General features: G+C 38.4%; 7 protein-coding genes and 1 long non-coding RNA gene across 15 annotated transcripts in view; 4 read left to right on the top strand and 4 right to left on the bottom strand.

Annotated features, from left to right (window-relative positions):
* Nucleotides 1-34,396: 34,396 nt before the first annotated feature.
* On the bottom strand, nucleotides 34,397-84,006 carry LOC310639657. Of its 2 annotated transcripts, XR_014492366.1 has the most exons (5): nucleotides 79,235-79,255; nucleotides 77,677-77,785; nucleotides 56,603-56,664; nucleotides 35,322-35,355; nucleotides 34,397-34,600 (listed from the first exon to the last, which is right to left on the bottom strand). It is a non-coding gene; the product is annotated as an uncharacterized lncRNA (long non-coding RNA). The 2 variants fall into 2 exon arrangements; XR_014492365.1 differs by lacking the exons at nucleotides 77,677-77,785; nucleotides 79,235-79,255 and adding an exon at nucleotides 83,892-84,006.
* Nucleotides 84,007-144,168: 60,162 nt separating this feature from the next.
* Nucleotides 144,169-226,214, top strand: KCNJ6 (potassium inwardly rectifying channel subfamily J member 6; the record flags this gene model as incomplete). The annotated part of the gene is made up of 3 exons (XM_083361450.1): nucleotides 144,169-144,193; nucleotides 210,138-211,058; nucleotides 225,660-226,214. 3 exons carry the CDS (start codon nucleotides 144,169-144,171, stop codon nucleotides 225,983-225,985), a joined length of 1,272 nt encoding a protein of 423 aa, XP_083217576.1. The 3' UTR covers nucleotides 225,986-226,214.
* Nucleotides 226,215-250,398: 24,184 nt separating this feature from the next.
* Nucleotides 250,399-365,874, bottom strand: DYRK1A (dual specificity tyrosine phosphorylation regulated kinase 1A). 3 transcript variants are annotated; one of them, XM_083361437.1, is made up of 12 exons: nucleotides 364,397-365,874; nucleotides 338,925-338,994; nucleotides 280,703-280,902; nucleotides 262,764-262,856; nucleotides 261,042-261,230; nucleotides 259,613-259,760; nucleotides 258,202-258,488; nucleotides 256,517-256,663; nucleotides 256,271-256,411; nucleotides 254,423-254,729; nucleotides 254,071-254,195; nucleotides 250,399-253,609 (listed from the first exon to the last, which is right to left on the bottom strand). In XM_083361437.1, the coding sequence occupies exons 2-12, from the start codon at nucleotides 338,932-338,934 to the stop codon at nucleotides 252,983-252,985; spliced, it is 2,274 nt and encodes a 757-aa protein (XP_083217563.1). In that variant the 5' UTR covers nucleotides 338,935-338,994; nucleotides 364,397-365,874; the 3' UTR covers nucleotides 250,399-252,982. The 3 variants fall into 3 exon arrangements, with proteins under 3 accessions (XP_083217563.1, XP_083217562.1, XP_083217564.1); XM_083361436.1 differs by lacking the exons at nucleotides 338,925-338,994; nucleotides 364,397-365,874 and adding an exon at nucleotides 336,955-337,125; XM_083361438.1 differs by lacking the exons at nucleotides 338,925-338,994; nucleotides 364,397-365,874 and adding an exon at nucleotides 335,490-335,560.
* Nucleotides 365,875-378,915: 13,041 nt separating this feature from the next.
* On the top strand, nucleotides 378,916-398,619 carry VPS26C (VPS26 endosomal protein sorting factor C). Of its 3 annotated transcripts, none has more exons than XM_083361596.1 (8): nucleotides 378,916-379,075; nucleotides 386,034-386,177; nucleotides 389,759-389,908; nucleotides 390,965-391,045; nucleotides 392,967-393,041; nucleotides 394,615-394,765; nucleotides 396,352-396,504; nucleotides 397,611-398,619. In XM_083361596.1, the coding sequence occupies exons 1-8, from the start codon at nucleotides 379,019-379,021 to the stop codon at nucleotides 397,691-397,693; spliced, it is 894 nt and encodes a 297-aa protein (XP_083217722.1). In that variant the 5' UTR covers nucleotides 378,916-379,018; the 3' UTR covers nucleotides 397,694-398,619. The 3 variants fall into 3 exon arrangements, with proteins under 3 accessions (XP_083217722.1, XP_083217723.1, XP_083217724.1); XM_083361597.1 differs by having other exon boundaries at nucleotides 379,016-379,134; XM_083361598.1 differs by lacking the exon at nucleotides 378,916-379,075 and adding an exon at nucleotides 379,505-379,524 and having other exon boundaries at nucleotides 397,611-398,617.
* A 4,320-nt stretch (nucleotides 398,620-402,939) lies between these two features.
* TTC3 (tetratricopeptide repeat domain 3) lies at nucleotides 402,940-473,515 on the bottom strand. Of its 3 annotated transcripts, XM_083362875.1 has the most exons (48): nucleotides 473,381-473,515; nucleotides 472,503-472,630; nucleotides 470,664-470,748; nucleotides 470,007-470,052; nucleotides 469,647-469,782; nucleotides 469,124-469,208; nucleotides 468,122-468,175; nucleotides 466,319-466,445; nucleotides 464,617-464,702; nucleotides 463,842-463,936; nucleotides 461,869-461,931; nucleotides 458,210-458,264; nucleotides 456,883-457,045; nucleotides 456,683-456,731; nucleotides 455,222-455,330; nucleotides 448,621-448,678; nucleotides 448,226-448,283; nucleotides 447,229-447,304; nucleotides 445,758-445,895; nucleotides 445,438-445,542; nucleotides 443,426-443,506; nucleotides 442,633-442,745; nucleotides 441,015-441,141; nucleotides 438,608-438,727; nucleotides 438,383-438,484; nucleotides 437,501-437,593; nucleotides 436,454-436,515; nucleotides 435,487-435,605; nucleotides 434,247-434,564; nucleotides 432,464-432,733; nucleotides 430,932-430,978; nucleotides 427,855-427,908; nucleotides 426,605-426,681; nucleotides 425,447-425,602; nucleotides 423,416-424,298; nucleotides 421,476-421,541; nucleotides 420,458-420,607; nucleotides 419,356-419,495; nucleotides 418,063-418,131; nucleotides 416,835-416,931; nucleotides 415,290-415,390; nucleotides 414,220-414,307; nucleotides 412,115-412,219; nucleotides 410,222-410,628; nucleotides 409,237-409,354; nucleotides 406,211-406,438; nucleotides 404,996-405,082; nucleotides 402,940-403,409 (listed from the first exon to the last, which is right to left on the bottom strand). In XM_083362875.1, the coding sequence occupies exons 2-48, from the start codon at nucleotides 472,526-472,528 to the stop codon at nucleotides 403,302-403,304; spliced, it is 6,000 nt and encodes a 1,999-aa protein (XP_083219001.1). In that variant the 5' UTR covers nucleotides 472,529-472,630; nucleotides 473,381-473,515; the 3' UTR covers nucleotides 402,940-403,301. The 3 variants fall into 3 exon arrangements, with proteins under 3 accessions (XP_083219001.1, XP_083219002.1, XP_083219003.1); XM_083362876.1 differs by lacking the exon at nucleotides 445,438-445,542 and having other exon boundaries at nucleotides 425,447-425,617; XM_083362877.1 differs by lacking the exon at nucleotides 445,438-445,542.
* A 75-nt stretch (nucleotides 473,516-473,590) lies between these two features.
* PIGP (phosphatidylinositol glycan anchor biosynthesis class P) lies at nucleotides 473,591-486,793 on the top strand. Its single transcript, XM_083361419.1, has 5 exons — nucleotides 473,591-473,771; nucleotides 475,594-475,683; nucleotides 477,261-477,333; nucleotides 482,568-482,686; nucleotides 483,276-486,793. Exons 1-5 carry the CDS (start codon nucleotides 473,702-473,704, stop codon nucleotides 483,392-483,394), a joined length of 471 nt encoding a protein of 156 aa, XP_083217545.1. The 5' UTR covers nucleotides 473,591-473,701; the 3' UTR covers nucleotides 483,395-486,793.
* A 2,598-nt stretch (nucleotides 486,794-489,391) lies between these two features.
* HLCS (holocarboxylase synthetase) lies at nucleotides 489,392-560,902 on the top strand. The gene is made up of 11 exons (XM_083361432.1): nucleotides 489,392-489,757; nucleotides 492,993-493,145; nucleotides 493,672-493,834; nucleotides 496,949-497,907; nucleotides 499,605-499,784; nucleotides 516,602-516,873; nucleotides 551,118-551,185; nucleotides 552,852-553,012; nucleotides 554,985-555,099; nucleotides 558,484-558,697; nucleotides 559,659-560,902. Exons 1-11 carry the CDS (start codon nucleotides 489,485-489,487, stop codon nucleotides 559,822-559,824), a joined length of 2,724 nt encoding a protein of 907 aa, XP_083217558.1. The 5' UTR covers nucleotides 489,392-489,484; the 3' UTR covers nucleotides 559,825-560,902.
* Nucleotides 560,903-572,282: 11,380 nt separating this feature from the next.
* SIM2 (SIM bHLH transcription factor 2) overlaps nucleotides 572,283-576,716 on the bottom strand; it is a gene marked incomplete at both ends in the record, with an annotated part of 42,462 nt that continues 38,028 nt past the window's right edge. Inside the window, 3 exons of the mRNA XM_083361439.1 lie at nucleotides 572,283-573,004; nucleotides 574,610-575,015; nucleotides 576,079-576,247. Of these exons, the coding sequence (XP_083217565.1) occupies nucleotides 572,283-573,004; nucleotides 574,610-575,015; nucleotides 576,079-576,247 (1,297 nt within the window). The remainder of the gene's footprint in view (nucleotides 573,005-574,609; nucleotides 575,016-576,078; nucleotides 576,248-576,716) is intronic.

Below are 576,716 nucleotides of genomic sequence, written 5' to 3'. Positions count from 1 at the left end.
GGGATAGTTTTAGTTGCTACCTCTTGTACAATGTTGTGAACCTCCGTCCATAGTTCTTCAGGCACTCTGTCTATCAGATCTAATTCCTTAAATCTATTTGTCACCTCTACTGTATATTCGTCAGGGATATGATTTAGTTCATACCTGAGCGGCCTAGTCCTTTTCTCTACTTTCTTCAGTTTGAGCCTAAATTTTGCAACAAGAAGCTCATGGTCTGAGCCACAGTCAGCTCCTGATCTTGTTTTTACTTACTGCATAGGGCTTCTCCATCCTTGGCTGCAGAGCACATAGTCAATTTGATTTCTATGTTGACTGTCTGGTGATGTCCATGTGTAGGGCTGTCTCTTGGGTTGTTGAAAAAGAGTGTTTGCTATGACCATCATAGCAGAATGATCTCAGTTCGAATCCAAGGCAAACCATTCAATATCACAGTAGTCCACGTTTATGCCCCAACCACCAGTGCTGAAGAGGATGAAATTGACCGGTTCTATGAAGCCCTACAGCACCTTATAGAACTAACACCAAAAAATGATGTTCTTATCATCATGGGAGATTGGAATGCTAAAGTAGGAAGCCAAAAGATAACTGGAATAAAAGGCGAATTGGCCTTGGAGTACAAAATGAAGCAGGACACAGGCTGATGTGGACAGGATTATGCGTAGACTGAGCGCTACAACTTGTCTATTGGACCCATGTCCCTCCTGGCTCGTTTCAGCCGCCGGGGAGGTGACGGGGCTGGCTCCAGGCAGTTGTCAATGCTTCATTGATGGAGGGTGTCTTCCCCTCCACCTTAAAAGAGGCGGTGGTGAGGCCCCTTCTCAAGAAGCCTGCTCTGGACCCAGCCTCCTTGAATAACTATCGTCCTGTCTCCAACCTTCACTTTGTAGCGAAGGTTGTTGAGAGTGTTGTGGCGCGTCAGCTTCTGCAATTCCTGGATGAAGCGGACTATGTGGACCCATACCAGTCCAGTTTCAGACCCAGTTACAGCACAGAAATGGCATTGGTCTCACTGGTAGATGATCTCTGGTGGGCCCGGGACAGGGGTTGCTCCTCTGTCCTGGTCCTACTTGACCTCTCAGCGGCTTTTGATACCATTGACCATGGTATCCTACTGCGGCATCTCAGGGGGCTGGGAGTGGGAGGCACCATTTTACAGTGGTTCTCCTCCTACCTCTTGGGCTGTTCGCAGTTCGTAGTGGCAGGGGGGCAGAGATCTACCCCGAGGCCCCTTTCTTGTGGGGTATCTCAGGGGTCAGTTCTCTCCCCCCACCTTTTTAACATCTATATGAAGCCGCTGGGTGAGATCATCCGTGGCTTTGGGGTGAGGTATCACCAATATGCCGATGATACCCAGTTGTTGATCTCCACCCCAAGCCAACCCAGTGATGCCCTTGACGTGATGTCCCAGTGCCTGGAGGCGGTGTGGGTCTGGATGGGAAGGAACAGGCTCAGGCTGAACCCCTCCAAGACCGAGTGGCTGTGGATACCGGCATCTTGTATTGCCCAACATGTTCCATCTCTTTTAATGGGGGGAGAGCTATTGCCTTCCTCAGAAAGGGCCCACAACTTGGGTGTCCTCCTGGATTCAAGGCTTAATTTGGAGGATCATCTAACTGCTGTGACCAGGGGGGCTTTTGCACAGGTTCTCCTGGTGTGCCAGTTGTGCCCCTTTTTGGACCGAGATGCCCTATGCATGGTCACCCATGCCCTTGTCACTTCTCGCCTGGATTACTGCAATGCTCTCTACATGGGGCTGCCCTTGAGGTGCACCTGAAGGCTTCAACTGGTGCAAAATGTGGCTGCGCGGGTGCTTATGGGAGTATCTCGATACTCCCATGTTACACCACTCCTGTGCGAGCTGCATTGACTTCTGGTTGCCCTCCAGGTGCGATTCAAGGTGCTGGTAATTACCTTTAAAGCCCTACATGGCTTAGGCCCGGGGTACTTGCGAGACCACCTGCTGCCAATGTCAACCTCCCATCGCCCAGTTCGCTCCCAAAGAGTTGGCCTCCTCAGGGTTCCGTCGGCCAGGCAATGCCGGCTGGTGACCCCCAGGGGGAGAGCCTTCTCTGTGGGTGCGCCGACCCTCTGGAATGAACTGCCTCCGGAGCTGCGGACGGCCCCTGACCTTCAATCCTTCCACCATGACCTGAAGACATGGTTGTTCCAACAAGCGGGCCTGGACTGATCATGGTTTTTAAATTTGGTTTTTATCAGCTTAAATTGTCCTTTATTTATTGTTTAAATAAACAATAAATTCTTTTTTAATCTTTGTATTCTATGTTTTTTATTTTTTTATTGTTGTGAGCCGCCCTGAGTCCTTAGGGAGAAGGGCGGCATATAAATTTAAAAAATAATAATAATAATAATAATAATAATAATAATAATAATAATAATAATAATAATAATAATAAAAATAATAATAAATAAACTTAATTCTTTATGACTGGGATTGCAATATTTTTTCATCTCCTAAGGATTTCTGAAAAACTGAAGATTAAAACCCTCATCTGTCACAAACTTAATTTAGGGTGGGGGGGAAGATTCTAGGTGTTTTATCTTCCCAAATAAATTTTCTTAAAAACTTAACAATTTGATAAAAATATTTTTTGGGAAAAATAGACAAAAGTCTTAAAATTTACTCAAATCTATATAGTTACTTTCATTTTCATTACATTTATTTCACTCCACTAAATCAAAGATGTCTTATACCCTCTATGAAAATTTAATTTATTTAAAACTTTTATATAGCTGCCCAACTTCCAACTGGCTCTGGGTGGCTCTGAATTATTTATTTATTTAAAACATTTAAAATCTTACATTAAAATCTATTGTAATTTGTTCGAGATATATTGATAGATATATTCATTTTGACAAATTTTGAAATATTTCTAGGAATATAAACCCTAAATATTTCATCAGTAGTGGGCACTGGGTACACCATTCCGGTAAAACCTCTGAACTTAAGGGAAGTAAAACCACTTAATCTTATATCCAGAGTAGATGACTGAATTTTACTCATTAGGGCTGGTAGTGAGAATGTACAATTACTAAGCAAAGTCAACATATGAGTGGCCTAAAGAAAAACCTTGTATTCAAAGGAATCAATTTTTATTCCTCTTATATTAAAAGATGATCTAATTTGTATTGCTAACAGTTCTAAGACCAAATTTAAAACCAAAGGTGATAATTGGCATCCTTGCTGAGTATGAAGGAGAAAAATCTATGTGGTCATTAGGAGCTGAAAACACACAATCAATTACTAAGTACCACATTGCAGTTCAATTGGTTCAGAAATTATGTGGTTTGAAATAACTCTAGCAATAGGTGAAAAGTGATACATTGACATTCATCTAAGAAAGTATGTAGGGAATCCACATCTGAACTTGATCTATTTCCAAAGATTAATATGAACTGTAGCGAAGGCTTTTTCAGAAGATAATGATATTAATGCTAGAATTATTTTGTGTTATCGTTAACAAATCAACAAGTACATGCATAGTATTTGAAGCTTGCCTAAATTTTAAAAGGACAGATTGAGGTGGGCTTTGATTTTGATTAGTCTGACTGATTATGTGCCATCAAGTCAGTTTCAACTCTTAGTGACCCCACAGATAGATTTTCTTTTTAATGACAGCCAATCCCTAAACTGGTCTTTCAGGTGTTCCAACAGCGCACTCACTTCCATCATAACTAAGTCCATCCACCTGTTGTTGGGTCATCCTCTGCTTCTCTTTCTCTCCACTTTTACTAACATTACAGATTTTCTGGAGGGATAGACCTTTTCATAAAGTAAGATAATTTGATAATTTGAATTATTATTTGTTAATAATAATTGACAAATCTGATTGTAATATTTTAGCTAGAATAGCATTAAAGATTTAAAGTCTACAAAAATTAATGAAAAAGATCTGTAACTGGCAGATTGAGTAGCATCTTTCCTCAGTTTTAGAATCAATGATATATATAAGCATCATAAAATGAATGCTACCTTATAAAGAACCAGTAAAGTCCTTTTTAATTAGAATATTTTTGAAAAAGATTAGGTGAGGACTTGTTAGCAGACAAAACATCACCATAATTGGAAGGAAAACCTTAATTCAATAATAATAATAATAATAATAATAATAATAATAATAATAATAATAATAATAATAATAATAGCAATAATAATAATAATAATAATAATAATAATAATAATAATAATAATAATAATGGAAGAATGCACTAAATGAGCAACACCCCCATATCCATGTCCTTCCAATAAGGAACACTAGTATAATATAATAAATTAGTGGCAAAATGGACAGAAGTAGTGGACTGAAAGATACCAGGATGATAAAAGAGCCAGCCTCTCAGCAAGATGGAGATGAATCTAAGGTTCACTTGGTGTCTGACAAGAAAAGAAAGAAAGAAAAAATGTTAATCCATAATGTATAGTCCAATTTCAAAATAGTTCTCTTTCTGTTCTGTACAGTATCTAATATAGCTGCAGGGTACATCTCATTAATTACTTCTAAAGTTATTATTCGATTGCACTTTAATGTAAGAATTTCAGTTGGGTGTTTACATCTGTAATAATCATTCTACAAACCTAAAAGCCTTTGTGTACCTGAATGCACTTTTGTTTTAAGATCACAATTTTATGTAATTTATGAAATACCGAACAGGATGTGTACATGTCCAGGGGAGAAGATATAAAAACCCATCTAAATGTGAAAACAGCATGCTGCTCCATTGATTTTTTTTATCAGTTCCATATTAAAGAGTATTATGAAATAATAAATGAAAAAAGTGTATTGGTGTTAAAAATTTAAAGGTTTATTGCAAACAATACTTAGGATCACATTTTACTGATATATTTATTGCACTTGTTTTCCTTCCTAAAGAGCTTCTTTTATATTTCAAAGACTCAATTCAACCTTCTGAACTGTCCAGGACTCCTTCCATTTTCCGCTAGTCATATATTTTGAATCATCACTAAGCCATTTTTAAAAAATCATGAACAAAAGCAAAATTAAAGCTGCATTAATACATAATGCTAAGTTGTGATTTTTTTTCCTAGCATGGTTTACTGAGTAGTAGCCTATTCTCTACATGATGCTAAACAACAATGTGGTTCACATATCACACTAAACCAAAAACAAATAACATTTTACGTTAGAAGGATAACCATTAAAATGCCCAAAGGAACAAGGACAGTGGTACGGATAATTAACCTAAAGAGAGGTTGGTTAGCTATTTGGTGGATTAAGTAGGTGCCTCCTGTAAGTGTCTTTTAGTATTGAATAAAATTAGGTGTTGACACCAGGCTAAACACTCAAATGTGTCTTGTAGCGATAGCTCAAAATGCATGAATTGCAGGGAAGTTGGGGAAAGATACAGTTACATTTAGTGATGATGGACTCAAATTGAGACTGATGTAACTTTGTTGGCCAACAAACATGAAAGGCAAACATGAAAGGCAAAAGTACATAAGATGGGAACAGTTGAGGAAGATGGACCCATATATTGGTGCAGAGTCCTGTCTTGTAAGCCAACTGCCCTTCTAGCAAATATCCATTTATACCATGACTTAGATGAATCTGCAGCCCTGGCATGTATTTCTCAGGTATGTTTGGGAATGTATCCTTATCAGAAATATGCCCTCTTACCTTCTCTCTGCTTGAGAAAGTAGTAGGAAACCAGCTACAAAAGATGCTAGAGGAAACAGAGTCTTTCCCTCCGATCAGGTTTAAAATTCAGCCATGTAACAGACATAGAGCTGGTCAATGATATTCCCTCCTTTATATCTCCTCAGAACTCTTGGCAGCATTTATTATCATCATCACCTTCCTCCTGCTAGAATACATTTACCTAGAGGTTTGCTTAGCCCTAATTCTCCTTATCTTTTGTAATGCTGTGTTTCTTAATTTGCCTTGGCTGGCTGAAGAATTCTGGGAGCTGGACTCCACACATTTTCAAGTTGTCATTGTTGAGAAATACTGCTGTAAAGCCACAAAGACCATTCTGGTTTTTGCTATTGATTTGGGATTACTATGGGATAGTCCTTATTTTTTTTGGTACTGTGCTTTAATTGTCTGTTTATTAAATTGTTGGTTTTATGCATTCATGGTCCATACTCCAGACAGCAGGGGTGAATTATAAAGCGTGGTAAATTAAATAAGTATTATTGTACAATATCAAATCGGTCCTGAAACTCACTCTTAATGTCTGAAAAACTTCCACGTTCACCCTATCTCCTATTAATATACTTTCCAAATTAGTATCTTTTCTTAGGCAGTTTAAATGCACACATTTTCCTTACTGTCATAGAAAGTTCATTTCTTATACTTTGTCGTATTTTACAAGAAATGCAGTGGAGCAAGAGAGCCAAAGAAATATAATCTTTTAGAATGCAAAATAACCTGTGTGTACCACAAGACTCCAACAAAACAAATAACTGAATCTTTAGCCTTCCCAAGGCTTCTTGTTTCAACTCTTTACAGCCTCCCCCCCAAATATTAGAAGCCTTTGCTTTTATTAATTCAGCCTAAATATTTTTGCTGGCCTTTCTAGACTCAGTGCAAGAGACATAAATAATTATATCTGCGCTTCAAAATTCTGATCTTAAGCAACAATCATCGTTGATAATGGCCATATTAATGAAAATGAAACTAACAGGAAACTAAACATTCAGTAATAGTATAATGAGCAAAATTCATCCTATGCATTCTATGCAAAGGAAAATTAATAGTGAAACAAACTCTCCCTTATACTGAATTCTGCTTACAAATTTCTAGACCGAGGTACAATTTATCCTCGACTTCCACAGGAAATGTTTCCACAGGATATGCTCATTTTGCACAGAATGGTACATTGACGTCTTAAAATGCTTTTTTAAAACATCAGAGTAATTATCCTACGTCAACTACTATCCACTGGAACTATAATGTCTTTTTCAATCCATTTGAATGTTTCCATAGATAAACAGTCTTCAAAATAAATTGATGGATTTTTTATATGAATTTGTTAACCATTGTGATGTGGTAAAGCTACATTTCTTGATATATAAATTGACTCCAGCAACTTTTTACTGGGATTTGAAAGAAGGTTACATTTTAACTTACTTTTATATCTTTTACTATTATGTCCCATAAAACACATCACAGCTTTGTGATTGCTCTGGTTGAATAGAACACTGAACAGGTCATGGCATATATCTCATCAGTTATTCAGTATAGGCATGGACAGAGGTGAATTTTCCTCAGACTCAATAATAAACAAATAATAAGTTGCTCAAAGTCAAGGCTGAGTTCTAAGAAAATTGGTGTTGAAATCATGCTACTAGCATTGACTTGTTATAGGAAATGTTTTTTGTGTGCAAAAAAGTGAAAAAGAAAATTCAGTGGGAAAACCACTAATTATAGAGTAAAAAGAAGCTAAATTGGTGATTCTGATTTAGTAGATTTTAAAAGTTTCATCTGACTATCTTACTGGGTCTGTATGCAACCATGGGCTCCAAGATCACTGCAGATGGGGACTGTAGCCAAGAAATTAAAAGACGCTTGCTCCTCGGGAGGAAAGCCATGGCAAATCTAGACAGCACACTAAAAAGCAGAGAGATCACCCTGTCAACAAAAGTGCGTATAGTCAAGGCTATGGTCTTCCCAGTTGCAATGTATGGCAGTGAAAGCTGGATCATAAAAAAGGCTGAGCGCCAAAGAATTGAGGCCTTTGAACTATAGTGCTGGAGAAGACTCCTGCGAGTCCCTTGGACTGCAAGGCGATCAAACTGGTCATTCCTAGAGGAGATCAACCCTGACTGCTCTTTAGAAGGCCAGATCCTGAAGCTAAAACTCAAATACTTTGGCCACCTAATGAGAAGGAAGGACTCACTGGAGAAGAGCCTAATGCTGGGAAAGATTGAGGGCAAGAGAAGAAGGGGATGACAGAGAATGAGGTGGCTGGATGGAGTCACTGAAGCAGTAGTCATGAGCTTAAATGGACTCCAGAAGATGATAGAGGACAGGAAGGCCTGGAAGAACGTTGTCCATGGGGTCATGATGGGTCGGACAAAACTTCGCAACTAACAACAACAACAATCATTTTTAGGAGACCATAACATAATTCCATAGAATAAAAGTATCGAATTGCCACATTATATCAGGGACAGTGACAATGAAGTTAAGAGGGTCAGACATCAGCTGAGCTTAAATGGACTCCAGAAGATGATAGAGGACAGGAAGGCCTGGAGGAACATTGGCCATAGGGTCGCAATGGGTCAGACACGACTTTGCAGCTAACAACAACAACAATGCAACCATGTGACTCTGAAAAAAATGTATCACTCAAAAAGGATTCCACGAGAGAACTAGTGGTAAAATGGAAAAACAGTTAACAGAATAACACCGTTAGAAGGGACCTTGGAGGTCTTCTAATCCAACCCACTGCTCAAACAGGAGACCTTATAACATTCCAGACAAATGGCTGTCCAGTCTCTTCTTAAAAGCCTCCAGTGATGGAGCACTCACTTCTGAAGGAAACAGTCCCACTGGTTAATTTTTCTCACTGTTAGGAAATTTTTCCTTAGTTCTCTTAGGTTGGTTCTCTCCTTAATTAGTTTTCATCCATTTTTTCTTGTCTTGCCTTCTGGTACTTTAGAGAATAGGTTGACTCCCTCTTCTTTGTGGCAACTCCCGATATATAGGAACACTGCTATCATGTCACCCTTAGTCCTTCTTTTCACTAGACTAAACAAACCCAATTCCTGCAACCGTTCTTCATATATTTTAGCCTCCAGCTACCTAATCAATTGGAAGAATTCATTAATCTATGGGAAGCAAACTAAAGTATGGACAAAACTGTCAGTTCAACATTCTTTCCCAACTATCAAGTTCTTTCCCAGCTATGAAGAAATGTGCATATTTTAAATGGCCTATTTTTTTAATGAACTAGAAGAAATTCCAACCATCCCAACAAATCTATTTGTGAATTTATTTATTTGAATAGATATAAATATCTGCTGTATCATTCAGAGACTTGAAAGAAGTTGGCTATAGTTCATCATGGAGAAAATCTATGTGGTTGCTAGGGATTAGAAAAATGTATGGCACATAATCAATCAAACAATCTGTAAAATACTGTATTCCATTTGTCTTTGCATGGCTACATTGCTCCAGCCTGTCAGAGATGGTTAAAACTGAACTGCCAGTTAAAAGAAAAAACAAGCAAACCTAAGATTTTGGGTTTGTTTTTGTTTTTTTGTTTTTGTTTTTTTTTAAAGTTCTTGGCTACACAGTGGTTCACAAATTAGTCCATTCTGCTGTTGGATTTTTCTTTATAATTTGACATCTCCTCTGTTTCTGAGGACATTTGTGAATGTTGGGAAGGAAGGGAGTCATGATAAGCTAACGCTGTTCAAGTCAAAATACATTCAACTTAGAAAAGCAGACCATACAGTTATTAACATAAGGAATAGAAAAAAACCACGTGTGTTATGTATTGGGCTCAATGGTAATACCATGTGGGTTGCTGGAGCAGCTAACAGCTCTCCAGCAACCCAGACTACAAGTCTCCAGTGCTGCTATTGGCTGTCCCTAGGCGGCAATGGTTGCTTCAAACCTATTGGCTGCCGCCTAGGGGCTAGACTATATATTGCAGCTAGTTACAGCCCAATTCTCAGTTCAGATCTTGCAAGCAATAAACCATGAGTTTTCCTGAACTCACTTGCCTCGTCTTCATTCCTGTGCCAAATAACCCGCTACACAACAACGTGTTTAGTGCAATCATCATTGAGGCCTGTAGTAGCAAGAAGAATCTATGTGAGCCCAAGGACTTGTGTGTAACAGATCATAACTGGGTAGGTCAGAAAGTTTCCAGAAGAATAAATCTAAATCACACTTTATAATGTAACAAATGTATTATGTCCAAAGATTTAATGACCTATAATCCACTTCTATCAGAAATTTGTTAAATCTGATGAAGTGTTCTATCATTGTGCATTTATTCTTTTTACTTTACTTACTTTACTTTACTTACTTTTCACCAGCACCTTGAACTAATATCTTGGTAATACAGGCAATACTGAATACAGAATAACAGAGTTGGAAGGGACCTTGGAGGTCTTCTAGTCCAACCTCCTGCTTAGGCAGGAAACCCTATACTATTCAGATAGATGGTTATCCAGTCTTCTCTTAAGTACTTCCTATATTGGAGCATTCACAACTTCTGGAGGCAAGTTGTTCCACTGATTAATTGTTCTAACTGTCAGAAAATTTCTCCTTAGTTCTAGGTTGCTTCTCTCCATCTGTTGCTTCTTGTCCTGCCTTCAGGTGCTTTGAAAAATAGCTTGACTCCCTCTTCTTTGTGGCAACCCCTGAGATTTTGGAACACTGCTATCATGTCACCCCTCACCCTTCTCTTAATTAAACTAGACATACCCAACTCCAGCAACCATTCTTTATATGTTTTAGCCTCCAATCCCCTGATCATCTTTGTTGGTCTTCTCTGCACTCTTTCTAGAGACTCAACATCTTTTTTACATTGTGGCAACCAAAGCTGGATGCAATATTCCAAGTATGGTCTTACAAAGGCATTATAAAGTGGTATTAACACTTCACTTGATCTTGATTCTATCCTGTTAATGCAGCCTAGGCCTGCATTGGCCTTTTTGGCAGCTGCAGCTACTTTAAGAGATAAAATGTGAACTATAAAGGGCATGTCAGAGATGCAATCAAATGGAAATTACATCACATTAAGAAAAGGTTTTCATTTAAAAAAATAATAGCAAAGGAAATCTTAACAAAGTCAGGTATAGTATCCCTCAAGCATAGATTGCTAAATCAGTTTTGCTTCTGAGCAAGTACTTAGAGAAATGTTCCAGTTTTGGTTTGTTCCTGGAATAGGTAGTATATTTTATTATAATCTAAGTTCCACCTTTTCCTACCACCATTATCACATTTAAATAAAGATTAGCATTCCAGTGTCCTTGAGACCCAATATATAAACTAAGAGGAGGTAGACTTTTGTACAGTGAGTTCCTTCCAATTTGTTTAGCAACAGTTGACTCACAGGACACAGTTAAAAAGTCAAGATTGTAGCTGTGTGCAAATGATCAAAGCCCCATCAATTTTACACGTGGCTCCAGCTGCCAGGCTGCTTTTTTTTGACATCCGCTCCATGAACATCCTACAACAAGAGCAATAATGAGAAAAGTATACTTGAGAAAATATTATTATGTCTTAAGTAGGTTAACAAATCACAAAAGGATTAGATGCAATTATACAAAGAAAGGGGGGAGTACGTTGGTTGTAAAATATGAAAGAATGTGTTTGAACATAACTTTCCTCATTCAGATTTCTACTGGAGTTAATATATTTCTATAATAGACCCTGACAATAATTCCCAGTTACTGGTGATAAAAACGTCTGTATACCTATTTGTATTCTCCAGATTTCTTAAAGTTTCCCCAACTACACAGCTGAATGACACACCATTGCTCCACTTAATAGGACTGACTACTGTTGGAAAACTGACTTCATGTGCATCATTTTTCTGTGCTGTTTAAAGTGTGTGTTGTTTAATCCACAGTTAATAGGATGACTTCTAAAATTCACAGTAAAGGAAGGAAATAGAAGACTAACAAATTGTTCATAACCACTGAATGTTTCAAAATGCTCCAACAAACTGGTTATTGAATAAAGGTAAAGAGAAGGAAATTGAGATGTTACGATTTAAAGCAGCATATAGATGGAAATGAATTAGATCTTTCAGTTGTGCAACTTTGGGTTACTGTGTCAGAGAAAAAAGTAATGGTTCATATTCCATTTTTCATAAATATAAAAAATAGCAGTGACCTAGATTTGTCTTCAGTCTTAAGATGCCTTCTTCTGAAGAGAAAGAAGTAAAAAAAAAGAAAGGTGACATTTATTTTAGCAAAGTTTTAATGCAAACTGAAGTTGTACCTTGTTAGTTGTTAATAAAAATAAAAAGAAGTCAAAATAAAGTACAGTTGCTACCATTTCCAAAAGCACTACAAAACATAACCATGAAAAACTGATGTTAATACTCAAGAAAATAATCCTTCCCCTTCTCCTGAATAGGCTTCGAAGGAATTTCTCTTTTCAACATTCTTGAAAATGTCCACTAGATGGCACCTCAAGTTCTTCAAACTACGTCTTAGTGTCTTCTGAATTTTCTAGCTCTATTTGCATAATCTGAAAGCTGTACACTTTCATTTATCAGTAAAATGTCATATGCCCTCGTGACTCTGTTTCTGTGCTTGAATGCTGCATCATGCTTGACAATTGACTTTGCAATATTTTTTCTTATGAAGTGAAAGGTGCACACTGCTAAACTATCTTCTCAAATTTACCCAGAAATATTGTCTGTAATTGGCATTCAGTTCATAATAAAATCATTTAAACCAGACATGTCAAACACAAGGCCCGGGGACCGGATCCAGCCCGTGAAGTGGTTTCATGTGGCCCGCAAAGCCATCCTGGAAACAGTGAAGGAACTGCCTTGGCCCTGGCCCAGAGACCCTCCTTCTGCCAAAGACCCTCAGATCTGTCCCACTCCTGCCCAGGCCCCCATAGGCATCCTTGATGCGAATGATGTAGAGCTGGCCACGCCCATCCAGTAGGCCATACGCACTCTAGCCACGCCCACCCAGTAGGCCACACCCACCCTGGTCATACCCACCCGGCCCCCTAAGGGCAACTGCAATGCTGATGCAGCCCTCAATGAAATTAAGTTTGACACCCCTGATTTAAACCATAGGTGCTTACAAGATGTGTCATGACATCCTGTCAAGATATTTGACTACTTATTCTTACATCAAATGAGTTGTACATTCAAATGTCTCATTCCAAACCATTCAAAACAATCTAATCAAGGAACTATCAAAAATAAAATAAAATAAAAAATCACACCAAAAGCCAACATGAGTTTGTCAAAAACAGATCATGCCAGACAACTCTTATTACATGCTTTGTGTTGTGTAGTGAGTTCGTTGCGCAGGAATGGAAACGAGGCGAGTGAGTTCAGCAATGGTCATGTTTATTTGCTTGCAGGATCTGAACAGGGAACTAGGCTGTAGCTTGCAGCAATTTATAGCCTGGCCCCTAGGCAGCAGCCAATAGGTTTAAAGCAAACCATTGCTACCTAGGGGCAGCCAATAGCAGCACTGGAGACGGGGTGTCTGAGGTGCTAGGAGCCTCAGCTAGCTCCAGCTTACCATGTGGTGTTCAGTTAAGCCCAATACATTACACCCCTCCCCTCTTAGAATGAACAACATCATAGCAACAACAGAACGCTTACAAATTAAACAATAGTATGAAATGGCTCCCATTAACAGTACAATAAGACATTAAACAACATTATAGCTCCATTAATTTTTTGGTACAGTCTCATGGTCAACAATTAACACAAAGCACATACAACATTATAGCTCTTTTATTTTGCCACATAATGTGCTAAATAGGCAGGAGGTTTGCGTGCACTTGAACGTCTGAGGGGTTCAGTCACTTTCTGGTCTACCAGCTTACCCACGGGGCCAGGCAGACCAGTGTCCTTTGATGCACTTGAGCCAGATTGATTTGGTGCTCTCTGGCTGGCCTCTCCAGGTTGGCCCACCCCAGAGTCAGTTTGTTCAGCAGAGTTGGCATGGCGGTTGTGAAAAATCAGGTTGGCTTGCTCCATCAGGGGACCCATGTTGCACTTCCAGACTCCTCCCCCTCTACGGCCAACTCCTTGTTGCTTGTGTGGTGAAAGTCTTCAGAGTCTATGCCTGGGCTGATCTGGTTGTCAGTTTGGAACCCTTGGGAGGGACTTATGATGCAGTCCTTGCTTAGCGGCCATTCTGGAAACCGCTTTCTGAGTTGATCAATGTGGCGTCTGACAACTCGCCCTCCCTGCAGCCCCACTTTGTAAGAGAGGGGACCAGATGATTTAGTAATTTTTCCAGGAACCCACTGTTCTGTACCAGCCTGCTACCGGCCCTGCAGAAAAGGCAGGGACAACCCCTCTACAAACGGCAAGAGGCTGGAATTACACCTCCCAAATTTATTCACATAAAACAGAGCAAGACAAGACACCAACCATAAAACACGAGCTAAGAAGCAGGAACAATCCAAGCGGTTGCCTTCAGCAAACCAGCCCTCCCACACATTCCCCTTAAATACAGTTCAGGGCGTGGCCTCTCTGTGCCTCCTTCCGAGGTGCCCCATTGCCTTCCTCTGTTTACTCATGACTGACTGCCTCCTGCGTCGGGCGTCCTTGAACAGGGCCAGCTGTGGGTCATCTTCATCCACGCTGTCAGGCTCACACAGCTGGGTCTGCATTGTGACCAGATGAGAGGGGCCTTGCTGGGGGCTCTCATCAAGCTATCCAATCCCCTCAGCAAGCTCTTCAACACCCCCCTCCTCCTCCTCTGAGTCGTCCGACCCAACTGCCGAACCCACAGGCTGACCCTGAATCACAACACCCACAGATTCCCATGCCCATAGTTTCTAGCCCACACCCCATTACCCACTTGCAGCCCCCTCGGGGGTTTTGGTCTAGAGGCTTCTGCTGCCACTCTATCTGGATGCAACCTGTCCAGTTTCGTGATCAGACATCTCCCCCAATGTAGTTCTGCTGGTCTTTTCCCAGTAGCTGTGCAGGGTGTGGAATGATGGCAAACTAAAAAATCTGCCAATCTGTGATGCCAGTCCCCAGTCACTATGCATTTCAGTGACTCCTTTGTCGTCCTTACCATGCGTTCAGCTTCACCGTTACTGGATGGATGAAATGGGGCAGACGTTGCGTGTCTGATGAGATTTGCTCTCAGGAAAGCCTAAAATTCAGCAGCAGTGAATTGGGCCCCATTGTCTGACACTAAGACATCTGGCAACCCATGCGTGGCAAAGAGTTTTCTAAGCACCTGGATGGTCCTGGCAATAGTCATGTTTGCAACTGGAATTACTTCAAGCCATTTGGAGTGGCTGTCTACCACTATAAGGAAGAGCTGTCCCTGAAAGGGCCCAGCGAAATCTATGTGAATTCTGGACCAGGGAGTGTGCATTTGCTCCCACCTCTGAGCTGGAGCATGTGGCATTTCAGGCCTTGATTGCTGGCATATATAACATCCATGCACCTGTGCCTCGATGGCCTTGTCTAAATCTGGCCACCATAGGTAGCTTCTAGCTAAAGCTTTCATACGGACAATACCCAGATGGCCTTCATGCAGTGACTGTAAAACTCTCTCAGTGAAGTGGGAACTATGACCCTATTCCCCCATAGGATACAACCCTTGTGAGCTGATAGCTCATGTCTTCTTGCAAAGAAACTCTGGAATTCAGAGCTTGGGCTTTTATCTAACCACCCTGTGTGCACCCATGAAAGCACTCTACTTAGTGTCTTATTGGCTGCTGTTTCTGCAGCTATGTCCCCTGCGTGGAGGGAAAATTCTGGCAAGTCCTGAATGGACAGAATTCTGGCCGCTGGGGCTGGATCTGGTACAATTAGTGGCAGTGGAAGTCTGCTCAGGCCATCAGCATGGCCCATTTCTTTGCCAGGTTTGTGAACCAACTTAAACGTGTAGGCTGATAGAAAAATAGACCATCTCAACATTCTTGGGGAAAGTATGTGGGGTGTTTGTTTGTCTGTTGTAAAGAGTCCCAGTAGTGGTTTGTGGTCTGTGAAGACCGTGAAGTCCATGCTATATAAGTAGTCATGGAGATGGGGTGTCTGAGGTGCTGGGAGCCATTAGCTAGCTCCAGCTTACCACTGGTGTTCAAGCCCAATACATTACACTTTGACCGGATGACAAAATTAGTGGACCATTTGGCTGGGAATTCACTCTCTTAAAAAAGAATTCACTCCCCATTTAGTTGGAAGTTCCTCTCAAATTTTACTTCAAACTCTCTTAATTCATAGTTAAGACAAGGTTTATTTCTAGTAAACAGAAGAATACAAATATTCTCTTATATACTTCAAAGAACAACATACTGCTAAGCTTGTAAGTCGCCCTGAGTCTTCGGAGAAGGGCGGGATATAAATGGAATTAAAATAAAAAATAAAAAAAATAAAAATATGTTAAGCACTGGTGAAATTTCTGAATTTTGCAGTGATCTGTATTGTTAAGGAATTTGTTGTGCAGAGGTCTCCTTGTACTACCAAAGAGTTGCACAGACAAGGAAGGGTACTGAGAGTAGTAAAAGTCACACACAGAAATACACTGAGTTCTAAAAACAAAAAGTAGTTTACTTTTGAGGTGGTGTAAGAACAAAAATGCACAGTCAAAAAATAAACAGTCCAAGTCATAAACAATAGCAACAGTCCAAGCTACAAAATCTTCTTACCGGTCCAGAGGTCAAATACACAGTTCAAGTTACAATAGTAGTAAACCAACAGCAGAGCAAAAACAGTAACAGTAGAGATCAGTGAATTCAGAGAGAGAAAGAAGCTACGTTCCTAGCTTCCTCTTATGGCCATGAGAACACTTACACACCCATTGGCCAATTAACATCTTAAAGTCATAGCATTATGGTTAATATATTTTCAACCCAACATTGTAGGCTAACACCATATGCCTAACATTCTCCCCTTTGGGTAGAATAATATATAACTCTTACAATCTTATGCACATTCTTTCACAATTAGCATTGTGTTTCACAGCACTTTGTACCTTCGTAAAATGGTCTGCAATATTTACATCAGTTGAACAATACTCTAGCTGTATTAATTTATCCTTGACACATTGTCTGACATTTAAATAACAAAGATCAGTATGTTTAGATCTTGTTGTTACTGCAGCACTGTTAGCCATCTTTATCGCAGCTTTCCATGATGCCTGTTCCTTTTCAGGATACATCCTGATCTCATCATAGTTAGAAGGCTCTACACTAACTTGACATATACTAGCTTCATAGCGATCAGGTGGATGTCTGATACGCGTTGAACACCAAGGAATTACAGGGCTTTGAATTTCTGACACCTTTTCTTCCTCTGATTCCTCTTTTATCTCCTCTATCTCCTCTTCATCTTTTATATTTACAGGAGATGTATTATCATTACTAGTTACGTTATCAGAGGAGTCCTCAAACACTAGAGGATCAGTATTAACAGTTACTTGCTCTAACCTATCCCAACCAACATGCTCAAGGAATTTTGCACTCGCATTGTTATATACATTAGTTGTGCCCCATTCCCAGAAACGATAGGATCTATGGTTAGCTTCATAACCTACGAAGTATAATTGCCTAGCCCTATGTTGGCCTTTACTCCTGAGTTGTGCAGGAATGTGGACCCAAGCTGGGGTGCCAAACGTGTGCAGGTAATCAAGGTTTGGTCTTCTACCATGCCATATTGTGTATGGTATTTTACCAGTAGAAGTATTAACAACTATATTCAGAACATGGTTTGCACATTTTGCTGCCTCCCCCCACAGTCTATCTGTTAAGCCTGAATCTCTTAACATGGTTCTCATCATGGCTTGTAACGTTTGCCCACGTCTCTCAACAAAAGCATTATGTTGAGGCCTATAAGGGGCTGAACGTTTATGCTCAATGCCAGCTGATTCTAGCATATCAACAAAACGCTTGTTTGTAAATTCAGTACCATTATCAGTAATTATGCACTGAACCTTTCTCTTTGTTTTTCTCTCCACGAACTTCAGCCAGTTTGCAAATTGTTGGAAAGTGTCTGCCTTTGACTTAAGCAGATAACAAAAACCATAACGAGAGTAGTGGTCAAGGATACTTAAAATATAACATGACCCTCCTAAACTTGGCTTCATGGGTCCAATTAAATCAGTAAACACAACTTCCAAAGGTACAGTTGTTTTGAAACTGTTTATCCTGTTTGCAGGAGTTGCCTTACTCTTTTCCTGATTACAGGCATTGCAATTCAAATACTTACTACATGGCTTCAGTTTAATTCCGTCTACTAATTCAACTGTTTTACGCAGTGAGTTAAAGTTTACATGCCCTAGCCGCCTATGCAATAAATGTATACATTCATCATGTGGCTTCTTGTTCTCACATATTGAGTTAGCTCTAACTGTACTAACCTGGTTACTTGTGAGAACAAATAAACCATTTTTCAAATTAGCAGTTACACAGGTTCCATTCCTTTCAATAGTGCATTGCTCCTCTCTGAATGTTACCACAAACCCAACTTTAACCAATTCCTTTACAGATAAAAGGTTGAATCTTAGTTTAGGTATATATAACATAGGTAACTGTTCATTAATGCATGGACAATAGGAATTACCTTCACCAGAGGCCTTCATCCTCCAACCGTTGGCTAGTGAAACATATTGGTTGCTGTTTTTCATAGTAATAAACCTCTTTTTCTCTTTAGTAATGCATTGTGAAGCCCCACTATCAACAACCCACAATTCATTGTTTCTGGATGTTGGTTCACCAGAAATAGCCAAACCAATGCTCTTCTTAGCCTTCCCACTGCTATTTACATTCTGTTTTTTACCCTTTCTACAGAATTTGGCTATATGCCCTCTAGCCCCACAAGAATAACATTTCTTGACGTTGTAAGCAGTGGTAAATTGCTGCTCCTCTTGTGGCTGTGTCTCTCTCAGCTGGTCTCTGTCACGCCTCCTTCTGGACTCTTCCAGCAGTCTCCCAGTAATGTTAGTCAGTGTCAGTTCCTCTCTGGTCAGGACTTCCAAAGAAGAAACATACCCATCATAACTCTCATCCAAAGATGACAGAATAATGTAGACCTGATGCAACTCTGAAAAAATCAGCTCCTTTTCATGAAGCTCTTGAAAAGTTGCCTTCATGTAGTTTAAATGGGTCAGCATATCTCCATTCTTCTGCAGACGAGCCCTAAACAGCTTACGTGTAAGGTGTATATGTGCACCCACACTGTCTCGAACATAAAGCCTTCGCAAAACATCCCAACACCTAGCAGCAGACTCCTCACCACGAATATGGACAAGCTGCTGGTCATTCAGTGTTGGTCCAATAATGCAAAGAGCTTTCTCATTGCTTCGTTTAAAGTCGTCTAACTTCTTTGCATCCTCTTCATCATCTGGATCCCAAGCAGTAGTAACTGGTGGGTTATTTACAACAGTCCATAGTCCTTCCTTGCACAAAAGCAAGCAGCATTTCGTGGACCAGGAAACATAGTTTGTCCCATCCAACCGGGTTATCCAGGAGATGCCTGACAACAGTTCTTGTGCCATTTTACACCAAAAAACTAACACAAACTCAGCTAGGAAAACTGTGTGTACTAACTCTCAGTACAGGCCTGGGCCCATAACCAGTGTTAAGGAATTTGTTGTGCAGAGGTCTCCTTGTACTACCAAAGAGTTGCACAGACAAGGAAGGGTACTGAGAGTAGTAAAAGTCACACACAGAAATACACTGAGTTCTAAAAACAAAAAGTAGTTTACTTTTGAGGTGGTGTAAGAACAAAAATGCACAGTCAAAAAATAAACAGTCCAAGTCATAAACAATAGCAACAGTCCAAGCTACAAAATCTTCTTACCGGTCCAGAGGTCAAATACACAGTTCAAGTTACAACAGTAGTAAACCAACAGCAGAGCAAAAACAGTAACAAGTAGAGATCAGTGAATTCAGAGAGAGAAAGAAGCTACGTTCCTAGCTTCCTCTTATGGCCATGAGAACACTTACACACCCATTGGCCAATTAACATCTTAAAGTCATACCATTATGGTTAATATATTTTCAACCCAACATTGTAGGCTAACACCATATGGCTAACATGTATGAAACATTGTGTAACATTTTTTTCTTTTAAAAAAAAGAAAGAAAAGGAATCTTTTTTCATATCTGCCAAGTATTTGGAATAATCGAAGAGCCCTAGTAAAATTATAGCTTGGTACTTGAGTTAAATCCCAAAGTTCTTCATGAATCCACACAATCCAGGGGCAGATAAAGCTATTACCATATAATATGCTATTTGGAATGAATGATAATTTTAAGAAGCTGTGATTTTAATGTTTTATTTAGTTTGGGTATAGGAAAGGAGCACACTGAGAGTAGTAAACACTGCTCCGTCCCCGATTATTAACATCTCCTTGGGCCAAATCCCTCCTTTTAGGACCTGATGGACAGAAAGGCTGATGGGAAAAAGGGGATAAATTTTTGCAACTATCTATGCAATGCACCCCAAAAAACATAAGAGGAGCAAGTGGAAACAGAACAACAAAACCAATATTGTAGCATCATGACACAATCCCTGTCACTTTTGTGAGTGTCATATACAAAACCTTGATGCCAACGAATCTGTTTGTCGTCCTGATAATTTGGCAGATATGTCTTTTCAGCAAAAAATTATATGGCATTGGTGCAATAATATAACCTGAAACATTTTTCATAAGCATGTGGAGTAAAGACCCATTTCGAAATCAAAGGTTACGTTCATTTGTGAATCAAGATCCGTGTTTCAAAGCCTCTGAAATTAGTTTGACTTTTCAAGTGAAATCCTGAAAAAATATTAAAAACATAATGAAGGAAAATGTCACCATCTGCTTTCAAACTGGCTTGAAAAATAAAGTTGTTAATGGAATTTCATTCCTAAGTGTTATTTAGTATATTGAGTTAAAGCTAAAGCACAACCGCATAAATACAAATGAATTTTATTCCATACATTTTTATCTAAGCATAGTATAGTCTAGAGAATGCTGAACACAATTTGCCAGAAAGATCATGAAAATAAATACAGAGGGTATAAGAAGCAAAATCATTCCCTGAATTTGTTTGATTAATTATATAGTCTTCAAGTATACTTTAGTCTCTTTAGCTTTATCATTTTATGTTGCACCATTGTTACATCTTGTGCCCAGATAAAAATCTTTTATCTTATCTAGAATGTGTTTGCATTAAAAGTCCAAGGAGGGTTATTATTCAAAATTGCCCTTTTGTCTTACCAGCAAACTAAGCATTCTTAACCACCTTTGGATTATAGCCTTGAGCCAGGAAGGGGAAATAGCTCCAATATATGGTAGAATTTCTCAGCATGGAAAGAGACTCCAATTTCTCGTCCTCATAAAGAACCCTAGAAGTTCAAAATGATTTCCTTCTTAAAATTGGACAGAAAACTACAGGCACAGTATTTTTAATTTTAAAAATATGTCCCTTGTATCAACATTTGTTTTCATCTTCCAATAACTAGTAGCTAAGTGAGAAAAACAAAGGGATTGCAGGTATATGTGAGAACAGATGGATTGAAAAAATGTGTGGCTTGGTTGTGACATATGTAAAGATTTACCTAAACACATCTGAATCCGTGGTCTTTTGGCAGCTACACAACATTTCTACTCAATATCTTCAAAAATACTTGCACGGTATTTGTACCTTCAAACATACTTGCAGAGTGTTTAGTGGTTTTTAATATTTTCAGGTTTTTCAAAGAATTATAAAGGTTATAAGATCCATTGTAGATATGAGTCAGCATAGGTATGTGTCTAATACATTAGATACATTTATGTGGGGAGCATAATATCTGATTATGTTCCTAAATACAAGGGTCTTTTCTTGGCAGCATTACTCCAACACAGTGACGTATTTGGTATCACCAAATGTCTAATCTCAGGAACTCCAGAAACCTATTCCCTAAAATGCTATTCTTGTCACTCCATGTTCCAATGATAATCATGGATGGTAGCTGTGCTACCCACCAACAGAGGTGGACCCACAAAGGGGTGAGCAGATATTATTGTCTTCCTAAGACAATAATAAATGGTTGCGCAAACTTTGGGATAAGAAATGTCCAGAGTTGTTTCAATACAAGATGGGTGGCAAATAAATTTAAGAAATAAATAAAATAAACTCATTTTTCCATCTTTGTAAACTAACAGAAGATGGCTTATATGGGATCAAAATGAGGAAGCAAATACAACCAAAAGTTCTAGTTTAAATACATGGACACCTAAATAAGTGTTTATGAGTGTGTATCTTTGGTTATAAAAGATACAATTAAAGATTTGGAACATAAACCAACATAAGATATCATTGCCATATTTTTACTGAAATAACAATATCGATAAATTAACTTTAGACCAATTGTTGCAGATTTATGATCTATGTGTTCTGCTTGGCTATATTCATATTTTTAGGATATATTTTAGATTGTATCAATTCTTCAAAAACTGTGTACCCAGAATAGTCAAAAGAATAATTGTAAAATGGTGCAAGGATACATTTATACCTGATTTGTATAAATGAACTATTGATACGAATTGCCTGTCAAGCTTTGAATTGGGTAATTTATAGGCAAAGTAGAAAAATGAGAACTCTCAGGCAATTGGTCAAATTTCAAGGATTTTTGTTGTTGTTTATTAAACAATTTTCCAGGTCTTTTTCTTCTTTTAATTTTGAAATTTATTAATAATAAATAATAAATAAATAATAAATTAATAAATAAATTTATTAATTTATTAATTTATTTCTTTAAGAAGGGGAATTGATTGGTTAATTAGTTTGGTATAATTAAATTGTGATTTTCAAAAATTGCCTTGAGGCAGTTTGGGATTGAAAGTACAAGAAAGGGAAGCATGCCACTGGGATTTGACTTGCTGCAGCTTTTTGCAGCTATAAACACTGCAAACAGGGGGCTGCCACAAAGAAGAGGGAGCCAAGCTATTCTCCAAAGCACCTGAAAGCAGGACAAGAAGCAATGGATGGAAACTAGTCAAGGAGAGAAGCAACCTAGAACTAAGGAGAAATTTCCTGACAGTTAGAACAATTAATCAGTGGAACAACCTGCCTCCAGAAGTGGTGAATGCTCCAACACTGGAAGTTTTTAAGAAGAGACTGGACAGCCATTTATCTGAAATCGTATAGGGTTTCCTGCCTTAGCAGGGGGTTGGACTAGATGACCTCCAAGGTCCCTTCCAACTTCTTCTTCTTCTTCTTCTTCTTCTTCTTCTTCTTCTTCTTCTTCTTCTTCTTCTTCTTCTTCTTCTTCTTCTTCTTCTTCTTCTTCTTCTTCTTCTTCTTATTATTATTATTATTATTATTATTATTATTATTATTATTATTATTATTATTGGTGGTGTTGGATCTCTTTCTGTAAAATTTGAACATTCTCTGTTTGATTTGACAGGTGGACATCTGATTAATCCTCTATGCCATAAGGTTTATTTCCATTGTTCTTACTTCACAGTCTTGTCTCCCATTAAGTAATACCATGGTTTTGCCTTCAATTTCATCAATTCTATGGACAGTGTTCATGTTCCCTCTGTTCCCATATCTGTGCCAGTCCATTTATGCTGAAATAAAACTGTCTGGGAGGCCTCCATCCTTACATTGTTCTCACTTCATTGCTTTCCTTCATTCCTTGCTCAGTAATAAGCTCCTTTATTTTGGCAGTGCCTTTCTAAAACTTCCACTCTTTCTCCCATATAACAGACCAGTATCTAGTACATTTATGAAGCACCAGGACAGAGCCATCTGATTTGATACATTAAAAAGAATTCTGTAGTTTTATCAACACTGGGTGTTGTGTAAATTCAAGTGACATTGGAAAGCTCTGCTAACCAGGCAAACATCCAATGGATTGGAAAAACATATCAGTTGAAAACAGAAGGAAACATAATTTAATCAATGTGAAAATGTCTTCTGTTCCCAATCTCTTTGTAAAAGAGTTAGACTCTTTAATGTAGGACCTGATGGAAGTAGCAATTATTCAATTAAATCTCATGCAGAAATAGATTTAACAACCTTCTAAATTAATCTTTTCCCCCTGCTTATACAGATATTGATCGTATAGTTTTTGAATATATTCACAAAAGAGGTATCTTTTAAGAATATAAACCAGGGGGGAAAAACTACGTATAGTACAACTCTTAAAAGAGATGATCTTCTGAATGGTCATTTACAGGCCTTAGGCTTCATTATAGGATATTTCCATGACCACTAGGAAAACATGTTTAAAACATATTAAAACCTTCAGCACATTTTCTTTTAGAAAATTATTGTCACCTTCCCTTACATTTTTATTTATGGAAGAATGTTTAATTTAATCATGATATGAAGGTGTCAAAAAAGAAAACAAATGAACATGGATAGAGTAATTGAACATCATTATAAAAGGGATATGAAGAAGTCAATATGTTATACTGTAAAGATTATGAATGAGTAGGAGAGCATCTCCAAATTGAGTCATAATTTTGATATTTCTTCAAAAACTCCAAGTCTGACAACCATTAGATAAAATTGATTCATTATGAACTGCTCAACTATTCACAGTTCCATACTCTGCACTATTATTTCACCGTCCTTGGGATAATTTATTTTTCCCCACTTCGTGCTTATGGCTCTCTGAGAAAACATTAAAAGAAAATTTATAACTTTTTTATACAAAGGAGGTTTCAATCATAGATATATTGAAGTGAGCCTGTTTGGATGACTTCCAACTTTCATTGCAACAAGTATAGACCATTTAGTAACTCTTCAGCCCATAAGATTACAAACAGATATCATCCCATATCAGAATATCAACTTTACAATCCTGGTCTCAGGAAAAAGTCCAAAAAAACCCCTGCAAAACAAAATAATTTCATTTTAATCTTTATTAAATAAATCAACTTCATATTCCTTCCTTTTACTTCTAACAGTCTTAATTTCAATTCATTTAAATATTGTCATAAGATTTAATTACTCAATTCTTCTTTGTATAATTGAACACCCATCTTCATGGGTTTAAGAAGCCTCTTTTGTAGATCCAATAAGAAAATACTTTTCAGTTATTCCCTTGGTTTATCATTTATAATGAAATATCATCAATATATTCCCCTCCTATCCACAAGTCTTTTCTGCAAGCTATCTGGATCTGGATGGGGGGGGGGGGGGGAGAAACAGATTCACCCTCAATCCAAACAGTAAACTTCTGATTCTAATATCCTCTTATCTTTGATTTCTGATGGTGTTGTGCTCCCCCAGAATATAGTTTCAATGATATGGAAGGGAGAATTGGAGGGGTCTTGTTTCCATCTGTCTGACCTGAGTAGCCAAAGAACCCCAATTAAGTATCCCCTATTATGGGAGTGCAGCACAAAGAAGCTGATAGAGGGCTTTAATGACAGCTCTCCTGCTATTGCACTTCTTACCTGCCCCCCCCCAAGGCACTTTGATGGACTTTCATAAGCTTGTAGGCTTTTCCAGAAGGCTTTTGAAGATAACTCTAGAGCAGACATGTCAAACACAAGGCCCGGGGGCCGGATCTGGCCCGCGAAGTGGTTTCATGCGGCCCACGAAGCCATCCTGGAAACAGTGAGGGAACGGCCCCCACTGCCTTGGCCCTGGCCCAGAGACCCTCCTTCTGTCAGAGACCCTCAGATCTGTCCCACTCCTGCCCAGGCCCCCATAGGCACCCTTGATGCGAACAATGTAGAGCTGGCCATGCCCACCCAGTAGGCCACACCCACTCAGGCCACACCCACCCGGCCCCCTGAGGGCAACCGCAATGCTGATGCGGCCCTCAATGAAATTGAGTTTGACACCCCTGCTCTAGAGCTACAGGAATGTATGTGTATGTATAGTGTATATGGTTTTTTTTTTGCTATTTGATATTACTTATCCTTTTGTTATTAGGGTTTTCTTATTCTTGTTGCTAGTCTAATATCTAACATTATTTAGAATCCACAAGGATTGAGGCGGTAGATGAATTGTATAAAAAAAGAAAAGTTATTTGTTGAATAAGACAGGTCTGCTCCTTACAGGTGTTGAGATGTCTTTCTTTTCTGAAACACTCTGATGAAACACTTTGATGAGGGACCGTATTTAAAACTTTGCAGTAAAGTAACTTTTCAGAGTGTTGCGTACTTTTAAATACTGTATGTAATTGCCGCTTTTTGCTTTCACAACTGAACTTTGTGCTGTAGATTTATGTGTGACAATGCTTAGTCATTCAATTAATCATTTTTATCCTAATTCAAGTCAGCTCTTAATCCAATTTGGATTACTTCTTGTTCTTACCCCATTCCTTGTTTTCATAATCTACCTATTCCATTTTTAATTCTGTTTAAAAATAGTATTTTTAATTTTAATAATTTTCACTTAGTCATTCTCCCCTTTTTATCATACATTAACTAGCTTCTGCTTTGTTCAAGGTTCTTTATTATGAATTGGTATAAAATATATCTTTTGTCTCTTGTCTTCTGATCTTTTAGCCTTGCAATAAGTATTCTCCAATAAGTATTCTCTGATCTGTCAATCAAATTTAATCAGTCAAAATAGTAGTCAGAGAAAATCAAATGCTAAAGAATTTATCAAGTGTGAGAAGATTCATCACTTAGGTGAACTTTGAAAAAAAGGAATGGGTAGATCCATTTTGTCTTTCTGGGCTAACTCAAATAGATAAAGAGCTCCCCAACCCAGAAAGTAAGTTAGACATCACGGAAAAATATAATAAATTTCTCTATAACATATATGGAGAAGCAGAGCTAGAGGCAAAGTAGAATTGGAGGATTTCATTCTATAGAAAATTATTTGAGCAGTGTGCCTTAGTTGCATATTACACTTGTAATATACATTTGAGTAATGTGCTAATTTGCTCAGTCCTTAAGGACTCAAGGAATGAAGACTTGAATTCTTATTGAAATCAGCACTCTTGTTCTGAAAGAATGTTAACGGAAGCATATGATAACTAGCTGACATTTTTATCAAGCGAAAGGTGGTGGAGAAAACTATAAGGTCAGCTACACTGGACTTAATTCTTAATAATAGGGATGAAATGGCTGAGAGAGTAAAATTTTTAACAATTTTGAGGAATAATGTACAGGTCATATTAGAATTCACCAAAATGCAGGCATAGGTAAATGAATGAAGTCAGTTTAGTGTCCTAGACTTTAAGATAGCTGACTTCAACAAACTAAGACAGAAAATAGAGAGGATTCCATAAGTGGTGATGCAGTAGAAAGACTGCAGTATTGCAGGCTAACTCTGCCCACTGCCAGGAGTTTGATCCTTACCAGCTCAAGCCTGATTCACCCTTCCATCCTTCTGAGGTCAGTAAAATCAGGACCCAGATTGTTGGGAGCAATATGCTCACTCTGTAAACTGCTTAGAGAGTTCTATAAAGCAATATGAAGTGGTATATAAGTCTAAGTGCTATTGCTAAGTGCTATTGCTATTTCTATTGCTAGAGGGAAAAGGGATACTTGGAAAACTCTGAAAAACAAGCAAGCTAGAACAGATGAAAGAAAACAAGTTGAAGAATAAGAAGACCAAAGAATACCTAATGAAGAAATGCCACTTAGAAACAAGGAAGGTGAAGGAAGCACTGGAAATAATAAAGCAGCAAATAACAGCTATAGCCAAGAAGATCAGCAGATACGAAGCTCAAATTGCTACATATAGGCAGAACCTCCAATTTCAATCCAATCAGAAATGTTTCTCAATAGAGAAACTGCAGTGAATCAGTCAATACCTGACAAGGAAGAAACAGTGCAGTTCTGGGCACAGATATGGGATAATCCAAAGAAATACAACAAGGACACAGCTTGGTTAAAAGAGGTGGATAAGAATAAAAAGAAGTTGAAATGAAGGAACTAGTAATAACAGTAGACATGGTAAAGAAAGGAGCAAGAAGATCAAGAATTGGTCAGCACCATGTGAAGATGAGTAAAGGATTAGGAATTAAATATGCATTAGTGAATGTGAACTCAGACAGCACATTGGTTGAAAAATTATTATTGTATGTATGGAAAAAAAATAATAAAAATTTTAAAAAAGAAAGACAAAAAGTCTGGATAGTGGATGTGGCAGTGGCTGGAGACAGCAGAATAGAAGAGAAAGAAATGGAGAAGATAACAAAATACAAAGACCTACAAATAGAAATTAAATGACTGTGGCAAAGGCAAGAAAGGACAGCACCAAAAGTAATAGGTGCCTTGGGTACAATCCCAAAACAACTGGAGCACCACTTGAACACCATTGGCATTGACAAATTCGCCATCAGTCAATTGCAAAAGGCAGCTTTACTGGGAACAGCTTCCATCCTGCAATGACACCATCAAACAACCAGATCTGTCTACCCCAGGTCCTTGGTAAAGACTCGATAGGTAGACAAAAATGCCAAACCCAGTCTGAACATCTGGCTAACTGTACGATGATCAATAAATAATAATAATAATAGGTTTCTTTCAATAAGGAGAAAGAAGAAAGTCAAAGAAATGGGCCAGTCCACTAATGGGAGAAGATGGCAAGAAGGCGACATATAGCAGGGAGGAAATCAGAAATGCTTTATTTCTTCTTTGCATCTGTCTTCACGGAAAAATTTAAAATAGCCCAACCTATCAAAAGCAGCATCGTGGGAGACAGAACAAGAATGCAGATCAAGATAGGTAAGGGTTTGGTAAAGAACAACTATCTGATTTGGACAAGTTCAAATCTGCTGGACCAGATGGAGCTGGCAGATGTGATCTCAGAACCATTGAACAAAATCTTTCAGAGCTCCTGGAGCATGGGGAAAGTGCCAAGGTCCCTTCCAGCCCTATTATTCAATAATTCTATATTTGTCCTTTCCATCTGTCAGTTAATTTAAAAAAATAATGGCATATGGATGAGGAGGTAATCATTTTACCTCTGGAGAAAATTGATCAGAAAACAAATGTTGAGTGAGAATACCTTGAATCAGTGGTGGGATTCAAATATGTGAACAACTGGTTCTCTGTGTGGATGCTGCTTCCGGAAGTCCATTCTGGGCCTGGGCAACAAAAAATTAGGTACTGGTTCTGCCAAACTGGTACAAACTGGCTGAATCCCACCACTGCCTTGAATAGACCTTTTCAAAAATATGAGAGGATGTTGATAGGATTTTGGGGAGGAGCTTCAGAACTGCCATCGCCCTCCCTGAGGAGGCAGAGTAGTGGATCCAATACAAGCCACTCATGCTTGCGTTCACATATGTGGTGTCACGGGAGAAACTGAAAATAGGAAGAAGCTATCCATAAGAAGGACAAAATAGAACAGAGCATTTCTGTATGTGAAAAGCAAACATGTTCTAACTACTTTAATAAGCAAGGTATTAAAACTCCTCAGATTTCTATGAAATTGTATAGGTTTCATTTCCCCATAAGTCAATTTTATTCAATTCTGATAAAAGGGAAAAGAATAGATACAGTAAAGGCATCATTAGACAGTGTTTGGGAAAACCTTGATTGCTTGCGGTAGGTAACAGAAATGTTAATTTAAGAAAGGCCATTTTTATGCATTTATATGTATGTACACATGCACACCTGTGAATTTATGTTCACAAGTAGCTTTGGAAATAATCAGCAAAATGTATAGTTCTACTTTATCTGTTTTAGTTCTCTGCACCTGCTCTGTTAATGCAAACTACTCTTGTCGAACAGCATATGTATGAAATTTTGATCCTGGTGGAATAATACAAATGAATAAAATGCAATATGTTACAAACATTTTATTACAGTCAAGACCAGCTTATAAAAAATAAAAGATGCAATCTGAGAACACAACAAAACCTTATTAATTATGTAAGATATTTATTTGGTTGTTGGATCTGACAATAGAAAACCATTATGACTTAGGCACAGAATTTAGTAAATGAATAGGGAATTTCAGGGTTGTGTTATGCTTTTCAAAAAATTCTAAATACCCTTTGTCTGCAAAGGCTTTTAAGGGTTTAATTACTTGGGAGTGCAATTCCTTGTAAAATCTATATCTCAAAAAGACATGATCTAAAGTCTGGGCAGAGGCACAAGAGCCTCTTCTTTGTGAAAGGGGTATCTGGTATGATCCATGTTGGCAGAGAAAGGGCACTGAAGCCCTTGTTCTAGAGAAGGCCTAGAGACAGTTGGAAAGGGACAACTTGGATAATATGTAGGTTGCAGTTTCCTTGTTTCATTACAAAGTCAATACAGCCTTGGAGCAGCTGCAAAATTATTCTGGAATTCCATAGTCTCTATTTCAGGGTTAGGCAACCTTGGCTCTTTTATGACTCATGGACTTCAACTCCCAGAATTCCTGAGCCAGCCGGAGTTGAAGTCCATGAGTCATAAAAGAGCCAAGGTTGCCTACCCCTGCTCTATTTAATGACCTCTTTTAATTGATCAAATCTCATGTTTAAAGGCAATCAAGAGACAGACTCAAATGAAGCAGCTTGCTGGTTACTGTTTTGTGCCATTTAGATTGGGAGAGTTTGTCTACTGTTTTGGGAGCTTGTAAATCACAGGTATGGATTTGTGGAAGCAAAATTATAGCCTTGTTGCATCATTTTCACTGATATTGAATTAGGTAGCTACCTATTGGTTCTCTGCAAGACTCAAGCTCTTGTTTGTTTGTGCAATTTATAGATAAATAGCAATGAGAGCCTATCCATGGTGTATTACTGGAGTTCATTTTATCAAAGGCCACTTTCAGGTTTACAGAGGTTACACACAATTGTGAGAGTTACATGTATATTAATCAGCTGGATGTTGGAAGAAACGACAACAATAATTTAAAGTTGATTCCTAAAACTTGCTTGCTCATCCTTCAGGATGCTGTCTTGCTCCAGCCAATCACACTACTTCTTGCATTGTTTACAATGCGTTGATTATATTTAGAAAACTTATAAGCCTGTAATTATCAGGGAGTGCCTCATTGCCTTTTTAAAGATGGGCTCAATGATAGCTTTGCCCCAACCCTCTGGAATGCATACAGAGGCATCTGGAATAATCCTTGTTTGACATAAGTAGGAGTCACTTAATAACAGCTTTATGAAAGGCAGGCATGCCACATATGTGTATTTTAATACCACCAAAATGTGCTATCTGAGAAAGCATTAACCTGTTAAATTTATGCTTGTCAGGCACAGAACTTCTTTTACTTAAGGATGGCAATAGTTCCAACTTCCAGCTTCATCAAAATCTCCGGCTTCATTAATTACATTTGTCATACTTTTGTGGTTTATTAAGGGGGCATCTTAAGAAAGGAAAACCTTTCATTTATGGGTTTTTTTTAAAAAAAAGAAAGCCAAGTTTATATGAAATAGATGAAAAATAAGGAAGCATTACTGCTGATGGAAGTGAACCTTAATCCTAATCCTTGGGGCATACCAGAAAAAAAATAATGCTTTGTAATTATATAAACACCTGGACGGCCTTGTGTAATTCTACATCACATCAAAAATAGTAAATAAATGGATGGTTACATTTTCCTTTGGACAATATGAGAGCCTTTTGCTCACTCAGTCCTTTGGCATGTATAACAGAATACACTAATTACTGATTGTGGTGCAGTGTCGATCCTGCTGCAGAAAATGGTTTAGAGAGGAGGAGATGATATTCTTTGGTCCACACAAGTATTGGAATGGAGATAAATGTCAGCAAGAGGCACTGTTGGAGAAACCAAGTATATTAGTTTAAACTTCTGTGAACTTCGCATGTTATACTTTGAGAGAATGCAAGCACATCCACATTTTAGCCAATTATTACCTGTACCCTGTAATCTGTGGGGTGGACACTAATATCTTTCCTGTTGTTGTTGATACCTTGTAGGAAGCTGTTTTTCTTTCCTGATGGGGAAATTGCAAAATTATTATGTAGAGTGTCATAATAATTTTCACAACTCCATCTTAAATTCATTTTTACTCTGAATCTGAGAACAGTATGTATGCATGAGGACAGATAAGTTAGCACATTGATGTTCATTTCCCACCTCCACTCCATTCATTCCTTATGTGCCGATATGGGAGGAAAATGGAGAATAAAAGAGCAGTTAAAGCCACAAAGGGAGATAGAAGCAAATCTCTTTCTCTATACGGTGCATAGTTGGAAGTTAAGGGGAACATGATGCAGGCTTTGCAAAGTGCTGCAGTGTACTGCAGCAAATTGCAAAGACAGAAACAGCTTCTCTCCAGAGCAGGGGATATATATTTCTGAATGGTGAGGAGATATGGTACATGAATATTATATAAGGGTAATCTTCCTAACTTCACTGGAGGTACTGTATGGGGGGGGGGAATGTATATTATATCCTTTTAAAAAAAATTCCCTCAGAAGTGCTTACAAATCCCTCATGCAGATTAATAAATTAGGCCACTTCTAGGAAACCTATGTATCATGAAATTACCCTGCTGATCCTTGGGACATGCCTTTTTGTATTCCCACTATTAAGCCACCTGCCTGATGTTAAGCTTCTAATTTATGTAACTTTTAACAAATTGAGGAATGCAAAGGAAAGCAACTTTAAATGGAAAAGGATGTAACTGGATTATGCCCCCCCAACCCAAATCTTCTTGAAGAGGAGGGGATATGAAATCAGATGACAAGGATGCATGTCAAATAGTTATAACCCTGATCCTTGTTGACTCAGGTTTACCTTGCCATATATCACCATAACTGCATTCATTGTGACTTTATTCCTCCATAGATCTATCTACCAGGTCTGTACCAGGAAGAATTTTTGTTCCATGCACCCCATTGTCGCAGATATTTTTTTAACCTTTTTTTACTTCAAAAGTATAGCCCAATGGTGAGATAGGTGGCAAATAAATTTAACAAGACAAGACAAGACAAGACAAGACAAGACAAGATAAGATAAGATAAGATAAGACAAGATAACCTTTATTGTCATTTTTTTTTACTGTGGGCACAATGGCACACATCAAAAATGAAATTTGCCCACTGTCAAAGTGGAACACATACATGACACACACCTAACCATACTATATTCACATATGTATAGACCCACACCCCTACATATACATAACAAATAAATATTAAATACTGTCCATCTTGAATATATAATGGAAGGAAGAAGCTTTAGAGTTCACAAGGTTAATACTGTGTGGAACAAAGCTGTGACTGAATCTGGATATTCTGCTGTGAATACCATGGAGCCTCCTCCCAGAAGGTAACAAGGAAAACAGGTTGTGAAGAGGATGAGTAGTGTCCCAGATAATCTTACGGATCCTGCTCAAGCAATGCTTCTGTGCTATGTCCTGGATGGAAGGGAGGGAACTGTCAATGATCTTTTCAGCCATCCTCACCACTCTCTGCACTGCCTTCCTGTCTGAAGCAGTGATGCTTCTAAACCAGACTGTGATGCTGTATGACAGGATGCTCTCGATTGTTCCCCTGTAGAAAGTGGTCAGGACAGGGGAAGGAAGATGTGCTTTTCTCATGCGATGCAGAAAATACAGGCGCTGCTGTGCCTGCTTCACTGTTGAGCGACCAAGCCAGCCTACTCATTAGCTGCACACTCAGGAATTTGATGCTGGTAACCCTCTCCACAGGTGAATCATTAATGCACATAGAAGTGTGGCTGTGCCTGCCTTTTCTGAAATCGACAATGATTTCTTTGGTTTTTCCAGTATTTAAAACTAGACTGTTTTCCTTACACCAGTTCATGAACCCTTCAACCTCCTTGTGGTAAGCTTCCACCTTGTCCTCATGAATAACGCCCACTATTGTTGTATCATTTGCAAACTTCACAGTATGGCTGGTGGCAAACCTAGCACAATAAAAATATATTCTATACCAGTGATGGCGAACCTTTTAGAGACCAAGTGCCCAAACTGCAACCCAAAACCCACTTATGTATCGTTGGGTGTCGGGTGGGCGTGGCCCATTGGGTGGGCATGGCCCATTGGGTGGGCATGGCTGCAGTGGTAATGGCAGACTGGGTGGGACTAAAATGTTCAATCAATTCCAACTTTGCGAGATCTTTTTTTCCCTATGAGAAGTTGAAATTGATTGATTGATTGAAACTTTTTTTTTTGCATACGGCTGCAGAGGCCTAAAGCAAAAAGGTTTTATAAAACCCAGCTGAAGGCCTAGGACTGGGGCAATGGTGTGCATGCCCACAGAGAGGGCTTTGTGTGCCACCTGTGGCATGCGTGCCATAGGTTTGCCACTATGGTTCTATACATTTGAAGTGGAATGTTCTATCGTCTACACAATGGGAAAGGACAGCCATAGTCTCTACTGATAGATGCCACAACCACCTCCATTCCTATATTATATGTAACATATCTCATTGTACATATTTCTTAACTCTAAAGCTTGACCACTTCCCAGATCCATGTGTAAGAATCAAAAGATGATGTTCAGAGAGCACTTCCAAGCAATTGGTTTTTTGATACATACTTTAGTGATTGCATGATATTGTCTTTGAACAAATATTAATGCAAAACAATTTTCCAAAAGCACAGTTGTTTTGCCACCCTTGGAACATGCTGGATATGCTATATTCGCTTAACAACCACATGATTTGCTTAATGACCACAGTGACTTACTTTATTTTATGTAAAATGAAGTCAGGTCCACATGATTACCCAATTAATGACCACAATGTAATGACTTACAACCAAAATTTTGGGCTCAATTGTGATTGTTAGTCAAAGTGTCAGGACCCACTTCAATCCCACATCTTAAGAAAGCAAAACTCTTGGAAGTGATTTCTTCCAACAGGAACTTTTATTAAGAGTAGTTGATAGCAGGCATAATAGACACGATCTGAGATTTCCCGCACAGAACAATAGGTTAAGGTATCCCCAAGCAAGACCCCACCCCATAGTCCATCCGGCCAGTGTGGGATGACCAATCCCCAGGTGTTAGGTTCATCATGGGAAAAGGGGAGATAACATCGGTCCATCTCCAGATCACACAGCGATGGTTGACGGCTCTTCACACCTTCCTCTGGAATCGTAGAAATAAACCAAGCACGGAGGTTACATTCTTAATTCCTTCCCTTGTTCTTGCTGACAGTTTAGGGAGATAAATTCAGAGGGAGAGATAGTGCAGGGGAGCAAGATGTTACATTGTAGCAGATAGAGGAAGCAAAGGCAATAAATGAAAGCAAAAGGTTGCATTGTAGCAGATAGAGGAAGCAGAGGCTATAAACCCGTGGGCACATCCCTCCTCCCCCTCACCCATGGAAAGATGATATTTGCTTTTGGGTTAGAGGGAATAGATAGAAATGGAATAGGAATGGGTTCTGACACAAGGGCTACCTGTAATTCTACAGTCTAGGCAGCTCATCTTGTGCACATAAGAATCTGTTTTCCTCTTGGAGGGATTTGCCTCACAGGCATTCCACTTAATTTAATAACATGCTTTTGTAATTTTTGCTTCAGGGAAAAGGTTTCCTGTGCAATTTTGCTGGATGGCAGAGTTTACCGCCATTCACAGTGATTGCTGGAATGTGGTCTTTATACAGTTGACTCCACAACAGAGACCGGGCACCATTCTGAACTAAATGTTTTTGAGCCTCCACCGTGTGTTAGTTACTAGCTTTAAAAATTAGTGTTTCATTGGACCTATGCACTGTATAGTCCAGCACATCTTAATAATCGATCCCGCTTCCTACTGTTATGGCTTTTTTTAATATTGCAAAACATTTCTTCTCACAAATACTTACCAAGAAAATGATTCCCAGTGTGATTCGTTTTTGGCTGTAGAAGAGAATGAAAGAATAATACAACTATTTGCTTATGAATTAAAAAAAAAACCAGTTTGTATTGCCCTACAAAATCTGATTGAGAATGTTTGACACCTGCTGCACTATCCAAAATGATTTGTGTCCAACTGTACAATGTCTCTGGCCAAGCAGTGATAACTGTCTAACAGCCTTTCTCCTAATTAAGACAAATTAAATGTTCTGAAACAGCACAGCTGGTGGGAGTGCAAAATATAGGAAATTCACCTTTGCAAGACAAGCATGCATGCTGCTTGGATACTATTTAGAGGAGAACCTTCTAGAATTAATTTGACAAAGTTTACAATATGACAGACATGAAATCCTATGCTGCCATGCTATAAGAAAGATAAAATGCACAGGAAGACTAAATAGTACTATGCTGTGCAAAAGAGGCAAGACTATTAGATTTGTATCAGCAGTATTTAACCATAAATGCTCATTTCCCTGATTTAAAAGGTTTCCCCAAAATATAGATATACTATAAATATTTCTCTCCAACATTTTCATAAATTATAACCAAGGTTATCCTTATCAAATTGGCATACCACTAAGCAAGGATACTTAGCCTTCTAAAATGAGAGTAGAAAAATTTCTAGTTTTATAATTGGTGTAAAATACATAGCAATGGCTAAAATAATTGTATACATATGGTACAGAAGTTTAACTAAAATTAAGCAAGAGTGGTTTCCATATATATTATATTTCATGCAGCAAGGGAAATATAAACATCTAGACTACAGTTTCTAAAGTTTATGCTAATAAATACTATAAACGTGTTGGAGCACAAGAAGAAGCAGGAAGTAAGTGATTGAATACTTATCAATATTATTTTAGTAATTTATTTTTTTTCCTTTTCCTTTTTCTTTTTTGGGTAATTATAAATAATAATACATTGGGGATATGACACTAAGCTGAAATATATATACACACAAAAACATACATACCCAAACTTGGTGCGCTGCTTTGGTTATCTCTGCTAAAGCTATACTGAGTGTTAATTTTATAAGTAACAAAAAAAATTCACTTATTTGATATTATCTCTTCTAGAAATATATATTTGTTTCAATGAAATAAATGGTGGGGGGGAGGGACTTGAATAAAAATAACTGCCCTCTCAAAAGTGGTATGGGGTGACTGCTTGAAATCTTTTAGAGGTTCTCCATGTGCATCAAGCAGCTGATTACCCCCAAAAATGGATTTAGAACTGAATTTTCCTTTTACTTACAACTCATTTCAATCTTGAGTGGCAAACACTAGAAAGTGACAGGAGGGATAATTGCAAGAGAGAAGAAAGAAACTGAAATGAATAGTACCATTCCCTCTGTTCATTAATTATTTTGCAAATATTTTCTGCATTAGTTAAAAGAATCTTAGGGAATCCTGACAGTATCCGGGAAAAGAAAGAAGGAAGTGTTAAACATTGTGTGTTCATGTATGCAAACAGACATGCAAACAGCCTCTGCTTCTTCCTTGCAAATACTGTCTTTTCATTATCACTTTCATTTGTTAGAGGAAAAAGTAGCTGAAGTTTTCAGAGCAATGTCTCTGAATATATTTCAGCTACATTTTAGAATCAGATTGCATTGATGCTCTTCACATGAGAAACAAACTGTCATAGTTCTAATAAGCAAATTAAAATGGAAAGATATTTTTCAGCTCCTTTAAAAATTTTGTTGTAGTTTTATTTCTTTGGATAATTGATATTTTTTTAAAATGCTGGAACCCTGTTTTGTTGTTAGTACCTGCATTGCTTCCTACTTCTATTCAGCACTGCCTAGCTGACAGCTAAAATACTTTTGTGTGGGAATACATCTTAAACACTGCACATGAAATATATAATAACCTTGTCTAATAGGAGATACAATTAGCATGTTCAAAATAGAGTGCAAGTGTGTTTTGAAAAGGCATACTTTGAAGTCTGGGCACTGAGATGAAGTTAGTCTTTGTAGCTGTAGATTGTTTTTATTGTTTCAATAAATAACTTCAAGAAATAAAACTGTTACTTCTGACTGCAAGTTGGATTTCATGGGCAGAAGACCTAGAGTAGGGGAAGCCCCCTATACATCACTAGGAGCCTGCATAGGTCCTTTCTGTTAGAAGGGAAATTTTAAGCTAGCTGCTTAAATAGTAGATAGTAAGGTGAACATTAATCAGATTCTGTGTTGAATAAACTGCTAAAATGTACACTATAGCAGTAGAAAAATTATTAAAAAAAATATTGTTAGGCAGTAGCTTAATTCTTCTACAAATAGTTCTAAAGCACAAAGTAAGGTTCAAAATAAAGGTAACATTTAAAATGAACTCAATTAAATGAGGTGAGGTGAGGTGAATTAGCTCGTTCAACTAATAGGATATGGTGGTTTACATTAGTGTACAAAATATGTTTTACTTTTCTACTACAAAGCTACAGTAATTTATGGAGCTGAGGGCGCTGATTTGTTGCTCCCAGCTGACACAAGGCAAATTGATTAATGGACTCCAGCTCTGCTGCTTACCCAATGAACCCACTTGTCAGTTTCACATTCTTTCACATTCTTTTTCAAAATCTCAAGCTTTTTTATTGTTTATTACCAAAAACAAAACAGGATTCTTCCATATGTTTTTATCAAGAAAAGACACATTAAAATTCTCATTAGTCAAACTGCTAAGGCCTATTTAAAATGGCTTTACACTGACTGGCATCATATAAACTGGATAATTTTACATACAGAAAATACTTAATGCTATGTGTAATGTATTGTTTTAATATCTGACCTAGACTGCTGTATTGCTTAATGGTTGCTGTTACTGAAAGTCAGACTGGCTGCCTCCAAGCTGATAATTAGGCTTGGGGCAGGAAACTGTTACTTTAAACCTATTGGTTGCTGCCTAGAGGCTAACTATAAATAGCTGTGCAGCAGCTGCTTTTGTTCTGAGTTAATAAACTTGTTTTCTGTTTTAACACTTCGTCTCGCTTAATGCCTAAAAGGACTGAAGATATAACAATGGCAATGAGGATAGGATGTGCTGCTTCATCGTAAGAGTCTGAAGTCACTAGGGGGTGAGGCCAGCCCAGAGCCTGGCAGGAACTACATTTCCCCCCTTGGTCTGCCAGCAAGCCATACAGGAGACCACCTCGCCAGAAGGATCTGTCCTAGGGCCTACACAGAAGCCAGCAGCACATAGGCATTTTGAGCATGAAACCACTAACTACTGTATGGCAAAGGTCAGAAAGCTTGAAGAATTCAATGTCACACACCTGGAGAGATGGGCATGCTACATTTCCCGCTTTGAAAATTACCTCCACACCAACCAGGTCTGCGAACATGAGTTGAAGGCAGCAACCCTCCTCTGCGTGTGTGGCCCCACCACCTTCGACATTGCCGAGAACCTGGTTGCCCTGACGCTGCTTGAGTTGGTTACCTACATGGACTTGAAGAAAAAGCTCCAAGACCACTTTGACCACAAATTGTCCATCATAGCATGGAGGCACGCCTTTGAGCAGAGGAAACAACAGCCCAATGAATCAGCAATGGAATTTATCGCAGCCCTTTGGCAGGCGTCTCGACTCTGCAATTTCACAGACTTGGAAGAAAGACTAAGGGACTGTTTAGTCTGTGGACTAAAAAATTGAGAGCTCCAGCAAAAAACTCTTCACAAAGGAGACTCTCTCACTACAGGAGGACTTGAAGGAGGTCATGGCTGATGAAGCCATCGGAGGGGCCGTTAAAGCACTACAGCCCTCCAAAAGCACGCCGAGCGCTGAAACTGTCCACCACAAGGATGCTGAGCAGATGGAAGACACCAATTCAGACTACAAAGTCAACCAGCTTCAGAAGCAACCGGAGAAGGGACCACAGCCACCTGACAAGGCAGTTCCTTTTCTTAGATGCATGGGCTGTGGAGGCTGCCATCGCCGCTCGGAATGCCATTTCTAAACAGCAACATGCTGGGCATGTGGCAAACCAGGCCACATTGCCGCCATCTGCCAAGGTCACCAGAAGGACAGCCCACCTGAAGACACATTCAGGAGAGGTACCGGGGGGCCAGGTCAATACCGAGTTAGGTTCTGCTCCAGCCAGAAGAGCGTGTTCCGCACTGGTGCCCATCACCCCCTTAAGCCTAAGCTTCGACTCCAAGTCAAGCTTCAGGGAGTTCCATGCAAAATGGAACTGAACCCTGGCTCAGCCATGTCCATCATCTCCCAAGTAACATTCAGGCAAGTATGCAATCGCAGCAACAGATGGGCCAAACTCTGGCCATCTAATTTACTGCTCACTGACTTCCAAAACTCCCAAAGGTGAAGCCACACTTCTGGTGCAATTCAAGGATTTTCAAGGTCCACTAGAAGTCATAGTGGTGGAAGGCAAATGCATGAGCCTCATAGGCCTTGATTGGTTTGATGCATTGGGCATTCAAGTAACTGGCATTCACAGGACACAAGCGGCGGACCTGTCTTCAGTCTACCAAGATTTTGCGTATATTTTCAGTTCAAGCCTAGGGGAGTACAAGGGTCCTCTGATAGCCCTCAAGCTTGATCCTTTGGTAACGGCAATATGGATCAAGCCTCGTAGAGTGCCTTTTGCTCTAAAACCTAAAATAGACGCAGAGCTGGACAAGCAGATCAGACAAGGGGTATTACAGCCCATAGACAGTGGGGTGTGGGAGACCTCCATAGTAACACCACTTAAGGCCAACGGAGAAGTACGCATATGCACTGACTATAAGTGCACCATTAACAGGGCACTTCAACAGCATGCATACCCAGTGCCATTTGTCAGGCATATTTTGAAATCATTGCAAGGTGGCTGCATGTTTGCCAAATTAGATTTGGTGCAGGCCTAACAACAGCTGCCCGTGGACGAGGCCACAGCAGCTGCCCAAGCCATTGTCAACCATAGGGGGGCTTTCAAGGTCAAGCAGCTACAGTTAGGGGTGAGTGTAGCCCCAGGGCTTTTCCAGGGAGTAATGGAGCACATGTTCAAGGGCATCCCAGGGGTCTGTCCCTATTTTGATGATGTCCTCATTACCAGGGAATCAGCAGAGATTCTGGATGAATGGCTTAGAGCCGTCCTTCAGCAGTTCCACGATGCAGGACTTAAATTTTAAAAAATGTAAGATTGGGTGGAGTCAACCGAGATTCTTGGGTTCCGCATTGATGCCGATGGCATTCATTCAGCGGACTCTAAGCTAAAAGTGATCCAGCAGGCCCCAAGTCTGAAGTCCAAGGGAGAGCTTCAGGCCTTCCTGGGCCTTCTGAAATTTTACCACGCATTCCTCCCACACAAGGCCACAGTGGCAGAGCCACTACACCAGCTTTTATGTAAAAATTCTCAGTGGCAGTGCACCAGTGTCCACAAGAGGAGTTTCAAGGAAGTCAAGGAACTGCTGTCCTCAAACTCAGTCCTCACACATTTTAACAAGAAGCTGCCTGTTTGCAACGCATGTGATGCATCTCCCTATGGGGTTGGGGCTGTGTTGAGCCATTTGATGGCTGATGGGAAACAGCCTCCCATCACCTATTATTCCAGGACTCTGTTGTCCACAGAGCGCAACTACACTCAAATTGATAAGGAGGCTTTGGCAATCATGGCAGGAGTTAATATGTTCCATGACTACTTGTATGGCTGCCAGTTCATGGTCTTTACAGACCACAAGCCTTTTCTAACAAACAGACACCTCAGATTCTGTCTCCTCAAATGCTGAGGTGGTCTGTCTTTCTTTCAGCCTACAGCTACAGACTGATTCACAAACCAGGCAAAGAAATGGGCCATGCAGATGGCCTTAGCAGGTTGCCTCTGCCACATGTGGAGCCAGCTCCAGCTCCAGCTGCATGCATCCTGGCTATCCAGTATTTGCTGGAGTCTCCCCTTCACGCTGGGGACATAGCTGCTGAGACAGCAGCTGACAAAATGCTGAGCTGTGTGCTTAATTGGGTATACACAGGATGGCTGGACCAGAAATTCTGGTCAAGGGCCAGAATTTCAGAGTTTCTTCATGATAAAGGGGTGCATCCTTTGGGGACGTAGGGTCATAGTCCCGAGCTCCTTAAGGCCCACAGTTCTTGAGTCTCTGCATGAGTGCTATCCGGGAATAGTCTGGGTGAAGGCACTTGCAAGGAGCTGCCTTTGGTGGCCAGGGCTAGATAAAACTATAGAGGCCCAAGTACAGACCAGAGATGCCGCAAGCCCCTGTCCACTGATGGGAGGACACTCAGACACCATGGTCAAGAATCCATATCGATTTTGCCAGGCCCTTTCAGGGACAGCTGTTTTTAATAGTGGTCGACAGCCACTAAATGGTTAGAGGTTGCACCAGTTCCCACTATGACTACTGCCAGGACCATCATGGAACTGTGCTGAATCTTTGCAACACACGGGCTACCAGATGTGTTAGTCTCAGACAATAGGGCTCAGTTTACCACTGCAGAATTCCAGTCCTTCCTCAGGGCTAATCTAATTAGGCATGCCACCTCGGGTCCCTTTCATCCGGCCTCAAACAGCCAAGCAGAACGCATGGTCTGTACAACCAAGGAATCCCTGAGATGAATCGTCATAGGAGATTGGTACCACAGACTGGCAGATTTCCTACTCTGCCAATGCACAACTCCCTGCACCACCATGGGCAGAAGCCCAGCTGAACTCTGATGGGGCAACGATTGATAACCTAGCTGGACAGGCTACACCCTGACTGAGTTGCCTCGGACACTGCACAGCCAAAAGCACCAAGAAGTTTGCAAGTTGGTGACCCAGTTTGGACCCGGAAATACAGGCAAGGGGGTTTGTGGGTGGCAGCAGTGGTTGTTAAGGTGTCAGGACTACTCTCTTATGAAGTGGTCCTGGAAGATGGGTGAGTCATTCACCGGCACATTGACCAGCTGCGTCAGAGGCTAACAAATCAGTCACTGGCTCAGGATTCTCAAGAGGGCTGCACATAGGGTCTGTGCAACAGCGGACCAACAGAGGAGCTTGTACAGTCTGACAGAAGTCTCAGTCAAGGAGATGTGGGAATGGCTGTAGGAGAGTTCCCTCCGGACACACAAACTGTATCCACTGAGCAGAACTGGCAAACTGCACTGAATGCCAGCCCGGCAGATTTTGCTGTATAATTGGACTTTGGTTTGGGCCCACTGGGACAGGCCAGCCAAAGGGACTCGAGTCAGCCCAACTCCACTGGACCTCAGAGTCCTGGTCTACCCAGCCTGGCAGGTGAGCGGGTAGACTGGGAGAGCCCTACATGTTCAGAACAGTCAAGAAGGCCACCTAAATATTTGCAGGACTATGTCAAACAGTTGATGGTTTGAGCCACCTAGGGGGAAGGGGTGTAATGTATTGGCCATAACTATTTTAATCACTTGCTTAATGTCTGACCTAGATTGCTGTATTGTTTAATGGTTACTATTACTGAAAGCCAGACTGGCTGTCTCCAAGCTGATAATTAGGCTTGGGGCGGGAAACTGTTACTTTAAACCTATTGGTTGCCACCTAGAGGCTCACAGTATAAATAGCTGTGCAGCAGCCATTAGGGCTGCTTCTGTTCTGAGTTAATAAACCTGTTTGCTGTTTCAACACTTCGTCTCGCTTAATGCCTAAAAGAACCAAAGATATAACACTATGCATTTGTGATTGATAGGTACAGTACAGATAGCAAGGGACAAAAAGCTCTTAATAAGTCAGTCTTTCACGACTTGGCACCCTCCAGCTACAAGGGGACTGCAGCATTCAAAATTCCTGGCATTAAACATTTAGTGCTCAGCACATTGCTAGAATAAGAACAATTGCATTCTGCCATCTCCCACTCATATACTCCATACCAGGGGTGGGGATTAATTTTCCCAAAGGGTGCATGAGAAACTGGGACTGTTGTGCAGGGCTGACACCACTCATTCTCCCCTAACCCTCATGACACCACAGGCCAGATGGGGACAGTCAAAGGGCCAGAGGTGGCCTATGGGTTGTAAAATGATCAGATAGGCTCCATAGAATTACATTCACAGGGATATACATTTTTAAGTCAGGGGTCTTCAAACCTGGCCCTTTTATGACTTGTGGACTTCAAGCTAGCTGAGGAATTCTGGGAGTTGAAGTCCACAAGTCATAAAAGAGCCAAGTTTGAAGACCCCTGGTTTAAGTAATGGTTTTATAAGGAAGGACATTAGATAACACTACCCAACGTCTAAAGCCCCCATGACGAAACTTTTCCTAGGAAGTTGGGTTAACTTATCATAAAGTTAAATAATTCTGTGTATAAACTTCAAAAAAAATCTTTTTTAAAAAAAAAAACCTGTGTTCTGGTAGATTAATATGTAACTGTTTCCTGCTGTCATTGCAGCTCCCCACATTTTGGTTTAAAGCAGGGGTTGGCAACCTTGGCTCTTTTGTGACTCGTGGACTTCAACTCCCAGAATTCCTGAGCCAGCCATGCTGAGGGGAAAGGGAGAGGTTTCCATGCTGAGCCATGTGGCTCAGGTATTCTGGGAGTTGAAGTCCACGAGTCATAAAAGAGCCAAGGTTGCCTACCCCTGGTTTAAAGTAATATTTAAAAGTAGCACATCTGCCAAGTATCAAAGAATCAGTTTCATTTGAGAGAAATGTTGCTTCATTCAAAATGTAACATATTGTCAATAAAATGTGAGTTCTGCCAGATAATTCAGATCAACCAACCTGAAAATGTGTTTATTTATTTATCTATTTATATTTTGTGTTTCTAGATCACCGATCTCCCTCAAGGAGGGACTCTGGGCAGCGTACCAGGAATTGTATGAAGCTTTTAGTTAGAATCAATTACTTTATTAAGTATGGCTTACATAATTTATCCTCATTGTCTACATCATTTTTGTCTCTTGAGCTTTGAGGACAGGAATGTCAATTATGGCAACAACTTGTTATTAGCTATCATTAAGCATCAGAAATGCTATCTATGAAGCTATGACAAAAGAGATTAAAAAGAAGCACTGAATTTAAAATGCAGTGGTTATAAGGATCCTGATAATCAATTGTTGAAAGTAGCTTCATTGTACAGTAGTATGCAATAAAGATTCCTCTCTAGCTGTGCCAGGTTGAGTATCTGAGTAATTTCAGCCACATTCTGTCCAGGGAACATGACAACACACTGAACAACAAAGAAAAAAAAACTAGCAGAGAAAGACAAGACTCTGAGCTAAAGACATTCTCTTGCACTGTTTCATTGCTGAAAGGAAATTGTGAGCTTTGCTTTGCAGTTCTCTGGTTCCTGTAAGATTTGCTTTCCTTGAAAACAGAAAAATAATAATAAATAAAAGTATGGCTGAGCAAACTATATTAAGCAGAGTCAATAGATGGAGCTCAAATAAACCTTGCAGCTCTTCTTTTTGAAATATATTTTTAATAAACTTGTTTGTGTAACTCTTGGAGATGATATAAAAGTTAACATTTGTCCACCTTATTCCATTCTGCCAATTCATTTGCAAAGAAAGAATTGATATTTGATTCTGAGGTAGTGTAAGGTCTGGAAAGCTGCCTGAGAAGCCAGATTTGGATAATTGAGGAAAACAGATCTAAACAGTGCTCTGAGAAATCTTGGAGACACCAAGAAAGTGTCTCTAAGAGGCAGGCTGCAAAGAATACACATGTGTATGACATGAGTAGAAGACACGTCATTCCAAGTTACTTGCTGATTATTGTTATACTGTAACAATAGACTGTTTCTAGAATTATAAAACAAGAAATATTCTTAGAAGAATGCCTGAAATAGTTGGACCCATAGAAAAAACAGAGATCAAAGTTCTAAAGCAAATATTTTGGAAAGATACAAATTGGGATTTTCCCTTATGCCATTTTCTTAAGCATAAGTTTATTTGATCTTCCTCATCGTGATCATTGAACTGGTTTTGCAACCCATCTTCAAAGCATGTTTAATACGTGGGAAGTCCAAAGTGCCTTCCCTCAGGTTATCCTGACAACCAGGGAAAAGAAGTTCAACTTCAGACTGAAACAAAAAAGACAGGGAACATGACCAACAGCCATTCTTCCAAATGAAAAATAAAGGACAAGCACATGCATCGCATGAGTTGAGGTGAAAGAGTAGAAATGGAGCTGATCTGGAAAGCCAGATCACAGAGTTTTCTCTAATCCAGTGTTTCTCACCCTTAGCAACTTTATGATATATGGACTTCAATACCCAGAATTCCCTAGCCAGCTTCCATCCTATCTTAGACCTCCATCTGTCTAATCTATGAAGTGCCAGCATTGTTTTGCAGTCATATACCATGCAAGTTCTGGGAAGAAATCAATTCTCTCTCTCTCTCTCTCTCTCTCTCTCTCTCTCTCTCTCTCTCTCTCTGTGTGTGTAAATTAGAGTGAAGGTTTCTGTATTTAACAAAGGAAAAAGTAGTAGGACTTTGAACGTTACATTTTAATTAAATTCCTTGCAAGCTGAAAGGGTATTACAATAATGCATACTTTCATTATTTGATGCCAAGGGGTATAATCCTTGCACAGGTGCATTGTCTTTGTATTACAACTTGGATTAAAATATAATTATTCATCCATCTGGTGTTTTTATAACATCTAGAGGGACAGCTATGCTGATCTGCTTCAGAAAAAGAAAAAGACCTTTTCAATAACTTAAAGTTTAGTAGATTTCATAAAGCATAGATTTTGTCGACTTGTGCCATAATAAACCTAGAAGTCTTAAAGTTGTCATAATCTTAACAAAGTCATATAATTTGACTCATGTCTCCCAGGCAGAGAAGGAAGAAATTCAGAAGCAACTACAAAAGAATAAAAAAATTATTTGAACAAACAATACACATAACCCATAATATTTGCTAAATAGGAATGTCAATATTAGCCTATTGAATAATGTGCTGACATGCAAATCAAGACACATTGCAAATATTTTCTATATCTTCTGTCACTTTGGGGTTATTATTATTATTCAGATTTGTTGTGTTTTATTTTGTTTTACAAGATTGGCTTTCTCTAGTTCTAGTAAAGAAGAACCATCTTGCAGGACGTTTACTGTAGCCATGATTGCACTCTGTTTCACTGACTGTTGTACTTGAAAATTCAGCCAGTGTTGTTACCATGCCCTTGATGTAGATTTTGTACTGCTTTTTAATTGGATGAGTTGTTTTCTCTGATGGGAATCCTATATGTAATTATTTGCTCTTCATTTTGTTCATAGTTTTAATGCTAACTATTTATATGTTGTAGGCTACCAATGTGATTGAGACTGAGGTTTGATTAAATAAATCTGACTCCTAGGCCCAAATCAAAAGGAGAGCTGCAGGCATTCTTGGGTCTCCTAAACTTTTATCACACATTCCTACCTCATAAGGCAGCAATAGCAGAGCCCCTCCACAGGCTGCTTGACAAAAAAGCCCCTTGGAAATGGACTAACTTACACAAAAAAGTTTCCAAGATTTGAAAGCTCTTCTATCAGAAAAGTCCACTGTAACTCATTACATAGAGTCTAAACCAGTATGTCTTGCATGTGATGCATCTCCTTATGGGGTGGGGGCAGTCTTAAGCCACATAGAGAAAAATGGGAAACAGGTTCCTATTGCATTTTACTCTAGGATATTTTCATCTGCTGAGCGCAACTATGCACAGATTGACAAAGAGGCCCTGGCCATAGTTGCTGGAGTTAAAAAATTTCATGATTATTTATATGGCAGGTGATTTCACTGTCTACACTGACCACAAACCTCTGTTGGGACTGTTCACAACAGACAAACAAACCCCCCACATACTATCTCCAAGAATGTTGAGATGGTCTATTTTTTTGTCTGCATACAATTTTAAATTAATTCATAAATCAGGAAAGGAAATGGGCCATGCTGATGGCCTCAGCAGACTACCACTGCCACTAATGGATCCTGATCCAGCTCCTGCTGCTAGAATACTGTCCATACAGGATATACCTGAGTTTCCCCTCCATGCAGGGGATATTGCTGCTGAAACTGCCACAGATAAAATTCTGAGTAGAGTATACACAGGCTGGTTGGAAAAAAATCCAGGCTCTGAATTTCAAAGTTATTTTTTCAGGAGGCATGATCTGTCTGCACATAAAGGCTGCATTTTATGGGGGAACAGAGTCATAATTCCCACTTCCCTAAGGGACAGGGTCTTACACTCCTTACATGAAGGCCACCAAGGCATTGTCAGAATGAAAGCTTTAGCTGGGAGCTACCTTTGGTGTCCTGGCCTTGATAAGGCTATCGAGGATCAAGTCCATGGTTGTTAAACATGCCAAAAATCTAGGCCTGAAATACCTTGGACCCCAGTTCATAGGTGGGAGGAAACACACACTCCCTGGTCTAGGATTCACATAGATTACGCTGGGCCTTTTCAGGGGCAACTTTTCCTGATAGTAGTGGATAACCACTCAAAATGGCTGGAAGTAATTCCAGTTCCTAACATGACTACTGCTAGGACCATCCAGGTGCTGAGAAAACTCTTTGCAACACATGGGTTGCCTGATGTTTTGGTTTCTGATAATGGGGCCCAATTTACTGCTGCTGAATTTCAGGCTTTTCTTAGAGCTAACCTCATCAGACATGCAACATCTGCACCGTTTCATCCATCTTCTAATGGACAAGCTGAACACATGGTGAGGACAACAAAGGAGGCACTCAGGCGCATTGTCACAGGTGACTGGCATCACAGATTGGCAGATTTTTTTACTCTGCCAGCATTCTACGCCTTGCACTGCTACAGGTAAAAGTCCTGCTGAACTATGTTGAGGGAGACATTTAATTACTAAACTGGACAGGTTGCATCCAGATAGAGTGGCAACAGAAGCCTCTAGACCAAAACCCCCGAGGGGACTGCACATGGGTGATTGGGTTTGGGCCAGGAACTACGATCACAGGAATTTATGGGTTCCTGGTCAAATAACCAAGGCATCCGGTCCCCTATCTTATGAAGTGGGGTTGGAGGGAGGGCGACTGGTCAGAAGACACATCGACCAACTCAGGAAAAGGTTTCCAGAATGGTCACTAAGTGAGGACTACAGCATAAGTCCCTCCCAAGGTCCTTAACCTTGCAGCCAAGACATCCCTCACTGGAACCACCAGGGTTTTCCCTTGTCAGCAGAGGTGGAATCTGAGGATGAACCGGGAAGTATGGAAGTGCAACATGGAACCCCTTACCAAGCAAGCCAGCCAAACCTCAGCAACCGCTGTGCCTACTCTGCAGAACAGACTGACTTTGGGGTGGGCCACCCTGGTGAGGCCAGCCAGAGCATTTTGATTCCCCTTGACACTGGAGCACAAAGGGACATGGGTCTACCCAGCCTGCTGGGTAAGTTGGTAGACCACAAAGTAATGGGAACTCCAAGACATTCCTCAAGGCCACACAAGCCTCCTGCGTATCTCACGGATTACATTGTTAAATAAAGAATGTATTGTGTTGTGAAACTTGTAACACTAACTACAGAAACTTGTGCATTGTGAAACTGCCTTTACTGCAATGTAAGCATGTTCATGAGATGTTGTTTAATCTCATTGTAGTTCTAACTGCATTGGTAAGCTTGTTCAGACATTGTTAATGTCATTGTAGCCACAGTGAATTTATTATTTAATATTTTTTATTATTTTTTATTGTTATCACTATAGTGTTGGGAGTTGATTAATAAGTCTTGACAGCTGTTAAGACTATTCAAGGGTGTCATAGTCTGGTCTAAGAGGGGAGAAGTGTTATGTATTTGGCTTGTGGTGTTACACCATGTGCGTTGCTGGAGAGGCTAACGGCTCTCCAGCAACCCAGACAAGCTGTCTCCAGGCCTGCAATTGGTTAGCTCAGGTGGCAAGAGTGGGTTCAACCCTATTGGCTGCTGCCTAGGGGTTAATCTATATACTGTGGTTGGTTGCGGCCCAAGCCTTCAGTACAGTTCCAGCAAGAATAAAAGCATGAGTTATTCTGTACTCAGCCTCGTGTCATCATTCCTGCTCCCAAGAGCCCACACTTAACACAATTTGTCATCAGTCTCACACCTCCGCATTTTCCTAATCTGCCTTGTAGATTATTGGCCCAAGAATGAGACATGAAATATCTCTGAACATATGTCATGAGGTGATAGTTTAGCCTTTCATTATATCAAAATTTCAATATTGTGTACTGCTATGTTTACCTTCCTTAGTGTTACAAAACATATGTTTTCTGAAATCTGCATTCCATTCTTTGTGCATTCTCCTACCTATCAATTATCCATTTACCCACAGATTAGTAAGCAAGTAAACATTACAGTCATTTTCATAGCTCCTATTTATATGCTTTATATCCTTAACATCTGCATTGTTCATCCAATATAAACTGTCATGGATCATGAAACTAAACAGATAATTTAACTTAGCTTTTAATTCTGCCTTTTCAGCCAAAACATATTAACTTCATCTAGGCTTTCAAACCAGCATAATTTCTTCAGTCTAGAACAAATCAAACTGAGGTAATATTTCTTTATCTTGAAATAATTTTTATGAAATATAATAATATGCCACAGAACTAAAATTTAATGAAATCTCCTTTTGAGATGAGAGTTTTGGATATTCAGCAGAGAATCAGCAGGTGCAGGAAGAGCTGCCCTTTTCTCTCAAAAAAATCAAGACTCTTTGACAACCAGAGTGCATCTCCACTGTTGATCTCTACCACTGTTTCTACTCTCACACAAAAAAGCAATGTGAGCTGCTTACAAATGTCGTAATGGCCACCAGCTTCAAAACATAAAGAACCATAAAGCTAGAGGCAGGAATCTTGCCAATGGAGTAGAGGCAATGCTCACCAAGAAGAAAACAGATTGCTCCAAAATTCTGTAGAGTGGCAATTTTGTAGTGCAATCTGAGATGAATTCTAGTTGGTGATTCCTAAGGAACTGGATAAGGTATTTTTTACTGTTATTTCAGGCAAAAATAGGGACCCTCCCTAGTTTTTTGGAATGTAAAGATGAGTGGGGAGAGATGTGCATTCAGACTCGCAATATTGTGTTAATGTAATTACAATAAAGATAGAGCTAATACTCCTGGGTGTGCTCCTTGTCTGGACTACCTTGTAATAGCAGTCATCATCTATTAAAGGCCTACATGGCATTCAGCTGGGTTATTCAAGGGACTTCCTGTCTATTGGTATCTTATGATACATCACTTGTTTGTATCTTATGATTTATGATTGTAACTATCATTTATGATCTATGACTTATACTTTGTTGTTTGTATGAGAGCTTATGCACCAGAGACAAATTCCTTGTGCATCTAATCATACTTGGCCAATAAAGAATATTCTATTCTATTCTATTCTATTCTATTCTATTCTATTCTATTCTATTCTATTCTATTCTATTCTATTCTATTCTATTCTATTCTATTCTATTCTATTCTATTCTATTCTATTCTCTGCCATCTCTTAGGACAGGGCTTTTCAACCTTTCCACCCATTGTACCACTTTTAGGATATGGCAACCTCCGAGTACCACCAGGCGCCTAGCAAGGTGTCAAAAACTTGATGACCAAAAAAAAAAGGAAAAAAGTGATGAAGTACAGGTAGTCCTCAACTTACAACAGTTCACTTAGTGACTGTTCAAAGTTACAATGGCACTGAAAAAAGTGCCCCCCAAGCTACAGCTGAGCAAGACACCCATCTGCCCGCCCAGCGGCGCTCCTCCTCCTGTCCAAGGTTTTCATTGTTGTGTTGAGGATTGGCAGCGGGGATGGGGTGGGGGGTTGGTTTTTATTCCCCCTGTCTGCTGGGTGGTTGCAGCAGGTTTTTGTCACTTCACATGACCCTGGGACACTGTGACCGTCATAAATATGAATCAGTTGCCAAACATCTGAATGTAAATCACAAGATCCTGGAGATGCTGCAACATTCTAGCTGATTGGCACTTCTTCTGGGCTCAGCAGAAGTGCCAGGATCAGTGCCAAGCTCCAGCTTGAGCCTTGCGCTGATGCTGGTGCTTCCACTGAGCCCTGACAGCCCCAAAGAAGCGCTGATCCTGGCGCTTCCGCTGAGCCTGACAACCCTGCAGCTCCAGCCATCTCTCACTCAGGCTTGTGTGGTGCTACCATTCCCCTCCCCCGCTACCACTTTTCTAGGATGGTCACGTACCACCTGCCAGGTGCCAATGTACCACAGGTGGTATCCATACCACTGGTTGAAAAGCCTTGTCTTAGGAAACATGTCTTCTCTGTCATTGGACCTAGCCTTTGAAGTAGCATTTCCCCTGAAATTCATGTGACTCCTATGGATTTCTCTAAGCTGTTGAAAACTTGGCTATTTTCCCCCATCTTGAGTATTAAGGCAGTCTTTGGATGTAGTTTTTACTTTACAGTATCTAAAGAACTGGATCCCATCTACTTTTGTATTGTATTTTTATTGTTTATTATATTGTGAACCACCAAGAGTCAGTTTGGAGATGGATGGCACCTAACTATACATGCATACATATCAATAGCATGCATGCTTAGAACAAATTCCCTTCCTTCTCTCAAAAAGTTACTTAAATTCTCCAGTATCTTCAAATATACTTTATCTTCATCAGACCAGCAATGATGTTCTAAAGGTCACAAAACAAACAAAAACAGTATAACTGAAAATTGCTTAACAAATGCTAATCACTTATTAACTAGGAGTCCCTTTAATGATATATCTAATTAGCAAAAGTTGAAAATGCCTAAACCTTTCTGTGAAGGTGCTTTTTTCCCCTGGAACCCAGAAACACTCGATTACATAAACTTTTACCTTATACTAATAAGGCACAACTGACATTTTAAAATAAAAAACTAGTATGTTAATCGTCTTACTATCTCAACATAAAAATCAGATTCCATATGCATGATTGCCCCAAACTTATTTGTTTGCTAGCCAATCAATTTAGCCTTTCTTCTCAAACAGAAGAATTATCTGCTCATGTAAACATATATAGAGGTTTATGACTTTGAAAATATGAGCAGACAACACACAAAATCCAAATATAATCTAAACATTAAAGTACGCGAATTGAATATAAACATGACCTTTTTTCATACTGCCTTTTTTATCAAGAGATCAAAATTTGGATGTAAACATTTCTAACTTCCAGTTTTTAATTTAGATAGTAACAGATTTTGTAAAAAAAAAGTATACTAGAAATGAGCTAATAAAGTGAGACTGATGCAGTTAGATTACAGTATCAAGATGGTGGAATCTCATAGACAGTTCCTCAGGATATTTGTCTGAAGAGAAGAATAGATACATACTAATGAGGGACATAGATGTTAAGACCATATATGCCCTAGTATCATTTGATATTGATCAAGATTGAAAGTGTTAAACTAATGCTTGGGTAATCCATTTGGAATGTGTTAATGGACAATTAAGGAATAGGAACTAAGAAATACCTTTGAGATTATCTACTCAGTGGAGATGAATGGGTGGGACATGTGAAATAACAATTTTCTCATAAGATGTGCAATAATAAAATTGCCATACTGTGAAGCTTTTTATGTACTTTTTACTTCATTAGCTTGTAAAAGAACTTTACATACAAACAGGAACTAGCACAAATATATCTAATAAAAAACATATACAAGCTCTTTGAGCTGAAGGGGAAATGTATAACTAAATGGCAAATAAAACAAATGTATTGCTTTTATTATCGTTCCTTACCACTACTTTTTAAAAAAACATTTTAAGAATGTTCCATCCTATGACTTTGAAAAAGAAGCATTGAAATAATTGCACATTTTTGTGCATGCCTAATCTATGGATTTTTGCAAATTTCCATAATAAAATGCTTCTTCGTCATTTTTTCCACTTCTTTGTCTACACTGTTCCATAACATATATATGCATCCTCCTGTGCAAGTTTGGTCCCCCCCCCAAAAAATACAACAAAACATTTTAAGTAGTGTGAATGCAAGAGAGTCTTTACCTTCCCATTTGCCTATTGATTCAGAAAACGTTTTTGTGTGTAACAGGCCTGGCTTATTCTCACTGACGTGGTTTTGTTTAAGATTTATTGGTTAGAAAAGAATGCAGAAGAGCATTCACTGATTCCTATCCACCACCAGCCCAGTGAAAACCCAATTTATCTTGTTTGAGAGAATCTCCCAAAGTTAAAAGGGGAGGATGGTAAGGATAGGAGAGAATTGCTCTGTCAGTGAAATTTTCAATTCCTTGCACATAGTCAGAAGAAAGAATGACATTATATGAAAAATGCTAAAGCAGAGGAAAGATTTCAGCCCAGCTTGCAGCTTTAAATTTGCTTATATATCAGAACATAAAGCAGTAACAGCTTCTTCTGCCAACTCCTTCCCCCAGGTTCGCTCTCAATTTTAATAACAAAATTTCAGGTGCGCTACATCTCCAGGTTGCAATCTAGTAACTCCATCTGTTCCTACATTTATAAGTTGTCACAGGCGTTGGCTGCAAAAGCATTATTTACAAATGAATATAAATACAATCTTTTATTTCCAGACAATTGGCTCCAGCATCCTATGTTATTTAATATGAGAAGTGTTTAACAACTAAATAAGATGCCAGGGTCCTTACTTCAAGCTGTCTATCACTACTCTTTAATTATAGAATTAGGCTAATTAAATATTAGACCATTGCATATTTTCATTATCACTCTTGCTTTGCAGATCCTAAAAGGACATTGTTGTCAAAGTATTAGCTAAAGGAATTATATTTAAATCTTCCTCAAATTAAAACAAAATCATTTCTTTTTGCAGTCAGGTGTGCTGTGGAGCAAAGCAGTCAAGGTTTTTTTTTTATTATTATTATTATTTTGGCTAATTCTGGATCGTCTATAGTCACACATTCCTGATTGTTTGAAGACACCATATAGTGGAGAGTTAATGGAGTGTTGGCTTCCACTTGTGAGATGCCCAAGCTTTCTTGTCAGTGTTGTGATTCAGGGTCAGCCTGTGGGTTCGGCATTTGGGTCGGACGATTCAGAGGAGGAGGAGGGGGGTGTTGGAGAGGTTGCTGAGGGGGTTGGAGAGCTTGCTGATGAGAGCCCTCAGCCAGGCCCCTCCCACCTGGTTACGATGCAGACCCAGCTGTGTGAGCCTGACAACGTGGATGAAGATGACCCACAGCTGGCCCTGTTCAAGGACGCCCGACGCAGGAGGCAGTCAATCAGGAATAAACAGAGGAAGGCAATGGGGCACCTCGGAAGGAGGCAGAGAGAAGCCACACCCTGAACTGTTTAAAAGGGGAATGCGTGGGAGGGCTGGTTTGCTGAAGGCAACCATTTGAATAGTTCCTGTTTCATGGTTCGTGTCTTGTTTTGCTCTATTTGCTTTTGTGTTCATAAATTTGGCAGGCTTAGTTCCAGCCTCTTGCCTTCTTGTAAAAGGGGTTGTCCCTGCCTTATCTGCAGGGCCGGTAGTAGGCTGGTACAGAACAGTTAGTTCTTTTGCAATGTTGTATGTAGGGGATCCTGATAGAGATACAATTGGACGGGTGGGGGGAGTATGCCAGGTTTGTGTATTTTTGGGTGTCTATAGAAGTGTGGGAAGATAGGTCCACTGCTTCGCATCTGCCACTGTTTTTCTTTGGCAATTTGGCCTTTCGTAGTGAGCTGACTGAGAGTTCTCTTGATCTGGTTGTCTAGCTTTTGTATTCTAGTGGTGTTCACAGGGATGTAGGTTTCTTTGTCCTCCAGTATTTCTTTTGCTTTTTGTTGGTATTGTGCTCCGTTCATAATCACTGTGGTTTGGCCTTTTTCTGCAGGTAGGTTTCTGAGGGCTGCTCTGTCTTCTGCTGTAAGTTGATTCTGTTCCTTGGTTGTTCCATCAAGTCGCTCATGCATTGATCAACCAAGATTAGATTACTGTAATGTATTCTAGCATGGAGCTGGTCCAGAAGGCAGTAGTGCGGGTGCTGTATTATACACAAGGGATCCCACTAGTTGGTGAAATGAACTGGTTACCAGTTAGCTTCTGGGTATAATTCATCATGCTGATTGATGTAATGGGCAAAAAAGTTATTTTGAGGGACAGGAGGAAAAGCTGTTACCAAGACAACAGTCAGATAAAAGAAACCTGAGTCTAGTGCAAAACCGTAACCTGAGAAAAAATCTCAGACATGACCCTTCTTAGTTCTCACAAAGATAAAGGGCATAAATGTATTCAGACTATAAAGTTTCTGTTATTATAATCTTATAATAAAAGTAGCTTTGGCCTGCATGACTTTGGTTTCCTAGTCTGGTAAACTTTTAACATTATTATGTGTTTTATTTACATTATGTAATATATGTTTGTTTAAAGTCATTTAATGGTTACAATAGAAGATTGCATGTTTGACAGTTCTTTGACAGCTGACAGCTCCACACGCGGCTACCACTGACAGCTACTGATAACAGCTGCGAGCTGACAGCTCCATACGCGGTCGCCCGGGATTGGTCAAGAACGGAAGCGGCAGGAAAATCCACAGACAGGGATTGGCCAGGAGCTCACCAGCGGGACTATATAAGGGGTTTTTAAAATGTACTAAGCTGTTCCTGTGGAGATGAATAAACAGCTGATTGTACCCAAGCCTGCTGTCCCTTATTGACCGGGAACCCGCCATAAAACACTACACATTACTTCTATTATATATGTGACCCAAGACAATTCCTCTTCACTTAGTGCAGCCCAGGCAAACCAGAAGATTGAATACTCGTGATATATAGACCAAAGATGTGAGCTCCCCAGGAGATGAAGGGGACACAAAAAGTATTTGCAGTGTTTATCTTTTTTCTTTCAAAAGCTGGCTACAGATCTTTACCTAATCATTGTTTCTTTTTGTTGATGTGAGAGCATGAATGCAATCTCAAATAATGGCTTTTGCTGTATTCCATACCAAAAACAGTGATATCAAGTCCCTAGTATAAGGGGGGGGGGAACCCTACCATCTCCTTTCATTTGCTTAATAAAATAATTGTTATTCATCAAAAGTATATTTAAAGACCATTTGAAAAATGTATATATTATCAAATGAGACTGTTAATTTCATGAAAGCATGATGATTGTGATGATAATTACCTTCCATCATGAGCCCTGGTGGCGCAGTGGTTAGAATACAGTACTGCAGGCTACTTGTGCTGACTGCCAGCTGCCAGCAGTTTGGCAGTTTAAGTCTCATCAGCTCAAAGTTGACTCAACCTTCCATCCTTCTGAGGTCAGTAAAATGAGGGCTTAGAGAGAGCTGTAAAGCACTATGAAGCAGTATATAGGTGCTATTGCTATTCCTATCAAAACAGATCTTAAAAACTGCATAGATAATTTTTCTCCAGAATTACCTGTCCTTAACCTGGTCCTTGAAGTTTTCCAGTGGTGCAACCATCACATGACAAAAGTGTGTCTGAAATAAATATAATAACTATATCAGATACCTTTAACTGACATATCAGGAATAATTTAAATGAAAACAAATTTATGTGCTGAAAGGAAGAAAGTTTCCTTCACATTGAAAACAAACACTAAATATCCATTATGTTAAATTCACACATAAAATCCTGCAACATATTATGAATCTAAGAATATTATTTGAGGTTAGTTCTATGTCAGTGATCTATAAAAGGATCTGGAAACTTGATTCAAATTTTTCTCCTAATAAGATGGTGTAATATAAAAATGTGAAAAACAATTATGAAGTAATCATATTTTTGTCTATCAACAACTCTCACAATATCTCAGTCAACAAGTATTTACAAAAAACAGCCCTCTTTATCTGAAATTATTTTTCAGTTATCAGCTTGGAACAAAAGTTGATTTATATAAAAATCTTACATGTTTAGAATTACCACATAAACCATCTTCCTCACTGAACTGCTTTATCATTTGTGACCTTCTTAAAGAAAAGTATTTTTTCTATAGATTTTTTTAACATCCTTACACATAAAGGGAAATCCATAGCCATTAACTTTCCATGGTACAAAATAATGTAAAAAAAGAAATAGAGAACAAGGGAAGGAAACAATTGCCAGATCCATCTTGAATATACAAACACATCAGTAAAATTATTCCACACCCCACATGGTGTGCTATAAAAAAGGGAAAAAATCAAATACAAAAAGTATTTAAAACAAAATGACATTTTAGACTTTCCAACTGTTATGGAGTTATTTTAAAAGGCATCCTAGCAGTCCTCGTACACTTTGAGAAGATGAGTAGTAGCAGAAGAAGTAATAATAGTTATGTTATGGAGGCATTATGGGGACATTGTGAGCTAAGGAGAAATTAAAGAGAGAGAGAGAAATATCTTTTTCTGCTAAATGACTAACTAAAATACTAAATACTATTGTGAAAGAGCAACAGGTTAGCTTAATGAAATAATGTTCAGCATAAATGGATCGTCATTTTATGGTGATTTTTGAATTAGTTATTCTGAGGTAAAACCAAGACTGCAATCTTAACTACATCAAGTAGTAATGAATCCTCTTGAACTCATCTGAATAAAGTTTCTGAACAGACGTTAATTCTGAACAAGATTTTAAATAAAGCTCTGTTTCCTGGTAAGTATATGCACTTCACCTCTGACCTTTCTTAATGCCAGCATGAGTCTTCTCAGATTTTTTTAGACCTCAGTCTAGTTCACTGCTTTTCATAATTTCTGTTGTTTTCTCCTCTAAATACTAATGAGGTTCATCTCTGTTTCTATTTAGGAGACTAGACAGGATTAATTAGGCCTGGACAGAGTCAAACTGTTTTGAAAGCATGTACATTTTTTTTTCAAATTCTTAAAATCCAGAATGCTAATATTGTCAAGTTATACCATGTTTCTTCTAATCTTGTTTTGTCTTTGTCCCAGAAAATTCCTAGATAAAAACTTCAACATATACCTAGATTTACATTAAGATGGGACCTCATGGCTGAAATCTAAAATTCTGCAGCCCAATCTGGGCCAAATAACCAAACAGGAGCCAGAAAAATGTATGCTGTACCAACAGGGTAAAAGCAGTTGAAAAACATGCACAACGAGGCCAGTAAGCATGGAGAGCTTAAGAACAACAAGTCTGGGATTTAAAATTATCTAGCTGCAACAGTATATGCTAAGGCAAACTTTTGCTTAGTTTATTTAGCTGACTGGTGCTTAGTCAGCCTCCTTCTTGGCAGAATACTCTTCCTGTTTTTGTCACTGCAAAGTAACTGATATGATACTCTATTTTAAGTAAGCGCTTCTCCTGATAACCATTATCCTAAGAAGAAACTGTTAGTTCTCTAACAAAAATGTATTTGACAGTGAAACTTGACTCCAATGTTAGAGTCAAAGAACCAAGGTTTATTGGGATATAATTCAGAGGTAATTTTGTTGCTATAAAGCATTGTTAGTAACATCCATATGATCTGGTTGCAGGTTTTCCCTTCTAATGCTCCCTTTGCAACCAAATGCCTGGGACTGCAGTTCTCGGGACATAAATGGCAGAGGTTATGTTGTGATATTGAAAGCCTCAAAGCTTTCTTGGGAAGGAGAATGATAAAAATAGTATGTTGATTTATAGGATTCCAGTTTCCTATTTTTTAAATTAAGATTATTATTATTATTATTATTTTTAAAAAGTAAAAGAGGAAGATGGGGCATAAAACCAAATGGATACCAAAAAACCCCTCACATTGTTTTCTTGACCACTAGAGTGGGGACCTCAAACCTAGGACAGTCATTTCCAACAATTTTGCTCAAGAAATCTTTTTTCAACCATCTCTATGAATAGGCTATTTACGCCCATTAATATTTTTTTTACTTTCCTCCAGTCTTCTCACTCTCATCCCATTGCAGTTGTTTTCTAAAATTTCATCATCATCATCATCGTCATCATCATCATCATCATCATCATCATCATCATCTTGCAATGAAAAAATAATCTGTGAAAATTAACTATCCTGACCCTAGACGTTTGTGTTCCTTTTAACCCTAATATCTCTCAATGGACACATTTTGGTTTCTTCCCAGACTGGTTGGGTTTTTTTTCTCTTACTCCCCACACCCCCACACCCCCATAGTAGTGTAACTTTTCCTCCCTTAATTTTTAAAAACATCTTTATGTTGCACTCTGTTGCTTTGCATAGTCTAGCATTGGAGTCACAATGATACCCTAAGGGAAAGAAACCCCAAAAGAAACGATCTGCTACTGTCAAAGGAGACATGTGGGAACAGGATGTAAAGGCTTGTATGCAAACATCTGAGAAAGCAAAGGAAGCTAGTGAGGAGAAAACAATTGCCAAAGGAAAAAAGCAGACAATAGTAGACTGAAGTAAGATAGACAGCAGGACTTGCCTTCCCTGCATGGATTGGAAGGATAAGAAACAAGGGAATAACCAATCAGGTCTTGCAGTGGCCATAGTCTGGGTAGAGAGCCAGACCCATTGTCAATCCAATCCAACTCATTTCAGACCGGAATTTCTGAAAGTGACTTAAGAAATAGTTGGGAGCAGAAGGGAAGGTAAATAGCATAAGATGCTGTCCAGAATTGCCCTTAGCTTAGATTGTCACTCAGCAGCTAAAGTAATATGATAACTTAATTTTCCTTTCTCCCTTGTCTCTTGATGGGGACTTCTACAACAGGGACAAAGACCAGCATAATAAATCTGCAACAGATTGTAACATGCCAATTGCCTCCTAGAATTTGCTGCAGGATCTACAAAGCTTCCAGGGTAATCAATAAGTCATCATTCACAGCAGCATAATCAACCTTCATTCCATCTAATGCTTTTCATCATCAGTCCATCTAACAGTTCTCTTCTGTCTTATGAAACCCTTTATTTATTGATTGATTGATTTATTGATTGATTGATTGATTGAATTTCTATACTGCCCTTCTCCCGAAGGACTCAGGACTTTGAGACTGTTGTGAATTTGTTTTGGTTGTCTTTACAAACATTTGTTTGGCAGGCTGCCAAAAGGATATTGGCAATAGGAACGAACCTCTTAGGCCCAAACTTTTTGTGTTCCCATATGCTCAATTAATCAGAACTGCAGCCTAAACGTTGCTGAATTCTGCTGAGATGGTTGGTGAGTTCATTTAAAAGGGGTGGGGGAGAGGTTTTTTTTTAAATGCCCATGGCATCCAAAGCTGTATTTCCAGAGGGAATGTTCCCACTGACTTTTTAATTTCTAGCTATTTCCAAAATAAATAAGCTGCACCTTAAGAGTAATGGAGCTGCAGGGCTGTCAGGGCTCAGCAGAAGCACCAGGCTCAAGCTGGAACTCAGTACTGATCCTGGCACTTCTGAGCCCAGAAGAAGCGCCCATCAGCTGGAATGTTGCAGCATCTCCAGGGTCTTGTGATTTACATTCAGATGCTTGGCAACATATTTATGACAGTCACAGTGTCCCAGGATCATGTGAAGTGACCAAAACCTGCTGCAACCACCCAGAAGACTGGGGGAATAAAAACTAAACACCCCCCATCCCACCCTGCTGCCAATCCTTAACAGAAATGCTCACAACAATGAAAACTTCAGACAGGAGGAAGAGTGCTGCCGGGCAGGCAGGCAGGTGTCTTGCTCGGCTGTAGCTTGGGGGGCACTTTTTTCAGTGCCATTGTAACTTCAAACAGTCACTAAGCGAACTGTTGTAAGTCAAGGACTACCTGTACTTCATCACTTTTTTTTCTTTTTGGGGGGAGTCATCAAGTTTTTGACACCTTGCTAGGCGCCTGGTGGTACTCGGATGTTGCCATATCCTAAAAGTGGTACAATGGGTGAAAAGGTTGAAAAGCCCTGCTCTACATCTCCAATACTGAACTGACCAAACCAAGTTTATTATTTCAAAGTTCTTCCTGTGAAAACCTCTAAAAATAAAATTAATAAAATAAAACTAGTGGTATGACCCCTTCATGGATTACTGCCTTGTTGTGGTTAAGGGGCTTGCACAATTCAATGAAGCTATGAGCTATGCCGTGTAGGGCCACCCAAGACAGACAGGTCATAGTAGAGAGTTCTGACAAAACGTGATCCACTGGAGAAGGAAATGGCAACCCACTCCAGTATCTTTGCCATGAAAACCCTATGGACAGTACCAAAAGGCAAAAAGATACGACGCTGGAAGATGAGCCCCTCAGGTTGGAAGGCGTCCAATATGCTAGTGGGGAAGAGCAGAGGGCTAGTACTAGTAGCACCAGAAAGAATGAAGCAACTGGGCCAAAGTCAAAAGGACGCTCAGCTGTGGATGTGTCTGGTGGTGAAAGGAAAGTCCGATGCTGTAAAGATTTTTTCTCCATAGGAACCTGGAATGTAAGATCCATGAAACAAGGAAAGCTGGACGTGGTCAAACAAGAAATGACAAGACAGAACATCGACATCTTAGGTATCAGCGAACTAAAAGGGACAGGAATGGGTGAATTTAATTCAGATGACCATCAGGTATACTACTGTGGGCAAGAATCCCTCAGAAGAAATGGAGTAGCCTTCATAGTCAATAAAAGAGTAGGAAAAGCAATACTGGGATACAATCCCCAAATGACAGAATGATCTCAGTTCGAATCCAAGGCAAACCATTCAATATCACAGTAGTCTAAGTCTATACCCCAACCACCAGTGCTGAAGAGGATTAAATTGACCGGTTCTATGAAGCCCTACAGTACCTTATAGAACTAACACCAAAAAATGATGTCCTTACCATCATGGGGGATTGGAATGCTAAAGTAGGAAAACAAAAGATAACTGGAATAACAGGCAAGTTTGGCATTGGAGTACAAAATGAAGCAGGGCACAGGCTGATAGAATTTTGTCAAGAGAATATGATGGTCATAGCAAACACTCTTTTCCAACAACCCAAGAGACGGCTCTACACATGGACATCACCAGACGGTCAACACAGAAATCAGATTGACTATCTGCTCAGCAGCCAAAGATGGAGAAGCTCTATACAGTCAGTAAAATCAAGACCAGGAGCTGAATGTGGCTCAGACCATGAGCTTCTCATTGCAAAATTTAAGCTTAAACTGAAGAAAGTAGGGAAAAGCACTAGGCCACTCAGGTATGAACTAAATCATATTTATTTATTTATTTTAATCCCATTTATATCCCGCCCTTCTCCGAAGACTCAGGGCGGCGACGAATATACAGTAGAGGTGACAAATAGATTTAAGGAATTAGATCTGATAGACAGAGTACCTGAAGAACAATGGACGGAGGTTCGCAACATTGTACAAGAGGTAGCAACTAAAACCATCCCAAAGAAAAAGAAATGCAAGAAAGCAAAATGGCTGTCTGAGGAAGCTTTGCAAATAGCTGAGGAAAGGAGGGAAGCGAAAGGCAAGGGAGAAAAAGAAAGATACACCCAATTGAATGCAGATTTCCAGAGAATAGCTAGAAGAGATAAGAATGCCTTCTTAAGTGAACAGTGTAAAGAAATAGAAGAAAACAATAGAATAGGGAGGACCAGAGATCTCTTCAGGAAAATTGGAGAGATGAAGGGAACATTTCATGCAAAAATGGGCATGATAAAGGACCAAAATGGCAGGGACCTAACAGAGGCAGAAGAGATTAAGAAAAGATGGAAAAATTACACAGAACTATACAAGAACGAGCTTAACATCCCTGATAACCATGATGAGGTGGTCACTGACCTCGAGCCAGACATCCTAGAATGTGAAGTGGGCCTTAGGAAAGCTGAGCAACAACAAAGCTAGTGGAGGTGACAGAATTCCAGCTGAGCTATTCAAAATCTTAAAAGACAATGGAGTAAAGGTGCTACACTCAATTTGCCAGCAAATTTGGAAAACTCAACAGTGGCCACAGGATGGGAAAAGATCTCTTTACATTCCAATTCCAAATAAAGGCAGTGCCAAAGAATGTTCAAACTATCGCACCATTGCACTCATTTCACATGCTAGTAAAGTTATGCTTAAAATCCTACAAGCTAGACTCCAGCAGTATGTGGATCAGTAGGTGTGAGCTTAAATGGACTCCAGAAGATGGTAGAGGACAGGAAGGCCTGGAGGAACATTGTCCATGGAGTCACGATGGGTCGGACACAACTTTGCAACTAACAACAAAGTGGTATGAATCCAAATTGACAATTTGTCATATTTCTACCAATTGTTGCCATGTTTTTTATTCAGCTACATAAAACATGGTTGTGTTGGTGGTAGCATGATTGGAGTCTGAGAGTTTATTTTATTACTTTATTTAAGTATATTTCTGCCCTCCCTGCGAGATATTGCAGCAGGTCTATTCCTTGTAAACATTACAGGGCATTCAGTTAGTGGGGTTTTAGTGAAACCACCCAATGGAAGCACATCGTGCACAGCTCTAAAATAACCTCCCTTAGTCTGGGGAAGGTTAATATATACAAATAACTTGCAGACTGCCATGTATCTTTTTCTATCAGAGTTTTTATTTTAAAAAAACAAACAAAAAAGAGAAAAGTGTGGGGGAGAGAAACATACTATATTACATGTAGAAAAAGTACCTTGATCCAATTTTTAAGTACAAGATTAAACTTTAACCACCCAGAGTAATACCGATAAGTCTTTCCATTATACAAACAGAGAACCACTATACATAAAAAATAATATATACAATCAATCTAAGATTGCAATCTATAGGATGCACTAGCTTTCCAAAATCAAAAGGTGTTTAGTTTTGTGCTTGTTAAATCCATAGTTTTTTTTTATTTTTTCAATATATGGTGCATTTTACAATACCAGCATAATAACACTGACAGCCAGCTTTCTCTGAGGTATCCAATAAACATGAAAGACTATGTGTTAAATTAATTTCTTCTTAAAATAATGAGAAACATACTTTATTTGTTTACAGTATAACTAGATATACCACTTCAAAACAGATGCTAATGTTGACAATAATTCCAGAATTTTAGAGGCAGCTAATTCATCTGCATCATACTGTGAAAACAAGAGTTCTTCTGATCAACTATACTGCCATTGATTTAAGATATTGATAAAAAATAGTTACCTGCAATTTTCAGATTCAATTTCTTCCAAAATGAAATTGATCATGCCAATAAGGGTCAAAGTTATGCTTCCAAATAATGACAGTCGTTCGTGAAAGAGAAGCATTAACAATATTGCTAAAAAAATGAAGACAGACAGTTTGATACTAAGATTAAGGTGCTGGGCTAGAAACTAGGAGACTATGAGTTCTAGTCCTTCCCTAGACATGAATCCAGCTGGGTGGTTGTAGGTCTGTCACTCCCTTTCAATCCTAGGAAGATTGCAATGTCAAATTACTTCTGAAAAATGTTGTCAAGAAAATTGTATGTCAAATCTACACACATTCTTGAAAAAGTGCCATGACATAAAAGGGGTCATCCATAACCTTCTAATTGTTTCCATTTATATCGTTGAATCAAGTCAAAATGTATGCCCAGTGATAAAACCTTATCTCAGAAAGGTTGTAATCCATCATTAGATGTTGGCTATAATTTACAAAAAGAAAATCTAGGAGGTTGTCCTTCTTATAGAAAATATGTTCATATCTAATTTCATCTTTATTTTTAGACATAATTGTGAGGCTTATATGCTTTCTTAGAAAATAAGCATGATAGATGTAGTTGGAGCCAGTGTATTGTGTTACCCTTATACCTGGAAAGAAGATTGAGCTAAGCAAAAGCATTCCGAAACCTTTTAAAGGCAAGGGGGTTGAAGTCAACGAGTGCTTTGTTAATGGCATCCACTTGAGGAATAAACAAAGTAAATAAGCATACTAACCAAGGCAGAGAATATAAATTAATCCTATGACATGTTTTTATGTGCCCACTAGCCTAAAAATGTTGAGAGCACTTAGTACAAGCCATAGTTTAAAAAAAAAACAAAATTGTCAGGACCACAATCGTCTTAATACCAGAATAACCCATATTATGGTGAATTGTGATATACTATAAGACTGATGTATGGCAGTGAAAGTTGGACCATAAGAAAGGCTGAGTGCCAAAGAATTGAGGCCTTTGAACTCTGGTGCTGGAGAAGACTCCTGCGAGTCCCTTGGACTGCAAGGCGATCAAACCGGTCAGTCCTAGAGGAGATCAACCCTGACTGCTCTTTATTTTTTTTTTTATTTTTTTTTAAATTTTATTAAATTTATTATTTAAAAACATTGGACACAGTACCAGCGAGCTGACAAACCTTTTTGTCTACAATGTTTAAATATATATATATACATGTATATATGTACATCAAAAATACACTTAAATACACTTAGATTACAAATCGGTGAAATACCACAATATTTAAAACAGTGAGCTAGTCTGTAAAACCTAATAGAGACCTTTCTTTTTATCCATCCAAAGATACAATTTGTTCCAAATTCTATAATAGTCTGATTGATCTTTATTCTTTAATTCCAAAGTTAATTTGTCCATTTCAGCGCAATCCCAAATTTTCCTAATAACCTCTTTTTGTCCTGGGATCTCATTCTTTTTCCATTTTTGCGCAAATGATATTCTAGCTGCTGTGATAATATGGATCGTTAAGTATAGCACATCTTTAGGATATTTCTCTTTCGTGATTCCCAACAAGAAAAGTTCTGGACTAAACTCCAGATCTTGTTTCAATATTTCTTTCAGCCAAATCCAAATCATTCTCCAAAATTTTTGTGTTTTACTGCAAGACCACCACGTGTGGAAGTATGTGCCTATCTCTTCAGAACACTTCCAACATTTGGGAGATGCTGTTGTGTACATTTTTGCTAAGCGGGCTGGGGGAAGATGCCATCGGTAAAACATTTTAAATAAATTTTCTTTATACGATGAGGCCAGTGTTATCCTTTTATTCCTATCCCAAATTGTTTGCCAAGTATCTAGGTCGATGTTATGTCCTAAATTGTTAGCCCAGATCAACATGGGGTCTTTCACTTGCTCTTCAAACAGCTTATATCCCAAAAGTAATTTATAAAAATTCCTTATTTGTTTAGAGTCCGGTCCCAATAATATTTTGTCCAATGCTGTTTCAGAGGTATATATCCCCCATTCATTTTTATCCTTCCTAAATCTCGATTGGATTTGTAAGTAGGCCCACCAATCGAGTTTTATACCTTGTAATTCTAGTTCATTCCTAAGTTTCAATTCCCCCTCCTCATTCAGAATATCCTTGTATGAGATTATGTTACCCAAATCAAACAGATTTGGGTAAACTATCGCTTCAAGGGTGGATAGCCAGACCGGTATTTTGGTGTAATTGTGAGATCTAATTTTTTTCCAAGTATTGAATAGCGCTTGCCTGATCCGGTGTCTTTGAAAATGCGAGAAAAGACCTTGTTTCTCCGTCCATAGGAAAGCATGCCAGCCATATTGCAAATCGTGACCCTCTAAAGTTAATAGTCTTCTATTTCTCAAGATTACCCATTCTCTAATCCAGCTCAGGGCCGCGGCGTGGTAATATAATTCCCAGTCTGGCAATCCAAAACCCCCATTTTCCTTCGTGTCTTGTAAATATTTCAATTTAATTCTTGGTTTTTTCCCCTGCCAAATAAAATTTAGTGATAATTTATCCAAATTTCGAAAAAATTTAGAGTCGAGTTGAATTGGGATATTCTGAAACAAAAACAGGATTTTAGGCAGAATATTCATCTTAATGACAGCGATTCTTCCCAATAATGAGAGTTTTAGGTTTCCCCATCTTTCCAGGTCACCTTTTATTTGATTCACTACACTATCATAATTATCCTTTTTGAGTGAAGTGCATCTAGCCGTAATGTTAATCCCTAAATATTTTATTTTCTTGACTATTTCTATATCCGTGATTTCGGCCAGATTACCTTTTTGTTTATTGGTCATATTTTTAACAATCATCTTGGTCTTATTTCTATTTATTCGCAGTCCGGCAACCTCACCATATTTAGATAATTCTTCCAATAGCTTTGGTCCCGTCTGACATGGATCCTCCATAATAAAAACTAGATCGTCCGCGAAAGCTTGCAATTTAAAGGTTTCCTTTTTAATGGTTAATCCTTTTATCTTTGGGTCGCTTCTTATAGTTCTCGTTAATACTTCAAGAGTCAATATAAACAGCAACGGTGATAAGGGGCAGCCTTGCCGTGTTCCCTTTTGAATTTGAAACTTGCTAGATGCTTCCCCATTAATAATTATTTTTGCTTCCTGATTGTCATAAATTGCCCTAATTATATTTATAAACTTTTCTCCCATATTCATAAAGCTAAGCTGTTGGCACAAAAAAGACCATTTAACATTGTCAAATGCCTTTTGGGCGTCTAAGAAAAGTAATGCCATCTGTTGTTCGCTATGTAATTCATAGTACTCCAATGTATCTAATATTATTCTAATGTTGTGCTTAGTGTGTCTCTTAGCGAGAAAACCATTTTGATCTGCGTGTATGAAATCATTCAGAAATCGTTTCAATCGTTTCGCTATAATTGATGTAAATATCTTGTAGTCCGAGTTAAGAAGTGATATGGGTCTGTAATTTTGGATTAATGTATGGTCTGTGTTATCTTTCGGAATAAGGGTTATGTTTGCCTCTAGCCAAGATTTAGGCGTCCTTGCGCCTTCTAATACTGCGTTAAATACCTCCACTAGGGGTTGAGCTAGGATATTTTGTAATTCTTTATAAATCTCTGATGGAAGACCGTCGGGTCCCGATGCTTTATTATTCTTTTGTGCATTAATAGCTTTTATCACCTCAGATAGTCGAATTTCCTCGTTTAACATATTTCTGGTATCTTCTGTGACCTTAAGTAGTTTGGCTCTTTGAAAATATTCCTCCATTTTCTCCACACTTACCTGGCTATCTTCTTTGTATAAACGTTCATAAAATTCCTGGGCTATAATTTTTTTTTTTTCCTCCTGGTGGAATATTCTCCCTTCCTCATCTCGTAGTTCGTGAATCCAGTTTTTCCCCTTTTGTTTTCCCAATTTGTATGCGAGCCACCGGCCCGGTTTATTTGCATTTTCAAAAAAATTTTGTTTCGTGTTTCTCAATTGTTGTGCCAATTTCTCTTTGTCTAGAATGTTAAGTTTGTGTTTAATCAGATCCATAGATTGCTTGATATTCTCTTTTTGTGGATCTTGTTGGAGTATAACTTCTAAGCTCTTATATTCCTCTTCTAATCTTTCCCGTTGTTGTCTTTTCCCCTTATTTTTATATACCATATATGCCCTCGCTACCCCTCTCATCATTGCCTTAGCTGTATCCCAATTGTTTTGTACTGAGGTGTCTATAGCTTTATTTTCCTTAAAGAAAAAACTTAGTTCTCTCTCCATCTTAGATTTGAGTTCGTCTTCTTTTAAAATTGCTCTTTGAAGCGTCCATCTGGGTATTTTTTTGGAACCTTTCCAGATAAGTTTAATAGGATTGTGATCTGCCCAAGTACCTGTCGCTATATGTACCTCGTCTATTTCTGAACTAATTTCTTTCGTCATCCATACCATGTCTATTCTAGACCATGAGTTATGTCGGTTGGAGTAATATGTATATTGTCTAGCCTTACGATTTCTTTCCCTCCAGACATCTTGGATATTTAGTTCCTCAGCCAAGTTAAGAAAAGATCTCGGTAGAGTTCTTCTCTTCTTTTTCCTAAGCGTCTTTCCCATATAATCCAAATTTATATCTAGGATAGCATTAAAATCTCCTATTAAACAAATCTCCTCATAATCAATGCTACATATCTTATTGTGAAGTGTTTTGAAAAATTGTTCTTGGTTATGGTTTGGGGCATATATCTCTACCATCATGACCTTCCTGTGATTTATTATAACCTCGACTATCAGTATTCTACCCTCTTTATCGTTATAAATTTGTTTTGCAGTCAATTTTGGGTTTACATATAGTGCCACTCCTCTCTTTTTCTTGTGTCGGTCTAAGGAAACGAATAGGTTCCCTATTCTTGGTTGTACTAACAAATATTTTTGTTGTTCCTTTATATGGACTTCTTGTATTGCCACGATATCCAATTGTTGGTGAATAAGCCTATTAAAAAATTTCCGCCTTTTCACTGGCGAATTCAATCCATTAATATTCACAGACATAATACTACACTCACCTCCCTTCATCTTACTTATTTCTGGTTTTTGTGGATCTCGTGATTCGGGGCTCTCTCTCTTCCTTGTCTCTAGTTCCATGTTTCTCTGTTAACTCACCGGATTTGTTCCTTCTATCCTCTGTAGCTAAGATCTTCCCATCCATTGCCACACGTATTGTATCTCTTTCTCTTACCTCCCTTCCATCTTGATCTTCTAAATCTACTTCCTCTTGGCTATGGAAGTGGCGTTTGTAAAAATCTTCTGCCTTCTCTATCGTGTCCAGTCTATGCCTTCTATCCTGCCACGTAACAAGAATACCCTCTGGAGTTAGCCATCTAAAGTTTACATTTTCTCTTATTAGTTTGGATGTTAAGAATTGATAGCCGCGTCTCAGATCCCTCATCCTTTTAGGTATCTGTTTAAGGATGGTGATTGGTTGGCCCCGAAATTCTAATGGTTCCTCTCTAGATCTATGCAGAAGCTCATCCCGAATTGATTTTTTAACTAACCTTACATGTACTTCTTTTGGGAGGTTGTGCCTTCTCGCATAATTAGTTTGGACCCTGTATGTTTCATCAATTTCCGCCAGCATTTCCTCCTTCCCTACACCGAGTGCCTTTGCCATCAGTTCTGCCATCATGACCAACAGATCTTCCCCTCTTTTTTCTTGAACGTTCTGGAAGCGTAGATAATGAGCAGCCTTTTCTGCTTCCAGAAAAATGACTGTTGTTTCTAATTCCTTATTAGCCTGAAGGAGTGTTTCATTTAAATCATCTACTCTCTTTTCCTCTTTTTCCATTCTAGCTTCCATATCTTGAAGTCTTTGTTCATTTTTGACTAATTGCTGTTGAATCCCTTCAAATTTATCATCTATCGCTTGGATTTTCCCCTTTAATTCACCAGTGTCGTTTCTTATTTGGCCTATTTCTCTCTTCATCTCCTCGTGGTTTTTGGCCATTGCCTCGTGTAGGTTTTGCAAAAGGGCATGTAAATCTTTAAAGGAATTCGAGTTAGATCTTTCCCTTTGCAGCATATCCTCTATAGATTTCTGATTGGAGGGACTTGAGGCCATCCCCTGTCCCTGTGCTGCTGCCTTTTTGCCAGCGCTAGGCTTAGTTGCTCCCGAGATACTTGTCATGTTTCCCCAATTATAACAGCGTTTTATCAATGTATAATACCCTGAGTCTTATATAAACCTTTTAACTCTATGACAAAAGATATATAAAACAGTTACCACCAGATACTTATTACCAACTAAGCAATTTATATAATAGAATTCTATAGTATGAATATAATCAAAGTCACGTTCTTCTTCTTTTTTTTTTCCCCCCCCCCCCGTTTCCAGCGCAGAAATTGGCACCTTTTCCGTCTTCCTCTGCTGTCAAAGACCAGTAGGTGTCCCACTAAACAAACCTCCAGTTACTAAATTGCTATATCAAATGGCCGCCCGTGACAAGTAGAGTAGAATTTCAAAAGTTTCAAAAGTTCACAAATTCAAAATTTACCAGGATAGACCAGACTAGACCAAGCTGATCGCTTTCCACGCCCGACAATCCAGAGTTCAGTCTCTAAGGCTCCAAAGCTCAGACTTTGACCTGTTGTAGCTTTTCTCCAGCTAGAATACAGTCATATAGTCTTCGGCTTTCTTTCCCTTGCTGTTTTTGCCAAACGCCTCCCTCAAGACTTCTATCGCCGCTTATTCCCTCTCCGTGAGGCTCCCACTTCGAACCAGTACCTCTTTCACAAGCGCTTCCTATTTAATATTCGGATACACTCTCCGTCAGCTCCGCTCTACCGTTGTCCCGCTGCTTACGTGCTAGCTCCGTCCCTCTGTCAGATCTTCATGTCGGCCATTACTGGCCTCCTTCTCCCCGGTTCGCTCGCATCAGACTTTCTCCGGATCTTCAACACGAACTGCCGCTCATGAAGGTTCTCCGGGCTGCCTGCAACTTCGGATGTCCCTACAGGACCTCCTGAAGCTCCGAAAAGCCCCCGCGAACACTGGGTGAGAGGTTGTGCGAGGAGAGAGCTCCGTTCACACAGCCGCCCGCTCTGACAGTTGGCTCCGCCCCCCAACCCTGACTGCTCTTTAGAAGGCCAGATCCTGAAGCTAAAACTCAAATACTTTGGCCACCTAATGAGAAGGAAGGACTCACTGGAGAAGAGCCTAATGCTGGGAAAGATTGAGGGCAATAGAAGAAGGGGACAACAGAGAATGAGGTGGCTGGATGGAGTTACTGAAGCAGTAGGTGTGAGCTTAAATGGACTCCAGAAGATGGTAGAGGACAGGAAAGCCTGGAGGAACATTGTCCATAGGGTCGCGATGGGTCGAACACGACTTCACAACTAACAACAACAACAACATAAGACTAACTCTCTTTCTCCCATTATTTTTGTCTCTTGCACAGAGATAGGCTTTTTTTCCCAACACCTTTTATTTCTTATTAAAAATATGTTTAATGCAAAAACATACTTGCAGTGTTTATTATATAAATTTCTCAGTACAGCTGCTCATTGGAAAACATGTCTGCTAAGTATCTGTCAGAATTATAAAAAAAAAAATCCATTAGTTTCATAGAAAAGTTTGCCAATCTGAGTTTTCCTCAGGTAGTTTGTACCTGTAAGTGAAGATTATGTTGAAATAAAATATATGTTTTATGGTTTAAACAGTGAAAAATGTATTAGTCAGAAAGGTCCTTCCAGACTCCTACTCCTTCTCCTTTATTGGTCCTCCGTCTACAGTAAGCCACCAATGTGGATGTTTCTGAAGCTCCTGCTAATTTCATTGGGTTGTGCAGCACAAGAAAGTGTAACTAGACGCCAATTTGTATGAGGGATACAGGGATATCAGTGCAAGTTTTAAACTCAACAGCATTTTTCCAAGTCTATTTTTTCTTTCCGTCATTGAAGAAAAGGGTGCACCACATTAAAAAAACACATAAAAATAAGAAGTAGTAAAGGATACTCTTTTTGTCTTTTGCAAATAAGACAAAGTATTAGAATTTTTAAACAACTGAAATGTATTACTGCTTTTGTGATAGAAATAGCTAGTGTTTTAATTGGATTTCAAAGCAATTGTTCTATGGAAAATAATATTTTGGGGGAAAATATAGTTTATAGTTTATTATATTTGTATACCGCCCTTCTCCCGAAGGACTCAGGGCGGTGAACAGGGCACATATAAAATACAAAGTACAAAAGTTAAAAAGAGAATTAAATACAAAGCCCGAGCTAAAACAATAAATAATAATGTAAAAAACCACAATAAAAACCCCAACACATCCCCCATCAGGCCAGGCCGGCTTGTTCAAATAAATAGGTCTTCAGATCACGTCGGAAGGAGCGAAGGTCAGGCGCCGTCCGGAGCTCAACCGGCAACTGATTCCATAAGTCCGGGGCACCCACAGAGAAGGCCCTCCCCCTGGGGGCCACCAGACGACATTCTCTGACCGGTGGCACCCTGAGGAGGCCCTCTCTGTGGGAACACACAGGGCGGAGGGAAGTTGACGCCAGCAGCAGGTGATCCCTGAGGTACTCCGGACCCATGCCATATCATTTCTGATTTTATTTATTTTATTTTATTTTATTAAATTTATATAGCACCCTTTCCTGAAGGACTCAGGGCAGTTTACAGGGCATTTAAAACAACCAATACAAAAGTTAAAAACAAATTTAAAAAGATTAAATCATCCCTAGAATTAAAAACCCCAGTTAAAAATTCTCAGCCTGGGCCGGAGAGCTCAAAGAGCCAGGTTTTCAGGTCCCAGCAAAATGTGCGGAGGTCGGGGGCAGTCCTAATCTCCACGGGCAGCTGGTTCCAGAGGACAGGCGCACCCACAGAGAAGGCCCTTCCCCTGGGTGTTATCTGCCGACAGTCTTTTATCGGCGGCACCCTGAGAAGACCCTCCCTGTGGGAGCGCACCGGTACATTCCTTAGCTTCCTGCTTGAAATATGAGCATTCCAGATAGCATGCAGATGTGTTATTATAAAGGACTATCCAACCATCCATTCTTACACACACATACACACGTGTATTTTATTAAATATTTTCCAGTTTTGTGAGACTTATATTTATGTGTGTTGAAATTGATTAAGAATTCTTTTCTCCATTTTTTTTCTTTTCACACATTTTTATTTGTTCTAAAAATGTAAAATTAGAACCATCCGCCATTGCTCATGAGAGCTTGCCTCACAGAATGTCTGTTTCAGAAGAGAAGGACCACAGCAGCAGTTCCTTCTGAAAGCTACATAGCTGGCTTTTTTAAAAAAAAAAAGACAAAAAATTAATTCTACTTGTGTGAGAAACTGAAACAAATAAAAAAAATATAATAATTTAAAATGCACCACACTTAGCAGCAAAATGATTTTCCACAACTAAACATAGTACATCCATTTGGCGAAGAAATTAGTCGAAAATGTTCTAATAAACCAGACTGCCCCTGGATGTGTGGGTGGAAGTTAGATAGAGAGAAAAACTGAATGCCTTTTTAATTAGTGGCTTATCTGCTATGTATATCAAACAATACAATGCAGCTAAGACGATCACAGTGTCAAAAAATAGACAGCTGCTGCATTGATTTTCTTAGATTCAAAGAAAGCCTTTGACAATTTGAACTGTGTTTTCTCATTCAAGGTTTTTGAAGACAGGAATTTTGGAGAAAACCTCAAAGTCAAATAAACCCTGTGAAATACAAATACAAAAAGGAACAAGGCAGACTTTTCTTTTTATTCTGATTCTTGAAATGCTGAACAGAATTCTACAACAAGAGGAGAGAATTGTGGAAGTGAAGATTTAACTGATAAATTAAGTGCGTTTTCAGAAGACATGGGGCTGATTCTCAGAACAATTTATAGCCAAGAAATAATAGAAAAACAAAAATGACAAACCTATCATGAAATACTAGAATTCTGTCTTGTCAAAATTATAGGTATATTGTAAAATAAAATTAGGAGAAAAAGAGGTACTAGGCAATGTAATTTTCACTGGTTTTGTCATTTACAGTACAGTCATTAAAAAGATTTAAAGCAGACAAAAGAGTTTATGATTTTGAGTATTGTAAAACTTAGTTTGAAGCAGAACTGTGTGCAAATGATGAATATGTAATTACTAAAATGTATAAACTTTTATTGAAATTTGAAACAGAAGCAGAACAAGGGAAAGAATGTATGATAAAGTATCCTAAAGTGTTTTAAGAGTGTTCCAAATGCTATGCAGCGTTTGTGTGAATTGAAACTTTTGCAGAGAAATGCATTGAGATCCATTGTACATATTGTTGGGTCAAACCAAGAAAATTTAGCATTTTTCCAGCAGTTCAGTGTAGGCAAAAACTTTCCTAAATAGAATAAAGGCATTTTCTTTACTATTGAGTTAATGTGCTATCCACTCATTACTGGGGAAATATCCACCAATCAGGACCCAGCAGCAGGGATGGGGTAACTTTAGCCTGTCTTCTTTAGGCTGTTTACACCTTCCATGTGAAAACTCTGCCTTCCGTGTGAGAAGACTCCAGGAGCAAACCTCAGGAGTTCTCCTCTAGACAGAAGTCAAACTCTGATTGGACAATTACAATTGGTTTTGTATGCTGCCAAGAGTCCATTGGAGTTGGGCAGATATAATAAATTTAAACAATAAATAAAAATAAATGATAATTTATTTTTTATAAATTATTTATAGAACCAAAATTCTGTTTGAGTCTGGGGAAGATTAAAAGTGATAAATATAGGAACTCTGGCAAATAAGCCCAGACCTATCTCTTTTCTTTCCCAGATGAAATAGTGGACAAACTTCCCTGTAGTTCGTTAGAAGCTAGAGAGAAGTTGGTACCAAGGCAGGGGCGGATGGCAGCTATCAAGTTATATTGGACAGTGAAATATTAATAGAGAAGGCAACAGATTTGTTAAGATGAAGGCAGGATAGTGACCAGAGTGGACAGGCTGTATCCAACTTTCTCCAAACACATCTTCGATCACACCTACTATGGTCTTCTGCTTTCACCCCCATAACCAAGTGGCAAAGTATGACACATTTTTCATACTTTGAGACCGTAAGAAAGTGTCAGAAAAAGAGAAAGAATACTGTTTTATACATGTCACTGAGAGAAGGCAGGAAATTGCTGCTCTGAAGGCAAGATTGTGCCATGGTTCATTGTGAGGGAGGACAGGTCCAAAGGCTCACATTTGAGGAAAGAAAAGAAAGAAAGGAATATCTGTTGAGTTCCTACTGTGATAGAAATGCATTTGCAAAATTAAAGGTTATCTGTTGAGATTTGTCCTAGGCTGCACTTGTGGTTATATAAGTGATGGCAGTTCTGATAAAAGGAAAGCTGCAGCACTTAATTCTAGAGGAGCCAAATGAAACAAACTGAATTCTTGTAGCAAACTGTTGTTGCTGCTGATGCCCACTGATATCCAGCAGATTACATGTGTCACATTTTGAGAGAGAGAAATTTGAAAGGAAGAAAGGAAAACTCTCTTTCCTTCAAACCATCTCAGAAATAGTCAGGATTTATTTACCACAAGGACTGCGTGACTCTAAAAAAAGCCACAACTGGAGGTTGAAAAAAGAAAAGCCATAAGTTTATTCAAACAAATATATGCAATGATTCAGGCACACCCATGAAAAAGCTAGACATGCTCACCACACTTGTCAGCACCTCCTTAAAGAAGCCGTGCCTTTTCCTAGACTTTCATCTAAGTTGGACAAGTCTAGGAAAATAAGTGCTTGAATTAAGGTTGCAGTGTTACAAATTTGTTGCACCTTATTCATGTCAGCAGCTGATTTATTGCCTCCTGAATTCAAATGCAGTGCCTTCTGCCAGCCCTGGAAAAGGACTGCCCAAACCCCTAAGGTTGAGCCCCCTTCTTCATTTCCATCAAGTTGTACAGAAGTAAAGAGCTGTAGAGAAAGTTGTAGAGAAATAAACCTTGTTTCACCACAGTGATGTTCCAGATGCTCAGCAGGGCATTCAGCACTCCAAACCAGTCCCCTCCCTCCATGGTGTATTAGGCTGTTTCCCCCAGATACAAGCAACTAAATTTAAGGCAGAGATTGCTTCCCTTAATCCTATCTCTAATGCTGCATTTCATGTTTTTAAGACAAAAGTATCTTTGATCACTGTGAAACATGTAAAGAGCAACAGTCTTCTTTCTCATTCCCCCAGCAAAAGCAACTCTGTAATTTCTGAAGCATGGGGAACTATGCAAAGGGCAACAGGGCAAGAATTAAAGGCAGACAGTAGCTGCATTATGATTCCTGCCAATGCCTGAAAGCAATTCTCATACATCTTGTGGTTTCAGAAAGCCAGTTCACCTCCTAGATCAGGGGTGTCAAACTCAATTTCATTGAGGGCCGCATCAGCACTGCGGTTACCCTCAGGGGGCCGGGTGGGTGTGGCCTGGGTGGGCGTGGCCTACTGGATGGGCGTGGCTAGAGTGTGTATGGCCTACTGGATGGGTGTGGCCAGCTCTACATCATTCGCATCAAGAGTGCCTATGGGGGCCTGGGCAGGAGTGGGACAGATCTGAGGGTCTCTGGCAGAAGGAGGGTCTCTGGGCCAGGGCCAAGGCAGTGGGGGCCATTCCCTCACTGTTTCCAGGATGGCTTCGCAGGCCACATGAAACCACTTTGCAGGCCGGATGCGGCCCCCGGGCCTTGTGTTTGACATGTCTTTCCTAGCTTATTGAATAAGATTGGGCCCTGATCATCTCTATAGGAAGCCCTTAGCTATGGCTATGAATAGCCCAACTAGTAAGTATGGTTTGGGAGATGGGCCAGGAATTAGCTTAAATATCTGGTGGGCACAGGAAGAAAGACCGGCTAGAAAGATCTGGACTGTCCCACTGCCCAACCAGAGGATAGCATCCAGGAAGAGAACTATGTCCACACCAGCCTAAAGAATCACGTAATTATATTCATAGCAAAAACAAAGAAATAAACAAGAATAGAATAAGAAAACACCACACAGTCTGAAACTAGTGCTTTAAAAGGTCTGCTGTTCTTCACTCAAATCAAAGTTCATAGAACCCGTAGGCCAAAATTTCCAATTTTTCCCCTTCATAATGCTAAAATACAGTAATGATGATTCCATTAACCTATTATGACATATAAATTCTTCTGCTCAAGGTATTTTCTTTCATGCTAACTAGTAATAGAGATTGATCTACAAATCAGATATGGGTACATTCTGACCATAAGAGAATCTCTAAATGTTTCTATTGCTAGAAAATTGATTGTGTCATGTTTCCTTTTTAACAGAGTTATTTCACTGGTACTTCCATTTGAACTTTGGGTAGAACATGATTAGAATGCAACAACATAAACCACATCTAAGTATAGCACCCCTTGTTCTAAAAAGCAGCTTATACTAAATGAGGTCACAAATAAGCAACAGGTATTTAGATGAGAAACAAACAATAAATTCACAAGCTCTTACCAACATTGGAGCAGGGAAAAGCAATGTTGGTCAAGATTCATCATCAGAAAATCCACCACATCTGTAGTTAGCACAATATGGAGACCAAGTATCACCTTCTTTTCACCATCTTAAGACATTAATATGAAAATAAGATCTAATGTTGAGAAGTATCCCTTGAGATATGTGATTAGGCAACATGTCTGTCAACTAGAACATAGGAAAACTATATAAGAAGCAATTTTCCCCTTAATTTATTGCCATTCAACCTTAATCCTGGAATATTTTTTTTAATTCCATTTATATCCCGCCCTTCTCCGAAGACTCAGGGCGGCTTACAAGCTTAGCAGTAGCCTTCATTCTATGTATATGCCTGCTTATTAGGGCTTTCACACACACCCCAAGCGGCATTATTACAAAGTCAGCTTAATTGCCCCCAACAATCTGGGTCCTCATTTTACCTACCTCAGAAGGATGGAAGGCTGAGTCAACCTTGAGCCTGGTGGGATGCGAACCTGCACTAATTGCAGGTTCGCAATTAGTTCGCAGAATTAAGAGAACTAAGCTTTTTTTCATTAGCTATTGTAGCTTCAGCCTTAATGGTTGGTTAAGCTTGATAGGAAAGCAGATGGATTCTGTCTTTTTCACACTGACAATATAATTTCCTAATGGGTGAAACACATAGCCAGGTTATGGGTGTTAAATGTGGGACTATGGAAGGTTTAACTCTTCCTTTGCATTCCATCATCACATCACATCAAAAATTCCTCCACAATTAAACACAAAAAGGAGATAACCCTGGAATGAAAACGTTTGCATGGTTAACCTAAAATATGGGGTAGATTTTTAAAAAATCATGGACAAAAGATTAAGAAAAAACTTTCTTGTACATTGTTTAAAAAAGGTAAAGGTTTCCCCGCACATGCATGCTAGTCGTTTCCAACTCTAGGGGCCGGTGCTCATCTCCGTTTCAAAGCCGAAGAGCCAGCGCTTGTCCGAGGACGTCTCCATGGTCATGTGGCCGGCATGACTAGATGCCAAAGGTGCACGGAATGCTGTTAGAATCTGGTTTTTTCCTTTATTCTAGTCATGATACAATATTTAAAATAGTCTAGCCCAGAAACTGAAGGCAGATATTTTAACGCCCTCAATAAATTAATTCACATTCTCTCTTTCCAAGTTTATAATTCCTCAACACAAAACTGTCTTTAAAGATAAATTTGAGTAAAATGGAAAATAGTGGATCTGAATAAACAAAGCATTATTTACCTTTGAAGCAAAATGTGACAGGGTTTGTTTTTTGTAAAAATCTGAAAAAATACATTTCTAAATGATGTAAATCATTGTATCATCAGTTATGGAACAGAATCATCTTGGAATAATTCTGGATTGATAGGTATTTAAAGCATAGCATATCTGTTAATATCTTGGATTAAAGCAGTTAGCAGAAACAAAGAGTAAGTCCTACCAAACAGTGATGGCTTTTCTCCTTTTGCTTCACACTTGGTAAAACTTACAACTTTGGCTGCAGACCAGCAGTGACATATGGTAAACAACAACAACAACAACAAAGCCCTACCCCTCATTCCCACACTTCTGCATTCCTCCAGCATTAGTTTTTGTTTTAGAGAGATTGACTGCTTGCCCCATCTTCATTCAGTTACAAACAGTAAGGTCCATAAAGTTGTGGTTATCTATATTTAGTAAGGAGAAAACAAAGTGGTTTACAGTATGTTGGTGGTATAACAGGGTTGCCTTTTCCAAAAAAAAAGTTGTTAATCACTTTTCAGACAGAGATGGGCAGCAAAATTTTTTAATAAATTAAATAAATAATGAAAAGCAAGAAAAAAGTGATGGTTCTAACCTGTTTTTTCCCACTAACAAAATGATTCAGTTGAATTTCTGCAACAGATATTTGTGTTTTTGCTCTTCGATGTCTACAATTATTTCTGAATAACATCTTGTTCCTCTTTCTTTTTCACCATTTATTGTCACTGGCAAATCTTCACAAAAGTTGTGTGGTTTTGAAGTCAACTCAAAGAACACAACTCTATGTCTGACCTCACAAAGCAGCTCCAAAAAAGGGGTGAGTTCAGAGATAAATCCCTGCTTCTTTCTCCAGCTTCAAGCAAGCCAAAAAGTAATTTCAGGCTTATTTTGGTAGCATGCTTGCTTGATATACGGCAATAAATGGGTATACTTCCAATCCAAGATGAATAAGGAAGACAGAGGCCAGCTTTGCTTTGTAATCTCAAGGCACTGAAAACTCCAAACAAAGCCAAACGTACAGACACTATCTCCTTCCACTAGTTCAAAGTTAAAAAAAACAACACAACAAAGGTAGAGATTTGCTTTGTCTCTGTGTTAAACAACAGCAAGCAGAGAACCAAAACCAAAAAGCATCATTACAGGTAGTTCCTTGGCTTGCAACCATTGGTTAATGACCACTCAAAGTTACAACAGTCGTGTGTAAAGTGACTTACCACTGTTTTGCACACTGGCGACCATTGTAGCATCCCCGCGCTCATGTGATCAAAATTTGGAAGCTTGGCAACTGGCGTGTGTTTGTGACTGTTGCAGTGCCCTGGGGTCATGTGATCACCTTTTGCCACCTTCTGACAAGCAAAATCAACAGGGAAGCCAGATTCACTTAACAACTGTGTTACTAAACAACTGTGGTGACTCACTTAACAACTGGGCAAGAAAGGTCATAAAATGGGGCAAAACTCACTTAACTACCTTGCTTAGCAATGGGAATTTGGGGCTCAGTTGTGGATTGTAAGTTGAGGACTACCTGTACCACTATCACCACAACACAGGACTTTTCTGTATGTTTGAGCCTGGGAGGCAGGGGGAGGGGCAGTGATTTTTAGAGTTCAACTCTAAGGCCGATAATTATAAAATACTACCATGTTCCCTCCATGTGATTGTTTACTCTGGTGAGCAAAACTGTGGCGCTTAGTCTCCTTATCAGCAACTGACTTTATTCTTTCATATTTCACTCACATTGTTTCACGCTTAAAAATAGCAGACACCCACCAGCCTTGTTATATTTACATATATTTTTGAGGCTTCTTGGGTGTACGAAAAGATTTTAAAAAACATTGTATAAGCTAATAATCAACGTTTGCCATCATAAGATAATTTATGTATTGTATAACTCAGCATGTATGATTTATAGGTTATAATTCTTCAAGCTGTATTACATAATTCAAAATAGGTTGCAACGTGATTCATGATATAATGATAGCTTTTATGCTCATCTGCTCTGTAATATGAGTGTCAGGTATCCAATCTACACTAAAATTGTAATCTTGTGACAAGACATAAAAGAATATATTGACTTGTATCTGCACATTCATACAGAATTATTCATCAGAACATTCAGAAATCTCTTATGAAACCCAAATACTTAATGAATTAGTTATTGCTAAAAGAACTGAAAAAATAGAAGATCTTGTGCCACCCCAGATATTAATCAGAATAACAGTTGCATGCACATTTATATGAAAGTATCTCCCACATGATCAAAAGAGCATTTGCTGAGCTACTGGGAAGAATTTTCTGGGCATCTTGTAGAAAAAATCACACATCTAAAGTAATAATAATAATAATAATAATAATAATAATAATAATAATAATAATAATAATAACAACAACAACAATAACAACAATAATAATAATAATAATAATAATAATAACAACAACAACAACAACTTCAGAATTCAAACAGACAAGCACCTGCAACATAACACCCCGGACTTAACAATTGTCAATAAGAAAGACAAAAAAGTCTGGATAGTGCACGTGGCAGTGCCTGGAGACAGCAGAATAGACAAGAAAGAACTGGAGAAGATAACAAAATACAAAGACCTACAAATAGAAATAGAAAGACTGTGGCAAAGGCAAGCAACGGTAGTACCAATAGTAATAGGCGCCTTAGCTGCAATCCCAAAACAACTGGAGCACCACTTGAACACCATTGGCATTGACAAATTTGCCATTAGTCAATTGCAAAAGGCAGCCTTACTAGGAACTGCTTCCATCCTGCGACAATATCTATAATACCATCAAACATCCACATCTGCCTATCCCAGGTCCTTGGTAAAGACTTGATAGGTAGACAAAAATGCCAAATCCAGTCTGAACATCTGGCTGACTGTGCGATTAATAATAATAATAATAATAATAATAATAATAATAATAATAATAATAATAATGACGACAGATTAAATAGATGGAAAACCAAAGCTTTGCATGGACACCATTTGAAAAACATTGAAGGAAAATGTGATAACAACTTGACATGGGCATGGCTTAAGATGGGAACCATCAAGAAAGAAACAGAAGGCTTAATACTGGCTGCTCAAAAACAAGCACTACAAACTAATGCCATAAAAGTGAAGATACAAAAATCTACTGACAATCCAAATTGCCGACTTTGCAATGACAAAGTTGAAACTGTTTCACATTTAATATGTGAGTGCAGCAAAATCGCGCAAACTGGTTACAAAGCGAGACATTTCCAAGTTGCTAAACTAATCCACTGGGCATTGTGTAAAAATACAATTTGCCTGTGTCCAAAAAGTCGTGGGAACATAGGGTGGAAAAAGTTGTCGAGAATGAGAGGGTGAAGATCTTGTGGGATTTCCGAATACAGACAGATCGCCATTTGGAACACAACATGCCAGATATCACAGTCATAGCGAACCGAAGCATACAGTTGATTGATATCGCTGTACCAGGAGATGCCAGAGTTGAAGAAAAAGAACTGAAAAAAATTACGAAATACCGTGACCTGGCCATCGAAACACCAGGCTCAAGGTTGACTCAGCCTTCCATCCTTCCGAGGTAGGTAAAATGAGGACCCAGATTGTTGGGGGCAATTAAGCTGACTTTGTAATAATGCCGCTTGGGGTGTGTGTGAAAGCCCTAATAAGCAGGCATATACATAGAATGAAGGCTACTGCTAAGCTTGTAAGCCGCCCTGAGTCTTCGGAGAAGGGCGGGATATAAATGGAATTAAAATAAAATAAAAATAAAAAATTGTCATCGGGGCACTGGGAACTATGTCCAAAAACTTTGCAAAATACATCAAAAAAATGCAGCTTCCTGCAATAACTCCAGCAAAGCTACAAAAAACTGCGCTACTCAGAACATCTTACATTTTAAGGAGATACCTGGTTGATACCAATGATGCTGGCAGCAACCCATGTCAGCCATTAGTGCCAGTCAATTTGAGTGTTCAGTTGACTGAGTTTCATGTTTTATGAATAAAAGTTTTATAAAATAAACTTTATTGTCACTTTGAATGTACACCACTTGGCATACATCAAAATGAAATTTTGTTCCATACAGCATTCAAAGGGCCACCACCTCCAATATACACTCCTTGTTCATGGCCAGCTCAAGTTTTAGTCTCTTTTTAGTCTCTAGGGAGCAAACGATGGCAAACAGGACAGATAGAAACAGAGCTCCATGTGGATTAGCCCTCAAATTAGCTTGTACTCCTGCACGACAACGTTGCCTCCTCTTCTTTTTCTTTTTATTGAAAAGTTTTAACATACAATTTTTCCCTTAAAAATCCCCCCTCCCCCTCCCTTCTCCCTCCCCCTTCCTCTGCCTCCTTCAGAAACAGCCTTGATTTCCAAGAGAATCCGTTGCTAGGCCAGCAGTCAGTTCTTGCTGCTGGCAGAACAATTTCAAACAGCGCAAACAATTTTTAATCATCTCACCAACAGTTCCGAAACAGCTAAAAACTCGCCATACCAGCAAAGATTGTCAGTCGTATGTTAGCTTAGTCCCACCACACTGCTCAAACACATTAAAACCTTTCTGATCATGTGGCCTATATCCCTTAATATCCCCCCCCCAAAGCTTTTCATCTTTGAGAGCCAATGCAGCCACAGCCGATTCAGGCACTGCCATCTTAGAACTCAAGTTAGAACATAGCAAATCCCACTTCAGAAAATTCTGCTGAAGTAATACAGACTACATCTTCTGAGGTTATTTGTAATGAATCTAAGTCTGTTGCTCCTTATTATTATTAAATTCTTATTAATATTGGCCCTGGCTCCTGTAATTAGAATTTGTGTAGAGCAAGGAAGGAGACCTTGACAGAGATAGACCAGTTCCAAAGCAGCAAGAGGAAAAACATTGGTTTAAGTCCAAAACAAGAAGAAGGTATGCACAACATGAGATTGGGGCAGCAAGGAATAAAGCAGAGTCAGACTTGCCAGATTCTGCTACTGTAGCCAGTATTCACGAAAGTAGCTTTAACTTTCTTGTGGAGTCAATTTCTTGGTTTGGTTGAAGTAGTGGGGCTGACAGGAGTCTTTCCCTTCCTAGTTGATGAAAGTGTCCAGGGAGGTGATGAGATGCTGTTTACCACTGTTATGGTAAATGCTTCCGTGGTTGAGGTCTAGTACCATTGGCTTTAAGATATACAATGGTTGGCCCCCTCATTAGGAACACATTGCTCAAACCAGCAACTTTGGAGACTTATATCTGGCTCTTGAGAAGAAGGCAGGCCTGCAATTACAAAAGTTTTACATGTTATCCTCAAGCTAAACAACTGACAGAGTCAAAGTCCTATCACAATGCCTGGAGGTTTCAGGGTCTGTGTGAGAAGTTGTAGTCTAGCAAGATGGAGTAGTTATGGGTTCAGAAGCCATCTAACTCCAAGCAATTTCCACTTCTTGTTTGGGACAGAGTGGTAGTTCTTGTACTGAACAGATTTATAATGTGGGGGTCTTTCTGGACTCACTTCCTGCTTGAAGGATTTCTTATGTCTTCATTATACCGATTTTTAAAATTCTTCAGCTGCATAGGAATATATTATCATCTTTGTTAATATTTGCTATCTTTGGTTTTATATTTATGGTAGTTTAAATCCTGTTTATATATATTTGTATAGAATAGAATTGCTAGCAGCTCTGAATCAGGGAGCAATTGAAGCAACGTACAAGCTTAGTAAAACAAACAAACAAATAATGTTATCCTTTAGAACTGATCATATGCCAAATAAAATAGTGAGATTGATTTTTTTTATTATTTTTTTGTAATAAAATCTTTGGGGTTTAATGAAATTTCCATCCAATAAATACATTGAAGATGCCATAATATTTGCTTTTGCTATATTGGCTGAATGGACCAAATTTTGGGAATATCTACTGTTTAGAACAGTGGTGGCAAACGTTTTAGAGACCGAGTGCCCAAACTGCAACCCAAAACTCATTTATTTATCGCTGGGTGCCAGGTGGGCGTGGCCCGCTGAGTGGGTGTGGTTGTGGTGGTCATGGAAGATTGGGTGGGTGTGGCCAAGGTGGGTGTGGTCACCTCAATGTTGCTCGTGGGGAGGGACACCTGTGGGGGGGTTGGCAGGGTTGGGGGAGCTCCAGGAGGTCTCTGGTAGGTGTGGTGGTAGGCAGGAGACTCATCCTGCAGGATAAGGTGAGGCAGGGTGAGGGTGCCATTGCCATGGGGCAAGGCAAGGGCTGGGCAGCTGCTGCCTGACACCATTGGCCCTCGCACACAGAAGCCAGCGAGCACATGGGAGCCAATGGTGTCCGTCAGTAGCCACAGCCTGCCAGCCCCTCAACAGGCGCACTCTGGGGCTCCTCAGCCTGTCGCCAGCAGTTCAAAGAAGCCGCCTCCGAGATGAATGGTCAGCCAACAGCTGAGGAGGTGATGCAGTGGGTCGTGCCTGGGAAAAGGAGAGCATGCCAGGCCAGGAGGGACTGGATGGGGGAGAGGGAAACCAGCCATGCCGGGATGCATTCAGCCACGTGGGACCTCAGCGAAATAGCAGGCAGCTAGTTGAAGAGGGTCAGTTGCCACCTCTGAGGCATGGCACGGGTGCCCACAGAGAGGGCTCTGAGTGCTGCCTCTGGCACCTGTGCCATAGGTTCGCCACCACTGGTTTAGAACATACTGTATAAACATTGTGCTCTGCCCAGAATACTGAAGTAGAAGGAATTTTTCAAAAAAAAAATTGGAATTTTTTTCCCAAAGAAAACCCAAAGCAAACATTAAGACCATGATATAGTCTTACATAGCATGCTTTCAATGCTGCATATAGGAAAAAGTGAAAAAGAATCTTTTTTTTTTCTTGGAATACATAAAGAATGGCCAGAAGGGGAGATTGGTGGACTTTTGGAGAAGGATTACCTCTTCCTTAAAGGATTGCTCACTGTCCCTCTGTTTTTTTTTTCTTCTCCAAAGCTCCTTCTCCTAACGATTAAATAGCCCATTAAGAAGACTTTATGAACCAGTTTAAGTTTCTCCTTCCTGATTTACTTAATGCATAGTAGTAAAAAATTGGCAGATGGCAGATAATTGTGAGACACTGACTTGTACTGAATAGCAGCATGATTGTTCCCTAGATATACTATCTACAGCAGTATATATTGTTCTATGTAGGAACACTGCCAAGATGATAACATCAGCCTCTTGTTCAGGATGATGTTGTTCTCTGAATGCTTCACCAAAGGAGAAGTACAGGTTCATTTATTAAGATCATTACTATGATATTATCTGAATAGTTAGTTTCTATAAGACAAAAATGCAACATGGAACTCAGGCTTAAGGATCCATGGAACTCTTACTTACTGTAATGTAATTCAAAATAAGAACTAGAACAAGTATAAATTATTGCTATACAGTAAGATTCATTCCCAAGCACTGCATTTGTCTTTACTATTCATACAGCTGAGCTAAATAGAATTAGCTTTTAGAAGTAGATTCAGTGTTGGGTTCAGTGGTGGGATTCAGCCAGTTTGTACCACTTTGGCAGAACTGGTAGTTAATTTTTTATTGCGCAGGCCCAGAATGGACTTCTGGAAGTAGCATCCAAACAGAGAACTGGTTGTTCACATATTTGAATCCCACCACTGGTTGAGTTCCATCTCTCATCAGCATTATTTAGCATGGGTAAAAGTAAGGAATGAAGAGACTAGCAAGCTAATACTCTTGATTTAGGGAGATGATTTACAAGAAATGGTTATGTACTGTACCATCATGTGTTCAGATTTATCTTACAAGTCTCTTCCTTTATCTCAGTCCTAGTGATGGAAACATTTAATAATCTAATTAATGATTACACAAATTACGTTACTGGGTCCTATCGCGCATCACCATTTCATGAAATGTATGTTGTTGGAACATACAGAAAAAAACATTTTTACTTTATATTGCGCAGTGAGCTCTAACTTCATATCACAAACTTCAACTTCCACAATGTCAGAATGAAAGAGGATTGTATGTACATGTCCTTCATGGAACAGAGAAGAAGGAAAGCTACCTATATTTAACCTATTGTTATAACTTGGGCATTTCGTTTAATTCTTTCTTAACTTTTGTATTTTTGTATTTTTATATGTTTGCCTGTTCACCGCCCTGAGTCCTTCGGGAAAAGGGCGGTATATAAATAAAATTATTGTTGTTGTTATTATTATTATTATTATTATTATTATTATTATTATTATTATTATTATTATTATTATTATTATTATCTCTTTGACACATAAATGGGGTAGATTTCAAGCCAGCTATTCTCTAGTAAGAATAAGCACAATTCTGCCATGTATTATTCCTGAAGTGAATATTGTCATATTGTCATATATATTTTATTAGGTCAATATTATTAATGTAACTCAATATATATTCTGTCTTTTTTAATGTTTGAGTTCATTTTTCCCTGACATCCCAATCTTTATAATGATATATAAACAGATATATATGTACCTTAGAAAAACAACATTCTCGTATTGCTATTATCACTGTTATTCTCCTTTCACTACAAATAGCAAATATTTTACCAGTCTTATTCCTTTTTCTTTCTTTTTTAAAAAAAGCTCAGCCAAACACTGAAAATTCTGCCACAAACGTCTTGTGTTTCACTTGTCTAAGTTATCTACATAAAGTTCTTATTAATTCATAAAGTTATGTATGAGCTGCATGCTAATAGAAGCCTGGGAATTGCACAAAACTGAATGCTATAGTCTCATAAGAGCAAAAGGTTTCATGTTTCAGTAAAGCACAAGACTGTTGGATAAATCATTAGTGACAAGATATATGTTGGTGTGGCTGTTTGTAAACACCACGTCTTATCTCAATAAATTACATTTTAGTTTCTAGCTCTCAAAAGTTAGAACCTTTTTTCTATTTATATCAATACTGACTCCCTAAATCAAGGTAAAAAAATTGGTTGTCCTCCAGATGTTTCCAGCCAACCCTAGATGATATGGTTGATGTTCAAGAATGGCATCAAGTTATTTCTGACTTAAAATATTGTCAGTTGCTATTCTGCAGCAATGGCCTTATTCTGGGATTAACCTGAGGCCTTAGAAATGAAAGTACGATATAATTCAATAGTCTGAGACCTGGTGAGATGAGCTCTATTAATGGAATATATAATTACGGTAAATGAGGTAGTTTGTTCAAAAGTGCAGAACAAATAGAAAGGAAGGAGCAGTTGCATTTTATGTTAAAAGTATCCATTCCATCCTGATTAGATATTCAAGTGAATTAATCTAGCAGTGCTACAGAGAACATCTCAATTAAAATGAGGGCAAGAACAAATAAAAGCAATATTATGGTGGGTGACCACTACCACATGTTCAACAAAGGTGAAGATGTGGATGTTTTCTTCAGAAAATGAACTGCAACTCTTTCAAAAAGGTATGGAAGCATAATGATGGGAGTCATTAATCATTCTAATATTTATTGAGTTTTAATCTCTGCCAGGCACAATCTTTCTGTTCATGTGTATTATTTCAATAAGCAGCAGGAAAACTATTTTTAACTTATTTTTTCCAAAGTTAGCAAATTCGATAGCCCCAATCCAGCTATGATCTGACATGATTAAGGCTGAGTACCACAGCCATCTAAGATTATGTTAATACCACACTTGTCTGAGATATATGTCTCTTTGCATATACATCTTTCTTCAGAATTGGGAAGTAAGCTGTTTTAGAGCACAAATTCTAAGAGGTACTTAACTCAAATCAGTCAAGTCCTAGATAGTAATGGACAGAACTGTTTTGCTTTTCATAATGTTCACACTTTTCAAATACAAGCTTGTGCCATCAGTGTCCACATCGATTCTTAAATCTTTTAAAATTGGTATAAAGCTCACATGCACTGTTTTAATCATCCAAAATATGTACAGATTCTGAAATGCAGTCTTTTAATGTATTTTACAAACAGTTTTCCCTCATCTATACCTGTTAGTTTTTGTAGATCTCTAAAGTGTACATTTTTATTGCAAAACATAATATTCTGACATGGACAAAAAAAACAAAAGTTGTGAAACAGGCTCTTATTAATATAGAAATGCTAATTAAATTATTTAATAATACATACCAAATATTTTTCCTCATCCCTAGTTATAAGGAAAGAGCTCTTATTGTGGCCCTGATCCTAATTTATAACTGGACACAGTGCTTTGGAGTAAGCTACTAATTCAAAAACAAGCACATTCCCACCAAACGATCTTGTTGACAAAGAATGGTATTTTAGGTAATTTGTTATCTCATAAAGCAGACAAATTATAATTGCTCAGAAATTGATTTCTTATAGATAAAGACAAGTTAAATGGAGAAAGAAATGGCTTTTCCAAAGTTAGATTAGTGGAAATGTGATGTTCCTAAGAGGATACACAAGGATGCTATTGATAGTAATAAAGTGGAACTGGAAAGCTAAAAAGAAAAGAGTTTTTCTCTTCTTCCTTATAATGAGCTTTCCAAAGCATAGGGACAGGTGTCTTCAAACTTGGCCCTTTTATGACTTGTGGACTTCAACTCCCAGAATTCCTCATCCAGGCATGCTGGCTGAGGAATTCTGGGAGTTGAAGTCCACAAGTCATAAAAGAGCCAAGTTTGAAGACACCTGCACAGGGAGGTGAGGGGAAAGGAAGGTTTAACATCAGGGTGCATCAAAAAAATAAAGCTACAAAAATGTTTTCTATGCTACTTTAACAGGCAGAAACATCTGAAAGGGAAGTGCAGATGATCAGCGGATCAATAGAACCAATAGCCAGATGTTTTCTCCTAGCAACACAATATCTGGAGGCTTTGGGGGGGGGCTCTAAATGACACGCTGGAACTACGCTCCCAAAAGTGGTCAGAGTAAGGGCAAAGTTAAAATGGATGTACCATAATGTGAATGTAAATAAAGAAATTAAAGCAATAAATATGATAGTCCCTATATATGTAAGTTTCCCCCTTCTGTAATCTTAAATTTACACTACATCAGCAGCTTTTGAAAATGTTTTGGAGGTTGCAGCATCCCATGCTTTGGAGTACATGACACAATGGAGCAATTCCCGTGACCATTTCAGGAGAAGAAATTTAGGTTTTCTTCCTGGATTAAAATTCAGATGTGTAAACTCTTCTGGCATCCATAAAATACAAGGGACCAAAGTTCTCTGTTGCTCCAAATAGGATTTCTGTTCCCAAAGAGCCTCACTGGGTTACACACACACACACACACACACACACACACACACACACACACACACACACGAGAAATTATCAATTATCCTGTCCAGAATAATTTTAGAGAAGGAAGAGATCTTTAAACTGTTGTCTGCTTCTCTCAACTTCTATTAGTCTTCTGTAAAATAAAAGCAGACAACAATATAAAAATCTCTTCCTTCTCTAAAATTATTCTGAACAAGATCATTGGTAACCACTCTTGTTCATGTAGTTTTATAGTTTTAAATTATTTTTTTCTTCCAGCTTCTTTCAATACCAGAATGAAATGACAGGTTAAAAAATTTACAAATAAATAAAAAAATAAATTAAAAAAAACCCCACAGAGAATACAGCTATAAATACAGAATCAAGAGTTTGCAATGTATATTTACATACAGAAGGTTCTTGGCACCCATTCTCTCATGCTGTCTCTTCATCATCCAGTGTTATTTAGAAAGCTTCCTTGAATCTCCAGAGATAAATAGCTCACGACTGCTTGTTTCTGTAACATAGAGGAGGGAATGAGGAACTTTTATATCAGCAACTTCCTTAAGTCATAACTTATTTGACTCTTTAAAGACTCTTGGAGGTAATTCAAAGGAGGTAGAAAGAAATGTGACAGGAGAGACAATATACTGTTCAGGAAAAGATTAAGAAGAAATTTTAAAAATGGAGAAGGAAGGTAAGAGGTTAAACGAAGGGTCAGCAAATTTCTTACAGACAGATAGAAAATGAGGCTGAAAGAAGATGAATATCATTTGAGGAAATTAATGGGAGATAATGTGGTAGAGAGGCTGAAATGGAAGAAGGAGGGAACATAAATCTAATGAAGAAAAAACTAGGACAGCAATTTCCCTACAACCTCAAGCAACAAGAGAGTCCAGGAAGCATTAGATTTGCAGCTGCCAACTCATCCCCTGTAGTCAGAAAGCTACGAGAACAGAGAAGAAAAATAATTTCTCTTGAAGTTCAAAATAGGAGAGTTCCAGTTCAGAATGCCTCTTAAGGATTTGTTATCACTTAGGGCCAAAATGCCTCTTGGCACAAGTCCATCCCTCCCTCTCCAGAGGGTGAAGCTACTACCTTGTTAAAGTGCTTAAGCAAAGTAAAAATAACTTGCTTGATATTGTTCTCAGAAAGGTAACTATTCAGTCAACTCTGGATCTCCATTTTCATACTTCCCTAGCCCAAAAGTCAGTTTGGTTCTAATATTTATAATTACTACATTTGATGACAAGAGAAACATTCTGTTCATAGATGTTGTGTACTGGGTTTCTTGCAAGCAGGAGACGAGGCAAGAGAGTTCAGGCAGGAACATTGCTTTATTGAATAACAGGAACTGAACTAGTAACCAAGGCTTCTACGCAGCTACTTATACTGGTGGCCACTAGGTGGCAGCCAATAGGTTTGAAGGAACCTATTCCCGCCCTAGAGCCAACCAATGGTCTTCCTGGAGACTGCATGTGACCATTAGACAGACTCCCTGATTAAGCAACCTCAAGCAGCATTCAAAGACATGTGGAATAGTTCAAGTAGAACAGGCCCAATACATTACAATAGATACATAAACATTGTTAACATTTCCTTTGAGAAAACTCTGACTTGCTGAATGAACATTGACTGAGCAGGAGTTCAAAGTGTCCCTTCTGTTGAAAGAGCCAATGCCCCCTCTCTGTTGCTAGAATCTTTGAACCAGGGATATTATTCATTCAATGAATTTCCCACTTCCAATGCCATTTTTTTTATCTCATAGATGTGGCAGTTAGAAACCACAGCATACCACAACCTGACTTGGGTACCTGTTCACCTTTGTGGTCTTCTAATCCTGATACTGAAAAATTGGAGGGGGACAGGAGACCAAATTAATGAGTGCTGATCTATGCAAACTTCTTTTCCTTTATTTTGACCCACTCTGACTTTTCGTTGTCTCCAGGGTACAAGCCTAATGGAGAAGAAGAATAAACAGCTGTCTGTACTGTCTCAGGTACAGAATCTCTGGATTCTAAAGTCCCACCTCTGGATGTACCCCCTAATCCCCAGGCCACTTTGTACCTCCTTTGCTTATCAAGCAGCTGCCTTTCCAATCACATTCACAGATCTTCACAGTTCAATCTCATTCGCAGTTCTTCAGCAAATTAAACAAAGGTTGTTGTTTTTTTTAAAAAAAGAACTATTTTAAAATGGAAGGAACAGAAGATGGGAGAAACACATTTTTCCACTGAATAAAAAAAAGGGAACATGTCTGTCTTATCCATTTCAACATTAACAAACAACAGCAAGGAGAATAAACACGGAACAATGAATCAGACAGCTGGAAGCCACCAGATTCTGCAGCTGCTGTTTTGGTGTCTTCTTACCTACATAAAGATCAGTGTTCTTAGCATGGAAAACTTTTCCATCTTAATAGGAGAACAAAAGATAATTCTGTGTGGATTGAGAACAGTTAATTATTTTTTTTAAAAAAAGCTCCCGGCTGTCAGCTAAAACTTTCAGTTCTGAACAGCCATTACTTTTATTTGGGATGCAGTGTTTTGTTCCAGTAGGGTGGCAAAAATAGAGTCACCAGTTTTGCTGCATACACTACAATCTTGCCTCTAGAAGGCATTTCAATCACATTAGTAGCACTCTGGTCTCTGTTGGAGAAACATTTTCACAATAATGAAAGTTGAATTTGAATTTGAATTTTATTGAATTTATATACCGCCCTTTCCCATAGGACTCAGGGTGGTTTACAGGGTACTTAAAACATCGATACAAAAATTAAAAACAATTTTAAAAGATTAAATTAAATCCCTGAAAAAAATATAAAAACCCCAATTAAAACTCTCAGCCTGGGCTGGAAAGCTCGAAGAGCCAGGTCTTCAGGTCCCGGCGAAATGAACGAAGGTCGGGGGCAGTCCTAAGCTCCATGGGCAGCTGGTTCCAAAGGGCAGGTGCACCCACAGAGAAGGCCCTCCCCCTGGGTGTTATCCGCCAGCAATCTTTTACCGGCGGCACCCTGAGAAGGCCCTCCCTGTGGGAGCGCACAGGATGAAGGGAACTTGATGCCGGCAGCAGGTGTTCCCTCAGATATCCCAGACCCAAGCCATTTAGGGCTTTATAGGTCAACACCAGCACCTTGAATCTCACCCGGAGGGCAACCGGAAGCCAATGCAGCTCGTGGAGTAGAGGTGTTACATGGGAGTATCGGGAAACCCCCATCACAACCCGCGCGGCTGCATTCTGCACCAGCTGAAGCCTCCAAGTGGTCCTCAAGGGCAGCCCCATGTAGAGAGCGTTGCAGTAGTCTAAACGGGAGGTCACGAGCGCATGAGTGACTGTGCATAGGGCATCTCAGTCCAGGTAGGGTCGCAACTGGCGCACCAGGCAAACCTGGGCAAAAGCCCCCCTGGTCACGGCTCCTATGTGATCTTCAAAACTGAGCCATGAATCCAAGAGGATGCCCAAGTTGCGAGCCCTATCAACGGGGGTGTAACACCTCACCCCCCATCGTTAAAGATGGAATAGTCTGGTTAACCCGAGATGCCGGTTGGCTTCCTACAGAATGTGCCATTATTTTTCCTCTTCCAAATGTTTAGAGCTGCACTGTTTTTTACAACATTAAATTTCCAACACTATTAATCTAATTCATAAAACATAGCTTGCTTTATTTATTTCATAAAATACATGTATAATGTGAAGGCAGAAAGTACTACAAATGCCATTTTATTAAAGGGGAGAACAAATTTTCCTTTAAACCTCGTATCTTTCATCTAGCATTATCAGCTTTAATTCTACATCAGTAAAATGAACTTTAGTAAGAATGCTGAAATGTAACTGCAAGAGGTTAAAAAAAAAGTTTAACAGCTCTCCAAATCAACTCCTTGTATTCTGCTTATTCTGCTTCTAGCATGGGCATAAGTCAGCCAACAGCTTTCACATAAGATGCTGGTGCCATAGCCTTCCCAGGAATTCTTTCTTTCCTTTTCAGTAATGTAGAGTACACTTTTAAGAATGCTAAGTTGAGACATTTCTATTTTATCCAAGCACTGCAACTATAATTTAGTTATCTGATGGAGTCTCAATGATCAGTCCTGCCTTCTCTGCATGGCTTGTAGAGGGACTCTGTTTAATTTTTTTTAAGGGTATATGTTAATGAAGTTTAATATTAATTCAGCAAATGAGCAGGTTTTGAAAGTATATATATATATATATATATATATATATATATATATATATATATATATGTATGTATGTATGTATATGTATACACTGCTCAAAAAATAAAGGGAACACAAAACTATTCACTGTGTTGTTTAAGTGTTCCCTTTATTTTTGTGAGCAGTATATATATATATATATATATATATATATATATATATATATATATATATATATATATATATATATATATATGTAGATTTTCATGGTTATAGGTATGTAGGTCTTGGCATATTCGGGTCTTTTCCTGTGTAGGACTGAGGGTGTCTTGGCGACGTTTCAATGAGGTCCCACTCATCATCTTCAGCCTGGTGTCTTCAGTTTCATGCTTACAAGCCTGAAGATGACAAGAGGGACCTCGTCGAAACATTGCCAAGACACCCTCAATCCTACACGGGAAAAGACCCGAATATGCCAAGACCTACGTGTGTGTGTGTGTGTTTGTGTGTATACATACTTACATGCTTACATACATACAGTAGATCAGCTGGGGAGAAGGTTATTCTTAATGACATCACACAGCCCAAATAGTCAGCACTCTATTTAGCCATCACATCCCCTTCTCTTCTTGCTTGGAGAACTGATTATCTGAATTGGAGAGGGAAAATACTGCATGTAGGAAACTATTACACAGACCCCTTAAGAAGCAGGGAAAGCTTAGAATTACCACATCTGTTTTTTAAAAAATCAGGATGACCACAATAGCTCTAACCGGTGTACAGCATCTATGTCTGGAAATAAAATAATGATTCATGAGCCCAAAAGTATGGGAAGAGATGTGAGCACAAGGTTGATCCATGTTGCTTATATAAGCAGGAAAAATCAAGACAGACAAGTTTCATTTGTATAGGGGCTCTTAAGCTGAATAGGAGAATTAAGGTCTGGTTTTCCTATGTTTCCTTCCTAGCACAGATATATTCCAATCAATATTTCAGTGTTTGTTGAAGAAGGAAAAGGGAACTACCTTTGTCATTTCCCTTGGTATTTTTAATCCAAACAGCAAGCCATATTACTGCAATAAACTATAACTTTTTTTACATAAATAAATGAAGCTAATAAAACCACAATTTTATGTAACACTTTCTGAGTACAGTTTCTGCTATCAATAATACACAAGATTTGTAGCCCATGGGATGCTGGAGGATTATAGTCCATTATTTTTTTAAAATGATAACAGGAATAAAGAATTAATATACATGGAAACAGGAAAGAAGCAGCCTAGCAGCATTGTGTAATTTAATTGCTAGAGCTCTATTTACATGAAACAAAACCCTGCAAGCAATCAGATTTAATCAAACCAGATCATGAGTGGCTCTCATTTTATATGCCAAAGGTAATTAACAGGGGAAATGATGTATTTCAGGGAATTCAAATGTTCAAATATCAAGCTGAGCATTTAGCAGTTTAAATAGGTTGTCTAATCCTCTATTTCAGAATATTGAATCACATACTGATTCAATTAGAAACTGCATTGCAGCCAATAGTTCTTTACAGTCAAAAATGTGCCTACTCTTGTTTTAGTTAGATATCTCCTTTATAGCTAAATATGACAATTATTCTTGATATTAGAGGATATATAGAATCTTAAAAAGAAAACCCACAGCCAACAGCTGAAAGCAGGTGAAACATGGACCCAGCATTCCATGAAAATGCATTCCACCAGTTACTGAGGATTAGATGTTCATCTAGTTTTTAGGTTTAAGAGAGCAAATGCTTCAATAAATTCCCTAAAGCACTTAAAATGCTAGCTTTTTAAAGTAGTTTTGTTTATTTAAGCTGAAACAATGCTTCATTAGTAGTTCAATGTTGAGTAGGAAATATGACCAAGATGTTTAATGCAGATAAGGCAATACTGTTGGCTGAGAACACAAATTATTTTCAATGAATATTACAATAAGTTGCACAATAACAGAAGGAATATCCATCAAAAGTTAATGCATGAAAAATTAAGGTAGTTGTGATTGGCACAGGAAGGTATTTGCACGTCATACATAAATAGTGAAAAAAATCAATCAAAAAAATGAAAAATGGATAGAGAAATTTTAAGGCATGATTGCTGATAAAAAGGTAGTGTTTGGTATATAGTCAATTGTGGAGACTAAATATTTGCTTATAGAAATGAAAGTAGCTATATGTAAGAATGTGCTTCTATCTAATTTGTTATGTGGAAATAAAAGTAATGAGAAATATACAGTAGAATTGGTGGGAATAGGGACCTAATTTTTACAGCACTACCTTAGGCCTAAAGATAGCCATGTACTAGGCTGCACTGCTATTATCCTTCGCATCTTCTCATCTTTCTCATCTTCTTATCTTACCTACTATCTTCTCCTATTGGTATCATATGAGTTTTCATTTGTTGTTTGTATCTTATGATTAATGATTGTAACTATTTAAGATAGTAAAGATTTATGGTCTATGACCTATCACTTTGTTCTTTGCATGTACATTGAGAACTTATGCACCGGAGACAAATCCCTTGTGTGTGCAATCACACTTGGCCAATAAAGAATTCTATTCTATTCTATTCTATTCTATTCTATTCTATTCTATTCTATTCTATTCTATTCTATTCTATTCCATTCCATTCCATTCCATTCCATTCCATTCCATTCCATTCCTTTCCTTTCCTTTCCTTTCCTTTCCTTTCCTTTCCTTTCCTTTCTTTTCCTTTCCTTTCTTTTCCTTTCCTTTCCTTTCCTTTCCTTTCCTTTCTTTTCCTTTCCTTTCCTTTCCTTTCCTTTCCATTCCATTCTATTCATGTGGCAAAGGGAGAGATAGGGGCAAAGAATGAATGAAAGCTGAATGAATCCCATTTTGCCCATTTTCATAAGGGAAGAATTGCAACCTCCTGAATTTCCTTCAGGGAACACCATAAGAACTACCTTCTTCTTGAAAATGAATAGGAAACTCCTCCCAAGAGAGCAGAAGCCCTGGATATATTTATTGCATGTATGTAATATTATCAGGCCAAGAATTTTAGGCACATGGATGCAACGAGCAAAGCCTTGCTCTTCCATACATCTCGAAGTACTCTTGCGGTACAGATAAACTTCACGAAGTGCTTGGTAAAGAAAATGTAAATAAGAAACCAAACAACGTAAGCCTTCACATCCAAAAGGAATCACTATATTTCAAAATCAATACTCTGATTGTTTTGAAGATTTTCTTCATGGCCACTCAGGAACTTTTTGCAATCCAACAGAAATGAATCGAGCAAACAGAAAACACAAAGCAGAAAAAGTTGCAAGCAAGCAAGTGGATCTTGAGAGAGACTGCATTCACCAGCAGTGGCCTATCACAGCCTGACTGCAGCAGTGTGTGGGCGGCTGACTTGCTCTTCATTTTCCTGCCATTTCTTGTACAGCAGCTGTATCACCAAAAGTCCCTTTTCTAAGGTACTCCTGCTGAGTGACTGAAAATGTTACATACTTCAAGGAACACCAACTGCCTTGCTGGACTAATAGACAGCTTGCATCACTCGGCTGAATTGCCTGGCATTCTTCTATAATCCCAGCAATGCTCCTTCTGTTTTTTTAAATAATGACTTTGCTCAAGAGAACTGAACATTGTGGTGCATTTCCGGGAACAGAAAAGAACACTGTAGTGTTATTTCTGCAACTATTCAACCATAGCCCTCGAATCTCAATGGGTTAGAGACCAAAATTTGTCTTTTATTCATTCCTTTATACTCGTGTACTTCCACAATCTCTCCTCTTTAATGCCCAGTGGCAGCCCTGCCCTGCCTTAAGGATGCTGTAGGTTACCTGCACATGCTGACTTCTTGTATTTACCAGTATATTAACTCTGAACCCAGAGGTTAAGGAATTCAGTAGAAGCAGATTCCTGCAATGGGCAATATGTTGCGTTCTTCAAATATTAGGCCATGGAAAACAGAAAAGTGTGATATCCATACTGTAGTCCTGAACATTTGTTTAATGAGCATTTAAAATTATGATAAAGTGGTCCTTACACTTATAACTGGTCCTTACACTTATGATCATTTCAAAATTCCCACAGGCCCATTATCAAAATTTGGACATTGGCAATCAGCATGTCTTTGGAGGGTCATATGATCGCTATTTATGGTCTTCCTCTGTGTGTGTGTGTGTGTGTGTGTGTGTGTGTGTGTGTGTGGCTTCTGACAAAGCAAGTCAATGAGGGCAGTCAGGTTTGCTTAATAACTGCAGTGATTTGCTTAAATACAAAAACAAAAAAGGTCGTAAAATGAGACACAATTCACTTAACAACCACATTGCTTAGCAATAGAAGTTTTGATCCTAATTATGCTTGTAAATTGAGGACTATCTGAGTTAATTTCTCACATGTAAAGTATTAGGGAAATTGTCAGTTAAAACAATGGGGTGAATTTGCCTTCTTTTCAGATAGAGCCTGCCTTCCACATGGAGATATGATATTAAACCTATCTTGGAAAAATCATTCCTCTTCTCTTTCATATTACATCATGGAGGGACAGCCATTGACCACGGTTTGTTCTCTACATACCAAAGAGCTGTCCAAAAGGAAAGACAGTCACTGTTTTGGGGCATAGGAAGAGGACGCAACAGAAGGAACGCTCACATTTTTACACCCATCTCTTCCTAACTTGCAAAGTCTAATCAATCAGGTGATAGTATCTAAGCCAGATTGGAGGTGTGAAATTTGAAGGCAGCATGGTTCGAATTTATGATCTGAGATTCAAGGTGTCAGAACTGCCACCTCACTGCCAGTCTGCCATGAACCATGGGGGAGGGGGGAAGCTGGAAGGGATGGTGAGGGCCTGGGGCAGGGGTAGGCAACCTCGGCTCTTTTATGACTCATGGACTTCAACTCCCAGAATTCCTGAGTCAGCTAGGAATTCTGGGAGTTGAAGTCCATGAGTCATAAAAGAGCCGAGGTTGCCTACCCCTGGCCTGGGGGAAAGTGAAACTGAACTGTGAAACTGAACTGTGAGATTTCTCTGTGAGAACTGAGGAAGTCTTCAAGGTTATTTCTCTGGGAGAAAAAAGCCAACATGTAGAGTGACTGTTTCCAATACATCTTGTTTAAACTTGATTGGACAATGAGAGATAAACAATGGGAAGGGGGCAAGGGAAGAAAGTTAACTGGCAAAAATCTGGCACGAATTCTCAGTTCTACACTACTGCAATTCACTTGACTTCTAATAAGCTATACCTTTCCCAACAAATGGAGTTAAGAATCATTTTTTACTTAGAAGCCCAAGTTGAGGCAGGTGTGACACAAGGACAGTATGATTCAGTTGGAGTTGCTTTGAGATTCAAGATTTGGTTTGAAAAAAGCTTCATAATGTGGAAATCTCAAAAATCCAGAAGCTGCTTCATTTTGTGGCAGTACTTCCAGGAATAGCGGACTGTTTAAATCTTTAGTCAAGTTTCAGCTGGGTACCATCAGGATTATACCTGCCCCACTTGCGCAGAATTTAAAAGTGAGGTCACACCTGAGTTCAAATTCAGAGTTCTGAGAGCTACTGTAAGTCAGAAGCTAGTTGTAAGAGCCTTGGTGGAGCAGTGGGCTAATGCCTCCTTAAGTAACACCAGCTGCCTGCAATTATTGCAGGTTCGCATCCCACCAGGCTCAAGGTTGACTCAGCCTTCCATCCTTCTGAGGTAGGTAAAATGAGGACCCAGATTGTTGAGGGCAATAAGCTGACTTTGTAATAATGCCGCTTGGGGGGGAGCTGAAAGCCCTAATAAGCAGGCATATACATAGAATGAAGGCTATTGCTAAGCACATTTGATTTGTGCTTAGATTGTAAGCCGCCCTGAGTCTTCGGAGAAGGGCAGGATATAAATGGGATTAAAATAAAAAAAAAATTAAAATTGACAGGACAACCAAAGAGGAGTAGTTGCAATAAAGAAATTAAAACTGAAAAAGGGAAAGAACTGGCAGGAATGCCACTCTGGAGAACTTAATTTCATTGTCTGACTGCTCACATCAGAGGGACCATCATACTTTTCAGGCCCTCTCAATGCTTTTGTATGTGAAATTATAACTGCAGTATTGAATGCTATATGTAAGAATCCCAAAAGCTGTAGAAAAGCCTCACATCTCTGAAGTAATTTCTAAAGGGTCCAGAGCACTACCCAATTCATTCCTTTGAAGAAGTTTCTGCTTTCATTTACAAACCTGCTTTGATGGAGTGATGCAATCAAAGCTTCATCTAACCAAATCATCAATTTAGTTCTTCACACAGCCGTAACATAAATTATGTCATTTTAAAAGATTATTCTATTCTACACAGTGCAGAAAGAAGTAGAATAACAAGTTTTGGATTTTACAGGAGGAGAGCTGTATTAGTCTATAGAGGCAAAAATCAGCATCTTTCTAACTATCAAATTGCATTAAATAAAAGCTTATATCTTAAAATGCATTAGTCAGAATACTTTGGATTTCTCATTGCTGTTCTGAGCTACCGGGTGCATGGAAGATAAAAGCTAACTGCATTTTGGCTTATGCATGGGTTGGATTTATTTTCATTTGGTCAGAATATTGAAATAAAAATAATTTAAAGATGAAATTGTAACAAGTTTCAGGAAGGCAGCATGTGAGGAATAGGTCAAGAATTACCATTACCAGCAGTTCATTCATGGCTGAGAGGCTTACACAGTGAGTAGCATGAAACAATTACTTCCCTTTCCATTAGTACCATTTCACTATTTGCTTAAAAAAATGTAATTCAGGCTTTATGTGGGCTATTTGCTTTTAATTGAAATGTACATATAAAACCTGAATGGAATTGCTGCAGGTTTGAACAGAGTTCTTCATTTCACACAATCTCTGCTTATTAAGATAGACCATCAAAATGTTCATACAAGAAAACGTAAGAGATTTTTCTTAAGAAATCTATCTGCTTTTTATATGCTAAGGTGTGAGGAGATGCTCTGTACAGTTTTAAAGGGGAGTTACTTGGAGCTGTGGGCGTCATCAATAATATTTGTTTGGTTTTTGGCCTTTCCTACATGCTTTTCCTTGTTGCATCAACCATCTAGAACATGGATGTCAAACTTGCTGCATCATGTGACATGTCACGACATATTGCAACTTTTTTTGCATTGCCAAAGCTGTGGTGGGCGTGGCCCCCTTATGATGCAACCAGCCCGCAGGCCGGCAGTTTGACACCTTTGATCTACAATGTCATTTCTCTCAATAGATTGTTTTCTGGGTGCTGTGAATGGAATCTGAATGCGACACAGGATCTGTGCAAAGTTGTTCAGCAACTGCCTTTTAAGCAAAAGAATGAAATAAGTTGCTGATGTTCAAAATTTAGCAAACTAAATTTGTATTGGTCTTAGTCCACCACAGATCAGTTCATGCAGTTTACAATTGGCCACATGTAAACCCTCTGAGATCCAGATAATACAAATATGTGTAGAATAAAACTACCTTCCTGGTGGAACTTAAGGTAGGAGCCATCACACTATCATTCTTGTTTAAAATATCACAAAGAGCATTGTGATCCTGACTCCTTAGTGCTGGTGCATCGACACAATATCAGTGGCAGATACAGTTACAGAGTAAAAGCAATCTTCCACCATCTTAAAGGTAAAGGTAAAGGTTCCCCCGCACATGTGTGCTAGTCGTTTCCGACTCTAGGGGCCGGTGCTCATCTCCGTTTCAAAGCCGAAGAGCCAGCGCTTGTCCTAGGACGTCTCCGTGGTCATGTGGCCGGCATGACTAGATGCCAAAGGCGCACGGAATGCTGTTACCTTCCCACCGGAGTGGTCCCTATTTTTCTACTTGCATTTTTACGTGCTTTCGAACTGCTAGGTTGGCAGAAGCTGGGACGAGTAACAGGTACTCACTCTGTTACGCGGCACTCGGGATTCGACCCGCCAAACTGCCGACCTTCTGATCGACAAGGTCAGCGTCCTAACCCACTGAGCCACCGCGTCCCTTCACTCCACCATCTTAATCTTCATTAAATTAACCTTCTGAATTCATTCCATTATTTGAAAAATAATTTTTGTTAATAACTGTTCTGAAATTGTAAAAACAGGCTACTTTCCATGCTAATTATCCCCTCAGAGAAGGTAATGTTAGAATAAATTGGCATGGAAAATAACCCCATTAAAAATCTGCTTCCACACTCTCTCCTGCCACAGTTGAGCCATGAAAGCCAGTCTTGAGTTGAGCTAGGATTTTCCAAAAATACAGTTCCAATAGAATAGCTTCTATTGGAATTACCTAGTAGGTCAAGAGAATTCTGGTTGGAGTAAGTTGTCCTACAAGACCAAGCCATTAAGGGTTTTATAGGTGAAAATCAGCACTTGAAAACCAATTAGAAGCCAGAGCATTGCCTGCCACACGAGTATAATATGTACCCAATACCAGGTGCCAAAAGCACACAGACCACTGCCTTTTGGACTAACAAGTTTTTTGTTATTATTGTCATTGCCTGAGAGAGTAAATTAAAAGCTATCTTACATTACTTTCAGTAGGATCAAGACTTTTTTAGCCTCTGTGGATTGAGTCAGTCCAAGATCAGGAAGCATTTCATGAAAAGGCTGAAGCCTAGCATTTGGTGGATCACCCCATGGATCAATTGTGCTTTGTGACTGAGCTACAGAAATACCTTAATCATGGAAACCTGTAATGCAGCAACCGGGTTATGTTGACTATCAAACTTATACAGCCAAGAAATCTCTTCTGTAATAAACAACATAAAAGAACAAGATTCCATATAGTAGGTTAGGTCCTACCTCGAATGTTTTTCATTAAAAGACATTGATGGAAGAGCAAAAGATATCTCTTTGAAATGTATTTACTTGAAAACGTAATGATCTAGGCTGATTTCTAACTGCTACAGCTGAAATACTGTTTATACCATTTTATCATTTATTTCAAATCTCCAAGTAAGTGCCAAAGTAGGTTACTTTGATAATATTATACTACCAGCACACATTTAAAATAACAAAACAAAAGAGGTTTGTTGTTGTTGTTGTTAGTTGCGAAGTCGTGTCCGACCCATCGCGACCCTATGGACAATGTTCCTCCAGGCCTTCCTGTCCTCTACCATCTTCTGGAGTCCATTTAAGCTCACACCTACTGCTTCAGTGACTCCATCCAGCCACCTCATTCTCTGTCGTCCCCTTCTTCTATTGCCCTCAATCTTTCCCAGCATTAGGCTCTTCTCCAGTGAGTCCTTCCTTGTCATTACATGGCCAAAGTATTTGAGTTTTAGCTTCAGGATCTGGCCTTCTAAAGAGCAGTCAGGGTTGATCTCCTCTAGGACTGACCAGTTAGCATCCTACAAAATATGCATTTATTTCAAAGCAAATATGATGATTATGAAGATGTGTCACCAAGTCATATAGCCAGTGGTGGCATTCAAATATGTGAACAACTGGTTCTATGTGTGGATGCCATTTCTGGAAATCCATTCTGGGCCTGGGCAACAAAAAAATAACTACCAGCTCTGCAGAAGTGGTGTAAACCGGCTAAATCCCACCACTGCATATAGCCAAGCAATCCAAGAGGAACCTAACCAAATGAAAATACGATGTTTAAATGCATTTTTACTCTTCTCGATAATCAAAGCCTAAAAGTGCATTAGCTGTTGTAGGATAAAACATGAATTTATGCTATTTGTCCTGACTGACTTTATAGTAACTCTTTGAGTATCAAGTAGGTGGCTCCACTTAGCATTTTGGAGGTGAATCCAGTGGTGGGATTCAGCCGGTTTGCCGTCTGAACTTGTAGCTAATTTTTTGTTGTCCAGGCCCAGATTGGACTTCCAGAAGTGGCATCCACACAGAGAACCAGTTGTTCACGTATTTGAATCCTACCACTGGGCTAATCATTGGTGTATACAATATGCTTGCTACTGACTGTTCTACCACAGATCTTGGACAAGTTTTCTAAACCGTTTATTACTGCTGATTCTTACTTTGAAGGAGTTATGTGCATCTGCAAATTGATCACTCTGGATCAGACACATGGGTGATGATGATAGTACGTTTTCCATAACTCACATAATTCTAATACTCAGAAACACATCTGGAAGCATTGCCAGCTGAATATAATTCTGTTTAGTAACAGCTGTGCTAATAACTCACTGAATGTTAAAGTCTGTGACCTGGGGTTCCAGGCCTCCTACAATTATAGTAATTCAGACAAATTAGGCAAATGGTTCTCTTTATTAATCCTTTTAGTACACAATTCGCTTTGCCTATTAGATGCCACAATTTCTTCCCACTGTCTGAAGAGCTGATGTAAACTTACCCGAGGATAATGCCGCACCAAGTTGGCTAGGTACTCTCTACCTCATGCAAAACTGGATAGCAAAATGAGAGCTGAAGAATATTAGTGACTAATTGATTGGAGAATGGGAACCAGGAATAAAGGACCAAGGTGAAGAATGTCGAGGAGAAGTATTTTTACGCTGATCACTGAAAATTCAAAAGCCTGTTTTAGTGTTTTTAAATGTCATAGAGTATCTATAAACATACAATTAAAATAACAAGTATGTACTGTAGTTTGCTTTTTGACAGTCCAGGTCAGGACTTGCAACTTCATGTGATGTGTCGCGATGTATCATGACTTTTTTCCATTGCCGGCAATGGGGTGGGCGTGGTTTCACCATGACGCATCTGGGCCAGGGGCCAGCAGTTTGACACCCCTGGTCCAGGTGTTACATACGTAATGGTGAGGAGGAAGATATATAAACATGTAGTTGCCCAAGCATGGTTTTTCCAGTTCCCGATCCTTTTTCCTTTCATAACTGGATAATACAAACCCAAAATTCTTTCATAAAAACTTATAGAGTAATTCATTGAATACTATTGTGTAAGACAGACATGTCAAAAACAAGGCCCGGGGGCCAGATCCGGCCCGCAAAGTGGTTTCATGTGGCCCGCGAAGCCATCCTGGAAACAGTGAGCGAACAGCCCCCACTGCCTTGGCCCTGGCCCAGAGACCCTCCTCCTGCCAGAGACCCTCAGATCTGTCCCACTCCTGCCCAGGCCCCCATAGGCACCCTTGTTGCGAACGATGTAGAGCTGGCCATGCCCACCCAGTAGGCCATACGCACTCTAGCCACGCCCACCCAGTAGGCCACGCCCACCCTGGCCATACCCACCCGGCCCCCTGAGGGCAACCGCAATGCTGATGCGGCCCTCAATGAAACTGAGTTTGACACCCCTGGTGTAAGACTAACAAAGTCAGTCCAAAAAAAAAATTGTAATTAGTACTTCAACTGCAAACTGAAAATGTCTGCATATTCTTCTGGAGTCAACATAGTTTATTACAGTTGGACTGAATTAAAAATCAAAGCTGAGAATTTATGACTTTAGTCAGAACATGCATTGACTTAAGGGGGAAGGGAGAAGTGGGAGGAGTCTAGAAGCATAATTAAAGCATTGTCTCTGAGAAAACAGTTCAGTTTTTATTGTGTGTTTTATAATGCTTAACACAATGTATAATGCAAATGGTAATTGTTTTCTATTTCTCAGAGAGATTAATTTGGTTGCAAAGAAAAATATTAAAAATGTTATCTGATAGTATCAAAAAGCAGTAACCACAGACATTACCTTAGAAGAAATGCAGCAGTTATCAAACACTCCTACTTACTTTCATTCAATGCAATGCTCTTTGACATTACATTAGTAGGCTAGGTCAAGAAATGGACTCCATAAGAAATACTGAAACTCTGCTTTATTGATATGAGCTATAATAAGAGAATCATGAAAGCCTTACAGTGTTTTCCTTCCCTAACTGTTACATCAAAGACAGCCAAGGACAAGTAGGGTCGCTCTAAGTTTCTTTCCAATGCTTTCCTCCTTCTCTGGGTTTAATTCACGTTTTACTAACTGCCACATTCCTTCTCTAAAATAGTTTCTGTGGTTCTTCATAATATGTGATGAAGTTGCATAGTGGATTTCACATAAGTGAAAAAAGAAACTCCGTTTTAAAAAGTGGAGGGTCTTCCAAATAACAAATACTACATAATTCTCCCAAATGGCAAGCTAGTTTTGTGTCAAAATTACAGTAATGCTACCACTGTCTTGTACTACAACTGGTTTATAAACTCAGCAGTCCTATTTAGGAGAACCTTCCTGATATGAACAGTTTTGGGAAGACTTAGGATCATCACATAATGAATGTCAATCAGTATTTAGAATAGAAAGAGCGAAAATCTATTATTTTTGCTATAAAAATCAATCTGAGCAGAAATTCTTGGATTCTTCACTGTAAACTTCATAGCATTGACACTCTAATTTTTTAAAAAAAAATTAATTTTTTTTAAAAAAAATTAATCCCATTTATATCCCGCCCTTCTCCGAAGACTCAGGGCGGCTTACAATTTAAAGCACAAATCAATGTGCTTAGCACAATGTGCTACCAATCTCTAGATTTTCTACAAAAGAAACACCAAAGAAAGGGCAAAGGGGATATCCTTCTGGTATGACTCAAATTAGACTGTTTATTTAGCTAGTTTCCACCCACACTTGTCTTTGTTCTCAACTTGTTCTTAGTCTGCTCTGGAAATTTCCCAGACCAGATGGTACACAATTCCAAAAGATCCTGGAGTTGTGTCCATACAACAGCAAGGCCTTCCTTCCTTCCTTCCTTCCTTCCTTCCTTCCTTCCTTCCTTCCTTCCTTCCTTCCTCCCTCCCTCCCTCCCTCCCTCCCTGTAATTACCTGCCAAAATTATTGTCCATTTTAATTCTTTCTAAATTCTCAAATGAAACAAAATTAAGTTATACCAGTATGGCAAAAAGTCACAGCCAACTAACATACCAATTTTAGAACATTCAGACATAAGACATCTGTATGAAAGTCTTCCAATTTCATCAAGTTTTCAGCATGTTTGGATTACATATTTGTAGCCTTTAAGCTGAAGAACTCAGTGCTTCATATGGTAGCCCTGGATTACAATATCAATACACTACATATTGCAGTTAAAGGTCACAGGAAAATCAAACCATTGATATCTTGCTTATCAGTTCTGACGATGGTAGTGGGACCCCATTCAGAACTTATAAAATTCCCAGATTTAGGAAGCCTTAAACTCACAGCTACTCAGTATCACCATACAGGCCCCAAGACTTCCAGACGAAAAAAAAAGATGGCATCACTTGGTAAGCCTGGGTTTAAGATGTATAGCTAGGTATCAGCATTTAGATTATGTCTGACCACAAGCCTTCAGATGACCTCAGCCAGTGGCTTCATGTAGATGTTAAATAAGAGCAGAGAGATAATCATTTATGAGGGCAATTCAGAAATAAACCTCCATTTGATTATCAAAGACAGACACTCGCAGATACAAAACTTTTATTATACACATTAGAAAACTACAACATTACATTACTTTTTGACATAATCACCATTCAAATGTCTTCTTACAAGGTTTGAAATTCCTTAGTAGTACTCACTCAGCACCAAATCTGGGCTATGACGGGGGTGATCAAAAACATCCCAACAGAACTGCTTCAAAAGTTCTTGGGTGTGTCTAGCAGTGTGCAAGCGAGCATTATCATGATCCAATACCACACTAGAAGTGGTGCCATAGAAAATTCCACCAAATGTGAAGCTGCCAAAGGAGTACTGCTAGTGAATTTCATGGAGCATGGTTTGACCATCAGTTCAGAAGTCTACTGTGAAACATTATGAAAACTCAGATGAGCCATCCATAATAAGCATCAGGGCATGCTGACTTCCAGTGTGGTGTCGCACACTGCTAGATGCACCCAAGAACTTTTGAAGCAGTTCCGTTGGGATGTTTTTGATCACCTCCCCCCTCATAGCCCAGATTTGGCACCAAGCAACTACTACTAAGGAATTTCAAACCTTGTAAGACATTACGACAAGTGCCTCAATTTGAATGGCAATTATGTCAAAAAGTAACCAAAGGGAGGTTTATTTCTGAATTGCCCTCATATATTCACACATACCAAAGCAGAGGTTCAGGGCTAGACCTCTTTTCCCAAATGTCACTGACCTTGTAAGAAGGAGGAGAATCACTGCAATACTGTGCCTTACATAGTGATTGAGTCAATCCAGAATACCATGATTGATGGTATCAAGATCTTCTAACAGATCAAGGAGAACTATAGGAGTATGTATCAATGTAAAAAATTAACATTCTATCTGAAAGACAAATCTGATATATAGAATTTAGCTTAGTGTAGAAAGCATTGTAATTATACAGATTTGGACCACATCCAAAGTTTGGGTTTGTTCCTAAAATAAGATTATAACATTTATATTTTAATGATTTCTTAAACTTGCTACATTATCTTCCAATGAGATTCTTTAAAAAATCTTTATTCAAGAACTGAATAATTAGCACCTGTTAATTATTCTATAATAACCTAATTTTAAGATTGACTTACTATATTCTAATTTTATAGCAATTTTTATGATGTTTTGAAATTCCCCTTCTTTCAGCTCTCTTGCTTTTTCTTTCTGTTTATAAATTAGAAAAGTATAATAGATTATAATTTTTAAAATGGGATTAAGAGATCAAAGAGGTCCAGCCTCACCAGAGATCATCTGACAGCCTCAAGCAATGTATTCTCTGTACTATGCACTTGTCCGAAGTCCAGCTGAAACCATGATAATCGGCTTTTTTTAGGACCTCCTGAAGCTGTTACCTGACTTTCTGAACAACATTCACCTGAGAGAGAAGGTTAGAGATAGGAGAGAAATGGTTCATTGAGACACAAGGTTGCATATCCATTTCACGGCAGCTTCAGATTCCATAAATCAGCATTCGCAATACAAATTCATTCATACAAACACAGAAAAAAAGTTGAGCTGATTAGATCTGCTACTAATCTTGTCCATCCTTCCATTGATAATTGTGAAGTCAGGGTGTGAAAGTTTGGAGAGCCAAAGCCCACCTTTGACATGCCAGAGGCTTCACTCCCCCAATGTAAATGGGGCCAGAACAAAACCCCAAGGTCATGTCACAACATTCCATTCCATTCCATTCCAACTCAGCTAGCTTCCTTTCCCCTCAGACCACACCATTGTACGTACATGCCCAGAATTTTTCTTATTCTGGAATACGTTCTGCAACACATCCTTGAAGAGAGAATAGTGTAGATTGATATAGCAAACCATACTGTCTTCAGTAGTCACAGATGTAGTCAAACAGCTGGGCTAAGACACTTAGTACAACATCTGTAATATATTGGGCTTTGTTTAACTTGAGTGTACCACGTGGGTTTGAATGCTGGCAGATTGTTTAAGCAAGGAGCTGGCTAATGGCCGCCAGCTCCTCAGACAGTCCGTCTCCAGGACTGCCATTGGTTGGCTCTAGGGTGGCAATAGGTTGTTTTAAACCCAAGGTGGCTTGGGTCCGGGATATTTGAGGGAACACCTGCTGCCGGTATCAAGCTCCCTTTGTCCTGTGCACTCCCACAGGGAGGGCCTTCTCAGGGTACTGCTGGCAAAAGATTGCCAGTGGGTAACACCCAGGGTGAGGGCCTTCTCTGTAGGTGCACCTGCCCTTTGGAACCAGCTGCCCGTAGAGCTCAGGACTGCCCCTGACCTTCGTTCATTCCGCCGGGACCTGAAGACCTGGCTCTTTGAGCTTTCCGGCCAGGACTGAGAATTTTAATTGTAATTTTATTTAATTAGGTTTTAATTGGAGTTTAATAGGGGTTTTATTTTATTCAAGGACTAAATTTAATTATTTTAATTGTTCTTAACTTTTGTAATGTGTATTGTTATTTTAAATTCCTTGTGAACCGCCCCGAGTCCTATGGGAGAAGGGCGGTATATAAGTCCAATAAACAACATAAACAACATATTGGCCGCCGCCTAGAGGCCAGACTATAAATAGCTGCCTTGCAGCCCTGTTTCTCAGTTCAGTTCCTGCACTTCAATAAAAGCATGTTCCTGCTGAACCTACTCACCTTGTCTCTTGCTTCAAGAAAAGAACCCAGTACACAACAGCATCTATCTTTAAATGAGTCCATCAGTGTTTCTCAGTGTTGGCAACTTTAAGTGGGGTGGACTTCAACTACCAGAATTCCCCGGCCAGCCATGAAGTCCACCCTTCTTAAAGTTGCCATGGTTGAGAAACACTAGAGCTGATGGAATTTTTTTGTCCTTTCAGTACCAGCCTTCACTATCAGGACAGTCAGTTTGGTGTAGTGATTAAGGCACCAGGAAACCATGAGTTCTACATTTGGGTTGGACGTAAAGCAGGAGGAGCATCATAACTCCAGCATCCCAGCTACTTCCCAGTCCTTCTCCCTAGCATGTGGCAATCAGGGATTTACTGCTACTGAATTTGTCGAGTCAATGTCCATTCGGGACATCAGTATTAGAAGCCGTGAGTTAATGTATTTACGACCCAGACAGAATCACGTAAAAGTGTGCAATGAGGAAAGGAGAGAGCTACTTAAGGGTTGGGATTGGATACCCTTTTCTGCGTTAGAAATTTTACAGTGCAACATCCTCAGGATCACTTCAGGGGGAAAAAAATAAAAACCCTGATCTTATTCAATCCAGATCTTTTCAAACAAAGCTACACAACCCCACCCAGCACACAATTCCTCATCTTGGGTTATATTCACTTGTGTGCCTTTATTTTACTTTTCTAACGTCTTGTCATTTTTCTGGGCCCTATGGGACCCTACTATATATGCACTAGAGATTTCGGGTTGCGGGGGAGTGGGGGAAGAATCTCACTGACTTCCATAAGCCTTATCACACGCGCTACATATACAGTAGACCAGGGGTCTTCAAACTTGGCCCTTTTATGACTTGTGGACTTCAACTCCCAGAATTCCTCAGCCAGCTGGCTGAGGAATTCTGGGAGTTGAAGTCCACAAGTCATAAAAGGGCCAAGTTTGAAGACCCCTGCAGTAGACAAAAGTATTGCCTCAGTTCTGTTCCCAGGAAACGGAGAGGCTTGATCGCACAGGCGGAAAAGTTTCCATTTAGCCTCTTTTTAACGCAAAAGGAAACATCTCACTTTCTAAAGAGGGGGCTGGGGAACGTGCGCGGGGGAATGGGATGGGGTGGGGGGGGGGGCTTCCCGAGTTTGTATTTCGGCTTGAGCCGCTAGATGGCGCTGAACAGAAATTTTTTTCCCCTGCTTTGTTTTGTTAAAGCGCTAGGCTGGAGATCCAAGCAGTCCCTCGCTTGAAATTGAGTAGAATTCATTGAAACTGCAGGCTTTCGTGACGCGTCCATTACTTCTCTCTCTGCCAGCGCTGGGTCTTCTGGCTCGCTCCACTCCGATCTTTCCCGTTCCTGGCGACGCCTCCCGCTGAACTCTGCCTGGGCAAAGCGGGCACCAGTTCGATTCGCCTCGTGCGCCCCAGTCGGCTTCTCGTGGGGAAAAACCAAACCAGATTGATTGGAGCCAAGACTTCGGCGGAGGATGGAAGCTTCGGACAACAGCGCCGGGTCCCTGTAAAAGCCGGAGATCCTGTCTTCTCGTTTCCTTTTGTTTCTCTTGCTTTGTGAAATCGTTAACTGTTTCATCTTCCGTTCCTGAGCGACAGATGAGCCTGCTGCGTTCCGAAGCAGAAAAATCATGATCGGTTGAGTGAAAACCAGCAGCAAACAGGTATTTCCGTGCAGTTTATTCCAATCCTGTGCGTGTTTAAGAGAAATACGCCTTTTGGTCCTGCAACCCTCAACTTGTCATAGTGGACGTTGAAGTATATCCGATCTCAAAGTTGTGTTTTTTTAGGGAAAGGGATGACAGTTACATAACGAAGAAAGCGGTCGTTTTCCTATCTCTTTATTGGCAGCTAAAAGGACGGGATGGGGTACATGACAGGCATTTGACCAATTACGATTTCTGACATGTTTCCTCCTTTGTTTGGGAAGCCACGCATGTTAACCGAAAACAACTGGGTGAAACGGGGTGTGTGCCGGCGGGTGTCTGTACTCCTATGTGTTATTCTGCTACTGGGGAAAATCAATACTTCTAATCATTGAACTCCGAGCGTGGCATTTCTGTTTACCAGAAAAAGAAGAGGAATCTTGGCTGATTTCTGTCCTCCAGAGCCAGCAAGCACGTGGAGGAGGAGAGAAGGGAACTAACTAACCATTAGAAAATAAATACATATAATTGCGAGTCCGTCAAACTTGTGATTTTTGACAAAGAGTCTTGGCTTGTATTTGGCTTTCATGCATACAAAATCAAACAGATGTTGTGCATTTTGATAATGTAATAGAGGGTGTGTTTTGGATCCTCTTTATTGTTATTTACTTTACAATCAAGAACAAGTGATTATGATAATTTATAAGCTGTGAAGTAGATAAGTACCTAAATCAAATTTTATGCAGGGGTTAGGGGAATGAGTTATGATGCAGATAAATGCCAAAAGGCACCTAATGTCTTTTAGATAGGGAAATATTTCCACATGCAGCCTCTACCAGAAAAGATAAGGTTGGGAATGCCACTTTTATTTTGACTAAAGCTAGTGGTCAAATTTTGTTTGATTTCAGAAACATTGCCAGGCACCCTGAACTTGTATCATAGCAGAGTGATAGTTAAACAGTGGGAGAAACATTAAGGAACTTGAGGAGTATGCCACTGTGACGTAATAACATATAATCATGCCAACCCTAATCCTTTCTGAATATTTCAAAGAGGAATTGCATAGGACTGCAAGCTAGAAGAGTGTTCAGGCTAATGAGGTAGTGCCTAATTTGTCTTGCTCTTAGGAACAGAGCTCACTATCACCATGGCGACCCAGGAATATTAACTTCAGTTCCATGGAACATAGTAAGGACAGGAAATCTTTACTGAGAGCATATGATGGGGAATCATGAAATGTTTACCGTCCATAATTTTATAGACACCAACTTTATGATTTAGGGACCATGTATGGTAATAGGATCAAAACAGTCATTAGATATCTTGCCCTGAAGCAAACATAGCATCAGCACCATGGACAGTGCCAAAAGGAGGTAGCGGTTGTGTGTTGGTATACTGTAATTCAATTGCGCATTTCAGATCTGACATTTTCCTAACACTGTATGGTAAATGTGTTAATTTTAAAGTAAGTAGTTACAGGAAATATTTAACTTATTGCATCTTACATGTGTAGTTTTTAATACACCACTTTAATATAAAGTAATGAAATATCAGAGTAGCTAGCTGAAATTAACAGTAGCTTAGATATCTGACAAACCAAAACCCCTTGGAGCAGGCAGTTTTTAACAGTGAAAGAAAGATAATTCACTTGTTCAATGATAACTTTTTAAAATATCGTCTAGCTCTTAAGCTGCTTCAGTGATCACCTAAAGCATTTGCATGAAAGCAATGTTCTCTGGTCCAATCAAGAAATTTAAAAAATGATCTGGACAGCACTCAGTTAATTCTTTATTTTCAGAACTATATAATTTTTTTTCTTTACCTTTGGTAATGGTCACTATGCAGCATTGCTACTAATATGCTGCTACAGCTGGAGAATGATAGGGCCAGGATATACAGAAAATGGATCAGAATCAATTGGACACTCTATTGGGAGATTGGCATGGACGGAAGATTCCAAATTATTTAACATTTTATCAGAAAGATATTTCTACTCCTGTTAAAATCTCAACTTTACACTACTGAGATAAAGAACACTCGGGAGAACTAAATTCCTGAGCTTTGAATTCTTCAGTACTTAGTTTCCCACATTATCCTCACATTTGTTTGTTTGTTTATAATATTTATATCTTGTCTTTCCTCCAGGAGAAACTTTTATATATAAACTACTAAACTACTTACAGGACCTATTAAGTATTTCCCTACAGTCCACCCCATAATTTTGGGTAGTCAGTAGGACATCTTTTGCAGATCCTGCTTCAGATATGCTCAAATTCGGTGATCAGTTCAGATTTCTTGGTACCAGGACTTATTTTATAGAATAATTTACCACTGGAATTTAAGCAAGCCTCAGGTTTTTCATGACTTATTTCATAAGTATTCTAGAAAATCTGGAGAAGACTAGGCAATGAAATAAGGAATTTCAGAGGTTACCACTAGTCCTTCTACTTGTGATTTTTTTGTTGTTGTTGATTTCTGGACCTAACATTTTGATTCAGCAATCCTATGTTCATATTACACTGGACTTAAAGATACATCATAGCTGCCCAGTGGAATAACTAAAGGATCCAGGGCTTTTTTTCTCATAGAACGCTCAGAACGGAGTTCCAGCACCTTTTTTGGATGGAACCTTGTACGGTAGGCAAGGCGGGTTGTATGACATGTGTGAGTTCCGGCACCTTTTTCTTTTACAAAAAAAGTACTGAAAGGATCTAATATATGATAGTCTAAGAGCAGAAAGAGGAAAGTACACAAATAAAAAGTTTCAAAATGTCATAAAAACACATATACCAAATCTAGAAACACCATCCCACAAATTAGGGACTGTGTTGGTAATGGGACCAACATACTACCCACACACTGAGAATTGATGACTCATTGATATATTCATCAGTGCCAAAGCAGATGGGTCTAGGAGAATATTTTGAAGACCATAGCAGCAGTTCCACATCACAGTACATTTTCTCTTACTCTTGCTTAGTCTTATAGGATAATCTGCTTTGTCAGTATCAGAACAAAATTTGGGGTATTTGTATCTATAGAATTTCTAGGTGACATACCTGCAGATATATTGCCAAACTAAGCTGTTTTGCACAGAAAACTAAGCAAAGATTGCATGCAACCTTTGGTGGCCAAATTCTCTTAGTTCTTCATCTGTGAATTATATTATGGGACCTGAGAGTTATAGTTGCATACCGTGTCGGTTTATTATTTGTTTATTCTTTTTTAATGCCACTTTCTGTTCAAATTATCTTAAAGTTAAAGCAACAAATTCGTATTTATTTAAAATGGATGGAAGTGAAACAAAACACACATCTGTCCAAGGGATATACAAGAAGAGCTTTGATGAGCAAAAAGGCTTCCCAGAGATGCCCAAAAGGCACCATAGCAAATACTTGTGCCCATTAAGAATCAGGAGTTGGGCTTATTTCAAAGGAGATAATACGTTTTTATCATGAATTTTTAGTGAAGAGACTATTCTGGAGAGCAGACTCCAAGAAGAAGGGATGGCAGCCTACACGTCTCCTCAGATGATCTCAGTGATTAATCATATCTGTACAGAGAAGGAGTTCTGTCAGATATTTCAGCCCCAAATTGTTCGGGCCACATGTCAGAATCAAGACTTTGAACTAGGCTCAGTAGCTAATTGGCAACCAGTGCAGTTGCTGCAACATATATGCAACATGGGCACGGCCATTGTCCCTTTTAGCAACTTGACGGCTACATTCTGCTACGGCTTTTAACTAAGTAATGGGTAGCTTCTATGGAATGCATTGCAACAATCTCAGAATGAGGTTACCAGTGTGCAGACAATAAAGCTCTATACGGGTGATATTGTGCAGTGATTAAATGAGGCTGATTGCATGATTACATGATATCTGATGCTCAGTCACAGCAGTATGAAGAAAGTAGCCTGTGCTGGACTGGCTTTTTTCACTTTTCAATAAAGACAAAAGAATTAGAGCATTTGTGCTAGATTTGTGTGCAATATAATATTGTACTGTCAGTGGGGAAACAATATCAGTATATCCCCTGTGTTGCTCAGAGCTCAGTCACAACTCAGTGCTCTTTTGGCCATTTTGTCAGTATTTATTTTATGGCGATGGCATCTCTTCCATTCCTCCGGCTTAGTAGAGCTTCTGCCAAATCCTCAACAGTTTGTTTTTAGCTGGCAGGATTATACCCTTAAGTGTAGCCACAGCAATTTTCCATCATTTCACTACAACCTGAGAGACATGGAAGCAGCATAGCATCAGTGCTTTGCTATGTACACAACTTTCTTTTCATTTGGAAAATTAGGCACTGGTATAGCTGCCCACAAGGGATGCGGTGGCTCAGTGGGTTAGGACGCTGAGCTTGTCGATCGGAAGGTCGGCAGTTTGGCGGGTCGAATCCCGAGTGCCGCATAACAGAGTGAGCGCCTGTTACTCGTCCCAGCTTCTGCCAACCTAGCAGTTCAAAAGCACGTAAAAATGCAAGTAGAAAAATAGGGACCACTACGGTGGGAAGGTAACAGCGTTCCGTGCGCCTTTGGTGTCTAGTCATGCCGGCCACATGACCACGGAGACGTCCTCGGACAAGCGCTGGCTCTTCGGCTTTGAAACGGAGATGAGCACCGGCCCCTAGAGTCGGAAACGACTAGCACGCATGTGCGGGGGAACCTTTACCTTTACCTTTTATAGCTGCCCACATGAAAGTCAGTGTAGTGCAGTGGGTAGAGCATTGGATTAGGATTGGTGAGAACCTGGTTCTCAAGCTTCCTTAGGTGCCAAGTCACTTTTTCATCTGTAAACTGAGAGAGCATCTCTCTATCATCCCACAATGGACCAGACAGATTATGGTCTGAAACATCCAACGAAGATGCCTTAATCCTGCAGTGAATTGATAAAAGATGATGATATCTGCCAATATATATTTTTTATAAAGTGTATGGCTTTTAATTAAGTTTTCTATAAGCATTTATGTTGAGAAACTATTTCTACAGCTACTTTGATGCAGAAACAAGAACAATGCCAAACTTAACCACCGTAGCCAAAATAAAATGCTCTTTGTTGCACCTCACAAGTATTTATTACAAAGCAGTTTTATTCCAGCACCACGTATAGTTTTAAAAAAACTAATCTCACTGTGTTGTTGGTATTCAGTTGCTAAGCCACGACTGACTCCTTGTGGCCCCATGGACCACATCTCGCCAGTCTTCCTTGTCTTCTATTGTCTCCCAAAGTTATTTTCACTCTAACTCTAGTCTTAATTAAATTAAAGAGCAGTCTGGCATAGTAAAATAAATAAATAAATAAATAAATAAATAAATAAATAAATAAATAAATAAATAAATAAATAAATACTATTTGAACATCATGTAAATAGTTAATAAATAAATAGCATTTAGAAATAGAAAGACTGAATTCCAAATTATAAGATCTATATGCAAACGGTTCAAGTCACATGGCCAAGGATGCCTCTAGTGTAATTCAGAGACATAGCTGTGGTAGGCAGGAAATTGTAGGTATCATGGAAAGGCAACAAATTGTTAGCTTTTGTTGGTTGTTATTATTGCTTTTATTGCTTTTATTATTAATAATAATAAAATCAGTGGAACATAAATTAGACATTCAGTGGGATTATTCTGAATAAATCTGGATTCTGTTGGGAAAAATGGAGGAAAATATCTGGGCTTTTCTGCCTCCGACTCCAAGGTTAATTGAACTGTCCTTGGATAGCATGTGTGTTTCTGAGGTGGAAGTCCTGTGGGTGGGTGGATGGGAAGTCATTTGCTACTCCACTTCAGACAGCAAAATGCCTTAAGTCAATCCTGACCTTTGGTACACGGGATTGAGATTAAAGTTACATTTGGAGAAAAGTAACAAAGCTATTTGACTGACAGTCATTTTCACAAATTTATTAGAGATAGAGAATAGCACCTTAAAAGCAGGTAGTAAAAAAGCCAATTTATGTTTTTATTGTACAGCCTTGCATCCTATTTAAGAACATCCCTAAAATAAAGCTGTGAACACAAGTATTGTTCCACATTGACATTGCTAGCTCCATTTCTATTTCTTGCTATAATTATTTCTGTCTATTGTTAGAAATACAAGGCAATCAAGAACAGAAAAGAAAACAAGAAAATAACAGTGTTCATTTAGGAAACAAATCTTTGGATGACTCATTTTGGAGCTATTATTCTATGTCATTTTTTTGGTCTTTTTCTTTTGTATTTTGTAAACACATTTTCCTTTAATGCTTTTCCTAGCCCTAGAAAACAAGAATCAGAGGATATGTCTGAACAACTGGAGAAAGAGGACTGAAGATTTATTCAGGAATAAAAATACACATTAGGAATCAAATATCTAATTTTTGTAACTCACTGGTGTAGCTATTTGCCACGTACCTTATTGTATATAATCTAAGTATAAAGAATTTCTGCATCAGGATACAATTAATTTCCTGGTGGTCTGTACAAATCTGTACAAATAAATTAGAAATTCAGAAAATCTGGATATAAAAACACCTCCAGATTTTGTAATCAGAAAACAATAATTAATTAATAATAAATCACCCTGTCTAAACATCTTTATTCTATCTGACCTGATGTTTAGAAGAAATGTTCAGAGTTCATAGTGACCAAATTTGGAAGCTTTTAGTGAAGGGATGAGGAGAAATGCTCATCTTTGTATGGCTGCTGACTAGGATCCCTAGTTATAATTTGTATACTGAATCATGAAATGTTTTCTAGTTCCTAAAATAATAAGCCAGTTTCTTCACAGTCACTTCACCACATGCACAGCATTATTCAGTTTCATTGACTGTGGTCCCAAAATGTATGCCTTCTGTTGCTGCAAAATTCTTGATTATATTTTTTTTATGTAGTAAGCTAATATTAGCAGGTACAATTTCCTATCTACTTGGAAAGTAAAAGCAACCTGGGAACCTTTCTGTTCAATCAGGGGCATTAAAACATCTACTTTTCCATATAGACAGGTTTATTAGTGATTGAAGATTTGCTTTGAGGCTGCTCACATAATAAATGATATAATTTTGTTCATCTTTTTTTAAAAAAAGAAGCATTTTGGTAGCAATTTTTCAGCATTTCAGAACACTGCACATTTTAGAATTGTGAATGTATCAGAATTCAATTGTTGAACACATGACATTGACACCTACTGAATCAGACACACTCAGCATTAATTTGCAAATTATGAAGCTTCATGTATTTGTCTTTTATAAAATATGTTTATATTCTTTCTTTATACATTTATATTTTTAATAATTTGCCAGTGATATTTATACACTATTCTACCAATAACTTGAAGTTAAAAATGTGTTTCCCTGTCTTATTTTATCCATATAAGCATCTTATAAGATAAATTGAAGCAATTGATTGGCTGGATTGGCTCTTGATCACCCAATCTCCTTGGTTTTTATCTGACATCCTAGTCAACAAACCACATTAATATGTTCTAAAATACCTAGACTACTTTCTTAGTATCGCTCAGGTAAAATGAATATTCAAAAAGTAAGAAATGAATTGTTGGGGCATTCTGATGGAGATGATTTTGATGTTGGTTAGCAAAATGGAAGAACTAAAATCGTGAATATTGGCATTTATATTATCCATTCAGGAAAATAATATACAAATGAGATTATGTCAAATCCATGTCTGGAGAGGGTCAAATCAAGTTAACATTTGGATGGGAGAATATCAGAGTTGTCAGGTTGATTGAAAGGACAGAAAAAAGATCCTGAAAGACAGCAATGGAAAATTGCTTTTATACTATTGACAGAAAGCTACATGGATGTGTCCATGAAGCCACTAAGAATTTAACCAAAGTTGAAGAACAATTTACTTTTTTATGTTGAAAGAAGGCTGTCAAAAGCATCTGAAAGAGTGCTTTGCAAATGCGTTGTATTGGCATTAGTGAAGCATTTTTGTGGTCCTTTGGAAGGTTCACATGGCTACCGGTACTTTGAAATTTCTGCACATACAGGACCATTAGTGAAGCTAACCCAGGTCCCCAGCCACTTCCTCTGTTGCAATGAAGAAATGTTGACATCCTTATCAGCATGAATTCATGTTCCTTTTCAAGCAGAGCGGAAGGCAGGTAATGCCAGATAGTCCGTTATGGGAGATGAGGGGAATCCAACTGAAGCATCAGTTGCTTTGTCCATCCTTATTATAAAATATATGCATTATAGTACACTGCCACACATTCTTGTATTGTATTTGGAAATCAGGCTGCATAAGGCTCTCTAAAGTGGTCCATCTAGTTAAATGCTGCTATATGGCAGCAGTTTTTTAAAGTCTTAGTCAAGAACTTTTGCTGCCCAAGATGTTTTTTAGCTAGAGAAGACAAGAAGTTCCTAGAATAGAGGAACTTCTGCATGCAAAGCCTATATTCCGCCACTTACCTGCATCCCCTCGGAAATTTTCTGAAAATGCAGATTTCTGTTTATCTTTTTTGTAAATGTATAGCACAAGAGTAGATACTAATAGACTTCACCCTTGGTAAATGTTTAGAATTCCCAAGCAGCAGCAAATTCTATAATTTAAATTATTCATTGTACAAAGAAATGTTGTCCAAGTTTTCCTTAATTTTATTGGATAATCCAGGATTTTAAAGAAAGAACCTGGGTCTGAATCCAGAGTTGTTGTGTTTAAAAAAAAACTACTGTTGTGGATTTCTTTAAGCTAATTCAGAGTTCTTTGGAATACGAGAATTATGATATCTATATGAATGAATAACTTTTGTGTTTACTATTATTATAATTATTAAAGATATTGTTACTTTTTATTCTAGAGTTGGAGAATTTCTTCTAAACTCCCCAGTTCAATTCCTGCTGGTTGCAGGTCATTGGGCTAGAAGAGGGGTGTCAAGCTGCCCATATTTTACTTAAGAACACCAGTAAGAAACAATAGTAGACAATCCTAATGATAATCATAATCATAATAGTAAAGTTGGAAGGGACCTTGGAGGTCATCTAGTTCAACCCCCTGCTCAGGCAGGAAACCCTATACCATTTCAGACAAGTGGCTGTCCAGTCTCTTCTTAAAAACTTCCAGTGTTGGAGCATTCACAACTTCTGGAGGCAGGTTGTTCCACTGGTTAATTGTTCTAACTGTCAGGAAGTTTCTCCTTAGTTCCAGGTTGCTTCTCTCCTTGATTAGTTTCCATCCTTTGCTTCTTGTTCTGCCTTCAGATGCTTTGGAGAATAGCTTGACTCCCTCTTCTTTGTGGCAGCCCCTGAGATATTGGAACACTGCTATTATGTCCCCCCTCGTCCTTCTCTTCATTAAACTAGACATACCCAATTCCAGCAGCCGTTCCTTATATGTTTTAGCCTCCAGACCTCTAATCATCTTTGTTGCTCTTCCCTGTACTCTTTCTAGATTCTCTACATCTTTTTTACATCGTGGTGACCAAAACTGGATGCAGTATTCCAGGTGTGGCCTTACCAAAGCATTGTAAAGTGGTATTAGTACTTCAAATGATCTTGATTATATCCCTCTGTTAATGCAACCTAGCACTGTGTTGGCTTTTTTGGCAGCTGCAGCACACTGCTGGCTCATATTGAAGTGATTGTCACAGTTACTACTTTTGAGCAAGGTCCCCCCTATACTATACCTGTACATTTGGTTTTTCTTGCCTAAATGTAGAGCCTTACTTTTTTCACCATTGAATTTCATTTTGTTAGATCAAGCACTGGATTTAATGTTAAGATCATGTTCAGCAAAAGCCTATCCAATAGCTACTACTCTTTGGAACTGCAGAAAACCAGTCTCTGATCTCTGCAGAGCCTGGGGAATCACTGTACCGTTTCAAGTCTTTTCTGTTTTGCTGCATTCCTAGCTGAAAAGCTTTGTGTGTTGTTGTTTTTTTGTTTGTTAGAATTTGGCTGCATTGCTTTGTTCAGCTGCTTCCTGGTTCTTTTCTTTTTACACGCTGTGCTGCTGCACACTTACATAACTAGCCAACCATGTGTGGAAACGGCATGCATAGGCTTAAGAGCCAACTGAAGCGTTAGTTCCAGTGCAATAGAAACAAGCAGAAAGGGCATTTTTCTTAGTGTAAGAAGGCTGAGACACTTTCCCTCATTGTGAAGTAATGTAGCCAGCATCTTGTAGGTTTGATATCCTGACATTCCAATATTAACTAGGGCAAAAAAAAAGTCTTCAGAATGTCAGGATATCAAACCTACAAGATGCTGGCTACATTACTTCACAATGAGGGAAGGTGTCTCAGCCTTCTTACACTAAGAAAAATGCCCTTCCTGTTTGTTTTTGCTTTGCATAGAATAAAAAATGTCGATTCTGGTACATATTTGGTCTGAACCAAAAAACTTTAAACTGTTGGTAGGGAATTTGGGGAACAATAGTCCCAATATATCACACTGGGGAAAGCTGTTGTATTCGAGGTGGGGAGGGTTTCCCTCATCCAAACTGAGTTCAAGAAACATTCACCCAGCACATTAGCAATGGCATTGCTCTCTACCACAGCATTTGAATACCGGTAGCCATGGTAATAGGCTGCCCATTTCAGGTATCTTCATCCTAAAAAAAAATGGGATTGTTGCTTGGCCATGTCATATTGGAAGAACGTGAAGCCTCCAAAATAAGGGTAGAGGAAGTGATGGTATTGCATCAGATTCTGCCCTCCTACATCTGCTACTTCTGCAGGGTGAATACTGATCAGCTATAATGATATGCTAGCTGACTGGTATAAAGGTTTACCTAGAAGTAAGAGACTTGTTCCTAATAATAATGGGGCTTAGTTCTGGGTAAAGAATTTCAGTCTTCCATGACACTCCTATATATGTTTATTCATGAATTCATCCCACTATATTCAGTAGAGATTTAAGCCTATTGTGTTTAATATGTCAAGTTCTTTAAATAAGAGAGAAGGGCAGGAGTAAAACGTGGCATGAGCTTTGAGTTAACAAAGCTCCATTTCCTCAATCCTGGTATGTCAATAGGCCAGACAAGCACACATTCCTGGTTTACATCAATGTTTGCCTCCATTTCCCTTAACAGGGGTTTCTAAAAGGATAATCTATGCAAAAATTTAGAAGGCCTCATCATCAAATTAAAGATGAACTAGAGGGGAACTTTAACTCTCACACAGGCAGTGTTATTTAGAAGCAGTTTGGTTTCTAAACCAGTTTCAAAACATGTTGTTTAATCACTTTGTACTTATTCCTGCACCATGCTGGAATTCAAAGTTATCATTTGATTTTCAGTTGATAGGCAGTAGGCTTTGCTAGCTCAGGTAACTTAATCTGTCTTCTGAGTATATCTGAATCTGATCGGGGAAATAAATCGTGTCTGCAATGAATCACTGCTTCCAAGCAGGCTTCCAACACTTTCTACTTTTCTGCTTCCTTTGGGAAACAATTAGGTTCCAGCTTAACAGCTTCAGATGCACACACGCGCGCACACACACACACACACACACACACACACACACACAGAGAGAGAGAGAGAGAGAGAGAGAGAGAGAGAGAGAGAGATGGATCGGTATTTGTATGTTAGGGTTGGAATACATTAAAGAATAAGTATTTTGATATGTGTTTATTTTTCAAATGTTGACCTATAGTACAAACATCTAGTGGCACTGTACCCATATTTTTAAAAAGTGATTGACATTACCATGGCAAAAGCATCTCTTTGGGGAGAAGCAAGACAACAATTGCTTTTCCCATCATTTATTTCAATGATGCTTTCATACAGGATTCTTCTAAACAGAAATCATCTTCCTTTGATTTCTATATTCCAGTGTATTTCAGTAGCTGCCTTGCGTAATTTACCACCACCACCACCATTTGTTCAAGTATGAAACTTGAACTGCTGTGACCTGAGTCCCATTCCACAAAAACAAGCCATACTTCAAAAAGAAAGCACGTTTCCCCCCACTTAAATCTTATTTCCTTAGAGCAGGGGTAGGCAACCTTGGCTCTTTTACGACTCATGGACTTCAACTCCCAGAATTCCTGAGTCAGCTATGCTGACTCAGGAATTCTGGGAGTTGAAGTCCATAAGTCATAAAAGAGCCAAGGTTGCCTACCCCTGCCTTAGAGTATTCTTTCCAATTATGCTTTGTTAATTCCTCATCTTTTAGCATAACTTCTAAAGGTGTACTCTAAAAAAAACATAGATTTTTTGAGAAAGCACTGAAAACTATTTGAGAAAAGCAACAAAGCGAGCAGAAATCTGTTCAATTTGGATCAAAAATAAAAAATATTGATCAATAAGTTACAATAAGATACCAATGTGGTGGTATCTGTGACTACAAAGGAGATAAAATCAGCAGGCAATGCAATTTCTTGATTGCCGTTGAAGTCTGCAAGGCCTCATTGTGTCACTTGCAGTTGCTGGGTTCCTGTATTGTTTCCTGAGGCAAATAAAAAAACAACCATGAAGATTGTAATTGAATTCAATAAGGCTACAACTTTATTTCAATAGACTCCAAACTGCCTTCTCTGAAATGCTGCCTCACAGCTATTATCCTCAAGCACCTTCCACATTTCCCACCTGGAGGATCCTTCTGCAAACTTACTGGGCTGATGAAAGTTGTAATGTCATGCTGCCTAGAATTGTTGTGAACTGTAGTCCAACACATCTCATGGGTGTTTATGAAGATGGAAATTATGTTGTTCCACAAAATTATATATATCATGAATTCCTATGTGTATATCATTCCCAATGGAATTATGAATGCAAAAGGATTCTGAAATTAGCCAGGCATGTTCTTCCCTTGAGAATATTAAAGCAAAAGAAGAGAAAATCCACTGCAATTTGTGGAAGCTCAACACAAGCAAATTGATAGTTTTGTAAAAGGGATAGACAAGAAACATTTCCTTACCTAAGCAGAAACAGTATAGCCACAGGTGTGTGTGTGGGGGGCGGACAGTGGGAGTGGAAATGACTTATAATTTCCTGCCGGCTTCTTCACTGAGTTCCCTTATGGGAGGTTGGCAGGGAACATCAGAAATCTTCCTTCCTTCCTTCCTTCCTTCCTTCCTTCCTTCCTTTGTCCGTCCCTCCCTTCCTCATTCTCAACTCTTTTTAGGTATCACAGTTGTCTTAGGAAATTTTCAGTACTTTAACTCCAGGGACTGTTTGTGGTTAAAGCCAACTTGCCCACGAGCATTACAGCAGCACATTACACCCTTTGCAGGACCCAATTAAACATGTAGTACAGTAGTGCAACTATATCCTTTGTTACTAAACACAAAATTTTATTCACTCATCTAAGCAAACTTTAATCCTTTTTTTAGAATTTGTCAAACATTTTCTTCTCCCTATAAAGTTTTATAAATTTCCCCATTGTTATACTTGGTAAATAATTCTTTTCTTTAGCTCCGTTTAAATTCAAAACTGTGGCCGTAATCTGAGATGACAAGCCGTTGTTGGTTTTCCTATGCCAAGAAAAATAATAATGCTTGAATATTGGAACATAATTGCACATACTGAAATTACAGAAATAGCTATCACCAAGAGCTTGACTGGAAATTGCTTAAGAAATTTAGCCTTCATATACTATTTGATATATGTAATTTTCTTGTTTCCCTTTTTAAAAAAAACTGTAATTCAGTGTAAAATAATTAGGTGCACAGTGCAATATAACCATAAACAGATAATTGGAAGAATGATGCATTTTCATGTAAGTTCTTCGTTTCCTTTTTTTTCCAAATAATAAAATTTTAAAAAGGAAAAGGTCAAACAAATAAAACAAAAATATTATTCAATGCATTTCAGGAATCTTCCTCAAATCCTGTTGAAACAAAAATCCTACTGTGTTATTCTAAGCAGGAAGCCAATCGATGAATTGAAAATCTATTCTTAGGCAGCATCGCTTAGAGAATGCTCTTTAAAAATCCTTCAATTTTGGAAGGTGTTGCTCCTTCAGAAATAGGAAGAGAATGAGAGAAAGATGTATTCCCTGCCTGTTCCATATGCCATTCTTCTGAGGAAATTTTTTGTTTCTTCAGATATCTCGTGATGCTTTTTCCACACTAGTTACCTGGGCTCTTTTCTCAAAAATAAGAGACTATTGGTGGCAGAAGGGGTAGAATGGCAAAAAGATTGACAGGTGGCATAAATACAAGCAAATGCAATGTCAAATTAGTCATTAATTCAGAAAGAGACCGAATTCAAAAATAACACAGATTTCCAAACCTTTTAAAAGGCAGTAGGAATATTTCCAGCACACCAAATTCCAGATTTATGCCACTCGCATATTTGTATATAGCAAGTAAAAACACTATTTTCCATTGCTTTCATATTTCTGCAAATACAATGTTTACAAAGAGATGTTTAATCTGGTCAAGAGGAAAGTATTATGCAAGACACTACATCTTGGACTAAATAATGGAATACCTCTGGTGTTCCCTATTCACACTGTGTTGAAGCTGTTTCTCTCCAAGCCTCCTTCTTGGCGTAGAGCCCCATCGAGAGGAAAACAAAATTAAAAGTCTAGTGGGAGGGATGCGTGGGTGAAAGAACATTCTGACACTGTCTCCACCACCATCTCCTGCTTCCACTAAAATCACACTTGTTGTGGAGATTCAGCAGCAAAACTCTGTTCACCATTCTGTGAATTTACAGACTGAGTTCGGCCTGTACATATTCTGGGCCAGGTGATTTACATCCATTTACAGGTGATTTACATTCTTAACAGCACTCACTCAGTTTCAATTCCCTACTTATAAAATATAAGTGAAATGAACTTTACATAGGCTGCTAAACAACAAATAAAAGAGAAAAGAAAAGAACTTTGACTCATTACACACACAATGTTTGTGACTATTACATCTATAGAACTATACATAATTGTTCTGCTTCCAGCAGAGCTTGGCTCGTAAATCATATGGAGCGGTAACTGAATGTTTCAGTACCAATTAAATAATGAAATACTGTTGACATAGCTACTCACTGAAACTACTTTTGCATGATTCAGATTAACAAGCAGACTGACTTGGAAGGAGGGAGGAAGGGAGGAAAGGAAGGAAGGAAGGAAGGAAGGAAGGAAGGAAGGAAGGAAGGAAGGAGGGAAAATTAAATTGAAATGAGCAAATGGCTTATTATCCTTATTTTGGGATAAGGAAACCAATCTCTTGTTTAACAGTCATTTTCAAAAGATGTGCAGTTTATCTGAGTAATCTGACAGAGCGTGGAAGTTCTTTTTTCCATACAGTGTTTAAACTCAGTGTGTGATTTTTATCACCCATATATTTCATATTGACAAAGCAAATGCGAAAAAGTGTGGGTTGGCACCTCCTTCTTCTCAATCACTGAAGGTGAAATTTATTTATGACAGAGCATGGAAGGAAAATAAAGGGACATCATTCTTTAAGCAATTGCAAGAATAACTATACAGTTCTTTTATACTAGTTTTAAGAATACAGAACGATACAGATGCAAGTAGGAGGCAAATTGCTCATTTTTATCTTGGTTTAATAATTCACTCTAATGTTAATGACTTTGTCTTAATTTAGTCATACCTGAATACTAGAGACGTGGACCTGATTGATGGATGGATGGATGGATTGATTGATGTGTTTAAAGAATAGGAACAGAACCCAGGGAAAAAAATATCAGTTCTAGAATCAAAGTCTCTAGTATAAACGACTACATCATTTTTATTATCCTGTATTATTTAAGACTTTTCTTAATACACTGCTTTTAATCCAGATATAGAAACACACAGTTTTAGGCAGGCTCTCTCCATCAAGCAACAGGAACACCCAGTGAGTCAGGAGACCTTGCTGAACAAGCAGTGATGCAGGGCAGCGTAAACATCTCTAAACACTCGGTGAAGCGACTTCTCTGTGGGATACTTCATTTATGGAAGGCAATTCCACTCTATATGAAGGGATATAATTCCACTGGAGGGGGATTTCTAGCATACTTCATGCCATTTTCCCCCCAAAATCGTATTTTAATCACATTCATAATATGAATATATTTGGTTTATAAAGCTGGGTTTCATTGGTGACAATGAAAATTAGCCAAAATAAATTCTAAATTTTCCATTATAAAATACAAAATAATAATAGTTTACTCACTCATAAGCAGAACAAAATAAAGCAGAACAAAATAAAATTATGCTGCTGGTGCATAATTAACTTATGAGATCTGCTATTACAAGACTGATTGATTTGTCTGTTTGTTTATTTATGCAATCTATTGCTTCAGATGTACTCTAAGAAGTTTACAGATACTAATAAATCAAACACAATAATGTTTTTGTATTATTGTATTTGACTTATTAGTATCTATACACTTCCAGTATCACTCCTAACATAATATGATACAATTAAACTAGTAATCCTCAGTCAATCCTCAAAGGCCTTCCAAAATAGTGAGTTTTACTAACAGAAGGCTGTGGTAGTAAGCGATGACCTTGTCTAGGGGCAATCAAGTTGTTTCATTGTAGGGGAGCAGCTGAAAGATGTGAAAATGGTCACCAAATTGATGATTGATTGATTATGTACTGTATCATCAAATTGGCATTTGATGTACCATCAAGCAGGCAGTGATTCTTAACAACCACATAGATTTTTTTCCCAGGATGATCTGTCCACAACTGGGCCTTTCAGGTCTTCAATGGTGCACGCATTACTGTTGTAATTCAGTTTACTCCACTTTGCTGATGATCATTAAATCAGATGGCTATAAAAGGAAACTTGATAATTGACAGAGAACATGAATACAATCTGGATAGACAAAACAAAAGAACAAAGTTCATTTCCATAGAAACCAAGAGAAGTCAGTTCACTGTACAGGGTACTTCAAAATGCTTTATTTCATTAAGGCAGACATGTCAAACACAAGGCCCGGGGGCCAGATCCGGCCGGCGAAGTGGTTTCATGTGGCCCGCGAAGCCATCCTGGAAACAGGGAGGGAACGGCCCCCACTGCCTTGGCCCTGGCCCAGAGACCCTCCTCCTGCCAGAGACCCTCAGATGTGTCCCACTCCTGCCCAGGCCCTCATAGGCACCCTTGATGCGAATGATGTAGAGCTGGCCACGCCCACCCAGTAGGCCATATGCACTCTAACCACGCCCACCCAGTAGGCCATGCCCACCCAGGCCACACCCACCTGGCCCCCTGAGGGCAACTGCAATGCTGATGCGGCCCTCAATGAAATTGAGTTTGACACCCCTGCATTAAGGGGTTGATCATGGCCGGTTCAGGATAGCAGTGATCAGGACCATGGCTAGTTCCACAATGTTCCTTTAGCAAAGTGGGAAAAGAGCATTATTAGTGACAGCATGCCATCTACCTGAGCCTTAAAAACACTGGCTGAAATTATTTTTCCATCCCAGGTGTAATCCTGTAGGTCATACAGTGGCTCCTTCAATCACATGCTCCTGAACAAATGCGTGAGTGTGATAATTATAAGAGATGCTACAGGGAAAACATACCTCAGATTTCATGGCTGATGAGAAAACTATGGCCTCAGGCAGGGAAAATATACTAGAGACTATGAAGAGATCCCTGGAATTGGGTGCTTATTTCTTATCTGAATTAGGCTTGGGGTGAGTCTGTACCCTAATGATAGAGGATTTGACAGTTGGTAAAAGCAGGCCTCTGGGTTGGATAGATTTCTAATCTGTTCCAGCATGGCTCTTCTTCAACCCTACATTGTTAAGAAATTACAGTGAGCTCTGCATTGACTGGTGACTGGAAAAGGGACCTTTGAATGAGAAAGGGAATGCCATGCTTAGTAAAGAAAATTAAATGACACACTATTTTAAAATGGTAATAATGCTGTTGAAGAATTAAAGAATATTACACATTTTTCAGACATTGTGCTTTAGTGTGATATAGCCATTAGATTATAATTCTTGTAAGTGTAGTTTCTATTTTAACATGTTGAAGTTATGTTGTAAATAGTTTCCCTGTATACATAAAGCACAAATTTAGAGGTAATTGCTACCTTGAGAATTAATGAAACCCATTGGTATAAGAGTTATTTGGTACTCAAATAGAAATACTGTAGTATCAAAGTATGGGATCAATCCTGAAGAAGAAACAATGTTTATAGTATTTAGCAGCAAAATTACAAGCAATTATAATCTAACTCCTTTCTGTGTCCATAATGAATGTATAGGCTCTGACAGGCAGGTGTCAGCATTAAAGAATTATCAGTTCAGTACTAATTGATAGACTTACTAACACTCTCAGCAGGAAAGCTAAATGAGTGTAGGAATATAAGAGGTCAGTATGTTGGTTGCAGTGATAATTTTAGATACCCTGAAGATCTTGAATGGTGCATAAACTAACTCTCCCATTTAAACAAATTATATGTTATTCCCTGTCAGAAATAATGTACCTAGGGCTGTCTTTATAAAAGTAAAACTGAATGACACAGTTTAAGTTTTTAGTTTAGAGTTATGTGTAGTTGTGTTCTGTTCTTTTTTGATTCGTGTCGTCTGATGTAGCACCTTGGTCCTGGGGAAACGTTGTTTCGTTTCACTGTGTACTGTACTGTATATTGTTGAAATGACAATAAAGTCGTCTACTACTACTACTACTGCTACTACTACTACCTACTTTAATTGTATCTTTTGATGCTATAAGCTTCCCAGAGACTTTTGAAGTGGGGGGGGGGCATAATAAATCTAATCAGTAATAAAACTCTTTGTACTGGACTAGTGTCAGTTCTTAAGCATCCTGCCATCTTAGGAAGCATCCTTATAGTAGAGGAGACTCCACATCCATCCAAATCAGTGCTGTCTGCTCACTGGACTCTGTACCCAATAAAGTAAAAGGCAATAGGACCAGTCAGGACCCAAGCTCAGAGAATTGATTTTCTCTGAAAACAGTAATAGACCATCAACTGGAACAAAGACTTTGGTAAGCAGTCCACTTTTGTATCCCCAAATCCTTCAATCCTTCTTGACTCATCCTTAGCCCTACCACTTTATTAGCAGCAGGGAGATAAATGAATAGCATTATAGTTGGGTACGTCTGAGAAATTGGCAGTATTTCCAATAGGACTGGTATTAGTTTTAAGGCCAGCTGCCAAACTAAGGGAGCATCTGGATAATGCCACATTTCTCTATAAGTATGCCTTTATTCTCCATCAAATCAAATTCATATTTCTGTCTTAACATCTATGAGAATGCCACAAACTGATAATAAAATCTCTCTGATATAGATATGTGTGTATGTGTGTGTATAACATTACTAATTATTGTTGCAAGTAAAACATGCTATGATGTTTCGCATCAATATCATTAATCCACAGTAGGAAATATTTATAAGTTCTGAGCATAAAGAAGCAAAAGAAGAAAGCAGTTAGGAAATGGAACAACAAAAAAAATGATATTTCTACAGACCACTTACTCGTGAATATCAATCTTCAGCCTATATCTCCATTCTTTTGGAGATTTGCCTAGTTTGCTCTAAATCCCAATCAGAATAGAGCTGGAAGAATCCATGGAGGTCTTCTAATCCAGCCGCCTGCTGAAGCAGGAGACCCTATACCATTTCAGATGTGGCTGTCCAGTCACTTCTTAAAAACCTCCAGTCATGAAGCAACCACAACTTCTGATGGCAAGCTGTTCCATTGGTTAATTTAATTTTAATTTAATTTAATAATATTTCTATACCGCCCTTCTCCCGAAGGACTCAGGGCGGTGAACAGGGCAAGAATAAAAATACAGGATTACAAAAGTTAAAACAAGATTAAATAAATGCCCATATACTAAAATACATCTTAAAAACCCAATAAAATAACAATAACAAACCCCCCCCCCAATCCCCTCATCAGGCCAGGCCAGCTTGTTCAAAAAAGTATGTTTTTAACTCGCGGCGAAAGGAGCGAAGATCGGGCGCCGTCCGGAGCTCAACCGGTAGCTGATTCCATAGCTCCGGGGCGCCCACAGAGAAGGATCTCCCCCTGGGGGCCACCAGTTGACATTCTCTGACCGGTGGCACCCTGAGGAGGCCCTCTCTGTGGGAACGCACAGGGCGGAGGGAAGTCGATGCCGGCAGCAGGTGTTCCCTAAGGTACTCCGGACCCCTGCCATGTAGGGCTTTAAACATCATTACTAGTACCTTGAATCTCACCCGGAAGGCAACTGGCAACCAATGCAGCTCACGGAGCAAAGGTGTAACGTGGGAGTATCGGGAGACTCCCAACACAACTCTCGCGGCTGCATTCTGTACCAGTTGGAGCTTCCGGGTGGTCCTCAAGGGCAGCCCCATGTAGAGAGCGTTGCAGTAGTCTAGTCCTCACTGTTAGGAAGTTTCTCCTTAATTCCAGGTTGCTTCTCTTCTTCATTAGTTTCCATCCACTGTTTCTTGTTCTGCCTTCTGGTGCTTTGGAAAATAAGTTGACCCTTCCATTTTGTGGCAGCCTCTCAAATACTGGAATACTGCAGTAATGTTTTTCCCCCCCTAGTCCTTCTTTTCTCTAGTCTAGACTAGCCAAACCCAAATCCTGCAACCATTCTTCATATGTTTTTGTCTCCAGACTTTTAATCATTTTAGTTGCTCTTCTTTGCACTTTTTCCAAAGTCTCAACATCTTTTTTGTAATCTGGTGACCAAAACTGAGTGCAGTATTCCAGGTGTGGTCTTGTTGTTGTTAGTTGTGAAGTCATGTCCAACCCATCATGACCCCATAGACAATGTTCCTCCAGGCTTTCCTGTCCTCTACCATCTTCTGGAGTCCATTTAAGCTCACACCTACTGCTTCAGTGACTCCAGCCAGCCACCTCATTCTCTGTCGTTCCTTTCTTCTATTGCCCTCAATCTTTCCAAGCATTAGGCTCTTCTCCAGTGAGTCCCCATGGACAGTGGTCTTACTATAAAGTACTAATATTTCACATGATTTTGATTCTATGCTGTTTATACAACCAAGGATTGTATTAGCTTTTTTGGCTGCTGCTGCATACTGCTGGCTCATAATTAAGTGATTGTCCACTAGCCTCCAAGGTCCCTCTCACAGTTACTGTTTTTGAGCCAGGTTTCTCCTAATCTGTACTTGTACCTTTGGTTTTTCCTGCCTAAATGTAAAACCTTGCTTTTTTTCCACATTAAATTTCATTTAGTTGGATAGGGGCAATTGTTCAAATCTGTGAAGATCTTTTTGGATCCTGAGCTTGTCTTCTGGGGTATTGGCTATTCCTGCCAGCTTAGTGTCATCTGCAAATGTGATGAGTTCCTCTTCTATTCCTCATCTAAGTCATTTATGAAGATATTGAGGAGTACTGGGCCTAAGACAGAATCTTGTGGTACCCCACTACTTTCTTCCCTTCATGTAGATGTAGTACCATTAAGGATGACTCATTGAGTACAGTTTGTCAGCCAGTTACAAATCCATCTGGTGATGATGTTGTCTATCCCACATTTTTCTAGTTTACCAAGAAGTAGGTTGTGGTCTACTTTGTCGAATGCCTTGCTGAAATCTAAATATACTATGTCCACAGCATTTTGAAATCCACAGCATTTCGCTGGTCTACTAATTCAGTCACTTTGTCAAAGAATGGACTAAGATAGTTTTTTTAATTATCTTTTCCAGGATCTTCCCAGGTATTGGTGCTAGGCTGATTTATCTGTAGTTTCCTGGGTCTGATTTTTTTTTCCTTTTTTGAAGATGGGAATCACATCAGCTCTTTTCCAATCCTCAGATAATTCCCCAGTCTTCCAGGATTTTTGAAAGATACAGTACAATGGTTCTGAGATAACATCTGCCAGCTCCTTCAGAACTCTGGGATATAATTCATCAGATCCTGATGATTTATATTTGTCAAGATCAGATAGGTGTTCTCTAACCATTTTATTGCTTATTTTAACTTTTATTTCTAGTCTGTCTTTTACAGTTATGTTTTTGGTAGGTTGGTTTCTTTTTGTGTGAAGACTGATGCAAATAATGAGTTCTGCTTTCTCTCTGCTGCCTGTTACTTCCTTGCCATCTTCTCTCTTAAGTGGATCTACTGTTTCCTTGACTTTTTCTTGTTATTTATATGTTGAAAGAAACTTTTTTTATTATCTTTGACTTTGCTCATTCTGAGGCTTTACTTTCCTGACTTCATCTTTGCAGATTCAGGCTATCTGCTGACACTCTGCCTTAATTATGTGTCCCTCTTTCCATTTTTTGTCCTTTTTGTCTTTCAGTTTATCAGAGAGATCTTTGCGCAACCATGCTAGTTTCTTCTTGGATTTCTTTTTTTTTCTTTTTCAGTGGTATTGTGATGGACTGGGCATTTATGACAATATTTTTCAGAGTTTCCCACACTTCTTCAGTTGTTTTCACCTTTAGGATTTTCATCCATGGAATCTTTTTAGGGTCTCTCTGAGTTTGTTAAAATCAGCTCTTTTAAAGTTTAAGACACTGGTTGAATTATGTTCTATTGCTTGTGTCTGCATTATATTGAATTCCAGTATGACGTGGTCACTCTTGCCCAAAGTTCTAACAACTTCAGCTCCCACTATCACTTCTCTATTAGTAAGAATTAAGTCCAGTATAGCTTTTCCTCTAGTTCCCATCTCTACCTTTTGGATGACAAAGTTGTCAGCTAAATTGGTTAGGAATCTGTTTGATCTCCCACTTGCTGCACAGTTTGTCTCCTAGCTGATATCAAGGTAGCTAAAATCTCCCATTTACTACTGTGGTATACTTCCTACATACATTTGTTAATTGTTTAGCAAAAAGTTTGTCTGTTTCTTCTGCTTGGTTGGGTGGCCTGTAGTATACACCTATAGCAATGTCATTCTTTTTCCCTTTTATATTGACCCGTATGGATTCTAGGAGCTTTTCATCCTTGGTTTTGTGGATTTCTGTAGAGATGTAGTGATCTTTTATATGTAATACAACTCCACCTGCTCTTTTGCTAGATCTGTTTCTTTTGAACAGTTTGTATTCCATCAGTACATTCTAGTCATGAGTTTCATTCCACCATGTTTCAGTAATGGCAACTATATTATATCTACCTTCATGTACTAATACTTCAGGTTCACCCTGTTTGTTCCCTAAACATTGAGCATTCGTCTATAGGCATTTGAGTTCTTTATTGGTCTTAGGTATGTTTCTTATATCTCCTATTTTGTATTTTGGTTTTCCATCCTTTCCATCACTCTACTTCATTGTGTTTCTTCTTCTTCTTCTTCTTCTTCTTCTTCTTCTTCTTCTTCTTCTTCTTCTTCTTCTTCTTCTTCTTCTTCTTCTTCTTCTTCTTCCTCTTTATTCCCTACTTCCTTAAGTTATTGGTTATCTAGTGGCTTTTGCTTGGAATTAGGTTCTAAAGTGGCAGTGCATACCGGCATCTCGGATTAACCAGTCTTTTCCATCGCTAAGTATGGGGGGGTGAGGTGTTACCCCCCCGTTGATAGGACCCGCAACTTGGGTGTCCTCCTGGACTCACGGCTCAGTTTGGAAGATCATATAGGAACCGTGGCCAGGGGGGCTTTTGCCCAGGTTCGCTTGGTGTGCCAGTTGTGGCTCTATCTGGACCGAGATGCCCTACGCACAGTCACTCATGCACTTGTGACCTCCCGGATAGACTACTGCAATGCTCTCTACATGGGGCTGCCCTTGAGGACCACACAGAGGCTTCAGCTGGTGCAGAATGCAGCTGCGCGAGTTGTGATGGGAGTGTCCCGATACCTCTGTGTAACACCTCTTCTCCGCAAGCTGCATTGGCTTCCGGTTGCCCTCCATGTGAGATTCAAGGTGCTGGTGATGACCTATAAAGCCCTAAATGGCATGGGTCCGGATTATCTCAGGGAGTACCTGCTGCCAGCATCAACTTCCCATCGTCCTGTGCGCTCCCACAGGGAGGGCCTCCTCAGGGTCCCGCTGGTCAGGGAATGCCAGCAGGCGATCCCCAGGGGGAGGGCGTTCTCTGTGGGCACGCCTGCCCTATGGAATCAATTGCCGGTGGAACTCCAGATCGCCCCCGACCTTTGTTTCGCCAGGACCTAAAAACCTGGCTTTTTGAGTTAGCTGGCCTGGACTGAGGGATTTTAAGGTTTTTAAATTCTAATTTTAAATTTTGGGGCTATTGATTTAATTTTATTTTAATTTTTATATTGTATTGTTTTAATTTTGCCCTGTAAACCGCCCTGAGTCCTTCGGGAAAAGGGCGGTATATAAATTGAATTAAATAAATAAATGAATAAATAAATAAATAAACAAATAAATAAATAAAGTTAGTTATTGAACATTGCCCCCCCCCTCAATTTTAGTTTAAAGCCCTTGTGATAAGATGAGCCAATTATTCAATAAAAATAAGAGGAGAGATGTTCTGTATCAGCCTTTCTCAAACGCTGCTCTCCCCTCTAGGAGTATGGCAGAACCCGCAGGAAAAAAAAGAAATAAATGACCCTCCCCCTCCTTAATACTGGGTTCCAGCAAGTCAAAAAAGATCATCCTGGTTACTAGCCTGATTTTCCTTCTTTATATTTTTAATCCATTTATTCTGCTCTTGCTCTCTGTGGTAATGGGCAATAAGTCCAGTCCTTCAGATATTTGAAGACACTATTGTACTTCCTTCAGTCATCTTGCCTGTAGGCTAAATATAGCCATATCCTTTAACCCAACTTCATAAGGCTTAGTTTCAGACTCTTCATCAACTTAATAAACATCCTCTGAACTTACTTCAATTTGTCATGACCCTTTTTGAACTCCAATGTCCAGAAATGGACAGACGAATTGTAAATTGTGTCTGACTAAGACAGAGTACAATAGAACAATCACTTCTAGGGGGCAATATTTCTGTTAATGCATCCCAAGATAGCATTTGCCTTTTTAGCATTTATATTGCGCTGCTGGTTTAACACATGTTTGACAAGGATACTCAGACTTTTCACAGGGTCTACTGCCCATCCAGGTTTTCTCTCTCCTGTAACTGTACCTTACATTCTTCTACTCAGATACATTTTTCTTATTAAATTCCAGCCTATCCATTTCAGCCGATTGCTCAAGCCTATCTAAATCTTTTCAAATCTTTATTTATCTTTAGTATTAGTTAGTCCTCCCAGTTTTTATCTGCAAATTTTATAGGTATCCCCCTCAATTTTAACATGCAAGTCATTGGTTAAAACATTGAATACAAGACCTGTTGTATGCTATTTGATGCTTCCTTCCAGGCAGAAGGAATGAGCAGTCTGTGAGGTCATTCAGCCAACTGTGAGTCCAACTAACAGCAGAATCATCTAGGCCACATTTTAGCATTTTATGAAAAATATTATGAGGCATTCTGTCAAAGGCTTTGCTGGAGTCCAGGTTCACTGGGTTTATGGTATTTCTATGATCTATTCAGCTAATAATTATACCAAAGGAAATAAGGTTAGTCTGCTATGGTTTATTTGTGACAGACTCATGCTGGCTCCAGTTAATTTTTCATGTCTATTCAGGAGCTGATAAACATGCACATTGATGATCTGTTTCAGAAGTCTTTCAGTTTCCTACATTCAAATCAAATTTTAAAACTCTGGTTGAATTCATATAATTAAAAAGAATGACAGCACAAAGACTTCCTTTTCAATTGCTTTAGCCAAATAACTGGTTTTGATCCTTTTATACTTCTGGGAACAAATCCCATTTAGGACTGTGTAACACTTTGGATTTGACTCCAAAAAGGTGCTTTGGAACAAGTGAGAGTAGAACTATAGTACCCTACCTGCAACTCTTTAAAGCAATCATGTCTTTTCCTGAGGTCACACAGTTTGTTTGCAGGTGCTACATTGAACATGCCCATGTTCTTAAAAAACTGAAACTGAATCCAAAGAAGTATATAACTTAACCAAAAAGGATTTGGCATCAGTTAAGTGGCAACTGTCAGCCCGTTAAAGTAGACCAGATTAGGAAATACAAAGCAAGGATGCAGGAATGCTACTTTATTTTTGTAGGGTATAAGAATCTTGGAACACTGACAGTTTCTTATACCAAACAGAATCAACATTGTTTTGAATGTCTTCCTCACATCTTTTCACTTTCCAGGACTAAAATATCATTTGCTTTCTCTTAACGGTACTTGCACTCTTTCATTAAGATTATCTCTATACTCTTGTACAGTAAATTGCCCACTGATAAATAGCAGCATAAATTTACCTTAGGACTTGATAATCTGGTATAAAATTTATTTAGAACATTTATATGACTCTCCAATATAGCAACATGACTCTGGACAGTATACAAAGGATCTAGGACAACGGTGCAGCCAGCTTGGCGTGGCCAGCTCATCATCACCAGCTCACCATCATCAAGTTGCCTTTGCCAACTCACTGCTGCCAAGTCACCACAGGACAACTCCACATGGCCAACTTGTGCAGGGACAACTTGCCATGTGTGGGCGAGCAAGTAGATGCAAGTAGAGCGCAGGGCAGCAGCTGATGGTTTCCCATTTTCACACCTCCTGCTGCCACTGCCACCAAGCTTCAGGCTGAAGACGTCAGGGACAGTGGTGGCAGTGGGCAGGATGGGCCGCAGGAGGTGGTGGCAGCCAGGACATCCCATTTAAACACACTCCCTGCTGCCACTACTGCCTTCTCCAGCCTTTTCAGCCCAGAGCTCGATGGCAGCGGGAGCTGTAAAAATGGGATGACCTAGCCTCCACCTCCTGAATTGAATTCACAAGCTTATAGGTAGCCAGTGCAACTCACAGAGTAGAGGCATTACCTGTGACAAGAAGTGTCACAACTACCCACACTGCTACATTTGAGACCAACTGAAAATTTGGGTGGTCTTTAAGGGCTGCACCAGATAGAGCATATTACAACATTCTAACCAGGAGACAAGATATGAGTGACTATAAGCATATCTCTCTCAATCCAGAAACAGATGTATTTGATGCACATGCACAAGACAAAACTGTGCAAAAACACCCTTTGTCATAGTTATCAAATTGTATACTAAACCATGTGGGGTAATACACAGAAAGAGAGAGAGAGAGAGAAACAAACAAACACAGAGAGAGTGAATCAGGGACTCTTCTGTGGTTTCATTTAGATGTTTAAAAGGAGATAGGGGAAATTAATATTGCAATGCTACTTATGTACAAATCAGTCATCAATTCTATGGACTCAACAAATACTATCGCTTCAGGGAAATTCTTCATTATTCACTGGCTGGCCAAAAATAAGTGTCAGATCTTCAATCAGCCTGGACCAGGGGTAGGCAACCTCGGCTCTTTTATAGCTGACTCAGGAATTCTGGGAGTTGAAGTCCATGAGTCATAAAAGAGCCGAGGTTGCCTACCCCTGGCCTAGACCATATAAAACCTCATTGAAATCAAATGAAACAAGCATAAGACTGAAGCCATGGTGTCATAAATTTCGTGCTCTAAAATCAAAAGGAAATGGGATTTTGTTCTTGTAAAGCATTTTATAATATACTACCTTTAATATTGCCATTCTCAAGGCTAATGCAGCTTTTGCCAGAGTAAACAACAGGCCTCAGCAAAACACTTTACCTTAAGGATCTGGATCTCTCCACTGCCTCAAGTCAAAAGTATTGAAACAGGCCACTTAAATTCAGCTAGCTGCTTCCTTCCAAAATAACTTTTTTTTTGTGCATTTATTGAAGGCCGGCAAAGTGTCAAATTTAACAAGGTGCAGCAACTTGGGGCCTTGCACAGGGCTAATAAATGGTTGCAAAAGGAGGAAAAATAAAGAAAAATATATTTTTTTATTCTTATAAAGTACTGGTGGAAATTATTATTGGAATGATACTTTCTATTTTAGTGAACATTTCTGGAAAAAAGTTCAGACTAAGAAAACGAGATTTGCAAGAATGAAGCATAGTAGTGGGAAGAAAGCTTTGCATGGATAGAATTATATATTTTTGGTTCTTTAGAAATACTTAAAAGCTTTGGTGGGCTCCAGCTATTGATTTCTAGATGATATACAGGAGATCATCAAATATTTATAACTTCAATTATTTAACAAGAGGCTCAAGAAAGTAATTCTCTTGTCCTTATAAATTGATTGATTGATTGAATTTATGTGGCTGCCCACTCACTCTCAGTGACTCTGAGCAGTTTACAGAAATAAAAACCCAATATATAAACAATAAAAAACAATACCCCCACCTCCTTGGTGATAACAATCAACAAACAATCACTTGATGGGCTCCATCTCATTCTGGGTTCCCCTGACCTATTGGCAAAACCAGCTCTTCAGGTTTTTCATTCAGGGTATTGTTGAAGGAAAAGTCTTCATCATGGTTCAGTCCAAGCCAGGAATAAACAACATGGCTACTGCTTTAAAAAGAAGGTTGCAATTTATTGAAGAGGAGAGCCAGACAGAAAGATGGCTCTGGAAGAAAAGAGAGAGAGCACATGTAGGGTGTGGATTTTTATACCCTCTGGGGCTCTTGAGGTTGTTTCCTGTTCCTGTTTGAGGCTTTGTATTTCCTGTGTCATGTATTTTGAGCTGAGTCTGAATGTGCCCCTTTGGCATCTGTGGGTTAATCCTAGTATGTCCTGTCTTAGAGTTTGGGTGGGGTATGTAGATTTTAGGTGTCTTTGTCTTCCTAAGCTTCTAGCTGGGGGCAGTGAAGGGATTCAAATATGTGAACAACCGGTCCTCTGTGTGGATGCTGCTTCCAGAAATCCATTCTTGGTCTAGGAAACAAAAAAGTAGCTACCGGTTTTGCCAAAATGGTGCGAACCAGCTAAATCCCACCACTGGCTGGGGGCCTCCAACCTTCCTGGATTATTTACATCTGCATTTCTACAGAGCTGGTTTCTGCTTGGGGGAGGGAGACTTGGGGCATGCTTTTTCTGCCTCTTTAAGTTCCTTTGAGGAAATATAATATTCTGTTCTTTTAATATTTCCTTCTCGGGGGGGGGTGGGGGGGGCTGACTTCCCACAAGGGTATGTGCAGTCAGATATTTTGCTGAAATAAAATTGATAAGAAAAAACTAGATGTGTGTGTGTGTGTGTGTGTGTGTGTGTGTGTGTGTGTGTGTGACAGGATCATGAGGTTCTAAAAAAAAATCCTGAACTCAACATTTCTTCCTTGGAGAATTCAGTACTCAGCAATAATTATACTGCTGATTCACTGAGTCCACATAATGAACAGAGTGTCTGCTAGACTTTATAAGCAGCACCCCAGAAAATATTTTATATAGTGATTAATATTTTTAACTAGAAGCTATGAGTTCCAGAAACAAGATAAAGGGACAGGATTAAAGGCTGAGACTGATAAGAATTATGGAAAGGTAATATACATTTATTCTGAGTGAGTTTAGCTCCCAGGGACCAGATACACAGCATTTTGAATTTGCTGATAATACAGTCAAAACATTTTCCATGTCAGATTAAAAATAGGGAACAAGGAACAAGGGAATCAAATATTAGTAGCTGGGAATTTTATAGACCTGATCATAAAGAGATCATTCTGTAAACGCCTTGAAAAGAATAATGCCGTAACTGCCAGAAGTCAGCATAGATTTGGCAAGAACAATCCTGCCAGATTAGCCTTTTTAAAAATCAGATAATTTCTTTAATAGCCTGTGGAAATGCTGGAGACACAATCTATACTAATTTCATATTCCATGATAATCTGATTGGAAATGGAATTGGATTAAGTCAGGATTGCATGCTGTATTAATTATATAAATATACAGATATCTTGAAAATTATAATTAAAAAAAGAAAAATTAAAAAAGAGGAAAGTTAAGTATAAGCTATACGCTATTGTGTAACACAGGTTTTTAAAAAAATATAGCTAATTGATTTCTTTAAGTACTTCAGGCTTATTATGAGTTAATAAGAAACCTCATGAAGCCATTATATTAACTGATGTGAGCTTACTTAGTCCTTCAGTGCTGAATGATTCATGTCAATTTCCATACTACCATGATTTAAATGAGGCAATAGAAAGGGCACTCATCAGATCCAAAGATAATACACAGTTGAATGAATTGATAAAACTAAGAAGCCAGGCTGAAGGTTCAAAAGGATCTAGACAGACTTGAATATTCAACCCAATCAATAATAAGCAATTCAATGGCAAGAAATGTAAGATTGTGGACTTAGGTAAAAAAAAATCAGATACACAGCTACATGATAAGTTATACTGGCTTCAGCCATTTGACTTGGAGAAGTATCTGGGCATTCTAGGAGACCACAGATGATGCACAAGACAGCAATGTACTACAGCTGCCAAAATAACTCTGCAATCCCAGACAATATCAGCAGAATTATAAGGGCCAAGGAAAATGATAGTTCTATGCTTAGTTGGATCACAGTTGGAACACTGTGTCCAGTTCTGGTCATCAAAGACAAAAAGAATGCTAAGGAAACGGAAAATGGTTTTATTGAAAAGTGCAAAGTTGAAATGTGTGATCACTAAAACCTATGAATAATAATTAAAGGAACTTGGGATGCTTACAAAAGAGAATGATAGCAGTCTTCCAATACCAGAAGGACTGTCACAGGGAAAGGCTGTGGATTTATGGTCTATAATCGAGAATAGGATAAGCACTAATAGATGGAAGTTCTACTGGTGAAATTCCAAACATAAAATACAAAGGAATTGCTTGACCATGTCTGAATTTGCTTCTTTCGGTAATAGATCCTATATGTCTTTTTCTTTTAACTTCTTTCTGCCACTTGCCTGCTCCACCTTGGTTCATTTTCCTTTCACCATTAACCCAATTACATGTGGGTTTTTTTCCTGCACTCATCCCAACCAATCCAATTTTAATCATCTTTGCCATTCCTCCTCACTTCCCTTCTCCTTCTTGTATTCATCTTTATTCTTGGCTCCCTCCCTTTCTTATTTGACCTCTACAACCATTCAGTTTCCAGCTGCAGTCCATATTCCAGTCATCTGTTCCAAGTTCATATACCTCAAGGACCAAATGTGTAACATCCATTTTTTTAAATCATCATCCTATTAAAAAAATCTCTGCCCTGAGGTCTTCTTTCTAAAATGTGGGCACTTCCCATAAAAACTGAGCTTCTAGTGTTTTTCATCAGGCTGAAGCATTAAAATAAGAATGTATTGGTGACACCAAACAGATGTGTCTTTGGTTCCAAACGATTACACCTAAATAGAATAAATTGCTTGCTTAAAATAGTTAAATATCTTTCTAACTTAACAATTCCTGCATATAATAGGCTAGAGACTATGGATTAGTTAGATGCTGTGGTTTATCCTCTGCAGTGATCTATTGAAAATGCAAGAAAACATTATACAAATTCTGTTGTTTTAAAGCTTGTGTGTTAGTTTAGTGTTCTTTGCTAATTGTCCTACTTTTTAATGTTATTTAGTGACTCTAACATATCACTCACTTTCTTTTAACTTTTCAAACTAGAAGCTGAATTATTCAGAAAAGTAGCTGAATTTTGTGAGGTTGTCAGAGAAATAACGCTGATCCTCTAATTTAAAGTCCTCTAATTTTGAGAGAGGTTTTTATTTTATTATTATAAATTTATAGTGCTATATGATTTTGCACTTTAGTATATTTATGCTTTTATGTTCATTTTATATTTATTGTATTTTATTCTTCTGTTTTTCTGTGTTAGGGTCTAAGACCAAAACAAATAATAGTGTTCATAAACAAGGCCTTGTTTGGGAAGCAGTTTCAAAAGAAAAAAAATCCTCATTCTGTAAATGTGATAGAATTGCATAATTGTAGTACAAATCTGAAAGACCTCTGTTTTGAAGACAATCATAAATCAAAGTTAAAGAACAACTTCTCAAAGAATGAATTGGTTAACAGAACACTATAAAAACCTGTTCAGAATTGGGCCACAAAAAGCATTAGGCAAGCGCATGTGCACGCACAGCTCCCCTCACACAAAAAATGGAGCTGTATGCATGCCTGAACCATCCCCTCTGCCCCACATGCCAAGTTCCCCCCAAAGTTGGGGCCTACTGAGCTAGAGCAAGGTTCAGAAATATGAGAATCCCTCCCTCCACTGTTATTTTATAAAACCTTTTATAGTGTTGTAATCTGCTTATGATGCTAACTTGCAAACAATGACTTACAAACCACAATGCCTCAGCAAACACACCATGCAAAACCAAAACCCAACAAACCACACTGTAGACTGATGCGATGTGCAAATGAAATTACATCAAAAACAGCTTAGAGGAAATTTCAAATGCAAAACTTCCTAAGTTAACCTTTGGTATCTCCAGGACTTGAGAAGAGTCCTTCCTATCTGAAGCGTTGGAGAGTTATTGTGGTTATTGTGGTTATTGTTATTAAACCCCATACATAACATAGACCAATAGTCTAATTTAGTCTATTAAACTTCCCATAAACATTTATTTGGGGTTGTTTTTATTATTTGCTTTCTTCCTCTAGGAGGATCTCAAACAGAAAGTGAAAAAGATGGCCAAATTGACAGAATCAATGAGTGAGTACACACAGGAAGATCAATTCTTGATTTTCCTTCAGTCATTTTATTTAGGGGGAAAAAACTCTCTTGGAGATAATGTTCACCCAAATAATGTTTTTCTTGCATTCTATGAGATGCCTCTTCTCACAAAAGGTGGCATCTTTTGTTACATGATTACATAGATGCCATGAATAATTTCCAAAGCATAAATAGGGAGTCACATCTTATAACTTAAAATGAGTATAAGCCAATCATGGCCAGTCAAGGTTCACAGCCTCCTGTCACTTATTGAGTTGTGAGATATGAAAGAATTGCCAATGGTATAATGTTTCTTTTTCATATGACTAAAGAACCAATAAGAAATTACTGTTACAGGATGCAACTCAGTGTAATTAAAAAGCAATTAAAAACAAATGCAGTAGTAGAGAAAACTTCATAGAATTGGGTAATAGTGGTTGCTGCCTAGCATCCATATCATTAACCTCTGTTTTAAAGATAGGGACATAGGGACTTAGAGAAACTGATCCCAAACGTAAAATTTAACCATATTTCTTTTTGAAAGGCAAGAACGGTTTTTTAATCCTTTAAATCAGTGAAGCTGAACAACAGTTTAATGCAGTTTCATTCTTGCAGAAATGCTGTTTAGATTATGGAATTTGGGATATAATTCAGGTGAAACATTAGTATTTTTGTTACTAGAGTATACTCTTTTTTGGGTTTTAGCACAGTATGGGGTAAGCTACTAACTTCTCAGATCTAGAACAAATGATGTATTTTTAGAAATAATGTTATTCTTTACAAAAAAAATCATATATATATATATGAGCTGTCACTGTTGTGACTACTGCCTGTCGATGGCCTTCGGTTAGGCTGAAACAGGAAATAAAGATTTGTCCCATGTTTGGGGCCTAGCAAGGTAATCTAAATAGTTAACAAGCATTTAACATATATATGAAGTTTTTTCACAGATGCTAAAAAGAGAGGTGAAAGTGTTCACATCTTAGCAATTTTCCCAATGCCCAGAACAGAAAGTAAACCATTACTTTCACTCTTAATTGACTTAGTTGGTCAGCAAAACACCAAGTGTGGTTGATGAAATTCATTCGTAAAGACAGGAAATGTTAACTTCATTCTGTGTTCAGATATGTTTGGTTACATAACTTGACATTAATATGCTGACAGCCTTGGCCTTTGGTCCACTGGTAACAAGATTTTCGGGGGGGGGGGGAGGTTCCTAATAAAAACAGAACTGACCAGGTATACAAAGAGTAGGAATTTCATTATGTTTCAATGTGCTTCTGGTTGCCAGCTTTTAAATATGTACCATCTAAGAACATAGCTTTGGGTTATGCAAGATCCAAACAAAAAACTATGAATTCACTTTTGCATTTTACTGCTGCCTTCGGGTTTTCAGCTTCACCTTTTGTTGTTTCTAGCATGTGGTTGTTTGGGGGGCCTGAGGCTGCTTCTTCTGCTTTTAACTCATTTTGTATTCTGCTTCTGTTTTAAACCTGTTTTTCACTGTGGTTTTAATTGTGCTTTTAGTTGAATCTCTTTTATATGGTTTTATAGTTGTATTTGTAAACTGCCAACAGTGTCTATATCTACTAAATAATTAAAAAGTTTTGGTGTTGGCTTTTATAGCTGTTCTTGGCATGGGAGCAGGTTGAAGGATTGCCTTTCTCCAATTTCATTTGCCCAGATCCAGCAGGGAAGGCTTGTTACAAGTTCTGTTGCCTAGAGAGTTACATTTGGCGGGCCCTAGGAGCAGGCCTTTTCTGCTGTGTCACCTATGCGGATAAATCTTCTCCACCCCCACCCCTCTAAGTTGGGATTGGTTCTGTCATTGTTGGGGATTCCAGGGGACAGATGAGTTAGTGCAGGGATTCCACTACTTTTAACTTCCCTTCATCTATTATTCATTGTTTTAGTTTGGTTTTTATATTTTAATGTATTTACGAACAGTTTTTAGTTCTGTTGTATACCATTGCTTGTGAGATTGCAGTGTACCTATATGTGAAGTAGTGTAATTCCCGGGACAGTGCAAAGATAGTCATCTTTCATTTTCACCTCTCCCCCAAAAGTAATCTGTATAAAAATGTGACATCATTCCCACTGAGTCTCTTAGGTTTAAGGAATTTTAGTAAGGTATCATTAATAATAAACGGTAATAGGACCGGCCCAGTCTCATTTATAGTAAGTTACTTATGGCAAAATCTCTGAGTGATTTGAAACACCTTGCCTCAGATTTCTCCCCACCTGAGCTAAATTGCCATTTATGATTAAAGCTATCAACTGATTGAACCACTGTTTCTTGATTATTTATGTCTGTGTTGTCTTCCATCCCTTTCTTGGCCTTCCCATAACCTCTTATTGGATCCTTCTGCTGGATGCTTGGAAGACCATAACTCTTAAAATGCAGTTAAAAAAAAAGATGTAACAGAGAGGAAACGAACATGGGCAATTTTTGATTGTCTCTTTTAAGAAAAGTTAACTTTACCTACTGCCCCAGATTATTAATTTTTAAAGATTTCTCCTTTCTCTTTTTCCAGTGTCCTTTTCCTTGTCCCTTCCACAGAATTATTAGAAAAGTATCTGCTGAATGTTTCCACACAGTTAACTATGGTCTTTTTTGCTTCATAGCAATTCAAAAGGAATTCTTCAGAACATGGCAGTATTTCTCAACCTGAGCTGAGTTCGAAGCAACTTTGAACTCCTAGAATTCTCCAGTCAGCCAGGTTGAAGTACACATATCTTAAAGTTGTAGAGGTTGAAACATTGGGATCTGATATGGTCACCGAAGTTCTTATAGCAGGGTATACCATTTGGTGTAATCACATATGAACTGTAGAATGACATTTAAAAACAGTTCACACATGGAAATTAACACTCCTCTCTTCTTCTTGGGTTTGGCTTCTCTTCCTGAAGTAACTCATCTCTCTTCTCATGGAGCCCTTCTTCTTCTAGACAGGACTTTTCCACATAGTAGGGAGCCTGAGGATGAAAACAGTGGGATTTAGTGGCAAGGGAGCGGGAGAATTTAGCATCGCTTATTTGTGAGGGGAGATCAAATAAAGCTAGCAGCTATGAGTTTCTTTTTTTCTTGTTCAAACACGAGAAGAAGAGGAGGAGGATTTCAGACCAGCTTGAACCAGTTCACATTCCTAAATGAAATATGAACCTCTGAAGGGTACAAATGGAAGTACTTCTACAAAGCAATCTCTCCAATATTTTCACAGAATTTTGAAGCCATCTGTCATTCTTGCCATTCTCTTAATCAGTGCTTTTTTTGTAAAAGAAAAAGGTGCCGGAACTCACACATGTCATACAACCCACCATGCCTACCCTACAAGGTTCCATCCAAAAAAGGTGCCGGAACTCCGTTCTGAGCGTTCTATGAGGGAAAAAAGCCCTGCTCTTAATGCTGAGAACAGTCAGGGAACATCAAGAGCCAATTAATGGCCATTTTGGTCAACATAAAAATGCAAAACATGTTATTCAGTTATTGCCTGGTCCTCTGAATTCTGACAGCTTTGTAAACCCACCCAAAGACCCTCATTTTTGTTCCACGGAGAAAAAGAAAAGTGGTACTTGGCACCCCTGCACCCACAGACAAAAAATTTCTGTAGCTTTTGTGTGCATTTGTGTTGAAAAAAATGCTGGGCTGTTGGGACGAAGGGAATTCTGCTTGGCCTTCAAAACATTATTATTCCTCTATAGAAATAGTCACTGAAAGATGTGATGACACCAGCATGACATCATAGTTTTATGATTAGCCCCTTTACTCAAACTGCAGCAAATAGTCTACTGTAGGGTAGTAGAAAGAAGAATGGTTCACTTTAGACCAGGATCAGAACTGGATGATCCAAGAGCTTCACACACATTCTTTACATAAGTCAAAAGAAAAGAAATAATCAAGGCAGAAAGGTATTGTAGGGATTCAGTCAATCAGTCAAAATATTTATTAGTTAACTGACTATTGATTTGATTTGATTTGATTTGATTAAATTTATATGCCGCCCTTCTCCCTGAGGACTCAGGGCGGCTCACAACCATAAAAATTAAAAAACATAAAGTAAAAAATTTAAAAAATAATTAAACAATAGATGCAATAAATACAAGATAATTTAACCCAGTAAAAAGCCTAATTAAAAAACGTAGTCAGTCCAGGCCCGCTTGTTGGAACAACCAGGTCTTCAGGTCACGGCGGAAGGACCGAAGGTCAGGGGCCATCCGCAGCTCCATGGGTAGTTCATTCCAGAGAGTCGGCGCACCCACAGAGAAGGCTCTCCCCCTCGGGGTCGCCAGCCAGCATTGCCTGGCCAACGGCACCCTGAGGAGGCCGACTCTGTGGGAGCGAACCGGGCGATGGGAGGTTGACAATGGCAGCAGGTGGTCTCGCAAGTATGCAGAATAAACAAACACAGTTACAAATGTCAATTCAAACTACTGATGGTCTAGTATTAATGCAATATTTAAATCCACTAAGGCAACTAAAAGCTAATAATTAGAAGAACATATCTGCAATTTTAGCAAATACTGCAATAATCGTTTTTCCCAACTTCTCTATAGAATTTTCAATGCTATGATTGGACTCTACCAGCTTCCACAGGCCTTTTTTCCCCCAGTTTGTTCACATTGTGCCTAATGAAGAGCAAATGTAATATGCATAAATTGATGAACTTTATGTAACTGTTATTGCAGGAAATGGCTACCTACATGCATAATTAATTCTGAGATCCTAAAATGTCCTAGCAGATCACTGGAATCCTGACAGATTGTTTAAATGTAATGCCCTAGATTGTGAAATGTATGATGCTTTAAACTATAATGGGAAACATGTCTTTCCCTACAGTTATTAAATGAATCATTTTTTAAAAAAAAAACAACCCTCTAGTATCAAATACACAGAGAATCATTTTAGAGTAACTGATGCAACAGAAACCCAAATCTTAAACTGCTTTTAGAAAATTGAAAACATCTCTTTTTAAATTATTGTATTATTTACCAGAATTTGATGGTCAGCATGTCACCATAATGGTAAGTCGAATTCTCTTTTTTGTAAGTCATATTACCAACCTTCACTTGTGTTTTAAAGATTACAAATTCAAATTAAGCCAGTATCCCATGTTACTATAGAAACCCCCATATGTGACATGTTTGCAGGCAAAAAGTCAAATGATCCATTTTAATAGGGATTGGGAGACTATTAGTTCCTCTGGAGATATTTAAAAATAACCCATTTCTTCGTGAACTGGAGAAGGTAAGCTAATCAGGTGTACAAAATGGACATTGTGTTAAATGTGCTGATATTTAACAGTACAGTAGTCTTCACTGTACAGGTCATGTTTTAAGTAAAGCAGGAGACTGATAGATTGAGAAACAGGTTTCCATGGAGATATTTGCTGCTTTCCTGGTATTCCCTACAGAAAGTAAAGGGTTTTTGGGTGTTTTTTTTTGCCCCCTTCTCAGTTCGACAAATTAGCTATTTATAGCCAGAGATGTTAGAAAACTGAGAACAGCAGCCTGGTGGGGGGTGGGAGGCAACTTAGTGAAAGAACTAGCCAACGTTTATCAGTTGAAAGAAGTAACTTATAGCAGAGCTGTTGAGGATGAGCAAGAAAGATGGGTGTATTATTTATAAGTTTTTTCTTACTTAAATGAAAGACAGCAATAGGAAAAAAAAGCAATATTATCTAAGGATGTTGCAGCTGCTGTTGGTTTCTTCTGCTTGAGCTGGTTTATAGCTGGAAGCAAAGCTAAAAGGGGAAAAAATTCTCTCATGTGATTAAGAAAACACAGAATGGCTGTGACCAGGGCTTTTTTTCTCATAGAACGCTCAGAACGGAGTTCCGGCACCTTTTTTGGATGGAACCTTGTAGGGTAGGCAAGGTGGTTTGTATGACATGTGTGAGTTCCGGCACCTTTTGTTGTGATTCAGGGTCAGCCTGTGGGTTCGGCAGTTGGGTCGGACGACTCAGAGGAGGAGGAGGAGTGGGGTGTTGAAGAGCTTGCTGAGGGGATTGGACAGCTTGATGAGAGCCCTCAGCCAGGCCCCTCTCACCTGGTCACGACACAGACCCAGCTGTGTGAGCCTGACAGCATGGATGAAGATGACCCACAGCTGGCCCTGTTCAAGGACGCCCGACGCAGGAGACAGTCAATCAGGAGTAAACAGAGGAAGGCAATGGGGCTCCTCAGAAGGAGGCAGAGAGAAGCCACGCCCTGAACTGTATTTAAGGGGGAATGCGTGGGAGGGCTGGTTTGCTGAAGGCAACCGCTTGAAAAGCTCCTGTTTCTTGGTTCGTGTCTTGTTCTATTTGTTTTTGTAGCAATAAATTTGGCAGGCGTAATTCCAGCCTCTTGCCTTCTTTTAAAAGGGGTTGTCCCTGCCTTTTCTGCAGGGCCGGTAGCAGGCTGGTACAGAACACCTTTTTCTTTTACAAAAAAAGCACTGTCTGTGACCAAAATTCTGTATGTAAATCCCTATGCCAGTTTCAGCTATAATCTCTCCCCGCATAACTGTGCCCTTTGTTATTATTGCAACTTGGATGAGCTGAATCCAAGCTGAAGCTACAATGAATAAACCAGGAAGTAACTCTCACTGAATACATTCTCAGTTTGACCCACTATCTATAAAATATTGATCTGAAGCATTGTCTTCCTTAGGCTAACTTGGTGTAGCAGAATAATATGTAAAGGCATTGGATCAATTTGAATCTTGTATAGGTTAGTTTCACTGAATTCTCATTCATTTCCAGTTAGAGACCTAAATCACAACTAGTAGTTTCATTAAGCTCAACTGAATTTAAGTGGTCTGGAACCAATATGTTTACTTTGATATTTCTGCTCAGTTTTTTTTCTGAATAGAATATTATGGATATTCTGAATTTTAGGAACACATATAGATTTTAGTCAGGTAATGAAAATACTGTATATAAATGTGGAAGGTTTTTTATTTGATTCAAATATTTAAACCAACTTCCCCAATAGCAACACTTTCCAGGCATGTGAATGTCAATATTCAAATGCTTCAGTCAGCAAAACCATTGCTACAAATTATTGAGTTGAACACCATATATCTTAAGAGGAACACATGTTGGGAAATGCTTCAAACAAGCCAACTGTGTCACAATTCAGTTTTTCCTAATTTTGCATAACAGTTGTCAACTCAGAAAGCGCACACAAAAATGTATATGTAAGGGAAGGTGACATGCAAAATGTACACATTTGAGAAAGTTATATACGCGGTGGCTCAGTGGGTTAGGACGCTGAGCTCATCGACCAGAAGATCGGCAGTTTGGTGGGTCGAATCCAGAGTGCCGCATAGCAGAGTGAGCGCCTGTTACTCGTCCCAACTTCTGCCAACCTAGCAGTTCGAAAGCACATAAAAATACAAGTAGAAAAATAGGGACCACTACGGTGGGAAGGTAACAGCGCTCCGTGCGCCTTTGGCGTCTAGTCATGCCGGCCACATGACCACGGAGACGTCCTCAGACAAGCACTAGCTCTTCGGCTTTGAAACAGAGATGAGCGCCAGCCCCTATAGTTGGAAACGACTAGCATGCATGTGCGGGGGAACCTTTACCTTTACCTTAAAATATGTACTGTATGTTGGAGAAAACCATATGTATAGAAAGTATGACCTTTCTAGGCTTTTCTATTTTAATTGTAGGCTGCTGTAATCATTGAACACAGTTTAGAAATGAATGCATGGAATAGCTATAGTACTGAGTATATGAGTATACATAGAATGAAGGCTATTGCTAAGCACATTGATTTGTGCTTTAGAATTGTAAGCCGCCCTGAGTCTTCGGAGAAGGGCAGGATATAAATGGGATTAAAAAAAAAGAATGCACTCATATTTGAATGGACTAGAGTAAATGTGGGTCTCCAGTCATACAAAAAATTCATTGTTTCATCCATCTCTGGCATATATTAAGACATAAGGAAAGTACCACATGGCTGATTTCATTCATCCTGAATGGGTTCCTAATAGTTAGCATGCAAGAAACAGTGGAGATCATGTCAAACAAATCTTATTTCATTCTTTGACAAAGTGACTAAACTACCAAATTTTCCGGCGTATAAGACGACTGGGCGTATAAGACGACCCCCCAACTTTTGAGATGATTTTCAAGATTTTTCGTCTTATACGCCAGAAAATCAGCGAGCCCGGTAAGGCACGCCCTCCCCTCTCACTGTGGAGGAAGCAGGGCAGGCTGGCATCTGGCGGGAGCCGGCAGGGCAGTCCTGTGCACGCGCGCGCTCCCCAGCTCCTAAGGAGTCCTCGGGGAGCCATGGCAGGCGCCTCATGCTCTTCCCTCTTGAGGCAGCATCGGTGGAGCCGTCCGGCGTCGGGCGGGAGCCGGCAGGGCAGTCCTGCGCACGCGCGTGCTCCCCAGCTGTTAAGGAGCATTATTTAGATGAGGATATAGATGAAGAACTCATCAAATTTCCAGCAGCACCAAGCTGGCAGGAACAGCCAACACATCAGAAGATAGGCTCAAGATTCAGATGGATCTTGACAGATTTGAACATTGGACCCTAGCTAACAAAATGAAATTCAATGGAGAGAAAAGTAAGGTTTTACACTTAGGCAACAAAAACCAAATGTACAGGTACAGATTATGTGAAACTTGGCTCAATAGCAGTAAGTGCTAAGAACTTGGAGTCCTAATGGACAGTCACTTAAATATGAACCAGCAGTGTGCTGCAGTTGCCAAAAAAGCCAATGCAAGCCTAAATTGTATTAACAGAAGGATAGAATCAAGATCATGTGATGTGTTAGTTTTGCTTTATAATGTCTTGGTAAGACCACACTTGGAATACTGCATACAGTTTTGGTCACAGTATAAAAAAAGATGTTGAGACTCTAGAAAGAGCACAAAGAAGATTAGCAAAGATGATTCAGGGGCTAGAAGCTAAAGCATATGAAGAACAGTTGCTGGAATTGGGTTGTCTAGTTGTGTAAGGAAAATAAAAACTAGGCATGACATGATAGCAGTGTTCCAATATTTGAGGCATTGCCACAAAGAAAAGGGGGTCAACCTATGCTCCAAAGGACCTGAAAGCAGGACAAGAAGCAACGGATGGAAACCAATCGAGTTAGAAGCAACCTAGAACTAAGGAGAAATTTCTTGACAGTTAGAACAATTAACCAATGTGATGTCTTGCCTCCAGAAGTTGTGAATGCTCCAATACTGGAAGCTTTTAAGAAGAGATTGGGCAACCATGTGTCTGAAATGGCATAGGGTTTCCTGCTTGAGCAGGGGGTTGGACTAGAAGACCTCGAGGTTGCTTCCAACTCTGTTATTCTGTGATGCCTTGATTTATCATACCAATTTATACAGAGGTCTATCTCACAATAATAATCTTGGTGGTGAACATAAGAGTAAAAACTAGCAAACCCAAAATAATGAACATTATAAAGAATAATATAATAATAACAATGGCTGAGGCAATCACCTCAACCACATAACCACAGACATAGCAAAGAAAACCACAAGTATGGGTTTAGCCAACCCATGGGCCCTTGAAGATATCCAGGTCTTGAAGGGTTCCCCAAATGTCAGCAGGGTGGAAACTGAAGAGAGATGAAGGGTCTCATCACACTAATTCTTGCAGTGTTAGAAATGTTTGATGGAGTTGGGGAGGATATTGTTAAATAGAGGGAATCCTACCCACACACTTGGATCTGGTGAGCTGGGCAGAAGCCCTCAGAGACAGGTAGTTTTATCTACTTTCTTCTTTTATTACAGATTATGGGTCAGCTAAAACCTGCAAGATTGGGAAGAAGTTACTAACACTATCGTGTCATCAGGGGATGCCTCTAATGCTCTAGCTATAAATGTACACTCTTGATAGATAAAAAATCATCCCAGCCCACTTTTTTGACTCAATCCCAACTTGTCTGGTCACAGATGTTCTTGCAATGATACTTAGAAAATGAAATAAGAAGAGTTGAGAGAGAAACAACAAACTGCATATTTAATATCACTACAACCTTTGTTACCATTATTTCAATGGTATGCCATATCATAATTGAATACCTCAAGGTATATAAATATTTTTAAAACTCAGTCACATATACAATTATCACCAGTCCAACTCAAAACCCTACCCAACGTCCTAACCAAAGGTCTTGATTACCTTCTTAAAATGGAAGCTATCTCCTAAATGTATGATATAAATCCTAGTCCCATTTTCTGATGGAATATGCAGGACATTTGGATTCTTGGTATTGTCTGAGCTTGGTTGTTTCCCTGCAGATGTTTTGTGATAACATCACCAGTGTATGGGAGATCGATGATGGTTGTTTATATACAGAAGCTTGCCCTTACAATTGTCTTAGCTGGGGTGTGGTTTCTTTCTTCCCTGATTATTTATTGAATGCTGTTTCCTGCTCATCTAAGAGTTTTTTGCTGGGAAGGATGTGCTCTGAGTTGTTTCTCTCCTCAATTGTTGGTTATATTTTTAATATGGTATGTTAGTAGGGTTTATCTCTATGTGTTTGTTGGTGGCTGATTTGTCAAAATGCCAAGCTTCTAGGGATTCCTTTGCATTTTGGGATATGGCTTGATCTCAAATGCTGACAGTTCCACAATGGAAAATGTGGTTGAATTTTGTGTGTGAATGAAGGTTCAAGGAATTTTCAAGTCTTCGGTCTGACAGTTAATGCTTAGGATGCATTCTTCCAATCTTCCACCTGTTTATGCTATGTAGTGGCTGTTACAGTCCCTGTATTGTATGTCAGGGGTCCCCAATCCCTGGTCTGTGGACTGGTACCGGGCCATGGCACACCAGCAACTGGGCCACACAAAGAAGCAAAGCCCCATCTGGAGGATGCAGTCAGCACACAAAACCACACCCCTTCCAGTCCACATGAAAAACCTCTCCCCATGTAACCAGTCCCTGGTGCCAAAAAGGTTGGGGACCCCTGTTGTATGTTATAAATTCCCCATTCTTTCTTCTTTGATTACAAGATCTTTTTGTTTGTTTGAGAGGTTTTAGAGGGATTATGTTACTTTGTGTGCTACAGTGATGCCAAGAGGTTGTAATAGTATATTAGTTGTCTCAGAGATGTTTTTGATGTAAAGGAGAGCTGATTTTTTCATAAGTTGTGATACAACCTATAAGCTTGAAAATGTAATGGAAACCCATTAATTGCGAATTTCATCATATTTTCAAGTGAACTCAAATATCTTTATGGAAGTAGGAATATATGGTTCATAATGTAGAAAAGGAATACACCATGTCATCCTGTATTTTTTCCCCAATACAGAAGCCCAGGGAAAGATAATTGCTATGGTGACCTTTATTGAACTCTTATAATTTGGAATCAATTTAGAGTTCCTGCTATTTGAGAACATTATAATTTACAATCTGTCATGGAAATTGTAATTTGATTATGATATATTGACTGGCAAGTTAATCAGAATAGGCAGAAATGTGGACGAGTTGAATTGCAAAATCATTGTTCATATGCAATCACAATTTATCCCAGGGTTTTGAGGTTCAATTTGTCATTCAGTTGAACAACTATTATTTTATAAACTGGAAAGAAATGAGGGAAACATTTTGTTACTGAATCAGTGCATCTGAAAGCAGAGAAAGCTGCCAATATTTCATATATATTTGGCAAATTGCAAATACCTATAGCCATTCGATTGGATCCACTTTCAGGCAAAAGCAATGAGGCTGATGGAAGTGAAATGTGCTGCCTGCCCCTCCCCTGTGGAAACCCCTCCAGCACTTTAAAAATGCCTCAGAATAGGAGAAGCTGGGATGTAAGCTAAAGGGAAAAGAAAGATTGCCAAAATCAGATATGGAGTGTTTAATTATTTTAATGGATAGGGCTGTGCAAATAAATGAGCCATCTACGACTGATTTTTAGAGTGCAAATCCAAAACATCGATGAAAATTCATATTTGAATAATCAGTTCCATTCCCAGGGAACTTTGACAGAAAGGAATTGAAAACTGATGGCCCATATATGAGATTTTTCTGCCTTTACCGTGAGTGCTTATGTAATGCTATTGATGATATTTAGGAAAAAGAAGCAATGCTGCCAAATGTAGCAGAACACCAGTCTCACAGCTTGATGAGCATTAGGCTTAGTCTCATCAGAAACCAACATTCCCAAGCAATATACATCTGTCATAAATATCATTAAGGTGTCTTTATTAGAGAGATTGCTTGTTAGTGATCCAGAGTACAGATTGATTCCTCAGTGCAGATTGATTGGGAGGTAACTGCCAGTTGACACCAAGAGAGTCTCATGAATAGGGTTACCAAAGATGATTGTGCAACCCACATATGGTAACTGTGCTCATGATTGCCAGCTAGAGGGCGGAATGATTAAAGCAAAAAGGTGATGTGCAAAACAAAACATCAAGGTTTATTTTAAGAGCATATATAAAGATAGCTCAGAGTTAACATGTTGGCTGAACTTTCTTACAGCCTACATATATATCTGTAAATAAAACAACATTTACAAGCATTTTCGGTACCTTCTTATTTGGAGGAAAACAAAGCTGACCTCACCTATCCATCAATTCTCTTACCTAATGTTTCTCAACCTTGGGCCACTTGAAAAATGTGTGGACTTCAACTCCCAGAATTCCCTAATTCTTGAGTGAGGGGATTCTGGGAGTTGAACTCCACACATATTCAAGTGGCCCAAGTGCTTTACCAATTGGGAGAACCAAGGCCTGTCTCACATTGATCAATTGCCATGGAATGAGGATCAGCCTAAGGTTTTTTGCAGATACAAGGCAGCAGTTGGCATCTCTCACCCCAAGGTGAAATGTATTGTATTCAAAGCTAACCAAATTATTTTTACAACTCAAGCAGGAAATCCCACAATCTCATTGCATGCTAGAAATGCAACAATAACTTTAAAAAACAGTCTTTTTGCATCATCTCGTATCAGTTGCCTGAGGCAGATACCTCAATATGTGAGGTCAGTTTTGCTTGGAACAAACAGAAATGGTATAGTGAATCAGCAGCAGAAAGAAGCACCTCTACGTCCAAGATAATTTAAAAACAGCAATGAAAAAAATAGTTTGGAATTTTCTTCATCAGAACCTATATCAAATATTTTGCTATCCTTTGAGAAATAAAATAAAAAACCTCAATTATTTTTGCTGGATTCAAAACAATTTCGAATTTTTTCCAATATATATATATATATAATATTTCTTAAAATATTTCTTGAATCCACTAATTTTGTGGTTCACTAGTTAAGATTTCTCATATATTATTCACGTGCTGGATAATAAAATGGTGGGCCTCCATAACTGTTCTCCAAACATCCAATGCTTTTAGAATTTCTGAAGCTATGGGACTTCAGAGAAAAACAAGATTGCCTAACAAGTGTTTTAGCTGTATATTCATCTGTATTAGGTAATATTCTTCTGTAATGCTTAAAGTTTTTTTTAAAAAGAACATTACTTTATCCGATTGACATATTGATCTGAATTTAACTTATTAATTTTATACTGCCCAGAGTTGGTTTTCAGCTGGAGCAGGCTTATAAATCAAAATTATAAATCAACAACCATTCCAGGGATTCAAGCATCAAATGAAACATTAAAGGAGATAAAAGGCAATCTTGATATATTTCTTTGTGGAAATACAAAGGAAATAGCACACAGGAAGAGAGTAGAGATCACCTGTGTCCTACATTCCATCTCTATCTGCTGCCATTATATACATTAAAAAGTTAAGGCTGAAATAACCAAAAGCCATTCTCTTTGCGATTCCCCATGCTACTTGCTTGCAGTATTGTTCCCAGTGGCTCTGGAAAGTTCTATGCCTTTTAATATACAGTATTAGTGTAAATTGTTTATATACAGTATTAGTGTAAATGTGTCTCTTTCCCTGCTTTTGTCCTATTTTTGCCAGTTAAGTGTTTTTATATGTATGCTGAATGTTTAATAAATAAACATCAAGTTATATATTTTGCTTGCTGAACTAATTGACACATGTTCCTGCTTGTATAGAGGTGTAGGGATTGATTGGCAGGATGCTGGGTGAAAAATAAACTGGAAATTAATCATACCAATTTTTCAAGTGTCACATTTTGATTTGAGTAAAAATATTCCTATTCATCTTTACCCAAGAACTGGAGTTGGAAATTGAACATTTTTAATCCAGTAAATAAATATGGCAAGCTATATCCAAACTTCATCACTTGTACCAGAAAAAAATGTTCTTTTTACCATATTGAAGACTTTTCTGCATCTCATAATACCAAAATAGTTGTAGCATTGAAAACTAGAGAAAAAACTAAAGTCTAATTTTGTCTACAACTTCACACACTTTCACAAAACCAAGTTGCAATAGAGAAATTATTGAAGGTAATAACTTTTGGTTTGTTCTTGCTAGAGTGATTGCTGAAATCTGAGCATCCACATTTAGCAAAGATACTGAGCTGTTATAGGGCTTTTATTAGTTTAAACTTATTTCATATACCAACTGTCAATCCAAATACTTAAAAAATTGTTCAGTCTTCAATATGTATCATGCAGAGAAAATATAAAAGTATATTTTTGCTTATTTCAGTTAAATTGTTGCCATATGTCCATTAAGTTAAATTCAGAGATGTATGCATGGAGAATAATTCAAACCCCATCATGCCTTTCCCTCCGCCTTGAAATCTTATTCCAATTCACAAATGGATACAAAATTAGACTAAATCCCACAGGAAAAATTATTTGTCCCTCTGTAATTCAAAAAGATTACAAAAACAATGGTGTAAAGTGAAAGGTATCCATTTTGAAGGGGCATAAAAAACCAGCTGTCTGTTTTTAACTACCAGAATTATAAAATATCCTTCAAAGTTCAAAATCTCTTGTTCAATATTAAAATTAGAAATTGGAAAATTATTTAATTGTTACTTCAAATTTCCATTTCTTAATGTCTGATCAATCCAATATCAAGTTAGTATTTTTTTTCCTCATGGGAAGAAAAACTCCCTTCAGACTTCATTGTCTTCAATTTATGAAAACTCATCTTCATTCAGCTGCACCTCTCAGCCATTTACCTTTCCATACCAGAAATTATATGATTTCCATAGGTAGGAGACTACTAATAATAACAATAACAAAAACATGAACTTCAGTCAACTGAACAGTCAATTTGAGTGTTCAGTTGACTGAGGTTCATGTTTAATGAATAAAAGTTTTATAATAATAATACAAAATCATTGAAAATAAATTATTTTGCAGATTCTAGGACTACAGTGAAAATTTTTGAAATGCTTAAAATTGAAACATTGCCTTAAACTTTACAATATTCAATATTAGTAACAAAATAAGAACATAAAGTCTCCTACCTATGAAAATCATATACTTTTACATCTCAAAGATAGGAAAATATGCTAAATTCTAAATACAGCGAGATCTACCTGTATATGCATATTTTGAAACACAAAGAATTGCAGGGGGAGGATAACTGACTAAAGCTGAAATGTTAAAAAATAAAAATTCTGCATTATTAGGCACTCTCAAATGGAACATGGCAAGTACACAGGGAGCCTACTTTCTGTTATTTTATTCTGAAAAAAAGAATTAAAGATGATAATACCAAAGGGGGAATATATCTTCCTCTACATCAAGTATTATAATATGTATAAATATATATCTGTTTGGATGGAGGATCACGAGAAAGATCTAATATCCTCCATAATCCTCCAACCAATATATCTTTCCTGAGTACACTAGTGGGATAAATCTGCAACAATCTGAGTATCCATCTGTTGCTTGAGATAATTAAGAACAGTTTCTGGATTATAAAATTATCTTGTACCAAATAATCCAAGGATAAGCCAAGGATCCAAGGATAAGCCAAAAATAAGCTAAAGATTGCAGTAGATATATCCTGTCTTTATCCCTTGTTTTCGGGCTATAAGGCTAGTTTTTGTGGACTGCTTCATGTTTCTTATCAGCCCTGAGCACAAATCTGGAAATCACATTCAAGTTTTTTCCCCCTCATATTCCAAAACTTTTACATTCATCGCTGCTTGTAATATTTTAGCATATTCAGATCTGGAAATAATTTTTTTTAAAAAAAACAATAAGATGGCAGGATTGTGAAGAAGATACCCATTAGACTGTGCTGATTCTATCAGTAATGCATTTTGCATGCATTTTACTATGGCATTCACCAAAATCTGCTGATGTTCCACATAAGGAAAATTGATAAAGCAATTTTTTTTTCATGCATGACTTTGAATCTAGTCCAGAGTGTCTTGGCAGGTCATCAGCTCTTCGTATCTTGTTTTAGCTTGAGCAACAAATTCTGTAAACAATTTTTTATTTCCCTCATTCTTAGCTGTTTTAACTTGTTTACAGTATCGTTATATACAGTATATATATTTTCTCCCTATGATATGCTTTGACAGCACACCCTGAAAGGCTGAAATTTGTTACTTCCGATATCACCAAAATCTCCAAGATGGTCTCATCTCAACCACAAATCAATAACAAAATTTCAGTAGACAAGAGGGGCCCTCTGTGGATCAACCACTTGAGAACTGAAGTTTCATTTAGAATTCTCCAAGGTGGACTGGAAAAGGCTATATATATATATTTTTACTTGGAGCCTCACTTCTCAGGGATCAGAACCAAAATGGATGGGAACCCCTATTTTTTAGTGACACATCCGTTCCCCCCTCTTTCTGACCCTCATTTTTTCTTGTTCTCATTCTCTTTCTGATACATTCTTCTCCTCTTCACAAGTAAGCAAAAAAAGCTCACATGCAGACCTAATTTGATCTTCTTTAAACCAAATATAGACTCAGAGCTGAAGGCTATGCATTCACAAGTTAAAGAAATGAATTGGGATCAGAAAGGATATAGGATGATTGTCATCTGAGAATCAGTTACAGTTTTCAGAGGTGGTATCCCTCATCATGTCCTTATATGCCTCCCTTGTTTTGTGAAGCTGTATAAATTTGAAAAATAAATAAATTAAATTAAAGGAGGGTGATGGTGGTTAGAAGGAGCACTATATGACTCCACTAGGGGCAAATAAATTAATAAAACTATTACATTTAGAGGGTTTTCCTTGTCCAAAATAGGCCATGTCTAAATTCAGAGGAGTTTGAAACATTTAATCATTTTAAATATCTGAGAATATGTTAATCGTTAAACTGTAGACTGTATTGACAAATAAATAAATGAATGAATGAATGAATAAAATAGCTTAATGAATGAAAAAAGTGTGAAAGCTTTACCTTTATATTTCCAGCTGAACCAGCAGTAGTTACTGCACAGCGCTTCAGAGACCTGAATTAGGTACAAATGTCAATTTTGAGTTGTTGTCAAACTAATGTTGATTTTACTGTCATTTTACTGATTTTAAAACTGTCATCTTGAAGGTTAGGGACATTAGCAACAATTTTCAGTTGCAAACTCTTAATTTCTTGTTCCCTCCTCCCAGTAAAAACTACAGGGGAAAATGCCAACCGCTTGATAGGAATTGCCATTACTATTAAGCATAGCTGGTTTTTTTTAACAAAAACTATGTTTCGATTAACTTGAACTATGAATATGCTGGGTGGTCATCTGCTTTCTTCAAGGATGCATGATATTGGGACAATAAAATAAAATCAACATTAGTTTGACAACAACTCAAAATTGACATTTGTACCTAATTCAGGTCTCTGAAGCGCTGTGCAGTAACTACTGCTGGTTCAGCTGGAAATATAAAGGTAAAGCTTTCACACTTTTTTCATTCATTAATCTATTTTATTCAGACCTCCTTGACAAAATCAGAGGTAGAAGCCTTGAGCCTGCTATTTCTGTTTTCTTTAACTATTGACTGACCTCCACTGTTAAGTATGAATTCTCTATTTTTAATATGACTTGCATATTTATATTTAATAAGTATAAAGGCAGTGATAACTCACATGGCAAGGAGTAAAGAAGCCCTGTATTAATACACTTCTCTCTCCTTTACATGTTCCTAAATAAATGCTTTATTTAATTGTGTCAGAAACAATATTCTGTGTTTGTATTTCCAAATCCAGACTCTGAAGACATATTCTTTGCTCAATAAGAAATGCTAATATTTATGTATGCTGTCTCCTGTCTTGATGTTGAAGAAAGGGCCAGAGATATAATGTACACAATGCAGGAATCTAGGAAAATCAGAGAAATAATAGCAATAGCAGTTAGACTTATATGCCACTCCATAGTGCACTACAGCCCTCTCTTATCAGTTTATTGAGTCAGCATGTTGCCCCCAACAATCTTGGTCCTCATTTTACCAACCTCGGAAGTTTGGAAGGCTGAGTCAACCTTGAGCTCATAAGGATCGAACTCCTGGCTGTGGAATGCAGAGTTAGCCTGAATTCTAACCACTACGACACCAAGTTGATCCTTCACACACATTACCCTATCCATTAGTTGGAGCAGTTATAACTGACCTTTAATTTTTGTTTTCCATCTTCATAGAGACTTATGAAAGATAAAAATGTGGTAAGTAACACACATTTTGCCTTCTGCCAGAGATAAAACTAGTAAAAATTATTCAGAATGATTTTGCCTTTCTCTAGTCTAGGATGACAATTCTTTTTGGATCACATTAATCATAGATTATACTTTTCTGTAAAAATGTTTGTTCTACTACTGTCTCCATTGTTGGCAGACAGGTGTGTTATGTTGACAGGTTTGTGTTACTCATTTGCATGAGCCCAGAAATCAAAAATTCAAGAATTTGATTAAACAGTGAGTAAGCCACATATTAGTTGCATGAAAAGAACAGGAATCCTGTCACTTCCATGCAAATGGTAGGGGTTTTTTTTAGAATACCTAATGGATCCAGAAGGATTCCAAAACTTGGCAGGTAATTTATCTGTTGACCTCAAGAACCAAAAGAAAGCCAAACACTGTAATGCACTTGTGACGCTTCCTTCCATTTATTGATTCCAACAGGCGCCTTTGTTCACTGAGAAGCTGAAGAAAATTATGGTAAAAAACCAAAAGTGGACATAACCAAGCCATGGTACAAGTTCATGCTGTGGCTACACTGTGGTTATAGGTTACAGGAGAAGAAGGGGGAGGACTACTTTTACCAGCAAAAAGCAAATATAATCTACTCTGTGGAAGACTGGATATGAGACAAAGGTGGGGCCCCTGGGGACACATCCTCCAAGGACAAATAGTAAGATAGTTTTATACCATGAAAATGACATGAATCCTAAAGCTACAAAGTATGACAATCCACTATATCTAGAAAGATCTAGTGGTAGAAGCTTAGCTCTAGTTTCCCCAGTTTCTCAATTTCTACAAATTTCTCTCCCTGTGTTCTGGATATTTTTCCCCAGTTCATTTTGATTGAGGGCTCTTTGCTTGATATAGGAAAATGACTGCTTGCAAAACTTCATAATCCACTGTCAGCCTTCGTCTTCAAGTTCTCTTCAGCTTTGCCTAATAGGAAATTATGTAACTAGTCTTCTGGGTGAAATATGGCACCATGTAATCACTATTCAGGAAAGGTTCAAGGACTCCTTACATGTTTCTTTAAATCCTCTGCACTTCTTCTGTGATAACGAGGTTTGATGTGCCATTTAAAAAGTTAGAAAAAAATATGAAATCACATTCTGCATGTTTTCTCTATTTGACATAAATGTCTTGCAGAATTGTGAGGTGCAAATCAGATTGATTGATTGATTATATGTCATCAAGTCATCATCTAGTCTTAGCAACCACATAGATATTTTTCCATCATGCAAATCAGACTATGTAAATTCTTATATTCTAGAAAGGATATTAGTTCCAGGTCTATAATTTTTTTCCATTTTTCCTCCATCCATTAGGATATATATAGTTATAGGATATTTGTGATTGACAATATAAATAGATTACAATAATTCCTCATACATTTCTTTTATTTAGGATCCAATAGGCCCCAAATTACTGCACACCCTGCTATTTTTGCATTGTCTTCCCCAATTCTCTTAAACTCTAGATGTCATCAGCATAGCATAGCAAACTGTACCTATGTGCATCAGGGTGAACATTTCCTCCAAAATTTCATTTAGGAACAACCATAATTCAGTGATTTTACATGACAATGTACAAGACTAAACAAATTGCAAAATATAAAGCAAAACAAATGCTGCTGCTTTCAAGAATCAAAACAGCTATACCATTGTTTCTTACTGTCAAGTAGTGGGCTCTTTGGTATAGGAAGGAAGACACGAGGCTGAGTACAGGATAACTCATACATTATTCTTGCAACCAGCCACAATATATAGTCTAGCCCCTAGGCAGCAGCCAGTAGGTTTGAACCCACTCTTGCCGCCTGGGGCTAGCCAATTGCAGGACAGGAGACAGCTAGTCTGGGTTGCTGGAGAGCCGTTAGCTGCTCCAGCAAAGCACGTGGTGTATCACCACAAGCCCAGTCCATATCACCCTTCCCCTCTTAGATCAGACTATGACAACCGTGATTAGTCTTGACAGTTGTCAAGACTTACTAATCAACTCACATACAACTGTAGTGATAATAATAAAAATAATAAATAATAAATTCACTGTGGCTATAATGAGATTAAACAACGTCTAATAGACAGGCTTACATTGCAGTAATGGCAGTTTCACAATGCACATGTTTCTGTAGTCAGTGGTAACAAGTTTTAGAACACTATACATCACTTTTATTTCACAATGTAATCTGTGAGGTACGCAGGAGGCTTATGTGGCCTAGAGGAACGTCTTGGAGTTCCCATCACTTTGTGGTCTACCAGCTTACCCAGGGGGTTGGGTAGACCCATGTCCTTTTGTGATCCTGTGTCAAGGGGAATCAAAACGCTCTGGCTGGCCTCACCAGGTTGGCCCACCCCAGAGTCAGCCTATTTGGCAGAGTAGGTCTTAAAGTAGCTGTCTTAAAGTTACCGAGACTGAGAAACACTGAGCTATATAGTTTTGGGGGTCCTACAAAACCTGGAAAAGAGGATTGCTTTGATGAGCTTCACACAACGTAATGTCTGAAACATTTTTTTTCTATATTTTTTTTATAAATTTTTATAAAGAAAACAAGAATTACAAACAAAACACAAAAAAAGAAAAAAGGGTACACAACAAATATAAGATTAACAATAAACCTCACCCTAGCTGAATGCTGATAGCTGTATCACAACAGGTTGACTCCCTTACATTGCAGGTCTACAAATAGTATACTTTTTTGTCTGTGCTTTTTCTGAATCATTATTAACCTATTTAAAGAATTTTAGCTCTAACATATCATAATACATGACTTTAGAATTTGTCTAGAAACTATCCAGTTCTCAAAATTGGAAACAGATGACAGTGTTTAAAATTAACACTGCAAAGAATTATATAAACGTTTTGTTGGTGATGGCTGCCTCAAGAGATCAAATCTTATTGCCTGCTAAACTTCCGTACTACAAGCCCCCCAGTAACTGTAACAGTGAAGATAAATTAGATTTTATAAATCAAATCAGCATGATTCTATACATTACATCCAAATGTAGGTTAATCCACAGATGCCCTTTCAAAGCAGTAGCAACATAATATTAGTGACTTATTTTTTTTACTTGAAACCTGTAAGTAATGTAATCCATGAAGCTTGCAGGTCAACTTTTAGAACTATGGAGAAATTGTAAATAAAAAAAATCCTATTATCATTTAATATGCTATAGCAGAACTGCAGAAGAAAACCCTGACTGGCATGTTGGCTTTGCAAAAATACAGAAAACTTTTCCTTGATGCTAAAATATAAAAGTAGGGAAAGTTGTTAGAATTGCTTCCAATAAGAGCAGTTTTTAAGCAAGATTTTTGGAAGTGCTTTGTCATTGTCTATTTCCTAGTCTCTCCCTGAGTGCCTAGTTCAAAGTAGCCCCTCTGGCTTCATGCCTAAGGTAGGATTAGAAGTCATGGCTAGAAGTCATGATTTTCTGCCTTCTAGCCTGGTGCCTTTAATGAAGTATATGATTATACACACACACACATACAAGAAATGATACTCTGCCTTTCATTTTGTTTTTCCTTCTATTCACGCTGCACTTATATCTGCCGAGAAAATTACGTGGATTGATCTATAAATTCACTAGAAATCAAGCTCACCTTCCAGGACAACTTCCCTATAGAGTCACATATATGGGCAAAGTTGCAATTATCTGTTTCTTTCCCACTTATTTTGGGTGAGGAGTTCTGCTCCTATAAAGCCCACATTTACAAAGCTCCAGTTCTACTGTTTTGGCAGTACTGAAAGTCTTCTTCCAAATTCAAGTGCTAGTTGCTGAAAATTGACGGTATAGCTTCCTATCATTTAAAGTGGGAACATGGGTTTTTGTGTGCTTTCCACTTTAAATGATGGGAAGCTATACTGTCAATTTTCAGCAACTAGCACTTGAATTTGGAAGAAGACTTTCAGTACTGCCAAAACAGTAGATCTGCAGCTTTGTAAATTCCCTGTATGCTCTTCCTGTTATTTCATGTTACAAGTTGGTAACATGTCAGCATGATTCTATACATTACATCCAAATGTCATTCTCACAATCCCTGTTCAACTCTTACTGGAAAGATTATTCAAAGTATTTATTTGGTAAAGAACTGCCTTCTCTTACACAAAAAAACAAAACCCAACTCTTTCTGTCAAGTATTAAGCAAAAACTGCGCCAGCATGTGATTGAACTGTTAATCTAGATGTGTTTGAAATCCAATCAAAATCATGTTAACTCCTAAGCAGATCAGATGACATCAAACAAAATTCAATCCCAAGGAAGCGTGCGTAAGATTTTAGTCTTCACTATGCATTTTTCTAGCTATATTTGATTCCTCCTCTGGTGCTGATCCCTTGGTTTGTTAATGGAGCACTGAGTCTGCTAACAGGAAACTGTTGTTCGGGCTTAAGCAATAGCTTCAGTGATCACACAGGAATGCACTGTTGTTACCTGCTCTCTTGTGCCATGCTCTTTTGAAAGAGCAGCTCATATTTGTTGCAGAGGAGTTCAGTGGGGAGGAGAGGGAAAGGAAAGAATCTGAATCAGGTTAAACAGTCCAGAAGACAGGAAATCAATATTTGGGCAGCTTACAAGAGTATGAATTAATCCTGACTTCCTGTGAGTGGTTGTGTGCTTTCTGGCTGTACAAGTGCCTGAGAACATTAAAAGTAATGCGCTGTTGCAACCCAAGCCTGCCAGAATGCTTGTTTAATTAGGCAGGAAAATGAGCAGGAGCGAAGAGATTGAAGCTGTTCCCAAAGATTGCTGGCCTGCTGGGTTTTGATATTTAGAATTGATTTTTTTTCCTTTCCAACTAATGCAAAGCTAAGCATTTTATGCATAGCTAAAGTACAATAGACAGTCAGCAGATAATCTTATTGTCTGATCACCATCAGAATAAGCATTCTTCTACATGCATCCTTTGTAGAATCCAAGTATGTGGGCACATATTCTTCGGGCAACTATTAGCCACTCTAAACAAAATGATTAGATCATATACTCGTCTGAATCACAGGTTTTACTTTCTTTTCACAATCAAAGCTTTTAGTGAATATTAGCAATTGTAGGTCAATTTTCAAGGTATTTATTGTTATATTTGGAGACTGCTTGATTCCCCAAAGACTCTGGGTTCACAATGCACACAGAGAAAAACTAAACAATAAAAGGACATGAATCTGGAAAGGTAAAGCAACTGAATTTACCCAAGGACAATAAAAAAAGAAAAAGACTAACAAAGGCTAAATTCAGGGCCTGGGAGCAACTTCCTTCCTTCCTTCCATCCTTCCCTGCTTCTCATTCCCATCTCCTTCCTTCCTTTTTCCCTCCCTCCCTCCTTCTCATTCCCATCTCCTTCCTTCCTTCCTCCCCTCCTTCTTTCCCTGTTTTTCATTCCCATCTCCTTCCTTCTTTCCTTCCTTCCTTCCCAAGTTGCCTCTCCTTCTTTCCCTCCTTCCTCATTCTCTCCCTTCCTCCTTCCCTCCCTCCCTCCTTCTAATTTTCCTTCCTTCCTTCCTTCCTTCCTTCCTTCCTTCCTTCCTTCCTTCCTTCCTTCCCTCCTTCCTTCCCTCCCTCCCTCCCTCCCTCCCTCCCTCTTGCCTTCCCTGCTTCTCATTCCCATCTCTTTCCTTCCTCTGCACTCAGGAAGGGATGACGCAAGGGGGAGAGATTCCCAGCACTGCCGGTGTCCATGCTGCCACCAGCCATAGCTATCCCACACAGGCAGGGGCGGTCCAGGTGAAAGGGAAGCCTTGTGGTTGTGAGCCTCTGTCAACGAGGCATTGGCAGGCATGGCACTGATCTACAACCTGGACGTGGCCAGCCTTAGATTCACGGAGCAGCCCTGGATGCAGCGAGGGGCCACCCTGCCACCTCTGCCCCGCCCCCTGTGGGTGCACACAGGAGGTGGCAAGCGTGGAGTGCCAGCATCCTGGGGAAAAGGGAAGCACTTCTCCTGCCTCTTTTCTTTCTGAGCAGTCAGCAGGAATGGTCAGCAGGAACGCCATGTGCTCGCTGCCTCCTGTGTGCGCACCCAGGGGGTGGGTTAGGAGCAGCCCCTTGCTGGCCCTTTCATGCCAAAACCTTCTTTTAGATCCTGTCCTCTCCCCCCTCCCCCTCCTTTTCTCTTCTGTGTACCTCCAGCTCCTGGAAGCACCAATCAACTGAAGCCTGGGACTGATCCTGGGGATTCTGCCCAGCCCCCATAGCCCTGCAGAAGCACCAATTGGCTTGTAGCCACACACGCCAATCCTGGGGCTACTGCTGAGCCCTGCAGCTCCAGCTGTCTCTCCCTCAGGCTTCTGTGATGCTGACGCTGTTTCAGCTCATTCTCCTCCCCCACTACTACTACTTCTCTAGGATGGCCGTGTATCACTGGCCAGATACCAAAGTACCACTGGTTGTACACCTACCACCAGTTGAAAAGCCCTACAATAGATGGCATTGTTTGATTATTGTGTCAGAATTACCACTGTAACACTCCAGTGTAGTATTTCTCAACCCTGGTATCTTGAAGATGAGTGGACTTCAATTCCCAGAATTCCTCAGCCAAAATTCTGGGAGTTAAAATCCACCCATCTTAAAACTGCCAAGGTTGGGTAACACTCCTCTAATGTTAGAGTACACTCTCATTGTTCAATCTCATTGAGTGGGCAGAAGCTATGCAGGGTTACATCATTAGCCAGGTGGCATTCCTGAGGTAAGGTACATCATCTCTTCTGTGTTATAAGTATGGCAGTATATGAGTCAATAACCAAAATTACTTCAATATAGATTGGATGATACCATATTCCAAAATCTTACATTTATGTATATTTTATCCATCCAAACCCAGTGACATAGTGCTTGGATGAAGACATTCTGGGGTCCAGCTGTACAGATAGTCCTCAAGTTACAACTGTAATTGGGACTGGAATTTTGGTCATAAAAATCATTGGGGTCATAGGTTGAATACCATGTAACTATTCAATTCTCTTAATCTTCCTTTTACCTTCTAAATAAAGTTTATAGCCTGACCGTGTACCCTGCTACAAGTTTCCCTGAGAGTAACATACAATTGCATATATAAAATGCACAATTGATAGCAAAATTAAATTGAGTGAAAAATTAGATTTATTTATTTATTTATTTATTTATTTTTGGGACTTATATGCCGCCCTATCTCCCAAAGGACTCAGGGCGGCTTACAACAATAAAAAGCAACAGTACAAAAATTAAAAAATGAATTAAATAACAGCCCCAAAATAAATTAACTACAGTTAAAAATTAAAACATATTTAAAAACCCATCATCAATCCAGGTCAGCCTGATGGAAGAGAAAAGTTTTGAGGTCGCAGCGAAAGGACCGGAGGTCCGGGGCCATCCAAAGCTCAAGGGGAAGCTGGTTCCAAAGGGCTGGTGCTCCCACAGAGAAGGCCCTCCCCCTGGGGGTCGCCAGCCGACATTGTCTGGCCGACGGCACCCTGAAGAGGCCCTCTCTGTGTGAGCGCACTGGGCGATGGGAAGTCGTCCCCGGTAGCAGACGGTCCTGCAAGTATCCCGGGCCTAAGCCATGTAGGGCTTTAAAGGTAAGTACCAGCACCTTATATCTCGCCCGGAAGACAACTGGTAGCCAATGCAGCTCACGCACGAGGGGTGTAATATGGGAGTTTCGGGATGCTCCCATCACTACCCGCGCGGCTGCATTCTGCACCAGCTGAAGCCTCTGGGTGGTCTTCAAGGGCAGCCCCATGTAGAGAGCATTGCAGTAATCTATCCGAGAGGTAACGAGTGCATGAGTGACCGTACGTAGGGCATCTTGGTCCTGATAAAAAATTATTTGAAACTTAAGTGTGTGCGCGCATACTCTGCACACACGTCTTTGAATCAGTCTTGGTTCCTGATGATTGCCTGGCTGATCTTTGGATTTTTCTTGGTATGATTTTCCATAGTGGTTTGCCATTGCCTCTTTTCTAGGGCTGAGGAAGAATGATGGACCCAAACTGGCTTTGTTCCCAATGCAGAACTAGAACTCACAGTCTCTTGGTTTCTATTCTGGTGCCCTAACCACTACATCAAGCTGGAAGGGATGGATTGATGATGGATGGATGGATGGATGGATGGATGGATGGATGGATGGATGGATGGATGATAGAAAAAAAGAAAAGTCCCATACCCTTTTGTGACTATTTCTGTTTAGTACTGAAGAACAAGAACTATACAGTTCACTGAAAACACAATTAGTGGACATCAGCATTGTTTGTTAGGACCAGACAAAGGACTTCATGAATTCATGATCAAAAGCAGCAAGATGGGCCTTACTAAGTAAAGAGGCAAGTCTTGTTCCAAGACTTTAATACTTGCAACAGCCTGCAAAGAAGTTTCTTCCAGCTACTGTATTCTTTACTTCTAACAGCAAGGTGGCTATATTGTTTTGCAAAACAAGTTCAAGACCCCTTTCACAAAACCTTTAGTAAACCCCACTTCAAGATCTACATAGTCCTATTGCTTATTATATTCCATCAAAATATAGTAATCATCACAATTATCTTATGGAGAGGACATAAAACGGGTAACAAGAAAAATATTGCAAATTCTGACTTAAAATAAAATGCATAGTTCTGTTTTTCTTACCATTTAGTATTCCTATCTATTTTTAGCCATTGATAAGGCAACATGGAGCTAATTGCTAGGTAATTGTGATAAAGATTGCAATCATAATATGATATATGTTTTATATATCAAATAAAAGATGACATAAGTTTGGCATATTTACTTCACAACAGTGACACAAGGCAGTTAAATAAAGATAATTAATGGAGATTTATTTTGTTGATTATTGGTATGGAATGCAAAAACTGCATTCTGATGTAGTAGGAATTCCCCCAACCCATTTTCAATTAACAGAAAAATGCTAACAGCAAGGATCTGAGACAATATCTTATTTGAAAAATAATCACATAATAAAAAACAAGGAGAATCAAAAAAATTCTTCTTAAAGGAATCATGGAAAACATTGGTTAGAAACATGCGGAAGAGGCCTTCATCCTGCAGTGGATAGACAATGGTTAGAATGATGATAAACATCAGTCATTAGCCTGAAATAAGCCAAAAGCAGGATGAATAAGCCATGATTAAAAGTTAGCCCAGCTGAGGGATATACCCCCAAAATAATGATAGAAATAATAATATAGTGAGGAAATTACTATTGAATGCATTTTACAACAGAAAGGAGCATTATAAGATTGAGATTTGCAGCCAGGATTATTGGCTGGCCCTATATGATCTCAATTGTTGGTGCCAAAGCTGACATAAATAGGCTGGGTGCAGACGTTGATCCTGTTCTTCAGCAAGCTTTGCAGACCTCCGTCATTTAACATCTCTCTCCGGGAACTTTCCCAGGTTTAAAAATAGACTTTGATGTCCATGTGTAACACTGGCACAATCCCTTCCATTTCTGCTTTCGGCCTTGCTTTTTCTCTTCTAAATAAAGAGCCTGATGCTTGTATGTAATGTGTAGTTCAGCTCTCATCCTTTGCAAATACAAAGACAAATTACACTATGGGGAAATAACATTTGCGGAAGAAAATAATTCACGGCCTTTTTGTTGGCAGTCTAGTGGTATGTAGATTTAAAATGAAGCCAATATATCATCAATTGTGATTAGTTTCAAATCACGAGCTATAGTAAAACGGATTTATTTGAATAAATAGCTACAATATTTTTCCTTTCCTTTTTCATTCCCTTTGTTATATAACGTTCCTCTCTGAGATGAATGATGTGCTAATTGCAATGGCCACAAATCATGAAGTAATGCAACAGGCCTGCTTATTTTCTGAGCATAAGGATAAGGAGATTCATATTTTTTAAAAGCCAGAACTTCCTATGGTGGCTGTTACAATTCAGTTTCAGATACAATGGATTTGGAAATATAATTTGCAAAAGTTCACATTAAATAGACACAAACATTGTTCAGGTTTCAAGGCTTAGTGACCACCAAAAGAGGTTTCTTCAGCTCCAAGTGATCTTTTCACAGAATCTATAATATGAGGAAATTTAGCAGTCAGCTTTTTATTAAAGCATTTATTATGCTTTTCTACTTTGCTGTGCTCTGAAAAATGTGGCCTATATACTGTACATATATTGAAGATAAATATATACATTTAAGTTCTATATATTTGACATATTCATAGACTCCTACAACCAACTAGTTCTTTCAAGTTGATCAGGAAAATAAAATTCAGGGCATTAAAATTTCAAGTTCCTTTTCTGAACCCTAAATATAACAAATAATTTTTTAAGCAAGAGAAGTAGCTTCAGAATAACATTCTATTATTAATTTAAAATAGGTATTATCTCCCTTCAGAACCTTCTAATGTTTTCAATTTTTATTTTTTTAATTAACTTTATTTAGTACAAACTAATTTCTTATCACAGTCCTGCAGTAGCTTTGATATACATATTAAGGTTGCCAAAAGCTTAATCAACTTAGTCACCCCTTCAAATTGAATTATTTGCAGTGATTTGATGCATTAAATTTGAAATTTCCAAATTAAACTGATGGTGGCTAGCATGTACACCAACTGTCTTGATCTACCTATTTGATTTGATAATTCATATCAAATTTACCCATCTACCTAAAGATGGTCAATTTGAAATCCATTTAAACTATTTGATGGCTTCTTAGGCAACTTTCATTGTATTTTGCAGTTGCCCTTTTTAACATAACATTCTGCTTTCTTTTGAATAGGTTGATTTGAACAACTCAGTTGAGAGGCACAATGGCTCAATGGCTTAATGATGCTAGAGATGGACTCAGCTCTGGCAGTTCAAGCTCTAACACTGTGTGGCAGAGTGAGTTCCTGTCACTCACCTCAGCTTCTGTCCACTCAGTTTGAAAGCATGTTTTATGCAAGTAGATAGATAGATACCACTTCACTGAGGAGACATGTGGGTGCTCTGTGGAGGCAGTCAGATTCCTGAACCTTCCATGTTGCAGCACCCATTTGCGAGGCAGCTCCAGGAAGGAAGGGAGCCTTGGGTGATGCTGCAGGAAGAGCCACTTGATGCAAAGCCAGCTAGCCCTCTTGTGAGGCACCTTGAGAAGTGCACAAGTGTGCCTTATAACTGGGCTGATACCTTGGCAAGCCAAACCACTACCCTACAAATAGCATTGTGGTCTCATGGCTACTGTAATGATGCCATATGCTAACAACAACTCAATGTTCTAGATATTGCACTTCTCATAAGACTTGACATGTCTATGATTTCTTTTCCTCCCCCCTCACTCTAGGAAGCAGTGAGGCCCACCTTATAAATCCTGCCATTTATATACTGAATCTTTGTATTATAGCTAGAACCTGGCAGCTGATGATAGAAAATAACTACATGATGGGCAAAAATGACATAGTGATTTCTACTGAACAATAGAACTAGGCAAATTTGTCATATGAATGCTAAGCTCCCAGACATAGGTAGACTAGCTCCTGTTACTAGCTTGACAACAATTCTCCAGGGCTAAGCATACATTCGGTACCATGTGCCATTCAGTTTTTTAATGACACTCCTTATTAGAGTCATAAACAACCAGTTTGCGCAGCATAGAGGAAATGGTGACTTAAATTATATTTCTATTATAATGCTACTAAATGGATATATGAAAAAATAAAACATCAGGAAAGGCCAATGTGAAAAGGAAAAATACAAACTAGATCATATATAGAATAGAATAGAATAGAATAGAATAGAATAGAATAGAATAGAATAGAATAGAATAGAATAGAATAGAATAGAATAGAATAGAATAGAATAGAATAGAATAGAATAGAATAGAATAGAGTTGGAAGGGACCTTGGACGTTTTCTAGTCCAGCCCCCTGCTCAAACACGACAACATATACCATCTCAGACAAGTGACACTCTACTCTCTTCTTTAAAATCTCCAGTGATGAAGTGCCCACGATTTCTGAAGGCAAGCTGTTCCACTGGTTAATTGTCCTCAATGTTAGGAAGTTTCTCCTTAATTCTAGGTTGCTTCTCTCTTTGATCAGTTTCCAACCATTGTTTCTTGTCCTGCCTTCTGGTCCTTTGGAGAATAATTTGACCCCCTCTTCTTTGTGGCAGCCCCTCAAATACTGGAATACTGCTATCATGTCACCCTTATTTCTTCTTTTCTTTAGACTAGCCAAACTCAAGTCCTGCCCGTTCTTCATATGTTTTAGTCCCCAGGACTTTAATCATCTTAGTTGCTCTTTTAACTCCACTCCACTCTTGTTTAGTATCATCATAACTGATACGTATCTGCCTATTTTCTTGCTAGGAGGCTAGCAAATATGCCTTGTTTCTTGCAGTTTCCATGGTTTCTTATTAATAATGACACTTTCCTGCAAATTAATCTTTGAATACATATCAGACTCCAGCAGTTTTTCCGAACCTTGTTCCTTCCAGATATGCTGGGCTGTGACTTCAGAATTACTAGCTGTTGAAAACTTCAGCGAATGGATGGCTTTAATTATTTGAAGAGCCTTGACCACTTCTAAATTAGGAATTTGGCATTACTAATGGTGGCCTTAAAATAACTTTACCAGGAGAATAACCAAAGTTTCATGGAACCAAACAAAATTGTACAGGAAGTCTTTGTTCCAAATTCAGTGCAATTAAGTGCAGATATTAGCTTCATTAAAACATTTGAGCTAACATTTTGAATTTGATTTTAAAATATTAGCTATCCCAGGAGTCCCCAACTTTGGAGCTAGCAGGCACAGATAGTATTTTGAGAATGTGTTGTAGCTACTTACAGAACATTGCTGTCATGGGGAGTTTTACAGTTTCAAAAATGGTTGCTTTGATTGGCAAGGCTGTTCACAAAACAAAACAAAATTACCAGAAATAAACTACAAAGGTTGTACATTGTTGGCACTTCTAGACCATGAATGTTCTTCAGCAGTCTCAACTTACTATTTATTCTTTCAAGCTAACAGAATGTTGGTAAGATGTTATGTAAAGGGGTCAGGAATCTGTGACAGCAGCATAATTTTCAGGAAACTGAACAAAGGGGGCCAAATTTAGAATGGTGGAGGAAAAGAAAGAAACAAACAAGCAAAAAAAGTGATTTCAAAGACATATTTGAAAACAGGATGGATTTTGTTTGAGTCTGCTGGGGGAAAACAAAATTCCCCAATTCATCTCCAGAGTTCTTGGATAAGGACTGAAGATTCTGCCAATCCCCACTTTCTATTCATAAGATCCAGAGCTAACCATATGTAGACTACCTTGAGCTTCCGAGTGTATACATGCATACATGAAACATAGTAGTCGTATCTACTACTGGCAAAGAAGGCAAAAGAAGCTATATCTTCAGTTTTTAACTTGATTTCTTCTTGGGCTGATTCAGTGCCTAAACAAAGCTGTGGATTTCAGCCATGGATCTTCTTTCATTGAGTAGATTTAACAGAATAACAGTGTTGGAAAGCACCTTGGAGGTCTTCTAGTCCAACCATCTGCTCAAGCAGGAGACCCTATGCCACGTAAGGCAAATGGTTGTCCAATTTTGTCTTAAAAACCTCCAGTGATGGAGCACCCGCAACTTTTGGAGGCAAGCCATTCCACTGGTTAATTATTCTAACTCTCAGGAAATGTCTCCTTATTTCTAGGTTGGTTCTCTACTTGATTAGTTTCCATCCATTGCTTCTTGTTCTGCCTTCAGATGCTATGGAGAATAGATTGATTTCTTTGTGGCAGCCCCTTAGATATTGGATCATTGTTTAAGAATACTTACAAAGCTTGACCCAAACGTGCTTTTTCAAGAGGCAACTGGACTTTCTTGTCTTTTCTTTGCAGACGTTTCACTTCTCATCCAAGAAGCTTCTTCAGCTCTGACCAGATGGTAGTGAATGAAGGATTTATATTTCTTGCAGACAGCTGGTCATTTGCATTCTTTTACAGAGTCATTGAGGCCACTTGGAGGTTTATCTGTGTCATTAGAATCAGGTGCGTAGTGCAAATGGGTGTGGAGCGTTCTTGGAACTGCTGAAAGGACTGTGTTGTAGACAGGAGATAGACGGTGTTGTATCCTTCCCCCTCTGTTGACAGAGGGCTGTTCAGTTCTGACATACGTAGATGGCTCTTTGATCCTTCTTTCAAACCAGTGGTCCTCTCTGTCCAAAATATGGACTTTGCTGTCTTCAAAAGAGTGGCTTTTGTCTTTTAAAAGTGCCGTGGAAAACAAACTCATCAGGGCAAAATTCAGCAGTCCATCTGCATTTAAAAGACAAAGGTCACTCTTTTAAAGAAGCAAAGCCCAAATTTTGGACAGAGAGGACTGCTGGTTTGAAAGAGGGGTCAAAGAGGCCATCTATGTCAAAATTAAACAACCCTCTCCCAACAGAGCGGGGGGGGGGGTACAATATCACCTATGAGGGGTCCTTGATGCTCTCTGATCTTGTTTGTTTTCTTGCAGACGTTTCATTACCTAACCTAGGTAACATCATCAGTAAGGAATGCAGTTTGCTGTCAGTTTATACTCTAAGGGCTTGCTTGTGGGGGGAGGTCATAGAGATTATTTGGCAGTTTCTTGATTGGGGTATTGTTTACTAGACTGTTGGTCTGATGTTAACCTTGGAGTTCATCTATGCTGATCTGGATGCTGATTGCTGGTGGAGAGGTGCTTGAGTCTTATGTTCCTCTTTGGGCTGGTTGATTGTCTCTTTTGCATAGTCTATAGATGTTAATGTCTATGTGTCTATTGATGGCTGATTTGTCAGAGTGCCAGGCTTCTAGAAATTCCCTGGCATTTTTGGACTTAGCTTGGTCTAGGATGGTCACATTTTTCCAGTTGAAACTATGGTTAAATCTTTCTGTATGTTGTGAAATTAAAGAATTTTCATCATGTCTTCTGACTGCTAGTTGGTGTTCATGGATGCGTTCTGCCAGTTTTCTGCTGTTTGTCCTACACAGAGGTTGTTGCAGTCCTTACACTGTATGTTGTAGATGACTCCTATTTTTTCTTCTGGGGTTGTTAGAGTCTTTTGGTCTACTTAGGATCTTTTGAAGGGCTTTAGTTGGCTTGTGTGCTATCCTGATTCCATGTGGTTGTAGTAAACTGTTGGTGGTTTCTGAGATATTCTTGGTATATGCAGTGTAATTCTTTTTAGGATTTGTGCTGTTTTTAGACAACCAATCCACTGTGGGTTGAGTGGTTGGGGACTTTTTCATAAAGTTGCTTGGATATCCATTTTGTTGGAATATGTTGTATAGATGCTCAATTTTCTATATTTTGCTCTATTTCTGCTGTTTCATGTTGCTGCAAGGTGTTTAGGCTCATCTAAATAAAGTCCTTATGCAGCTTCTCTTGTGGGAGGTCGGATCATTGCTTTGGTAGTGGAGCACTGGTTAATATGGGTGGTTCTTCTGTAGACTTGTGTTTCTGGTTTGCCATTGCGGTCTCTGCTGATCAGGATGTCCAAGAAGGATAGTGAGTTGTTATTTTCTTCTTCTCAAGTAAACTGGATTCCTTTAAAAATGTTATTGTTGGTTCTGTGGGTTTTCTCTAAGAGGTCCCTTTCTGTTATGGTGAAGCCATCAACAGACACATAGACTTTAACAACATCTATAGATTATGCAAAAGATACTATCACCCAGCCCAAAAAGGAACATAAGACTCAAGCACCTCTCCACCAGCAATCAGCATCCAGATCAGCATAGATTAACTCAAAGTTTAACATCAGATCTACTTCAAATAAACAATACCCCTATCAAGAAACTGCCAAAGAAGCCAACAGCAAATAGTCCAATCAAAGAATCTCTAAGACCATCCCCACCAACATTGACAGGCAAGCCACTAAAATATAAACTGACAGCAAACTGAACTCCTTACTAGCACTGATGATATTACCTAGATTAGGTAATGAAATGTCTGCAAAAAAACCCCAAGAAGCTCAGAGAGCACCAAGGACCCTTCATGTCAACCCTGAGCTACAAATATTCTCTTTTATTAAGACATCATCTATCTCTGGTCTACAACAGTCTTTTCAGCAGCTCCAAGAAGGCTCCAAACCCAGTTGCACTACTCAGGTGACCCTGGGAGCACACATAAACCTCCAAGTGGCCTCAATGACTCTCTAAAAGAATGCAAATGTCTATAATGACTCTCTAAAGGAATAGAAATGACCAGCTGTCTGCAAGGAATATAAATCCTTCCATTCCCCACAAAAAGAGAGGAATGAACAAATAAAGAATTTATTCAAATTCCAATACAGCTAAAAGCTGAACGAGAAAGTTGTAAGCTTTTAATATCATCTTCCATCAGTAAGATAAAAGACATTAAAAGCCAGATTATTGGCAACATTGTTCTTCATTAATTTAGCATCAAGTTAAAGATTTGCATAAAACTTATTTCCTACCTGAAAAAGGCAATGTTCAGGTATTATTAATTATTAATAGCTATGATGCTACCTAAGATGAAGCTTATTTTCTTGAATAACATATAGCCACTTAACGATAGCAATAGCATTTAGACTTACATAGCGTTTCACAGTGCTTTGCAGCCCTTTCTAAGCAGTTTACAAAGTCAGCATATTGCCCCCAACAATCTGGGTCCTCATTTTACCAATCTTGGAAGGATGGAAGGCTGAGTCAACCTTTGGCCGGTAAGAATCGAACTGCTGGCAGTCAGCAGAATTAACCTGCAATATTGCTTTCTAACCACTCCGCCACCATGGCTCTATAGGAGCACCACTATGCCAATGTATCTAGGAACAGCTCCTTTAGCAACCTAAGGGCTCCTTGCTCCTCCTAATTTTTAACACTGTCTGTCTGTCTATCATCGATCATCTGTCCATTTATTTTTTTTAAAGAAAATTTGAACTGTTGGCAAAGTCTCCTGTATTATATTTATTAAAATACAGGATATTAAAATATTATCTGACTATAGAATATTGGGAGATAAGTAACTTCATTTGTTTTTTGTACGTAATTTATGGATTTGTGTCCTTTGAACTTAAATTTATTTGGTACCACTGTGAATTTGAATAACGGTTCATTCCTGTTTACTGTAGTATTTCCTCTCATTCATGCTACCCTTGTTATATATAAGGCTTTTATGTAGAGGTCAACCTTATTTGTATAATTTTGTATGGGGTACATTATTTGAATCTTTTGTCTCCGCACTCTGCCAACTGTTTTTTTTAACCATAGAAATTCACAGAAGTTCATCTAGAATTGAGAGTTTTTTTGTTTTTTTGTTTTATTAAAAAGTTTTATAAAAGTTACAATACAAACCCACCCCCAAACCACCCCCCTCCCCCTCCCCTACCTCCCAGAACTGAATACAGGGTTACAAAAATTACAATCAAAATCTAAATAACATTAGCCAACTATATATGTATTAGAAACCTTCCAATTTAAAGTACCCGCTATCCTATTATTTTATCAGATCAGCTTTACAACATGACCTTGTTTTCCTTTATTTTCCTTAAGTATTAGATCCAAACAAACTAAAGTAAAGGCTAAATTGCTGTTATATAACTATTTGCCTACTGCTAGATTTGTTTTCTTTCTGGTACCGGATAATTTTTATTCTCCAAGACTTACAAATAAAAATGACAGAAGTGAAATTTCTTACTTTTTATTGCTACGTTCAGTTTTAGATATGTTTGCCTATGCCTATGTATGCAAATATTAATTTACCATATTTTTAATGTAGTGTCTTGCTTTGTTAACTGGAAGTTTATATTTAAAAAAAACATATACTCTGTGTACTGTGGATAAAATAATGCAGGTCTTTAAAACCCAATTTGGGCTATCCTTCAAGTAATGAAGACTTGGAATTTTTGCTTACTCCTACTTAAAATTCTAATAGAAATGTATTATCTTCCTTAATCAGAGGATGCAGTTAATACAAAGTTCTTGTTCTGCAATTAGAAGCAACTTGTCTCTTTTAAAATCACTCTTTGATCTAGATTAATCTCCCAATTAATTTTCAGCAAAAAGATTACCCAGTGGTAATCACTTATGTTTGTAATAATGTGGTAGTCTCATGAAGAACACTAAAACCGTGTTAATCAAGGCTACTAGTATAAATGGAAAACAGCAACCTACTTACTGGGATTGTTGAAAAGCACAAAAGGACACTCTGGGTGTAAAGGGTTCACACAATATACTTAGTCCTATCAGAGAAAGACCTCTACATGTATATTTCCACAATATTTTATGTTTGGCTAATGTCAACATTACCTAGGTATCTAGTGGCTCTTAATGGGTTATATAAACCAAGTTTGTTTGGGTAATTTGTCATTTATTCTGTTATGTAATTGCAGAAAATTAGATAGATCAGTAAGAAGCTCAAACATAGTATATGACTACAACTTTGGAGACAGAAAGAAAAAATATATATGATCTGCCCTCACTGAGTCTTAGAACAGACATGTCAAACTCGTGACATCGTGCGACACATTGGGACTGTTTTGCCATTGCCGGCAATGGAGTGGGTGTGCCTTTCGCATGACACGTCCGGCCCGCGGGCCGGCAGTTTGACACCCCTAGTCTAGAGGTTCATACAACCCTTCATATAAAAAAAAGCTTGCTGACTTTTGTTCTACAAGTTTCTTTGCTTTCAGGTTATTTAACAATGTGAGCTGCCAGTTCTTTAGCTGGTGTTGGCTTTCATATTCACTGAGTTTTTCACAAGAACTAAAGATGTCCTAAGGTGTCAGCATAGTATACACACAGTGTGGCCTTTTGTAACTGATAGATATAAATCAGTGCATTGGCAACCATTTCCAAATACCATCCAAGATCCCCTGGTATGGCCACATTAATTATCCACACTTTCTTCTTTTCAACCCAAGTTAAATCTGGTGTGTTATGCACCAAGACATTATTGGTTTGTATTCAGAAATCCTCTAAATAGTTTAACCTGCTCATTTTTTGACTATTTATTCAACTCTATGTTACCACCAATTTTTCATTATTGGCACACAATAATTTTTGCAGATGTAAAAATTGAATTATTATGTTGAGTGTGTTATGCTGTTGTTTACGTTTGTGCAGTCTTCTTGTATGATCAATTGTTGATAAAAAAATTTAATTCTGGCCGGGATTACGTTATTTTGAATAGCTTGCTCTTCAATTTCTTTTATAAATGTTCCCATTGTAATCCTTTGCCAGGTTTTGTCTATATACACTATCCCCTCAATCTTTTGTAGAAACTGACTACGTAATGCTTTTCCTTGCCAGCATTCTATTCTTGTTTTTATTACATTATTTTAATATTCATGTTTTGTTTCTTGCACATTCAATATGTCCCATTTTTTAACTTGCAACAATGCTTGTTTTGTGCTGTCTTTTATGTAATCGGATAATGCATGCTTTTGATCTTAGACAGGTTCTGTGACTTGAAGTAAATCCTGCTTCCATTTCTGCAGGGCAGGTATAATCTACTAATTTCACTATGGGGATTTATTTATTTAATTTATTTATTTAATTTAATTTGTATACCGCCCTTCTCCCGAAGGACTCAGGGCGGTGAACAGGGCAATAAATACCAAAAATACAAAATACAAAAATTAAAAACAGATTAAACCATAGTGCCCAAATACAATAAATAAATTACTTAAAAACAATAATTAAAACCCCAAACCCATCAGACCAGGCCGGCTTGTTCAAACAAATAGGTTTTTAGGTCGCGTTGGAAGGAGCGAAGGCCAGGAGCCATCCGGAGCTCAACCGGTAAACGGATCCAAAGGTCAGGCGCACCCACAGAGAACGCCCTCCCCCTGGGGGCCATCAGTCGGCATTCTCTGACCGGTGGCACCCTGAGGAGGCCCTCTCTGTGGGAGCGCACTGGGCGGAGGGAAGTTGACGCCGGCCGCAGGTGCTCCCTAAGGTACTCCGGACCCATGCCATGTAGGGCTTTATAGGTCATTACCAACAGCTTGAATCTCACCCAGAAGGCAACTGGATGTAATGCATAGTCATCAGTTTTGTTGTTTTTTAGTTCAAACTGCCCAGTTCAAAAGAGTAAGATATCTTCCTGGATAGCTATCCTAGCACTTAGTTTCCAGGAAAAATAGAACTAGAAAAATAGACATTTCCAATATAAACCAATAGAAATAAACTTATTTTAACATTGTGTTTAAAACATTTCAAAATGGTGTTCAAAAAGCCATATTAATAACCTCCAAAATGTTTACCAGGAGGCGTTATTCATTAATCATTACATTTTATATTGACCAAAGGCCACATCAATGAGCTAAGACTGTCATCCCTGGTCCTCTGTTTCCACATCTATTGGATAAACTCCCATCATTCCTCAGCCATAGGTTATGTTGGCTACATGTTGGAAAAGCCCATACCCATCTGGAGAACTCCATGTTGGAAAATACTGGCCTAGAAGAACTGAAGCAACTATTCAAACTCCAGTGTAATTATGGGATTCACATGGGAGCAGGCCAGAGACAGTAGTTAGACCTGACTGATACTAGAGATAGATGTGGAATCCCTTGAGTTTAATCCTGAAAGAATATTAAATTGGGATTACATCCCAAAGCGGTGAAGTATTTAGTACATAAATACCACAATAAATCTATTTCAGGATTAAAATGTTTAGCAAAGCGAAGGTTTGTAGACTATAGTGTTGACAAATGCCAATCATTTACGAGTTCAATTATCTATGAGATAAACACGTATATACTTCTGTCATGACAGAAATGTCTGTGAAGATTAGTAGTTCCAGTGAAAAGCAGAGAAAGCCACATATTACTGAAGACTTTTCCCCCTTATCAACAACTAAACATCTCTTGAGTTCAGTTATTTTAACAGCATCAATAATGTGCCATAAAAACCTTCATAGTTTGAGTGAAACTCCCTCAATTTCCCCAACTATTTTTAAGCGTATTCAACAGCCCACCCCCACCCCCCAAAAATTGATAGCCTTCAATTCAGATATGTTAACATTCCTCCATTCTAATTATTCTTAGGATTTGTTAGTGTTAGCATGCCACTGAAGAACTACTGCTCTCCCCATTGCTAGTTCTCCAGAATCATTTAACCTCCATACATGGGAAAAATTAGCACTACCTGAGAACTGCTGATGTTCAACTAGTTTATAAAGTACAGTGTATGTGGGAACAAGGATATGGATTCTATCATGCCATTTTGCACACTGGGTCTCCAAAAGGAAACAACTTGTACCCAACATACTTCTTTGTAGTTCAATCCTGATGTAGTTTATTTTGAACTTTGTTATTGGAGAATATAAAAATATTTGGTGTAACATTATAACTGTTATAACAAATAGAGGTAGTCCTTGACTTATGACCACAATTGAGCCCAAAATTTCTGTAGTTAAGTGAGACATTTGTTAAGCGATTCCCCCCCCCCCATTTTACAACCTTTCTTGGTCCAGTTGTTAAGTGAATCACTGCAATTGTTAAGATAGTGGCGCAGTTGTTAAGTGAATCTGGCTTCCCCATTGACTTTGCTTGTCAGTAGGTTGCAAAAGGTGATTTCATGACCTCAGGACTCTGCAACCGTCCTAAGTATGAACCTGTTGCCAAGTCCAAATTTTGATCACATGACCTCAGGGACGCTACAACAATCATAAGCAGGGCTTTTTTTGTCATAGAACGCTCAGAATGGAGTTCCAGCACCTTTTTTGGATGGAACCTTGTAGGGTAGGCAAGGTGGGTTGTATGACATGTGTGAGTTGCGGCACCTTTTTCTTTTACAAAAAAAGCACTAATCATAAGTTTGTAAAACGGTGATAAATCACTTCTTTCAATGCTATTGTAACTTTGAATGGTCACTAAACGAACTGTTGTAAGTTGAGGACTAGCTATATCGAAAAGAGTTGTTTATTTAAATCCAAATCCCAGTTTTTGGCTTTTTTTAGTATTTTTTTTTGCAAGCAGTTTTCTTCTGCCCTTGATTAAGGATGTATGTAACAGAGACGCAAGAACCCTTTCACTGTTTGACTTACTCATCAAAACACAAAGCTGGTTACCAATGGTTGCTGCACTGTTGCACTGCAACCATCTGCAATTTAGCACTGCAGCAAATAAAACACAAATCTCTCATCTGCTCCAGAATGTGTATCAGAGAACTGGCAGACTGAAAGGAAACTGACTGCTGTTGTCATTTAAAGAAAAGCTTTCCAAGCCATAAAAGTAAAATTCTGATAGATTAGGCATATTTCACTTATGAGATTTCTAGGAGTGGGCGGATTTTAGCTTGTCCTCATTTTCATGTGCTCATATATAAGTTTGTTCCATTTCATTTTCATATTAAAGGGTGAATGAAAGATACATAGTTAAATATATATACTGTGTGCAGTAAAAAGACAAATTGTGCACACAGTATGGAGATAAAACATTTCTGAATACAATTTACCCCAAATTACATAAGTAAATATATTTTTGAGCAAAAATCAAGGAAGTGTGAAATCCATCAGCTAGTTCGCGCGTCTGGCATGCGCATTACACTGGAAGTTGCAAATCACCTCCATTCACATCACATAGAATTATAAAAGACTAATTAGTCAAGTATCCCTAGTGCAGGGGTCGGCAACCTGAAAAAGCCAAAGAGCCACTCGAAACCGGTTCCATCACACACACAAAAAAGTGGGAGCTGCAAAAAGTGCACGTGCCTGCGTCCACGCACGCACGTGCACGTGTGCAAAAAACAAAATGTTTTGCGCATGCGCAAAACGGGAGGCACCTGTGCGGTGACGGGTCTCCCTGGCGATGGGCGCCTTCAGCCCGGGCGCTGCCAGTGCTACCCCCGGGACCTCCAAACCGCCGCCCATTCGGAGAGGTGCACGCGCAGCTCTCCAAACCTTCCCACTCTCCAAATGGGTGGTGGCGCCACCTGTTTGCAGACCTGCCACCGCCCGTTTGGGTGGCGGTAGGTCTGCAAGCTATCGTAGTCCGTTTGCAGAGTTGCCGCCTTCAGAGTTGCTGCAAACAGGCCATTGCAGCTTTCCCAAAGGGCGACACCACCGCCCGTTCCGAGAGGTGCACGCGCAGCTCTCCAAACCTTTGGAGAGGTGCGTGCGCACCTCCGCCCGAACGGGCGGCAGCGCCACCCGTTTGCAGACCTGCTGCCACCAGTTTGGAAAGCTGCCGCGGCCCGTTTGCAGAGCTACCACCTTCGGAGGAAGGTGGCAGTTCTGCAAACGGGCCGCGGCAGCTTTCCCAAGGGGCGGCGCCACCGCCCATACCAAGAGGTGCGCACACGGCTCTCCAAACCTTTGGAGAGGTGCGCGCACACCTCCGCTCGAACAGGCGGGGGCGCCACCCGTTTGCAGACCTGCTGCCACCGGTTTGGAAAGCTTCCGCGGCCAGTTTGCAGACCTGCCACCTTTGGAGGAAGGCGGCAGCTCTGCAAACGGGCCCCGTTTGGAGAGGTCCACACACACCACTGCCCGTTCGGAGATGTGTGCGCACACCGGGCGACTGGGAGCTGCAGGAGACGGCTTAAAGAGCTGCATGCGGCTCCGGAGCCACAGGTTGCCGACCTGTGCCCTAGTGAGAGAAAACACATTTAATGTACTCCTTTTCTCCCTTACAAGCATGCTGTAAAAGCCCTAAAGAAATCCATACAATATTTGCAGAATAAGCTGCTACATTGCTAGTTTTCTGCTAGAAGGTGCTATTGTATACCAAGTCTTATAAGAACTAGCAGATCACATTATGCAGCTGGTAATACCATAACTATTTTTCAAATAAAATCCTCCTTGAATGTACCATTGAATATGGTTCATAACAGAATTTGCACTAATGGAAGAACAATGCTGCTGCTGCTTCAGCACTGCCATGCACAGCCTCAGTCTTGTGATCTTCATTTCCAACACTCTCTGCCAACTTCCCACAAGTCAGTAGGGAAGCCTGCGGGAAGTGTGAACTTGATCACGATTGCTGATGCTCCCTGCCAGCTTCCCACAATCAAGGCACCTGAAAGCAGGACAAGAAGCAACGAATGGAAACTAGTCAAGGAGAGAAGCAACCTAGAACTAAGGAGAAACTTCCTGACAGTTAGAACAATTAACCAGTGGAACAACCTGCCTCCAGAAGTGGTGAATGCTCCAACACTGGAAGTTTTTAAGAAGAGACTGGATAGCCATTTGCCTGAAATGGTATAGGGTTTCCTGCCTGAGCAGGGGGTTAGACTAGAAGACCTCCAAGTTCCCTTCCAACTTATTATTATTATTATTATTATTATTATTATTATTATTATTATTATTATTATTATTATTATTATTATTATTATTAAATGCATCCCTGTGATCTTGCCATGCCATATGCCTACACGCTCTCCCTTTCGGGACATGCCAGGATGGTGAGCTGGGATGCACTTTTCCTGACAGTCTATAGCTCTTTTTGTTCCCCCAGGCAAAGTGGCAGGTAGTTCCACATGTCAGCCAAGGAAAAGGAGGAGCAATTTTGACCTGCCCTGCCAGCTTCCCAAAATGGGGAAGTTGCTGGGAAATTGGAAATCACTCTTGCTCCTACTTCTTTTTTGCCAGCCTGGAGTCATTCTGCTTCTTTATTTAATTAAGGAAATATGTCTCAATGGTCACAAGTTGTTTACTTTTCACTATAATTCTTCATTTCAGGGAGATAACTTGTCCATTTTCCACCCCTGAAAAAGATGTAATTTTTTAAAAAGTATTTTATTAATTTTCTATTAATTCGTTAGTGCTTAATGAACGTGTTGTCTGAACTGATTTTTTGCTTAATAATATGTTAAGTTCTTACTCTCTAATCATTTTTTTTAAAAAAAATATGTTGTATTAATTTTTTAACATAATCACCTTAATATTCAGTAAACAGTGTGTTGTCTGGGTTTACATTTAAGAAACATTCACTAACAGTTGATTTCTATAATCTATAATCCACATAATAACTTTGCTTGATTTCCTCTTTTTCCCATAATGTTCTCTTTTACCAATCTTAATTTAATACCATTCTTGTTATTTTAGTGAATGATGATTGAGTATAAAAGTTTTCTAATATTTCTACAGATAATCACATCAATATAATATTCCTTTTCTATCTAGTCATGCTGGTTGTCTCATCATAGATCCTGTTTACAGTTCATATTTACATTTATTTTTCCCACAGTGTACAAAACATTTTTACTGGTTAAGATTTTCTCAAAGTTAATTACAATTAAATATTTAAGTGTTGTTTTTTTATGTAAGCCAACCCAATACTTTTACCTTTCTTAAAGAATAAATAAGACTTAAAAAAGAAAAAAGAAGAATAAGAATAAAAAAGAATAAAAAGATAGTATGCTACTTAAAATCAGTATTTCCTATAAGCTAATACATATTTATTTCCAAATAAATTTCATTCTTTTTTACCATAATTAAAAATATATTTAATCTTTAAATATTCCATTTAATAAATCTAGTCCTCTAGTCTTTTAACTCTTATTCAAACCCTTTTTTTAATCCATTGTAATTTACTTAAAGTCAATCACCTTTAAATATCTAACACATTTCCTTTATTTAAGCCATTCCAACTCTTTTATGTTACTCATATCAAAAAATAAAATAAAAAGAAAGAGGAAAAAGAAAGTACTATGTTACTTGAGGGGCTCTTCCCTCTTAAAATCAAATTCATATCCAAAATTTTTCTATTTCTTTAACCATATTCGAACAGGTGTTTCTTTTTTAAAATATTCTCTCTGTAAGGCCCCATCGTCTATTTTCTTAATTTTCACTTTAGCCTTTTTCTTTTGCCCAGTATCTTTCTTAATCATTATGTTCTGCTGAATCAAAGAATCTTTCCATATTCTTTTAGATGTTACTGTAAATATAAAAGGTAAGTCAAGTACAATATCTTTGTGAGAGGCATTTCTCCATTCATTTTTGTTGAAAATCTTTTTCTTTCTTTTTCTCTCTGCTTCTTTTATCATTTTTTGTCTCTCCAGTTCTAGTGTTTTTTCTGGCATCTCTGCAGTCCATTTTGTCCAATCTTTTTTCTTATCCCCAAATCTGTTGTCTTTTCCAAATCCAGTATTTCTTGTAATGTTTTTCCACTTGGGTTAAATCATACTTCTTTGTTTTGTTAGGTTCCATGTTTAAGTCTCTATTCTTAAATTTGTATTCAGTTGTCTGTTTTATCTGTTCATTCTCTGTTGTTGTTTCCTGGGATATTTTTTGTTGTTGTTGTTGTAAAATTAAATTGGAGATGAATAGGTTTATATTTTCAAAGTTATTTTGGGTTTCTTTGTGGTTTGAAATCATTGTTATTTGAATTAGTTGCGACATATCATTTGTCTCCTCTTGAACAGTATTTATTTTTTCTTGATAGGTTGTTTCTATAAATCTCTGGTTTTCCATGATAACCAAGAACCAAATTTTCTTTTCTCTGCATATAGCTTTGGGGTCAGAGTTAAATAGATACTTGTAATCCAGAAAGTTCAAAAATGTGTGGGTTTTTTTGTTCCCTGAAGTTTGTAGGTCTCACTTTGTCTGCAGCCCAGATTGTTTTCTTTTTTGTCACAGCTGCTCTCTATTGTTAGAACTTTGAAGGTCACAAGTAGAGATTACTTTTTTCCAGATTTTGCCAAGTCCTGCATGAAAGCCATAGCTATCGTAGTCTTCATCCACCACTAGATGTCAGTACTGGTTTATTTTTCAAATTTTCAAAATGAACAAATTGCCTTTAAAATGATAATCTCAACCATTCAGTAATTTCAAACTTATCCAAATTTAGGTTTTATAGTCACATCATTTCATTTCATTTCAATATATTCTGGTCCTCCATAAAAGGTTTAATTTGTCGCTTCTGTTAGTAAAAGGGTGGGGCAAAAATCCCCCTCCTCACTTTCGGAGGTTTTTTGCTTCTTGGGATTTTTTTTTCTTCAGGAAAGTTGATAAATAGGATAGAGAAAATTGGTGTTCTTACCCAGATTCAAACCCACTGTTTACAATCATCTTAAAATAGTGCTTTTGACTTTGGTTGCTTACAGTTTGGGCTAGACTTTGAAGTTAGGCTAGCCTTACTCCTGTTGGTTTCTGGAAGACTTCTCCTGAACTGATTGGGTTGACCACCATCTCTCTGAGGTTCCCAGGACTTACTTCCTTCTTTGCCGCCTCTTCGGGGCAGCTTCTGGCCCATTTAGGGTCCCCTAACAGGAAGAAGCTCAGCTGAGGGCATGGAGTCCCGAACCCCTTGACTGCTGCACTGCTGCGCAGGACCGGAAGTCTCCTCTATCTCATTTTTCTAGCCATTGATAAAATAAGTTCCATGTTTGAAAGTATTCTGTGTCTTTTTTTTCTTTGATTCTCACTGTAAGTCTATCCATTTCAGCACAGTCCAGTATTTTCTTGATTATCTCTTTATCCAATGTTGTTTTTTCATTTTTCCAGTGCTGAGCAAATACAATCCTCACTGCTGCTAATAACATACAATGTCAAATATACATTTTGTTTATCAATTTTTTCTTGAATTATACCTAATTTAAAAAGTTCAGGTTTAAAATCTACGTGTTTCCTTAACATCTTTTCTAACCAAGTATGTATTTTTGTCCACATTTTTTTTTGCTTTAACACATGTCCACCACAGATGATAATATGTACCAGGATTTTGATTACATTTCCAGCATTTACTAGACATATTTTTAAACATTTTTGCTAATCTAACAGGTGGAAGATGCCATCTATAGAACATTTTATATAAGTTTTCTTTATACAAAGTTGCCATTGTCAATTTATACTTTCTTTCCCAAAGATTTTGCCATTTCTCTAATTCTGTATTGTATCCCCAAAAAATTGCCCATATTATCCTTGTTTCTTTCACTTGTTCATCTTCCATTTTCAAATTCAATAAAGTGTTATACAATTTCTTAATCAGTTTTTCATCAGCAGTCAACAACACCTGATCAAACATTGTCTGGTCTTTATAAAAACCGTATATTTTAACATCTTTATCATATCTCAATTGCATTTGCAGTTGAGGCCACCATGATAACTCAACACCCTGATCTTCTAGCGCTTGTTTAGATTTTAATTTCCCATCTATATTCAGAATATCCTTATATATTAGAATTGTCTCAAATTTAACTAAGTTTGGGTGAACGAATGCTTCCATTGTTGACAGCCATCCTGGGATTTTCGTATAGATTTTTGGTTTTATCTTTTCCTATACAAATATTAATGTGTTTCTTATGTAGTGGTTTTGGAAATTTATTTATTTATTTATTAGTTTTTATAAACCGCCCTTCTCCCGAGGGACTCGGGGCGGTGTACAGAGGAAGGGAAGGTATACAGACCGAACAATAAAATAATAAGAAACACTAATGAACACAAACTGGGACCCCAATTAACGCTATCATGCCAGGCCAGCCTGCTGGAACAAAAAAGTTTTTAAGTCGCGACGGAAGGTACGGAGGTCAGGGGCCATCCGGATTTCGGTAGGTAAGGTGTTCCAGAGGGCTGGCGCACCCACTGAGAATGCCCTCCCCCTGGGGGCCACCAGCCGACATTCCTTGAGCGGTGGCACCCTGAGGAGGCCCTCTCTGTGGGAGCGCACAGGACGGTGGGGTGCTGACATCGGCAGAAGGTGCTCCCGTAGGTAGTCCGGACCCATGCCATGTAGGGCTTTGAATGTCATTGTTAGCACCTTGAACTTCACACGGAAGGCAACCGGAAGCCAGTGCAGCGCACGGAGGAGAGGTGTGATATGGGAGTATCGGGAGGCTCCCAAGAGTGTCCGCGCCGCCGCACTTTGCACCAGTTGAAGCTTCTGAGTGGATCTCAAGGGCAGCCCCATGTAGAGAGCGTTACAATAGTCTAGGCGAGATGTCACAAGGGCATGGGTGACTGTACGTAAGGAATCCAGGTCTAGATAAGGCCGTAGTTGGCGAACTAGTCGAACCCGGGAGAAGGCCCCCTTGGTCACAGCTCCAATGTGGTCTTCCAGGGAGAGCTGCGAGTCTAGGAGGACACCCAGGTTGCGGGCCCTATCAGCAGGGGGAAGTAACTTGTCCCCAATGTTAAGCAGTGGGACGTTCTGACTCTCCTGGCTTGCCGGTACGTACAGCCATTCAGTCTTGTCCGGGTTCAGTTGAAGCCTGTTTCTCCCCATCCATTCCCGGACCGCTTTCAGGCAGCGGGACATCACGTCTAGGGCATCACTGATATTGTTAGGAGTTGAGATAAAAAGCTGGGTGTCATCAGCATACTGATGGTACCCTACTCCAAAACTGCGAATGATCTCACCCAGCGGTTTCATGTAGATGTTGAACAGGAGAGGCGAGAGGACCGACCCCTGAGGGACTCCGCAAGCGAGAGGCCTCGGGGTCGACCTCTGTCCCCCTGTCAGCACCGACTGCGAGCGACCCTGGAGAAAGGAGGAGAACCAACGTAGAACCGTGCCTCCCACTCCCAGTCCCCTGAGGCGTCGCAGCAAGATACTATGGTCGATGGTATCGAAAGCCGCCGAGAGGTCTAATAAGACTAGGACAGAGGAATGGCCCCTGTCCCGGGCTCTCCAGAGATCATTCATCAGAGCGACCAATGCCGTCTCCGTGCTGTAGCCCGGCCTGAAACCCGATTGGTACGGGTCTAGATAAACCGCTTCATCCAGGATCTGAGGAAGTTGGTGCGCCACCACGCTCTCAACAACCTTCGCAAGGAAGCGAAGATTGGAGACTGGACGAAAGTTATTCAAAGAGGATGGGTCCAAGGTGGGCTTCTTGAGGAGAGGTCTCACCACCGCCTCCTTCAAGGCGGTGGGGAAGTGACCCTCACTCAGAGAAGCAGAGATGACCGCTAGGAACCAGCCTCGTGTCGCCTCTCGAGCTGTATAGGCCAGCCAGGAAGGGCACGGGTCCAGTAAGCATGTGGAGGAGCTCAACCTTCTCATAATCCTGTCCACTTCCTTAGGAGTTACAGGATCAAATTCTTCCCAGATGACGTCGACAAGACTGTCCATGTCTTGTTCTTCCATCTCAGCCCAGTTGGAGTCCAGACCAGTTCGAATCCGAGCGATTTTATCCAGCAGATATTGACCAAATTCCTCGGCTCGACCCTGCAAGGGTTCCTCCCTCACCTCTTGGTTTAATAGGGAGCGAGTCACCCTGAACAAGGCAGCCGGGCGATTATCTGCGGACGCGATGAGGGTGGAAAAGTAGTTGGATTTTGCCACCCTTATCGCAGCGAGATAAGACCTGGTGAGGATTCTTAGTCGCAATCGGTCGGATTCGGATCGACTGGACCTCCAACGGCTCTCTAGGCCCCGTCTCCGACGCTTCATCTCCCGGAGCTCCTCGGTGAACCATGGGGCTCGCTGGGATCTGCGCCGGGTCAGAGGCCGCAAGGGTACAACTCGGTCCAGAGCCTCCGTGGCTGCCTTTTCCCAGGCTTCCACTAAGGCTTCTGCCGAGCTGTGAGCAGGGGGTGCATGCGAGTCCCTAAGCGCTGCCTGGAACTTATCAGGGTCCATTAGGCGCCTAGGGCGGTACCATCTGACTGGCACCGTGCACCCACGGTGGGGGGTGGCAAGGGGGAAGTCTAGCCGCAGGAGGTGGTGATCGGTCCATGACAGGGGCGTAATAGTTGTGGCACCCCCACCGACATCATCATGCCACCGTCCAGACAAGAACACCAAGTCTGGGTTGTGGCCTCTCTCATGAGTCGGCCCAGAAATTATTTGCAGCAGGTCCATGGCCGTCATGGAAGCCATGAACTCCCGAGCCAGTTCGGACGATCCTCCCAGGGACGGTAGATTAAAGTCGCCCAAGACCATGAGTCTTGGGAATTCAACCACCAACCCTGAGAGGACATCGAGTAGCTCGGGTAGGGCCGCCGCTGCACGATTAGGTGGTAGGTACGCCAGCAGCAGACCCAACTGCGCCCCTGGGCCGAATCTCAGTAGGAGAGACTCACACCCGACCATCTGAGGGACGGTGGTCTCTCGCGGGCTAAGGGATTCCCTGATGATAACTGCCACTCCCCCGCCCCTCCCATGAGCCCGGGGCTGGTGCAGTACCTGGAAACCTGGCGGGCAGAGGTCTACCAGAGGAACACCCCCCTCTGGGCCCAGCCAGGTTTCCGTGATGCAGGCCAGGTCCGCATGCTCACTCTCCACTAGGTCACGAATGAGGTGAGCTTTGTTAGCTGCGGACCTTGCATTCAGGTAGACCAGCCTTAGCATGGGAGGGTGCGCACCTTTGCTCCCGGGTCCTCCAGGGGAGAACAGAGGGTCGGAGCGTCTCACCGCCTGTACAGAGCGGAGATGACACTCCCGGTGACGATACGGCCCTCTGTCTGTGCACCTTCTGCCATTCCCCACCATCCTAGGGATGGGACGTTTGTCAGTATGCCACTGGGTGTTATCGGCGACTGGTCCTCGTTGTACGCCGTCGTGAACGGCCGTGGGCCTGGCATGCGTTATGGTGGCTGGAAGGCGTGCCTTTCCCGCACAACCATAGTCTCCTCCCTCCCCCCTCCCTAACCCCACAAAAAACTTAACTAAGAACTTAATCAGGGGCCTCTTGTTGGGCTTATGCTGGAGGCCCCTGACCCTGCCTGGCCATCTCTCAGAGGCCCAGTGGTTGGGTCCGTCATCAAGATTGGATGTGATGCAGGCGGGTCGCACCCAGGAGAGTGGGGAACCCCTGAGGGCGTGCAGTGCTATGCTAGAGTATTGAACGAGCATAGTCACAGGTGGTTCCGGGAAGGCTGTCCCCCGGATGGTGAATTTGCAGGAGGGTCGAGTCGGGTAGGTGCGTATCTGGATCGTCGCCCTGCCACTGCCACTTGGGCCGGGCGAACCCCCAGAAGCAGGCCACTCCTCATCCTCTCACGATGGGTTGTGTCTCTGCTTCCGGAGGTGGTCCAGAACGTACTCTGGGTGAGGCATACCCCATAGAGCTCTCACCTCTATGGGGTAGCAGGTGTAAGGCCCAGCCACTCTGCCACTGTGGCTAGCACCCAGGCCCGTTATGTCCTGTGGGGAGAGAATGGGCAAAGATGGGTGAGAGTGGGCAGAAGGCAGGATGGAGGGATCCATTAATTGGCGTCAGCTCCGGTGGTTCAGCCGCCCCAAACAGTTCTCTCCCTGATCCTCTGGGCGTTGTTCCCGGCCTATTGATTGAGGACCGTCCAGAGCGTGGTCTCCCAGAGGTACGGGAGTCCCTGGTGTCATGCCCCTGGTGTTGCCGTCTCCGATCAAGGTGTCTCGAGGAGGTGGCTCGGGCCGTCGCCTCCATTGTCCAGCGTCTCCTTTGGTGTGGATCTTTCGGAGGCACCGCCGTCCAGGGGCAGCCCACGGTGGTCGAGACGCCGCACCGCTGTTACTAGCGTCTCTGTCAGGGCCACTGTCAAGGCCCCTCGGAGGACGGTCGACCAGGGCCCAGAGTAGCTGCCTCACCGCCCATGTCTTCGTTGCTGCCGCTACCGTTGTAAAGCTGGTCTGCGGCGTCTCCTTGAGGATTGTTGCAACGGCCGTAGCGGTACAGGGGGCGGGTCGAAGATGCCGCGCCGTCAGTGCTACCGCCGCTGTCAAGGCCCATGGGTGGCGAACGACTAGGCCTGGAGAAGCAGTCCCGGCCGCGGTCGTCCTCGCTGCCGCCTCTTCCACCGCCCAGCTGATCCGTGGCGCCTCCTCTGATCCTCGGAGACGCCGCCGCTGCCCGTTGCTGCTGCTGTTGGTTTCGTTGCCGGCGCCTCCGCCGCACAGCTGATCTGCGGAGACGCCGCCCTTGCCCGGTGATCGGCATCGGAGGAGACCGCAGACCAGGGCTCGCTGGGCTCTCACCGCCGAAGATGCCGCTGCCACCCGGGAGCCGGCCAGGGGCAGAGCAGAGCCTTCGGCCCCTCCTGTATGGCTGCGAGGGCTGCCGTGGTCCAGGGCTGTCGTGGTCCAGGGGCGGGCCTCTCGACGCCGATGCCGCCGCCTCCGCCACCCAGCTGGTCCAGTTGGTCCGCGGCGTCTCCGTCGATAGTCCGGAGACGGCGCCGTCCCCGGGAGCCGGTCAGGGGGCCGGGGCAGAGCAGAGCCTCCGGCCCCTCCTGTATGGCTGCGACGGCTGTCGTGGTCCAGGGGCGGGTCTCTCACCTCCGGCGCCGCCGATGCCTCCGCCTCCGCCACCCAGCTGGTCCAGCTGGTCCGCGGCGTCTCCGCTGATAACCTGGAGACGCCGCCGTCACCCGGGAGCCGGTCAGGGGGCCGGGGCAGAGCAGAGCCTCCGGCCCCTCCTGGATGGCTGCGACGGCTGTCATGGTCCAGGGGCGGGTCTCTCACCTCCGGCGCCGCCGATGCCTCCGCCTCCGTCACCCAGCTGGTCCAGCTGGTCCGCAGCGTCTCCGCTGATAACCTGGAGACGCCGCCGTCACCCGGGAGCCGGTGGGGGGGCCGGGGCAGAGCAGAGCCTCCGGCCCCTCCTGGATGGCCAGGGGGGGCCTGGAGACGCCCCGCCGCCACCGCCATCGCCGTTGCCAGGCTCCCTGGATCAGCGACCAGCCTGGGGGCTTGAAAATCGTCGCCGCAGCCGCTGCCATCCTTTCCGCCGGGGCCTCCGCCGCACAGCTGATTTATGGTATCTTTTCATACCATAAAAATGTGTGCCATCCAAGTTGCAAGTCATGTCCTTCTAAATATAACAACCTTTTGTTTCTGAGGGTTATCCATTCTTTTAACCATGTTAGAGCACATACTTGGTAGTATAGGACTCAATCTGATAGTCCAAATCCTCCATTTTCCTTAGCTTCTTATAGCATTTTCAGTTTAATTCTGGCTTTCCTTCCTTGCCAAATAAATTTCAAGGTCAGTGTATTCAAATAATCAAAAAACTTTTTCTCTATTTTTATAGGTACTGTTTGAAATTAAAAAAGGAATTTTGGTAAAATATTCATTTTCACAGTAGCTGTTCTTCCTAACACTGATAGTTGTAAGTTTTTCCATTTTTACAAATTAATTTTGTTTGATTTAGTAATTTTATGTAATTATGTTCTTTTATCATTGCATTTTGCTGTTAAGTATATTCCCAAATATTTAACTTTCTTAACTATTTGTAAGTCTATTTTTTCTGACAGTTGGGTGTTTTTTTCTTATCTGTAAGTTTTTTAACTATAACTTTGTTTTTTTCTTTGTTTATTTTAAATCCTGCTATTTCTCTAAATTCTTCTATCTTTTCAATAGTTTAAGAGTTGTCTCCAGCAGTTCTTCTAAAATGAATACCAGGTCATCTGCTAATGCTTGTAGTTTATAGCTTTTGTCTTTTATCTCCATCCCTTTAATTTCCGGATCTTGTCTGATATTTCTGTTGAGAACTTCCAGAGTTAGTATAAATAGCAGTGGGGATAGTGGACACCCTTGTCTTGTGCCTTTCTTTATATTAAAGTTCTCTGTATAGTCCCCATTGACACTTACTTTTGCTGTTTATCATATATTGCCTTAATGGTCTTTATAAACTTTTCTCCAAAGTCTATACAGTTTAATTGTTGTATCATAAGTTGCAAAATTACATTGTCAAAAGCTTTTTGAGCATCTAAGAAAATTAGTCCCATTTGTTTTCCTGGGTGCATTTCATAGTATTCCAATGTATCTAAAATAATCTTTAAATTATTCTTTATTTGTCTTTTTGGTAAAAATCCATTTTGATCTGGATGAATAAATTCAATTAAAAATCTTTTCAGTCTCTCTGCTATTATTGAAGTGAAGATTTTGTAATCCACATTTAATAGTGATATTGGTCTATAATTTTTTATCTGTGTCAAATCTGAGTTCTCTTTTGGTATTAAAGTGATATTTGCTTCTGTCCATGTGTTTGGTAATTTGGCCTCTAGTAATACCTCATTGCAAACTTCTTTCTTTGGTGAGCTTAGTGTATCTTGTAAACATTTATAGAATTATTTTAAAGTTCTCTGGAATTTTTGGTAGATTAGCATTTTCCAGATATTGTACTATTTTTCCCCGAGAGATTTCTTCTGTATCATATAATTTTTCATAAAATTCTTTAAATATTTTTATTGCATCATTTTGAAATTGTAAACTGCCCTTCTCATCTTGCAATTTATTTATCAGTTTCTTCTCTCTTTCTTCTTTCAGTTTACAAGCCAGCCATCTTCCTGGCTTATTGCATTTTCAAAAAAGTTTTGTTTTGCCCTTTTAATTTGTTGAGCCAATTCCTCTCACATTATAAACTCTTGGAATGCCCAAAAATTGGCAAAATCTATTTTACATTAGCACTTCAAAAGAAAAGAGGAGTAGCTTTATAGATTAAAGAGACGTTGGACTCCAAACAGGTCTATTCGGATGAAGAAGGAAGAATTTAATGGTAGAAATAATGATAAATGATAAATCAAGAACAGATATTGACAATAGCAATATATGCACCAAATAATAAACAAGAAGAATTTTATCAAAAATTACACAGGAAAATATTGAAAATGGAATATCAAAATATCTGTTTGTTAGGAGATTTTAATGCAATTGTAGACATAAAACTTGATTATAGAAGCAGTAAAATAGGAAGAAAGGAAAGAAAGCTACTCCTTAAGGCAGACATATCAAACACAAGGCCCGGGGGCCGGATCCGGCCCGTGAACTGGTTTCATGCGGCCTGCAAAGCCATCCTGGAAACAGTGAGGGAACGGCCCCCATTGCCTTGGCCCTGGTCCAGAGACCCTCCTTCTGCCAGAGACCCTCAGATCTGTCCCACTCCTGCCCAGGCCCCCATAGGCACCCTTGATGCGAACGATGTAGAGCTGGCCACGCCCACCCAGTAGGCCATACGCACTCTAGCCACGCCCACCCAGTAGGCCACGCCCACCCAGGTCACACCCACCCGGCCCCCTGAGGGCAACCGCAATGCTGATGCGGCCCTCAATGAAATTGAGTTTGACACCCCTGCCCTAAGGCATTCTTTAGAATGACAGAAGAAATCTACATATAGGATACATGGAGACAAATAAACCGAAAAAAGACCCAGTACGTATTTTATTCAAACAGACACAAATCTTGGTCCAGAATTGATATGATTTGGATGTCTTCTGAATTAAGAACTAACATACATGTGATTGAGGTAGAACCTAACATCTGGGCAGACCACAGTCCGATAAAGCTGACTTTATCGGAGAGGAGTAAAGAAGAAATCAAGATGGACTTTGATTCCGTTAAAAGAGAGACAATTTGTAGAAGCAGCAATAAAGGAAATGGAATTCTTTTTTAAGGAAAATAAAAAAGAAGAGACATTAATTCAGAATGTATGGAATACAGCCAAAGCGTATTTTAGAGGATTAGCTATAGCATATATGGCTAAAAAGAAAGAGATGTAATTTGAAAACATTTCGAGAATCAAGCAGGATTCAGAACAATGCACTGAACATTTCCAGTCCAAAGTCTAAATATATAGTGAAAGTATAGTAGAAATCCCAGAATAAAATATGGCTCTTTGTTTATATACAAGCTGGTTTCTTTTTCCCCTTACAGTATGGAGTTGAACAATTGATGCTTTATAGTTAGAGAACATTTGTCACTGCCAGCTGCCAATTTGGAATTTTTTTTCAATTTAAATATTTAAAGCTCCAATTCTCTGCTTCAGTTCAGCCAGTTTTATTCAGACTAAGGGCAGAAAGTGGCAAGGAAAGATCACAATTCACCAAGTCCTTGTTAATTTATCTCCTTAGGGTAGAGCTGAACCTATGTAGCAAGGTGAGGTGGACTAGGAAAGTTCCCCCAAAGTCTTGTTTCAGCCAGAATTTGAGTTGGCAGACTTTTATTCAAGCCCAAAGAAGACTTTAATCCTAATCACATTAAAGCATTAGAAATCATGTGAGGGACATCCAGTATAATTTAAAGTATATTTATTGAACAATAATGTTTGCCAATAAATGCAAATGATTTAATTACTTGAATAAGTCAATTTGAACCCTTGGCACAAAACAGGGGCAAGTCAGAAATTGCAAATAGTTGAGATTACCCATCTTTCTTCCATTGCAGGAAACCTCTATGATAAACCAGCCAACAAATTTTTAAAATAACTGTGTACCCTTTTTCCTGATAATAGCTGACCTCAAGGCAAATCAATGTTTAATTATCCTAGACACTGTCTCTCTGGTTTATTCAAATTTACACATCATCAATGAAAAATTGAAGTCCTTTTATGCTTATTAAGACTGCCCTCAAAAGGGTCCTTATTAGACAGAAGACAGAAGAATTTGTTCAAATCCCCTCTGAAAACAAACCCAATCAAGGAAAAGATTCAAGGTGTTCCACATCATTATTTTGCATCACTTCAGGTTTGGCTCAGATGGTCAGTTTCATGTTACCATCTGTTCTAGAATCAGCATTGGTTTATTTCTGACACTTATTCAGTATATTACAATCTGATATTTAAAAGAGCACTTGACTGTATTATGGCTTCCAAATGGCAGTTGCCACTTCACCATTATAGAAGCCATTCTTGTCAAACAGAGTGAGCAAGGGATGCATATCAGTTACGGTTTGACTTTTTATCAAAAGCATGCCTTTGGGAGAAACTTCACTGCAGTGAAGCAAAGCATCCTATCATGAAAGAAAACCAGTGATACATAAACCCCTAGTAGGGTCACTGTAGTTTGATAGATCTTGTGCATAGTTCACATTCTTACTGATGGGAACTCTTAATTTACCTCACCTTCTGGAACATAGAGTAAGCCAGCTATTAGCCTACTTCCCCTCATATATAATAATAGTCTGGCATGCAGTTTCTGGAATGTTTCTTTCTACATGTATTGTTTAAAAACATCACCCACCTCAACCCTGAATTCATCCACTACAGCACAGATGTCAAACTCGCCATGTCCTGTGACATGTTGCGACGTATCATGACTTTTTTTTGCACTGCATTGCCAGAGCCAGGTGGGCATGGCCTCCATATGATGCAACCGGCCTGTGGGCCAGCAGTTTGACACCCCTGCACTACAGCACCATGAAAAACTGCAAGTGTGCCTTTAGAGCAGACATGTCAAACTCGCGACATCACGTGACGTTGCGCTATGTATCGGGACAGCTTTGCCATTGCCGGCAATGGGGTGGGTGCGGCTTCCACATGACGCATCCAGCCTGCGGGCTGGCAGTTTGACACCCCTGCTTTAGAGGATTTTAACACTTCCACTGACATTTTTTACAATTGACCTTTCCTCACATACGGTAGCTTCCCTGCACAGCAACTTCTGTTTGCCACTAATAACATCAAGATTTGTCACTTGTGAAGAAAACTCAAATAAGCATTTGACTATTAAAATTCAAACTAACCATTTGATGATAGTATTTAGCATGATGAGTATAACATTACTAGTGTAACTGTATACCATTATTGTTCATCTACATATGGGATGCATCAGATAACCTAGTGCTGTCTCAAGAGGGAAGCAACTGGCTGGGGGGGGGAAATAGGAGTACCTTATTCATTCATTCACTTGTTACATCAATTTATATAACCCCCATTTTACAACTGTGACTCTGTCTAGCACATATAAGACTATAACTAAACAAAAACTACAATTAATAATATAGCGGTAGATAGAGACAAAATCAGATCAGGTCATAAAAGCTGCAAACCCACAGAAATGGGTCATCTAGCCTCCCAGCCCCATACCAGATTGAAATCCAGATCTTCGGGGACTTACAAAATGGTAGTAGAGTCCTGAAGCTTAGGAGCATGATGTTCCAGAGTGAGGCATTCACCATATTTTTAAGACTCAACCTCTCTCTATCTGCTGCCTCTGCGCTGCTGCATTTTGAAGTCCGAGCAAATGTTTTTACGAACTGAACTAAGGTAACAATGGGATCATCTGACTTTTCTGTAATTCAGCTATATGAACCACAAAACTCTCTTCTGGAGAAAAAAAGTGATAACAATGTGAAATATATAAATAAATTATGAAGGCCCTGGAATAAAAAAGATAGAAAACAATAAATGGCAAATAATCAAATGTAGCAATATTGTGTCAATAGATCACACAGGTTAGAAGCCAATAAGTATTCATGTAGCTTACTTCAGTGCAACTTGTCTGAAATTTCAATATGAATGAGACAGAGAGTTTGATTGCTCAATACTAGGTCAACCATGTAATGCTGAAATCAGTTTCAGCTAATAGAAATTTAACAGTCAGCTGATAAATTAATGGCTTGCCAGATGTTGCTTGCAGAACTTAAACATGGAGCTATATATTTATGAACAGCAGATAACCACAGCAGTAAATATATGGAACAAACCAAGATATACTGAATGTTATTCTGTTGAGAATGTACCCTCTGCTCCATTTTCATAGTCTTATGTTCTGCCACATATTTTAGCATGAGTATTATCCTCAGAGCGTTTAGCTCCTGTATTATTAAGAGATGAGATTATCAGTCAATGAAAAGTACATTTTACATTCTGTGATGTACAGAACTATTTTAACTTATTCTTTTAGCATTTTATTTATAAATTTAATTTATAAATTTAATTACAATTTAAGACACTTATGCATCAAATAATTATTTTAGTTCTTATTAAGATGTCTGGCAATAAAATATGACAAAGCTCTTGTTCTTTTAACAGTTATGCAGAAAAACAAATTTCTGCAAACAGATGGCTCTAGCAACTTCATACTTCATAATCTGTCAATGATTTTATTGACACTATTGGAAGATTCAATGTCTGAATTACCTTTAAAAAAATAAAAGGAAAATTTTCTATGACATAGAAAGTACTGTACCAAGACAATATTGGGCTAACTTTCTTTCAATGGGCAAAAACAATATGTCAGAATTATGAATCAGGATCCTGTAGCCCAGGGGTGTCAAACTGCTGGCCCATGGGCCAGATACATCATAGCGAAACCGCACCCACCCCATTGCTGGCAATGACAAAAAAAGTCACGATACATCGCAACACGTCACATGATGTTGTGAGTTTGACACCCCTGCTGTAGCCTAATCAAACTGTTCCAGGAAGTCTACTTTTTCTAGCATATAACTTAGTTCAGCATTTGTCTAAAAAAGAAATAAAAAAATCAAATACATTGATGTAGATTTGTTTTTTTTTAATTTGGGAAAACATTTATATATCTTTAGCTTGGGGTCAGAGAACCAAATAGGCTTTTCTTAAAATATAACATACGTTTTTCTACATTGTTCTCGCTGAACAAAAGTATATACTTTTTTAAAAAATACAACTAATCCTTTCTATATAGAATTTATAAAGCTGTAGAATTTTTGAATTATCTGTAGTCCTGCCGTGAACTGGATGTGTTTTAAGCGTGCTGATTTGTCTACCCACTTGCAATATATACAGTATATGTGTATATTAGGGTTTAAATAATACTAAGGCCCTAGAAGAATATCTTCATTCTACTGTAATTCTGAACCTCACTCTTAAGAAAAGCTTCAAAGCTCTCAAGGCTAACAACAACAACAACAACAACAACAACAACAACAACAACAACAACAACAACAACAATAATAATAATAATAATAATAATAATAATAATAATAATAATAATAATAATAATAATAATAAAAAGGAGGGCTAGACAACACTGCAACTCCTTTAAGGGAAACATCTCTGTTCCCAGCTATGGGAGGCAGCTTTAAGCTGAGTGAATTCCTTGCTGGCTGGGGAATTCTGGGAGTTGAAGTCTGTTCATTGTAAAGCTGCCAAGATTGGGAAATGCTACTTTAATGATTTGCAAACAGGTATAATTTTTTAGGGTAGGTATTTGTTGCTAAAATTATAATGGGGGAGGTTGAGGCCTCCTTTTTTGTCTACTGTAGTTCAAATGATATCTCCAATGACACTGCAAACGCTATTCATTATAGTGTGTCATTGTTTGTTTGTTTTTTCACTTTTATTAGAGAAGAGTTTGAATCTGCTATTCATTTGTTTGTACCAGTTTATTTTGATACTGTGGACAATATACCTGATGCAAAACCATGTCACTGTTATTCCAATCTTGATGGTAAAATTGGCTTAATAGCAATGTATGTTGGAATATAACATATGGAAGGTGCAGGGTTGCTTCCCTGTGTTTAACAGATTCTCCTTTGGTGTCTGACAGAGCACAATAATGCCTATCTCAACAATCCATTCAAGTTAAACAGGGTGGCTTGCATTGCTGGGAGATTTCAAATGTTGGGAATACAACTCTTTCAGGTTTAGATAATGACATAAGCACTACGCTAGATCAGAAGAACAATCCAGCTCTTTCTCCCTGGCCAAGCAGATGCTATGGGGAAAACCCACAAGAGGATGTGTGCCCAATCACCAACTAGTAACAAATCATCATACTTTCCTTCAAAGATTATTGTGTAAATATATTTACATAAATGGCTTTCTTCATTTCATGTGCCAGGCAAACCCCTTTAATTATTCACAAAATTACAGAGTTACTTATCTTCAGGAACTTCCTTTAATATCTCCTGGACTTCCTGGGTGGGGATAATGGGGATAATGGAGGAAAAACAGTCTCTCATTGCAATTGCCTCTTTACCGCCTACAATTTTAGAAAAAAATAATGTCTTGCAAACCTTCTTGCAAACCTTCTAATTTTTCCTAGTTTGGCAAGCTGATGATCATTTGGCAAAACATTTTCTAGCTTTGTGGTATCCTCTTTGAAATACATTTTTTTTATTAGGAAACGAAGAGATTGGGAAAAAATGCTCTTGGGAAAAGGAAGAATTACATGCTGTAGTCATGAATTCCTATGCACAAAAGCTTCCCTTTTAAAAGGCCTTTGAGATAGGAAGCAGGTGGATTTTGTCTTCTGCCTGAATTACTTTCCAGCACATGAGCTCTGGAACATGAGCAGCCCACTTGCATTTTTAAAGGATCCCAAGGGAGGGAGCATGATCTAAGTGCACAGCCTGGTTGTTGCACTATGTTATTATGCAACTGAGGGTTCAGTTGAATGACCTCTCTGACTACTTTCCAAGTCAGTGATTCTTGACTTTGCAATTTCTGTGAATGGCTTTTCTTGGAATTGAAAATATGCTGGCAACATTCTCAGTAGAGTGATTAGCTGATAGCTTTTTGTAGTTGGCTGAAGAACCAACCAATGACTGCTCAGGATAACAGCATGCCTTCTGTTTCCCTGCCATGGTTAGAGACTGTATGGGTGTGAATGTGTATGCAAACAGCAGGAAATATAGAGTTCTAGAGCTGTGAAACTGCTAGCGTTTCTCCTAGAAATATGATTTGCAGATGCTGATTTGGATATCTGCTGGGATTTTCAATACTCAGTTTACATTCCTTCCAATAATATAATATAAATATCAATTTATAATAGAAAGAAGGCACTTGTGTTCGGTCATACTTTTCAATGTGCAGAAAACATAGCAAAATACATATGCAACACAATAGCAACCTGGTTACACATCAAGAAAAATGGTATTTGCAGTTGTGCAACTCAGTCGTTCTCTTAAAAACAGTGGGCAACATTGTCCCTTGCTGGCTAGTTTGCTGGGGACTGATAATTGGCCAACGTGGAGACAGAAAACTGGAAATCATTACAGAAAATCATTGTTTTATCGGAATGCAAAAACTTACACTCCAAAAAGACCATTAGTCTATTAAATAGGATTCCCAAACCCCACTGTTTTATGTGCACAGCTTTCCTAGGTTAGAACCCTTATTGATCAAATCCCTTTAAATACATATAGAGCTGTGCATGCACACACACACACCCCTTTTCATCACAGAGTGTGGAGCATGAAACATCAGAGAAAAAGCCCTGTGCTTTATTATTCTATACACCACTATTTCCCAACCTTGGAAATTTTAAGATGTGGATTTCAATTCCAAAATTCTCCAACCTGCCATGTGGCTGAGAAAGTCTGAGAATCAAAGTACACACTTCTTAAAGTTCCCACAATTGGCAAACACTGCTATAACACAATATTCAATGACTGAAGATGGCAATGTTTACTCATTCTTTTAAATTAGATTAAATGGAAAATGAGAATCCCATGATTTTCACTGTGCAGCTAGTTCACTGCTAATTTTAGTGAGACAACTCATTGGCAAGTTATGCAGCACTCTTGGGTTTGGGTATGCTTATAAAATAATGATAGGTTAAATATTTAAGCATATAAAATAATGATAGGTTAAATATTTAAGCATAGCTGTTATGTAAAAGTGGATTTCACACAAACTGATGAACAAACCTCTGTACATCTAAAGTTATGGTTAAAACTATTATAAAGTATACCCACTATTAGGTAATAAAGTTGGCATGGACCTAAAAATCCACTAGTTCCAACTATTAACTGGCTAAACAAAAACTTCAAATGAATAAGTAAAATATAGAGGGATAGCTTCTTCTAAAGTAAATATATAAACTACTAAAAAGTGAAGCCATAATAGCTGCCTTGGCAATCAATTGATGTAAATTTCATGGATGAATTATGTATGGATTTAATATAATCCTATATTATTGTGTAAATCTAAAGAAAAAAATAATATATTGACTATAGTCAGTCAGATTGATTGCTTGAAATGAGAAGCTTAGAAATAGGGCTCTCTGATTGGTTTAACTCAACTGAATGGTAGATTTATAACAGCCCAAATCCTGTAAGAATAACTTAAGAAGGATAGATAAATTAAATTGGAAGCATAAGTAGCATTATCGTCACTTTTGACTGCAGAAACACTATCTCATAGATGAAGCAAATTTATTTTTGATTGTTCTAGGGAATCAACCAAACCGTGGGTTTAATCTGAAAAAAAGGAGATTTTCACTAAATATTAGGAAAACTTCCTGATGATATATTCTGTTCTACAATGGAATAAATGTGGTACTGGGCTGATTTTCAGGAAAAGCAGAACATGAGGAAAAACATAAACCCTACTGTTATTCTTAAAATATGTTTGTGCTAGAAAATATATGTAGCATATGTATAATTTATGTTCTGCGCTAAGGATTGCTTAGGTTAATTTTGTTAGTTTAATATGCAATAGAAAGTATTATTTTAGAACAGGGGTCTTCAAACGTGCCCTTTTATGATTTGTGGACTTCAACTCCCATGCCTGGCTGAGGAATTCTGGGAGTTGAAGTCCACAAGTCATAAAAGGGCCATGTTTGAAGACCCCTGTTTTAGAAGTAGCGAGATCCAGGTTCTAGTCTATAGTTAGCCACAAAGTTTCATTATATGACTTCAGGCTAGTTACTCTCTTCTCTTTCCCAGATGATCTTATACTGTATTACTGAACTGAAGTGAAGGGAGTAGGAGGAAGGACTGTAGTGTATACTACCTTGAGATCCCAGCGGAAAGATGGGATATAAATTTCACAAAGGATAGTTAAGACTGATTAGTAAAAGGTAAAGGTAAAGGTTCCCCCGCACATGCATGCTAGTTGTTTCCGACTCTAGGGGCCGGTGCTCATCTCCGTTTCAAAGCTGAAGAGCCAGCGCTTGTCCGAGGACGTCTCCGTGGTCATGTGGCCGGCATGACTAAACGCCAAAGGCGCACGGAACGCTGTTACCTTCCCACCGTAGTGGTCCCTATTTTTCTACTTGCATTTTTACATGCTTTCGAACTGCTAGGTTGGCAGAAGCTGGGACGAGTAACAGGTGCTCACTCTGTTACGTGGCACTCGGGATTCGAACCACCAAACTGCCGACCTTCTGATCGACAAGCTCAGCGTCCTAACCCACTGAGCCACCGCGTCCCTTAAGACTGATTATCTTAACATAAAACTCTTGTGATACTACATAACTGAAATGCAGTAAATGATTTCCATGATAAATTATACAATTATCATTTTAGGATTATTACATTGTTTCCCCCTTAATATTTTATAATCTTGAGACAAGAGGATGCTTCCCCATTTTCATATTTTATTGCACAATATGGAGTAATCCCAGTTGTGTCACCAAATATGATTTACATAGAACTATTTGCTTCATATAACTGCCCCAGCTGAATTTTCCTCATGAAATATTCTGGTGTTGATTGATGCTATCCAAATCATTGCATACTGAGGTTTTACATCCCCTACTTGGGTGAAACATCTGTTGCCAAACAGGTTTATGTATAACAGTTGAGAAAAAAATCTGAGAGCAACTGAAAATTTATAGCATATCCTTTTGGAAGAATGAGGAAGTCTGTTTATGCAGAAATTGAAGCAAGATTAACCATAGCATTACAATATACAGTTACAAAAGAATAACAGCATTCAGGCATCTGTCAGTTCAGTATCCCACACAGAGAAACAAAGCTTTCCAAGGCTACTAAGTTTGCCTGAGGTAACACTATTCATCTCAGTGAAGCTCTCAGAATCACCTCAGAGATCTCCTCCAGCATCTCCACTACCTCATGGAGAGAAGGCCACAGAAGCAACTCAACAGCAGCTTTGTTTCATCCTTTAAAAAGGGGAAAGTAGGTTGTGCCTCACACAAGACAACTTTGAAGAGTGCTTTGCCTGAGATATCATTAAAACATGCCTTCCAAACTTGGATAGTTCTAATAGAAACATCAACATTCTGTCCTGACAATAATTTGCTGCAAAATACGCAACATTAGAGTTACTTCTTTCTTCACAAAAATTGCTTAGGTGATGGATCATGATTGTCTATGCAAAATCATCATCATATTACCTCAAAATCTCAAAAGTTGATTGAGAATGCCCCTAACTACTCAGCGCACTATTAGTTACCCAGAATTGTTGGATATCAACACCTGTGATTATTTATCTTAGGACTATGGAATTTGTGGAGTGAAGAAAACACAGCCCATATGCATATTTCCCCTTCTTCCAGAGCTAGAATATTTGAATAGGTATGACTGTGTGAATGCACATGAGGAAAATATTTATGAAGAAAGTGACAATATCCATATGCTGTATATACAGTACTTATGAATAACCAAGACTTTTAGGTGCCAAAATGCACCCCAAAATTTTGTTTGGTTTAGCCAAGAATGGGCTCATCCACCGTATATGGCAGAATCTTTTAAAGCACCTGTACATCCCATATATTTGTGAATAAGCCTATTCATGGATAATCTGACCTGAATTTTTTTATCAAAATAGCAGAAAAGGGGATAATTCATGTTTTATTCACAGATGAGCCAACTGGGAAAACTAAAACATGTGATTTTTTTTTCTAGAATTGGCTTATTCATGGATGGCACATTTTCATAGTATTTTGGTTAAAAATTCAAGGTTTGGCTTATCTCTGATGATACATGTATGTATTTAACCCTTTTTCTTGATCTTTCTGCAAAAAAACCATCCAGGATCAGAAATAAAAGAACAGAGGCATATCAATATTGATTTATAATATGAAATAAAGCATTCACAGAAGGCCTTTTCTAGTTGATGGTCATCTTGATCGAAACTATTGCTTGAATTTCTGCTAGGAGATTCATTCATAGTTTTGTTCTTTGTTTTAGGTTAGTATGGATGATTTTACTGTAAATATTTTACTATTTAATATTGGAATTACAGGTAGTCTTCGACTTCCAGCCATTCGTTTAGTGAACATTCAAAGTTTCAATAGCACTGAAAAAACTGACATATGAATGTTGTTGGTTGGTGTTTGTTTGTTTTTTTGCAATTATGATCATTGCAGCAACCCTGTGGTCACATGACCAAAATTCGGAAGCTTGGCAACTGGTTCATATTTATAACAGTTCCACTGTCCTGATCACCTTTTATATCCTCTGACAAGCAAAGTCAATGGGGAGATTCACTTAACAACCCTATTACTAACTTATCAACTGCAGTGATTCACTTAACAACTGTGGCCAAAAACCTCATAAAATGGGGCAAAACTCACTTAACAAATGTCTTGCTTAGCAATAGAAAGTTTGGGTTCCATTGTGGTTGTAGGTTGAGGACTACCTGTACTAAGGCTATTACTATTTAATATTTACAATGGATTGGTTTGTTTTATATGTGTCACGGCTATTATAAGACTTCATCAAATATGCTAGCATATAAATACAATAAATATTTGTTTAAATCATCAACTTACATTTTGCTTCTAAACATTCTAGTAGCAGGGGGTTGGAATAGATGACCCCCAAGGTCCCTTCCAACTTTATTATCATTATTATAAAATGCTTCCAATCTTTGCTTCTGTTCTTCTGAAACCTTTAGGTCCATAAAATAACTTGTTACAATCATTTACACAGTTGCTATTCCAAAATGATCAGAGTGGTGTGGTGCTTAGAAATCATCTTGATAGCATTTGATTAATTACCATTTATAGAGCTAATCCATTTCAAAATTCCTTAGAGATTTGGGGAGGACAGTTCTATATGTCACCCAGACTAAGACTCCCACTTAAGAAAATTTGCATATAACTGCAACAGTTTTTATGAATATTAAATTAACTTATACAAAGTAAAAGTAAGAGATTATTTCAAATAATACAGATTAACATCTGTTCCTTGGTAACAAATTGTAAGTTTCAGTAATTTTCTAGTGGTGTTCAAAAATATTTCAGATGCTTCATGTAACTGATCTTGCAAATTTTATTTGCATTGTCACCATCCCTATTTATTTTCTCTCTCTTTTTTTTAAATAATAGCTAATGTGCTGGAAGGAGACTCAATGGAGCAGGACGTGGAAAGCCCTGTTACAATTCATCCACCCAAGTTGCCCAAACAGGCCAGAGAAGATCTGCCAAAGCATTTAAGCAAAGAGGATGCCAAAAGAAAAATCCAGAGGTATGTTAGGAAAGATGGAAAATGCAACGTCCACCATGGAAACGTGAGAGAGACTTATCGCTATCTGACCGATATCTTCACTACTTTGGTCGACCTCAAGTGGAGATTCAACCTTTTCATATTTGTCTTGGTTTATACTGTGACTTGGTTATTCTTTGGATTCATCTGGTGGCTAATTGCTTACATCCGAGGAGATATGGAGCACATAGGAGATAAGAAATGGACACCGTGTGTTAGTAACCTCAATGGATTTGTCTCAGCCTTTTTATTCTCCATAGAGACAGAAACTACAATTGGGTATGGTTATCGGGTTATCACAGACAAATGTCCTGAAGGAATTATCCTGCTTTTAGTTCAGTCTGTTTTAGGGTCTATTGTGAATGCTTTCATGGTTGGCTGCATGTTTGTAAAAATATCACAGCCCAAGAAGAGAGCAGAAACTCTGGTGTTTTCTACCAATGCTGTAATTTCTATGCGGGATGGAAAGCTGTGTTTGATGTTTCGAGTTGGGGATCTTAGAAATTCACACATTGTGGAAGCATCAATACGAGCCAAGCTGATCAAATCGAAACAGACAAAGGAGGGGGAATTTATACCTCTCAATCAAACAGATATCAATGTAGGTTATTACACTGGGGATGATCGACTGTTTTTGGTTTCACCACTGATCATCAGCCATGAAATAAACCAACAGAGTCCTTTCTGGGAGATTTCCAAAGCCCAGTTGCCCAAAGAGGAATTAGAAATAGTTGTGATCCTAGAAGGAATGGTGGAAGCGACAGGTAACAATTTTTATTCTCATATTCTACATAAATTAACTTTTTAAAAGAAATATTGTATTGTAAAAAAGTTAAAATGTAAAACACTTGAAATTTATTTACAAGCACACACCCGAAGTCTAAGTATCCAAAATTGTCTAACATTTATCAGTCTGATGGTGCAAATGATGAATGGAATAAAATGGAACAGAACAGAGATGGTGCTGTGACATTCTCAAATGGGGTAATGAGGCAGATATTCTTTATGGTAATAGTTTTCCTATTATTGTTGAATGTAATTCTCCTATCACTGTTACATGAGAATCCTTTACAGAACAAAGTTGGGACATAAAAAATGGGCTTCCCCAGTGTCAGCACATTTTAGAAACCTTGTGTTATTATGTTTACTGATCTTATTCCTACCATGAAAAAGAGATCAGATATATTTACGAGTAGCAGTAAATGGCCCAAAAAAGATTTAATTGCCAACTCAAGACTGGACTTAATTGCCTGGAGACTAAAACATACGAAGAACGGCTACAGGACTTGGGTTTGGCTAGTCTAAAGAAAAGAAGAAATAGGAGAGACATGATAGCAGTGTTCCAATATCTGAGGGGCTGCCACAAGGCAGAGGGAGCCAGATTGTTCACCAAAGCACCAGAGGGAAGGATGAGAAACAATGGTTGGAAACTGGTCAAAGAGAGAAGCAACCTGGAATTAAGGAGAAACTTCCTGACAGTGAGGACAATCAACCAGTGGAACAGCTTACCCCCAGAAATTGTGGGCACTCCATCACTGGAGATTTTTAAGAAGAAACTAAACGTTCACCTGTCTGAGAAGGTATAGGTTCTCCTGCTTGAGCAGGGGGCTGGACTAGAAGACCTCCAAGGTCCCTTCCAGCTCTATTCTATTCTATTTGACAGAAATTACATTGTTGTTTTTAGTTTAAAGTCTTCTCAGAATAGTTTCACATTTTCAGAAATTTTCCAGACTTAATCAGCTGCTAATTTTTCTCTACCATAATAAGCCCATGTAATCTTGAACTCAAGCTCCCAGATCCAGTCCCTGCTATGTGAAATGTTTTACATTGATTCCTTCATGAACTGTTTGAAAACTATTGCCAATTGGATTATACCAATTGATAGCAGCTGCTAATTAGTACATAAGGCTACATAGACCAATGGTCTGATTTAATAGAAGACAAATTTTATATACATATTGCTGCGTAAGTCATTCTTGCACAGATATGATCTATATTTGTGTCATACCATTATCTCATCTGTATGGGTTGATGTTTGGAGGTAGAGCGAGTAAACAGATTGTACTATTCTATCTGCTGGTCTCAACTTAAGGAAATCATCAAAAAGATGGTCCTGATGGTCTCTTCTCCTCCTCTGATGCAATAATCACACAAATCATTGGAACAAAAGGCTAGTGAGATAACAATATTTTTAAACTACAAAATATGTCGTAACCATAAGCTCATATTACTACTGCCAGAACATGCCATGCTTCAAAGCAAAGTAATGAGATAATATTTTTTTGAGATTCACATCTGTTATGCTTAGGAAGAAGTGAATTGACTTCAGCCTCGAAGAAATTCAGCTGAGCTGGTAATGGAATCTATGGATTGTGTCAGAGAAATGCCTATATCAGTAAACCAGAAATGAATAAAGTGAGAGCCACATGATTGAGAGCTGTCAGTCTAGATATGCATCTAAAAGACATTGCAAAGCTGAAGGCATGTGTGGAATTACTACAAACTGTCCTTTCCAATAAAAAAAATCAATAGGTTTTGGGGATACAGAAGTGCATTTCATCAAAAATTCATAAAAAGAGATCATAGGAAAACAATGGGAGTAATCTGGTGTGTTTACAGTAAAAAGAAAGGCAGCCACAAGCACCATGAATTAAGATATCAAGAGAAGGCATATAACCAGAAAAGCTGCTTTGTTGAAAAGACGTGTTGCTTTAAAATTGCTGGCAGGAAATAAAAACTCTGAAATAGAATAATGTCTGCAATAGAGAAATAGTGATGATTATGGTAAATGTGGTTTGGAAAGATTTATTTGTTCCATTATATCTTACAATAGGAATTCCACAACACTGGTCCACACTGATAGGCAAAAGTACTGCAATAAATTACAAAATGATACTCTATATGCCCAATCATAATTGTGATATTTATATTTAATGTTATTGCTCTCTAGACAAGTACTAGTTCCTGAATAAGTACAATTCCAAATAGGTTTCTGGCATGATGCATCTAGCTGCAAATAAGACATCTCAAAAATAGGATAGGAGAGTATAATCCAAATGTTTGCTTTTCAGTAGATTTCTTTACATGATTGGCATAATTGGCATAACTGTATTCTTAAGCAGCTCAGGCCTAGCAACAACCCCTGAAGACTCTGAATTCTTTCTCAGCATCAAATCTAGGAATCTGGAAATGGAGAATTTTAAATATCAGCCCTGGAATTTGGAACTAACCTCTATAATTTCCATCCACCAGCTACGGTAATTTCCCAAGCAATAAAGTATGTTGTCATTCTATGAATGACAGTTTCAACCATCTGAAATTGCAGGAGGTCATGGATTTAGTTCAGAGAATGTCATTACATTTTAGTCACTAGCAGAGAATGAGTTTAGTTCCGTTTAAATGGAGCCAGTAGTCTGATGTCGCTCTCGCTGGAGAAAAACATATTCTTGTCAGGCTTCCTGATTATTACATTATGTAAGCCTTCCACAGTACTGATTCTTCCCCAAGAGCAAAATAGAAGTAGTATTCTAAACAACCCTTTCTTCCCCACATAAGAAAGATGCTTACACATTGTAAAGGAACAAAATATAACATAAAATCCTTACAAGATAAATTACTCCTTTATAGCTAATTCATACAAATATGTTTGTGATCTCATTTATGCTGCCAACAGATGAACAGTTCAAGTCCAATGTTTGCAGAACCATTTCTGCTTACATTTTTAAAAAGAAAAGCATGCTTAAGCAGCTGCAGAAAATGTTCTAAGAAGCAGTAAACTGCATAGAGAATGTTATTTAGATATTTAATGAAGCTATCAAACAGATTACTATTTACAAAGCTTTTTTTGACTTCTAGTCTTGTGAACTTATGGATTGTTTAGTCCTATACTGGCTACATTGAATTTACAGACTTGATTCTATGCTTTAAAAATTCACATCTACATTTAAATTCCACCAATTGCACTTAAGGCTCAGTTTAAGTTCTGATTCATTTTGCTTTAGCCATATGAAGGAACCTGAGTTTATATATAACTGAATATTCCATTATCTAGGGCAGGGGTGTCAAACTGCCAGTTCGTGGGCCAGATGCGTCATGAAGAAACCGCACCCACCCTATTGCTGGCAATGGCAAAAAAGCTCCAATACGTTGCATGACGTCATGTGACATGACAAGTTTGACATGTCTGATCTATGGGTATTTAGCTCTTACTTCATATAATTTATCTTTCTAATACTAAGAGCTATAAAGGTGAGTCTATTTCACATATAAATTGTTCCCAAAATGCCAAACCTGTGCTATTAGAACATCACATGATTTATTTTCTTTATAGGTGTTATCTATGTCCAGTCCCAACTAATTTTGAGCATTCAATTTCTTCATTCTTCACAATTACTGCAAATTTTAGCAGTAGAAAGTAGTTGCTACTTTTAATCTCACCACGTAAATAAGGATAAAGCTGTAGTGAGATACATTATTTTAAAAAAAGGCAGTTTAATCTGCTTCCAGAAACAATTGTCATAAATGTAGTCATTGTAGTGAAAATATTTGACAACTTATCAGTGGGGAAAGTGTTATGTCATATATCCACAGCAGTAGAATTTCTCATTGACATCACATATCTGAAGCACACTGTCTATTTGAAACTCAGAAAAACCACAGGAGGTGAATTAATGTTAAAAGTTTCAGAGAAAAAATAATTACTATAAAAGCAGCTGACATGACTGTTCTGCATGTTAAAGATTATTGCTAAGCATAACAGAGTTCCTCAATAGGAAATGTGCCTAGACTTGCCAGTCCAACATTGCCACCTATCTGTTTCAGAACCTAATGTTTGGTTTGGATCCTCAGTTCTTCAAAATTACCAGAACCTAGTGCAGCAAGTAATCAAAGTCTTCAAAATAAGAATGATGTGGAAGCTGGAACAGGATAGTTACAGAGCAGTGGAAGGCAAAATCTGGAATGGGGGGTGGGGAAAATCTGAGTTCTCCCAGTTTAAGGCTGAGAGAGTTTTGTCTGGTTCTCATATATATCCAAAGTATTTGAGGTGTTCTGCTGTTACATCCAGCGAGGCAACAACACTGGTTTCTTCTGCATACTATATTGTTCCTTTGCATCTTACAATATTTTATATTTAATTCTTCATTTTTTTCACTTCCCATGCAAATCTAGATGTATATTTCTGCCATTGTTTAAATGGTACATTGATTTTCATAATGGTATTGTTTGAAATAAAAACATCACTCTTGGCAAAACATTTATCTTCATCACAGAAATTCTACCCAACCATGACAATGGTAATATCTCTCATTTTAACCTGTTCTTAATTTCATTCCACATCATAACATAATAATCTGGTCTAACATGCAATTCATGTTAGATATAATGATACCCAAGTATTTCACAGAATTTTCAGTATAACAGAGTTGGAAATGACCTTGGAGGACTTCAACCTCAAGTAGGAGACCCTATACTCTTTCAGAAAAATGGATGTCCAATCTTGTCTTAAATATCTCCAGTGTTGGAGCATTTACAACTTCTGGAGACAGGTCGTTCCACTGATTAACTGTTCTGCCAGGAAATTTCTCCTCAGTTTTAGGTTGGTTCTCTCCTTGATTAGTTTCCATGCATTGCTTCTTGTCCTGCCTTCGGGTGCTTTGGAAAATAGGCTGATACCTTCTTTTTTGTGGCAACCCCTTAGACATTGGAATACTACTATCATATCACCCCTAGACATACCCAATTCCTGCACCTTTTCTTCTTAGGTTTTACCCTCCGGTCCCCTAATCATCTTTGTTGCTCTTCTCTTTACTCTTTCTAGAGTCTTAACATCTTTTTTATACTGTGGTGACAAAAACTGAATGCAATATTCCAGCTGTGGTCTTACTAAGGCATTATAAAGCGGTACTAACATTTCATAGGATCTTAATTCTGTCCTTCTGTTAATGCAGCCTAGGACTGCAGTGGGGTTTTTTTGATAGCTGCAGCACACTGTTGGCTCATATTTAACTCATTGACCACTAGGACTCTTAGATCCCTCCCACAGGTTTACTGCTACTGAGCCAGGTGCCACCTATTTTATACCTGTGCATTTGGTTTTTCTTGCCAAAGTGTAAAACCTTACTTTTCTCTCCACTGAATTTCATTTTATTGGAGAGAGTATAGTGTTCAAATCTGTCAAGATCCTTCTATATCGTAAGCCTATCTTCTGGATTGTTGCTATTCCTACCAGCTTGGTGTCATCTGCAAATTTGATGAGTTTCCCTTCTATCCCTTCATCTATATCATTTGTGAAGATGTTGCAGCATGTTGAGCCTAAGAGAGAACTCTGGGCTACCCCTCTGCATACTTCCCTCCAAGTAGATGTAGTTGCATTAAGGACTACACGTTGACTGACGTGCAGTTGGTCAGTCAGTTAGAAATCCATCTGGTGGTAATGCTTCTAACCCACAATTTTCTATCTTATTAAGTAGTAAGTTGTGGTCTACTTTAGCAAATTCATTATGTCCATAGCATGCCCACTAATTTAGTCCTTTTGTCAAAAAATGCAATAAGATTTGTTTACCATGATCTGTTTTGGACAAACTCATGTTTTTTCTCAATCTTAAAATCATTTTTCCATCAATTCCATTGGCTTTTCCATTTTCAAATTCTTTGTTAATATCGTGTTTCCTTGGAAATAAGATCTACCCCAAAATAAGCCCTAGCTTGATTTTTGGGGGTGGGCCTAATATAAGCCCTACCCCAAAAGTAAGCCCTAGCATTGTGGTTGCCCAGGGGGTGGGGGTGGGCATGGCCAGTTTGATGTCTGTCGTGTGGGACGTGAGGGAAGCAGGGTGGTGCTGTGGGGTGGAAGGACAGGAACTACAGAGTTCTGCATGGTGCAAATGAGGTAGAAGACACTGTTACTACATTTAGTCCAAGTGAGCAGTGACTGTGGTTTCAGCTTTTACGCTGTCCCTTGACTAGAAAGGGTAATACAGGAATCGCTCCCTTCTTCCTTCAGCACAGTCCAAGCTCCCCGCGCTTCTTTCCAGTTCTGCCTCAAAGACTCAGCGAGTCAGTTCTCTCCTGGCCTTCCTAGCATGCAAGCCTATCCCCACCCCCTTACCTTGACTCCTTATTTACCTATTTCCACCCATGAGAGGCAGGTTTCTTGCTTGTCATTTGTTCTCCTCCGGGACAGTTTTCTTGTGTGGCTTTGAGGCAGCAGTGGGTGAGTTTCAATTGCCAGGCACTTGTAAAAGTTTGACTCATTTATTTTCTCAGCAGCAGAACATGCCCCACTTTGAAAGGAGAGGGGAACGCCGCCCATTGATTTTGGTTTATTGGAGGGCTCCGCCAGTTTGGTTACTGGCTTACGAGAGGGCTTCTCTTCAGCTTGGAGTGTGCTGGGTGCTGAAGTTCTGTCGTGTGTGTGTGTGTGTGTGTGTGTGTGTGTGTGTGTGTGATAGAGAGAGAGAGAGAGAGTGCCGATCCAACCTCTGGGTGTGCCTGTGTATGAGAGAGATCCAGTCCAAACTTCTGCAGCACAGTGAATCCACAGCATTGAGATGCCATGCCTGGCAATTGAAGCTCACCCAGTGACTGCCTCAAAGCCACGCAAGAAAAAAGTCCTGGAGAAGAACAAGCGACGAGAAAGAAAGTCTGCCTCTTGTGGGTGGAAATAGATAAATGAGGAGGTGATAGTAAAGGAAGGGGGTGGGGTTAGGCTTGCATGCTGGGAGAGAACCGAATCACTGAGGCTTTGAGGCAGAATTGGAAAGAAGCGTGGTGAGCTTGGGCTGTGCTGAAGGAAAAGGGGAGCAATCCCTGAATTACCCTATCTAGGCAAGGGGAGTGATCCCTAAATTAGACCCTTTCTAGTGAAGAGACAGTGTAAAAGCTGAAACCACATTCACTGCTCACCTCGGACTAAATGGGTTTGGTGCGGTAACAGTATCTTCTACTTCAGGGGTATCAAACTGCCGGCCCACGGGCCAGCTGCATCATATGGAGGCCGCACCCACCCCAGCTCTGGCAATGTGAAAAAAGTCACGATACATCACGACATGTCATGTGACACCCATGTTCCACCTCATTTGTACCATGCAAAACTCCGTAGTTCCTGTGCTCAGCCCCGCCTTCCAATCTGGTTTTCCAGTGGGCCTGCCGCCTCCCCACGATGGCCCTGCATCCTCCCTCCACGCCTCTGCCTCTGCCTACAAAATAAGACACCCCCGAAAATACACCTTAATGGGACTTTTGGACCAAAAATAAATATAAGACCTGGGGTTATTTTCAGGGAAACATGGTATCTTTGTATTTTGTTTATTAATTTTAAAAACAGCTAACATCCCAAATGCTGTTTTCCACTAATATTTCTGTTTTTTCCCCCAGGGAATCTTCCAAAATTATTACTGGATATGTATGAGAAAGTATAGAAAGAGTTAGTATTAAATATCAATACAATATTTTATAATTGAAGTACACTATGTATATTTTTCTCTGTTAACCAAAACATTGGGATGGAGGATTTTTGTCAGTCTAAGGAATAAGGCTGTGACTTGGTTTGAAGCCATTTAAATGTTTTATGTAATCTCAGTGCACCCTTGTACACCAGCTCACAGTAATTTGCTATTCACTTCCACCGTGTACTTATTATTATACACTTTAGCCTTCATTCCCCATTTACTCTCTTGCAGCAAGGCCTTAATACTTCTACCGCCTCTCTCATTTTGCCAGTTAGTTCCCCATTGCTGAGACTTTCCTCCTTCTCCCTGCAATGCCAAAATCAGTTTCCACATTATGGTAATGCAGTTCATTTCATTCAGTATTGTAAGAGGCCCCATCATCTTGATTGTAAAGCCAAAGGTCAGGCTGTCAGAGAATTCTGAGAACTGTAATCTCAACATGTCTGGAAGGAAGTTAGAGTAGGGATAGTTGGATAGACTAGAGCAGGGGTCTTCAAACCTGGCCCTTTTATGACTTGTGGACTTCAACTCCCAGAATTCCTCAGTAACAATATACTCTAGGGACGCGGTGGCTCAGTGGGTTAGGACGCTGAGCTTGTCTATCAGAAGGTCAGCAGTTTGGCGGGTCGAATCCTGTGTGCCGCGTAACAGAGTGAGCTCCTGTTACTCATCCCAGCTTCTGCCAACCTAGCAGTTTGAAAGCACATAAAAATGCAAGTAGAAAAATAGGGACCACTCCGGTGGAAAGGTAACAGCGTTCCGTGTGCCTTTGGCGTCTAGTCATGCAGACCACATGACCATGGAGACGTCCTTGGACAAGCGCTGGCTCTTTGGCTTTGAAACGGAGATGAGCACCAGCCCCTAGAGTTGGAAACGACTAGCACGCATGTGCGGGGGAGCCTTTACCTTTACCTTAGTTAGAAGTAACATAGTGGGGTCATTTCAACAAACACCTGAACTTCTAAGACTATATTGTTTGTTCCAGAAGTACCAAATCACTTAGTGCACAATTATTTTGTGAAACTAATTTCAATCTATCATTAGCAGAATGATAGCATTCATATTACTCCTTCCATGATTTGAAATTGCTTTGTGAACCCTGTCCTGTGTCTTTTAATTTTTCCCAGAATTGTCTTGCCTCAAATGATATATTTTTTTAAACTGTTGTACTGAAACCACAGTGGAGGCAACTGGAAAGCTGAGCCAGGAGAAAATCAGCTGTTATTATTACTATGAGAATCCTATGGCAGCTGAATATTGCCTGGAGAGATATGGAGGAGATGTCCACAAAGGGAATGATACTCAAGAGATTTGCCAGGCTGAAAAATTAGAAAATGAAATGCAGAAATAGCAAATCCAATTAAAGTTTCATGGGACCAGAAGTAATTTAAACCAGTGTTTATCAACCTTGGCAACTTTAGGATGTCTGGATTTCAACCCCCAAAATTCCCCAGCCATCATACTGCCTAAGGAATATTGGGAGTTGCAGCCCACACATCTTAAGGTTGCTAAGATTGAGAAACACTGATTTATACCACTCATTCTATCTTACAATAACCTGTACACATGCACAAAATCAGGGCCTGAGCTACTACATTATGTCCTTACCAAAAGAAATCACTAGGGGAAAAAATATGGGATGCACAGAAGAAAGCACTACGAAGCGGTATATAAGTCTAAGTGCTATTGCTATTGGGGAGTCAGCCTTGTTCCATAATTTTAGATTTATGAAGTAGAAATAGCCATATTTCACATTAACACCAATGTTTTACATTTTCTGTTCATTTTGATAACGTTATACTTCAAATAAATATGATAAGATTTCAGTATATTGTTAAAAAAGGTAAAGGTAAAGTTTTCCCCATACATGTGTGCTAGTCGTTTCCGACTCTAGGGGCCAGTGCTCATCTCTGTTTCAAAGCCGAAGAGCCAGCGCTTGTCCGAGAATGTCTCCATGGTCATGTGGCCGGCATGACTAGACACCAAAGGCTCACGGAATGCTGTTACCTTCCCACCGTAGTGGTCCCTCTTTTTCTACTTGCATTTTTACGTGCTTTTGAACTGCTAGGTTGGCAGAAGCTGGGACGAGTAACAGGCGCTCACTCTGTTACGCGGCACTCGGGATTTGACCCGCCAAACTGCCGACCTTCTGATCGACAAGCTCAGCATCCTAACGCACTGAGCCACCGCGTCCGTACAGTATATTGTTACTTCACAGCTTATTTTTTGTACATAAGATACCTGCATTTTCTGTTCATTTGCTGTTTATCCCACCTTTATTATTCTTATAACTAACTGAAGGCAGTGAACAAACCTAATACTCCTTCCTCCTCTCATTTTCCCCACAATTACAACCCTGTCAGTTGGATTAGGCTGAAAGAGAGTGGAGTGGCCTAAAGTCACCCAGCCAGCTTTCGTGCCTAAGACAATACTAGAATTCAGTCTCCCAGTTTCTATCCTGCTGCCTTAATTACTAGACCAAACTGACTCCCCAGTTTATTACAGGTATTCTACACTTAGTGGAAAATAATTATAATATTGTGCATTCTGATTTCCTCTTCTTTTCAGCTTGATGTTTGAAGCCACCTATTAAATCACATATAAGGGACGCGGTGGCTCAGTGGGTTAGGACGCTGAGCTTGTCGATCAGAAGGTCGGCAGTTTGGCGGGTCGAGTCCCTTCCATTCGGCAATGGTGGTTTGCTTAAATAAGGCTTGGAATGGAACAATGGTGGCAGGGGTCTCCTGAGACCACTGACCATAGCTTGTTTCTGCCTGCTGTCCTGCTAAGGACTCTCCACTTTTCTGATGCCCAATACAGCTGCATACACCAATATCCAATATCCTCTTCAACCAGAGTCTGGACCCGTGCAGACTCTAAGCTCCCACTGTTGCATGCTATTTTTATCTTTACTGAAAACAAGGTGAGATAGATTGTATCTACAGCATTCCCAAAATCTATTAAGATAATCATCCAATTCATATATGAGAGAAGATTCATTTTGAGAAATTCACCTTTATGTTATTTTCAAAGTTCTTTCAGGTGGGTTTCTTTATGACTTGTTACAGAATTGTCTTAGATCCAGTTTCAGATTTATTGACAATCAAAAGACAGGGAAATTTGTTCTCCAAGAGTCACCTGGCACTCCTTGACATTTTTAAGAATAAAGGAAAAAGGGTTGGCCAAACCATCTGCAAAGTATTTCGCTGGACCCTGAAGATTTGTATTTCAGAGAGTACATATGCACGCCCTGAACAGATCGTGGGGTTCGATTTTGTTTTGTCTTTTGTTTTTGGAAGCTAGAGGAGAAAATCTTCTATCTCAGGTTAGAACTTGTATACCACTGGGCTTTTAAAAAACACATTGATCAGGAAAAGGAAGTTCAATGAAATAAAAATCATATAGTACTTTTTTGAAAACACCACAAGATTTCAGACCAGCTACTTCTATGTATAAGTATATAATTATTATAGTACTATATGTACTATTAAGGGATGCGGTGGCTCAGTGGGTTAGGATGCTGAGCTTGTTGATCAGAAGGTTGGCAGTTTGGTGGGTCAAATCCCGAGTCCCGCATAGCAAAGTGAGTGCCTGTTACTCGTCCCAGCTTCTGCCAACCTAGCAGTTCGAAAGCACGTAAAAATGCAAGTAGAAAAATAGGGACCACTACGGTGGGACGGTAACAGCGTTCCGTGCGCCTTTGGCATCTAGTCATGTCGGCCACATGACCACGGAGACGTCCTCGGACAAGCGCTGGTTCTTCGGCTTTGAAACGGAGATGAGCACTGGCCCCTAGAGTTGGAAACGACTAGCATGCATGTGCGGGGGAACCTTTACCTTTACCTTTATATGTACTATTACAGCAGTCAGGGTTAAAGTTAGTTCTAAAAGATACTACAGAATGTAGTCAGTGTTGGCTTATTAAAAAAAAACATTCCTGCTTCTGTGAAACAACCCATGAATTGCTAGCATTCTACAAATACAAGCAATGGACTGAATCCTCAAGGAGAGAATATGGGAAAGTAAAAGTGGCCTGAAGCTGCTTTGGCAATTAGTGGGAGATTGTTAGAGGGTTAGGGTTACATGTTACTGCCCCCAGAAAGGATTATTGGACCATTCAAACAATATGGCAAAAGGACAAAAGTGCAAGCAGCCCTGTCTTATCTATTTGTTAGTATCAACATAGGAATTGAGAGAAGAGAAGAACTCTTGTGCCCAACGCTATATCCTGAAGCTACAGTAAATGGTAGTCAAAATATAACTCAACCGTTCGTTTTTAATTGTTAGAAAAGTAAACTGTTTTCACTTGCTCCTCCATTTATTTTAATCAAGTTTGTTAACTTGCATATAGGTTAATCAACTTGTAGTTGTGGCTACTTTTAACATATAGTACATTTCCTCACTTTCTATTGCTTTTGAACAAATTGTATTCTTAATTGCTAATGTCATGGTTCCAATCGATGAGACCAGGAAAAGCAGAACTCCAAGGCAAGAGGTTTCCTTAAAGAACATGTTTATTGGCTACAAAGTATCTGCACGGTCAAAAGTGAAACCAAGTCTGGAGTTCCCTCCCAAGCATTACAATATTACAAAGTTGAACTTCCCACTACAGCACTATGTGATCAACTATGTAATCAACTATAGAAGTTCCCCAATAGACTACTTTGGCAGGCTTTCTAACACCACAGGTCAGGCAGCGATGATCTTGATTCCCACGGGACAAAACATTGTTTAGTCTAACATTAAAACCACCCATTCCCCCTCGAAAATGAAACAAAAATGGCTTCAGCCAAGATCGTTGCAGTGTTGACAGCTATATTGTAATCACTGCTATTACTCTCTTAGTTATGCCAATTAAACCTGTATTAAAATTTCAAATTCATCTTATTTCCCACACTACCAATATTAGGGTCTGGTCGGTGAAGTCTATGAATTTTATGTTCTTTCACATCTTTTACTGAATAGTTTAATAGCCATCATTAAACTAACCTTCCTCAGTAGAGAAATCTTAATCTGAGGTCCTTTGTGTAGGTTTTTTTTTGTCATCAACCCTTATTTAAATAAATGGATTCTAAAGACCAACATATCAAACTCATCAGCAATTTTGGAAGCAATAAAGTAATTAAAATTAAGAGATGTTGTGAGCCAAATATAGAATTCTTGCACTCCAAATGAGAGGACACAAACATAGGTCAGGAAAAGTTAAGCTTCTCTAGCTTATTATTGTTTCTAGCTGTTCTCAGATTGGTCAGCTGCATTTCAGCAGTAGACTCACGTACAGAAACAGAAGGCTTGGTTAGGAAAAAAATAACTCTGCATTAACTGTTTGCTATTGGTGTCTAGGTTACTAGAACGAGATGTCAGAGTCCCATCTGCCAAATAGATAATGATGTAATTTGTGCATCAAAATGAATGGGTTCTCAAAAAGACCAGGTGTTGATTCACCTGATCTTTAGACCTTATAGAGTTAAGTCTCTGGGCATAATAACAGAGGGCAGAAATACTGGAAACAGGGGTTATTGCCATATCTACAGCAATCTCCAATTATATCTTTCCAATAGAAGAGAATATATGTAACTCAGGGTTGAGTGCTTGGTGCTCAGAGCCTGCTTGTTTACTTGCAGATGTTTCATTCCAGACTAAGTATCATTATTAGTGCAAGTGAGTATGGGGTTTGCTGCTTGTTTATATACAGTAGCTTGCCAGGTTGGTTGAATTTTTATCCTTGGTAATTTCTTGATTAGGGTATTGTTTTCAGCTTGAATGTTTGCCAACCGTTAATCCCTATCTGGGTATAAACTGCTGGAGAGGATTTATTCTGATATTTTTGTTTCCTTCTTAACTTTTTTATTGTCTCTTTTGAATGGTATGTGTAGTGTATGGTATAGGTGTGTGCAGGTGTTTTGTGCTATTGGTGGCCACAGAAGAGGAAGAGGTAGATCAAATACCTCATTTCAATGCAAGGGCCTGCTGGGAAGAGAGAAGCACTGAACAAAGTTGCTCTACAAGATTATTGGCCAGAAGGAACAAGTCCAAATGCCACCCTGGCATTTTCAAATACAGGATAATTTTCTTGTAGTGGATTCACAAAAAAGGCTTGTTTTGAAGAATTTTGTGAGAAGTGACAAAAACAATGAAATTTCTATGACACAATTTGAATGGGCTAAAGATTCTTTGTTAGAAGTGAAACAATATATAGTTGGCTTATTTGATCAAGATTAAAATAAATATGTTATCTTTGGTAAACATTTATGAATTTTTGCTGGCCTAAGGACAGAAATGACTGTGCTTTATGGAATATGGGATGAAGAAGAAATCATTTGTTGTATTTTAAGAGAAGATGTTACTAAAATTGTTTATATTTGGGGTGAAGGTGCAAAGTCACTTCATATATTTTTTTATTTTCTTTACTATATTTTTTACTTTTCTTTCTTTTCTATTCCTTTTTCTATTTCTCCATTTTTTTCTTTCTTTTCTGCACTTTCTATTCTTTCTATTCTTGCATGTTAAGTTTGAATTAGTTTTTTCTGTTATAATTATAGTGTTTAATAAAATTGGCACTTGCTAAACAAGGACTATTTGTAAAGTTGTTTTTCTACACTGAATATAAGATCATCATTTTTGCATGCTATTAAATCTTACATTTTTAAAATCTGTCATGCTTTTCATTGGACCTTAGCAAAATATAAATCATAGTAAATATACTTATTTAAAAATGTATTTATCCCACTCTTCCATGAAAATGCATTCTGAGTAGCTAACAAAAGCAGCTGAAACCAATGATAAAAGATTTACTTGTACACTGCCCAGAATCATGTCATATGAGATGGCCAGCTAAATAAAAGTGATAAATAAATAAATTTAGGACTATTGAGTCTGGCTAATCCTTCTAATTTCTCTCTTCTTTCTTTGCAGGAATGACATGCCAAGCCCGAAGTTCTTACATTACCAGTGAAATTCTCTGGGGTTATCGTTTCACACCTGTTCTCACCCTAGAGGATGGATTCTATGAAGTTGATTATAATAATTTCCATGATACATATGAAACCAACACCCCATCTTATAGTGCCAAAGAATTGGCTGAGATGGCCAGTCGAGCAGAATTACCCCTTACTTGGTCTGTCTCAAGCCAGTTGGATCAGCATGCTGAATTGGAGACAGGAGAGGAAGCTAAGAGCCATGAAGAACAAACAGAAAGGAATGGCGATGTGGGCAACTTAGAGAATGAATCCAAAGTTTAGAACTGAACGATGGGAGAGAAGACATTAACACTTTCAAAAGAAGGGGGGGGAAAACAGCCGTCTAAAATGTTTACTGTCTGTCCATTGCATCAATAAGTTCAGTGAAGATTTGGGTTGAAGCTGCAATATTGTATATTTTCCTATTTCATTTTACCTTTTGTTGTTCCACTTTTTAGGTGATGAATTCAATACTCTCATACATAAGCAAGTGGCTTTTGTTTTTTGTTTTGTTTTGATAACCAAAAGCAAACATCACATAGATCTGGGCAAAAACAAATGGAGAATCTGTAGGTAATAATTATTACTGACCTGAGCTTTAATTCCAGATTTTATATATATATATATATATATATATTTCTCCAAAATAGATTTAAATGATACTGTATGCCTTTATTGCAGCTTTAAGACCCAAGATGTGCAGAAAGATCTGCAGATCAATACGATACTGTACATATGCCTTCTGTAATTTCTTTCTCTTTCAGTTTAATAATAAATCCAGCATGTACAAAAGTTGTAGTAAAGAATCTTTAAATAATGTATATTTGTGTGTAATTAATTTTAGGCTTAGATTTAGAATTTAGAAAATAATAAGATGCAAAAAAAACCCTTTAAAAACTCACTACTAAGAAGGCATTTCTGTTTTAAACCAGTTCATTATTAGAATTTGATTGGCACCTTTTAAACTGGCAGCTATTTAGAGTACCTCACTGTTTTTTTAAGCGATGATTTAGCTAACTCTAAAAAGCCATAAGTCTAAATTGGGGGGGTGGGGGGCTGGGCTAGGGAGAGGGCAGAGATGTTGTAACATGATTCTTGATATACTGTGAAACTGTTTACAAAATTATCTTGTTCTTTTTCCGTGTTAAAACAGCGAAACCCTTTCACGGTTAGTTGGGTTGTGCAGTCAGACTTTAACTGGGTCTGATTCTTATCAAAAGCAAGAATTCTTGTATGACATTTGTCATTCACAGGAGTTTGTCTGCACACCTTTGTGTGTGTGTGTGTGTTGATTCCTGCTAAGTGCAATACTTTTAGGAAGCACGGACTTTAAAACAAACCAACACCAGTGTCATTTGAAATATGATGGGGACATGGAGCAGTTGTGTGAGCACTGGAGATTTTTGAATGGTATTTATAAATCATTGGAAACCTCTTCAGCTGAGGTTCTGTCTACTGAATGAGTTTCATTATTGTGGTAGAACCCTGTACATCTCAAGTATTCTTCTGAATATTTCCATTCCTAGGCAATCTTTAAAGAGGGTTGTCTCAAGAGACAACGCTCTATCAGCCTTGAACAGATATAGTTTGTGTATGTTAGTGGGTGTAGCTTCTAGGACTCATTCTGTCATCCTTACTTCTGAGTAGTGCCTTGCTTGACAGAATCAGATTCTTCCAATCATTGATTACTGCAACTGAATTGACCCCAGAATCTATATATGTATCATACAGCTACCAGCATGTGAGTTCATCCGGTCGCTGAACCTGGTGAGACATGGTGAGCAACATCAAGTGCTACTCAATTCACACTCCGATTGGTCCCATTTTTAGCTCCACAGCAAATATTGTAAGAGTTTAAAAATTAATATTGTTATTCATTTTTATTAATTTTATCTCAGTGCAGGTAGTCCTCAATTTACGACCACAATTGATCCCAAAATTTCTGTTGCTAAGTGAGACATTTGTTAAGTGAGTTTTGCCCCATTTGTCCACTTTTCTTGCCACAGTGGTTAAGTGAGTCACTGCAATTGTTAACTCAGTAACATGGCTGTTAAGTGAATCTGGCTTCCCCATTGACTTGGCTTGTCAGGAAGTCGCAAAAGGTGATCACATGACCCCAACACACAGGAACTATCATAAACATGAGTCAGTTGTCAAGCATCTGAATTTTGATCATGTGACCACGGGGATATTGCAATGGTTGTAAGTGTGAAAAACGATCATAAGGCATTTTTATTTCAGTGCTGTTGTAGCTTTGAACCGTTACTAAATTAAGTATTGTAAGTCAAGGACTACCTGTACTTCTCTTTTTCCATAAGCACTCAAAGCAGTTTTTAAGAAAACAAAAAAAAAATTAATAATTCTATAAATAAATAATTTTTTAAAAGTTAATGACAAAACTAAAATACAGACTGGTCCCGAAACAGAGTGGTGTTTTCTTACCACCACCAGGAGTAAGAATGCTTTTGATTACCATTTCAAAGAATAAAGTATGAGGCCCGTGGTATGCTACTTGGAACAATCGAAATCAAGATATTCTCATGAGAAGAACTGGCTCCTAGGTGCTGCATCATGAACAGAAATAACCCAAGAGACCATGAAATAGTCTTCCCAGACAATGTTAGACCACAGTTTGGATAATTTGGGGGAAGTGATATTTTTAAAGTATTTTGTTCATCTGATTTTGGTATCTTTGCGGGTAAGGTAAGCTTAGATAGCTAACAAGTTATCAAGCAGCCATTACTCAATAAAAACTTAAGGAAGAATAAGATTGTGTGGCAAGCCATCAATAAATTACTAGTTTAACAGAAAACCTATCAAAAGATATATTAGTATTCCAGTCTCAAAGAAATATTCTATAGCAATAATACTATTGACCTGTCTTGTCTGATTGACACCCATTGGCCTTCTTTCAGTATAATATTTGCAGCCATGCTTCCTAAGTCTGCTCCATGTCTGAAAATACGTGGGAAATCATTTATGCTGAACCAAGGAAATGGCATATTTCTCCTAGGGACAAAACTATGAAGAGCACCATATATTAATCTAAGTAGCTCCTGATGGAAGTGCTCTGATCTAGCCTCTGCAAAATGATGTCCAAATTACTTCACAAGTAATTCACAAGTCAAGTGAGGTTAACCTAATGCTGTACCTTAAAATCATCCCAATTCTAATCATTTACACTTCAACCTTACTGTGGGCTAACATTGAGCAATTTTGCACCATTTATTTGTTGCTGAATATTTTTACACAAGAACATAATGATGCCTTGCTGATGACCATATCTGCTTCTGGCATATAGTACCGTAATCCAAATTATTGTACATTATGAAAAGGAAAGGAAATAGATTCATTAAATACCACATAATGTGGCCCCACTCCTGGAACTCAGCATCACAAATGTACAATATTTTTTTATTTTTATTTTTTTTGCCATGGCTAACAAGATGTCTGAAGATTTCTAAAGACAAATTGCAGCCAACAAAATTCTTGTGGATGCCTCTTTCAATAGAACTAAAGCAATTTGATTTACATTGACAAGTTTATCCTGAATAAGCCTCAATAAATTCAGTAGCCATCGGTGTTCAGAGTAAATAACTGCTCACTCAAAGTAAGGCTGGCAGAAAAAAGAGATTTGTGATTATAGAAGGCAATTGTTGGGATTCAATAGCATGAAGTGAGCCCAAAATGAGGCGTTTCTGTCAAAAAAAGAAAACTAATGGCACCTTTAGTTTTTCATTAATTCTTTCCTGGTCTGGAAATTTTTAAAAAATGACTTTACTTTTTTGTACAGAAATATAGCATCATTTAACATATATAACTCAGGTGAAATCTAGTAGGCAGGCAGAAAATTTTCACTGTGATAAATACTTCCCATTAATTTCACTTGACTGTGCTGATGTTCACTGGATGTAGTTACAGTTGTTTCATGAGCTTATTATTTGCAACTCCAAGAAGCCATGCTGCTCTCTTCTAGGCTAAGGATGCCCAACTGAATTGGACTTAACACCAGCTACCCCATTATTTAGTGTATTTCAGAAAATGTTTTATTAGAAGGTGACTCCATGTGACTTGCACTACTTTGACAGTTCCCCAACAGGCATTTTGGTGTTCACTTTGCATAAGTAATGTTGAAAAGTTTTAACAGAACACATATAAAATTGCTACTTTCTTTAATTTCATCTTTTGAAATAAAAGCTATTTTCATTGTAGATAATGTGAATATGTAGTTGGATAACCTTTGTGTGCATCACTGTGTCAGAATATGCTGATTATTTTTGTATATACTGTATAGGTTTTCCTGACCCCAGAATAACTGTAGAATTATCTTGAGATGGGCAACAAGGAGGCATACAGTAGATGGGTATCTTTCTCTATCTGATGTATCTATGTTGGGGCACCTTTCTGTAAGGTTACACATAGGAGCAGAAGAGGATTCGCATGTCAAAAAAAATGTATAAACAACATGTATATGTAAGAAAGAAATCGTTGGGATTAAAAATCATATTCAACTTTAGGTGGAGTTGATATGCAAAAGGACATGCTGATTTTTTTTTTTCATAATGTTAGTTTTGAGCCTAATTCTAATTGCTCACACTTCCACGTACAACTTTAAGTCCTCAGAATGAAGGGCTTCTTTAAAACGGCATAATAATGCAATAAGACCATTCATAAATAGCCTTAAAACAATAGATTAGAAAGTACAGGTAGTCCTCAACTTATGACCACAACTGAGCCCAAAATGTTAAGTGAAAAAAAATGGTTAAGTGAGATTTGCCCCACCTTACGACTTTTCTTACCACATTTGTCAAGTGAATCACTGAAGTTTTTTAAATTAGTAACATAGTTGTTAAGTAACTCTGGCTTCCCCATTGTCTTTGCTTATCAGAAGGTTGCAAAAGGTGATCATATGACACCCAGGTTGCTGCAACCATCATAAATATGAACCAGCTGTCAAGCATCCAAATGTAAATCATGTGACCATAGGGTTGTTGCAACAGTCTTAAGTGTGAAAATGTTCATAAGTCATTTTTTCAGTGCTGTTGTAATTTCGAACAGTCACGAAACGGACTGTTGTAAGTTGAGGATTACCTGTAATCGAGTCTGGGGCGGAGGGAGATCCACAGACAGTGTGAAGTTCCAATACAGAACTTATTGACAGCTTGCTGAATTTCCATGAGGAAAAAAAAGAAAAAGAGAAATCTTCTTTGGGATAATCAGCTTTTGTATCTGTAATTTTTAGTGGGCTTCCGATATTCAATCAGTTTAATAGGATATTTCTTAAGATTTGTAAACAGTAACAGAAGGCTGTTTTTTATGGAAGTTATCTGAAAAGCCCCCATCACTTTCTTTTGGGTTCTTTAGCACAAAAAAATAAACTGCATCATTCTGGCACATGCATGTGTTAAGCTGTAAAGTTGTAAACAGGGCACAAAGCTTAATGTCTCTCTTGCACTGTCTTTGTTTATTAACAATTAAGCATCTGATGTAAAGTTTATGGAATCTCATTTTTTTGTAATATAAGCTGAAAAAGTCAACATTTCTGAAACTTTCACTGGGGAGGTTTCACCACTATTTTGTACTAAGAATGTCCCACAAACTTCTATTTTTTTACAATGGAGTTTAACAATGTATTTTGTGTCAGTGATTTCCACTGAAATGTTGAAAACAAGGGAAGAATGAAATGCTATTTATTAACAACAGTTTTCAAAGCTGATCAACATCGAGTATTGTTTTTCATTCTTCATAGTGTGTTGTTACTAGTTACACTGTTGCTTATTAAAATATGAATATTATACCTTTTGGCTCCTCACCCCCTTTCCCAAGGAATTCATGTCTTCAATAAAGATGAGTAAATAAATAATCAAATTAAAACTCAAAGCCAGGTATTAAAACGACAGATTCAACAAAAACAAAATCAATTCCAGATGTGGGAGAACCAAAAGGAATTGTTAATCTTACTGTTCTCAAAAAAAGGGAAAATTTATTTACTCTTACTATCCTAAATATAAAACATCCTCATCAAATACGTGGCCTGTAAATTATTTGCATTTAAATATGAAATGTCTAAGCAGATACTCCTCTCTACACCTTACTCCAACACAATTTCCACTGGATTGGAAAAAAACTGGTTTTGAAGAATTGCTTACAGATTTTAAAAATAAATAAAAAGGACTTAACGAAACTTAGATCTGAGTAAGACCGTGTAATTAATTGCAATTTTAGGAACACTTATCTTGCCAACGCTGAGCTTCTGGATCAGGATCAGGTTGAAATACCTACATTTGTATTTCCTGCAGATGTTGTTCATTGATATTTTCATCACTATATATCTTGTGATTTATAAAATGCAGGTAACCAATATATGCAATACGTCAAGTACCGTATTTTCAGGCGTATAAGATGACTTTTTAACCCATGAAAATCTTCTCAAAAGTTGGGGGTCGTCTTATACGCCAAGTCGTCTTATACGCCGGAAAATACTATTCACCTCTCTGATCTTTTCTGCTGGACGGCGGGATCACTGGGTGAATGGAGGTAGGCGATGGCGACCCGTGGTTAAGCTGCCAACAGCGAACGGGTGATGGAGGGCAAACTCTTGTCAGATCATGGGGCGGCTGCTGCAGCTGCCACCATTGCTCTCTCTAGGACTGGCCATGCTGGCGCTTCCAATACTGGCTGTCACGTCCCCGGCGAGAGGAGGGGCAGGCGGTCCCCAGAGGCGCGCCACTCAACAGTAGGAAGGGAGCACCTTTGCTCCCGCTGAGGCACCGCCTGACCCGCACCGACCAGAAGAATCGCTTGCCCGGTCACGGAGTGCGGAACTGAGAGCAGCAGCGTACCAAGCGAGAGAGCTCAGAGGAAAGAAGGTGAGGCCCCCCTTTGGCGGGGAAGGAGCAAAGGTGGACAAATCTCAGAACAGGCGGAGCAGGGAAATGTTACAGGGGAAAAGGGGGCGGGGTTTAAAAGGCGAGGCGGGTGGGACATGGGCATGGAGACGTTCTGTTAGAAGTAAAGAAGGAGCCTCCGGGTGCTTTCTGGATCAGATTGTGCGAACTGAGTGTGCCGCTACAGTCCTCGTGTTTCCCAGGGTTGCCTGTTGTGCCAGAAGTATTCCCTGTAGCCCCAGATTCTTTAGCTCCCCACTTTCCTTAATTCGGGCGAATTTTGTGCTCCATGGAGAAACATTAATACGCAAATGCCGTTTGTTTAACCGCGCAAAACTTGGGGGAAACCTTGGTATTTGGGAACAAAAAGGCTTAAAACTTTTCATTTCTGTTTTATGCATGGGCTGGGAGGGTCACGAAGTTTACCTCTTTTATTTTAGCAACATCGTGGCACTTATAAAAAAAGGGTACTAACGCTAAATGAGTTGTTAATATGCAGATTGTGTGCCAGGAAGTGAAATATTATTAGCCCAAACCCAAATTTAACAGAAAAAGTAGGGGGGTCGTCTTATATGCCGGGTCGTCTTATACGCCGGAAAATACGGTACAATTGACTGTTCATCTTTCATATTCATTTTCCAGGTCCTTCAAGCCTTGAGACTTCTGGATAAAATGAAGTTTTCTTTTTTTTTGTAGCCTTAGATTCATAAACAAGTTAATAGAACTTCCCCTGATTTTAAGGGATGCAGTATATTATTTATTAATTGCCAAGCCCATCTGCATCCTGTACAGAACCTTCTAGAATTATTAAAATTAAACTTAAGCCAGACAAATTTTATTTTGACATTATATCAAACTCATAAATTATTAACAAATTACCTGATATTACAGTATGATGTTACCAATACTTATTCATGTCTATGAATTATCTGCTTATATCTTCTCATTAGAATATACAACTAGTTGCATAACTCAGGTTCAGTAAGCTTAACATCTTCAGGTTCAAGACTATGGAAGACCTGAAAGATTCCCTGGTGCATTCTAGAAACATTTTTTTTAATTAAATGAACTGTACATTGTTAATTTTTATGCAGATAATGGTTACTGAAGTGTACTTCCTATTCAAATTATGCAATTAATTTATTTTCATGCAAGTACTGAAAAGACTTTTTAATACCAATGATGATTCTAGGAAAGTCAGATATCCTTACAGGGATTTTTTTTCCGTGTTGATTTCCTTTAAAAATAGAATTTAGTTAAGATTCTGGATAAGCTATCTGGTAGTCCTGGAAAGAGTGTTCTTTATTTCATCAGGCACTGGGAAACATCTTTGTAGATAGAATTCTTAACTTTTCTTCATTATATAAAAATTGAAACTTTGGCATAGTTACATTTTTTATCAATTAACGTAACTCAAAGCTCAAAGCTTGTGAATGCCCCATGTTGTCATTACACGCCATATTCACATTAGGAAACAAATCAGCAAACTGAAGAAAGGTTCTTCAGTTTAAATTATTTTTGCTAATGAATCTGTAATACCACTTAAACTCTATATTAAGAAGATATTTTAAGCTGCCTTAATTTTGCAAGTCTAGTTCCATTCTGCTTCTTATAGCATATCCAAAATTTAACACTATCCTACGTCCTTTAGGATTTTAATATATGTTGGCATTATAATCCATTCAAAGTAGCAAGCAATAGACCCACACACTAATTACGTCTCATTTGTCTAGAGGGTATGCATGGATGAAATCTTAACATAATTCTATATTGTCTGTAATTTCCCTGAGGATCAGATATGTTGATCAAAGGAACAAAAACAAAGAGTCAATGATCACAAACCCTTCCTTGCATAAGATTTCGGTCACAATACCTTAAAAAGGCAGACATTCAGCTTTTCAGGATGCTATTTATCATGCCATCTGGTCTGTCCCCTACAACACTCACCCCATCCCCATTCTCCAAGCAGGTGAACATAACTTCAAGGAAATTACAATGCAAGAGCTAGCTTTTTTTTTCTTTTAAAAATGGGTGCATGCTCCTTAAAAAGGCAATTCTGTAGATAAAAATCATGTTTAAAATGCCAGAGATGAAAGATATAAAAGAAGAAGCTATTTTTCTTGAAGAACGTCTTTGCAGTTATTGCTTTCTCTTGTCTTCCTTCATTACTTCTTTTTCTGGTATTACGTAAATGTAGGAAGTTTCTATTCAAAATGTTGATTTGAAGGCCATTTGATAAAATTATCCTTTTGATTGAATCTTCAGTTGAATTGCTCCTATGATATATCAAATAATACGTTTTTTAATTAATTTGAACATTTACTGGCCATGCACATGAATTTTTGAATGGACTATTTTCAGCTGCAGATATGAATAAAAATATCTCCTTAAATCAAATTTAAAAAAAAAATTCAAATTGCACCCTGATCTGATTCATGCATCCATAGAATTACCGGTAGTACTTTTAAAGAGAAGTTTCCTCTACAAGTGATAAAACCTAAGGAAACTTAGACTGGTTGAATTTTCTCCTAAATAAAGTTCAAACTAAGGAACTGACCAGTCCAGCCTCATTGCTGGAATTATCTGCATGTACTTCCACATTAGTGCAATGTGGAAAATAGTCACATATTGAAGCAATCCATATCTGATGTGACAAGGATTTTTTTCCGTGCCTAAGGGAGGACTAGGCCTGACTTTCCCTAATTCTAGTCTAATACATTAACGCCACACTAGCTCTCAAATTTACATTAACACCACACTAGCTCTCAAATTCACATTAACGCCACACTATCTCTCAAATTCACATTAACACCACACTAGCTCTCAAATAATTAGAAACCATTGAGCTAGTTTGGTGTAGTGGTTAAGACATCAGCTGGGAGGCTATGGCTTGTAGTCCTGCCTTAGGCACAAAGCTGCCTAGCTAAATTTGGGCAGCTAAACTCTTTCTCCGCCCTAGGAAGGAGGAAATGGCAAGTCAGAAAAGAAAGAAAGATATTAATCCAGGCTGTTGCCAGATGTCAAAAATTGACCAAAACCACACATCCTTCCCCAAAATGATTTATTTAACCCTTTATGATGACAGATTGAGAAAATCAATAAAGGAAAAAAAGAATGTTAAGAGATTCTGAATGTGCCACGGACTATTGTTTGGGCAGTGCCAAGAGTGGAAACTGAGGGGAAAAATCGGCTATGTAAGAAAAAGGAAAAAAATGAAACTGAAGTAAAATAGAATGTTCAGAGAAAATAAGTATGAGTCCAGCATAAAAAAGAATTAGAAACAATACATCAGTCTCCCCAAATAATGAATGGACAGTGGATCATTTTAAAAAAGAGAGAGAAGAGGGAAAAAAGTAATCTAGAACGGAATGAAAAGAATGTTATTACAAACTGCCACACAAATATGCAACATTAATACTAGTGGGAAGGATAGAAAAGATACTGCATGGATGAAGTACTGAAAGAGGCAATAGATGACATTAAATACATAACAAAAAAAATGATTGCTGCAAAGAAAGTGAGCCTGAGAAATATATATATAATGTGCTCAGAGAGAGAAAATGGTTGTAAAGAATGTAGTCTAAGACAGCAGAGAAGGCAGAGAAAATGCAGAATGATTTTATGATTCTTTTAAAATTAAAAGTGGATGAGGAAGGTTAGACAAGGAGCCTCCCAAAATGAATGGAACAGAGATAAAATAATATAGGATGAAACTAAAGTGAGGCAGTGGCGTAGCATGGGTTGTCAGCACCCGGGGCAAGGCAAGCACCGCACCGCACGCCTGGCACCCCCCCTCCACAGTGGGCGGCGACCCGGCGGCTCGGATCGGATTCGCACAGCCAGCACTGCAGTGAGAGAGAGTGAGTGAGCCAGGCAGGGGCAGAGAGCTGTGAGTGCGAGCGCGCCCCCCCCGATGTTGCACCCGGTGCGGCTGGCCCCCCCTGCAACCCCCACGCTACGCCACTGAAGTGAGGGAATCCTGGAAAGTATATTAGAAACTTATGAGGGAATTATATGTCAAAGAGAATGCAAATGCTAGTTCCAAGTTAGTTAGTTGTTAGTTAGTTAGTTAGTTAGTTAGTTAGTTAGTTAGTTAGTTCATTCAAAAATGAATCAGACACTATACCTTCCCTCCCCACTGCCTTCATGGATTGGGAGGATGAGTAAATAGGATGAGTAAATGAGTAAATAGTAAACTCTAGAAGGTGGGCTCTACAACTTTTGCTTAAATTACAATTGGAGCATTCTAGAGCTGCAATAATGTAACTTTGGGTTGGCTTGTTTTTTAATGTTGGGGATCTATTATATGTTTTTTACATAAATGTCTAATTAAGCCTGGTTGTGTATTCCATCAGAAAACATCTAATTTATACAAATACCTCTGTATCTAATGTGACTGTGTTTATTTAATTCTGATTTATTTTTTTATGTCAATTACTAGCCAGGTTTACCAGCAATGCTTGCTTTGGGGTAACAAAAGAGACTCTTGAAATCAAAGTTGGAAGTTTGCTTGTCCATTTTGGCTTATGTTGTGGTTTGTTGCTACTATTAATTCCACAAGCTCTAGTTTATTGTAGGGATTTGCAATGGAGCATCTGCTATATCTCAAAGATAAAATCCCTCTAGTAAAATTAAATAATTTTAATCACTAAAATCTCATGTCAGAATGCAAAATCTTATGAAAGCTCAATCTCCAAACCTTTTGGCAATCTTATGAGAGGTCAATGTTTTTTTTATTTGTATTTTTAGTTTCTGGGCACTGTATGAGATCAAAATACACAGAGAGATGTACATTTTGCAATAATGCCTCCTAAAATGCTTCTAATCCTTCAGAACAGAGTGCAAGGGACAATGGGGCAGGCCCGAGGGGGGGAGAGTTGAACAATCAATATACATCACCTCCTCCTGAGACTTCTTGCTTTATGCAAAGACCTATTTCAAAATTTTGAAGGGGCAGCTCAGGATCCCAGCTTGTTTCCACCAGTACAACCATCTAAAACTTTGAGGTCAACTTATCAGGGTGTAAACTGGTGTAAACTGTGGGTAAAAAATTTGGTGGAACTCAAGTGGGACTTGAGTTTGTTGCTTAATTAGCATTTGTCACAGATCAAAGACAGATTCCAATCACTATCCCCTCCACCATGAACTTGAAGGATTGCTTTTCATCAAAAACAAGTGCAATTTGCTATTCAGCTCACAAACTCAGGATCACTTTAATCTATCTCTACATATTGACAGCATCTATTAAATTAAGTAATGGAAAAGTAGTGAACTAGTAGAATCATAGAATTGCAGACTTGGAAAAGAACATAAGGATATTCTAGTCCAATTATCTGTAGTGTGCAGAAAAAACAATTATCCATTCTTAAAAATGGTTACCTAGCTTCTTCTTTAAGGATGGAAAACCAAAACCTGAATCAATGGTAAAATATATCAGGAACTGTATTCTTATATTTAAATAAAATTGATGTAGCTTTAATTTCCATCCATTATTTCTAATCCTAGTTTCTCTGGCCATGGAAAATATTTTCTGAACATCTTTCCTATAGTATTCTTTTATGCACACGAGCACTGATATTATGTCTCCCCTCAATATGTTTTTCTCCATGTTCTTTCAGCCTGTAGGGCATGTTTTCAAATTCCTGCATCATCTTTGTAAGCCCATCTCTAAACCTGCTCTAACAGTTCTTCTGGAAATGCAGTGTCCAGAAGTCTAAGTGTTGCTCTACTTCACTTGGAAAGGAATCACATGACTTTAATCAATGCTGGTACTGGTGGAGCCCAAAACCGTTAGCCTTTCTAGTAGGTGTCCCATATTTTTGACTCACATCCAACTCACGAGTAGGATGTAATAATTATTACATTCAATTCATCCCTGATATTGTGGTTCCAAGTCAAAATTCCCCATGTTGTTATGTGCATTCTATATATTTTCCTCCCCAAATGAAATACTTTTAATTTCTTCCTGTTGAAGGGTATCTTGGTCCTCTCAACATAGTTTTCCAATCTGATCAATTTACAGTACACTTTTATTCTGTCTCCCTTCATATTGGCCAGATTTCCCAACTTTGTACCAACTGCATATTTTGTAAGCATCCCAATTATCCCATTATCTGGATCACTCATAATGAAATTAAAGAATACTTGCCCTAATCCATATCTTTACATGACCCAATTGGTTATTGCTTTCCAATTGTATATAAAACCATTAATGTTAACTGTCTAAGGGCCACTAACCAGCCACATTACTGTACTACCATTTGAATCAATGAGAATGTCATGCTGAACCTGTATATTTTATCCACAGCATTCCTTTTGTCCACTAAAGTAGCTATCTTTTCAGAGAAGGAGATATCCCTCACATGATGTACTTTTGGCAAAGCCGTGCTGAGTCCTGACAATCACAGCATTTTCTTCAATATTCTTACAATTGGATTGCTTACAATAGATAATAAAGTATTATCAATACTTTCTAGGAATTGGTGTTAGGTTAATTGGCTGATAATTACTGATAACTTTGTCTTTTTCCCCATTTCTTCAGGTGGGGAATCTTTTCTCTGGTCTTCTGATACCGTTCTTGTTCTCTTGGATTCCTAAAATATAATTGAAAGAGGAAGAGCAGATAGCTTTTCAGTTAGCCTTTCAGTATTCTGGGGTATGTTTCATCAGAGCAGGAGAACTGGACTAGCTAGAACATTGTTTATCAAGCCCTAATTGACCTGTATCCCCCCTTTTTTTGTTTGTCCTCCCTTTTGGTTCATTCAGGCTGTGTTACTCAAATCACTGTTCCTTTCAAATGTATTTTGTTGTTGTTAGTTGCGAAGTCGTGTCCGACCCTATGGACAATGTTCCTCCAGGCCCTCCTGTTCTCCGCCATCCTCTGGAGTCCATTTAAGCTCACGCCTACTGCTTCAATGACTCCATGCAGCCACCTCATTCTCTGTCGTCCCCTTCTTCTATTGCCCTCAATCTTTCCCAGCATTAGGCTCTTCTCCAGTGAGTCCTTCCTTCTCATTAGGTGGCCAAAGTATTTGAGTTTTAGCTTCAGGATCTGGCCTTCTAAAGAGCAGTCAGGGTTGATCTCCTCTAGGACTGACCGGTTTGATCGCCTTGCAGTCCAAGGAACTCGCAGGAGTCTTCTCCAGCACCATAGTTCAAAGGCTTCAATTCTTTGGCGCTCAGCCTTTCTTATGGTCCAACTTTCACTGCCATACATTGCAACTGGAAAGACCATAGCCTTGACTATACGCACTTTTGTTGACAGGGTGATGTCTCTGCTTTTTAGTGTGCCATTCGAGTGGTGTCATCTGCATATCTTAGGTTGTTGATGTTTCTTCCGGCAATCTTAATTCCAACTTTTGATTCATCTAGCCCTGCCTTTCTCATGATGTGCTCTGCATATAAGTTAAATAGGCAAGGCGACAGTATACAGCCTTGCCGGACTCCTTTCCCAATTTTGAACCAATCAGTGGTTCCATGTCCAGTTCTCACTGTTGCTTCTTGGCCCGCATATAGGTTTCTCAAGAGACAAATAAGATGGTCTGATATGCCCATCTCTTTAAGGACTTGCCACAGTTTGTTATGATCCACACAATCAAAGGCTTTAGCATAGTCAATGAAGCAGAAGTAGATGTTTTTCTGGAACTCTCTAGCTTTCTCCATGATCCAGCGTATGTTAGCAATTTGATCTCTAGTTCCTCTGCCTCTTCGAAATCCTGCCTGTACTTCTGGTAGTTCTTGATCCACATACTGCTGGAGTCTAGCTTGTAGAATTTTAAGCATAACTTTACTAGCATGAGAAATGAGTGCAATGGTGCGATAGTTTGAACATTCTTTGGTACTGCCTTTCTTTGGAATTGGAATGTAAACTGATCTTTTCCAATCCTGTGGCCACTGTTGAGTTTTCCAAATTTGCTGGCAAATTGAGTGTAGCACTTTTACTGCATCATCTTTTAAGATTTTGAATAGCTCAGCTGGAATACTGTCACCTCCACTAGCTTTGTTGTTGCTCAGCTTTTCTAAGGCCCACTTCACTTCACATTCTAGGATGTCTGGCTCGAGGTCAGTGACCACCTCATTGTGATTATCAGGGACGTTAAGCTCATTCTTGTATAGTTCCTCTGTGTAATTTTGCCACCTCTTCTTAATCTCTTCTGCCTCTGTTAGGTCCCTGCCATTTTGGTCCTTTATCATGCCCATTTTTGCATGAAACGTTCCTTTCATCTCTCCAATTTTCTTGAAAAGATCTCTGCTCCTCCCTATTCTATTGTTTTCTTCTATTTCTTTGCATTGTTCATTTAAGAAGGCATTCTTATCTCTATTCTTTCTTTGGAATTCTGCATTTAATTGGGCATATCTTTCTTTTTCTCCCTTGCCTTTCGCTTCCCTCCTTTCCTCAGCTATTTGCAAAGCTTCCTCAGACAGCCATTTTGCTTTCTTGCATTTCTTTTTCTTTGGGATGGTTTTGGTTGCTACCTGTTGTACAATGTCGCGAACCTCTGTCCATAGTTCTTCAGGCACTCTGTCTATCAGATCTAATTCCTTAAATCTATTTGTCACCTCTACTGTATATTCAACAGGGATATGATTTAATTCATACCTGACTGGCCTAGCGCTTTTCCCTACTTTCTTTAATTTAAGCCTAAACTTTGCAACAAGAAGCTCATGGTCTGAGCCACAGTCAGCTCCTGGTCTTGTTTTTACTGACTGTATAGAGCTTCTCCATCTTTGGCTGCAGAGCATATAGTCAATCTGATTTCTGTGTTGACCGTCTGGTGATGTCCATGTGTAAAGCCGTCTCTTGGGTTGTTGGAAAAGAGTGTTTGCTATGACCATCGTATTCTCTTGACAAAATTCTATCAGCCTGTGCCCTGCTTCATTTTGTACTCCAAGGCCAAACTTGCCTGTTATTCCAGTTATCTTTTGGCTTCCTACTTTAGCATTCCAATCCCCCATGATGATAAGGACATCATTTCTGGGTGTTAGTTCTATAAGGTGCTGTAGGGCTTCATAGAACCGGTCAATTTCATCCTCTTCAGCACCGGTGGTTGGGGCATAGACTTGTACTACTGTGATATTGAATGGTTTGCCTTGGATTCGAACTGAGATCATTCTGTCATTTTGAGGATTGTATCCCAGTATTGCTTTTCCTACTCTTTTATTGACTATGAAGGCTACTCCATTTCTTCTGAGGGATTCTTGCCCGCAGTAGTATACCTGATGGTCATCTGAATTAAATTCACCCATTCCTGTCCATTTTAGTTCGCTGATACCTAAGATGTCAATGTTTAGTCTTGTCATCTCTTGTTTGACCACGTCCAGCTTTCCTTGATTCATGGATCTTACATTCCAGGTTCCTATGGAGAAAAAATCTTTACAGCATCGGACTTTCCTTTCACCACCAGACATATCCACAGCTGAGCGTCCTTTCGGCTTTAGCCCAGTCGCTTCATTCTTTCTGGCGCTACTAGTACTAGCCCTCTGCTCTTCCCCAGTAGCATATTGGATGCCTTCCGACCTGAGGGGCTCATCTTCCAGCGTCATATCGTTTTGCCTTTTGGTACTGTCCATAGGGTTTTCATGGCAAAGATACTGGAGTGGTTTGCCATTTCCTTCTCCAGTGGATCACGTTTTGTCAGAACTCTCTGCTATGACCTGTCCGTCTTGGGTGGCCCTGCACGGCATAGCTCATAGCTTCATTGAATTATGCAAGCCCCTTCACCACGACAAGGCAGTAATCCATGAAGGGGTTCAAATGTATAGATAGAGGCAAAATAGAAGTTGGGTCTTTTTGCTTTCTCTTGATCATTTATTAAGATTTCTCTATTTGCAATAGATCATGATCCCATCATCTCTCACGTCTTCCCCTATCTGCTGACTTATTTGAAGAAATTGTCTATAGAGATTCTCAGTCGTCCCGGTCATAGTTGTCCCAAAGGTGCTTTTTCACAAGGCAACTGGACTTCCTTGCTTTTCTTTGAAGACGTTTCATTTCTCATCCAAGAAGCTTCTTCAGCTCTGATTGGATGGTGAGCAATGGAACAATTTATATTCCTTGCAGACATCTGGTCATTTGCATCCTTTTAGAGAGTCATTGAAGCCATTTGGAGGTTTACCTGTGTCTTCAGGGTCACCTGAGTAGTGCAAATGTCATGACCTGGGTGACTGAGAATCTCCCTAGACATTTAGCTATGCACTTTGGGATGAACACCCTTTGAATGGTGAGGGAGTATGAACGGATTTCCAGAAAACATTGCAGACCACAGGAACCATTTCCGCTTCAGTTTGAGATGCAGACAACACAGGCTCATGCCCAACAGCCTGTGCCTGTCTTCAACAGTGAAGGGACATAGGGCAGAGATTCTCAGTCATCCAGGTCATAGTTATCCCAAAAGTGCTTTTTCACAAGGCAACTGGACTTTCTTGCTTTTCTTTGAAGATATTTCGCTTCTTCAGCTCTGACTGGATGGTAGGGAATGGAAGGACTTATACTTTCTACAGACAGCTGGTCATTTGCATTCTTTTTGAGAGTTGTTGAGGCCACCTGGAGGTTTAACTGTGTCGTCAGGGTCACCTGAGTAGTGCAAATGGGTGTGAAGAAGTTTCTTGGATGAAAAGCGAAATGTTTTTAAAAAAACAAGAAAGTCCAAAAGGATCTTTGGGATTTGAAGAATTTTGGTTTCCTTGCTAATGTTAGCTCATTTTCCTCCTTTATCGTCTGGCTTTATTCCTACATTTCTGAGTTGAAGCTTCCTGAAGTATTGAGCCTCTTTCCAGTTTTAATTTTTTTCCTGATGGTGAAACATTAGCTGTCAGGATATGTAAATTTCCTTGGCCATTAACCCTTCCTTCAGTTTCCAACACATTAACATCCTTGTTTAGTCTAAGATCTTTTGAAAGATCCTTATTCAACCATATTTGCTTCTTAGATGTCTCCCAGTTTTCTTCCACAATAGCATTATCCAAGACTGTACTATTCTTCATTTACTTTTAATTAATGAAATCCCATCAGATTACAACGCCTTTGCCTTTAAAAATTCTCATGCAATCTTCCTGTTCCTCTATTTTAGACTCTTCAAATCCTCCTTGTTAAATGGATCAAGTACCAAGATAGCATATTCCCTTGGTACTGACTTCAGTCTTTCAAAACAGATTATCTGACATTTCAAATCAGACCCCATCACCAATGGTAAAGAAGAATGGGAACACAAGTTCTTTAATAATGTGTGACATTTAAAACTTTTTGTAGATCAATCAAGGAAATAGTAATTAAATGTAAGTAGCTATATACAGTAGTAAGTAACAGATTATACAATCCTGTTCATATTGTATATTTCGATGAATCCTCAAGTGGAATAGGTGGCACAATCTGTATATGGTACAAAAAGCATTCCAATATTGTTCTTTGTTGTAAGCATCAGAGGTGATTTGGAAGTATGTTATGGACTGTTGCCTTCCTGAAGTATTGAGCCTCTTTCCAGTTTTAATTTTTTTCCTGATGGTGAAACATTAGCTGTCAGGATATGTTGACATTCCATTAAATCAATTCTTCCTTTCCTACAACATTTTCTGTATAACTAGCTGCCATAGAAACTCAAGCTATCCCCACTCTTTCTTCTGCATAATCGGAAGGAGAGAACTTCTAGATATGTTTTCCATTTTTTTAAAAAAAATCTAACATTTCAGGAGGAAACATAGTAGTTACCGTAATGAATCAACCTGGAATTTTTAGAATGAAAACAGCATTTCATTTCAGGAACTATCAAATTAACTGCTTAGAAAGGACATGTGGATTAATTTTATGTTAAATAGCTGGGGTGGAAATTATTGTAATGGGAATTGTAAATACAATTCCAGCTTTAATGCATAGTTTTAAAATGGGATTTGATCAAACTGTATTTTTATAAAATATGAAACTGCATCATGTATCTTCATCAAAGACGTACAGTTGCAGTATTCAGAAAATATAAATCGCTCTCACATCAAATCAAGAATCATCTTAGTCTAGCTGCTAGCATTTATTCCTCACAGTGGTCAACCATATGCCTTTGATTTTCTTGCAAGCTGAAGATGAAAATTCATTGCTCTCCTACTTTGACTGCGTACAACCCCCAACTTTCCATAGTAATAGACCTGCCTCTACAAATGTATTCTTTTTTTTAAAAAGCCATCCATGTTAGGAACCTGACTACATCTTATTGTAATACATTTCACAGGTTAATTCTGCACATCTGGAATGGTTCTAAAATTTCTTCTAATTTCACTGCGTGAGCTTGAAACTAGAATATAAAGAAAAGGAAGAAAAACAATCTCTGTGTATACTTTCTTCATGTCATGTATAGTTTTCTACAAATAGATAATCTCTTTTAATCACCTTTTATTCCAAGCTGAAGACTCTCCGCTTTTCTACTAAGGCATAGCAATGTTGGCAGCTTTAGTTTCAGTCTTTTTCCTAATGATTCATAGCAAGGATTTTATCTTTTTCACAGCTGCTGAAACTTGGGTCAATGTCTTTAACTAGATTATAGAATGATTCTAAAACTTTTTTTTCCTGATTAGTTGCCGACAGACTCTATCATGTTCAACCTACTACTCTTTCTGTGAAGTAATAATTTCTAGCATTACTTTTGAACTCCCCCCCTTTCAGTTTGAAGTTATACCTCAATGTTCTTGATTTTTGCTTAATATTGAAAATACAGCAGTATTTTCTAGCACCTTATTCACACCCTTAATATATTTAAGGGTTTCCATCATGTCCTCTCTTTCCCTTCTATCCTCCAGGCTGTACATAGTCAGTTCCTCCAATCACTCCTGATATGTTTTGTCCCTCAGGCCTTGCACCATTTTTGTTGCCTATCTCTGAATTTTCTCAAACTTATCAATATCTTTCTAAGTGAGGTTTCTAGAACTGGACACAGTATTCCAAATAGGGTCTGACTTAAAGCCCTATACAGCAGGATTAGGATCTTCTTTCTCCTGCTGACTGACCTGGATAACTTTCCCATATAGAATTTACAAGAGATTTGTTAACAGTTGTAATAAAAATTATGAAGGGGTTAGGTTCTTTATACATTTTTAATTTACTGTATTATTTTTCTTTTCCATTTTTTTTAGCTTTTTTCCTGTTTTCTTGTAGTTTGGTTTATATTAATTTTTACTGTGTTTCATTAAAAATGCGAATATATTTTCTTTTTAAAAATGAAGTTGCAGTTTGTTGTTGTTGTTAGTTGCGAAGTCCTGTCCGACCCATCGCGACCCTATGGACAATGTTCCTCCAGGCCTTCCTGTCCTCTACCATCTTCTGGAGTCCATCTAAGCTCACGCCTACTGCTTCAATGACTCCATCCAGCCACCTCATTCTCTGTCGTCCCCTTCTTCTCTTTCCCTCAATCTTTCCCAGCATTAGGCTCTTCTCCAGTGAGTCCTTCCTTCTCATTAGGTGGCCAAAGTATTTGAGTTTTAGCTTCAGGATCTGGCCTTCTAAAGAGCAGTCAGGGTTGATCTCCTCTAGGACTGACCGGTTTGATAGCCTTGCAGTCCAAGGGACTCGCAGGAGTCTTCTCCAGCACCATAGTTCAAAGGCTTCAATTCTTTGGCGCTCAGCCTTTCTTATGGTCCAGCTTTCACTGCCATACATTGCAACTGGGAAGACCATAGCCTTGACTATACGCACTTTTGTTGACAGGGTGATGTCTCTGCTTTTTAGTGTGCTGTCTAGATTTGCCATGGCTTTCCTCCCAAGGAGCAAGCGTCTTTTAATTTCTTGGCTACAGTCCCCATCTGCAGTGATCTTGGAGCCCAGGAAAATAAAATCTGTCACTACCTCCATTTCTTCCCCATCTATTTGCCAGGAATTGAGAGGGCCGGATGCCATGATCTTGGTTTTCTTAATGTTTAGTTTCAACCCAAGTTTTGCACTCTCCTTCTTCACCCGCAACAAGAGGCTCTTTAGTTCTTCTTCACTTTCTGCCATTAGAGTGGTATCATCAAGTTGCAGTTATTGCTGCCCAAACGAAGCACCCCAATTACTGAAAGCAAAGGTTCTCATAACTTTGATATGTAGCTTTGGATCATTTTCTTCAATGAATAAATGAACAATGATAATACTTTGACTCCTTTACTCATGTGGAAAACACATGTTTTAGGTCATATTTATGCTGAAATGTTGAAAATTTAAAAAGGTTCAAAAACTTTTACTACCACTGTAATTATCAAGTTCAGAGAGATCCACAGGAACTCTATTAGTGGATGGATGGGACAGAAAGAGTGGCTCAAGGGCACCGGGCAATTTCTGAGGCTAGCAGCCTCAGCAGAGGTCGGCCACCCTGAGAAATTGGTGATCTTTGGTCAAGAAGGCATGCTGAGCTGGATCCCTTGAAGGCCTTGGAGGGAAATAAACTGGAGGACCAGGAAAGTTCTGTTTTTACATTTTGCACCCCAGATATAAGAATTGACGGCACTAACTGCTTTTCACTTATTTGAAATTTAAAAAAACCAAACAGCTCCTTCATTCACCTTAATTCTGTGCGTGTGAATTAAACCTGCCATTGTCAGAACTTCTTTGTTTTACTGGATTTCTTTTGGGGGTGTGTTTATTATTTGTATTCTTCACCACAAAACTGGGCAGATTCTCATTTAATATAGATTTATAACATTTGACAAAAATTTATTGAAAAAAAGAATAGCCTTTTCTCATCGGCAGCCATTATTTCTTCAGAGTATTTGCTAATTCTTCTTACATCATTTGTTCGCACAAGCATAGCATTATTCTTTGTAGTTGTCACATTTCTTTTTGTGAATCTTATCACATTGAGCAAAATGAAACAATTCAATTAAATTTTATTCGCTCATTTATGAAGCTGACTTTTGCCCCCACCCCTTAAATGTTTGCAAAATGTCCAATGTGGCCCTCAGACTGAAAAGTTTGGAGACCCTTGATCTAAAGCAGGTGTCCCCGACCCCTGGTCTGTGGACCGGCACTGGGCTGCGGCATACCAGCAACTGGGCCACACAAAGAAGTGAAGCCCTATCTGGTCTGCAGAAAAGGTCTGTGGTGTCCAAAAGGTTGGGGGCCTCCGGTCTAAAGCATGATTAGGTTTGAGAATATGGAGACCTATCCATATGACGGTCTGTCTCGTATCTTGAGCTTCCCAGGAGTTATAGATGCATTGACAAAAAGCTTAATGCTGAAAGGACCAAGCAGAACAGACACCTGGCATTGGAGATGATCTGCAGAAACAGAGTAAGCATAATGCAGTCAACTATAATGTCAGTGGAATGGGAAGACTTCAGCTTTGACAGTTCCAGATCACGTGTGATTTGGTGAAATCTTTCTTTCCAAGATGGATTTCCTTGCCTGAAGATGAATCAGCAAGGTTGGATAATATGAATCAGGATCACACAATACAAATTGAGGAATCTAATAAAGGTGGAAGTAACAGTTACTGGAGAAGACCACAACTTCTCAAGGCTAGTTGAAATCAGACCTTCTGGTCTTGTGTGGAATTCCAGGAAATCTTTGAATTCTCAGCTAGTGTGAGGTAAAAAAATTGAGGCTCCTCAGCATGCAGGAAAGAGATGCAATAACCATTGGAATTTACATCACCCCACCCTTCCCTGGAAAGCTTATTCCCAGTGCAACTTTCAAATGAGAACAATCATGGTGTACCTGCTTTGCAGCCTGACAGTACTTACAAATTATGATGACCTTCATCAAGCTAAAAAAAACATTTATGCCCATTAGAAGGGAGTGTTTCACCTGTGTAAACAACGTGTCCTAACAATTTAAAGCAGTTTCAAAGAATTGGAAGGAAGAAAAAACCCAAAGAAAATCAGAAAGACTATTCCACTTTAGGTGAAAGTATTAACACTGTACAGGCTAAAACCAGACTAGAAGCTCAGTAGCAGCAAAGCCTAGTCCAAAACAATATTATAAAAGGCTTCTGTGCAGATGCATAACCCAAGGGTTCAAATCAGGCTTGAATGGAAAAAAAAAAGAAAAAAACAAATATGTTGCATTTTCAATCATTATCATGTGAACTCAGCCATTCTTCAATTTCAAGATTTAAACCAGGTACTGAGTCTCCAAGGAGTCAGATTATGCTGCAAGCACAGCATTTCATTTCATTACCAGTAGTCTTGATTGGGGGAAGAAATAACTAATAACTCTTCCTTCCTTAAACAATTTTGTTAATAGAAACGGAAAAGATTGTAGAATTTACACTTCTGCAAATGTCCGGTTCTTATGGTTTCTTCTTTGTCCCCAACTTACTGAAGGACTTTTACAAACTGTTTTTTTTTTCTTCTTCCCTGTGTTGAAATAGGTGCAGCTTCAGGTCAAATCCTATCTGAATGTTATCTATCTGTTGTTTTATATTTAAAACAATAATGGGATACTGCTATAGAACAAAAGTTGAACTGAATTCCATCAGCCATTTTCTGTGACCACCCCCATCTGAATGTGACAAAAATTATAAACCGGGCGATAACCTTGTAACAGTAATACATCAACTGGCTACGATCAATCTTCGTGTGGTTTCATAGGTCCTTTATGTGTGCAAATTTGGACATACAAAGTAATGTATTGTGCAGACTCGTAATAAAACCTGTCATAACATGTATTACTTTTTTAAAAAAGTTATTTGGGCATAGTAACTGAAATAAAAACATTGGTATAAAGCTTTTTACCCTAAAAAAAAAAGGATAACCACTTCACATTTTTAACATTTTAGAAGAAATTAGGCTAAAACCCAATTATTCGTGATAAATTTTGCATTATTTATTAGTTTAGACCCTGTTTTGTAAAGATAAGCCCATGCAAGTATATTTGCATGGAAAGCCTACAAACAGCCTCACCATAGTTATGTTCTACCCTTCTTTTCTTGCTACCCACATACTACATAGAGAACAAGAAGGGTTTCATGAAGAATGTACTTGCTTCTTGCAGAAATATCCATACATACTATAGCAGGCAATTGAGGGAGCTAGTGCTCTGTTGATTTCTTTGCCAAGTGCTCCAGGTAAGAACAGAATTTGGTCCTATATGGGGCCTAATTTTGTTCTTAACCTTTGTTCCTGATTAAGATATGGAATACTGAGAATGTGCATGGCCCATTTTCTGAACATTGCATACAAGAGACTGAACAAGCATGTTTTGACTTTTGGTTTAACAGCTTCTCACAGCCATAAACAATACAATGATGCAGTACAATACATCCCTGCACATTACCTCATACTGAGGTATCAAGTGAAAAGGATAATCAATTTTAAAAACCAAAAGAAAATTATGATGAATGGATTAAGAGGTTCTAAATGTATCTTTTTTTTTCAAAAATGTATTTCTAATTTAATACTTTAACTTAGTTTGGGGAAGTACATTCCTGTAGTGCTGTGGCTGGTTTGTAAGCTTGTTGGCAGTATCAGAACTGTTTTACAGTTTGTACAGCTGTGAGATCACTCTTGTTTAGGCACTATATAAATAAAAGAAATATATGAAAAGTACTTAATGTAAAAATGTATACAATTAAAACCTAGAAATTATGCTTTACAGTCAGAATAAAACAGAGAAGAGGTGTGGGCATTTCAAAAAATGTCTTGCTATTTGAATTAAAAACTCAAAATAATATATTACACCTCCAAGTTTACTTCCATATTCTTTTAAAATCTGTCTCAAATGTTTCTAATATTTACACGTTACTATAATCATACCTAGCAGACCAGGCCTTGAAGTAGGTTAATTGCATAGGAAGATTTTACTATGTTTACATTTTATCTTGTTATTTTTTTAAAGCACAGTAAAGAGTCTGAGGACAAATTATTCAACTGTTTATCATACATAAGACTGCATGACTATAATACAAAGGGCTTGTCTTTTCATTTAACGTTACAATATACACAGCAAGTCCGGACTAGATCTTACAATCTGAACACAGGTATTTAACCTTTTCCATGCTGTTTATGTTTACAATGCACAGAAGTCCTGTAACCAAACTGTGTAGTAAAGCACACAAAACTGGACTGTAACATAACACAGTATGCAGAAGCACTGGAGTTTATGGTTTTTTCTTTATGTAAATTTAAAAACAGTATTTTTGGTGCTTGTTAAGGTATGGCAACCAGCACAAGAAAAATTACCCATATTTGTTACCCTTATATTCCTAGACAGCAGTACATATTGGACTCCATTTTGTATTGCTAAGCATAATGCTCCATTGTTGTGATGACAGCCTTTTGCTCAGCAAACATTTTTGAACTACAGAAGTTCAAAAACATCAATTCACAGGCTTGATATCGCAATATAAAATAAATATGGATACCTTGATAAAAAAGTTGCTTTACAAAAACTCCTTATTTCTAAAGCATTCTTCCATACTCCCACTGTATTCAGCCTCTCTGTTGCCAATATAAGGAATGATTATAAAAAGAAAGAAAAAAAATTGTTCAGAAGAACCGACCTAGTTTGCTATAAGGACTAACCAGTCTGAAGTGCACGGTATTTTGTTGAATGGCCTTTTAAACTAGTTTACTGGCAGAGGTAGATTACTGCTTCTGTTCGCGTAAAGGGCAAAACGGTGTTAATCTGAAAAGATAACCAATTTATTACCCTAATTCCTCTATTTTATTCACAATGTTCGTATCTGTAATTTCAAAAATCTTCAAAAGGGTTCTGAAATTTAGCAACTGCCGATCACGTTAAATTAAGGCAGCAGACCTCCTGCTAAATACAGCCTACTCAGCCTCAGGTTTCACTTGGGCCTTTTTTTTTTTACTTTGGGATCTGTTCGTGTAATCAAGGTCTTGCCTTCAGGTTTACATTTATGCTAATAAGGGATGCACAAATTAACTGCTGGTTTCATAGCTTCTGGCTTTACTGTCCTCCCTTTTACTTTCAGAAGCTTGAACACATTTATAATGCAACAGATGTTATAGTGTTGAATTAGATGTCCTATCTATCATGTTCAATACACAGACTGTTGTAAATGTATTGGCTATGAATAAACAACAGTTCCAGTTTTGTTTAAGCAATAGTACAGCCATAATTTTCAACTGACATTTAAAAATGGTCTAGTTACACCTTGTGTCAAAGTGCAGACTGCTACATTATTGGTTACAGACATCTATGTGCTATAAAAACAGCTTTGGTACAATAAATTATCAAAAAAGAAAAAAAAATTGTAAAATTCACAGCATAATTGTGAGGCAAAAAAGCAGTCACATAAAATTCTGCATTTTTAAAAATGTTCAGGTTGAACAGAAGACATCTTTGTGCAGAAGTAACAGTGGAGAAACCACGTGCCCAGAAGAAGCAAAAAGAGGGAGAAGACGTAGGAGGAAAGGAAAAAAGAAAGTGAAAAGCAGAGAGGAACACAGTTGTAGCCATTTTCATCAAAAGCAAACCACTACTCCTGTGACCTTCAACCAATAAGGAAGTCAGCTTTATGACACACGCAAAGTGACCTTGCAATACCTTACAATAAGTGGGTCACAAAGTCTATTTTAAAAGAAAGGCCTCTGGAATTACCCATTCTCTGTTTTCAGCATTAAGGACTGTCTGCAAAAGCATGTCCTCCAAAAGTGATTGCATCTGAAATGGTAGGCTCTTCTAAACTTAGAGTCCAAATCCATAAGGCCAAAGGTTATCCCAAAGACCACCACTTAAGACTTCCCCTGGACTGGTCAAGACCAACCTGTTGATTGCTTCTCAGTGCACCTTACTTACAGGACCAGTCTTATTTCAATACTAACTGATTGTAGCCTCAAACATGAGACACAGAATCCCAATATAATTGCTGCTTTGATTCTCAGTAGGTTCAGATAAGGAGTCTTAATCACCGCCACTTAGCATGCTTCGTGTGTCTCATGAACACCATTACAACCATTCTTTTTACAGCTAAAGATTCTGTTTTGTAATCTTAAGGTCCCTCTTCCTTACAGTACTGCTTTTTTGTGTTCATGTATGTTTGGGGAATGGAAATTCATCATTACCCCCCGCCCCTCCCGCCTTAATATTAAAAAAAGGAAAACCTCAAAATGCCCGTTTATATGATTCTGGGCATGCCTTAAAATATGCTTGCAACTAAGATCAACTCTTGAATATTCATTCTTTTGAACAAGGGGGAAAATATATGTGTGACTTGGTTGTAATAATTAAAATGGGCAAAAAGGTGAGAAATCTTCTCAAAGCTCTATCTAGGATAGGTATGAACATGGCTCTAAAAAACTTCACTGCAATCTGTTCAAGTTTAAAAAAATAGTTAGCTTTGCCCTTCTGTAGCGGTTCAATAAGTCTATCTCCTCCTGATTCAAGCAGCTTTGCACTTTTTTTTTCTTTTCTTTTTTTGGAAAAACACCACTTCTATAAAAACACACAAGAAACAAATCTGTTTCAGTTTAGTCACGAGCTGGCCACAGGACTTTGCTGAACACAAACTCCTGTCATGGGAGATTCTTCCCTATCAATTCCCTGTCTCATTGTAAGATGTCCTTCAGTCATGTAATGAGCAGGACCTGCGTTAGCAGAAAACTGGTACGTTGGGTGTCCTGCTATGCCAGTTTCTTGGTGTGGATTGGAATAGACTGTTAAATTGACGTCCATAGCTCCATTTTGTCCAAAGTCTAACGCATTAGCAGCCACGGGGCGGTTCTGATAGGCCTGATTGCCTTGATTACCAGTTGAGGAGGAAGATGTAGAGGAAGAAGTTGTTGAGGAAGACAGGGATGTCATGGAGTGGTGACCATGGCCCACCTCCATGGAATCTTGGGTGGACGAGCTGTTTGTTGGAGAATTGTAGACCCTTGGCCTGGTCCGATTACCCAAGGCCTGCTGTCCATGATGATGGTGGTGATGATGGTGGTGGTGATGGTGGTGGTGGGAATTATTTCCATGATGATGGTGTAATGCATTTTGCTGCTGAGGAGTAACATGGAAAGAGGTTTCTTGAACTGGATGGGTTTCAACAGTGACTTGTGTAGGAGCTTCAGTTCCTGGCCAACCAAGAGGAGGAGGAAACTGCTGTCGAACCTATAACAACAACACAGACAAGCACACCAACACAAAGGAGGGATTATTTTACATTATAAAATCTAAACAAAGCAGAGTTAGACTTGTACTACACTGAACTTGATTTATGTGTTGCCAAAAATTTAACAAACTTAAAAAACTGAAATATGATCATTACTTATTAGTATCTCTCTCCTGCAGTATTACAAAAGTTATTAGATATGACTATCAAATACGTCTTTAACAAAGCATAAGTCAACTGGTTCAAACAATTTTAGCAATGTGATTTAGAAGGAACTACATTAGCTTTTTGGCAATTATTTCAGTTTTAATCAGATTATCAAATAATTTTCTGAATGATAAAAAATATTAAGTTGCAGAATTGGTAAAAGATTGTTACTGTAGTGTGATTACAGAGCAGAAATATTTGGTTATTTAAGCATACCAATAATTAGTTAACAGAGAATTCCTTTCAAAACTACCTGAGGACTGTGCGCTTCACAATCCATAGCTTGTACAGCAGCAGTGAAGTGTCCACCACTATGTCGATGCTGGTGTGTTGGATCTGACCGTGCTCTTCCACTGTTGCTTGTCCCCGAAGAGCCACCTTTAATCATAAGCAAAACAAATACGTGGAAGATGATATAATCAGACATTTTAATGTGACAACCGGAAGGCATAATAAATAAATAAGATTACTAGGGGGAAAAAGGGTAGCTAGAATTTTAAAAAGGAGAGAGAGACCGATTTAAACTAATATAAAAACATTTGTATTTATATAGTAAATATGCTTCCAATGACTTCATTCCCAAAATGTAGGAATCACGAGAGTACCTGAGCTTGAAGATGTGCTAGAAGTGGTTCCTGAAGACTGCGACTGCTCCATAGCAGGACTTGTAGAGACACTGTTGCTTGTGTTTGTACCTTCATCTGCTGTTTTCTTAAAGAAACTATGCTGCAGAGCATAATAAGGTTGAATTCGGGTTTTTGGATCATAATCAAGCATCCTTAAGATGAGGTCTTTAAACTTCAAGTAGTCAGCTACGGTATGACCTGACTCCCCAGCACGACGCCCTCCTGGTCCTCCTGTTTCAACTCCAAGTATATTGTGAAGTTTACGGGTTCCAGGTGGTTTGTACTCCTGTTGGAAAATTAGAAATTCTTCACATTTAAAAAATATAATTGCATTTTTTTATTATTTCACATCACTTTGCTAACAATATAAATACTTCCAGTTGTTGTTTATTTGTTTAAAAAAAAAACATCCCTGGTCTTGATTTAGGGTGTTTTGGTTTTTGGTTTTGACTCCAGGTGACTGCCTGGATGGGTCCCTGAAGTCTTTAGAGGCAATTTAGTGTTCAGATTAAGGCATCAGGCTAGAAACTGAGAGGCCGTGAATTCTAGTCCTGCCTGAATCACAAAGCCAGTTAGGTAACCTTGGGCCAGTCACTCACTCTCAGCTCTAGGAAGATGACAATGGCAAAGCACTTCTGAAGCCTTTACAGTTATCAAAATATTAACAATCTTCATTTGCTTTGAAAGAAAACCAAAGAGAAATAATATCCTTATACCACAATAGGTAAGAATTGCCATATGTAAATGTAACGGTATGTGGGAAAGACCTTGGTGAGGCGAGTGAAGAGAGACACTGCCTAAGAAACGGTCAGACAAGAGAAGGAGGAAGCCCCAGTGGCTTAATGGTCAAAGAAACTTAGGAAGGAGCAAATTTCAGACTTGCAAGATTTTGTTATGTAAACTTACAATAAAGTAGAATTAGCTCATCTAGCTGTGTTTCCTGTCTGGTTTACTTGGGAGGGTGGACGCCAAATTTGCAAATCTGAAAAGTACAAATCTCCTGCCACTTTTGACCTGACCCAATTAGGCCATGTCCTTCTTAAGTTTCTTTCTCTGTTAAATCTCCTTCTCTTGACATCATCTAGATTAATGTTAATATTCACGTATTATAACAGACCCTAAGATCAGATGTCGATACTTAGAAACTATTCCCCTATGAATATTTTATTTATTTATTAAATTTATATGCTGGTAAGATGGGAGACCAATACATTTAATAATAAATAAATATAAAATAACAAAAAAAAAACCCAAAAAAGTAATTCTGGGTGGCTTACCACACCATTTCCCTATGCTTTTCCTAGTTTAGAAAGTTTATAGTATGTGAGTAAACATATGCCACAGAACAAAACTTAAGTGCAACTTCCAAAAGCGTGTATATGTGTGTGTCAGTATGTGCCTATGTTGTTCAGTCTCTTAAACTCTAAATCAAAATAGAGGTTGGGGTTGGGATGCCAGAACATTTTTTTTTATTTTTTTAAGTTTTCCGCTTATTCTTTTTAGTAAAAGCTGTACAGGTGCAATAATTGTAACAATTGCTGCATAGTTTATTTGTGACAATGTATATAAAGTGAAATATTTTTGGACTGAAAGCTGATGTACGCTTGCCATTTATTTTACTATTACACTCCCTAATAGTAGGAAGTATTAATAATTAATTAGAGAAAATAATTTCTCTATGTGGGGAAACTGTTCTCAATTAAATCAAGATTAGCTAAAAGTAAAGTAAAGATTTCCCTTGTCCAGTTGATTCTGACTCTAGGAAACAATGCTCAACTCTGTTACAAACAGATTAATCTAGATCAAAGATTCAAAACATCTATTTACCCTTTTCCCATCTTTGGTCTTTTTTAAGGTCCAAGAGCCGTCTGGCAACTTCTCAAAAAACTTTTTTGCTTTTGGTGCTTGATCAAGAATATGAGCAGGTGGTATACCCAAAACTTCCACTATTTTATTCATCTGATCAACCTGTTTCAAATAAGGAAAATCAATTAGAAGTGTAACCACATATTTAAAACTAAAAAAAAAATTGCCAACCCAACATAATATAAATGCATATGAATATAAACAAACCTCATTTGCTCCACTGAAAAGAGGTTCTCCAGTGTGCATTTCCACTAAGATACAACCAAGGGACCACATATCAATTGCAAGATCATAAGGCATTCCCAACAGCACCTCGGGTGATCGATAAAAACGACTCTGGATATATTGATATATCTGTATTTTATAAACAAGAGACATTAAATAATCCCAAAAAAATTCTAATTAGAAAGCAATGATTCGATATTGCACACAATTTAGTTGAAATACAAAATGAGAAAAACATTCTTTAAATGTTACACAAAACCTGGTATTTAAGAAGTTTAAAAGTTAAATATGGAATTATACAGCAGAAAATGTTAAAAAATAGTTTCATGGACTGCAATTCTGTTTCCTTATTTGTGAAAGTTTCTTACGATGTTGGGAAACTACCATTCAGCAGGGAATAACCTGCCCCTCACTCCTTCCTCTCACATACAAACACACACACACACACACACACACACGTTCCCTGAAACCTTATCTGTTTGTTCCCAAGAGAGGCAAGCACTCTGGGAAGATTCTTATATTATAGATAGGATGCAACAAAGCAGTCAAATTTAACTCTTCACATGTGGATCTGATTGCTTGTGCCTGACATATGTAGAATTACAAGCCTCCTTCAAGCAGAGTTCAACTTCTGGTGATGCATGGACATATGATGCATGGACATATTTAAAGAAAAGAGAATCTATTTAACTCGTTGAACTGTGGAGCTGTTTGCTTCCAGATGTTTTAATACCCAAGTAGATAACATCATCAGTGTTAAGCGAGTGCGGAATTAGCTTCCTGTTTATCTACAATAGGAAACAGAAAAACTAGAACACTTCCTCTCCAGAAAGCAATGCTCAGATAATCAGGGATTAATATCAGGCAAACAATCAAGTAAAAAAAACTATACTCTGACCAAGAATTTATAAAGGAAAAAAAAAACCACACTTGCATCAACATTGGCAGGGCAAAATACTGCACATAAACAGGGAACAAATCTTGCACTCACTAGCACTGGTGATATTGCTTAGTTGGGCAGTGAAACTTCTGCAAGCAAATAACCAACCTCAGAGAGTAATAAGGATTCCACATCTATGTATTTTCTTGACAATATGACAGCGGTTTGTTGTTTGACCTCTTTGGGTTTAAAAAAAAAAAGCTTACCAGATTAGTCTACTGATTTAGAATTCAATTATGGAATCCTTGACTCAAACTTTCAAAGTATAACTTCACTTCAAAACAAAAACAAAACTGTCCATCTGCTTTCTGGAAAAGAATTACTCTGCTTATTTGAGCCATCAAAACTATGCACTGCAAATAGATTTTTATTTATATATATATATATTTATATTTACACACACACACAGAGAGAGAGAGAGCGCATTCTGGCTATGATTTAGTAAAGAGTTCAACAGAGCTTAATTGTGCACTACACTGCAAACAGGATTATCATTTACTGTTATGGAGACTGCAGCCACATGGATATATATGCTCTACATTTTGAATGCTTAGTTAGGAAACATGCAGAAGCATGGGTGGTCCCTTTATCACTAAAAACATTTTGCTTATTTTGTCCTTATGTAGTAATTAGGAACGTATAAAATTATTTTTGGAGTATGATGATTTATTTAAAACAAAACAAAACAACCACCAATACTGAAATATCTTGAAGTGATAACACTTACCCTCTGTCCAAGCTGGCAAGAACTGCCAAAATCAACTATTTTGATAGCGCTTCGTTTGGGGTTACACAGCAAGATGTTCTCAGGTTTTAGATCACAGTGAATGATACTAAGTTCAGGAGTTGCAAGAAAAAGCAGTGCAGTACACATCTGTTGTGCAAACTTTCGCGTCAAGTTCAGTGAAACCCCTCTGAAATTTGTATTCCTCAGAAGGTCATAAAGATTATAGGAGAGCATTTCAAAAACTAAACAAAGATGGTTTCGAAACATAAAGTGACGCTTCAAATGCACTGAAAGAAAGAAAAGGGGGGGGGAGGTGTTATATCACAGGTATACAGCTTCAATCCTTGAAGCATCTTCCTAAGGAAGCTACTGTTTTCCAAAAGCTTCCCAAAAGTCTGCCAAACTTTTTATTTTTAAAGTACAACTGTCCTTTTACTTTTCTATATCCATAACCAAAAACTTCCTTTGGGAAAAAAAAAGTTACATAAGTAATTTATTTCTCTGAAAATCACATGATGCTAAAATTAAAACCACGACACTTATTTTTCTAAAAAGTACAGATTAGAATGACTTCCTATGCTTGAGGCTTCAAGTTTCCACTGACTTTTCTTCTGATCAATACACAGCCTTTCTGCTTAAACTATTTGAAATTAGACTAAAATTTAATTGAACTAAATGCAACAATTAAAGAACTACGCTGCTGCCATTACAAAGAGAATGTTTGTCTTTATTTTCCCAAAGATGCCTTTTCACGAGGCAACTCATGAAAAATCATCTTTGGGATAACTATGACCTGGATTACTGAGAATCTCCATAGACATTTGCCTTTATTTTGTTTACCAGAATCAACTAAGCATGTAAAAGCAAATTTCATTAATGTTTAGTGCTGCTTTAGAATCGCTTTTATACATGACATCTGATTCTGTAACAGAATGCCCAGCAGATAATTAAACCATTCTGAATTACATAAAATTAACTTTAGTTACAGAACTGTGAACTGTCATTAGTTCAGGAGCAAATGCTACTTTTTTAATATAATTTCGCAATTATAAAAGTGTTTTAAAAATGCTTATACTGAGTGTTTCCCTCCCTTAATGAATAGTAATAACTTTCTGCATAGAACAGCTATAGTCATCCAAAAGACTAAAGTTTTTTGAGGCAATTAAGACTAATTTTACAAAAATACACCTAAATCGAATACATAACCAGTGAAAAATTAAGAAATTATCAAAATTATTACACAATGCTCCTTAAATAGCCTAAAACTGCATATTTGCAAAGATTAAATGAGAAGGCTTTTTTAAAGGAAATATAACATAACCTCAAAAAGACAATGAAAATATAATGGTTGATCATTAGAAAGATAAAGACTCTGAGATAGTCAAAAGCTATCTCTTGAAAAGATAAATACCTATGTAATATTTCATTTCTGTGTCATGTTTGTTCATAAGCTCGAGAAGTCGCACTTCAATTTGGGCTTGATTTAGGAAAGCCTTCTTGTTCTTTATAATTTTAATAGCTACCCACTCCTGTTCCACACGGTCATATGCCTTTACAACCTGTAGAAATGTAAGTGCAGAAATGTAGAAAAGAAAAACATGAAAGAGATACAACTGCATGTTAAATAAAAAAGACAAAACAATTATTGAAATAAAATGCCTTCTATAAACAGAACCTCTTTAATACCTTTCTGAGTGGCTCTATTTGGATGGTTTAGAAACACTTTAATGTAATCTGAATAAGAAACTCAAGTAATGAAGTTTAAGCTAACTTATAACAAAATATCTAACCAAGATAATTGTGGTAATATTCCTTATTCCTGTTGACTGAATAAGGCTTTTCAGTTTTAACCACATGTTCACCAATGTTTATCTGCCAGTGAAAGTGAAACATATTCCTGCTTTAGCTGTGGCTTCCACACATATCCAAATCCATTCCAGAAGGCAGATGAATTTTCTGGAGCATGTTTCATAGTGTTTTGGAGATACAAGAATAAAAGTAAAGTAGGAAACACTATGAAAATAGTTCTCTTGCAATACTAAACAATATCTTTATTTGACAATTAGCTCAATCTAAATATTGTGGAGGTAAAGGAAGAGAAACCAAGGTAAGCTCCATCATTGCAAAGTTACATTATTCAAGCAATCCAAATTAAAAACTATCTGGGAAAATAAAGCATAAAAATTTGTAAAAACAATAAAAACTGTATTCTTACAGTTAGTACAACATAGTACTGGTGGAATTTATATTTCAAGCTAACAACTTTAAATGATAAAATTTCTTTCTAAAATGATTTCCATTTCTAAATAAAAATTAAAATTTCATTTTATTCATGAACATTCTGCGGCCCTCTGGAAGCCCAATCTGGGCGTCGGAAGCCTTTTTCTAGGCTACCGCCTCCCAGAAACAAACCTCTGGAGGGCTGTGGAAGCGTCCCCCAGCCTCAGATCCAGGCGGCAGCAGCCTGCAAAAGGCCTCTGGCGCCCAGATCGGGCATCCCGAGGGCCACCGAAGCATCCCTGGCCTCACTTCTGGGCAGCATCGGCCTGAAAAAGGCCTCCAGTGCCCTGATCCAGCCTCCGGAGGGCCGTGGAAGCATCCCCCAGCCTCAGATCCGGACGGCAGCAGAACCCACGGCAGAGAGGAGACGGATGTTTTCAAGGTGAGTCCAGCGTGGCATGAAGGGAGGGGAAAGCATGAAGTATCTTGTGGTCGGGGGGGGGGGCCTTGGGGGCCTGTTCCCTCACTAGGAATGTGATTAGTGTATCAAAGATCATCCATATATGAATTGGATAGGATACTGCTTTAAGTTGCTTTTATTCGAATTAATCAATCATTACCTGTCCAAATGAGCCTTTGCCTATTAAAGAATCAATTTCATAACGATCCATCCATTTTTCCCCATTTTTCACAATGTAATCATAGTTATCATCATCATATCCATCATTATAAACCTTCCGCTCTTTTTTGTGACTAGAATCATCTCCTTGTCCCTGTTGATGTCGTCGCTTCTTTTTTGCATAGTAAACCTAAGATGAGGAAATGCAATTATTGCATAGCCAGTTTGTATCATACACTATTGCAAAAGAGACTGAAATGGTGAGAATTTAATTGGTAATAAAATGATAAAATGGTGATTAAAAATAAAATGGTGATAATGGTGATATTAATCACTAGATTTTTATTTTACAGCATAATTTAACCGTTAAAAAGGACATAGGCAAGAGTATGGATATTGTTTCACTAGCCTCTGACCAACTGCTCTGAAAGCAAATCTGGAGCTGCTGAAATATAACAGCCAGATACAACAAGTTCAGTAAATTAAAGAAGTCTGAAGCACAGACTTCCAAAAACAGGCATACGGTAATTTTAAAAGGTGCAAAAGAAACACACGCATTCATAGTTCAACCTATATGACATTAATCCTCTGTTTTATTACCAAGAACATTGCTCTACTCTGTGCTAAAAGTAGCTTTGGATAATTTTCCTCAAGAAACTAATGAACAAGTACAATGTCTTTTGACTCATTTGTTTAACTGAATTCTCTTTATCTTTTTTTAGGGCCTGAGTGGATAACAGATCATTTTTAGAGTCTGTTATTTATGTAGTAATACTGAACTTTTAAGCACTGCATAAACAAGAGTCCTGGTTTTTACATTATTGATCAATTGGCATTTAGACAAAGGGCCATCTTTAATGGCAAAGAGAAGGGGAAGACCAGAACAGTTTTAGGCAATAAATATTTAGTGGCTTTGTGATGGCTGGAATCTGGACACAAGCAAGAAACATTTTTCTGCTTTCTACCTGGCTTTGAGAAAAGAAAGGAAATCACTAACATCCAGGGTTGCAAAGCCTTGCAAACAAGAATATTGGCTATATTCTATGAAAGAAAGCTTTGCTATAGTGATGGGCATTTTTCTACCCTCTCAGAAACAAGTCTAAAAACTATCTGTCATTCAAGTGAAGTAGATAAATCAACCTTAGTATTTTATTGCATCTCCCACTTTTCATTTATAGAAAAGACAGCTTTTCTTTTCTTTTTAATAGATAAGTACTTTTGTCTATAACATTTGCAACAGTAAGAATAATTTCAAAGCAGAAAAATATTTTTAATAATGCAAAATTAGAAGAAAAGGATAAAAAGAGCAGACAGTAGCCATTCATACAATATAAAAATAAATATATGCAAATAAAATAGGAAGGAAGGAAGGAAGGAAGGAAGGAAGGAAGGAAGGAAGGAAGGAAGGAAGGAAGGAAGGAAGGAAGGAAGGAAGGAAAAATTTAAATACCATTCTAAGCAGCTTTTTCCTCTTCTAAAATGCTATTCAAGTGGTAAGTATTCTTTCGAAGACTATATCTCCACTCAGCAATATGTATTAATATAAATTTAGAAAACACTTTTTCTTTCTATTAAACATTTGAATGTCCAAAGAAATGCATTACAATAACAGATTAAGTCTATAGATTTAGCTTGCATTTTAGTATTAGTAAATGCATTCTAGTCACAATAAACAAACTTATATCAAAAGAAAAGTTAACTCAATGAATTATGCAGATTTTACCTCATTAATATGTTTGTATGTTTTGATCAAATCCACAGACAGTTTCCTTAAAGGAGCAGCTGCTGGATCACGGAAAGTTAGTGGCATTCGCCTCTGTAAAATAACAATATCACATATAACCTTAATCAGATAAATAAGAATGTTACTTCAAAATAATGGATTATACATTATACACTCATCAAAAGAATAACCAGAAATATATTTAAAAAGTAAAATATTTAAAATGACAGATGCTAAAATTTATCTTACTAACATACAAAAAAACCCCTCAGCTTTCACCTAAAATTACGGTAGTATCATGGTATAATTTAAATGGTTTGATTATACCCAACAAACAATGTTTATTTTTCATCTATGAACATATAGTAGATTTTGGTTTATACACCTTTTTATGAGATTGTTCTTTTAAAAACAGCATAAAATTAAATTGCCTTATTTGTTAGAAAATATAGGGCAACTGTTTCTAAAGCAGATGAATATTCTTTTGAAGAAATCCTTTCAAATGATAACGGCATCTCTTTCTAGCCTATGTTGATATTGCACCAAGAATTCCAGTGAACAGATATGAATCCTGTCCTGATAAATGCAGACTGTCCTTAAGCCATAATTTTTGGAATATGGCCAATATTCAATAAGCAATAAAATAAGCATAGGAGCTTGAACACAGTGACTGAAGCAGCCTTCCCTGATGGATTTCAGCAGCAGAATCTTCCACATAAAACATCTACTCCTTGAAGAAAGCCTGTTTTAGTAATTTCTACATGTTTGTATTGAACTATCTTGAAAATATAACTACAGTTCTACATGTTACTTTTTCCCAAGCAGATCAAACTCTGTGGATGCCTGCCAGGCAGAGGCAACTTCCTGCAATGCTGAAGTATTTTACAAAAGAGTGTCTTCAACTCAGAGGAATGGAGAATGCACATTATAAGGTGCAAACCTCAAATAACCTTAATATAGAAGCAGAGACTTTGAAATTTGATAGGCAAAATGAAACATACACCAATTTTAAGTAGACTGTGCTGTCAATATTAGCAATGATGTTAAAAGTTCTAATGCAAGGCAGGCAACATACAGGCTTAAGAACCCTCAACTGACACCATTGAAATCCAATGACAAAGTACACAGGATCAATTGCCAGTTTAAGTGTTACTAGTTGTTTTACACTGTAGAATGCGAGTGAAGTATTAAACACAATTTGAACATCTACCTCAAAAAGGAGAAAAAAAATCTGGAAGACATTTGGCTCTCTCACTTGCACAATATAGTACAATCCTGTTTATTATATGTAGGGTTCAGGGCCAAAGTAGTGTGCTACCCTCAGTTATGGAAACAAATTAAACTCTATTCTGAATATTTAAAGATGGATCTTTGAAAGTAAAAATAACCTGCTTAACCTCAGGACAGCTTCCAAGTAAAGTATCTATTATCCAGGGTTTAATTCTGATGAACATTATAATCTGGAATGTATTTAAAAGATCCAGGTAAGAGAAAAAAGGGATTCATTTTTCCCCAGTTGTCTGTCGTCACTCTAGGATGTTAACAACTTATAGCTGTAAGCATACAGCCTGCAAACCTTTTATAGAAATATCCATAGTCCTGCAACACTGTATCCTACAATCTGACCAAAGCTTCAACTAAACGCTAGTTAAACAAGTCATACATAAAAGAGTATATTGGGTCATATTTTTATTGAACATAGTCTTTGAAGCCCTCTTAAGGGCTCACTGAATCAGGTATTCCAATCAATGAAATGATAAATGAGTTACAATCCCCAACATCTGTTTTTCATAAAACAGGATCATGTAAGAGAATCAAATCCTCATCATAAGAAGATCTGACCTTCTTATATAGATTTCCCATGTATTCACATTCCAAATGACTGGGAATACATCAATTTAACAGCCAAGCAGTACTGATTATGTGCTCTCACATTCGTGTCAACTATTAGCACACATATAAATATTTTTTTCCTGACTTCTGTCCCTAATCTCAGGTCTCCCATCCATCACCACTGTAATTACCTCCCTTCACCTTTATTGTAGATATCCTCTTCTTCCCTTCTTTCATTCCATGCTTTCCAGCATTAGAGCTTTCTCTAGAGAGCTAGGTCCTCACATACTTTTATTACATGGATAATTTTAGTCTGATTAATTGTGCCTTGAGTGAGAACTCTTGGTTGATTTGTTTGAATCATCCTTTACTTTATTTTGTTCACTGGCCATTCTCAAGAGTCTTCTCCAATATCATAGTTCAAAAGCATCAATACTCTTTTAAACCTGCTTCTTCCAAGATCCATTTTTCCCTATAAAATATCACAGGCAGTATTATGGCTTCCATGTTTCTGATATTTGTAAGCACAATCACAATCATGGCTTCTGAATAACTTCTCCAGGCGTTCAAGATGAGCCATAGTGGCACAGTAGTTAGAATGTACAGGCTAACACTGCCCACTGCCAGGAGTCTGATCTGATGGGGCTCAAGATTGACTCAGCCTTCCATCCTTCCAAGGTTGGTAAAATGAAGACCCAGATTGTTGGGGGCAATATGCTGACTCTGGAAACTGCTTACAAGAGGGCACAGTAAAGCATTGTGAAGTGATATACAAGTGCTATCTAAGTGCTATTGCTATTCATGATAATTGACTTGACTATTTGTTCCTTTTCTATTTATGGTTAATCTTAAAAAGACCGAAGTAATCTGTCTCTTCAATATTTTCATTATCAATTCTAAGGCTGGTTGTTCTACATACTGTCTGTGCTAGGTGAGATCTATTAGACCAGAGGTCCCCAACATTTTGGGCACCAGGGACCAGTTCTGTGGAGAGAGGTTTTTTCGCGGACCGCAGTGCATGGTTTTGTGTGCTGCCTGCATCTCCCGGATGGGGCTTTGTTTGTGCAGCCCGGTTGCTGGCATGCCGCGGCCCGGTACTGGTCCACGGACTTGGGGTTTGGTTGGTGACCCCTGTATTAGAGCTTGCAGGTCCTACGCATTTTCTATTGGTGTAGTGTTATCAGCATAACAATAAGATTATTCATGTTTCTTCCTCCAGTTTTAAAACCACATTTATTTTATTTATTTATTTATTTTAATTCCATTTATATCCCGCCCTTCTCTGAAGACTCAGGGCGGCTTACAAGCTTAGCAGCAGCCTTCATTCTATGTATATGCCTGCTTATTAGGGCTTAATATTCTTCCAGTCCAGCTTCTTATATATACATACATACATACATACATACATACATACGTATGTATATACGTGTGTGTATGTATGTGTATATATATATATATATATATATATATATATATGTGTGTGTGTGTGTGTGTGTGTGTGTGTGTGTGTGTGTGTGTGTGTGTATGTATGTGTATGTGTATGTATATATACACACACACACACACACATTCATTCAGCAGGTAAGTTAAAAAAAGAGGAGGGAGGAATGTACACTTGGTTTGCTCCTTTTTCAACCTAGAGACAGACTTTCACCGTGTTCTGTCCATACAGTGGCTTTCTGACCTGTATATGAGGACAATGAGATTTTTTTCTACGTATATTCCAGTTTGATGTGATCAATACAACTAAAAGCCTTCCTACAATCAATGAAGTACATATGGATTTTTTGGGTACTCTTTGGCAGTCTAAATTATCCAGCATGTATCAACTATAATGTCTCATGTTCTTTAGTTTTGCCTAAAGCCAGCTTGAACATCTGCCATTTTTTTTCCATGTGAAATTCTAATCCACACTGGATGATCATTTTTGCCAGCATGTGAAATTAAGGATATTATACAATAATTTGCACACCCACTTTAGTCTCCCTTTTTTTTGGTATTGAAATGTTGAATGACTTCTTCCAATCAATGGGCCACTGTATCATTCCCAAAGTTTGCTGACATAGCTTAGTTAGAACTTTCACTAATTCTCCTGTTGCTTGCTTATTTCTATGGGTAATTACATCAGCACCTTTCCAACTTGGTAATGACCAGAGTTCTCGTTAACTTTTAACTAACCTACAACATTGGGCAGAATCATTCAACTTTAAATCTTGTAACCTGTATTCTTATTTTTATTGCTCTGTACACCGCCCTGAGTCCTTCAGGAGAAGGGCGGTATATAAATCAAATAAATAAACAAACAAACAAACAAACAAACAAACAAACAAACAAACTTTATCTTTTAATACTAGAGTTTCTTGCAGGTAAGCAATATTTTCTAAGATATCCAATATTCTTGGATAATGACATCTTTATTGTGCAATCTTCGATATACGCCTTCCACCTTAATCTGTTCTCCTGTGAATTGGTTACTATTTATCCATTAGCTTCCTTTAGCACAGGCATGTCAAATTTGTGACGTCATGAGACGTATCGCGACTTTTCCCCCATTGCCGGCAACGGGGTGGGCGCAGTTTTGGCGTGACACATCTGGCCCGCAGGCCAGCAGTTTGACATGCCTGATTTAGTATATCACTTTCAGGTTAGAACCACCTTCTGAATTCAAAGATTTTCCTTGGTTTTCAATGTCTGTTTTTATTATCCGTGTCTCTACAGATATTGTTAGAAATAAGAGAAATATCACCATAAATTCTTCCCAGAATTACAACCCAACAAAAATAATCCCAATATGATGCTCAAGGAAGCTGCAAAGAACTCCTTAGTACCGACAAAAATATATAGGCTGCTCATACGTTCTCTGATGTCAGTGTTCATCAGTCTACCAAAGGGGAAAATGGAACAATAGTAGTATGCATGGAAATATACCTAGGAGGAAACCACTCCTTTCCAGAACATAGATTTGACAATAGTCACTTGGATCATGCAGTAGAAACAGTATTCTGTAACATGAAAATCAAATTTTTTAGCAATAATGAGAAATATATCTGGAGAAAATGAAGCACTGAATTCCAAGAGATGAACATTACACTCAACTGTGAAGCACGCAGCCACAAGTATGATGATTTGGAATCTCAAGACCCACCTGAATGCACACTAATCTGGAGTCTCAAAAAATCGGGTCCCCCCCACCCCACGCTAGATTTTCGCTGCCATACTGTTTAACTTTCTTTAAAGTTTACTTGATGCAGAACGGGCAAACTTTAAAGAAAGTTAAACAGGTATGGCAGCAAAAATCCAGGAGTGGGGAAAAAAACCCCACTTTTTTGATATGCCAGACTAGCGTGCATTCATGGGCTTCCAATCTCCTTGCTTGCTGTACAGCCAGATTAGAGTCCTCGAGCCGCTCCTTCTAGCCCATTTCGGAACCGGTCCAAAAACAAAGGGAATAGTTCCCATCCCACCTGATTGGTGTGGGGCTCCGTTTCCAAAGAACCTCTGCACAGGCTCCGGACAAACTGAGATCCGGGACTGAAAAAGCAGCAATGCGAGCGAAGGGCTGTTCAAAGGATTGGGGAAGCCTTCCCCTGCCTGCCTCCACTTACTGCCGCCGTGCAGCATGCCCGGATCGCCTGTCTTACCCCCCCCTCTCCACTTGCAGGGTGCTGGAGAAAGTCTCCCTTGGGCATGGAGCAGGGCGTCAGCTTCAGTCGGTGCTTGCAGGGTGACGGAGGGGGTCTCCCTTGGGGGTTCTCCCACTGTCTCCTTCTTCCTCTTCCTTTGAACAGCCCTTCGCTCCTATTGCTGCTTTTTCAGTCCCGGATCTCGGTTTGTCCGGAACCTGTGCAGAGGGTCATTGGAAACAAAGCCCTGTAGCAATTGAGTGGGGTGGGAATGATTCCCTTCGCTTTTGGACCGGCTCCGAAATGGCCAGACTCCTTCCTATACTGCATCAAGTAAATTTTAAAGAAAGTTAAAACAGTCTCGTAGTGAAAATCCAGGAATGGGGGGAAAAAAACATCCCGGTTTTTTTAGACACCAGACTAGACGTGCATTCGCGCCCTTTTGCTTGCTGCAAAGCCACATTGCAGCAAGCAAGGGATTGGAGGCACGTGGATGCACGCTAGTCTGGCCATTCCGGAGCCAGTTCCCTGAACTCAAGAAAAAATTAAGTATCGGTTCTTCTGAACCAGTGCAAACCCCGGCTGAACCCTACTGCTGGTGTTGTCCCTTCTTAAACCAATGAAGTGCTAAAGCCACGAAATGCTTTTAGGAACCGCTGAAGCCACGTGTTTTCAATATATAGGTAGTCCTCGACTTATGGTCATGACAGGGACCAGAATTCCCTTGCTAAGCAAGGTTGTTGTTAAGTGAGATGTGCTCTATTTTATTACCTTTTTTTGCCATGGTTAAGTGAACCACTATAGTTGTTAACTAAATCATGCAGTTGTTAAGCAAATCTGGCTTTCCCTGTTGACTTTGCTTGTTGGAAACCACCTAGGAAGGTTGCAATTGGCGATCATATGCCCTCCGGACACTGCAGCTGTTGTGAATACAGGCGAGATGCCAAGCATCCAAGTTTTGATCATGTGACCATAGAGATGCTGCAATGGTCATAAGTGCTCCGACCAATTGTAAATCACTTTTCTCAGCACTGTCGTAACTTCGAACAATCACTAAACAAATGGTTTTAAGTCTAGGACCGTGGTGGCGAACCTATGGCATGTGTGCCACAGGTGGCACGCAGAGCCCTCTGTGTGGGCACGCGTACCGTTGTTCCAGTCCTAGGCCTTCAGCTGGGTTTTATAAAACCTTTTCGCTTTAGGCCTTCGCCGCCATGTGCAAAAAAAAAAGGTTCACTCAATCAATCAATTTCAACTTCTCACGGGGAAAAAAAGATCTCGCAAAGTTGGAATTGATTGATTGAATTTTTTAATCCCACCCAGTCTGCCTTTACAACCGCAGCCATGCCCACCCAAGGGGCCATGCCCACCCAAGGGGCCATGCCCACCCAGCACCAGGCGATACATAAGTGGGTTTTGGGTTGCAGTTTGGGCACTCGGTCTCTAAAAGGTTCGCCATCACTGGTCTAGGACTACCTGTACAGCCTATTTTCAGTCATTCCTGAAAGCATTGTGCAGTTTCAGTCGAGGACTGCCTGCAATGATAAACAAGCTGCACAGGTGGTCCTCAGGTTATGACCACTTTTTCAGCCACCAAAGTTACAACAATGCTTAATGAGTGGTAGTTACAATTCTGGTTGCTTCAGGACCTCCATGGTTATGTCATTGCAAAGCAATAGGGAAGCCAGCATCTCATACCTCGTAGCATTCCCCTGCCTGCTTTGCCTGGGAATCACAGGGTGTGCTGGCCTGGAGCAACCTTACGTACCAATGCTCCATAGCACTTGGCCACAGCACCCCTGCCTGTTTGTAGGACAGGCTCTGCCAACCCACCGGCACTCCATAGGGAAGCCCTTCCCAAGCTGCCCATACTCCATAGTGCCCATCCACAACACCCACAGCACCTTATATCACCTGCCGGTGGCACCTTCCACCCCGTATACACATCATACTCCTTGCCTTCCTGCTTAACAACCAGCAGGGTTCTGGGGTTACAACAGTGACCAGGATTGCCACTGCTAAGCAGTGCAGTGATATTATGTCCCACTTTATGACCACATTACTTAGCAACAGAAATCCCAATCTCAATTGCTCTCGTTAACTCAATGTCTATCTTTCAAGAAAATTATTTCCTTTTCTTTAATCAACTAACTTTCCCCCATTTTATTATATTAATGTATGTCTGGAAGAACTAAAGAGCCTCGTGTTGCGGGTGAAGAAGGAGAGTGCAAAACTTGGGTTGAAACTAAACATTAAGAAAAGCAAGATCATGGCATCTGGCCCTCTCAATTCCTGGCAAATAGATGGGGAAGAGATGGAGGTAGTGACAGATTTTATTTTCCTGGGCTCCAAGATCACTGCAGATGGGGACTATAGCCAAGAAAGTAAAAGATGCTTGCTCCTCAGGAGGAAGCCATGGCAAATCTAGACAGCACACTAAAAAGCAGAGACATCACCCTGTCAACAAAAGTGCGTATAGTCAAGGCTATGGTCTTCCCAGTTGCAATGTATGGCAGTGAAAGCTGGACCATAAGAAAGACTGAGCGCCAAAGAATTGAAGCCTTTGAACTCTGGTGCTGGAGAAGACTCCTGCGAGTCCCTTGGACTGCAAGGCGACCAAACCGGTCAGTCCTAGAGGAGATCAACCCTGACTGCTCTTTAGAAGGCCAGATCCTGAAGCTAAAACTCAAATACTTTGGCCACCTAATGAGAAGGAAGGACTCACTGGAGAAGAGCCTAATGCTGGGAAAGATTGAGGGCAATAGAAGAAGAGGACGACAGAGAATGAGGTGGCTGGATGGAGTCACTGAAGCAGTAGACATGAGCTTAAATGGACTCCAGAAGATGGTAGAGGACAGGAAGGCCTGGAGGAACGTTGTCCATAGGATCGTGATGAGTCGGACATGACTTCGCAGCGAACAACAACAACAACAACATGTCTGGATAAGATACTTCCTTTCTATCCTTGTATCTAGGTTTTCTGCTTTGAATGATCTACATCATAATCTGAGGATTTTAATACTGCCAAAGATGATATCTTTATGGGATATCTGATTTGGTTAGACCTTATGCCTTTTATTTTGTAGCGGTTATTGTCCATTCTATTGGAATGTGATAAGAATGTGGTATTGGGAGACATCTCCCTTCTGGTTAGGTCTTATGGTGTTAAAATCTACATATCGGTGGAGGTCATTTAGAACAGTGACATCAAAGACTGTGAGTGCACCATAAATCTGGTTCCCAATGTCAAGATGCCCATCAAGAGACAATACTAAATGTCTACTAAAGCAGTGCCCCCCCCCAATCTTTTGGGCATCAGGAACCAGGTCCGTGGAGGAAGATTTTTCCGCAACCAGAGGAAGGTGGTTATGCATGCGGCCTGTATCCCACGGATGGGGCTTTGCTTGTTTGTATGGCCCGCCTGCTGGCATGCCATGGACCGATACCGGTCACAGACCAGGGGTGACCCCTGTACTAAAGAACTAGAAACTCTAAAACAATACTTGGACTCTAATTTGCAAAAGGGATTCATATCAATATCTCAAGTCTCCTGCCTCGGCTCCCAACTTCTTCGTACCCAAGAAGCAAGAACCCCAGCAGGCCCAACAATAGGGTGGTTTATAATTACAAAGCTTTGAATGCAGTGACAGTAAGGGGCCATTATTCACTGCCATTAATTCTAGACCTCTTAGACAGACTGCAGAAAGCACACATTTTTAAGAGGGTGAACCTCTTAAAAATGTTAGGGTTAGGAGTTAGGGTTAGGGTTAGGCTCGGAGCTACCAACTCCACCAGGACTTGAATCACCAGGATGAAGACTAAACAACTAGACTGCGTCTCATGGGCCAGGATAGATGACCTCAAGGAAACCCCAGCAGATACTGTAATCCTTTTCGCGATGGAGGGAGGAGCCCTGAAACAGAAGGGAAGAATTATAGTTCCTCTCCCTGGTGCAGGAAAGAGGTATTGCACCTTTGCCATGACAATCGAACGGCAGGGCACAGGGTGTGTTCAAAACTCTACACAGAACCCTAAAGAGACTTTTGGTGGCCTAGGATGGCGGCAGACATCAAGGAATATGTGGCCTCTTGCCACACATGGAGGAGGGCCAAACCCCTCTATCAAGCCTGCAAAGGGCTCTTCCAGATGCTATCCAGCCACTCCACCCACAGCATACAGTCTCTTTAGATTTCATCATTGACTGAATGAAGAGGATGCTGAGAAGTCTCCAGATCATTTAACTTCATTGACAGAACTGGACATTTCCCACTCTTTTGGCCAAAAAGCCCTAATGCTCTTGAAGGATCTCTGCTGATTTCCAAACTAAAAGATGATATGATTAGACACTTCATTCTACATGAAACATTCATGCATTGAGCATTTCTTTTAATTAAGCAGCTGACTATTACCCGCTGTCCAAAGCTTCGCTATCATTCCGGTGGAGATGGATCTTTTCACCAAGATGGCTCATTTCATAACCTGCAAGGGATTGCCCAATGCCAAAGACACAACCCAACTTTTTCTAGACCATGTCTTTCGCTACCACGGCATGGCCACAGCACTGACTTCAGTGCGAAGTATACAGTTCCAATCTAGGTCTTGGAAAGCACTTTTCCAGCTCCTAAATATTAAGGTCAATCTCTCCTCAGCTCATCACCCTGCCACAAATTGAGAAGCTAAAAAGGTGAACCAGCTCCCCCGACAATATTTTAGGTGCTGCTGCACCTACAGCCAAGACAACTGGCCATTCTTATTGCCGCTTGCAGAATTTTCTTACAACAATTTGCTGCACTCAACGACCATGTATGGCACACACTCTATAAAGTGTCTGACCACCCTGCTCTGGACTCAACTATCCCAGATGTGGTTGATTTCTTATAGGAGCAACTTGCTGCCCAAGACCTTTTGAAGCAACAGCTTGAGCAAGCAAAGTAGGCTTAAAATAAGGCAGTGGATGCCTATCAGCGGGAGGGTCCACTCATAGCAGTAGGAGACAATCTAGCTTTGGCTCTCTACCAAGGTCTTAGCAACTTGAAGATCTTCCAACAAGCTAGATGCTAAATTTAGCACCTAAGACAGGCATGTCAAACTCGTGACGTCACGTGACGCTGCACAACATATTGCAACTTTTTCCCCATTGGTGGCAATGGGGTGGGCGCAGCTTCGGTGTGACGCATCCGGCCCGTGAGCCGGCAGTTTGACATGCCTGATCTAAGTTCTCCAACAAATCAACCCTATATAGCCTTCCATCTCCAATTACCTACCTCTAGCAATGAAGGTGCATCCAGTATTTTACCTATTCTTACTCTCCAAACATGCTCCCCCAAGCGCAATACAATCACAGTGCGCCCCCCCTCCACCACCAGTCATAATGGAGGGAGAACCAGAACATGAGATGGAAGAAATACCAGACTCTAGGAAAAGAGGTAAAGGCATTCATATTTGAACCACTGGAAAGACTACCCGGGAAAGTGCACAGTGTGCTCATGCCCCTGATTCGTCATTCACGAGCACTTCCCTGACAAGCCATGGTGAACCAAGGTCCACCTCTATATCCAGTCTCACCAGAGGAACCTATTGTGGAAGAGTTTCACCGCCCCCTCTGGAGGAAGGACGACACTTGCCACAATGGACCTTCCACATCTGGCCTTCAATTCCCAGTCAGGGGAGGGAACTTCTAACAATGTTCTTGTGTTGCAGCAACCATGACCTGGCTTGCCAGCTACTTTGAATGAGGGGAAGGTGGATTCCTTTGAGACTGGTTCCCTTTCAGCTTTGCCAGGTTCCTATGAGAACTCTTAACTTTGAAGAGAAAAGGACCACAGAACAATCCAAGGAAGTGGGGAGCAAAGTGGAGGGGGGATGTAGGAGATGACCAGGCTGAGCCTGAGGGAAGAGTGAAACGTGTCGTCTCAAATCACTTCACACCCACAAGAGTCTAGCCCACCCTGAATTCCACTGACTCTTATCTACCACCAATCTGCTTTGACCCTTAGTAGTGGACCCTTGTGGAGAGCATAAGCTTGAAATAAACCTTTACATTCATTGTGAACTGTCTGGACTTCTCATTTCTTGCGCTTGACAAAACTAAAGGAGATAAAGCAGAGGAAACAGACGCCTAGAAAGCTATTGTAGGGTGATAAGCAATGAACCCCAATGTGAGTGACAACTGCTGTTAGGGTCTGCTGTTAGGCAGTAAGAGCAGCAATGCTTTTGCAGTTGTCTACTCTTATTGGAAGGGCAAGGAATGGTTCTGGTGGTTATTCATAGAGTTGTGAAGAATATGCTAGTCCAGAGGTCCCCAAACGTTTTGGCACCAGTGACCGGCTTCATGGGAGACAACAATTTTTCCATGGACCGGAAAGGGGGGGGGGAAGAGAGAGAGGGAAGGTTTCAGGATGATTCAAGTGCATTACATTTATTGTAAATTTTCTACACAAACAAAAAAAACCAATGATGCACTTTATTTCTATTATTGTATTAGATTAGACCACGTCTCAGAAAGTGGTAAGGAAAAGAGACAATCCTAAACTCAACCTTCCAGCAAAACAAACCAAAGACTCAGCATGCTGAGGAAGTGGTGAAAAAAAACCATTCAAAAAAGAGAAACAGAGGGGGGAAAAACCATGACAGAGAGAGGGGGGGCCATGAGAGAGAGAGGGTGGGAGGGAGGGAGAGAGAGCAACAGAGACCAAACCAACTCAGCACTGCCCAAGCCCAACAGCCTTGGAAAAGGAGACGAAGTGCTTAAGGGGAAATGTAGCTTTTCCCCTTCACCATTGTAAGCCAGGTAGGAGGACGCTTGGCTTGCAGACTTGGAGAGCTTCACAAAGAACGAACACACACACACACACACACACACACACACACACACACACACACACAAATACACCAAATTAAACCTCGAAAAGCAGGCAGGATGTTGCATTAAAATAAAAGCAAAAAACACAAAAACCTCCAGTTGAAGTGCAGCGGAGCCCAGCGGTCTTAGAAAAAGTGCAGACGAGAGAAAGAATCCCTTGGAGACGCAGTGCTTAAGGTGAAAGTAGCTTCTCCTGTCCCTATTTGCACCCTGAGAAAGACATACACACACACACACACACACACCTTGGGGAGGGGAGCCTCCTCTGAGGTTTTGGGGAAGCCCCCCCTCCCTTGCAAGTTGGGCTGGCATGCATTTGTCTTGCAAACTTGGAGAGTTGCACGAAGGGAGAGCAAGTCCAGCTGGGGTGCCGGGAGGGGGAGGAGGAGGAAAGTGAGAAAGAAGAGGAGGAGGAAGAAGTAGTAGCAGGAGGAAGAGGGATCAGGACCAGGAGGAGGAGGAGGAGGAGGAGGAGGAGGAGGAGGAGGAGGGACACAGAGCTCAGATGTTACAAACCAATTGCAAGCACAGCCGCCGGAGGACCTTACACTGAGCAAGAGAGCTTCTGCTCTGCTACTCTCCCGCCCCTGCCCAGACCCCTGCAGACTTGCCGCATTCCTGGAGGTAGAAGACGCGTTTTCAGCACACCTCCAGCTGCACGGCCCAGTTCCTAAGTGGCCGCGGCCCAGTACCGGTCTGTGGACCCGGGGTTGGGGACACCTGTGCTAGTCAATCTTATTTGCTCTAAGTTGAACTCTAACCATGTTGCAGGTCCTGTGGCAATTATTGGGATTAGGTCTAGCTCAATTATCTAGGGAGAGTCTGATCCTATTGTTGTTCTTACTACCACAAGATAGGCCCAAGGAAGACAATAGAGTCTTCCTTCGATAGGCTTGGAGCTGTTAGAGCAGCAACTTCTGTTAGCTACATGCCCTTCGCCCTTCTGTCTGGTCATTGCCTCCTGAGAAGGGAAGGAAAATGTGATTAGGCTCTGACAGTAGTTAATTTTTCTTTGAGAGAGGGAATGGTTCCATCATCTCTCAAGGAGGCTCCCCCAAAGCCATCACTACATCCCATGATACTGGACAATTATGACCTCTATATTTGATTACTGTAATGTGCTCTACATAGGGCTGAACTTGAAGAACAATTGGAAGTTTCCATTAATGAAGAACGTGATATAGCAGCAGTTAATTTATCAGATACCCAGCATATATGAAAGACATGTCAAACACAAGGCCCGGGGGCCGGATCCGGCCCGCGAAGTGGTTTCATGTGGCACGCAAAGCCATCCTGGAAACAGTGAGGGAACGGCCCCCACTGCCTTGGCCCTGGCCCAGAGACCCTCCTTCTGCCAGAGACCCTCAGATCTGTCCCATTCCAGACCAGGCCCCCATAGGCACCCTTGAAGCGAATGACGTAGAGCTGGCCATGCCCACCCAGTAGACCATACGCACTCTGGCCATACCCACCCGGCCCCCTGAGGGCAACCACAATGCTGATGCGGCCCTCAATGAAATTGAGTTTGACACCCCTGATATATGACATCACTTAACATGAACTGCAGCAACTGCTGGTGCACTTCTGGTTGCAATTTAAGGTGCTAATTGTCACTTTTAAAGCTTTTGATGGTTTAAGAGCAGGTTACTTAATAGACTTGACTCTCCCCAAATATCCCACCTGATCCAGAAGTAGGTACATCCTCCGGACACTGTTGGCTAGGAAGTATTGACTGGTGGGGCTTAGGAGAGCCTTTTCTGATTGCACCTGCCGTTTGGAACGTCATTCCCCATATTACATTGTCCCTGTCTGTAGCCCTGGGTGTGTAATAAAGCCATCTCTGGGCTATGTTAAATTGTTTGGATGATGCCCAGCTGCTGTGGGGTTTTACCCAATGGTGGGATTCAGCTGGTTCGCACCAGTTTGGCAGAACCAGTAGCTAATTTTTTGTTGCCCAGGCCCAGAATGGACTTCCGGAAGCGGCATCCACACAGAGAACCGGTTGTTCACATATTTGAATCCCACCACTGGTTTTACTTATTGGTAATATACCTTTAGACATGGAAGTGGGAGCGCTGGCAATATAAACTGAATAAATATTCTGGTGTTAATTTTAAATTCTTAAACAAATCTGAAGTACATCCCCCGCTATAACCTATCCAGCTACCCAGATCAGAAAAAAGTGCATTTTTAAATGCCTCTACTGCCAATATTTTGCAACTTAATAAACAAGAGACGAACTACTCCTAAGGTGGTGCACAGGCTATAGCACGTACTCCTCATTAAGACATGTTTGGTCTCCAGTCTCTTAGTATTTAAGGAAGTGACAAGATTTGCTAACTTTTTAGCTGTTAACTGATTTTAACAATACTGATTTTAATATGACTTTAACTGACCAGATCAAACTCTTCCTTTTATATTAACGTATAAGCCAATGTGAATTCTCAACATACCTTACATATTTGTGATGAAGACCGAATTTCACTTTCTACTTGAATTATGAACCTAATTTCAGATTACTCTACTATGACAACATTTGCAAATTCAGTACACATCATTTCCTTTACATTTTTATATTAAATAAATAGTGGGGAAAATTATATCAAATTTAGTATTTTAATTTCCTGCAATAGTAAATACGATCTGGGAATGGATTTTCCTCTGACCACCAGGTGGAGCTGTAGCATTAAAAAATTATTTTAATAATATTTCTTCTGATCACTAGTCTTCTATTGAATCAGGACACATTTATAAATGTTCACAGCTTTGCTCACTCAGCTACTTTAAAGAATTCATCAAGAGTCTCTCTTGTTTTCAGTAGTAGTTTCTTCACAGTAATATCTCAGTGATACAATTTATTAAATTGCTCAGTGCAAGGTCCTCCCGGCGGCTGCGCTTGCAATTGGTTTGTAACATCTGAGCTCTGCGTCCTTCCTCCTCTCCTTCCCCCTGCTTCTTCCGCTACCTCTTCTTCTGCCTCCTCCTCCTCTTCCTGGTCCTGCTCCCTCTTCCTCCTTCCCTTCTTTCTCACTTTCCTCCTCTCCCCCCCCTCCTGGCACCCCAGCTGGACTCGCTCTCCCTTCGTGCAACTCTCGAAAGTTTGCAAGACAAACGCGCAGCAGCCCAGCTTGCAACCAGGGGCTCCCCCAAAGCCTCGGAGGAGGCTCCCCTCCCCAAAGCGTGTGTGTGTGTGTGTGTGTGTGTGTTTCTCTCAGGGTGCAAAGGGGGCAGGAGAAGCTACCTTTCACCTTAAGCACTGCGTCTCGTCTGCACGTTTTATAAGACTGCTGGGCTCCGCTGCACTTCAACTGGAGGTTTTTTTTTTTTTACTTTTATTTTGATGCTCCAGGTGCCTCATGTTTTGGTAAAATCCTCCCTGATTTTTGAGGTTTAATTTAGAGCGTGTGTGTGTGTGTGTGTGTGTGTGTGTGTGTGTGTGTGTGTGTTCCTCCTTTCTTTATGAAGCTCTCCAGGTTTGCAAGCCAAGCGCGCTCCTACCTGGCTTACAATGGGGAAGACAAGCTACATTTCCCCTTCGACACTTGTCTCCAAGGAAATCCCTCTCTCTTTTATCCTCTCTCTCTCTCTCTCTCTCTCTCTCTCTCTCTCTCTCTCTCTCTCTCTCTCTCTCTCTCTCTTTGCTGGAAGGCTAAGTTTAGGATTGTCTCTTTCCTTTCCTACTTTCTGAGAAATGGTCTAATTGAATACAATAATAGAAATAAAATGCACTATTTATTTGTTTGTTTATATAGAAAATTTACAATAAATGTAATGCACTTGAATCATCCTGAAACCTTCCCTTCCCTCCCATCCCCCCCCCAAAGTCCATGGAAAAATTGTTGTCTCCCATGAAACCGGTCCCTGGTGCCAAAAAGGTTGGGGACCTCTGATCTAATGGATGCTCACTTGCTGAGTGATAAGCAAGTAATAACAATATTAAAGGTAAAGGTTGCCCTGCACATGCGTACTAGTCGTTTCCAATTCTAGGGGCCGGTGCTCATCTCTGTTTCAAAGCCGAAGAACCAGCACTTGTCCGAGGACGTCTCCATGGTCATGTGGCCAGCATGACTAGAGACGCCAAAGGTGCACCGTAGTGGTCCCTATTTTTCTACTTGCATTTTTACGTGCTTTCAAACTGCTAGGTTGGCAGAAGCTGAGACGAGTAACAGGCGCTCACTCTGTTACGTGGCACTCGGGATTCGACCCGCCAAACTGCCGACCATCTGATCGACAAGCTCAGCGTCCTAACCCACTGAGCCACCACGTCCCTAATAAATAACAATATTAGACATGAAGATATTAGAGAAGTTGATAAATTGTTTGTATATATCCACACAGTATAAAATACTGAACAAATCCACACATGTGAATCAATGATTCTCACCCCCCCTTTTAAAGTGACAATAATCAAAACAAAATAGGAAGTAAAGTATAGGAATAACAGTACATTTAATACTAATGAAGTAATAGTAACAATGGCATCTGTTAGATAATATAAAGAGAATAAAAAATTCATATGCTGAAACTATGGAAACTCCATGTAGTCCTTGACTTACGGCGACAATTAAGCCCAAAGTTTCTGTAGCTAAGAGTTGTTAAGTGAATTTTGCCCCATTTTACCACCTTGCCAGGGTTGCTAAGTGAATTACTGCAGCTGTTAAGTTAATAACATGATTGTTAAGTCAATCTGGCTTTCCCATTGCCTTTGCTTGTCAGAAGGTTGCAAAAGATGATCACATGATCCTGGGACACTGCAAGCATCATAAATACATGACAGTTGCCCAGCATCCCAATTTTTATCATGTGAGCCTGGAGATGCTGCAACGATCATGTGAAAAACGATTATAAGACCCTTTTTTTAGTGGTGTTGTAACTTCAAGTGGTCACTAAACAAATGGTTATAAGTTGAGGAGTACCTGTATCTAATTTAGATTTGCTATCTAACAGAAAGGAATTAGGAAGTTCAACATAGAAGATAATTAAGAACAAAACTATGCAATCATAAAATCAGGATGTGATCCTAAGTGTACCACAGAACCCCAATAGAAATATTTAAGGTAACACCAGTTGCCAACTTATAGACTCCAAGTCTACTTATATATTCACAAATCTTTTATGCACTTTTAATACAAAGCAAATATAATGAACATATTTTCCTATAATGAGGTGTCTTAAGTATTTAAGGAAGTTTGATTTATATCCAAATATAAACTGGCTTTACAGATCCTTTATATTAGGTACCTTTTTTACATTTGTGTTTTCAGGTTATGACTGAAACAGAAAAATGAATAAAAGTTAAATCTTTTGTTAAGCAGCCCCTTTGGCAAAATATTACAAGTAAATACGACACAGCCTTGCAATTATATATTGCAAAAAAAATTATGCAGTCTACTGTAATCACAGTGGATTGCTTCGTGGCAAAATCAAATAAAAAAAATATTCTTCCCTGCAGAAAATGAAATATACGGTACTTATAGCAGAATTTGTATGTTATTTCAAGCCAGTATTTCCAAATACTTAGCAGCAAAATGTGAGTTGAATTATACAGAATTGTTAATAAGAAGACTGTGCTCTATTTTAAGTAAAATACTACCTTACTACAAGTGTTAAAGTCAACGTACCTGGTTAGTAGGAGGCTGCTGAATCTGATCAGCATATGGTAAGGCAGAAGCTTGTTGGTCAGTTATGTTCTGCTGTCGACGATCGCTGTACTGCTGATGTGAATGGGACATTTGTCCAGCCATCTGAAGGCCAGCAGCATGGAATGAAAATGATGGTGCAAGCCGAACAGATGAAGGTTTGCATGCTGAAGTCTCTCCTCCTAGAAATGACAGCACAACAGTTCAGTACAGTTTTCTTATTTCAGCTATCATCTATCTTCACATTAAACATAAAAACGGACATAGAGATATTTATCTTAGTTTTGCTTAAAACAAACAAAGACAACATGAATTAAACTGCATGCCCACAAGTATGTGTACGTATTTTTTTTTAAAAAAATAAGTGGATGGGATGCAATGAAACATGCACTCAATGTGATTATGAATCCTATGTTTGCTATCAATTTTTCTTCTCCATAAACTTTCCTCTTTTCAATCCTAGCACAGCAGACAATTCCTATGCGGCTAGAGTCTGACTGAAATGCCATTTATTTTAAAACAAATCTGTATTTAAAAGAAAAAAATGAAATCTTATTTTAATGGACTATCTGAAGAAGATTCAGTTACATATAGTCCTTGGCTTATGACCACTTTTTTAAGCAATGGTTCAAAGTTATGGCGGCCTTGGAAAAAGTAACCTGCATTTGCACTTATGACCGTTCCACCATCCCTGTGGTCATATAATTGCAATTTGCACTTGGCAAATGCCTTGCACTTTTTGACCAGTTGCAGCATCCTAAGGTCACATGATTGCAATCTGCAAACGTTTTGCCAATTTCTGACAAAAGATATTGGGGAAGATGAATTTGATTAACAACTGCAGTGTTTCATTTAAAAACCACCATAAAAATTATTGCAAAATCAGTCCTCTCAATTTATAACAATGACTCGTGTTTGAAATTTTGGTCCCAACTGTGATGATAAGTAAAAAAAAAAAAACTGTATTAACAAATTTCAGAATTACTGAACTATTAACAATCGATAACTACAGTATCAATACATTTCAGAACAACTCAAAAGTGATTTGCGTTATATAATTACACAAATAATATAAATTGTGTTGTTTGTATTGAGACACCACTACACAAATGAAATGAGTCGTCGTTTAATGATGCTAATTGGGACCAGAAACTCCATCATTAAGCCAAAAAATCTTGTGACTGTGCTTAGCAACAGCAGTTCCAGCAGTCCCAGTTGCCAATGTTAAAGGAGGAATTGTGCAGGTTGTTAAGCAAGGACCTCATGTGACTGGGACTTCCAACTTCTTGCTGGCTTCCCCCTTGACTTTGCTTGACTGAAACCAGCAGGGGAGATGGCAAATGATGGATCATGTGATTGCGGTGATGCTGCAACTGGGTTAAGTATGAGCTCCAGTCATAACTACCACTCATTCAGTGCAGTCATAAGTTCAAATGGTCCCCGAGTGAGTGGCCGTTAAATGAGGGCCACCTATAATCAATCAGAAAATTGATTCATTCGATGCAAAGTCCATTGCACCGAGGTCTGGGGAAAAAAAATCAAGATTTTACTGTAATGAGTTGAAAAGAGACAGGCAAGCAACATATGGGTGTCTTCTACCAACTTCTCTCACCAATTCCCTAGGCCCAAAAGCCACTCCCCAAAGTAGGAAGTTTTGCTGAGTGCCGCAAAAATTGTGGCTAAAAAGGCAGGAGAATCTCCAAAGATTAGATGGAAACACTCCCCGTCTACTTGGTCATTTTTCAACCAATCTTTCAAGCTGTCTTGTCATCTTCCACATATTTTTTTATCTGGACTGAGCCAGATGTGTTTCATATACGCACTGAGTTCTAGCAAAACTGCATATAGAAAGAAACCTATCCCAACCAACCAGGACACTCTACAGTTGTCAGCCCTACTCCACAGTAAGGCTGAAACTACTTTTATTATTAAGATTACTTATAATAATAAGGCTCCATCAAGTCTGATTTTGCTGTGCCTCCTCCCCTTCTTACAATTCAGCGAATTAAGACAGGCATCTCTCTACCTGAACTACTTTTGAGTATTATCCTGCTGCTATTTCTAGGTTTATAAAATGTGTCAGCCCCTTTTTCCTAGGCAATGGCTCTTGCATACCTCCTCCAAGATCATCCTTCCTTACTCTCTACAAGAGTGATGAAGCAGTTACTGCCTTCAATTGGTATTTGCTGCCACAATCTTCTTTTCCTCCCCTCAACCAGTGGTATAGCAGCAAAGCTGAACAGAGGGAAATGACTTCCCCTGCCAATTAAGAAACACAAGGTCACTTAGCTTAGCATCTGGTGATCACTTAGAGAGGTCTAACTATCCTGAAGCATGTTCCAGGCTACATTCCCTCTCTAAGATGTCAATGTATATCAAAAATATTTATTTTAGCTATCGAAACTGTATTAATAACATTACCACCATGTTAAGAGTTATGCTTAAAGAGAGAACGATGCTTTCAAAGAAGACAGGAGAACAATTAATGGTGCATGTCTTGAGGATATACAAAATAAAATCACCTCCCCCCAACTCTTGATTATTCATTACATCTAGGATTGTGTATGGGATATACGTATACACAATTCTGTACACATCAACTGAAAAGGTGCTGAATTTTCAAGTTATGTATGGAACTGCTTTACTTGGTTGTAAAACAATAGGTTTTATTGGAGAATTTTATATGTATCTCCACTAGCAGCTTTTCTTTTTCACATTTAAGTGAGAAACTTGTTTAAATCCTCTTCATTTTTCTTTGACAATGCTTTCAAACTTAGTAAACGTTTTTCAATTTAAATGTTATTTAATGTGTAACAAACTTGTGGCAATCTGGTTCTGCTGTTCCACTCCACAGTGTGTCGATTTTTAGCCCAAATTTTTTAAGAACAGCATTACTGTTTTTTTGAGGTTAGTGGTTTAAATTACGGAGACAGTATTCTATTTTTTAAAATAGAAAATGATATTATTTCAATCTGGTGCTTATTTTAAAATTCTTGAATATTAAATCTTAACACAGAGAATTGGGGAGCCAATTAGTTACTGAGGTGACTCCATTGCTTTTAATATTTACTGTCTTCCCTTAGCTTTTAATATCAGCTTTAAAAAATTTCAGGTACTAAATTTTAATATATATTGTTTTATAATTTTGTTGTATGCTGACCAGTCACTTTTTTGTGAGATAGGCAGCCAAATAAATTGGATGGGTGGACTGATTGACTATCAAAAATATTTTAAGGGATTGCCAACAGTGATGTGACAATGCTCTCCACTGAAAACAGAGATTTACTATTTCTGTGAAGCATTTTAGCTCAAACAACTAAAATAGCATTCATTTCAGGAAAAAAAAGAATATTGTTGCTCAGCTTTCCTCCACACACCAGTAGGCATAACACAATATCCTTGCTACATTTTTTTAAAAAAAATTCCATTACAGAACGGGAGGTTTTCTGGGGAACGTTGAAGTTTAGGACAAGATGAAGCCTCATCCACATACAACTAAAATTAGGCTAGACTAGAGCATCAAGTCTTTCATCAGTTAATAGCTACATAAATTTTGGACCTATCGTGCAAAGAAGAGCACAAAGAGCAGGCAATTTCAGTCAGTGATGGCAGGGATGAAGATGTTGCTCTCTTTTTTATGGGATGCTTCAGAGTTCGATTCTAATGGAGATGCAAAAAAAAGTACTCACTCAGTGAGAAGCTAACCTCACCCTAATCCTGTAAAAATGTCAGAATCTGAATGGGAAGACTAGTCTAAAACACAACCCAAGCAGGCAGGAATACTTATTGATTCTAAGATTATACCTACATTATATGCTACCCACCCCCCAAGAAAATGGGCTAACCATCGAGGGGAGGGCTATTGGGGAGTCATACATCATGTGGTAAAAGGTGGAACAAGATGCCCGCTATGCCTAGAGAGGTTTTTGGTCAGCTTCTGCTGGTATACCAATTGTGGCTCTCCCTTAAACAGGATTTACTGGGGACCATCACTCATGCTTTTTGTGATATATTGTTTAGTTTATGCTTGAAGGCCACCCAGAAATTTCTGCTGCTATAAAGTGCAATGGACTGTGCACTTATTGATAGCTTGTGAGAGTGCCATACTACACTATTGCTGTTTCTAACTGCAATTCAAGGTTATGGCTGCTACCATTAAAGTCCTATATGGCTACAGGTCTAAGTATATTTTTCCCCATAGAGATTCTGCCCACCCACAAACCCACCCAAAAAAAACCCCCTTATTCACCACAAAAAAGGATAGAATGTTGATGCAACATGCTTAAGTTATAAGACAATAAAATTTGCCATGTTGGTATTGAGAACTAACTGCTCCAACACTGGAAGTTTTTAAGAAGAGACTGGACAGCCATTTGCCTGAAATGGTATAGGGTTTCCTGCCTGAGCAGGGGGTTGGACTAGATGACCTCCAAGGTCCCTACCAACTTATTATTATTATAACTAGGCACCAAGAAAAGCTATCTAAAGATACCATTCCCTTATAAGTATGTAGTAAAACACTGATGTCACAAATATTCTTTTCTATTACACTTCCAAAATAATTATATGTACATTTACAATGATGTAGGTCCATGGGAATTTCAAGTAATTATTATGTTTTGCTCTTTGAAGGCTTTAAAACACGTTTCTGTAGCTTCCAAATTTTCAGAAATTGGACATCAATTGAAATGTAGAATCATGCAATCATGCTTCCCCTAAGCCAGGGGTAGGCAACTTCGGCTCTTTTATGACTCATGGACTTCAACTCCCAGAATTCCTGAGTCAGCATAGCTGACTCAGGAATTCTGGGAGTTGAAGTCCATGAGTCATAAAAGAGCCGAGGTTGCCTACCCCTGCCCTAAGCTTTCTCTTTGTTAGAATAAACATACCCAGTTCCCTTAGTTGTTCATCATACAATTTAGCCTCCAGACACCTCATCATCTTTGTTGCTCTTCTCTGCACTCTTTCTAGTGTCTCAGCATCTTTTGTATTGTTTTTAAAAAACCCATTAGGGTTATTTTCCCATTATGCCTCTACTTATTCTCTTCTAATCTCTCTCTTTCCAATGAACGTAAACATTCATTCCTTTGTTATCCCAGCACTCAGGTAAACATTCCAAAGGGTAGATGGCTGGTTAAAAGAAAAACAAAAGCTGAAGGTGTGAAAATGATAGTCGTCTCAATAATATACAGCAGCTGGGAGCCAAATATGACAGGGAAACATTCCAAAGGGCAGGGGAGTTGGAGAAAGTAAAGTACAGTAGCAGTGAAGTGATTCCTTTGTTTGACAGAGCTAGTCTTGATTATGATCACTAAATGAGGAGTATCTACCGTGTTTCCCCGAAAATAAGACCCATCCCAAAAATAAGACCTAGCTTGATTTTTGGGGGTGGGCCTAATATAAGCCCTACCCCCAAAATAAGCCCTACCCCATCCCATTGTCTGTTTTTCATAGGCAGGATCGCATGCCTCTCCCCCCACCCTCTCTGTCTGGCTGCTGCCGGTGCCAACACTGTGACGTGCCTAAGCAGCTACTGATGCATGCATGCATAAACCCATTGCAACGTTGGGCAGGACGATGACTGCAAAGGGTCCGTGCGGATCCCCTAGAGCATGGGTGTCAAACTCAATTTCATTGAGGGCCACATCAGCATTGCGGTTGCCCTCAGGGGGCCGGGTGGGTGTGGCCAGGGTGGGCGTGGCCTACTGGGTGGGCGTGGCTAGAGTGCGTATGGCCTAGTGGGTGGGCATGGCCAGCTCTACAACGTTCACATGAAGGGTGCCTATGGGGGCCTGGGCTGGAGTGGGACAGATCTGAGGGTCTCTGGCAGAAGGAGGGTTTCTGGGCCAGGGCAGTGGGGGCCGTACCCTCACTGTTTCCAGGATGGCTTCGTGGGCCACATGAAACCACTTCGCGGGCCGTATCCGGCCCCCGGGCCTTGTGTTTGACATGTCTGCCCTAGAGCACTGGTTTTGGCACAACTCAGTTTCCCATTCCACCCCACCCCCATCGGGCTGTTCCGGTGGGTGGGATTACCTTCCGCCTTCCCCACCACTGCATAGTGAGGTAGCATTGTGATTGGTCAGTGGACACGCTACGAATGGGGATTCACCATCCCCCCCAAACTCTGCCACTGCCAAAGTGGATCCCGGGCTGCAATGTGTGCTGCGATGGAGAGACAGGAAGTGGAGCAGCAGGCACAAAGGAAGGAGGAGTGGGGAGAAGAAAGAAGAAAAGTGGCCAAGAGGCAGGGCCATCCCGGCACGAAAGCACCGCCAAAACAGCAGAATCCGTGTGCCTACCTGCCACACACTCGCCACCCGTTAGCCATGCTCTTCATGGCGCACTGCAGCTGATCCGAGGCATGGAGAGCATGGCTGACGCAGGATGAGCGTGTGGCAGGCGTGCACATGGACTCCGCTGTTTTCGGTGGTGCTTCGGTGCCTGGCTGGCCAGGACAGCCCCACTTCTCACTGGGCCACTCTTCCTTCCCTCACGCCGGCTGCTCCACTTCCTGTCTCTCCACTGCAGCACACATTGCCCTGATCCACTTTGGCAAACTTGTTTGCGGAGGAATGCGACAGAGGAACACTTCAGGGGAGGGGATCCGCCAAGCAGCTTGGCAGCGGCTTTGGTGGGCGCAACGCGACGCAGCTCGGCCAAAAGCGGCCACAGAACAAGTGGGGCAGTGTGGGACAGGTCCCCCCCTCACCTGCCCACCTTCCCTTTCACTCCCCTTCCAAGCCGTCTTTGCAGCTCTCTCCACCAAAGCGGCAGGTGGAGCGCTAGAGCTGGAAAGCACCTGCTTTCCAGCTCTGCTGCATTTCTCCGCCACCGTGGAGCTGGAGAGCTTGCCCCACCCACCATCGCCCAGATGCCCATTTCTATGCTAACCTTCTTTCCAGCTCTGATGCGTTCCTCTGTTGTGTTCCTCCACGTCGTGTGTGGTCCCACAAACAAAAGAAGTTTGTGGGAGTAAAAAAAAAAAAGTTCAATCAATTCCAACTCTGCGAGAGATTTTTTTTGCAAGAAGTTGGAGTTAATTGGTTGAATTTTTTTTTTTTAAAAAAAAGCTTCGGTAGCTGTGTGAGCAGAGCTGTGTAGAGGGCCAGGTGGCTGAAAGCGCCAGCAGTCTGGCTTGTAAGGGGAGTGAAAGGGAAGACCCCCCCCCTAAAAGCGCCGGGCACTGTAACAGAACCCGTTACTCTCTAGCAGCTGCCAAGGCCCACCAGAGGGAAGGCTGGCATCTACCGTTACCAGCACTTATGGTAAACATGGCGGTGTTCCGGCTCTGGCGGGTAAGAGGCAATGGGCATGGGTGCTGCAGGCAGGACGGCAGCTGATTTCAGCATTCTCCCCGACCCTCTGCCGGTGCTTTGGCCTTGGACTGTTGCCAGATGTGCAGGCCATGCCACACACCCCAAGCGCTCACCACCTGCTGTAATGAAAGACATCCCCTGAAAATACAAATTTGTACTTTTAGGAGGAAGGAAGGAAGGAAGGAAGGAAGGAAGGAAGGAAGGAAAGAAAGAAAGAAAGAAAGAAAGAAAGAAAGAAAGAAAGAAAGAAAGAAAGAAAGAAAGAAAGAAAGAAAGAAAGAAAGAAAGAAAGAAAGAAAGAAAGAAAGATCTGGTCTTATTTTCGGTGTAATAGGGTATATGGTCCTTTCATTCAAAATAATAATTTCTTATACCTAATTAATATACAAATATTAAACTCCAAGTAAGACAGGGAGGAGGACAGACAAGGAGAATTAAAGCATATTTCACACCCAGATTAAAAAAAACAGAAAGAATTACAAAAGTCATGGATCTACAAGTGTATTCATAGGTATTCACAGTGAAGATACAAAGGCAGACATATTTGGGAGAAGACCTGGCAGAGCCAGGGCAAGGAGTTAAAAAAGGGATCAATTTATAGTCATTACATAGCCAGAAGCCAACTAAGCCAAACCTCTTTTGAATGCCTTGACTCTTATGTAACTCTAATAAGATGCTGACCTTTTAGTTGAGAAGATTCATGTACGTAGGCTTTTAACAATAAATCAATTAATCTGAACCTTCACGTGGCCCTGATTTTTTGCACCTGACCTCACGTGACAAATTATGCATTGCAATGTGAATCAATGATGTTGAGATACATACAAGAGGTTGGGGTTTCTGTCATGACATGACACACTTTTCATTAGTTTCATCACTATAGTTCAGGGTGGATTTGATTTAAATCATGATTTAAATCAATAGTAAAAAGGCTTGATTTAAATCAACTCGATTTAAATCATAATTTTTAAAGACCAACTGTCATCTCTGTCCCTTAGCGGCTCCTCCTCTGACCCGCTGTTGATTCACTGACAGTCCCATTCACTTTAATGGGACGGCTGGTGATGCAGCAGTGACACAACAAGGTGAGAGACGTGGTGGGTAGCAGGTGAGTGGATGCCTGCTAACAGGTGCTGCCATGATGAATCTGAAATGACAGGTGCTCTTTAAATGTAAGGACTCATTCTTGCTGGTAGTTAGAATCTTTAATATTACTATTTGCAAACAAAATGAAGGTTTCCTATTTACAAGCCTCTCAAGAGTATCCTAGAGGTCACATTCCAAGTGCCCCACATAAAATCCTCACCTTACGACCAGTCACCTAACGACTGTTCAAAATTATGACTAGCCCCAAATGGGTATTTTATATCCATAAAGCACTTCTGCTCATCGTAAAATGGGCCAATCCCAACCCTGCATGGTTATGTGACATTTTGGGAGCTTGGCAACTGGCTTGCCTTTACGTCATTTGCAGCATCTGACAGTCATGTAACCACGATTTCTGACTTTTTTTGGGTGTTTCCAGCAAAAAATGACCATTCTGAATAACGGGTTTACATACCATGGTACTCATTTAACGGCCACTACAAAACATGCTATAAAATCAGGTCTGGACATGTGGGTGCCTTGATTTATGACTATGATGGCTGATAACTTACAATCAGGAATCTAGTCCCAATTGTTGTTAAATTGAGGATCACCTGTACTGAGGTTTAAGGAATAGCCATTTGGGACAAGAACTTCTCACCACTAGCATCCCATTGTTAGAATCATTGCTTTCCCCAAAAAATATGCCCTCTGTTTAATTCTCTTATATTATTTAATTCAAAACTTTGCATTTCTGCTTCAAATTTCTTGTAGAATACATTTATCTTTACTGCTTTAAGTAAAATTTAAAACACGGAAAACCTTTACTTTTTACTTGTTTACTAGGCATTTAAACTATTTTAATGGATTATTTGTAGAGATTTTTAGTATATTTAACAGAATCTTTAGTTTATATTTTTATTATTCAGAGATTCTGCTTGTATGTCTTATCTTGAGAAAGTGCCTTTTGAAAGAAAACATACATTTCATAATTGAGAGTTAACACTGATTTTGAACTTTACTGGTTTTTTAAATCATATACAGGTAGTCCTTGACTTATGGCCATAATTGAGCCCAAAAGTTCTGTTGCTAAGTGAGACAGTTAAAGTGAGTTTTGTTCCATTTTACAACCTTTCTTGCCATAGTTGTTAAATGAAACACTGCAGTTGTTATCAACACAGTTGTTAAGTAAATTTGGCTTCCCCATTGATTTTATTTGTGAGAAGGTTGCAAAAGGTGATCCCATGACCTCAAGTTACTGTAACCATTATAAATATGAGTCAATTGCTAAATGTCTTTGATCATGTGACTTTGGGGATGTTGCAATGGTTGTAAGTGTGAAAAACGATCATGTCACCTTTTCCAGTGAAGTTGTAACTTCGAACAGTTACTAAATGAAAAGTTGTAAGTCAAGAACTACGTGTATTTTACAAGTCTATTATAAGACAGCCAGTTTGATGTAGCGGTTTAGGTGGCCTAAAAACTAGAAGACTATGAGTTCTAGGCCACTTTTAGGCAGGAAAGCATGCTGAGTAACTCTAGGCTAATCGTTCTCTCCCAACAAAAATAGAACAAACTAGGTAGGCATAAAAAGAAACAGAATAGGAATAAAAATAGGAATAAGAATAGAATACTTTATTTGGCCAACTGTGATTAGACACACAAGGAATTTGTCTCCAGTGCAGAAGCTCTCAGTGTACATGCAAAGCAATTGAGGAATAATAATTATAATGTAATACTATAAGAGTGGGTAATAAGAGAAGATGAAAAGTATGATAATAATACTACAACCATACAACATGGGTAAATCAGGTGTTCAGCAGTGTGATGGCCCAAGGGAAAAAATGTCTCTGTGTCTAGATTTTTTGGCATGCAATGCCCTATAGTGGCATCCTGAGGGGAGGAGTTGAAACAGTTTATGTTCAGGATGTCTGTAGATATGTTCTGAGATTTCCTTTTGACCCACGCAATATACAGATCTTCCATGGAAGGCAGGCTGGTTGCAATGTTTTTTCCCCTGCAGTTCAAGCTACCTGCTGGAGTCTGTACCTATCCTGTTTAGTTTCTGTACCAAACCAGACTGTTTCTGAAGAAAAGATGACAGACTCAATAATTCCTCTGTAGAACTGTATCAATAGTTTCCGGGACAGTCTGAACTTTCTAAATTGATGGAGGAAGAATATTCTTTGTTGTGCTTTTTAATGATGGTTTTAATGTTAGGTGCCCATTTCAAATCAAAACCAGTGGGATGGCGTAAGTGGCTGTGGCAGGGTATCGGTAACCGGGGCGTCTGGGTCAGATCCCCCTCCCACTGGCTTCACCTCGTCACAGCTGTACTGGCAGCTCTCTCTCTCTCTCTCTCTCTCACACACACACACACACACACACACACACACACACCCCTCTCATATCTATGGTAGCAACCATACAGAATTGGTGAGCGGCTAGCTGCACAGGCTCTTAAGGAGGGCTTACTTTCAGCTCGGGCTTATATTAGGGCCACCCTGAAACTCAGGCTAGGGCTTACTTTCGGGAAAACACGGTATATATTTTTTATTTTATTTTTTATTTTAATCCCATTTATACCCCGCCCTTCTCCGAAGACTCAGGGCGGCTTACAATCTAAGAAGCACAAATCAATGTGCTTAGCAATAGCCTTCATTCTATGTATATGCCTGCTTATTAGGTCTTTTGCCCCCCCCCCCCAAGCGGCATTATTACAAAGTCAGCTTAATTGCCCCCAACAATCTGGGTCCTCATTTTACCTACCTCGGAAGGATGGAAGGCTGAGTCAACCTTGAGCCTGGTGGGACTCAAACCTGCACTAATTGCAGGCAGCTGATGTTACTTAAGGAGGCATTAGCCCACTGCTCCACCAAGGCTCTTTGCTGCCCACTAGTGATAGATTAGCCTTCCTGAACAACAACTTACAGAATTCTCAGGCAGTATGATGGGAACTGTCATCTACTGGAGTACAAAAGGTATTAGGCTGAAGAATTATTTTTCCAACTGCATTTTTCAAAATTAAATCAAGAGACTCGTATGCAGTTCTTATGCACTGCTATAATTTATATGACCACCGTTTTAATATTACATTAAGTTTCTCATGTATAAGCAACTTCCTAGTCTTACCTGATATCCATAAATACCATACAAAACACCAAACATAAAATCTTGCACTTTTAAAGAGTATTTTATCTCCATAAAAATTCTAGCATAGAGTCTTAAAAGTATGTCTTCATTGCAAGCAAGAGAAATTAAATCCTTATTTCTTCTCCTGTTCTAAAATCTGTCTGCCTGCAGTAAGTGGAAACTGCTGCAGATCATTAAATACTCATTTATCAATGTCTCTGGCCAAGCAACACAATGCAGCAGAATAGCACACAGAAAGCACCCTGAACCCCAGCAACAGCAGCTAATTAGCATAGCCTACCACTAAAACAACACCATATGATTGGAAGCATTTGGCAGAAAGCTGGCCAATCAAGGTAGGTTATGCAAATAGCAAGCTCTGGTTGCCAGGCTAGAGCTGCTTCTCTTTGTCCAATAGGAAAACAAGCAATAAACAAGAAATGAAATTGAGCTTTGTCACATTTTCTAGTTTGTATTAACACTTTCTAGTTTAAAGCAAAATTAGTAGCAACTGCACGGGATTAGAATAATGTTCAATGTTTTACCACCACCACCCCAAAAAAGGGCAGGGCAATATTAAAACTGGAACAGGAACTAGAACTAACTACTGCAGGAGAAAATTTCTCTGTAACTACAATTCTACTATAGCAAGTTGCCACAATAATATAATAAAATATAATATAACAAACCTTGCTGGATGGTCTAGCATTTAATTTTAAATGTTTTAGAATGCTTTTTACAGCAATAAATAAGGTATTTAAATTTAAGAAAAGCAAAGAGAACTGGCATAAAGGGGTGGGGGTAGAATTTTCAGTATCAGAAATTTTAACTGCTTCCTCACTCTATTCCATCCAGATGGAATCTAGGATAGCAATATAAATCAATACACACCAAATGTTTTAAATTGACTAGGTAAAAATTTCTTCATGTACATTTAAAGGCTGCATCTTTGGAAAAATGATGAAACAAGTTAAATTAATGAATAAAAGCATACAATATTCTAGAGCACCAGGTGGGGGGGGAAACGGTATCATGTTATAACTCAAAAGGCAGCAAAAATTGTTGAGCTTTTATAAAAAGTTTCTAATCTCACAGCTTCACTGATGAATTAAAATACTTCATTTTTTCCACATGCAAACTGGCTTTCATCACCTGTAGAAAACTGTCTGAAAGGAAAAACAGAAGGCACAAGCAATGCTACGCTTGCCCACCATTGACCAATACAAGAAATTGAAGGAGAAAATATGATACAGCTGGAATTAACTCCAGTCTGCTGGCCTACTATTTCGATCTGCATTAAAATTGTTATAATTCCACATGTACAAGCAAAAGACAATTATAGCTGAAGCAAGAAGAACATGAGCAGACAAGAGAAAGAATAAATGAAACCTAATACTTATGATTCCCCAAAACAAATGTTCCTGATGATTAGAGCACCATCTCAATAATATGGGATAAATTAAAAATTGAGGACCAGAAACTGAGCATGCTGCAAATATGGCCATTTTAATGTTATGCTAAATATTCTTAAGCATAGAACAATACCACTATGCAGTGGGAGGACAGTTTAGTGAAATCTATCAACATATATATTGTTTTGAGTTTAATCAGGAAAGGAAAGGCATAATTCTAATGAATAAAACATTGGAAAACCCAAAATAATCCCATGCTTTTCCAGCATAAAATGTAAAACAAGAATCCACACATATGTGTATAATGTCCAGCAGGGGATGCTTCGTGCTAAGATCAGGAAAAGCAAAGATCTCTCACAGCACACAACACTGAATACAATGTTATTAAGTAGTTATGCTTCACTTTACCTTGTTCCTTTATTTCCTACCTCTTGTATATATAAACCTTGCCTAATGTTTTGTATTTTCTCCGACCAGTATAAGAAAAGTTGTTGAAAGAAGTGTTTTGGAATGCATGGGAATATATGCAAAGCATCTTTTTTGAAATGTTAAAGTATCTATCTTTTTCTAGGCTTACATTGGTTGCTTCAATATTTATATTTATGTATAGGATCAGTTCCTAAAGCAAGCATTGGCCTGGAAAAATCTACACTAGGTGCCTTAACAATTCAAAAGTGTTCCTTATGTGCTCCTGTACTTTCAGAATTATCTTTTTCAAAGTATTTCAACAGAATTAAGAAACATCCTTAGTAATTTACCTCACAACACTATATTTCCAATGCAAAAATAGCTGAATAGGCAGTGTCACTGCACTACAATTTTCCTCTTTTATAAATTATGGTTTAATAGCTGAGGAGGGTCTGCATTTACATTATATATTTTTTCTTCTTTTTGGATGTTTACATTTCAGCCTAATATTGTTCTGTTCTGCAGGTTGCTTTGTGGTTGGATTTCTTCTCTGCCCTGGGATATCTTTTCATTAAGCCTATTATTGCATTGTAATTTATAGTGCAACACATCTACTTGCTAATATTTAGGGGATTATGGGGTCTATATAATCAAGCCCAATTGGTGTCAGCCAGCATAACTCATGTGCTATAGATACAGTTCATAATAATAAAAACTCTTTCAGATTCTGAAGAGAATATTAAGTGCATTCCAATTTCCATTTAGGCTCTAAAAATCCAGCAAATTGGAAATTAAGTGTTTAATATCCACACAACAAAACTCATAAAGATTTTGATGAGCCTCATGTGTTATGGATTTAGAAATAATAATCCCTGCCAGATTTGTATTGACATAACTCCCATTATTTTAAACAGTTCCTGCTACTACAATTGATTATAAATCAGTAATGAAACAAATCCACAATTATTTCTTACTCACGTATATAGCAGATGTTTCCCTCAATGCTTTATGAATTATGAAGTAGTTGTGTGTACCTTTATAATACATAGGTGGATTTCCTGGAAAAATCTGAATTAGAACTTTTTTCCTGTATAAATGAGTATGATTTCAGTTAACATACAGTACTTATCTTCCATATCCATAGCCTGTTTAAATATTTCACCTAATTATTTAATATGGGGAAAAATCTAACCTGTTTTATGAGATTTAGGAAGTGGGTTTTTAAAAAAATAAACCTCTGGTGTGTGGGAAGAAAATTATTTTTATTGGAAAGTTAGAAATTGTATCACGCAATATGCAAATGCAATAAATGTGGAACATACTTTTTGCTTCTCAATTGTTAGAACAATCACTTGAAAAACAAATATCCTGGAACTTTGAAATTGCCAATCTTGGCTGAAGTGGAAAATTTTACATACCACTACTCTTACTTTACACCTTACACTTTTTTCATACGTTGATGTTCATAATTCCTCCCCTCATCCAACTCATGACATTTTATTTTAAAAAAAGTAAATTATGGTAATAAAAGACTCCTCTTCAAGCAACCTGATCAAAATCTCATGTCACCTCATCAAAGCAGAGAGTACACACACCCCTGCAATTCAATAGAACACCACACAATTACATATGCTATCACCCAAAATTCCCCAATCTTTTCAGTATTTTGCATTAAAGCAAATAAAGGATTTCATCAACAGCAATAACATGAACAGAATTGTAAGCATGCCTGTGCTAAAAGAAATGGAAAAAAACAATAGTTCAGCATGGAACACAAGAATTGGAACTTTACAAGACAACAATAATGTTCAAACCACTATTCCTTTCATTTAAAGAAAATATTTAGCCACCATACATGTCTGGTATCTGTTCTCTGGAATGATATTCTAACCAGAGATATGTATGTATGTATGTATGTATGTATGTATGTATGTATGTATGTGTCAAGCCCTGTGGGCTTGACATTGAAGGGAGGTGGGAAGATGAAGATGACACCTGGGAGGGTCTTACCCATTTGCCACCGAACAGCTGAGTGGTTCCACGGCTGGCACGCCAGGCAGCTGTTCGGCACGGGAGGCATCAGGAACCTGAAAGCATGCCACGCATCCGACAAGCAGCTGATTGATATTGGGACGTCACCAGGAGGCCACCGGATGCTGGTTAGGTGGGTGGGGGGGTGGAGCCAGGTGGGAAAAGCATGTAAGGTGCTGGGAGGGGATTGCTCCCAGTGCTAACTTTGTTTGCAGTTGTGTGATTAAGCGCATGCCAGAACGTTCCTTTTCTGAAGCCAGCCTCCTGTGAATTCCACAACTTGTTTTCTGTTCTGGAACCAGGGGTTGGTAAGGACTCTGACAGAAAGTTAGCACTCCCTTTTTATTTGTCCCTACCCATTATCCTTGGTGGGCTGACAGTGCTCTGTTCAGGGACCAGGGGATGGCTGAGGGTACACAGGAGATGGTGCCTGTGGGCGATGATGGTGGCAGTAACCGTAGGGTTGCAAGGCAAAGCTGCAGAATGGGTGGCGGATTTGTACAGTGACCATGCCAAGGAATTGGCAGACTCCAGTCTATTTCTGGAGGCTCTGCGATCCCGCTTTGAGGATGTCTCACAAGTCCAACGGGCAGAGGGGGAGTTGCTGGCACTGAAGCAGTGAGGCCGGTCCGTGGCTGATTATGTACGTGAGTTCAGGTGGGTGGCCGGCAGGTTGCAGTCTTGGCCAGAACACTTACTGGTCCACCAATTCCAGACAGGTTTGGACCATGACCTGCGCCAAGCATGTGTCTACTGTGGCATCCCAAGCCAGTTACAAGACTGGTTCTGTGTGGTGGAGGACCTGGATGCAGGACTGCAGGAATTCCGGCCAAAGGTGATGGCCCATTGGGGCCACGCAGAACTGTGGAGAAACCAAGGGGCGAAGGGTGGATAACCCAGAGCCCCAGTCCAGGTTCCTCTGCGGGTACTCCTTGCCGTTTAGATGCTTCCGCTGCAACCAGCCGGGACATCGGTTTGCGGAGTGTCCAGTTCCCGTTCCACGGGGGAATTTAGGGACTCCTGGGAGAAGTCGGGGGCTGTGCACCAGGCAGAGGGTCCCACCCCTCGAGTGGAGGTCCCAGAGGAGGCAACAGCCGCCACAAGATATCAGCTGGTAGCCTACGACAGCGCGGATGAGACAGCAGTAGATCCAATGGTAAGCGAACCCCTACGACTGTTTGTCATCCCGATTGTTTTGACAGGTCCACAGACAGGCCACCATGGGGAGTACAGGGCCTTAATCGATTCTGCCTGCATCCATTGCCTGATCAGTAAGGCCATAGTTGCTGAGGTGGATGGCTCCCTTCTGGGGGGGCCTCTAGCCACCCTCATAAAAGAGCCAGTTCAGCTGGAGATGGGGGCCCATTGGGAGGTCCTCTAATTTATAGTGGTCCCCTCCATAACAGAGGCCATTATCTTGGGGCTGGCTGGCATGGCTGGACAAGTGGGGCCCTACAATCTGGTGGGGGGGGGATACTAAAAGTTACAGATTGGGATTGGCCCTCGACTGCCTCCTCATGAACAAACAAAAAAAGGCGGAGAGAGAACCAGGGAGGAAGTAGTGGGGCAAGGGAGTGCAGGGGGAAAGCCCCCTTCCCAGCGGTGTATGCTGACCTTGCCGAGGTGTTCAGCGAGCGCAAATACGATGCGCTACCTCCCCACCAGCTGGCCAATTGTGCAATTGACATCCTACTGGGTGCCAAGCTTCCGAAGCCCAAGATGTATGCAATGGCGCCCAAATAAATAAAAGAGCTGCATCAGCACATTGACAAGAACCTGGCAAGGGGGTTCATCCAGCTGGCATGGTCACAGGTCGTGGCTCCAGTACTCTTTAAGGAGAAAAAGGACGGATCCCTGTGCTTGTGTGTGGACTTCCATGGCATCAACAGGGTTTGCGTTGAGAACATGTACCCCCTTCTGCTGATGAAGGATTTATTGGCCCATTTGGTGAAGGGTAGGGTGTTCACTAAACTCGAACTCTGGGAAGTGTATTATAGGGTCCGAGTCAAACGGGGGGGACAAGTGGAAGATGGCATTTAACTGCCCACTAGGAAGTTACCAGTTCCAGGTGATGCCATTCAGCTTGCAGGGAGCCCCTGCAGTGTTCATGCAGCTCATCAATGAGGTGTTGCATGAGCACTTATACCGGGGTGTTCTTGTGTATCTGGACGATATTTTGATCTAGACCTCTAATGTGACAGAACACGTCGGACTGGCAAGACAGGTGCTAGAAAAACTACTGACAACACACCTGTATGTGAACTGTCCAAATGCAAATTCCACCAAACCCAGTTGGACTATTGAGGGACAGGGTGGAGATGGACCCTGTGAAAGTCAGAGCTGTGTTGGAGTGGCAGGCACCATGAACCCATCATCAGCTGCAGAGCTTCCTGGGATTCGCAAACTTCTACTGGCAGTTCATCCCCTCGTTTGCTAAGGTGGCTCTACCCCTAACGGACCTGCTCCGCATGAGACATACAGTGGGTAGGCCAAGCCCTGGTCAACCACTGACATGGACTCTGGCCTGTCAGAGGGTCTTTGAGGACTTGAAGGCCCTTTTCGCAAGGGAGCTGGTCTTACATCCCAATCCTGACCTGCCGTTTGTCGTACAAGCTGATGCCAGCGACATCGCAGTTGGGGTGGTTCTCCTCCAGAAGAATAGGCAAGGGACACTACAGCCCTGTGCTTACACCTCCCGTAAGTTGACGGACATAGAACGGGTGTGGGCGATATGAGAGAAAGAGGCGACAGTGGGCTCTGTCGACTTGGCAACATTTTTTGGAGGGAGCCAAATAGCTGTTCGAGGTGTGGATGGATCATGAAAACCTTGAGGCCTTGCAGACACCACAGCGTCTGTCCCCAAAACACGTACAATGGGCACCATACTTCCAATGATTTTGCTTCCAGTTGAAATATGTGCTGGGGGGGGGGTAAGAACTTCCTAGCGGACATACTGTCACATATGCCCCAATATAATAGCAGGCGGGGGAGGTGGTACAGGCCATTATGCCTCCTTTCAGGCAGTTGACTGCTCAGGTGGTTGCACGCAAATTGGCAGGTGACCTGTTCCAGGAGCTACACAAAGCGAACGAACCAAGACGATCCCTGGCTGCTGGAACATCAGGCCCTGATGACTAGGAGGGAGGGGTTGGCTTGGAAGGGCGACAAACTCTATGTCCCACAGGCAATAAGGCCTAAGGTGGATTTAGAAAGTTTATACACTCCTGATAAATGCTGTGTTTTTGAAATATAAAAAAAACAAAACAGATGAAGATAAATCACTTCAGAATTTTTCCCCACCTTTAATATAACATATAATTTAATCGACAAACAAAGTGAATTCTTTTAGGGGGGAAAAATAACAAAATGTACAATAACATGGTTAGCAATGTTAATTCAGAGCAATGACATGAGACGCTTGCCCTTGAGGAGACTGATTGCTTGCTGATGCAGGTAAACCCCAAAATATTTATTTTTACAATTAGTTGTTACATTTACTATCATGGGAAATCTGAAATATACCTTTCATTAAATCAGGGGTATGTGAAAGTACAGGTCAGTACTCTGATTGAAGATTTTAAAAAATGAAGAGCTATAGAAATACACAATGAACTAAATAAATTCTGGTTAAATTTGAGCCTTACTTAGTGATATTAATATTTCCACTAATTGTTTGTACAAATGTTTCAGATAGAAAGAATAAACAGAATTCTAAAAGATTTGCATTTCTCTTCAAGATCACATATATCTAATGTGCTGCCTTTTTGAAGCATAAATGGCTAGGAGATATTATAAACTGAACCCTAGTATTGAACAGGCTATTGTATTTTATAACTTTATTTCTTCCAACTCTGTGACTTTGGACCAGATGGGCCAAAGAGGTAACTGGAAGTATTGCTGAACTCGATCTTGTTCTTGTATACCGAATATTCTGTGAACACAACAGCCAAGGTACCCACTCAGAATATAAGGAATTTGTCAATGTGATCCTTTGGGAACTTGAAAACTGCAATAGAAATTATGAAAACAATTTGACAACTTTTAGCCAGTGTAAAGCACATTTTTTCCTATTGGAAGTGTGCTTCAGCACTAAATATACAAGGAGTACTCCTCTCCAACAAGGCATACCTACACTCACCTATACTTCATTTTCTAATTTCCTGGAAGGAAATGAGATGTGACGCCTTTTCCGTGGCATCCTGTTGCTCTGGAATTTTCCCATGAAAGAAGCAAAGCTTCACTACTATATATTTTTTTTACAGATATTAACTTATTTTAAACCAGAAAGCACGTTGATGCTTCCACGCCTACTGTTTTTTATTATTTTTAACTTGTCCTTGTTTTGTCTTATGACATTACAGTGGATATAAAAAGTCTACACATCCACATGCCAGGTTGAAATGTAAACAAAACCAGACCAAGATAAATCACTTCAGAATTTTTTTCCATCTTTCATATAACATATAAGCAGTGGATTGTTAAACACAATGGATATAGAGTTTATACAGTCCTGATAAATGCCGTGTTTTTGAAATGTAAAAAAAAATCAGATGAAGATAAATCACTTCAGAATTTTTTTCCACCTTTAATATAACATATAACTTAATCGAAAAACAAACTGAATTCTTTTAGGGGGGAAAATAACAAAATGTACAATAACATGGTTAGCAATGTTAATTCAAAGCAATGACATGAGCCGCTTGCCCTTGAGGAGACTGACTGCTTGCTGATTCAATTGAAAAATAAACTGAAATCTTTTAGGGGGGAAATAACAATTAAAAAAAACTAGAATAATTAACAGCATAAGCATTCACACCCTCTTATAAGAGGGATGCAGCTGTGTTTAGAACTAACAAATTACATTCAATCTGATGTTAACTAGTAGTCAGCACATACCTGCCATCCATTAAAGTGACTCTGATTAAGCCCATATAAAATTCAGCTATATATTTTGTCTCTAGTAATGAATGTTTTTGACTCATGTTGCATCAAGTGTTTCAATGTCGTCTGATTGAGTACTTTTAAGAAAATTTCAATGCCATGAACGTTTATATATTTATTTGCCATAAATTATTTTTATATTTATTACCTACAGGTGATACTTTTTTTGTTATCATTGGTTAGAGCTGGTTGAAGGAAGGAAGGGGTTGGGATGAGGGAGAGAAGAGTTTTATGTTCAGATCTCAAGAGTTATCTTGTGGATAAAAAGTCTATTCTCTGCTTGCGGAATGTGTGCAACTAAGTTTAATATTTTTGCTGCATCTTCATCCCTTGAAAGGTAATGTTATATATATTTGTACTATGTTCTTATTGTTGAGGTACATCATGCAATCAATTATACTACAAATGTTGCACTATTCAGCTTTCAGGCTGCCTGCTCAGTTTTGAACACAAGTATTTTTGCTGCTATTTATTTATTATAAATCCAGAGTGGTTGCTTGTTTCTCTGTTGAGCCTGGGAGAATGCTACTAAAGAAGCATTCTTAATTTTGGGGTTTTGCAACTAAAGTTTCTTTTTCCCTTTTGGTAATTTTTATGCATTATAGGTAATAACAATCCCATGCACTTCTGTAGTTGTAGGAGAAAGACAAGAAAACATCAGGCTTGCTTTGAGTTCCACTGTTTCTATGGCTAAACACAGATGCTGCCTTTTAATCTGAACTTATCCTGACATCTCTCAAGAAAACTGAATCAGTTACAAAACAAATGGGATTTTTTTTCTGAGGCAGAAATCAGCTTTTCATTTAGGAGCTCAAGAAGATGTACACTGGAGTATTGAGATATGGACTAAATCTAAAAATCAAGAGGAATCTGATGGCACCTTTCCAAATTAACATATTTTATTTAAAAGCAGTTCATCAGATTGATTTTTGGCTACCACAGACTGTTCTCCTTCAGTGATTGAAGGTAGACTTCGCAGACTCTACCTCTGCGAAGATCTGACCTGGAAAGTTAATACAACCCAGGTGGCCAGAAAGGCCCAACAGAGACTTCACTTTCTCAGGGTCTTGCGGAAGAACAGGGTAGAACAACGGCTTATGACCCTCTACTATAGAGAGTGTCCTCTCGTATGGTATTGTGGTTTGGTATGCTGGTCTGACAGCCGCAGATAGGAAAGCATTACAGAGGGCAGTGAGCACAGCACAAGACATTGTGGGCTGTCCCCTGACACCACTGGATGACATCGCCAGGGCTCGCTGCCCTGGAAAAGTGAGGAAAATTCTCAGGGATGACTCACAACCTGGACGGTATCTCTTTACTCTCCTACCATTGGGTAGGAGATATAGGAGTATAGCCAGCCGCACCAATGTGCTGAAGAACAGCTTTTATCCATGGGCTGTTAGGCTTTTGAATGGGAAATAATTTTATAAACTTTATGCATGATTGACTTGCGAGGCCGGTGCGTTCTGCAATTAGCTCACATGGTGTAATAAGATGGAGGGTTTGTGTCACTGTAAGTTGGGGGTGGGGGCATGAAGGGAGGCTCAGCCAATCTCAATGTATACATGGTTGTACTTTGACAATAAAGGTTCATTCATTAGTCTACTGTTATCTGTAAAATTTAACAGTCAGATTGGAAATTAAGCCTGGATTTTCCCACTTTAATCATGACACCTTGATTCTCATTATATAGATTTATATCTTTAAAATATTCCAATTTCTAATAAAAAAATCCAGTACACCTTTAAATCACACATCCTTTATTAGTTTCCGATTTTAACTGGCGAGTAAATTAAGTGCTAGATATTCCACAATTAGGACACCTATTACTGAGAAGGAACTATGTATTTCTTACTACAAAGTCTATTTCAGATAATGGAAACATATAAAGAATAGCCTCTGTCCATCTCAATATATGGATAGATAAACACAGATGTAGTGCCCTCACTGGATGGTTAAAATAAGAACTCTAAATTAGGCTTGCAGCTGTGCTATCCATGCCAGAGAAATCACTTGCACCTCCAATAAGAAAAGCTGATCAAAGACTTCCTGCATTCTGTGTAATAATTTCTTCATAGGGAAATCCTTATCCAAAAGAGAACAAGCAGCTTATTCAAGAAAGCAACTGACACCTTTCAACAGGGGTCTGAAAAAAATAAGTGGCTAAACTGATTAATCTATCTACTGGTTTAAAGCTCTCAAGTGTTTGCTTTTACTTTAATTGTCTTAATTTGTTTTCTTAATTTATTTGTTAGCATAAATGGCCTATGTGGGGACTGTTGTTCCAGACATTCTAAAATATGACTTGCAGAAGACCAAAAAGAAGTCTTTTTCATTTTGTATCACTTCAGCAGTATATTTCTGGTTGCCATTAAGCAGAATTTCCATGTTCTAATTTGTTTACAGATTGAGACATTCATAGAGAATTGTGGCTAATACAGATCTCTGAAAGACAGCATCTGAACCATAAATACAGATAGTCCTCAACTTACAACAGGTCATTTAGTGACCGTTCAAAGTTACAATAATGCTGAAAAGTGAGTTATGATAGGTTTTTTTTTCATACTTTATGACGATTGCAGCATCCCCGTGGTCACGTGCAAAATTTGGATGCATGGCAACTGGTTCATATTTATGACAGTTGCCGTATCCCGGCATCATGTGATCAACTATTTGCGACCTCCTGACAAGCAAAGCCAATGGGGAAGCCAGATTCACTTAATAACCGTGTTACTAACTTAACAACTGCAATGATTCATTTAACAACTGTGGCAAGATAGGTCATAAAATGGAGCAAAACTCACTTTACACACGTCTCACTTAGCAACAGAAATTTTGGGCTCAATTGTGGATGTAAGTCGAGGATTACCTGTAGTGAATTGATCGATGGTTTGGTTTTTATTCCCGTCTGCTGGGTGGTTGCAGCAGATTTTGGTCACTTCACATGACCCTAGGACACTGTGACCGTCATAGATATGAATCAGTTGCCAACCATTTGAATGTAAATCACAAGACCCTGGAGATGCTGCAACATTCCAGCTGATCGGCGCTTCTTCTGGGCTCAGAAGCGCCAGGATCAGCGCCGAGCTCCAGCTGGAGCCTTGTGCTGATCCTGGCGCTTCCGCTGAGCCCTGACAGCCCTGAAGAAGCGCTGATCTTGGTGCTTCCACTGAGCCCTGACAGCCCTGCAGCTCCAGCCGTCTCTCGCTCAGGCTTGTGTGGTGCTGCCACCGGTTCAGCTCATTCCCCTCCACCACTACCATTTTTCTAGGATGGTCGCGTACCACCTGCCAGGTGCCAATGTACCACAGGTGGTACCCGTACCACTGGTTGAAAAGCCCTGGTTTAAAGGCATTATGAAAAAAACTTTCTAGTGACATATTCTTTCCCTTTCACTGGTATTCCCAGCTGCTGATCGCAACTTGGATATCTATACTTTACACTAAATATTAAGAGCTACTGCTGGTTTGTGTTTTAAATCACAGAAACCATATATCAAATGTCTACATTTCTGGGTGTAATGTGTTCTAAATCAAACTATTCTTCCTTGAATTTAGTTAAATTTCTATGACAGGTATATGCTGTCAATTTTGCTATTGCAACTCATTATAAAGGTAAAGGTAAAGGTTCCCCCGCACATGCGTGCTAGTTGTTTCCAACTCTAGGGGCCGGTGCTCATCTCCGTTTCAAAGCCGAAGAGCCAGCGCTTGTCCGAGGACGTCTCCGTGGTCATGTGGCCGGCATGACTAGACGCCAAAGGCACACGGAACGCTGTTACCTTCCCACCGTAGTGGTCCCTATTTTTCTACTTGCATTTTTACATGCTTTTGAACTGCTAGGTTGGCAGAAGCTGGGACGAGTAACAGGCGCTCACTCTGTTATGCGGCACTCGGGATTCGACCCGCCAAACTGCCGACCTTCTGATCGACAAGCTCAGCATCCTAACCCAGCTTACTTACCTTGGCCAGGGTTTTTCTTTTCCAGTGTTATGACATCTTTGTTTTTGCAGCAATCAACATATACAGGTAGTTCTTGACTTACAACAGTTCATTTACTGACTATTCAAAGTTTCAATGGCACTGAAAAAAGTGACTTATGACCATTTTTCACACTTACGACCTTTGTAGTATCCCCGTAGTCACATTATCAAAATTCAGCCGCTTGGCAACTGACTCATATTTATGGTGGTTGCAGAGTTCCAGGGTTGTAAAATGGGGCAAAACTCACTTAATAAATGTTTTACTTAGCAACAGAAATTTTGGGCTCAATTGTGGTCCTAAGTCGAGGACTATCTGTATCTTAGTAAACTATGAAATTTTCATTTTTCTGGAATTATCTTTACAAAACTATCTGTGTTTTCAATTCAAATTTCATTTCAGGACGATTTGTTAAATATTATGATATATGATATATTTCCTTCCAGTACTTTTAATTCTTTCCATAATTTGTTGTAATTATTTTGACATATGTCTTTGTTACATCCATTCAAGTGAAGCCCTATATATTTCAGTCTTTTGCTCTCTCACAGCTAGTTTGTCTTCTTCAGTGCCTGGGTAGTTTTCTTTTCATTAATTTTTTATAACCAGAAAGACAGCCAAATCTTTAATTATTTGCAGCAAGATACATGAAGCTTTGCTGTTGCATAATTGTTACTATTACATTGACCGCCTGGCACTTCATTTTTTATTCCTAGCCTTATATTTTGATCCTGAATATTTGCTCACTTTTAAATTCTTGTTTGGTAGCACTCCCTCGGTACTATAAATAGCAAGAGAATGGAAGCCCTATTCTTGGTCCATTTACTGTAGTTTTGCTGTTTGCTAATTTTTTTCAATATTTTTTTTGAAAACTATTATTAAAACTAATACAACTACATAGTACATTAAAAGTATTTTTAAGATGCAGAAAAAAGATAGAAAATGGAACTTCCCACAAGTATAATTAACATTAACAACTTATCACTATGGTCTTAAAGTACAACCAAACACCTCTTCATTCCGTACCTCATCCCAATTCCCTACAGGCCCATCTCTAAATCCTTGTTCTCTCCACGTTGATCAGCAAAGAATTAATGCAGTAAGGGTATCAAAAATAACAAAAATATTAAACTGTACTCTTACACACAATATTTGTATATTTGTATCTCCATTTCTATTTAAATAAATCCCTATTTCCTATCTTCAAATAGCTGAATTCCAATTCCAGCAATAAAAGTTTTAAACATTGCCAAAAATGAAGATCATCTAGTCCCAATCAAAAAAGCCATGAAATATCAGAAGTAGTAATACAATTGTTATAAAAAAATGCAAGTATTAAAGCTATATCTACTACATCCAATTTGTATCTTTCCTTTTATGTTTACAGCTCCATTTCTATTTAAACAAATATTTCCTCTGTTCAAATAGTCAAAAGTCCAATCCCAATAAAAAAATGAAACACTATCAGAAGTATCCATCATTATACAGTCACTATCAAAAAGCCATTAGACTTCAACAGAAACAACAACTCACACTACTTTAACCTCAAATAAATCTTGTATTTTGTAAATCCATTTTAGTTTTCAATGACGCTTATTCCTCTTCAGTAACACCTTCTGATTGTAGTAAAGAGTTAATATTTCAGAAACTTCTTGGACCCATTCATCAAACAATTTTTGTAAGGTAACCATCTGGTGCCCTCTGGAGTCTTACCTTCAAAATCATCTTCAAAATCTATAGATGTGGAAAATTAAAGGAATCTGCTGGAAGAATCATATGTTTTGGGGTCCTGACAGGTACCATGACTGGCCCAAATTTACAATCTTTTTCGCAGCAGTTATGAAGCAAGTCTTCATTCATGTGGTCAGTTTTTATCAAAAGGGGGCCAGAAACTAGCAAAAATTATCATAACTCATGATTGTGTAATCCCAGAGTGCTGTAACTGGAATGGATCCAAAATGTGGTCATGTGACTGCAGAATTGTGGGTCAGTGTTGCCATCAGAACTCCTGAACCAGAATTTATTCCATGGGATCCCTGGTGTTGTCTGAACTTGGATGTTTTCTTGCAGATGTTTCATTATCGAACTAGGTAATATCATCAATGCTAGAACTGGATGGGGATTGCTCTCGATTTATATACTAATGGTTTGCACTGTTGGTGGATTTTTTTTTCTTATTGGGGGTATTGCAACTTTGAACTGTTGCTAAGTGACAGAATGTTATGCAAGGACTATTTATAGTTCAAAGTACAAACAAAAGAAATTTTCTCACAAGAAAGGATCCTTTAAATTAAGACCTTTTGAACTTCAATCTTTACAAAATTTTAAACTTCTAATTTATTTTCTTACCAGACTGAAGAATCAGCAAATACAACCAGTTTCGCAGTTCTGAAGATTTTCAACCTTTAACAAGCATGCGCACGCACATACACACAAATAATAACCACATAGTGATTAAAAAGATGAGGCTTTGTCAAAGTGACACCACAGAGCAGGGTTGTCAAACTGCCAGCCCATGGGCCGGTTGCATCATACGGAAGCCGTGCCTACCCCAGCTGCAAAAGTCGCGATACATCGCAACACGTCACGTGATGTGGCAAGTTTGACACCCGTGCCATAAAGGGTTCCTTGGGCACCAGAATGATAGTAGAGCGTTTGAAGCAAGAAGGGACATAAGACATCTCCAGTGATTTATCTGTGTGAAGATGGGGGCCAGTTGATCAGCACAGTTTCAACATACAAGATACCAAATTATATAGGCAGGAGTTAGAATAGACTCTTCTATAAAATTAGAATCCAATATAATATTGAATCTTTCAAGCCCCTTCTGTAATCCGTTATTATTACTGCCCAGGCAATAATTACAATATATTAGTCACTATCATGCTTGTCCCAGCAACCTCTCTCCCAAAAAAGGGCAATCATTACTTTAACTACAATAGACAAACTATTTCCATTCCAACACAACTAGGGGGATTTAACAAAGTTACATTTTCTGCTTAAGAAATCCCAAATGGAAATTATAAATAAAAATTTATACTAGACACAACTTCAAGTGATACATAGACACACACCCCTACTGATCATTTTGTTGTATCCTTCTTTTATAACTAATTAAAATTTGGTCTTAACTTCTAAACCTTTAATTCATATTTTATTTTTCAACTTTAAAGCACTTCACAATTTTAGAGCTGTTTAACTCTACTATGCAGGGGAGATCTGTCATGAACTCTGTGTTAATTGATTTGGAACAGACTATCAGTATAACATAAATAATACATATTTCATTTCTCTCATGAGCATGAATCAAAGGTTCCCCCCCCCAAAAAATCTTACCTACCAAGATTTAAATGATAAGACGGAATGTGCAGGTGGAGAAGAAGAAAGGGGGGGGTCTTGCCAATTACACCACTGCTTCCCAAGGAAGAGGCAATACATTCCCAAGAGGCACAAAATAAAAGATTGTGCAGTCCCAAACTGAATACAGGATGGAGAAAAAGGTTCAGGGTAGCCATATCCTAGAATCTCCCAGGGTGTATCAATTAGGTTAGAAGGTTATAGCTTTAGTCTGACAAGATTCTGTCTATTAGGTAAGCAAAGAATGAATTAGACTCAACTGGATTTCACTGTGTCATCTTTGCCCTGACAATGATTTAATTATAATTATATAAGACTTAAATACCATCCCCAATAAGGTTTAACTAACTGCAACAGTTCTACCCAACTGTCTTATGATTTACATTTTTATTGACACGTCAACATTTTGTCATTCCAAAGAGTAAATTTTTTTTTGCAACAAAGAATGTGACAGCAATCAGAAATAGAATGTGTGAAATCCAAATTCCCAAACCTAATCTAAATTCCACTAGACCAGGGGTCGGCAACCTCGGCTCTTTTATGACTCGTGGACTTCAACTCCCAGAATTCCTGAGCCAGCTATGCTGGCTCAGGAATTCTGGGAGTTGAAGTCCACGAGTCATAAAAGAGCCGAGGTTGCCGACCCCTGCACTAGACATTAAAAACATCCTACTCATAGAATCTTTGAACAATTGGACTCTATTAACTATTTCATGTTGAAGCTTCACAGAGATGTTAATGCTCTAGTAAAGGAACAAATGAACTCATTAATTTCACATCTCTGAAAATTTACTGTATAAACTTGAACTCATTTGTGATTAGAATACTAATAAAACCAAAAACCAGTATTCTCCTCCTGTTCACATTTCTATCTTTGTTTCTCAACAAACAAAAGTGTGGTACAGGTAGTCCTCGAGGTATGAACCTAATGGAGCCTGCCCATTAGGTTCGTAAGCCAAAAAAAAAAAAAAATTCATCAAATGAATCAGATTCAATTTTGCAAATGTTTAAAATCAAATTCATTAATTAAATCAAATGGATCATTAAGTGAATGAAGATCTTTTTTTTACTATTCCTTCCACTTTGTTAATTGATCTCTGCTGAACTGAGAGGCCTTCCCGCCGCTGCTGCCTATTAGGTGTTTGCTTCCGCTCAGGAGCTAAATACCTACAAGCAGGCTGCATCTCTTTTTGCAAAGATTTTTTTTCAGTTGACACTAATTAGCTTAAGTCTCCAGCCAGGCACTCAGAGGGTGATGGGGGAGGGGTTTACAGAACTGTTGGCTTGCAACAGTAACAGAGATGGAAGGGACCTTGAGATCATCTAGTCCAGGGGTGTCAAACTGCCGGCCCGCGGGCCGGACGCATCATCCGGAAGCCGCGTCCATCCCATTGCTGGCAATGGCAAAACTGTCCCGATACGTGGCGCGACGTCACGTGACATCGCGAGTTTGACATCTAGTCTAACCCGCTGCTCTCACAAGACAGTACTGTATTTCTGATAAATGCCTATCTCTTAAAAGCTTTCAGTAATGGGGCACCCACAACTTCTGGAGGCAATTTAAAATTTAAACCTACAAAGTACAGGAATATATGCTAATCTCCAAAATAAAAGCAAGGAAACACAATGTTATAGAATGCTTTGTGAGGAGGCCGGCTAGCATTTCTACAAGTAGTGTACTTAGAAACACAATAGTCAGTAAGTACTTAAAAAGAAGAGCAAACAGTTTGCAAGCATTCTAAAGTAAGAACAATAAAAAATTTAAAATAATTACAGAAGCAGTTCTAGTACTGAAGCCCAAGTAGTAGCAGATTCTCCACCAGCACCAACAAAAAAAACTCGGCACTAGCTCTGCTCTTGTTTGGCCATGTGACCAGGGACAAAAAAAAAAAAGCCCTGCCTGGTTCGTAAGCCGAATGGCTCAGGCAAATCATAGAGTTCAAAATGGCCACGGCTGCAGCAGGGACTGAATTCAAGTCACATGGCTACACAGGTCTCTTTTTGCTCCCAGTTTTGAATTTCTAATGTAAGTATCCTTTCTGAATTAATTTCTTTTTATGAAAATTCGCTAACTAAACATTCATACTGGGGGATTACCTGTACAAGTTGGGATGCGAGAAAGTAACAGGCCAAATGTTGCCCAATGAATTCTATAGATATGTAGGACATGGATTTGAGTCTTCCTATATCAATATTTTAAGGCAGGGGTCCCCAGCCCCCAGTCCATGGACCAGCACTGGGCCACGGCATGCCAGCAACTGGTCTGCACAAACAAGTGAAGCCCCATCCACAGGATGCAGGCAGCACACGAAAGCACGCCCCCTCTGGTCCCCAGAAAAACTTCTCTCCATGGAACCGATCCCTGGTGCCCAAAAGGCTGGGGACCCCTGTTCCAAGGATTCCTCGATACCAGCTTCCATCCACTACCCTGCTTCTGTATCATCCTGTGCACAATTCCCAAATGGGATATAAAGAAAAAGCCCTAATGTCCTGACTTGTGAAAGAATACTTTATTGGCTAGAATTCAAAGAACTGCAAGAAGCACAGGCTCAACTCTGTTGTTCAAACTCTTTGTGCAACTTTCTTAAATATTGCACCATCTCAAAATACCAGTACATTTCATATTTTAATTGATAGTTGGTATGGAAGATTCACTTCTACAAATATCACTTGAAGAAAATGGTGTTAAGAACTTCGGTACATTTTTTTCCTCAAAATTCATGCTCTTTGTGAACTTTCATCCAAAAATCTTACATTTCAATCCAATGTCTGGAACTCATTATTATCTCTTCTACATCCATGGACTGTATTTTTAACTAATGAAATGAACTCAAAATTGTTTGCAGAATTAGTCACATTCACACTAGTTGGGAAACTGCTGTTCCATGAAAGAGTTTAAGAAGCGCTGCTGTCATCCACTAAAGCTTAACTGACATAACTAAACAATTCCTTAGCTCCATCCCTACTCACTGCTGATGCTAAGTTTAAAAATGCTAAAAGGTTTATCAGTGTTTTTTTTAAGATTCTGAAGCCTCAGAGGGCTGAACAGATGGGAAGTAACAAAATCTATGGAAAGATAATCTGGATGTGGACTTTCAAATATTAGAATCCCTACACATTCAAACTGAAATGCACAAGATGCACAAACTGCCATCCCCATCCTCCCCCCCCCCTTTGAGTGAGCTAGGTTATACCATATTCAAAGTCCTCTTAAGAAGTCTTGACCCCTGATTCTGGAGACATGACATCTAAAAACTAAAGAGAAGCCCACATAAAGGGTTCAACTACTGTACTGTGCCAGCCAAGCCTCTACTGCTGCAAAATTATGTTCTCAGGAAAATTCTGCATAATATTAAAAATAAAAACACTCTTACTCCTTGTCCCATATCATAAAATTACATTGACCAACCTGATTAAAGAAGCATAAGGCTACAAATTAAATCTGATTTAAACTGCAGTTGAAATGAGGAAAACGATTTTGAGCTGCTTCATAAATAACACTACTTTTACAATTATTACACAGAATAAAATTAAGAGTCTGATCATTAATAGATATTTTCAGACACCCCCATATTAATTACAAGATGCCATCCAAAATTCTGACAATTCAAAGGTATAAGCAGTTCACATTTATATGAAGCTCTCTTATAATAATGCAATTATTATTCTTACAAAATAAATGTTTAATATCCCTTATACTTTAGATGAGGATTAAGAATGAGACATACCAGCTACCATACATGCATCCACAAAGTTCATGGCCAAATTAACATTTCATTAAGGATATCCTGATTCATAGTTCAGGTTTTATCCAGGCCTGATAAATATGGCAGTATAAGGAAGTTTTTCAAAAACTGTTTCGAAGAAACTTTAATAATAGCAAATATTTTAAGATGCCTAAGACAATATTCATTTGCAGTAACCGAAAAAATGCTAAATGTCACACACAAACTATCAGTAACCAGCTTGTGCTACGTGTAAATAAGCTATGTGTAAATAACATCCTTAATATGCAATTAGAAAATTGCATTTCAGAATATGATTGTATAATGCATCAGATTTAATAATAATAATAATAATAATAATAATAATAATAATAATAATAATAATAATAATAATAAAGTTGGGATGGACCTTGGAGGTCATCTAGTCCAACCCCCTGCTCAGGCAGGAAACCTTATACCATTTCAGGCAAATGGCTGTCCAGTCTCTTCTTAAAAACCTCCAGTGTTGGAGCATTCACCACCTCTGGAGGCAGGTTGTTCCACTGGTTAATTGTTCTGTCAGGAAGTTTCTCCTTAGTTCTAGGTTGCTTCTCTCCTTGACTAGTTTCCATCTGTTGCTTCTTGTCCTGCTTTCAGGAGAATAGCTTGGCTCCCTCTTCTTTGTGGTAGCCCCTGAGATACTGGAACACTGCTATCATGTCACCCCTCACCCTTCTCTTCATTAAACTACACATACCCAATTCCAGCAACCGTTCCCTATGTTTTAGCCTCCAGCCCCCTAATCATCTTTGTTGCTCTTCTCTGTACCCTTTCTAGAGTCTCGACATCTTTTTTACATCGTGGTGACCAAAACTGGATGCAGTATTCCAGGTGTGGCCTTACCAAAGCATTGTAAAGTGGTATTAGTACTTCACTTGATCTTGATTCTATCCCTCTGTTAATGCAGCCTAGCACTGTGTTGGCTTTTTTGGCAGCTGCAGCACACTGCTGGCTCATATTGAAGTGATTGTCTACTAAGACTCCGAGATCCCTCTCACAGTTACTACTATTGAGCAAGGTACCACCTATACTATACCTATGCATTTGATTTTTCCTGCCTAAATGTAGAACCTTACTTTTTTCACCATTGAATTTCATTTTGTTAGATAGTGCCCAGTGTTCGAGTCTGTCCAGATCCTTCTGTATCTTAAGCCTATCTTCTGGAGTATTGGCTATTCCTGCCAGCTTGGTGTCGTCTGCAAATTTGATGAGTTCCCCATCTATCCCCTCATCCAAATCATTAATGAAGATATTGAAAAGCACTGGGCCCAGAACAGAGCCCTGGGGCACCCCACTACACACTTCCTTCCATGTAGATGCGGTTCCATTGAGGACCACACGCTGAGTACGGCCTGTCAGCCAGCTACGAATCCATCTGGTGGTAATGCTATCTAACCCACATTTTTCTATCTTATCAAGTAGTAGGTTGTGATCTACTTTATCAAATGCCTTACTGAAGTCCAAATAAATTATATCTACAGCATTCCTCTAGTCCACTAGTTTTGTCACTTGGTCAAAGAATGTAATAAGATTTGTCTGGCATGATCTGTTTTTGACAAACTCATGTTGACTTTTAGTGATGACTTTGTTTGCATCAAGGTGTTCGCTGATTTGTTGTTTATCTTTTCCAGAATCTTCCCAGGTATTGAGGTCAGGCTGATAGGTCTGTAGTTTCCTGGATCTATTTTTTCCCCTTTTTTGAAGATGGGAACTACATCAGCTCTCTTCCAGTCCTCTGGTAGTTCCCCAGTGCTCCAGGATCTTTGAAAAATATAGTTCAGTGGTTCTGAGATCACGTCTGCCAGTTCCTTGAGAACTTTGGGGTGTAATCCATCTGGTCCTGGTGATTTGAACTCGTCTAGGCTGGACAGGTGCTCACTTACCATTTTCTTGCCTATCTTAACTTGCGTTTCTATTCTGTTTTTTATGGCACTGGTTTGGGTAGGTTGGACTGTTTTTTCCCTTTGTGTAAAGACAGATGCAAAAAACGAATTAAATAGTTCTGCTTTCTCCCTATTGCTTGTCACCTTCTTGCCACTTTCCCCCACTAATGGACCAATCATTTCCTTAACTTTTTTCTTGTTTTTTATATGTTGAAAGAAGCATTTTTTGTTATTTTTGACTTTGGTCGCAAGCCTTAGTTCATTTTGAGCCTTAGCTTTCCTCACTTCATCTTTGCAGGCACGGGCTATTTGCTGATATTCTGACTTAGTTATGTGCCCCTCTTTCCAATTCTTATACTTGTCCTTTTTATCTTTCAATTTATCAGAGAGTTCTTTATGCAGCCATGCTGGTTTCTTTTGAGAGCTGTTATATTGTTTTAATAGTTTTGTTGCTTCGTTATTCACTATCCCTACAAACACATTCACAGAACTCATATGTGTCAATATATTCCTTTTCTTTCAAGTTGTTTCTCAAAAAAAATTTCCATCCTAATATCTGAATAATTTAATAACAGAAGAAAGCAAATCAACCGTCCTCTATGACAGTGAATGTTCTGGGCACTCTACTAAGCTGAACATAAACTGTATGGGCAGTACATAAAGAAATGATATTTTTTTGCTTAGTTCAATGAGGGAATCTCTCTGAATAAACTACTAGTACAATTAATAATATGAGATTACATATGCCGGAGCATCATCCAAAAGTCATTCCATCAGTAACTTTCCATAATTATGCTCAATGTAATTCACATATTATATGCAACAAAATTAAATTTGAAATTAGTTTCATTAAATTACTTGTAAATATTTTGATATGACAGCTCAATAGCAAAACTTATCCTTTTTATTTTTAAAAAAGATACTGAAGACTTTTAATATAGTAAAGGAATATGTAAAAAGCTGTGGGTTTATATGTAAGACGGATAATTAAATTATAACTCTGAAAATCACCAATGTGATTTATGTGCAATTCAAGTTTCACCATGTAGTATCGAGGAAAAATGTTTGCCGAAATTGTTGCAGCAAATTTAATGCCCACATCATTGTGCTAATCTCCATATAAATATGCCATAAACAGATGTGTCACATAAAAAAGCAGTGAGGTAGAATAAACATTAGAAAATTAGCTAAGACTTAACCAAGCAGTATAATCAAAAAAAGAGCAAACCTTCAAATCAGAGAAATTACCCACTATATACCCTATAAAAATTACACTGACACGAAAATTACAAAAGGTATTACCTGCAATAATTCGTATTGCGCAAGAAGGTTTCAAATAATACAGTCAAAGAATTGGGCTTTGAATATCATTCACAAGCTATTAAACAGGAAAATAATTAGTTTAGTGGTTAAGATCATTTCAAAATGTATTACCCTGGGTGAAAAAGGAGGTTGAGAAGTGGATGATAATACACTCAAGTTTGTGGAGAAAAACTAATACAGTGATGATAAATTTTAGACCAAGAATGATGTGTACTTGAGACCAATGCCTACGAGGGTGCCATTTAAATATTTTAAATAGTGAATTATTATTATGTTTATGAAAAGAACAAATATTTGAGAAATTTGTCTTGACTTTCACCTAAGGTAGAAGACCAGACAATGATTCTATCTGATCAAACTTCAATTCATTGTTTAAAAACTGAATAATTGAAAAATGCATAATTTTAATGGCCTGCTAATTTTTTAAATGAGATATTTAAGGTATCTTTAGAAATCTAGATGGGGGGGGTTTCTTCCCAGTTTTCTATAGAGCTCTCCTTTCCTTTTTTTTTCTAGGTAGCTTAATATGATTTTTTTATTATCTAGTTTTTACCTAATAGTTTTTTAAAAGTATTGAAGTAGTCCTCAACTTACGACCACAATTGAGCCCAAAATTTCTGTTGCTAAGCAAGGCAATTCTTAAGTGAGTTTGACCTCATTTTACAACCTTTGTTGTCAGAGCTGTTAAGTGAATCACTGCATTTGTGATGTTAGTAACAGCTGTCAATGCTGCTAACATCAGATGTTCTTGCTTTGACAACAGATGGAAATGCAGCCATTTTCTCTATTGCTTTTAGAATTAGTTGATGCTGGGAGGGGGAATAGGGATGAGAGTCCAGCTAGTCAAAGCAATAATATCAGCCATGGGAACCCAAGGACATTGGGCCCAGAGCTGATAGTGTTTTGGCGGGCTGGAGAGCTGGGGAAAAAGCCTACGCTTCAAGCTAATTGGGGAATGTGATTTATGACAGAATTGTACTTTGTTACTCTGTATCCAGAGTAATATCCAGGATGGGAATTTACTTTTTGGTTTCAACTATGTAGTGCTGATATGTTGTTTCTTGAATAAAAGATTCTTTAAGGTAAATAATGCCTCAAAGTTCTTTTGAAGAGTTTAATCTGTCGGAACCATGACAACAGGGTTAGGTTAAGTGAATCTCGCATCCTGACTGACTTTGCTTGTCAGAAGGTTGCAAAAAATGATCACATGACCCCAGGACACTGTAGCTATCATAAATTTATGCATCCAAATTTTGACCGTGTGACTATAGGGATACTGCAACAGTCGTAAAAATGGAAAGCAGTCGTAAGTCACTTTTTAAAGTACCGTTATAACTTTGAATGGTCACTAAAGGAATGGTTGTGAGTCGATAACTACCTGAAATCATTCAGGTGCATGCTGACCTCACCAGATGTTGACCCTCTGTTCCAATTATGTCAGAACTGTTTTGAGGTTGAAGTCTTTCTTCTGCTATGGTTGGGACAATATTTTGAACTCAAAATATTTAAAGTTTGAAAATAAATTAAATTAAATTTGTAATTTAATTTTGGATACTATAGTGGAATGATATTTGGAAACATATCTAATTAAATGCTATAACATATCACGAAAAATAAAGGTTAATTAGATGTAATAAATTACTGGCTTAGCAATTAAAAAACTCAACAGGAGAAAAGAACTGTAACCTCCATTGGTGATCGAAAGAAATATGTCTCAACTTTTGGATGAGATGATAAATGAGTTACTTAAATAGTTAATTCAATTATATGGAAGATAAGCATGAAATCTGGGGGAAAAATAGCATATCTTGACAACACATAAATGATATAATTCATAAAAGATGTACTTAATCAGCCAATTATAGAGAAAGTGACCAAAGAGGCAATGTAGGAATTAAAACAGTAAATATCTACAAGAAGTTAGGCTCTTCCAGTATACTCTATGGTATTCAAAAGAAATATGGTTTTAAAACAAATATGAGAAAAAGAGAGAAAGAGAGACAGAGACAGACACATACAGAGAGAGAATGTTGATTATAAAATTTGTGTAACCATCCTGAGAAGAAATGATTTTCAAGCATATGTAATACATTCTGATCAGATGAGGTTTTTTTAATGAAATAAATCAAAGGCAATGCAAAATATACTCTGAATGCCTCCCATGTCAATCACATTATTTTTCTTGAAGACAGTTTTTGACAATTTGGAATAGTCTCTCATATTTTCAGTGTAGAAGAAAATGAACTTTAATAGTTTTTGAAAATGTTAGTTAAACTGTTGTGATTTTATGTATACTTTTTCTAATTAAAGTAGATGTAAAGCGACAAAATTTACTGTATCTAGGACTGCCGTAATGCTTCTAGTTTGTCTACAGTCTACAGTTATGAGGGGAAAGGGGAGGGTTTGAGATCCACAGGTGCTCCCTATCAGCATGAGAGTTGAAGCCGCAGAAGAGATGTTTTGGCAAATGGAAGTTTCTTCTCTCAACAATTGCTGGAAGATTAATTGGACAATGTGACCTGAATTGTCCAAGAACGGAGGGAAATTTTTATTCTTTTAATTATCTGTTTCCCGCCATATTCTTAGAGCTAGCTTTCCTTCTATTGCACCAGTATGCCAATGCCTAATAAAGTTTACATCAGAGATTGCAATATAACTGGTATTTTGCTTTGTTGGGCTTCTCAGCCAGAACTTGACACTAAGCTAACTCTCTTCAACTGCTATTGAGGGGTCCTGAGCCCCTACACCCTTTCTGGTAGCCTCCAGAGGAGTAGTAAAGACTCAGGAGATGCCTGAAACAGAGTAGCCGCATGGAGCTGGGTCAGGATTGATCAGCAGGACCCCAACCAGGACCGAAAGCAGCTTCACAACCCCACCAGCCTTGATGCGTCCCAAGGAGTGGGCTGAACGAAAAAAGCTGACCCCAGTCCTGGTGTGGACGGGTGGAGCGGCAGCATTCAACTGGCCCAAATTGGAGAAGTGGCGAGAATGGTTGCGGCAAGACTCCAAAGCCGAATTCCCGCTGTGCTACCCTTGTCCTGAGCAGGGCAGAGAGTTAGAGTGGTGGAAGCAAGGAGCCTCAGAATGGCTAGCATCGAGACAGTGCTACTTGTCAGCGTGAGGAAGCCAGTTGGTGGAGCAGCTGAGGCAGAAGCTCAGCAGCTTGGAAGTCTGAGGAGGGGAGCCAGCCCCACGACTGGATTCCAGACCTCAGGGAGGTTCAGTCCAAAGCTAAGCGACTGGGTGGATTCGTTCCAATGTGTCTGGAGTGATGCAAAGAGGACTTTAACTAAAGCAGCCAAGAGTCAGAAAAACCAAGCAGACAAAAAACAAGGTCCCCAAGAGACATTCCATGTAGGAGATAAGTGTATCCGTCTACCAAGTATCTTAAGCTGAGACAAACTTGCAAGAAGTCATGTACATAGGTCCTTTCCCTACCATAAAAGTCATTAACCCAGTGGCAGCAGAGTTAAGACTACCAAAGTTATTGGGTAAAGTGCATCCAGTATTTCACTGCAGCTTACTGAAACCATATAGGGGATCCACGATGAGACCAGTATGGGAGGCAGACATAAAACCATGAATAGATCATTGAAGTGATCAATGAGTATCTAGTTTTATAGTCAGTGTAACATATTTTGACCCCAAGCACAGAAATGGAATCACCTTGGTCTGATAATAACAACTGTACATAAAATGTATCAGAAGCGGCCGAGTATGTGTAAAATAATGGATAATAATAGGACATGAACTTGATAATCCTTCTCTACAAGAACATGGTCTTAGGTCATAGAATCATTCTGTATTTGCCCTCAAGAAACACAGGAAGTACATTACAGTTTTGTAAGGTTGATGCCCTCCACAGTTTAAGGACATGCAGAACATGACATTGATGACTTCTATGATAAAGTTTAATTTCAAATCAACAAAACACACAAACATGATGCGCTGCATGTGAACGAAGAAGGAATGTCAAAGTTGGAAACATGAAGAAGAAACTGTAGTTGGATTCTATGGCTTAGAACAGGGGTCCCCAACCCTTGGGCCATGAGCTGTCCAAAACTGGGCCATGTAAAGCAGCGAGGGAGCATGCGCACACATGCATATCCCCCTTGCAAAAGCAGTGGGCAAACACATGCCTGCCGCTCCATTTGCACGAGTAGCAGGTGCAGGTGCCCACTGCTTGCACAAATGGAGCTGTGCACACGGACACACATGCCCACTGCTTACACAAGGGGGATGCATGTGTGCACATGTGTTCATCTGCCGCTTCAGACAGACTGCTTTTGAACCATCCCCTCTCCCTCCCGTCGCACCGGTCAGTAAAGTCGGAAAGGTTGAGGAACTGTGGCTTAGAAAACTAAAATGAAGCAAGAGATGAACTTAATCAATTTCTGCCATTGCAACTTTGTTTCCATAGCTAACTCTCTCTTCAACAACTAAAACAATGCCTATATAATGGACATCATCAAATGCATTATATAGAAATAAAATTGAGTATTATTGCTCAAAAGAAAAAGAATTCAATTAATGCATAAAAGATATGGTCAGATGCTGGCGGTAGAACAGATGACAAACTACTCGTGTGCAAGCTCCAAATTAAGCTAAATAAGAAGAAAACCAGTCAGTTTCTATGATAAGATCTTCAACGTATAACCACCATTTTCAAGGATAGCATCTTTGAAATCCTAAACTTCATTGATAAGAGAATTTTCTCTTTCCTTGGTATCTGAGTGCATAGTACTAGCTGAAATAAGTTAATTTTGTGGTAAGACTATAAAACAGAGATCTAGGCCCATCCTCAGCTACTGTAAAGTAAATCTGCAATGCTGTCTTCAAAAGTGAGGAACTTGAGCGCTGCCTCTTAGCCCTGTTGAGTCCTATTAGAACCAACCAGCCCTGACCTTGGATTTCACATTAGTAATTAGATCTAATTCCAGAAACAGGTTATCAAATATTCCTATCCCTGAGATACTAGGAAGAAGATTGCTGTCAGGCTGATTATCAAGGTAGAATTTATTAAGAGGATCAAGTTCCTTGAGATTAACAATCAAAGAAGGCCTTGCCAATGTATAATTAGAGAATTTATCAATAAAATTATTAAGGGAGCCATTCAGTAAATATAGCCGTTTCTCATTTAGCAAATATATCTTGTTCAGTGACCATTCACTAAATGGTAATTTTGTTAAAAAAAATATCATTTTTTGCCACTAATGAGCAAAATTTAATGTGTCTGACATTAATGCATGCTGATGTAATGATACACGGCAAAATCCTTGGGAGAAAGGGCTAAAAGACACACCACCTAGGGAAAAGTCAGATAAGAAACTGCATCCCTCACAGCTTGACAGTAGGTGGGGAGAGAGGTTCAGAAGAGACCCTCCCATGTCTTTTGGGCCGTAAATATCACAGTGGGAGAACTGTACTTTCAGACTTGGAAAATTTTGTTAATGTAGTTTTAGAATGAAGTAGAACTAGCTCATCTGGTTGTGTTTCTTGTCTGGTCTATCTAGTAAGGCTGACATTAACCTTGCAAGTCTCATACTGTCTTCCAAAACAGAATAATTTCAGAAATGACCACAGATCCTCAAGGAACTCGGCTGGCTATTTGCTGAACATCTGGCAGCAGCATTATTGTACCACCAGCAGAAAGTGGATATTCTACAAATGACCAACTTGTGAAATACCATGATACAACTGACAGCCCAGCAAACTGCAGTTTAGACAATGCTCCTTCATTCCCATATGAGCTTGTCGGAAAAGTTCAGAGAGGATCAATTCTAGAGGCATTAACCATTTAATGTGAAATGTTTATGGAAGGCAGGCCAAGGGAGTTTCCTACTAATCACACAAAAGCAACTTCTGTGCTAAGTTTGCTGACAGAAGCAGCAGCAAAGTGGGCAATACTCTTCATTGAGGGCAATCATCTGGGGATGGACAACAAACAGGACCTCATGTATAAACTCAAGGACACCTTGGTGATCCCATACAGGTAATCCCCAAGTTACGAGCGTTCACTTAACGCTCGTTCAAAGTTATGTGATGAATGCCCCCTAGTGCTTACAAGCAACTACCGAAATTACGAGTACTGCAGCACCACAGAAGTTCTTTGTACTTAAGAGCGACCCCAGTGGCTCTGCAACTCACCCGAGTTATTCTCTCCCTCCCCGCCCCCGCCACGGGTCTCCCTAGGCACAAGGCCTTCAGTACTCAACCCTGCGAAGATGGAGAATCTTCACTTTCTTGGCTGCTCCAGGCCTTTGGTGTGTTTGCAGAGAATGGAGGCCTAAAATAGCGCAAGATGAGGCGAGATCAATGGAGTGAGATCTCACACTACTGATCTCGTGTGATCTCATGGTTCTTTAGGCCTCTGTTCTCTGCAACAGAGAACCAAACTGAAGCCGGGGGACGCTTTGACGTGCCTCTGGAAGCTGGATCGGGGCTCTGGAACCCTGGAAAAGGCCTCTGCCACCTGGATCCATGGCTGCGGAGCGATTTTTCAGCCCCCCCCCCAGTGGCCCGATCCAGGCTCCAGAGGCCTTTTCCAATAATTCCTTGAGGAAATGACAGCTGTTTTCAGACCTTTCTGCCCTATCAGCTGGCCAGAGGCTCCTGCCTCTTGCAAGGCTTTAGGGAGCCAAACTCTGCATCCAAAGGCAGCAGCTTCAGGACAAGATTCCCCAAACCTTTCGCCTGCTTTAACCCCCTCCCTTCCCCCAAAAGGCATAGTTCTTCAGTAAAGAAAACAAAACAAAACAAAAGCTGAGGGGGTGGACTTGTTGGATCTTTATCCACCCCCCCACCCTGCATTAGCTGCAAAAATTAAACTCTCCACCTTTGCTCTTCAATCTCTATCCCTTTTCTAAAAAATTACCTTCAATACCTAAGAAGGTCTACCTAGGAAGGCTGAAAGCTGGAGTGAGAGTAATGCTGGCATATGAGTAATGCTTCCAATGCTGTATGAAAGTATGAAAGAACTTTATCTAAGAGACAACAGCAACCAGTGATCTATACAGAGTCTCAGTCTCTCTCTCTCTCTCATATATCTTTGCTTATTAACTGTTCTGCTCCTGATTTAAAGAATGAATTACATATCTGAATTTTTCTTGTATGCTACTTTGATGTTAAATCTGTATTTAATACATCTGTTCAAGGGAAGAAATGTAAACAAACAGAGAAAAAGTGAGAGGAAATGGGCAAAAGAGATTAAGGTAAAGGTTCCCCTGCACATGCGTGCTAGTCGTTTCCAACTCTAGGGGCCGGTGCTCATCTCCGTTTCAAAGCCGAAGAGCCAGCGCTTGTCCGAGGATGTCTCCGTGGTCATGTGGCCGGCATGACTAGACGCCAAAGGCGCACGGAACACTGTTACCTTCCCACCATAGTGGTCCCTATTTTTCTATTTGCATTTTTACGTGCTTTCGAACTACTAGCTTGGCAGAAGCTGGGACAAGTAAGAGGCGCTCACTCACTCTGTTACGCGGCACTCGGGATTCAACCCGCCAAACTGTCGACCTTCTGATCGACAAGCTCAGCGTCCTAACCCACTGAGCCACCGCCTCCCTAAAAGAGATTAAAGCATGTGATAATAGACAAAAGAGAGTAATATACACCATTATTCTCTATATGTAGGCATATTTTTCTCTCCTTACACACCATCAATGTTTTCATGCCTTTCACTACACTTTATACACTTTTTTGTATTTTAAATTTTTTCTTTTCTTAATTCTCTTTGGTTCATCTGGTTATTTCTTTTAAGACCATAAGGATGATCAGTTATGACATCTGTCATTCCACTCATCACCAAGATTTTTTCAGCTGAACTGGCTAGCTAGGCAATGTCTCCTCCCTCTCTCATGTATCTCTCTTCTGAAGCTTTACACATGGTGCAAGAGCACAATCTCATAGAGAAAAAGTGTGCTGATCTTCAATCAACAATATACAATATCTACACAATATCTAATGCCCAAACAAGCTCAAGAACCATTTGTAAAGAACAAAGTTAAGCTTCCTGAATTGTCCATTTCTTGTTTTCATACAACAGAGTGGGACCAAGCATTCTTGTACATAATAATTTTCACATCACTTTTTTATTGCCTATAAATATAATGAACAGCAAAGGGGATATATCTTTTTTTTACTTCTGACTTGATGCTGAACAATTTACCAAGTTTCCATTCATTCACAGATGAGTTGACCCCATCATATACTGAAATTATTGCACTTAAATTCTACATGCATCCGCAACATTCCATAATAGAAATCTTTTCATTTTATTGTAATTTGTTGATTCAGAGGAAGGCATACAATCATTATTTTTCTCATTTTTATACAAAATTTAAGACAGATAATGTCTATTTCCAAAAGGATAGTATCTATGGATGGACAGATAATTACTAAGGTTGTACAATTAATGCTCAATATTCCGAGCAGAGTACATGGTAAACCGCCCTGAGTCCTTCGGGAAAGGGCGGTATATAAATTTAATAAAATAAAATAAAAAAATAAATGGTGTTGTTTTATACATATACGTATGTATGTATGTATTTATATATGTATGTATGCAAGTATAGGAGTAAATATTTGAGCTTAACAGCAAAATCCCTACTATATTATTTATAATTCTTAAAATGGAAGAAAAATGAAAAAGTAAAATATAAACATTTCATTTCTGATTTTCCCTCTTCTTATTCTCAGCCATACAACATCCACTATTATAAACTTTAGAAACCAAATCCTAAGCTTTGTATTTACCTTGCTACATAATGTGCAATGTATGCAGAAGCCATTTTTGCTTGACTTTAATTAAACTTCAATTATGTATGCATAGTATTAGCACCAGGCTAGAAAGCGGGAAACCATGAATTTAAGTCCCACCTTAGCCATGAAAGCCAGTTGGATGAGTTTGCGCCAATCACTCTCTCTCAGTCCAAACTGCCTCATAGGACTGTTGTTGTGGGGAAAACAGGAAGAGTGAGGTGTGTTGGATATGTTCACTGTTTTGAGTTATTTGCAAAAAATAATAGTGGGATACAAAAAACAAATAAGTAATTGTACGCATAATGCTAGTTACTGCATTTTACTGCATATTCTCTAAGTTCCAATCAAATACCATCTTTTTGTATCGTTTTCTCAGTGATGTGCAAAGTTTCCTATTGCAGATGTAAATATGTATCTTAATACATTATAATTTTTAATTGATAAATTGTCAAATTATGCCTAACTTAAAAATGTGTTTCATTTCAAATTTGATCACTTAGATTCTCTAAATAGTGCCAAGCATGTCTTTCCAATACTTGGGGGTGGTATGTGTGTGTGTGTGGGGGGGGGGGTTTAGCCACAGTTTGTTGAACAAAATATGTACTAGTTTACAGATATTCAAAACTAACCATTAAATTATTGCTCAGAGAATTATTTGTCTAATTAAATATTTAATTCATTTTACACTTTTGATTGCTCACCCACATCAAAAGACATTGGGCAGGTTACATAATGAATCTAACAATAAAATAAACTTATAAAAGCAAAAACAACAAGGGAGCACAATAATAAATCAACCCAAGGTGGACACCAATAAAACTTACCTAGGATTAGAATACCTGGTGGTAAAATTGTCTTTAAAGTACGGAGAGAATGACTCTGAAAGAGAACTTGCCAAGGTGTTCTCATCCGATGAAGTGATTCAATTCTGACAATATATAAATATCTAATGAAAAGTACCTTTACAATATCCATCAGATCATCAGAGTACCAATTCTTACCACTTTGGGCTACACAATACCTACTTACTTACTTATTTAAATTTTTGCAACAATTGACTCTGAGGAAACAAGTACAGAGTACAATAAAACTAAGTATTTTACACAGAGAACAAAATATGAGACCAACTGGGTAACAACCAAAGCAAACACAAATTATCCAAAAGTGGGCTTCAATCACCCACACTAAAGGCCTGAGTCTTCAAGGCTCCCTGAAATATCAGCAGGATGGAGGCTATCCAGATCTCAGGGGAAACTTAATCCCAAAGGGCATTGTGGCAGAGAAGACACATTTCCAGGATCCCAAAAGATGGCATTACTTAACTGAAGAAACCCAGAGATACCAACATCAAATATGGGAACACCAAGATCAAAACTCAAGCAATACGCAAATAGAACAGACATTAACAATAACTGAAATCTTTACATTCAAGAGGGAACAAGGTTTTTAAGTCAAACTGGGTAACAATATCTGTGAGGGACTATAGTCTGGAGCAGAGGTCTTCAAACTTGACAACTTTAAGATTTGTGGACTTTAACTCCCAGAATTTCTCAGCCAGCCATGACTGGCTGAGGAATTCTGGGAGCTGAAGTCCACAAGTCTTAACGTTGCCAAGTTTGAAGACCCCTGGCCTGGAGTCACAGAAGATAGGGGCTCTTTCCCAGCGGGCAGAGAGACAGAAGAGCTTGGAATGTCTGGAAAGCAGGAAAAGGGCAAATGCGGACCTATTCCCAGTAATTCACAGAGAATATCTAATAGTTATGAAGACAGATGTTAATCTGGTAGGATATCTGCTTTAGTCTAGTAGGACTTATTCTGGTAGTCCTATCAGATTAAAGCAGCAACAATAAATAATTACTGAGAAGTAACTCCATACATTGTTTTTTTTATTTTTTTGCACCTGTCAACACCTGTTATTTGTTATTATATCAAGACAGTTGATTATTTATTGACTACATACCGCTACATACATACATAAGCTGAACAATATTAGTCAAGGTGAACTTTTAACAAAAACTTCATTTTAACTAACAGAATAGATAGAAGAAGTAAATATACAATCCTTCTTTAAAAAGAAGGATATTTAAAAAACACCTTTTACCATACACTTAAAAGTTATTAGGCAGTACTACTGGACATGTTGAACAACTTAGGAAAGACAAAACGGACTGGGATTATACTATTAGATATTGTTCAGACACAGCAACAAATTAACTAATGAAAGTGGAAATCCCTAAACTATTTTTTGCATACTCTGATTTGTTAACACAAAACAAGCCACAATCAGTAAAATGCGTTAGGTTCAAATGAGCAAATAAGCCAAAATTATACCAAAACAACAGAGTTCAAAGATGTTTTCAATATCACTACTCTTATGAAAACCCCAACTTTCATCACAAACAAAAAGAAAGTTTGAAAATGTTCTTAATTGGTTTAAAATCAAAACAGAAAACTAATTAACATAACAGAAATCTTTCAAGATTCTGGCAATCTTGGGTGGGAAAGGTGACGTCTTGGTTGAAACAACACAAGAATTCAATGTTGCCATATAATATTTTGAAATGAATGCTGAAATTTTAAGAAATAATGATTAATTTGATTTTTAACCCACTTTTGTGGTCAGCTCAGAGTGGCACATCACGGATAATCCTTGATTATTGATAGCAATTGGAACCAGAAATTCCATTGATAAATGACACACTCATAAAGCATAATGTCACATAACTATCTTACCAAGCAATAGCAATTCCACACATTCTGGTTGCTGTTATTAAGAGCATCATGCACTGTTGTTCAATGAGGACATATTATGGTTGCCAATTGCAACCTCTTCCCAGCTTTTAAACTGGTTTTGCTTGTCAAGAAGCTGTCAAAATAGGTCACAAATAATAACCACTGAGGGGACACTGCAGTGGCTAGAACTTCAAAGACCAATCTTAAGTACCAATTGTTCAATGCCATCACAAATCTGAACGGTTGCTGAATAAGTGGTCGTTAAGCAAGGACCACTTGTACCTAATGTTCCCGCCTGATATTGTTCTCATTACAAGATTGACAGGTTAAGATTAAAACAACACGACTGAACCAAAAGCAACCACTTAGCTTTCATGTTCAAGGCAGGATTGGAACTTACCTAGTTCTAGTTTCTATCCCAGCATCTTAGCCACTACACCAAACTCTTAAAATTTTGCACATTTTGAGATTTAAACAGATTATTCCCTCATGATATATCCATTATTTCACCTAACGTGTGCCTCGTAATATTACTACTGAAAGGTATTTCAATAAGGTAATATAAAATATATGGAACTTTTAATATACTGCTAGTTTGGTAAACAAATATGAAAATAACAAACTATTATTATGCTGTCTGAGTTTCAAAATAGAAGTAACTTTAAAACCTTAGCAGCTGCTCTAAGACTTCTAACTTTCAACATTCCAGGTTCCAATCATTCCACAGTTTGTAATCTCTGACTATAATCAAAATACTGTCGTATGATTGAATGAAATTTAATATATAAAATATCCAAATACTTTTAGTTAAGTACAGTGATGCAGAGAGAAAGACTGCAAACTTGGAAGCGTGTTAATTAAATTACATGCCATTTCAGTCCTTCTGATTAACTTCCAAATATAGTGCCACAATTTTTTTCACCTTTTTCCAAGAACTAAGGATCTAAACATGGACTTAATGTTCAACCAATTATTCATAACAACTTATAGCAGCCTGTTTTAGTGACAACAAATTTGGAAAAACAAGTTGAATTTAACACAATCAAGTCACTTGTAATCTTGCATGATTCACCAAATTCATTATAAACAAAAATCTTAACCCATACTAAGGTTAATATTCACAGGACATAATTCTCTTTTTTCAGTGCTTTAATTAAATAAGCAGAACAGGAATCATGATATAGAAAGAACAACAACACAATACATCTGTAACATTATTTCTGCTTATATACAGTCCATATCCACAAACCACTCGTTCATAAGATGCAAGATATATAAAGTGCATAAGTGTAGAAATACATAAGTGCAGTCAATAATTGGGAGTATAAATTTATCTTTCCATTGAATGAGAAGTCTCTTAATAATAAGGGCACAATATAATTCTCTATCTTTACAATTATATTTTGTTACACGCTTCACCAGCAACCTAGTAGGATCCACCCAGAGTCCCAACCACTTTTCTTCCACCCTTTGGATTATCAGAAACTGTACCAATGCCATTCAGTGACAAGCCACCAAAGAATTATTATTACCACTATTTATTAAATTTTTATGCCACCCATCTCTCCTACAAAGTGATCTGCTGATGTGAGTGGGGTGGGCTTGTCCCATTAGGGAGAGACAAATGCAGAATTCTCTACTGACTCTCACTCTGCAGATTTCTCTACTGATTTTTTAGTACTAGAATGAAAGGATGGATGGATGGATGCTGTTCTCCCCGAATTATAGATTCTGGTATAAGCAATTTTTGGCAGGTCATAACAGAAGCAGTTTGAACTACATAGTATGTAAAATATCATGATGCACAAAAAGAGACCACCATTGATGATCTGTTTGATAAAGGATGTCAGAGAAAAATAGTATGTGGACTTCAGCAGCAAACCTGTGAAGACCAAAATTCAGTTCCAAGCTCAGATGGTTTCTAGACCCATGAACCAAGCAGTCTTTTTCCTTCCCTTTTAATGCTAAGTTTACTAAGCTGAAGAGTTTTTGCTACTCCTCTGCAGTAGTGAAGTTTGGATCTCTTCAGGACATAATTAACTGGAGCACTGGGGGGAGGGGTTTACTAAATTATGGGTTGCTAAGAGGAGCAGAAAATATGTCCCCCACAAAATAAAACATCATATGATGATAATTCTATATAGTCTTCTTCAATTTAGAATCAGGAAAAAATATTGTTATTGGATCGACAACATCAACAAGTATTGTGGGCCCAATTGACAAAAACTCAGTTTGGTTGGAAACAAGCAGAAGAGGCCTTCATCCTGCACTAGACAGACAATGGTTAAAATTATAGATTATCTATTTATTACTTTTACACTGAATTTATATTTCACCTTTCTAAAGCCTAGGGCGTATATCCAATATTTTGGCTTGCCTGGGCCTTATCTTGAGGTACCTACAAAATATATAACGTAGTTACTGTATATAAATATCAAACTACCTTTATTTTTTAATATATATTTTTCTTGTGGGGCCACATTATTAGCTATTTAATAATAATAATAAGTTGGAAGGGACCTTGGAGGTCATCTAGTCCAACCCCCTGCTAAGGGCATGCAGCCCACAACCCAAGGCCTACAAGTTAGACATGCCTGGCTTAGGAGTTGGGGATGTTTAATGCCCCATGGAAAGGTCTTTTTCATTTATTTTGACTGCTTTTACCCTCAGTGACCACTGGAAGGTTTTTTTAAAAAATATTATTTTAACGTATCAGCCACTCAAGAGTCACATTCACAAGACATGCTGCTGTATAAATCAAAATGTAATAAATAATACAGAGACACAGTTTCATGTAAACTTTACAAATGTTCATTATATTAATTCTCATGTTTAAAATCTTAATAAATTTAGTTCTAAGTCTATGATTTTATAGTTTGTAATGGTAATTTTTAATCATTTTTTGTAGTATATATTTTGTGCTATCATTTCATCGTATTAACTGTAAACTTGTTTTTCAAAGCTTTGCTTTTTGCTGGTTGATGATTGAAAGAAAGATATTATTTGCCTATCTATGTCTTTAAGTCAGTCTTAACTCAAGTCTTCTTGGCAACACTTTTTGAAAGTGGTTTGCCATTACCTTCTTCCTAGGGCTGCACTAGCAGCCTTTGGGCAAAGAGGTTAAATTAAAAATCAATTCATTTTAAAAAGTAAAAAGTTTAGTGGAACTATTGAATTTTTTTGCTATTGTTCTCACTAGTTGGAAAGCAGGGTCCGATTTTTCAAGTACATTAGAAAGTCTACCATTGTTGAAGGCATTGAGAAATCAGATAAGGAAATAATTCTGAAAGGATGACCCAATGGATCACAGGTTGTCTAGTTAAATATTGACTGTTAGAAGTAAAAAGAATATAATATTGTTTTATTTGACTCAGCTAAATAAAACTCACCCCCCGCAACATTCTGGCAAACCTTTATGGACTTTTTTGCTGCCACCAGGATTGAAAAGTTGATATTTTATGGATCTGTTTATAGAAAACAGATAGGATCTGGGCAAAGAATTATTAAATTTGTTTATGCTTGTGATGAAGGTTGGAACTCACTTCTTTATATATTTCTTCCCGTTTGTTGTATTTTTTCCTTCTATTTTCCTGTACTTCGTATTTTCTTTACATTGTTTTCTTTGTTTAATTTGTATTAGTTTTTATTACTGTAATCAAAATTCTTAAAATTATTTTTTTAAAAAAGTAACTCTTATAAGGACTGTGACGAAGAGAATGACCTGTGCTTCCTCAAAGATCTTATTAATTGATAAAGAGATTCTAGTCAAACACACAAAAATCAGCATGTGCATTAAAAAGATGCCTCATATATTTATTGAACACACTGAATCAATTTAAGCTGTGTTGGAAAACAGCTGATATTTCCTTTAACTGTAATGACTTCAACCAACCTTTCCTCTACCTGTGAATTCTATCTATCTATCATCTTGAATATATTTTAATCTATTCCTTTTTACAAAACTGTTTCAACTCATTGATACTTTAAAGCAGACATGTCAAACACAAGGCCCGGGGGCCAGATCCGGCCCACAAAGTGGTTTCATGCGGCCCGCGAAGCCATCCTGGAAACAGTGAGGGAACGGCCCCCACTGCCTTGGCCCTGGCCCAGAGACCCTCCTCCTGCCAGAGACCCTCAGATCTGTCCCACTCCTGCCCAGGCCCCCATAGGCACCCTTGATGCGAATGATGTAGAGCTGGCCACGCCCACCCAGTAGGCCATACGCACTCTAGCCACGCCCACCCAGTAGGCCACACCCACCCTGGCCATACCCACCCGGCCCCCTGAGGGCAACCGCCATGCTGATGCGGCCCTCAATGTAATTGAGTTTGACACCCCTGCTTTAAAGGTTTCTGGTATGAACTACTTACTTCAGATAATTTTCAACAGAGTTAAGTACTTTAAATCAGCCATTTTGAAACATGAAATTTGTTCTCTTTCAACCATTCTGTAGTAGATTCATTTTTGTATCTGCGACCCACAATCATTTGTGCTTCAGCTTTGCAGACCCCTTACCAATGAAAATGGTGCTAGCAAGAGCCACAAAATCATTTCCATCAATTCTCAGTGTGTTTTACTGATAAAAATTTACCTCCCAACCCTGGTAAGAGTAACAACAGTGTAGCCTTTTCCTGAGTTGTGTTCCTCCTGCTTGACTGTGACTGATGGGTATCCTTGTTGGAGCAGTGGGCTAATGCCTCCTTAAGTAACACCAGCTGCCTGCAATTAGTGCAGGTTCGCATCCCACCAGGCTCAAGGTTGACTCAGCCTTCCATCCTTCTGAGGTAGGTAAAATGAGGACCCAGATTGTTGGGGGCAATAAGCTGACTTTGTAATAATGCCGCTTGGGGGGGGCAAAAGTCCTAATAAGCAGGCATATACATAGAATGAAGGCTATTGCTAAGCACATTGGTTTGTGCTTAAATTGTAAGCCGCCCTGAGTCTTCGGAGAAGGGCGGGATATAAATGGGATTAAAAAAAAGACATTGGCAATGATTTTGTAGCATTTTCCAGCCTCATGATCATTGACAATAAATATTTATTTCTACAAATCTGTATTGTGAAGAGCAAGCACAGTGATTATAATTAACATGTGTTTTGATAGGAAAAGGTATCTCAAAATCACACCCATTATCATATTCATAAACATCAAACTCATCTTACCCCCTGAAAAGAATTGATCATCCTAAATTTTTCCATTCTTTCTCAAACTAAAACAGTAAACATTGGCCCTGAATGTTCAGCAAAGACATGAAGCAGTACACTAGCAATCTGATTTGGTTGCAAGAAGGCAAATACAGTTTTACTCTACATCAACTGAAATATAATTTCCAAATCACAGAGAAGAATCACTTTTGTGGATTCGGTTTTGGTGAAACTCCAGCTCAGAACTTCTTATCCAAATAAGTTCTCATGCAGTTAAAAAAATAATAGCAAATCAGTTATAAAAATGAAGTATACGGACAAACCAGACAGTCCCAAAAAGTAGCAGAAAAGGCAACAAAGTAAAAATAGGAATTGGGTATTTTTTTCCATAGTTTTCTTCTGAAATCACAGAAGTTACTGCTTTGTCAGATTTTAACCCACAGGCAGAAATAAACCTTAACTTCAGATAAGTAATATTTACTGTTGAAAGTTAGAAGCCATATTAAAGAAATTAACTACAGTTCCCATAATCTGTTGGCATGACACTCAAAATGTTGTGACATTTGTTCTAACAGAACACAGAACAGATAAGATGTCTCAAGCTTTAATAAAACACAATTACCTTGAAATGATCCAAAATATCATTTTGTTCTAAGTCAAAAGCAAAACCCATTTTCCATAAATCCCCAGCAGTGAATACTTCCTTTAACAGTCAGAAGGTACTTCCTCCCCAACTCTTAGTTCCAAGTAGTAATTATCACCTGAATTATCTTGCAGTGCACTTGTATGTACTATATACCCTTCATTTTCGCTGAAAACACATACACATATTACTTACTATTTCAAATTCAATAGATAAAAATAGCACCTATCTACATAAGAAAAGCAACAATTACTGATTTAAAATAAATAACGGTTTACACATCAACACCAGTTGAAGATAAGAAAGACAGTGAAAAAGACGCAATGCATTGAGTATAAATTACTTTTCATGGCTTATATTTAATAGGACGTCACATATCATCTAAGTAATTTAAAAATTACTCAGTGACCCTTTTGATACATATTTCTTGCATTTTGCCATTAAGATCATGATCTGATAAAGACAGAACCTTCAGATCAGTCTTGAATTGAAAAAGAAGTGCAGACTTAATGGCTTAAATGGACTCTTTCATCTATTAAGGTATCATGAAATAAAACGTTTGTAGCTGAAACATGTACACATTTGAATCACTAACGAACTAAAACAATGAAAAATTATTAATCAGATCATTTGCATATGCACACACACACACACACACACACACACACGAAAGGAAGGAAGGAAGGGAGAGAGAAAGAAAAAGAGAGAGAGGGGGGAGAAAGAAAGAAAGAAAGAAAGAAAGAAAGAAAGAAAGAAAGAAAGAAAGAAAGAAAGAAAGAAAGAAAGAAAGAAAGAAAGAAAGAATTTTCCAAAGGCATGGCCCTGGTTTCAAATTAATGACATATTAAATTTATGTTATAAATTGTATTTATAATTTATATATAATAAATGCCAAACATTATCAGTACCGTCTACAGAATGTAGATATTAATATCAAGAAGGATTTAATTATTAATTAACCAATATTTGGATTGTTTAAACTTGATTACTTTCCTTACAGTAACTTAAATGACAGGCACACAAATTCTCTAAATATCAGAATTAAGCGGACATGAACAATTCAATCTAGCACCTTCCATTTCCCAAAGACTAAGAAATGAACAAAAGAACCTCAGTGAACCTCCCAGAATTTATGAGAACCATAATTTAAAACATTTCTTGTGGCATATTACTTAAGTTGCAAAAACCAGTAATTTAAACATTACAAACATTTTCTAAGGATAAATCAGTTTAAAAGTACATCAGGTTTAGCAAAATTATTAAAGCCTAAATTTAAATCTTAAAATTATGTAAACCTCTGTTGAACAAGTAGGGTTAAAGTGTTCTCCTATGTAATAGAAAGAATAGATAAGAGGATGATAATTATTACCGGTAACACTCGACTTGATCACAACTGGGACAGAATTTCCATCTCTAAGTGATGCGCTCATAAAGTCAGATATTGTGTGACTACGTTACATAGCAACAGCCATCCCAGCGATCCCAGTTGCTGTCAGAACCCCACGATATGTAGTTCATTAGGTGTGAAGAGGTGGTAATCCTACCTCAGGAACATAGGGGTGCTGCAGGGGGTGGAAAGGCTTGGTGTAACCTGCACGAGTTGGGGGAGGGGTTGCTGAAGTGCAGCACAAGCAGTGAAAGAATGCACTGTGGCTAAGCGGCTTTACAGCACACCACTACTCTGGGGCTGCAAAAAGTCCAAGCAATAGCACAAAGCCCAGCCACACTCCTGTCCAGCAGCTCGCTTCCAGTAAGCCACTGTGCCCTGGGAAGCCGTAGCTGTCCCAGCTCAGTCCCAACCACAGTCCTATTCACCACCCTGTACTTCAAGGACCCTACCACTGCTGCCTCCTGCTAACCTTTCCATCTTCTTCTCGCTCCTGGCTCACAATTCAAGCACTTGTAAGTATGCACCCATGATCAATGGGGCTACTGGAAAACCTTGCTTCCCAGTGACTGCACTTCCCCAGGGGCAAAAATTTGTAGAGACGCTTCCATTGGCAAGACTTTGCAGGAGGTGAATCCAAGAACAAGCCTTTCCATTATCATATACCTCAGAGCTGCACTCTCATTCAGTGCCCGAATCCTGCGCCAGCAGAAGGAAGAAGACAGTAAAGGTTAGCTACAGGCAGCAGGTAGTAGTGGCAGCAGAGTTATATAGTGAAGTGCAAGGCATCTCAAAAAGCAAAAATAAGAGGGAAGATTGGCACATGGGAGAGAGTTAAAGTACCACTGCAGTTGTAACTGTGTGGGCTGCGAAGCCCCCAAATTTTAATCACATGCTCATGGGGGCCATAACTTTAGGAACAAGTCATATGTTCATTTTTTTAGTGCCATTGTAACTTTGAACTATCGCTGAAAGGCGTAAGGGCTACCGGTGCTCAATATTCAGTAAACATGCACAAGATTGCAATTCCAAACTTTAAGCAACCTTGCATGTCAAAAATTTAACTACCGTATATTGATTGGCACAAACAATAATTAGTATCAATGGGTAAGATATGGATTCTTTTTAAACAAAACAAATCATAAAATGTGATTTTTTCCTCTAACATTATTTTTCTTGTTACAAATACTCCTAAATTTATTACCTAACACCCGATTTCCTTCATAGCAAATAATTCCCTTATTTGTGCATTGGTTTAAGAATCTAGTATTAGACACCTATGCAATATAACCAAAGCTCGATGGAAGTCTGTTAAACTGAAACATTATTTTCATGCTTTTAAAATTAAATAATTAGGAAATAAAATGGCACGTATATTGCATTAACACTGGATTTCCTATCAGTTAAATTTATACTGTTCCGCCTGAGATTAAGAAATATTTACTGTTACAAATTCATACTTAAAACTTACTTTAGAAGTTTTGAAAAGGTGGAAACAATCCTTGGCTCCTGATCTCTTCTCCCATTCCTCGATCATCCTCTTTTAAGCATGAAAATAAGTTTGTTCAATACAAGGAGTGGGAAGATAGAGGATTTTATATAATTAGAGGTTTGATTATTAATGGAAAATCCATTAATACTGAATATATTCAGCAAAAGGAATGATCACAAATGCTGTTCCAAGTAAGACATATTCAGTCGCTCCTTTATAAGTACTACTATAACTATTGACAACTTAGAATAACTGTTCACACCTGCTTCATTTAACGTCAAGAGAAACTCTTCAAAATATAGTATAAAAGTTGTACATTAGTGTAGCACATTCTCTTGAAGTTTGAAAAATGTCTGGAAAATATGGGATATGAACTTAATGAATTGTCACTAAAACACTCTGTGGCACAGAATGTCATTTAAATGTATCTCACTAAATTATCAAAAACTCTCCAACGAAGATAATCCACAGGTGATGCTACATTCAGCCAAAGATACACTATGCTATTATACATTTACTAGGTGGGGTTGATTGACTTGATGGCAATGCCCAACTGGTTTTCTTTTCTTTTGGCTAAGAATTTTAAAACTTGCTCTATAAATCATTCAAAAGTTTTAACCACTGCATTTGTTTTTTGTGTACCATCCATTTTTCTAAATCATAACACTGATAAAAGCATAAGCAATCGATTCAATTACTCTTATTAGTTGCCCGGTTTGTTATTTCAAATATTAGAAAACTGAGGATTGGATCAATGGATTTTAAAGTAGAGGAAATCGTTTTGGTCAAAAAACTGACCCAAGAAGAAAGAGCCGTGCAGAATACATTTAAATCTTTAACATCATATACAAATATAGGCATAACTAGACATACATGTTCCAAATTTCTTTTTGCGCTGTTTTAATTCTTATGTTTTATTTTTTTGACACTGGTTTAATTAAAAAAATGTATACAAAATATAAGTGTACTTTTCTTTTATACATTCAATGGCATATTATCTCCACTCAGTCATCTGAACCGTGAGATGGGTGGCAAATAAATTTGATGAATAAAATCTTAACCTTTCTCCAAGGAATTTTATGATAGCATACAATAATCATGTTCATACATGTATGATTGAAAGCCCCACTTCACCCAATACTACTTTATACTTTCAGGTAGCATGTATTTGAAGTCAGAACTTTAATTTTACCGAATCTTCACAAAATGCATATTGGCACAAAAATTTTGTGAATAATTTTTATAACACAGAAGAATAATTAAACATCAATGGGAAAACCCCCAGCATACAAGTCCAACCCATCCAGTTTGCAATGTTCTGAATGATATCCCTCCCCAATATCTGCCTACCCATATCCATATTTCTATCTTTTATCTAGCTTATTTTACCAATCCTTTGCATATGAACCATCTTTTCTCTTCAAAGGAAAATAGTGGGACAAACCTGTCATTTTCACCCCACATAGGAAGGATGAATCAGGAGTTGTCTGTTGCATCCCACAAATAGGAATCATGTTAGACTGCTCCTGCATACTTTATCCGTATTCTATTCCGCCTGAAGAAGAAGTGAGGCCCAAATGAAAAGCCTCAGCCAGGACCTGCAGACATGTTTCCTAGTCAGGGAATACAGACAGTAGTTCTTGTTTTCCTCAATATATTTCTCCCATATAAGGGAGAAAGATGAAGCATAGTGAAATTATGAAATTAGAAGATGCCATACTTATTATGAACTAATGTTGAGGTTGTTTTAGCAATATTAGCATCTCTTTAATTTATTTTTTTCTAGTTATTTGGGGGGGGAAGCGAACGAAAAACAAATATACTACAAATATAGTGCATTTTATATTTCTTGTTTTCAACTGTTTTACTATAAAGAATTTTGACTCTAAAGAATCCTGTAACATGTATTTTAAATACTAATCATGTTGCAAAAGTTTATGATAGCAAATAAAAACAAATGAAACTGAATTACATCTAACATACATGTAATTTAGCATGTAACTCTTATGATTCCTTCCTTAAACAAAGGTCAAGCAATACACTAACCAAAATCACAAAATCATGATTTTTAATCTTTACTGTGAAACACACAAATTAATTTAGGTAATAAATATGCCAGAAAACAGGACTGTTAATTACTTTGTAATGCTTTGATTTGATATAAATCATTTGGGGGGAGTATTTATTAACATAGAGCAAGAATAAAAGTAAGCACTGATTGTCAGAATTTTTATATAGCCATAGCTAAAAGCAGTATATAATCCACAAGCAGATTTATTGATGAATACTTCCAACACTTTTCTTGTTTTCAAAATATCAGAGTTGCCATTTTAATATACTTTTATAAATGATATGCCACTTTAGTAGCTTTAAATGTCTTGGAGATAAGTATTTAAAAAGCTTTTAATTAATATACAAACATATAGAATATATACTAGCATTATTAAGTGAAGAAACAGGGTTACTGCAGCCTTCAGCCAACAATTGGAGGATTACATATTAAATGCTTCTGTAACTATTAAATGATAATAGACCACATCCAATGAACTAAATCTGCATTTGCAGAGAAGTTGAAGGGATTTTAGAACTGGTATATTATGCTTATAGTCCAGAATGGAATAGTTATCTCTATAACTTTTATTTGGTACATGAATAAATTCATAGACCATTCTTTTTTTTAATGGCTCGTATTTCAAAAAAACATTCATGAAATCTTCTTGTATGATTTCAATCACTATTTTTTAAATAATTATGTTCTATTTAATTTTGGAGTCTCACAGAACCAGATACCATTTGAAAGTGTCATCAGTGTGACATTGCTGTGTTCCATGATAACTAATATGTGGCACACATCAACATCATGTTTAAAACAACAGGTTCTACCACATATGGCATATTCTGATCACTATATTTTTAAAAAAGATTCAAACAAACTAGACAAACTTTATAGTATGGCAACAACTATGATCAAGGAACTGAAATTTAAATCTTACATGGAGAGACTGAAGAAATTAGATACACTTTTGACTTCACACAGGAAAAGTTCAAAACTTGTTTTTACCTCCCAGAAGGTATGACACAGAATAATGGTTTTAAGTTACAGGTACCCAGATTGGAGATGATTTTTTTAAATACTCATAGTGAAAACAGTTTGACAACAAAACTAAATTATCAAGATGAATTCCCCTCTGCTGGATATCTGCCCAAACATTGATAAAACTGCTTTAACTTTTCTGTACTGAGCAATATACTGAATTCAATGCTTCCAACTAATTTCATAAGTACATAAATATCTAAAGGATAACAATTATCATAGGAAAAATAGCTATTTCTGAGCTAAAACTCAATAAAAATAAAATATACTGTAAATAATCCTAAAACATTTTTACAGATTTTTGAAATTTAAAAAGTTACCTGTATGCATCGTCTTCTTTCAAATCTCATACCATCCTGTAGGGTGGGGGGAAGAGGCCAGCAGTAAAACCTTTAACATAAAGAATAATTAGTTAAATACCAGGAAAATCCTTTAACAGGCCACGATCCTGCCTTTAACAAGTCAAACCAGTACTATCTACTCTGAATGAAAGCAGCTGTCCAAGGTCTTAGGGAGAAAACTTTCACACACATCTGTGTATCACACTGAATTACGCAAAATATTCTTCTCCATATTATTAATTTGAAAGTTCATGGCTTCCATATGGGAAAATACAAGCTATGCCTCAAGGTTATTAAAACATCCTAGATCAGGTACAGAAAGTTTGACAAACCATTACTTAAAGGTACAATGAAATCCAGTGACGTTAGGTGACATTCAATAATATTTAAAAAGTAAATATTTTTAATTTGAAAATATTTTCAAATTAAATTTTTTATTGAAAATCTTCAAAAATCATATTCAAATTTAATAAACCCTTTAGCTAACTTAAATAATTTAAATTTATAAATTTACTTTTAGGCAATGGAATTCTTGTGTGAAATTACTGCCATAAACCCTAAATAGACCTCCCTATATAAAGTTTCTTTCTTCTAATGTATTATTATTCCATTCAGTTTTAATGGATATTATGCATGTTTGCATACCATAGTCTGACTCTGAAATTACATTTTTATGGAAATATATTCCTTTAGATTAAAACCTTGCTTGGATATTATCTTTCAAACTCATCCTTTTTCACACTTCATCTAATAAAATAGGTAGCAGACATACTAAAGGGATTGTGAAATGTTTTTGTTCTTTTTTAAAAGAACCAAACTACTTTACATTGATAAAGTAAACAGAAACTAGTGAAATTAGGTCCCAATTTTATTTATATCAAGTTTTGCACTACCATTACAACCTATTCTTAGTAATCATATAAACCACAGGGTACATTAGTGAATTTGAGTATATGAACAATCAAATCTTTTTACAAAACAGAAGGTTCTTATTTTCTATATTCAAGGACTTTTCAGAAGATTTAATTTTATGAGTGACGTGTACAATGCTAAAAAATTAAACTCGTTACTTCTTAAGCAGCACAGTAAAAACCTCATTCCCTATTGAGCAGATTCTGCATGCAACGGACAAAGTCTGAATTCTGAAATAAGCGTCAGTCTACTGTTTGGCAAATAAATAAAGACAATATTCATACATTTTACATAAACTGCACAGCATTATAAATTTAATGTGCATCATGCAAAATTTATGCACCTCACACCATTTTAACATTCAGCTTTAATGGACAACCATTCCCCACCATTGTTCTAAAATCTAATAAAAATGCCATTTAAAGAAAATTCTTATCTACCACTTAACATCAACATTGTTCTTCAGATAGTTTAGGGCAGTGGTGGCAAACCTATGGCACGCATGCCAGAGGTGGCACTCAGAGCCACGTGCCACTGCTGGCAGCAGCAGGTCCATCAGGTCGCCACCACTGCCCGGAGCAGAAACCCCGCCCAGCACAAAGGAGGCGAAGCGGCTGACTAGCAAGCTCGAGTACCGAGGTGATAGAGCAGAGGTCACCAACCACTGTTGATTGGCGGACTGGAAGAAAAGGGAGGGGGAAGCATTTTACGTGCGTGCGTGCACAGGGCTGCGAGCATGTGCATGCTGCAAATGGGGCGGGGCTAGTGCCTGCATAATACTCACTAGCCCTGCCCCGTTCTTGCGTGGTGCAGTGCCTTGTATCAGCGCCTTGCAGCATGGTGGCCCATTTTTGCGCCCCTGGTTTTTGCGTGCCAGAGGCGGCACTCAGAAGCGCCTCCCTGCCCCCCCGAGGGCACCGTAATGCTGATGCGCCCCTGGCACTTTGCAATAAGTAGGGTTTGGGCACTCGGTCTCTAAAAGGTTCGCCATCACTGGTTTAGGATACTGTAGACCTTAGTTACCAACTACCTGTTCAGCAATCAATTGAAATTTAATATTACTAACAATCAGTCCACATTTTTGGGGGGCTGTAGTAGCACCAGAACTTGCAATTTGGCTACTTGGCAACCAGCTCACGTGACAGTTGCAGCAACCCACAATTACATGATTGTCATTTGAGATCTCCCTTCCCATAAGCAAAATCAATGGAGAAGCTGGCAGGGAAGGTAGCAAGTCATTCTGGTAAATCCTGCACTAGTGTTATGCCATCCACTCCTAGCCTTCCTGCACTCACATGTCCCAGATTCCAAATTTTCTACATTTGTTGCACTATAATATTCCACTTCTCAGCCCCCAGCCTTCAATATTGGGTTTACAATGGTAACCAGAATTGCTGGGATTGTTGTCACTAAGTAATATAGTCATATGAAGTTATGCTTTATGATTGCATCACTTAGTAACATTAAACCTGGCCCTGATCGCTGTGATAACCCAAGGACTGCATATAATACATTCCAAGTCAGCATATTGATATAAATTATCTCCATAATTTCACAATTATAAACAAGGATTTTTATACTAATATAAACTAAAAGCAATCTAAACATTAGCAATCCATATAATTTGTTTTAATTTTAACTGGTTATTTTAATGAATTATCACAATTCACTTAACACTTATATTCCCAATTCCACTAAGATTTTAACTGAAAACCAAATGTTATATTATTTTTGTCATTTCACATGTTACACATTAGCTTTCAGTAACTAGGATATATGAAATACTACAAGCATAAAGCATTTCAGATAAAGTTCAAAATATTATGGAATAAACATAGAAATGAACTAAAAATGCAAGCTAAAGCTTCTCATACATTCAGTGATTAAGACCTTACGACAATGAGACATTAACAACAGATATATAGCACTAGCACTTAGACTTATATACCGCTTCGTAGTGCTTTACAGCCCTCTCTAACAGTTTAACAGAGTCAGCATATTGCCTCCAACAATCTGGGTCCTCATTTTACCAACCTTGGAAGGATGGAAGGCTGAGTGAACCATGAGGATCAAACTCCTGGCAATCAACAGAATTAGCCTGTAATAATGCATTCTAGAAGGGACGCGGTGGCTCAGTGGGTTAGGACGCTGAGCTTGTCGATCAGAAGGTCGGCAGTTTGGCGGGTTGAATCCCGAGTGCCGCGTAACAGAGTGAGCGCCTGTTACTCGTCCCAGCTTCTGCCCACCTAGCAGTTCGAAAGCACGTAAAAATGCAAGTAGAAAAATAGGGACCACTACGGTGGGAAGGTAACAGCGTTCCGTGCGCCTTTGGCGTCTAGTCATGCCGGCCACATGACCACGGAGACGTCCTCGGACAAACGCTGGCTCTTCGGCTATGAAACGGAGATGAGCACCGGCCCCTAGAGTCGGAAACGACTAGCACGCATGTGCGGGGGAACCTTTACCTTACCTTTAATGCATTCTAACCATTGCACCACTACGGCCCTTATATGCCACTTTTACTTATTAAAAGTAATGGACTGGTGTTAATTCTGCACCACCAAAAGTACAACATATCAAAACATTTTCACATAGTTATGGATGCTATTTTACAGAGTGGCAAATAAACCTTTGGTGTGAAAGTGACTTAATGAAAATTAATCACAGTTAAGACTGAGACAGCATACTACACTGTACTTAAACTTCCAACGTTCTCCTTGTAGTCTCATCAGAGGAAAGAAGATGGAGAACATAAGCCTAAGGCTGACCTGCATAATTCTGAACTATAATTTAGCAGGCCTACAGAATAAAGATCAGCAATTTTCGTATATAAGCAATCAGTCATGTTGTCTTAGAATTCTGAAACTTGCAGTTCCAGTACTTCAGGAATATGGCAGGGTCAGGAAATCTGAAAATACATTTGAAAATCTGTAATAGTACGTATGAAAGATCTGGGAGACTAGGCCAGGGGTAGGCAACCTTGGCTCTTTTATGACTTGTGGACTTCAACTCCCAGAATTCCTGAGCCAGCATGAAGTCCATGAGTCATAAAAGAGCCAAGGTTGCCTACCCCTGGACTAGGCAAAGAGGTGCTGCCGAAGTATGGTCAAGAGACATCATAGCCTGTAGCTGCACAGTGGAGAGAGCAAGAGGCTCAAAAAGGATCCTCCCTATGTTCTTGGGCTGTAAGTGGCAGTGGGAGAATTGTACTTTCAGACTTGCAAGATTCTGTTAACCTAGCTTACAATAAAGTAACACAACCTAAACCTGGTAAATCTGACAAAATCCCAAGAACGCTCAACAGTTGCAGCATAAATTATATTGTTGCATAAAGTTTTCAAAAGTAAGGCAAACATAAATAAAACACTTGTAATAGTTGATGCTCCAAAAGTTACTTTTGTAATAGTTTGTATCCCCACTTTCTTGGTTAAAACAGGAAGTCGCAAACTGTAGTCTGCAGAGTGGTATTTATGACCCTCAGCTTCATATTTGTGACCAAATCTCATCACTGAAATTTACCAACAATGAACATATGTCACATTTGATAAATCTTGAACACTTCAACAAACTTCAAGCTAGGTCAAGAAATACAAGGGTGTATTATTCCTTGCATACTGTCAAAAATCACTATGGCACAGAAGACGGAGAAGACGGAAGTCAATGTCAATCTTTGAGATGGCATTTACGTATTCTTAGTTCTGACTGAACTAGATCAGTGGCTCCCAACCTTTTCTATACCCCGCACTCCTAGAATGCTTCTGATATATTCTCTCACCCCTTATAAAAGTTTGAAATAACAGCAACGAATTATGCATATCCACTATAATTTTGAAAATCCAAGTTTTCACACCCACTGGAATATCATTCTCACACCCTCAGGATTGGGAACCCCTGAACTAGATAGATCTGGAGAACTGATCAGTACCATGCTATATAGGCTGCACTCCCAACTAAAGGTGAAAGAGCTACTGATTTCTATTCAAGCAAGAACATCAGCAAATGCAATTAAAACTAAAAAGAAACATCTGGTTATAAGTGTAAAGCAATATACTTTGCTCTGGTCTTTTACTAATTCAGGCTACTTTAGGAAGAAATAGCTGCCTTAAAAAAAGTGTGTGTGTGGGCGCGTGTGTTTGTTCTTTAAAGTGAAACGTTTTTGTTCAAATATATTGCATTATATTTCTGCAAAGGAATTAATGGGAAACATTCGCCTGATATCTGCAGAAATTAAAAAGAATCATAGGGTCAACTATTGGGAAAATGAACAACCTATTCAAATAATTTCATCTGCTGAGGAGCAAGTCAATTCTCATCAATTTTTCTGCAACATGGAGTAAATATCTTGACTATACTGTAGTGCAGAAGCTATCCTTAACTTCTTAGAGTGAACAAAGAGCCCTCCAAATGTTGCCACTAAATATAGTTAAGTTAGCAAGGAGAAAGTATTATGTGAGTAATCTAGGTGTACTTTTAATATTAATCTAATGAAAGTTTACTTTATTTTAAATTTAAATTAATTTTCCCCATTCTTCTCTCAAATCTTAGCTTACTTTTAGAAGATAGTCCCAGCATGCAAGTCAAAAGATAAGTAAAGCTAGATTTTTTTAAAAAAAACTTGTTCTGGTGGGAGCAAACAGAGGAATTGAATTATGTTATAAGGTGAAAGATTTCCAAAATATTGGCCAGGCAAGAAAATAATTTATTATTACTAAACTGTAACAATTTATTCACACTTCAGTGTTCTATAAAACATTCCTGAATTTCAGAGTTTTATTAATTCAGTAGTTATGACAATGACCATGACACCTAACAGGGAACAAAAGGTATTTTGATCGTCAGCAAGAGTTGTCCACAGTGCAAGTATTAAAAGAGAACTGGAATTTTCCAAGCAGTGCTCATAAAGCTCTTCAAATTAAAATTAAAATTGGGTTTAAAATGTTTATTCAAAATATATCTTATGTATACACCCTTATGTTAATGTCAAATTATATAAAGGCTGAAACCTAGAAGCATTGTCTTTAAATTTATCTTGCCGTATGAATACTACAGATACATATATTTTTAAGAGATAAAAAGTCACTAAAAGCATATATTACCAAGTATATTCAGTAGGAATGTTTTCTATTGGCTACCTAGAATTTGCAGAGCCTTTAAAAATTCCTTATTGTCAAGAAAGCTTGGCAAATATAGGCACTTTCTAACACTGCTTCTTCAATTTTATCATGAATCAGTTTCATGCATCAACAAGATCAACAATCTGCTAATCAAGTAACACATATACCTATTTCAGATACAACAAGATCCTATTATGACCATGTATAACAGACCAAAGGTCAGGCAAGGAAGTAGGACCACAGATAGCCACGAAAGAAAAAAGGATAAATTTACATTGAAATCATTTTGTTCCCAATATAAAGACAGGACTAGCATAAATAGGAGTAGCATAAATATAAGGGTTATATTTAGAAATTAAAACTATAGATCGATTTGAATACATTAGACTAAGTCCATGTTGCATACAAAAGCACCAACAGCATCACACATCAGTATTACTCAAAGGACGTTTCATGTCAAATGAGTATTTAAATCTGTGTTACTTAATATAAACCCAAGAACATTTAGCAACTTTTTTTCTTTAATTTTTTAAAAATTAACTAGAAAGCTGGAATGCTATAGAACAGGGCTTTTCAACCTTTTCACCCATTGTACCACTTTTAGGATAAGGCAATGTCCAAGTACCACCAGTCGCCCACCAAGGTGTCAAAAACTTGACAAAAAAGGGAAAAAAATGATACAGGTAGTCCTCGACTTACAACAATTCGCTTAGTGACTGTTCGAAGTTACGACAGCACTGGAAAAAGTGACTTATGACCATTTTTCACTTATGACTGTTGCAGCACCCCCAGGGTCATGTGATTTACATTCGGATGCTTGGCAACTGATTCATACTTATGACAGTCACAGTGTCCCAGGGTCATGTGATCACCTTTTGCAACGTTTTGACAAGCAAAGTCAATGGCTGGGGAGGGGGGCAGCTCATCACTCAGGTTGCAGGGTGCCTGTGCGGGGGGAATCCATGGGTCTCTAGTGGAGGGGGCTGGGACTGGGGTGGGTGCCCTCCTTCCTTCCTCTCTCATTGTCCCTTCCTTCCTTCCTTCCTTCCTTCCTTGCTTGCTTCCTTCCTTTCCTTCTTCTTTGTCCCTTCCTCCTTCCCTCCCTCAGGTTGCAGGGTGCCTGTGTGGGGGGAATCCATGGGTCTCTGGTGGAGGGGGGTGGGACTGGGATGGGTGCCCTCCTTCCTCCCTCTCTCCCATTGTCCCTTCCTTCCTTTCCTCCTTCTTTGTCCCTTCCTCCTTCCTTCCCTCCCTTCCATTGTCCCTCCCTCCCTCCCTCAGGTTGCAGGGTGCCTGTGTTTGGGGGGGGGGGAAATCCATGGGTTACTATTGTGAGTGGGCAGGAGGGAAACCAAACTTTTCAATAGGCATGTTACTGTTTATACTCTGAAGGGCAAATATCCCTACCTTTCTTCTTTCCTTCCTTCCTTCCTTCCCTCCCTTTCTTCTTTCCTTCCTTCCTTGTTTTTTTTCCTTTTAACTTGATCATATTTGAAGAAGTTCTTTTTATTCCTCCACCAACCTCGGTTCATTTTCAGCAGTTCACAATTCTGGGTTTCTTCTTTTGTCACCTTTATGTTTTTCCAGTTCTTCCCTAAGATTTTTGGGTCGCTTTGCTGATCCTGGCGCTTGAGCCCTGGCAGCCCCAAAGAAGCGCCGATCAGCTGCAAAGTGGCGCTGATCCCGGCGCTTCAGCCCTGGCAGCCCCAGCGCCGGGTCACCTCCCACCCAGACTCCTCACCAGCCTGGGCTGCCGCCAGGAAGCCATCAACCCGCCGGAAGCTCTCTGTGGACTGGAGTCCATCGGCAGAGGTTGGGGCCGGCTGTACAGTCGCCAGCTGATCGGCACATACGACGACCCCGACCTCCGCCGATGGGCTCCAGTCCACGGAAAGCTCCCGGCAGGTTGACGCAAGGCCGGTGCATGGGCGCAACGTGGGGGGGAAGGTAACGCTGCATACCACCATCCCGGTGCTCGCGTACCACCAATGGTACGCATACCACCAGTTGAAAAGCCCTGCTATAGAATAAAGTGCTGACCTCCAGCACCATCTTGATCTCCATCTACATGCACAGATATTATAAATAATAATGGGGGGATTGCAAAGAAGCACTTCATTGACATGAGGACAGTTCCACAAAATAATAGAAGCAGATTTAAGAGGCAAGACAACGGAGATGTAAATATCCTAGTTTAAATTTTGTTTTGTGGAAGTGATATCCAATTTAGCATTTAGGGATCATTGATCATTCCTAACTATCCATGGAGTCAGTCAGTTGGATAAATTACACACCTCTGATAATTATCAGTTTATCTGTTGTAAAACATCTATTTGGACAAAAGACTGTGGATACATAATGAAAGTTTTATGTTTTGAAGTAGTTTCTATTTCTGTCTTTGTGTTCAGGAAATTAATATTTTATGACACCATATACCACAAAGCAACTTTTTGGTAAGAGCATCCAGGACATATTTTGGGGTACTTCTGGTTTAAACAGACACTTTATTATGCTTGATGTTCTTGATTCCTAAGAAAACAGCTCCGTTCTTTAAAAACTGCATATCAATTTTTATTTTTCTCAAGAATTGAAACCGAGTCTTTGAACTGCAAAGGAAAAAGAAGCAATCTCAGGATAATGATGGTAAGACAGGTTACTAGATTTCTTCTAGTTTGCCATCAGTCTGATTCAGAAACCAGCATGTTTTACCAAACTGCAAAGGAATAGTATTGGTAGTTCTCGACTTATGACCAGTTGCTTAGCAACTGTTTGAAGTTATGGGTGACTCAAAAAAAGGGGACTTACTACCTGGATTCAAAGATCCAATGGTCAGTCATATGACCAAACTTTGGGTAGTCAGCAATATGACATTTACAGTAGTTTGCAGCATCCCACAATCAAATGTTATACTAATTTTGCCCAATTTCCGTTTCTGGCAAATGACCAAATGGTGACTGTGGTGTTCACTTAACCGCAGTTATTTGCTTAACAATTGCAAGACAGTTATAAAATGAGCTCAGTCCCATGACCAACCTATTTTATGACTGTCATAACGTACGACTGTAATGGGCCTGGCTCTGTTAGTGTTATATGTCAAGAACTATCTATATTTAAAAAGGAAACAATGTTTCCCATTATATTCAAATCAAACCACATCATTGTAAATCTAACATTCCACAAAAATAAAGGAAACAATACCAAATCATACATTTAATTGGAAGAGAGAGTTGAGATTTCTCCAAAGCTGATGGAGTATATTGAGGAGCTAATTGGGGTAGTGAGCTTTTGATTCTTAGTTGTATCACTTCATTAAGCCATCTACCTATCAAAACTCTTTAGGGGTGGAGAGGGAACTCAGGGGGGGCGGGGGGGGGGAAGCAATCCTATCAGAAACCACAATTCAAAAGCCAAGTAGCAATATCCATAATACTAAAAACTATATTCGAAATGGCCAACATTTGTCCCAAAGACAAAACAATGAACTTTATTCCAACCTTGAAACAAAACTCTCATAACTTATGGTTTTCTTCTCAGTTTGAAACAATCAGGCTCTTTTGGGGTAAAAACCTTTTGCATATCATTATTCTGTTTTCTAAATACATATTTAGAAGGAGGGACATTCAATCACAGCAGCTGCCACTTATAATCAGAATAGCACAAATATATAGGATTATCATCTCCATGGCAACTAGAACTTATATGCAAGACATTAACTGTATCATATTAAATACAGAATACGTGACCTTGCCTATGCCTGAGCCATTTACCTTTTTATTTGGACTGCCTTCTAAAAACTAACTTCAGATTGCTTTTCCAATCCAAACAGTTTTGTCACATCATTCAGTTAATCGACTGGCTACATTAAAAGACCAACATTTTAAAATAAACTCTAGTTTAACAGGAACAACATGGCTCCTTTGACAAAATTTTACTTATTAATATATTATATAGTATTAAGTATTAAAGGCAAAGCTTCCTTCAAATGAGGTTCACAGTAACTGCAAGGACACATTGATGATGTTTTTTTGGCAACAATATGGAATTGATTTGCCACGGCCTTCTTCTGGGATAATTTTGATTTCCTAGCGTAACTTACAACCCTAGCATTTTCACATCCAAGTACAAACCAGATCCAAATTTGCCTGGCCTCCATGCCAAGAAGGTCAGCCAGGTTCTACAAATTATGTCAACTGCAAAATCAAATATGCAAAAGTGAGGAATGTCAGCCAATGGGGAATAAACATATTTGCATATTTAATTTTTAACATACATTTTAAATATATGTTTCTAATACCAATGAATTTGAAATTGAAATATTTAATTTTTAAATCCCAATTATTTCTGGGTAGTTAACATGATACAATGCAACACAAAATGATGTTTATAATTTAATACAATGGGTAGACAAAATAATCATGCAAGAACTTGATGCAGAATTTGTTTTCCAGAGAATTATTTTAGTTTGTCCAGTGCATCTTATTCAAGTCAGTGATTGAATTATTTACAACTCGCCATTCCCAATGATCTACTGTAGTTCCTAGTAAAGTATAAGTTAGAACCTGGATGAGCTAGCAACTCTGGGACAGCAAAAGATCCACATGAATCCAGGAGAGAAAATCTCTGTAAGTGACATTTCATGGGAGGACAGGAGAAACCAATATAGGTGGTGCTTGCTTATTGACTACCTCATGTAGCAACAGTCTGAAGTTATGATGGGGCTAACCACGATAGCACAGTGGTTAGAATGCAGTATTGCAGGCAAACTCTGTCCATAGCCTGGAGTTCAATCCTGACTGGCCCTAGGTTGACTCAGCCTTCCATCCTTCCGAGGTCGGTAAAATGAGGACAGATTGTGTGGGTAATGTACAAATAATAACTGCCCAGAAAGTGCTGTAAAGTGCTCTTGGGCGGTACATAAGCCTAAAATGCTATTCCATGCTACCTGTGCAACCAATCCCCAGTTACAATCACTGCAACATCCCACATTACCATTCGTATGCTTGCAAACAACCTTGCAACAAGCAGTTAATAGAGAAGGCAGAAGTAAAATTGTAAGTTGTGAACACAATTTTCTGCACCATTTTGCTTAATGGTTAAAGAATTGGGTAGTAATTCTCCATGCAATCACATGATTTTCTGTTTAGTGACTACAGTACTAGCAGCCTGCTGGTCACTGAAAAAGCACTATCTATAACCGAACCAGGAATACAAACAAGGATAATTGTGAGGAACAGAAACTATGTAATAATACAAGCAATTTATCATTGAGCAGGTAACATTTACATAAACCACTATCAATTTGTAGCCTGCTAACTTTATCCCCCACACCCAAGTTCTGATGTGTTGGTACACTGTAGTAGGCAGATATTCCTGGGAGGGATGAGTGAAAACTATCAGGAGTGTATGCCAGAAGGGATATTAGCAGAGTCATTAAAAGCATGTCAAAAAGAGCATCAAAAGGAACACACTTATAGAAAGACACTGGAGATAGGTTATCACTTTAATGACAATGGCAAAAGCATAAATTTATACTACATATAAAGCACTCCTGTATTTTTATGAAAAAAAACCCACATTGTTAGAAAATATAAAAAGATTAATAATATAATGCCAGATAATGGGTCTTTCAGGTCAGATGGCACTCCACATGCTACTGAGGAAGTGCTGAGGTTCTTTCATACTACTAATGATTTTCATGACATGGCTAGATTAAAACCTTCAGGATGGTTTCTTTGCTGATGTTGCCACACAGAAAAAGAAAATCTGAACTGAAAAGACAGAATTATAGATGGAATATGGAATGTAAGAAGCATGAACATGGGAAAGCTCAACACAACAAAACAAAACATAAAATGAAACAACTATAAATTAACTTCTTAGGCATCAACAAATGATGGACTGAGATCAGATGCTTTCAGTCTGAAGACCACACTGAATACTCAGGACATGAAAAACAAAGGACTAGTATTGCTTTTATATTAAAAAGGGAACAACAGGAATAGTACTTGGCTACAATGCAATCAATAACCAAATAATATTTGTTAGACTTTGAGGATAACCCTTTAATATGATAATTCAAGTTTATGCTCCAACCCACCAATGCAGAAAAAGAGATCAAGTTTATGATCAAGTTTAATTTCAAATTGACAAAACATGCAAGCAATATTTGCTGCTTGTGACTGGAGACTAGAATCCCAAAGTTGGAAACATAAAAGAGAAAAATGGCTTTAGAAACAAAAATGAAGCAAAATATCAACTTTAACAATTTCTGTCATTCCAATGTTATCTTCATAGCTAACATTATCTTCAATCATTATCTACAACTAAAACACTGCCTCTTCACTTGGATATCATCAGGTGGAGTATATAGAAATCAAATTAATTATTATTTGCCCCAAAAAGCCAACACAGTGTTAGGCTGCATTAACAGAGGGATAGAATCAAGATCACGTGAAGTATTAATACCAGTTTACAACGCCTTGGTAAGGCCACACTTGGAATACGGCATCCAGTTTTGGTCACCATGACGTAAAAGTTGTTGAGACTCTAGAAAGAGTACAGAGAAGAGCAACAAAGATGATTAGGGGACTGGAGGCTAAAAGGAATTGGAACGGTTGCTGGAATTGGTTATGTCTAGTTTAATGAAGAGAAGGACAAGGGGGGGACATGATAGCAGTATTCCAATATCTCAGGGTCTGCCACAAAGAAGAGGGAGGTAAGCTATTCTCCAAAGCATCTGAAGGCAGGACAAGAAGCAATGGATGGAAGCTAATCAAGGAGAGAAGCAACCTAGAACTAAGGAGAAACTTCCTGACAGAACAATTAACCAGTGGAACAACCTGCCTCCAGAAGCAATGAATGCTCCAACACTGGAAGTTTTTAAGAACAGACTGGATGGACATTTGTCTAAAATGGTATAGGGTTTCCTGCCTGGGAGGGGGTTGGACTAGATGACCTCCAAGGTCCCTTCCAATTATTATTATTATTATTATTATTATTATTATTATTATTATTATTATTATTATTATTTAATGCAGGTGGAGGGGCTAAATTAAAGTATCAAATATATGGCAAGGTGCTGACTCTGTAATAGATCACCAACTGCTTATGTGCAGAAGAATGCCAGTCAGTTTCCACAATATGATCTTAAAACATATACCCTCCATTTTCAAGAACATCAGGAATCACTTTTAAGTTTTGACTTCATTGATAATCAGATGAATTATGGAATGAAAAAGAAGTAGTTAATGATAAATGTGAAAAGAGACTGCCAAAAATGAAGAAATGGAAGAGAACAAATTGGATAGAAGAATAAACTGTGGAAATTGCAGAGAAGCCAAAACCAAGAAACATCTTAGAAAGAAACGTAAAAAAAATCAAGAAAGCTGTTAGAAGAAACAAGCAGTATTAGAACATATTTTTAAAAATGAAGATGGAAACAGAGATGAAAAAGCAAGGTAAAATTTCTTAAAAGGTCTCAAACTTAAGATTTCAACCTTGAATTGCTATGCTAAAGAATGTTAAGAGATTCAAAAAAAGATCAAGCAAAGATGGAAGGAATATACCGAAACACTGTAGAGATGTTAATGTTCAAAATAACTTAGAACAGTGTTTCATAAAGTATAGACCAGGGGTCGGCAACCTCGGCTCTTTTATGACTCGTGGACTTCAACTCCCAGAATTCCTGAGCCAGCATAGCTGGCTCAGGAATTCTGGGAGTTGAAGTCCACGAGTCATAAAAGAGCCGAGGTTGCCGACCCCTGGTATAGACCATTAGAATAATAGAGTTGGAAGGGACCTTGTAGGCCTTCTAGTCCAACGCCCTGCTAAAGGAGGAGACTGTATACCATTTCAGACATATGGTTATCCAGTCTCTTTTTGAAAGCCTCCAGCGTTGGAGCATCCACAGCTTCTGATGGCAAGCTATTCCATTGGTTGATTGTTCTATTAGGAACTTTCTCTTTAGTTCTAGGTTGCTTCTCTCCTTGGTTACTTTCCATTGTTTCTTGTCTTGTCTTTTGGTGCTTTGAAAAAGTTTGACCCCCTCATTTTTGAAGGAGCCCCTCAAATATTGTCCCCTCTAATCCTTCTTGTCCCCCACCCATATTACTTTTCATTAGACTAGACATACCCAATTCCTCTAACTCATTCTAGTTGCTCTTCTCTGCACTCTTTCCAGAGTCTCAGCGTCTTTTTTATATAGTGGTAACCAAACTGAATACCGTATTCCAAGTGTGTCTTACTAAGGCTTTATAAAGCGGTACTAAACTTCATGTGATCTTGATTCTATCCATTAATACAGCCTAGGATTTCATTGGCTTTTTTGTTTGCTGCCACACACTGTTGGTTCATATTTAAGTGATTGTCCACTAGGACCCCAAGATCACTCTCATAACTGGCATTAAGCCAAGTTTCATCTAGTCTGTACCTATAAGGTAAAGGTAAAGGTAAAGGTTCCCCTGCACATGCGTGCTAGTCGTTTCCGACTCTAGGGGCCGGTGCTCATCTCTGTTTCAAAGCCGAAGAGCCAGCGCTTGTCCGAGGACGTCTCCGTGGTCATGTGGCCGGCATGACTAGACGCCAAAGGCACACAGAACGCTGTTACCTTCCCACCGCAGTGGTCTGTACCTATACAGTTGGTTTTTCTTGCCTAAGTGTAAAACCTTACTTTAAAGGTAAAGGTAAAGGTTCCCCCACATGCGTGCTAGTCGTTTCCGACTCTAGGGACCGGTGCTCATCTCCGTTTCAAAGCCGAAGAGCCAGCGTTTGTCCGAGGACGTCTATGTTTAATTTCACTTTGTTAGATAGACCCCAGTGTTCAAGTCTGTTAAGATCTTTTTGGACTGTGAGCTTATCTTCTGGAGTGTTTGCTATTCCCACCAGCTTAGTGTCATCTGTAAATTTGATGAGTTTCCATTCTATTCCATCATCTAGATCGTTTATGAAGATATTGTAGAGTACTTGGCCTAAAACGGAACATTGAAGTTTCCCACTGCTTATTTCCCTCCAAGTAGATGTAGGACTAAACGTTGAATATGATTTGTCAACCATTTATAAACCCATGTCGTGGTGGTGGTGTTTATCCCACATTTTTCTAGCTTGCCAAAAAGTAGGTTGTGGATATCAAATGCTTTACTGAAATCTAAGTATACTATGTCCACAGCATTTTGCTGATCCACTAATTTAATCACTTTGTTGAAGAATGAAATATTTGTTTGGCATGATTGGATTTTGAGGAAACAATGTTGGCTACTGGTTATTATTTTGTTTGCTTCTAGGTGTTCACAGATTTGTTGCTTATCTTTTCCAAGATCTTCTCAGATATTGATGTCAGGCTGCTTGGTCTGTAATTTCCTGGATCTGTTTTTTCCCCCTTTTTCCAGGAGGTGCCCCCAAGATACTCTTAGGATTCCACAAATTAAAATTTGCCAGATATTGAAGATATTTTCAAAAATTTAAAACACTGCCACACTTCTCAGTGTAATTCTTATTTGTTAAAAAATAGGGATTTCTCACAAAATATTTTATTGTTAATAACTAATGTATTTTAAATTCTTATTTACATGAATCAATAAATGTTCTATTTATGGATTAATTTTAATTTTTAATGTGGTAAATATCAATAAATATTACTCATGCAAACAAAAACTCTATTGAATCTTCCATAAATTTTAGAAATGGTAAAGGGTCCTGAGAGCAAAAAGTTTAAGAAACAATGGCCTAGAAAGTATTTCTTTACTTTTAAAAATCTTTAGTACTAGAAGGTGAAATTAGATCAGCACTGTCATTACCAAGTAGGAAGGCTACAGGAACTGATGGAATACCCACTGAAATAGGGCAACAAAAAATAAATAAAAGTTCTAACTATGCTATGCCAGCATATCTGGAGAATGACATCATGGTCAGCAGTCTGGAAGAGGTCAATTTACATTCCAACACCCGCCCCACCCCCAAAGGAGACTTAATGTTCAAATTATTGTACAATATTCTTAATTTCACATGCTAACAAAATAATGCTTAGGATCATCCAAACAGATTAGAGCCCTACATGGAAAAAAAGATGCCAGATGCTCAAGCCAGCTGTAGAAAAAGCTAAAGAATACAAGACATTATTGCTGATGCACACTGGATAATTGAGAAAGCTAAAGAATACCAAAAAGAAATCAGTATGTGCTTCATAGAGTATAGAAATGCCTTTAATTGCATCAATCACATCAAACGGTAGAATCTCCTCAGAAAAGTGGGAATCCCAGAAGTTCTCATTGTCCTCATGAGAAACTTATATAAAGGTCAGGAAGGCAAGTACAGGCAGAACACGGCAAAGCAGACTGGCTCCAGCACCAAAGAAATGAGAGAAAGCTGCATACTCTCCCCTTATTTATTCATCCTATATGCAGGAGGAGGATTGGAAAAAGATTTTTAAAAACTGGAGGAAAAAATATAAATAACCTCTACTATGCTAATGACACCATCCTGATAGCTGAAAATGCAAAGGATCTGCAAGCTCTAGTAATAAAAGTCAAGGCCAAATTTTAAAAAATGAGACTAAAACAAAATATAAAGACTAAACTAATGACCACAGGTAGACTGATCAGCCTTAGAAATGACAATGAAGATATGTAAGTGGTGGATACCTTCTGCCTGTTTGGATCAACCCTCAATAATCAAAGCAGCAGCAGCCAAGAAACATACTACAGACTAGAACTTGGTAGAGCAGCCAGAGAGGCCCTGGAAAAGATATTCAAACCTGTAAGGTATCTACATCTACAAAGTTAAGATCATATAAACCATGGAATTTCCCATGACAACCTATAGAAGTGAAAGTTGAAGGACAGGAAGGATATTGATGCTTTTGAACTTTGGTGTCAGAGCAGTGGCCCCAACATTTTGGGCAAGAGGGACCAATTTCATGAAAAGAGCTTTCTCAGTGGCCCGGAGGGGCCATGGTTTCGCATGCTGCCTTCATCCCGCGGATGGGGGCTTTGCTTGTTTGCGTGGCCTGGTTTCTGGCATTGGTTCGCGGCCCAATGCCAATCCACGGACCGGGTGTTGGGGACCCCTGTTATAGACAACCAAGAAAATAAACCAATGTGTCATTGAACAAATCAATTCTGAGTTCTCATTTGAGCCACAAATGGCCACAGTCACATTATGCCACTTTGCATGCACATTATGCAAAACCTAGTGGACTCAGTTACAATGGTGATGACTGGCATTTTTGAAAGACCAGATTAGGGATAGATTCTTAAGTGAAAAAATATGTGGTCACTAGGAACCGGAAACTTGATGGCATGCAATCAAACTTTATTTCTTCTTCAGTTAGCATACATTTATTAACACATTAATTTTATTTCTGAACACATAGAATATATTTACAGACTGCAACCTAAATATACCTATTACGTAGTATAGCTATCCCAGGCCAAATGTTTACTTAATCCAGCATCTTTTTTCTATAGATCAGGCATGTCAAACTGCTGGCTTGCCGGCCGGATGCATCACAACGAAACCGCACTCTCCCCATTGCCGGCAATGGGGAAAAAGTCACGATACGTCATGCGACATTGCGAGTTTGACATTCCTGCTATAGATGCAACAGCTCTACTAAAAATGATCATCTGTATTTTTCTTTTGAAGATGTAAGATCAGTTAATTGTCATTAGTATAACTGCAGATCAATCTATTTTCTATGACTACGTCTAACAGAATGTATGGAATCTGAAACACTTTCATCACACTTTGAATTACTTGGGATCTCTGAATTTAATCAATTTTAAAAATCATCAACAGCTACCATCATCATCACTTTCTCTGGCCATGTAGCCCCTAAATTTTTATTTGCAGAACTTCATGTGAGAGACATTCAATGATATATTACTCAGAATTTAATTAGACTGAGTTCCATGAGCTTTTGAGTAAGCATGTTTAGCTATGCATTTCATGTCAAATAAACGTATTTAGAATTGATATACTAGATTAGGGGTATCAAACTGCCAGCCTGCGGGCTGGATACGTCATGCAATGCGACTGAGTTTGACACCCGTGTACTAGACAAGAGTGGTTCCAAATTTTTTTCGCAACAGAGCATTTTGGAGATTCAAATACATTAATAAAACTCATACAGGTAAGAGTAGTCCATGAGTTACGATGGCAACTGGGACCAGAACTACCATCAGTAACACAGTTGTAAAGTGTGACATCACGTGACCAGGTTGCTTAGCAGCAGCAATCCTAGTAGTCATGTTTGCCCATTGCTGAATGAGAATAAATGGGGATCTGACATGACAATGATTTCCAACTTCCAGTTTTCTCACTGACTTGCTTCTGAGAATTCTGTAGAGAACATCACAAATCATGATCATGTGATGCATAAACATTGTGACAGTGTGAACTGTAAGGACTAGCTTTAAACAGACACTGAACAAATGGTCATAACCTAAGAACTACCTGTACGTTGTAATTAAGAGATTTTTATAATAAAATTTTGAACAGAATGTTTTAAAGATTTAAAAAGTTACCAGGACAAACTTTGAATTAGTGAATATTATCACTGATAAACCTCAATTAATCTTACAAGTACTTTTGCTCACAACAAAAAGAATGATGTCTGAATTCAAAAAGAATAGTGTGTTGACTCCATATTTTTCACAAATCATTCTGATCAGGATCACTATTCTTAATTCAGTTGATCACAAGCCCACTTAAAGTTACAATGACGGAAAATTGGATCCTATAGCATTAAATCAATTTATTTCTTTTTTCTCATATTAGAAGAAAACATCAAAAACTTGTTTCATGTATTTATATTAAGTATAAATGAAAAAACATTCAAGCTGCAGGTTTTACTATATACAGTAGGTAGTCCTCAATTTACGACAATTGAGCCCAAAATTTCTGTTGTTAAGTGAGAAATTTCTTTAGTGAGTTTTGCCCCATTTTACAACCTTTCTTGCCACAGTTAAGTGAATCCAGGTTAGTAATCTGGATTTTAAGTGAATATGGCTTCCTCGTTGACTTTGTCAGATTGCAAAAAGGGATCATGTGACCCTGTGACCCTGCAACTTTCATAAATATGAGTCAGTTGCCAAGCATCTGAATTTTGATCACATGATCATGGGGATGCTGTAAAGGTTGTAACTATGAAAAATGGTCATAAGTCAGATTTTTCAGTGCCATTGTAACTTTTAACGGCCACTAAACAAACTGCTGTAAGTCGAGAACTACCTGTACACTCTTGAATTAGGTTGCTCCAAAATTCATTTAGTGGAAGTTTGTTCAGCTTCTTCAGCTGAGCACCAGAAATTTAAATTGATTTGTCAAATATATGGCAGCTAAGCAAGCTGGTCTAACATTTTGCACTCATGTTTTGTTAGTGGGGAATATCCTTAAAAGAACAAAGCAGAAGTCATGCAGGTACTTTAAAATGGCACTGCAAATACAGCCAGTCCTTGTTTAGCAACTTTCTCAGTAGCAACCATTCGCAAATAAGACAGTAATAAACATTAAAAAAATCATTTACCAATAAATATATGCACTTATCAAATTTATGTACTGGACCTCATTGCACACTGGGATGGGAATGATACAGACACTGCTTCACAAGAGAACTTTATGTAAATGAGACAGCAGCAACCCATCATCTTTGCAACATCTCTCTGTCTTCTCTCTCTCTCTCTCTCTCTCTCTCTCTGGACACTTAGTAACCATTTTTTCTGGAGCAAACTGTCTTCGCCAAAAGAAGACCATATTCTTAACTTTTAGAACTGTTGGACTGGACCAGATCACACAAAGAACATTAATGATGGGCACCAATACATAGTGTCTCTATGGTAGGACAGAAAAGTTTAGAATAGATTTGACAAGGCTGTCAAGAAGCCACATAATCAGTATTTTTTTCATACAATCATTATTCAACTCTTGTGGAACTCTACTCTGAAAAAAGTTTGGGAAACGTTGTTCAACTGATTTCTTTAGAGACTTCAAATAAAATATCCACAGGATGAAAGCTACAGATTTGATTACAAGAAAATAAATTTAGGACTGAGGTGTTAAACATCTGTTAGAGAAAAGCTTACACTTTCTATTTTGTATAAATTACTTATTCAAAATTTAATTGATCAAAATAATGTTAAGGGTTTAATTTTCCAATCTATTCTCTTTTATTTTTAACTATTACTAGTAGTTAATACTTTTTTACTAATATTGATAATAGTATTTACTAATTACTAGTCATAGTAGCCAAAACTATTATCGAAATCATGCAAATATAACAGATACTATTGGAACATACTACACTTTATTGCCCCTGACCATTTTCAGCAGTATAATGTCCTTTCAAACATAATAGTCCAAGTTTGCAGCTTTTCAAATGGAACCACAGCATAGATATTTGTAAGGACCTTATGATACAAGCAAATTCCTTCTTTAAGAATCTCGAGGCTCAAGCTCAAAGAAGAATTTCTCCCTCAACTAGTATTAGTTAAATTTACATAAAGTACAATCTTCACTAAGACTGTATTACTACTGATTGTCCTCAACTTACAACCACAATTAAGCCAAGTTTCTGAGAACTGGGGGAAAAATGGAATTCTGATTTTATATATGGTGACGGCAGCAAGACTGATCTATGCACAAAAGTGGAAGGATGCCTCAATTCCTGACCATGGACGAATGGTTACAAAAGCTGATGGTCAAATTGACTCTGCTGATAAAAGAAAAGAACGTAAGTACTTTTGTTTCTACTTGGAAACTGCTTCTGGACTTTGTGCTTGAGGTGGAAAAAAATGATACTATGATTTTGGGCTTTACCGATTAGACTGATTTGATGATACAGAAATGACTAGTGCATATTACTACAGAAATGTAAAAACTTGAGATTTGATTTTAATGTCAGATTTTACTGCAACAGAAAAAGTCGGAAGTCAATGCCTTTTCTTTCTCCCCCCCTTTCTTCACACCTTTTTTGTTTTCCCTTTTTCTACTATTGTCCCCTACTATTTGCTTTTGTATTTGCACATTTTATGTTATAAATAAATAAAACTAAATAAAAATTTTAAAAAGCCAAAAAATTGTTGCAAAACAAGAGTTTTGCCCCATTTTATACAACTCTTCTTGCCACAGTTAAGTGAACCACTGCAGTTATTACATTAGTAACAACCAGTCCTAAGTCACATTTTTCAATGCCATTGTAACTTTGAACAGTCACTAAATGAATGGTTTTAAGTTGAGGCCTACCTGTATAAGGTAATAGAGCACTTCTGAATCAAAGGGTTGAAGATAGTTTAAGGGATGTTTCTCTACTGATGATGAAATTCCTTCATTCCTGGGACCACAAACAACTGCTCTACCTATTACCGTAGCTTACTTTGCTTATACTGAAATGCTCAGAACAAATAAGTTATTATTTAAGTGAAGTAATGAATGGAAATTTAGTCTGGCTCCAACCCAATAGAAGAATAATCTCTGACTTTAGGAAAATTAGAATTTTATTTGAAACAGTGACTTATATATATAAAAATAACTTTAAAAGTGAAATTGATTCTCTATTTAACTTACTTATTTTACAGAACCTTAACAGTAATTATTATACTGTTTTCAAAATTCAGAATTTAAAATATATGACTATCAGACAATAGGAAATACCTTAATATAAGTTATTTATTTTCCTACACCTCTTGAAGTTGAGAATTTGTGAAAAATAATTTACCACTTTCAGAATCAGCATTACAAAACCAAGTTTTCAAATTTTCATATGGTTTATTTACAAACATACTAATCATGTTTTAAACATTATGGTTGCATCCCTATATCCACTTAATAGGAGGTAATAAGGAGTGTTGGATATATTGGCTGTCTTGAGTTATTTGTAAAAATAATAAAGGCAGGATATAAACAAACAAATAAATACATTAAATATATTTAACCTGCCAGAATTCATTCTCCAGATAGGCAATAAAGTATATTCAACTTAGTTTACTGCTAACTAAGTTTATACAGAATTTTAAACTATGATGCATAAATTCTGCAATTCCATTCACTAGCTATAGCACACTCTTCAACATTAAAATATTTATATTTTCATATTCAATGTCAAAGTAAATAAAATAAACTTTATCTGACTATATATTTTATAAGAACCAAAAGGTAAATATAATAAATTCAATATAAAAGTCTCAATCCATATCATGCCAATTAGGCTGTCAAGCTAGCTTTTGAAAGTAATACAAGAGTGGTAGATATTTAATTATTATAAGTATTTAAATAGTATTTAGATTGCAGTCTTACACTTCCCAGAATTGTCCAATTTGTCCTGTAAGCTATTAGAGAAACAGGTCCAAACTCAAGTGGGAAAATTCAGCTGTAAAAACTATCTGCTAGATTCCTCCAAATTGGGGCAATCCAACAGAAATTCTAGGATTGCTCTGCTTGGAAACATTACTTATTAGAAAATAAACTTCCCTGATTACAAATAAATTCATTTCTGAAAAGACAAATACAGAATTGTGCAGTTAACATTCAATATAAATCATGTACTTTTACAGGGAGAGGGAAGAGACCAGTGAATTCAGTTAAGACTTAAAAGGTAAAGGTAAAGGTTCCCCCGCACATGTGTGCTAGTCGTTTCCGACTCTAGGGGCCCGTTGCTCATCTCCGTTTCAAAGCCGAAGAGCCAGCGCTTGTCCGAGGACGTCTCCGTGGTCATGTGGCCAGCATGACTAGACGCCAAAGGCGCACGGAACGCTACCTTCCCACCGTAGTGGTCCCTATTTTTCTACTTGCAGTTTTACGTGCTTTCAAACTGCTAGGTTGGCAGAAGCTGGGACAAGTAACAGGCGCTCACTGTTACGCGGCACTCAGGATTCGACCCGCCAAACTGCGGACCTTCTGATCGACAGGCTCAGCATCCTAAACCACTGAGCCACCGCGTCCCTTAGTTAAGACTTACTTTCAGAATAAAAATTTATTAGGCTGGCCTGTGAATAACTTCTGCCACTATTCCATCTTGTATAAATTTGTAATAATTTGAATTCCTGATATATATGTACATACACACACATTTTCTTTGAAAATCTCATATAAAATGATTTCTTCTGTATTTCACCATTCTACAATTAAGAGCACTTTTAAACAAGTGCAGATAGGTACAATATATCAAAAGGTCAATCTATGTTCTGCATAATCTTATTGTTCAGTACTAGGAAAGGAACTTTTAACTCTGAAGACTTAACTTAGTCTTACATGTATCTTGATAGTTACTTATTTCAAAGAGAAAGAACATATTTTGCAAAAAGTGACAGGGATAAAATTTATTAACATCTCTTATCAGTGTACTTGATAGTTTACATTAATAAAATAACTGACCAATGTAAGATATAAGCAACAAATCTTTTAATATGCAAGTCATTCATTATACATATAATAAATAACCAATTGGAAAGCAACTTCTAGCAAAGTTGGTTAGGAAATCTAACAGGAACTGGGTTATTACTTACATTTCACTGTGACATGCCTTGTTTTGCACACTTCAAAACAATACTAAAGCATTTTTGTCTGATAAAGTAGAACAGTCTACTCCAAAGGAAGACAGTTTAGGTTTTATACTATAGATTCAATTCCATATTTTTATTTATTTTATCACTAAGCTCAACTGATTTACTTCTAAAACATGCAGAAAGTTAGGCTCCAATTCAAAATACTAATACTAAGAATAAAAATGCACTTTTAAAAGTTTGACATATTGCTAAGTAAGCATACATAAAACTATAGTAACTGATTTTACATTCTAGCAGCAAACCCTTTTTTCTTCTTACATTTCTGCAAAACAAATATTTTAAGAATTAATAAATTTAGTTCAAAACCAAGTAAAGGTAAGTTGAATAAACTCATAATTTTATTAAAAATCTAATAAAGCGTACTACATTTAGGACTGCAAGATGAACCAATCTCTAAACTAGCAGGACTGATCTTGACAATTACAATAGCTGTAATTTTCAATAGTGCATGCCACTGACATGGCACTTTCAGAAGTATAATTAAGTCAACTTTAGACTTAAAATATTGAAATGCACAGAATTTTATACAAGACATTTACTACAATAAAACTTACATTTTCCAACAATATGGTTCAGAAGAACACCACTTCCTAGATTTTTTTCACCAGTAATACAATGCAATGTATCCAATTCTAAAATTTTACTTTCACGCAAATGTAATATAGGATGTTGTAAAATGATTGTTGTGCTACAGTAACTTCTTTTAGCAAATTATTCAGAATGAAAACAACTTACACACATACAATTGTTTGGAATTGAGATTTAATCCTTTTACATGGCCTAATCAATTCTCTTTACTGCTTTCCCATAGTCCTAATCAGTTATTATGAAGTTACACATAAAGAGGTTCAATTTTTGTTCTAATCAAAGAATTGATTTGGAAATTAAGACACATGCAAGTTTTATGTGTACAGGATTTATTCAGATGTTAATCTCGTTCATTTCAACAGGATTTGCTCCTTGATAAGTGTATCCTTAATGAGTTCAATTTCTGCTTATGTGGAATCCAGACTGAATTCACCTAAAAACAGTGTATGTATTTACACAGTATATGCAGTATGTGTAGTTAGGCAAAACCACAGAGTATTGATTTATAATTTACAGAAGATAAAACTATATTTTCTGATAAGTTAATGAAAGTATAATAAATAACCTTGTCTCCATGGAGAAATAATCTGATTTGAATGGAATGTCCAGTCTTATTATATAAAATTCTATAGAAATCAATGCTTATCTCCGAGTAGGTGTAGTTCAAGATAAAATGTAATTTAGAAATCAATTGAATGCATTTATTCTAGTGAAATTCTCTTTTTTAGCTGATGACCGATACTGAATCTATTTCATTTTTTAGCTTTTTATATTAACATTAAGCCATTCCCGTGATCAGACTCTACAATACGTCTATACTGCAATGACCCTAGATGAGTAAAAATAGAAGACTTGCCGTGATTATACCAGGACCTAGGAGGTTAAGAGACCAGTCCCTTACATTCGCCTCTTCTTATAACAGGTGCTAATCCAAACCGGCTGATTTTTCTGCCTACCTGCCCGAGAGGTTGCGGAAAGAGCAGAACTTCTTCCTCCTCCACCTCGGGCCAGGTAAGAGCAAAAGCCGAGTTACCAAAGCCAACCCATTATCCAGGTGGGAAAAGGCCTCAGCCTCACCTTCACAACTTAGAACAGAACTTCCCTGCAAAACTAAACGGGAATAAAAGGGTACAAGAAACCGGTGTCTGCTTTTCCCTCCGCTAGGTCGGTCTCCTCCTTTGCCTAACCACCCAAGCGGCCCAGGCTCCCTCTTCAAGATGGCAGCGGCCCCTCTCTCCCAATGCCACTGAGCCGGCGGCCCACTGCTAGAGGCCCTACCACTTACCGTATATCGGGGCGGTGGCCGCCTCTGGTTACTGTCCGGGCTGCCGCAGTTGTCCTGTACTGACCGAGGCCTCCTCCCGTCTCGGGATTCAGGAGGGGAGAAAGTGGCGGCGGCGGCGGCAGCGGCGGGTGGGTTCAGTTCATTACCCTCCTCAGCCAGCGGCCCAACCCAGCAGCCTCTCCGCAGTCTTTCCCACCCGGCTTGTCTCACTTCACTCGACACGCTCGGGCCCCGTGCAAAAGGGAGCAGGGCCTTGGCCCCGAAGCGGAGCCAATCGCGCACCTCCCTCTCCTGGAGGAGGGCAGCCCGGCCCGGCGGGCGGATCCGCGGCGTTTCCTGGCCGGGCAGATTTTCTATCGCTCACAAAATGGCGCGCGTTCCAAACCTGCGCAGCGATCGGCAGCGGGGCACAGGCAGAGCTCGGTGGCGGCGGTTTCAGCGGCTGCTTGAGCCCAGGCCAGGGAGAGCGGAGAGAGTCAGAGCGGCACGGGCGAGAGGGGAGCGCGGCGCACCGCCGAACAGAGCCCCCGGGAACTCACTCGCGCCCCCTCCCTGCCTGCTTGCTGCCAGCCAGCCAGCCGCCTGCTCTCCTCCCCCTTCTGAGCGCCGCCGCCGCCGCCGCCGAGCCGGCTTCTCAGGAACTGCGCTTCGGATCACTTCAAACCGCACACACGCGCACCCGGAGTCGTCCCGCTTCGTCCCGGCGCAACTGCCCAAAGGGAAGGTACCCCTCCGCCACCGAAATCCGAAGGAAAAAATAATGCACGTAAAGTTATAATTCGGGCGGGAAGAAAAATTATTTTTAAAAAAGCCCAACTGACAAAATGGCGACGAGAAGGGCCTGTTACTATAGCAACTGTCAATCACTCCACGAGAGTCCCGCCCATGCCAGGCGGGAATCCGTGCTGAGAAGAGAGGAGAGAAAGGCATGGCCGAAGGCGGAGCTTGGTCGCCTTGGCGACTGCTGCTTCATTCCGTTCCCAATTCTGTGATATTATAAATTGCGGGACCGGTTTCTTTCGCGGTCATTAGCGCTTGATGGAAGAATGCGGTCGCTAGCTTCCTTTATCTAAGTGGATTTCTTTCGGAATGGACTGAATGAGGAGTAAACCTTTCCAGTATTAATCCAGGAAGAATTTTCCAAGGTTAGAACTAAACCTGTTCCACACAAGAAGTAGCTGCTGCCTTTTTTCGTCTGCTTTTGGATTTGTCATGGATCTAGCTGATGGGAAGCAGTCAAAATAGCTTCAGGCACAAATATCCGTCCTACATGTAGATAAAGTCCAGAGCAGGAGATTGCAGTATTTTCTGTCTATGACTACCACCTATGTACCTTATCCAACATGCCGGATTGCGTCCCACTGCAACCTATAAGCTTTTCGTGACGGTCAATTTCTGTTTATACAAGCGCAAACGCATGATTGCCTGGCCCTGGGATGCTTAAGGTACTCTATATTTTTGCTGGAGACCAATAAAATTTCTGTTACAAATTTCAGGCTTGTTGCAAGAGATCCACTTATAATGGTGTAAAACTTCGGAATGTCTGGAAGATGCATCAATAATTACAACTGGAATTCATCATTGATCTTTTTATTTTTATGTGCAAATAATTCTATAGATTCTTCATATTCTTGGAGCACACACCTTTTGTTAACAAAAGTTATTAGCCATCGCCAACGTGGTGAGAGCTTTTCAGATCCAGTAGCATCTGGAGGACCACACTTCTCATTTCTGCTCTAATAGGCTGTCTTAATTTATGATATTTCTACATTGCTGGCTTAACAAAAAGTCCTTGCAGGTTGCTAATATGAAACCACAAAAACATGTCCCTAACAAAAAAGCAACTTTTGACAATTTCCCCAAAATGTTAGGGAGGACATCATTCGAATATTCAGAGGTAAGTTCTATAATACAGGAGATGAGTTAGAAAAAATTGAACTTCAAACTCACTCCTCTCGTCTTACCTGTGTATAGGAGGGGAGAGAGATTCAACATACCCTTTCAGAACATATGAATTAGTTCTATCTGAAATAGGCAACCCCTGTAGATACTCAGAGGCCAAGCCATAAAGTTCTTTATAGGTCAAAGCCAGCAGTTTGTACTCTGAAGCCTTACAGTAGCCAGTGTAGAATGTTGATTGGCACCAGCTATGACTTCTTGATAGTTTTAAATTTTAAGCCCATTTTAAAGCACATTGCAATACTCTGCTTCAGTGGTGATAAAGGTATTTATCAGTGATATCTGCTAATTATCATACTTCAAGAAGAGCTGCAGCTGGCTGGCATACTAGCTGTTAATTTAGGAGGACAGCCCAGTTGTTCTTTTGTGGGATGTGTTTCCCCATGCATTTTAGCAGGCAACCTATTAGAAGGTTTCTGAACTAACAAAAGTTTGGTCTTGCTGGGATTCAACTTCAGTTTGTTTCTCTTCATCCAGTGCCTAACAACTTCTAGACAATTGATCAGGTGCATTGCAACCCAGAGTGGCAATATCTAATTGGCTAGTGGCATACCAATGATATCACACCCTGGACCACCTCCAGTGACTTTATGTAGAAATTACATGGAGGCAGAGAAAAAGGTAACACTGCAGCATCTACAAATGACCAAACACATGGTTTGACTTCCTCCCTGTTCATAACACTCCCTATTATCACTGATAGACTCAGGACAGGAAGAGTAATACTGTAATAAGAGTAATACTTAAAAGAGCCTTGGTGGCGCAGTGGGCTAATGCCTCCTTAAGTAACACCAGCTGCCTGCAATTAGTGCAGGTTCGCATCCCACCAGGCTCAAGGTTGACTCAGCCTTCCATCCTTCCGAGGTAGGTAAAATGAGGACCCAGATTGTTGGGGGCAATTAAGCTGACTTTGTAATAATGCCGCTTGGGGTGTGTGTGAAAGCCCTAATAAGCAGGCATATACATAGAATGAAGGCTACTGCTAAGCTTGTAAGCCGCCCTGAGTCTTCGGAGAAGGGCGGGATATAAATGGAATTAAAATAAATAAATAAAATAAAGCAATGTTCCCAATTGGAGCCCTCGTAGGATGTCTAGAAGGATGCCTTGAAAAATCCAAGAGGAGGGAGTACATTCCTTCCATCCCTGTCCTAAGATAGGTTATCAATAAGGGCAAGAAATACACTTTGCATCCCACGTCTGGGAACTCCACCAGGGCATCTCATGCCCAGGGGCTTTACCAAGACATCCCGTTCCCAAGTCAGCCATTAGACAGATCGATGCAGTTTCCATTCACACCCAAATGTATGAATGGTTGCTTTGAAAAGGAGAGATCAGTTGTTAAAAACATAGATTTCCAGTTGTGAATACATTGAAACAACAGTGCACTCACCAGTATGCAAATGTTTCCTAGAGGAAGAACTCCAAAAACAGCCCAGTGGTGATTGACAATACAGAATGATTACAGAATGCTGACTGATTACAGTACTGACAGAGGAAATGAAATGGAATATTCTGGAAGAGGATGAAATTCTATCCAGACTGCCATAAAGAATTCTCCATCCTGAAATATTGCATGTCTACCTTGCTATATGTATACATTTAACCGAATCTGTTTGTATTAACGTATTTCTAGAAATTGTTGTGGATACATGTGTTCCTAAATGAATGTATACATGATTGTGCGGAGTTCAATCTCCGAATGGTAACTTTAGAAGCTTTCTAGCCTTGTGATAGGTTGGTTACAAGTAATTTATAGTAAAAAATATTGCTGTATAGGAAATTCAAGCAACCCAAATACAAAAAAATTCTTTTCCCACCCCTTGTGGGTGGTATGTGTCTTCTCAATCTTGGGTCCACAGTCAGAGGCCTGAGGGTTTGCGGGTTCTGTACAAGCGACTTTAGCTGTTCCTAGCACTGCATTCTTTTGGAGAGACCCTTGATGTTCATGGGATCTGTTGGAGCCACTCTCCCAGCTTAAGTGTCACAGCCCCTAGTGCTCCTTCTACCACTAGTACCACTTTGGCCTTAACTGTTCACATCTTTTTTAGTTTCTCCTTCAGACGCTGGTACTTTTCCAACTTCTCATATTCTTTTTCCTGACATTGCTGTTGCATGGCACTGCTACATCACCACCACTATCTTCTTCTCCTTGTATACTACCACAATGTCTTATTCATTGGCCAGTAGCTGTCTGTCCATCTGGATACAGAAGTCCCACAGGATCTTAGTTCTGTTCTCCATGACATTCTGTGCAATCTCTTATCTTGGCTTGGGAAGGTCCTACCCATAACCTGTACCAATGTACCTGTACACAATGCCACATACTTGGTTATACCATTTACTATATTCTATTCCTGCCTGCATCTTATACCCTGCCACTGTGTTGGACTATCTCTGAGGCCTTTCTTCATAGGGTTCTTCACTTCAGGTCCTATCTAATATGGCAAGTGAGAATTCTATCACTGAACCACCAATGCATGGGTTCTACCTAATGTGACTCTTGCTGCTATGGATCTGATGCTTAGTGCCTGATCCTGTGCTGCTATTATTAATGCATCATCATCATCATTACTTCAGTATTTATTTCTGGCCCTTTCCAGCCACTAGTAAGATTTTCCAATGTCAGCCACCTCAGCTATTTGTTGATGGTATTGTCTTGCCATGGCACTTCCTCTGCTGGATCGTCCTTCCATGTCTGCTGCTGCTCTGGATTTCAGGACAGCAGCTTGGACACTCACCAGACTCCACCAAACTCTTTCCAGTTGGTATACAATCTTGAGTAGCTAATCACATTTTAACTTAGGATGCTAGATGAAGTCAGTCACTGCAATCAGTCTCTAGTACAATGAGTTGTGCAGCACATAATGGGTAAATAAACTCTACCTCCTTTATCTATAGGTAAAATCATTTATGTGTGGTGCTAAACCATGATTTCATTTTTATAATGATTTTCTGAACAAGACCCAATTTGTAAGGTACTACCGTGTTTCCTCGAAAATAAGACCAGTCTGATATTTTTTTGGCCTCCAAGAAAGACACTAGGTCTTATTTTTGGAGTAGGGCTTATTATTTTCACATACAGCAGGCGAAGAGCATGGGGGCTGACGAGAGTGTAACCACTGCTACCGCCAGCCCCATCCTCTCCATTCCACCATCTGCTGCTGCTGCCGCCATGAGGTAAGATGAGGCAGGTGGCAGGGGAATGGAGCTGCTTCCGTACGCCTACCTGATACCTGCCGAAAGCGGCGAGGGGCAGCCCCATGCTTGCCTCACACAGCTCGCATGAGAACTGCAGTGCCCGGCAGGGCCCAAAGAGTAGGGCTACCCATGCCCCTGGCTCCTGCTGCCGCGGAGCTGGAGAGTTTGCCGCACACACGGCCAGAAGCCATTGCCTCCCCCAAGCCTGCTTTTTAGCTGCATCGCGTTTCTTCATCTATTTCTCAGCCGCTGCCACATGCAGGGAAACAAAAATAGTTTGTGGGATTAAAAAAAAAGTTCAATCAGACCTTCCAACTTCACAAGATCTTTTTTTTTCGGTCACTTTTTCTTCAGTCACTTAAAAGAGCCAAGCAGCAATTGCTTGGGGAGAAGGTAAGGGAGGGGGTGAAGAAATCTTCCTCTCCCATAGGCTCTCCTGATGTGAGCGATACCATCTGGCCATGCCCCCACATCTAGCGGACAATCCTACCGTAGCTGGGGCTTATTTTGGGGGCAGGGCTTATATTAGGCCTTCCCTAAAAAATCAAGGTAGGGTTTACTGTCAGGGTAGGTCTTATTTTGGGGGAAACACAGTATACACATACATAGTAAGCCACAAACAAATCTCATTATACTGTAGCATAGTGATTGGTTTAAACAGGCTGAAATAAAAAGATATTTTAACATTTTAAATTTGCATTAAAATATGAGCCTTCTAATTCTTTGCTGAATCAAAATGCCCCATAAATATTTATGAGATTTCAACAGGTATGCACAATCTATACACCAAAAATCATTCTTGCTTATTTAACAAATTGTGATTAAATTAGCCATTGCTTAGATCAGGCATGTCAAACTCGTGACATCACATAATGTCGCACAGCGTATTGGGACTTTTTCCCCATTGCATTTGCATAATATCCATTAAGCTGTAAAATGCTATGAAGGAATTCAAAAACATACTAAAAAACAAAAGGAGACTTACATCAGCATAAGAAGAAGGGAGACTGAAGTAGCAAGTGTTAATGAGACAAGGGAGCTCTCTCAGCAATATGCAAATGTGTCAGCCCTTCACAGTAGAACAGGCTAGGAATCCAAAATCAAACATGGTAATATATTTTTATTTTAAGGTTATATAAACAGAATCTTGCAAGTCTGGCTATGCTTTCTCCCTCCCTTCCCTTATCTTCGTGAGAACTAGGTGGGTCTTGTATAAGATGCTTATTCGAGTTAGACACTTCTGCACTGGACTCAGCCCTCTTTTATTTGACCCTTGTATGGTTATGGCTCTTCTTCCGTTTCCTCAGGGTTAATCCTTCTGCCCATTAGATAAAAAGGATTTGTCACATGAATATGCTACAAAGATTGTCAAGACCAAGAAAACGTCAGCAAGAACTGTTTCTTGGATAAATTACTATTAGGCAGAGAAGGATACAATTCTTCTATGTCAACTATTTGGAAAGGTGGACATTCCACATGGGTAAGATCTATGAAAATAACAGAAATAAAGCCTTGTGATGCTCTTGAGTTTAATTTCGCTCTTTGAATTCTGAGGAAGCGAATAGGGTACTGGATAGCAGAAGCTCAGTCATCTTGGGAGTTGAACACTGGAGTTGACCTGGTTCCTTCAGCAGATGGAGAAATTAAGAGCTGAATCTGGGAAGTTGTCAATGCTTACTAAATACCATGTTTTCCCGAAAGTAAGGCCTACTCTGAAAATAAGCCCTAGCTTGATTTTGGGGGTGGGCCTAATATAAGCCCTAACCCAAAAATAAGCACTAGGCACATACATAAAAAGGCTGGGGGGGTAGAGCTACCCCAAACACCCTGCACCCAATTACCTTGCAGCCAGGCCTTTCCTTGCTGGCCCACTTCTTCTGGGCAGAAAGTGAAGAGGAACTAAAGAGCCTCTTGTTGCGAGTGAAGAAGGAGAGTGCAAAAGTTGGGTTGAAACTAAACATTAAGAAAACCAAGATCATGGCATCCGGCCCTCTCAATTCCTGGCAAATAGATGGGGAAGAAATGGAGGTAGTGACAGATTTTATTTTCCTGGGCTCCAAGATTTATTTATTTATTTATTTATTTATTTATTTAATTGGATTTGTATACCGCCCTTTCCCGAAGGACTCAGGGCGGTTTACAGGGAATTAAAACAAGAAATACAAAAATTAAAAAACTATTAAAAAGATTATAACAGTCCCTGAAAGAGTAAAAACCCCAATTAAAATTAAAATTAAAATTAAAATTCTCAGCCTGGGCCAGAGAGCTCGAAGAGCCAGGTCTTCAGGTCCCGGCGGAATGAACGGAGGTCGGGGGCAGTCCTCAGCACCACGGGCAGCTGGTTCCAGAGGGCAGGCACACCCACTGAGAAGGCCCTCCCCCTGGGTGTTACCCGCCGGCAATCTTTTACCGGCGGCACCCTGAAAAGACCCTCCCTGTGGGAGCGCACTGGACGAAGGGAACTTGATGCTGGCAGCAGGTGTTCCCTCAGATATCCCGGACCCAAGCCATTTAGGGCTTATAGGTCATTACCAGCACCTTGAATCTCACCCGGAGGGCAACCGGAAGCCAATGCAGCTCGCGGAGTAGAGGTGTTACATGGGAGTATTGGGAAACCCCCATCACAACTCGTGCGGCTGCATTCTGCACCAGCTGAAGCCTCCGAGTGGTCCTCAAGGGCAGCCCCATGTAGAGAGCATTGCAGTAGTCTAAACGGGAGGTCACGAGCGGATGAGTGACTGTGCGTAGGGCATCTCGGTCCAGGTAGGATCGCAACTGGCGCACCAGGCGAACCTGGGCAAAAGCCCCCCTGGTCACGGCTCCTATATGGTCTTCAAAATTGAGCCAGGAGTCAAGGAGGACGCCCAAGTTGCGAGCCTTATCAACGGGGGGTAACACCTCACCCCCCCATTGTTAAAGGTGGAATGGTCTGGTTAACCCGAGATGTCGATATGCACAGCCACTCAGTCTTGGCAGGATTGAGACAAAACCTGTTTCTCCCCATCCAGACCTGGACCGCCTCCAGGCAACAGGACATCACAGCGAGGGCATCGGTGGGTTGGTCCGGGGTGGAAAGAAAAAGTTGGGTATCATCAGTGTACTGATGATACCCCACCCCAAAACCACGAATGATCTCACCCAGCGGCTTCATATAGATGTTGAACAGGAGGGGCGAGAGAACCGATCCCTGAGGAACTCCGCAAACAAGAGGCCTCGGAGTGGATCTCTGCCCTCCCGTCAACACCGACTGCGAGCAGCCCAGGAGATAGAACCACCGTAAAACGGTGCCTCCCAACCCCCTGAGACGCCGCAGTAGGATACCATGGTCGATGGTATCAAAAGCCGCTGAGATATCTAATAGGACTAGGACAGAGGAACAACCCCTGTCCCAAGCCCTCCAGAGATCATTCACCAGCGCGACCAATGCCGTCTCCGTGCTGTGTCCGGGCCTGAAACCCGATTGGTACGGGTCCAGATAGTTTCCTCCAGGAACAGAGGAAGCTGATGCGCCACCACACTCTCAACAACCTTCACCAGAAAGTGGAGGTTGGAGACTGGACGATAGTTATTTAAAACAGCCGGGTCCAGGGCAGGCTTTTTGAGGAGGGGTCTCACTACCGCTTCCTTCAAGGCGGCAGGGAAGACACCCTCCTTCAAAGAAGCAGTTACTACTGCCTGGAACCAGCCTCGTGTCTCCTCCCGGGCCGCATAAACCAGCCAGGAGGGGCACGGATCCAACAAACAGGTGGTGGTGCTCAGCCTCCCCATGATCCTGTCCACATCATCAGGGGAAACAGGATCGAACTCAGTCCAGATAACATGCTCAAGACCGTCCGATTCCTCCACGTCAGACTCTGCCCAGTCAGAGTCCAGACCGGTCCGGATCTGAGCGATTTTGTCCGCCAGATGATGACTAAACTCCTCGGCTCGTCCCTGTAAGGGATCATCCCTCACCTCCTGGTTAAGGAGGGAGCGAGTCACCCTAAACAGGGCGGCCGGGCGATTATCTGCGGACGCGATGAGGGCAGCGAAGTAATTAGACTTCGTCATCCTTATCGCCGCAAGATAAGACATTATAAAGATTCTTAACTGCAATCGGTCAGATTCGGATTGGCTGGACCTCCAACCACTCTCTAGACCCCGTCTCCGACGCTTCATCTCCTGGAGCTCTGCAGAGAACCACAGAGCCCAACGGGATCTGCGCCGGGTCAGAGGTCGCAAGGGTACAACACAGTCAAGTGCCCTGGTGGCCGCCCTTTCCCAGGCATCCACCAGGGCATCAATTGGGCTGTGGGTGAGGGTGATGGGTATATTAAAGAGTTTTACAAAAACAAAATTTTACAATATATCCCCAAATCCCTCCCACCCCAAACCCACCCACTTCCCCCCCACTTCCCAGAGCTAAATACAGGATTATAGTTACAATAATCATATTCTAAATAAAAATTATGCATAATATACAATTAACCAAATTCATAATGTGCTTTAACTCTCTTTTAACATAACTACAAACAACATACCAATAATAATATCCCACTAAAATCTACTCATAAGCTAAATGATACTTTTTAGTCCCATATTTGTTTTGAATATAATTTATCCAACTCCTCCAAACTGAAATATATCTTTCCTGTGAATGATCCTTTAGATAAGCAGAAATCTTAGACATTTCTGCAAGATTCGAAACTTTAAACACCCATTCTTCTACAGTGGGCAAACTATCCTTCTTCCAATATTGTCCCACCAGTAACCTTGCTGCTGTTATCATGTTCAACATCAAGTTAGTTTCTTTAACATCACAATCTACAACAATGCCCAATAAAAACAATTGCGGGGAAAACTTTATCTTTCTCTTAAAAATCTTTTGAATGTTCCACCAAATTTTAATCCAAAAAGCTTTTATATTTCTACAAGTCCACCACATGTGAAAATAGGTACATGTTGGACAATTTCTTGGGATCCAGACGCCATCTATAAAACATTTTATAAAAATTTTCTCTTAGATTTTGAGCCTGGGTAAATTTAACATTTCTAACCCAAATTATCTCCCAGGTGTCCAACGAAATTGGTTCCTGAATATTTTGTGCCGATTTTATCATGCAGTCTTTAACCAGTTCCATTTCCGAATCCAATTCAATTAAAGCATTATATATCCTCTTTATATGTGCACAATTTGAATCTCTAATTTGCTTTACTAAATTTTGATCTGTAGTTGTGATGCCAACCTTTTGATCTGACTTCCACCTAGCTTTCAATTGGGTATATTGAAACCAAGAGTAACTTATGTTTTCTTGTCTTAACTCCTCTACTGGTTTAAGTTGCCAATCATTCCCTTGCAATCTAAGTAGTTCCTTATAAGAAACCATATCCATACTCACTCCCATAGATACGCCCTCTATCGCGTGTCCAGGAATTCCCCAAATCGGTATTTTATAATTTAACTTATAATAATACTTTTTCCAGACACGCAATAAAGCACTTCTAAGAATATGAGATTTAAAAGCCCTGTCTACCTTCTTATCATAAAGCAAGTATGCATGCCATCCATATACCAAATCCCATCCCTCAAGATGCAGTATTCTCTTGTTAGTTAGATTAAGCCAATCACTAACCCAGGTCAAGGCAACCGCATCATAGTACAATTTCAAGTTCGGCGCCTTGAGTCCCCCTCTTTCCCTGGCATCTTGTAAAATCTTGAATTTAACTCTTGGTTTTTTCCCCGCCCAGATAAATTCGTTAATACCCTTCTGCCATTGATCAAGGTTGGCATCCTTTTTCAATATAGGTATCATCTGAAACAAAAAGAGAAACAGGGCGATGGGTATAGACCCAAGCGCCATCTGGAACCGTTCTGGGTCCATTAGGCGCCTGGGGTGGAACCACCTGGTCGGTTCCGCCGCCCAGCGGTGGGGGGTGGCATAACGGAAGACCAGCCACAGGAGATGATGATCTGACCATGACAGGGGAACAATGGTTGGAGAACCCCCTCCCAGATCATCCCACCATTGTCCAGACAGGAACACCAGGTCGAGGGTGTGACCCCCCACATGAGTCGGGCCCTGAATTACTTGGGTCAGGCCCATGGCCGTCATGGAAGCCATGAACTCCCGAGCTAACTCAGACGACTCTCCCAGTGAAGGCAGGTTGAAGTCACCCAGAACTATAAGCCTGGAGAACTCCACCGCCAACCCTGAGAGGGTATCGAGCAGCTCGGGCAGGGCTGTTGCCACACAGCTGGGCGCCAGGTATGTGAGCAACAGGCCCAACTGAGCCCAAGGGCCACATCTCAGAAGGAGGGACTCACTCCCGGCCATCTGGACAATGGTGGGCTCCCGCGGGCATAAAGTCTCCCTAACAACCACCGCCACCCCACTACCCCTTCCCTGAGCCCGCGGCTGGTGTAGCACACGGAAACCTGGAGGGCATAACTCGGTCAGAGGAACCCCTCCCTCCGAGCCCAACCAAGTCTCCGTGATGCATGCCAGATCCGCACCTTCCTCCTCAATCAAGTCCTGAATGAGGGGAGTCTTGTTAACGACGGATCTGGCGTTAAAAGATCACTGCAGATGGGGACTACAGCCAAGAAAAAGACGCTCGCTCCTGGGGAGGAAAGGCATGGCAAACCTAGACAGCACACTAAAAAGCAGAGACATCACCCTGCCAACAAAAGTGCGTATAGTCAAGGCTATGGTCTTCCCAGTTGCAATGTATGGCAGTGAAAGTTGGACCATAAGAAAGGCTGAGCGCCAAAGAATTGAAGCCTTTGAACTATGGTGCTGGAGAAGACTCCTGCGAGTCCCTTGGACTGCAAGGCAATCAAACCGGTCAGTCCTAGAGATCAACCCTGACTGCTCTTTAGAAGGCCAGATCCTGAAGTTGAAACCCAAATACTTTGGCCACCTTATGAGAAGGAAGGACTCACTGGAGAAGAGCCTAATGCTGGGAAAGATTGAGGGCAAGAAAAGAAGGGGACGACAGAAAATGAGGTGGCTGGATGGAATCACTGAAGCAGTAGGCGTGAGCCTAAATGGACTACAGAAGATGGTAGAGGACAGGAAGGCCTGGAGGAACGTTGTCCATAGGGTTGCGATGATTCAGACACAACTTTGCAACTAACAACAACAACAACAACTTGCACTCTTATTTTTTAGCTGATAACTTCCATTGTTAGAAATGCACTGATGTGAGTCTGGACAGGAAACTGTTTTACAGCATTGTCAACTGTATATTTGTTTTCTTCTATGTGAAAGCTGAATTGATAAAGGCATTGTCACCCTTAAGATTAATTACTGAACTCTTAAGATTAATTACTATGTTTCAAGAACTTACTAAAATACATATTGGCTAATAAATAAGTTTTGTTCTAAACATCCCTTAACATATTTGGAATTTAGGCATGTCTTTTATTTAATGCATGAACTGGTGAACATTCTTCATTTATGAGCCATCTCATCCCACTGAACTGTCTAACATGTTTTCTAATTTATATTCAATATTGCTAGAACATGTCCTATCAGTGTTAAAAAGTTATATAGTAGTCCTCAACTTATGACAAAATTTCTGTTGCTAAGCAAGTTAAGTGAATTTTGCCCCATTTTGTGACTTTTCTTGCCACAGCTGTTAAGTAAATTAATGCAGTTGTTAAGTTAGTAACATGGATATTAAGTGAATCTGGTTTCCCATTGACTTTGCTTGTCAGAAGATTGCAAAAGGTGATCACAATGTTCATGACCCCGGGGTACTGGAACCGTCATAAATAGCCGAGCATCAAAATTCTGATCACTTGACCATGAGGATACAGCAACAGTTTTAAGTGTGAAAAATGGTTATAAATCACTTTTTTTAGTGCTGTTGTAACTTGGTCATTAAATAAACTGTTGTAAGTCAAGGACTTCCTGTACACTTAAGATTGCTACGTATCAATGGATTAGGAGCAAATGCACAAAGAGCAGGAAAAGCCGAAAATTCATTTCTGTCCATCATCCAGAAAAGGCCTTTGAGAAATTTACAATAAAATGTAGGAATTGATCAGGTTTCTTAAAAGAAGAAACGCAAAGGGCTTTTCTCAAATCCTTTAAACGCATTATAAAAAAAATTGTTGCCTTTAGGTTCCTTTCTGTACGAAGTAGCACACATCACAAAAGTTGTTTCTTGGCAAATCCGTATATAAGGCTGCAGCTAATCCTACCCACGATTACTTCCGAAGAAATCTGCTTTCAATGGACCCGCTTTCGTTTTTAAGATTCTACGATATTATTTTGATAAAAAGGTAAAGGTTCCCCCGCACATGCGTGCTAGTCGTTTCCAACTCTAGGGGCCGGTGCTCATCTCCGTTTCAAAGCCAAAGAGCCAGCGCTTGTCCGAGGACGTCTCCGTGGTCATGTGACCGGCATGACTAGACTCCAAAGGCGCACAGAACGCTGTTACCTTCCCACCGTAATGGTCCCTATTTTTCTACTTGCATTTTTACGTGCTTTCGAACTGCTAGGTTGGCAGAAGCTGGGACGAGTAACAGGCGCTCACTCTGTTACACACTCGGGATTCGACCCGCCAAACTGCCAACCTTCCAATCGACAAGCTCAGCACCAGTATTAAAATCCAAAAGTGAAATTATCTTACACACGATTCCGGTTTGTTTTTCATCAAAAATAAGTTTTTGGTTTTTTTTAGCAGACAAAAACCTACATCAGCCGCCACTCACACAGCTAAAAGCAAAACGAAACACGGCATTCGGATGGGCGTAACCGCCACCCGCATCGCGCCTGCGGGTTACGTCAGGTAGGCATAACTTCCCTTTTCAACGCCTGCTGGGAAATGGGGTTCCCTGCCAAATGGGTTTTCGGGGCGGAGGTAGCAGCGTTGATTTCTTTCTCGTTGGCGCCCTTTGCTTTTTCCCCCTTTGGAGTCTCGGGTTGAAATTCCAGAGGAGACAAAAGCACGCACGCGCGCGCGCATAAAATCCTCCGCGTCTTCTGCTGATCTGCTGCTAGGTCAGGGGGAGGCAAACCTCGGCTCTTTTATGACTCATGGACTTCGACTCCCAGAATTCCTGAGTCAGCGCAGGTGACTCAGGAATTCTGGGAGTTGAAGTCCATGAGTCATAAAAGAGCCGAGGTTTGCCTACCCCTGCGCTAGGTGACCGAAACACGGGCGAAGCGGAGCGAGGACTAGCGGAATGAGGCAGCCCAGCCAGCCCAGTCTGCAAAATAAATGGCGCCTGAAGAGCGGCGGGACTGAGTCAGATGTGACACCCGGCGCGCCCCGCCCTGCCACAGGGTGGAGTCAGCACCGAAAGGAAAAATCAAAAGGAAACGGACTTCGGCCGTACAAGCTTCTATTTCCTGCTCCAAGGGGAAAAAAAAATAAATAGAATTGGCTGAAGTCACGTGGAAAGGGCCGATCGGGAAGCCACGTGATCTGAGTGCCCCTCCCCCTTCTCCCCCTCCGAGGTTGGGAGTCGTCGGAATGGGTACCACGCTGGACATCAAGATCAAGCGAGCTAACAAGGTGTATCATTGCGGGGTGAGCGTTCTCTTGCAAGGGGCTGCCCTGCACATCTGGCGATGTGGAGACGCCGGAATGTGAGGGATGTTTTTTTATTATTATTATTATTATTATTTGGGCGGAAAAGAGCGCTGAAATCTGCTCACGATCTTCCTTTGGGATTAACTGGTTGCATTTGCGAAGACTTCGGCGCCTAGGAGTTTAGGGGGTCGTTGTTTCAGCTCGCTCTCTTTGTCTTTTTTCTTTTTCTTTTTCCAACCGGGTTTTGGTTTTTGTTTTGTTTTGTGTTTTTTTGGGGAAGTAGCGTCCTTAGGATCGCAGCTTTCTAGAGCCGTAGGATCTGGGTGTCAGCGTCTGGAGTAGCGGATGAGATCGCGGTCGGTCGGATGATTCTGGAATCCTCCTCCTGGAAGAGGGAGTGGAATTAAAAGATGCCCGCCTGGCCAAAACGGACACGTTCCTGAGGGGTAAAAAAAAGAAAGAAAGACATATTCCTGACATCTTGTGTGCAGGATTTTTTTTTCCTGGACGTTCAGTTCCGTATGTAACCTCCTAGCTCTACACTCGAACGGAGACTTACACAACATCGCTTTGCCACCTGAATATCTTATTTTGTGAGAATTAGGTTATACATTATGGTTAAACTGTAGCATTTTGATATAATTAACTAAGTTGGGGATAACCAGGGCTTTTTTTTTTCTCATTGAACGCTCAGAAGGGAGTTCCGGCACCTTTTTGGGATGGAACCTTGTAGGGTAGGCAAGGCGGGTTGTATGACATGTGTGAGTTCCGGCACCTTTCTCTTTTATTAAAAAAGCACTGGGGATAACCCTAACATTTTATAGGCTCTCTTTTTTCCCCCTCCAGAGCCGTAAATTTTATTTATGAAGTGCAACAATAGCCTTGGAAGACAGGAGAACAACTCCAGTGTTCATAGGAAAAAAAAATCATGCGCTAGGAGTCTTGGAGTTGAAGGCTTTGTTCCTGGTAACAAACATTGTTCAAGATTTTAGAAGATCAGAATTGGGAGCCTGTTGTGTAAAGCAGTGGGGTTTTTTTTACCCGTGGACTTCCAACACCCAAGATTCCTCAATGAACAAGTCCACTCATCTTAAATTTGCCAAGACTGGCATTGAGTCTTGCTGGAAAGTAGTTATATTTCTCTCTGTGCCAAGATAGAGTTGTGAAGGTTCGGACTCCCCTCGTCCTCTGCAAAATAAGAAAAAGACCTAGTTGGGGGCGATTGCTAATAAATTGGCAGAACTGAAAAACTTTGGAGTAATAATAATAAACTTATTAATACATAAATGCCATAAAAAGGCCATGTGAAGCGCTCCTTCATTCCTTCTCAAATATTTTCTATTAACTTGTAGCAAGCAGTCATTTTACCTAGTGCGTGAAGCACTATTTTCCCTGTATAAGGAAACTGGACTACAATTTGACAATGCAAGAGGAAGATGCTTTCCTGCCTCAGCAGCCTTTGGGCTTTCCACAAAAGGAAGAAAGAGGATTCAGTGCCTGCTTTGTTTACAATTTTTCTGTTGCCAATCTAGGGGTTGGTGAATCTGTTCTTGACAAGGCTGAAAGAAAATAATTATTAACATGAAGATTGCTTATTACATCTTGAAGTTATTTTCCCCCCAGCTTATCCAAATGATAAAATTGATACTTAGGTTTCTCAGAATCTTGAAATTTGTAATTCCATTTATTAGAAAAAGATAAACTTTAAACAAAAAGAACAAAAACAATGTTTGAATAAATTATACTTTTATATTTAATAAATACACTACCTATGATAATTGTGTGAGTAAATCAAATGCATATTGCATTTGCATTCTTAAAATAATGTAAGGAGATTACTAAATGCAGTATAAAAATGAATACTGCATATAGTTCAGTTCTTTGAAAATACATTTCCTCCCCCATAAAACCAATAAAGAAAATTGTCCTGAGGATACCTCTTTAGTGCCCCTACTTTTTGAATCCCAGACTCTGGGCTGTCCAAAGATCCAAACATTTCAATTCAAAATATTTCATTGATAAATTATTTGCAGTACTATATTAATGTTTATATTAATTTACATTATTTTTGTATGAGTGATATAGGAGCAGAATTGTTTAGATTGTTTACAGTTCTTTTACACTGAAATGCTGTGCATGGTTTGTTAATATATGGATTATGGATTTGATCCAATATATGGATTTGAACTGCACACTTAATTCTCAGAACTATTCACTTCATTGCATTGTACTTTCTAAAGTTTACTGTAAATATTGAATAATTTATGTTAAGCACTATAATCTTTTATTAATTTGTTTACTCTGTGGTGTATTTTACAATCTATGTGATATTTTTCTGAAACCCTTTTTGTTTTTGGCATTGTCTTCACATAAACATACACACATATTCATGTCCATAGCCAATACACTTTTAATGTCACACACATTCTTTTAGTATTTATTCATATATACAGTGAACAACCAAATGGACATCTTTGTCTTCTTGTTCAAAGTGATTCACTAAGCATTCAATTTATTTCCTTACATGTTTTCTTTCCAACACACATCAATCATGTTTGCCTTGTTTAGGATTCATGCAAATCATTCTGTCATCAAGAATATACATGTTATTGTATACTTTACGACATTGCATTTCTCAAATGTTCTCCCCTTAGATATTTTTTCAGTCAAAATATTGCCAAACACCTTTACATGCCTGCTTAAATTAATTCTCCAGTAGTTTTGCCATTCATGCCTTTTAACTTTTTTTAAAATAGGGAAATAAGAAAAACATTTTTCAAAACACTAAGTTCAAATGCATTTTTCACATAAATGTTTAACATTGCACAATCATTTCATAAGCAAACCACTCTTATTTTATCATTTTCCGGTTATACCACCTCTGCCTGCAGTTTACCATTTTCATAATGCTTATTACTTTTTTCAACCTTTTTTTCTTATAGCATTTATTTCAATAATATTGTTTCCATATAAATTTTTAAATATTATTTCATATTAATTTATTAATATATTCTACAGGTTTCTTGTTTAATTTTTAATTTTAATTTTTCAATCTTCCCCCAAAGAATTATTGTTTCGTCAAAATTATTCTGTACTTTATCCAACTATTTAAATCATAGCCATTCCTTCCTTGCTTTTCCATTATTTTGACCTTTCATTTTCTTATTATATGCATTAAAAATATCCTGTACCACCCTTATTTTATGAAGTATTCTTTTAACATTTTTTCTCATTAACAGCCTTTTCACTTTCTTACTCCATCAAGCATCCTTTTTCATACTTTTCATTGTTGTAACAATGCTTTGGTGGCACTTTGTAACAACATTATTTATCATTCTATTCAAAGTAGCTTCCATATTCTCTTTCTTTTTTCTCCCCATTCATTCTTATGAGAGATTAATCTGTCTTCCAAAATGTCTCCATGTAGGACTCATATTTTATCTTCCTGCAGACACTTGATTTTCACTATGGTGTTTAACTTCTCTCCTTTTTTACTATATATTTTTTAAAAAAAACAGAGATTCAGTTTTAATGCTGCCTGACAGTGATCTCTCCTACACTTAGAACCTTTCATAATCCTTGTGGCTTTCACCAACTTTCTACATTTTTCATCCTAAGGAATCAACTCAGCCATACTATTCAATCCTTTATCTTCTGTACTCATGAATAAACTTAATTGATTAATGTTGTTGTTAGTTGCGAAGTCGTGTCCAACCCATCGTGACCCCATGGACAACGTTCCTCCAGGCCTTCCTGTCCTCTACCATCTTCTGGAGTCCATTTAAGCTCACGCCTACTGCTTCAGTGACTCCATCCAGCCACCTCATTCTCTGTCGTCCCCTTCTTCTCTTGCCCTCAACCGTTCCCAGCATTAGGCTCTTCTCCAGTGAGTTCTTCCTTCTCATTAGGTGGCCAAAGTATTTGAGTTTCAACTTCAGGATCTGGCCTTCTAAAAGATTAATACTCCACCTTTATTATTTGTTTATAAATAACTTAAAACCACAAACATAATACTTCTTCCTCCCATTTTCCCCACAATGCAGGGACGGAGCGAGGAGTTTAGTGAGTATCTGGTGGATAAAATCGCTCAGATTTGGGCTGGCTTGGACTCCGACTGGGCAGTGTCTGACAAAGGGGAAACGATGGGTTTGGCCGATAATATTTGGGAAGAGTTTGATCCTGTGACTCTGGATGAAGTGGACAGGATCATGGGGAAATTAAGTGCCGCCACGTGTTTGTTGGACCTGTGTCCCTCCTGGCTGGTTTATGCAGCCCGGGAGGTTACATGAGGCTGGCTCCTGGCAGTTATAAATGCTTCCTTGAGTGAGGGGTGCTTCCCTGCCGCCTTGAAGGAGGCGGTGGTGAGGCCCCTCCTCAAGAAACCTGCCTTGGATCCAGCTATTCTAAACAACTTTCGTCCTGTCTCCAACCTTCGCTTTCTTGCAAAGGTTGTTGAGAGCGTGGTGGCATGGTAGCTCCCTTTGGTCCTGGAGGAAACTGAGTATCTGGATCCATACCAATCAGGTTTCAGGCCCAGGTACAGCACGGAGACGACATTGGTCGCACTGGTGGATAATCTCTGGCGGGCCCGAGACGGGTTATTCCTCTGTCTTGGTCCTTTTAGATCTCTCAGCGGCTTTTGATACCATCAACCATGGTATCTTGCTGCGACGTCTGGCGGGCTTGGGAGTGGGAGGCACCATTTTACGGTGGTTCTCCTCCTACCTCTCAGGCCGTTCGCAGATGGTGTTGACAGGAGGGCAGAGGTCAGCCCCTAGGCCCCTTAGTTGTGGGGTGCCTCAGGGGTCGGTACTCTCGCCTCTCCTGTTCAACATCTATATGAAGCCGCTGGGTGAGATCATCCGTGGTTTCGGGGTGAGGTATCATCAATATGCCGATGATACCCAGCTCTTTATCTCCACCCCGAACCAAGCCAGTGATGCCCTCGATGTGATGTCCCGTTGCCTGGAAGCGGTACGGATTTGGATGGGGAAGAACAGGCTCCAGCTCAACCCGGCCAAGACTGAGTGGCTTTACGTACCGGCATCTCGACTTGTCCAAGAGGTTCCATCTTTGGTTATGGGGGGAGAGGTGTTGCCTCCCGTTGATAGGGCGCGCAATTTAGGCGTCCTCCTGGATTCACGACTCAGTTTTGAAGATCATATTGGAGTCGTGGCCAGGAGGGCATTCGCCTATCTGGACCGAGATGTCCTACGTACGGTCACTCATGCACTCGTTACCTCTCGGATAGATTACTGCAATGCTCTCTACATGGGGCTGCCCTTGAAGACCACCCGGAGGCTCCAGCTGGTGCAGAATGCGGCCGCGCGGGTAGTGATGGGAGCATCCCGATACTCCCATATTACACCCCTCCTGCGTGAGCTGCATTGGCTACCGGTTGTCTTCCGGGCGATATTTAAGGTGCTGGTACTTACCCTACATGGCTTAGGCCAGGGATATCTGCAGGACCGTCTGCTACCAGGGACGACTTCCCATCGCCCAGTGCGCTCACACAGAGAGGGCCTCCTCAGGGTGCCGTCGGCCAGACAATGTCGGCTGGCGACCCCCAGGGGGAGGGCCTTCTCTGTGGGAGCGCCAGCCCTTTGGAATCAACTCCCCCTTGAGCTTCGGATGGCCCCGGACCTCCGGTCCTTTCGCCGCAACCTCAAAACGTTCCTTTTCCATCAGGCTGACCTGGATTGATGATGGGTTTTTAAAAGTTTTAATTTTTAACTGTGTAATTAATATTTGGGGCTGTTATTTAATTTTTTTCTTAAATTTGTACTGTTGTTTTTTATTGCTATTAGCCGCCCTGAGTCCTCTGGGAGATAGGGCGGCATATAAGTCCCATAATAAATAAATAAATAAAAATAAAAAATAATCTTGTGAGGTGGATTGCATTGAGAGAGTGACTGGCCCAAAGTGACCCAGCTTGCTTTCCTGCCTAAGGCAGGACTAGAACTCACTAACCCCTGGGTTCTAGCTCGGTGCCTTAACCAGAAAACCAAATCATGTATTTTAAAGACTTTTCTAAGTAAACACATCAAATAATACCATTCTTATTCATTCTTGGGATTCCACATGACCCAATCCCTTTTATCATTATTTACTGAATTATAATAAGCAATTATCACCACTTTATGAATTCCTATTTTAATATACATCCATAGCAACGTAGATAGCACCAATTCATGCTGTCTTATATAATTTTATTATATGCACATGCATGACATCTAGACAAAACCATCTTCATTTACATATATTCTTGTGTTGCATACAAATGATGTGACTAAACTGTATTCCATTCTCGGCCAACCTACCTCACATTGTTATTGTGGTGGGAAAAATAAGAGAATACATTATGTACACCACCTTGAGTTTCTGAATGAAATATTATCTTTACTAATAAATGCCCAACATACATACATTCTTTCATTTTATTCATTTGTGATCTTTGCCATTTACCCTCTTGCAAGGCACCTCTTGCAATGTTCCATATACTATTGTCAACAAATGGTCCATTAATATTAATCTCTGCCGCATCATGCAAGAGGTTTCTGCATAAAACTATTCTGATATAATAAAGGAAGAGTAAATTAGGTGATCAGATTTAGCTAGAGTCATGCCATAGCATTAGCAGCATTCTCTGCTAACTGTAAGGATACAGAGCTGATGCACATTTTAGCACATTTTGGCCACTATTCTATGCAAAGTAAGATACCTAAACTGAAGAGTACCTTTGCAAGCCAACGTAATATTACTTAAAATATTGCTTAATATAATATTATATTACCTACTTCCAACTAATCAAGAAAGTTCATACAATATATTGACATACTAAGTGTACTGGTATTTCTTGGATATATTGTATTGTTATACTTAAATTATAATATGTAAAATGTAAGAAGTAGCATCAAACTGATTCATATGATGTTCTCAATTTTTCCCCAATTAGGAAGTTCTCACCGGAGTGGTGGTCATAACGAGTAAAGATTCAATCCAGCATCAGGGAATCTCATTAACAATGGATGGATCTGTAAATCTGCAGCTCAGTGCTAAGAGTGTTGGTGTGTTTGAAGCATTCTGCAATTCTGTTAAGGTACAAACAATAAAAATCATGGATTATGGAGCACTTTTTTTAACTGTTGTTTATATGAGAAGAATATAAATATAAGGAGGTTGTACTTATTAGATCAATGCACCCTTGACAATTGATGGGCCCACAAGGAACCCTGGAGAGGGTCCTGGAGAGTGTTCCAGAGGATCTACTGTATGGTCCAGTGAAGGCCTTTAGTTGCCATTTGGAACAAGATGACAGCTGTAGCCTTAGATCAGATTGCACCATGTGATCTCTTGTTTCTAATGGATCTCATCGCTCCCTCATTGTGGTTTATGGAGATGCTGAGGGAGATGAAAGAGAAGAGAAGACATCTAGAATACTTCTGGATGTCAACAGAGGATGAACTCAATCAAGCACAGATGAGAGTTGCTATTAAGATCTACTTTGTGGTGGTAAGGGTAATGAAATCACAATACTTCTCTGCTCTTATTGCATTCATTGGTTTCTGCCCAGTGGCCTTTTTCTGGATGACCTGAACCCACTCAAATTTGTTCCCTGTTAGACTCCAGCTTTGATTCAAGTCCTGTGGAGATGCCTGGAGCACAGTCTTATTTTGTTATCTGGGAATGGTTGAGTCTTTTGGGCCCAAGGGTCCTTACAGCTGTGAGTTTGGCCGTTTTGACCCTTCTGGTTGACCAAGGCTACCTGGGATGACGAGCATGGGTTCTTGCAGTGTTGAATTTATCCTTGAAAGAGAGGTTGTTCCTTTATCTCTTAGAGAATTGTTGGTTCATACCCTTTCCCCCTCCTTAAGAGACTGTTACTGGATCTCACCATACTACACAACTTTTGACCAGTGTCCAACCTTCCCTTTTTAGGGAAGTGGAGAAAGTGATTGCACAGCAGCTTCCACAGACCCTGGATGAAGCATATTATTTGGATCCCTTTCAGTCAGCATTCAGGAGCAGGATGGGGATAGTACATCCATACTGGGTGTCATTGACCTTTTGGTGGCTTTCAATAACATTGACCATGGTATCCTCCTGGATTGGTATTAGGGATTGGGAATGTGCAGCATCATATGCTGGTTCATTTCCTTCTTATGTTGCCAGTAGCAGTCGGTGTTGCTTACTGGTTAAAGATCCCACACTCAGCCCCTACTGTGTGGGATGCCACAGAGCTTTGTGCTCTCTCCTGTTTAACATTTATATGGAACTGCTAGGAGAAATCATCTGTCACTATGGGGTGAGATATTATTAGCATCCTGATGATAATCAACTGTATCTCTGCTTCTAACAAACTAAGTGATGCTTTTGATGTCCTGACCTGATGCCTGGAGGCTGGTCATCCCCTGCAGCACCATATATGGCACCTTTCACAATCTTGTTCTTACTTATGTTAATTATTTAAGTGGTTTTAAATATTGGTTTTAAATATTTGGTTTTAACAGTTGGTTTTATTGAAGGCCTCCCAGAGTCATTTTATGTGGGGGCAGGGAGAGGACATATAAATTGAATAAAGTTTCAATAAAATACTAGGTACTTGGGGGGGGTGTTGTTTGCTATTCTTAATACTTCTTGCATGTTGCATTTCTATACAGTATCTTGTATTTTGGCCAGCGAATATGTTGGGATGAGCATATTCATGATCATTGAAACAAAGCATAAAGTATACTTTCTTTTTTACATGCTTCTGTTTGCTGTTTCCAATATCAAAACCATATACTTCCATTATCAGCACAATGTGGAGATGTTTAAATAGACTGTGCACTGATTTGGCTAGAACTAAAGACCACTTGGAAAAATGGGGGTTTCTCCCAGAAGACAAGAATATTTGCTGCCAATGTGGCACTATTCAAAAAGCTATCCATCATTTGCAGTGCTTGCAAATATACCTTTCATCAACGTGGCCGCATATAAATCTATGTTTTATTATAAAAGTTTTTAATCTTTTTACATTTAAATTAATGATTTCCCCCTTTCCTGAATTTCTGACACGAGAATTTTACATTCTTCTGAAATAGGTTATAGTTGGGAAGTTGGAATAACCCAAACCAATTTAATTACAACTGATTTACTATCTGGGCTTATTTCATAATAGACTAGCTTAACTTCTTGGTACAGATGAATTAGTTTAATAGTTATATACAGCAAAACTATATAAGTTGAGCTTTATGGTTTTTGCCTATCAGTAGTAAACATAAATGTTATAGTCTATCTGAGACTAGTAAGTTGCCTGTATCTTAGTAGATCACAGTTAATGAAATAGGTAGAAAGAGTATGGGGAAAAAACAATGAGCTGGATGGTGACTATACCAACAAACTTATCCTTGTGTCCCTACATTTAAAACGTCCATTATTTGAGGTTCTTTCACCACAAAAGATAATGTTTAATTCCTAAAAATAGTTTTATACCTTCTGTTAGTAACCATGTAAAGTAGCTGTTTAATGTCTTTTTATTTTTTAATGTGTTTTATAAACATCTATTAGATTTCCCTAGGTAAGATTTAAAAGTTTAGTAGTTAAATTAAAGAACTATTCAGAAGAGGGAAAAATACTTTTTCATTTTATATGATAGGAAATGCAGTCCTGATCTGACTAGTCATAAATATTGAAGTGGAAGGGGTGGACAGTAGCTACATTTTAACTGGATCTTGAGAATTTTGAGCAGTGAGCATGTCTTAATTTTTCAATTAGATTGTGCAGATTATTTCAGATGTAACATAAGCCTTTTTATTTTTACTATTTTTGAAAGCCGTTATGTACAAATGAAAAAGATTATATATATGCATGAGTGTATCTTTTAAATTTATAAGCTGCCTGACTGAGCAGCATGTGTGTGTATATATGTGTGTACACACATAACGCATGCATACATACATATACCACATACCATTTGGAAAGCTTCATAGATCAGACATGTCAAACACAAGGCCCGGGGGCCGGATCTGGCCCACGAAGTGGTTTCATGTGGCCTGCGAAGCCATCCTGGAAACAGTGAGGGAACGGCCCCCACTGCCTTGGCCCTGGCCCAGAGACCCTCCTCCTGCCAGAGACCCTCAGATCTGTCCCACTCCTCCCCAGGCCCCCATAGGCACCCTTGATGCGAACGATGTAGAGCTGGTCACGCCCACCCAGTAGGCCATACGCACTCTAGCCATGCCCACCCAGTAGGCCACACCCACCCAGGTCACACCCACCCGGCCCCCTGAGGGCAACCGCAATGCTGATGCGGCCCTCAGTGAAATTGAGTTTGACACCCCTGTCATAGATACAGGAGGCTCTCTGCTATCTATTCTTGTCTCTTACGTATGAAAGGGAGGAAGTGACGGCCAGAGCAGGTGGAAGCAGAAAACTTCTCCCCGCTCAGTAGAGCATATAAGAATATAGATTGCCTATGCCGAATTTAATGTAATGTGTAGACAGTGTCTAGTATTGTTTGCAATTGAGTCTACACACTATACTTCTGTAACCTCAAAGAGTTGAGCCCGAATGGACAGGATTGCTGCTCTATTTCTTAAGATACCTTTAAAAATGTGCATTTTCAGAAATTCATAAGCTTTTTGCTTACGAAGGACAATTAACATTTAGTCTTTCTAATTTTTGTGTTTGTTTTTGCAGCCTATTCAACTGATTACTAATATGGTAGAAATGGTAAAATCTGGAAAACTGCCTAGTGGTAAAACAGAAATTCCTTTTGAGTTCCCACTGCAAGTAAAAGGAGGCAAAATTCTTTATGAAACTTACCATGGAGTTTTTGTCAATATCCAGGTGAGAATAGATGATAGTCTAAGAAAACTTTGCTCTTTATGGTGCTTGTACACAATTGCTTTAATTTTTTTTTAAAGATTAAGCCCAGGAAACTCATGCCGTTAAAAGAATGAAAGAAAGAGTTGTCTGATGGCGTGAGTTCTTTGGTCTATTTGATTCAGGTTTAAAGAATCCCCAAAAGAACTACGAAAAACTGCAGTTTCAAATACTTTCTTCATATTTCTATTATTTAAAATGAAGCAAACTAAAGATCCTAGCAAATCAGAAAAATACTGAAGAGGAGATTCTTCATAGAAATGTACAGACTTCTTGCACAATCTGTGTTTTTTTTTAAATGAGATTCATCTTACCTAACATAAGCACAGACCTCTACAAATGAAGTTTCTTCCTGTAAGGTACAGTATAGCATAACAGAAGCTCTCTGGCAAAAGTTTTAATTCAGAATTGATATGGCTCAGTGTCTAATCTACTATATTTTTATTGGTTAAACATATGGGAGGTTTAACTAACAAAACTCACTGTGATTTATGATGGAAGCTTCCTTTGAGCTAATCATTTTACTGCAGAAATTTGTGTCCCAAAACTATTTGCTTTCCTTCCTTTTGCAGATTATTTAAATTTATCCAAGACATTAATATAGTCTTATGAAAAATACTATCCTTACTCTTCTTCCTTGCAATATTTTTTATTTCTAATCGTGCCTTTATTAATACTATAGTTTTAGGGAGATGATAATTGAATTTAGCCCACTAGCAAAAGATGATTGAAATCCTATGTTTGCTCTGTGTTTTTAATTCCTGTTTTCATTGGATTTGATTTTCAACAATATGCCCAATTTTTTTTTTAACTGGAAGATTTTTAGAATACATCTTACTTTAAACTACTAACATTTTGGAAATAATGCATTTCTAGGCAGGATTTCCAATGTAGATACAAATTATAGTACATATAAATAAAATACCAATTTACAAAATTTAAAGTAACTGGTAATAAAATTTTATTTTTTTTTATTTCATGAGGAGGATAATAACCTTTCTGTTTTGCATATTTGTATAGTATACTCTTCGATGTGATATGCGACGTTCTCTCCTGGCCAAGGATTTGACAAAATCTTGTGAATTTATTGTCCATTCACCAGTAAGTTTACTTTTAGGAATTAATTGCTAGACACTTGTGAATATATTCATTTAGTTGTAGATGGACTGTATAGAAAAGTCCCAGAGGAGCATATGAACTTAATACAGTTAAGCAGAACTACAGTATGGCTATTTTTTTCTCTGCAGAATGAAACTCAGCTTATATAGCATACCCATAACAGCCCACACTGCTACATTCTGCACAAGCTACAGCTTCTGAGTTGTCTTTAAATGCAGTCTCATATAGAACAGATTGCAATAGTTCTTACACAAAGTGACTAAAGCATGAATAACTGAGAAAGGGACTCTGAGTCCAGGAAGGGGCACAGAACGCAGATGAAGCTGTTAAAATCTTTCCTGGTCACAGCTGCATCCTGCACACCAGCTCTGTGTGGGGGAGTGCATTCACAACTAAAGGTGAAAATCCACAGCACTAGAAAAACCAGGAAACACAACCACTTGGTCTTGTCAATGGTGAATCAAATCTGTTCCTACTTATCCAGACCCCAGCAGTCTTCAGGCACAGAGACGAGACCTTAACAGCAGTGGCAGAGTTGAAGTACACAACTGAGTATTACCTACATGCTGATAATATCTGTTTTGACAGATTACTTTACCTAGCTGCTTCATGTAGATGTTAAGCAGAAAGGATGAAAGCATTACAACCTATAGCACCCCACAGGTCATGGCTCAGGCTCAAGCACTACCACCCCTATCAACACCAACTGGAAACCAGCTGCAGAGGAAGGGAGAGAACCAATGTAACACCATGCCTCCCATTCTCAATCCTGACAAGTGAAGATCTCTTCAGGATCTCAACCACTGCATTCAGTCATGATGTTCTTAAGTCTTCCCATCCATTCTTTTTTCATACAGTTGTTTCACAATTTGATGATCATTCATTGTCTATATCAGACATGTCAAACTCACGACGTATTGGAACTTTTTCCCCATTGCCGGCAGTGGGGTGGGCGCAGTTTCCTCGTGACACATCCGGCCTGCAGGCTGGCAGTTAGATACCCCTGGTCTATATGATTAAGCCGCATCAGTGTATTTCTTTCATATCAATCATGTTTGGTATCCGAGGCCTATGATCTATGGTATTCAAGGTCTATGATCTATGATCATTCAGCATTCATTCATTCATTTTTAACTTTATCTCTTCTTGCTTCAGCATAACATTTTTTTTAAAAAAAATATCCCATTCTGACTTCAACTTACTTTTAGAGAAGAAACACAAGGTTTACATACCTATTTGTACTTTGTTCAGCAAGCATGTATTCCTTATAGCAGGCAACATAATTACTACTTTTCTAGCAGTGTTTGCATGACTTAAAATTATATATAAATGTTCGTGTACACATACATTTGAAGAAGGAGGTAGAGAAGTTCTACATAGGTCCAGCAGTAGCCAGTGTGCTGTAAAGGGAAAACTGAACTAAGAGCAGAGACCCAGATTCTAAGCCACACAGTCATAGAAATTTGCAAAGTAACTTTGAGCCAGTTATTCAAAGCTCCTAAATGAAAAGTAGAACATAAATCTAATAAATAAAACAAGAATAGGAATTTGAGCTTAATAATGAGCTCACAGTATAATATACTGTATGTATAGTTGATGCTACACTCGGTGCCCTAAAATACTGGGCTGGCCTTGGTTATAATATGAGTTATAATATGAGTTTGCTTTTCATTATCATTAGATGGAGTAGAAAATTTTTAGATGTTACTTTTTAGCTTGATTAGAGCATGCTTCAGGTACTGTATCCATGTGAAGCTTGGTTAACCTCTTGCCAAGACTATTCTAGTAGTGACTTATTCTAGCTCTTCGAACACATAAAATATATGAGTTCAAATATGTACTTTCTCAAACTAATAAATGACTACTAGATTTAGTTCTGAACTTTCTTTTCATTCTTTTGTAGCCTCAGAAAGGTAAGCCAACTCCAAGCCCTGTAGACTTTACTATTACTCCTGAAACACTGCAGAATGTGAAAGAGGTAAGAACCATTTTAAGTTTATTGAATTTAAGTTTATTGAATTTTAGAGAACCAGTTTGGTGTAGTGGTTAAAGGCAATAAACTAGACACTGAATTCTAGTTCCACCTGGGCACGAAAGCAGCTGGGTGGTATTAGGCCAGTCATTTTATCTCTGCCCTAGAAAAGAGCCAGTGGCAAACCATTTCCCAAAACCTTGCCAAGAAAACTGCAGGGACTTTTCTAGATAGTTGCAAGGAATCCATACTAACTTGAAGCACAAAAAGAAAAAACAAAACGAAACGAAAATGCTCCCAGAGCAGTGGAACAGGGCCAAACACTGAAACCACACAAAAGAATTTTGTGCTCATGTGCTTCTTCATTTGCATGCTCCAATTTTCTTCCACTTTTGATTTAGTGGCAAAATGTAACTTGCCATTGTATCTGAGATGGGCAAACCATGATTTGCACAAACCCCTATTGTATAGAAATAGCTGGAGGAAGGATAGGAGCATATGGAGTGAGGGAAGAAAATATTTTTATTAAAGGATCTAAATCCGTTTAATTTTCCAAGTGATGGTGTGTGTGTGTGTAAAATAGGTCTTTCTCAGTGTGGGGAAAAATCAATTAAGCAAAACTAGGTTTGATAGAGCCAGCACTCAATAAAAGCCATCCCTGCTTGGGAGAAAATCCCAAAGGAGCTGCTTTTCAAAGGGTTCCTGACAGCTTGAAATGGATCTTCGCTTTGGGAAGCAGGCCTTTGTTCCTGTCCTTTATATGTCGTTTGAGACTCCCGAAGAAGACATTGGGAGGTTTCCTGGAATGGGCCATTAACATTCTCTTCATTTGAAATGAGCGTGTCCTGTCTTTATATAAGGCTTCTTATAGGGGATTCGCATCTTATAATTAATTTAGGTTTCACTGATTTAAGTAGGTACGCTGTGAAGATGACTAAGTATGGATCCAACCCATTCTTTATGAAGTGCCTAGTTTTCTGTATATTATAGTTTAGTTTTAGTTTAGTTTTATTTGATTTCTATACCGCCCTTCTCCCTAGGGACTCAGGGCAGTTCACAGGGCATATATAAATAACAATACAAAAGTTAAAAGGAAATTAAACCAGTGCCCGATTAAAAACAACAATAATAAATACTAAAAATCAATTTAAAAACCCATATTCCCCCATCAGGCCAGACCAGCTAATTCAAATAAGTGGGTCTTCAACCCGCGGCGGAAGGATCGGAGGTCTGATGCCATCCGGAGCTCAACCGGCAGTTGGTTCCATAGTTCAGTTAACTATCCCTACAGATTTAATGTCTGAGGAGTTAACTGCATGTCATATTAAACATATTTTAGAAAAGCACCTGTTGCTTACATATATTTCACTTCTGTTTTGAAGAAAAGATATTGAATGGGATAAGGAGAGATGCTGAAAGAGCAAAATGTAATTTCTTTTCTCTTCCGCTCTGAATTGAGGATAAGAGACAAATAGCTATGCTATAAAGTGAAAATATGTGAAAAGAACAAATTTTTACAATTACCATATATAAATTATTCTCTCTCTCTCTCTCTCTCTCTCTCTCTCTCTGCCTTTAGAGAGCACTGCTTCCAAAATTTCTCATAAGAGGTCATCTCAATTCAACAAACTGCATCATAACACAGCCTCTAACAGGGGAGCTGATAGTGGTGAGCTCAGATGCTGCTGTTAAAAGCATTGAACTCCAGCTGGTTCGAGTGGAAACCTGTGGTATGTCTTTATGTCTGCCAGTGCATAAATTGGTGTTGGAGAACAGAATCGGAAGTTTGTGCTTCGAGTTGTGACTGTCAAATGCTTCTGTCATTCTGGATAGTTGGACAGGCTAGAGCACGGGTCGGCAACCCGCGGATCCGGAGCCGCATGCGGCTCTTTGAGCCGTCTCCTGCGGCTCCCAGCTGCCCGGTGCACGCGCACCTCTTCGAACGGGCAGTGGTGCGCGCGCACCTCTCCAAATGGAGAGTGGCACTGCCCATTCCGAGAGGTGCGCACGCACCTTTCCGAAGGGTGGAGGTGCGCGCGCACCTTTCCGAAGGGCAGAGGTGCGCGCGCACCTGTCCAAGCCGCCGCCGTTCCATCCGGAGACCTGCCGCGTTCATCAAACATTGACGAACACGGCAGCTGTGCAAACGGGATGGCGGCGGTTTGGAGCGTGCGCGCGCACTCGCCAAAACGCCGCCATCCCGTCCGGAGACCTGCCGCGTTTGTCAAACATTGAAGAACACGGCAGCTGTGCAAACGGGATGGCGGCGGTTGGGAGAGTGCGCGCGCACCTCTCCCAAGCCGCCGCCGTCCGGAGACCTGCCGACGTTTGGGGAGGTGCGCGTGCACCTACGGTCGTTCGGAGAGGTGCGCGCGCACCTCTCGGAATGGGTAGCAGCGCCGCTTCTTGGGAAAGCTGCCGCGGCCCATCTGCAAAGCTGCCACTTTCGGCAGCTTTGCAGATGGGCCGCGGCAGCTTTCCCAAGAAGCGGCGCCGCTGCCCGTTCGCGCGGAGGTACGCGCGCACCTCTCCAAAGGTTTGGGGAGGTGCGTGCGCACCTACGGTCGTTCGGAGAGGTGCGCGCGCACCTCTCGGAATGGGCAGCGGCGCCGCTCTTTGAGAAAGCTGCCGTGGCACGTTTGCAGGCTGTCGAAAGCAGCAGCTTTGCAGACGGGCCATCGCCGTCGCGCAACCGGGAACCGGTTCCATCACACATTTAAAAAATTGGCAACCGCACGCATCCGTGCATGTGCAAGAAAAACCGTTTTGCGCATGCGCAAAATGTTTTTTGCGCATGCGCGTGCATGGACGCACACGCGCGGCTCCCACTTTTTTTTATGTGTGATGGAACCGGTTCCCAGTGGCTCTTTTCCTTTTTCAGGTTGCCGACCCCTGGGCTAGAGGATAGCTGGGCCCTCATTCACATCCAAATGTTTCCAGTTGGGATAATGGCATATATTAGTAACAAACTGGTGGGAGTTTATTTGGCAGTTACCAATCTAATGTAAAAATAATTAAAGCTTTGGTGCAATTTTTATTAATTCCAAAGTGAAGCCATCTCCAGAAAACTGAAACGAACCTTCCAGATCTGTGCGATACTAAATTAACTTTATTAATTTTTAATACAGTTCATATTTGAAGTTCCTCCCGCAGGTCTAGAGTGCTTTGGAACAGCTCCTCAAAGGCACCAAACCTGTATGAGTGACTCAGAGACATCTTGATGATGAATGTTTAATTATTAAACCTGCCGGCATTATAATGTATTATTTAGTAAGTTGGGGGCTATGAATGCCACTTGTATTTCGTTTTTACAAAGGCTGTGCTGAAGGTTATGCTAGAGACGCCACTGAGATTCAGAACATTCAGATTGCTGATGGCGATGTCTGCAGAAATCTGCCTATTCCAATCTATATGGTCTTTCCGAGATTGTTTACATGTCCTACACTGGAAACTACAAACTTCAAAGTTGGTAAGAACTGCATTTTAAACTGTTAAACCATACAAACAGGACTTTTGTCTAATGCTTTATTTCCATTGTAGTCACCCAGCATGTAGAACAAAAACCCATTGGTAGGATATCAGCTGTACATAGCTCCGTCATGTTTTCCTTTACTTGACTTTTCTCTGAGATAAAAACAAGCTGCAATTTCATTAACTTTGTTTATAAAATAATAAATAAATAATAAATAAAACCTTTATTGTCAAAGTACAACATGTGTACATTGAGATTAGCTGAGCCTCCCCCCCGTGCTCTCTCCCCCCAACACACAGTGACAACAAACCCTCCATCCTACCACACCATGTGAACCAACTACACCACACACCGATCTCCCAAGTAGTGCTGTCCAGCCATTTGATTGTATTGTATCACCTTTCTTTTCTTGACAGACTCTCTTTGGAATTGTAGTGATCATCATTATAGTATAAAGGTATTTCAAATGTGATTCCTCCACAAATTTTGATAAAGGCCTGTGGTTGATTGATACGTCTGGTATCCACTGAATTCAGCTCATCTCCTAACATAGGCATAATATAACACATGAACAGCAAACAAAACAATAAAAACATCTATGATTAAAACAATATAAAACAAACAATGCATTAAATTACAGGATATCAGTACATAACAAAAAATTATGCTGTATCAACAGCAACGTATAAATGGTTTCTGCTCAGTCAGGAATATTGTACAAAGAGTTCAGCTTTGAAGCGACTTCCAAAACGAAATCAAGATGAAGAAACGTTTGGTCCCTGTAGGAAAACTGTTTTGAAGCAGATTCTGCTATAGAAAAGCAGTGCTTTCAAGCTCCAATATGATTATTATGATTATTCAAATAAAGTTTTACATTAGAATGTTTTACCCCCTTTCCCATCATGAGTTTAGTTTAAGCAAAAGCTTGGATTGCTAGGTATATTTTAGAATAATATTTTAGGACATATTATTTTATATTATTATTATTTTAAATATATACTGTTTTTGCTTTGCTCTACTAGTAACTTTATTTATGCTACAGGTACTCCAGATGGTAGACCTAATAATCTGTGCTAATTCCAGAATATATTTTTTTCTCACAGAATTTGAAGTTAACATCGTTGTCCTCTTGCATGATGATCACTTAATCACAGAGAACTTTCCACTGAAACTCTGCAGAATGTGATTAGGTTTGCTTTACAACTATTGCTCAGACTAGATGCTTCCCATTTGTTGGTCATCAAACTAGTTGGCATTGCAGGCTCTAAAGTACCAGTAATACAGCCTTATAAATGATTGACCATTACAATAACAATGTTCTGACCCAATAAGTCAGTGTCCAATTAGCACTCGTTCACATTTGTCTGTAATGGCATTGTAATGCAAGTGTTAATCTAAGTTGAAATGGGGCCTACATGGCCTCCACGTGTCTATTCTTATTCATTTGTAAGAGTTCTGTGAGTAAGAAATTTAGACATTGAACGGAAGTGTTGCTTATAGCAATATGTTGTTTTGACCAAAATTATTTTGTATATATGTCTTAACCTTCCATATTAAGCAAATTCTATCTTAATTTTGGAAACATTAGTATATCCCATGAATCATGAGAGGTGGATATCCCTTCAGTCATGAGAGATGGGAAGTGCACTTATCAAAATATTTGACTGACATAATAAAAGGAGGACCTAAACTATTCAAAACAAGTTGAATGTAGACATTTGTACCATTGCTAGCATCTAAAGACTTTTGCATTAATTTCTTTTGGGGAGTATCTTTCTGACCTTAATAACCAATTGGAGGATTAGTCATAAGCAGCTGAGGTGATTCAGTGCTGGCATCTTGTTACCAGATTGCTGTTACAATGACATGAAAATAATTTGGGGCAACATAGAGGAAAGAGTGAGGTAGAGTTAGAGAAGGTAGAATTATTGTACTTTGCCTACCATTGGAAGATGTTGGACTATATATTGAATACATTTCACTTTTGCTGTAGCATCAGCTTGGCAATACTATAAGAGTGTAAACTTTGCCTAATACCTCATATATCTGATTGTTGATGTGAATAAATCATTCATATATTCTAAATGTTGTTTGTCCATAAATACAATCAGCTGTGATTCATTGATTTGCATAACACAGTTACCTACTAAGACATTTTAATTTACCGTAAGTCATTTTAATTTAACTGAGCCCATTTTGCTGTGCTTGCTAGTGCCCAGGCTTGGGATGTGTGTATGTGATTGTGCTTTGCTATTTGGGTTTGCAAACTCAACTAATGTCTGTAATATAAAGTAAGCCTTATAGTTTCAGATGCTGAAAGCATGCGTAATCAAATTATCATCAGTGAAGCTGGTCATAAGAACAAGCATAGACTAAAAAGGCACTATTAAATTTATTAGAGGTATCTCACAAAAAATGAGAAAAAAAGAATTAGAGGTAGTTCTTGACTTATTTCCTTTAGTGACTATTTGAAGTTACAATAGCCCTGAAAAAAGTGACTTGTGGCCATTTTTCACACTTACGACCATTGCAGCATCCCATGGTCACATGATCAAAATTCGGACACTTGGTAACTGGCGTCTATTTATGACAGCTGCAGTGTCTTATGGTCATGTGATTACCTTTTGCAATCTTCTGACAAGCAGTTAATGGGAGGTCAGGTTCACTTAACCGTGTTACTAACTTAAAACTGCAATGACAAGAAAGGTCATAAAATGGAGCAAAACTCACTTAACAAGCATGTTGCTTACCAGTGAAAATTTGGGGCTTGTACGTAGTCGTAAGTCAAGAACTACCTGTATAAAACCTATTCCAGAGGAAATTATGAAGATCCAAAACAAGTTAAAGAATTAATAGCAACTAATAGGCAGATCATAGAAGGATGACAGCAGCTCATGATGGATTTAGAATTAAATTTTACAAATTCTTTTAAAAAATATATTCCCAAACAACTAAATATCAAAGTGAGGACAACACCCAAAACATGGAAATAAACCAGAATAATTGCAAAACATGGAAATAAAACCATAAAGATTTTTTTGCTTTCATTATTTAATTCAAGTGATTTAATTTGTTTACCAGGATACTAAATTATAAATTAATCATGGCTGGTAGATCTGATGCATTCTACCACAATATATTTCACAAAATTGAATGGTGTCATAGATACATTCAAAACTCAGGAAATTTTTTAATATAACAATGATTTTTTTAAAAAAACTGAGACTGTACTAACATTTTTAATATAAAAAGCTTTTGATTAACCAAAGTTACTGAACTAAATGTATATGTAGTATCCCAAATTAAATTAAATAGTAACCCCTTTTTTGTATTTATTTTCTCAACTATTTTCCAGTTTAATGCCACAGTGCCATTTAGATTAAGCCATTTTAAGTTAGGAAAAGCACTAGGCAAAGTTGCTCATTATCCAAACTCTCAAACACTAAAACAACTCTAATCAAACCAAAAATTCAAGGTATTAAATAAAATAAAAAACACATATATTAAATGTGTGCTGACATACTGTATAGTCTTTGCAACCAAGTAGTTTTTGAACTCCAAATACTGAGTTATCAAAATAATTCAAAATGTAATATTCTATAGGTTCTCCTTGACTTTTGATCATTTGTTTAGTGAAGTTATGACAGCGCTGAAAAAGGTGATTTAAGACTGCTCCCTACAGTCGTGATTGAGGCATTTGGCAACCGGCATGTATTTACAATGGTTGCAGGATCCCAGGCTCAGGTTGATAAGCATTTGTGATCTTTCCAGCTGGTTCCAACAAGCAAAATCAATGGGGAACGCCAGATTCACGTAATGACTGTGTGATTCGCTTGTTGACCATGGCAAAAAGCTCATAAAATTTGGCAGTTCTGGAGTGACTCACTTAATAACCATATCACTTAGTGACAGACATTTGTATCCAAATTGTGATCATAATTCAAGGACTGAGTTATGTATTGAATTTACATCAAACAGGAATTATCATCCCAATACTTGAAAAAGTTTTAGCAGCTCAAATACAGGCTGTACAAAGTGCATGAAACACCTGGGGGGTAGGCAACCTTGGCTCTTTTATGACTTTTATGAGCCAGGAATTCTGGGAGTTGAAGTCCACGAGTCATAAAAGAGCCAAGGTTGCCTACCCTTGACCTAGGCCTAGGGGTAACATTTACTAAGGAAACAAATTGAACAAGGCAATTAAAAAATACCAGATTAGTCCAAAATATACCATTCAAACAAAACTTGACTTGCTACACAAAATTATTATAATTAGAATGTCAGTTTTACCAAAATGTAATTTTTTCCACCAAATGTTCCTAATTTGGATACATAATTAATAATTGAAACTACCAGTAAATTGTATATATAAAAAGAATACAATATAAACACAGTTGAGAAAAATTGATGGATGCTTCTGTTGAAATCCATAGCCCTAATCTTGTATGTCTTTATGTGCTAGCTGTTATGGGATAGAGTGCTGAATCACAAATTATGGAGTGATATACTGATTAATCTTATGTAGGGTAACAAAAACACAAGGGAAGGCCCACCTTCTGTATTGTATCAATTACTTAAGTTTTAAGAAAGAGAAGCTTTAAAAAGTCTAAGAGTTTACTCAGAGGTGCTCCTAAATGTTAGTTATCAAAGGACCATTGAAGTCATTAGTGGGTTTTTTTTAAGGGGGGGGAGATAGGGAAAAACATTGCCCAATAATTTGGAAACAAGTGAAAACAAACCAAGTACTAGATATGGATCTGTAACTGTTTTGGTCGCCTTGCTGGACAACCTCTGCTGAGCAGTACACAATTAGAGTAGCCTACCAGTTTTCCTGAGTCTTTCAGAGGCCATCAGTATCCTTATTTCTGGACTGTCAGGCAGATTTAGGCTTTCCATTTCTGGTCCTTTTTGTTAGATTAAATGTAGACTGTGATAGATAATTTCAGTTTTATGCAGATGACCTATGATATCTTCTCACAAGGATTCATTTTATCCTCCATGCTGTTCAATATACTGAAATACCTTTGGAAAGCTGAAGTAAGATACCATTAACACATGGTGCTGCTGCTTATTCAGTTCCAAGAAAGCAGTCTACATCTCAATATTGCCTAAACTTGATGAAGAACCGAAGCTTAACATTACTTGCAGACAAGATGGGACTGCTATAGGTGAATATGAAAGAGATTGAGCTTCAACTTCCTTTAAATGGAGTTGGTACTCTCCTGACAAGCAGATCTGTAGCCAGGAAATACTTTTTGGTCCTCAGCCATGAATTCCTAATGTGATAGTTGTAGTATAGAACATATTTGCACAATCACAACTGGCACATTGCTTACAATAAATTAGATTTGATCAGTTATCCACATCTTGGTTCTCTTCAGTTACATTTTTATTAATATACAGAAAAAATGCACAAATAAAACATGTATAAATAGAACTTAAGAAACATCTGATTAGCTCTTAAGCATGGCATTAAAACTAACCCACGTAGAATAATATTGGTCAGCTTTTTCAACAGATCAGTGTAAAACCAGCATCGTTTATAGACTTCTACAATATACAATGTTGTATACTGTTTGAGTCATCCACAATATACAGTGTAAGGACAGCTGCTGCTTAGGATAATTGGACAGAAAACTAGCAGGGTACATCCATGAACACAAACTAGCAGTCAGAAGACACAATGAAAACTCCAAAATCTCACAACACATGGCAGACTCAACCATAGTTAAGAGTTAGAGCACATTTACACATCATTCAAAAGAGGCAATAAGAAAGCTAAGAAGGAAACAAAAAACAACAGATCCTCTCAAGCAGTCAACACCCAGATAAGCAGCGATTAATACCAGATAAACAATCAAGTAGAAAACAATACCCCAATGAAGTATAAAAATAGGGAGAAGCCTCCCACTCAGTAGCAGTGGTTAAGTTATCTACTTGGGTAATGAAACAGCTGCAAGCAAACAGCCAAGCTGAGGGCATCAAGAATTCCAGATGTGGGAACAAAGTCTGAAGTGTTAAAAAGATCAGACTGCCCCTCATAGCACTGCCCAAATTCTACTGTTCTTACATAAATATTTTTACTTAAATTTCAAGCATTCTTCTCTGCTTTTATACTTAAAACCAAGTTAACAAGAATATAAAGGCAGATTAATCTGCTTTTGCAAGGAAAATTTGTTCGATAAATTGGAAGGTCCATATGGAATTGTTACTTCTAGCACATTCAAACATCACATTAAACACTGACTTAAAATCAGAGTTTATTGATTATATTCTAAAACAATTTGTGAACTAGATTACTTTTTAAAGAGGTTATCTGTGAAAATCAAAAAGAATCAGGCTCCAAATGTATTGAATAATATTGCTCACTAATAACCAATCCAAGGCAAAGGACTAATGTTTTATAAATGAGCAAGAAAAACTAGACAAATCTGTACTCTACAATTTTATTAATATTCTTTATTTAATGAGATAACATCTATCAGATATATATTTTCTTAACTTATTGAACTGCTCTACTGTGATACAGTAAAAATAGCTAATACAGATATATAAATTACATATTTCTGCCAAAAGTGTAGACACAGATTAACAATATAGGATATATAATGTTACACCTTAACTCATTGGAAATGGCATAACTAGAATCACGTATATATTTTCCTCAAGCTACACAGGAATAATTTAATATACAATATTCTGGAAATAACTGGAACAGAATTCATATATAATTTTATTATCATGATTTTAAATAATCTGAATATCATTCTTGCTAATCTGTATGTTGCATTATTTTAAGTTTTTTTGTTTCGTCCAGGAAGCTCAGGATAATCTTCTCGCAAAAGTATGTGACGTCGACATGTTGGACATGTACTGTGCTCCTTAATCCATGGACCAATACACTATATAAGATATAAAAAGATTGCACAAATATCTCATTAAAAATATTCACCTATCTGAGATGATATAGGTTCTCCTGCTTGAGCAGGGGGCTGGACTAGAAGACCGCCAAGGTCCCTTTCAGATTCTATTCTATTCCTATTCTATGGCTATATTCTTTAATATATTATTAAATCATATGAAAAAAAATTGAGTGCCTGGCAGCCCGCCTTAACTTCCCCCATCTCTTATCCTTTTGGCTGCCCTGGATAGCAGCACTTCAGGGCTAGTGTTGGAACTGAAATAGAGTCCCAGGGCCTTCAGCAGTCTCAGCTAGTTGCCAACCACCCCAGCTTTTACTTTAGGCTCAACAGCACTGCCACCTCATGCCCCGTGCCTTGGCCAACCACACCAGCACTATGCCAAGCCTCAGCTAATGCCCTGCAGGCTCTACTGTGCTCTGCATGCTGCTTTGCTATCTTCCACTGCTGACAAAGTGGGCCCAGCTTGGGCCTATGTGAGGAAGCTGCTAACCACGCTAGACTTACTTTCTGAGGTAATTTGCGCCATCTTCCAAATAGTGTGCACTGTTCTCACAATGCTTCAGAAGCTTTCTGAGGCCTTCTGAAATCTCGCTGTTCTCCAAACTGCATATATCATTTTGGTGATACTTTTGAAACTATATTCAAAAAGGTTTCTGGCACCAACTACATGTTTCACGGGGCAGTTTCTTGGTTTAAACCTCTGAATTTTCACTCTGTGGGCTGCTTTGTCTGCTACTTCCAGACAGATTGCTATTCCTCCTAGCAGCTGATATGGGGGGGGGGGGAGAGAAGCAATCCTTTCCTAAAGGGCCAGCCCTGGACTGGTCATTTTAAATTACTATCATCCAGTCTCCAACATCCCCATTTTTAGGGAAGATGAAGAATATCACTGACAAAGGGCTCTGGAAGAAAAGAAAAAAATGTATTTCCTCGAGGAATGTCAAGGATTTTCTAGTTTAAGAAACGTATTCTGTAAGTTTCTACTGGTGAGGCTTTCCAAAATAATTTCTACTCTACTCCTGAGAATTGTGGGGTCTCAAGAAAAGTGGAGGATAATATATTGTAGAGTCCTTGAAGAAATGGTACAGAAACGTTCCATCATATAAGCATCTTTCTGCTCATATTTTTCGGTGCTGATATGTGAAAGTCAGCATGTTGATCTCCCTATCCTGAGGAAAAGCAAAATTGTAGCTCTCTAAAAGCACAACTGCAATAATAAAAATAGCTATGGAAGTATTGTATTTCCATATGATTATGGTCATATGGTCATTGGAAAACTCATTTCCTAAGTAATGTAGGTCACATTAAACATACTCTGAATTTGTAAGGAAAAGCTTATTTTTTATATTATTTGTATCAGCCTGAGCACTGAAAGGCTGGTCCTGGAAACCAAGATAATTTAGACTTCCACAATATAATTTGTGTTTTTGCTCTCTTAAGACTAAATTCCCCAAGTATATATTGCAAAGATTATATTAAAAATGTGGTGCAACACTGTAGCAATTCTCCAATTATTTACAAAGTCACAAGGAACAAATAAAAATCTTTGCTGATAATTCACTTACCAGTTTGTGAAATCTATGTCCACAATCCAGAACATGCAATAGATTTGAAGTTAGCTCTTCATGACATATTACACATGGATCATTATCCTATAGAAAAATGCATTTGTCATTTTAAAACTAGTTCAACAATTATTGACTCGCTAGACTCTCAGCAGAGTTCCAAAAACTAATGGCTATATGTAATATTTTACATGCATAAAAATCTCTGTGATCTGTTAGTGACAGATTTAAGTCGGAACGTAATATCCTGAAAGCAACTGATTCAGAAAGTACTGAACCAAATGGGTTGTTTAACTCATTAAAATGCACCTTTTAAACAGAAATTTAGTTTAGCAGCATCAAAATAAAAACGTATCATTCTAATTCACGAGGCTTTGCAAAAATTTATTACTTCTAGAATAAATATTATAATCCAGTGTATTCAGTGTCAATGGATTAGAAAAAAATATTGCATCCAGAGCTCCATAAGTGAATTCTGCTCGTGGACAAGCATAGGAAAAAACACAGGGGTTCAGGGAACCAATGAAGACTACACCCTACCCAATTATATGGCTCCCACCCCCTCAATTCATGGAAAGTTATCTTTTGTGCAACATATTGTTTTTCTAATAACTTATTTCATTTGTGAAAAAATAGTGCTACCACTACTTTCAGCAGTTTTTTTTTATTAAACCTGTATGAGATGATGAGGGAGGGATCAAATGCGTCATCAGTTTGGAGATGCTATGCTCCCACAAGAGACACAAGTCCAGCCCCTCTTGAATTCCACTGACTCTTTATCTAGCACCAATTTGCCTTGACCATTAGTAGATCACATTCTTGTGTATGGGCAGCATGTAAAAAAATGGAAATACTTTAAACTCCTATTTCTGATTACTTCCACCTGACAAAACCTTTGAGAAAAGTTCAATTTCAATCTTCAGTAAGATTTTGGAACCTACCATACCATATTGGTATGGAATGCTGTTCATTTTTATTCAATTTAGCTCTGGAAAAAAAATCTGGATTTTCAAAATTGATCAATTTAGCCCATTCTCTGATTGCTATGATATTAGACACTGCCCACATTTTGAAAATTATTCTAAGACCTTGAAAACTAAAAAAAAAAGCCTAAAATTTTAAAATGGCTTTGGAAAGAATATGTACGACATTTCTAAAATAATTCCAAATTATCGAAGTGATTTATCAAAACCACAGTTTTGATAGAAAACGTACTGTGACATCATTTGATTTTTTCCACTTTGATTTTGAAGTTTCACTGATTTTTTTCCATGGCATCTGATTTGATTGAGATGGAAGGTTAGTTTTATTTTTCTTTTCATTAGCAGCTTTGGACTTTGGTTTGCTTTGTACCAATATGTTTAATACATTTTGAGTATGACTTCCATTTTTTCCTGAAGTACAAGAGGATAACTTTTCATTTTTTCCAGAAGAGGAAAGAACCTTTAAGAACATAATGGAAAAATATTAGTAATACCTTCTTAATTTATATTTTACTTTTGCACTGTTTAGGTAGTTGACAAATATATGAATTGAAACAAATGATTATTTGAGGCAAGAACATAAAGCAAACAAACAAAACAGAACATATCAGTAATAAGCATTCCAAAATAACACTGTTAGGCATATGATGATAGCCTACATATTGGGTTGGAAATATATAAGCCATGATGATGTTGTAACTTTAAGAAGGTAATTGATCCATGGGCATGTGAGGTTGCTCATGGCCATAAGAGGGAGCTAGAAACGTAGATTCTCTCACTGGATCTCTCTGAATATCTGAATTTGCTGATCGCTCTATTATTGCTTTTTTGCTCTGTATCTGCATAACTGTGTTTTTGACCTCTGGACTGGTAAGAAGACTTTGTATTTTGGATGACTCCTGTTGCTATTGTGTATGACCTGGACTGTTTATTTTTGACCGTGCATTTTTGTTCTTACACCACCTCAAACTAAAATACTTTTTGCTTTTACAACTCAGTGTACTCTTGTGGTTACTGTAACTCTTACTGCTCTCAGTACCCTTCCTTGTCTGTGCAACTCTTTGGTAGCACAAGGAGACCTCTGCACAACAATACCTAACAAGTCAAAAAGGTAAAGGTTCCCCCGCACATGCGTGCTAGTCGTTTCCGACTCTAGGGGCCGGTGCTCATCTCTGTTTCAAAGCCGAAGAGCCAGCGCTTGTCCGAGGACGTCTCCGTGGTCATGTGGCCGGCATGACTAGATGCCAGAGGCGCACGGAACGCTGTTACCTTCCCACCGTAGTGGTCCCTATTTTTCTACTTGCATTTTTACGTGCTTTCGAACTGCTAGGTTGGCAGAAGCTGGGACAAGTAACAGGCGCTCACTCTGTTACGCGGCACTCGGGATTCGACCCGCCAAACTGCCGACCTTCCGATCGACAAGCTCAGCGTCCTAACCCACTGAGCCACCACGTCCCTAATACCTAACAAACACCAAGACAAATCTTGGTCTCTAAGCAAAAAAAAAAAAAAAAAAAACCCTTTGATAGTGGGATGCATATTGAATACCAAATAAAAATGAAGTAAAATGAAAAACCTATACATGTAGTCCTCAATTTATAACAGTTCATTTAATCACAATTCAAAGTTACAATGGGATTAAAAAAGTGACTTATGACCGTTTTTCACACTTATGACCACTGCAACATCCCCATGGTCACATGATCAAAATTCAGATGCTTGGGAACTGGTTCATATTTATGACGATTGCAGTGTCCTGGGGTCACGTGATCACCGTGACCTTCTGACAAGCAAAGTCAAAGGGGAAGCCAGATTCATTTAACAACCATGTTATTAACAACTTCAATGTTTCATTTAACAACTCTGGCAAGAAAAGTCGTAAAATGGGGCAAAACTCACTTAACAAATGCTACACTTAAAAACAGAAAGATTGGGCTCAATTGTGGTCGTTAATTTGAGGAATACTTGTATAACTTCCTTGGCAAGCTATTCAGAATCTTTTTAAATAATATTTTATTAATTTCCCAATTTTACATTTAAGTATTTAAAAAGTAACGTGGTGGCTAGTGAATAGTTCGATAACAAAATCTTTAGTACAAATCTCAAGTTACAACATCAAATATTTCCTCTCTTTTTCCCTTAACATTTACTGTCTCGTATTTAAGCTAATACAGTTCTTATTATATCAACTCAGTAAAAACATCATTATTACATTTATCAATAAATTTTTAGCTTATACGTATCTTATTTTGTACATTTTAATTTTCATAAACTATCCAAATCCTGTTATTAATTTTCCCCCAATATTTAGTTTCCCATCAATATTCCAATTTAACCTTTTGATATTTATAATTTTCAGGTAACCAAGATTTCCCTTATCTCAATTCATAACAGAATCTAATATCCAAAATACACATTTTATCTATTTGAATATAATCTTGTTCTATTTCCTAAAATTTATCTATTTCCCACCATATTAAATCATCTACTTGATAATACAATATCCCCTTTAATAAATCATAACCATTATATATATTACCTGGGTTAATTAATAAATCAAACATGTTCATATTTTTTTCTTTTAGGTCTAATTTTTAAATAGATAAAATCCTTATTTTCAACTAATTTCCAAATCTTTTAAATCTAATGACCAGAATTCCCCCTATCTCAACTTCTCCCTTTAATGCTCTAATTAATAATATGAAATCCCCCTCTAATAAATCAAAACCCCAATTTTCTTCAGCCTTATTCTGGCTTTCTTCCTTTGCCAACTAGGCTTCCATATCACTGCTTTTAGATCGTCACATAGATCTCCCTCTATAATTATATAAGTTATTTGAAATAAAGAACATTTAATTGCCATTTTTTGGGAAGGACTAGCTAGCCCATTTGTATTCATTGTTGCCTCCCTATAATTCCAAATCCCCATAATTGCCCTGATATGTTTATCTTCCATTCAATCTGTTGTTCTTCCTTTTCAAATTTCTTCTGCTATTCAGAATCTTTTGAGCTATAACAGATAAAGGCTTATCATTCGTTTTTCTTCTGATACGAATGAGACTTACTACAGGGACTCTCATGCATATTCCAGAATGAATGATAACTGAACCTAACTTAACCTATAACCTTAGGTAAAGCATGAATGAGTCCATTAAGTTTTTCTTTTGTGAATTTATCAATAGCAATTACCAATAGCATATATACCATAGTGTATCATATGTATTGATGGTAGTTACATAAACATTTCCTGCAAATTACCTTTTTTGTGTTTGGGTGATCCAAGATAAATTCAGTTACCCTGTTTAGGTATGCGTCTGTGCTCAACTTGTTTCTGTTCTTGATATTGGCTTCTTTTATAAACATTTCTAGATCTGAACTGCAGGAGAAAAGGAACACAGGTATTCATATATTTTGCAAGAAGATAAATACCATCTACAAGTATGCTATATTTTAGGAAACATGACTATCTAAAACTGAATTGCATTTTGTGCCCTGTCCCTATTAGCATCCTGAAGAGTGTATATATATTTTAAAATAGCCACTTACTATTTCTTCTTCACTTTAAAGCATCCTAGAAACAATGAAAACTTAAGACATCTACCTTATTTTTCACAGGTCTTTGGATAAAACAAAGATTCCACTCTGAATTTAAGATAACTATGTTGTATTACAACACATCCCGTGAATATTTATTTCCCACTCCTGTTTTTAGAAGAATTTATGCAATGGGGTCACATATAACTGAAACCCAGGCAATGATGTTTAATAAGTGTTACTATTAAAAAAATGATCCTAAGAATAAAAATAAAAAAATTGAGTAACTGAGAATCTGAATTAAAGCATAATAGAATGCTGAGATGAGTCAACTCAATTCCTGCCAACCAAATTAAGAAAAAAATTAAGAAAAAAAATAGAAAAATGATAATAAGCAGCACGGTACAGAAAGCACTGTCGCCAAGTCTTGAACTTTGTGCCCAAACTGAACCATACTTCAAAAAAACCCAAATTGCAGATATTAAAAAATAACTCATTTAAGATAATGACAAGAAGAACCATTTCTAATTTTCTCTAACTTTAAATCATATTAAGAAAAGCAAAAACAATCATTTCTAAAGATTTGTGCCAGAGTCTATTTAAATTATACATTATAGAATTCTAACTAGATTTTACACACATCCATACACACTAGACATGATTTTTAACTAAAGTGTGAGCTACCCATTTTTTCCTAGCATAGACATACCTTGTATGGTATGGAAATATAATTCTAAGTTGGTTAATGATATTTTCAGATAGCTTTCCGAGAATTGGCTTGTTTAGAATTGGAGCATTGTCCAATTCTGCAGCTCTTGCTGATTCCTCTAGAACGCTGTGCTGTGGCTGGATACTCTGAAGATGTCTTCCTGAATGTCCTAGTGATTGAGGCAAGCATACTTTGTCAGAAAGTGAGCTTTGTCTGCATTCAGAAGACAGTTCTCCAATGTCTTTATCTGAAGGAGGCTCTGGATCTTTATTGCCAGTGTGTGTTTTAACTTTGGAAGGTAAGGAGTAATTGTCCTTAACATTTGAAAATGGAGCAAACAGGTGCGGAGCAGCAGCTGAATACATTATGATGGCTGGGTCATTAATAGGAGACTTCTCAGGAGTTGCCTAAAGGGAAAGAATAGCACAAAGACTAAATATGATGAGAAAAGCTATCCGAAGCATTCTAAAACTGTCTCTGCCACATCAGATAGCTTGAGATTGAAATTTTTATTTATTTATAATTTTTAAAAAACTGCCTCAGTGTCAGGACCCACCCCAAACCACGTCTTAGGAAGACAAAAGTCTTGGAACCAAACTAGTCCAAAAGGAATCTTTACTATGACATGCTTGGTTGTAGGAATACAAGACAGGACTTAATATTGTTCTATAAGCTAAAACCTTATAAAGAGTTCCCGGTTCAACTCCCCCTTAACCCCACTTGGTCAGCCCCCCATCATTTACCTCGTATCATCCCTCTCGTGGGAAAAAGGAACTTAGGACCTTTTATGTTTATTGCTCTCTTCCGTGACACAAGCCAGATGCTAGCCCTCCCTTTTGTTCCCCCAGTTCAAAAGGCTTCTCTTTTCCTTTGAAATGCCTAATACCGCTCAATACACATTTGTTCCCTCCTCCTCCTCGGGAGATGGCAGAATCCAGGAACAACGTTTTAAACATACATTTATGAATATGATATAAATGGATTCTGACACTCAGACTCTAGGTGGTATACAAAAAGAGCAACAAGCCAATTTAAGAATACATAAAATATTAAAAATAAATATTACAGTAAAAATAACTTATCCAACATCCATGATTTCCAAACACTACAAAACTGAACAGTAAATGTTAAAAGCAAAAAGAGAAAGAGTATTTTAATGTCACCTGCTTTGCTCAGGCAATCATATATGTGGCATTATACTTACAGTGATGCTTTACTTAGGGAAAAATAAGATTACCAACAATATCTACTCTTTTATATGATTCAAAATACAAGAATATCAACAGAACAGGATCTCAGATTTTCTATCAAAATATTGTAACATATCACAGCCTCTATTTCTATTGAAAAATGAACCTTACACTATCACAGCCTTCTTGTAATTTCAGTCTCTCTGAGCGTTCAAATAGTGTTTCATGGCAGAAGAATTCTCATAAATGAAGGCAAATATACATGTCCCAAGATAATGAGGCATGATCCAATCTGAGTTGGTACAACAACAATCAATGACTTAATAACCAGCCACCAACACCCCAATTAACAACTAAAAGCCACACACAAGCAAACTGAAAGAAAGAAGTTCCCTGAGGATGGGCTCCAGCAAAAAAAGCTTGGAAGACTAAAACACTGATCCGGGTGATTCAGATTGGATCCTGTCAATTTATGTCACAGCCTTCCATTGTTCAAAACATAGTTGGTAAAGCCAGATATCCACTTCTTGTTACTGTCTATATTCCCAAAGGAAAGAGAATTCTAGAGGCCCCAAAGCAGTTAACACATGAGGGACCTTCTCTGAAAAAATCTGAGCAAGCTATAGAACTGTTTGAGCTCTTCCATGCTTCAAAAGTTGCAATTGTGAAAACAGTTATCTGTTCATATTTATAAAATACTTACCAGTGACAAACCAGTAGGTGGCTGAAGCTCTGCAGTTTCTATTGGAGTGATACTATTTAGGAGAGCGCCATTTTTTACTATACAAATCCTCTTTTCAAACTGACTCTATGTAAAAGAGATGAGAGATGCTTTTAATGTTCTTAGATCTTAATTCTCTATCAAGAGTAATTTACTTAGCTGAAAGCCCAAAATAAAACCTATCGGTAAAAACTATATAAATGAATGTGAGATTCTTAGGCTAATTCCATAGCATCTGGTTCCTAAATGATGTTACGAAACATGCTAGATTCATTTTATTAGTTACCAAAAACAGAAATTAATATCCTACAAGTATTAATATCCTAATCTCAAGTATTATTTATTATTATGGTTGGTTGCACAGTCTGAGAGATGTTTAGACTGGTTGGGATTTTTTTCCACCTATCAAGTCCTTCCCAAGGACCTGAGAAAAGTCGATACTGATGTTTCATGGTGCCAGAGGTATTGTTACAGGATGTAAGCTGTTGTGACTAAAGCTGCCTTTTGCAATTGACTGATGGTGAGTTTGTCAGTGCCAATGGTGTTCAAATGATGCTCCAGTTGTTTTGGGATTTCACCCAAAGTGCCTTACTTCCAAAGTTTTATGTAGCCACACATATTATAGTAACAACTCTGCCCAGCATTGTAAAACAGTAAAACCAACAAACAAAACCAACAAACCCAAAATAAAATTGACAAAAACTCCATCGCATCCCAAGGCAGCACTATCCCATGCACTTGTGCGTGATGATGCTGTACCTTAGTGTCGTCCTACTTCAATGACTGCTGAAAAAGCCAGCTTGTCAAGACCCTCCGGAAGGCAAGGAGAGGGGGAGCCTGCCAGATCTCTGAAGAAGGCTTTTTCAAGCAGGGAGAGGTACAGTGAAGGCCTGCTTCCTAGGTCCCACTAGATGACAACATTTAAGAGGGGGCATGGAGCAAACCCACTCTTTCTGACCTAGTGGGCCAGGCAGATACCCTCAGGCAGAGGAAGTCGTGTAAGTAGCCTGGGCCCAAGCCCTCTAAGGCCTTAAATGTGATAACCAGCACTCAGGAAAAAAAACAGATGCCATTGCAGCTTGTGCAGCAATGGTGTGATGTGAGCAAAACACGGAGCACCCATAACTGTGGCGTTACTGCCACATTCTGGACTGGTTGTGTTTTGTGGGTGGTCTTCAGTGGTAGTCTCGTGTAGAGTGCAATACAATAATCCAACCAGGAATTGATCAAGCACGAATGACTATAGGTCAGGCCTCCTAGACACAATTGTCACACAAAATTGGTCTGTGCAATACTCCCTTGCCCCAGCCATGGCTGCCCCTTCTCTTCAAGCAGGAACCGTGAGTCCAGGAAGACCTCAAAATTGTGTACCAGCTCTGTCTCAGTTACTGCAGCCCTGGCAAGAATCTAAGTCTATCTGAACCAGGAGGACGGAAAACCCAGAGTTACTCCATCTTGCATGGGTTAAGCTGAAGCCAATTTTCCCCCATCCAAATCCTTATTCCCTTCGGGAACTGAATAGGTACTGGGCTAGTTAGTGTCACTTAGTTGGCCAGGGGTAGAGATATACAACTGAGTATCATCAGCATAAGATACCGCACCACATGCCAGCAAAAGACCTCATCCAGCTGTCTCATGTAGATGAAACCCACACCATTATTAAAATGTATATATTGTTAATAAAAAAGCGATACAGTATTAAGTAATTTTTGCAAGGAGTAAGTTTACACATATTAAGTATGACTGCACAGGTGCCTGTGAGCAGGATGACAAATACAGAAGCCAAACTACATAGCTTCCAGTTATATCTGAACCAGATTTATTGGCTTTCAGAAACTCTTCATATTTAATCATGATTCAAGCAAGTATAATAGGCCACTTTCTTGAAGCCCCTGTTTCTGTGTTTGAAGAGGATGCTACAATTACTTGTGATTCCTGGCTTATTTTCACATTTGTGCAAATGAAGGGGTGAAGAAACTACATAAATATAGAGAGCTCGTTTATAACCCAGTTTTCTTCAGATAGGATGCTTAACTATGGCACTACCAATACCCAATGATCAATAAAAAGTATCACAAGAGACTTACCTCTATTTTTTTCTTTTCTTCTCCAATATTGGAAATAAATAACTCCAAAGAATCAATCTGTAATTTTGACTGGGGCATTGCAGAATGACTGAAAATGATATAATTTATGTAATTTGATCATGTAATTAATTTGATATTAATCAATCCATTTATAAAACTTATATCCTAATTTTTCATAATTATAAATGATTCTAACCATGAAATGACAATTAAGTCATTCAAGCTGTATAAGTAGTTGCTTAAAATATTAAAGTTTGATATTATTTCTACAAGCATTCTTTCCCAAATCAAGTTTTTGTTGTTGAAACATAAAAAGTAGATGCTCAAATTATTTGAAAAGCAAGACTTTTGGAAAGAAAAAAGAGAATCAAGGCTTTGTATAATTAAGTTTAGAACAAAATAACAGAGCCTGACCTAAGCAGAAAAAGAGAAAATTCTGAATTACTTGAGTCAAACGAAGAAGAAAAAGCAATGCAAAACCCTAAAATCACATGGCTTTGGCCTTCCAAGCATCAAAATGAGTTGCAACAGCTGATGGATTTTAGAAAAAAAATGGCCAATGCAATTTGCTAACAAATATTTTATCAATTGGCATTCTCATTTCAGAGTAATAATTATGATAGCACTATGACTTGCTGCCATAGTCCAAGTTCAATGAAGCAAATTATGCATATACATGGTTCACTTAACACATTTTTTCTATGTTGCAACTACAACAACATGAAATTTTAGTAAGAGCTATGGAGAAGAATTAGAATCTAATGCTAAAAGCTAATAGTGAGCAAAGTCATCAATAGCAGAGTTTCATCCCTTTTCAGACCACGGATCTTGTTAGTAAAAATCAAATTTCCAGGGACCCTAATCAAGAAGCAAGACTCTGATGTTAGAAAATCAGTTGCATTCAGATTAAAGTGATTTTTCTCTGTTACTCTCTCACAGAGCCCTATTAAGTTCTCATGGATTCCTAATATGCCATGGATATGGTTCCAAAACTCTGGTCTATATTGCCATTCAGTATCTTTCACAATAACCACATATGCAACAGAATATTTGTATATTGAAAACAATACCTGGTCATGAATTTTAGATATTTAAGATTGCCTTTGGCATTTGTTGATTTTCTGCATAATTTATATAGTTCTTTCTCTTTACAGTTTTCAAGTACTGAGACCTGAAATAAAATCAATGTAAATCTAAGCATCAAGCTGGAGGAAACAGTATATCACATTAACTCTGTAGAAAACAACTAATCACCAACTCTTAGGACACTATTCATTTTCATTACTGCAAATTGTAATCTTAAAAATATAACAGTGTATTTTAAAAACTAACATAGAGGTGGCAACAAACTAAAAATTAGAAGTTTACACTAAAGCTGTATGTGTGCTCTAAAACTTACTCTAAATTATAACACTGTGATGCAAACAAAGGAGGAGTGGCCAGTTTGCCTCTTGCAACTTTAGCTTGTTGAATTCTGACTACCAAATTTCAGTAGCAAAACAGATTAATTTTTAGGTGGATGATTATAGTCATTTTCTATTATTTTAAAAACTGGAATTGTAGTTGTTTGCTCCCCCTCCCCTTAAAGCAACAAAAATATTTTAAAAATGGTCTTGAAAACAGGCCAATTCATTCCATTTAATTAGTATTTATCAGGGAGCATGGTAGATGTTGATTTGCCCATATGTAATTATCAATTCTCCATTATTTCCCACTCTTAAGTCAGTGCTGATGGTTGCAGTGGAAGCCAGTTCACAAAATATACAATAACAACTTGTCTCAAAGCTCAAAAGCACTGCATCAAGTAATATATCATAGTAATAGAGGAGGAAGAAAAGTGGTAACTTTAAACCTCAACATTTTGTGAATTATTGCAAGTCTGTTGCAGAAACCTGTAATAAAGTTTCTGTATCTGCCAGTTAGTCTAACTCTGAAAAGGAGAAGGACTTCATGGGGAGGAGTGAGAACTGCATAAATAATGAGAAAAATGGTGTGTGTTTTTCGCTGAAAATGAGAGGAGAATTCTGAACTGGAGGAGGTTGCCCACAAAGAAGGAAAGGTACCAGGAGTCACAAAAAGTCTAAAATGGAGAAAGTATCTGATGATGCAAAAATGGAAATGGAGGACACCTCTTCCTGCAACAGAGGTTCAGCAGAAAGAAAGGAGAGATACACAGGATCCTTCCAAATTTATGGGAGAGGGGGAATGGAAGGGGGAAGGGAGAGTTATGAGGTTAAAACAGGGAACCAGTAGCTCCTGGCCAAAGATGCCATTATGGAAACATACAATAACTGATGGGCTTCAAGACCAACTAGCACTGGGTCAACTATCGATTGATTTGGGAGGAAAGAGGAGGAAGTCACAAGTTTAAACCCAAAGGTTATAAAAGTCATTTACACTTTTTCATTGGCAACAGACAACTCTTATATACGACTTCCTTTTTATCTACAATAAAGATTTTAGTTGGCTAAATAAAGCCATGAAAAATCATGAGATACATGATTCGCTGATGAATCCTAGTGGATGGAGTAATACTTCAAGTATGTAACTTTCAGACAAATGTGATAAAATATTAAGATAATCAACAGTTTGTGGGAATCAGCAATATGCTTTACCTCGGCTGCTATTGCTCTTTTAACACATTCTTGCTGATAATCCTGGGTCTTCTTTATAAGTTCCTCCATTTTTACTTTTTCACATTCAAACCTATTACTGTAAAGTAAAGTTAGACTATTAACATATGCTCGGAACTCTATGTGCCTGCATATCTGCAAAACAAAAATTAAGTGAGCACACAATCTATATACTGGTAAAACTCTTGCACCAGTAAACTTTAACTAGGCAAAACTGTGAATCACAGGGTAAATGTTTTTCAGTCAAAGTACCTCAAATGGCCCCTTCATGGATTACTGCCTTGTCGTGGCGAAGGGGCTTGTGTAATTCAATGAAGCTATGAGCTATGCTGTGCAGGGCCACCCAAGACGGACAGGTCATAGCAGAGAGTTCTGACAAAACGTGATCCACTGGAGAAGGAAATGGCAACCCACTCCAGTATCTTTGCCATGAAAACCCCATGGACAGTACCAAAAGGCAAACGGGAAAGATTGAGGGCAAGAGAAGAAGGGGACGACAGAGAATGAGGTGGCTGGATGGAGTCACTGAAGCAGTAGGCGTGACCCTAAATGGACTCCAGAAGATGGTAGAGGACAGGAAGGCCTGGAGGAACATTGTCCATGGGGTCGCAAAGGGTCGGACACGGCTTCGCAACTAACAACAACAACAACCTCAAATGGGCCAACTAACAAAATCAGTACCCATGGCTCCCAGGAACTGGAAATGTAGCAAATTTTATAGAACATTTTATGACATAAAAATTTCCAAAAATCATTTTATGGCATAATACAAAATGTCATAAAACATTCCGTGGTCAACTCCTAATGTTTGACTATACAGTTTAACATCAGCTACTTTCAAGGCAGATGTAGAGCAGGAGATTTCAACAGGGGTCTCCCAAGACTCATGTGAGGAGGGGAAACAGCATAAGCCAATATTGTATGTGGAAAGAGGAATGATCCAATGGGGTCACAGGTTGTTTAGTTACTTATAAGTAGCAACAAATAATTTTAGTTTAATTAAGCACAGCATATATGTTCAAGTTGATTTATAAAGTGCCTTTTTCACTGTTAATCTTTGGCAATATTACAGTTTCTTCTTTATGGTATTACAACTGCATTTTCCAGAAATTAATTTCTGAATATTAATAGACAGTATACATTTGCCAAACAGATCAAACAATTTGTGAAATATCTAATTAAAGATTAAGCAAAGCAAATTTATGCCTACCTTATCTCCAGAAATTCATCCAAATATGCTTTGTACTGTTTATCCTTCTCGTCAATATTTTTCATATATCTGTTTTATTACATAGAACTTTTACAAACAAGCAATATCATAGTATATAGCTACTGGATACAATGTTTCTTAACTATATTACAATATTCAGAATTTTTCCTTTTCTGTCAATATTTAACATTAGGTAACCAGATTATGCCATAAGCCATATAAGAAAATGTTTGGGTCAGAACTGAATCATACACAGAGTAATATTCAACAATATGAATTATGTATGATAGCTAGCACTTTTCAGAGACAGATCAATATATCTAAAAGGAAATCATTCAGCCTATTTTTGACAATATCATGAACCATGTCAGTATATACTAACATTAATAAAACAAATAAAACAATTTATCCAATTGTTCTATAGGTTGAATGGCAGGTAGAATTACTAGCACAACGAACATTTGTAGGATAAAAAATATGAAGAAACAAGGAGCTTTTTGCAAGTTTTCATTATTTTGCATGATAGAACGTTGAAAATGTCTTAATATTTATTCAGCTAGAATACTATACCATTAAAGTGGATTGAGAATCAATTTTAGTATAATGCTTAACGTGCTTGCCTAGAAACTAGGAGAGAGTGAGTTCTAGACCTCCCTTATGCATGAAAATTGGCTGGAGAACTTTGGGCCAGTCACTCATCTCTCAAGGTTATTGTTGTGGGAAAAACAGGCAGCAGGAGCATTAGGAATGTTTGTGCCTTGAGTTGAGCAAAAAAGTATGTATGCATGTGTGTACATGTAAAGGATAAAAGTCTAATCATAATAATGATGATGATGATGTCATCTGAAGTATGGTTTTGAATGGGATTGTTTTTCTCTGAGGTTGAATATGCACCATTTTATTTTTTTGTGCAACCCCTTGCAATACGGGTGGTCCTCAGAGTTATGACCTCTCAGTCATTGAGTGTTCAAATTTATGACAAAGTTGAACAAGGGGAACTTACAATATATCCTCAGCCATCATAGGGAGCTGCAACGTCAATGGGGAAGCCGGCAGGAAGTCTCAGTCTAATGAGGTCTTCATTTAATCATCCAAGTGGTCCTCCCTTTAACACTAGTAACTAGGACTGGTGGAATTGCCATCACTGACTGAAGTGGTCATGTGATGTTCTGCCATTGTAACTCAAGAACCACCTATATTCAGAAACAAACTAAAATCTGCAAAAATATGTATATCTGAAGTCCATACAATCTCTCACAATCTAAATATATTTTGATTTCAGAATTAACTTACGTTTCATTGGTTTCTACTAGCTTTCTGACTTTATTTTTTGCTGCTTTTAATCCTTCTTGATTTTCTTTTTTTTCTTGTTGCCATTTTTTAAAGTTCACTTCTGCATCTTGATGAAACCAATCCAATTCTCTCTTGCTGAGCTATAAAAAATTATATATTTATTTAACCCCCATGCAACTTAACAGAATGCTTTCTTGAAACAAAAAACCAACCCTAAAAATAGTGTTTAGGAATTATTTGGATTTTTTTAAAAAAAAAGTGATATGTAAAATTATTAATGTACATCTGAAAAGAAAATATTGCTTAAGCTAGGTACTGTACCTAAAGTTTCTATTACCCTGAAAATGGAATAATTAAGTTTTTATATATTTTCCTTATGCAGCAAAGTGACTAAAAACAGTCACTTTGCTTGCATAGCAAAAGTATACAAAAACTTTTAAATATTCGATTTTCAGGGTAATAGAAACTTTAAGTAAAAGGTAAAGGTTCCCCCGCACATGTGTGCTAGTCGTTTCCAACTCTAGGGGCCGGTGCTCATCTCTGTTTCAAAGCCGAAGAGCCAGTGCCTGTCCGAGGACGTCTCCGTGGTCATGTGGCCGGCATGACTAGATGCCAAAGGCGCACGGAACGCTGTTACCTTCCCACCGTAGTGGTCCCTATTTTTTCTACTTGCATTTTTACATGCTTTCGAACTGCTAGATTGGCAGAAGCTGGGACGAGTAACAGGTGCTCACTCTGTTATGCGGCACTCGGGATTCGACCTGCCAAACTGCCGACCTTCTGATCGACAAGCTCAGCGTCCTAACCCACTGAGCCACTGCGTCCCTAAACTTTAAGTACACAGTACCTAGCTTAAGCAATATTTTCTTTTCAGATGTACATTAATAATTTAATGTAATAAATCTTCCACGTTGCAGTGAAAAAGGCTTTAAAATAATCTCATTTCAAATACAGCTTGAATTATAATGGCAGTTTTTTTCAGCAAAAGATACAAAAATCATGTAGCTGGCCATATAACTGTATAAACAATAATAGTGGCAACCATGATGATGGCCATATTTCCTTCCCTTTATATGTATAATTAGTAATGAAAAATAATTACCTTATTTCCTTCAATAAGTAGTGATAACTCCTCCTCTAAAATACTGGTGTCTTTGGAACTTCGACATTTAAGTTGTTCATACTTTTCAATTGCTTCTTTAAGTTGTTTTTGTAGTACATGATGTTCTTTCTCCATACGTAACATATCTCCCTGCAAAATATGTTACATTCTATATTTCTACAATGCTTCAACCAGTTTGCATAACCATAAAAAACAGCAATAACTAATTTTAAATTATTAATGCTGCCTTAGATAAAAATTAAACATTCTTTTATCTACAAATTTCCATTTAAAAATGTTAAAAGAAGTACAAATTTTTGACACAAGCATCTGATTCCCTCTCCCAAGATAAAACAGGAACTTAAATAGCAGATCAGCAGTTAGTGTGATCTTACATATTGTACATATTTCTCTAAATCAGAAAGACAACCAAATAAATATTGGCAATTTGAGTTTTAACTGAGCTCAGATCGAGCTGACTGTTGAGTGAAGCAGTCATTAGGACGGACTTCATGTGACTGCCCATAGGACTGCTTGGCTCAATTACTTCAATCCTGGCACTCTAATTTCTGAACTCCACAGAGGGATGTCAGCTTTCTGCATACAGAAGAGAACTCCTGGAATGGAGGTCAAATTATCATGATCTGAGCTCCATTTCTCTACCCTTCTGAAGGAATTCAGCATCCCCTGTCAAATAGCTCTTTCAGCCACCCTTCAGAGACAAGAGGGAATCTTCTCTGCTGGCTCCATTAACTTTCTAGGGAAGCCAGAAGAGAAAATTGCAAATGTCAATCGCATGATTGCAGGGCACTTGGCAACCCAGCTGAAAGGGCCAACAGCACCCAGATTGTGATTATATAACTCCATAGGTGGGGGAGTGTAACATTTTACACCAGCCAATAATGATTTCTGAGGCCTTCGTAACTTCGAATGGTTGTTAACAATTGGTCGTAAGCCAAGGATTACCGCTAACCTCAACCTCCCTGGACACACTCTGAACATCTGATAGTTTACTTACTTGTTGGCTTTCATAAGGATGAAGAGGTAAAGTATTAACTCCAGCATCTGTTAGTTCCTGATCCACCTACAATGCAAAGGCCCCAAAATACTTTCAACAGAGCATATATATCAGAACTCTAAGGTACGATAGACAACATAAAGACAAAAAAAATGTGACAAGGAAAATAGTTCTGATATTTACAAAGAAAAAGAAGCTATTAAGGAGTTGACAAATTACCAAAACACAATAATCCAGAAAGATGTCACTTGGCTTTACAAGTAGTCCTCATTCTCAAAAGTGGGAAACAATGGGAAAAACACACCCTCATCAGATATTGGGGATAGTAGAAAGACACTGGGAGGTATGGGCTGAGCTGATAAGCTATAACTGAATTCCAGTGTGTTGGCCATGGTTAAGGCAGTTAAGGAAAATCAGGTGCAATACTGGTTGTGGGAGGGCTTAGCACAGATTCCATGTAGTAAAAGGGGAGGAAAGCAAGATAAGTTTTTCCTACTCATCTTGGAACAATCCCTGATTTTTCCTGAGCCAAAGCTAAGAAATTCCAAGTCACTGAGAACTATCAGGTTGAACTTCCAAGATGCAGTTGTTGTTCTAAGCACAAAATATGTTTATTGCTTTTGGTGCATTTTAATTATACTGAGCAGAAGAGAAGTCAACAAGAATTTATATTTCTGTAAGCTTTTTTGACTAATGCCTTAAGGTTCTTGTTGACTTCTCTTATATTTTTGATTTCCGCCAGAAGGGCTCGCTGCCAGCAAGATCTCATTAAAGCTCCTGCAGATTTTCCAGTTTTAGGTTTAGAATGGTTGCTAAGCCAGAAGAAACTTCCCTGGGAAAGGGAAAGCTCTGGAAATCAACCCTCTTGCTCCCCTGAATATCCAGACACTCACACTGCTTCTTGATGAAGAAGAAGTAATGGGATGAGTCCTGGCTGGAGTGGGGCAACCATGCAAGGTTTTCTTTTTTTAATTCCATTTATATCCCGCCCTTCTCCGAAGACTCAGGGCGGCTTACAAGCTTAGCAGTAGCCTTCATTCTATGTATGTGCCTGCTTATTAGGGCTTTCACACACACCCCAAGCGGCATTATTACAAAGTCAGCTTAATTGCCCCCAACAATCTGGGTCCTCATTTTACCTACCTCGGAAGGATGGAAGGCTGAGTCAACCTTGAGCCTGGTCAACCTTCACTGTGGAAGAACCAGCCAAGTGAGACAAAGCATTTTTGAGTCTCCTTGTATTCTGGCCTATCACCCCTGAGATCTGACTCATCATTCCCAAAGGGCATTAGAAGCAGAATCACACAGCTGATGTACACCAAAGTAGAAAAATCCATTACTTGAGCTGCACTTTATTTTTCAGTAATTAGGCACATGCAATTAGCCACTATATTTGAGATGCATGAAAATCAAATTGATGTCTATCAGTATTATGTGCGAACCAATCCTTACAGATTCTGTTTTGAACAAACAAAACATTCCACGTGTTGTTTCTGTCAAGTCCTCAGGGAGAAGGGCAGCATATAAATTTAATAAAATGAAATGAAAATGAAATGAAACTACAGCCATTCTAGAACAGTTTGGTAGAATTTTGGCAATGTGATAGTATGCTTCCAGTTTGAAACTAAATATATTTTATTTACTATAGTACTGTACAACAGGGGTCCTCAACCCCCGGTCTGTGGACCGGTACCGGGCCATGGCATGCAAGCCACTGGTCCGCAGAAACAAGCAAAGTCGAATCTGCGAGTTGCAGGCAGCGCACAAAATCACACCCCCTCCGGTCCATGGAAAAACTTCTCTCCAGAGAACCAGTCCCAGGTACCCAAAAGGTTGGGGACCTCTGCTGTACAGTATATACATTAAGAGGTCAAATCTAAAAAAGGAAGAAAATATTAGTTCATTAATATGCACAACATAGACTAATGTATTTTTCTCACCTGTATAGCAATCATCCTTGAACGGGGATTGTTTCTTGCTAGAGATTTATTCTCAGTTTTTATCTTGGTAACAGAACTGCGTTCAGCCTCATTACAACAATGATCCTCAATCTGGTCAGGATTATCTTTGCAAGTGTGAACGTCCAATTTCACTGCTGTGCAAGGAATGTTCTGAAATGTATGTACTTGATCAGCTGTGGTAAATTTATCAACATTACACTTGCTATGTGTTGCTTCTTCTGAATCAGTATCAAGATAAGCATTATCATCTGCATATTTATAATTGGTTTGCTCAGAAATATCTGGAATAAATGGCTCTTGAGGAAAAACTGTAGATAGTCTCTCATTTACATATTCTGAATGAATTTCATTCAGAAATATTGTAGGATCATCAGATACAGTTGGAGACAAAGATATACTTGTCTTCAGTGTAGTGTCACTTGTCTGACTAGACAAGGAAGCAAAAGGACTAAATGAGGAATGGCTAATGGTCACATACTCTAAATTATTTGTAGATGTTGGAATATAAGGCTTATTAATAAAAGAAACAGGCTTAAATTCCTTAGCAGTTGGGTTTAAACTGGATTTGATATGGAAATTGTTTTCTTGACAGTATAGGCTCTCTGAATAATTTTCTTGATTTTTAATGTTTTCATCAATTTCAACGAGTTCTACATTTTCCTGCAGCATAACCGCATGTTTCATCAATCCAATAAGATCATCCACCATAACAAAACGTAGAGATCCCAGAAGAAAAGATTTTAGACCACCAGCATTCTCCACTATCCTACGAGTGTCTGTGGGGAAATCTTCATATTCCCCAACTAATAGCGGATTATCAATTTCCATGGGACCATGTTCTTCCAGGATTTGAGAAAAGTAGCTGTGAAAGTAATCAAAATATAATTTTAATTCCAAAATAAGCATTCATAATCTGTATATATGCAATTAGATTGCTCAAATGTGTCTAGAACAGATGGCATTTAGGTAAGAAATGAAAAAATTCTCTCCTTCTTATATTCCAAAAGAATTGCATTCAGAAATATTACATGTTATTCAAATAGATGGAGGCCAAAAAAAATTATTTGCTATAGGAATGATGCAGCCATAAAGTCACCCGTTTGTTACTGATTTGCCTTTTAAATGTTCATTTTTACAGTAGTAACACAATGTGACAATCTTAAGAATTCCAGTTTGAAATATAAAAATATCTACAAATTAGAAAATAGACTTTATGTCATTTTGTATTAAACACTACACTTTCCAAATATCACACATTGTGGGAGAAGATGGAGAGTTTTTCTTGATACTACAGTATTGTCTGAAAGCATCCTGAAATAACCGCACATTTGAAAGGAACTGTTATAAGTTTGTGGCTCATTTCAACTGTTAAACAAACACGCACAAATTTCAAAGAAGTAGTCTCCTGAGACTGTCCCACTTCCCTTTCCATATAGCTAGTACACACTTTGGTCAAAAGAGAAATGTAAACAAAACTCAATGTTTGAATGCAACCTGTCCTATAAAGACAACTCGCAACTTAAGGCAATTAACAAACTTTGTATTAAATCCCTGGAGAGCAATAGATATTTTCATATATTGGTACCAAGCTACAACAGGCAAACCTAGGATAAATACTTTTCTGGCAATTGAAAAAGAATTCCCAGAAAAAAAATAATTTAATGCAAACAGTAACTGATAGATGTAAAGGAAAACAGGAGAAAAGAACCATCTCAGAAAGGCAGCATACAAGAAATAAAAATTTCCAAAGGATTCCCAATAATGTATGATCTTAAAAGCTAACTTTGATCAGCCATATAGAAATCCATTGCTCTGCTTTTTTTTTTAAAGTAAGGCACATTTGAAACAGATCCTTGGGAGGCTTCAATAGGTTTAGATAGGAACATCTCTTCATTAATTTAGCAAAAATACAAATGGGTTAACTTGTAACAATTAACAATTGTAATTCAATTGAACTCTTTCTCCAACCTTTTTGTTTAATAAGTAGCACTCAACGAAAAAAGAACATACTCATATAAGCTTTCACAAGTTGGATCTGGGTAATTGTCCAAAATTCTCTGATAACCGTTGTTAGAAGAAGAAGTATTATACAACGCTTCAAATATCATAACTTGTTCGTGAAGATCATCTGGGATTCTAAAAGGCTCATGTGGATTCATAAAACTTCTGTTGAGAAAAAAACTATGTGAAAAATAATGTACTGTAAACCATAGTGTCAAAATGGTTTAAAGTTAAATTGCTCAATCAGATCATTACAACGAGAATTCCCAGTATGACAAAATGAAAATAGGCCAATAATGTATTATACTAGTTGCAAATTAATCGTAACTCCAATGTACAATTACATTATGAGCACTAACTAGAAAAGACAACATGCATCTTTCCATGTCAATGGTGGAATGAAATCCTTTTTTGCACGTCCTTTTACAAACTTACTAGAGGAGGATTCTGTCACAATACTTGTGTGGGATGCTGATGGAATTGTGTGTAAGACTTTTCACAAGATACAAAGAGAATTAAGAAATAATGAATCTGATTGTGTTTTCTGGTGCCTCTCCAACAGTGAAGAACTGTTTGATCCAGCATAAATTTCCCTTAGCAAAATAGTAAAGGAAACACTATTTTGTTGATTCCCCCTCCCTCATTCATTATTCTCTATTCAACTCCTAAGTGGTTTCCGAAAGGAAGCAGAATATTAGTAAAAGTTACCTCATAACTTTTCCTTCTTAGGGAAGTTTTTGTTAATCAAAGACCTTTAAATGTCAAAAGGGAATAACTGCTCCTAAAATGGGATATGAGCCAAAAATGTTTCTGCCTTACATTGGGTATGGCACTGTATATTTTAGATCAGAGGTTCCCAACTGGGGGTGCGAGACGATATTCCAGGGGGTGCAAAAATTGGTTTTTTAAAATTATAGTTTATATGAATAATTCGTTGCCATTATTTCAAACTTTTCTAAGGGTTGCGAGAATATATCAGAAGTGTTCTAGGGGTGTAGGGTATAGAAAAGGTTGGTAGCCACTGTTTTAGATGCTTTAAAGATACACACACACACATAGATACATACATACATATATACATATATAGTTCCCACAAAGAAAATTGTTTATTTGAATCTAATTAAGGTTACATTTTTGAAGAGTGCATTTTCATGCACTACAACTTACAACGTATTTTCTTCAGAAAATATATTGTCTTCGTCTTGAGTTACTGTACCAACTCCACCAGACACAACGAAAATAGCCTAAATCAAGAACAGAAAAACTTGTTTAAAAATAAAAACCAGGCAAACTATAATTAGAATTGACTAGGCTTACTTGCATACCAGAAACACTTTTGAACACATGAGTAAGAAATAGTATTTTATATCCACAGAATTGGTCAAAAATATTTATTTCTCAAAACTAGATATACATTTTTTTTAAAAAATGCCAATTTTTGTTCCTTTTGCACTGAATTTTTCAGATATTATCCTGATGATTATTGATGAATAAAATCCAATTAGAATTGCTTTGTTTGCTTTGATCCAGCCAAGATTTGTTTATCAAATGAATGATTTAAGCTTTCATTTCTTATGAAGTAGATTGTAAAATTATATAATCTAATATATCAATGTAACATTAACAGATTTACCCTTCTGAATATGATTTCTTTATGATGGATATTTCTGAGCAGTTTCATAAGTCACATTAACAGTGTTCAAGTTATTACATTAAGTTCCATTTCAACTAGAATATAACAATATTTAAAAGTCAAAGGGTGGGGGTTTTTTTGCATCAGATAAAAATGCCCATTTAGCATGGTATCATCTGCCAACATTTTGGAAATATCTTTAAAATACTGTTTTTCTCTGAAAGTACTCTATAACACGTATTTTTAAACAAATATATTAATATGATTATTTAATTAGCTAGATTTTTCCTTATATTCTTAAAACCCTAAAGAACCAAAAATTGAGTTTCGTCATAAGATCAGAGCTAAATATTTTTCAGAAGGATTGAAATAAGGACCTAGTAGTACCTTGGTACTCATCCGGAATTTGTTTTGGGAGGTGTGACGAGTACTGAAAATAACAGGTACTGAGCAAACTACAAGACTTACCATGTGACCTTTTATTTCAGTCAGAAGGAGTAGTAAGACACGAGGCAGCCATTGCCAGCAAGTTCTATCTTGCGTGTCAAGTAACAGGAGAAAGATGACTACCAGGACAAGATTTTTGCTTCAAAATGTGTCAAGTACCCAACTCAACAAATTTTGAAGCAGCTGAGTAAAGAGGCACTACTACACATTGTTTTTGAAACAAAACAAAAACATACAAAAATGGTCTCCAACCACTAAGCAGAAAGAAATGTAAAGAAAGCAAAACAAATGATGTTTGTTAGATGTAATATTGTGGATGTATTTCACAATTATTTACCTTGGATTCTTTTGACTTTTTCCGGTTTTTGTTTTTAACTTTGATAGCATTATTCTAGAAGAAAAAAAGAAACTTGATGTTTAGCATTAACCATGTTATACCAATGTATTACCGGTATATGGAAAAAGACATGCTCTTTTTTCAGACTAATGGTTATTTTAAGAAATTAGGAACTGTTGGGAACATTACAGGCCTCAGTATTGAACAATAATGAAAAAACAACCAGTGATCGTGTCTTTTGCAATGTCAAAACATTGAAAGTACATATGAGAAATAAACAGACCCAGGATACTGGCTCTTTATTGTGTAAATAAGAAAACAGAAAGCTTGAATATATATGTACTGTATGAACAGTGCTGAATCAGGCCAAAGACCCAGCTTCCAGCATTCTGTTCCCAGAGTGGCCCATCAAATGCTCTTCGACTCCCATAAGGTAAACACAAGTACATTAGCACCCCCCCTCCTTTCTAATTTATTCCATCTAGGAATTTCAAACCATTATCGATGTATCTGGATCATCCTAAACAAAAAGCAATTTGCTAAATGTTTAAAAGCAAATTTCAGGAGACACCATTTTGACTAAAACTTAACAAAATCAATTCCAAGTTTACATTACAAAGGCCAGATCAGATCAGAAGGTTGGCATTACATTAACGGATGAAAATTTGGTAAAACAGATCAAAGATCAAAATTGAGCGCATATAAAGAGAATTTACAATGCTTTAATGGAATTGGATTCGGAAATGGAATTAGTTAAAGATTGTATGGTAAAGTGGGCTCAAAATATTCAAGAACCGATCCCATTGGATATATGGGAGGTAATTTGGGTTAGAAATGTAAAATTTACCCAGGCCCAAAATTTAAGAAAAATTTTTTATAAAATGTTTTATAGATGGCATTTGGATCCTAAAAAGTTGTCTTGTATGTATCCTAATTTACAGCCCAAATGTTGGAGATGTGGCAGTTTGGATGCTACTTATTTTCATGTGGTGGACTTGTAGAAATATAAAAGCTTTTTGGATTAAAATTTGGTGGAATATTCAAAAGATTTTTAAGAGAAAGATAAAAGTTTACTCCACAACTATTTTTATTGGGTGTTATTACAGATTGTGATACTAAAGAAATAAACTTGATGTTGAACTTGATAACAGCTGCAAGGTTATTGGTAGGGCAATATTGGAAGAAGGATAGTTTGCCTACTATAGAAGAATGGACGTTTAAAGTGTCAAATTTAGCAGAAATGGCTAAGATTTCTGCTTATCTGAAGGATCATTCTCAAGAAAGATACATTTCGGTGTGGAGAAGATGGATAGATTATATTCAGAATAAATATGGAACTAAAAAGTTCCATCTAGCCTATGAATAAATTTTAGATTGTTATTATTACTAGTAGATTATTATAGTGGAATTTTTATTAATTTTAATTATATTATTATTATTATTATTATTATTATTATTATTATTAGTATTAGTACTGTATAATAACTTGGATATTAACTTGTTTATGTTTTTATTATTATTATGTCTACTTTTATTTTGCATGTATTTATGTTAAAGGGGAGTTAAAGCGCATTATGAACCTGGTTGTCTATATAGTTTGTGAATGTTAGTTAGATTATGATTATTATATTTGTAACCCTGTACTCAGTTCTGGGAAGCGGGGGACAGAGAAGGGGGTGGTTTGGGGTGGGTTGGTTTTGGGGGTTATATTGTAACCTTTATAAAACTTTTTAATAATAATAATAAAAAAAGCCCAGATCAGAGAGCAGTAGTTCACGTTAGCAGTACTACGGCAGTATAATTTCGTGTTAAAAAATATGCGAGTTATATAGCATGGCAAAACTATGTGAAACAACAGTACATTATATCATCTCTGCCTCGAGAAAATTAAGCGCAAATGTAACATTTCCCAATCTCAGGCTTCTTCCTTTTCACTATTAAGCCTTAGCCTGTATACGTGGTGCTACCAGTGAAAAGGGGAACAAAGCTCTCTCACACGTGCTAATAAAATAGAATGGGCATAGAATGAAACCCAGCCCATAAAATGAATTCTCCTTCTGCAATTTTTTTCCCCAGGCAGCTGGGAAAAATCCCTCCCTTGAATCATCCTCCACAAATTGAAGAAGACGTTAAGAGCTACTTCTAGCCAAAACATGAGATTTCCCATCTAGTCTAAAGGTTCCCTTTGGCAAAGGTCAGAGAGGACACTTCCAATTTCCAAAAGCAATTTCTATATAAAATGTATTATATTTTATAAAGATTAATTGTAACACTAAGCATAATTCAATTTTAAAACAAGGCTCAAAATATTATGAATGTCCAGATTACAACTACCTATGGTTAGCAGTACTATGGATGCAAATAGAACACAGCTGTGAATGTAACCTAACTATATAATAAACACTAACGAAGAAGAAATTTTGAGGACAGGATAAATACTAAAGGGGGAAAAAAAGGCTTAATAAAAAATGGGATGCTTCTGATATTTTAACTTTGAACACATGTGACTATCTTCCACGTTAATGTATGCCCCAGAAAATGTCAATTTTTGAGAAAAAGATAATTAGAGCTACAGTGAGGGGAAAAAATGTTTGATCCCCTGCTGATTTGTATGTTTGCCCCCTGACAAACAAATGATTAGTCTATAATTTTGATGGTAGGTTTATTTTAACAGTGAGAGACAGAATAACAACAAAAAAATCCAGAAAAACGTATTTCAAAAAAACCTACCATTACAATTATAGACTGATCATTTCTTTGTCAGTGGACAAACTTTGTCAGTACAAAATCAGCAGGGGATCAAATAATTTTTCCCCTCACTGGAAATAAGGACTATATGAATTGTTTTTGACACATACTGTACTATCACCAAGCTTAAAATATATTTAAATATATTTTATTTGCTTTGAAATGTATTGGCTAATATTAATGTGAGATTAGCTGTCAATAATACATGCAAAGTAAATCTAAAATTAATAGGAAGATTAACATTGTCTATTTCTTCTAAATTCTGGAATTGTTATTAATTCATTCACATTTTAATTGCAACAGAGATAAAACAGAAAAAGCAAACTTACTGAAGTAGTTTCAGTATATTCCTTCCTTAACACAATAAAAGGATTATCTATTTAAAAAATAAATTTTATTTATTGTAAGAAAATACACAAAAAACGTAAAACATTATAAAGTATTCTTTAAAAAAAATCTAAATTCCAGGACTCATTCTACTCAGATAGCAGCTATGTTTTTAGTCAGAATCCAACAGTTATTCAAATAAGTGAATTAAAGACAAACAATAATTTCAATACAATACACAAAGTAGGCCTGAAGATGGGATTCTTCATGCCAATGACTACAGAAATTAATAAATCAACAAACCTGCCATTATATACACAACAAACATACAACTAAATCATAGTCAAGGGTATAATCAAAAGAACTTCTATCCTCATCACAGACGTGCTGTTACTTTATATACCCAGCATTATCTATACATTGCTATAGTTTTCCTAATCTCTATACCTGTACACAATCTATCCCTCACCCAAAACATTACTATTTATAATGTTATGTGGGAACGATCTTGGGAGGAAAAGCCACACAGCCTAGGCCAGGGATAGGTAAACTTGGGTCTTCTATGACTCGTGGACTTCAACTCCCAGAATTCCTGAGCCAGGTGGCTCAAGTATTCTGGGAGTTGAAGTCCACGAGTCATAAAAGAGCCAAGGTTGCCTACCCTTGGTCTAGGCCACGGGTCGGCAACCCGCGGCTCCGGAGCTGCATGCAGCTCTTTGAGCCGTCTCATGCGGCTCCCAGCCGCCCGGTGTGCGCGCACCTCTTCGAACGGGCAGTGGTGCGCGCGCACCTCTCCAAATGGAGAGTGGCACCGCCCGTTTGGAGAGGTGCGCGCGCACCTCCCCGAATGGGCGGAGGTGCGCGCGCACCTCCCCAAACCTTTGGAGAGGTGCGAGCGTACCTCCGGGCGAACGGGCAGCGGTGCCGCTCTTTGAGGAAGCTGCCGCGGCCCGTCTGCAAAGCTGCAGAAAGCGGCAGCTTTGCAGACGGGCCGTTGCCGTCAGGCAACCGGGAACCGGTTCCATCTCACTTTTTTAAAAAAATGGCAACCGCGTGCGTCCGTGCATGCACAAAAAACCATTTTGCGCATGCGCAAAATGTTTTTTGCGCATGCGCGTGCATGGACACACGCACGCGGCTCCCAGTTTTTTTAATTTGTGATGGAACCGGTTCTCGGTGGCTCTTTTCCTTTTTTAGGTTGCCGACCCCTGGTCTAGGCAATGGCCTGATAAATGAAATGTGAGGGCAAAAGAAGAGGGCCACTGAATGTTTCTCAGAAGGGACCTTCCCTCGTGTTTGGGAGTAAAAGTGAGTGATAGGAAGGGGGCACTTTCAGACTTCCAAGATTTTGTTAATCTTACAGTAAAGGTAGAGCTAGCACTCCAGTGTGTGCCCCCTGTCTGGATTATCTTGCAAGGCTGACATTACCTGAAAAATCAGCTATTCCTTTCTGCCAAGTTATTTTGGGGGATTTCTTTCAAACTGGTGACAAAAGATTTCATAGAATGCCTTTTATGCATCCTTGCACACTTACCCAGGTTATTGAAATAGTCATCTAAACATTGATGAAGAAATGGGAAACACTGTCTATTTTCTTCTAATAACCACAATAAGCAGCGAACTTCTGTAAGTGACAACTCTTCTAGGTATTTTATTATTTCATGTACATCTTCAGATAAGCAGGTGAATGTTCTGCTGAGTTTAATACCATATTTCTCATTCCAGAGAACTGCTACTGAATTAAAGTCAATCTGTAGAATGTAAGTTATATATTCCGAGAGAAAAAATTCAGTAGCTTTTAAACCTGAAAAATAATAGAAATGGTAATAATAATAACATAGTAGTAATAATAAGGTTCATGTGAAGATTATCATTTATCTTCTGGTTTACTATATATATATATTTCCTCCCATTTAAGAATGCTATACTAGAGAATATTACATTAATTGCTATTTTCATATTACTATTGTATTTTACTTTTGCACCACTCTTTTTCCTAAAGAGATAGAAAAAAATAAAAACCTTCAGTTAAAAAAAAATGCTCTTTTGAAATAGAAGTTAATTATAATCGAGATACTGTACATGCTGTATTCTACAAAGTAAACAAAATAATTTTAATTTGCACATAGTTTCTGGAAATGTTCTGGTTTTGATTAGTGATAATAAAAATGGCATAGATTTTAGAGGAGAAACAAAATCAGCAGTGTAAAACAAATGTGACAATTTCCACCTAGCTCCTGATCCTGCATTGCCATAACAAATTAAAAATCTATACAGAAGACTATTCTTAAAACTATTGAAATCATGCCACTGTGAGTAGTATATTATAATGAACAAATTAAAAAGAATTTCTGACAAGAAACTTAAAAAAGAAAAAAATTGAAAGCCAAGATACATTCCAAATTTAATGTAACTGATTTTAAGATACTATTTCCTTTTAGGATATACTTTTTTATCAGCTATAATAAACGTACATATTTACCCTAAATCACTACAATATTAGGCCTTTGAAACCTTTTAAGAGTCACTTCACAAAGCAGCTTAGTGGAAATGGAGGTCCTTTCTTTGACGCACTCCAGCAGTTGCACCCTCGCAAGCCCACGTGGCTGCTTTGAAAAGTGTGCTGGATTATCTCCATAGGCCTCTGGGTACAATCGACACTTTGCTTACCACTAGGCTGCCCACCAAGAGAATACCTTTTCAAGATCCATATAGCCTTTTCTTTCTATATTTAAATACAGGTAGTCTTAAGAGTTACAACCAAAATTGAGCCCAACATTTGTGTTGCTAAGCAAGATAGTTGTTAAGTAAACTTTGTCTCATTTTATGAACTTGCCACAGTTGTTAATTTTATCACTGCACCTGTTAGTAATACAGTTGCTCAGCGAATCTGGCCTCCCCATTGACTTGGCTTGTCAGAAAATCGGAAAAAGCAATCGCGTGACCCCAAAACAGTGCAACCGTCATAAATACAAACCAGTTGCCAAGCATCCAAATTTTGATCTTGTGACATGGGGATGCTGCAACAGTCATAGGTGTGAAAAAAGGTCATAAGTCGCTTTTTTTAAGTGCCGTGGTTACTTTGAAGGTCACTAAGCAAATGATTGTAAATCGGGGACTACCTATAATAATCTTAACTTTCATTAAAAATAAAGCATAAGGGAATTTGCAGATCAGAATTAGTTCCAGGTTTACAACAGCTAAGACAAGTCTCTTCTTTAAGGTAAACAAACCTCATTCCTAAATTCCATGAGCTATATATAGTCCTAGGATGAAATAATAAAGGAATTACAGGACTATAGAAAACATGACCATACCATTATTGTCAAGATGTTTCATCCAGTCATGTAGCTTAGGATCCACTTCTTCAAGTTCACTTACAACATGTACAAAAATTCTTGTCTTCACTCTATCATTTTTAGCAATTAAAAAGCTTATGAGCTGGTCCATTATTTCAGCCGACGATAGACAACTTGTTGAAAAGAGTGCATAATCCTCTTCACTAAGTACCCACCAAGATAGCAATTCAATCAGAAGTTTGAAGACATCACGTATACCATCTTGTATATTCACTGTATACCGTCCAATAAGTTGCAGGACTGTATCCTCAACAAAAAAATTCTTTGGAGTATTTTCTAAGATAAAAGCAAATACTGTGATGGCAAAACTTTGGTGATATAAACAGAGCATCAACATGTAAGATATTTGCAGATATTCTCAAAATAATAATAATAATAATAATAATAATAATAATAATAATAATAATAATAATAATAATAATAATAATAGTAATAATAATAAAAAAGTTGGAAGGGATCTTGGAGGTCATCTAGTCCAACCCCCTGCTCAGGCAGGAAACCTTATACCATTTCAGGCAAATGGCTGTCCAGTCTCTTCTTAGAAACCTCCAGTGTTGGAGCATTCACCACCTCTGGAGGCAGGTTGTTCCACTGGTTAATTGTTCTAACTGTCAGGAAGTTTCTCCTTAGTTCTAGGCTGCTTCTCTCCTTGACTAGTTTCCATCCGTTGCTTCTTGTCCTGCTTTCAGGTGCTTTGGAGAATAGCTTGACTCCCTCTTCTTTGTGGCAGCCCCTGAGATATTGGAACACTGCTATCATGTCACCCCTCACTCTTCTCTTCATTAAACTACACATACCCAATTCCAGCAACCGTTCCCTATATGTTTTAGCCTCCAGTCCCCCAATCATCTCTGTTGCTCTTCTTTGTACTCTTTCTAGAGTTTCGACATCTTTTTTACATCGTGGTGACCAAAACTGGATGCAGTATTCCAGGTGTGGCCTTACCAAAGCATTGTAAAGTGGTATTAGTACTTTACTTGATCTTGATTCTATCCCTCTGTTAATGCAGCCTAGCACTGTGTTGGCTTTTTTGGCAGCTGCAGCACACTGCTGGCTCATATTGAAGTGATTGTCTACTAAGACTCCGAGATCCCTCTCACAATTACTACTATTGAGCAAGGTACCACCTATACTATACCTGTGCATTTGATTTTTCCTGCCTAAATGTAGAACCTTAGAAAGATCTATATTCACATACCTTTAAAGCTATCATCTTTTGCCACAATGCTACTTCTGTGAAGATTTCTGAAGGAAACTGCTTCTTTTATAAATTTTCTTCTTAGTTTTTTCTCCTGTTTTACTTGTAACTTCCTAAAACTGATGCAAACAATTAAGACCGAGCCTTACAAGACATTTAACAATATAGGCATATAACTCACCACTGAAAAGTCAAAAACATGACTGCTTGAAATACAGAGTCTCTTGCACAACTGCTGTTCAACAAAGCAGAGAGAAGCTAGCCAAAGAACTATGTGAGTGCAACAGACATATGGACAGCTCAGTGAAGATGAAATTTGGAAGTACTTTGACAAGTTGATGACATAATCTTTAAATATTAAAAATTGTCATCATTTATTAATTAAAAGGTAAATGAACTTTAGTAACCTGGGTAATTGCCTGTAGCCTAATATGGGCTAATATAGATTTACACAACTAATATAAGTTTAATGAAATAACACATAAGATTCCAAAAATACCAACTATAATGGCGTCATTCCCGTGAAGCTCTACTACAATCAACAGAATTACACACAATTAAGTAATTATTCTAATGTTAATAATCATTAATAGAAGTCACAAATTTGTATGACTACTGATTGTATTTACAGTACTATGTCCCATTCAAAATCAATATTCTTTTCCAAACATAAATCCAATTAAAAGTTAAAAAGTTGATAAATGCTGATTTGTACAGGGCTTAGAAAATTTTGAATATTATTATACTCATTCGCTCAAAGTGGCTTAGGAAAGTCCTATTAACCTTGCTAGGTCACGCAAGGCTGGGGATAAGAAATCAAATAATCGCAGTTATCACAGTCAAATTATCAGCAATATCTTTGTGTATCCCATTCTAAGAAATAGCATTTTTCAGTTGGTAGTTCATCTTTTCTTACTGGGAATATGTTATTAAAAAAAACTGTTACCTGAAGAGTTTGGAAACTTACCTCGAGCATTTCTGCTTTAGAACAGGCCTTGGAAGATTTTTGGTTATTATTTTATGTTCAAACTAGGGAAGCAAAAAACGCAAGCTTCAAATATTCCTTTTCTTTCATATTATGTTATTGTGTTTTTTTTTAAATGAAGGAGATGCTGCTATGCTGTCAGATTAATCCATATTAATATGCTTTACTAAGACCACAAATATTGTTTAATTGTAAATTATACATTATTTTATTCAATGTTACAATACAGCTATTCAGCAGATTCTTTTAATTTCAATGTTATCAGCATTCTGCATCTCATCCATCGTTTTTTCTTGACTATCAAAATTAGCTGAAAATATTGTTATACAGGTAGCCTTCATTAATGATGGCCTTATTATCAATGCTTTTGCATCAAGAGTTTTTTCTCCAGCTCTGCAGTTGGGGAAAAAAACCTCACCAAGCTTGTTAGCCACAGTAAGAGGTTTTGCATATCAACAGTTTTGATAAGTGGTTTTGTTTAGAGGAGGACATTTAAAGTGGGTTTCTATGGGTGCATGCATTTTACATGCTCACAAAAGGGTGGATAGGCATATGTGTGTGTGCAAGAACTACCTTTTTAAGGAATTCATCCACTGGAATGGCAGGATACATACAAAACCCACCTGTATAATTTTTCAGCAACAACCTAAGTTTTTTAAACTATTCTTCCCAAAGAACAGCTAGCCTGATGTCTAGTACCAAAGACTCTTTGATCTGTATTTAAGTGACTGGGGCAAACTACAAGTGTATGTATTTCTTCTTTTTTATTGCTCCTCTGCTCAGCATGAATTCCCCAACTGCCTCGGATATTAACAGGAAGGAGGAAACTTTCTACTTGGAGTAAAGCGGAGAACTTTGAAATGTACATTCTTGGATCCTTTTATTCATAACTGGTATAACAAGCACATATAACTAAATCCAAAATTCTTGTCTGCAGCAAAATAATAATATCTCAGCATTTTGTTTCCACTGAAATAAATAAATAAATAAATAAATAAATAAAAACCCCTATATTTTATTAATACTTACTTCACATTTCACAATACCAGAAGAACTGAAGACAGTGATTTTAGAAATAAGACCACAACAATCTGGAGTGAAACACATCGCTTGAAGAATATCCTGTGGACGTTAGCAGAACATTTATCTGTGGACAGGACTTCATTGCAAAATTTGTGGACTTAACATATTACTTTTGAATTTACACTGAATTTAAGCTTTGTACAAATGACACAGATGTGACATTATTTTATTATTTTGCTTCTGTTTCCTTTTAAATATTAATTTATATATTTATTATTGCTGAATATTTACTGTATCGTGAATGGATCCATGTTTTTATCATCATCCTTATCAACTGGAATTCAAAGACATCATAACCCTGACTGAGTTCAGGTTAGCTAAAATTTATTTGGTTATTTTGCAAACTAAACAAAATACAGTTGTACAAGAAATAATCCCTTCTCCTATAAGGCTATATGTAGTAGTTAAGGTTTCAGGCTAGAAAGTTGGAGACTGTGAGTCTTAATTCCATCTCAGGCACAAAACCAGCTAGATGACTTTAGGTCAATCACTTTTGCTCAAACCAAGGAAAGAGGCAGTGGCAACCTATTCCGAAAAACTTTGCCAAAAAAACTGCAGGGACTTGTCCAGGAAGTCTCCTCCAATCAATTTTCTTTCCCTACTCAGTCGTGAGTAGGGGGGAAAAGATTCCCTTACATTCTTTGAATGACCTAAAAGTTATATAACCCTGAACCCATGTATTTTCCTTATAATGGATGAAAGCATCTTGATGAGACAACAAATAATGATCGTGCAGATGCAAATCAAGCATGCCTAAATTATGAAATTCCATTCAGCTCAATAAAAGACTAAGCAACATTCACAAAGAAGGGAATTTCAATATGTTACCTTATCATTTTTATCGTAGTATCTTGTAGCTTTCACTTTTTTCCAGCAGCTTAAATGAAATTCTACTATGCACCGTTCACAGCAGGCAATACGTATAAAACCCTGAAATTTGGAGAAAAATATTAACCCTGCAAAAAACATGGCAAAGCACGAGTAAATAGTACTAGAAAAGTTTTGCAAAAATGTCTAAACAAAGAGACAACATAATTAAAATATAATACTTACCTTGAAATCCGGGTCATTAAAATATATATTGATTTTATGTGCCTGGCATTGCTGGTAACGACATACTGCATCTGGTTTTGGGGGAAACTTGCATTCTGTAATACAATCTTCCAATATAGCCTATGACCCCAAAAAAATCAAAATTAAATACTGTCACTTGTTCACTGGAGATTATACACTTGTTAAGCACTGCTAAGCTTAAGAACAATTTTGAAAGACTGTATTTAAGGCAAAAGAACATCTATGTACATCACACTTAAAAGTCCAAAAATATATTTGTTAAATACACAATACCATAAAAATAACACATTAAGTGAAAGATTGACTATTTTAATTTCAATTTTCAGTGTGGAGACCTGTTTTTTCACCAATTAGTAAATCAGTATGTCTGAATTTTTCTACTAGTAATTGTACTGCCAGCTAAGATTGACTCAAGGCTTTCAGCTGTATTAAAACAATGCAGGTTGTCCTCTGTACTACAACAGTACCATGATGTTTTAAGAAGCATTTTCTCAGGGAAGTTATCAACTAAATCAAGTTAAAGACATTTAAAGCATTATTTTTTAAAAAAATAATTGTCAACACAGCCATCCTGTTCCTAAGCTAAAGAGTGCTAATTTATTGTGCATAGGAAATCTTTTACAATACGTAGGAATTCCCTCTGAGCCTAATTTTTTTTACTATTAACTAACTAAATTATTTGGGTTTATTTGAAAGACAAATATGCCCAGAGAAGATTATCAGAATGCTATTAGATAACAAAGACAAAACAGAACTACTCATTTGTCACAGGCTTCTTCAATAAGGAAGATAGACTCTGCCAGCCTATGAAGAACAATACGAAGTACGATTAAAGATTGAGATTGATAAAACCATGGTCAGGGGAATATCTATTGCCCTTGAAAAGTCTTAAATCTTCAGGGCCAGAGGCAATGCCTTGTACAGTGCTTTTTTAAAAAAAATATTTTTATTGAGGACTTTTACAATACTAAAAGATAATACAACCTGAAATCAGAAAGAAAAAAGAAATAGTCAGTTTGCTCTAGTGGTTAAGGCACCAGGCTAGAAAATGGGAGACTGTGAGTTCTAGTTCCACTTTAGCCAGGAAAGCCAGCTGGGTTATCTTGGGCCAGGCACTTTCTCTCAGCCCAACTCACCTCATAGGGTTGTGGTTGTGGGGAAAATCAGAGGAGGAGGAAGTATTTGATAGGTTTGCTGCCTTGAATGGTTTATGAAAATAATAAAGGTGGGATATAAATAAATAAAACACAAAGAGCAAAAAAGAAAAAAAGATAAAAGAAACGGAAATATTTAAAATAACTCCTGATCTTCCCTGCAATATTTACAAGCACATGTAATATTTTCCCCACCATCTCTAACATTATGTACATAATTCACTTGTTCCCATAACCTCACCATCCGTTTGCAAATTCAAAAATCATTATCATTTATGACCAAGTACTTCTAAAAAAAATCCATAATGTTTCCAGAATTTTGTAGACATATCTGTCTTTTAACCTTGAACAAGCAAACCAAGTTGCTATAATGTGAGTCTCATTTAAATAAAGTAACGCCATTTCTTCCGCAGGGCTGTCAAACTTGCAACGTCATGTGACGTGTCGCGACGTATCGTGACTTTTTTTTCTCCATTGCCGGCAATAGGGAGGACGCGGTTTCACCCTGATGCATCCGGCCCACGGGCTGGCAGTTTGACACCCCTACCTTAGAGGGAAATTCAGGGGAGAAATTTGGGATAAGTCACTGGGGGGGACTGAAAGAAGAAACCGCACAGGAAACTGAGTTTTATCCAAATGTTTGTCTTGTGGAAACCACCTGCTTGTGCAGATACAGATACTGGAGGGTGCAGCTTCAGTAACCATTCTTTACACTTTCACTCCTGAGGGAGCAGTCTGCACTCTACCCACCCTATTATCTCTTCTCCATCGGCAGTGACAATTCCTTATCAGCATCAACATCATGGTATCTTGTTGCTGTTGGGTTTGATTAACGTTACCTAGACAGCATCAGTCTACCAACCACACAAATAATTCAGCAGTGCAGTGCCTATATCTAGGCACAATTTTTGCAGGCTTTCTTTGACCAGAAGCAGGAGAGGAAGAAGACATTTTGAAGAACACATGTGAATTTTGCAGACTCAGAGACTGAAGCCACCTGCCTACCCAACAGAGGTAATACAAATCCTTTTGAAAGGTTAAAGCAATTTCTAAAGGACTTGCCTCCTGAAATGGATGGCTAAAATCATCCATGCCTCCACCGAAAATGAATAGCAGCTCTTCTGTTCATCTGCAATGGTCATAATGAGAAATATATTCTGGAAAGGCACCATGTGAGATGGCTTATGGGGATAGAAGTTCAATCAAAAGTACAAAACAACATTATGACTTACTTGTAATGTTTCTGATCTTGTTTCTTTGATAACTAATGATGTTGTAGGCCATGTCAATACTCCAGGTACAATCTTAAGATTAACCATAGTTTTTGATTTCATGAATTGGTCTAGAGCCTCAGAAAATCTACGTGCACATGAAAAGACTCATAGTTTATACAGTTATAAAAAAAATTACATGCCACTTTTTTTCTCCCTATCCTCTCAAGAGTTATTAATGTATATATATTTAACCATAATTTACTCCTTTTACAGTTTTCTGAGTTTGCACAATACTCTGGATGCTTAAGTTTACAACAGGGGTGTCAACCTGCCGGCCCACGGGCTGGTTTCATCATACTGAAGCGGCGCCCACCCCATTGCCAGCAATGCAAAAAGAGTTGCAACACGTCACGTGACGTGGCAAGTTTGACACCCGTGGTTTACAAGGTAGGCTGTGTTCACTTAACTTCCTAGCTAAATTGTAGTTGGCCAGATTGCGATTTAGTGTATAGTATAAATTCAGAAAAATTATTCCTAAAGCCATTAAATGGAAGACAATTAAGGCTAACAGGTTCCCTTGAAAATCAAAGATTCAGTGCAATCTAAACATACCGTATTTTTCGGACCATAAGACGCACTTTTTTTCCCAAAAGTGGGGGGGAAAACGAAGTTGCGTCTTATGGTCCGAAGGTGATCCATATGGCCAGCCCCAACCTCCGCAAGTGGAAAGCAAGGCAGATTGCCAGGAGCACGAATCGGCACATGCTGAGAAACGCCGATCTCACGCTCCTGCACTCTCCCTCGCTCAGTTTCAGCTTCCCTTGCTACAAGAGAAAGCAGGCTGAAACGGAGTGAGGGAGATTGCCAGGAATGCGAATCGGCTGATCTCGCGCTGCTGCAATCTGCCTCATTTCAGCCTGCTTTCTCTTGTAGCAAGGGAAGCTGAAACCGAGCGAGGGAGTTTGCAGGAGTGCGAGATCGGCCGATTCGCATTTCTGGCAATCTCCCTCACTCTGTTTCAGCTTGCTTTCTGCAAGAGAAAGCCGGGCTGCAGGGCTGCCTCCGCGGGTACTGCTCTAATGCAGAGAGGGAAGGACAAAGAGGGAGGGAGGGAGGGAGGGAGGGAAGGAAGGAAAGAAGGAAGGAAGGAAGGAAGGAAGGAAGGAAGGAAGGAAAGGAAGGAAGGAAGGAAGGGACAATGGGAGAGGGAGGGAGAGAAAGAGAGAGAGAGAGAGAAAGAGAGGGAGAGAGAGAGAAGAAAGAATTTTTTTCTTGTTTTCCTGCTCTAAAAACTGGGTGCGTCTTATAGTCTGAAAAATACGGTACTTTTCCAGTCCTTTTATAGGATAGGCTTCCGGAATGTGATAACTGTTACAGTACATATAGAAAGACTGCACACCCGTTAAAATGTCAGGATTTGGGGAATAAACACTTATGCAACCAGGTAAGTTTTTTATTTTTATTTTTCCCCCTAAATGATTTCAGTTTGTTTTTCAGATGAATTGTGCTGCTTATATGTTATATTAAAGGATATCTTTCTATATCCACTGTACTGTTAAGCTGCCAGCCCCTCTGGCTAATCCTTTTTGCAGTGACAAGTTCCAACCAATTATACCACTATCGTGGTACTACTCACCTATTTTGTCTCAAATATACTTTTCCAATTCCATAATGTGCCAAGCAGTTGAATCTCACTTTCTGATATTGCTCAATTATTTTATCAAAATGATATTTGGCTTTGCTTAGTTCCTGTGGAAGAAATGAAAGAGATCAAAAGCACTGTGCAAATATTCAGATACACAAATGCATTACTGTACAATTAATAAATACAGAATGAATGATGCATGTTTTGTTATTTTCATTCTACTAATTAGCACCAACAGATAAATTCTGCTTTTGAAAGCATCTTATCTTAGCAGAAGAAATGTATGACAAATAATATCAATAACAATATTTTTAGATCAGTTCTGTTATGTGTAGAGATTCCCCTGATGCACATGAAGCTGCTCTAGGAGAATATAATAGAGTTTGAAAACTTTCAAACATCTTTTCATTATAAAACACAAACAAGAAGCAACTGATGAAGATTGTATTGTATGAACAACCATTATCAATAAAATAATGCAGCATTTTTTTCTCAAATGTTCAACCTGAATTACCTTAAATGATGATATATCATAAGAAATATAAGTATAGTCAAATGTCATGCTAAGAATTATTGTCTTCCTTTATACGTTTTTTTCTAAGCAATATTTCAGTTTTGGTAAAAATAGCTGTAGCAAATTTGATGTAAGGAAAGAGATGAAAAAGCAAACAGCTGACCTGAAAAAGCCTTACACAAACTAATTTCATGCCCATTTAAAGCATCTTAAATTCATACTTTCCTTTGATAGGTAGATTGTAAAAAACATAGTAGCTTGAAGCCTTACCTCAGGCTGCCCTATTCCAAGGAGAGCATTGGCATATCCGTATATGATCACAACATAATCAACAAGAGCAAGGTTCAGGCACTGCAATGATTGAAAAAAATGACTAGAAGATGTGGAAATGTTTGTTGTTAACATATTCTTGCAGAAGTACAGGTTTCATCATACTGAAGCATAATACAACTCTTTGCCTTTTGCTATTCTTCCTTTCTCCTTCGCTTAGAATGAGATACTAACTCGGCCATTATAAACGAAGGTTTAGAACACCTTCAACTAGCAATTAGCACATCTGATATGAGCTAATCCTTTTCAGATGGGTGTCTTGAAAAATATCATGGTTTATACTACTTGGAAGTATGGAGTCCTTGGTGCTCTCTGAGGTTAGTTGTTTTCTTATGGAGGTCTCACTACTCGACTAGGTAACATCTTTAATGCTAGAAGCGAGCAGCGTTTGCTCTCCATTTATATACAGTAACTTGCCCATTCACAGTGTTGATATGAGTGCTGAACGGTTCAGAAATAACAGAACTGCAATCTTCTACTGAAATGCTATTCACCAAGATGATTATTCTCATTCAGTTCATGTTTGTTTATCTGTTTGTGATTTTGAACTGTGGCCAGCTATTTGTGAAGATATTAATTACCCTGTGTCTTACTACCTCATGTCTTAAAAAGTATCTAGACTTGTTGAAAACTTGTTCTTTTTAAGATTCTTTTGTCTTAATTTAAATACAAAAAAGAATCACTGAAAGGGTTTTATTCCATCGAGAGGAAAAATACAGATTCTGGAAGAATATGAATTTATATTAAATTACTTTTCTTCCTAAGGAACAGAACTTGTAATATTTCAAGACTTCCATCATGTGGGAAAAATATTAAGACTGGTGAGGCAGGAACAAATGGCTCCCAAGTTAGAGAACCATTATATACCGTAAACAAAACTGCCTTCCAAATACATAAAGGGTCTTGCTAAATATCCATTAATTTGGAAGCTTGGGAGAAAGAAGCCCAGTTAAAATCTATACGGTATAAACGCTCTGACTTTATGTACTGCAGTGGGCGATCAACTGCCATTTTTGTGGCTCTATTCCTGTCTGCACGAAATTACTAATTTAGCTTAGTCATGATAGGGAGATTAATATTAAATTCACCCAAGAAGTGAATTCAGAGTTAAATGTCCAGTGAGTTAAAGCCAAATGATAGTATGCACTCTCACATTCAATTAAAAAATAGTTACTTGCTCCTGCAATTAGCTACTTGCTCCCATAATTTTTAGTCTATGGATTGACTACCTAACTTACTGAAAAAAATAAATAAAACTATACAGCATAGCTCTTATGCAGTATCATTTGTAGAGAGCATATACTCATAAAAGCACATAAATGTATTAAGTTTGTTTGACAAAAGGTCAAAACAAGAAGATCCAGGCACTCTGCTAAATATATCTAAATCAGGAGTGTCAAACTGCTGGCCCACGGGCTGGACGCATCATGCAGAAGCTGCGCCTAGCCCAAGGGTCAGCAACCTGAAACAGTGAAAGAGCCACTCGGAACCGGTTCCCTCACAAAAGGGAAAACTGGGAGCTGCAAAACATGTGTGTGCATGTGCGTAGATGCGCGCATGCGCAGAACAGGGTTTGACTCAAGAGTGGACCCAAGGCAAGCTATGCACCTACCCTGCATATTTGAATTGATTGGTTGAACTTTTTTAGTCCCACTTTTTTTTTTTGGACTGCACATGGCAGAGGACTGGGAGCTGCGGGAGATGGCTGAAAGAGCCACATGCGGCTCCGGAGCCGCGGGTTGCAGACCTGTGGCCTAGCCCATTGCCAGCAATGGCAAAACCGTACAGATAAGTTGCGTGACGTCATGAGTTTGACATGTCTGATCTAAATACATTAATTGCCAAATTCAATTCAAACAGTTGAGAAATATCACATACATATATTAATTACTCCTAAAGGAACCACACATAAGTGAGTGGAACATACTCTAACCATTTTTGAATAAAATTACCTGCTTTGGCCCAAGTTGTCCACAAAGTTCTAGAGCAAATATACTTTGTTCCAAGCCTTTCTCCATCCAGAACATTTTGAACTGTGCATGTTTTGTATATTCTTCCTATAGATAATTTGTTCATTGACAGAATTTTTTTAAACCAATATCTAATTATATTTTCTGGCATCAACTTATTTAATATAAGAAGTCATAAGCTTCTTTATAAATATATTGCATTTTATAAATATATTGCATTTTGGGAAGAATATACTGTACATAGCATATTTCGTTAAGAAGTTAACAGTAGTGTAAGCAGATTATAGAATAATTTCTGTTACCTGTAGTTGAGACGGATCCAGCATATTTAAAGTTAGCGCAAATGACTGTTCAGCACTGTGAAAGCACTGATCCATTAAAGATGTGGATCCATTTTTCATATACGTCTTCAACATTTCTAATGAAAGTATTACATCCTCCTACAAAATCCAAAACAAGGGTAGTTGTTTTTACTGTATCAAAAATTCTTTGTAGTCTGATTAAGAAAAAACCGCTAGGAAACTAAAACTATATCCTAGACAGGCAATAACCCTTCAGCAGAATTTCAACTGTACTAGAGTTCTACCACATGAACAATAAGAAAGAATGGAAACTGTAGTCTAAATAATATAAACAGGTTCCTGCCCTAAATGTGGCATCACCAGTGCCGTAGAACACACAACACCTATACATAACTCCACTGACTGCCCCAAATGAAAATAAATAAATAAATAAAATCACCAAAATCTCATCAACTCAATCAAATGCTTGCCAAAGGAGAGCAGGCAGCTTCCCTCTGTATACGGAAGATAACTCCTGTGGTGGGCTGCAGAAATGAAGCTCAGTTCCATAGGATCCAAGCTGTGTTTCTGCAGCCCTTTGGAGGAGTTCCCCTCCCCTTTGTGCACAGAAAGGAACACGTGTTGGGCCTGAAAAAAAGCAGGGACCTTGTTGAGTCTCCAGCATAACACATGACTTCCTCTCCCCTCCATGCATGGAGTGGAACTCACGAAGATCCCAACTTCATTTTTCCAGCCCAGCAGAGTTCTTTTCCCCTCCATACCTGGAAGGGAACTCAAAAAGAGCCTGCTTTGTTTCTGCAGACTGAAGAAAGATTTCCATCCCCATCTTCCAGTGCCTGGAGGAGAAAGGAAATCCTTAGGCAGGCAGCAGCAGCTTGCAATCTTCCTTGCCGCGTTCGCCATTAACTTTCTGGGGAAGCCGACAGAGTAGAACGCAAATGGCGATGGCATAATCATGGGGTGCTTGGCCACCAGTCATAAGTGTAAGCAGGTTACCCAGACTACAATCATATGACCATGAGGCAATGTTTTACAATGGTCTGAAGCAGCTTTCTGGGTTATCATAGCTTCAAATAAACAACTGGCTATAGTCAAGGACTACCTGTAAAACTTTAGGTAGTAAACCTGACATCAGTTTTTCCTGGCTTTCAAAAAAAATATGAAATCCCCTCTTTCCATAGAATATCTTTAATCACTACTGTAGCTGGTCCAGAGAAACATACTAATCTATAAAGAGCTTTTACCTGACAATGGAAATTTTATTTATTTATTTAATTTCTATATCAAGAAATTATCGACAAAATTCCCCAATATAAACATTAGTAGTTTAATGATTGTCAAGATTATTGTACAACTCTGTGCATATCTTTCATCAATTTAATAATCATACAGTCTATCCAGCAAGTTTTTCAAATTCAGTAAATTCACATACATATTCTAAAAATAATGTATTATTTAGTTTTGCTGTTACCTTTTGCACATTTCCACAATGAACGTTATATTTATCTACAACTTTTTTAGAATCATTTTTCAAATTCAGTTGTTCTCTGCAATTAAAACAATTTAAGAATTATATTCTTGGTTAAGAACTTGATTTTTCATTCTCTAAATCTCTTAAAAAACTATTTTACAGACTATTTATTGCATATTTCTCTCCTAGGATTTGAAAGAGATAGACAGGAAAAGCGATGTTGATGAAAAAGAATGCTGAAATACATTTCTTAAAATTAAAGCATTTGGACATCAAGTGAGGGATTTGGGAAATATATTAATGATATATATGAAAAATGGAATATTTAATTCCATAAGTTACAGTTAAAGATAATAAAACCTTTTGTCTTAATTGACAATATATAACTACTGGAAAGCTCTAATAATAATTTATTTATTTTAGAATGTAAAGAAAGAAAAAATTGTGGCTCAGTCAATTAGTTCTAGCAATGAAATAAGGTCTTAAGGACACGCTAAAATTGCATTTAATTCTTCAGTGAACTCATTCTCACTTGCTTACTTCAAACATATTGAGGAGAAGCCAGGCATTGTCTTTACTTCTTAAAGAAAAGCCCTTAGGTGTAAAGGTATATTGGGGTATATTGTGTTAATTCTAGATACAAACATGTCACAGCAATTGATTCTGTATTTGTGTTTTTATTAAAAGATGCCAGAAAGACACTTTTACTTGAGATAATTGCCTATTGTACAAAAGTTTGAAGATCCACTTCAAAAATATAAATGTATCTGCAAATCTTTAAAGTAGTTAACTTATTGATTTAATATTAATGTAACCATTTCTACATGTGAACTTTCATTCCCTTTATTTGAATAACTTTTACGTACTCGTAGCTTGGCTTCTTTTTTTTTTTAAAGGATAAGCTAGTTTAATAAACAAATTAAAATAAAGTTCTATGTGTCATCAGAGCAGTGTTCCTGCATCTGCTCTCACTACATAATACAAAAAGAACATTTACTTCGTTTTTTCAGAATCATCCATTTGGCTTCTTTGCTTTTGTGGATTTTCACTTACTTCTGTTATAATAGGGGAAAGAAATGCACATTGTTACTTATTTTAAAAAGAATTGCATACTTAGGATCACATTTACAACTATTATTCCCAAGAATATAAGAAGCAATATGGAAATAAATGTGTAAAGAAACTAACTTGCTACACAAACGGACAACTAGAAATCTCAATGCTTAGAAACATGAATATAATTGCTTTAAACACATAGTATTTAACACTGATCATATGCATTTAGACATACAACCTTACATCAACTGCAAAATCTTTAAATTTTACTAGTTATCTTATTACTAGGAGCCTCTCAATATAAGGACATATGACTTCAAAAATGTATTAACTTACCTGCTGTAAAAACTGATAAATGATCTATGTTTTCTCTAGATTTTGTATTTCCGATCATCTGATAATAAAAAAAATGTGATTTTGTATATTATGTACCAAACACATCCAGACTAAAAGAATTTAATCTAAGCATGCCAAATATTTCAATACAGGTAGGCCTCGACTTGCAACAATTCATTTAGTGACTGTTAAAAATTACAACGGCACTGGAAAAAATGGACTCATAACTGTTTTCCACGCATCACAGCATCCCCATGGTCATGGGATCAAAATTCGGATGCATGGCAACTGATTCATATTTATGACGGTTGCAGTGTCCCAGGGTCATGTGATCATCTTTTGCAATCTTCTTACAAGCAAAGTCGATGGGGAAGCCAGATTCACTTAATAACCATGCTACTAACTTAACATCTGCAGTGATTCACTTAACAACTGTGCCAAGAAAGGTCACAAAATGGAGCAAAATTCACTTAACAAATGTTTTTCTTACCAACTGAAATTTTAGGCTCAATTGTGGTCGTAAGTTGAGGGCTACCTTTATTTTTGCTTGTCCATTATCTTTGGAAGACATCTCTCAGAGCTAAAATGGTCTCCTGATCAGCATTTTAAGCTTCCAAATAGGTTAAAATAATAAAAGTCTTCCTCTTATTACTGTACTGTCCCTAGGATGAAAATACAATGTCACTCCTTGCTATATCTGGATGTAAAGGGAGGGGCAGCAAATAAGACTTGTTGGATATGCTTTTATGGATTCTGGTTTTCTTTGAAGAATAGTCAGGAAAATAGTTTTTCTCAGAATCAGAAATGTATATATAGTACATTTACTTTATCTGTGGCATCTTGGAGTTTGGGATTCTCAAAAAAAAAAAAGATACATACTAATGGAAGGCAAGTGTGACATTCTACAATGAACAGAAGCCACATTCCCAGTCATAGTAAAAAAAAAAAAAGACTGAGCAGAATATGTTGCAAAAATGTCCAGAGTTTGGTAGTCTTAACCAAACTAAATAGCAATCTGACTCTCAGAGGAAGCATCCTTTCACGCTGGGAAAGTCACTGTTGATTATTTTTTTAAAAAAATTCTAATGTCTTCCCCCTCTCCTTGAACTTTAACTGAGGCAAGACTGGTATGGCTCTGCTACAAAATATGTCTTCAGATAAAGAGAAGGGGGAAAGAATACAGCCAAGAGACATCTAATGACAGTTTGGGAAGGTAAAAGCTCCTATAACACCCATCTCCACAGCCAGGTCATAACATTCCCCAGCCACCTTTGATCCACTGGCAACTTAAAAATAAAGATACAAGAAGCCACTTAAAACCTTTTTTCATTTATATTTCATTTTTGGCATTTATACGTGGGCTGAAAATGATTAAGGAGCACCTCACTGGCTCCATCAAAGAAACAGAATTCCCCTCAAGATAAGGAAAAAATCACAATTCCACACCAGACTCCCTCATAATAAATTTACACCTTAGGGAGGCATGTACACATCTAAGGGCAATCCTCCTTCCCCTGAACCTCACATATCCTGAGGGCAACATCCTAATATATACATCCTCATGATCCTCCCAGGGCAGGAGAACCACAATCTGCACATCTCAACACCGAAGCCAATTGTCATTATATATATCTCCACTGGTATAACCCTAACAGGTCTATCTTTTCAAGAACTGGCTTCTGTATTGAGGTCTCGGAAATAAATTCCCTCTCCAAGCAGCAGTCTTCACTTCATCCTTATCTCCCTATCTTCCAGCTCAGGAATCGGATCTCTTTATGTTTTCAACAACAGTTTGTGGGGATACCAGCACAACTAGAGTCTGTGATTCCGTTCGGACTCTGACAGACCTCACAAGATCATAACACTCCTGCTGACAGCAACTCAGACAGAAGATCAACCCATCAGTTTTAAGCAGAGAGGTTTAATGAAGATCCAGATTCAGAGACCTGACGTTTTGAGGATCTGGGAGGCTAGTCAAAAGACAGGAGAACAGATTCTGCAGCTATTGTTTGATGGGTACAGTGGGTGGAAGTTCAGTGGGCCTTTTTTATTGTGCTTATTCTCTGTGGAAAACAACCTATCAAAAATGCAACTCATTGTTCACTTCTATTTCCTCTGACATCATTTCTTGAATTTGTTGCCTGGGAGTTGGTCTATGAGAGCAGTCTATCTTCAAAAGGCTTTTTCAAAGGTTGCTTTATTTTAGTTAGCTGCAATAAAGCCTGAGCTTGACCCACAGCAGATTTATAGCCATCTAATTTGCTTCCTGGCAGCCACCCACACCAGCAGGGGGGGGGGGGAGTCCGGAAATGAAGGAAGGAAGGACTAATAAAAACAGTGGGGTAAAACAAACAAATTTCTAAGGTACTATAATAGAATGAGAAACAAAAAGGGAGAGAAGAGATTATAAAAATAAAGAAGAATGCTTGAGATAAATTGAAGTTGAACCAGTGCCTGCTCTAAGCAAACAAATTGGAAAGAATAGCAGAAACCTCACTGATACTTGATTCCGATCTTCCAAGCAAATGTAAAAATTAATTCACCCTTTGATGCTACATGAGCTGGAAGGAAGCATAAAGATTCGTGCTTGTTATAACTGGTGGACATGGAAGACTTTTAAGAGTTTTCACTCTAAAAAGGTTCATTAATGGGGAATACTGCTGTGATGTATAGTGACATGAGATATTTCAGATAGTTTCTGGACATTAAAGTCCATATAGGGTAAATGTAACCTCTCAGTCATCTGACCTTGGTAATACAGGAAATTTTAATTCTTCACTAGGCACAGTGAGACATAGGGAATCTGGAAAGCTCACCCAAAACAAAGAAAATAAAATATTAAGCTTCATAACAAATTTTAATGCTCTAGGACAGGGGTAGGCAACCTCGGCTCTTTTATGACTCATGGACTTCAACTCCCAGAATTCCTGAGTCAGCTGACTCAGGAATTCTGGGAGTTGAAGTCCATGAGTCATAAAAGAGCCGAGGTTGCCTACCCTTGTTCTAGGAGCATCTAAAATTTGTGGGTTAAGAGGTATGAGGATGGAAGAAAAAGAAAATACAGGGAGTGCAGAATTATTAGGCAAATGAGTATTTTGACCACATCATCCTCTTTATGCATGTTGTCTTACTCCAAGCTGTATAGGCTCGAAAGCCTACTACCAATTAAGCATATTAGGTGATGTGCATCTCTGTAATGAGAAGGGGTGTGGTCTAATGACATCAACACCCTGTATCAGGTGTGCATAATTATTAGGCAACTTCCTTTCCTTTGGCAAAATGGGTCAAAAGAAGGACTTGACAGGCTCAGAAAAGTCAAAAATAGTGAGATATCTTGCAGAGAGATGCAGCACTCTTAAAATTGCAAAGCTTCTGAAGCGTGATCATCGAACAATCAAGCGTTTCATTCAAAATAGTCAACAGGGTCGCAAGAAGCGTGTGGAGAAACCAAGGCGCAAAATAACTGCCCATGAACTGAGAAAAGTCAAGCGTGCAGCTGCCAAGATGCCACTTGCCACCAGTTTGGCCATATTTCAGAGCTGCAACATCACTGGAGTGCCCAAAAGCACAAGGTGTGCAATACTCAGAGACATGGCCAAGGTAAGAAAGGCTGAAAGACGACCACCACTGAACAAGACACACAAGCTGAAACGTCAAGACTGGGCCAAGAAATATCTCAAGACTGATTTTTCTAAGGTTTTATGGACTGATGAAATGAGAGTGAGTCTTGATGGGCCAGATGGATGGGCCCGTGGCTGGATTGGTAAAGGGCAGAGAGCTCCAGTCCGACTCAGACGCCAGCAAGGTGGAGGTGGAGTACTGGTTTGGGCTGGTATCATCAAAGATGAGCTTGTGGGGCCTTTTCGGGTTGAGGATGGAGTCAAGCTCAACTCCCAGTCCTACTGCCAGTTTCTGGAAGACACCTTCTTCAAGCAGTGGTACAGGAAGAAGTCTGCATCCTTCAAGAAAAACATGATTTTCATGCAGGACAATGCTCCATCACACGTGTCCAAGTACTCCACAGCGTGGCTGGCAAGAAAGGGTATAAAAGAAGGAAATCTAATGACATGGCCTCCTTGTTCACCTGATCTGAACCCCATTGAGAACCTGTGGTCCATCATCAAATGTGAGATTTACAAGGAGGGAAAACAGTACACCTCTCTGAACAGTGTCTGGGAGGCTGTGGTTGCTGCTGCACGCAATGTTGATGGTGAACAGATCAAAACACTGACAGAATCCATGGATGGCAGGCTTTTGAGTGTCCTTGCAAAGAAAGGTGGCTATATTGGTCACTGATTTGTTTTTGTTATGTTTTTGAATGTCAGAAATGTATATTTGTGAATGTTGAGATGTTATATTGGTTTCACTGGTAAAAATAAATAATTGAAATGGGTATATATTTGTTTTTTGTTAAGTTGCCTAATAATTATGCACAGTAATAGTCACCTGCACACACAGATATCCCCCTAAAATAGCTATAACTAAAAACAAACTAAAAACTACTTCCAAAAATATTCAGCTTTGATATTAATGAGTTTTTTGGGTTCATTGAGAACATGGTTGTTGTTCAATAATAACATTAATCCTCAAAAATACAACTTGCCTAATAATTCTGCACTCCCTGTATATTCCCAACACCCGCAAAAGTGCTATTGACATTAGGAATAAAAGAGTCCATTCTCACAAAGGTAAAGTCTTGGAAAGAAGTACAAGGTTCTGGAAGATTGATGGTTACCAACTCCAAAATCCTTTTTGATTGCAATGATGATAAGAAATAAATACTTCAAGAATAGAAGCTTGAGAAAAAAGATTCCACGTGGGCCTAGCAATTACAACCTCAAGAAAAATATGTAGGCTTCTCCATTCAATTCTATATTCTACAAGTTGGCTAAAAACACCTCTCTTCTAGGAGCAAGTTGTCAGTAGGATGAAATCAAATTAAACACTAATTGATGAGATAAGGGCTAATGATACTGACAAAATTTGTCTGTGCAAATATTCAGTTATAATTTTATCTTCCACCAATACGGTAAAGAAGAAAATACCTGTTTAATACAAAGTGAGTTACGCAGCTTTATGACTCATAATGATCTCATGAATTATTTAAATGTGGAACTTTCTAGACAAAATATTAGTTCTGTTTATAGAAACAGTGTTGACTACAGGTATATATGACGCCTACTTAGAGAAGTATCTAATAGCATAAAATAGGGATTAGAGTAAAGAATGAGATCCTGCTACAGTAGATGCAAAGTTCCACAGCTGAGAGAGTTGAGAATTCTGAACAATTGTGTACAAAATGGCCAATATAATGTAAGTAGGATCACTATGGCTGCATCAGAGCCGATTTTCTTTAGCACCCTGGAAAAACATTAAAAAGCCCCCTGAGTTAAAGGAAAACTATCCAGTCTCTGCTGTCACAAGCTGTGAACAGTACAAGTCAAGTCTACTTTTTTTTTTAAAGAGACAAACATCATCTCCAAAATTCCAGTATGACCAGACTGGATCCAGTGCAGAGAAAACCAAACTGTACATGCAAAGTTCCATGATCAAGAAGGAATTGATTTTGTTATCCTACCCAAGGTAGGAGTGACATTTTTTTTGTATTAACTTTTACTTCATCTTAGCAGAAAATGTGTATGTTCACTTCTAGCCCACAAGGCAAATGAAATTTTGGCCTTTGTAGAAGGCAAGATTGGAATGTATTGTTCACTATCTATATGAATTTGAAAATGAATTAGAACAATGAAAAAAGCTGAAATCAGGATAGCATCAATCCCAGAATCCAGGTAAAGTTCATGAGATACTTCCAATAATTTTTGAACTGGCAAACAGCTTTCTAAAACTTTAGAACTGTTTCTGGGTAACTAAAGTTATTTTTAAATGTCCAGACAGGGCTCTAAATATACTGTCAGGCGGGGGGGGGGATTTGGGGGGGGAGTTGATGAGATGCCCATAAACGCTGATAGTCTCGACCATTTTGGCTATTTCAAATGATCATATTTTTTTTTCAAATGTTCTTGGTTTTGAAACCATAGCAAAGGGCAGGGATCTCAACTGAAAATGACTGCCCTGCTAAGAAAAACAGACATATTTTTCTGTGCAACCGTTACAGAATATAGTCCTTTGACCCATTTATAACTGGATGCTCTCCATGATCAGCTGAACTAAACATATTTGTTCACAAACTTGTAGCCTGTAACGGCCTTCTAGATTTCTCCTTATTTTTGAAAGATAAAAAGGAAATAAATTCCTCAGAATATTTGCCTAGCATAGTTTCATAAGTTTCATTTGTAACACATAAGATTTTAAAGATTGTGTTATTCCAACGTAGTCCAACAAAGAGCATTCCTGAAATCCCTGCAATACCTCTATTTTGACCTTGCCTACCTCAAAGGGCCAAAATCAATCTTAGAAGCCTAAGTTTCTCTGTTTCATTTTATATTAGACAAATTTGAGGTGGGTTTCTTTTTCCTGCTTTCATATTTCTCATGACCAAGTAATCTTTTTGTAGAGTCCTCCCTTTATAGCTCCGTCACTCCTTCTCTATTCTCAAGATCAGCTTTATATTCTTTCACTAATAGGTTGGTTTATAACTTACATTTGTTTGCTTTTGCTGGCAAGGATGGTGATGAGAATCACATAGTTTTTTGTTTTCGTTGTGAGATTTCTTCGATTCTTGGTTACCAACTGACACATACTCTGACGAACTAATGGAATTAATCAAATACACAAACAAAAATAAATGATCATATATTGAGACAATTATCATTTTAATCATCTATAAGGTGTGTTACCACCGAGGTACAGTATAACTAATCTTTGTTAATAAAGTAAATAATACTCTAACAGAGGAGTAAGCGATTGGGGGGGGGTTGACTGAGTTCCATGTTAATAAAACCCTTGATAAATATTTACTAAAATGGGGTGAGCTGAGAAATTTTAAAACATGCAAATATTGATAGAAACATAATGGAGAAGGGATATATATATATATATATGGAGTATGCAACTAAAGAAAAAAAATGAACGTATGCGTTCATTCTGCTGACTTTGTTATACAGAAATGAGAGCTGACTATACCAGGAGAAAAATAAATCAGTCAAATGCAATAGTAAGGTATTACTTAAGAAGTATCTGTGTGTTAAAGAAAGGGTGAAGAATGATTGCATCCAGAGTGACATTATGAAATAAATACCACTAAGGGGGACCATTGATTATTTATGTCCCACCTTTATTATTTTTTACAAATAGCTCAAGGTGGTGAACACACACAATATTCCTTCCTCCTCCTATTTATCCTACAAAAACCCTGCGAAGTGGGTCAGGCTGAGAGTGATTGGCCCAAGACTACCAAGTTGGTTTTCACAGATAACGTGGGACTAGAACTCACAGTCTCCTGCTTTCTAGCCTGGTACCTTAACCACTAGGACAAACTGGCTCTCTTATATAGATATAAATTACAGAACAAATATATGAAGGATAGGTGAATGGATCAAGAGGAAAAGGAAGACAGGAAAAATCATGAAAGTGATGTTCATGATGTCTTCCAAAAAAGAAAGGATAAGATTAAAGAACAAAGGCAATTTATCAATTGGTTTATAGACCTAATGGAAGAAAGGATGGTTCTCAAGAATAGGAAAGTCTGGATATAGTAAACGGTGTGGGTATAATAGTAGATTTAGATTCCCTTTCTCTTATCTCTTCCCTTTAATTACTTTTGTCCACTACTTCTTATTCTTTTTTGACCATTGGTAAATATTGCTTACCCAAAGGGAACAATACAAAGAATATATATGTACACAAGTAGGTAAGTATGGGTATGTGTGTGTGTTTTTAACACAAAAGCTGGCCTTGAATAAAATGTGTAACAGTTGAGGTTTACTGAGTAAAAATTAATAATTGTAAGCCGCCCTGAGTCTTCGGAGAAGGGCGGGATATAAATGGAATTTTAAAAAAAATTCTATTTATTAAATTTGCAACGCTTCTCATTTCAAACAGCTCTAACAGTTATTATTAGATTTTCATTTACTTAGAAATATGAATTTTTAATTAAACTTACTTTTTCTGCAACAGTTGTTTCTTTAGTCTGTATTTATTTTGCTTTATACCTAAATGTATTTAAAAAATTGAGTAACTTATATCATACAGAACACATAACTATCAATTTTATTGTATTAATGTTATTTTCATTCAACATGTAACATTTATTTTATAAATTGCATTAATAAAAATAAATACTTTAAATAAAGACATGGATACCTCTAGCTTCTTCCATTTGGTTTTTAAGCTTCTCATGTTGCTCAATAAGACCCTTCATTCCTTCAGGATTCTCTCTGCACAGGTCCTGACCTCTCTCATTGGCTTCTAATGCCTTTCTATGCTCACCCAAGAATGATAAAGCATCACAAAATCGATAATGTCCCTACAAAATGTGACGAGGAAAATGCTTAATATCATTTTAAAATAGAAGGCTTTGCCAAACATTTACATTTCTTAATTTACTTTTTTTACTTTTATTATATTTGTATACTGCCCTTCTCCTGAAGGACTCAGGGCGGTGAACAGGGCACATATAAAAATACAGAGTACAAAAATTAAAAAAGAATTAAATAGGAGCCCGAGCTAAAACAATAGATAGTAATATAAAAACCCACAATAAAAACCCCAACACATCCCCCATCAGGCCAGGCCGGCTTGTTCAAAAAGATAGGTCTTCAGACCGCGTCGGAAGGAGCGAAGGTCAGGTGCCATCCGGAGCTCAACCGGCAACTGATTCCATAAAGCCGGGGCGCCCACAGAGAAGGCCCTCCCCCTGGGGGCCACCAGCCGACATTCTCTGACCGGCGGCACCCTGAGGCGGCCCTCCCTGTGGGAACGCACAGGGCGGAGGGAAGTTGACGCCGGCAGCAGGTGATCCCCGAGGTACTCCGGACCCATGCCATGTAGGGCCTTGAAAACCATTACCAAAACCTTGAATTTGCTAGCTACTTCGTATTGCACCCCAATCCCGTTGCTGAGCACGCTAAGATATTATGTTCAGTATTGTACACAGACGTAACCTTGCATTAGACTGCAGACTAAATGTAACACTATTTCATTTACCCAGTTGCTATTCTAATAAAAATACCCAAGTATGTAAACGAAGGATTTGGGATATATCAACTGCAATTTTATAATTGTATTGACTTTAGAGTGAGCTATAGAATACATATCTACTATGACATTTTGTCATCCTTGCAATTGGACTATTCAAGAATCAGTATATTAATATTCAAATTATAATTGTTTTATACGCTTCTTTCTCAGGACCTTTATTTTTAAATAATCAGTTTTAACAATATTATTAATACTTGCCTTGCCATTTCCAACCATCAGGAAACATAATTCCACTTAATATTTTATTTTGCATGTCCCCATAATGCTAGAAATGGATTGCTCTCAGAACCCACAATTTCCAGAATTGCCAAGATTAAATGCAATGGGAACTTCATCAGTTTTCTGTTCATGTAAATGACTAAAAAATTTTCATGTATAACTTCAAATTTGAATCATAGCAAAGCACATTTATAAAATAAGTGCAACTAACCTTAGGCCAACAGGGCTTCAAAATAATGGCTCTCTTCCCATCACACAAGGCTTTCCTAAAACAAAAATATATTTGGCATAAATGATTTAGTAATATGCTTTCATTCAAATTGAAAAGCTTTTCAAGCAACAAGATTTTAATAAACCTGAGAAAAAATTATCACTTATAAATTTCCATTTTGAGAACAGCAAAAGCCATCTTCGTGACAGTAATAGTTTTCTGTTCTTCTGGAATATTCTAACTTCACTAAGAGAGAGGTTGGTTGTCTTCTCAGACCAACCTTAGAAGAATTAAAAGGATTCACTCCTCTCATAACACAAAAATTTTGGGGAAAAAGATCCCTAAGTTTCACTTTTTTTCTTTTATTGTGAATCTCAGTTCTGCTAGTATTTTTCAGAACATATCAGAAACACAGATAAACTAATGGAAAACCAAATTCATATCAATTAAAATTTCATTTTAGTGCAGTTTATTTTCTGTCATGAATTAAAGAATTAGGGCATGAAAAACAATTTAAGAATATATTGTCAAGCAATAACATTCGATGTTAGCAGCAATGCTAACAATGCCTCAGAGTCACTTGAAAAGCCCATATGTTGGAAACTTGACATATATGCCATTTAAGAATAGCCCAGGCCCACCTTCCCTGGGTCTCCCAAAGCCTCTCCCGTTCTGAGACGTCCCGTGCTCTGCTTCCCATCCCCTGGGGCTCCCAAAAGGCCTACTTCCCACCCCCTTCTCCCCACTTCCTCACCACCCCTTGTTCAATTACCTTTCAAAGATCTCAAGAGCTTTGGACTTTGTGTTGTGGGAGGGCAGGCCACTCCATCCCACAAAGTCCCTGGGCCATGTGACTTTGTCCTGGAAGCAGCTGCTATTTTCAGAGCAGCTGCAGGAAATTGTGCCGCTCCAAAATAGCAGCTACTTCTGGGGTGTAGCCACATGGCCCAGGGACAAAGTGATTCAGAGCTTTCCATAGTGCTGTGCAGACTATGTTAGGGAAGCAGAGTGGATTACTTCCTCCCTGATCTACATGACTGCATCCCAGAAGTGACCATTTTGGCACAGCCATGAGGAATTGACTACTCTGAAAATGGTGGCTGCTTCTGAGATGCAGCCATACGGCCTAGGGATACTGTGGGACAGAGTAGCCTATCCCCCCTCTCCAACATGTGTCTGCAGCCCCGGAGATCTTCAAAGGTAAGTGTGAGATGGATGATGGGTGGTGGGGATGAGGGTGTGAGACCCAGCTGTTTGGGAAACAGGCTTAAGGCCTGAGGGGATCGGTGTGGAGGGGGAGCTGGCACAAGAGCTGCAGGGACCCAGTGGGATGGGATGGGTCGATAGTTGGAAAGATGAATGTCGTAACTTTGAACATCACTAAGTGACTGGTTATAGGTCAAGGACTTTGGGAAGGTTACATGTTCCTGTTCCTTCTCATTTTTTCAAAATTTTCTTTTGTCATCCAGACAGACAAGAAGCAATCTTCACCAGCAAAATATAGAAAAACAGCACAATTCTCCAGGACATCAATATAACATGACATCAATAAAATTTACTTCCTTTTTCCCCCCAAGCTGCCTTTGCTAATAGATGTTTAATCTTGCAGTGTCTGGTGAATGAGCACACTGAGGTCTGCACAATATTCTAGTTATCAAATTTCATGAAATATTGCAACGAGTGCAAAACTGTGGTTTCAAATAAGAAATGAGGTCTTTTAAGCATTTTGACTCTGAAACAATGTTTTATTAATAGCGATCAGCAAGAGTGTGAAAAGAAATAACTAGCAAAAGCTCTTTTGGTTTTGCTTTCTCAGTTCCACCCTGCTGAGAACTGGATTTTGGCAAAGTCTGACACAATGGGAGTAACATGCACTCATTGTTCTTGTACTGGTAGGTACTCTTTGTACCTAATTGTTAATATACTGTGCTCTGGATAATGGTAACTGTAGTGTTCCATGCTGTTTGTTCTGGGACAAATGCTGTGTGTATGACAAAAACTTGCCACCTCTTTACTTTGCCTGAAACTTTTTACTTTGCCTGGATAAAGAAATAAAAAATAGGGCAAGTAACTTAAAGAACACTGTCACCTAGATCTTTTCTCATCTCTGACTCTGCCAAGTCTCAGATAAACTGGCTTAGTTTTCATTCTTCTTCACTGAAGGCTGAAGGTTATAACATTCTGCTTTGTCTTTCTTGTAAAACAAAGAGTGGGCTCCCTCAGCCAGATTTTTCAAGGATCAAAGGGGCTTAATCTATCTTTCTGTCTGACAATCCTAATTAAATCCCCAGTTTTCCAGAAACCGCCAGCCACACCCGCAGTTCAATTGTAGAGGACAGTGTATAATTGACAAGGAGGCATGGCTATACATGGTCACCTTTAGACAAACTCACCATCAGGAAAAAACACTATTTTGCTGGTTAGTTGGCCAACAATCCCAAATATCTTTTGACTTTTCTGTTATATATTTTTGAATACTTCTTTCAAAATAGTAAGTTAAACTATTTCTGTAGTTTTTGAACCCTAGCTGTTACTTTTTTTGCCTCATTTATTTAGTAAAACAGAATAAAAATATAAGAAAGAGAAATGAAACTTCAAAAAGCAATAAACAATAACAAAAAGGATAAGGGCTTCTCTATGTTGTTTTACACAACGGTCTCAAAGACAATTTATTACATTTGGTGGGACATTGCTTTTAAAAGTGTATTTTTGTCCTTTCACACTAATATGCACCAAGTACATAAACCCTGAAACATCTCTAAGATGTGAATTCTAGACACAAACATTTTAAAAGAAAGAACTATGGCAGACATGTCAAACACAAGGCCCGAGGACCAGATCCGGCCCACAAAGTGGTTTCATGTGGCCCACGAAGCCATCCTGGAAAGAGTGAGGGAACGGCCCCCACTGCCTTGGCCCTGGCCCAGAGACCCTCCTCCTCCCAGAGACCCTCAGATCTGTCCCACTCCTGCCCAGGCCACCATAGGCACCCTTGATGCGAATGATGTAGAGCTGGCCATGCTCACCCAGTAGGCCATACGTACTCTACCCACGCCCAGCCAGTAGGCCACCCCCCACCCTGGCCACACCCACCCGGACCCCTGAGGGCAACCGCAATGCTGATGCGGCCCTCAATGAAATTGAGTTTGACACCCCTGAACTATGGAGAAGAATATTGGCAGCTCAGGGTTAAAATGAAGGGTTCTTGGTGCTCTCTGACCTTGGTTGTTTTCTTGCAGATGTTTTATTACCCAAACCAGGTAACATCATTGGTGTACTGCTGCAATGCTGATGTCTGAAGAAAACCACCAAGCTTTCAGTACACCAAGAACACTTCAGAGGGAACTATCTCTGGAAACCACAGATTGCAAATGTAACTTATTACCTACAAAACATTCTTATGACATTTAAATAAAAGTGACTTTTGTCTCCCTACTTCAGAACAGCTGTTAAATAATCTATAGCCTGAGTGCAGTTTTCTCTATGCCTGATTTAAATTACAGGCACAAAATATGTTGAATTACTCTGTAAAATAATGTTATTTTGCAGATGAACAAACAGGATATTTCTTTGCTATTTACAACCTTCTGTAGCAACATGATTTAAGAAAATGTTCAAACAAACAATTCTCTTGGCTGCAAGGGGGAAACTATACTTACCGATACTGTCCAGTTCGGAGAAAACAGAGGGCCCGATTGCCATAAAGAAAGTGGTTTTCAGGCCTTAAAAAGGTTAGATAATATTTAGCTTTTAAGCCATAAAGAGAAACATAGACACTTAGCCACAAATTATTTCAAGATATCAAAATTTAATTTGTAAATTGAGTTTGAAGACAAGTTCAGCTTTTTAAAAATGTATCTAAAGAACAAATTTTATGAGAGTTGACTCTAGAAAGAGAATTCAAGAGGCATGGCCTTTACTACTAGCCAACATAAGACTAAATATCACAATTACAACAGTTTGTATAAACTGACCTTGCTTACAACAGTGCCTATATTACTCATTCCTAAACAAGTTACTTTTATGCTTCCTCTCCCAACCCGGAAGACTGTTGAAATGAAAATGAAGGTGAACCAATAGGAATATTGCATGCTTTGCTTTCCTTGGAAGCAGAGATGAGGGCTTAGAGTGAAGTTAATTCCACTATGAAGTCTAAGCCTAGAGAATATAGTCATTTGTGGGATTAGAAGCACAAATACAGTATGAAGCCACTTTGGAAAGCCATGTCTTACTTAGGATTAAAGGTTTATTGAAGTGTTTTATGCAGGCTTTAAAGCTTTAAATCTCTTTAATTATTAGCAACAAGTGCTGCAAACAATGTATTATTAATGGCACCATTCTCGATTTATCCTTGTTATCCATGAATCTTGGACTGACTTTTGGAACCTAACTTTTGCCTATGACTTATCCATTTGCTGACTTTGTAGTAATTATTGACTTTTAATATGTATATTAGCCTGGGAGCTATGCCTAAAGAGACACACACCATAATAACTTCCAATTATGCCTTTTGCATAAATTTATAGTTACTTAAGTGGTTTCAGAAGTGACCATTTTTATTCAACTGTTCTCTATTTCTACTGAGAATTAAAGGCCTTTTTGGAAAGCTATAACTTTGAAGAGCCTTGGTGGAGCAGTGGGCTAATGCCTCCTTAAGTAACACCAGCTGCCTGCAATTAGTGCAGGTTCGAGTCCCACCAGGCTCAAGGTTGAATCAGCCTTCCATCCTTCCCAGGTAGGTAAAATGAGGACCCAGATTGTTGGGGGCAATAAGCTGACTTTGTAATAATGCCACTTGGGGTGTGTGTGAAAGCCCTAATAAGCAGGCATATACATAGAATGAAGGCTACTGCTAAGCTTGTAAGCCGCCCTGAGTCTTCGGAGAAGGGCGGGATATAAATGGAATTAAAATAAATAAATAAATAAATAAAAAATAACATATAAGGCTTACAAATTGTATGGGATAGTCTAGATGGGTTTTTTTAATCCCCAGTTGATTTTCTGTTTCTCAAACTGGGACACTTGTAAACTGTTCCCAGTCTCAATCAACTGGGGAGTAGGATGGAAGTAAGGCACAATGGGACTTCTGGGGATCCTGTTTGTCTTTGCCTGGTGCAAAACCTGAATATCTTGTCCATCTGCACTAATCTCAGAATCCATCCACTGAATCATAGACACATATACTTCAGCTAATTGAAAGTAGCTGTCTATGTGTGTGCACAATCAAGTCAACTATGACTATCAAATGAAAAAAATGAAGAGTCCATTTTAATTGGCTTGCAGAAGTAAATTCTTAATCCAAATGCAATCAACAAACCATTAATGTTATTCACTATCTGAAATGTTTAGAAATCCTTTGTGGGTCTTAATGATCAGAATAAATGCTGGTCTCAACTAATATGGCCAGTGCAATTCTTTGAAAAGTTGCTACTGACAGTAAAGAGTTAAGAATCAGCCATCTGAAACCAAGAATATATTTTCAAGTGAATGTCATTATATTAGAAAGTCCTACAAGTCCTACAAATTTAAAAATCCCCCCTCTCTCTTTTATTACATTATTCTAATTACGTTCTCCCAAATTTAATTTCTGGACATTTGCATAGTTTGTATAGTTACATAATTTCTCCCTTACCATAGTTCTATAGCTTTTGTATACAAAGTGACTGCTGTATCTAATTTGTCCTTAGCAAATGCTTCATTTCCCCTTTTTTTCATATCCTCACTGTTCTGTAATAAAATATGACAATATAAAATTAACATGAAATGGAAGTTATTTTCAAATTGCAATATACAAAATTTGGTCTGTAAAATCTAGCATGAACAATGATGCTGTTTTTTAATTAATTTAACATTTTTGTGCTATGTAAGGTAGAACATTAGAAACATATCAGTAATAATCAAATAGCAACAACCAATAATCATCCATTAAATCATTTCAAAATTATGAGCGCTCTCATTCTAATTTAAACATTAGTTTGTATGAAGTCATTTATTCCAGCAGTGATCAAGATACACAATTTTACTGAAATGAATGGGAGAACCATTCAAAGTCCACACAGAGTACCTAAAGGGTATCTAGCTTGGTTGTTTTAAAATGTCTGTTTACCTTCCACGATCCTTGTAAGGATTATGAGTCAACGAAAGTGAGTTGGGCGGCCAGATAAATTTTCTTAAAGAAACAAATAAGTAAATAATGCAGAGATAATATCTTTTATATATAGGTACCACAAAGACCAGATAAAATCACCCAAAACACCTTCTCTCAAGAGATGGGCAATTTAGAAAGAGAATGAATAGGTAGTTAGGTAGGTAGATGGACAGACAGACGGACAGACATACGAAAGCCTCTCAATATTAAATTAACCTTAAAATTGTTTGGATATGTAATTTTTTAAAAAAAAACTCACCATTATACAGTTGTCACAATAATAAGATTCAAAGGCTTCTACCAAATTGTAGTCCTCCAAAATAACTTTACTTATATAATACTTATCTGTAGTAAGAAATAAAATGCTCAATTAAGACAACTGCATTCAGAAGAATAGTACTGAAATATGCTGCAACCTCCTTTTAAGGACAAATGGCCCTAAGTTCTTCTTTACTTAAAATGAGTTAAGCCAGCGTTCATAAAGGCAAAAAACAGTGCTGTATTAATAACAATGGGACACTAAAAGGCTTTCAGACCTAAGAGATGGAACAGAATAGAGGACTAGTGTCCAGAGGACATAGGTTTCACAGGGAGGAAAAAAATCATATGGGGGTCCCGAGTTACACAGATGCTCCACTATTTAATCATGCAAACGCTAATAAAGATATTGGGGCCCAGGATGTTCTGAATTCAGCACAACAGCAATGGCCCCAATGGCAGAATTCCATTTCAGTTCCTGAAACGCTCGTGTTTCTCAGCTATGGTTGCTGGCATGGACTGATACTACATACATCCCCTTTGTGATTGGGACACTCCATTTTTTCTGTCAATAAAAACAATTCAAAACAAATAGATGATTATGTTAAGGTGAATCCCAAGGTAGTATTGGTTCGGAACTCTTAATTCTATTCTACATTACTTAATAAAAAGATCCTGAAGTATCCTAAAATGCTCAAAGGGAGCATTTCACTTCCTGGCTATGTGAATTCTGCAGAAAAGTGAGACATTCTTTACAATAATTCATACATTTAATGTAAAAAAATTCCAATATTAAAAAATTATTTTTATTTTATTTATTAAATTTGATTGCTGCCCATCTTGCTGCTATGAGTAAAATATAAAATAGGATTATTCTGCTCTGGTGGATTACAAAAAGGGCTTTAGATATCACCATGAATTAAATATGCTTTTTGTTTGCTAATCCTCTACACAAAAGAATTATAGAGATTCCAGCATCTATTGTATACTTATCTAACCAAAATTTTAAAATGCAATATTTCTTTAATTTTCAATTTTTTTGAATTGTTTCAACTGAAAAAAGAGCCAAAATATCAAAGAGTTCTATTACATCACTGATAACTGCAACTTCAGTAAGCATAAACTAGCACAGAATCCAAACTTAAAATATTTAGTGCTTGGACAATACAGTGTTATTATTTTTAGTTTTTAATTGAAGAAAGATAAGAGTTTTTTCTCCCCACTAACGTTTTCATTATTACTTCTTTTCCTGTTCTAAAACTGCAGTAGCATGTCATGTTTGTTTGATTGTAATGTGAATCAGTATGAGAAGCAAGAGGATATGGAGTTAGATCCAGAATTCTGTTGACAAATAGGTGAGAGAAATGGCATTTTCAGAGTATTTTCAAAGGTTTCTCCTCAAGGGCAGCTGCTTAATAAGATATGATGCAGCAGGGAGAGGTTAAGATAAAATGGCATTTCCTTACTCCTCAGCAATCTCAGGACAAGTTTTTGGGAAAGACTGACATCTATCAAAGACAGATGTTAGTAAGAGCCGTTCCTGTAATGGAACTCTGAATCCAAGGCATAAAATATAAGACAAGATCTGCATTAAGTATCAGCTATTTATTTCAGCTTAAGACTACAGAAATCCTCTTTCATTCATGGGGGGAAAAATGCTTCCTAAACTGATTATAAGAAGTTTAAGCCATTTGTATACTTACATGCAGAAAAGAACAGTTTGAGAATAGACCAACAACAATAATCTGCAAGTTTCCTTAATTTCTGTAAAATGCCAATGTGATCCGCATATTTCATCCACTCTAAAACTTCAGAAGTTCTAAGCATTCCCTATTTTAATTAAGGAAAATATTGGTATTATTTTAATTATCTTCCTAATTATATTCAGTGTAATTAAATTTGGGCACATTTCACAAATGTGTTCCTCAATAATCTTGTCTGTTACAGAAAGAAAAACACAATTCACATTTACCATATTACATCTAAGAAAACAGTCATTAAACTACTGTTTCAGAAGATCATTAATATATTAGTTTACTGATTGTATCAATATAAGCAACATATAAAAAATAATAGTCCAACCTAACTAAATTTTAGTTGCTACCACACATAATACTAGCAAACCACAGGAATTAGCATGTTCAATGCAACTACTTTTCCAAGTCATTAATAGCAATATGTTATCTAATATACTTTTTACTAGAATATCAAAGGAATTCCTTCATTAATATACACTGCAATAAACTTAGCAAAATCTTAAACAATACTTCCTGAACTGAGTAAGGTGAGCAACCTGCATTCTCCAGTTCCACTTTTTCAATTACTTTATTTATCTCCCTTTATTATTTTTTTGGAATTAACTCAAGGCAGCAAATATATCCAAGACACTTTCCTCCTCCTCCTATCCTTACAAAACAACCTTGTGAGATGAGTTGGGCTGAGTGAGAAGTGACTAGCCCACGGGTAGGCAACCTTGGCTCTTTTATGACTTCAACTGCCAGAATTCCTGAGCCGGCATGGCTCAGCTTGGAAACCTCTCCCTTTTCCCTCAGCGTGGCTGGCTCAGGAATTCTGGGAGTTGAAGTCCAGGAGTCATAAAAGAGCCAAGGTTGCCTAACTCTGGACTAGCCCCAGGTCACCCAGCTGGCTTTCACGGCTGAGGCAGGACTTAAACCCACGCTTTCTTGCTTTGTAGCCTGGTGGCTTAACCACTAGACTAGACTAAACTGGTTCTCTCTTTAGCACCTGTGGCAAAATGTAATGATACCTGTAAGTTAATTTATATAACTATTTATGTAACCTTCTATATTGATCCACGTACAACCTAATAAGCTACAAGCAAAAAGCACTGGTTTATGTGTAACTTTTAGCATGAATATAAAACATTAAAATAGCTGAAGTGAAGCACACAAAATAACTGTGAGATTTGATCAATGGAGAGCAGCTGGGTAGTGAGCAAGTGATAACAAAGAATGACAAAAGAAAGCTGCAGGAAGATGATAAGAGATACTTTTCTCACAACAAGCCTGGTTTCTCAACAAAAATTCCTCTGTAGATTTCTGCAAGGCCTACTGAAATGAACGGCAAGTTCTTGTATGTTTACTGATAAGGAAGCAAGAAGTCTCTGAGACTGGCTCTTTGCAAGCAAAAGCCAAAGTCTGTTCACTACGTACAGTAAATGATCAGACATAAACACAGCCTATGCCTGTGATACAATGCAGCAGCCTATAACTTAATCAGAACTGTTACGTGTTAAATTCTCTCTTTACTACAATTATGCATATGCATTACAAGTAAGCAAGTGTTACAAAAACACTGGTTTTATTTCTATGAAATTCATGATGACAGATAAATCGTATGATTATTCTGGACTTTTGCATTTGGAGATACATTTTAAATCCTGATCAAGCCAGTGCTGTAAAAGTCCCTCACTGGGAAGAAGAAAGCTATAAAATGCTAATACATTAAAGGAGCTCATCTGGATAAATAGTTTAAACCAAACTTACCTTCTCTAAATCAGTTTCAGTTGTCAATATTCCACTGATGAAAAGTTGGTCATCCTGGAAGAGAAGAAAAGGCTTGTCAACAAGAACAATCTTTCTTTCTGTTATAATGCCTTTGTCAGGACCCACCTCAATCCACGTCTTAGGAAAACAAAAACTCTTGGAGTCAGTTCTAGTCCAAAAGGAATTTTTACTAGGACATGTTTGGTTGTGGAAATACAAGATAGGACCTGGTATTGTTTTACAGATTGAAACTTTATAAAGAGTTCCTGGTTCAAACCCCCCCCTTCCCTCAACCCCATTTGGTCAGCCCCCCATCATTTACTTCGTGTCATCCCTTTTGTGGGAAAAGGGAACTTCGGATCTTTATGGTTATTGCCTTCTTCCTTTACAGATTCAAATGGAGACACAGGCCAGATGCCTTCTTCCCTAACCCTCCCCTTTGTTCCCCCAGTTCAAAAGGTTTCCCTTGGTCTTTGAAATAACCTAAGGAAGGCTGAATCCACATCCACTCCTCCTTCCTCGGATGGCAGAATGGGGGGGGGAGAATAATGTTTTAAACATACATTTATGAATGTGATATAAATGGATTCTGACAGCCTTGTTTGTTAGGGAGAGCAGGAATGCACAGTACTTCACCTTGGAGAGCACACAGACAGCATCAGTGATAAGTGATTGTTATATAAAACCACAAACTCAGAAAGACTAAAATACAACTCTCTTATTTTTTTGGCTCAATAACTTTTCAAACTTTCAATTGTTCAAAATGAAGTCTTTGGACTAGATTTTACAGACCTAAGAGTTTCAAATAACCACTACTATGTTAGAGCAGGGGTTGTTTTTTTAAGTTCAACTGAACTTGGAAGTCCTAAGAAAGTCAATGACAACTGATAATTTTCTGAAATACACTGTTCTTTAAGAAATACGCAGCCACTTTTTATGCTATTCCTGAAGCATTAGCATAGTATTAACATTTTGGATACCTTAAAAAATTTAAAAACTTACTGCAAATTTTTTTACTATATCAGTAACGTCTTCTAAAATCTCAATTTGACAGAGTTTCTCCAAATTTAGCTCATCAAATTGACAACTGTTAAATGCAGAAAAAAGATGTTAAAAATCCACTATGCATTATTATTTATGAAATTCTATATACCCTTGGAAATATGTAATTTATTTTTTTTTAAAAAAGGACATGACAACATATGTTTTATATTTGTGTTTATGCCTGAAACCACAAGTATTCCTCATTTTCAATAAATCCTTAGCATACCTATGAAAGAATTGCATTCAGGGACTTAACACATAATATCTTTAGGATTAGTGCTTCAAGCCACTGAAGTTGGTTTTAACACAATTACTTTTCTCAATGTCACTCTTAATAACTTGCTCCAATATATTTCTTGTTAATTTATTCCATAATCTGTTAACTGTTTTTCATAAGTTTTTGTAAAACATATATATGTTTCTATGTTTTAACTTTTAAAAATACAATGGACAGACAGAATGCAAATAAATATTTGTTTACCTGGGATCATGGCATTTCTTGCTGGGATCACAAGGAGGTACAAATAAAAGTGGTCTAAAAGTGCATATTTTAATTATGTCACAGTATTTCTGCAGCTGAAGAATAGGTTTGCTGCACCACATTTCGCAGATATCACCTATGGCACAAAATTGGGAAAGATGGGGAGCGGGGGCAGAGAAAGACAAAATCAAAAACAAAGGTCTAGTAATTCTCCAAGCCTAAGGATCTTCTAACTAGTGGGTATTAAATATTTTGCCATCTTGTCTTTGTATAGCACGATAACAAGGATTAAACAAAACCCAGATAAGAAAACTACCAAACAAACAAACGAAAGAAATCCTGCATTGTCAGTTTAAGTACCTGGTTCATATTTCTTTGGAGAATATTCATGAAATGTTCCACGCATCTAGAAACAAAGACATCATAAGTACCACTCTAAAATAGTGTGAAGCAAAATGAAAAACAGCCCCGAGTTAAGCAATACTGTTAATTCAAAACTGGATGTTGAATGCTCTTCAACCAATACCAAAACAAATACAATACTGTTCTCTCTTTGCAAACCATCCCCCTACCCATTTGGCAGACTAACAAAGGATCTATATCCTGAAAAAGCTGATTTAACATTGCGTAGGCCAGCTAAATTTAAATGAATAAACTCTCCCTCTCCAAAACAACTTTTGGAAAACACTAATAAGAAAATGCTAATATATAAAACACTTTCTGAAATAGGCTATACTGCCTAGTACTGGTCTTCCAATTAAATCCTAATACACCTTGCTTAGGTTTGGATTTAAACAATTCAGTTATGTGCTGCCTCTTGCTGTGAAAGTATTACCAAAAGCCTAATGTTCAAAATTAATATATTTAAACTCCTGATTGTACAATTCCCACCTGTGGTGCCAAACCTTTATCCGAATGTCTGTATAGAGATTCAAGTAAAAGATCTAAGTGAAATGCAAAATGTAAATCTCAAGTGACAGAATGTACACACAGATGTTATTTTCATTAAGTACTTACCAATTCACAACACGGCCTGATGTAAGGACTATAAAGTGAGATGTACCTGATCTCTTCAAAAGTAGGATTTTCCATACTGCATGACCTTTAAAATGTAACAAATAATTTAGAAAAGTTGATTCAACAAAAATGCTGATTACCCATATTTTAATGCATTTTTGTTAAAAGAAAAACAACTATTTGTTGCAAAACAAAATTGAAAACATTGTTTTAACAACTTACACAATAATAAATGGTAAAATTAAAACAATTTAATTATTACATTCATTCTAGCAGATCAGACATTTACCCACATCTATACTTTCCTTGTACCAGTGTATGACCAGTGTATGACATACAAAAAATCCTATTGGTTAGTTAGTTGTAAAAATTGTCAGTTTTATGAAGGGAAATGAAGGGAAGAACCATCCTGCTGGATCAGGACAAGGACCATTTTATTCCACTGTTTTGCTTCTCACAGTGCCAAGATGGTATGTAGTACTTGGGTGCAAGGAACAATTACATTCTTTTTTCCCAATATCAATTGTTCTCTGCAATTACTATTTGAAAGCTTGCTTCCTTCAACCTAAAAGTAAAAGTGAGTTTGCAAGCATTTTGTTGGAAGAACAAGTCTTCATTATGGTTCATCCAAGCTAGGAATAAATATGGCAACTGCTCTTGGAAGAAGGTTGTAGTTTACTGAAGAGGAGAACCAGACAAGAAGATGGCTGGCAGAAAAGAAGGACTGACCACATGTAGGGAGTAGGTTTTTATACCCTCTGGATCCTTTTGTTTGGAGTTGCTTCCTATTCCTGTTTGAGGTTATTTCCTGTGTCATGAACTTTTGACCTGAGTCTGAGTGTGCATTTCTAGTATTCTGATGAGTTAATCCTATTGTGTCTCCTGTCCTTAGAATTTGGGTGGGGTGGGGTGTGTAGATTTTAAGGGTTCTAATCTCTTTAGTTTCTAGCTTGAAGGCTCCAACTTTTCTTAGACTTTGGGTGAGGTATGTAGATTTCAGACCTTTGTCTTCTTAATGTTCTAGCTCCAACCTTCCTGATGGTTTACATTTGCATGTCTATAGAACTGGTTTTCTAAAAAGATATTGAAGAACCAGGAAAGCATGCCCAGATTTCTTAATAGTCTGGGCATGCTTTCCTGGTTCTTCAATATCTTTTTAGAAAATATATTTTCCTGCCCTTTTAATATTTCCTTCTCTGCGGAGCTGACTTCCCACAATTTAAAATATCTATTCTTTATGAATATATTCAATACCTTTTTAAGTTATACAAATCAACAACCATTGGTACATTTTGTGGTGATAAATCTAACAAATTAAGTATGATCTGTACAAAGAATTGCATCTTTTCATCTTTTCCAAATCATTTTCCAACCAGTATTGAATGACTCCTAGTCCTAATGCCCTAAGAAGGAAAAAAATTTTCCCTTAGACTTTTTCCTTGCTTTGGATAATATTATGCAGCTCAATTATGTCTTCTTTCAATTACACTTTTCCAAACTGCAGGCTTACATACATTCTCATATGGAAGCAGTTTGAGTCCTTTTTCAACTGTAGTGACAATAGCTATACACCGTATTCCTAATGCAGACATACTATATATTTGTGAAATGACACTATAAGCTCGATGCTTTTACTTTCAATTGAATTTCATTTGCCTTTTGGCTGACTTTCAAAGATATTTCCAGTGTTTTTCAAAATCATGTTCCAAAAACTATCCTGAAAAATTTGGTACCATCCTTAAGGTTGGCCAGTTCATTGCTTACCTGTAAGTTGATTTCATCTATAAGCAAGTTAAAAAGCACTAGTCCTTACACACAACCTTGCTGGATTCCTCTTACCGAATTCCTCTTATTCCTTGAATCATAACTGGGGCCACTCGGAACACTTTCAGGTCATCGAGAGGAATCTGGGAGCCCAAAAAGGCAGTCGGTCGGAAGCTGCTCCAGGAGGAAGCCTTCTGCGGTTGCTAGAGATAATATCAGCAGAGAATAATGCCCAGAGGGGAGAACAAAAGTGGCTGCCCTTAAAAAAAACACGGGAGCTTTCCCAAGCCTTAGATCAGGGGTCTTCAAACTTGGCCCTTTTATGATTTGTGGACTTCAACTCCCAGAATTCCTCAGCCAGGGTACCTGGCTCCAACCTTCCTGATGGTTTACATTTGCATGTCTATAGAACTGGTTTTCTACTTGGGGGCAAGGAAACCTGGGACTATTAAGAAATCTGGGCATGCTTTCCTGGTTCTTCAATATCTTTTTAGAAAATATATTTTCCTGCTCTTTTAATATTTCCTTCTCTGCGGAGCTGACTTCCCACAATTTACCTGGCTGAGGAATTCTGGGAGTTGAAGTCCACAAGTCATAAAAGGGCCAAGTTTGAAGACCCCTGCCTTAGATGAACTGCATCATAGCATTCATCCGTACAGGAGTCTGCAGACTGGACTAGGGCAATAACTGCAGCCCAACGCGTTAGGAAAACGCCGGGCTGCCTACAGCGATTCCGAGCCAGAATTCGTACATCCATAAGTACATAGGAAAGCACTTTTTAAGGTGCTGCCTTAAGGCGGGACACGGGAAAAGGGAGCCCCACGAGACTCGTGGCCCAGGAGCTCAGCCACGGAGAAGGCTGAAGGACCGCCAAGTTTAATCAAAGTCGCGACCGCATCAATGCACGGAGCTCTCCTCTCACCGGGATGACCGGCGAGCTTTACGGGACTCACCGATGCTCTTAACCCCGCACGCCGCCTTGCTTCTTTCCCCGAAAGGAACAATCACCGCGTCCCCACGTCACCACCATCCAAGACGCTTCCGACTTACTCTGCCTCCCCATTGGCCACTCCCTGCATAGAGTTTGCTTTCAAAATGGGATGATAAACCTTTGCGCTTTCCGGACTGCGAACATCATTTCCGGTACTTTGCCTTTTCCGCCATAGAGAAAAGCGGCCTTTTTAATAGAGGGGTGTATTTGGCCCACGAGCGAGTCCTGTCGTCTCGTAGTCCGTATTTGTTTGCTTTTTTTTAAAAAAAAATAATCGGATGACATGCGAAAAGTTTTCTTAATTGGACTTACCCAGTTCAAACCCTTCCATATATCTCCCTGGGAGAGTTTTGGTATGGACGGCGGATCTACGCTGCGTTTATAATTATTATATTGATGATGCAATGATAAATTTTATTTTTAAGTTTTATTTTTTTCTGTTATATAAATGGCTTCTAGTTGTTAAACATACCGGCGATATGTTTTACTGTTTGAATACAGAAAAAAAGTAATTTTGAACACATTCTATTATCAGTTATCATTAGTTATCCTGTATTATGGTTATTGCAATAGTAGCATTGATAGTGGAGGCAACAGTAGAAAAATGGAGAAGGCTGAGGTTAACTAGCAGTGTATTGGAGCAGTTCAACTGAAAAACACTAACTATGAGTTGTTTCCAATTGCTGTCATTTGGGGCATGAAACAGTGTTATTGGCAGGGAGGGGAACAGTTGCAAAATGGCTTTTAGAATCTAAGCTTGACACATTGGTTATTTAATGCTTTTGAACTAGGGATTGAATGTTCAGTTCTGCTACATTACCTATAAGGAAGTGTGTTACTCTATAAGAATAATTTTGAAGTTCATAGAAGAATCATATATATGTTTTCAAGCTTTTCAGATAATAAAAATTTCAAACTAGCAATGTGAGACTTCCCCCACAGGGTTTATTTCTTGTAAATGAATGCAAATAAATATCATTTGGCCATAGTTCCCTAGGGCTTAGGCAGGGGTAGGCAACCTTGGCTCTTTTATGATTCGTGGACTTCATCTCCCAGAATTCCTGAGCCAGCATGGCTCAGCTTGGAAACACTCTGTTTCCCCTCAGCGTGGCTGGCTCAGGAATTCTGAGTCGTAAAAGTCATAAAAGAGCCAAGGTTGCCTTCCCCTGGCCTAGGGCATCTCTCCAACTTGAACCCTTGCAGATTTTTTGGACTCAGCCTTCTATCCTTCCAAGGTCGGAATGAGGACCCAGATTGTTGATGACATTTGTAAACCACTCAGAGATGAGCTGTAAAGCACTGTGGATCTGTATATAAGTCTAAGTGCTATTGCTATTAAAGCAGATAAGGTCTTACTCGGTGAGGAAGTCATCCATAGCTTGAAAGAGTCAGATATAAGGTGGGGTAGGGTTTGAAAGAGTTTAACACTGTAACAAATCTCTTGTGAGATTGTCTATGAGTGCTTTGATGTTTGTTTTGGAAATCTTTATTCTAACCTTTAATTATCATGACATTTATACCTGGATTTGTTGTTGTTTTTAAAAAAAAGATTTTTTAGGACTTAGAATTGAAGTTGGAATCTTAAGCATAGGAACAATTTTCTTCACTCACAGTCACAGTTTTTTTTCCTATTGGATATGATTTGAGATTAAGGATAGAAAGGGCTTTGTATTCATTCTCTGCTGGCCAGTCACCTCAATAAGAGCAGTTTATTGCAGTGTGTCATGTGTGGACTCTTATTTGCTGTAGAAAACTCTTGGAATTTGGATTATTATTTAAGATTCAAAAAAGACATAATTTTGTAGTCATCGAGAAATTGAAACTATTAGAGATGGCTGACCTATTGGATATTGAAAACAGTAAATTACCTATGATTATCTATAATAAATTACTTGAATTTACAGCCAGTAGTCTTGAATGTGTAGTTAGGCATAAAACTAATTTCCAAATGCCTGATGGAGTATGGTTTGAAATTTGAAAAGTGTATATCCTAAGTAGAATATTAAAAGGGTATCCATGTTTTATTATTTTATTATTTTGAATACCATAATTTCATATCTTTTGCTACATAGAAGTTTTATTTTCAGGTACTTGGAAAATTGAAATTATTGATGACCATAGTTACATTAATGTAAATTGTTTTCCCTTTTCTCCTTTTCTTTTAAATAAATAAAGGCATCAGCATGGTTGAAAATTCACCAGCCCCATTGCCTGAAAGAGCGATATATGGTTTTGTTCTTTACTTGGGCTCCCAATTTGCTTTTAGTAAGTAATCCATTTAAATCCAGTATTTTGAATGTTGTGATACAATATATCTCAATGTACCTCAGAAGCAAGATAGCGTACGTATGTTGGCTGCTCCATTTCATTATTGTCTTTTCAACATTGCCTATTCTACAATTGAAAGCTTTGTAAAGTTTCAGGGAGGTAAAGTGCAATGTTGCATGTGATTCCCATACTGAAAATAACAGTCATAGTACTGAAGGTGCTGCACATGAGAGTAAATTATGTTGAATTAATTGCTTCTAATTAAAGATAGACAAGATCTTAATGGTTAAATGACATGTTAGATGGCAGAGTATCTTATATATGTATGTATGTATGTATGTATGTATGTATGTGTATTTATTTAAAAGACCTTGATTACAGATAATCCACGCTTTAATGTATATTCATTCAGCATTGAATGAAGGGATTTATACCCAGTCTTTGAAATGTCAGTCATTGTAGCTCCCCTGTGGTCACATGAACAACGTTTTGGCCCACTTGGCACACCTGCCTTGACAACGATCTTTTGGGCATCTGCCTACACGCAGCTGCATCCACTTTTCACCATGTGGCACTACTGTACCAGCTAAGACCTTGTTTCACATCAGTACAGCTGATGCTTCTCTCTCACCCCACACAGGGTCTTTTATCACATGCCAGGCGTGTTTCATGAAAGAAGCCTCTGGGCGGGTCATGAATGGAGGCCCTGAGCATGACATAAGAGAAATCCTGGCTAAAGTCTCGACTGCACTGGCCCAAGCAAAGGCAGCATGAAAGAAGGAAGCTCCTGGCAATACAGTAATGGTGCAGTGGGTAGGCAGGCAGCCCAAAGGGCAGAGGTAGGGGAAGGAGATAGGCAGGCGGAGGGAGTTCTTAACCTTGATGAGGCTTGGGGGTAGGAGGGACCAAGTATCCACAATTTTCAGAGAAATTAAAGAACTATATCTTTTAACAATGATACTGACATAAATATTGGCATCAAAATTCACCAGTACCATTTTTGAACTTTTTCATGTATCCTGTGCCCCCACCAGAAGCAAGATACTAGAAAGAGAGTGGCAACAACCTTTTAAATCAGAAAGCCCTGAAGCGATAAAATTACACACTTTCCTCATATACAGTTCTAGGCAAAAATGTAGACATCCCTGGTCAAACTGCATGTTTTGATGTATACCTAAATGAACCGAAGCTGACTGCAAAACTGACTCAGCTTTTATCTGGTTGAAAGTTAGACTGAATTCTTTTTGTGAAGTTGCATGCATACATACATGTTATTTATCTTCATACAATTGTACCTATGAATGTATCCATACAAAATATCCACTAATTAGCTAGAAATGCTGACTTCCTATATGAAAGGTAAAACTAAATAATCTTTTATTATGGTTGTTAAAAGTCCTACTGAGACATTGTTAATTTACCTCTCTCCAACCAATTATGGATATAATATGAGTATTAAAATGATTCTTCCATTATATGCTTGCTTTCTTTGTGGAAATAATATAATTCACTACTGTACTTAATTTTTTTTTGCTTTTTGTCTGTGTGCTGTATCTATATGTGGATGTATGTAGTTCTGTATATTGTGTGGGCCTACATACCTGAATCCTGGCTGTTCTCGTTGGGCTTAACATACTGGCCTCAAAAGTAAGTTCTTAATAACACTTTCATTAAAGGTTTTCATACTGAATCTACTGAATGATTTTGCAAATACTATGTATATTATAACAATACAGGTAATCCTTGACTTATAATAGTTCATTTAATGACCGAAGTTACAATGGCACTGAAAAAAGTGACTTATGGCTGTTTTTTTACACTTACAACATTGCACCATGCTCTGGTCATGTGATCAAAATTCAGACACTTGGCAACTGATTCATATTTATAAGAGTTGCAGTGTCCTGGGGTGATGTCATCTTTTGTGACCTTCTGATAAGCAAAGTCAATGGGAAAACCAGTTTCACTTAACAACCGTGTTAATAACTTAACTGCCACGATTCATTTAACAACTGTGACAGAAAGGCTGTAAAATATGGGGACTTCCGGTTTTTGCGTCCACAGCACATGGCCGCACGAGAGCGGACCTCCGCTCCCCACGGCTAGTTTCTTCCTGCTTGGGGGACCCTAGATGGGTCTGAAGTTGCCCCGGAGAGGTGACTATGAAGGAGGGGCGCCCCATTGATCACGAAGTGATGGCAATTGCTTCGTTTGATCCGGGGAAAGCCCTCCGAACCTGACAGGAGAAAGGCCAGAGTGAGATCAGCATCTAGCTCAAGCTGCTTGCAGCTGAAGTCCCAGAGCATAAAACTACACATCGGTGAACAGCATGCTTGGAATTGGGGAGAGTACTAATCTTCTTTTTCGATCTACTATTATCTGTCTACTACTACTACAGGGAGTGCAGAATTATTAGGCAAATGAGTATTTTGACCACATCATCCTCTTTATGCATGTTGTCTTACTCCAAGCTGTATAGGCTCGAAAGCCTACTACCAATTAAGCATATTAGGTGATGTGCATCTCTGTAATGAGAAGGGGTGTGGTCTAATGACATCAACACCCTGTATCAGGTGTGCATAATTATTAGGCAACTTCCTTTCCTTTGGCAAAATGGGTCAAAAGAAGGACTTGACAGGCTCAGAAAAGTCAAAAATAGTGAGATATCTTGCAGAGGGATGCAGCACTCTTAAAATTGCAAAGCTTCTGAAGCGTGATCATCGAACAATCAAGCGTTTCATTCAAAATAGTCAACAGGGTCGCAAGAAGCGTGTGGAGAAACCAAGGCGCAAAATAACTGCCCATGAACTGAGAAAAGTCAAGCGTGCAGCTGCCAAGATGCCACTTGCCACCAGTTTGGCCATATTTCAGAGCTGCAACATCACTGGAGTGCCCAAAAGCACAAGGTGTGCAATACTCAGAGACATGGCCAAGGTAAGAAAGGCTGAAAGACGACCACCACTGAACAAGACACACAAGCTGAAACGTCAAGACTGGGCCAAGAAATATCTCAAGACTGATTTTTCTAAGGTTTTATGGACTGATGAAATGAGAGTGAGTCTTGATGGGCCAGATGGATGGGCCCGTGGCTGGATTGGTAAAGGGCAGAGAGCTCCAGTCCGACTCAGACGCCAGCAAGGTGGAGGTGGAGTACTGGTTTGGGCTGGTATCATCAAAGATGAGCTTGTGGGGCCTTTTCGGGTTGAGGATGGAGTCAAGCTCAACTCCCAGTCCTACTGCCAGTTTCTGGAAGACACCTTCTTCAAGCAGTGGTACAGGAAGAAGTCTGCATCCTTCAAGAAAAACATGATTTTCATGCAGGACAATGCTCCATCACACGCGTCCAAGTACTCCACAGCGTGGCTGGCAAGAAAGGGTATAAAAGAAGGAAATCTAATGACATGGCCTCCTTGTTCACCTGATCTGAACCCCATTGAGAACCTGTGGTCCATCATCAAATGTGAGATTTACAAGGAGGGAAAACAGTACACCTCTCTGAACAGTGTCTGGGAGGCTGTGGTTGCTGCTGCACGCAATGTTGATGGTGAACAGATCAAAACACTGACAGAATCCATGGATGGCAGGCTTTTGAGTGTCCTTGCAAAGAAAGGTGGCTATATTGGTCACTGATTTGTTTTTGTTATGTTTTTGAATGTCAGAAATGTATATTTGTGAATGTTGAGATGTTATATTGGTTTCACTGGTAAAAATAAATAATTGAAATGGGTATATATTTGTTTTTTGTTAAGTTGCCTAATAATTATGCACAGTAATAGTCACCTGCACACACAGATATCCCCCTAAAATAGCTATAACTAAAAACAAACTAAAAACTACTTCCAAAAATATTCAGCTTTGATATTAATGAGTTTTTTGGGTTCATTGAGAACATGGTTGTTGTTCAATAATAAAATTAATCCTCAAAAATACAACTTGCCTAATAATTCTGCACTCCCTGTATCCTTGAAAAGATCTCCAAAGCAAGAAAACCTCCAGAAATGAAAGGTGGGGACTATATCCCCATTCCCTTACAGATGGAAGCAGTGAATTAATATAAAAGGTTGAAAGAGATTAAAGAGACTAAAATTTGACTTAAAATATTTCAGTCTGGACAAATCTAGGAACTAAAAAACTGTCAGGATTATACCCTAAAAAAATTCTGATGGAATTATAAAAATATGTAACAAAATAATTTTTTGTTTGAAAGAAAAACGGAAAAAAGAAATAACTGCTGACATCTAGTGGAGAATCAGAGAACAGAACACTAACACTAAGGACTCAGAAATTGGCAGAATGCCCAGAAACAAAGAAAAAGTTGTTCCTTTGAATTTCAAATAACCTTGAAGACAGCTGGGAAAAAAGGAAGAGCCAGCTATAAGATTAAAAAGTGTTTGAAAGAAAAAAAACACCTGGACTGTTGCTTAAACCTAAGAACTGTTTATGGAAAAGAAAAACTTTGGCTTTTTGGCTAATCTTTTAGAGGAGAATCTGCAGAAAGAATTTAAAGTAGCTTAATATACTGAATCTGTAATTTTGACTGACTGACTTTTGAATTAAAACATTGATGAAAGATTATTTGAAGGGGGGAAACAATACGGATATCACATACATATTAAAAAATGCCACATTCAATATTTTCTCCTCCTGAAGGACTTAGCCTGGAAAATCAAGGTCCTCCAGAAGCAATACTTCAAGGCAAGATAAATACGGTACTTTCCTGGAGGAAATATATGTAATGTTAGGACAAATACAAATGACAATAGACTCAAACCAGGACAAAATTCAAAACAACTTTGATGACTTAAATAAGCATATTCCCAATCTAAATCTACAGTTTAAAAATAGCCAGGAAATAACAACAAAGGAACAAAAAAATCAGACAGCAGATTACAAACCAAAAGAGTATGATCAAATTGATGAAATAACAAAGGAAAAGAATTACAATTTGACACAAACAGGAAAAAATCTACAAGGCTCTGATATAACAAGAAAAATGGAATTATTAGGAGAACCATTAAAGTTTGGGGGACAGAAAAAATTATCTTACTTACTTCATCTTTTGTATTCCCAACATTTGTAAAAATACAGAAACTGTTGGGTAAGTGGATTATATCAACTTGGAAAATTACTTGGCAAAAGAAGATTTGACTCGCCCTATCAGATGGACTATTATATGAATAAATATTTGTTTAAATATGGCTAAAAGAACAAAAAAATCAAACATAAAGGGGCCTTACAACAAGAAGGATAATGAGATTTAATATAGTATGTTTTATAATATATTAAATGTTAAAATAGTAGGTTGATGTAACTTTTATTAATATATAAGTAAAATATAAACTGATTAAAAAGGATGTTATATCTAAATACTATAAGACAGATAAAAAGTATAGTATTTTTATAATGCATGACAAAATATTTGGATGATGTACCTAAATGGGAAAATTTAGACAGATGACTAATATGAAGAAATTATGAATAAGAATTGGATTGAATATAAAGCAATCTAAGCTAACAAAAATTATGAAAATAGGATGTATGCTGAACTAATGAGATGATAGTTATGAGAATAATATAAGCTAAAAAATGTTATATAGAGAGATTATTATTTGAATAAATATAAAAAATGTCTAATTTATATATTGAAAATATTAAGAATTATATTTTGGCTAAAGTTGAAGGAAAATACAAATGGGAGAAGGGAAGATCAAAGAAATGTATCATTAATTAATGTATTAATTATGGAATTATCCAACTTAAATATTATTGACTGTTAATTATTACTGTCCTTTGGTGTTTTTTTTCTTGTTAAAACATAAACCAAGACAACACGCTGTACACTAGGCACTGGAGATTGTTATAGTTAAAAAACAATAATATCTATATTAAAAACGGTTCTAAAATGTGGCAAAACTCACTTAACAACTGTCTCACTTAGCAACAGAAATTTTGGATTCAAAAGTGGTCATAAGTCAAGGATCCCTGTGTAATCTTGTGTAAGAATAATCTCTGCTGATTCAGAAGAATCATCCATATAATTTACCATATTTGCAGCTGAATGTAAAGTACTTGCCCTACTCCTGCTCCACCTCTTCTTTATGTATGTGGCTCCTGTTTCAAGACTTATGTGAGATTTAAGAACATACATGTTGAATGTTGCTTTTAAATATGAGTAAAATTATGAAACTAAAAACCAAATAGGACTGTAACCTTGAAAAGGAGACAGATAACAAAAATCAGGCTGATTTCTCTGGTATAAAAAAGTAGGATATGGTCACAAATAAATGCCATTGTCTATGGAACATGGTGTTGGTATTTAAAACAAGATTGGAGTGAAGTCCTTAGTGCTCTCTGAGCTTGGTTGTTCACTTGCAGATATTTTATTACGTGACTAGGTAATAACCATGCACATGGAGCACCAGGGACCCCACTATTCAACCCGGAGCTACATATATTTTCTTCTATCAGGACTGGCGTCCCTGATTGTAGGGGCAGATCACAGTAAGATTTCCCCTTAAATTTTATCAAATATTCCAGTTCTTGAGATCGTAATATGAGTTACATTATATTGTTTTATCATTTATATGTAACAAACCAAAGATACATAACCTATAACGTTGTGTTTAAGGGCTCTTTTGCAATCCTTTGGTGGAAAGAAAGAATCTCTGTCCATTCAAAGTGTAACTAAACTTTCTACATTCTCAGAATTTTGAATTAAAGATCCCTAGGATTTTACTTTCCAAACAAACGGGCCCATTCCCAACATTATCATGTTGCCAATTCTCTTCTTTTTCTACTATGCTGTGATATATTGATAGTTGTTTTATTGCATTTTCTCATATGTATGAATCACTATTTCAAGTATTGTTTTTACTTCTTAGATTCTGGGCTACTGCATTGCCTGTATATCTTTTAGTTGCTGTGGGAATAGGCTATGTACTCCTCTTTGGTATTAACATGATCAGTACAGCTCCACTGAATTCTACAGATACTATAACAGGTAAGCCAGCTGGGTGACTTTGGGTCGGTCAATCTCTCTCAGCCAAATTCACCTCACAAGGTTGTTGTTGTGGAGAAAATAAGAGGATGAAGATTTTTTTAAATAGGTTTGCTGTCTTGCTGTATTTGTAAAAATAATAAAAGTGAGATACAGGATGAATGGATAGATGGATGGATGGATGATCAATTGGCTTTTTAGAATAAAGTTTCCAAAGTGATAGTGTACTGAGTGTAATGGCAAACACATGACTGAGGGGGGGGAGACACCTTGAAGGTTATAAATCAGGGGTCTTCAAACATGGCCCTTTTATGACTTATGGACTTCAGCTCCCAGAATTCTTTAGCCAGACACGTTGGCTGAGGAATTCTGGAAGTTGATGTCCACAAGTTATAAAAGAGCCAAGTTTGAAGACCCCTGTTATAAATGCGGCATTGGTCACAAATTTACTTTTTCATCAGCACTGCAACTGCAAATGGTTGGTGTCAGAGACAGTCTAACATATTTCTGCAATAAATAAGTTCTTGCGTTCACACTACATTTCATCTCATCAAACAAAAATTTATTTGTGATTTTTAAAAATCTTTTACAGATCACTATGCAAAAAATCAAAAGCAGAAAGTAACACAAGAAGAAGCAATTCCTGCATTAAGAGATATTCCTATTCATGAAGTAAATAAAATGTTTTTTCTTAATAGTAAAGAGGATTAATATAGAGACTCATGTCAGAAAGTATTTAAAGTTTGCTCTCATGGAACACAATATAGAAATGTTGACAATAGGCTGCCAAACACTTGACCTCAGACAGTTTACATAAATTAGCCCTGAAATAACACTGTAATAGTTTGACAGTATTTTAAGGATTAGGTGGATTCTCTTGGGGCATTATATTTCCACAACTTTGATTCATTCATATCCTTAGTCCAAGTTGCTTTTTTCTTATACATTACAGATACAGTTTTTCATTTGTTCTCTCCTGTAGCTGATACTGTAGTTTCCCTTGTGAATTTCTATTGAAAAATACTGCTATGTATTTCTATTTCAATATAGTATATTTACATGACACTGAATTTAGCCATTTCTCAGTAGTGCTCTATTTGTATACTAGCGAGATATGTTCCAAGAGCTAATACATAAAACTACCAAATGTGGTGGGTATGTTTCTTTTAACAAGGTACACCATCTAAAATTAATATGTTTATTATAAAGCTTAGATGTGCATAATAGAAGAGTTACAGTGGGACAAAAAAGTATTTAGTCAGCCACCAATTGTGCAAGTTCTCCCACTTGAAAAGATGAGAGAGGCCTGTAATTTTCATCATAGGTATACCTCAACTATGAGAGACAAAATGGGGGAAAAGAATCCAGGAAATCACATTGTAGGATTTCTAATGAATTTATTTGCAAATTATGGTGGAAAATAAATATTTGGTCAATAACAAAAGTTCATCTCAATACTTTGTTATATACCCTTTGTTGGCAATGACAGAGGTCAAACGTTTTCTGTAAGTCTTCACAAGATTTGCACACACTGTTGCTGGTATTTTGGCCCATTCCTCCATGCAGATCTCCTCTAGAGCAGTGATGTTTTGGGGCTGTCGCTGGGCAACATGGACTTTCAACTCCCTCCAAAGGTTTTTTATGGGGTTGAGATCTGGAGACTGGCTAGGCCACTCCAGGACCTTGAAATGCTTCTTACGAAGCCACTCCTTCAATGCCCAGGCGGTGTGTTTGGGATCATTGTCATGCTGAAAGACCCAACCACATTTCACCTTCAATGCCCTTGCTGATGGAAGGAGGCTTTCACTCAAAATCTCACGATACATGGCCCCATTCATTCTTTCCTTTACACAGATCAGTCGTCCTGGTCCCTTTGCAGAAAAACAGCCCCAAAGCATGATGTTTTCACCCCCATGGTGTTCTTTGGATGCAACTCAGCATTCTTTCTCCTCCAAACACGACAAGTTGAGTTGTTACCAAAAAGTTCTACTTTGGTTTCATCTGACCATATGACATTCTCCCAATCCTGTTCTGGATCATCCAAATGCTCTCTAGCAAACTTCAGACGGGCCCAGACACATACTGGCTTAAGCAGGGGGAGACGTCTGGCACTGCAGGATTTGAGTCCCTGGCGGCGTAGTGTGTTACTGATGGTAGCCTTTGTTACTTTGGTCCCAGCTCTCTGCAGGTCATTCACTAGGTCCCCCCGTGTGGTTCTGGGATTTTTGCTAACCGTTCCTGTGATCATTTTGACCCTACGGGGTGAGATCTTGCGTGGAGCCCCAGAACGAGGGAGATTATCAGTGGTCTTGTATGTCTTCCATTTTCTAATAATTGCTCCCACAGTTGATTTCTTCACACCAAGCTGCTTGCCTATTGCAAATTCAGTCTTCCCAGCATCGTGCAGGTCTACAATTTTGTTTCTGGTGTCCTTTGACAGCTCTTTGGTCTTGGCCATAGTGGAGTTTGGAGTGTGACTGAGGTTGTGGACTGGTGTCTTTTATACTGATCACAAGTTCAACCAGGTGCCATTCATACAGGTAACGAGTAGAGGACAGAGGAGCCTCTTAAAGAAGTTGTTACAGGTCTGTGAGAGCCAGAAATCTTGCTTGTTTGTAGGTGACCAAATACTTATTTTACCGAGGAATATACGAATTAATTCATTAGAAATCCTACAATGTGATTTCCTGGATTCTTTCCCCCCATTTTGTCTTTCATAGTTGAGGTATACCTATGATGAAAATTACAGGCCTCTCTCATCTTTTTAAGTGGGAGAACTTGCACAATTGCTAGCTGACTAAATACTTTTTTGTCCCACTGTATGCTGGATCAGGCCCAGAATCATTAACTTTAGTCATTTAGATGTGATTTTGCTTCTAGGTGCATAGAAAAATTGGCAACTAAAGTAAACTAAGTTCAGATTTTTAAGGTTATAGATACTGAATGTATTTCAATGTGAAAGTAATGCTGTAAATAATTACAATTGAAATCCAGACTTCAGTCTTGAATGTAATTGTTTCATAACTAGTCATAATATTTATATGCATGCTAGTTAACAATTAAAGGCATTTTCCTTACTCGCTGTTTCAATACATTTATTTCTAGTTTTATTCTTCAGTCATGGTTAAAATAAATTTTGGAGATGTCACAACAAATTGTAATATACCACAGTGAATTGGTATACAGTAGTGGCCAAAATTGTGGAAACCTTTTGGAGAAAGTATACAGTAGAAATGCCACCTTTGGTTAAGTTTCCACCAATTTGTCTTCTAATTTCTTTATAACTGTAGCCTTGTTCACTTAATAATACTATTTTATATTGCTTTCTGGGCAACCAGTCAACTCATTGCACCATTACTTTAATTTTATTACGTTTTACAAGCTCACTAAATGAAAGAACACAAAAAAAACAACCAACTTGATAGCAATCACATAACACACTGACAAATGTCCTCCTCTCAGCTTCAATACATGACATCAATAACTGAATCCTATTGTGATCTGATTGGCTCATTGCCAAAACAAGATGACACCTGATTGGCTGTCTAAACACTCATGCTCACTGGCTACAATCAGATGAAGGAAAACTACCTGATACCAACCTAAGCAAGTTGTGCTTCCTTTTTCTGGTTATTTGGCAATAACTTTTCATAGAATACAGTACAGATAATAGAACAAACTTTGTTGCATTACATTTTTGATTAAATTGTCTTTCCATTGATATATAATTTTATAGTACTACTCCAAACAAAAGTGGTGTTATTAAGCCATCAAACCTCAAATGTACGCTTTTCCCAAAAGGTTTCCACAATTATGGCCACTACTATATTATACTTTCAGCAAAAACGCTTGGAACACTGATTCTTATTTCAGTTCAGCTTTCTATATTGGTATATAAATAATAGACAGCTAAAACTAAATCCTTTTTACAATTCTGAGTGGGTCTACACCGATGAATTCTTAACACCTAAGCTTAACACCTAAGGGAACATGAAAGAGACAAGAGAAAAAACTGGAATTACCTAACAATGACTGCAAAAACAGATCAATCACAAATCTCATTCTGATGTTTTGCCTGACCCTCCTTTGTTGTACTTTTAACTCATTTCTATTAGATCAATAAAAATAAGTCTCTCCCTCGGGGATATTGTGTGTGATAATTATTTTTCTATTTATGATATATACTCTTTGAAGAGTGTTACGATTTTTTCCTTTGTATTTTCTGTAGGCTAATACTGTATTCCAATACTGTATTCCCAGAACTTTTAACTATTCTTCATTGGCCTTAGTGTCTAGATTTTTCACCATATTGGTAACCATCTTCTAATTATTTTTTCCAATTTGTCATTGTTCATTCTGTGATACCTAAATCCTATCACAGCATTCCAAATGGGGTCTGACCAAGATAGAATAGGGGGACAAATTTGATGTAATGTTAAAAAGATATAATTCAGGTCACAAGTAGTCCTCATTTAGCTACTATTGGGACTAGCAATTTGGTCACTAAACAATGTGAAACAAATTGAGATTGTCAGGGTGCTTTTATATTACCTCTTCTTTCCTTTGGTTTATAGACCTACAAAGGTTGTAAATGTCAGGATTGGTTGCAAGTTACTTTTTCATTGTTGTAACTGAATGATTGATGTACAAAGCAGTTGCTGAACAAGACCTACCTGTTAGTCAATCATGAATTCATTTGGTGCTGTCATTCCACTTCAACATTAACTTAGTGTTTCTAAGGTTGAAATTAGTTTGTTGGAGGAAAGATGGATGAAAGATATAGTTGCAGTTGAGACCAAAGCAAAGTCTTACCCATACAGAACTCGGAATCTTATCTTCAGTTACTGTGGTAAGCCCTTTATTGGCATAAATGTAAAGCTGATGCTATATCTTTATGACAATCTTGAAAGAAACATAATGCCTTCCAGATAAAAACAGCATTAATTGGATATTTCGCTTTTTAATGAGGTATGGGTGAAGTGATTTCTTTATATCATTTATTTTTTAAAAAGCCATCAGTGGTGCTCTACTTTGTTGGGTTTTGCTAGTCTTCTGCGGATCGGCAGTTTGGCGGGTCGAATCCCGAGTGCCGCGTAACAGTGACTGTTACTCGTCCCAGCTTCTGCCAACCTAGCAGTTCAAAAGCACATAAAAATGCAAGTAGAAAAATAGGGACCACTACAGTGGGAAGGTAACAGCGTTCCATGCGCCTTTGACCACGGAGACGTCCTTGGACAAGCACTGGTTCTTCGGCTTTGAAACAGATGAGCACCCCTAGAGTCAGAAACAACTAGCACACATGTGCGGGGGAACCTTTACCTTTTTAAAGGAACAGGAAAGGCATTTCTGGTATGAGACTAGCAAATGGTATGTGGAAAATAGAACATTTCCATTGATATGGTTTGATTCTTTGTCATTTTCATAGATTATGTTTTCATGTTATCCCGAAAATATAAATTGCCAATTTTTTCTTTAGAACTACTCCCAACTTTATTTAGCTTTAGAAATCAAATATAAACGTGCTTTTACGTCTTAGGGGCTTATAACGTTCATTGCTTTGGTATCATCTCACAAGAAGAGAAAGGTATTCTTTACAATCCATAGAGGTGTTTCCCCTGGAAGAATATTTGGCTGTATTTTATTTTATTTACATTTCTATGCCGCCAATCTCCCCTATAAGATGACTCTGGTTTGCCCCTACTAAAAACGGGCTAGTCAGTTATATACACCATAGGATAAGGCTTGCTCGTTGCTGACAAAGATGAAAGGAACCGGAATGCGTAGCGGTAAGTTAAAGATCACTGCAGATGGAGACTGCAGCCAAGAAATTAAAAGACGCTTCCTCCTTGGGAGGAAAGCCATGGCAAATCTAGACAGCACACTAAAAAGCAGAGACATCACCCTGTCAACAAAAGTGCGTATGGTCAAGGCTATGGTCTTCCCAGTTGCAATGTATGGCAGTGAAAGCTGGACCATAAGAAAGGCTGAGCACCAAAGAATTGAAGCCTTTGAACTATGGTGCCGGAGAAGACTCCTGCGAGTCCCTTGGACTGCAAGGCGATCAAACCGGTCAGTCCTAGAGGAGATCAACCCTGACTGCTCTTTAGAAGGCCAGATCCTGAAGCTAAAACTCAAATACTTTGGCCACCTAATGAGAAGGAAGGACTCACTGGAGAAGAGCCTAATGGTGGGAAAGATTGAGGGCAATAGAAGAAGGGGACGACAGAGAATGAGGTGGTTGGATGGAGTCACTAAAGCAGGAGGCTTGAGCCTAAACGGACTCCAGAAGATGGTAGAGGACAGGAAGGCCTAGAGGAACGTTGTCCATGGGGTCGCGATGGGTCGGACACGACTTCGCAACTAACAACAATAACAACAAGTTAAAGGCAGAGACAGTAAGCCAAGGCAGAAACTGGGGAAGTATAAACAGGAAAATCGCCTTCCCTAAGTACTTCCCTCCCCCCTCTTTCGAAACGGGAGACTTTTCCCCACGTGGAGCAGAATCAGGAAGCAGGTCACCTGACGCGCGGGCAAAGAAATCGAGCCCGGGAGGGAAAAAATCTCCCGGCTGACACAAGGCAGAGTGGGAGGAATGCGATTTCTGGCCAATCAGCACCCTCTTTCTCTTTGCGTGATGAAGAGCGAGACAACCAATCGGGAGGCGGCGGCGCGGCTCCACCGCCGCTCTTCACTTTGCCGAGAAGTTGCTGATGCAGGGATGGAAATCTGGCTTTGAGCGGCCTTTTGCAGTCGCCGGCGACACACGCACACACACACACACACACACACCCCACGCGCGTCATGCTGATCACGCTCTGCTACTTATACCTGTGGGCGCGCTGGGGGCCTTGTTCCGCTGGGCTCATCCGGCGCACGGTGCGCCGGCTGTACCGAACCAGCTGCTCGTTTACCTTCTGCTGTTCCTCCGGCTGCAGCTCTTCCTCCTCCTCCTCCAGCTTCGGTTGTACTCGCTTCCCGTTGCAAAGGCAGGTGCCCCATCTTCCGCCCGGCCTTTCCGACGAGATCATTTGCCTCCGGGTGGGCGACAAGGTTTTCTTCACCGGCGAGACTCAGGTGTGATATGCAGTGGCAGAGAGTCGGCCAGAGAGGGCTAGGTCTATTGTACGTTGCGTGGAAAGGGAAGTTGTGAGTGTGGATATGCGAGGGTTAGGGGAGTGTTGCTATTTTGCACGCCTGTATTTATTACAGGAGCTGAAAACTTTCACTCGTGGGAACAGCGGTTCCTTGGACAGGTCCGAGGTAAACGGGAAATACCAGGTGCAGCTGAATGTGTGGGCACCAGCCACTGATGCTTTATTAACTGCTCAATATTCTGCTTGCAGCTTGCCTGTTTTCCTGTTTTAAATTTTTTACCAAGGCAGCTTGCACATGGATGTATTATAATTTAGAAGCACTTACTATTAAACAAGTAAGGAGATAGCAATATGTCAAAACTTTTTATCAGTTGAAATCTCAAGAAAAGCTGAATTCAGCAAATGTAATAGTTATATATACATAGTCATGTTTGTGTACATGTGTGCTTTTATGTATTAGTGTAGAATATCTGTGTTAAATGTGTAATGTGTGAACTTACCATGATATTTCTGGTAGGCTGAAAAGTTAGCCTCTAACCTGATCAACCAGAAATGTTGATCTCCAATTCCCATAATTAGCAGCCAACTTTTTATTGCTAGGAGAATGTGGAAAGAAGTGCAGTGGTTAATATTACTCCTGTTACATAGGAGCAATGTACAAGACTTGTAGTTACAATGGTGGCAGTAATCATTGTGAAAAGTAGCTCAAAAAAGCAATAAAATGTTGTGATTCAGTTTATTAACAGTATAGCTAAAAGCCAAGAATTAAATTGTAGAGTTACCAGAGTATTTGATTAATTCTGATAAGTTTGATGAGTTCAGGGATATATTAAGGTTACCATCTTTAATATGTGTAGATTGAGAAAACTGTTAAATCAAAATCTAGAGGAACAGAATTTCCTGTTCCGACTTTAAAAGTGTCTTTTTTCCTGCCCAAATATTTTTTTTCATCTTCACTTTTTTCCTGCTCATGTAATTCATGTTCTGTCTTAGGTTATATCATTGTCTTAATGTTTGTATCACATGGTTGCAAAATCACTGAACTCAATTCTTAAGGCAGAATTATTGGTGAGGGTGAAGGCTCGTTCTCCGAGCCAAACGTTTCGTTACCAGGCTAGGTAACATCTTCAGCGGAGTTTAGAAGATGTCAGTGTCAGTGTTCTATTTAGAAGGGCTTCAGGTGTGGGTGTGTCAAGTGAGGGTCTTGTGGTGGGTCAGGTATAAGTCATCAGTGAGAGACTTGTGATAGGGAGGTTACATCAGGTCAGGGTCATTGGGAGATGAACTGATGGGAGAGGGATAGGCCAGGTGTGGAGTCTTCAGTGAGAGGCTTGTGATGGGTCTTGTGATGGAGAGGTTACATTAGGTCAGGGTCATTGGGAGGTGAACTGGTGGAAGGGGAGGCTTGTGTGGAATGGTGGAGGGTCAGTGTGTTTCTGGTTGGCTGTGAGGTTGATTTGGATTCTTAGTGGGGTTTGTAGGCTGGTTGTAGGTCGACGTGTCTGTTGATGCAATTGTTTGTGAGCGTGGCAGGTAGTAGTGTGGCCAATGATTTTAGTTATTGGTATAACCAGGTTTTTGTTGTTTGTTGCCACTCTGTCTCAGAGCCTAACACTGATTAGGACTAAAAAGGAATGACCAACCCAAGGTCCCTCTGGTGGCATTCATATTAATAATGGAGACCTAGAAATTGGATTTTCCCATACTTAGTCCATCATCTTATCTGCTACATGTGCTGGCTCTCTTTCAACTGTAATACTTTTTATTAAATATTTTAACAATAATAAAGGTAAAGGTTCCCCCGCACATGCGTGCTAGTCGTTTCCAACTCTAGGGGCCGGTGCTCATCTCCGTTTCAAAGCCGAAGAGCCAGCGCTTGTCTGAGGACGTCTCCGTGGTCATGTGGCCGGCATGACTAGACGCCAAAGGCGCACGGAACGCTGTTACCTTCCCACCGTAGTGGTCCCTATTTTTCTACTTGCATTTTTACATGCTTTCGAACTGCTAGGTTGGCAGAAGCTGGGACGAGTAACAGGCGCTCACTCTGCTACGCGGCACTCGGGATTCGACCCGCCAAACTGCCGACCTTCTGATCGACAAGCTCAGCGTCCTAACCCACTGAGCCACCGCGTCCCTAATAAAAACAAATCTAAAAGAAAAGAAAGAACAGAGAAAACAGAAAAAAGTACAGAAAGAGAGAAAAGAATAATTTAAAAAGCTACTTAAGGACTTCTTTATAAAAGATATAAGCAAATGTATCTCTCTATCCAGTTTCAGATTATTAATCTCTTCCTTTTCGAACCTTTATCCATCCACCAATTCAAAAAAAAAATCATTAACATTTCTAATATATATCAGCAAAAAGTCCATAAAAGGTTTCCAGAAATGTCTTAGCAAAAAGTCAACATGATGTTGTTTTCTTTTGCTTGATATTCTGAAATTAATTTAACATTAGGATGCTGTCTAGAAATTGATCTGTCTAAATTTTTCCTCATCTCAATTTTTCCCCCAAACCTTGATAGTACTCTTGTAAATCCAGTAAAAAGTCATTAATCATTTTTGTCTCTTGGCCTAATATTAATATTTCTTCTCTAGTTTTCATGTCTCTTATATTCATAACCTCATTTATTTTCCAGCAGTTCTGCATAAGCTATCATTCATCTTATTCATCTATTGTCATGAAGATTCTTTCAAAATATTCCACATCTTTTCATTCTTTAAGAAATCTTTTGAATAATGCATTTGCATGAGCAAATATCATTGCTGTCATTGTAATGGCAGCCTTCTTTCCCTTCTCTTCAAAAATCCTTTGAAATGTCTCAAGTGTGATATATTTATCTGTCATTTCTGTGATTTTTTTTGAATTGGTGGATGGCAAATCTACCCCAAAACTGTATTTATTGGTAGTATTAATATTGAACTATTTCACACTGTTATTTGGCAGTGACAAAACTGAAAACGTCTATCAGGTATACTTAAATACTGACCATTTAGAATGGGTTTGATTTTAATATTTTTCCTTGCATGTGACATCTATTCTTGATTAAATTTAAAATAGACTCACCTTTCTAAGGTCAGCTTTTAAACTGCTCTAAAAATGTCTTCCTGAATAGATACATCAGGAATAGAACAAGGTCCAGAGTTTCTAAAGTATAACTCATGTTGCATTTTTCTAAAATATATAGTTGATTTATGCCACCTTTTTTTCTTTTCAGTCCCTTGATGATTTAAACAAATGGACATTACTTATTGTATCACGTTTTAGTTATTTGGAACAAGTAGTTGAAGATGAACATATTACATTTGTAACCGAAGGTATTTTCATTCAAACAAGTAGTTCACAAGCTGAAACTTGCTCAGCAAAAAAGGTAAGTTTTCTTTAAAATAATTTTGCTAAATACTTTTGCTAATAAGTCTTTAAACTAACTTGAAGTACTGACTTTTGTTTTTAAAAGCCAGTTCTTAACAGGGAAGATAATGTGTCCAAATAATAACAATTTCCCAGTTCTTGTTCCACAAAAATACCTAGGAACTCCATAAAAGCTTGAAAATAGCTTTTTGCATAACTTTTATGTAAGCTGAGTTGAGCCTCCATAAGAAATTTATAGGTCTGCTAATTCCTAATGCTGCATTTCCCTCTTTGTTTGCTATTTTCTCATTTACCATGATCAATAATTGGAATTTATTAATTAGAATTTATTATTCTTCCCATTGGTTTTTCATTATCCGTGGGTATAATTTGGAACATGACTTGGTGGATGTATTTAATCTTTTTTAATTTAATTTAGAAACTGAACATTAATGGTAGGAATATTAACTTAATTTTATGATGCATTTCAATATTCTAACTGTATATGCATTAATGTGAAAATTATTCTGTGTATCTTTCTTCAGATTGTGAAATGGTCAGATTTTTGTTCCCCTTTGGCATTCAGAACTGGAAAGCCTTACATTTTATTTGCTGAAGCCAGCATAGATAATTTTAGTAGCCTTGGGATAGCATTCTTGGAAGACAGACTCCAAATGGATAATGGGATGGTGCCTCAGAAAATTGTCTGTAAGTACACCCATTTGACTATCCCCTACAAAAGTATATATTTTGGTGGCGTATAAACTTCTCAAGTTCAGAGTTTCATCATTCTTTACAAACTCATCTGCTTTAATGCCTGTCAATTAGAAGTCCACCTGATTGTATCCTCTTCTCATTTCCCCCCCCCAAAAAAATTTTTTTGCAATAGTAACACCAGCTGCCTGCAATTAGTGCAGGTTCACGTCCCACCAGGCTCAAGGTTGACTCAGCCTTCCATCCTTCCAAGGTAGGTAAAATGAGGACCCAGATTGTTGGGGGCAATAAGCTGACTTTGTAATAATGCCGCTTGGAGGGGGGCTAAAGCCTTAATAAGCAGGCATATACATAGAATGAAGGCTATTGCTAAGCACATTGATTTGTGCTTTAAATTGTAAGCCGCCCTGAGTCTTTGGAGAAGGGCAGGATATAAATGAGATAAAAAAAATAGGCATGGAAAGGATAGGAAAAAAGACCATTTCTGCAACATTTAATTATAAATCATTATGACTAATATTTATCACATGTATGTGGTTATGCATTTAAGACCTATTCTTGACCACAATTGCTCAGGAATGTGTGGTCAACTTCAGCATAATTTGCCTATGACATTACTCTTCATTATCCCAGGGGAAATTACCAATGAAATGACAGGATTAACTTTTAATTTGGAATTTGATTTTTTTTAGAAGCAGACATATCATAATATAGATTAGGTTGTGGAGTAAACAAAAAGCCCTGCCCAATAAAAAGTGTCTTTGCCATTTGGTGGCCCAGAAGGTCTCCTTCCGCCAAATTTATGAAGCACTCTTAAATGATGCCTAATTCCAACGTCAAATATACTTAGTTTCCATGCTCCTGTTTGTTCTGTCCCAGCCTGCGTAAGTACTGCTCAACCGCTTACTTGTGAGGAAAAAACCCTTTGCATTGAACAAGGCAGGACTTTGTAAGAAGATAAACCCCTTTTATTTTGACACAGTATTCTGACTCTGTCGTTTAATGATTTATCCCCTTGCTAAGACCCCTGTCCCTGGCCTGTATAAGCAGATACTATCACTGTTAACAGCCTTTGCCTGATAGTAGAACTCATGAAAGTACCTTTTATCATCCAGAAGTACCTTTATTTGCATGCAGAGAAGATTACAGCAAACAAGATGTGGTAGATGATGAATGGATGGTATTCCAAGGTCAAAAGACAGTAATGGAACCTACTGTGTCCGTATATTATGGTGGGAGGTGAAGCACGGAGGAGCAAGAAGCAGGAAGTACGTCCCAGAATGGGAGGGGTGAAAGTACGGAGTTAAGAAAGAGGAGGAAGTACGTCACAAAATGGGAGGGATTGGCTGACCATATTAGCATAATGTTGCAATTCCCCCAAACAACCACATGGTGGCAGCACGATATGCATTACATAGTTCTGACGTGTGTGACAGCACACACAGCTTTTATGGAACAAAACTCCAACTAGTCCTTTAGCTCTTGAAACAAACAAGATCAGTCTCTTGAGTTTTCAGCTGGAATGCTTACTGCCCTCCGTTGTCCTGCATGCCTCTCCTCTCTGCGCATCTGGAACAGGCCCCAACTGTCCCTCCTCTTCGCTCATTTCAGGCCCCCAACCCTGCCTGAGCGTGAGTAGATGGGCTCTGTGTCACATATAGCTCTGAGTTTTCGTGCTCCTCAGATGTGACCCCATGCAACCCTTCCCCTTCATCCAATTCATCTGACTCGGCTGCCTGATCTGCTGGCAGGCGATGACTCACAACACTATTGACTTGTACAGTGATCGAAGACAGCATAACATGGGTTGAAGTTCTTCTTTACTATCTCTTCCTTGGGCTTTAGTATGGGTGAGTGGTTTGCTCATTTCTCCTGAGTTATTATCACCTGTGAACAGACTTGAATGGGATAATTGTATCTGATCTTTCAATTTATAGGTTGTTAATGGAGGAGAGTATGTTGAATGAGTGAAGAACCAATGCCACAATCTCCTTATTGAGCTAGGAAAGAAACTCTTCCCCCAAATAGGTCATTCCATACCTGAAGCAGGGCCATATTTGCTAGAGTGCCAGTTGATAATATTGCTTGAGGTAGAGCAGGTGTCTGAATGAAATCCAGGCTTTTTTCCAGCTGTCTAACTCTTAAATAATAAAATCTGCCCTGGAACCCCCTTTTTCTATCCCATCCTTCTGATAACTACTTCCCTCACCTACTCACGTTTTTTTTAGGTTGGGATATTTGCAATTGTCAAACTTGAAATGGTTTGTCCTTAGTTGCTGAATTCACAAAATATATTAAGTCAGAACTAAACAAATCAGCTAATGTGGTGGTGTGGTTCAAATTTTGGATTTGAGCCTGGGAACACCCAGACTCAAATCCATCCACAGTCATAGGACGTCACTGAGTGTTTGGGGCTGGTTGTTCTGTCTCAGCCAACCTACCTCATAGGGTTGTGGAAAAAAATTAGAGCAGGGAGTGCTAAATACATCTTCAGCTCTCAGGGGAAGGACAAGATATAGATCAGTCAAGTAAACATTATTATGGGACCGATAGCAGTATATAACCCTAGCCTAGTCTATGTGTTTAGCCATATACTGTATAGCATAATTTCATGAAACATTTTATTTATGCCTAGAGTGCACATAAAACAATTTACCAGGAACAGAAAATTTCAAAGAACTCCAGAACATTCCATCTCCCTTAGGGCCATGCTAAACATCTCTCTGAATCATCTTTTTATGGGAGCACTTCATTGGTTTCCAGAAATAAATCATCCAACCCTGGTCTACCCTGAACAACTTCCATTTGAGAGAAATTTTGGAGCGTCTCCCCTGAATAGTAGGGTTCAGAGTTTTAGTATGTCCCATTCATAAATTGATGAATATAAATGTACCCATATCTGCATAATTCAGAGGGGAAAAAACTAAATTAAACATTTGCAGAAATGTAATCTGCAGCTGCATTAGAAACACGCAAGAAGTAAAATGCATTCAGATCTACACAATGTATTTTAAAATTGGATTATCAGTTTAAGTTTATATTAAAGGCAGAATTATTGAGTGCCTATGTTCATGTATTTTGTTTAATAATTTATTTAACATGTATTAGCTGTGAACTTGAAGAAATCGGCATTGGAAGAATTAAAACTGGCTCCAGGTACCAAAGAGAAGGAGAAGGCTGGTCGGATACAGGCTAGTGAACTGTCACGAGACTCACTTTTTGAAAATATTGATAAATCTGAGGTGGAAACTAATGGTTGTGCAGGAAGCAGTGATCAAGAAATGCACCGAGAGAAATGCAGACTGCAGAAAATAAATGGATGTCATGAGGAACTTGAGCAATTATCTGAAAAGGAAAGAGATACTTCAGAACATCATCACTTACATCTTTCAAGCTGCCATGAATGTTTGGAACTGGAGAACAGTACCATCGAGTCAGTTAAATTTGCCTCAGCAGAAAACATCCCAGATCTTCCGGATGATTATAGTGGCAGTGTAGAAGAAGTTAGTGGTGACTGTATAACAGGAAACATGCAAAGAGTAAACTTGACTGGGAAGCCTCCTAATATTTTAATTTATCTTGGTTCTGATTCTAAACTGAAATTTGAAGAAATAAAATCAGTCATAATGGATTGTGTTGATATTAATGCTTACACCATCTACCAGTTGTTAGAGAAACAAGTTCTGACTGTTCCTTGGATTGACAGTGCATTGCTTCTGATCATTGCTGAATCCGAACCCATTTCAGATGCTGTGTCCAAACAATTTCTAGCCTTCATATCAAAAGGTGGGAAGATTTTGGGACTTTCTACCTCTTTCACACTCGGTGGTATAAAAATAAAAAGTAAGAATGAAATAATGGACACAATACAAACATTAATATTTTTAAAAGAAAAGAACAATGAGATTAAATTAAATGCTCTAGCTAGTGGAAAATTTTTTGAGGTGGACATTTCAGAAAAACTTAATACCATAAAGCCACTTGGGTATTTTGACAGTCCGGATAAAGATTTGATGATTGTTCATTTATCATATGGAAACAATGGAGGAGAAGCAATTCTTTCTCAGGTTCAGTATAAACAAGTTCTATTTTGTTTCTTATTTTTCAAATATTTCTTAAATAATACTGATTGCACAATGGTGGTAAATGGTAAACACAATGGGTAACCGCTTATGCAAGTTAGTATTACATATATTAGAAAATTGGTGAATTATAGTTTGGATACAAAGTACCTTTTCATAAACCAAAAGCACTTCAGTGTTTCAAAATAAACGAGAAACATGTAATTTACCTATTTGGCTGAAGGGTCCCTTAACTCAAGGTGGTTATTTGGAAGTTGAAATAGATTGTAATGAGAAAGGAAAGTTTGAAAAGCCTTATCGTGTGTGTAGGTAAGTAGGTAGGTAGATAGACAGATAGAGTTCTTAGGAATTTCAGAGTAATTTTAAGGTTAGTGGAAATCTGATGTAGTGTGTCATTCCCATTTATTCTTTTATGGTAGGATTTTATGCTAAATGTTCAGTTGATAAAAATGATATTTCATTACCATGATTTAGGTCCTGAACTTTATATATTCAAATGGCCTACACTATCCCCATTTTCATGTGACACAATTGATAAATAAGAGACCAGAACTCAATATATATTAAAAGATTATCATGGATCTATAACTTGAGCCTTATTTTTTGTTACTTTATCCTGTCCACAAAAGTGGACGGACTTTTGTACTTTTGTAAAATATTTTGTTTTAAAGTTAGGTTTAAGTTATACATGTAGCAAAGAAACAAGTGTGAGGCACATAATGAGCAGCTTGCTCTGACTAAAGCAACTGCTGCTAGGGATCCATTCAGAACCCTACAATTGGGAAAATCTAGCTAGTTCAGGGTAGGCAACCTTGGCTCTTTTATGACTCGTGGACCAACTCCCAGAATTCCTGAGCCAGCCGGCTCAGGAATTCTGGGAGTTGAAGTCCACGAGTCATAAAAGAGCCAAGGTTGCCTACCCCTAAGCTAGTTAAATATATTAACCGGTACAAAGGAAATCATTATGCAAGATCTTCATCTGGGAGAACAAAAAGGAACAAATGCAGAGTCTGGAACCTAACACCATAATTCTTATACACTCAGGTTCTCATTATTTACAATTTTGTTCTTTGTTGTTTTACACTGGAATGGAACCTCATGAATAATTAGGACCACCTGTAATGTTTAAATGGATTCTAGTTAAATTGAAGCAACAGTGTTAAAACTTTTACAAAAAAACAATGATATTATTCCTTCTCATTAGATTACCGCTGTTGCCTTTTATATTCCCTCAATATTTAGATGCAATTTTTATTACTAATAATGTTTTATTAATAGTTTTATTTAATTACCTTATATACATGTGGATAAACTGAGAATTTTGGGTGCCAAAATATACCCAAAACATTGCATTAGATTTATCTATGAATATATAAGTTAATACTTTTAAAAGTACCTGTATATTCTGTATATATGCATATATAAGCCCACCCATAGATAACCCAACTCTGAAATTTTTAATCAAAATACCATGAAATATGAGGGCCAGCTTATCCACAAATAAGGTAATATGTAAGTATATACAGTAAATTTAATACTTGGTTATTTAATAACTGAAGTGACAGAAATTAAAACAAAATGATTTGAAAATGATTATGTAACAGTTAAATGACCCAATAGATGATTATTGATTGTTGTTTTATAAAGGTGTTTTCAATAAAAAAATATTTCTGCCTTTATAGGCACATTTGGAAGTGAATATCAAAAGTTTATGTCAATCTAAGGATGACTTCAATCTGCTCAAAATAAGCAATACCAGAAGATATGATGTACTTGTTGAAATCCTGAAGTTATTGGGGTTGAGCTGTGAAAAAAGTACTATTCCTTCTTTAACTTCTCTTTATCTACTCTCATCTGATAAGGTAGGTTTTGGTTTAAATGAATAAGAACATAGGCTGTGCCCTGCTGGATTAGACTAGTGGCCCACCTATTCCAAAGTCTTCTCATAATGACCAACCAACTGCAGAAGGTAGCCCATTAGTGTCTCAGCAGACAAACTTCTGAGTCATCATCAAGGCTAATAGCCATTAATTCCTATCACTTCCATGACTTGGTCCAATCCTGATCCAGCCAGCTTCACAGTTTGTAGCAAATTCCAAAATTTAATTTGCTTTGGGGGGAAAAAGCCATTTTATCTTTCCTGATTCTTCCAGTGTTCAATTTCATTGACCTCTGGTTCTGTTATTTTGGAAAGGGGAAAATAACTTCTTATCCACTTTATGCACACCATTCACAATTTTGTGTACCTCAATCATGTCCTTTCTCATTTGCCTCTTTTCTAAACTAAAAAGCCTTAAATGTCACAACCTTTCCTCATAGGGAAACTGCTCCATCCCATAATTGTCTTAGTTTTATCCTCTGAACTTTCTCTAGCTCCAGTGTAGTAACCCGAACTGTGTGCAATATTCCAGATATAGTTACACCTTTGATTTTTATAAGGACATTATAATATTGGACTCCTATTTTTATACCAATGTTGAAAATATTATCCCTGATAGGTTGCTGGCTTTTTTTTTGCAATGGATATACACTGTGTCAACTCTTTCATTGAACTGTTTCCCATTATTCCAAGATAGCTTTCTTCATCAATCACTGCTAGTTCTGATACCCTTAGCTTCTATGAGTAGTTGGGATTATTGGCACCAATGTGCCTCACTTTACCCTTGTTCACATTGAATAACAGCTGCCATTTTGACTTCCACTCCCCTAATGTGCAGAGATCCCTTTGGAGCTCTTCACAGTCCCTTGTTCTTCTTATCACTGAGCGTCTAAGGCTGCCTAAGCTGCCCAGATCAGAAAATTAGAAAATGTTAAAATGGGAAGGAGTTAAGTGTGAGGTTTTTAAAAAGATTTATCTGTGTGAGGTTTCTGAATGTTTTTGTGACTGGGCCACCTGTTCCCTAGCAGCCGGTATGTGGAATCAGGCCCTGAAAGGGAGGAAAAGTTAAAATTTGAACTTAAAATAGGAACTCATATACTGAATGGCACACAGCCAAAAAAGAAAAAGAAAAAATAGAATTGATCTCCAAACTATATTTAAACAATCGGAGAAAACATGGATTAAATTTAAATAGCTCTTATGTGTCTTCTGATATCCTAACTCTCAATTCTATATAACAAAACGAACAAAAACATGATGTTATTGTTATCCATTTTGGTGTGTTTTTTTTTTGATAATCATTCATTGCAGCAAAACTATCCACTACTTACACTATCCGCTATTTTTCAATCTGCATCTTTGTGTCTTACAATTGCTCCATCCATTTGCCCATCTTTTGTAAACATAACTAACAAAAATTTGTTTGAAAGAACAATGTTGTAGAATACATTTATGAACCGTGGAAGCCACTGTTAATAAATAGAAAATAATTTTGGAAATGATTCCTGAACTGTATCATTAAATTGACTTTACATCAGCTGAAAGAGATTTCAATCTGTAAAAACATGCCTTAATATTTTCGAAACTGCAGCATTACTTGGCTGTCCATTTTTTAAAAAAATATTTGATTAGATTTACATATTTTATGGTAATGTTAGAAATTTATAAAATATAATTGGAATTTAAGCATTGAATACACATTCAAAAAGTTATTGTGTTTGTTGAAAACAGTTACCACAAGATGGCACTTCTGAGCTGCCTTAGAGTGTAATTCTACGTTGCATATGTATGTTTAAATTAAATGTGCAGTTACATTTAGTTCTAGTATTATGATTGTTTCAAAAAATAACAGTGTTTAAACAGTCATTGCAGTTACAGTTTTGAAAGTTTGAAGTAGCCCAAGAATTTTAGAAAATATTTAATCAAACTACTTCAAATGCATAGTCCAGAGGTCCCCAACCTTTTAGACACCAGGGGCTGGCTCTTTGGAGAGAGGTTTTTCCGCGCTCCCCCTTCTCCCAGCAGAATGGCAGGCCCCCAAAATATATATATATATATATATATATATATATATATATATATATATATATATATATATATATGTGTGTGTGTGTGTGTGTGTGTGTGTGTGTGTGTGTGTGTGTGTGTGTGTGTATGTGTATGTGTATGTGTATGTGTATATGTATGTATGTATATGTATATATATGTATATAGGTAAGGTAAAGGTTCCCCCGCACATGCGTGCTAGTTGTTTCCGACTCTAGGGGCCGGTTCTCATCTCCATTTCAAAGCCGAAGAGCCAGCGCTTGTCGGAGGACGTCTCCGTGGTCATGTGGCTGGCATGACTAGACACCAAAGGCGCACGGAACGCTGTTACATTCCCACCGCAGTGGTCCCTATTTTTCTACTTGCATTTTTACGTGCTTTCGAACTGCTAGGTTGGCAGAAGCTGGGCCGAGTAACAGGCGCTCACTCTGCTACGCGGCACTCGGAATTCGACCCGCCAAACTGCCGGACCTTCTGATCGACAAGCTCAGCGTCCTAACCCACTGAGCCACCGCGTCCCTGTATATATGTATATATATGTGTGTGCATATGTGTGTGTGTGTGTGTGTGTGTGTGTGTGTGTGTGTGTTTTCTGAGGTTTTCGCGGGTGTTTGTATGTGGATCTTTGGTCATTCGGGTTTTTCCCCGCGTAGAATTGAAGGTGCTTCTCCCAGAAGAGGGAAGCTGAAGCCACCAGCCTGAGGATGACGGATGGGATTCCGTCGAAACGTTGCTCCTACACCTTCAATTCTACGCGGGAAAAAACCCGAATGACCAAAGATCCATATATATATATATATATATATATATATATATGTGTGTGTGTGTGTGTGTGTGTGTGTGTGTGTGTGTGTGTGTTAAATGCTTGTTAACTATTTAGATTACCTTACTAGGCCCCAAACATGGGACAAATCTTTATTTCCTGTTTCGGATCTTTATTTCCTGTTTCGGCCTAACCGAAGGCCATCCACAGGCAGTAGTCACAACAGTGACAGCTCATATTTGTGTAAATTTTAGATTGCTAACAAAGAATTAAAGGGAGACTGATATGCATTTCAAACATTTGTTTTCATCGACGGAATCCCATCCGTCATCATCAGGCTGGTGGCTTCTGCTTCCATATATGTATGTATGTATGTATATATGTATATGTGCAAGGGAAAACACAGAGGCTTTGGGGACCTGACAATATCATTAGTTGCTGACCACTTAAACAACAACCAGGAAGCCCATGCATGCACCATCTCAATTATCTCTTTTATTTGGTCCCCTGAAAAAAATGAAGTTTTTTAGCTTTGAGCATTTTCCAGGTTGTTGTTTTTTTATTCAAGAATATGTGGGCATACAATTGAAAAGTTTTAGAGCAGATTAAGTTTATATATATGTTTTTGAAATAATGTAAAGATCCAACTGCTAAGGGTAGTACTTTATCTTCAGATTCCTAATTTTCTTCTGATACTTCCTTAGATGAAATTAGGATGGTTTTTTTTTAATCTTTGGAAAGTAGATCAGTTGACTCCAAGATACAAGTATAGCCCTGAGCAACTCTAGAGCTTATAAAGTATGTTTGACTGAAGCCACTGACTGCTTCCACTTTGTGGAAGTGATCTTCTCCAGATACGCTCAAGCTGGAATCTGTTCATTGAAAAAACAAAAATGATAGGATCCTTTTTTATTTTATTATTTCATTTCTTTTCACCAAAGTTGCAGGCATTGGGAGACGTTTCATCAGGAAAAAAGGTACAAAACAAATGAAAAGCATGTTGATTAATGTTTAAACTAGTTCTGTGTTTAATTTGAATGCAGATGTCATCAACTGTAGAGATGATAGGTTGCTTCAAAGAGTTTCCCAAAATGAGGTAGGAAGATGAAAGTTACTTTTTTGAAAACATAACATCCAGTCAAACTTGCCAATAAGAACAGAAGTTCAACTTATCGGAGCAAGTGTTTATAATTGCAATACAGGTGGCCAAGCCAAAAATAAATAAATAAATCTAAAAGTGAAATACGAAGTAGGAAGAATAGATTAAAGAACGCTTTATACAAGTTTTTGGATTTGGGGCTGGTTTTTTTACTCATTTGATTTAATGGACCATGGAAGGGAGAAACTATCTGTTATCCTCGAATGTGTCAAAGGTCCCAAGCCCAAGTAGGCAGGTGTGCTTGAATTTTGTTCGCATGACTGTAGGAGCACTGCAAGAGTCAGAACTTTGAGGAGTTGTTCAGCAATGTCGTAACTTTAAATGGTTGCTGAATAAATGGATATTAAACAAGGACTGCCTGTGAACTGATGTAGTAAATAATTTCAACCAAACATAAATTAAGTACCTTGCCCAGAATATTTTCAAACCAACAAAGTTATCTGTTGTTTTGCTATGATGTCCAGATGAAACTTTCAGATATTGTATTCCAGGCCTCCTAAATGGAAGATCTGTTGCATCAGAATTTTCCTATATTATGAAATGCTACTTAGTTTGGCTGAAATGGTTATGGTTATGATAATCTTGAACTTGTAGGGTGGAATTTGAAAGTCAACTGAAACTGTTAACTGCTAAAATCCAAAATCGAAGTTTCTTTTCAAACATAAGACATAGGCATGGTGCTATTTTATTCTGATTGTTGTTAGCTGCAAAGTCGTGTCCGACCCACCATGACCCCATGGACAATGTTCCTCCAGGCCTTATTCTGATTACCTGATGACAATATAAAATACTGAAAAGAAGCTTAATAGCAGTTACAGTTTGTTCCACTAAATAGAAGGGAACATATTTCAGTAGATTTTAAGCATTTCTTCTGTGAATATGCAACATATGAAATACTATTACAAAACAGTATTTCTATTTCAGATTGTGTGTTTTCAGCTTATGACAATGTTTAGCCTTTGACCTAACCACTTTCTTAAAATAAATTATTTGTTGGTGAGAGCAGTTGCTGAGAAGATTGTTTCCAGACTGCTGTCAGAGCACCAAGTGACAGAAAGTAAACTAGAGTGTCCGTTAGAAAAACTGAGGATTGAAGATTCACCTGTAGCATGGTTACATTATATTTCCAACACATGCACATGCTATGCCTTTCATGTTTGAAAACATGCCTTTAATGAAAGCATAAAGCTGAAATAAAACTTAAAAGCAGTTGCAGTTTGATTGTCTGATAAATGTTGAATGATTTTTTTAAACAATGGGGACAGTGAGTTAATTGATACAGAACATCACTGTCCCCGGCAATCTAAGAAAATCGGGGAAGTCAGGCACCACACAAGTTATGTAGCAAGTAAACACAGGGTCAGTCATAAAGGACTCAAATGTCTATACACCAATGCACAGTATGAACAGTAAGCAGGGTGAACTAGAAATTCAGATAAACGAGGGCGGATATGATATTGTTGCCATTACGGAAACATGGTGGGACGAAACCCACAAATGGAACACACAGCTAGAGGGATTTAAACTATTTAAAAGAGACAGACTAAACAAAAGAGGATGTGGAGTTGCTCTCTATATAAGAAACAACTTTATCTCTACAGAAGTAGAGCACAACAATGACGAAAATTGTAAATTTGAATGCATTTGGGTCAATATAAAAGGGGGAAAAATGACATTGCCATAGGTGTATACTATAGGCCGCCCAACCAAGCAGAGGAAATAGATGAACTTTTTGCTAGCCAGCTAACTAAGGTATGTAAGAAGCACATCACAATAGTAATGGGGGACTTTAATTACCCTGATATCAACTGGGAGACAAACTGCACCAAGTGGAAGATCAAACAGATACCTGACAAATCTAGCAGACAACTTTCTCTCCCAAAAAGTAGAGAAGGGAACTAGAGAATTAGCCATATTGGATTTAATTCTCACAAACAGATGAAATTATAGAAAATATTGAAGCCACAGGAACCTTGGGAGGAAGTGATCATGCAATATTGGAATTCAACATTCTGGAAGACAAGCAATAGAATACAGCCAAACTAGAGTCTTGGACTTTAAAAGAGCTAATTTCAATAAACGTAGAGAGACCTTGGGAAGAATTCCATGGATGAGAATCCTAAAGGGGAAAACAACTCAAGAAGCTTGGGAAATTTTGAAAAGTGAGATAATAAAGGCCCAGTCTAGTACAATACCAACAAAGAAGAAAAATAACAGCTCACAAAAGAAACCAGCATGGCTGCATAAAGAACTCTCTGATAAACTGAAAGATAAAAAGGACAAGTATAAGAACTGGAAAGAGAGGCACATAACTAAGGAAGAATATCAGCAAATAGCCTGTGCCTGCAAAGATGAAGTGAGGAAAGCTAAGGCTCAAAATGAACTAAGGCTTGCGACCAAAGTCAAAAATAACAAAAAAAAGTTTCTTTAACATATTAAAAAAAGAAAAAAGTTAAGGAAATGATTGGTCCATTAGTGGGTGAAAGTGGCAAGAAGGTGACAAGCAACAGGGAGAAAGCAGAACTATTTAACTCGTTTTTTGCATCTGTCTTTACACAAAGGGAAAAAACAGTCCAACCTACCAAAACCAGTGCCATAAAAAATGGAATAGAAATGCAAGTTAAGATAGGCAGGAAAATGGTAAGTGAGCACTTGTCCAGCCTAGACAAGTTCAAATCACCAGGACCAGATGGATTACACCCCAAAGTTCTCAAGGAACTGGCAGACGTGATCTCAGAACCACTGAACCATATTTTTCAAAGATCCTGGAGCACTGGGGAACTACCAGTGGACTGGAAGAGAGCTGATGTAGTTCCCATCTTCAAAAAAGGGGAAAAAATAGATCCAGGAAATTACAGACCTATCAGCCTGACCTCAATACCTGGGAAGATTCTGGAAAAGATAATCAAACAACAAATCAGCGAACACCTTGATGCAAACAAAGTCATCACTAAAAGTCAACACGGGTTTGTCAAAAACAGATCATGCCAGACAAATCTTATTACATTCTTTGACCAAGTGATAAAATTACTGGACCAGAGGAATGCTGTACTGTAGATATAATTTACTTGGACTTCAGTAAGGCATTTAATAAAGTAGATCACAACCTACTACTTGGTAAGATAGAAAAATGTGGGTTAGATAGCATCACCACCAGATGGATTCTTAGCTGGCTGACAGGCCATACTCAGCGTGTGGTCCTCAAAGGAACTGCATCTACATGGAAGGAAGTGTGTAGTGGGGTGCCCCAGGGCTCTGTTCTGGGCCCAGTGCTCTTCAACATCTTCATCAACGATTTGGATGAGGGGATAGATGGGGAACTCATCTAATTTGCAGACGACACCAAGCTGGCAGGAATAGCCAATACTCCAGAAGATAGGCTTAAAATACAGGAGGATCTGGACAGACTCGAACACTGGGCGCTATCTAACAAAATGAAATTCAATGGTGAAAAAAGTAAGGTTCTACATTTAAGCAGGAAAAATCAAATGCACAGGTATAGTATAGGTGGTACCTTGCTCAATAGTAGTAACTGTGAGAAGGATCTCGGAGTCCTAGTAGACAGTCACTTCAATATGAGCCAGCAGTGTGCTGCAGCTACCAAAAAAGCCAACACAGTGCTAGGTTGCATTAACAGAGGGATAGAATCAAGATCACGTGAAATACTAATACCACTTTACAATGCCTTGTTAAGGCCACACCTGGAATACTGCATCCAGTTTTGGTCACCACGATGTAAAAAAGATGTTGAGACTCTAGAAAGGGTACAGAGAAGGGCAACAAATTGATTGGGGGACTGGAGGCTAAAACATATAGGGAACGGTTACTGGAATTGGGTATGTGTAGTTTAATGAAGAGAAGGGTGAGGGGTGACATGATAGCAGTGTTCGAATATCTCAGGGGCCGCCACAAATAAGAGAGAGTCAAGCTATTCTTCAAAGCACCTGAAGGCAGGACAAGAAGCAATGGATGGAAACTAGTCAAGGAGAGAAGCAGCCTAGAACTAAGGAGAAACTTCCTGACAGAACAATTAACCAGTGGAACAACCTGCCTCCAGAAGTGGTGAATGCTCCAACACTGGAAGTTTTTAAGAGGAGATTGGACAGCCATTTGCCTGAAATGGTATAGGGTTTCCTGCCTAAGCAGCGGGTTGGACTAAATGACCTCCAAGGTCCCTTCCAACTTACTTATTATTATTATTATTATAAAGATTGGGAATCTCTTACCTATAGATGTTGCAGAAATGCAGTCTCACTTCCCACAATAAATGTCCAATAATAAGGGATATTGAGAGTTATAATAGTAGTGAAATTTGGAGGGGCACAGAATCCTCATATCTGCTAAGACACAGCTAGGACAAGTTGAGATTGCTTTTGCCATATAGATATTTACTGAAACCATTGACCTCGGTGTTGGCTTCTGTTCGTATTCATTTTTATTATAATAATAGTATGCCATAAGTGGCAGTGTCAATAAAATAATATGCAGAGTTTGTTAAATGTAATATAACATATACCTACAAATGGCATTTACAGCTACAATACCATAACTTAATCACAAACAGTGATCAAGGCATTCATTCTATCTCTCAAATTTTGCAATATAAAGTCTCATGAGCTTTTAGCAATGTCATCTTGTGATTTTTTGTAAGTATACTGCTATTATAAAATAGCATGAAGCTATCTGATATCCTATGAATCATACATAATAGCCATTTTATTTTATTTCTTATTTGGGACACTGGCACAAATTTAAAATGCAACAGATGTCCTGGAATCCAGAGGAGCCATATTGCCAAATGCTTATTTAAAATTTGATTTTATGAAATGTTATACAAATCTAAAAAAAAATAGCTTAGTAAAATTGTTTTTTTAACATTCCCAAAAATATTTCTTTCTCGGGGGGGGGGAGCTGATTTCCCACAATCCCCCTTTGTGCCATAAGAGTGTGAGTACACACTTTTATTGGCACAAGATTAAAAATTTATCTGGTCAGCGAGACTTGATAAACTTTTAAACTCTTAATGCAAAAACAGCAGAAAAAGATCCCTGCAGTGGCTCCCAAAAGAGGATGTTCCAACCCATAAAGGTCTAAAAGTCAGGGCAAAAATTCTATTAGGTGGAAAAGAAATTTATTGTGTGCCAATTATTTTCAAATGTTGGATGTCACTTTGAGCTTCCAGTCAGGTCTGCACATGTCTCCCAAAATGCTTCATAGCCATGTTTTCCTCAGTACATAATCACTGGCTGCCTATGTTCAAGGGTTGCTTCCTGCCTTAGCTCTTAGTTCAGTGAATCCAGGTTTGTGATGCCCAGTTGAGGTTAGCCAGTGTGCAAGCCAGTCTGTTAATTTTTCTTAAATTGTACACAGTGAGCCCTAGGACTCCCATTCTGAGTTCCCCAGTGCAACATATTCAGGGCTTGGGTTTGGAGATCTCTTTCCTGCTACCTCCTCAGTGAGAGCATATGAATTGCAAATTGCCTGAGGAGTCCTGGTTCCTTCCCCCTTGGTATTTGCAGGGGGAAATGTTTAATGTTGCAAAGCAATAACCAGTTTAAGAAGCTTTATATGGAGGCAGGTGGAGGGGATAGGCTTAGTGTGATTCTGAATGGCATGTGTGCGTGTGTGCATGTAGTCACTCATATAAAACAGGCAATACAAGCATCCTGGACAAATTTTCCCTCCCACCAGAAGAGAAGTCCAAGGTGTTCAGTACTTGCTGTGTCAACCATTCCCAAATGCCTTCTCTCCATAAATACATTCAACTGGCTTGTTACAATACAAATGAGGCAAGAAAGAAAACCTTACAATGAGTTTCTGCCCTTCCCCTATAGTCTTCCTAGTTTTCTTCTGAGGCTTGACATGGGGGCCAATGGCTCCAGGACTCCTTCTTTCCTCTTCAGTGTTCACAGGCATCTGGGAGGATGGTAGGACTGGGGAAGATCTGTTCCACTCTGGTTGCATAGTGCACAGGTCGGCAATCCGTGGCTCCGGAGCCGCATGCGGCTCTTTAAGCCATCTCCTGCGGCTCCCAGTCCTCCTCCGCCATTCTGGAAAAAAGTGGGAATAAAAAAGTCCCATTGAGAGAATGGGGAGGCGGAGGTTTGGAGTGCTGGTGCCTTTCAGGGCCGCAAGGAACACGAACGAAGGCAGCAGCTCTCCAAACGAGGGGCGGAGGTTTGGAGAGCTGCGCGCGCAGCTCTCCAAACCGCCACCATCCCATTTGCAGAGCTTCCACCTTCGTCCATGTTTGACGGAGGCGGCAGATCTCCAAACGAGGGGCGGAGGTTTGGAGAGCTGCGCGCGCAGCTCTCCAAACCTCCACCATCCCATTTGCAGAGCTTCCGCCTTCATCAAACATGATCTCCAAATGGGTGGCAGCAGTTTGGAGAGCTGCATGCGTAGCTCTCCAAACCTCCACCGTCCCATTTGCAGAGCTTTCGCCTTCTTCAAACATGATCTCCAAATGGGCAGCGGCAGTTTGGAGAGCCAGGAGGGCCAGGGCACTCAGGTGGCTCTGGCAACACCCGGGCTGAAGATGGTGCCACGATCCAGTGCCCGTCGCCAGGGAAACCCACCACCGCTGCCGTGTAGGTGCCTCCCAAAGCTGCAAGCTTCGTGCGGGAAACCCGGCGTCCAGGGAAGCGGCAGCGAAAGGGCCGCCTCCCTTTCCCCCCACCCGGCTTCAGTTGAGAGTTTTGCACTCTCGAAGTTGGCAAGAACTTTTCAGGCTAGCTAGCAGAAGAGAAGCCGGGCCCTTCCTTCTTGGGAGCCATGAGCAGGTGCGGGAAGCAGTGCAAGCACGGCCTCGTGAAATTTTCCCGCACCCTCTTTAAACTCGTCACGGGCAGGCTTAGCAAAGGTAAAGGCAAGGAGTAAAGACGATGCGGGAATGGCAGGCGGCAGTGGCCGCAGTGGAGGGAGGGAGGGAGGGAGGGAAAGGAGCGAGAAGACCAGCCGACGCAATTCGCCAATCGTTGGGTTTAGGGAGCGGAAGGGTTCCCGGTTCCCTTTGGAGAGCGCGTTTGCTGCGCTTGTGGCGTTTTGTGGGCCGAGAAAGCTGTGCTGTTTGTTGGGTCACTTCTGGGCGATCACGGGGGCCCTGGACGATGTGGGGTTTTGCAGCAAAGCCTGGTAGGAAAAGGCTTTATCGGGACACGCTTTCCTGCTTGGGGGGGCTTCTGAAGCTACAAATCGCCCTTTTCAGTTTGCAGCAGTAGTGGCAGCAGCTGGAAGGCGGCGTGAAAACCAGTCCACAAACCTCTTGTTTCGTGGGGGGGGGGAAGAGTTGGAGCCTGTTGTCTTGTGCATGTGTGCACATGCGCGTGCATGTGCACCCTTCTTTGTGGCTCCCAGTTTTTTCTTTTGTGAGGGAACCGGTTCCGAGTGGCTCTTTCACTGTTTCAGCTTGCCGGCCCTTGGCATAGTGGCTTTCTAGTGGATGGCTGGATTCAAACCCAATTCTGTAGCTTAAATGGATGGAGGCAGCATCTGGGTCATTGTGCTCTGCTTCCAAAAGGTTACTGAGTCATCTGTACAGGGCTAAAAGACATGAGAACAAGATCTCCTTCCCCTTTTCTGGGTGGACTCTCCCAAGAGAGGTTTTGCTGATCAGACAAAGGCATGGAGAACAGAAGATAAGAAATGGAGAAGTGGGATTGAGGCGGGGGGGGGGGGAGTAGCTTGCAGACAGAGTTTGAAAAGACATTACTGAAGTTGTTAAAGAAACAGATAAGCAGACAAAATGGGGACACCACAGATGAGGACAAAAGAGAGGCTGGATTCTGATAAGAGAACAAGAAAAAAATGAAAAGTCTCATTTCTCAAACTGAACATTTGCAACATGTTAAAGAGGACTTAAGGACTTGTGACTTGAAAATGCTGGGCAGCTGGAGAATGCTGAAAGCTCCAAGTAATTTTAAAAGCCTAATATTTTAAGGTGTGCAATTTGCCAGGTGCAGGAGAATCTACCTTTTATATGTGTTTTCAAAATATTTAAACATCATATCAGCATTTTGCCCAGCATTACCAATGCACAATTTAGATAAAAATACCACATTAGAAATTGAAAATAAATGCTTATGTGTTCCAGGATTAGTTCCATACTAGTTTCACTGATTAGTGATAGGATAAGAAAAGAAACTTAAGAAGAAGATTATTTCCGTACACAAGCAAACTTGAGCTCATGAGGCTCTTGTAGCTAGACACACCTCACGTTTCAAGAAAACGATAGATAAAATCCATTTATAATGCATACAGAAAAGGAAGAATGAAACTTTTGCAGGAGATGAGCTGAGAGAGAGAGAGAGAGAGAGAGAGAGAGAGAGAGAGAGAGAGAGAGAGAGAGAGAGAGAGAGAGAGAGAATATTTCTCTTTACCCTGTTTGCTGGCCAGGCAAAAAGAGTGATGAGGGTATTTTCCTTTTGGTGGCTTATTTTAAGCAGAATTTCTAGCAGAGTTTTAAAATTCTTTTCTCTTTGGATTAGAGACAATTAACAGTTACATTTACCTCATACACAAAGTGACACACATACAGAAAGACAAGGAAAAGAGAACAGAAAAGGGAAACAGAATTCTTAGTTTTACACATCCTGGTCATTCCCATCATAAATCTCAGTTAACTCAAATTAGGGAAGGCACAAATCTTAAACATAACACATGGTTGCATAGAGAGAGAGAAAGAGATAGAAAATCACTGTTCCTATATTTTATTGTCCTTTTCCTTTTAAGTACCTTTATTTAGTCAAATTGCTTTCCCAGCAAAGCCATGGGCAAAGCCTATTCTTCACAAATTTCCCTCTATCATTTTTCATAACTGCCTGGACAGGCAACTGCCTCTTATCCCAGGCATCAAGCAAGTCTTCCAATGGGGAGCCTACCTTGACCTCAAGCTAGAGCAACCCATGTTTCCCTATTCCCGATATAGGGATTCAATTTGGCTCTGTTGGGTCCAGGTAAATCTTGGGCTTCCTAGTGAAACCCTCGTCTCCTGTCTCAGTCTTCAAACCAAAAAGGATCTGGGAGGACTCTGCTTCCCTCCTCCCAAGGTAACTCCGCCGTCAGTTTTCGGACCAAAAAGGGATCTGGGAGGACTCCACTGCTCCCCGCAGTGATTATGGGTACCTCCTTCCCTGGCCTTTTCCTTTTACTGACTCAGTTTTCAGACTCAGTAGAGTCCGGGAGGACCTCTGCTTGCTTCCCAGAGGTACAGACCCCTCCTTTTTTCACGGCTTTGCCCAAATTTTTTCAGCTGGTTGCCCAAATCCAATTCTTTCATTTACTTTTCCATTCCATCTCATACAGCCTCTCCCTTTTCCCTAACAAACATTCCTGCGCTCTGGCCAACCCCCCATGCTTTCCAGAGTCTGTTGCTTGAACAGATCCTTTCTGCAGTTAGGAAAGACCATTGGAAGCAAGATCCAACTATGATTGGGAAAAGGGGCTTCTCACTCACACACTCAGACATACACACATTTCCCCTGGGCTTTAAAGTTAAAATTTAGAGGTACTCACTTTCTTTCCAAAGCAGCCCTTGAGCTCAAACTCAAAACTCCCTTTACTATCCTTGCTCCAGATGGTCAGGGCCTGGGAAACCCATCCACAGACGCAAGGGATCTGCTGCCGGCAAGATGGGGTTTACCAGTCTCAGTCCAATGGAGAGGTTAGCTTGGAGTTCCATCCTAGGTGCCAAATTGTTGAAAGAAAAATCTTCATCAGGACCCAGTGCAAGCCAGGAATAAACAACATGGAGACTGCTTTAGAAAGAAGCTTGTAGTTTATTGAAGAGGAGAGCCAGACAGAAAGATGGCTCTGGAAAAACTGACTACATGGAGCAGAGTGGTGGGCTTTTATACCTTCTGGGACTCTTGAGGTTGTTTCCTGTTCCTGTTTGAGGCCTTAGATTTCCTGTGTCATGTACTTTGACCTGAGTCTGAGTCTGCCTTTTTGGTATTGATGGGTTAATCCTATTATGTCTCCTGTCCTTAGAATTTGGGTGGGGTGTGTAGATTTTAAGGGTCCTAATCTCTTCAGTTTCTAGCTTGAAGGCTCCAACCTTTCTGATATAATTTTTACATTTGCATTTCTAAAAGCTGGTTTCTGCTGAGTTGTCTGGCTAAGTCGGGGAGAAGTTTCTGCCTTTTTAAAGATCTTCTCCATTATTCCTTTGGGGAAATATATTCTGCCTTTTTAACATTTCCAAAAATATTTCTTTCGGGGGGGGGTTGACTTCCCACAGTACAAATAACGTATCTGCTAAGTGTTATAGATCCTTGTCAATGTTCTTGTAAACTAAAGATATTAGTTACCATGGTGATAAAAACTGCACTGGAAGTCATAATAATCCAAGCCACCATTTTGTGTTTGGATTATTATTTTTCTAAACGTACATATGTTATTTTTAGTGCATTTTATTTTACCAATAGCAATAGCACTTAAACTTATATACTGGTCAATAATGCTTTTCAGAACTCTGAGTGATTTACAAATGTCAGCATATTTTCCGCAACAATCTGGTTTCTCATTTTGCCACCAGAAAAGGATGGAAGGTTGAGTCAACCTTGAGTTGGTCAGGAACAAATTCATGGCTGTGAGCACAGTTAGTGTGCAATACTGCATTCTAACCACTGCGCCACCATGACTCAGTAATTTAATTTTATTGTAATTGGGGTTGGGAGTGGGAGTGGGAGGCACTGTCTTGCAGTGATTCTCCTCCTATCTCCTGGGCCACTCGCAATCGGTGTTAATGGGAGGGCAGAGGTCTGCCCTGAGGCCTCTCGTTTGTGGAGTTCCTCAGGGGTCGGTTCTCTCTCCCCTCCTATTCAACATCTATATGAAGCCGCTGGGCGAGATCATTCGTGGTTTCGGGGTGGGGTATCATCAGTATGCTGATGATACCCAGCTTCTTTTCTCCACCCCGAACCAACCCAGTGATGCCCTCGCTGTGATGTCCCATTGTCTGGAGGCGGTCCAGGTCTGGATGGGGAGAAACAGGCTTCGTTTCAATCCTGCCAAGACTGAGTGGCTGTGCATACTGGCATCTCGGACTAACCAGTCCATTCCATCTTTAATGATGGGGGTGAGGTGTTACCCCCCCCCGTCGATAGGGCTCGCAACTTGGGCGTCCTCCTGGATTCGCGGCTCAGTTTTGAAGACCATATAGGAGCCGTGACCAGGGGGGCCTTTGCCCAGGTTCGCCTGGTACACCAGTTGTGGCCCTACCTGGACCGAGATGCCCTGCGCACAGTCACTCATGCGCTCGTGACCTCCCGATTGGACTACTGCAACGCTCTCTACATGGGGCTACCCTTGAGGACCACTCGGAGGCTTCAGCTGGTGCAGAATGCAGCCGCGTGGGTTGTGATGGGGGTTTCCCAATACTCCCATGTAACACTTCTACTCCGCGAGCTGCATTGGCTTCCGGTTGCCCTCCGGGTGAGATTCAAGGTGCTGGTGATGACCTATAAAGCCCTAAATGGCTTGGGTCCAGGATATCTGAGGGAACACCTGCTGCCAGCATCAAGCTCCCTTCGTCTTGTGTGCTCCCACAGGGAGGGTCTTCGCAGGGTACCGCCGGTAAAAGATTGCCGGCAGACAATACCCAAGGGGAGGGCCTTCTCTGTGGGTGCGCCGGCCCTTTGGAACCAGCTACCTGTAGAGCTTAGGACTGCCCCTGACCTTCGCTCATTCCGCCGGGACCTGAAGACCTGGCTCTTTGAGCTTTCTGGCCTGGACTGAGAGTATTAACTGGGGTTTTAATTGTATTTTAATTGTAATTGGGGTTTTATTTCAAGGTTAATGTAATCATTTTAATTGTTTTTAATTTTTGTAATTTGTTGTATTGTTTTTAAAAAACCTTGTGAACCGCCCTGAGTCCTACGGGAGAAGGGCGGTATATAAGTCTAATAAAATAAATAACAAAATTACAAGATAAACAATAGTTCAAAGGATAAACAATGTAATACACAGTACAACTAATAAACAGAAAAAAGAAAAGAAATAGTAAGCATCTAAATATGTCACTTAACTGGTTTACAAAAAATTGATATTACAAATATCTTGTAATACTCTATTATTAACTACTGTTAATATTAACTACTGTTATAAAGAATCATGAAAGAGAAACATGCTCCTTTTTCATAACAAATTATACATTTCCTAAATCTAATCTTTTTTCATTTTCTCAAAATAATTATTTTGGTAACCATCCATTTTTATTTATTTAATTATATGGAATTTATTTATATATAATTTATATGGCCACCCACTCACTTTCAATAACCATAGGTGGCTTATATTTTAATTTTATTTATCACATTTTTGAACCACCCATCTTCCTCACAGAGGTACTCAAAGACAGTTATATTCCAGACTCTTTGAATATAAATCCATATAACAGTAAGATTTTATTTGGAAGTAACATTGGAATGCCTTTCAAAACATGTCAGATGAAGGACAATATTCATTTTAACAACATTAATTTTATCTCCAAAAATTAATAGATGATAATCCACCTATAAACGCAAATCAATATTTTCTCAAATATTTAGCATTTATTTCCATACGTTTAGAAATATTTTTGAGAATATAGAATTCTAAGTATTATCAGTGGAAATTACAAAACCCATTTTAATAATTGTATTATATATTTAAGTCTAAAGGAATTAGATCCCAATTTATCAGGTGGACCAAATCCTTTCCAAAATTAAACATAGATATCAAATACTTATTAGGAAGTTAATGTGAGTTCACATCCTTTTAGGGAACAGAAATGAACTCTTAGTTTTGATATGTGTATTTTATATTGTCTTGTAATTTTATTTTATATCAACAGGTTCTCCACAATACTTTTTTAGAATGGCTCCGAAGAAAAGAAATCACAGAAGGATTAATCACATCCAGCAAGGTGTCTCTTAAGTTTGTTTCAACTTGCACGGAAAATATGGAAATAACGCCTTTGCTCATTCCTGTAGTTACTGATATGGAAGCATTCTCATCTGAAAATTTTAGTTTTGAGAGATATAAACAAAATCTTGATACCAGAATCTTGGGGAAAATAGTCTTGTTTTCTGAAGTTACATCAACTACAATGAATCTTCTTGATGGGTAAGAGATTGCAATAACATTAATTTCAGTATGAAAAAGAGAGAGAGAGAGACTTGGCAAAAACAATATGCAGTATTTTAGTTTATTAGACTTATATACCGCCCTTCTCCCGTAGGACTTTTCTTTTGAACTTTTCATTCTCTTAGTTTATTGAAAATAAGTCTGGTAAGAAACTGCAAAAGCTTGCTAGAAAATTTAAACTGAACTGTCGTGTATCGTTACCATTTTTAGCAATAACCACTTTGCTATGTTATTTTTCTATTTCTGATATTGATACTATGCTTAAAATTCATTGCAATTCATAAAACAATATCAAGTGGCAATCCATAAAAAATTCACTTTTTCAAATAACAAGAATGGTGGTTGATATTGTCCAAATGAATATGAGTGATCAAATAATATTTCAGACAAACTGATTAGAAGATAACCTTTACCTATTTCATCAAAGTTGTTTTTTATCTTGTAATTTTGTAATTTCTTCCAATTGTGATCATAGTAATTTTGACTGAATGGATCGCCTATCTACTTTTATTGCTTTTAGAAGATGTGACATGTCAGCTATGTTTTTCTAATCTTTACTGCTTGTACTAAGTTTCTTTGACTTTTTGTTAGTATGATTGGATATATTTCTGATTGGTCAAATATAATTAAAGTGCTGTAATTGTGAATGTGCATCATACAGTTTTCAGGATAAACCCTTTCATAGTACAGTCCAACTGAGCTGACAGGCAACTGGATATTTTGCATATTGCTGTTTTAATACCTAATTCCAGTTTTCTCATAATATATGTTTTGTGATTCATTTATATTAAAATATATATTATTTGTTACGCTGAAAGCTGTCCTGAAGTGCATAAGATAATTAGAACGCATGTTTATTTGGTTGCCTGGAAATGAAGGGCAGAGATTTACTAGCCATGCCACCATAGTTTATGATGCATGATTATCATTTTGCATTCTGTGTATGGATAAGAGCACCGTTGAATGTTGAATTCATAGTTGAATTCTCTTAACTCCCTCTATGTCTGTAGAAATAACCTATTTACTATTTCGTTTGACCTTTGATATAATGGTAAAGATTTTTTTTCTACAGATTCTCCAAGTGACCAAGTTAGATAACAAATACAACATTCTATTAAATATAAATGCCACTTACTCATAAAGGAGTGGCTGAGGTATAATGTATAAAATAAAAAAGTGCTCACATCATCCATAATTTCAAACTGAAGATTGGCATCTAAAGTTTTTAAAATGTGGGGGGGAAGTCCTTGCAAATAATTAAGAGCTTTGGCTCTTAAATAACTGAGGACTAATTTAGAGCAGCAGCATCCATAGGAGAATCAGGAAATCAGATGATGATTGCAGCAGCATGATCAAAGACACGCCCGTGCGCGCACACACACACACACACAAAATATGTGCATATGATACCAGTACACCTCAGAAAGGATAGCACTTCAGTCTAGGTGCTGAGACCCTCATTTTATCTTATTTAGCCCCCCAGTGTTGCTGATAAAAAGCTGTGGTGGCACAGTGGTTGGAAGGCAATATTGCAAGCTAACTTTGAATTCTACTACCAGCAGTTTGATCCTGACTGACTCAAGGTTGACTCAGCTTATCATCTTTCCTTGGTCGGTAAAATGAGGGACCAGTTTGTTGGGGGCAATATGCTAACTCTGTAAGCTGCTTAGAGGGGACTGTAAAGAAGTGGTATGTAAGTCTAAGTCAGGGGTGTCAAACTGCCGGCCCACAGGCCAGATGCATCATAGCGAAATCGCACCCACCCCATTGCTGGCAATGGCAAAAAAGTCACGACACATCACGTGACATTGCGAGTTTGACACCCCTGGTCTAAGTGTTAATGCTAAAAGAATAATTGAACACAGCACTACAAGAATGGAAGGAAATGGCTTGGGAAAGCTATCAGGGTTATTTAGACAATCTGGAGCAGAGCACTAAAAATAAAAAATGCAGAAAGGAAATCTATAAAAATCTCATAAACCTATCATGCAACCCAAGTTTGTTTGTTGATGTTGTCTAGCTTGGTAATGAAATGTCTGCAAGAAGACAGCCAAGCTCAGAGAGCACCAGGGACCCCATAGTTCAACCCTAAATTACAAATATTCTCTTCCAGTGATATACAGATTTTTATTGTAATGCTGAGATGCAATAGAAGTGTTGATTATTTAAATATCTGCAGCAGAAAAGCCAAGATACATCAAAACATGGCTGTAATTATTGATTATTAATAAGTAGGGTAAACAAGTCTGTTTACTTTAACTTTTATTGTAAATGGGTTAATCTTATGTTTTTATACAAAGTCATTCTGTAAAATAGCAACTTTATAGATGGAGGTAACTCTTAATATTGATAAAAATAACTAAAAATGTGTGAAATAATTTTAAAGAGGGCATGTATGGCTATGTTACCTATTTCTAAAAACAGTACTAAATTGTTTTTATTCAAAATGTACTTGGTCAAAATATGTAAGGATAATAATGTATATGACTTGTTTTTTTTAATAGGCTCACTTATTGTTTTATATTTATACTATTTTGTTCCTAAGGAATTGATTCTCTAAGAAAAACATTTTCTGATTTTTAAAATACTTACGGTATTTGTTTTATTACCATGGGGGACTACAGTAGAACCAAAAGAAAAGAATACACTTTTTAATTTGCTTGAACTAGTTCAAAAGTAAAATATATCTCAATTATGCCCTAGTAACTGATTAATTTATAATCACTAATTAAATATATCCTAGACAACTTGTTAAGTCACTAGTTATATGAAACACTCTTGAATGGTATATTCATTTGAATTATCATGACTGATATATTCATATATTTGCATTTTATCTATTTATAAGTTATTAACTTTATTATTTTTTTGTTGAAGTAGTTTAAATATTGCTAGTAAAGTGTCTTGCTGCTTTGTGCCCTTTAATTTGACTGTTGGATTTTATTTGTTGTTTTCTTTGACCATCAGGACACCTGCGACTTTGAAAGTACTATCAACTTTTAAACATAGTTTATTTATTCTGTCGAGGGGATTATACTTTGCCTTTTTACTTTTAACCTTAAGCCACTAAGCATTATACCCAAACACTAAACTATAGTTAATTTTTAAATAATATAGAATAAAAATAAGTCAGTTTTCAAAACTTGTAAAAAATTGTTTGTTTTAAATGTGCTTAAAATTAAATATAGTATGTTCTAGCAAGCTCTAATTAATCTAAAACAGAAAGAAAAGCTTCTAAATTTATACTCCTTAAACTAAGTCAAAATTAAAAGAGCCAGAGAGTATATGAACCCAAGGCTTGCAGTACTATTAGTATCAAGTATAAGTATAAACTATCTTTATAATTTATAATCGTATGGAATGAAATTTTTGAAACACACTAGCATACTTACCTTGCTTCAGTGAATTATCAGTTCACATATAATATTGATGTAAGATTGTAGCCTATATAAATTAGTAGAACTGACTTGCTAAAAATAAGCATATTTCTTTAAAAATATTTTATGTCACAAAAATATTTTATTTCAGTGTGCTTTACTAAAGTAAGGTACACTGCCTTGTAACACTCTAAATAACTTATAAATCTTTAAAAAACAAATACAATTGTTTCCTAATTAAATTGTAAGCAATTATTTATGATATAAACATAATGTTCTCTTTAAGCTGATGTCATTCAATAACTGACATATATAAATTAATAAATATTGTAATAAGATATTTTACTTGAGTTTGAGATAGATATTTAATATTAAATTACCTATATTATAGCTATGCATAATATGCCTCCAAATCTTTTTACAAGTTGAACATAAGATCTTCCATCCCAGTCCTCTAACACTATAAATCTTTCAAAATTAAGACTTAGCAAAAGTGGGCTGGAACTAATTTAATGGCTGAGTGATCTCACAGTAGAGAAACAGCCAGAGTGTAATAGGGTTCTTTGTCTATATTTCCACCCTAGCTGGTAACTTGCCAGTCAAAAGTCAAACGAGAGAAACAGGTGGGAGCTATTAGACCTGTCATAAAGTTTGAAAAATTGATTCTGGAGTCTAAATGATTAGATTGAACTTGACAGTGTTGTCCTAAAGATTCTAAGAAAAATTCTATAGTTTAATTTGGAGTCCCTTGATTATTCATTAGTTCTCCAGATGGCCTGTTTTGATGTATCACATATTATTATACAAGCTCTATTATTGTTGGCATATATTTACATGTACAACTAACAAGCAAACTAAGTAGCACCTTTATTAGTCCTTATAAATTAAGGTGTACAGAATTAATTAAATTGTAAAGATTTATTTAAATATTAAATAACTTAGCTTTATCAATAATGCTTGATGACTTTGGAATGCTTTCAATTCATTAAGATTATCACTGTGGAATAATGCCTTCAAAGCTGTTTTTGTCATGGCTGTTGAGATATCGAAAGCACAATTTCTATAATTTACAAGAAATAAGATTTGTCAGATAGCTTCCGTAACCTCTATGGTTCTCCTCGTGGTCTCTAAGCATATAATTAGAATATTGCAATGTTTGGAAGTTTAGGAATAATTTAAGGAATAAATCAAGTGCTAGGATGAATGGCTTGAAGGATAACCTGTTTAAATCAGTGAAATTAATTGCTATTAAAGTAAAGATGAAAGAAGCACTATTTCAGTCTATTAAATAAAAAATTATGGTCACATAGTTGTCCACAATAAGGAATCCTGTAAAATGTGCTTGTTTGTATCAAAAAGCAAGTCATTACACTGACTGGAAGTATTTTTTTAAACATTTAGTTATGTGACTTGCAGTATTGTATAAATTTGTGGATGACCAAGAAATCTGCCTGTGCAAGGAACCTTATTTCTGACATCTAAATTTAAAAAAAAACCAACTGAGAATATTATAGTACATTTCATATAAAAACTGTTTTTAAAGTATACATGAACAAAATAGTTAACAATTTATTATTATGGAGCAATAGATGTTTTGAAGAAGACTGCATTTAAAGTTTCATGGATTATCAATAACTGATTCTTGATTGTTTGCATCCTGATATTTATTTGCCTGAAGAAAAAGGGGAAAATGTGTTTTTGACCTCTGTATGAACAGAACTTTGAACGGATTCAAAGTTGTACAATAGGAAATTTGCTTATGCAATAGACATTCTTACCCATCCACAACTTTACAATACCCTTCAAAAGATCTTTTACTGTGGGTTTTGTAATGAGGTGGCAGTAAAGAGACAATATGAACTCATGAGGGACAGATAAGAATCAAAAGTATCAATTTTAGCTTTTTTCTGAAGTCTCTTTTTACTGTAACCCCTTGCATCTCTTTCTTGATGTTCAAGGATGTTTTAAAATATTCAGGAGAAGATGGTAGTATTAAAAAATAAGCTGTGTTAGCAGCCTTCTACATAGATTTATATATGATTCCAAGCGTATTAGAAAAAACGTTAGTGTAAATGTTTTAGTGAAATTGAATAGTCTTTGATCTTGATCTTCCCAGAGCCTCCTAAAACTTGGCTTGATAAATCAGTTTATAAATATTTGGCTCCAAAACCTTGCTGTAAATATACAGCATTATGTTTCAGTAGTGAAACAATTAACATAAGTAAAACAAATATTTGTTTACATTTACACGTGGATAAAATGAGCTTTCATAATTATATAATAGTGTGTGATCTAAAATATTAGAAAATCATTGATTCTGTTTAAAAAAAATAATTGTAAAAAATAGTTTCTAAAAAAGCAAATAGAAGTTAGAGAAGACTTACTTAAATTAATGTCTATGGAGATTCTCAGTCAAAGGTACTTTTTTAGGAGGCAACTTCCTTGTTTTTCTTTGAAGATGTTTTGCTTCTCATCCAAGAAGCTTCTTCAGCTCTGACTGGATGGTGGGGAATGGAAGGACTTATATTCCTTGCAGACAGCTAGCTGGTCATTTACATTCTTTTTGAGAGTCATTGGGGCATTTGGAGGTTTCTCTGTGTCCTCAGGGTATTTAAATATTTAAATTAATACTTATGTTTTAAAATAAAAAATCTATCTGTCAGACTACTTAATCTGGATAACTTCAGAAATATGAACACTAGTATGCTGGATGTGATTTCAATTTTAAACTTATTTTAGTGCTAATAATATTTGATATTCTCCACCCTCTGGAATATCATTCCCATCACACTGAAGTTAGCCCCATTTCTCCTATTCTTCCAGAAGTGCCCCTTAAAACATGCTTTTTTCACCAGCCTTGGGGATCCCAGAGACAGCCTGAAGGATGGCTGTGTGACATTAAATGAAGTTTGTTTTCCTGCTTTTTTGGGCTTTATCTATTTTTATTTAATTTTATTTACTTGTGGTTGTCTTTAAATTGGGAGATGAACTACTGTATGTAAATATGTTAAATAAATATTAAATAAGAAGAATTACCAGGATCAAGTTATGTTGGCTTTCCCAATAGATTATAGTAGTGTTAAATACTGTCAGTTAGACCTTACATTAAATTAAATTCTGGAATATAATTTTTCCTAACTTTTTAAATAAAAAACATTCCAGCTTTCTGAATTAGCACTTAAAAATAATTTAAGGTGTTAAATGTTTCTAGGCGCTGCATCCAGAGCAATCTTTTTTTTGCAAACAATTTTTATAGTGCTTCCAAAAATTTTCAATTACAAATGGCCAAATTATTGAATGGGAGAAGTATTTCATAGCTAACAAAATGATAATCATTTTTACGGTTGATAAAACATTAGTGATGGTGAGACAAGATAAGGTTAAATGGGATTCACAGTGGGGGGATGTTAGACTTCACCCTCTTGTGCCCACTTAGGGATTTTAGACTAAGTTCTCATTTGTCTCCTTCCCCTGGCTCTGCTAGTCTCTCTCCTGCATATAACTTCAAACAGTTGCTAAGATAAGGACTACCTCTAAGTTAAGGCTGCTTGGTCACTCACTTGAATAATGAATTATTTACAGCATCTTCACTTCTGTTTCTAAATAATAAATGTATTAGTTTAGCTTAAGTAGATTTAATCAGACGATCCATGCTCTTTTCAAATTTTGTCCTGCTTTATTATAATTCCTTACTATAGGCCAGGGGTCAGCAACCTGAAACAGTGAAAGAGCCACTCGGAACCGGTTCCCTCACAAAAGGAAAAACTGGGAGCCGCAAAAAAATGTGTGCGCATGCGTGTACATGCGCACATGTGCAGAACAGGGTTTGACTGAAGAGTGGAGCCAAGGCGAGATAGGCACCTACCCTGCATATTTGAATTGATTGGTTGAACTTTTTTAGTCCCACTTTTTTTTTTTGGACTACACATAGCAGAGGACTGGGAGCCGCAGTAGACAGCTGAAAGAGCCACATGCGGCTCCGGAGCCGCGGGTTGCAGACCTGTGCTATAGGCCAACAACAGTACCTAATATTCGCGGTCCCAAAGGTGCTTTTTCAAAAGGAAAAACAAAGTCAAGTTGCCTGTTGAAAAAGCACGTTTGGGACAACCATGACCTGGGTGACTGAGAATCTCCATAGACATCTAATAATTTTTGTTATTGGGAAGGTAATTAGTTCAAAACCCATCTTTAAAAACTGTGTTGCTTTCAACATCATTTAAAAATCTACTGTTTAAGAAAACAAGACAGCTTTGTTATAAACTAGCAAATAAGGGGAGGGGCCAGGAAAAAGTGCATGAGCACGCAGTTTGGACTTGATTCAATAAGCCAAGTTTGGCTTATTGAATCAAATCCAAAATTGGACTAAATAGGACTAAATCATTATATCTGAAATGGGCCTCAGCCTGGCATTTTATCCTACAGCTTGTAGTTAATCACCCTTTTCTTTAGAAAAGAGACAAACATTCAACACATGAGTACATTACAGTTAGCCATAATATCAGTAGGTATGTCTGATGCCCAGCCCTGCAAGTGGCAGCAGCTAACAAACCACAAAGGTTTCTGGCTTGGTCAATTTAATACATTGCATAAACAGTCTGTTTGACTCAGTTAGGCAAATCAGGAAAAGATTAGTTTCTTTGTTTATATTGTTACCCTTAAAATGCAACAATATCCAGTTAATATAATTAGCTAAATGTATCATGATCAGAATTGTTTGTTAACTGCATTAGAGTATGGAATAAGATGGAAATTATGATCCTTAACCAGATAAACCATATTCAGGCTTAATATAACATTTCTCAAATATTAGACTAAACTTTGGCCTTCTTGCTCTACTCTGGTTGCTATAATCACAAGTATTGCCTTGGACATAGTATCTTTTTTACTCACTTTTATTAAAAAGTTTTACAAGGTAAAAACAATACAAATTTAAAGAAAAAAGATAGGAAAGGAAAGGAAAAATGAAAATAAATAGAAAAAAATGAAAGAATAAAAAAAAGTTATAAAGAAGTGAGTTCCAATCTTCTTAACAGCGATTATAAGTGCATTTATATTTTACCCTCTCTAAGGCTACATCATAATTTCCTTTTTTCCATAATCTACCTTTTCCAATCATCAAATCCAAAAGTCACAAATTCATTTTTTTCTACCGATAGAGGAGACTAATTGTAGTTTGTTTGTTTATTTATTTATTTATTTATTTATTTTAATTCCATTTATATCCCGCCCTTTTCCGAAGACTCAGGGCGGCTTACAAGCTTAGCAGTAGCCTTCATTCTATGTATATGCCTGCTTATTAGGGCTTTCACCCACACCCCAAGTGGCATTATTACAAAGTCAGCTTAATTGCCCCCAACAATCTGGGTCCTCATTTTACCTACCTCGGAAGGATGGAAGGCTGAGTCAACCTTGAGCCTGGTGGGATGCGAACCTGCACTAATTGCAGGCAGCTGGTGTTACTTAAGGAGGCATTAGCCCACTGCTCCACCAAGGCTATAGTTCAGGATTCAAATGAGGGGCCCTTGTTACTCTCGGAGCTTGGTTGTCTCCTTGCAGATATTTCCTTATCAAAACTGAGTAACTTCATCAGGACCCCTGCTTTTTTCAGCAAAAAGTCCATAAGGGGTTTCCAGTCACTAGTAAATATAGTAGTTTATGTTTCTCTAAACAAACCAGTTATTTTTGCAGTCTCTATAGTCTCATTTTCACCAGCCATTCCTCCATTGTGGGTATTTCAATATCTTTCCTTTTTTGTGCGTAAAATAATTTTGTAGCAGTAATTGTATATAGGAGTAGTTTTCCAGTACCATTCTGTTTTTGTTGTAACTAATGCTACCCTTGTTTTTTTCTTCATGAAAATAGCAGGCATATATGTAGGCACAGGAGTTAATAGAGTATAAAGTAAGAATGAGGAAATAGAAGCATGGAAAATTAGAAAACTGGAGCAGGAAATATATAGAAAGGCACATTATTTTGGATGGTGAATAAGGCAATTACAAAGATGTCTAGCAAATACAGACGTGAAGGTTTACATTCTGATCCTGATTCTTGTCCCCAGTTCCGAGGTGCTGACTGAATGAAAGCATTTGAAGATGTGGTTCAAGGGAATGAATTGAGAACTGAAGGAGAAAAGGCTATGCATCCAGCCATTGCAGTAGTGAGAAAAGAGAAGCAGAAATGAGAAGTGGGATGAAAAACATTTCTGCATGCTTAAATGATGTGTTCAGAAGTTTAAAAGAAAATGAAGAGTTTTTTGTTGCCAGAATTCTATAAAGCTAAAAGGTCATGTATGCAGTGAAAGATGATCAAATATAATGCAGTATTCATTGTCTGATAGGGATTCAGGAGGCAGTTGGGAAATACTGGCACCAGTACTAGTCTGGGAATAGGCCGCTAGCCCATCAGTCAAGAGAGGAGGTATTAGAAATAAACTGAAGTATGCCCTCACAAACTGAATGATAGCTTGGATTCTAAAATGGAAGTAATTCTGTTGTTCAGATTTCTATAACCTAACCCAGGGGTAGGCAACCTTGGCTCTTTTATGACTCGTGGACTTCAACTCCCAGAATTCCTGAGCCAGCATAGCTGACTCAGGAATTCTGGGAGTTGAAGTCCACGACTCATAAAAGAGTCAAGGTTGCCTACCCTTGACCTAACCTCTCTCCCTTTCAATAAATCATGTTGGAAAAGACTTGGTGAAAATCTTGGCTTTGAATAAAATTAGTTGCAGGGAGGCTAATAGAGAATTAGGGCTATTTTGTGTCTGGGAAAATGCATTGTCTACTAGCATTCTGGCTATGTTGTAGCCTAGATTTTTCTTATTGTAATACAGGCAATAAATGTGTTTTGAAGTCCATATGTGCAAGAGAGACTTAGTGGATTGCATTCTATATTTTGTATATGGATTGCACTGTATATTTTGATTTGAAGGAGATTTACTTTGTAGTCTGCAATTTCCATTGCTATATTTTAATTTTTGTCTATGTAATTTGGTTACTTTTTAGTATAGCCTAGAATTGATTGGTTGTTAAAATTTGGGAAGAGTAATCGTTTCATTGTAATGTATATATCAAATTTGATTAAGTAGATTTTAAAATATTTATTTTAAATACAGTCTCTCTCTCTCTCTCTTTCTCTCTCTCTCTCTCTCTCTCTCTCTCTCTCTCTCTCTCTCTCTCTCTCTCTTTCTCTCTCTCTCTTTATCTATCTCTAATATCAGTTGTTGAATTTTTTTTTCCTCTCCTGGAAAAGATGAAATAAAACGTATCCTGTATTTTTTTTAAAAAAGAATGTCATTAAAAATCCTGAAGGCATTAATCAGGGGTTGGGACACAAGAAAAATGATTGATATTTGATGGTCACCTATTTGTTACATTTTCTGTGATGTATTTTATGCTCCAGGAATGCATATTAATAGGAATACTGTAAATCTAAGTTAATAGACTGTGACTATTCTTGGATCAGTAATAATAATTGTTTTGCTTTTTTTAAGAATTAAAATAAATGATTATTTGCCAGTTTTTAAGACAGGAAATCATATAGATGATAAAATTTATATGAGCATAGTCAACTCACAGTTGAAATTATTTACACTTAGAACACATATGTAGAATTTTTTGGTGACCAGAGAACTAATTGGTGTTTGAGAAGGAGCAATACACTTCATGATATGGAACAATAATGCAAAGTGGGAGGGGAGGAAAGAATAAATATTTAAATATACAGTAAAAAGTTTTAGAAGGAAGTAGTAATTCTAATAGGCTGGGTCAACACTGTTTGCTCCAGCAATAGCTTAGCCCTTTGCTTACATTAACATCTGATTTTTAACCTAAATAAAGTTTTGTTATAAGAAAACATATCTAAACAAAAATAATAGGAAAATATTGATCTTCATAAAATGTTCATAAAACAGTACAAAACACCATTAGCCATTTCATACAGATATATTCTTTTCTAGAAAATGTACTAATATGTATATTATTTCAGAACTAAGCCATAGTAGGAAGGATCTGGAAAGGTGTTTATTTTGTGATAAATAGCTGGCAAAATGATGGGATAGAACATATGTGGACCCCCTCCTGTGTACATTACAGAAACTTCTCAGTATGAAGGAGGAATGCCAGTCTTAACTTTCTGATCTTCTTTGTTCAAGCAGTGTGGAATTATGTCCATCGTTTTAAAAACTTTATTTTTAGGATTCAGGGCAGCTTCATGTAATCAGTGCCCAATCACTAACAGCCATATTTTCTCTTTTAGTTTCCATTTAGAAAGATTGGTAGGAGCCTTTAGATTATGTTCATAGAATAGAAAGGATGGGGAGACACTTTAAGAATGTTCAGATTGTGTAAAGTCTAATTGTGTTTTTTGTTCAGGATGGGTAGAAACAAATTCTTACAAATTTGAGTTCAACCCTCTTATTATTACAACTTAGGGGTAGGCTAAAAATATACATTGCATTGTTTAATTTATAATCTTTTAATTTTTATCATTTATTACTTGTTTTTAATCATGGAAATTGTTCTGTTATCTTTGTAAGACTTCCAGAGTTGTTCAATAAGCCCTTTAGAACAGAACTCCCCAACCATTCCAGGTTGGTGGTGCAGAGAATAAGGGAGGAGCAGGGAAATGTGTCCGTGCGCAAGTGGGCCACTTGTGCCTACACAGTGGTGCTAGTGGGAGGGGGGGGTTGCGTGTACACACACATGCAGTCACCAGCCATTACCAGGACCAGTGGGTCAACAGGCCATGGCCCAGTACCAGGCCGCGGCCATAGGTTGGAGACCCCTGCTCTAGAACACTAAATATAATGGATTTCAGAATAACTGGTAATCCATTCAATAAATTTATGCTTGATGGTAATGTTTTCAAAAAGCCAGCTTAGTGAGAGGCTAGAAACTGGGAGACGATGAGTCCCATCTTGGTTACAAAGCCAGCTGGGTGGCTTTATTGATTTATTCATTCATTCAGTTTATAAAGCCTTTATATCAGTTGCTCTCTCACAGCCCTAGGGAGAAGGCAATGTTGCCAAACAAACAGTATGGGATTCAAGACCGAGTTGAAGGTATACACATTCTGTAATCCAGTAAAACAATTAGCTTGATGATATACAGTACTTTAAAGTTTGGTAGTTGCTAGTCTCCCACATTCTTTTACATCATACAGAACCCTTGGTTAAAGTATTGATTTTACTGCACTTCTTTCGCCCAATCAGAAGGACTTTAACTTACTCCATCTTAAAATAACTGTCATTATGTTTTTCTAGTAATTAACACCAGGAGTGAGTAATTAACACCACAGGACTGTGAATTCTAGTCTTACCTTCGGCATAAAAGCCAGCTGGGTGACTTTGAACAGTCACTCAAACTCAGTCCAACCCACCTCAAAGGGTTGTTGTGGAGAAAAATAGGAAGAGGAAGAAATATCAGTTATGTTTGCCATTTTGAGTTATTTATTAAAATAATAAATGAATGATATAAATAAAATAAATAATTGTTCTTAAGTCTATATTTGATTTGTCAGTCAGTTCTTTAGTATTGTCAATGATCAGAATTCACTTAAAGAATGTAGAGATGATGATGATGATGATGATGATGATGATAATAATAATAATAATAATAATAATAATAATAATAATAATAATAATAATAATAATAATGTTGGAAGCGACCTTGGAGGTCATATAGTCCAACCCCCTGCTCAGGCAGGAAACTCTATACCATTTGAGACAAATGGCTGTCCAGTCTCTTCTTAAAGACTTCCAGTGTTGGAACATTCACAGCTTCTGGAGGCAGGTTGTTCCACTGATTAATTGTTCTAACTGTCAGGAAGTTTCTCCTTAGTTCTAGGAGAACTAGATTAAAACCTTTAAAATAAAACAAGATAAAAATAAATAGCAAATGATCTATTTCATTGCTTTATTAAATTATGTTACGCAAATTTCCAGGTTTATTTATTTAGTGTATGGCATCTACAAAGGTCATTCAGTCACTAATATGATAATAAATACTAATAAAACACATTATACATATGAATACAAATATGAGTTTAAGTAAAGCATCAGCAAATGCTTGTATGTGTGTGTGTACAATACAATATACTGTATGTTAAAATACTGAAGTAAGATAAAACCATGATAAATCACATTAGGCTAGATATAATTTGATATCTAAGGAAGCTCGCCATTACTGCTTCTGGGGTGGCTGTGATGGAATCATCCCAGGTGCCTTGAAATTGCCTGAGAGAAAATTCTTGAACTCTGTGTTGTTTGTTACAGTGCACTACAGTTGCATTGCCTTAGTTCTGGCATGGCCTATCTTGATTCTATTCAGGCTCCATGTTTTCCGGGGCAACTGCATTCCTGCAAATATTTTTGCTGGATCTATGTGATCTGTTTTGTCTTGACAAGTTTCTAAATGGGGCAACCTATTGTATCCCTTTCATTATAAAACACTTGATAATATAAATCCTTCTACAATTATCAGAAGGCATTATGATACAATTTGTGATAGAAATCCATTTGCCATTATTTTGGCTTCTTGTCCATTGTAGATAATCTGTATCCATGTAATAAAATTTCATCTTCTTCACAAATACGAATAACCATTCAAAATTTTCAAAGGTTTTCTCCACATCAATGAAAATCATAGTCATTTTTCTATAAACAGCATTCAAAATATATCCATTATTATCTCTGATATATTTCTTAAGGACAAATACACATTCTGATCAGGATGTATCAAATTAGCTAAAAGGTCATTCAGCCTCTGTGAGTGCTTAAACAAGACAAACATATGATTTATATTCAATAAAAAGATATGCTTGTACAAGTCTGAAGAAATTTGGTCAGTACATATGTGTGGTCATGTGAGCCCTCATCTAATGACCCACATGAATCTCATTTAATGATAGCAATGGGGACTGCCAAGATTGCAATGTAATCATGTGATATCATGCTTTACAACTCCATTGCTTAGTGATAGAAATTTTGGTCCCAATTGCTTTTGTAACCTGAAGACTTTTAATTCTGCAATATCAAAATTCAGGAATTTTGAGAACTAGTGAATAAAACAAAAATATATTGAAAGGGAAGAAATTCATATAGATGAAATAACTTGTAATCAAAACCTTTAAAAGAATGTAATTTACAGTATAGAACAAAGATTGAAAGCTTCTGAGTTAAACAATAATAATAATAAAGTTGGAAGGGACCTTTGAAGGTCATCTAGTCCAACCCCCTGCTCAGGCAGGAGACCCTATACCATTTCAGAAAAATTTGTCAGGTACAGTTTACTATTGAAAATACAGAAATACAAAAAAGAATCCTTAAATTTGGAACATTAGTGTCAGTTCTCTTTATAACAAATAATATAAATTTGCCTTTAAAATGCAGAAAAAGGTGGCTGGAAAATTGACTTTGGAGATATATTTGCTAATAAGTTACAGGCAAGATAGATGATGCACAGTTTTCAAAGTGACATTGGGGTAAGCTGAGTAAAGACAACGCCTAATTGATGAGAATGCATTCTGAGATTTCTGGTGTTTGCTTTCAGATTTAAGTGGTCAAGAGGCCTTACATTTCTCATTTAGAAGTCAATGAATATAGTTTCAAGGTTAGTGTGTGCTAGAAGTAAGGATCTTGTAAGATGGTTGTCAATGTTTGTCTCATATATTAAGAGGGCCTTAATATTTAGAGCATATCATTTTTATACCACTTCTAGTTTATATAGAATCCATTGCTTTGGTTTAGAAGTTGTATTTATGAATGTATGGGAGTGCAAATGTACACATGGCTGCAATTATTTAAAGCAGATATATCTGTTTCTAGGATTCTATTGCTGCTGCACAAAATTCACAATTCTTAGAATAGCAATATTTTAAAGCATGTCAAGAACATAGGGATCTGCAAAATCATGTATATTCCTTCACTCTTTGGGACTGGGAACAGTTAATCCAATAAATAGAAGTTCAATAATTTTATTTAATAGCATTTTTTAAAAGGAAGCTAACAATGTGAACAATAATGTCAATTGTCTCTGAGAATTTCAGAGAATATTCTGCTTTCAAGTGAGAAACCTATATATAAGTAATTAAGGCAACAAAAGTCTTGTCCATTTTCCCCCAGAGGGCTGGAAAGTTCCCTCTTTTGTGAAGTCAAACCAGTGTATATCTCTGATGATGTCCCTTCCTGTTATCAGTAGAAAAAAACTGATTATGATACACTTCCTGTTGCATAAAATTTAGTTTTGGAAATCTACCATGTGCCATGGCTGGTCCATTCTAGAAGGAAAGCAAAATATTTTAATCTTTACTTCGGCTGGTCTCTGACATGTACAATCAGCTGGGTGTGTGGAGGGTGTCTATGTGTCTGTGTGTGACTGATGCATAATTAGAGAAAATAGATTTCTTAAGTTTGCAGGAATCAAAAAAGATATAAGAGCACAAATTAGGGCAAGTCCATCATATACTTGGCATTATAGTATGGTGATACAGGTGAAAGTATACGGTAATAAAACTTTTTTAAAAAAGAAACCTCTGTTTTTTCTAAAAAGAAGCCGTGATTCCCCTTTGCCATCTAAGAATTTCTGCCATTTTAAGGGAAGATGATACACTTCTTCTAAATTTCTTACCAATAGGCATAAGTCCAGAAATGTGCTAGCTTTCAAACTGCATTTAATTTTCAGATTCCTCCTGAGCTGGAGTAACTAGCAGACTGTCCTCTGAATAAGTATATCCTACCTAGTGGAACCATGTAGGTGATTGGAAACACTTTTATTTTTGTATATTCATTTATTGGTTTCCATCCGGAGGAGGACTGTGGGAGAAAACAAGATAAAAACATTTCATGGATTCTGACCTGAGAAGAAAAATCAGGATTAAAAGAAAAATCTCAGCAATTAAGCAATTTCATTTGATCATTCATCTGTGATTTATATTGGTTAAATTTGTTTTGGCGTGCTGTAGATTATGAAAGACTAATATTCTAGTTGTAGAAGAGCACACTTGAAGAATCTTTGGAATATTTCTGATCTGATGATATGGAAATTAAGCTTTATGTATGAAAATCCAACATATTATGACACCTTTACCACATCTTAGTGCACTTGGCAGTGTGCTGTAGGTATGAAGGAAATGAAGGAAGGAAAATGGGTTACTTGCTAAAGTACAGGGCATGTAATCATTGTTTGTTGTTGTATAAAATCACAATCAAATTTGACAAAGCTGCTATTAAATACTATTTCCTGTGCTAAAAAGAGTTAGCATAAGCTGAAAAGAAACCTGCAGCAGTAGACTTACACATAGACCTTAATTGGCCCAATTGACCTTCTGTGCTGTATTTACATTTGCTTTCAAATTGTAAGCAGATGTTTGAAAAACTTTCATTAATAGGTTACTAACATCTGTTTCACCCATAATATTGCCCACCAAAGCAGCTGTAATTATATAGACATTTCATTTTTTTTTAATCGGCCTTGGGTATTTTCAGAATTTTCAAGCAGAACCGTGCTAGCTTGTTTTACATAATATGTATCATTTCTCTTAGCACACTTCATGAACTTTCAGCTGTTCTGCACCAGATTCATTTTTGTATGTAACAATTAAGTAAGGTGATAATAATTTATTAGGTCAGCAGTAATTTCATGTTGCCAATGTACATATTTTAGTACACACTATTTTAAAAGAAAATTAGACTATTTTACATTATCCGTTGCAGACTTTTTGTGCTATCCTGTACATTTGTGTCTATGAGGAGTCCTTGGTGCCCTCTGAGCTTGCTCATTTTCTTAAATACATTTCATTACCCAACTAGGTAACATCATCAGTATAGTAAGGAGTGTGATTTGCTGTCAGTTTATATTCTAGTGGCTTGCCCTGTCAATGTTGATGGCAAAGAGTTGACTAATTATATTTAATTTCCACTATTAATAAATGAATTTCTGTAGTAATTCATTTGAAATTATATAAAGTATATATAAGGAAAGAAACTGTATAATGCTTGAATTTGTATCTATAGTAGATGATTTTTATATTTATAAATTGGGTAATTATACAATCAATAATGGATCATTGAACAAATCAGCCCAGAGTTCTCACATAAGTGATTGGTTTAAATTATTCTATTTCTGTCATACTATGTGAAGACCTAGCTCTCTGGAAATGACTTTAAGGCTGGGAAGAAAGAAAAAGACAGTGACCAGCAGCAAGGCGCCTGGATTTAGCTATGGTGACGATGAAAACATCAGTGGGAGTCTTGAAAGAACAGGCTATGGATAAATTGTCATGGAGAAGATGTATCTATGTGGTCACTTAGAGTTAAGAATGACTTTATGGAACATAATCAATTTTTAAAAAATAGAATTTATTTCCAGTGGATTTCATTGTGCAGAAAATATCCATTTCTATCTTTCCATCATCTCCCTGCTTTCTAAATCAAATTTAGACAAGTTTTGATATTGTTGAAAAGGAAGAGCAGTGGCCAAAAGTTCCTTTCTTCCCATTCTCAAAATTAAAGATCCTGCTTCCATCAGCAGAAGAAGAACTGATTGGATACAATTCAGTCTCCAATCATGTTGCCACATGCCCAGAGAACTAGGCCGAATCAGTGAGATACTGTTTTCCATCATGACTCAGATATAGGTTTGGCCTTAAGATGGCCCAGCTAGGAAGCAACACTTTTATCAGTTTTGATCTGTATAAATGGCTTGGAAGGATACCACAAAATGATTTTCTGAACAGGATAAGATATTTGTGACATAGGGTAAGTTGTTCTCCCAACATTTCTACCAAGACTCAATATTTAATCATTACTTATTCACTTATCTATATTACACCTCAGTGAACTACTTCTCTTTCTCCATCCCTTCTGTTCTTTATATGCACACATACCGCTTTCTCCCCATCTGCTCTTGAAGAACATCCAGAGGCTTTACCTGGTCCAGAATGTGGCAACATGAACAGTTGTGGGTACACCTTGGTAAATCCATGTTACTTGTCTTTTTGATGAGCTGTGCTGGCTCCCAGCATGTTTTCAGATGCAATTCAAGATGCTAATTGTCACTTCAGATCTCTCTATAGCACAAGGCCAGGTAATTTGTAGGACTGTCTTTTTCCAACTGCTCAACAGAAGAAGTAAGCCCCATGTCCCATCTATGAGGGAATGTCATATGGCAAGACCTAAGAAGTGGGCCTTTTTTGCTGCATACCCACCAAGATATGGTTGGCCCCAGTTTTATAAACAGGTTTTGGCTGTTTTTCTGGGCATGTAGGTCTGAATATTAATTGTTTATGTAAGGTGGTGGTTCTTGTCCTCAGCTATTATATACATTGTTAGTGTTTGGTTCATTTTAGTTTTTAGCTCTCCAGGATTACTGTTGTCAGATAGTTATATAAATTGGCTGAAATAAATCTTGATGCTTTGCAGTAACGTTAACTACCTTGCTCTCTATAGTGCTTCCCATCTTAGTTTAATCTCGTTTCTTTTCCAATCCTTCTTGTTCATCTTTGGTTATCTCAAGTGGGGGTGTCTTTGGCCGAATTGGTATCCATGTCATCATGTTGCTTATTACTGGCCAAAAAGGTTACCAGGTCTATCCCTGGTAACTTTGTAATATATTACTCTTGCCATGCATTTACTATACTACATTATAGCTTTACTGTAATGCCACAAACCGGGCCACGAGGCAGTGTATATGCTGAGGCTTTACATGTTAGTTGATGAAAGATTTGGTGCATGCTCAAAGAGGCATATCCACATTTCCCAAGAAACCCCCAAATGTGATTAGATCAAATCTTTAAAAAGCTTTGCATTACTTTGTGGGATAGGGGTGGAACATACCTATTTGTTTTAAAACATATATTTCTTTAATTAATTATTGCTATGTTACTGTTCATGGAATTCTATTAGGCTGTGTAAAAGCAGTAGCAGTCATTATAGCTTGGCCAAATATCCATGATTGTAGATGACTTGCAGACTTGCCTGAAATTGTACTTTACTTAGGAAAACACTTCCCTCAATGTAAATAAAAATTTCCACTCATTTCTGTCATTTTGACCTTTTTGATCTTTTTAATATCTAGTTACTCTCACATGTTACAGTTTTGCTGAGAGGTAGAAAGGTCTTTAAAAACATAGGCTTTTGTTTGCACAGTTGATTTTTTTATTGTTAAGTATCTGCATTGGTTAACAGTAGGTAAAAATGTGCTTTTAGTATAATACTTACATTTTTTTCTGTATAGAAAATGGACTGTACAGATTTTGTGTTATAAAATTGCTAGAATTTTACATTAAATACATTAAAATAACACAAGTGGGTAGTGTATATATGATTTTAATTCATGAATGCAATTTGAAATGAATGAAAATCAGAATAAAGTTAAAGTCCTGGCTGCGTCCATAAAAGTGTAAGTTCATGTGCATTTGGGCGAGATGGATGGTTATATACATTTGGTTAATAAATAAGTAGCAATATTTTGTTTATTTTAAAAAGTCTGGCAACAGAGCTACTTGACTTGCCTAAATGAAATTATACTGACAATTGTGTTTCTTTTTTACACAGTTTATATTGTACTATTTAATGCTACTGTAGTTATTGTTTGAAAGAATGCCTTTAAATATTTACTTTTGAATAAAATTTGTATATTGAGCTGGTTTGAAAATACACTAACAGTAGGAATTCTGATTTGCTTTCATGCAAGCTGAGATGAAATCGTAGAGCAATTGACACCTCTTGAATAAGATTAATCTATTTAGTTCTCTGGCTTTTTAATGCAGTTCAACTATTGCCCTATTTTACCTAAATTGAAAGAACAAATTGTTTATTACAGCCAGTGCTAAAATAATCCCTGAAATAGTAAAGGAGCAAGTTCTTTTGGGATTGGGAATTGCATCAGAAGCCAGGCTAGATTCTCAGCTTGAGAATTGCCTGCTTAATTTAGGAATTTGGGTCCTAGATGGCAGTTATTAATTAATTATAATTATTATAATGATAATAATTATACTTATTTTTTATTAAATGTGTCTGTCCCTGAACAATCATAACCCAAAGACTTTTCATAAAAACTGCCTTTACCAGCTTCTGAGAGGATGTCCCCAAAGAAACTGAAACAGTTGTGTCCAACCTGTACTCACACAGTATGCTGTCTGTGGTGATCAAGAATCAAGGATGTGACAGCATAATTCCCAATACTTATCCAATCTATTAACAATGATTGTTTCTTCACATGGGAGCAAAAAATGTTGCAAAGAACACATTTAACTATATTACAATGGACTTTAAATGCTAGGAAGAAAGCACCATATTCTACTCACATCCCTTTTTCCAGTCCATTAAAATGGACAAAAAAGGGAAAGAATAATGCAAGTTAATGACTACCAATGCACATACTGTTGAAGGGAGAAATTTTGCTTCTGAGTAATTTGAATGACTGCTGACATGAGATGGGTTGCATTTCACAGGTATTGGGAAATATGTGTATGGTCAAAGCACTGTGTTTGATTAGAAGAGTTTTAATCTGAATCCAGTGGAACCTCAGATGAAGACATTTGCACTATAGAAAGAAGTAGAAATGTTGCAGAAACCATTAAACCATTCCGGGGGAAATGCAAAAAATACCGGCTCATGTCATAGAGACAAGATGGAATGAATCTCATGATTGAAACCTCAATTATTTATATTTTTGTTTGAATTGAATTACGTATATTCTGCATTTTTAAATAATTATTTTGGATTGTGGCAGATCTACCTTTTTGAGAGTATGCATATATTAGTAGTTATTAAACAGTTTAATTAGATCCTAGATTCACAAATGATCAATTACAAATTGATTCATTGCCCCCGGATATGCTCAAATGACCCCCCTTGGGGTAACATCCCCAGTTTAAGAACGACTGCAGTAGGAGGACTGAAAAACAGAGGACTGTTCGAGACTTGCCTTTTCACAAAATGACTATGATATTGGGTGTAATTTGTCTCAAAACATGAGTTTACTGAAAGGCAAAACAGCCCTCCAGGATGCTGTTTAAACGTGTAATGAGATTTCTGTGAGGTCCAAATGCATTCCTTCAAATAGGCTGCTACAGACTGGTGCTTTGCATCATTCCAACATTTAATATAATTTTTCTTTTTTTTTTACTGAAATAATCTTCCTGGGAGCCAGAGAGCCTGTTGCCTACTCGTTTCATAAACTTTGTTTTATGAATTTAATAACTATCCATTCCTAAAAAATCACTAATCTATGAAAACATATGATATTTAGGTAGTCGGCTGCATATTTATTTATTTATTTGACTTTTTGTCCCACCTTAATTACATGGTAACCTAATTCATGATAACGAACATACCTAATATTCCTTCTGTCTCCTGTTTTCCTCACAACAACCCCATAAGATGGGTTGGGGGAAGCGAGAGAGTGATTGGCCCCAAGTCACCTAGCTGGCTTTCATTCCTAAAGTGAGGCTAGAATTCAGTGTCTCCCAGTTTCTTGGCCAGTAGCTTAACCATTACACCAAATTAGCACTCTCCCTACTAGCCTAGTTTCATGCAGAATGCATATGCATACATATTTTGCATCACTTTTAAAGCATGGGTAATGCTCAGTAGTTAAGAGGGTGTATATTGTGTGTGTATATATACATACATGCTTTTGTGCACTTTAGAGCCCAAGAAACAATTTTAAGGGATGTATAGAATCATTTATACTTTCATACTGTTATTGTGCAAAATTTGTGTAAAATTGCAGTTGTTAAATTTGTAAATTATTTTCTAACCATGAAAGGGGTCTTTATTGATATGCTTTTTTAATATGAGTAAAGGTGAAATTTTGTAGAAATCGCACAAATATAGAAAAAAATTGCAAGCTTTGAGCAATGAGCTTTGTAAGTGCATATAGATATTTACTCAAAGAAAAGAAGTTGGTTGTTTTTTAAACTTGTTTAATAGTTTAAGGTAGAAGCTTTTTATTATTTTTATAAATTATGCTTATTCTTACTGCTGCAAACAAGATTTACTCTATCAGATTTACAGATTAGCTCTTTATTGATCACCTCTGCTTTATGGTGAAGGTCAGCAGTAATGTACTTTAAAACTTTACTTTTTAATCCTTTTAAAAATACCATTGATTGGTTTGATCCTTGTTAATATATTTAAATTGGGGTGTGTGTGTTTGTAAATTAATTTGTGATCTCACTAAATGCCTCTATAGAAATAAACTGAGTAGACAATAGCAAATGGATGTATTACTGAAAAAAGTAAGTATAATAGTATTTCATTTATAAATGAATGCAGGTTTTTACTATATATAAGGTCATACTTTTCTCTTTACCTTTCCTTGATTTTTACCTTCCTTTTCAACAAATGAGAAAATAAAAGGACTAAATCCAGCAGAAATTCATTCTAGTTTCAACGTTAGTTGAAATCATAGCTTGCACTAATAACAATTAAAAATTTTAATTAGTTTATATGAATCAAGAAATAATACAAATAATAAGAAGAGTAAGATGGGAAATATGAATACACACACACACATGAGTTTTATTTCAAGGCAATAAAATACTATGCTTTAAATGAAATTTGTCAATATGCATTTTATTTTGGGGGAAAAAATAATGGACCCCTACTTCATAGAATTTCTATAGCTTCCAAATTTAGTTTATTTTTTAAATGGCTTGATCCTAAAATCATTGCTAGGCTATATTTCTCTTCACAGAGTTCAGGATTGAAGGTTGACTTGCTCATTCGTTTCCATCATATACTTAATCCTTAGTATCTTTTACATCTAGACATCCAGGAGTAGCTTTTTGTTTGGAGAGGGAGGAGGGAGGGCTGTGGGTAAAGCAAAAAAATAAAAATGGGTCTGCACACCTGACTGCAAACACAGTTCAGCTTACTTCATCAAAATCAAATCAAGTGATATCAATTAGGAAGAGTGATGGTTTGCAGGAAAATTGAAAAAAATGTAAAGTTAGATGTGCACTGAAACAATTCACTTTATAAAAATTGCTTAGAATGCAGTTTTGCATAAATACTGAAACCGGAAAGTTTCACAAAAACCTTTGTCAGCACATAGTTTTTCATTTCTTGTCTGTTCATGAAAAGCAGTTCAAAAACATTTAACTTGTAGGTTATGATGACCCTTTTCTTAGCCACTCTGAGTGTAGCATTATTCTCTAATCGACTTACTTTGGCATTGAATTATTGACATTCTGTTACTGAAAATTAAGTGTAAACTCTGCTCTGTTCATTCAAGAAGTTATGTAAATGTGATATGACAGTACAGCATTTCTACTTGAAACAAAAAAGGTGCTTCAGACCATGCTTGGGCATGCACATAGCATCTATCAGCCATATAAGATAGGCCAGATCAAGAAACCTTATTATATCATGTAAAAATTAATTTTATTGGAACAGCTCTAGTGACAGAGTCTTGTAAGCCTGAATGTTCTTTCCCTTTCTCTTACTTTATCTTCATTGGAATCCAGGAAGGGCTCGTCTGAAACTTTTTCTTAGATTAGTTTCTTGGAATGGACTCAAGTCCCACTTACCTGATTGTTGTGTTCATAGAGGCTTTTTCATATGTCTCTACATCATCTATAACAGGGGTGTCAAACTCAATTTCATTGAGGGCTGCATCAGCATTGCGGTTGCCCTCAGGGGGCCGGGTGGGTGTGGCCTGGGTGGGCATGGCCTACTGGGTGGGTGTGGCCAGCTCTACATCGTTTGCATCAAAGGTGCCTATGGGGGCCTGGGCAGGAGTGGGACAGATCTGAGGGTCTCTGGCAGAAGGAGAGTCTCTGGGCCAGGGCCAAGGCAGTGGGGGCCGTTCCCTCACTGTTTCCAGGATGGCTTCGCGGGCTGCATGAAACCACTTCACGGGCCAGATCTGGGCCCCGGGCCTTGTGTTTGACATGTCTGATCTATAAGGAACTTCTTAAACCAAATACATCTTTTTCTGGGCTTACAGTAAAAGTTGTAAGGAAATTTTTTCTCAAGAAGTGTATTTAACTTCGAAGATATTGAATTACTGAACAGGTAATCCTTGACTTACAACCATTATGGAGCCCAGAATGTGAATCATAGGTTGTTATGGTCATACGTTGACATTACATGACTGGACTCAATTTTACAATCATTTTATGACAGCCATACAATGTATCATGAGTCTGTCTGTGATGCATCTGCTCATTCATCTGAAATATTTGTAGTGGAGGTTTTGATGGAAAGCTCTCCCCAGCCTTTGGCATGCATCTTAGATACAGCTGCTCCATTATATGCTTCGTTTTTAATCACCTCAGCAGTAATGAAGAGCTTTCTTTTAATTGATTTTAGTAGCATGTTACTTTCATTTCTATTCCATGTGATAATTTTTTTCTGCAGCAGTCAATTTATGAAGATATAAAGTTGGTTTCAACCAGCTAATTAAAATCTCAGGCAAATCACACTGTTTTTAATTGATATGCAGATTGACTTCTTCCAATCGTTTAATATTCCCTCGATTTGCTGGCATGACTTAGAATCTTTACTGATTCTTACTTATTATATTTTTCACTTATAATTTTATGCTGCCTATATTGCTTTTTAATAAGTAACTCAAGATGGCTCTTACTACATATTTTTGTACCTAGTAATAGCAATAACATAGTGTTTTACACCATTCTCTAAGCAGCTTACAGAGTCAGCATATTGCAACAATCTGGGTCCTCATTTAACTCACTTTGGTTCTCATTATGTTTCCATTTTTATATTTTTGCCCTTTTTGTGTAATATAACAGGAAACCAGTAAATCACATGTAATATAACATTAACATTATTAAATAATAATAGAAAAAAGGCATAATACAAACAATACCTTGTTTTATGCAAATGTGTAGGTGTGGGATTGAACATGCAGTAGCAGTATAGTTTTCATAATGTGCACATATTGCAGTTTAATTTCTTAATTAAAATTGAAAATATTTTTTTGAATATTTATGTATATTCAGTTTAATTTTTGTTTGTTTATTCATAGATCAGGCTTATATTGCAGCTTCAGTTGCAAACTCACTCAAAACTTCAAATATATCAATCCAAGAAACTAGTAAACAATTCCAACTAAATCACATTATTCCAAGGAATAATCATGCCCAAAGTAACTTTTACTTTCTGAAGTGAATTATACAATTCATTAGTATATATACTTTTATTTCTTCTTCCTGTCTGTACTCTTTTTTTAGGGTTTCCACATCAATATTTTTCTATCAAATATAAGTAAAATGATACTTTTAAGGCCTTGCACTTCAGAATCCAATAGTGTGCCTTTTGTAACATTCAGAATTTTAATGCATTTTAGTACTAATTCAGCACGGCCTATATACTCCTCAGGGAAGATCTTTAAAAATAGGATTAACTTCTAGAGGAATGCATTAGCAATGCCATAGAAATAGGCAAAGCTCTAAATTGTCTAATAGATTGTGCCATGATTCAAATCCTTGTGACATCCCCTCCCTTTTTTATTGACAGCTTTTCATTGAACATCTAGAAGCATTCGTGTGTTTAAGAGTTAGATGGTTTGCATGAACCTAGGCTGATCTCATATTCACTTTCTGAAATTAATTCAATGCTGCTTTACATGTTAATCCGCAAAGGATTGATTTTAGGAAGGTCAGAGCAGTCTCAGAAAATGAAAGAAAAATTCCACTTAAAACAACTCATTTCAGATCTCAGAACAACACATAGCTTTTTATTCATTGTGGCACCTAGCCAGCTGGAGAAGACTTGTTCTCCTGCAGAATATATCAAACAACTACAGAAAGTTGAACTAATTAAATTTAGCTTCATTAATCAATTGCAGTTTGCAAATTGCTATATTTGGAAAGCCTGCAAGATAATAGACTGATTGTTTTAGACCATAAGTCTTAACGACCCAATGAGTCTTCACTGACAATATAAGCAGAAGTTCACAAATATTAAATTTTGTGGTTTTTTCTATTATTTAGGTGCATAGTTGCTAATACAGAAAATATTTTACTTTCTAGTGATTGGCTTAATTTAACTAATAAAAGAATACTTCACCTTGAGGGCTGGGACTTGGTATATGGATGGCATGCATATTTGCTTTATGATAAAAAGGTGGACAGGGTTTTTAAATCTCATATTCTTAGAAGTACCTTGCTGCGTGTCTGGAAAAAGTATTATTATAAGTTAAATTATAAAATACCAATTTGGGGAATTCCCGGACACGCGATAGAAGGCGTATCTATGGGAGTGAGTTTGGATATGTTTTCCTATAAGGAATTACTTAGATTGGAAGGGAATAATTGGCAACTTAAATCACTAGATGAGTTAAAACAAGAAAACATAAGTTACTCTTGGTTTCAATATACCCAAATGAAAGCCAGGTGGAAGCTGGATCAGAAGGTTGGCATAACAACTACAGATGAAAACTTAGTAAAACAAATTAGAGATTTAAATCGTGTGCATATAAAGAGGATATATAATGCTTTAATTGAATTGGATTCGGAAACGGAATTAGTTAAAGATTGTATGATAAAGTGGGCACAAAATATCCAGGAACCAATTCCGTTGGATATTTGGGAGGTAATCAGGGATAGAAATGTTAAATTTACTGAAGCTCAAAATTTAAGAGAAAATTTTTATAAAATGTTTTATAGATGGCATTTGGATCCCAAAACGTTGTCTAACATGTATCCTAACCTACAGTCTAAACGCTGTAGATGTTGTAGTTTAGATGCCACCTACTTTCATATGTGGTGGACTTGTAGAAATATAAAAGCTTTTTGGATTAAAATTTGGTGGAACATTCAAAAGATTTTTAAGAGAAAGATAAAGTTTTCTCCACAATTGTTTTTATTGGGTATTGTTGTAGATTGTGATACTAAAGTAACCAATCTGATGTTGAATTTGATAACAGCAGCACGGTTATTGGTGGGACAATAGTGGAAGAAGGATAGTTTGCCTACTATAGAAGAATGGGTACTTAAAGTATCGAATCTTGCAGAAATGTCTAAGATTTCTGCTTATTTGAAGGATCATTCACAAGAAAGATATATTTCAGTTTGGAGAAGATGGATAGATTATATTCAGAATAAATATGGGACTAAGTTTCACTTAGCTTATGAGTGGATTTTAGAGGGATATTGTTATTAGTATTGATTATATTTTTGTTTAAGTTATTATGTTTTTAATAATTGAATGTATCTATGTTAAAGGGGAGTTAAAGCACATTATGAATTTGGTTAATTTTATAATGGATTATTTTAGTTAGAATATGATTATTATATCTATAACCCTATATTCAGCTCTGGGAAGTGGGGGGGGAAGGGGGGTGGTTTGGGGTGGGTGGGTTTTGGGGATATGTATTATAAAAAATTTTTAAAAAACTTTAATAAAACAATAGTTACTTTCACGAAGTATACAATATGCTCCAAGTGGATATTGATTCATTAAATATTCTCTTCAAATATAGCACTGTTAACAGTAGTGGGAAGGAAGTCACTGGTAACAGTATTTGTGTAGCAGTTTAATAAAAACAATAGAACTAATCCATTGTATTTGTAAGTATACTTAAAAATAAATGTTTATTCAGGGAAATACGAGGAGGAAGATATGTTGGATATGTTTGCCATCTTCAGTTATTTATAAAAATAAATGCGAGATACGAATAAATAAATGAATGTTTTAAAATGCTTAATTTACAGATTAATCATACCCAAGGAGTTGACATGGTTAGATATCTGTGAACTTCTCTAATGAATATATTTTCTTTCTTGTGTGTATACATACATAGTTATTTTTACAACTTGAACATGGATACTAATTTCCAACTACCATATTATGGAAATATTTTTTGCATATAAAGTATCTGGAGGTATTTACCTGATAGACTACTCACTATTGAAAACAAAATGTGGAATCAGTTTACAGTACTTTTCCTTTGATCACATATTTTATTTTAAATATTTTATAAAGTATATTGATTATGCATAATGCATGTAATTGTGTACATGTTATTACAAATGTATTAATGGAATATAATGGTGCTTATAAAAAATGGAACGATGGGAGTGAAATTTAATTTAAAATACATCAAATGAAGGCTGTCATTCTTTAAAAAGGAGGGCTTCTTAAGTAATGCTTGAATCTATAAAAAAAACTAGTATCTTTACTTTGTAAAACTGAAGAAAACACTCTTATCTATCTGTATCAGAAAGAGCAGAATTGTTAGTTGTGCTGTATGAGGGCATATTATCATCTTGAGGTTGACCATCTGTAGTTTCTGGATTTGTTTTTTCCTCCCATTTTTAAATAGATAATCTTTTCTCCAAAAATTCCTAAGGAATTCCTTCAGCATCCATGAATATAATAGATCCAGATCTATACCTAAGAATTCAGTGCTTTAAATACATCCATATATTGTTTCCTGTATGTTTTCCAGATTCTATTGTAAGAGAAGACCATAGTAAAATAGGAATCCAAAAATTTTGTCTTGTCTCCATCACCCATTAATAAATCAGTAAATTATAATATTTCTAAAGCTGCAGACTTAAAGCTTTCTTGTTTTTTTCTTCTTCCTTCAAACAATAAAATCAACATATCTTGTTTTTAGCATCTTTTACATGCAGGATTACTGTATTTGGAGACAAGAAGTCAAGAAGTCCTAATAGCTTTCTCCATTTCCTTTTCTGAAAGGTCTTAATTGTGATCAACCCTAATCCTCCCCTATTCAGAACTTCCGTTTATTTGTTACATTTCTGTCCTCCTCCTATAGTATGCGAGAGCATTTTATAAAATGGGTGAAGTTGATTTATATTTCACATAGAGATGCAGAAAAGCCAGAAAATCTTGGATTCAATTGTATATACTAAAATAAAAGATTTAAAGATTATTGTTTAATTGAAATCAGAGGTTTTTCTTTTTAGCACTGATTGATAAAAATTGGGGGAAAGTCTTGTTTCTATACATGACAGTGTAGCAATTGCTAATGCAAATTCAGTCTTAGTAGTATGTAGCTTCCAGGTCCTCTCCGCTTACACAAAGTCACCTTTCCAAAATCAAAGGTGATTTTGACTTCTTTACATTTTTGCTTTCTCATTGGTCAGAGGGCTCATAATTTGGCTCCTATGAGATAGAAAACTTAGCATCTCCTGGGTCTACAGATAGCGAAGTGAAAGGCAACATATTTCTGGTCTCAACAATTGACCAAGACCAAGGGCTATTGGAAACTTTATATCTTATCTCTCAAGAAGATGTCCTGACAAAAGGAAGAGCATTTGACTTCTTGCATTGTCAGAGAAAGAGCAGCCTCAAAGAATATATTTCATTCTCCTTGCCTTCTAATGACAATTGCCCTCAGAGTGCCAGATTATTCTGTCCTAATGTATTCATCAAAGAAGAACCACCAATCCCAGTTCAGTCCAGCATGTAACTAGGGGAAATCAGTCTAACCCCCATCTATCTATATCTATATCATCTATATCTATATCTATCTATATCTATATCTATATCTATCTATCTATCTATCTATCTATCTATCTATCTATCTATCTATCTATCTATCTATCTATCTATCTATCTTTAATTGACATCTTCAAGGCTATATTGTGCCAATCATAAATCTTTTCTTTTCTCTACATCCCTTCCTTGAGTAATTTGTCTTGATGGTTTTGAAGTTCCTTTTGTATTTATTGCTGGGAGTCACTGTAAACAAACAAATGAGATAACTATGTGGCACATATACAATAAGCGGCAAACGTTTAAAAAGAAATGAAAACAGCTTTAAACTTGGCACAAAAATGATCAAGTGGAACATACTCATCATTGCCTTTTTTATGTTTATGAACTATTGTTGGAGGGGACTAACATTACAAAGATCAAAAATATGATTTATCACCTTGTCCTGTTACTCTAACTCACTATGCAACCATTTCATTCTTTCTTTCTATTGCTGTTATTGCTCAGGTCATTGCTTTAAAACTATTTATGATTCAGAAGCTAAATATAATCAGCAGCAGCCTGCTTACCCTGAATTTATGTGATATTCACAATGGACTTCATGAAAACATTGTAATAAAATCTAGTAAAAGCTAGATTTTTATCTAATGTTATAAGTTTGTAAATTCATTGATAGTTATTATTAGCAAAAAAAATAATGATATGGAATAACTCAGTCCTACCTCTTTTGTTTTGGTTCTATCTCTCTAGTCCCCAGCTGCATTATCTAATCCCAATGAAGAAAATTAAGTCAATGTAAAACTATACTCTGTTTTTTCACAGAGAGGTCACGAATAGTCTGTCTTCCCTTGGTAGCCACCAGTGTTCCTATTACACTTCATTTATATAGTTGAAGGACTCAGGAGAACCAGCTGGGCTCCCTGTCTGCGCTCATCAAGTGTTAATTTCTGAAAAAGGTATTGCTGTCATGAACAAGTGCTGAAGGTACTCTGGTGGTCCTGCCAAACAAGAAGAGCTCTTAATTAGTGCCAATGTTCAATCAGGCTGCTTAACCTGCCACAGAGCTGAGAAGGTCATGTTCCTTCCTTTAGCACTGCCAACAGAAAATACCCAAGAACAGTCCCCGAGTGTTTCTTTTACTTTAAGAATAAGTTGCTAAAGTAACGTGACACTTTTTTTTTTGAGGATGAGGTGCAAAGAACATCTGTTTTGGAAAACAAATTTCCACTGTAAATTTTTCAGAGGAATGCTTTTTATATTTATTTACCCTCGTAAAATGCAATTTTTCTAATTCTCAGCTACTTCTGATTTTAATTATGAGTATTTAAGTGAACAACTGTATGTTAGTTGCTGAGCATTATATTGCTCCTATTTGCAGACAATAGAATTATAGAGTTAAAACAGTAAATATTTTTTCTGAGTAATTCTTTGTATGTTTCACAAATTACTGTATTTTATTACCATATCATATGAATGAGGGGCGGGGGTTGTAGACGTTGATAACCTCATTGGAGAAGCTTTTCCCATGAGTTTAGAGATGTGGCACACTAGTATTATTTAAACTTTGAGGGCAGAAATTCTCTTTCCACTTTCCTAAAATTACTGTTTATAGGTATTTGTAAAGGAAAACTAAATTTTACTGTAAGTATTTCCTTTCAGCACAGATTTAATAAATTTAATTTCAAGGAGTTTCAGATTTAATCAGCAACTAAGGAGTAAATGTTAATGTGTGTGGTAGTGGTATTGTTGTTTATGTAAAATGAACAAAGAAATGGACCAAGAACATTTATGTTCTTTTTAGATTCATAGAGTAGCAATATTTTTGGTACATATTGTTTGTGGCTTATTTTCTTTTTGAATATATAAAAATGGGAAAAACAAAGGAAATAATTGTTATTTTGCATATTAATTAAAATAGATTAAATACACCCAGTGTATATTTGGGTCTTGGAAAACTTGATGTTTATATTGGAACTTTTGCATTTGCATTGCAATTTTACTATATATTGGGCAGGGGTTGTCACCCAGAAATGAATACATATATGTCTGAAATCCCATTGATGTACTTAATAAATTTAATAAATAATTTGGAGGGCAGACTTTTAAACTACCAACCTACTATATATTTGTTACACTCTAGGTATCAGCATGATTTAATGATTGATTTGATTTTTAACCATTTTTGCTTGAATACCTTATAAATGGCTGGACCCTATATATATTGCATTATAAAAGCCAGTTCTGTAGCTGTAAATATGAAAGCTTTTATAAATAAGAAAGTTTATGAAACTGTGCATTATGAAAGAGTGCCACATCTTTTCTTGAGTGATAACACATTGGAATGCTTTCTTTTGCAGGTGGATAGATGGCACGTTAGTCCTCTTGTACATGCATGCTTATCATGGCAACCATATTGTTCTGATGGTTTTACACAAGGCTAGAATAATTTAATGTGTCTGTTCAAGAAGCTTGTTTGCCAACATTCTTACAGAATTGAATACATAGAATTTGTAGTTTTCATCTCATTGTTTTCATTACTTCCATTTATGATTTTACATAATACTGTACATTGTTTTTATTGTAAGGAAAAGGGGATTTAGATTTGCGCTGCTTATATAGTTCACTAACAATATATTCAATGCCTGGAAATAATTATGCTACATCTAATACATACAGTCATGGCCGAAATTGTTGGCACCCCAGAAATTTTTCCAGAAAATCAAGTATTTCTCACAGAAAAGTATTGCAGGAAACACATGTTTTGCTATACACAGGTTTATTCCCTTTGTGTGTATTGGAACACAACAAAAAAGGGAGGAAAAAAAGCAAATTGGACATAATGTCAAACAAAACTCCAAAAATGGGCCGGACAAAATTATTGGCACCCTTTCAAAATTGTGGGTAAACAAGATTGTTTCAAGCATGTAATGCTCCTTGAAACTCACCTGGGGCAAGTAACAGGTGTGGGCAATATAAAAATCACACCTGAAAGCAGATAAAAAGGAGAGAAGTTCACTTAGACTTTGCATTGTGTGTCTGTGTGTGCCACACTAAGCATGGACAACAGACCGAGGAGAAGAGAACTGTCTGAGGACTTGAGAACCAAAACTGTGGACAAATATCACCAATCTCAAGGTTACAAGTCCATCTCCAGAGATCTAAATTTGCCTTTGTCCACAGTGCGCAACATTATCAAGAAGTTTGCAACCCATTGCACTGTAGCGAATCTCCCTAGTCGTGGATGGAAGAGAAAAATTGATGAAAGTTTGCAACGCAGGATAGTCCGGATGGTGGATAAGCGGCCCTAAACAAGTTCCAAAGGAATGCAAGCTGTCCTGCAGGCTCAGGGAGCATCAGTGTCAGAGTGAACTATCCATCGACATTTAAATGAAATGAAACGCTATGGCAGGAGACCCAGGAGGACCCCACTGCTGACACAGAGACATAAAAAAACAAGATTACAGTTTGCCAAAATGTACTCAAGTAAGCCAAAATCCTTCTGGGAAAATGTCTTGTGGACAGATGAGACCAAGATAGAGCTTTTTGGTAAAGCACATCATTCTACTGTTTACCGAAAATGAAATGAGGTGTACAAAGAAAAGAACACAGTACCTACAGTGAAATATGGTGGAGGTTCAATGATGTTTTGGGGTTGTTTTGCTGCCTCTGGCACTGGGTGCCTTGAATGTGTGCAAGGCATCATGAAATCTGAGGATTACCAAAGGATTTTAGGTTGCACTGTAGAGCCCAGTGGCAGAAAGCTGGGTTTGCATCCGAGATCTTGGGTCTTCCAGCAGGACAATGACCCCAAACATACGTCAAAAAGCACCCAGAAATGGATGGGAAGAAAGCGCTGGAGAGTTCTGAAGTGGCCAGCAATGAGTCCAGATCTGAATCCCATTGAACATCTGTGGAGAGATCTTAAAATTGCTGTTGGGAAAAGGCACCCTTCCAATAAGAGAGACCTGGAGCAGTTTGCAAAGGAAGAGTGGTCCAAAATTCCGGGTGAGAGGTGTAAGAAGCTTATTGATGGTTATAGGAAGCGACTGATTTCAGTTATTTTTTCCAAAGGGTGTGCAACCAAATATTAAGTTAAGGGTGCCAATAATTTTGTCCGGCCCATTTTTGGAGTTTTGTTTGACATTATGTCCAATTTGCTTTTTTTCCTCCCTTTTTTGTTGTGTTCCAATACACACAAAGGAAATAAACCTGTGTATAGCAAAACATGTGTTCCTGCAATACTTTTCTGTGAGAAATACTTGATTTTCTGGAAAAATTTCTGGGGTGCCAACAATTTCGGCCATGACTGTATATTACCTCTTTTCATCTTTGAAGCCTGACATTACTTCTCTTATATACTTTTACTACATTCAAAAAATAATTGTTTTTAACATTGTAATTTGCAGATTGATATATAAGATGCCACAGGAAATGGGTCTTATAGCAATTGCAACTCAACAAATTCAGGGAAAGGGTAAGTTGATACAACTATAGTATGAGGAAAGAAAAGGTATTATGCAATACTATTCATAAAGGTATTATGTAATACGAACCATACTCATACTAATCATGCCCATACAAATTGGGTAATCTGTTCTGACTATATAGAAATCTATCTTCACTTTTTGTAATAATAACAAAACAATCATTATCACTGTAATATTGAGTAATTAAGATATGCCCACATTGCCAGTAGGAATTGAATTGTACTCACTGGAAAGTATCTTTAAAATAATCAGATCTGCTGAATAAAACCATCATGAATCAATAGATAAAATATTTAGGCTTGTAGTTACAGTTTTCATACAACCTTTAATTAAGTTGTATTTTTTCATAACTATCCTTATACACAAAACTACCATGATAAAAAGTACCACTAACTGCATAAAGAAGTGGTAACATATCCAAAATTTGTCGTTCTCTGGGTCTCAAATTGCTGTTAGCTAACCCCTAAAATATCAGAAGAACAGTTACTATTCTTTAATTTTCATTAAATGGATGTTTTTAAACCATGACTTGGAATCCTATATTGTAAATAGAATCCTTAGGATGATATAGACAACCCTCTGTTTTCAATTAATACTGTTCATGATATCAATGAACTTTTTCTGAGACATATGGAGATCTCTTTTTAGCCAGTGTGAAGAATATATTTCTTGATGACAAACAATTAAAGCATTCATCAGTGTTCCATTAACTATTTTCCAGAGAAAGGATTGCCTCTCCAACTGAGCCAATACTTACCACACATTTCTCTGTCTCCCTTTACCAGCACTGCTAATACAGCCCTGTGGTTAAGAATTTTGGTTGAATGTAGAGATAAAATTATCATTTTGAAATCCAGTAGGAATGTTTGTTTCTTTGATTATTATTAACAATTTTTATTTTATGACCAGATATTTTCCCACAAGATTTTTATCCTCTTTAAATAAGTCTAAAAGCTTTGTTTTAGTCCCCTAAAGTAGAATGGTTTCATCTCTACACTCAGATAGCCTTGATAGTTGTTTGAGAGATGCGAGGAGGGAAGGTAAAAGCTCTTTCAATTCACAAATACATAGCTTTGGATACATTTTCCTCAATCAATACAATCAATACAAGTATAATAGTTTTGAAGCGTTTGTTTAATTGGCTTATCTTTATCTAGTTTTAGGGCATGTGTAGGAAACAGATAAGTTTTAGATCTTATGTAAGCAGAAATATTGAAAATTCAATGGAGTTAACAAACTTTTAAGCATCACTATATGTTTTTTTCATAATTCCATCCTCACCTATTCTCCCATATTGACTTCTTCCAACAAATATTCATTCTTCTCTACGGACCGTGTATTATTAATCTTTCTACCAGTATTTGTGTATCTTAAATTTCCTCCACTCATTTTCCTACCATGCTGAAAATATTCCATCAGTGTAAAAAAATTCATCAGTATAAACCACAGATCAAAATAGCAAACCTTTCAGATTTTTTTATAAATATTAGACAGAATTCTTTGTAATCTTTGCAGTTACTTTTTGAACTTTTGGTTTTGGTTTTCGCTTCCTTACTTCACCAGATTTTCTTAATCTTCTGATGAAATATTTTCCATTTGGTAAATGTTACTTGTGCGTAAACAATGTTTAATGTATGTTTCCCTTTTTTTAAGGACGAGGTGGAAATACTTGGTTGAGTCCTGTGGGAGCTGCTCTATCAACTTTGCATGTTATCATTCCTTTGACTTCAAAATTGGGCCAAAGGATTCCATTTATTCAACATTTGATGTCTCTAGCAGTTGTGGAGGCTGTTAGATCCATACCTGGATATCAGGTATTGTGTTTTTATATTTCTTTTTCATTATAGTTCTTTGAAATAGAAGTATATAATATTTACTAAGTCTCAAGTTATAGCAAGAATTCTGGATGGGACAAAGAAATCATTTTGCCCAATTATCTGGAAAGAGTTTCACTTGGTCATCTCTAAGAAAATGGACAGAGTCCTTGGACTGTGATCTCTGCCACTTGTGTTTTTAGTCTATATCCCTCCTGTTGGTCCAGCCTGGATCTGTTATGTAATTGGGTCCAAACAGTGGTGCGTGTTTATTTGCAAAAGGGTATGGTTCCATCTGCTTTGAAAGTGACAGTGGCCCATGTCATCTCCAAGAAGCTAGTTGCCAACCTTCCCTTCTTAGGAAAAGTTGTTGTAGATGGACAGCTTCTGAGGGCTTGGAAGAAATGAATTCTGGATCATTTTCAGTTGTATTTGTATTATCAAGGTGGCCTTTTTCAGGCTTGTGGATGACCTCTAGAGGACTCAGAATGGAGGTAGTGTATCTACCCTTGCTTGTTCCTGCCTGCCTATCAAATTGTATATCTGCTATCTCAAATATGTGACTCTGGATGGCATATTTATGTTCAGTGAGTTCTTCAGTGTTCACTCATGTAACATCACTGCTAATGCCATTGGTTTCCAGTAAGCTTCTTTATTAAATATGCATTGTAATAAATTCACTATATTGTATGTAGTCCGTTGCTGTAGTTAAAATGTGATATACAGAGAAATATATGTAGTCTCTTACTTTTAGACTATTACCATGATTCCATGAAAATAAGACCTGGGGGTTTTTTTCCCTTTTTTTTGGCCTCTAAAAGAAGCACCATGTCTTTTTTTCAGGGGTGTGTGTTTTCCATTCACTTCATGGCAGCAGCGCCGACAGCCCCGCCCAGCCATCCCACTTCTTCTGCGGCTGAAGAAGCAGCTTCATTTTGCAGCTGAGAATGGAGCTCCAGCCTGCATTTCACAGTCAGAGGCCCTCTGGAAAGGCCTCTGACTGCGAAATACAGGCCAGAGCTCCATTCTCAGCTGCTGGATGAAGCTGCTTCTTCAGTTGCAGAAGTGGTCCAGTGAGGCAATTGTTGATCCATGGGAGGCCTGGCTGCAATGGTAAGCTCCACCTCCTCATCCCCACCCTAGCTTTATTTTTAGGCATGTACCTAGCCCCAAAATTGGGGCTTATTTTTGGGATAGGGCTTATATTAGGCCCACTCCCAAAAATCAAGCTAGGGTTTATTTTTGGGGTAGGTATTACTTTCGGGAAAACATGGTATACTATATACCCTTCTTTGTTTTGCGACCACAATCCCTTCCAGCAACTTTGTCATTAAGTGAACATGTGACAGAGATTTGAAGATTACTAGTTGGTGTTGGCTCATTCTTGTACAGGATTCTGTATCTGACTCATTTTTGTTCGTTTTTAACCCCTTGAAGGGTGGAGATTGATTAAGCAAATTATCTCTTCGTGAGCTGTTTTTCTCCACATCATAATGTTTCTCTAAACCACAAGTTAGCACTGTGACTTTGATTAGAAACCTCCACCTGGCTGTGATACTGCCTGAAACTGACTAAATCCTCATCAATTTCACACTGAAAGTTTTTGTTGCCAGGCACTTGAAAATTTGTTCATAAATTGTACATTGGTGAGAAAATGATTTTTTTTATTACCATAGTATTTGTGAACAGTCACCAAATGAAGAGTGGGTATGTTCTACCAATAGAACTCTGACCCCATAAAATAGCAAAATAAAAAATGCATGAAATTGTAATCAAGCATATTTGGAAGTATATCAGGTAAAATGCCATATGTGTTCTCTGTATTGATTGCCCTTGTTTTCTTCAAAAACTTTTTACGAAGCAATTAAGCTGCATGTGATTTCCTCTTTTTTAAGAGCTACAAGCTGTGATTAGTGAATAAGCCATCTTGTAGCTTCAAAGATATTACCAATATGCAAATTTTTTTTTGTAGGAAATAGATCTTCGGTTGAAATGGCCAAATGATATATACTACAGTGACCTTATGAAACTTGGTGGTGTTTTAGTAAATTCCACATTAACAGGAGATATGTTCCATATACTTATTGGTAAGAATATCAGAAATTATGGTGATTTATAATATAGCCTATTTTTGACATAGTAAATTGAACGATGTGATTATAATTCCCCTAGAACTGTAATGAATATGCATCTGGAATATGTCTATCCCAACACAGAATTTGCAAGAGAATTTATTTATCTGATTGTTTTGTGACAAAATCCTGTGGGATAAAGGCAATAAAATGTTTCTCAACCCCAGAAAAGCTTTACCTAAACACCATATAACACTTATTAGGAAGCCAGTTTTATTGCTACTCTAGATCACCAGTTTTACAGCAAGTCTTGCATTATGATCAGATACTTTTCCTTGTTTTAAAGGGAGAATAAGTTGGTAACAATTTCGCACCTTGTTCTTATTTTTAGAACTATTTTCTTTTTTATATTTTCTATTTGGTTTTCATGACCACTACACTGTTTTAAGAATCATGAAGAAATAAAAATTTTGAAGTTTTCAATTTGTTTCGGGGTCTTTGGTAATAAACCAAAGGGATCTCACTGGGAAAAAAATGGAAGTAGTTAATTTTATATGCAAATGGAATCAGTGCTTTTCACAGCTTTGTAGATAGTGGATAGCCTTTTCAATATTTTGGATTTTTAAATCAAATGCACATCAAAAGCAATCATATCATAATCTTTCCCCAGTCCTGATAAAATAAATTGGGATGAGGTGGGGGAAGCATGGTCAATTCTATTCTGGTAATTGTGAGTATGGAATTGCCTTTTTTTACATAGCACAACTTCTAGTACTTGGTCTTTCTTAAAAACAAAGATATACTGTAAATCTTTCTCAACTAAATGTATCTGTACATTCAAACAATGATTATTTAATATCATTTTTATGCAATCATAGACCAGCAAATAAAACAAGAAAAACTCAATTAATTAGGATAATTTTTCTTGTTTTATTTGCTGGTCTATGATCTAATAAAAGGGATGCAGTGGCTCAGTGGGTTAGGATGCTGAGCTTGTCGATCAGAAGGTCGGCAGTTTGGCGGGTCGAATCCCAAGTGCTGCGTAACAGAGTGAGCACCTGTTACTCGTCCCAGCTTCTGCCAACCTAGCAGTTCGAAAGCATGTAAAAATGCAAGTAGAAAAATAGGGAGCACTACGGTGGGAAGGTAACAGCGTTCTGTGCGCCTTTGGCGTCTAGTCATGCTGGCCACATGACCACGGAGACGTCCTTGGACAAATGCTGGCCTTTCAGCTTTGAAACGGAGATGAGCACCGGCCCCTAGAGTCAGAAACGACTAGCACACATGTGCGGGGGAACCTTTACCTTTACCTATGATCTAATAAATTGACTGGTTATTTAAAAAACATGCTCTTACCAGAATAAAAGTTAACACAGTTCTTCCCAAAGCAAATTCATGAGTGTCCTTGATAAGCACATTGAGCAGAGGAGCAACACTGATAGGATAGGGAGGGGGAGTGAATATATTTTACAAAGCCACACAAGAGGCATAATGAAAAAAATCCAGAGCCTTCCAGTTTGCCGACGCAGCCACCTTGGTCGTCTGGAAGGCGAGCTCCGTTTTCCGCATCCAGTTTTGCTTCACTGGGGGACCCTGGAAGAAGTCGAAAGTCGCCCTCTAGGGGCGACCAGCAAGAAGGGGATCCCCGTTGGATCGTGGGAGGTTTGTTTGATGACTCAGAAGCACAGATATGGAAGACAATTTGGCAAAGAAAGCCAGAATAAAACTGAAGAGGTTTTGACTTACTCGTGAGAATTAAAATAGAATATACTCAAATAGATAAGATGTATAGAAATTATGAGATGAGATAAAGAAAACTTTATTACATCAATGAATGTAATATGTTTTTATTTAGTGATACTAAGAAGAATTATTAGCTTAAATATGAGATAACAGATATTAAGAGAAAAAGACAGGAAGTATTAAATGTTGAAATAGGAGGAATTTTGGTTACTAAATTTAAGATATCTGGAAATTACCAGAAAATGAGAATATTATATTGTATTACTAATTAGTTGATGTAAGATGGTGAGAATTCAAATAGATAAGACATGTATTCTGAACATTAGATCTTGTGATGAATTGTGATAAAAGGAATTGGGGTTATTTAAAAGTTGGAAATTATAAATATCAAACGTTAAATATAAATATTAATGGGAAACTAAAAATTGGAAAAAATTAACCAGGACATTGATTGTCTAAAATGATTTAATGTTAAAACAACTAGGATATGTATAAACTAAAAATTATTGATAAATGAAATAAAGTTATTTTTTATTTAATTGATATAATAAGAATTGTATTAATTTAAATATGAGACAGTAAATACTAAGGGGAAAAGAGAGGAAACATTTAATGTAATAATTTGAGATCTGTACTAAAGATATTTGTAAGTTATTGAATTATTGACCAACTCAGCCGCCATGTTGCTTTTCAAATATTTAAATGTAAAACTAGAAAACCAGTAAAATTTTCTTTTAAAAAAAAAACAAAAAAATCCTTAACTACTGATTAAATAAGGATTAGTGGTTTTCTGCCAAATATTATGCTGCTAACGGACAGCAAGGTGAGAAATAAGCATCAAAACCAGAGAAAAAATATTTAAATGTAGAATCCTTACCTGTTGTTTCCTTAAAACCTGTATGCTACTCCTGAGCTGGAGCAATTTATAGAGATGTGGAAAATAATACCATAGTCACAAACTTCAAAATATTTTTGCCTGCATTCAGAGTCCTGTCTGCAATCTGATTAACAGTTCACAACTGGAATGCACAGTTGGAATTCAACAAGAAATATCCACATATTCATACCAAACAATGTACCTATAAAGAGATATGCTTCCTGTATTGAAATGTTGCAGGATAACTCTCTGTGTAGATGATCAAATACATTTTTTTTATTTTTCACATTTTTGAACTGCCAATCTCCCTCAAATATATTTCACAGCTTCCAAAATCATAAGAATTAAGATGTCTAGACAGTTATAACCATAGCACATACCAGGGTCTCTTCATTACTGGAAATGTTCTTGGTTTTCAGTTATAAACTTCCTTTGAATGTATTTGTTGGGATATGGATTGTCTTGAGACTGTTTGAGCTTATTTTTGCTAGAGGAAGAAAGGGGCAAGCATTGTTGTCTGTAATTAGTTAATTAATTAGTATAATTTATATGGTTATGTTGTCTTGTCTTTAAAAAAAGATGTGGGTTTCAATTTATGTGACCTTATGTAATCTTTCATCATTAGAAAGAATAAATATCTTAAGAAATCTGTAAAAGGGTTTTTATAGCTGTCTAAATGATTTGGAATGAACATTTATTACCATCATAAAGGAAATAATTTTACAGATATATACATGACATTTTGTATATCTTTTTTCCAATGACTTATTCCTCCTCAGGGTTTGGATTTAATGTTAATAATAGCAACCCAACTATATGCATCAATGATCTCATTATGGAGTACAATAAGACAATGAATGCAACATTACAGCCCTTAACTCCCGACTGTCTGATTGCCAGAAGTGTGACCGTTCTGGAAAATCTAATCAACATCTTTCAGGAAAAGGGACCAAATGGAATTCTTCCCATGTACTATAAATACTGGGTGCATAGGTGATTATGTTTATTATTGCTAATTAACAATAGGTCTTCTTAAAGCAATAGTGATTGGCCAGGTTTTAATTTTTATTATTTATCACAGTTTGCTTAGTTTATATTTGACTATGTATAGACATATTTACGTAATTAAAAATTGTGTTTAGCACATTTAATTTAAAATATCAAAACGTCAGAATTTGTTTCATAAAGGCCTGATTTTTTGCTATTACATCAAAAGGCTAAAAATAGACTAGGAATTAATAAATTAGTATTGAATTTTTTTATAAAATCTTGTCTATGCTATATACTATACTATGCTATGCTATGCTATGCCATGCCATACCATACCATCATACAACACCACACCACACCACACCATAAGAAGAGTTACGTAAAATGAAAGATGGGTACAGAAAATTCTCATGCATGTGTTACTCAATTTAATTTTTTTTCTTCTGTTCAATCTTATGTTATTCTTGGAGACAGCCTGGTCAAGTCCCTGCAGTTTTCTTGGAAAGCTCTTTCAGAAGTCGTTTGCCACTGCTTCCTCCTTAGGGCTGAGAAAAAGTGACTGGCCCAAGGTGTCTTGTGCCTAAGGCTCCTAGAACTCACTGTCTCCCAATTTCTAGCCTGATACCTTAACCACTACTCCAAACTGCTCTCCTTTATGATGATAAGCAATTAATGAATTCCATATGAATCTTACATAGAATCCATATGCATTTGTTAATAATTATTTTCCCTCAGTATATATTTAGTGTGTAATAAGTTCCTTGGAACAGTGACTTATCATGCTTATATGGATATTTGTTGATCAATGAATGAAATACATTGTTATATGTAGATGTTTACACAAAATGAAGACAGATAATCAGACACTAAGGATACTTTGCAGAGAGGCATTTATTATTAATAGAATAGTGAAACTGAAATTTAATGTACATTGATATTAATCAAAGAATTTTTTCCATTTCAGTGGTAAGCAAGTCCGACTCACAAACGATGAAGGACCATTGGTATGGATTGTTGGGTTAGATGATTCTGGATTCCTTCAGGTTTATGAAGAAGGCAAAGATGTTATCACTGTACACCCAGATGGCAATTCTTTCGATATGCTAAGAAATCTTATAATTCCTAAATAATAGTTTTTAAGTATGGTAAAACAATCATTCACTTAGCAGACTATTTTGTATACAGCGCTTATTATGAGTGCTTAGCTAGAGGCAGTTTTAATATTTATTCTTTTTAAAGCAGAAAAATAACTATGGATCAAGGAAAAGAAATAATTTTGCATAATTATTTTTTGTTAGGCTGTCTTCTTAGTAAAGCTGAGATGGTATTTGGAAGTTTTCCCCGTTTTTCTTTTCTTTCGGGATTGTGTACAAATGTGAAAAAAGCATTGCAATAAGTATTAAAATTAATAATATCTAATTTTTGACATGGATCATTTGGAATTTTCAAAAAAAAAACTTATGATGTATATTCTCCAAACTTATGCTTATAGTAACTTTTAACACTAATAATCATGCAATTTTGTGTTATTTCTGTTTTTTGCAAGGAAACATTTTTCAACAAATGTTAAAATAATACATCGTCCAGTTTTAATTAAGGAGTAGATGGCATGGCTATATTATTTTTTGAACTGAAAGGGACTTGCTTAGGTTGAACTGGATCCTAAGTTTTCCACAGTTTTTTGTACGTTCAGGTTTTATAGCTAAACAGTTCTAGAATTACCACTAATTTAACAGAACTCTACAGGTTCTTTTTGTTTCCCAATTTCATATGTCTATTTTCTGGCTTCTTTTATTCAGGTCAGCTACAAAGAGTAAAGACTACTCTGGGCAAATAGGATTAATTTATTAATGTTTTTAAGACTCTCTTCAGTCACAGTGATTAACAATATTGCTACAGAATCTGCTGTAGCTCACTTACTTTACATCATTTCTCATTCATCCTTTACTCAGTAAGATTTTGCTGATCTTTGATGCTATATTCAAATCCAAATAAAGATGGTTCTTTGATATTTTCATCCTCAAAGACACTTTTCAAAAATCTCAGTGTACAATATGCTTTTAAGGATTGATTTTGGCTTGTAATTTACACAAACACCCAATCTAAATTTTTAGAACAATTTCACCATACTAGGGAATTGAGTTAACCTGCCTTCTTTATTAACACTGCAGGCTTTAAAATGCTCTCCTTTTGTTCAGAAAGAAAGTTTTCTCCCCAAACATGCAGACTTATTTATTTATTTATTTTATTTTATTTTAATTGAATTTCTATACCGCCCTTCTCCCGAAGGACTCAGGGCGGTGTACAGGGCAATAAAAGCACTACAAAAGTTTACAAAAATTAAAAGTAAAATTAAATTAATTAAGCCCTAACAATAAATAATTAAAAATACCCCAAACCCTTAAACCAGGCCGGCCTGTTCAAATAAATAGGTTTTCAAATCACGGCGGAAAGAGCGAAGGTCGGGAGCCATCCGGAGCTCAACCGGTAATTGATTCCAAAGGGCTGGCGCGTCCACAGAGAATGCTTTCCCCCTGGGGGCCGCAAGGCGACACTCTCTGACCGACGGCACCCTGAGGAGGCCCTCTCTGTGGGAGCGCACAGGACGAAGGGAAGATGATGCCGGCAGCAGGTGCTCCCGTAAGTAATCCGGACCCATGCCATTTAGGGCTTTATAGGTAATCACCAGCACCTTGAATCTCACCCGGAGGGCAACTGGAAGCCAATGCAGCTCGCGGAAAAGAGGTGTTACATGGGAGTATCGGGAGACCCCCATCACAACTCGCGCGGCCGCATTCTACACCAGCTGAAGCCTCCAAGTGGTCCTCAAGGGCAGCCCCAGTAAAGAGCATTGCAGTAGTCTATATGAGAGATCATGAGCACATGAGTGACTGTACGCAGGGCATCCCGGTCCAGATAGGGTCGCAACTGGCGCACCAGGCGAACCTGGGCAAAAGCCCCTCTGGTCACAGCTCCTACATGGTCTTCCAAACTGAGCTGTGAGTCCAGGAGGACACCCAAGTTGCGAGCCCTATGTACGGGGGGGTAACACCTCACCCCCCATGGTTAAAGATGGAATGGACCGAATTTCCCGAGATGCCGGAACGTACAACCACTCAGACTTGTCGGGATTGAGCCGAAGCCTGTTCCTCCCCATCCAGACCTGAACTGCCTCTAGGCAATGGGACATCACATCGAGGGCATCATGGGGTGGTTTGGGGTAGAGAAAAGCGTACTGATGATACCCCACTCCAAAATCACGAATGATCTCACCCAGCGGCTTCATATAGATGTTGAACAGGAGAGGACCGATCCCTGAAGAACTCCACAAACGAGAGGCCTCGAGGCCAACCTCTGCCGTCCTGTCAGCACCGACTGCGAACGTCCCAGGAAGTAGGAGGAGAACCACTGGAGAACAGTGCCCCCCACTCCCAACCCCCTGAGACGCCACAGTAAGATACCATTGTTGATGGTATCAAAAGCTACTGAGAGGCCTAATAGGACTAGGACAGAGGAACAACCCCTGTCCCGAGCCCGCCAGAGATCATTTACCAGCGCAACCAATGCCGTCTCTGTGCTGTACCCGGGCCTAAAGCCCGATTGGTACGGGTCCAGATAATCAGCTTCCTCCAGGAACAGAGGGAGCTGATGCGCCACCACGCTCTCAACAACCTTCGTAAGAAAGCAAAGGTTGGAGACCGGACGATAGTTATTCAAAATAGCCAGGTCCATGGCAGGCTTCTTGAGGAGGGGCTTCACCACCGCCTCCTTCAAGGTGGCAGGAAAGCTACCCTCACTCAAAGAAGCAGTTATCACTGCCTGGAGCCAGCCTCGTGTCCCCTCCCGAGCCGCATAGACCAGCCAGGAGGGGCACGGGTCCAATAAACACGTGTTGGAGCTCAGCTTCCCCATGATCCTGTCCACATCTTCCGGAGTCACAGGGTCGAACTCTTCCCAGATAACATCACCAAGACCGCTTGTGTCACCTCCGTCAGACTCTGCCCAGTCGGAGTCCAGACCGACCCGAATCCAAGCGATTTTGTCCACCAGATGTTGGCTAAACTCCTCGGCATGACCCTGCAAGGGCTCCTCCCTCACCTCCTGATTGAGGAGGGAGCGGGTCACCATGAACAGGGCGGCCGGGCGATTATCTGCGGATGCGATGAGGGCAGCAAAGTAATTAGACTTTGCCACCCTCATCACCGCGAGATAAGACCTCGTAGAGGACTTTAGTCGCAATCGGTCGGATTCAGACTGGCTGGATCTCCAACAGCTCTCTAGGCCCCGTCTCTGACGCTTCATCTCCCGGAGCTCCACGGAAAACCATGTAACCCACTGGGATCTGTGCCGGGTCAGGGGCCGCATGGGTACGTGGTCGAGTGCCTCCGTGGCTGCCCTTTCCTAGGCTTCCACCAAGGCATCGGCCGGGTTGTGAGTGAAGGCGGGGACCCAAGTGCCACCTGAAACTGCTCAGGGTCCATTAGGCGCCTGGGGTGGAACCATCTTGTCGGTTCCATGGCTCAGCGATGGGGGGTGGCGAAATGGAATGCCAGCTGCAGGAGATGATGATTGGTCCATGACAGGGGTATAATAATTGGAGAACCCCCACCCAGGTCATCTAACCACCGTCCAGATAGAAAAACAAAATCGAGCGTGTGACCCCCCCATGAGTCGGGCCCTGAATTACTTGCATCAGGTCCATGGCTGTCATGGAAGCCATGAACTCCCGAGCCAACTCTGATGATCCCCCCAGAGATGGCAGATTAAAGTCCCCCAAAATCATAAGTTTGGGGAACTCAATCACCAAACCCGAGAGGATATAGAGAAGTTCAGGCAGGGCTGCTGCTACGCAACTGGGCGAAAGGTACACCAGGCGGTAGCTCTGTAAACGGGCCATGGCAGCTTTCCAAACAGTGGCAGCAGGTCTCCAAACGGGTACCGCCGCCACCCGTTCCGAGAGGTGCATGCGCACCTCCTCCCGTTGGGAGTGGTGCGCGCGCACCGGGCGACTGGGAGCCACAGGAGATGGCTTAAAGAGCCGCATGCGGCTCCGGAGCCACGGGTTGCCGACCTGTGGCCTAAAGCAAGCAAGCATGCTAATCTGTACTGAAGGATAAGTGGTATCTTGCATTTTGGAGCCTGGATAATTTGTCTATGTATTATTGGATATTAAATTGCCCTTTCATTAAAAATGAAGATTTTGACTTTTGGTACTTAATGTTTTCCATACTGATATTGATAATTATTTAAACTTCATTTTGCTTAATGCATTTCTATTTAACATTTTTTAAAAAGAATAAAATAATTGCATTAATTTATGTGGCTTTTTTAAATCCCCGACTTAAATTATGTGAAGTAATTATTTGTATATCTGTGTGGTACTAACTTTTTTTAAAAAAAGAAATCCATTTACCTACTCTATGGAGTTTAATCCCAACGAGGTCTCCAAATATCCTCATCCCCTGTGGTCAACTTTGTTTAGGTTGGGAAGGAATAACTCCATCCCCAGTTGCAATCCTCTCTTCTCCAGAATCTGCACCCCTGAAAGCTCCATCAGCATCCATGCTGCCAGATATGCCTTATCTGAGAGTTTGTTCTTACACAGTGTTTATAGACTGCAAGAACAACCATCCACGTCCCGGCTGTCCCAAAGGTGCTTTTCAAAAGGCAACTGGATTTTCTTGGTGTTTTTATTTTTCGCTTCTCATCCAAGAAGCTTCTTCAGTTCTGACCGAACTGAAGTTGGATGAGAAGCAAAACATTTTCAAGGAAAAAAAAGAAAGGCAGCATAACAAACCACTATGGCCCAGGACTTGCTTGAAAAGCCACATCCTAAAAATGTCCCTCCTTTTCCCAAACTAACCCCACCATCGCAGAATTGATGATTTGGTGATGAAATTGGTGATGGCAGCTAATCACAGTCTGTTCAGAAATGATCTATCATGACAAGAGGACTAAACCATTAGTCCTCTTGCCATGATAGATCATTTCTAAAGCCATATCTTCCATCTTCAAATCACTAGCATCTGTTCTGAAATGAAAATTGGATATAACATGTGTACTCCTATGAGTTGGATGAGATACCAATTGAAATAAGCCCATCATTGCCATATGGGCCATAAGTTTCCAAATCATGAAGATTAATATTTCCAAGCACCATTAATTTGAGAAAATCCAACATGTCCTATGATGAAATACTGTGGCTCAGGCAGGGGAATGCTAGGCAATAAAGAAAGCAAAATACTAGAGGATCTGTTTTCTTGTCTCTGCCACCGCAGTTTCATGTTCAGGAACTTATCTCTAACCACACGTGAAGCAGCATGTCCAGTAATAACCAGCATCTTACACAGGGTTTGCCATCACTCCCCTTCCTGGCCTTAGAGTCGTTGTTGTAGGATCCCAAATACCAGTGAGCAAATTTTTATTATGAGTTATCCAACCATCTCTGGCCACCTGGTCTCAGTAATACACACCATGTCTATGCATTCCTCACAACCAAGTCACAAAAGCATGGTTTTATTACAGATAGACCTATACCTTATCAAGTTCAGTTCAGGGTTCAATTCCCATATTTGCTTAATGCATGATTTGCTCTAACGCACAACTGAATATTGTCTGTTCTCCTCTTTTCAAAATAGTGCTCTCATTAGGGCCTCTCCAAATCCCCAATAAATTCACATATGTTCATTTACCTGAGATTATTCCATTTTGTCCTACAGGTAGTCCTTCACTTATGACCAGAATTGGGACTGAATTTTCAGTTTCAGTCATTGCAGCCATAAATCTCCTCATGGCAATATGGGGGAGGAGAGAAACAAATGTAATGTTAAATTAAAAATATTAATACTAAATTGAGGCACCTATGTGAACACTTCACTCAACAAGTGCAGTCCTGGCAGTCCCTGGCAGTTGTGGTCATTAAGTGATCATATAAGAGGCCTGCGTGAGAATTCTCAACTTACAACTATTCATTTAGCAATTCTCTGAAGTTATAAAAGCACTGAAAAAATGACATAATCAGTCCTTGCACTTCCAATTGTTGTAGCCTTCCCTAAGGTCATATGATCAAAATTTGGGTACTTGGCAACTGGCATGTGTTTATAATGGTTGCAACATCCTGAGGTCATGTGAGCACCATTTGCGTCCTTCCCAGCCACTTCCAACAAGCAAAGTCAATGGGGGGAAGTCAGATTTGCTTAACAACCATGTAATTCAATTAAAAGCTGCAGTGATTCACTTAACAATCATGGCAAAATGGTCATTAAATTGGGCGTGTCTCAATTAACAAGTTGGAACTTTAATTTATTTGCACAGTTAACCACTTCTGTTGAAATTCTCTACAGTGTTCTTTTTAAGAGGAGGTTTGGCCCAAGCTGAATATTTGCTGTACTGCATCCTTTAGATCAGGGGTGTCAAACTGCTGGCCCGCAGCCCGGACGCATCATGAAACTGCACCTACATTGCCGGCAATGGGGGAAAAGCTCCGATACGTCGCGCAACGTCGCGTGACATTGTGAGTTTGACGTGTCTGCTTTAGATGCACAACACATTTTCATTTCCTTTTAACCACATCACTGAAGGAACAGTATATCAATCTTACATGGCCCAATTTCTAAATAATGTATTATCCACAGTTTTTTCCACCTTCATACAATGCACTGATTTCCAGGACAATGACATGAATTGTGTCAGTACTTTCTGAATTATATGAATTTATATGAATTAAATATGCCTATGCACTATGTTCCCTTTTTTCATAGCTGTGTTTAATTAGTTTGGGATGTGTCTCATTACCAGTAATTCTCTCGCGTCAATAAGAATCGATGGCAGAATCTCAGAATTGGGGAGGTAAAAGAGACCACAAAACCAGTCTAGTCAAACCCCTGTTATTTGCACTAAAAGCAAATGACCATCTTTAACAACTGACTGTCCTGCTGCTTCTTTAAAACCTGGGGGGGGGGAAAGATGGAGAAACCACAACCTCTATAGGTCAACAGTTTCACTGCTAGACATTTTTTTTATTTTTAGTGGCAAAAAGAAACTTTAAATGGCTTGATGTTTATTAATAAGCATGGCTAAAACCATCAAAAATAATTAGCTTATTATTTTGACAATATTTTATTTAACTTGTTAATCTTACATAATAAATAAGCATAAGAAATTTACAGTTTAATGGAGTAAATATTCTTCAACAGTTATAAACTTTAGGTATTTTTTTCCTTACATTCTGAATGCCAAGTAATTGATTTTTTCCATTACATATAAAAGAAACACTATTATTCCAGAACAGAATTTTGTTGCTTGTGATTTTGAACAAGTAGCAGAATTGTAAAATATCCCAACCTAATATACAGATCCAGATATATGACAACAGTGTGGAACCAGCTTGCTATTGCCTCCTTCAGTAATAGTTTACATTCCAAGCTAGCCCGCAGTCTTGGAATTTACATTCTGTATCCTGAAGCATATTTGCATTTGGCTTAATTAAAATACACTAATTAGACTGTGAAAGGATTGTTGAGCCCAGTTTATTAGAGGGTTTACATGCCTGCATGATGCTTTAGATCAATTAACAGCAGAGTCGGCAGAATAGTCAGTCCAATACATTCAGATTCCAGAGCATTATGTAGAAAAATTCTATTACCTATACCTAACATGAGGAAAATGGATATTAAAAAAATAAAAAGCAGAGTGATATGAAATTTACATGGATGTTATAAATGGAGAAGCATGGCAGGTTTCATAGCTCTTGATGCGCAAGCTTCAGAACTATAGACCTAAACCTGCTTTTTATAAGGGATATATCTTTTGACTTTTACAAAAAAAAAATTACGTGAAAGTTAGAATTTAAATTTACCAAATACAGAAGTTGCGGCAAAGGTTTTCAAACTTTGCTTCTTTATCACTTGACGTTATAAACATTTGTAACATTTTTGTTTTGAAATCCAGTATAATAAAAGCAATGAAAATGGAATATTGAGGAATCACTGCACACAGATTCATGGGATCTTGTGTAATACGAAAAAATGCTGGGAATGCTTGAATTAATCAGTATTAAACAGAATTATTGATTGAGAACAGGAAATATCAGAATCCAGTCATCTCTCCCTCTCTCAATGATCCAGCTCTCCACCACCCACCCACCCATCTGGCGTAAGCCACTGAAATAGCTGCTACTGTTTCTTTCTTCTGCGGATGGCAGGTGGGGCCCATAACGGTTAAATATCCTTTCTGAAACTTTTTATATTACGCACAAGACTTTGTGATTGGACAGGAGAAAGTAGTTTGATCACACGATTCACCCTGTTTTAAGGTAAGGTTGTCAGTACTTCCCCTCCTCCTTTTGTACCAAGATATTTTACAAGAGCAAGAACCAAAGAGCTGTTGTTTTAAAAAGCTTGACGCATAGCAAATTTCTGGCATGACATATTGGAGACATAAATTAATAGAAAATTCATTAATTGGGGATCAAACAAATAAGCTAAAAATGAAACTGAAATCCCAGACATTTGTTTTATATGACTGGGGGATGGAATTGTTAGGAGAGCAAGGGTAACGTGCCATGGCACAATCTTCATAATGTACATGTGTGATACAATTTCTGTCACAATATCACCATGGCTCAAATCAACATAATCTGCAAGTAGGTTCATAATGTCTCCTAAATTAGTGCGCAGCATTAGAATCCATAAAGTTTACTTTAAAAAGGCTTTTTATGAAGTGTGGCTTTTGTATCAATATGATCCAGACATGCTTAGGTTTTCCTATTCCATTTTCCATATATTTTTACCCAAATTAAACTATATAGATCATAAGTAACTGACTAAAAGTCAATTTAAGGTCTCTCATTACATCTATAAATATACAGTATAAACCTTTCCATTCTTGTACAGAAGTAGTGATTTCATATTTTTTGAATACTGAAAGCTTATAAGCTGACAGCAGTCTTTAATTCTGAAGGCTGAATTCTCTATTTAAATTCCAAGTATGAACATACCTCATTATAGCAGAGTATATAACAGCATTTTTCCTGAATATAATTTTTAATTGAATTAGATTAACATGCAATAGAATATGCAGAATCATGAAACACGATTCTGTATTCACTTTAAAAAGGTTGCAGAGCAACAGGATTATTTGAACCATACTAGACTATGTATTACAATTACAGTATGGTGGTTCCTGATACTTTTTTTTTAATGCAAGACTGCATAAAGGCATTTTAGAAAACAGGTAAAATATTACTATACAGTTGTCTATTAGATTTATTTTTATGAGGCAGTTGACAACCAGAGTTGCAATAGAAAACACATTTTAATATAACAAAATAAAAATGCATGTTTTAGCATAAATATACTTTTCCAGAACATTACCTAAATGAATATAGAAATAGGCACTGGTTCAAAACATAGTAAACTAATTCTATTTGATAATACAGTCTTGTAATGTTACAACTACAGGATTTACTTACCACTGCTGTTTTCAGCAATAGTTATTTCGGGAAAAGCATACTAATTTGCAGCTTGTTATTTTAACTGGTTAATAGGAACAAAAATCATTTCACTCAACATTATTGCAATATATAAATTTAACTGATAGTTTAAATTGTCTGAGTAACCTGAGTAAATTAATTCACATATTTTTAACTTTGTACTTTGGAAAATGGTGAAGTTGTGATTTTGGTGCAGTAGCAAACAATTATTCTGGTATTGCTAATACAGACAACATCTCAAATCTCTAGACAAGTTTCATAGTATTCTGAAAATCAGGCTTCTGCTTCTAGATAAAATGAAAACCTAGCTTGGGGCAGACCATGACAAGCCCATTCCTTGCATTAATTTTTATCTATCTCACTGATCTTGCAAGTAGTCAATCTGACTTAATACTGCATTAATGACACTGTTGATTTTGAATACTAAAACTATAAAAATAAGCTAACCATCTATTTCCCAATGCACAAGTTTTCAATTTTAAATGAGTTTGTCAGAAACCAACCAAATTTAGGGTAGTTTCATATATGTTCTTTGGGGATGATTTGTGCATATGGCTATGTTTTCCTCTTTTAATAATAAAAGAGATGTGTCACCAATTATATCTGTCCTGGTTGCTCAGGTTTTCCAGTCACACACTCCAAAATCATTATCTTTCAACAGAAATTTCCAGTATGAGAAGATATTCAATACTGAAATGAAAGAACAGTTTGACCACTAATAATAAAGTATAAGGTAAAGGTAAAGGTTCCCCCGCACATGCGTGCTAGTCGTTTCTGACTCTAGGGGCCAGTGCTCATCTCCGTTTCACAGCCGAAGAGCCAGCGCTTGTCCGAGGATGTCTCCGTGGTCATGTGGCCGGCATGACTAGACGCCAAAGGCGCACGGAACGCTGTTACCTTCCCACTGGAGTGGTCCCTATTTTTCTACTTGTATTTTTACGTGCTTTCAAACTGCTAGGTTGGCAGAAGCTGGGACGAGTAACAGGCGCTCACTCTGTTACGCGGCACTCGGGATTCGACCCGCCAAACTGCCGACCTTCCGATCGACAAGCTCAGCAACTTAACCCACTGAGCCACCGCGTCCCTATGAATAATAAAGTATGGGTCCCAGTAAAAAGGTGCTTTGAATTCCTAGAACAGTCTTTTCACCATTTTTGAACCATGTACTTCAGCTCAGGGCACAATTTATCCCTATCTGAAATTTGAAGATCCTTACTTTGGCACTGTGAAAATAAAAGTGCATTCTCAATGATCTGAAAGGATAATACTGAGAACAAAAGTTCCTTGAACATCATCTTCTTTTTCCACAGTAGCAAATGTTTATAAAATCAGAAAGCAAATAAAGTGTATTTCAGGAAAAATGGTTTAAGAACCATTGTCTGTTATGTTTATTTGATGTGTAACAAGGTGCAACCAGTGAGGATGTTTTGTTTATTGCACAAGATAACAAAACGTTTCACAGAAATAACCTTATACTGGTTCAAGAGCATTCACAACACTGCCTTTTGTTTGGAAACACTGCCTTGTTTCAGTGAGGCAAAAAACTAGTCAATTAAAATTAAATTGTACAGGTAGTCCTCGATTTACAATTCAGTGACTGTTCAAAGTTACAATGGCACTGAAAAAAGGGACTTCTGACCGTTTTTCACACTTATGACCATTGACTCATATTTATGATGGTCGCAGCGTCCCACCTTTTCGGACCTGACAAAGTCAATGGGGAAGCCAGATATACACTTAACCGTGTAAAATGGGGCAAAACTCACTTAAAAATGTCTCAATTAACAAAAGATATGTTGGGCTCAATTATGGTCATAAGTCAACGACTACCTGTATTGTTATATGTCGGTATATATTATACATACTTTTTAATGTACATTATACACACATACATGTGTGGAACTATTTGGTGTTTTTTTTAATTATGTTCTTAAAAATAGGACAATGTGTTTCAATAGTTACATCCAGCTAATTGTAGCATATTCCAGTAACTGCATGCAGAAAATCTCTTATCCACACAATTTTTGTGATCTGCAGTTTTAGGAGCAGGACCATATGAGTATGGTTTCCTTTGTGTGTATTCTGGAGTGCTCCCAAAAGGGTTCCGAAGAGTACTTATTGTGAATTCTTACAGCATAAAATATTTGTAAGTGTTTAGATTGTTATTCTCCAGATAACAAAATCAACATAATATATATTCTACTAAAAATCCAAAGTAAATTTTACAGGCCTGAGGAGTATCAGATTATCATTTATTCCTTCTGTGAATGCATTTTATCATAGCTTAACAAGCCAAGTGCCACAATGTGTTGGGTTAAACACACACACACAAAACCCTCTGGAAAAGGATTACTGCTGAAATGAAATGAAATCTCATTATCAAAGCAAAATTAACAGAATACAGCTTCTCTACTTTCTTGGATCAGAATTAAAGGAAACGCTGGATCTATTCTTTTATCTAGAAGTTGTATCTGAAATAGAAAAAGCTCTTCTTGGTTTTCAGAGATTCTTTAAAAAGGTTCATATAATAACTTTAGTACAGTGTCAACTCTTTGGTAGATATTTCAAACGGTAAGCATGGAGTTTTTACTTGTTCAAAGATGCATAGTTGTCATGCAGGATGGTAATTCTTGAGTGCCTTGATAAAATATATTAAAGTCAGAGGCATTAAAATGAATGATTTGTAAACATTAATGTTCCAAGGACATTGAATAAAGATTACTTGAAAAAAAACTGCCATAAATAAGTATATCCATTTAGCAGGCACGTTAACATAATTGTAGAATCGAAGTTGATAAGAAAACCATCTTTGTACTGATACTTGTAAAATCTAAGGTGTAAACTTTTAAGAATAATAAAAAATATCATCTGTTACATGGCTTCTTGATGGCAGAGTCAACCTGCAGAGATTAATTCGTAATAAAACACTGAAGTTTTCTGTCTCCTGACCTTAAGTGTATTACTTGACATGGCTAACCTACAAGTTTGTTCCCACTGACCTTGAACTTTCCTTACTGGCTACAGCCATGCGTGTTCATGCTCTCTGGAAAATATTCCAATTTGTTTATTTTAATTTAATAACAGGCTCAATTATTGTTACCTTCCACTGGCTATTATTACAGAAGTTCCAATATAATGAGGAAGTGTGGATTCTTTGTGAGTTTCAGGGGAAGAAGCCGATGAGGGGCTTTGGTTTTTGTAAAACATATTTACTTCCTCAGAATTGTGTCCATAATTTTCTGTTATGTGGCCTGTCGCCATGCACGAAGAAGTTTGAAATGCACCATGTTTGGCTAAAACTCGGTGATAGTTCAGAAAGACAAGCGGAACCTGTCCTGCATGTCTTACATCCACTGTATGGTCGTTTTCAGGGTCACTGTCAAGCTTTGCCATCATTCTCTCCTCAGATTCCAGCTCACTTAAATTTGTAGCATGATTAGCAATATTTTCATATTTTGGTTCTTTCATATAAATTCTTCTTGCTTGTTCATATACTGTAGGAACTGGGACAAAGGGACTTAACTGTCCAATTGATTTATTTTGGAAAGATTCCGATTTTGATAGAAAGGAATTGGAGGCGTTTGAAAAGGCCTTTTCACTAATGCTGTTTTTTTCTGGCAAGTCTCTGTTGAAAACTACTTTATTTTCTTCTTTAATGAGATGGTGTGCTGGACAAATTCTGCTTTCTGTCTTGCTGTGTTTTATAATGCCAGAATCATAGATTTCTTCTTTGTATTTGCTATTGGGTGTCAAGCTAGCACAACTTGTAAAACTTTCAGAGGTACTTTCATGGTTGTATCGCCTATGGGGTAGTGGCACTTCGGGGGGAGAAAAGAAATACATTAGATCAGACATGTCAAACACAAGGCCCAGGGGCCAGATCCGGCCCACAAAGTGGTTTCATGTGGCCCGCGAAGCCATCCTGGAAACAGTGAGGGAACGGCCCCCACTGCCTTGGCCCTGGCCCAGAGACCCTCCTTCTGCCAGAGACCCTCAGATCTGTGCCACTCCTGCCCAGGCCCCCATAGGCACCCTTGATGCGAACGATGTAGAGCTGGCCATGCCCACCCAGTAGGCCACGCCCACCTAGGCCATACCCACCCGGCCCCCTGAGGGCAACCGTAATGCTGATGCGGCCCTCAATGAAATTGAGTTTGACACCCCTGCATTAGATGAACAGGATTCAAAAGATGAAGACAAAATAAAAAACTGCAATTTCCATACCTGAATATAAATCATCAAATACATTTGTCATTAATTTTAGAATAAAAAGCTGCTGGTATCAACATTAAAAGAAATGATTAAGCAGTTACAGTCTAAATGCAATTGTCAAGCTGCCAGCAATTAGTGCAGGTTCGCATCCCACCAGGCTCAAGGTTGACTCAGCCTTCCATCCTTCCGAGGTAGGTAAAATGAGGACCCAGATTGTTGGGGGCAATAAGCTGACTTTGTAATAATGCCGCTGGGGTGTGTGTGAAAACCCTAATAAGCAGGCATATACATAGAATGAAGGCTACTGCTAAGCTTGTAAGCCGCCTTGAGTCTTCGGAGAAGGGCGGGATATAAATGCAATTAAAATAAAATAAATAAATAAAATAAATAAAAAAAGAACACTATTCTGTACCAAATTTCATGATGAAGCTAAAGCAGCTTCTCAGAATCTCTATAAAGACTGAAATTATTAATCAAGTGAACCTGAATTGTACTCACAATTGTAATTCATATCAAATATGCCAGATTTCAAAGATGAAAATATTTCATTTGTGATTATCTGCCCTGTTTTTTCTATTTTGTAGGAAACTGCAAAATAAACTCAGTTTCATTTTCAGCTAATTATATTAATTTTAAGAATTATTTTCTTTCTTTCTTTCATGAGATCTTTGTCTTTGACAGTTAACATTGTGAGAATATGGTATTGCCTTCTCTACAATATACAATTATCAGGAAGCCCAAACCAAGGCTGTACCTCTTCACAGACTGAGAGGTTCAGATCTGAGTGCATCCTGTAAAAAATAAATGCAAAATCTAGGGGGTTTTCACATTAGGCTTATATTGACAAAACCACAATAGATATAGATAAAAATACCATTATTGTAAATGTGGGTGCCAATATCCAGGTGCAAAATATAAGAATCGGTGCAACAAAATTTGCCAATGATTTAAAGAATTCTTGAATCTGGAGTTGTCTTTCAGACTCTAGATTCAATATGAGCACCTTTGACTTCCAAGAGTACAATTGCAATAACTATACAATGAGAGTAGCTGTAAATCCTATAAAAATACAAATAAGGATCTGATAATCTAATCTAAAGTTGCTTATATTATCAAACATTTTATCCAAATGTTCCCTATGACACGTTATTAGAATCTAAAAATGGTTTAAAATCTAAACGTTATTCTTAAATTGCTTGCATAATACTCACCTTCATAATTTTGTAAGAGATTATGGCGTACATTACATGCTGACTGATCAGGACTTTTACATGGTGATTGACTCCCCGCTACAAGAGAATTGGTGTAGTGCCATTGGCACTCTCCACTTGTCTGCAATGTACTTAAGAAGAACCGTGCTACTTCACAAGGTGTTCCTTGAGGTTGGCCAAATTTAGAAGGCAGCATTTGTTTTTTGCTACTAAATACATGAGAGTCTACAGGGAAGTGCCCATAATGATATGAGAAAGGTAAGCTGTACGGTGGGGTGTACAAAAGTTCACTGTTTTCTGAATGAAAGGCTTGTTCTTGGATGGTGGCAGAGTTTGCTATGGAGCTGGATCTCCAGCTTCCAACTTGGCCACATTCCAGCTTCTCTGTCTGGAAGGAACCGTATTGCTGAAAATGAAAAGAAAAGAAAGTGTTTAAAGTGTCAGTACTGCAGAGTAACAGAATACATGCAGCTAAGTAATACCTTGAAATACTCACACACTAAATGAGACAAGCTTAACAAGGCTTCATTTCTAAAGAAAGGAATCTTTATCAAGCCTTTCTGGGCTTCCTTCCATTGCCTCCAAAAACCCTGCTCTTTAATCCTAGACTGATGTTCAAAATACGGTAAGCTATATTTTTTTAGTATAGGTAGTCCTCGACTTGTGACCACAATTGCAGAAGATTTTTTTAAAAAATTCAGTAAGGATGCTATCTAAACTGTTTGGTGAAATAGCATTTGAACCATTTAGATTTTAATTTTTTTATCTTAGGGTAAAAAAATGAGGACTGAAAAACCTTACATGTTTTGAATAACAAAGACCAACTGGGTCAGGCTAGGAGACTTTCTGTCTATTTTTAATGCAAAGAAGTGCAATCTTCATAACATAATCAACTAAGTTATTATGAGAAATAGTGCTGTGGCACCAAAAACAATGGTCTCTACAAGTCAGCATTTGATGAGATATGCAGTAAATGGAAACAGTGAGGAAATCTTTAACCCTGACTGGTGCCAGTGTCCAAAAAGAAAAATACTTTACTACTTAAATTACATATAACAATATTTATGAATATTTATGGACCAGTATGTCAATTTGTAGATTACAAAAGGTGCAAATATTGATAATTTGAACAGCAGAGAAATTCTAGTGACTAGTACACCCATTCCTCTAATAACTGTGTGCTGTTCCAGAAATCAGGCGGTGAGGTGAAATGGTCGTTACGTGAACTTGTGACAAAGAGAGACACTGCAAAGATTACTGGCTACTGCCACCTTTTTCAGTCTCATACAGCTACAGCTACATTAGTCATTCTGATATGCCTTTTGTCAGGCACACAAAATTTGGTTGTAGATGGATACATCAGACAGAAAACGAACTTTTAAATATTGCTATAAACATATTTGTAAATGGTCACAAACTGTAGTCTCTATTTATATATGAACAGCTTTGTTCAGAGGGGGGAAAAATACCTGCTGTGGATAAGGAGTTGTTCTGAGTTTCATCTTCATTTTATTACTCCTAGGTTTTGTTGCTTTTCTTGTTTCTTGTGAGGTAGACATCAAATTTCTGCATGAAAATTGTGATTTAGAAATGGCAATTTGGTCCAGTGACAATGGAAGTTCCTTATATTCTATATCTCTGTAAGACAACAGCATAGCAACAGGTTGATCAACCATTTCTCATTGCGTTTTGCCAAGAACCCATCCATATAAACACAGTATTAAATGTTTTATCCAAAAACCATATATTAAAATGAAATCCCATAGAAAAGGTATAGAAGATTGCCTTGAAATTGCCGGCAACTATAATTCATAATCTATGAAATTTAAATCAAAATCCTAAAAGTTGAACCCCAAAGTTCTTTCCAGAGAGGAATAAATTAGGAACATGCAATTATAGACTTGTTCCCTGGTTGAGGTTGCACAGAACTAAATGGACAACTGACAATATAAAGTTAATTTATAATGTTTCCATACAAACAGCAATTATGTGCACATTCAACTTGTATATAAACTCAAGATATAATCTGAGCACAGCCTGGACTGAAGACAGGAAAGTCTACTGTCAGGCTAAGCCCAAGAACAATGAAGAGCGATTCAGCCAGAGT

Source organism: Vipera ursinii, assembly GCF_947247035.1.
Source record: "Vipera ursinii genome assembly, chromosome: 4".
NCBI classification, from domain to species: Eukaryota; Metazoa; Chordata; class Lepidosauria; order Squamata; family Viperidae; genus Vipera; species Vipera ursinii.
The sequence above is the reverse complement of the archived record's forward strand: the minus strand, read 5'-3'. Positions and strand labels throughout refer to the sequence as shown.

Coding starts and splice junctions, on each gene's coding strand:
- HLCS (XM_083361432.1), top strand. CDS start 489,485: ATGCTGATCACGCTCTGCTACTTATACCTGTGGGCGCGCTGGGGGCCT. Junction 516,874..551,117: donor ACAATGAATCTTCTTGATGG/GTAAGAGATTGC, acceptor TGTAATTTGCAG/ATTGATATATAAGATGCCAC. Junction 558,698..559,658: donor TATAAATACTGGGTGCATAG/GTGATTATGTTT, acceptor TTTCCATTTCAG/TGGTAAGCAAGTCCGACTCA.
- TTC3 (XM_083362875.1), bottom strand. CDS start 472,528: ATGATTCAAGGAATAAGAGGAATTCG. Junction 425,603..426,604: donor TTTTCTGAAGAAAATACGTT/GTAAGTTGTAGT, acceptor TTTTCTCAACAG/AAGTTTTATGAATCCACATG. Junction 410,629..412,114: donor CACCTACTGGTTTGTCACTG/GTAAGTATTTTA, acceptor CTTTCCCTTTAG/GCAACTCCTGAGAAGTCTCC.
- VPS26C (XM_083361596.1), top strand. CDS start 379,019: ATGGGTACCACGCTGGACATCAAGATCAAGCGAGCTAACAAGGTGTAT. Junction 386,178..389,758: donor CATTCTGCAATTCTGTTAAG/GTACAAACAATA, acceptor TTGTTTTTGCAG/CCTATTCAACTGATTACTAA. Junction 396,505..397,610: donor AACTACAAACTTCAAAGTTG/GTAAGAACTGCA, acceptor TTTTTCTCACAG/AATTTGAAGTTAACATCGTT.
- PIGP (XM_083361419.1), top strand. CDS start 473,702: ATGCGAAAAGTTTTCTTAATTGGACTTACCCAGTTCAAACCCTTCCAT. Junction 475,684..477,260: donor GGGCTCCCAATTTGCTTTTA/GTAAGTAATCCA, acceptor GGATGTATGTAG/TTCTGTATATTGTGTGGGCC. Junction 482,687..483,275: donor TTCTACAGATACTATAACAG/GTAAGCCAGCTG, acceptor AATCTTTTACAG/ATCACTATGCAAAAAATCAA.
- DYRK1A (XM_083361436.1), bottom strand. CDS start 337,042: ATGCAGGAGCAGTCTAACATGATTCCTATTTGTGGGATGCAACAGACA. Junction 256,664..258,201: donor CTTGCCAGCTTGGACAGAGG/GTAAGTGTTATC, acceptor TATAAAATACAG/ATATATCAATATATCCAGAG. Junction 253,610..254,070: donor GTGAAGCGCACAGTCCTCAG/GTAGTTTTGAAA, acceptor TTGTTGTTATAG/GTTCGACAGCAGTTTCCTCC.